The sequence below is a fragment of the Crinia signifera genome, chromosome 4, assembly GCF_055691185.1.
Source record: "Crinia signifera chromosome 4, ASM5569118v1, whole genome shotgun sequence".
Classification (NCBI taxonomy): Eukaryota; Metazoa; Chordata; class Amphibia; order Anura; family Myobatrachidae; genus Crinia; species Crinia signifera.
Window position 1 is genome coordinate 192,799,320 of NC_139220.1, and position 413,069 is coordinate 193,212,388.

The window sequence follows — 413,069 nt, forward strand, 5'->3', positions numbered from 1 at the left end:
CCCTCTATTAAAGTCAATGTTAAAGTTTAATTAAAATGGGAACAGAGTGGATGTGGGGTTATTTTTGATGAACAGGTGCTTAGGATAATTATACTCTCTGACCTTGTTCCCTGTCAACTCTACTGAGGTGTTTTTATGCAGCACATCCACTATTTTAGCAGACCTTCTCTAAATCTACTTTTTTTTATATTAAGGTATATTTGCAGATAGAGCCTCCAGAATGCAGTATTTTAAGTGCATAGACAAACACAGGGGGGGAGGGGCTGGTTCTGGTTGTCTGGAAACCACCCTCCTCTTGGCAAATGTTTTAAATTATGACAACAATAGCACTGGTATATGATATGATCATTAGGGCTGCCACCATATCATGCAGTGTAAGGGACAGAGCGGTACTGTACATGCCTAATGTACAGTACCAGCTCCCTCTACCACATTTACTGTATGTGTGGATCTGAGCCCTCAAACATCACCATGGACCAGAGAGTAGCTGCCAGGAAGCAGAGACAGGAGCCCTACCATGAGGTGGGAGTTTGTGAGCTTAGAACGTGAAGTACAGGTTCTAGATTTGTGTATTGCTTTAAACTTTTCCTGACCACTTATCTTAGTTAAATGTTTGAAACAGCCTATTCTATAGACCATTTTTACTGTTAAATATTAATACTGTATTCCATACAGTATCCAGTGTATAACAAGACCAATTTTTAGGGCTGTTTCCACTCCCCCAGACTCCTGGTGCATTATCACCTTCCACTTTATCACCGCTTTGGGTGAAATGTAATAAGGTGAGAGATTTGGTAAGAAATCTCCAGTTTTTTTTTAAAGTGGCAATCATTTAAACTGAAAAATCAAACTGGTTGGCAGTGTAAATCAGGGCCGGACTGGGACCAGAAATTGGCCCTGGCATTTTGACCACATAGGCCCACCTGCAGTAGGCAAGACTGTTTCTACGGAGAAGCTGCATGGCAAAAAGGGGGCGTGGTCTCATGGAAACGAGGCGTGGCATCAGAAAAAGGCACATGGAACACACCGTAATGCAAATTACAGAATATGACACAATCTGGACCCCACAGGCTGCTCCCTCTGTATAATAACAGGAAACCACAGGCTGCACACCTGCACAATAACAGAACACCACAGGCTACCCTCCCTGCACAATAAATGGACACCACAGGCTGCTCCCTCTGCACAGTAACAACACCACAGGCTACTTCACCTGCACAATAACTGGACACCAAAGCCTGCTTCCCCTGCACAATAACAGGACTGAGGAGCAGGGGTTAAAGTGAGGGGGAACTGGGTGGAACTGAGTTCCACCACCTCTAAAGGTGAGGTGGAACATTTTAACCTCCACATTGGCCCTGCACAGTAATTCTTACAGGAAAGCATTGTAGTTTGCAGGGGGATGCCAAAAACCCTACCACTGGCCCTGTCTCTGCATAATGGGGGGAGGGGATGGGGTGTAATTAGGTGGCATAGAGAAATGAGTTCCCCCACCTCTGCATGACCACTTTATCACCTGCTGAGGAGTCAGGACACCACAGGCTTCTCTCAGAGAAGTTCTCTGGGAGAAGCCTGTGGTGTCCTGACTCTTCAGCCCTGTTCTCCCCCTGTACAGATGAGGCTGTGAATCTGATTTCATATAAAGTATTTCTCTGTCTCCACGCTGCTGCAGCTTCATAAAAATTGATCCTCTCCCCCTGCTCGAATTATTGTTCACCCCCCCTCCCCACTGCTACATTAAAAAAAATTATGAAGCAGTGGGGAGGGGGAAGAGGAACCATTTTAATGAAGCAGTAGTCATGGCAGGGGGACACGAGCAATCTTTTTAAAGCTGCAGCAGCGTGGAGGCCTGATGAAGGGAGACGGTAGGGATGAGAATAAAAGCAGCTAGTTAACATTAAAATCTTACCCTTGCTGCTGCTCGTGCAGGTGCCGCCGTTGTGCTGGTGATGGTGCTCCCGCTCTCAACCCTCCCGTACTACCCGGGCCAGTAGTGTCCCAAAGAGAGAGCTAGAATTTGAAGGAAAGCAACGTCATGACAGGGTACGTCATGACGCCACTCTCAGGGGCAAACGCAGGATTTTCAGAAGGGGGTTTCCAGAGGGGCAGAGCAAACCACAGAGATGGACACTTAGGTGACCCAGTATATGCCGGGTCAGTTAAAGTATTATAGATAGACCAAATGTATATAAATAATAATTATATATATATATATATATATATATATACATAACAGCAGTGTTGACTGGGCATAGCAATGTATTGGGGCCCCTATCTATCCTCCAGCTGTAGGGGTGGGGGGTGCTATGAGCGGAAGCTTTGATGTCCCGCTGGTGGTAGGGGGTATTATATCAACCGCTCAGCATGTAGGGCTCAGTAATTTCCACTAATTACCCCTTTACTGCACAGATGGTGGGAGATGAGGTGGGAGAAGGGGGCATTGGGCTGAATGAAGGGGTCCCAATACATAACTTCCAGGGTGGTAAAGGATGTTTAATATGCAGAGGAGGGGTGTATAGTGGAGTGGGCTTATTATTCATAATTTTCTGGTAGGAGAACAGCTTGCTTGACTGCAGATATCTCCACTTCCCAGAACTATATTTCTTAGCTTTTAATGGAATTAAAAACTAGAGAATCCCACCTACCAAATGGTATTGGGTACTAGGGGATCAGAGTTCAGTAGGCAGAGAAATCCACCAACGAGTATATAAAACTACATACCAGGTGTGTGGAGCTGGAGCTGCTTGAAGGCTGATATATCTGGTTCTGGGCAAAGTAGAGACCAGCTTCTAGTGTCCTTCAAAGGGGGAGAGTCCCAGCTTTTGGAACATACCCTCAGAAAAACTCTGTCAGACAGAAACTGAAATATCTGACTGGGGAGAGCAATTAACAGGCTTGGATGGGGACCACTGCTTTGAAGTCGCATATCTCCGGTTCCCCAGGGCCGATTTTTAAAATTCCTGTACCCATGGAAAGAGGGGACCCTCAGCTTTCAGACTAGACCCCTCAGATTCCTGGTGGGGTTTCTGGGTACTCAGAACCCCCCCCTGCGTGCGCTACTGACTCTTGCAGGACCTGACCCCGGAACTACAGCGACTCGTGCATGCGCAGTCACATTTTTCACGGGAGACAGGTCCTCAGTGCAGGAGGCTGGCAGCCATGTTTCCCAAGCCGCAGTTTTGAGAATATGGCTTGGGAAACATGGCCGCCGGCATCCTGCAGACCTGCGCTAGCGGATCTCAAATTGGGCCCACCTGGCCATCAGCCGTTCTGGCATTTGCAAAAAAAACAACTGGAGTTTTCTTACCAAATATCTCACTTTCTAATACTTTCACCCTATTACATTTCACCCTTTATCTCCACTTTATCACTTCACCAGGCTTAATACATCTGCCCCAGTGTTCCTATTCAATTTTCAGTATTTCAGCCATTTTTACCTTTCTTTTCCTTCACTAGAGCGGTTCTTTTACAAATGAAAACATTAGGCTCTTCGCACAATTAGCGCTCTATTGCTTCTACAATGACCCTCTCTTAAATGGCACATGATATTGAACATTTTGCCTTCTGAAATAATCTTAAATTGCTAATATATATAAAATAATAGCATGTAGGAAAAGAGGAACTTCTTGCATGTCACACATCAGACTGGTCGTGGTTTAAAAGGGGCCAACCCGGGTCCATTTACATGGGAATCATACCCAGGTCCTGACCGATGTTGAACATGGGCAGGACCTGGGTAGTGGGCAGTGTAAATGGTCCCAACTCTGGGACCATTTACACTGCCCACTACCTAGGTCCAACATCCAAGTAGAGCTGGAAGTTAGGGGGCTATTATCTGCAGCAGGTCATGGACCTTTGATTAAGCTGCTTTGCTCGCAGCTATCCTTCTACCTGCCTGCTGGGATCTGTCAGGTTTCAGGCATTGTGTACCAGAGTAAGTTCTCTGCTTTTAAACATCTGCTCTAGCCACAGTACCTGCATGCTGCTATACCGCCATCTGTGCCTGTGGGCACATGGCCGTCTGCACCTGTGACCGCTGTTGTGCTGCTGCGCTGCCCATCATATGGTGACGGACACAGCAGCTTTATCATCTGCCTGCAGCTGCACAGTACGCGTGCCCGTAGACACAAATCATCTGCCCGTAGACACAAATCATCACAAATCATCATTCAAGCAGGTAAAAAAAGGGCTGCGAGCACAGCGGGTTAATCAAAGGTCTGAGGTGGATTCTGGGCTTTGCTATCAGGAGGGAAGTTGCTCAGTGTTTTAGCAGGTATTAGTCTAAAGGAGCCCATACACACTCCGATTCTGGCGTGCGTTCTGGGTTAAACTAGCACACATCACATCGCATTGCATGCCTTGTGCATGCCTTGTGCATGCGATGCGATGAAAAGTAAGTACAAAAAGTATGTGCAGCACATACTTTTTGTACTGTGCGATGAGGTGCCGCGGGAGCGCGCACCTCAAAGCACACATCGCACCACCGGGATCGGAGCGTGTATGGGCACCTTTAAGGTGTGTACACACTTGTACAATTTAGACTATATTACAATTTAGATTATGTATACAATTTAGACTATCTGCATACAATTTAGACTATATAGTGCAGATCTGCACTATATAGTCTATGCAATGCAGCCAAGACTTTCTGGCTGCGATACGGGAGCGCGCATCGGGATCGCATTGGAATCGCAAGGGTTAAAAGCCATACAATCTGCATGAGATCCCGATGAGATTTTGACTATATATATCAAATTGTTGCAGTGCATTGCTAAATGCTTCAAGTCCAGCTACAGTGGTTCCTGCATATCCAGGGGAACACCATTCAAGACTTCTATGAGAGTGAATTAAGCCTCCAGTACTAGCCTGCAATACAGAGCATTACTGTTTATTCTCTGCATCTTTAATGCTTACAGTTCCTGCATTGCCCTACGAACTCCATTCTGGACTATTATTATAAATGTTTTATTTTCAAGTTCTCCAGTGTACTACTCCTTTCTGTACTACTGTTTGTTCTTACTAATGAACTCCAGTCTCCTGAGTATACCTGTGTATTACCTATTACCCATAAGATCAACTAGTGCTTAGCAGAGACTCATATTTATCATCCTAATTATCGATAGCCAGGCAATCCTGCTGGGCATCATAGACCTTAGTGCTTCAAATACACAGTGCTAACAACACTTCATTCTCCAGTGTATCTTTTGGTAATCTGTCAACATTTCAAGCTTTCTCTATCTGCAGCGTACTCAGCAACTGCCCAGAGCTCCAAAGTGACACTTTTTGGTAACGCTGATCAGCGACATTATTACAACTACTACTAATTTGAACTCTCAGCCTTGCTCCATACTGCCATATTTACAATGCTTCTAAGAAGCACTATTCTGTCCAAATACCACAGAGGTGTATTACAAGGCACTCCCTGCAGTCCATTGAACATTGATTATACTCGCCAGCCCTGCTGGTTAATCAGAGACTGTTCCTAGCGCCTATGTTGTTTGATATTTTTATATTCAATATATCATCTTATAACTTACTTACAGATGTAGCGCATATCATATCATCATTGCCATGCCAACTGCCATGTGCGACTCCTGTGGCAATTGGCGTGATTCCATCGCCATGCACGTGACACTAATTTGCTCCTGCAGCTCATATAAACATATTTAGTTGCAAAATTGCAGCATGGTGATTCCAGTAAACAGGCATAAGCGGTGGTGATCCAGCAACAATGAGCGCAGCTACATCTGTACCTGGAAATTTCTATTAAACCTCAAGGTTATATTACACAAATTCCAACACTGCATCCTCACCTACAGACAAATCACAGAGACATACATTGCATTTGTTCCACTCCTCATTAATGCCATGCTTCTCAACATTGTTAAAAAATCCTGATGGGACAAAAACTTGTGCAGTGTCATGAAGTAGTGTACCACCCGGTGGATCTGTATCAGAATCCTCTTATTCTGCCCATACACAAGTAAGTACCAGAATCAGGCAAATCCATTGCACTTATTTTGAGTCATATCAAAAGGTTTGTCAAGTACCAAATTTGTTTACAGTGCTACCGGCTGGAATGTGTAATGTGTCTGTGTTGGGAGGGAGGTGTTGGGGGAGGTGTTACAAAATAAAATACAATATGGAAAAATTAGCAGCACATTTAAACTTTTATTGGGCATATTACTTTTATTTTTTTAATAGTAATAACAATACATGTGTTGTCATAAGCTGCTTGCAATTCATTTTATTAAATAGAGACAGTCATTAAGATTACAGTCCATCTAGGTTAAAATCTAATTTTGAGATAGCAGGATAACTGTAACTATTAATTATGTATAAAAAAAAAGTCTGCTAGAGATTTCATTTTCATTTGTACAAGTTCCGAGAATCTCCTATTAAAACCATAATCAAGGCAGGCGGGAAGAGTAAATTAGTTAGTAGATTATACACACGCCTAAATCAGGAAAAGGGTAAGGAAAACATGGAGGTGCTGAGGAGGAAGTGGATACAGGACCTAGGACCAATAGAGGAGGAGGAGTGGCATACAGCGGTCCTTCACATCTCTAATGCTACAAGTGCCATCCGGATACAACAGGTCCAATTTTTTATTTTGCATAGAGCATATTTGTCCGCCACGCGTATGGTTAAGTTTAAAGGACGGGCTTCAGCAACATGCCCTAAGTGCAACGCCAGCCCGGGAACGTTCTTTCACCTGTTATGGCAATGCCAGCATGTATCTCTGTACTGGGAAGAAGTCATCCAAACGATAGTAGACTCCGGAATTCCTAGAGCTGCCCTGACAGTAAAAGGCTGTCTTCTAAATATTCTTGAAGACCGCTACCTCGAGGCCGGAGACCGGCAATATATCAACAACCTATGCGCGATGGCAAAGGTTATTGTGGCCAGAAACTGGATGGCCAGAAATGAACCAAAATTGATATGTTGGAAAGCTTTAGTAAACTATACACTTAAGCATGAAAAGTACCTCCACATTAGTGGAAATACTCTGCCCAAATACCGGAAAATCTGGCATCGCTGGATTGAACTTTTTCCCGAGACAGAGATATAAAATCTGATTAATCAAGCGCCCTATAAATAGTGAGAACCCCAAATAGAATTGGCCCACGTTATTCTAAAGTCACTTGAGGATATACGGAACACTTAATTCACTTAAATCGCCTGTCACTTTGCAGTACTCTAAGAAAACTGCCGTAAAATAACACTCTACACTGTGTAAATAAATAGTAATAATAAATATGTTAGTAAATTACACGGCCAACCAGGGAGAAAATTCCCTATCCCGCAATATGCACTTTATTCTTCTTTAAAAATCTCGATATTCACAATACATGACTACCACCTTCTTATCAAAGAGGAGAGGAGGAAAAAAAAAGAAGAGAAAAGATTTTTTTTTTTTTTTCACTTCTCTCTACTAACCGTATGGCACAACTAAATCACTTTAACAAACACAATGTGGACCAATAGTCTGTTAATGGCGAATTTAGCATCAGAAACAGGAAGGAGGCACTCTGCAGGGGAATAACAAAAATATACGATATGGTAAACAAGAATAGCAATTAAATAAAATACACAGAACTACAACATAAATACCAAGCGGGGGGCGGGGGTTGGGGGTGGGGTTGGGAAGGGGGGGGGGATCCAGGGGCAGTTTTTAGATAGCAAGACACTGAACGTTTCGTGTGAAGTAACATGAATGTATGCCCTATCAAACATTTTTTATACACTATGATCTGTACTGTCCTGAAAGATCAAAATCTATATGTACGTGTTACGAATACTCTTTTCTCTGTTATGTATGTATATATGTGTCAGATTCATGTTTTGCTTTAGAAAAAAAATAATAAAGAATATTTAAAAAAAAAAAAAAAGGTTTGTCAAGTACCAAATTTGTTTACAGTGCTGGCGGCTGGAATGTGTAATGTGTCTGTGTTGGGAGGGAGGTGTTGGGTGAGGTGTTACAAAATAAAATACAATATGGAAAAATTAGCAGCACATTTAAACTTTTATTGGGCATATTACTTTTATTTTTTTAATAGTAATAACAATACATGTGTTGTCATAAGCTGCTTGCAATTCATTTTATTAAATAGAGACAGTCATTAAGATTACAGTCCATCGGACAGAGCTGTGCTCCCGCCTGCAGCACCATCGATCGAGCAGCACTGCGGCCCCCCCCCCAGCAGCACCATCGGGCAGCGCGCCCCCCCCTCCCTCAATACCATCTCTCCCCCCTGGCAGCAACACACCACCGGCAGCACCATCTTAACATTGTCCGGGGAACCCCCCCCCCCCCAGCGGCAACATCAGGATCAAAGGAATCCCACTGCATTGGGGAATGTGGCTGAACGGGGCAGTTGGGGGCAGGGCAGGTCTCCACATCATATCAGTCTGGCAGGATCCCCCCCAGACGGGCCGCACCGGCCCCGGGTGGCTCCCTCCCCCCCCTTCCTGACTGACTCTCCCCCGGCCTCACTGACTCTTTCTGCCCCCTCCCCCCGCCACCACCACCACCCCAGGAAGATACAAGTTGGCGCCGCAAATGGCTGCCTAGGATCTGTGCACTCAGCCATATGTAACCCCGTGTCCCCTATGTGATAACTGTACTGTCTCTGCCTTAATTGCAATGTTTGTGCTCATACTGTTACTGCTACCTTCCACAGCTACTTCAGCGACCAGTGGCGCCGCGGATGGCTGCCTAGGCGCTGTGCTGATTGGTGGGCTGCGTCCCCCACATGTAATGTCTCAATGTAATGTATGTAATGCCCCCATCCCCCCTTTCATCCCTGCTGATACTGCACTGTATATCCACAAAAAATTCCTAGTGTGCGCAAGCACACATGGCCAATAAAGTTGATTCTATTCTATTCTATCTAGGTTAAAATCTAATTTTGAGATAGCAGGATAACTGTAACTATTAATTATGTATAAAAAAAAAGTCTGCTAGAGATTTCATTTTCATTTGTACAAGTTCCTTAGGTTAAAAGAGAGTTAGGTAATTGCTTTACTCAACCATGTTAATGCTACGACTATTGAAAACATCATAAATACAGTCTTCAAATGGAGAGTACTCAAATTATTCAAACATATTGGAAATATGATAAAATTTGGCTGGATGGAAATTCTCAAACTTGTTCATGTCACAATCATTACTTTTTGGTCAGTTCACTATGAGTTTACTGTCTTCTTGACCTTAAGTGGCGGAACTCAAACTGAAATTCACTGTTTCAATTTTCAGCTAAAAGAAGTTCATTTGTAAAGATCATGCTCTTGGGCGAAGCCGTGAACATTTGAGGTGGAGAAACGCGTTATGTAAGAGTTGATTCTGATACCAGTGTTTATTTTAACCCAGTGGTGACCACCACAGAGGTGGAGTGCTAATCAAGCCGGGAGCTGCTGTTCTATGAATCACCATTCGGGTGGCCACCTGTGCACATTTCATTTAAATCTGGCCAAGGCAAGTAAACACTATTGATTACAACAGGAGTGGTACTAATATTATTTGACTGCATTGATATCCATTTAACATCATGATGTCATATTGACTTTCTAATACATACTAATGGAAAATAACCCACTATTTAATCTGCTTTAATGGGACTTTGTGTGTTCATCCCCTAACCCAACCATCATTGCTACTAATCCAGGGACTTGCGCTTATATAGCTACGCTGCTCTTAACTGACTTATTAATTCCATCATTAGTGTTATTAATAATACCTCATCACTGGCTATCTTTATTGTAAAGAGTTTGTTTTAATTTCAGCAATTATTGTGTATTTGTTTTGATCAAATTTGGTTATATTTTTAGCACAGTCTTGTTCTCTCTTCTGTCTCCATACCTAATTGTTTCATGTGGTTTAAATACCCACATTTGACTGCTGCTTGAGTAGAAAACCCAGTTTTAAATATTTGTCTCTTTTTATAGAATACTGTATGTTTGACTGACTGCACTGTGGACCTCTAGCGCACAGCTGCCATTTCCATACCCTTCTTTTATCCCAGATGCTGGGTTGCTGGACCCAGGAAATTAAAAATGGTGCTTTCACAACACATCAGGGGCGAGGGGGGGGGGGGGGGGTATTCCGGTTGGTTTGGAAAAGCAAACTCATTCTTTGATGGACAAAACCATGGGCACTGCAAGTGGGGCTGATGTAACATGTGCAAAGAGAGTTACATTTGGGTGGGGTGTGTTCAAACTCAAATCTAAATTGCAGTGTAAGCCAGTATTTTCTCTGCTCAGAAACAAAATAACTCACTCTCTCTCTCTCTCTCTCTCTCTCTCTCTCTCTCTGCACATGTTACATCAGCCCCACCTGCAGTGAAACATGGTATTGTTCATTAAAGGAGGAGTTTGCTTTTGCAAACCAACCAGAATCCCCCCTTTATGATCCAGGTTGATACGTCATTAACCCGGGTCGAGGATGTGGTGGGAAAGGGGTATTATAGTGCTTTCAAAAACCCTGAAATTGTTGCAGCACAACAGTTTCCTCAAGTCATACAGATAGAGCCGCTCTTGTTAGATAGAGACCTGGCACAACTATCGCTATGCGTCAGGTCTGCTGTCCGCCAGGAATTGGGCGCACGCACACGAGATGCACATGTGCCCCATTCTCTTTACCGCTTCTGGAAGCCCTACACCGAAGCCCCTTGCTCCCTAAAGATTGCACCAAAGCCCCCACTCTGAAGCCTGCCTGCCCAGCTGAGGTACTGTACGGCGGCCTCGCGCGTCCCCGCCAGCTCTGCTAGAAACTGCAATATGGAGAGCTGGCGGGCTTGCTGAGAGGAGTTCCATCTGTATTACAAAAGCTTTTTTAAAATTACCCTCTCCCACACTTAACAGGGAAGTTTTAATCATATTTTACATTTTGTAATTAAAAAGAAGAATTAGAAAAGAACAGAAAGCTTTGTCTGTATCAGAATTTTTTTTAAATCAAAATACTCTCCAGATTGGGGCTGGGATTGTCTTTGCACAATAGAGCAAGGTGAATACTGTAGATCTGGATTGCGTGCTTGGTGGTGCAGGTTAGATCTACCATCTGTACTGAGGTTTGTGCAACACCTCCTCCAAACTGCCCTTCTGGTCCCACAGTTGCACTAATTCCTGCATGCTGGGACTGACAACCAGTTTTACCTTTCTGATTACCCCTCTCCTCAAACCCGGTATGGAAAAATCCCCCACTCCCCTGTAAATCACCTCAGACACATGGTAGACAGATTTGCTGTGCAGACTTTTTTTGATGTTCAGGAGTGACATGGTATCATTAACTTGCATCTATACCACCTTGTTTGCCATCATTATCTGATATTCTTTTGTCTATACAGGCTCAATCACCATGTCCAATTTATACCACTCTGTCTTGACTCCACCTCCATACCTCCTACTGCCCACAAACTGGTATGGGAATTGAACCCTCATGGTGATTATACATCGGATACATGTAAAACATCTGAGTGCATCTGCCAAGACACCCCTAATCTGGTCAGTTATCTGGTACAATTATCTCTCCACTTAAAATATTTTGGGATATATTTGTTTTATTGCTTTTAATACTATGAATATATCTTAATGGGGTGTTTATCTCATTCTTAACTATAACTCTTAGGCAGGGCCGGATTAACAATGGGCCTGATGGAGCTACAGCTCCAGGCCCACTGTACAAATAGGCCCATTTTGTAGCTGAGGGCCAGGGCTTTCCAACGAGCCCAGCCTCGCGTCACTAGCCCCCCGGGAACCAGAGATACCGCCAGGCAAATCTGGAATGTTTTCCCCATAACATGGGACACCCCCACCTGGTTCCAACAGCTGCCAGTTCCCCCTCCAGCATCACAGAAGCTCGAGGTTGATCTCAGTCGAATCCAAATCGCTGGGCCTTCAATCTGATACCAGGCTGGTCCTTATGGGTTCATTGTTTCTAGAGATATTGCGGGTAAACCGATTTTTTCATTTCAGAAATGTAATTTCATGGCTGTTCATGTTGTTTGAGGACAGATTTCTCTGGAACCAAACGGCCCAGTTTTACGGAACCAAAATCATTCGAAGCCCACTTAAAAGTTCTTCAATATGATACTGGTCTCATGTAAATGGGTTGGTTCCGAAGATATAGCTGCTTGTTTAAACGGGGGGGGGGGGGTTGGGGGCTTTCCCCCTCATACCAGAATATGCAGGGACTAGTCAGTCCATGCATTTTCTGGTGTGAAAGGGGTATTCAAATAGCCGGGACCTGCAGTGCTCTGAATACAGCCCCCTGCTCTCTGCCCGGCTGTCAATGGCTGTCATTTCTGCCCATTAGCGGCTGTCCCCCAATTACCGTGAGCATGTATTGGCAATGAGCATATGGCAACGAGCATGGAACCCCTGGCAATGAGCATGTACAGATGGAGCCGTCTTAAATGAGCATGTACAGATGGAGCCGCCTTAAACTTTGAAGGGGCTGGCTATACTTTTGCCAGCCCCACCAGCCGCCAGCTCCCGCCAAGGGGGCGCACGAGCACGTGTCGCTTGCACGCCCTGTGGCAACGGAGCTTCCCCCGGGTCCCTGCCGCCTCCCCCGCTGCCGTCGCCGGTCCCCCTCGCCGCCCCGACACCCCCCCCCCCACTAACCCTGCCTGTCTCCCTCAAGCGGAGACGGCAGGATGCCGCTGCCCCGCAGACAGAGGCATCACAGTTCAGTGTAGCCCCTGTCCGACGCCGCTCGCCAGAGGGGAGACTCTGGCAAACCCCGGCCAAAAATGACAGGGGCTACATCTGTAGGTAAGCAGCACTTATGTAGAATAATTTTTAATAGGCATTATGGTGTTATAATAGGTAATGGACATTATGGTGTGTGGCTTAACATGTAATGGGCATTATGGTGTAAATTTTAATGCGCGCCATGCCCCTGTTTATAAAGCATATTGTGCATTATTGCTCAATCTGTTTGGTATAGTGTGTATTTTGGTTCAATACATGTTGCAAAATGTGACTTTTGCCTTAATCTGTGTGGCATAACTTGAATTTTGTCTCAATCCATGTGCCATAATGTGAATTTTGGCTCATTCCATGTGGCATAATGTGTAAGAGGCAAGTACAGTATAAGGGGGTTACTATTGTGTTGCATGATTTGTATAAGGCAGTGGTTCCCAAACTGTGTGCCTAGGCTCCCTGGGGTGCCTCGGGACACTTGCAGGGGTGCCACGGGTTGCTGGTCCAGGACCAATTCAAATTATTTATGATCAATTATTTCTGGACAAAACCAGTGCTGGTGGCTGCCAATTATAAAATGTGTACAATCAGAAGCAAATCCTGCCCTTTACCACATAACTGAACCTAAGAAGCACATATAAACACAATCTACGTAATTTGATATATATTTTTTGGGGCCTAGGGGTGCCTTGGAAAAATTCTGATACTCTAGTGTGCCGTGATTAGAAAAAGATTGGAAACCCCTGGTATAAGGGGTATATGGTGTGGTAAACTTAGGTGACCACATAAAAGGCGCTGAAATGTTGTCTACCAAGTTTTGGCTTTCAGTATTTTTTTTATGACTGGAGTGCCACCTTACCCCGCAAGTATCTAAGGACATCGGCATCCTGCGGGTGCACCTTTGGAGGGCACCCACCAATATACCTCCCTGCCTTTTCCAGGCATATATAATTAGTTGAAACTATTTACACAAATAGAGACACACCCATGAGCAGACCACCCAAACAGAACACTGGTCACGCCTCCCATATTATTAGCTGCTGGCCACTACCCCTATTATTGCGCATAATAGGCCCTTGATAATTTTCAGCTCCAGGCCCATTTAGACCTTAATCTGGCACTGCTCTTAGGATTACATTTATTAATGCTTCTAAAAATGAAAAGAGGACTAGCAGTCAGATGAACAAAGTATCATTGCAGCACCCAGTACCTGGAATGGCAGGAACTCCATGGGGCAGTGACGGAACTCCCAGAGGCAATGGTGGATCCCCTGCCAGGCACCAAGCCTTGCAGGGGCTCCTCCACTGCTATCACCTTAAGTCCGGGTCTTTCAGCCGCATTGAGCCCTAGTCAGCAAATCAATGCTGTTCTTGCCCGGACACTATTGCAGCCGCCCGCGGAATCTTGTAGCCATGTGTGTTCATCTGCCACTACTCGGTCCTTCGCTCCCCAACCTACTTGTACTGTGTGGGGTCTGTAGACATATTCAGGTGAGTTCTCTGGTGCATTGCCCTGTTTGTGGGGAAGATTATTAGGGTACAGCATGGCAGTTCTCAGGTTACAGCAATGGCAGGTTTCAGCAGGCAACACACAGGCATCACAATAATCCCCACATTCTTTCCAGCCTATAGTCCAGCTGCTAACAGGCATTGGGAACACTGACCCTCTGCTGTGGACAAACATATATCAGGAAGTAACAGATGTTGGTAATAAATAAATTCTAAGACAAGGTTTGTGATACAGTGAAGGAGTGCACTGCATAAAAAGGGTGGGGTGTGAAAGTGGTAACATGAAAGTGGTGTGTTAGCCCATAGTTTTTTTTTCTAACATCAATATTTTAGAAGGCAAAGTCAGGTTTACTACACTTAGCAATGTTTATTTACATTGTACAGCATGCGGAGAAGTGAAATAAATAAAATGTACAACATTATTAAGGGTAGTCCAGAAGAGTTATACATTTTATTTTCTTCAGCTAACCTTTGCTGAAATCTGGGTTATTTGGATCCTGCTCGGTGGCAGCTTACCCTGTGACTGCAGAATTGGCTCCTTCCGAGAAGAGTCTGGATTGTTTGGTGAAAGATGGCTTCCTGGCAACTTTCTCCTAGCCATTGGAATGTAAAACCTGCAATCTCTCATTGGCTACTGCAGAGCTGCAAAACCTGGTGCTCAGATTTGTTATATTATGTGCCTATTTTATGTGCCAGTTTTAAGGCATCAGCTGAAGAATGCAATTGGGCAATTGTATTAAGCCTGCTGAAGAGATAAAGTGGAGATAAAGGGGAAGGTGATAATGCACCCAGGGCCGGCAACAAAAATCTTGGGGTACATTGATATCTTTGGGGCCCCCCGCAACAGCACACCCAGATTTTTATTACATTGAATATGTTTTTATTATTAGAAAGAAAAAAAAAATTAATATCAGAATCAGAAAGCTTTATTGGCCAGGTATACTTGCGTATACTAGGAATTTGAATTGGATTGCTGTGCAACAGCCAGTTAGGTACAATTAGACAGTAACAGTACAGATACACATAACACATACAGGTATACGCTTGAAGTACCCTGGGAATTATAGATGCAGGGAACACATACCCGCCAAGCAGTACAGCGCCTAGGCAGCCATCAGCGGTGCCAATGTAACAATGTGCCCCGGTGCTGGGACAGCTCCCCTGCTCCCAGCACCGGAGCAGCAGAGCAGGCAGAGGGGAAGCGAGCTGTGTCCTTTACAGTACACAGCTTCCCCGGTGCAGGGATCAGCTGTCGGATCCCCACGCCCATGGCTAGTCAGCGTCAGGTCTCCAGGGCTGGGACCTGTCATTGGGTTCCCGGTGCTGGAAGGGAAGTGGGGATCGGCAAAGCGGCGGCGCACAGAGCGGGGCTTTGAATTTGGGGCCAATCCAAAGCGCAGCTCACGGCGGTTTGAATTTCCCACCATTCGGGAGCCAATCATGGCTCTTGAATCGGCGGCCAATAGGTGACGGCCGGCCAAGCCAATCAGCGCTGTACTCGGCCCCGCCCCCGGCATCTGACATCCGACGCAGCCGGGAGGGCGAAGGAGGAAGTCCCCTGCCGGAGGAGCGCAGGAGCACTCCGGAAGAGGAGAGAAGCCGTTGGAGGACGGCGCAGAAGACGGCGGTGGACAGAAGAGCTCCACTGGCCGCTGAAGAGGCCAGAAGATGCCAGGATCAACAAAGAAGATCTCCGCAACCTTCTACAGGAAGAAAAGAAGCGACGGCGGCACTGGCCAGGAAGGGCCAGCGGCAGAAGAAAGAAGATGGCGGCCTCTCCCAACAGCTGGTAGACAGCCCTTGGGTCACCTACCGCCCCTCCACTGGACCACCGGATGTCGGGCACAAGGCCTGTGGGCACTGTCAGGCCCCCTTGGTCTGTGGGCATTATAGTCGGGCCCTCTCGGCCCGGGGGCATGTAATTGTTGGGCCCTCCTGGCCCGTGTTGTAGTCCGGCCCTCTAAGCCCGTGGCTGCTATTAGCGGGGGCATGTAATTGTTGGGCCCTCCTGGCCCGTGTTGTAGTCCGGCCCTCTAAGCCCGTGGCTGCTATTAGTCGGGCATTAGACCCGTGGGTGTTTTAAGTGGGCCTTCCAGGCCCAAGGTTTCCCCTCAATTTGCCGGGCACTAGGCCTTTGGCACAATAGCCAGGCGTGAGGCCCAAGGCCCAGTAGGATAGGCTCTAGGCCTGGGGGCTATAGAGTCAGGCACTAGGCCTGTGGCCATTGAAAGGCATTAGGCCTGGGAGCAGCTAGGAGGGTGGTAAGTGGCTCTGGTACTAGGCCAGAGTCACTGGTGTAATTGATTAGTCAGACTCTAGGTCCGCACAACTGCTAAAGGCCTATCAGTCAGTTTTGGCCTCTTAAAGGGAAGGGTACTTTTCATCCTCTTCTGAGAGGTCCTGCCCCTGGGAACAGTGGGCTCTGCGACGGCTCTTCCCAGAGCCCGGACCTAGTAAGGAAAGGGGGAACGGTTGTTCTCCCTACCCTGTCCCAGACGGCTGTTCAGAGGCAAAGGCGGCCTCAGGTGAGGGATGAAGATAGGAAGGCGGTAAGTAGCCTCACTCCATATATGTGTTCTCGGTTACCCATGTTATTGGTTATGTGTTTGGTACAAGGAAGATTGTGTTGACATGTTAGTCAAGTTATGTTGAGTTGTTAGTCCTTCGTGCTGTGGCATAGCAGCCTTAAGGTTCCTAGAGTTATCTACTTATTGTGTGTGTGTGTGGTACCAGCGAGGCGAGGGCAGGTGGTTAGCCAGTGTTGTGCTAGGAAAGGTTGTAGGATAGGGAGGTTGTCTGTCTTCTCCCATAGGTGCGGGTGAGCGTCCATCAAGGTGACCAGCTTGCAGAAGTGAGTAATCTTTCCGTTTGTCTGTTTCCCTTTTCCATGACCGCCAGCTTGGGCCACTGTACACGGACGTGTGAGTCCCCTATCTAAACACCTCGTGCGCAAGCGCCTATAGGTGAAACTGGGTGTCTGAGGCTTTGGCCAATGATGACCATTCACCCAGCCGGTGAAGGTCCCGGCCACCCATAACCCCCTCCTCATTCAACCCTCTGTGAGTTGAACTGTAGAGCCTGCTTAACCACCCTTTTGTTCCTGACAGTACAGCGAAGAATACTGAGAGAGGAATCCATCGGGAAGAAGATCCATTGTGTCCGGGTGCCAGAGTTTCCAGGACTGTGGTTTGACACGGCCTGAAGGTGAGAGGGTGCGGCACCAGGTAAGTGGTCCGGAGACACCTGCACTGCACCGCCTCTACACCCCTCTCACACCACTGGTCATTTCAGCAGCCAGTTAGGTAACAATATAAGCTGAGACAGTACAGTTATCACACAGGAAACACATACCCGCCGAGCTGCACAGTGCCTAGGCAGCCATCAGCAGCGCCACTAATCGCTGCAACAGCCAGGTACTTAACAGATATGCAGAGACAGTACAGATGCAGTACAGATTGCTGTGCAATGTACTAGACAGGGCAGACACGGGAGTTACATAAGGCTGAGTGCACAGTTCCTATTATTCACTATGTAATATAATATGGCAGGGCAGATGGGTGGGTGCCGCATTGTGCATCATATGGTTAGCTGTGTTGTGTGATGTCACTTAACGCATTAGTACTGGTAGCTGGACAGGTGACCAGACTGAGGGGGAATACTGGATTGGGGTCCATGTAAGACTGAGGGGGAATACTGGATTGGGGTCCATGTAAACCAGGTGGGCAGGCAGCACCTTTATAAACTATGGCTAGGGCTTCACTGGCGCAGCCATGCTTACATCGCCTGAGCCCCTCAGAGCCTTTGGGGCCCCTCTTTGACCCTCCCCGTTGCCTGTCCTGAACGCACCAGCCAATCAACTCCTAACTATCCTTTTTCAAACAGAGCTGATTATCACCTTCTACTTTATCTCCAATTTATCTCTTCAACACGCTTACTACATCTGCCCTAATATTTGGTATCTTGAGCAAGGTTAATCAATACGTTCTATACATAATGCAACTTAGACTTGCTCCCACATAAAAAATATTCATATGACTGTACAAAAGCTTAACATGAGATTGATGGATATAGCACATTTACAAGGATGTTTTGTAGTTGCTTTTTATTTTGTGATTTCTTCACAGTTCCAATTTTAAGATTTGGATACAATAACAAAATATTATACATTATGATTGTCAATTTTCTTTCAATGTCCTTTTCCTCTGATGATTAATACATGAATGCTATGAAATATTTTGGAGAAAATCCTACAAGGTTTTATGATTTGACATGGTGGTTCTAAGATGGTAGGAAGCTGCACTGTTGCAGCATTTGTTGAAGTTTTTTCCATCTCTGGCTTTAAGGTGTACTTTCAGTTTATAGAGTTGGCTTAAAAATAGAATGGACATGAAACTAAATTAGCTTTTGGACAGGGCTGTAACTATGGGGGGGGGGGGGGGCTAGGGGGTCAAGCCTGCTTGGTGGGAGGGGGGTGGGGCGGGGCAGAGCTGGCGCTACTCCCGATCTGCAACACTGAAAGTGGGGAAATACGCAGAATTCAAAACAGTGACAGCCGAGGAGGAAGGAGAAGGCTCCTCGTTCTGTATGTCCCAGAGGTGACGGGAAAGGCTGTGTGTGGGCTCCAGAGGTGTCAGAATGGACAGAGGAGACCTCATGGTAAGAGCAGTGAGGGGAGGCCAAGAGGAAGTGGAGGCAGATGGGCAGGACAGCGTCAGTAGAATGTTGCTGTAGAGAGGAGGGTGAAGCCTGTCCCTGCTATGCCACTGGTGGGTGGCAGGAGGGAGAGCGGTCTGGGAGGACGGCTTCCAGGGATTGTCACATTTTATCACAGCTGTCATGGTGGCGGCCGGGGGCTCAGGGCTGAGATGGGGCCCATGTATATGTCTGACTGCCAGGGGTTAGGAAAAGGTGTGGTACTGTGTGAGGTGTAGCTGTCTTCACAAAGAAACCTAACGTCCGCCCACACGGCTACTCTGGAAAACCAGCTTCTCAGCCAGCCTGGGTTAGTCAGTAGCTGATGACTGCCCAGCGTGATAACACAGGGCCATCTTAACAGCATTGTAGCAAAGCAATACATTTGGGGCCCCTCACACCCATTCACATGAAAAAATGGAACCCTGTGGTTCTGTGCCATCTCTCCACTTGCTTCCATACAATGAATGGCTGTCATCTACCAATCGGCATGCTGACATCCATTCACTGTTTGTCTGCAGGTGGGGAGGCAGGTAGAGAATGCTTGACTCTGATTGGTGGATAGCTCCACCCATCCAGCCATCCACCAATGAGCATGCTGACTTTCATTTACTATCTGGCAGAAGGCCCTCCAACCCAATTTGTCAAGTTTGAAAGCCTGTAGAATTGGGGGGGACCCATGGGTAGGTGCCCATTGAGCCCATACGTTAAGATGGCCCTGTGATAACAAAGTAATTTTTCAGTTTGGAAAGCCCACTGCTTCTGATTGTGTTTACTGTATGTCCGATATTTAAAAGGGCAATGCGTTTGTCTAGCAGTGTATTAAATATGGAATCTGTTGGGGGCAAATGTAATAAGGTCCGAGTCTGCTGGAGTTCTGTGATGCTAGACGATCTCTGACTTTTTTTAAAGCCGCAATAATTTGCAAGGCATGGTTTTCCATTGTAAATGATTGTGCTTTGAAAAAAACCTGTGAGATAGGCAAGTATCCTGCACTTCTGGCAAACTTGAACCCTGTTACATATGCCCCTGTGTAATATTGTGAATACATTAATTAGAGGAACGTTGCATCATTATGTTGATGTTGGGTAACAGTGTTATTTTGAATAGCCGTAGAAACTGCAGCAGTCGTTACACAGATAAATGTCTCACAAATAAAAGGGAATTACAGGTACTGTATGTCCAGAAGCAAGTTTGCTCTTTTTATAAATTTTTGTTAAAATTTTAGACATGGCATAAAAAGACCAAACACATAAACAGGAAAGCTCTTTTTCAAAAATTAGTTATTTTAATAAAAAAAACATCACAGTGGGCGATGCAAACTTTTTTTTTAATAATTTTCAATTTGTGCATTAAAATTTCCATGTAAAGAGAAGGTAACTACAAAGAAAATAAGAATTAAACCCATAGGAACCAGATAAAGCCAAAACACAAATTCCAAAAGCCTAGGGCTACAGCAACTAACCAGCAGATTTTCAAAGCGGTGGATTCAACAGATTTGAAAACCTGCAACTTAGCAAATATAGTTCTTATAGAGAGAAAGAAAGAGAAAGAGAGAGAAAAACAAAATAACTGTAATAATAAAATAATAGGAAGGAGGGTGACATATCACCCCTTGGGTATAGAGATGTAGGAAGTAAATGCAGCTTTGAAGGACTCATAATATACCAGTGTACTGTACAAAGAAAAGTTCCAAGATGAGGCCATGTGTGGGATAGGAGGGACTGTTATGACACAAGTCCTGTGCTAATTTCCATAACCCCCTTTATGACCCACGCAGGGCCTAGCCAGCCTTACTTTCGCCTTCCAATTTGGGCCATAAGTTGGGCATTTGCTGCAGCCTTTGCTCTCATATGTTTAGCCTTTGCAATGTCGAACAGAATGTTCATTAGGTGTGTTGGTACATCCAACGAAAGGGTAAATTTGGTCCGGCGGTCACTTTTTGCCTTGTTTTGATAAACCTTGCCCTTCACCTGGGACTGTGATAGATATCTGTAACGTGGAAATGTCCTTTTCTCTTCTCTTGTTCTTTCATCTTCTTCGTCTTCCTCCTCTTCGTCTTGGGAAAAATGGTTATCGCTTGGTCCAAATTCATAGCTCCTCTTATTGAGAACTGAGTTGTCATCTAAACTTCTCCTCTTGGCCTCCTCAAGGGCTTCCTTCAAGCAGCTGAAAATTGACTCTGCTTTGTAAAAGTTGTAGTGAACACTGGACCTGGCCATGCACAGTATGAGTAGTAGCAGGAGGAGCCTAGTGTGAGGCATACTTCCACCCTGTATGTAAGGAAACACAAGCAAAATATAATAGCACCACGACTTGTACAAAACAATAAATATATTCATCAAATGTATGCACAGGCTAGGGGAAAAACAAAAAAAGGCGTACCTATATACCCTGGTAAAACTCAGAATCAGCCACATTATGTACAACTTAGTGGTTTTTTTTTTTTGGGAAAATATATTTTATTGGAGCTAAAGAAATATAGCTATCCATGTGGCATCGTGATAAATGCCTTGATCCTTATTCTGGTTGACTTTGCAGGGTGCGAATTTTGCAGCCTTGCGAGTTCCCCAGATGCCCCCCTCAAGCAGACCTGGGCCCCTGCAGCAGACCCTGGCCCAGGTAAAATGTAGCCGTTCCCACTACTCTCAACAGCACTGACAATGGCTTTCTGATCACTGGGCTCTGCAATTTAGCAGAGCAGTGATCAGGTTTGAATAACCCTCCATGTTACTATGTAATGGATGTGAATGCATTTTTTTAAGCAACAAAAAATAAAGAAGTTGGCAATATAAAGATAAATATACACAGATATAGTCCATCTCATCTGCTATTTCAAGTAACTTCTGCATAGTTTACAGCAACAGATATAGAATAAGCAAACAACTGAGGCAGACCACTAATGCATGGTTGCCTACCTGGGTGTGGTATAGGGGTAGGCAACCATGCATTAGTGCTCTGCCTCAGTTGTTTATCCCAACATCGGGATCCCGAATGGCCGGACCCAGGCAGCATGGTGAGTGCAACTAAGCCCCTTGCGGGCATGGTGGCTCGCTGCGCTCGCCACCTATTCTATTCTCCCTCTATGGGGGTCGTGGACCCCCACGAGGGAAAATAGCGGATGGCCGTCGGGAACCCGGCTGTCAGTGTTTTGACAGTCGGGATCCCGACGTCGGGTGAATGCCTGTCGGGATCCCGACTGTCGGGACCCCGTCCGGCACCCGCCTACCTGACCCTCAATTTCAGGGAGAAAATGCTCTGTTCCTGGACTTCCCTGGTAATGTATGATTGCCATCACCTGTGGTGAGCTAGGTAATTTATAAGAAAGGTGTTTCACCACAGGTCTAAACGAGAAATACTGAAAAACAATAAAAACACTGTAGTCACTTAGTGTAAAAAATAAATGATATGTTTATTGACTCCTCCCCAACAGGGTTTTTTTTTGTGATAAAAGATGATTTACATATCAAAAAGAAGAATAGAGAAGGGAGATTTGTGCGGCCTAATACCGGTATACACTAACAAGACAAACGGATATAAAACACAAAACATATAAATGGCTGCAGTCCAATGTAATGCAGATAGTCCAGGTTGCGAGTGGCAAAATTCCCCAAGGGAGGGATATAATAAGGCAGGGGAATGAATTTGTCCTGCAGTGAAAGTCTCAAAGGAAAAAAAGGGGTTACCGTTCAAAATCCCGACCGCCGAAATCCCGACAAGGTGGGGACGTGGATCACCCCCCCCCCCCTTGCGGGCTCACTGCACTCACCACACAGCAGGCCCGGTGCTTCGCCAAGCTCGGCACACTAATTTGTTCTCTCTCTATGGGTGTCGTGGACACCCACGGAGGGAGAAAGTGTTGGGATTTAGGCGGTCAGGATTTTGAACGCCGGTATTTGAACAGTATCCCGCCCATTGTTAACGTCCCCCTCCCTTGTCTGAATGGTTCAGATGATGGATGGCTTTGTTAATAAAGGCCGTACTGCAGCTGCAGCATAGACCACATATGCATCCTTGCGAGTCAACCAGAAACCTCCCTGTGAATGGTGGTACGCCGGCCCACCATTCAGTGGGTGCGTACATTCGCATGGTATGCGAATGGATGATTTACATATACATTAATTCGCATGACAGAGGGAACCTCCCACATCTTTCGATGGTCGACCATCGAAAGATGTGGTGTGCACACGTATATATAAAGTGAATCACAGGTCACTTTTATATGCATGTACTGTATGTTCTCTGTGAAATGGGCAGGCAGCTGACATCTGGTGATGTCAGCTGCGTGCCCCGATGCCCACGTCACCGGGCCATTACCATAAGAACGTCCAGTGATTTCATGGGAATGCCCATGAAACGCTGGACGTTCCCATGTGCGAGTACCCCTGGCCGCCGCTTCCCCCTGCCCACATGCGCAAAAATGCATGGACACTAAACATCGCCCCCATACAAACTCATATGCACTAACAAACGGACCTGAATAAGGTTCTTAATACAGACATCAGTTCATTCGGACTATACAGTTTATGATCCTTGTGGAGCTCTCTTGGGTACTGCCTAGGCCCAACATCACATTTGACAAGTGTTCCAGTTCTTTGATATACAGTATTTATCTGCAGATATCATCTGACACAGTACACAATTTTTGCGAGTACACAGATCTGTTCAAACTTGCTGGACATGGAAAGTGAGATATGTGAAGACAGACATTGAAGGTAGGAGAAGATAGGGACTGGGGCTGGGTTGAGAGTTTGTGGGCTAAAAACTGCCACAGCTCAAAGTGAAAGTAAAAACGGTGACAGATCAAAATGAAAGTACTTTGCAGAAGCTGTCATTTTGATGGACTTTTAATTAGTAATAATATATGTAATATAATGTAAAAACTATTTAATTTAACAAAATAATCCAATATGTTTGTGATATATTTATGTATGTGCATATACAGTATATATATATATATATATATATATATATATAAATATATATATATATATGTATATGTATCCCCAATATTCCAACTCGCGCTAAAGCATATTTTACAAGTTAATTTTTGATGTTCGGCAGCCTCACCACTAGGTTTCCTGAGGGGTAGGGAACAAACACAGCACAATATTTTTACCCAATAGGGGTATGGCGCCTAAGGTAAGAATGTAAATGTCCAAATACAGTCTGTAGGATCCACATCCAATGAAGCAAAAAGGAGATATCTTCCAATATTTGTTTATTTGACTTCACAGGATTATAAAAACGCTTGTAGAGATAACCTACGCATTTCGTTTCACAGAGACTTCATCAGGGGAAATGTAACAGTCTTTCTGTTAATGTTTGATGTATGAATAAAGTAGAAAACTTCCTTTATTGTGGTGATGTCTTTCAGTTCTTATACACGGGACGTGGTAATTCTTTATCCCTATGTTTTTAATATACTAATTTCTATTAGTTAATTTGTGATAAGAAGCAGTACACTGCCTATAATATTAGTGGTTCTGGTACTTCAGTTGGCCTCATCTATTATTAGGTTAATAACTGGACCTAAAATACGGATGACAGTCCTTCATCCTGCAGTAAAAATACAAAATCTCCAATGGGACTTCTGGTTGCTCCAGAGAAGGCCAGCAGAAAACATTTCCCCTGATGAAGTCTGTGAGACGAAACGCGTTGGGTTTCTCTACAAGCATTTTTTTTAATCCTGTGAAGTCAAATAAACAAATATTGGAAGATATCTCCTTTTTGCTTCATTGGATATGGATCCTACAGACTGTATTTGGACATTTACACTCTTCAATGTTTACCCTACCCCTACCGCTGGAGGATCAGTAGGTGCCCCAAAACATTGCTATGCCCAGGGGTCTACACTGCTGTTGACGCCCCTGTATGTATATTATGTATATATATATATGTGTGTGTGTATATATATATATATATATATATATATATATATACTAGTTGTTTCATCGCGCCCTACGGGCGCTCTTCACACCGTCGTAAGGGGCTACGCTACATTAAAATTATAAATATATTTTAATGTGAATTATGTTTGTTATTTGTGGATGAATGTGTTTAATTTTGGGTGGGGCGGATGGTGTTGGCGGGAAGGGGTGTGTTGGGTTAGGGATTTTGGTGGTGTGTCTGCGTGTTGACCTGGGAAGTGTGTCAGTGAGTAATAAATACACCTGTGTGTCTGCGTGTTGACCTGGGAAGTGTGTCAGTGAGTAATGAGTACACCTGTGTGTCTGCGCGGTGACCTGGGAAGTGACAGTGAGTAATGAGTACACCTGTGTGTCTGCGCGGTGACGTGGGAAGTGTGTCAGTGAGTAATGAGTACACCTGTGTGTCTGCGTGGTGACGTGGGAAGTGTGTCAGTGAGTAATGAGTACACCTGTGTGTCTGCGTGGTGACCTGGGAAGTGTGTCAGTGAGTAATGAGTACACCTGTGTGTTTGCCTGGTGACCTGGGAAGTGTGTCAGTGAGTAATGAGTACACCTGTGTGTTTGCCTGGTGACCTGGGAAGTGTGTCAGTGAGTAATAAGCACACCTGTGTGTGTCTGCCCGGTGACCTTGCTGCTGTGTGCAGGCAGGGGTGTGTGTGTGTGCCAGGGGTGGGTGTGCAGGACGGTGGGGTGTGCAGGCTGGGGGGGGGGGAGCGGGTTGCTGCTGCTGTGTGCAGGCAGGAAGGGGGGGTGGGTGTGCAGGACGGTGGGGTGTGCAGGCCGGGGGGGGGGAGCGGGTTGCTGCTGCCTTGTGCACCCCCCCCCCTAAGTTATTATAGACAACCTCCTCCTCTCCCCCTCCTTCCCCAGACTTGCTGGCATCCCCCTCCCACATGTGACATACCTGTGGCGCCTGACACTCACAGGGCAGTCTTGCTTCACCCGGCCAGCGGCAGATTGGAAATGCCTGAGAGGAGCTACAGCCAGCCCAGAGCTTTACTATAAAGGAGGAGGCAGCTCTGCTGAGTCACAGCTGCATCATGCTTTTCTCCTCTCAGGCTGTGACCATGTGACTCTGTCTGCGACTCGAGGTCAGCCTGAGAGGAGGCAGAGCTGCTCCCCCTGGCTGCCAGAGGCTGCTATGTCAGCACCACAGATCTTCAGCTGCGCAGACTTAATTTATTCACTGCACTCCCTTCCGCCCCCATCGACCCTGGCTGAGCTACATGTGTCTGTGAGTATTATAGGTGTGTGGTATTGCGGGGGGTGTAGTGCAGGCAGGCAGGGGCCAATATGTGTGTATTATGTCTTATATATTAGGCTACATGTGTGTGTGTATTATGTGTGGTGTGTGTGTATAAGGCTGGGTGGGGGGTGGAGTTTCATGTGTGACCCTGTCCAGCGTTATACACACACTCTCAGGATGATTGACACATGTAGCCAAATATATAAGAGATATATATATTATAATTTTATTATTATTATTATTGTTGTTATTATTTATATACATTTGGTCTATCTATAATACTTTAACTGACCCGGCATATACTGGGTCACCTAAGGGTCGATCTCCGTGCTTTGCTCCGCCCCTCTGGAAACCCCCTTCTGAAAATCCTGCGTTTGCCCCTGCTAGTGCTGTGAAAGAAAACCGAGGGCTGATTAAGCAAGAGGTGACATAAACCACTGAAGGCATCTGAGCTGCCTGCACTTTAGGCTGTTTTGCTAGGGGTTATGACAAGATCAGTGTTAGCCAATTAGGGATCAAAGGAGGAGTTCCTTGAGCTAGGAGTAGTCAGGAAGTCAGGTGATCTGCCTCTCTCTGGTCGGAATTTCCCCACCCTCCCTTCCTAACTTTCTTTTCTTGGCGGCGGTAAAGAACGGTCCTTGTTTAAATGAATATCATATGAAGATAGTGGGGTGCACTCTCCCGACATCAATATGTCGCTAGCCAATGCCCCTTGGACAGGGGATGGGTGGGTCAAGAGGGGAGAGTTGGACACCAATGATGTATGAATGGTGTGTTGTGATCTTACCCCTCTCTTTTCTATGACCATTATTTAGGGCCGCCACCCTTTATAGTCAGGTTATAGCTGTCAATTAATAAATATGACATCATATTTTGAACGCCAGCACTTGTGTCTGTGTTATTTTAGTGTTAAGGTCTTAGATAAGTTTATTAAAGTGTGGGGCATAAAGATTGCTGATGGTGAGTTTAATAGATGTATAATGCCACCTAGTGGTTAATACCATTTATAACTTATGCAAAAAGTGGTCGCACTGTAACAAAAATTGTAATATTTGCAGACAACTCAAACAGGGATTAATCACGTGTTCGGGGGAAATTTACAAAAAATTTACAAAAAATTTACAAAAAATTGTATTCGTATTCTTGATACGAATGACTACGGCTGCATACGTCATATGCAAAGTCGTGTACCGGAGGGGAATTTACAAAGCAGTCAAATTCGACTGCTTTGTAACCCTCCAATGTCGTATTAATTTGTATTAATGGCTGTATATACGGCCGCTAATACGAATTCCTACAGGCAGTCTGCACGGATCAGTCAGATCCGTGCAGGCTGCAAGGTGTAAAAAAAATAGAAAAATAAATAAATGTAAAAAAAAATGGCGTGGGGTCCCCCCACAGCCGTAACCAGCACCAGGCTAAAAGAGCCGGGGCCAGTAATAAAATATCAGGAAACCCGACAAATAGGGGTTCCCCGATTTTTTTTAAAACCAGCCCCAGGCTTCAGGTCTGGGGCTGGTTTCAAAATACGGGGGACAAAATGACTAGGGGTCCCCCGTAGTTTAAGAACCAGCCACAGGCCAAACCAGCCAGCAGGGTAATGTCACAGCCGGGGGGACACTTATTATATAAGGTCCCGCGGCCAAAGCATTAACCCTACCAACCAGTCGGCCTGGCCAGGGGCCCTGGGGGAGTGGAGACCCCCCCCAATAAAGGGGTCCCCCCTCCCCTCCAGGACTTACCTGACCAGGCTGAAGCCTGGTGCTGTCCCCGGTGAACCTGTACGGTGGTCACCGGGCCCGCTGGCACTTGTAGTTCCACAGTAATAAAATAGTCAAATAAACACACACTGACACACAATAAAAATAAAACTTTAATACATCCAAAGCCCACACATACTGATACTTACCTATCTTGAGCCCGTAGGTAGGTCCCTGGGTCTTGGTCCGGTGTCTTGCTCCTGGTCCATGTCGGCGTTCAGCTCCATGTCGACGTCCAGGTCCATGTCGGCGGCATCTGTGACGGCGTCCGGTCCGGGTCTGAAGAAATCCATGGGGGACCTGTGGAAGGAAATCCAACTCATCCAGGTCCTCCTGCGAAGATCTGTCGCCTTGATCCACCGTAGTCCTGGTCTTCTGCCACATGACGGCGATTCCGGCAGCTCCCCGCATCAGACTGATGAGAGGCGCAGAGATCTTTCATCTTCCGCGCCTCTCCACTGAATGATTCTATTGGCCGCCTAGCGGGCAATCAGGAGCCGAGAAAGTCGGCAACTTTTGCAACCTGCATGACCAGACATTGGTTACCGCAGGAATTGTCATTGGGTACTCTTTACCTAGAACGGCGCCCATCGCGGGCATCGCATGTACATCGCATGCCATTATAATGGCATGCGATGCGACCGATGCGATGGCCGCGATTTTACATAGAAATGCATGTTAAAATGTAAATCGCGTCGGTCGCATCGCATGCGACCAAAAAATCGCATGCGATGCGACCAACGCGATTACCGCGAATGGCCCAATTGACCCGATTTTACATAGGAAACAATGTTAAATGGCCCAATTGACCCGATTTTACATAGGGAACAATGTTAAATGGCCCACAGACCCCAAATAGCCACCCTGAAGTGTGAAATGGCCCCCCCAATTGTTAACGCCACCCCACGATCAACGTCAACCCGAAGCGTGGCGAGCGCAGCGAGCCCACGAGGGGCGGCGGTACGCGTCCTCCGACCTTTTCATACCCCCACTATCCACGTCGGCGCGGAGTTGAGAATAGAAAGTGTGGCGAGCACAGCGAGCCACCGAGCCCGAAGCGTGGCGAGGGGACGCGGATACCTTCACAGGTATCCGCATCCCCTCGCGGGCTTCACAGGTATGCGTGTCCGCTCGCCACGCTTCGGGCTCGGTGGCTCGCCACACTTTCTATTCTCAACTCCACGCCAACGTGGATAGTGGGGGTATGAAAAGGTCGGAGGACGCGTACCGCTGCCCCTCGCGGGCTCGCTGCGCTCGCCATGCTTCGAGTTGACGTTGATCATGGGGTGGCGTTAACAATTGGGGGGGCCATTTCACACTTCAGGGTGGCTATTTGTGGTCTGTGGGCCATTTAACATTGTTCCCTATGTAAAATCAGGTCAATTGGGCCATTTAACATTGTTCCCTATGTAAAATCGCGGTAAGCCCAGTGACACAGTGAGCGAGGGGAAGGAGCGATGCGCTCCCCTCCCTGGGAAATCAGTTGTGCCCACTGCCTCTGTCTGTGTGGACGGGGAGAGGAGGAGGTAGGAAGGGAGGTGGCGGCGTTGGGGGAGCTGCCGGGCGCCCCGGCTGTTTAACAGAGGCGGACAAGCCGTGCGGTGCCCCGGGCTGCTGCACAGCTTGTCCGCCTCTAGAAACGGCCCTGTGTGTACCCAGCCAAAGCAATAGCAATGCTTGGCCCTGCACAGCATGCTGGATAAATCTAGTTACACACCAGCCAGGGTCAGTGTTTTCCAGTGACAGATCACTCAGCACACAGCGCTGACCCATTGCTGTGTACCGCTGTGTGCTGAGCGGTCTACATTGCTCAGATCGCTAAACATCTAGTCCCCTATAGACTTCAATTCAAGTAATTTAAACTACATAATGCAATTGTAACTAATAGCACTTTATTTTAAACTATGCCTGTAAAAATATATGAATTATGGAATGAAGATTTTTAATTGCAAAATTATATTTAGCCTTTTATTACTAATGAAGTGAACTACTTATATATCTCTATTAATCAATGATTGGCAGTATTTAAACTTCTATTATAATTAATTGTTAACATTTTATACAGTACATACCTTTCTAAGAAATATCTGAGGCATTTCAAGGGATTCGGTATGAAATCCCGACGGTCAAAATCCCGACAGGGTCAAAATCCCGAATGGGTCATAATACCGACAAGGACAAAATCCCGACATTTAAAATCCCGACAAGGTCAAAATACCGACATATAGAATGTACAGGTAAAACAGTCAACATGACTTTGTGTCGACAGGTCACAAGGTCGACATGGGTTTTTTCACTGTTCTTTTACCCGAATGTCGACATGGTCGACATGGACACCGTTTGACGTGAACCGCAGCCCCTCGCATCGCTCGCTTCACTCGCAATGCTTCGGGCACACTATTTTATTCTCCCACCACGCCCTAGTGGATGGTAGGGCATGAAATACCGCCTGTCGGCACATGTCGGGTTTAAAAAGTGAAAATAACAATGTCGACCTCACGACCTGGCGTCACAAAGTCATGTTGACTGTTTTACCTGTACATTTTATATGTCGGTATTTTGATCTTTCGGGATTTTAAATGTCGGGATTTTGTCCTTGTCGGGATTTTGTCCTTGACTGTATTTTGACCATCGGGTTTTTGACTGCATCCCATTTCAAGTTATATAAATAGGCACAGAATATTGGTGGTTCTTTGCAAAATATAGGGCCTAATTCAGCATGAATCCCTAATCAGAGATTAGCGAATTGAGCGATTATGAAATGACTGTGTATGCGAACAATATGCATTGCACAACATGTGTGTGTGTGGGGGATTGTGCGGAAAATGCGTATGGAGTGTAAACATAATGGAGCTACAGCTTGACTGACTGGAAGCCGGCGTTTAGGGGTGGTACCCTACTGTTTTCCAGGTGTGGTGGAAAAAACACAGACATGCCCAGCCACCCTTTCGCAATTCTTTTTGAAATTTAGCGAGGGGCATTTAACCTTTCTGTCTGGGCAGCTGAGATGCAGTACAGACTCTTCATAGTAGCGCCATGCACCTCAGGTTATATACTTGCACTTAGCTTGGCATATTGCTTAGATTTAGAGCGCTAGATGGTGGAGGACTACATTTTTGCGCTCATGGGATAAGCGGGGAAAAATTTGAGTATTCTATGAAAAATGCAATGTATGTGCAAATGTGTCGTCTTAATAGGATTCGTTTTGTTACCATCCAGTAACAATGTAACAAAGGATTGTTACCATCCAGTAACAATGTAACAAAGAGGTACTGTACAGTCCTAGGTACATTTTGCCCAATGCAAAGCAAAGCTTCAAACATATAAAAGGGGTGAATGTGATAAACAAAGCCTTAATTGCACTTTCATGATAAAATAAAACATAAATCAGGCTTAACCGAGCAGTATTTTATTTAAAGAAAATGTTTATTGGAAATTGGCTGGACATGTGATACCTTTGCACAGTGCACCTCTTCAGCTTTTGAACTTTTTTCCCCTCAATCCAAGGTGTATTTCTGGTCTCATAAGAACCCAGAACGTACTCAGTGCTGTTGTAAGTGCTTCCAAAAGCACACTGCACTGTAGTTGAAGCAGACAGAAAATGTGAAGATAGATTCAGATTTAAGAGGTGCATGTCCAAACTTAAATCTAAATTGAAGTAAGAAATACAGCAAAACTGTTAAGGCTGTGTTGTACTTCCTGGTGCCTTTGACCTTTGAGAAAGTTGTCAGAGACCAACGAAACACGCCAGCCTGCATTTGTTGTTGGACTCTGGAACCTACATTCTTCATCCCACTTGGACCAGCTCTCCAAAATCCTGTTCCTGGATCCCCAAAATTGCTCCATATTTTCCAAACTGGTAAATTCTATCTGGGACACCACCACCTGCTGAATTATCGGAGACCCACCTGTTCATCACAGGGGAACCTGAGATCACACCTATCAGGATAAAAGACCCTGGGCCTCCAGCAAGGTTTATGGACACCCTCAACACCGGTTCATATCTAATTGGATCACAAAATGGGAGATTATTCCATCAGGAGAGAGTATAAATAGAAACAAGCGGGACTAGAGGGCCCTACATACGCAGAGATGTGTGCCAGAGATACATCACGGGAGATTCAGCACAAGAGATTTCACTCTTGTGGCTAATTTCAGACAATGAGCCACATACAGAGAGATTTGTGTCAGAGATTCAAATTGGGAGATTCAGCACGGGAGATTTCAAATCTGTCACGACTGTCACGCCGCACATGCCATCAAACTGCACTGTGTATGTGTATATATATATATATATACACATATATATATATATATATACATACACATATATATATATATACACATATATATATATATATATATATATATATATACATATATATATATATATATATATATATATATATATACACATATATATATACACATATATATACACATATATATACACATATATATATATATATACACACATATATATATATATATATATATATATATATATATATATACATATACATATACATAGTGGAGATAGTCCATACATACATTGGTGGAGATATATACATAGTGGTTATAGTCCATACATACATTGGTGGAGATATAGTCCCCCACCCCAGGATGGAGATAATTAAGGATATTACGTTGGTGGTATAGTGGGTATAGCCCCCCAAACATTGGTGGCACAGTGGGAAAAAAATAGATATACTTACCGCTACTCTGGAGTCCAGCATCGCGGCTCTGTCCCGCGGCGTCATCAGGAGGGCTGTCTCCGGCGGTGACGTCATCGGCTCGGCGGTGGTCTCCGGCGGTGGTCTCCGGCGGTGCCTGTCATCGGGATCAGCGGCGGCGGTGTGTCAGGTGCAGCGGCGGCGGCGTTCAGCGGGGCTTCAGTCGCTCAGAACAGCCCTGCTCATCTGCCCGCAGCCACACATGCGGGAGATGAGCAGGAGCTTTCTGAGCGACTGTTCTGTATTGTACAGCCCGTCCGTTCTGAATCTTGGACAGATTCAGAACGGCGGGTGCGCGCATGTAAATCGCTGTGTGGGCTATATACACAGCGATTTACATGCATTTTCAGGCATTTTCTGAGCAATTTAGTAAAATCGCTCAGAAAATGCCTGAAAATTGTGCTGTGTGTGGGGGCCATAGCAACTAAGTATTATTTTCATTGTCCTTCAACATTGAGTTAGTTGTGCATTCAATGATTATCCTTTAAATTTTTTAATTGTCTATTTATTATTATTTTTTAATTCTTATTAAATTTGAATTATATTGTGATACCCAATTGATCACCAGTATATTTTTTAGTTAGGCGCTCCACCACTATTTCTTTTTTTTGTCCACAACTTTTAATAAGGGGGACTGACCCCCCCCCCAGGGTGTAAGCAGCTAGCATTAACAACCCATTCCACTAGCGCCTGTATATTATCACATTGGTGATAATATCTTTTTGCTAGCAGCCCAGTTGCCTCAGTCAGGGCCGGGTTAATCCTTCGGGGGGCCCAGGTCACTTTAGATAGGGGGCTCCCTCCCAATTGACATTACTGGCCGCAAACTGCAGCCAGTAATGACAAGTGGGTGGTGTGCTTGTTGTGTGTACCCGTGTACTTAAGGACACATATGGTAATGGCACACTGCACCCATTTTGTACGGCACTCTGTTACTGTCCCCCCTGTGGTCATTTGGTTCTGGTATAGCAATTTGAATGTGTCTAGATTGACAATGACGTGGACGACCACTCTTGGTCGAACACGTCTATTTAGTGGCATATACAGTAGATACAGCGTCTAAATCAATATTATCATAAGTTAGATGCAGGCGTTAGATCAGCAGGAACGTGATCGACAGTTACTAGGTTGACACAAGTTTTTACTTTTTTTGGTGCCTATGTTGACATAGGTGAACATGGACACCAAATAACATTAGTGTCGGCTTACAGGGCCTGCTACGCTTGACATGCTTTGGGCACAGTGCCTAACTACGCTCGAGACACTATTGTTATCTAACTCTATGCCCATTTGGATGGTAAAGTATGAAATAAGACGGTCTAAAGAAAAAAAACATAAAAAACTTGTGTTGACAATGTTCCCGTCAATCTAAGGGAGCCCATACACGCTCCATTTAAAGCTCCGTTCTGTACTTTTAAAGTACACATCGTATCGGATCGCATCCCTAGTGCATGCAGTGTGTATGCACTGCGATCCGATACGATGTGTACCTAGTACAAAAAGTATGTACAGCACATACTTTTTGTACCGTACTATGTGATGCGCGAGACCGCACATCGCATAGTACATAACGGAGCCGGCGAAAACGGAGCGTGTATGGGCTCCTAAACACTTGTGTCTAACTTTTATTACTGTCAATCTAGATGCTATCGACTATCTTTAGGCATCTAACTAGAGGAGCTCGACCTAGAGCGCCACAATACTATTAAAGATGGAGAGTGCTACTGTGCAGACTCCATATTGCATCCTCTAGGATGACTTCACTCCTTACCACGATGGCCGGATGTGTGGCTCTATCTTGTTCACTGTGTTAGAGGTCCACAGTGGGAGACGCAAGTCCTCAACTTACAGTTCCTCTGTGAGTCCCACAACTATACTGCCCCACAACCATATTCTAGAGAGCTACCCACATACACACTGGCCTGTGGGGTAAATATATATGCAAATAAGTTATGAAAGCACTGGTATTGAGCGCTTCTCTGTTTAAAATACACAGTCACATTAATACCTTAAAAAACACATGCAAACATATCATTATTTCCACAGAAACCTCTGCCTCAACTACTTAACCTCACATCTTCATTTGGTCTCTCCCAGTGGACCTCCTCACCCTCCCATGTGAATGGAAGCTCACTTGTTCTGGTCTTCACCTACTGTTGTGATATTTCCGATTTGTCCAACTTCCCATTCCCCCTCTCTGACCATCATCTACTATGTTTTAACTTACTCCCAAAACTAAAATCACTAAGCCAGTGGTTCCCAAACTGTGTGCCGTGGCTCCCTGGGGTGCCTCGGGACACATGCTGGGGTGCCCTGGGTTGGTGGTCCAGGACCAACTCAAATTATTAATGGTTCATTATTTATGAGCAAAACCAGTGCTGGTGGCTGCCAATCATAAAATGTGTACAAACAGAAGCAAATTGACCTTAAGAATCGCATTATAAACCCAGTCTAATTATTTTATTTTTGGCTTAGGGGTGCCGTGAAAAAATTCTGATACTCTAGGGTGCCGTGATTTAAAAAAGATTGGAAACCCCTGCACTAAGCATAACATTGAGGCTATTTACATTACCTCCCTTTACTCCCTCTTTGACTCACTTCTCTCTCATTTTCTCTCTCTCATGTACTGAACAAGCTGCTCCTCAAACCACTATTCACCCTCGCAAAGAAACACCTCAACCCTGGCACACCAAATGCATTAGATACCAGCAAAAATGCTCATGAAAATGGAAGAAATCAAGATCTAAGACAGACTTCCTCCATTTCAAAGTTACTGTATACTTTCATCTTTCAGTGCTGCCCTTTTCCTTGCTAAACAGTCATACTTTAAGAACCTCATCTCCTTCCAATTTTAAAAACTCCCCGCACATCTTTACCACTGTAAACTCCCTCCTCTGCCCACACCCACCTGCCTTCTCCTCCTCACTCTCAGCTCTTGACTTTGCCATTTACTTCACATCAACAATATACTCCATATGTCAGGACATTACATACCACTAGACCACCAGCAACCAAACACCTCATCTCCCTCACAATTCCTACTACTCCCCCATACCAACTCTAACATTATTCTCCCATTTATCTGGAGAGGAAGTCATGGCCCCATCTGTTCCTCCCCCCTCACCACCTGCCCATCTGAGCCAATAGCCCTCCTGTCTCCACCTCTTCCTCTCTCCCTCTGCAGCTCCCATCTTGCCCACCTCTTCAATCTATCCCTCTCATCAGATACTGTCACCTCTGCCTTCAAGCATAAGCTTGTCTCTCCTATACTTAAAAAAACTGCCCTTGATCCTAACTCTCTCTATATCTACCGACCCATTTCTCTCCTCCCTTATATCTATAAACTCCTTGGGAGTATTGTCTACAACCGCCTTACTGCCTTTCTTTTCTCCCACTCCCTGCTTGATCCAGTCCATCGTCTCCACTCCACTGAAACCGGTCTCACAAAAATCTGCAATGATTTTCATACTGCACACTACTCTCTGCTTATTCTTCTTGACCTTTCTACTGCTTCTGACACTATTGACCACCCTCTCCTGCTCCAAATCCTTCACTCCCTTGGTCGATATGATACTGCTCTCTCCTGGCTGTCTTCCTACCTCTCTAACCACTCCTTCTCTGTCTCCTGTCATGACTCCACCTTCCCTGCACTTTACTGAATGTAGGTGTCCCCCAAGGCTCTTTCTTTGTCCTCTCCTTTTCTATCTTTACTCTCTAGGGGCCTTATTTTGGTTCATTCTTTCTGACAAAATCCTTCTTAGATGGACAAAACCATGTGCACTGCAGGGGGGGCAGATGTAACATGTGCAGAGAGAATTAGATTTGGGTGAGTAATTTTGTTTCTGTGCAGGGAAAATACTGACTGCTTTATTTTTACATTGCAATATAGATCTCACTTTAAAGTAAAACCCCACCCAAATCTAATTCTTTCTGCACAAGTAACACCTGCCCCACCTGCAGTACACATGGTTTTGCCCATCTAAGAAGGATTTTGTCAGAAAGAATGAACTAAAATAAGGCCCTAGGTGAGCTCATTCGCTCATTCCAATATCACATCTATGCTGGTGATACTCAAATCTACCCCTCCACTCCTGATTTCTCCTCTGCTCTTCTCATTTGTATTTCCAAATGTCTCTCCACTATCTCTTCTTGGATGTCCCAGCACTTTTTTAAGCTAAACATGTCTAAGACTGAGCCTAACTTCACATTCCACAATTTCACTATTTATTGATGTGACAACTATCTCCTCTAGCCACCAAGTACACTGCCTTGGCGTTATTCTTCATTCCTTTCTCTCATTTAAACCACACATGCAATACCTTACAGTCCTGTCAATTCCACCTCAAAAATATTTCCAGGATCAGGCCCTATCTCACCCAGGATGCTACAAAGACCCTCATCTACTCACTAGTCATCTCCAGATTTGACTACTGCAATCTCCTACTTTCTGGCCACCCTGTAAAACACCTCTCTCTCTACTCAATTCCATCCTAAACGCTGCTGCAAGGCTCATCTTCCTCTCTAAACATACTATGTCCTCCGCTCCCCTCTCTTACAAGCCTTACACTGTCTCCCCTTCCCCTTCAGAATACAATTCAAGCTCCTCACATTCACTTACAAGGCCATCACCCATTCTACTCCCACCTACATATCTGACCTTATCTCTCTTTAAACTCCTATCTGCACTCTTTGCACCACAAATGCATGCCGCCTCTCTTGCCAATCGGTTACTTCCTCCCATTCCTTCCCCAAAAAATTTGGCCAACGGGCTCTGAATTTTCTACCCCCTCCCTATCAGACTCCACCTCCCTACAAAACTTTAAACGGGCTTTCATGACCCACTTCATTAAATTTAATCATTTCTCATCCTAACCTTCTGTTTATGCAAAATTCAATCCTTTCTGTGTCTCCCCAGTCTGTCTATTCCTTCCCTTGAGAATGTAAGTTCTCACAAGCAGGGCCCTCTCTCATGTGCTTTTCTTAGAATATACAGTATCTCTGCCATTGATTATTGGGTCAATGTCATGTCTCCTGGCAACTGTCTTTATTTACCATGTACTTTTACTAAATTGCATTGTACTGTAATTCATTATTTTCTAATCTATATATTGTCAGGCTGTAATGGTCAGGAGACAGAACTGGAGTCCGATTACAAGAAAGAAGGCAGGACACTTGAACGCAGTGTTAAACAACAGCAACAAGTCCAGGGGTTAAGGCAGAGGCTTAGTCGAGGGCAACCCAAGGTCGGTACACAAATAGTACTGTATATACTCGAGTATAAGTCGACCCGAATATAAGCCGAGGCACCTAATTTTACAACAAAAAACTGGGAAAATTTATTGACTCAAGTGAGACCCTCACTTGAGTATAAGCCGAGGGGGGCTTTTTCAGCATAAAAAATGTTCTGAAAAAGTAGGCTTATACTCGAGTATACTGTATATGGTAGTTATATAAAGCAGGAAGCAGCAACAGGAATTAGATCACTGCAGGAGCCCAATATTCTGGCAATGGAGACAGGAACAGGCTGGCTGGGCTTATAAAGGACGTCCACTGGGTGGAGTTAGAACATGTTAGAACATCAGGAAGACAGAAAAAAATAGAACAAAGTGAAGCCAGGGAGCTGTCCAGTAGCCAGAATGGCTCATTCAGTAGAGCAGCCAGTGGCGGATTAGCCACGGGGCGATAGGGGCGGTCACCCCGGGGCCCCCACACATCTGGAGGCCTCCACACCCGCCACCCCACTGCTGCGGTGGCAGGTCACGGGTGGCAGGCAGTGGGTTCTGGCAGCACAGGGTGGGTAGCGCTGCCAGGCAGGGGGTCTCTGTGGAGTATGTGAAGTCAGCGGCGTGGTCCCTGCAGCAGATGGGAAATAACTAGTTCCCATCTGCTGCAGGGACCCTGTCGCTGACTTCACATACGCCGCAGGGACCCCCTGCCCGCCAGCGCTACCCGACCCTGGTTGTGATGACTGCTTTTGACACAGTGCAGAACCCCTCCTCACCCCAGCTGCCAGATCTCGCTGCCTGACTGCCTGTCACCAACCCTCACGCTGCCCAGGTATGGGGAAGGGGGGGGATGACACCTCCCTCCAGCAGAGGGGGGGTGATGCCTCCATCCGGCGGAGGGGGGGGGTGATGCCTCTGCCCGGCGGAGGGGGGCCCCGGAGACCTTTTTTGTCCAGGGCCACCACACACCTTAATCGGGCCCTGAGAGCAGCAGTCTGCAGAGACTGAAGCTGTGGGTTCAAATCCTGACACAGGTGCTGTGAAACCCTTGTGGTGCCATATAAATAAACAATAATAATAAAAAATACAAATTAAGCAAAAGAATATATATTCACTCTCTGTAAGCTTAGCCTCTTCAATGGTTGGGCACATCCAGAGGCGTAACTAGACCTTTGTGGGCCCCATAGCAAAATTCTGAATGGGGCCCCCCTGTGCTTCGCGATAGTGGGGAGGAGTGGGGATTGAGGTGATGGGTGTCAGAACAGCATATAGGGGGTGAGGCGTGACAGGGGAGGGTGAACATGGAGGTGTCATGTATACAGTACTAATATTTATATTTGTGTGTACACACTACATAGGGGCAATAATAGCAATAGTAATAGGGGCAGTGACAGAGGTACTGTAGTGATGGTAGCAATGATAGCAGCAGTGATAGTGGAAGTAATTGTGGTAGTGATGGTGTTGTGACAGCGTTAGTGATGGTGGCAATGATAGCAGCAGTGATAGTGGAAGTGATGGTGTTGTGACAGGGGTAGTGATGGTGACAGTAATGGGGGTAGTAATAGTGGCAGTGATGGCAGCAGTGACAACGGCTGTGATAGGGTTAGTGATGGAGGTAGTGATAGTGGCAGTGATAGTGACTGTGATGGGGAATAGTAATAGGGGCATTGATGGTTGTAGTAACAGGGGTAGTAATAGTGGCAGTGATGGGGGTAGTAATAGTGGCAGTGATGGGGGATAGTAATAGTGGCAGTGATGGGGGCAGTAATAGCAGCAGTGATGGGGATAGTAATAGTGGCAGTGACGGGGCTAGTGATGGGGGTAGTAATAGCGGCACTGATGGGGGTAGTAATAGTGGCAGTGATGGGGCAATAATAGCAGCAGTGATGAGGGTAGTAATAGTGGCAGTGATGGGGATAGTAATAGTGGCAATGATGGGTCTAGTGATGGGGCAGTAATAGCAGCGGTGATGGGGTAATGATAGGAGTTATTGGGGTAGTGAAAGCGGCAGTGATGGGCAGTGGCATAATAATAGAGGGTGCGACTTGGGGGGGGGGGGTGAGGCCCCAGCAGCCTATCCCCTGCACCCCCTAATTAAATATTTTACTCACTTTTTATTTGTAATAATCCCCGGATTTACGTCCCACACAGCCACACTGTACTTACATGGAGGTAGAAGACAGGAGGAAGCAGCATCAAGAACGTCTGCTTTGTGTAATGCACAGGGCTGGCTACACGGTGACGGCAGTGTACGGGGAAGGAGGCAGGAGCAGGGAGCCGCGTCTTCTGCAGATTCTGTCAGTGTAGCTGAGCCTGCTGTAGCGGAGCCAGGGCTGCTTGGATGACGGACACTGACTGATACAGTGGCAGCCCCGGCTCCGCTACTCCAGGCTCAGCTACACACACTGACAGAATCTGCAGCAGAAGACGGTTCCCTCCTCCCCTCTCCCTCCGTGTAAGTGCGGCTGTGCGCGACGTAAATCTAGGTGATTATTAGAAATAAAAAATGAGGAAAACATTTTTAGAGGGTCCAGGGGATAGCTTGCTGGGGTCTCGGGCCCCCAAAGCGACCGGGCCCCATAGCAGCTGCATCCCCTGCACCCTCTATAGTTACGCCACTGGGCACATCTCTAAACATGTGCCTCTACCACTGCATTCCCCAGGTGGGCAATTAATGCTCCAGTGCAATGGTGCAATGACACAAATACAAAGCATTAGGTAAATCAACGGAAAAATAGGAAAATCAACAGAAAAATTACCACCGCACACTTATCCGTACCATGACCCTGTGTGGAGCCCTTTCGCTAGAATGGTATCATCACATACTTATATATCTACTGTGCTTTGTAAGTCTCCTCTCCAGGAGGAGCTCTAAGAGGAAACACTGCAGAGCACTTCAGGGGGTGGGGCCGAATGGTCACATCATTAGGCTCCACCCCCAAAACAGGGAAAAACCCATGATTTGCAGGTCTGCGATGAGGGGGCAGATCTAAATGATGCAATCCAGTAATTTAGCTCCATCCCCTTCCCGCGGCACCTGCTGCCAGTGAGAAACATACAATTCTGCCTGCTTTACTAGGAAACAAGCAGGATTTGGGAGAGCCGACAACTTTTCCGGGGCTGTGGGATACTAACCCCCCAAAAAAGGGAGCTTCTCGCAGCTACTAGGAAGGTAGCAAGCATGTATCACCATATTACATATTATTACAAACCATATGTATTTTTCTATTTAGGTTAGTGAAGATGTCTTTGGCTGATTGTACTAAATCTTTATAGAAAATGCTGCAATGCGTATAAAACAATATTTTCTCATTGATAATTGGCTCTCTTTATATTTATAGTATACATTACTTGATGTGTCTGTTGTGCTCAGAGATTCACACATTCATAACTACACAATTGAAATGACTGCTTAGTGCTTTTATAGATTGCTCTCCCTAGTGTGCCTATTCTACAGGGCTATATTATTTGATAATTAGCAGAAACTGATATGAATGTTGTGATATTTCAGATAACACATTGTTTTACATTGAACATGTTTTGCAAATGAAGATGAAATGAAGTACAGTATTTGCATAAACAAGTCACAAGCGCTGTATTACCCACAAACACCTTCATCCCTGGGCTAATTTTCATATCCACAATCTTGTTAAATCATTGCTGTGCCTCTATACAGTAAATCATGATTGATGCAGCCAGACCACCCCACATGCTCCTTTCCCATGTTTTTTCCCATCATACAGTATTGAGATTTTGGACAATTCCACATGAATTTAAAAGAAATACAACTGGTTCTATAGAAAATGGTGATTTGTGGTTCTATTGAGGTTCTATTTTCAAATTGACTTAGTAAATGAGCTGTTCTTACTGATGCCTATGAGAAAGTACTGATGTTCTCTTTGAAGTAAAGCCGAATGTGTGGTGATTTTGAAGGGATTTTAAACTCAGTTTTGCCTTTAGTAGGTTTAGTAGGTTTTGCATGTAAGGCATGTCATTAGGGCTGTTTTTACAGCATTGTAGGCCATGGGCAAAGCAATTTACTTGGTATCCTACAAACCCATTTGCAGGAAACAATTTAAAAAAAAAATCTTATATGCCGCTCTCTGTAGTCCAGAGCTATCTCTGCCAATGCTTCAATATACTGAATGGATGTCAGCACTCTGATTGATGGATAGTTCCAACCATCCATCAATCAGATTACCACCTAACTGTGCAGAGTTTGTATATTATCCCCGTGGTTGCGTGGGTTTACTCCGGGTACTCCGGTTTCCTTCCACAATCTTTTAATTTTTTTATGTTTGTAATTGAGTGGTTAAGATCAATTTCCACAGATTTGAAATTGTAAGAAATCGGCCTTTAGAAAATATACCCCTTATCTGTGAGCAAACAGAAACAGTGTATTTTATGTGCTCCTTGTAATCCTTGTAATTCAGTTATATTGCCCTTTAATTAAAAAAACACATTGTGTTGCATGCAAATGCAGAGGCAGAGACGGCCCTAGGCATGGGAAAGCTAGGCAAATGCCTAGGGCATGTTGAATGATTTGGGCCATCAAAGGTCCTGCTTACTACAACTGGAGCAAGGCAGCTCTGCCAGCAGCAGAGGCACAAGTAAACGTGGAGGCTGAGGAGATGATGTGTGTCATATGTGTAAGGTGTATTACTGTATGCCGTTATGTGTATAAGAGGTTCTATTACTGTGTGATGTGGCATGTATAAAGTGCATTTCTGAGTGGTGTAATGTGAAAAAGGTGCTGTATGGGGTGGTGTAATATGAGTTAGAAGTGATACGGTGTGGTCTAATGTGAATTAGCAGCAGTACAGTGTGGCGTAATGTGCATAAGGTGCAGTAAAGGGCTGTATAATATAAATAAGAAGTTATACGATGTGGTCTAATGTTAATAATCAGAAGTATGCTGTGGTGTTACTTGAATAATGAGCAGTATGGGATTGGAGCCTACAATATGTTAATCCTGTGATTGGAGGCTCCAATCCTGGAATTCAAATCCTGTTTTTTTGGGGGCCCAAATCCCAGAATCTTGACGATCCTGATCCCGAGATTGGCTTCCTTAATTGAAACTAACTTAGCACAAATTTTTGTTAAGATCTTGATGTAAAACTTGTCTGACAGTTTTTTTGTTGAGGTTTACCATTTCTGCTATCATACAGATGCTGAGTTGACAATCAATTTCTTTATGTGCACAATGGATTTCCTCTATTACACAAGAGGGATGCAGCATGATGACACTAACTTATGGGATGGGACCCTGCAAGTTAATGCACTCTTGGCTTTAGATGCATCTCATATGTTAGTGCCAGGAAAGAGATTTAATGATCTGTGCAAGAGCCGCAATGTACATGTGTAAGTCTAGTCCTGTAATGTAATACAGTGCCCCAAAAGCTACAGCATGACTGACAGGGATGTGAATGATAGGTCAACAATGTCTAGGTCGACAGTCAATAGGTCAACACGGAAAAGGTTGACACTCTCAAAAGTTTGACATACACAATATTGACATTGACAAAAAAAATGACACAAGCAAAATGTCAACCTGGCAATGGTCGATGTATGAAAAGGGCAACATGAATTATGCACACATTTTTTGTTTTTATTTATGTGAATTTTCCTTACCTTTTTATCCACATGGATTCTGACTGGGAATGGTACAGTGTCCCGAAGAATGTTAAGCGAAGCAAGCCATGCTAGGGTATGGGCTACATTAACTGGGGCTCCACGTGCTCAGGTGTTGACATTGGCATAGAAAAGTCAAAAACTCATGTCGACCTTTTCATTCGTGGACCCTTTCCATGTAAACAATTTGCTTGTGTGACCTTTTGTCAATGTCAAACATGTGCATGTCAACCGTTTGTTAATAATTAACAAACGGTTGGGGTTGACCTATTGAATGCCTATCTAGACACTGTCGACCCTATAAACCATAACCGACTGACATGATCCTGGTGTTTGGAGATGGTGTGGTGATGGGGTGCATTCTAGAAAATGGCCGTAGCCACTGGTTGTGTCATTGGATGCAGCTTCACTGGCCCTGGCAGTGTGGTTTTGTCAGATATCCAAAGCATTAATATTCACACAGATTATCCAATGTTGCTTCTTCGATGACAACAGTAGACCACATAAGGCTGCAGTGGGAGTATTTTTACTTAAGACATACTGTATATTGCAGCGTTTGTATAATTTTGCACACCCACAAAGTCTTAGCAACGGTGCCGTTAACGTCCACTTCTGATTCAGCCCTGGATTCTAGTAATGGCAGGCAGGACTAAAACACAGTAAGGACAATGTGAAATGAAAGAAACTATTTTCTGGGGCACTACTTTTATGTTAATATACAGTATCTATAAAATCCTTTATTCAATTTTAAATAAAATGCACACAAACATATAACAAAAGAACATAAACAAACATACAGTATACTAACATATATTGGGGATTTCCCAAAATTGTATATATCAACTCATCTTAAGGCCCGTCCAATTGACGGGCAAAAGTTTATGCTTATGCAATTCTCAAAAGTTTTGTAAAGTGAAAATATTTTTTATTTAATGGACCCTTATTGTTATGATTTTGGGTGTTACCCAGTAGCTGTGACCACTGTTTAGGATGGCCACAGCGAACCCTACGCTACCTCTGTTGCATTGTCATAAAGGATGGCTAGTACCTGCAAATGCTAAAGCTTCACCTTTTAGTAGCAACGGTTGAAGGGGTGAATTAAGTCCGCCCCAACTCTGGTGCCACCTGGTCTTAAGATGAGACAAAGTACCGAATATCCTTTAGGAACTGTCAAAAGCTGAAACTGACTAACAGGGACCTAACTGGAATATAAATCTAACTAATGGCACACTGCCTACAAACCATGGGAAAAAAACATAAAAGCAACCTAGTTGCATACAATGAGCAACCTCGTTGCAATCCTAAGAATAATAACACCACAAAGACAACAATGTAACAAGCTTTGGGGATAGAAGGTTGGTGAAATCACCAACTTCTGTTTATAGGAGGCGCAGCTACACCCAGGACAATAAACACAACAGGTATATATTCAAAATTATAAATTTAGCCTAAAAAGCCTAAATTACCAAAGCCTCAATAGCTAACAGTAATATAGCCTCATATGAATTTAGTTATATGTTATATGTAGTCTGTCTTGTTTGTCCATTTTTTATTAAGAAGTGCACTTCGAATAACTGTTTTATATTGTATGGAGAATAAATTTATAATTTTGAATATATACCTGTTGTGTTTATTGTCCTGGGTGTAGCTGCGCCTCCTATAAACAGAAGTTGGTGATTTCACCAACCTTCTATCCCCAAAGCTTTTCCTCCAGAGGATCACAAAAACCTCTGAATATAGGGGGCAGCAATCTAGACCCAGATTAAAATCCTTCCTCTCTGAAAAGGAGATATATATACTGATATCATCAGCGCTTCTGTGTGGCATATTGTCACAAAACCTACCCCAACAATGTAACAACACACAAAGGCACAGAAAACCACACACAGGTACAGAATAGTACCGGGGGACAGGGAAATAACCCTGCTGGGATTAACGTAAGCAAATGGCGCAGACCTGTGGCGAACTATGGAGATCCCAGAGGGAAATAAGCAAGCATGGACTCAATAATATTGAAAACACTGTCCACAATGTTGCAACTGAACAAATGGTAAAGAAATAAAACCTGGGCACCAACATGGAGCACTTATGGATTACTGGAACCTAACAGGACTGACAGAAAGCGATCCAAGGAGCTGATTAAACCAGACAAGCTAGGAGCAAGAAAAACCTAAAGAGAGGCAGGTGTCTGCAACAAATGTAAGCTGATAGCTGGCTGCATGCAGCCTGCATGCATAGAGGAACAGGCCTGGAACATAGAACACCAGATGGCCCGGATTGACTGGACTACTGGAAGCAGAAAGCAAGTAGCTGGTAACTAGAAGATGTGAACAAGAAGCTGGCAGCTAGTCGCTGAAGCTATAACTGGCCTCAGGGTCTGGGTTTGCAGGAACTATAACAGGAGCAAGCACCAATCAGTACTGCTGGACAAGCTCCAGCCTCCTGTAGCATAGATTGCCTCTAGGTGAGCTGCCAGACCAGATAATGAGCTCAATCAGGCAACAGCCTTGTATGCAAAACAGTCACATAGAATAGAGCTGCAATAGCACAGACTTACCACAGGAAGCCACCAGAGAGTCCCATACCAGAAACAGAATCTTGGTAAGCTCAACTAACATAAAAATAACATTACACCTTTAACGCCTTTGGTGTTATGCAAGAAAATTTCTCAGGCTGATTTGCGCTGCAGGAGTGGGTTCTCCTCAGAAAGGGTTCGTGACCATTCCCCATTGCTGATCCCCCCCCCATTGCGGATCCTCCCCGTCCCGTGGCTGATCCTCCCTGTCACTGCTCAGGGAGGATCTTTGCTGCTTGGGGAGGTTCAGCTGTGTTCAGCGACAAGAATGCCCAAACAGAGGAATGGCTGAGCGCCTGAACACCCGAGTGCTTCCAAGCACCCCCCCTCCAAACATCCCCAAACTTATCCAAGTGGCTGCAAACAGTCAAATCCACCAGCAGCCAAAAGGCAGCAGCTGCCCCTTCTGTTTTGAGTATTTCTGAGGCAGGACAAAAATGCCCTAGTAGGTTTTTCCTGCCCCAGAAAAGCCCACCCTTTAATTGAGTATTTTTATTATGCTGTATTCAGTGCTGTTGAGAGGGGGTGAGTGGATGCTTTTTGGAGGAGCCCAGGTCCTGCGCCCCCCGTCCCCGTTGCAGAGACTGGGCAGTGGGAATAGAGAGCAGAGGCTGCAGCAGCAGCACAGCCTCTCTCCCCCGCTCAGCACACACTGGTCAGTGCTGTGTGCTCAACGGGGGAGAGAGGCAGCTGCACACAGGCCGCACCCCTGCAAATGTTTTTTTTTAAATAAGGGCTTGGCCACGTACTCCCGTTGGCCATGCCCCTTTTTATACCAGGGCCCAGTTGTATTCCGGAAGTCATGAGCTTTCCAATGACATATCACAATGTATGAAACAGAAATAGCATGGACCCTTATGACAGCACCCTTAAGGGGTTGTCTGATTGTCCTGATGGTCCCTTAAGATGATAAGGTAGTGTGCAAAGTTTGAAGATGATTAGTTAAAGCGTTCAAGAGTTATCATGGAGCATATACACACACACACATCATTTAATTATACTTATGTAGATTAATCAATAACGCAATAATATCACCTCATGTATTAAAGTTATCACTATCCATGTAGCATGGTTACCAGTAAGTAATAGATTTCTGAGTAGAAAAGAAAAACCCAGTATTATAAAGCATGTCATCTGTCATAAATCAGGTGAACCTGGAAGAACCCTTGCCGTAATACAGTAATTGTCATATTGGTCCCCTCCTCCACCCCAACCTAAGTTTACAATATTCTACATGGCAGTGCAGTAGCACACGCACGGGAGGGGGGTTGGTGGGGTGGGGGTGTTTCTGAGTACCCAGATGGGCCAAATTGTGTTTTTTGCTGATTTCGAGTAAGGGTCATAGCTCTGCCCACTTTCTGGTTTAGGCTCCGACCACTCGCAGCAATTTACAACGATTATTACTAGGGTTGTCGTTACTAAAGAGGGTGGAACTGTAAATAAACAGGGGAGTCACAGGCATTTTAAAGCAGCTGGAATGGGAGGCATCTGGCTGCACCTAAGCTAGAAAATCAGTAGAAGCAAAGTCAGGTTACCTGCTCCTTTTGAGATATATATATATATATCGCACAAGGAATGGTTCAGGTATTGCGCTAGTCTAACGGCGAGCCGCAACTCCAGAACGTTTCTCCTGTTAGTGAGAAACACAGAATAAACATAGAATGGGGGGTTGTCAGGAGTGCGCTCTAATGGTACCACCTAGCATATAAGTGCCTCCATCCATGCGGCCCGGCTGAAATAAACCATCTCTAGATTTAAGGATCTCTAGATTTATGGATTTTCAGCAGAGAATATAATAATCTCTGCCGAAAATCAATAAATCTTTGGAATCCCCACCGGGTCATCCAATCATTGCAGCTAGAGATGGTTTATTTCTGTTATCAGACACTTATTTACTATCTTCTAGTGTGTATGGGCCTTTATGCAGGTGACTGCTTTTGTCCATTTTCCAGTGTTTGGGAGTAAATGGTCGATTGTAATTTGCTCCCAAAAATGTCCAAATTTTCATTCCAACCAGCCAGATTGGAAATATAGGGGGACATTTACCAAAATGGATTCGTAGAAAAAAGGTGTATTCGTAGGGAGAAATACACCTTTTTTTTACGTATTTGTATTTTCGGGATTTACAATCCCAAAAATACAACAATTCGTAGTCCTAAAGATGGAACATTCGTATTTGTATTTACAAATACGAATGTCCTACACCATCGATAGGATACGACAGAAATCACCATTCAAAAGAATGGTGGTTCCTGATGTACTAAGCAGCCGTATGGATAATACGGCTGCTTAGTGGTGTAAAACAGGCATGCAAATACGACAGGAAAATAGAACACCATTTTCCTGTTCTATTTGCTTTAAGCCTGCACGGATCAGTCAGATCCATGCAGGCTTCAGTGTAAAAAAATAGAAAAATTAAATAAATAAAAAAAAAAAACGGCGTGGGGTCCCCCTCATAGCCGAAACCAGCACCAGGCTGAAGGAGCCGGGGCCGGTAATTAAAAATCAGGGAACCCGACAAATAGGGGTTCCCCGATTTTTAACAACCAGCCCCAGGCTCCAGGTCCGGGGCTGGTTCCCAAAATACGGGGGACAAAATGACTAGGGGTCCCCCGTATTTTAAGAACCAGCCCCAGGCACAACCAGCCAGCAGGGTAATGCCACAGCCGGGGGGAGACTTTTTATGCAAGTCCCCCCGGCCAAAGCATTCATCCCTACCGACCAGTCAGCCTGGCCAGGGGCCCTGGGGGAGTGGGGACCCCCCCAATGAAGGGGTCCCCCCCCTCCAGGACTTACCTGACCAGGCTGAAGCCTGGTACTGTCCCCGATGCCCCTGGGCGGTGGTCATCGGGCTGATTATGGTGTAAAAAAAAGGATAAAACTATTGGTTTTTTACTGTGGCACTACAAGTGCCAGCAAGCCTCCCCAGCAAGCTGGGACTTGGAGAACCACAAGTCCCAGCCTGCTGGGCATTAAAGGGCCCGCTGGCACTTGTAGTTCCACAGTTAAAAAAATAGTGAACAAAACACACTGACACACATTTGAAATAAAAGTTTAATACACACATCACAAACACACTGATACTTACCTATCTTGATCCCGTCGGTAGGTCGCTGGCTCCGGTGTCGGCGGCTCCGGTGTCGGCGGCTCCAGTGTCGGCCACACGGCGCCCATCGCATCGCATACCATAAGGCATACAATGGTATGCGATGCGATGCGATACAATGTTAGCAGATGTTATACAATTTCAAATTGTATACCATCGAATTGTATGCCATTGTATGGCATATACAATGGTATAAGATTTTAAATTGTATAAGCACCCTAATGGGTGTTTTCAATGTTAAATGTGCCCCCCTATAAGATAAATAATTGTATAAGCACCAAAATAGGTGCTTACAATGGTAAAAGCACCCCACGCCATGCGTGCTATCAACGCCAACCCGAAGCGTGGCGAGCACAGCGAGCCCGCGAGGGGCGGCGATACGCATCCTCCGACCTTTTCATACCCCCACTAACCATGTCGGCGTGGAGTTGACTTTATATAGTGTGACGAGCGCAGCGAACCACCGAGTCCGAAGCGTGGCGAGCTCAGCGAGCCCCGCGAGGGGACGCGGAATACATGTGAAGTAATGTGCGGCCCCTCTTGGGGCTCGCTGCGCTCGCCACGCTTCGGGCTCGATGCGCGTGCCACACTGTATAGAATCAACTCCACGCCGACGTGGATAGTGGGGGTATCAAAAGGTCGGAGGAAGCATACCGCCGCCCCTCGCGGGCTTGCTGCGCTCGCCACGCTTCGGGTTGACGTTGATAGTGGCAGTGGCGTGGGGTGCATTTAACATTGTAAGCACCTATTAAGGTGTTTATACAATTAAAGATTGTATATACAATTTAAAATCGCATCTCATTGCATTGTATGCCATTGTATGCCATATACAATGGTATACAATTTTAAATGGAATACAATGCCATACTACTGAATATCGTGGGTGCCGTGATAATACACAAGTACCGCCGCAAATTTGCAGCAGCCAGTGTTCAATTAAGCCTCCATCCCACTAGAGTGAAATTGGATATGCACAGCTACAAATCTATTTGCAGCCAAGCGAATATGTACGAAACCTACAAACAAGGATTAGGCCCATTATGAATAAAGTTGCCAGTGTTCCAGTGACTGAACAGGTCAAACATTTTGGAAAATTCCTATTTTAAAGTAAAAATGTTGAGACTTGGTCCAGATCCACTGGGACACCAATCCTAATGATTATAACATATATTATAATAATGCAGATAGGTGTTTATAATGCACAATTATGAGTTTAGTGATGTGGGCCAGGTATGTGGTAGTTTATAGGTTTACAGGTGGCTGTTACAAGTGTTTTTAACATTTGTTAAAAAGTGGCTTATTTTGACAAACAGAATTCATCTGACAAGCGTATATATGCACCTCAAATGTAGAGTATTTCATTTTACTGGAAAACACTTAGGGGTAAATGTACTAAAGATCGGTTAGAGGCCAATCGGCACAAAATTGACCAGTGTTTATATTCCAAATAGATAATTTACTACCAGTCTAAATTTTTTGTCCCATTGTTAATTTGGTCGTCCATTGTATCTATAGAATAGAAATAAACACAGGCACAAAATTGGTCAAAAATGTACCAAATTATATGAAAGCTTCCATATCAGCCAAAACATGTCACATGCATTACCCCACATCATATTGAGGTTTCAGACAATTTTTGATGGCTCTATATGAAATGGCAATTTTAGTTGATCCTTGATTGATTTTTGCAATCAGTTGTTAGTAAATCTGTTTATACAGATTATACAGTGCACACTAGGAAACACTGAGGGCCTTATTCTGATCGGTGCGGCCCGATCAGAAATATGCGGTCATGTCTGTGCAGGCGAATCCCCGCCTTCCATACGGATCGCCACCTCCGTCCGTATGCGGATATGTGGCGGTCCGCATGAAAGTGGATGGGGATACGCCTCCTCCATGTTGGGAGCAGCCCCTGCATTCGATGGTCGCCGAACATCGAATGCAGGGCCGCACGCTCCACCAGGTCCCGCCACCCAAGACCACACGGACACTTGTCCGTGTGAAATCATGTATGGGGGCGGGCAGCTGACATCCGGCGATGTCAGATGCCCGCCCCCTACACATGCGTCACGGCTTCATTACCATGCATACGCCCCGCGTTTGCATGGGAACGCCCATGAAACGCGGGGCGTATGCATAGGGTAATGAGGCTAAGTAGCCCCTCACGCCCCTCTACGCCCCCCTGTGCGGCGTATAAAGAATACGTACGGCGAAATCGCCTGCACATGCGCAGAGTGACCTCTGCACATGCGCAGACGATCAACATCGGAGGGACGTCCGCATGCGGTAAAATCCGCACCGATCAGAATAAGGCCCTGAGAGTTGTCTGCTGTTTTTGTTGTTGATTATGCCCGTTTACCTTTAGTAACTCTCCAATAAACAAAAACAATTCAAAATTGTAGAAAAATTGACCTTGAGTAGTAAATATACCCCTGCTATCGATATTTTTTTCCATAGTGTTAAAAAAAATGCAATATCAGATATTTAACACCTTTTAAGAGCGCACTTAGACGTGTGTGTACCCAGCAAATTGCAGGCAATGGGATTTAGCAGGGTGCTGGCATCTGTCAAAGTGCATACATACTTGCTGATGCCGGCATCAACAGAATGACATTGGTGCACTGGCATAACTGTAGAGGGTGCAGGGGATGCAGACAGTATGGAGCCCGGATGCTTGGGGGGCACCAAGGTCTGGCAGGCAATCCCCTGCACCCTTTTGTATGTTATTAGTGCCGTCCAAGTTCATGCCAGCAGTTTAATCACTATGCGGGATAGAGGTGAGGTGGGAGGCGGAGCGCCAGTGGTGTGCTGGGCCGGGAGCAGGGTCCCATTTTCAGAATCTTCAGCCAATCGCTGGCATCTGCAGAGCTGCAGCATTACAAGAGATTTGTGGCCATGCCTCCTCTCTATGCCTCTCTCCTCCCAACAGGCTTTCTGTGGGCATTATCATGCTGATGCAGTGTCAGTAAGTTATAGAGTGGCAAACCAGTAAGGATATCACTGATTCCCCACAAATAGTCCTTTAAAACCTGGCATCCCTGGATCCCACCTGTCCTGTCAGTGGCAGCGGCTACCTCCACATCTAAAACCCAACCTTCTCCTCTTGTCCCCAGCTAACCTCCAACTCTAATTCCTGACTCCCAGTCCCTGTCTCCTCTTGTCCCTGACTCCCAACCTCCTACTCCTGTGTCCCCAGCTACCCTCCACCAAAAATATGACTCACAGTGCCTGTCCCCTCTTGTCTGGGGTCCTCCACCTACTTCCACCATGTCCTGTCCATCCGTTGGTCAGAGTATTGTGCTCAGTCCCTTCCTTAATCCCCTGTCTGCCAATATATGCCCTCATATACCCGTTGTCTGTCCGCCTATGATTTCCCACTTCCCATCCTGTGCTGTAGTCAGGTAGTATCTCTTCTGCTTGCTCCCCCTCCCTCTCTTTTTCTTACACTTCTCTCCCCCAGGCACTGTCTCTCTCCTCTCTCACTAACTTTGTCTTTTTTTCTCCCTGACAGTTTCTCTCCCTCTTTCTTTCGTTCTGACACTGTTCTTCTCTTTCTCTCTCTCTACCTCCCCCCTCTCTATCTTCCTGGCACCCTCTTTCTCTTGTTCTCACTCACTTCTTTGAGCGCAATGTTTATTATATGCGCATGCGTATTTCTGTGAATGTGCATGCGCAGGGTGTGTGGCGGGTAGTCTCGCTCATGGGAACGCCCAGCGTTTCAGGTGCTTGCCATGAAAACGCTGGGCATTCCCATGGGAATCACCCTGTGATGTGGGTGCCGGGGGTGGGCAGCTGACAACAAAAGGACGTCAGCCGCCTGCCATTTTCTCCTTAGGAATACATGCAAAACTAAGACACCTTAGAGTAGGCATGTCCAAACTGTGGCCCTACAGCTGTGAAACCAGACATCCCAGCATGCCTTGCCAAAGTTTTAGCATACCCTAATACCTAATGATCGTAATTGTGTTTCACAACAGCTGGAGGGCCATAGTTTGGACATGCCTGCCTTAGAGTGTCATAGTTTTGCATGTACCCTCCACATCATTTGATGGTCGGCGACCATCAAATGATGGGGGTGATTCCCCATATGCTGCGAATGGATATTAATGTAAAACATTCTATCAGTAAGGGAACACAGGAGGACACATCCTGTGTCCTCCTGTGGACACTGGTGCCCCCCCGCCACCGCCAAGTGATTCATTTGTTCAGCACAAGTTCTTTTAAGATGAGCCACATTGGAGTGAGGTCCCATTTCCAATCAGCTACCTACATTGTTTAAGTGTATGGGGCTTTAACCCCTACAATCCCACCTTACTGCTCCTGCTTGAAAACCTTTCTGTCCTCTATAAGAGGTTTGCCACCAGATTTTTGGCTATAACTTTAAGAGTAGCTATTGTTGTGGTCAGTTTTGGCATGGCCATTGCTTTATTTATTCCTAAGAGGGGCCACCCGCCCTGCCTCTTCTCCCTCACTAGCTGCATATTATTTTTTTAGTTACAAAAATGATGCTACACTATAGCACCAAATAGGAGAGTCTGTTCCTAGTATGCCCAGAATGTCAGAATGGAAACATAATTACCACTCCAAATTGGATATATGGGTTGGTCGTATGGAATGTCCTTATATCCAAGTGGTCGGCCCAGATTGGCACAAATTACTGGAATCCACTGGAGTTGGTCTGAGGACAATTGGATAGGTAACCTTGGATATCCAGATGATGACGTTTATTGTAGAAAGCGGAGATCAAAATAATTTTTCGTGTCCCAATGATGTTAGAAGGACAAATTGAATCCTCTGCTGGGCTGGTTCAGACTACAATCCAAGATGGAAATAGTGGCAAATGGGTAACACCAATTCTGATGCGTTTCGCTGCTCCTGGCAGCTTTATCAAGTTATTTTATATTTGAACATTGTCATATAAAAATTAACTGACCTGGCTTTATTCTGCTTGCAGAACTGTCAGAACCGGCTAACGTGTTAACATCTGCCATTAGAAATTCTCCTCTTTCCCAATTGTTTCACTATGCCTCCTAAATTTCTGAAAGAAGCTACAGGGGTTCCCCCTGTTAATTTCATTAAAACATCATACCTGTCTCTGGGTACTACACACGCACCCAAAAAGGATAACAGCCCTTCCACACTTTCTGCAATTAGTGCGCCACTTGATCCTGCTTCTACATCCAGTTTGCAGTCACCAGCTGTAGGGGATGATGCTCTGCTGATGCTGGGGTCCATGAAATAATTTTTGGCCTAATTTAAAGTCGATATGTCAACAGAATTTAAATCTGCCCTCCAGACCTGCCACCAGGTTATCGAGGCGGTTGGTCACCATTCTGTCCACATCAAATATAATATAGAGGAAATGGTCAAAACGCATAACGATCTTATCACACTTCATGATGAACTTCAGGCGGAGGTGAAGGCCTTAGAAAATGAAGTCCACAATTTGAAAGACAGATCAAGGTACAACAACATTAAAATTGGGGGCATCCCGCAATCAATCTCTAATTTGGAGCTCAAGAAGTATGTTACAGATTTATTTATGAAACTGATGTCGATGACCCAGATTACGGACTTCTAGACCGCATCCATTGACTGCCAAAAGTTTGGAATGCCCCACAGGATGTTTCTAATGATACTTAAAGTGTCTCCATTACTTTCACAAAAAATAATCCATTCTAAGAGCCACTAGGAGACCTCCAGATATTTGGCGCCCACAACAACTACTCGGGTCTTCTACAAATCCTTATATCCAGTTACAAAGGCCTTTTATAAAAGTTACATACCCTACAGGTGGGTATTTCCCACAAAATTGCTAATCCGAAAAAATGGCTGTACTTTGACTGCAACCATGCTGGCAGAAGGCACACAGCTTTTAGTGTCTTGGAATCTGGAGAACATATCCTCAAAAGTCCAAAAAACTTTGCACATTCTACTCAGATGGTTGACAACAAGTAAGTCTACTTGAATTTTCTTTCTTATAGGCTCTGAATTCTACATATTCCTATTCCTGTATCATTGCCACAAATATTTTCTTGAAAATTCAGTCAAATTATCTTTATCTTTATCATAGGTATTTGGGTGGCATAAAATTTATTCTACAGTATCTCTAATTTGAGCTCTCGCAGGAGTTATGAAGGCACCAACTAGCCTCCCATGACCCCAACATGTCACCAACTGTAGCCCCTTTTTTAGAGCTATTTTTTTTTCTTTTCATTGACCTTTGTATATACTCAAATATCTATGTCTAAACCATTTTGTCTTTTTTATCCCCCCCCCCCCCCTTTCAGGATAAAAGCCTTAAATATCTGGGTATTCACATAAAATTGGAGAATTTAATATTGGCTAACTATACCACACTTCTTACTAAAGTATTTTTATGTCACTAAATATATCATGGCTTGGCCAGTTTGCAGCCTTAAAAAATGTGGATATTATCTAAGCTATTGCATTTATTTAGAACCATGCCCCTAATAGTACCCAACTCATTATTAAATAAGTTTCATAGATCCTTTATTAAGTACATATGGAAAGGGAAGCAGCCAACACTAGCTAGGATTTTTTTTTTTTACCTCCAAAAACAGGAGGGATGGTCCAGACCGTGAGAATTACCAAATTGTGAGCATTATTGCTCAAGACGGAGCTTGGTTTGCAACAGATGAGCCTAAGGTATGGGTGTTCATAGAAGGTAGTATGGTATTCCTTCTTTCCTGTGATGGATCATCTCCCTTCATCAGTTGAAGGGCTGGAGGTTATTGAGTTGGCTATAACTATTTCCCTCCCCTGCATTCACCTTTCCCATTTAGGAGTAACACCCCTGATTCCAAACTTTTTCTTGATCTATAGATATCCCAGGGTATTGCTTCATTAGCTGAGGCCACTTCCTGAGGTACTTTTGCTATCTTACTCTGAGATTCAATTCCAAATCTACCTTTCCCACAAGGACTATTTCAAATCCATTTATCTGAATCTGTTGCAGAGGATGATTGGCGTATTATTTTTTAAGACCTGTTTCAAACCGTCTAAATGTGTGTCCCACTCATGTATTATTTTAAATCACTACATCATTTATATCTAACTCCAGGTTTCAAATGTAGCCATCCTATTCAAATCTTTGTGGGTGCAATTGTGGCAACATGAACTCTTTCACATTTTGTGGACATTCGCAACTATTTCAAATCTGTGGTCTGCAGATCACCCCAACCACAAGACTAGCAATATTTAATTTGTCTCATGGACACATGTCAAACAACAACAACAGATATATTATCACGGCCATATTCTAATCGCTACAAAACGACTGATCACACAAAATTGTCGATTTTCCTATGTGATAATTAGAGCCCAATTCTAAAATGTCCAATCGCATTAGGAAATGAATGTTCCTCCAACCCATTGATTTGTTAGTTTCCTTGGACAGAATTAGAAGCCATAAGTTTCACTTATTTTGTCCTTCTCTCATACCTGATACTGTGTGACAGTGGCACCAGTCTAGTCCCATCTTATCTTATTTTACTTTATGTTATTATATAATATGTTGTCTCTAAAGGTCTCCTCCTCCAGGTTGGGAATATAAGCTGTTTTTTTTACATATTTGTATATATGTTTCACCACTGAAGCTTTGTATATCTTTTCGCTGTATACTTCAGTTTATAGACTTATGTGTTTATTGTAATGTGTGCTACCTCTGTCCCTCTTTATTTTTTTTCTGTACCCCACTCCCCAATTTATGTCTTATAATGCCAATAAAAATGTAATATTGAAAAAATTGTAGTTTGGGTGGATGGGAGGCGGGGGGGGGGTGGCAAATGAACTGAGCCCTTCCATACCAGCTAGGCCTAGGAAATAATTGGCCGTTCTTTCCCCCTCTCAGAGACCTGGGTCCACCTAAATCAAAATCTCTGAGCACATTGTTAATCTGCCCACCTTGCAGTGCAGCGTGGTTTTACCAAGCTGCACAGTTGCAGTACTTGCTTTTATGTACTTAATTCCCAACTCAGAATGAAGTCCACGCCCTCCTCACATTTAAATCTTTCAGCATTTTTTTAGTCTACTCCACCTGCAGGGCACATGGTTTTACCATAGTGCAAACCTACTAGCACTGTCTATGGGGGGTATTCAATCTGGGCCACTATTTACGACGGTTGGAAATAGGGATGAATGCCTATTCAATGCGGTCTTTCCCGACAGCATTGAAAAGGCAGATCGACAGAATGGGCCCGACTTTAAAAGCAGTCAGGACAGTTTTGCCGATTTCGGCCGTGAATTGTCGCGATCGAGGCCGAATATCGACAATCCACGACCGTTTTTACGCAGACACGCCCCCTTTTCGCCAATCGCAAAGTGGGACATTGAATCGCACCTGGTGATCTGCGGTCGAACAAAACGAAAACAGGCCAGGATCACGGATGTCGGGCTAGATCGACAGTCGTGACCCGGGTTTGAATACCCCCCTTTGCCCTAAACTCAGAATGAGCCACAACATCTGTACAACAGAATACATTTTTTCCTAATACCGGTTTTCACTAACTAGCTAATGCAGCTGACCCCCAACCAATACACACACACATAAACACACACACATACACTGACTAATACTATTTTTCAACCAAAAATTTGGGTCACACACCCGTGAATTTGGTGGAACCCCTCCATGGTCCCTGATTCCACTGCCCTGATTTCCCTGTTTTTTTCTGGGTTGATCCCTTTTCTTTTTTTTTTCCCATCAATATATTTTAATGAATTTTTCCAACGGTTGATCCCTTTTCTACTGCAAAGTGAAACCCGGGAAAGCAGGGCAGCATGGGTGGACCGGCGGGAGGACAGAGATGGGTGAGCATCGGCCGGGAAGGTCAGCAAGGGAGTGATCAGGCCAAATAGCGGAGGGGGCGGGAACCGACTGGGGGTGGGGGGTCAGTGGCGGCCAGGCTGGTAAGCAATGGGTGGGCGGACATTGACAAGGTAGGCAGGCTGTCAATCACGGGCAGAGGGAGGCACCTGCGCAATTGCAGTCTCCTCTGCCCGGGTCCAAAAAAACGGGCAAGAGCCGTTTCCACAATGATGGCATATGGAAATAACCTGCTATTGAAAATAAACATCTAAGTTTTCATCTGAGTCCCCATGTTTGTGATCCTTGTCACAATTGGTGGAGAATGTGAGCATGGACACCATATACAGCAGATAACCTTTGGTAAGCTACCAGTGTTTAAACTACACGTTTTTTTTATTTTTTTTCAGATGAAGACTTACTGTAGATGTTTATTTTCAACAGCAGGTCAAAGCATTACAGGTTATTTCCAAATGCAATCATAATTAAAGGCAGTAGCATACCTCAGCATAGCAGACTTTTGAAAGGCTCCAAAGGTCCCTACCATAGCACACGCACCCCGGCCTATCGCTTAAGCGGCTAATCCCCCATCAAGAGGAGCAAGCTGACTCTGCCCTGGAAATCCTTATATCAGGAAATCCCAGGTGCTGCTGATTACACACCTGGGTTCTGCTACTTCTGCAAAACCTGGTCTGGATCTTCCATATTACTTCTCGGTCTCTGCCACAATATATATATATATATATATATATATATATATATATATATATACAATATATATTGGCCCTAGAAGTGATCCAGGTTCTAATAGCTGATTGATTAATTACTAGTGTGACGAATCCTTCCATAGTACAGTGATAGCCATAGCAATTAGCAATTTAGTGCATGTAGATAAAGCTTATGTGGTTACTGCTCATTTGCATTTTATTGGCTATATACCACTTATAGAGATTCCAGATGCAAGCTAAGCTTCTTCATATATATCATTAAAGCAAGGACACCTATAGGCTTAAAATATGACATTCAACCCCAGAGAAAAAGGAAGAGCAATTTATCTACATTCTTTTCTAATGAAATTCATTACATAACATTTTACACCGTGTATCTATAAATCATACTTTGATGGTAGTTTTCCTTGAATTCAGCACTTTCTGTGACTACACAGCGTACATTGCTGTGATAATGATGCCACCTCTCAGCAGACATGAAAGCTAAACTGCAATTGATGAAAACGAAACAGCTATTTATTATTATAATTTATATGTCTGTAAAATCTTAAGGGAATGTTTAAAGTTACTTAGAATAACATGTCCAGAGTATACTTTTATAGCTACACTGTCTGGTTTTCAATGATTATTAAAAATGATTACATACAGTTATTTGAACTTATTTAATACCTAATGCTATACAGTATATAGTATATCCATGTTATATGTAAAAAGTAATGTTCCCTTCTCTGGTCCACTGCTAATTTAGGGAACAATATGAAATATGTCACACACCTAAATATCCAATTTTATATTTCCTGTACAATTGCATTATTCACATCTTTTTCACACAGATATAGCTCACATATTGTACTAAATCCATTGATGCAGTACAGGGTTCATACAATAGTTCCATATAAACATCAGTATCTTCTTGATTGTGTGTGTCTTAATCATTGGCTTTAATTTGTTTGTTCCAGCTGTAAAGGCTAATTTTGTTATGCCAACTCGTGTAAATGGTGTAAGTTAGATGCTGTTGCCAGAGTGTTTATCTAAGTTTATTACTATAGTTATTTCAAGACTGTACTCTTTCCAGAATATTTCAGTTAAAAATGTAATTTGAGTGCCTCACTATGTAGATAGACAGCGTTAACACAATTGTACTATATGACAATATGACATCTTTATAACATACTTGCCTACCTGACCCTCTCCATGCGGGAGAAAATGCTCTGTTCCTGGGCTTCCCTGGTAATGTATGATTGCCAGCACCTGTGGTGAAACACCTTTACCTAGCTCCCCACAGGTGATGGCAATCATACATTACCAGGGAAGTCCAGAAACAGAGTATTTTCTCCCGCATGGAGAGGGTCAGGTAGGCAAGTATGCTTTATAACCAGTTATTTTAAATATATACAATAAATAGGTCCAACAAACAATACTTTTGGGAGCACTGAATAATTACAGTCAGCCACATAATAACATTCACTGAGTAAGTGTATGTGTACATATGTATGTATGTATGTATGTATGTATGTGTATATATATATATTATATATATACACACACACACACACACACACACATATATATATATATGTATATATATATATATATATATATATATATAATCCTCCAAGAGATCGGCACTCGTACTCCAGTAGTTATGTAATGCTCCGGGTGCCTTCCTGGATAAACCAATCAAAGATACACGCACTGGTAGCGGCACTCACGGAAATAAATACAAACGCAAGGGTTAGCTTAACGTTTCAATTCTATTACGAATTTTCATCAGAAGCTTCTGATGAAAATTCGTAATAGAATTGAAACGTTAAGCTAACCCTTGCGTTTGTATTTATTTCCGTGAGTGCCGCTACCAGTGCGTGTATATATATATATATATATATACTGTGTATGTATATATATATATATACACACACATATATATATATATATATACTGTATATATATATATATATATATATATATATATATATATATATATATATAGTATGTATGTCACATTGTTCTGCATTAGTTCCGCCCACTCACTGTATGTCCAGCAAGAGGCAAGCAATAGTATTGGCATGTCATTTTTGCTTACATTTGATTGTAATAACAACAAATTCCATTATGCTGTACAATACATATATTGACTAATATTAACTACACTCTAATTGCCACTGCTTGGAAGGATGTAAAGGTTCTTAGTTTTATCGTTCTGACATTGTGCGATTATTCAGATGAGCATGCTGGACATTGTTGTTCGAGTACAGGCCAGGACAGTGGACACCCACAGGCTACCCCCATCTGGTGTAGCTGGTATTGCCCCAGTGGACTACAGTGTTACTGCTACAGAACCACTTTGCTATAGAGTCTGTCTAAAAGAGCAAACAGTTTTACTGATCCACAAAGCTTTGTAGGCTTACTGGAAAAAGAAATATAATTAGGTTTTTGCATACATTTTTCACCTCGGGTCTTAGCAAGTTATGTTAATTGCAATGCATACAGGTGTGTGTAGATGCATGTAGATGAATGATTTTATATATATATATATATATATATATATATATATATATATATGTTCTGTGTGTGTATATATATATATATATATATATATATATATATATATATATATGTTTCTCAACGTACGTTAATCATTAGAAATGTTTATCAAAATCTCGATGTTGTACTGTTGTTAGTTTTTAGCCACGTAGAATATTTAACTTTAGGCAGACTGCTAACTTCAGAAGAAGAGTCTTATCTTGTGTAGGAAACCCAGAACTAACAATATACTTTCCTGTGCTTGGCCCAATGCTTACCACTGTGCCCTCATGCTAATCACATTGCCCCTCATGCTCGCCTATCCAGTATCACAATGAAAAGTTATTGGCTACAGTCTGTAACTTTTAAATGAGAGATGCGAAAACCCACATTGGGATTCTGAGAGATGGATGAACACTGTGGAGAGATCCAGTATTTCCTGTTACAAGTTTACTATTTTTACAAGGCTGGAGATGAGTTGTAATGAAATGTCAGTAATATATTGTGTACTCACCTGAATGTGGCAGTGCTGATGAGTGACGCTCCCTTCTCTCTGCCTCTCAGGATAAAGAAAATCATCAGGAAGCTTGCCTCTGACTTGAAAGTCTGCTCCCCCCCCCCCCCCCCCCCCCCCTCTCTCACTCTCCCCCTCCTCACTCTTATGGAAGGGGCTCTGATATTTCTCTATGGAAACGCTCCCCTCTCCTGTGTAGTAGATAGAAAATGCAATGATCACAGAAACTGATCATAATTTGTAGACCAGGACAATATTTTATTACAATGAAATCACAAAGAGATGATGTTGCCCCCATGGACATTCATTCATTAATTTAGGGAGTTTTAAGATTTAGAACATAAGGAATACTTTTGGCTGTGACATCTGACTTGGGACAGCTATAGTAAGATGTAGGGGTCACATGTGGAATTTGAAACAATAACTTTGAATAAACTAAAGTTTCTGTCCCGATAAAATAGCTGAGCAAATTGCAGAAATTATCATATTTTTACAATTACTGTTACCATTCCAATTGTCACAATCACACCACATCTACAGCCGCCAGAAGGGGATGCGTGCGCACAAGACCACCGCTTCGCCATTGGTCCCCGCCACACGATCTCACCTTCCCGCTCCCCCCTAACCCTGCCCATCTCCCTGAAGCGGAGACGGGCAGGGTACGTGTCCCCTGCTGCCAGGAAACTGGGAAGCGCATGCGTGTGGGACGCTCGCGCATTCCAGTCAGATTGGCTGTTTCCATTGTCCAGGGGCTGTGTCCAGGGAGACGGGCTGTGTCCAGTGTCCAGGGGCTGTGTTCATAGGCTGTGTCCATTGTCCAGGGGCTGTGTCCAGGGTGATGGGCTGTGTCCAGTGTCCAGGGACAGTATCCAGTGTGACGGCTGTGTCCAGTGTACAGGAGCTGTGTCCAGGGGCAGTGTCCATTGTCCAGGGGCTGTGTCCAGGGTGGCGGGCTGTGTCCAGTGTCCATGGGCAGTGTCCAGTGTGACGGCTGTGTCCAGTGTACAGGAGCTGTGTCCAGGGGCGGTGTCCAGAGGCTGTGTCCAGGGTGACGGGCTGTGTCCAGGAGCAGTGTCCAGGGGCTGTGTCCAGTGTGCCTTGCTGTGTCCAGTGTAAAGTAAGAGAAATAAATAAAAGTTATAAATAAAATAAAAACACATTTTTGGAGGATGATGGAGGAGGAAATAGTGGGAGATAAGCAACCTGATAGAAGTGCTGAAGCTGCTACCACCAGTCATGACAAGGCCGATACCTCTTTGTATTTTTTGCTCTTTGGAGCATTTCTCTTTTTTTGGGGTAGTTTATTAAACTGCCACCCTGTCTGCCCCTGCAGTGCCACTCTGCTTCCAAGATGTGCCAGGTTGGAAGTGTAAGGTCCACATGTATGTGATGCCCACTGCTGTCGCTTAGCTTAGTCATCCAGCTACCTCGGTATAACTTTTTGGCCCAACTACAGTAAATTAAAACAATTTTGTGAGCTGTGGAGTGAGTGGAAACTAATGTTATTGAGGTTAATAATACTTTAGGGGCAAAAACAGGCCCAAATTCTGTTATTTTAGCCATTTTTAGCATTTTTTCATAAAAATCCAGATCCAAAACCAAAACCCGCAAGGGTGGTTTTGCCAAAACCAATCCAGATCCAAAACACGAAGGGAGATTCAGATCCAAAACCCAAAAAAGTGGCCGCCGCACATCTCTACTGAAAAGTTGTTGTATCAGTATATGTCAAACATACAGATACTGCGGGTAGAAAGCAGCAACCGCCAAAAGTTACTATACAGGAAGCAGGGTAAATGCAGAACCTAAGGGTTAGCATGGCAAACACCTGTGTGGCAGAGCTGGGGCTAGAAACAGGACGCAGCCAGCATCCAGGCTGTCAGGGTGTCAGCGTTCACTGACACCGGCATCCCGACTGCCTTCAGAACACCAGCACCGGATGTCTGAAAGGATCCAGATGTCGATGCTAGTAAACCGACAGTCGGCATCCCGATCATTCAGTATGCGGGGAGCACTATCTTGTGGCCAGGTATGGGGGTTAAATTTAGGAATTATTGGAGGGACTTAGGGCGAGATGTACTAAGCAGTGAAAAGTGATAACATGGACAGTGATAAGCCACAAACCAATCAGCTCCTACCTGTCATTTTTCAAACACAGTCTGTGACATGGCAGGTAGGATCTGATTGGCTGGTGGTTTATCACTCTCCATTTTATCACTTTTCATGCTTAGTACATCTGGCCCTTAGGGTTAGGCTGCGGGATAGGGGGTGTTAGATTTAGGCAGCACGATGCAGGGGTTAGGAACTAGAGGGGGGTTAGGGTCAGGCTAAGGTGGTTAGATAGAGTTAGGTTGCTAGAACAGAGGGTTAGGCTTGGTGGGTGCAGGGGTATACTTACTTGATCCCTGTCAGAATTTCCTCCCTCAAGATACTGAAGCATCAGCATATTGACCGCCAGCATTCTGGCAGGATTCTGATTGTACACATTTTATGATTGGCAGCCACCAGAACTGGTTTTGTCCAGAAATAATTAATCATACATAATTTAAATTGGTCCTGGACCACCAACCCATGGCACCCCTGCAAGTGTCCAGAGGCATCCCAGGGAGCCTAGGCGCACAGTTTGGGAACCACTGCCTTGGAAACATTACTGTCTGCAGCCCAAGCCAGAATGTAATGTGTCCATACACTAGTACGATTACAAGAAATTGGCCCAAATCGGATGTGTTTGACATCCCATCCGACCTGTTGTGCTGTCCCTTGCGCATCGGGTCAGACCCTGGTGAATGAACTGCCTGCATCTATCAGAACGGACCCATCAGTGGCACATGGTGGGTGCTTTTTAGTACCCACGATTTATTGGGTCCGATTCCATAGGTGTGTGCCAGCAGTGAAGCACCACTGGCACATACCTAGGTGCGGGTGCCTTGCGGCGGAGTGGACAGCAGTGAGTAGAGGGCAGTGGCGGGTGCTGGGCATCATTGAGCATCAGAGCAGGCAGCAGCAGATGGTGGGCAGCAGGGCGGGTATCGGCGGGTGCCTGGGCGGGAAGCAGCAGCAAGATTTTAAAAAATACTCTCAATATACTGTCAGGCCGCTGATTGGCTGAGATTGGCTCTCTCAGCCAATCAACGTCAGGCCATTCTTTAGACAGTTTAAAAAAAAAATTCTGCTGCCGCTGCCTGCTTTCCCATCCGGCACCTGCCACTCACTGCGGCCGGCACCCGCCGCTCACCGCTACCCGGGAGTCTTTACATGCGATAAATCAAGTGCCAAATCGTAAGTTAGCCCTTCCTGGGAACTGCTGCGGGGAGATCAAGGGGAATTTGGTCCGACTCGCCCTTAGAACAAGTCGGACTAGTGTATGGGGGTCTTTAACGCAGGGCCATCTTAACAGCAGTGTGAGCCCCTGGGCAAAGCAATGCACTGGGGCCCTTAGCTATTCTCCCCTCCTAGGGGTGGGGGGTGCTATCAGCAATAGCTTTGATTTCCGACGGGTGGCAGGGGGTGCTCTATCTTCCATTCAACATGTAGGACCTGGAGCATTAACTTCTGCTAATTACTCCTTTACTGCACAGGTGGTGGGAGGGTAAACACTAACAGGTACTTATGTAGTATCTGGGCTGCCGATTTTTTGATTGTATGCCTTAAGTTAAGGCATACAATCAGATGCGATGCGATGCGATATCGCATCGCATCGCATCCGATATCGGATGCGATGACCCGATTTTTCCATAGGAATCAATGTTAAAATGATTCCTATGGAAAAATGGGTCCTTTTCATACCCCTACTATCCAAGTGGGCATGGAGTTGGATATAAACCTGTGGCGAGCGTAGCGAGCCACCGAGCCCGAAGCGTGGCGAGCGAAGCGAGCCCCGCGAGGGGACGGTATTCGTCCCCTCGCGGGGCTCGCTTCGCTCGCCACGCTTCGGGCTCGGTGGCTCGCTACGCTCGCCACAGGTTTATATCCAACTCCATGCCCACTTGGATAGTAGGGGTATGAAAAGGACCCATTTTTCCCATTGAATTCCATGTTAAAATGGACTCAGTCCATTTTAACATTGATTCCTATGGAAAAATCGGGTCATCGCATCGCATCGCATCGCATCGAATCGCATGGTCGCATGCGATGCGATGCGATCTCCCGATCCGACCCGATTTAGAAATCGGCAGCCCAGATACTACATAAGTACCCACTAACATGTGGAAGGGGGCACTGAGCTGAATGAAGGGTCCCTTGTAAATTACTTCCAGGTAGGTAGGGGGTGTTTTATACGCAGGGGAGGGTTAGATAATGGAGTGGGCTTAATATTCGTCATTTTCCGGTGGAAGGGCAGCTTGTTTGACTGCAGATATCGCCATTATCTGGAAATAGATTTCTTAGCCTTCAATAGTATAAAAACCTAGAGTCCCAACTTTCAGGAGGTGCTGGGGAATTTGGGATCAGGAGCCAGAGCAATCCATTGACAAAAATATAAATCTGTACCCAGACGTTTGGAGCTGGAGCAGGGACCGGCTGCTGGGAGGCTGATATCTCTGGTTCTGGGCATGATAGAGACAAGCCGCTAGTGTTCACAGAAAGGGGAGAGTCCCAGATTTTGGAATATACTCTCAGAAAAACTCTAAGTCAGAGAAAACCTTAGAAATATGACTGGCAGTTGCAATTAACAGGTCGGATGTGGACTGCTGCTTTGAAGTTGGATATCTCCAGTTCCCCAGGGAAAGTGCCCATTAAGCCCATACGAAAAGACGACCCTGCTTTAATGTACAGTAGGCAGTCATTATACAAAGATGTCCAAATAAAATTCACACAACTTTTCTGTTTAGTTTCAAAAACAAAATCCTAAAATGTTTATTTTGCTAATAGAAATAATTTAATTTCAATATCTCCTACATTTGGCATAAAATGTACAGTAGGAGTGACTTTTATGATCTGCACAACCATCATGCCATAACATTCTATGAAAAAATGATGTGCCCCAAAACTATTCAATCAAATTGGATAAGGCCGGCTCTGCATACATTGCATGGTTATTATGCAAAGCAGTCAACCAAATAACTGGTCGTTCAGTGCATGTACTGGACAATGATTGTTCACCACCTAGATCCTTTCATCTGGTTTTCAAACCAGGCCTATCCACGTAATCTTCATTCAGCCAACGTCAGGCTGTAAATGGAGATCACCTGCATACTGTACATTATGTAGTGTATGGAACTACTCAGATTATCAGACAGTAGCTTTTCCCCTCTTCACTGTTGCTTTGTAGACTGCACTATAGTGTGGGGTATATCCAGGTTATGGGCATCGCTATAGTGGGTGCAGTAGGATCCATTTCTATTGGGCCTAGAGGCTAATGCTGCTTTTACACCGCAAAACCTGCTTAGACCAGGTATTTAAAATGTTTTTTTTTTTTTTTTAAACAGGTCAGAGAAAGTTTAACCCCTTTCACATTGCATGTAAATACCTGGTCTAAAGCAGGTTTGCGGTGTGAAAGCAGCGATGGGCGGTGACCTCTTGGAGGTATAGAGAGAGGGGATCAGGCACCAAAACCGTCACCTAGACTGCCAGCAGGAGCTCCTGCACTGCAGGCAGGGAGGAGTGCTGCAGGATGCTGGAAGGGTAGGGGGTCTGACACTGAGCAGTAGCTTATCTACTCTGAGCCAGCCCAGTGCATATTTAATGAGCCGGCCGCTCATTACATGAGTGGTTCATTACATATGCGTCTGGTTCATTAAATATGCACTGCGCTGGGGACCAATAGTGCTTACTGCTGTCTGAGTACCGTTTCAGACAGCAAAAAAAAAAACGGATCTGGAACGGGTAGGACTCTTCTTTTTTACCGTTTTTTAACTGATTTTGTAAACGGTAAAATCACTCTGCAACTTTCAGACCGCACATATTACCGTTTTAAAATGGTTAAAAATCTGTAAAATACTGTGTTTTTTGTGCTGTCTGAAAGGGGCATAAGGGAGCACCCGACCCAGGTCATAAACTGAAGTTGTCTTCCAAGTTTTTTGAAATGGCCATTTGCCTGGCCTAAAAGAGGACTAATCAATGGTTCTATTCTACTGTAGGTATCAGTCTCTATCTTTTCCTCTCAAGGAAGCTCTACACTGATATGAACCGTTTCACACACTTTCACCCTGATAAACACAATTGAGCTAAACAGAGATCTCCGCACTCTTGTGGGTACATTTACTAAAATGGGAGTTCTATTGAAGATGGGATGTTGCCCATAGAAACCAATCAGATTCTATCTATTATCTCATGGAAGGTGCTAAATAAAAAAGTAGTATCTGATTGGTTGCTATGTCAACATCCCATCTTCAATAGAACACTAATTTTAGTACATTTACCCCTTGGGGAGCGTACATTTAATATAGCCTTTATGAAGTAAACTGGGGAAAAGGATTAAGATCTGAGATCAGTACTGTTCCAGAAAGGGATAGTGAGCTCTACTTAGGATCTCCATTCATAGTGGGATCTCTGGCATTAGGAATTAACCGCTTCAGGTAGGAACAGGTTGGTCTCCATCCCTTACTCCCATGTCGTTACTCTGTAATCCACAATGCCCTAGTTCACAGTGTGGCATAATGTGAGTAAGGGCACTACTATGAGTCATAAAACTACCTAGGTCAGTACTATGGGGCATGTTAATTTAATCTAATTTAGCCTCAAAATTGTTTTCTCGCAAATTGATTTTTATTTATTTATTGTCCTTATATTGTATATAACTGATATGCTGCGTAGATAAAATTATATTCAATGTACAGACCTTAGTTTACCTGTCTTTGTATCCAAGGTAACAGAAATCGACAAAGCTGCCTGGAAAATGGATAAGGATAGAGTTCTCCTTTAACTACGATAGCACCATATTGTAAGAATTCAATTCAATTTGTAGCCCATTTCTGGGTATTGTCATTCCCAACTTTTCTGGCTAAAAGCAACAGCAAATGTGAGAGGCCAATGTAAGACCCTGTGTGTGAACAAAGGTACAGTACTATTGATCAATCTTTCAATAGTTGCCGAGGATATTTGAATGAATGTAGGTCATTTCTCTGTTTGTGAATTCAAAAATAAAAGTAGTAGATGATATTGCACAATAATGACCATTCATAATGACATTTTCATGGATATCGTCTAGTGTGTACGCACTATGCTCCTGCACGCCACCAGAGACATCCTCCGCCATCATGCAGGGCCGATGGAGCACATTGTTAGCATGAGTCATGCTGCAGGAGGCATGGCCCCCACTCCGCGCTGTCGCTCATTGCGATTGGCAAGTGTGTTTACCCTTTCCGATGCCAACAGCCCTACCAGGTCGCAACACACACAACCTCGCTAGGTACACATATCTTCTAATGTGTACCCAACATTAGCCATGAGGAGTACTTGGTTTGTGCTCTGACTTGCACTGTCAAGTGTGGGATCTTATATAGACAATTGTGTTCCTTTCCAAATCATGTGCAATCAACTGAATTTACCAAAGGCATACTCCAATTAAGCTGTAGGAACATCTCAAGGAGGATCATTGGAAATAGGATGCACCTAAGTTAAATTTTGAGCTTTATGGTAAAGGCTGTGAATGCTTACAGTATGTACATATGATTTCTTAGTATTTTATTTTTATTAAATTTGCAAAAATCTCCCAAAACTTTTTTCACATTGTCATTAAGGGGTATTGTGTGTAGACTTTTGAGGGAAAAAAGGAATTTATTCAATTTTGGAATAAGGCTGTAACATAACAAAATGTGGAAAAAGTGAAGCGCTGTGAATACTTTTTGGATGCACTTTACATACAGGAACACACAGGGACATACAGTAGCTAGAACCAGGAACTAGCTTCTCAGGAGTGTAAAGCTTTGTACACATAGGGTGACAGAGCCTCTGTGCTGAGCGAGGTGCTTAAGCCCCGATCGCTCAGCCCACATTGCTGGCACACATGCGATGCACCAGCGATTTGTGCGGACCAGTATTTTCTGATGAGAACACTGGTGATTTGACTAGATTTTGACTGCATGCAGTCAAGGGTTAGTTAGGCTATAGCAATGTGTGGGACCGCGCATTGCTGTCACTATGGACTTTACATACAGAGCGATCCAGAGCTTAATTTCTAAGCAATCTAGGCAAATCGCTTAGAAAATAGCCCTAAATCCCCCTGTGTGCACGGGGCTTTACTTAGGACTAGCAGTTAACAACCAGGAGCTAGGAATATAACCAGCATCAGAAAGAGGGCAGGGTGGGTAATAAAGGGAGACACGTCGCTGCTGGAGTATAGTTATGCAGGCGCGCTTGTAACACAATAAAATACACAGTGGCTGTAATATATTAAATAGGTAAGTAATTATCTAAAAATACCTATGAGTACAATAATTTAAGAACTTTTTCAATATTTATTATAACTAACTAATGACAATAACATAAAATTGGGGTAGCAGGCAACTGTATGTTATACCCCTTTTACACCAAAGCAAAACCCAAGGTTTTGCCTCATGGACCCGGGTCAGCGTTGGTGTAAAAGGGGTACTGAAAAAAAACACTGGTCCATTTCCCCACGAATCCTACCCTGGTCCAGTGGCGTAACTATAGTCCCGCAGCCCCCGCGGTGGCGGGGAGGCGCTAGGCAGGTGTGGGCGCCTGGGGGGTCTGCGGGACTATAGTTACCACCTGGTCCCGGCTCCCGACTCCTGCCCTCCCCCTCCTTACCCCATTGCCGCCGGCGCCGCTGCCTCTAACCCGACTCGCAGATCTGTGTCGGGTGACGGGCGGTCCCCGGCTCCGGCTGCACTGGAGCTTCCCACCTGACTCAGATCCGTACGCGCGGGCAAAATATCATTGCCCGGCGCCGGATTCTCACAAGATCCAGACCGCTATATAAATAGCGAGCGTCCGTCGCTATTGTGAGTTAGGAGGGTTAGGGATAGGAGTGTGCTTAGTACTGTACAGAGCTTTGTTAGGATAGGGACTGGAGCTGTATTTTTGTTGCTGCTGGGGCGACTGCCAGTGCCTACTAGTGCGACTGTCTGACTGTCTGCTCTGCTCTCTGGTGGTGTGTGCTCTGCACTGCCAGTGGCTGGCTGCCAGCCCAGTCAGTAGTACCTCTACCCAGGCCCAGCGACAGGGGGGTCAAAGGGGACGGCTGACCCAGACCCCGGTGATCTGAGGGGCCCCAAGGTCATCCACCATACTCCCCTCCACCTGGACCCCTGTTACTCTGCTGCCTGGCCCACCCATCACACAGACACCAGCTCTGCCGCCTCTCAGCCATCTTACCCCCTGCTGCTCAGATGCTCAGCTTCACTACTGCAGGCGCCCGCAGCACACATCATTCAGATGCACCCCCCCTCTCAGATGATTGTCCGGCTTCCGCCCGCCAATTTGTAGGTGCCCCGCTGTTTGTCTGATCGGTGAGTGATCCGGGGAGCAGTGTGACATCTGACCCCGGACCAGTTTACTTTATAGTTATTCCGGCCGCTCTGCTAAAGCCCACTGCTTCTAACTGCCCGGACTAGCAGTGCAGCAGCAGTAGTATCCCCAGATGGTACATTATTTCCCAGGCTCCCTTTCCTCTGCCTGACCTGCCCAGCTCCTGCCCCTACAAGCAGAGAGAAGGAGGTTCCTGCCTTCCACGGAACCTCGCTTGGAAACACCACCCTCAAGCCACATAATGCAAAGTAAGTTTACCACTACTCCCATCCTCCGTCCCTGCTCCGCACCACTACTCCCATCCTCCCTCCTTGCTTCGCTCCACTACTCCCATGCTCTCTCCCTGCTCCGCACTACTACTCCCATCCTCCCTCCTTGCTCCGCACCACAACTTTAATACTCTCTCCCTGCTCCACACCATTACTGTGTTTAATGGGGAGGGGGCCCCCAGAGATATCAGTGTATGGGGACCCAAGATTTCTGTAGCCGGCCCTGCCTTCTACCTGGCCACTTCAATCAGACATGTGTACAGTGTGCACTGTTGTTAAACTTATTAACAACTTGTATACCAGTCTGCTTGTGCACCCGGCTGTATAATACCTCCCTGCTGGTGTATTTTTTTTTTACAGCCTTATATAACTAGTAACTATATAACTAGTAAACATATTCTCTGCTGGTGCATCTACTGTACTGAGTCTGACATATAAATAAATATTAATAAATTAACAGTTTACTGGTGCATCTGCTAAATAAAATAATATCTCTGCTGGTGCTTATTAATTATACTGCCGTATAAATAATATCTCTGGTGGGGCCTAATTAATTTACTGCCTTATATATAATATCTCTTTGGTGGTGCCTAATTAATTTACTGCCGTATATATAATATCTGGTGGGGCATAATTAATTTACTGCCATATATATATATATAATATCTCTTTGGTGGTGCCAAATTAATTTACTGCCGTATATATAATCTCTCTCTCTGGTGGGGCCTATTTAATTTACTGCCATATATATAATATCTCTTTGGTGGTGTCTAATTAATTTACTGCCGTATATATAATATCTCTTTGGTGGTGCCTAATTAATTTACTGCCGTATATATAATCTCTCTCTGGTAGGGCCTAATTAATTTACGCCGTATATATAATATCTGGTGGGGCATAATTACTTTACTGCCATATATATATATATATATAATATCTCTTTGGTGGTGCCTAATTACTTTACTGCCGTATATATAATCTCTCTCTGGTAGGGCCTAATTAATTTACTGCCGTATATATAATCTCTCTCTGGTAGGGCCTAATTAATTTACTGCCGTATATATAATATCTGGTGGGGCATAATTAATTTACTGCCATATATATATATAATATCTCTTTGGTGGTGCCAAATTAATTTACTGCAGTATATATAATCTCTCTCTGGTGGGGCCTATTTAATTTACTGCCGTATATATAATATCTCTTTGGTGGTGTCTAATTAATTTACTGCCATATATATAATATCTCTTTGGTGGTGCCTAACTAATTTACTGCCGTATATATAATATCTCTTTGGTGGTGCCTAATTAATTTACTGCCGTATATATAATCTCTCTCTGGTAGGGCCTAATCAATTTACGCCGTATATATAATATCTATTTGGTGGTGACTAATTAATTTACTGCAGTATATATAATCTCTCTCTGGTGGGGCCTATTTAATTTACTGCCGTATATATAATATCTCTTTGGTGGTGTCTAATTAATTTACTGCCATATATATAATATCTCTTTGGTGGTGCCTAACTAATTTACTGCCGTATATATAATATCTCTTTGGTGGTGCCTAATTAATTTACTGCCGTATATATAATCTCTCTCTGGTAGGGCCTAATCAATTTACGCCGTATATATAATATCTATTTGGTGGTGACTAATTAATTTACTGCCGTATATATGATCTCTCACTGGTGGTGCCTAATTAATTTACTGCCGTATACATAATATCTCTTTGGTGGTACCTAATTAATTTTTCACCGTATATAAAATATCTCTCTGGTGGGGCATAATTAATTTACTGCCGTATATATAATACCTCTCTATTGGTGCATCTACTGCCGTATATACTTGCACTCCAGTGGTGCTGTCCTGTGGTGTAATATATAACATATATGCTGCAGAGGATGGAGGAGCAGCAAAAGGCCATTCAAACCTACACGGCCACCTATGACATAGGCAGTGCACCTGACTCAAGCGCAGTGGAGGCTGATTTCTGTATTGTGCAAGGTTCTCCAGTCGTTTGAACTAGCCATTTGTGAAGTCAGTTCCGGCACTGCCAGCTTGAGTCAGGTGATTCCCCTGATCAGGCTGTTGCAGAAGCAGCGGGAGAAAGAGAAGGAGGAGCTAAAGCATTGTGATTCCACAAAGCATGTCGCTCTTGTGGATGAAGCCCTCCATACGCTTTGCCATGATACGAGGGTGGTCAGTCTGTTAAAGTCATAGGAATACATTCTGGCCACCGTGCTCAAGGACCTGGCAACGATTGCTGACATGTCTACTATGGCTGCATTGGATGCTGTCACCATTAATAAAATGGTGGAGGATTACTTTGGTTACAACATCCAAGTAGACATGTCAGACAGTCCTTACCTGTACTGGCAGGAAAAAAAGGCAGTTTGGAAGCCCATGTACAAACTGGCTCTATTTTACCTGAGTTGTCCCCCATCCAGTGTGTACTCCAAAAGAGATTTTAGTGCAGCAGGGAACCTGGTCAGTGAGCAGTAAAGGAGGTTGCTTCCGCAAAATGTGGAGAAGATGATGTTTATAAAAATGAATTATCAATTATTCAATGAAAACCAGGAATTGCCTCCAGAGATTATAACGGGACCTGTGATTGTGGAGTCCAGCAGGGACGAATTGATAATCTGTGAGGATGAGGAAGTATACACTCAAGGGGGCGAGGAATCAGAGGAGAAGGAGGATGACGATTGACGATGACATCTTGTCTCTGTAGAGCCAGTTTATACAGGGAAATATGAATTGTTTTTTTGTGTGGGGGCCCAAACAAACCAATCATTACAGCCACAGTTTTGTAGGCCCTGTCGCTGAAATGTTTGGTTTGTTAAAGTGTGCATGTCCTATTTCCACAACATAAGGGTGGGTGGGAGGGCCCAAGGACAATTCCATATTGCATCACCATTCATTAATCCCACTGCTGAGAGTCATTGATATGTGAGATAAGTGGACTCGTCTTTAATCACATACAACTGTTTGCGCTCAAGTGGTAATAATCACAGAGCTGACCAATCCCACTGCTGAGAGTCATTGATTACTGCACGAATCGCCCACTGCCCCTCGACTGGCCGTTGCCTGGTTATGTCTTGTCAGTAGGTTCCATTCCATTCTACTGCTGTACATAGAATACCTCTCTGCTGGTGCATCTACTGCCTTAGATAGGGTGTTACAGGTGTCTCCATCCTGCAGTGTTGTTAATGTAGGCACTGTACCTTAAGCACAGATACTGTAACACGTACATGACTGTGTCACATTCACAGACACTGTAATGCAGATGAGGATATTATTGGCAGAGTGTCTATAAGTACGTGCAGTGTGGTTGTCAGACCTCACACTTAGAAGATATAACCAAATGAAGGGTTTATTCAAGTGGCAGGCTTGTAGGTTACAACAGTACTTTAGTAGTTAACTTCAAGCGGTAATACAAACTGGTACATTGGGAACGACAGTCTCTGGTTGTTACTTAGCTGTAGCGTTTTGGCGCGTGCAGGGTCAATGACAGTTTGCTGGTTTACGCTGCGGTATCTCTCCCAGTCTCGCTGCTGCCAATGATGACTGATCTCCCTGTGCAAAAGGTCACGCTGGTAACGGGATTACAGCGGGGACTTGCTCCTATGCGCTCCGGTGCACGTGGAGCTACAAACAGCATGGACGGAGTCACATACGCTCTGAGGCACACACACTACGCGGGGACTTCCTCACAGGAAAGGGAACGCTGCCAGCAGGGTCAGGGGTCTCTGCCCTGCTATTCGCTTAAGCGAGCTGTCACTCAGGGTGACGCCTAGCTGCGTTGGCTGCAAGGGGACAAGGCAGACTGTAAGCCTTACACTAAACAGTGTATGGAGACAGGCGCTGAGCGCTATAATCTAACACTCCCCCTCGCTCAAGGCTGTCTTCGGCTACATAAAAGAACTTAATACATTTCTCTGTCCTTTTGTGATACCTGTAACCGAAAATATGGTTAGAGAGAAAAGACATTCAGAACATTAGAACTTCAAATCAACATTTTGAACTTAGACAAGTCCACAGTCCTTCACGAACTTAATAAGCAAGTTTGTCGACAGTCCTTTAGTAAGCATGTCAGCGACATTCTGTTCACTTGCAATGTATTCAACATCGATGGACTTGTTCTCCACTAGTTCTCTGATGAAGTGGTGTCTTATCGCGATGTGCTTCGACCTTCCATGGTGCTTGGTAGTACAGGAAAGATCTATTGCTCCCCTGTTGTCACATGCGATACTGATAGTCTCTTCTTCATAAAGTAGACCTAACTCACACAAAGTCTCTTTGATCCAGAGTGCTTCTTTTGATGTCTCTGTAAGAGCCATGTATTCGGCCTCAGTTGTTGAGAGAGCAACTGTTGGTTGTTTTCTACTCGCCCAACTAACTGCTGCTCCGGCCAGTGTGAACAGGTAACCGGTGTGGGAACGACGATCATCTTCATCTGCTCCCCAGTCGGCATCGCAGAAGACTTTCAAATTTGAATTGCTTGTCTTGGTGAATTTTAACTTCAAAGAACTTGTACCTTTTAGGTATCTCAGAATCCTCTTCACCGCAATCCAGTGTTGTCTTCCAGGATTTATTGCAAATTGGCTCACCCGACTGACTGCATGAGTGATGTCTGGACGGGTTCCAATACTTGCATACATAAGACTTCCAACCACGTTCTTGTAAGGAACATCTTGCATTTCCTCTGCTTCTTCTTGTGTGGTTGGTGACATACCTTTTGTAATCTTGATGCTTTTGTCAATTGGTGTATTCACTGACTTGGAGTCTGCCATCCCATACTTCAAGATTGTTGCCTCGATGTACATTTGTTGGTCGACTGTGACTGTTCCCTTTTGCAAGTTTTGAACAATTCTCATGCCCAACAGATGATTGGCTGGACCTAAGTCTTTCAACTTGAATCTCTGTTTCAGTTGATCTCTTACACTTGTGATGTGATCTTCGTGACCTGCTATAAGTATATCATCCACATAGACTGCTATGATGAACAACTTTTCTCCCAGAGTTTTGTGATAAAGGCAGTGGTCAGTCTCTGATCTAATAAAATTCATTTCAAGTAGTACTGTGTCCAATTTTATGTACCAGCAACGACCACTCTGCTTTAGGCCATATATGGATTTCTTCAGAAGACACACTTTCTCTGTCTGAAGTTCATTCTCATAATGATCTGGTGATTCCATATAGATTTCTTCAAGTAGCTCTCCATTTAGGAACGCTGAGTCGAAGTCCAGTTGGTATAGCAGTAAGTCTTGTAAGGTGGCGACTGCAATTACTAACCTGAGAGTGTTATACCTCGCAACAGGTGAGTATATCTCCCCATAGTCAATTCCGGATCTCTGTGTGTATCCCTTAGCAACAAGACGGGCTTTGTAACGGGCAACTTCTCCGTCTGAATTTAACTTCTTGCAGAAGACCCACTTGTTCTTGACTGTCTTGCGGTTGCTTGGCCTATCTACTATGGTCCAAGTATCGTTCTCTCTCAGCGCTAATAGCTCTGTGTCTATTGCAGATTTCCATTTCGCCCAATCACTGCACGCTTTCGCTTCTTGAATACTCTGAGGTTCACTGAAAGCAATATTCGCATATTCTTCCTCATATCTCCTGGCTGGTATGCCCTTGTTTCTTCTTACAGAAGCTCTATTAGTTGGTTCGCTTCCTTCTTCAGTATTTTCTGTTGCAGGTATGCTCTCTATTTCACATACCTCTACTAGTGCTTGCTTTTCTTGCTCTTTTGCTTTTGTGGGTGATGCTGTCTCTTGAAATATCACATCTCTTGATTTTAGAAGACGTCTGTTCTCTGCATCCCAGAGCCTGTACCCTTTGCTCTCCTCACAATAGCCTAGCAATATGCACTGTCTTGATTTTGGGTCAAGTTTCTTCCTTTTCTCCTTTGGTATATGCGCATAAGCTCTGCTCCCAAAGACGCGGAGGTGACTGATGTCTGGCTTCTTCCCAGACCAGGCCTCTAAGGGGGTTTTTCCCTTCACGGCCACTGTAGGTGTTCTGTTTTTCAGGTATACTGCAGTAGATACAGCTTCTGCCCAAAAACTCTTCTCCAGGCCAGCATCGTTCACCATCGCTCGTGCTCTTTCAACGATTGTTCGGTTCGCCCTTTCACTTACGCCATTCTGTTCAGGCGTGTAGGCCATCGTCAGCTGATGCTTTATGCCATGTTTTCTGAGAAAGTCGGTTAGAACTTCATTTTCGTACTCTCCCCCATTGTCGGACCTCAGGACCTTTAGCTTTAGGCCCGTCTGAGTTTCCACTAGGTTCTTGTACTCCACAATTTTCTTGACCACCTCACTTTTCTTCCTTATGAAGTATACGTGTGTCATTCTTGTGGCGTCATCGATGAGAGTCATGAAGTATTTGTAACCACTGGTTGACTCCTCTTCCATTGGTCCGCACACATCTGTGTGCACCAGAGCTAATTGTGTTTCTGCTCTGCCTGCTGACTTGGGAAATGGGTTGCGGGTCTGCTTGCCTTTTATGCAACTCTCGCACACAGGTCTTCCGGTGTCTTTCACTGTGATTCCTGTTGCCATTCCATCAGCTAATTTCTGGACATTATCATATCCTAAGTGTCCCAAACGTCTGTGCCAGAGTTCCATCGACTCATTTTCAGCAGAGGCTGCCAAAGCTACACATTCCTCTGTGTCCAGGACGTATAGTTGGTTGCATCGGGTTGCTGAAGCAATTACAGTCCCTCTTTCATTATGCACCATACACTTGCCCTTTGCAAACTGGACTCTGTAGCCTTTTGCCTCGAGTACGCTGATAGCGATGAGGTTACTTCCCAATTCTGGTACATACAGGACGTCTTGGATATCTGTGACTACTGTCTGTCCCTCAATTCTTAGTCTCACTGTGATTGTCCCAACATTTGAAGCAGTAAGGACCTTTTCACCAATCCCGGTAACTGTTGTGGGGTTACACTGTGTTAAAGAATTGAACCACTCCTTGTTGCAGCTGAAGTGTCTAGAGGCTCCCGAGTCCATGTACCAGAGATCCCTCCTTGGCTTGTCTGTTAAATTCAGTGCTGACTCGTTCTTCTTATCATGCCGCTTGTGCATGCCACTAGTGTTCTTCAGCCTGCATTCTGAAGCCTTGTGCCCTACTTTGTGGCACACATAACATTTGAATGTGCATTTCTTGGGTTTCGCACCCTTTGCTACTAAGGCAGAACCCTCAGCTATGGCATCCTTGTGGATTCTCTCTTGGAACTGTAGTAGTTTGGCTCTCACAACTTCAGTTGTAAGCTTGGTTTCATTTGACTCTAGTGCGACAACTAGGAAGTCAAATTCTTCTGTCAAGTTCTGCAGCATTACCATCGCCACTTCTTCCTCATCCACTTTTGCTCCTACACATGCCAATTGCTGAGCTATCGATAGTATCTTATCAATATAATCGTTCATGTCCTTGCATGCATTCAGCTTTGTTCCATACAGTGTGCGTCTCAGACTTATCCTTCTCATTAAGCCTTTATTCTCATAAGCACCTTGTAGAGTTGTCCACATGTCCTTAGCGGACTCCTTCCCACAGATAGTAGAATAAACATGCTGCTCCACAGCCAGGCCTATTGTGCCAATGGCCTTGTCTACCTCTTCTGGGTTTGGACTATCTCCTGGGGCTATTGTGACTTTCCATAGCTTCTCCCTCTTAAGCTGCATTTCCATAGCGAACTTCCATGTAGTATAATTCTCTGAGCCTTTGAGCTTTGGAAAGTTCATGCTATGCCCTGTACTGTGCATTCTCGTTAACTCTCCCACAAATGGCAATTTAGAAATAATTCCTTTGTGTTCTTTTATGTACTGCGCTAGCACTTTGTCTTCAGGGGGTTAATCTTCGCGCACGTGACGTGCTGGGCCCATAACCTATTGGCAGAGTGTCTATAAGTACGTGCAGTGTGGTTGTCAGACCTCACACTTAGAAGATATAACCAAATGAAGGGTTTATTCAAGTGGCAGGCTTGTAGGTTACAACAGTACTTTAGTAGTTAACTTCAAGCGGTAATACAAACTGGTACATTGGGAACGACAGTCTCTGGTTGTTACTTAGCTGTAGCCTTTTGGCGCGTGCAGGGTCAATGACAGTTTGCTGGTTTACGCTGCGGTATCTCTCCCAGTCTCGCTGCTGCCAATGATGACTGATCTCCCTGTGCAAAAGGTCACGCTGGTAACGGGATTACAGCGGGGACTTGCTCCTATGCGCTCCGGTGCACGTGGAGCTACAAACAGCATGGACGGAGTCACATACGCTCTGAGGCACACACACTACGCGGGGACTTCCTCACAGGAAAGGGAACGCTGCCAGCAGGGTCAGGGGTCTCTGCCCTGCTATTCGCTTAAGCGAGCTGTCACTCAGGGTGACGCCTAGCTGCGTTGGCTGCAAGGGGACAAGGCAGACTGTAAGCCTTACACTAAACAGTGTATGGAGACAGGCGCTGAGCGCTATAATCTAACAGATATTTCCTATATTATTCCGGGAGCCTGCCGCTGCCACTCTCACCCGGCATCACACAACCAGACGCTGTCGGAAGACGGCCTAAGTGACAGGAGCGTTTTTGCCACTGCCTGCAGAAGGCTGCCAAATCGCCCAATGCTCCTCGGCTGGTGGTAAACACAATCAAGCCAGATAGTGGTATTATTGGATATTAAACTGATAAAAACAGATACACAGCACACTCGCAGACCAACTCAGTGCTGTACCAATCGCCCACTGGTCGCCGCCTGTGGTCAGAAGGTTCCACCCCTTTGCAGCTATTGCATTGCTGAACCAACTGCCCACTGCTCCTCATCTGGTCGCCGCCTGTGGTCAGAAGCTTCCACCCCTTTGCAGCTATTGCATTGCTGCACGAATCGCCCACTGCTCCTCGGCTGGTGGTAAACACGATCAAACCAGATAGTGGTCTTATTGGATATTAAACTGATAAAAACAGATACACAGCACACTCACAGACCAACTCAGTGCTGTACCAATCGCCCACTGCTCCTTGGCTGGTCACCGCCTGTGTTCAGAAGGTTCCACTCCTATGCAGCTATTTCATTGCTGCACCAATCTCCCACTGGTCCTCGTCTGTCGTCGCCTGTGGTCAGAAGGTTCCACCCCTTTGCAGCTATTGCATTGCTGCACCAATCGCCCACTGCTCCTCGGCTGGTGGTAAACACGATCAAGCCAGATAGGGGTCTTTTTGGGGCCTAGTTTTTCAAACTGCCATCCTGTCTGCTTCTGCAGTGCGACTCCTAGATGAGCCACAAGTTTGTGCCGCACACTTGTGTGCCTTTGCATAGTTATACAGCTACCTCGGTGCAACCTTTTGCCCTAAAAACAATATTGTGAGATATGAGGTGTTCAAAAGACTTGAAATGAGTGGAAATGAATGTTATTGAGGTTAATAATAGGAGAGCTAGGCTTGAGTTGATGTTGTAGAATGGATGCTGACAATTCAGGAAGCAAGGCAGGGAACATGGTCTGTAGATAGTTTAAAAGAAGGCAAATATAAAGAAAGACTGGGAAAATAACAGAGGACCAGACAAGCCTAAAACAGACTGGAATACAGCAAATTCCTGACTGTACAAGGCCAGGATGCTTTCAGAGACTGGCAAGAAATTGACAAGCAACCACAGGAGGGCAGGTAACCTCTGACTAGCAGAAACTATAACCATTACGGAGCCCTCCCTGCCTTTTATCAGAACTTTAATCCAATCCCTACTACCCACATTTAAATTTCTCCCTGGCTAAAAGAGCCAGTCCTGGCTATAGAAATAAATAGGGGGTTCCCTGTATTTTTACAACCAGAACCGGACCCAAACAGCCAGAAGGGTAATGCTACATCTGGGGGGGGGACCCCCAATAAAAGCCACGCTGAAGCTCAGGGCTGTCCCTGGTGCCCCAGGTCAGTGGGTACCGGGCTGATATTATGGTGTAATAAAATTAATAACTATTGAGTTTGTTGTGGAACTACAAGTCACAAGAAGGGACTTGGAGAACCACTAGTCCCAGCATGTGGGGCATTAAAGGGCCCACTGATGCTTCTAGTTCTACAACAAAACCTATAGTGAAATAAAACACACACATACTGTAAGAGAAACAAAACTTTAATTCATGCTACATTTATACAAACTAACCTATGGCTTCCACCATAGGCCTGTCCTCTTCTCCAATAGACTTCAATCAGGTATCTGTAAACAAACACTGCGGCTTGTCCAGTTCGTGCATTTTCTTTTTTTTTAATCCATGGCTGCCTACTCTGGATCAAAGAGGACACAATCTACGCAGGAGGCCTAGTGAGTATAATTTCGTCCCGCAGGTTCCCGATTGGATTCTACTGGAGAAGAAGACAGGCCTATGATGGAAGCCATAGATTAGTTTATATTAGAGATGTGCGCTGACCCATGTGGTTTGGTTTTGGATCTGTATTAATTTTGTGTTTTATTTTTGTTCTAATTTTGTAAAACCACCATTAGGTGTTTTTGTTTTAGATTTTTGTGTTTTTTTTAAATAAAATGACAAAAACAGATAACATTGTGTAATTTGACCTGTTTGTGGTCCACTTGCTACAGTAACCTCAATAAAATTAATTTGCAGTCATTTCCAATTTATTTTGACCACCTTAGTGCTCATAATTAGTCTTCCCCTTCAGTATGGGCCTAATTCAGACCTGGTCGCAGGACAAATTTGTTCTCAAAATGGGCAAAACTATGTGCACTGCATATGGGGGTAAGTTATTTAGTTTCTCTAAATACTGGCTGCTTTTTTTCACACTGCAGTTAATGTGACCCCCACCCAAATCTAACTCTCTCTGCACATGTAACAGCCTCAGCAATAGCACTGGGTTTCTGCTCCTGCTCTACCATTGACTCTTGATCCTGAAAACCCCACTAGTGGGTACCAAGGGTTAATGTCAATTTGGCAGTAATAAAAATTAATACAACACAAGTGTGCAGCTGCACCAAGGGTGAATTCTCAGCAACAGTGTGACACATTTAGAGTTACAGCACCAGTCTGGCACACTTAGGCAATATAGAATAATCTTACTGCACTATAAAAAGGAAAGAAAACAATGTTTTCTAACAGTCTGTAATTTTTCTAACTCAGCCAATATTAACGCAACCTGAGGAGTGGATAATCACATAGGGTAGCTCAGCAGTCATTAGCACAGTGTCAATGTGGGATGGAATTATACTTAGTGGCATAACTACTGAAGGTGCAGGGTTTGTAGCTGCTTTGGGACCCAAGCTGCTCTTAAAACTCACTGTTCCCTGCAGATGAGAGTGGCCACTGCCACAGTACCCATCCCCCGCACCTGCAGCTGAGGAGTATGTAGCGGCACCCACCACCAACCCACTAAGGCAAAGTTATCCCCAGTCCCCAACCTAGCTGGCTCCCATAACTGTTGTGATAAGCGGGTATTTTGGTGGCGGGGCTCATTGCAGTGCCTGCCCCTTCAAGAGACCTGTGGCTTTGCTCAGAGTCCTATAATGAGGTAGTGCTTGCTCACCCCTACCCCTCTATGTCTCCCCCACTCTTTCTCTTTCTAACTCCCCCCTCTCCCTGTCTTCCTCTGAATCCCCCTCACTTTGTCTCTCTCTTGATATCCCTCCTCTCTCTATCTGTCTCCCTCTGGCTCTTGACCCATCTTTCTATTTCTCCCTTTGGTTCACTCCCTCTTTCTCTTTCACTCTTTGTCTCCCTCTTGCTCCTCCTTTTCTCTTTCTGTCTCCCTCTGCCCCCCCCCCCCACCCCCCCTCTCTCTATCCCAGTGTTATTCAGAGCATGCTGAATTAAATCAAACCCTTTGTCTATGGCAGGGGCTTAGTATTAGTTATGCCTCTGGCACTCCATATGTGTGTAAGCAGCACTACAGCGGGAATTATATGTGTAAGAAGCACTACAATGGGCATTATGTGTGTCAGCAGCAATAGGGGGGGGGGGGCATAGTGTGACATAAAGTGAATAAGCATTAGAGTGTGTGGTATAATGTGTAATAGGCACGGGGCAAGAGTGCCCCACAGGCTAGGTTCCTCCCCATGATGCGATTGTAAGGTTTTGCAATCACATTGCCGGTATGCAAGCGCTTCACTATACAGCTTGCATACTAAGAGTAGCCCCCTGGCTGTGCAGCTTAGCTGGAGAGCCATGTTTAGGGATGCTTTGGCTGCGTGTGATGTCATGCAGCTGCTGCAGCTCACCCAGCACATGGTACCGACATTTTTTTTTCTCTCTCTCTCTTTATATATAGCTTCGGCTTCCTATCACTAATTATTAACACTATAGTATCTTACTGGCGTGCCACACTGGGCTTCCTAGCTTATGATAGTTTTTGGGGTGCCGCACCCTTCACCTAGATATAGCACTAGGGACCCCCAATATACAGAGAAGCCTTGACGCGGTTTGGGGGCATATCATACACCTGCGCAGGTATATGTAACCAATATCTCTGAATTCTATTATCATGTGGTGTTCAAGATTGGTTGCTAATACCACTTAGTGTGCTGGGGGAACCAATGTATTGTTACTTACTCAGTATTAACCCCTCCCTTGCATGCACCTGAATGGTATTACTGAACTAATTTGAGCATCTACCACTATCTGTATTGTACATACAGATAGTGGTAGATGCTCAAATTAGTTCAGTAATACCATTCAGGTGCATGCAAGGGAGGGGTTAATACTGGTACCGACATGCCTACATTTTCTGGGCCCCGCAATGCTGAGTCACCGCCCATGAAAAGCCATGTTGCTGCACCCTGTCGGCCTCCTAGGTGGCCACCTTTTTTTCCTTAATACACCCAAGCCAACATGCCACCCTCTAACCCCTAACAAAGTACAAGTACAGATGTTTCCACATACTGTACATCTAGCCTCTTGCACATTAAACAGCCCTTCTAGAGGTGTGACTCATAGTGATGGACGTCTTTCCATGTGACTTTCTATGGCCCTCATTTAGATGACAGCTTCCAACGGCAGGATGCGGAGGTGGGCTGCCCTGCATAAGGCAAGGCCTCCCCGAAATGCAAACATTCACACATCACCGGTAGCAGTCTTGACTGCACCCACAAAACTTTTGGTCGCCACTCGGCAAAGGCTCAATCACCACCACAACACAGGATCTTTTGTACCGACGCATATGTGGTCGGCACATGGGCACATTAGAAAAAAACACGATTTGCAATTTTTGCAAAGGTGCGTTTGGTGCAGATTTAGCCCTTATTTCCATTAAAATGACCTTATTTGCAAAACAATGTTAATAGGATCCACAATTCTTATGCTTGATTAAAATGATAATCAACATGCCTGTATTCTGTATGCTAACAAGTCTGTATGTGCATACCAAATGCTACATTACCTTTTATGCAGGAGTATTCCCTTCAGTGGTGGGGATTTTTTTAGGGAGCGCTCCCCACTGGGCAAGTTTTTTGCGGGCATGCTCCCTAAAAAACCCCACCACTGTGTCTCCCAGGGCCAGGCAGTGCTGCTGAGCTCTACATTAGCCGCTGCCCGGCCCAGCCCCCGGCAACATGGCTGCATGCAGCATTACTTTAGAAAAGTCACACCGCAAACAGCTGGGGAGAAGGAGGCCGGCAGTGGCTGAAGTTGAGCTCAGAACTCAGCTCATTGCCGTTGCCTGGCACTAAGCAGTACAGACAGCGGCAATCCTCAGAATTTTCTGGGTTTACCATTCTGGGCATTGGAGCATAGCATGGAAAATTCTCAGGAGTACCACTGAAAGGATTAAATACTGTAGCTCAGTGAGTATGGTATTTGACTTGCAACAGGTTATAGGTTTGAATCCTGGGTATACTGAAATGTGCTATTAACTATAAGGTATTGTAACTGAATAAAAAATAGTTCACAGGGTAATTGCATAAATCTAGTATAAAGAGGATTTGTGTTGAGTTACTATTAGAAAAATGGGGGGAAGGGGAGTGTGCCAATTATCAGGGCATCAGAAAGTCTAGTTATGGCTCTGTGTACACACAAGGGAGTGCTTTATCCTCTGCCACAGTACATACAATAACATTTTGCATTACAATACTGGTACAGCACATAGCAGGATATTCTTCCTTCTTTCCATTTCAAACCCTTCATAGGAAAATCACAGCAGCATTTAATCAGGCTCATCACAATCAGAGCCCACATTGCAGTTAATTAGAATATTGATTTTCTTATGCCATTTTGCACTTTGAATGGCATAATGGTTTTGTGTTGATGACGATCTCATACGCAGTCACTTACAGCATTTCAATAGCTTGTCCAGAGTCACCTAAAGTACTGCAAGAGATAAACAGAATATCTTGTAATATTGTGGAGTAGTCTTGGCAAATGATCTGTGAAATACCCAGAGCTACCCTATCCTACACCCACTCACTGCTACAGATCCACAGCTTCAAAGTTATTCATGTTACTGTCTACAAGCTTTTTTTGGGGGTGAATAAAAAATGAAGGCAGATATGACAAGTGCAAAATGCTCAGTATCTAAATCTAGATATTAGGGTGTTGGGGAGAAATAGAAACACTGCAGTTACATCACAACTTTCATAGGAGGTTATTTCAGGGTTGGGACATGAAAGGGGCAGGATGGGGGTAGGAACACTGGCTGATGTCATGTTTGGAGGCATGGCTACCTTTCTTCAGGCCACTCCTGATGCCGCTCCCACTCTCTGTGATGGGCTGCTGCTGCCAGTGATACCATATCCAGGGGCGGATTGGCCCACGGGGAAACCGGGCCATTTCCCGGTGGGCCAGCCCAAAACTCATTAAAACAGGGTTGGCTGCGCTCCCCCCAGGGCTGGCTGGGCCACGGGTAGCACTTTGCCCAAATCCAAAGTGGCCACGGGGAGGGCTGCTGCGCATGCACGCATAGCACCTCCCAGGCTCCCAGCTCCCGTTCCCCCTCCGCCCGGCCAGCAGAAAAAAGAAGAAGCAGTAGCAGTTGAGCCGCCCCCCCCGGACGCGAATTACATACCGCCACCACCCCCCTGCGCATTACATACCGCCGCCGCACCCCCACACACACACACGGGCTCCCGGGCCGGATTTGGGTCCCAATCTGCCCCTGACCATATCACACAGAGACACCCGCCCCCAGCAATTTGTTTAGTGGCGGGCAGATAGGATCCGGGGAAATCGCGGGAGATGGGGAGAAATACAGAAAAAGCAGGAGACTCAAGCTAAAAGTGCAACCCTGGGTTATTTAGAGTTGATTGCTGTTGTGCGAATTTTCAATCCTACCAATTATCAAATGACTGCACATGCGTATGGATTGTTGCACAAACAGCGATAAAAAACAGCAATGAAACTAATCACAATTCCCTCACAACTTGACTGACGGGAAGCCAGTGTTTGTGGATGATAACCGTCTGTTTTCTGGGAGTGTGAGAAAAAATGCAGTTGTGCCCATGCATATTCAGAGAGGGTGTGTGACGTCAGCTCCGGCCCTGATCAGCCTGATTCTGTCGCACAGCTGTGGAAGGGCCAGAGTTTCACACACTTACACAGACCAGAAAAATCATTAGATGTGAGTGAGTTGTGAATGGATTTGCAGATGGCATGCGATCAGCGATCCATTTGCAAGCCATTAACAGACTTGCATGGACGGCAGGATTGCACTGTATGACTCAGGGCTCTGCAAATTCACACAGCAGCGATCAGGTCTGAATTAGGCCCCTAGTTTCTTTCTGCCACAAACTCTTGTACCTAAAATATCAGGTATACTGATTGCTAGTATATATTATACTATATATTATGTATGTTTAAGCAGTGTCGAACTGGTGCTCAAGAGAAACCACAGACTGAAATAACATGGGCAGAGAGAGTTAGATTTGGGTGGGGTGTGTTCAAACTGATATCTATATTGCAGTGTAAAAATAAAGTAGCCGGTATTTACCCTGCGCAGAAACAAAATAACTCACCCAAATCTAACTCTTTCTGTACATGTTCCATCTGCCCCCCTGCAGTGCACATGGTTTTGTCCATTAGAGAGAGAATTTGTTTATACGATTGCATTACACATTATGCATGTGTAACTATACTGCAGAGGACTATAGTGTTTTGTTTTTTACAATGAATAGTGAATTAGGGGGCCAAGACCCCAGGACAGAGGACAGGGAACCAAGGCAAAGGATTGCTAGATGGTTGTCAGGGGAAAATGAGGGTGTCATGGCAAAGTGTCCCAATGAAAAATGGGCAACATTGCTTAACAGCTTGAAAACCAATAAACTGCACATTCACTTCTTTATCATATTGTGCATAGATTACTCAACCTTCTCACTGCCAGTCTACCAAACATCTTCTTTAGTCTATCCTCTGTACCAATGTCTTTCTCATTTTCCTCTCTTGTTACTCCACCTCTACTGCCCTACTTTGTCATTGGCACCACTTTCTCTGTACCTTCTTCAGAATCCGGTTCATACTCCTGTCATACACCTATAAAACCCACAACCACTCTTCTCCTTCCTATATATCCAACCTCATTTCCACACCCACTCCCAACTGCCCACTTTCATCTGCCTATGACTGCCACATTAGCTTCTTCCTAATCAACTTTGCCCACTTCTACCTTCAAGCTTTCACCCCGAATGCCCATGACATCCACAGCTTGTTCCCAGGTACATCTCTCCTGTACTTGTGCAAATCACCGTAAAAATGGCCATTTTCCAGTGATTTCTCTCAGCAGTGCCGATGTCCTCTGCAGTACTCTGAAAGGGGTAAGTATAATTATATGGGAGCAGGGTGTGCAGTATGTTTGTGCCCCTGTATGCACCACACACCATGCTCTCACAGGTATGGCAATGCGCCCCTCTTCAAAACTCTCTATCTTTCTGCATTTACCAACTCTACTCCCCTTTCCCTGCACTTTCATAGGTCAGTCATGGGCAGGTGCAATGTCTAATGGTCCGCGGGCCTTTGTACCAAAAGATGAAGCCACTACTACAACTGCAGCCAGCTCTAATCACCCCAGAGTTGGGATACATGAGTGTTAAAGTGATCTTGAAGCCATTATCTCATATACAATAGAAGAGCAACATTAATAAGCATCTATAAAATGTAATTGCATTAAATGTGGACAAGGATGTCATCATTTTATTAGTTTATTATACAGCTACATATCTGTTATAATATATTACCACTGAAACACTGTCTATGATCTTACTGTTTTTATCATAAAAATTCCCCTTCACATGTAACAATTCTTGGTAACAACATGAATATCTCTGATACTAGGTTTTATGATATTAATTAGAAGGCCATTGAACTGGCAATTGCCTTTTATTGTGCTTACATGAGTTGTCTTATCTTGTTTTATATAGTGTTTCCGGTCTGATGCCAGTGGAGAGCTGCCAAAATAATTAGAATCTCAGATTAGATAGAAAAGCCAGTTTAGCAGTAGATGAAATGAGCTAAGCTAACAGAGGTTCTCCTCTTTCTGAGACCTAAACACACACATTACATTTCAGTTTATATCCTGTGAGTTTCGTGGGTATTTCACATCATTTATTTTTACCTGGCTCAGAACAATTTTATATGAGATCGGATTTCTCAGATCTTATGTTATCACGGGGTAAAGTGAACTTGTGTAAATTCCTTGGTGATGATCTGTGCTACAAAGTACTTTAGTAAACCGTAGTACATAGAATTATATTTACTTTATGTGCAGGACTATTGGAAATGTAATGGACTTATCTACGGTTATCTGCGGGAACTATGGAAATACTGCTCATTACCTTTTAAAGATGTACAGATAGAGTCATCCTCATCCAGCCCTTTGATAGGATTAAGCCCTAATGCCGATAACAAATTTAAATGATTGTCTAAATATTTCCGACTTTGGAGTCCATTTAATTAGAGTAGTTTGTCAGCAGTTTCTGACTTTTTTAGTCAAATCCATGATTCCTTCTATTCAATTTTTTAGATTTTTATCCCCACAGGTTGGAATGGTCCGGCCTGTCAAAAAACACGTGGATTCGTGGAATAGCCGCCAATCCGTGTGCTGTTGTTGGAAACAGGACTCGTTTCTGACAATCTCAATTCGACTTTAAAAAAATCATATTGAGGTGATGAGGCGGGGAGGTCGACGCTGGGAGCCGGGAGAGTGGTGGTGCTACTGCTGCCGCTGCTCACCCGGCGCCATCCTGTTGCTGCTGCTGCTGCTCACCCGGTCCCAGCAATCTCCTCTCTGACAGGAGTCCCCCCTGCCAGCCTTCTCTCTCCCAGCAGCACTCTACAGCCGGCATGTGGCTACAGTCGGATTTACTGTAGCTCAAATCTGAAGGTTGGATTTTCCCGCTCATTGAATAGGGCTTGTCAGATCCATTCTGACAAATGCAAATCGTAATGGATCTGACTCTAATTGAATAAACCCCCATGTCCCCTTGGCTGTAAGAATTGCTGATAATGGCTCCCAAATGCGAGATGGTATGTGTTATGGTATTTGTATTACAAACAAAAATCTCATAATGGTGAGGGTGTGTACACACTAGAAGATATAGTAGACAGTATAACCACAATCGTTACTGATATTTTTGTCCATATTGTCTAGTGTATGCGCACTATATCATTAGCGATGGGCACTCCCGCAGGTCATTAGGTCCTCTGCCATCTGCACATGCAGGATGATGGATGATGGATGATATCACTAGCTAGAGCCATTCTGCTGAATGCAACATAGCCCCCACTGCCATCGCTCGTCACACCCGGCATCGTCAAATGTAAAATATTTTTTTAAGGCAATAATTGTAAACTAATTAAAATAAAAGGAATATTTATGTGTGCGCTTTATCTTTTTTTTTATTGAAGCATGAACACTGAATACAAGTAAGTGGTATAAACACAATGAACGTTACACATGATGAGTTCTGTTATACAGTGGGATACAGACTAACTCATTTCAATAAAGAGACTTTACAATATGATTGCTGACTCAAACAATGCTTGCGTAGAGATGAAATAGATTCACACTGTAGTGGTCATAACCTTAAATAGATGCAGTCAAATGCAAATAAAATTAGAGGCCACTGAACAAAACAAGAAGAAGTTAAAGGGGGGGGGGGGGGGGGAGACAGAGAGACAACACTATGGGAGGATCTCCAAGCAGAACACGAATTTCATGCCATTGAGTCAGGCACATACAGTACTTTTATGCATCTGAGATAGTGCTGAGTATTGCAAGGTAACAATGAGACTTTCCCATGTGTCAAAAAAAGAAGAAGCCCTCCTCTTTTTGTCGAACATAGGGCCTGATTCAGTGTATGTTCACAGCCAAGCGAACAGGGAAACGCCATCAGCTACCTGGTCGAACACCTTGCGAATCCCCTCACTAGAGTGCAAGGGGATGTGTACGCTAAAGCCCCGTACACACGGGGGAGATATATTGCTCAGCCATATATTGCTAGCAATATATGGCTGTGCAATATATTGCTCAGTTTCTCCTTTTCATCAGTGACCAGAGATGGTCGCTGATGAAAGGGAACCTCTGCTGGGGGAGCAGCAGAGGTAATCAGCAAGCTCCTGCGACCAGCGATTAGAATGGGGCTGAAAATGGGAGCGCGCACCCGGCGATTTATCGGCGGGGCACACTCCCATCAATGGTCGCCAGCGACGTTATTTCCAGCGATTTCAGCCCTTATCACCCCCATGTGTACACAGCTTAACACTTTCTCTCCCAGCAATCATAGAAGCATTCCACATCATCATCATCTATGTCTAGTATACATTTGTGTGTCTCTGAAATACTGCCATCTGTTGGCAGCGAGTGAAACTAGAGGTGAGATTTAATAGGATGAGAGATTCAGAAAGTGAGAGATTTGGTAAGAAATCTCCAGTTTTTTTTTAAAGCGGCAATCATTTACACTGCAAAACCAGTTTGGTTTTGCAGTGTAAATGATTGCCGCTTTAAAAAAACTGGAGATTTCTTACCAAATCTCTCACTTTCTGAATCTCTCATCCTATTAAATCTCACCCTGGATATCTTTCTCTCTCACACATGCACAAACACAGAGGCAATCACAAGGTAGCAGACTAGCTTTTGAAGCATTTGCTTTGAGCGGACTTACTAGTAACATTACACCTTTGCTCCATTGCTTAAGTGTCTTGGTGGAATTGCTCTCTGGCATCACTCACTGCACCACAATTGTTAGGGGAGAAGTCCACAGAGAGCCTGGACATGTTGCAGCCTAATTCTTTTCTAGAAGGTTGTTCACAATATCTACATAGTTTTCGAGTCTTCTGTTAACCAAGCAGCCATGCACCACACCCAAGCAGCAAACACAAGGTGCCCAGAGCTTGTCGTGTTCCCCTACCTTGAATCCAGAACAATGATAGTACACAAGTCATTTGGTGTGACTAGGTGGTAAAAGTCACCTCACAACTTAACAAAAATAGTTAGCAGTGTTCTTAACACATTTTTGTGACATCCTTGCATTTTACATAAATGATAACCACAAGACTTAAACAAAATAAAAGGAACATCACTTATAGCCTTCACTTGAAGCAAACTACAGTATATGTAGACAGTAACCATGGCCTACAATGACCCAGCATTCCTGTATTAAGGTTTTCCAACTTAAAGTATATTTTCTTTAAATCTTACCAAAATCCTTAGTATTTAACTAAATATCCCCTACATCATCATAAACGGGCTCTATCTCTGTTCAGAGACAGAGAAATATAGATGGCATATATATTCTTTGCATGCTAACATCAATTAAAGGTATTTTACATTGGAAACATTTTTACTGTTGCACAGTGTAACGCAACTATACTAAAGAAGTAAAAAGGGGTGTCAGACTGAAGGTCTGCACAAAAAGCAGCCAATTAGTAGCCTTTAAAAGTTGTGAGTGGGTATCACCGTGCCCCACAGATACAATGACATACAACACAACCTTTGAATTAAAAAAGTAATCAAAGGCGCTAAAAGTATATAACGTTAAAGAAATTAAAAAAAATTAATCTTATTTAATTGTACATAAACTCACAGTGAACAAAACTCAAAAAAGAAGTATATAATGTACTTTCCTTAATGTAGTGGTTCAATAGTCCATTTAGAAAACTTGGGTTGACTCTCTTAGATGATTTTTCCAATGTGACTATTGATCCATAATTTCTTGCATGAAAAAAAATGAAAAAAGTAACAACAATGTGTAATATTGTTTAAATACTATAACTAAAAATGACAGATGTCAAGATGTTTCTTTTATCTCCTGTGGATGATGTGTGTCATTTCACCAAGAAAAAGGAGAATAACGTGCCATAAATCACATAGTAAATAGCGTGAAAAAACACATAAAAGTTTCTTTAGTGACAATGTCTATAGTCAACAAATATAGCGTACCACATTCACTGTTTCGGAGTGTAGGGGGAAGCATGTAAAGGTTTCTTTGTCTTGTATTCAGGTATTTGGATGTGGGTTTGTTTCTAGAAGAGTTATCTTTATACAATTCCAGGATACTCCAAATGTATATCAGGTCAACCCACAAAAAATATATATAGGGCAAAAAATATGTCAAACAGACATGTTTGAACAAAGCTTTTTATTTTACATATGTCCACATTCAGAATAAAAGTCTTTGCTGCACATCCAGAATCCTGCAGCAGCAGCACTGCAGTAATCGCCAGGAAAATGGCTCCTTGGACATTTTAACTGCATTCTGTGCATGCGCAGTAAGAAAATCAATGGAAAAATGGCAGCTGTACCATGTTCCCAGAGACCTGTGCATGCCCAGAGTCTACAGCGCTGCTGGCTAGAGAGGACGGGCCTAGACTGAGTCTGCACACGTGCCTCCACCTCTCTGGAGACACCTCTGGGTGGCATATTGACTACAAATGTCTTAGATGTTCAAGGTAATATATTCAGGGATTCCAATAGCCAAATTCAATAAATCATATTCCAGAACATCTGTTTATTTCTAGAGCTACAGGACTTTATGTGTCTAATGACGTAGATGCAGAAGGAATTAATGTGTGGATGACAAGATAACTTGTTTTGAAAGCAGCACAGACAATGCTAATTATTACACACCAAACAGAGTGTAAAGGAAGCTGTCTGGCCAGTGCACATTGCATTCCTCAGAGGAGTCTGGGGAGTGCTGCTCAGCACTTTGCACAGTAAATATCATCAGATTTCTGACATGCCTCTCAGATTGTGCTTTAATTGCTGTTTTCTTTCTTATATCTGGCAATTAAAAGCATTAAATAATTTCTATTATTTTTTTTAACAAGCACAACTTTACAAGATTCTTATTACAACCATATGGCACTGGAATGTCATGAAGGTGTCACAGAGAGTGTTTAAGAAGCAATATATCAGATGAGAACTTTGAACCATAATGTACTGTCTGAAGACAAAGCACTGGGCCCCATTTAGGAAGCACCAATGGATACTGTAATTTCTCTGCCAACATAGGCTTCTAGGGATTGCAGCCCATGCAGTCTCTACAAGGTAGAGTTTATGCACAAGCACAGATCATGGACCCTGTCAAATGCATTGTGCATGATCAGTCATAGCAGCCTACCGTCCTGCATTCTGCAGGAGACTCCCTGAAATAACAGCAATCTCCCTCTCTCCCTCATTAGTCTAGCATATCCCTCATGTCACCTAGCCCACATTATACTGTTACATTTTGGGGGAAAAAAGGAATGAGCGATAGATACATTTACATTGAATCATCAGCGCCATTTCCCAGCACTTTACCAAGTACAGTAACTCTTACTAACTGCTTTGGGGCTCATCTACATTTGGATATAAGTCATTTTAAAAGATTCCTCTCAGATGTAGCAGTACACACCCACGCTTCTAGGTGCAACATGCACAATCTCTTTTACCAATCTCTCCATATATGGAACTAGACACGCTCTAAGGGTGGAGCATGACACGCCGCCTCAATGGGGCACTGTGCAAAATTCTACTACCAACTATAATCTCTCTGAAACTGTACTTGCCGGAAGTCAAGTACAGGGGAATTCTTGCGAGAGGTCGGTAGTTCTCGCGAGATTCCTCTTAATCAACATCAGCAGTGGAGACTGTCAGTCCTATTCAGCGGCTGCCCCGGGTCGTGGGACGGCTGCAGCAGGACAACTTGTAAGAGAAAATTTTACATATGGCTCCAGAAGGATTTTTTTCTCATACAAACGGCCCTTGGCACAAAAAAGGTTCCCCACCCCTGACATACAGTATGCATCCAACTGTAATGATCTCACATAAGCATACCTCCTAACTTTCTTTATGTCCAATCCAGGACTCCTGTGTGCTGAAGGGGGCATGTCCTTTTTAAAGGGGGTGTGGTTCATGGGAATGCTTTGATCACAAGTCATGCCTCCCAGTTTCAACTGGTCGTGCCCCATGGGTGAGACAACCTGACAGTCCTCAAAATCAGGACTGGCGATTGATAATTGAAAAATGCAAATTTTCATCTGTTATATATACACTTGTAAACTGATGCTATAGACCACCTACAGTATTGCATAACAAGTTCATTCTACAAAGTAAGAAAAAAAGAAATCAGTTCTACTAGGATGCACTCCTCATCCACGTGATCCTACAGGATCAAAAACAATTTTTTAATAATATCTTTATTAACACACAATTTAAAGGTAAAAGACCATCCGTTACTTTATTATTATCTGTCAATTGTATTAATTGTGGGTGACCTGATATTGAGTCCCTGTGTCAGGGATGTTGATGGCGAAGTATTAAAAACAAAGTAATGAATAAAGATTAGAGAAGAAAATCAAGAAGATTAAAATCGGTAAACTGTTATTATTAATAAGGTTTATTCTGTCACTTCTTTGATAAGTGACAGTGAGGTTATACCTGTGTATACTGCAAAATAACTGATTAGAGGCTGTTCAGTGTGCAATATTTTAATATTTTATGCCATTTCCACATTCATCGTGTTGATATGGCTTATGGAATGAATGTGGCGTTTATTAACGATTTTTACAGACTGTTGCAATGTTTTAGTATTGTCCTTCAAGTCGGGTAACCAACATTGTATATCTCTAATTGATTATTAGGGCAGTATTATTTTGTGCCCAGTCAGTGGTATTGGTGGTGTATTAAGATGCTTTATTTAGCGTGTAGCCACTTAGACCTGACAATCAGATATTAGTATTAGGACAGCAGGGAGACCTTCCCTCGTGAGGGTATGATAAGTGTCTCTACTGCATTTGCAACAATTGTGTTAATATAATATCGCATCAATGTGCATATACACGGCAGGCTAACTGACACATATGATTCAGCTTTTATAACAAATATAGTGCAGCTTGGGCAGCGGGCATAGGAGGCACTTTTCCAGCCTGAGTATGTATTCCCTTAGGCTGGCTGTATGCCCCGGCTTTTAGTACAAAACCAATCTGCCGGAGTCTTACTTTTGCATACACTGTTGCAATTTTTTAATATTCATCTCCAAATGGGATAATAGGATGTGTGTCCGACTGATTATAAAGGGCAGTGTTTATTTTATTCATAGGTGTAATGAGGTGCTGTCTTAGATGTGTCACAGCTTGATTTTACACATATAATTACCCCTCAGTCAGATATATACACTGAGATGGCAGAGAGATCTTCACTAGTGCTGGTATAACTAGTGTCTCTACTGCATCTGCAACAGTTGTATGGGTGTTATATTATATCAATATGCCTATGTGCAATACCGCGACTGACACATGTAGTCAGTACTTGTAGCGGTTTGGATTATAGCAACTTGGGCAGCGGGCGTCAGAGGCACATTCACAGCCTGGGTAAATATTCCCTTCGGCTGACTGTATATGCTGGCTTCTAGTACCGGGCTGAGCTGCCGGAGTCTATTATATCAGATCTCCGTGTGCTCCGTGCGGTTCGTGGGATATATTCCCTTATTAGTAACTGCCTGTACTCGCGTGTAAGACACGCTGGCTGCCATTAAGTGATAATCTCACTGTCACTTATCAAAGAAGTGACAGAATAAACCTTATTAATAATAACAGTTTACCGATTTTAATCTTCTTGATTTTCTTCTCTAATCTTTATTCATTACTTTGTTTTTAATACTTCGCCATCAACATCCCTGACACAGGGACTCAATATCAGGTCACCCACAATTAATACAATTGACCGATAATAATAAAGTAACGGATGGTCTTTTACCTTTAAATTGTGTGTTAATAAAGATATTATTAAAAAATTGTTTTTGATCCTGTAGGATCACGTGGATGAGGAGTGCATCCTAGTAGAACTGATTTCTTTTTTTCTTACTTTGTATAATTCATATCCTCAAATCAGTCGATAGCACCCACAACCTGAGAGGAACATTATATATAAAAACCCTCTCTGTTCTGAACAATAACTGTACATCCACGATATTATATTTCGAGTATATCACTTGGTGCGGGTCAACTTGTCTGTGTTTGATAACAAGTTGTCACGCTAGGGGTACCTTGTGGATCTGTCTGAGGCCTGGAGGTTGGGTGCTTGCGGCTTAAAGGAGACTGGAGAGTAGCAGGTTTGATATAACTCTTTATTGTAGCACCAACATGAGAAGGCAAGACCATATATGAAACTGTAGAATGGGAAACCCAGTGAAGTACCTGGGCAACAACTGAAAGTCCAGAATGATGGGAAAGGTCCCAGAGTCTCTGTTAGCTTACTGGGGAACACAAAGGCTGACTGTGGGGGCAGACGGCAGGATGGTGAAGCGTCAGCAGGCACGGAAGACTGGCAGTAGGTGCGGAGGCAGACAGCAGGATGGTGAGGCGTCCGCAGGCACGGGAGACTGGCAGTAGGTGCAACTTGGACCACAGGCAGACGTGATGATGTGTCAACAGACACGCAGGACTGACGACAGGAGCAGCGGATCGGCAGCAGGAGTGGCGAGGTGACAACAGGCACGCAGGGCTGGCAGCAGGTGCAACTGGTCGACAGCAGGAGTGGAGATGTGTCAACAGGCACGCAGGGCTGGCAGCAGGTGCAGCTGGTCGCCAGCAGGAGTGGGGATGTGTCAACAGACACGCAGGGCTGGCAACAGGTGCAGCTGGTCGACAGCAGGAGTGGAGATGTGTCAACAGACACGCAGGGCTGCAACATGTGCAGAGGTTTGGGAGACTGTAGCAAACCTGAAAGGGCTGGAGGCAGAGTGCAATTGCAAAGTCCAGGGAACAGGTGTGACGCTGTAAGGGCTGGGAGCAGAATGCAATTGCAGGTATCCAGATATCAGGTGTTGAACTGCAGGTAACGAAGACAGGGATCAGGGATATCACAGGGCAAGGACAGGAGCTCAGGCTGAAGCTTCCTCCACGGGGATAGACAACAAAGTACTGGCGCTTGTATGCCCCAGAGGGCTCTGCTTTATCCCCCAGGGCAGATCTTGATTGGAGGAGCTGAACTGGGGTTCTGAACCATTGGCTGGCTACGACAACATGGCGGCGTCCGGACTGGAGACATACAACTTTGGCTAGCTCTCATGCTGGACGCGTGTGCCGCAGGCCCCAGAAGGATGGTCGCAGCCGGGAGACCTGGACGCCGCGCTCCCCGCCCTGCACCCGGACGGATGGCCCGCAGGCCCCGCCGCCGGAGATGAACAGGTGAGCGGCGCGTCTCAACCGCGGCCGTGACAGCACCCCCCCCTTTTGAAGTGGACTCTGGACACTTCCATGGTTTTCTTGGATATTGTTGATGAAACTTACGGACCAAAGTGGGAGCATCGACGCGAGCAGCATCCACCCAGGATCGTTCTTCTGGACCGAAGCCTTTCCAGTCTACCAGATACTGGACTTGTCCTGAACGAATTTTAGAGTCCACAATTTTTTTAATTTCAAAAGTAACATCATGATGAGCTTGAGGCTGAGGAGATTTGGGTACTTTATTCTGGAATCGATTTAATATCAATGGTCTTAATAAAGAGATGTGGAATGTATTAGAAATTTTCAAAGAACGAGGCAACTGTAATTTATAAGCCAATGGAGAGATCACAGAAATTACTGTATATGGCCCAATGAATCGAGGTGCAAACTTCATAGACGGAACTTTGAGTCTAATATTTTTGGTGGAGAGCCAAACTCTGTCACCCACCTTGAGTTTCGGGACTGCCCGTCTGTGCCGATCAGAGAATTTCTTGTAACGTTGGGAAGCTTTCTCTAATGAAGCATGAACATTCCTCCAAACGCTTGAGAAAAATTGGACAGACGAATTAACAGCTGGTATATCAAAAACAGGAAGATTTTGGAATTCTGGAACACGTGGATTACGGCCATACACAATAAAGAAGGGAGTCTTTTCGGTGGAGGAATGATAAGAGTTGTTATGTGCAAATTCGGCCCAAGGCAGAAGCTCCTTCCAATTGTCTTGCGAGGAGGACAGATACAGGCGTAAAAAGGTCTCCAAATCTTGATTTACTCTTTCTGTTTGACCATTGGACTGCGGATGATAAGACGAAGAAAAGTTCAGTTTTACCTGCAACGCACTACACAACGCTCTCCAAAACTTTGATACAAATTGTACCCCTCTGTCAGATACAATTTCTCTCGGAAGACCATGTAGACGGAATATTTCAGCTATAAATATTTGAGCCAATTTAGGAGCAGACGGAAGGCCCTTTAGTGGAACGAAATGTGCCATCTTGGAGAAACGGTCGATGACGACCCAGATCGTATTGAACCCTTGTGACAGAGGCAGATCGGTGACAAAGTCCATCGATATGTGTGACCAGGGTGACTCAGGTATGGACAATGGTTGAAGAAGACCAGCTGGAGCTTGACGAGAAGATTTATGACAAGAACACTGGGTACAGGATGCTATGAAGTCAGTGACATCTTTCCTCATGGACGGCCACCAGTACGCTCTTTTAATGAATTCTAAAGTTTTCTTTACACCGCAATGACCAGAAAAACGAGAGGAGTGTGCCCACTGAAGCAAAGATGATCTGAGTCCAGGATCAACAAAAGTCTTTCCTCTAGGAATGGATACTACAGCAGTCTTGGCAAACACTGTAGGGCTGAGAACTGGGCTTATGGTACGATCTTCTGTAGTGGACGTGAAAGATCTGGAGAGTGCGTCCGCTTTGCCATTTTGAGACCCAGGACGGAAAGATAACACAAACTCGAACCTCGTGAAGAATAAGGCCCATCGGGCTAGTCTGGGGTTCAGACACTGGGCGTTCTGCAAATATAACAAGTTTTTATGGTCTGTGATGACGGATATAGGAAACTTAGCCCCTTCCAACAAGTACCGCCATTCTTCAAAGGCCAATTTAATGGCTAGTAATTCTTGTTCACCAATGGGGTAATTCATCTCGGCTGGCAGAAACTTCCTGGAGAAGAACCCACATGGGTGTAGGTGACCGTCCTCAGACTTCTGTGAAAGTACAGCTCCAACCCCAACAGAAGAGGCATCCACCTCCAGAATAAACGGGCGAGAACAATCAGGCTGTAGAAGAATTGGAGCTGAAGTAAATACACTTTTTAATTGCTGAAATGCAGCCACCGCTTCGGGAGACCACTTGGCAGGATTGGCTCCTTTGTGAGTCAACGCTGTGATGGGACAAATGATGGAAGAAAAATTTTTGATGAATTTCCTATAATAATTGGAAAAGCCAATGAAGCGTTGAACCGCCTTTAGGGTATGAGGTTGTGGCCAATCATGAACTGCTTGCACTTTAGAAGGATCCATGCTTAACCCGGTACCTGAAATGATGTAACCAAGAAAAGGAACTGAAGACTTCTCAAATTCGCATTTCTCCAATTTACAGTATAGCTGGTTGGATCGCAATCGCTGTAACACTTCCTTCACGTGTTGACGGTGTTCCGGAATATTCTGAGAAAAAATAAGAATGTCATCGAGATAAACAACCACGGAATAATACAGTAAATCACGGAATAATTCGTTCATGAATTCTTGGAATACTGCTGGAGCATTGCTGAGACCAAACGGCATAACAAGGTACTCGTAGTGACCGTCTCTAGTATTAAAAGCTGTCTTCCACTCATCGCCTGCTCGGATACGGATAAGGTTATAGGCTCCTCTGAGATCCAATTTAGTGAAGACTTTGGCCCCTTTGATTCGGTCAAACAACTCAGTCACCAAAGGTAACGGGTACTTATTTTTGACTGTTATGTTATTCAGTCCCCTATAATCAATACAGGGCCTCAGACCACCATCTTTTTTTTTAACGAAAAAGAATCCGGCTCCTGCTGGAGACGTGGAAGGCCGGATGAAGCCTTTTAATAAGTTCTCTTTAATATACTGGGACATGGCTTCTGTCTCTGGCAAAGAAAGCGGATAGGTTCGGCCCTTTGGAGGCATTTTACCTGGAATAAGGTCGATGGGACAGTCCCAGCACCGATGCGGAGGTAATTTGTCGGCTGAACCTTTACAGAAGACGTCGGAGAAGGCTTGGTAGGCTTGAGGAAGAAGATCAGGAGACGTAGGCGAGGTGGACTGGATGCGCACTAATTCGGGAAGACAGGTATGACGGCAGTTCGTACCCCAGGACAGGACCTCCATAGTGCTCCAATTGATTATTGGAGAATGTTGCTGGAGCCAAGGAAACCCCAACACTACAGGATGGTTCGCTTTAGGAATAATGAAGAAAGACAATTCTTCCTGATGCAACGCCCCAACTTGAATCTTGATGGGCAGAGTTCGATGAGTAATGGAGGCTTGAGGAATAAGACTCCCATCTACGGCAGATAAATGGAGTGGCTGCGAAAGTTTCTGAGAGTCCAGGCCGTGATAGGACACAAACTGGGCTGAAATAAAATTGGCGGCTGCCCCAGAGTCCAGTAAAGCAGATACTACGAGTGACCTGTTGGGTAACACCACCTGTATGGACAGCAAAGAGTCGGACTTGATTGGAGAAGTTTCTACTCGTCCTAGGTTGGCCTCTCCGCAACCAACTAGGACCGGGAGTTTAACGGACGACGGGTACATTTGGCTAATAGATGACCAGATTCCCCACAGTACAAGCATAAATTCTGTCGCCGTCTTCTCTGGCGTTCTTCGGGAGTTAGGCGAGTATGATTGATCTGCATAGGCTCATCAGAAGAATTTGGAGGAGGAGTAGGCCCTAGGCGAGGAGGAACGGGACTAGACTTGCCTCGCTCTTGCCGGGATCTCTCTAGTTGACGCTCACGGAAACGGAGGTCCAACCTATTGCAGAGCGATATGACCTCACCCAGCGAGGTAGGAAGATCTCGGGTGGCTAACTCGTCCTTCATGCGTTCAGATAACCCTGCCAAGAAAGTAGAAATTAGTGCCTCCTCATTCCATTTCAGTTCAGATGCCACAGTTTGAAAGTGGATAACATATTGAGAAACGGAGCGGGAGCCTTGACGAATCCGCAGGATTTCTGAAGCAGCAGAAGATACTCGTCCCGGTTCGTCAAAAATTTTTCTGAATTGAGAAATAAAGTCGGAGTACTTGGAGAGCAGAGGATCATTTCTTTCCCAAAACCCAGTCCAATGCAGAATCTGATAATAAAGAGACAATGTAAGCCACTTTAACACGATCAGAAGGAAAGTTCATTGGTTGCAGGGAGAAATGTACTTCACATTGATTGATAAACCCCCGGCAGGCACGAGGGGTACCATTATACTTAGAAGGGGTAGACAATCGTAAAGACGAGGAGACAGTCTGTGACGGAGGATTTGAGGCTTGCCTTTGAGATATGCCTTGGAGGGCTTGAGTAACTTGCTGCTGGGATTCCTCCAGTGCTCGCAGCCGAGCGACCACATTTTGGAAGAACTCCTGGCTGGCGGACGGATCCATTGGGCCAGTACTTACTGTCACGCTAGGGGTACCTTGTGGATCTGTCTGAGGCCTGGAGGTTGGGTGCTTGCGGCTTAAAGGAGACTGGAGAGTAGCAGGTTTGATATAACTCTTTATTGTAGCACCAACATGAGAAGGCAAGACCATATATGAAACTGTAGAATGGGAAACCCAGTGAAGTACCTGGGCAACAACTGAAAGTCCAGAATGATGGGAAAGGTCCCAGAGTCTCTGTTAGCTTACTGGGGAACACAAAGGCTGACTGTGGGGGCAGACGGCAGGATGGTGAAGCGTCAGCAGGCACGGAAGACTGGCAGTAGGTGCGGAGGCAGACAGCAGGATGGTGAGGCGTCCGCAGGCACGGGAGACTGGCAGTAGGTGCAACTTGGACCACAGGCAGACGTGATGATGTGTCAACAGACACGCAGGACTGACGACAGGAGCAGCGGATCGGCAGCAGGAGTGGCGAGGTGACAACAGGCACGCAGGGCTGGCAGCAGGTGCAACTGGTCGACAGCAGGAGTGGAGATGTGTCAACAGGCACGCAGGGCTGGCAGCAGGTGCAGCTGGTCGCCAGCAGGAGTGGGGATGTGTCAACAGACACGCAGGGCTGGCAACAGGTGCAGCTGGTCGACAGCAGGAGTGGAGATGTGTCAACAGACACGCAGGGCTGCAACATGTGCAGAGGTTTGGGAGACTGTAGCAAACCTGAAAGGGCTGGAGGCAGAGTGCAATTGCAAAGTCCAGGGAACAGGTGTGACGCTGTAAGGGCTGGGAGCAGAATGCAATTGCAGGTATCCAGATATCAGGTGTTGAACTGCAGGTAACGAAGACAGGGATCAGGGATATCACAGGGCAAGGACAGGAGCTCAGGCTGAAGCTTCCTCCACGGGGATAGACAACAAAGTACTGGCGCTTGTATGCCCCAGAGGGCTCTGCTTTATCCCCCAGGGCAGATCTTGATTGGAGGAGCTGAACTGGGGTTCTGAACCATTGGCTGGCTACGACAACATGGCGGCGTCCGGACTGGAGACATACAACTTTGGCTAGCTCTCATGCTGGACGCGTGTGCCGCAGGCCCCAGAAGGATGGTCGCAGCCGGGAGACCTGGACGCCGCGCTCCCCGCCCTGCACCCGGACGGATGGCCCGCAGGCCCCGCCGCCGGAGATGAACAGGTGAGCGGCGCGTCTCAACCGCGGCCGTGACACAAGTTCATTCTATTTTCTATTATGGATGCTCAGATAAAACATTTTGTGCAAGTATATAGATATCTGTTGTTTCTTGGAAATGCACAAACCCGGACACTAAAGTGGTCCCCGTCCATTACCCTTATTAAAATCCTTCAGAGAAGTCAAGTGTTGTACACCTGCATCTGCTGCTCACCTTGTGCTCCTGTATTGTCCTTTATTTTATATCCTAAATCCAACACGCAGCATAGTGGGATAATGTATTTAAGCAGTGCATTGTATCACAACACGTATATTTTATAGTTCTTTACTGACATCTTGTGGCCTTTAACCTTAAAGGAGAATGCAGTAAGAAAACACACAACTAAATTATGATCCTATAAATGGATTTAGAACTTGACATCATTCTGCGTTTTACTTGCTTTGCGGCTTGGTTGGTTTCATATAGAATAAACTGGTGACTTCCTCATGACTTGTAATATGAACACGTTGTTAGAAAATAGTTGTGATGGCAAAAGAGAAAGACCCTTATAAGAGCAGGCTCTGCTGGAAAGGTGCTTGTGAGGTTATTATTATTATTAACAGTTTCTTATATAGCGCACACATATTCTGCAGCACTTTACTCTATCTTTACACTCACATCAGTCCCTGCCCCAGTGGAGCTTACAATCTATATTCAGTGGCGTAACTACAAATTTTGCTCCCCCCTGCCAAAATGTTTGTGGCGCCCCCCCCCCCCCCCCCCCCAACCATAACGGAGAAGCTGAAGCAGGAGAGAGGAAGAGAGACCAGCAGACACTGCTGCTTCCCTTGGCACCAATGCATCCCAGGCCGCCATAGCAGGCCCATCTGCCCATCCCAACCTGTACACAGTAGCCAATAGCTGGCTCTGTGTACAGTCAATTGAATCAGTGGGGGAATTTGACATCTCTGCCATGGCCGCACCCGCGCTGACTCTCCTCCAGTGCTCGGCCAGTGGGCATCAGCAGGCAGCAGCATGTCAGTGTGTCAAGCTGGTGCCGGCGCCCACACAGACCCTGCTGCTGCTTGCTCCCCCAAGCGGCTGCTGGGGCTGCCTTACAGTAGTTACGCCACTGTCTATATTCCCTTCCACATATACACGCACACACAGACATTCTAGGGTTAATTTTGTTGGAAGCCAATTAGCCTGCCAGTATATTTTGGGAGGAAACCAGAGTACCCGGAGTAAACCCATGCAAGAACGGGGAGAATATACAAACTCCGCCAGGGCCATCTTAACAGTATTATGGGCCCCCGGGCATATATATTTAATATGTGGGAGGGAAGGTCAGGGTTTAGGATGCAGGAGGGAAGGTCAGGGTTTAAGATGTGGGGTGTTACCATGCAAATCGCCCGGTGACGTCGATGATAATGGAATCGATGTTTATGTTAAACATCCATTTACAGCCAGTGTGGGCGAACACACGCTGCGAGAGGGAGATGGCTGGCCCAGCATTTGCCAGATGGGATTTGGAGAATTCGCAAGCAAATACCCCCATGCACAGACCCCCAGACACCTCCCACTCTGTCACAAGTGATGCTGTAATGAGAATTGCTACCTTGCTGACATTTCTTTTATAGTAACATGCAAAACATGGAGGGGGGGGGGGGTGTATGCAAGTGCACTATGCGATCATTACTGCTAACATGTATATTCCATTTTATATTTAATTAAGATTATATTTAATTAAGACATACAAAGAAAGAAAGTACTGAATACTGTATGCCATTTCCCTATTACACTTCATTTTCTTGGGGTGAATGTTTCGGTGCAGGGCCTCCTGAGCTTGTCTGGATGGACCACTTAAGGGCAAACACAAACTCACACATTTTTTTCTTTGTATGTCTTTTACTTATGTATTTTTTCACACATTTCTTTACCTTTGGAACACCCCTTACCACTATTAGTTGCTTCCACATACCTTACATCTGAGTTAGCCAACTCCAGTCCTCGAGAGCTACCAACAGTTAATGTTTTCCAGATCTCCTCACAGAATCACAAGTGAAGTAATTAGCTCCACCTGTGGATCTTTTCAATGTGTTAGTGAGTAATGAGTGCACCTGTGCACCTGCTAGGTTGTCTGGAAAATGTGAAGTGTTGGTAGCTCTCGAGGACTGGAGTTGGATACCACTGCCTTACAGCATGACAGCTTACACTCTGTAACACATCACTGCTATATTTTATTTATGTGATGCCCTGGGGAGGTTTTGGCTGGACTGGTTTGGGGGTGCCCTGCTCCCCAGAAATGAATCCCAGAGTGTTAGGGACCTGCTTGACAGAGGTGACCTCAACATTGGAGGGCAGATTCATATCTTTGGCCAACCGCTTAATAAAATAAAATAAAAAAAATATATATACTGTATACAGGTCGAGTATCCCGTATCCAAATATCCGTTATCCGAATTATTCCGAAATACGGACATTCCAGAAAGTGAAAAAAAAATTTTTTTTTGCTAAAAACTCACTGGGGACATTTGTAACAGCACTACTGAGGACATGATATGTAACTGGCACTATATATGTGCAAGACAATGATTGCTTGGCATTTAAATTCAGTGCTGAGATAGTACACACATTTTGTTTCACGTTTTGAAACCTTGTTTTTTGAACAAATAAAATATATTTGTGTGTATTTTATGTGGTAATAAAATATATTTGTGTGTATATTATGTGTTTATACAGCATAAATGCAAGATACTTCAAAATACATCATTGAAATATTAAAATATTCCGTAATACGGAATAATCCGTTATCCAAAATTCTCCTGGTCCCGAGCATTTTGGATACGGGATACTCAACCTGTAATACCATATAATATTTTAGCAGTAATTTGTGTTGCAGGAAGTAAGTATACATACCCAGCACTGGTTGAACCTAAACACATGGGTGGATGGTGAAGTTGTACAGATTTCTGGTTCAATCAAATCAAATATATTCCATCTGTAGGACCTTGTCAAACTGGACCTAGAACCTGAGACAGCATGCTCACACTCTGCTCCGGCCTGCAAAAACTCCTGGTTGTGCTGCACCAGCTACTGGGACCTTCCAATCTGTTACGGGCAGAGTTATTGGAATCTCACAGCCTCATCTTATCCCACTTCCTGAATCAGGTTTTGGAGGAATTATAGCAACACATAGATGCCAGAGGGCCAGATTCACTAAGCTTCAAAAGTTATAAAACAGAGAGTGATAAACAGCCAACCAATCAGCTCCTACCTGCTATGTCACATACTGTGTTTGAAAAATGTCAGGGAGGAGCTGATTGGTTGGTTGCTTATAACTCTTCAATTTATCACTTTTGAAGCTTAGTGCATCTGGCCCCCTATCTGTTTTCCTAGCCATGAGCAGTTAGGGTTTTTATTTATTGCACTTTAGGCATGCCCAATGTCCTGGGTGTGATTGACTGCACACATTGGGCTGAGACCACATAGGGCAAGGCAACACATATATTAATAGACATAATGCACACACAACTAATGTGCAGGTGGTTTGTAATGATAACCCCAAAATCATGAGTGTATTGGCAGGTTACCCATGTCACGAATCCTTTATCCTTGGCCAGTCAGCCTTCTATGAGAAATTTGAGGCCACAGAAATGGCAAAGGGTTGGCTGTTGGGTACAAAACAATATCAATGGCCCTTTAATGCTAACACAAAATCAAGAATGGCACTTACCATACAGTAATCACTAATGTTCATAGTCTACTGTGTTTAAGCTTCAGGTGATTCTGTGTATGACTTTCTCCTGGCTTCTGACTCTGTTGTTACTAGCAAATTCCCCTGCTGCACACACATACAGTAGGATGCACATAAGCCACTGAGTTATAGAAAGACATTTTGGTGTGCAGAAATATTTGTATTACTGTTAGGATGGGTCAGCTGGTATTTTGTTGTACAGTCCCTGCTGCTGTTTCCTACATAATGTGTTTACTACAACATGATTATGTAGGTACATACTTACCTACTCTCCCTGAAATTGTGGGAGATTCACGCCTTTTGGTATAGTCCCCCTCAAATCCAGAGAGTGGGTACTCCTCACGCATCTCACCCGCTTCCAAGAGAGTTGGCAGGATATGCAGATAAAACATGGGTCATCGTGTGGGGGTGGGCTAAAATGTGCCTGCTTCACTCCTCCCCAGAAGACCCCTGCTGCTTCACCACTCTGACTTCTTCAGATTATGTGTTTTTAAAGGTATGTATGTATGTATGCATGTACAGTATGTGTAGGAGAAAAGTGAGCTAGCAGAGGCGTTTAGTCCTCCTGGGAACAACTTGAGCACAGAAAGGGAAGGCAAAAACTGTAATTTATTTTATTTGAAGTAGATTTTTTGAACTGTAAAGACACTATCCATATTTGCCTATCCTCCCAAAACATCCGGGAGGTTCAAATTAATAAAATGGGCCACCCAGAAAGGCAGGCAAGTCTCGCGCTTACCCCCAATCCCCCGGCAAACCCCCCTCCCCTCAATTATCCCCCCCCCACCTTGATCTGCACCGGGGCCCCTGAGAGCTAAGGGCATACTGCTGCCCCTGTCACTATCTTCCTATCACTGTTTTTCCCTGTCACACTCTGCCTCCCCCCGCCTCTAAGGTGGATTTACCTGCTGTATTCTGGGATAGTCAGTCCCAGATAAGTCCCAGGGATAGTCAGTCCCAGAAGAGAATATTGGTAGCAGTGCTTGAAATGCTGGATTAAATCAAAGATAAATGTAAAGGAAATTAGACTGATTTTACATTTAAAATGTTTTAATAAAAAATAATAAAAATAAAATGGAAATAAAAATACAATTAAGTGACCAACATGTAAAGCCACAGTACCCTTGAAGAGTTGTATGTGTAGCATTGAATGTTAATTCTGCTCGATTAATGGAATAGACTGTCTGTTCCTACTGTACATGTGCTCCAGTAGGTGTATAAATGGGTGCCAGGTAGTTGGGATAAGAATTACCGTCCACCTTGGGTGTAGTTGAAGGCTCTTGGCAACCCCACCTTTGAAGTTCAGTGCACCACATGGGGATGGGATGAGCAGGAAACACTAGGCTGGGTGGTGGAGACTCCCGTTTTGGTGATTGTAGGAACTCTACAAATGAAAGAGTCTGAAGACAATCCGGACCAGCCCCAGGCTCTGAGTGCCTACATCTGCCGAAATGGGAGTCTCCAGGAGTAATTGGTAAATGTGTTATCTCTTGCTGTCAGCTGTTTTGTTAGCGAAGTGCTCTGCGCTGCCTCTGTTATCACACAGCAGCTGCTATGCACAAGGGCTTCTACCCACAAGTTACAAGATCAACTTCTTAGGATTTTTGTTGCAACCACAGGTTTCTTACTGCAACCAAGGTATTGCTGACAAGAGAGGAAGAACCATAGCTTGCGAGCAGGGCCCTCATATCTTAACTTTCTGTAAATACCCAGCGTGTTGTATCACTGTCTCCTGTTGTAAAACGCAACAATAAAGCTGCGCTATATAAGAAACTGTTAATAAATAAATAAAATAATAGGATTGGGTGTGTGTGCCCCCTGTGTAAAGGCACTGGATGACTTTCAGCTGAAAGCAGCTCTGTTTACTCATCTGTGTGTGTATAAGGGGCAGTGATGAGCGGCAAGCACTAATCACGCTCCTGCATCACCACTGGCCTGGCCGCTCATCTACTGGTATTACAAGCAGAAGAGTAGCGGAGTGGACAGCTTTTCATAGCACCCACCCTATGGAATGCCCTCCCATAAAACATGACTCTCCTACAGCCTCCAAACTTTCAAGCATTCTCTGAAAACTCACCTCTTCAGGCAAGCCTATCATATTCCCGAACCGCCCACATAACTTTCTAAAGCTTTCATTCTAATTACATCCCATTAGGACTGTCATTGGAAATTTGCTGGGACTGCTATACTATAGATAGTGCCTATACTTGTGTATCCTTGCAATATTCCTATAAATTGTAAGCTTACAAGCAGGGCCCTCCAACCTCTATGTATGTCTGTAATCCCCCAGTTTTGTCTTATCACTGTTGATTCCAATTATAAAGTGCAATTGAATATGCTGTGCTATATAAGAAACTGTAAATAAATGAAAGTTGTCCACTCTGGGTAAAATCACTAAAATGGGCAAAAAAATGAATAAAATGTATGCATTGAGCATTTTTCAGCACAGCGTTTTTCCCCGTCATCATTATCCATACATTCTGGGCAAAACGCCCTGTGTGTATGGACCTTTAGTGGTCCGGGCTCCCCAATGGCTTGATCTACCCCTGGGCTTGGGTAGGAAGGCCAGCAATCCCATTATCATTTTACTGATTATATGGCAAATTGTGGCCCGAAATTCATTTTTAACCAGATCTTGCAGTGTAGATTTATTTAAATCTGACATTGCCAAAGCTGACTTGCATTGTTAATTAATGATTATTTTTAAGAAAAGAAGTTGCTTGAATATTTATTCAGCCTTGTATAGAATCTACGTGTCAGTCTGACACTTTGTACCAAACATAAAATGCTAGCTGCTAAATTAAACTAAGAAATGGTATTACACAAAAATTGTTTGTGAAACATATGGTGTTATATAATGAGATTGCCACCTTCTAGCCTTTAGCGTACATTCTAAAATACTAAGATAGATTTTAATTAATGTCATAGTCTAATTCATAGTTGATGTCAGTAGTTTATATTCTTCAATTCAAAAGTCACTACTAAATTCTTAAATAAACTCTTGTACTAGAACACAACTTTTAAGATGCGGTCAAATTAAATAGAATTTATACAATTTTTATTATACAGTAAAATAAAATATAATTGGTCATAAAAAAACCATAACTGAAATGTCACAGATTTTTCCAGGGCTGTACCACTCTTCACTGTTCATCCCACACCTCTGTTCATGCTGGCTTTCTGTCAATCGACTTACGAACAGCTAGCAATTACAATAAACAATGGATTTTGTTGCTATTTAACCTTGAGCATGAACACAATGATCTGTATGCATGTGATTTCGTTCAATAACGGTCCGCCTTTTGAATTCACACAGCAGTGATCAGGACTGAATAAGCCCCAGTGTCCGCCTACTTATCATTCATTTGGAGGGAAAAATTTCAAACATGTTTGATTTTTCCAACTAGTTATACAGATTGTTTTTAGGCAGTTTACACAATTCATAATTAATATCAACTAATAACGCTGGTATGCATTTTTGTTTTAGTTACACATTATACAACAATCAGAGAAATGTAATAGGATCAGAATTAACTATTAGAGAGTTTGCAAGTTGAGTGATTATGGAACACCTGCACATGTGTAACGTACATTGCACATGCGCAAAGGGAATTAGTGACTGATAATCCATATGGATCACAAACATAATCCTCTCGCAGTTTGACTCACAGGAGGCCGGCATTTAGTGATGGTAACTTGTCGTTTTCTGGGTGTGGTTTCAGTCGCAGATTAGTGAAAGCCTCAAACCTACTCACATTCACACAGACAGTAAAATCCTTTTGACGGTTCATTGAATTGTGTATGGATTTGTTAGTGGATAACATTCTTCAAATGAAGGGAAATAGAAGAACACAAGAGCTATGCCCCCTACTAATATCTCTATCACAGTTAACAACACCGTCATCTTCCCCGTTCCCCAACTCCTCTGCCTGGGTGTCACTCTCGAGTCCTCCCTCTCCTTTGCACCCCACATCCAAGCCCTTGCCCATTCTTGTCGGTTCCAGTTACGCAACATTGCTCGCATCAGGCCTTTTCTCTCACAGAGTGCAACTAAGCTAATCATCACTGGTCATCTCACGGCTCGACTACTGCAAAGCTCTCCTCACCGGCCTCGCTCGATTCCAACTGGCTCCTGTCCAATCTATCCTCAACTCTTCAGTGCTCGTGCTGCACCCCTTCAGGGGAACACCCTCCCTCGCTCCATTAGACTCTCCCCAACCTTGCAAAGCTTCAAACGGGCACTGAAAACTCACCTATTCATTAAAGCATACCCTTCCACTGCATAAACTAGCTGGTTCTCCGACCCCTTGCCTGTTTACATCCTGCTATCTAGCCACCACCCACTTGCTTGCACCTCATGTAATCTGTCTGTCTCCCCTTCCTACTAGATTGTAAACTCCTCCGAGCAGGGCCCTCTTCCCTCCTGTTGTCAAAGCCCTCTTCTCTTTACATTTCACTCACAGCTCTCCTATACTCAAACACTCAGTGACCATCTTTGTCCGCATACGCATCTCCATCATTGGCCCTATTTATTCTATGTTATGCCTTTGTACGGCGCTGCGAAACACTTGTGGCGCCTTATAAATAAAATTATAATAAAAATTATAACACAAGGTCATGCACTGAAAATAATATGTTCAGGGGAAATCTGAGGAAAAATTACTTCACAGGTAATGTAGTGGCCTTTGTTCCACCATCCAGGTGCACAGAACATTTACTGTTTGAACACATACATTATGTAAAACTCAAGAATTCAATCTTAGTAGAGTTGACAATTTCTAATAAATTCTATATTGTATTATTTAATATATATTCAAGCTCATATTCTCAAATTACTAATGTCTTAATTGCTCAGAGAGTGAAATCATCAATTAAAGAATCACAAATTGTGTTAATAATTGAAGGAGAAACAACTAATTTACCATCATTTTACATTAAAAAAAAATCTGTTTATCCCATTATTATTGTTTTTTTACCCATGGTTGTGTGACTAATTTGTTGGAATTAGATACAAATTCAACTCTCATATGACATTTTCAGATCTGGACTGGAAGATATATTACATGAAGACATCTTGTGCCTGAGGGATGTGATGCACCTAGTTGTTAGCTATTATTAAATATCTTGTCCTTTTCTGACTGTTTGAAATCATATTGCATGATGAACAGATGTGTCACTAGATTCTGGGTCACTGGAGGCTAACACTACTTCACAGCAGGCATTCTGCGCAATGAATATCAAATATAGAATTACTGGAAAGGTATTTTCAGGTGTAGACAACGCCTACAATCCATCATGTGACAAAGACAGTGCAAACTTCCAGGGTGTAAATATACTGTATGGTTTTGTTGGACCTCATTGTTATGTTCCACAGTAGTGTTCATTAATATATTTCTAAAGGTGTTACAAGTCGTCTTATTAATTGTGACATTTTAACACATGCTGAAGCTACGGGAATAAGGAGGTTGTAGTGAGACGAATATTGCCACTATAGTAGCAAGAAACTAGTAACAAGTAAATAGCTTCTTGTTTCATGAGTTAAACACATCTGCTGAAAATAACACATAGCTACATATTAATACATAATGACTTATGGATAACACTTTCCACATGTACATTAGAGATGAGCGCCGAGCCCGAAGATTTGGATTCGTTGCCAGGATTTGGATTTGGCTTTGTCAAACAGTGGGAAACGGTTTTGGATTAGGATTTAGATTTTTTTTTAAAACGGTCAAAACGCCCAGATTGCGTAATTTTTGCTTTTTTTAGTCCCTAGAGTAATATTGACCTCAATAACATTAATTTCCAGCCCTTTCCAGACAATTTTGACCACTTTACAGCTCACAATGTTGTTTTCATTCAATTTAGGCCAAGGTATGAAGCAAGCTGGCTGGTTATTAACACACAGAACTTCTGACAGTATCAGTATGGTGTATTGGGGTGCAGTACACACAAAGAATGAATAAAGAAGAGAAAAATTGATTAGGATATTTTTACATTAATTAATTTAATATGTTTTTAATGCACCGCTTGTATAACGCTGCTTGGAGACCGATCAATCACACACCCACCGTCTGACAGTATACTATCATGAGTGCAGTCAGGGCCGTTTCTAGACAATTTAGCTCCCAGGGCGAAGGAAAAAAAATGCGCCCCCCCCCCCAACCAAATACATAACATGGTACTGCGGAAATTGCGCGCGTCGAAGGCGCGCGCCGAAATAGGGTGTGTGGTTTAATTTTTAAAAGGGTGTGGCTTAATATAAGGGCGTGGTCTAGCAGGAAAACAATTACCTTACATCACACATTTGCATCCTGCATGACCAAACATTGGTTACCGCAGGAATTGTCATTGTCCTCCCGCACTTAAGTTGATTGGCTGAAGGCCACACAGGGACTTAGTACACCTCACAGATCAAGGCCAAACAATGACAGGCTACTTAAATCATTATACACTATTTATCGCCGCACACCGTGATGACAATTACACATTACGTCACACACCGTGATGACATTTACACATTATGTCGCACACACCGTGATGACAATTACACATTATGTCGCACACCGTGATGCCCATTAGACCCCACACCGTAATGGCCATTACAAATTATGCCCCACGCGCCGCTGACGCACAACTGATGCCGTTTACTAATATGCCCCCACAGTGCCAGATATGCCCCCACAGCGCCACACATATATGCCCCCACAGTGACAGCTATGCCCCCACAGTGCCACACATATGCCACCAGTGCCAAATATGCCCCCACAGTGCCAGATATGCCCCCACAGCGCCACAAATATATACCCCCACAGTGCCACACATATGCCCCCACAGTGCCACAGATATATGCCCCCACAGTGCCAGATATGCCCCCACAGCGCCACATATGCCCCCACAGTGCCACATATGCCCCCACAGTGCCACACTTATGCCCCCATAGTGCCAAACATATGCCCCCACAGTGCCAAAGATATATGTCCCCACAGTGCCAAATATGCCCCCACAGTGCCACAGATGTATGCCCCCACAGTGCCAGATATGCCCCCACAGCGCCACATATGCCCCCACAGTGCCACATATGCCCCCACAGTGCCACATATGCCCCCACAGTGCCACACTTATGCCCCCATAGTGCCAAACATATGCCCCCACAGTGCCAAAAATATGCCCCCACAGTGCCATAGATCTATGCCCCCACAGTGCCAAACTCACTGTGTCTGTGTCTCCCCCTGTGCCATCGCCTCTGCCTCTGCTGCTGGGGAGTGCTGCTGCAGCGCTGCTTCCTTGGGGAGGGGAGGGGAGCGGAGCGCATTGCGCTTCTTTCCTTCCCCTTCACTGTGTAGTGTGTATGTACCTGTCTGTCCTGAGCCGTCGCCCATCAGCCATTCATACCCCGCGGGCTGGCTCCTTATTGGCTGCCAGCCCGCGAGCTCTGATAGGCTGACAGCCCAGTGACACACTGAGCGAGGGGGAAGAAGAGACGCACGATGCGTTCCCCTCCCTTCCCTCTGCTTCTTGTGTGTGGACGCCGGGGAGGAGGCTGCGGCGGCCGCGGCGTTGGGGGAGCTGCAGGGCGCCCCGGCTGTCAAACAGAGGCGGACAAGCCGTGCGGCGCCCCGGGCTGCTGCACGGCTTGTCCGCCTCTAGAAACGGCCCTGAGTGCAGTACACACAAAGAATGAATAAAGATGAGAAAAATTGATTAGGATTTTTCCTAGCATGGCGCCCACAATTTTCAGTCGTATGGCATATTATGCATTGTATCGCATCGCATGCCATAAAGCCGCATGCGATGCAATTTAAGCAGCGCATCGAGCCACCGAGCCCGAAGCATGGCGAGCGCAGCGAGCCCGCGTGGGGACGTGTATTACTTTACATGTATTCCGGGTCCCCTCGCGGGGCTCGCTGCGCTCACCACGCTTCGGGCTCGGTGGCTCGCTGCCCTCGCCACACTAACTTGAAAAGTGATCAAATGGAGAGTGATAAAGTACCAGCCAATCAGCTGCTAACTGCCATATCACAGGCGGTGTTTGAAAAATGATAGTTAGAAGCTGATTGGTTGGTGGATTATCACTCTTGAGGTTAGTACATCTTGCCCCTTAGCCCTAACCCATCCCATAGTGCCTGACCCTAACCTCTCATACCTGCAGCCTAGGCCCTTATTCTGGTTCGTGCGGTACGGCCCGCGTGCGGCCGTACCGCCGATGTTTTCCGTCTGCACATGCGCAGAGGTCAATCTGCGCATGTGCAGGCGAATTCGCCGCACATAACGTTTGTACGCCGCAAAGGGGGCGTATAGGGGCGTGAGGGGCTTCATGCCCTCATTTCCCTATGTATACGCCCCGCGTTTCATGGGCGTTCCCATGCAAACGCGGGGCGTACGCATGGTAATGAGGCCATGACGCAACTCATGGGGGCGGAAAGCTGACGTCGCCGGATGTCAGCTTTCAGCCCCCATACAAGCTACCACACGGACGATTGTCCGTGTGGTCTCAGCTTGCGGGAGCTGCCGCGACGTGCGGACCTGCCTTCGATGGTCGACGACCATCGAATGCAGGGGGCAGCTCCCACCATGGTGGAGGCGTACGCCTCCACCATTTTCATGCGGATCGGCAGCCGTCCGTGTACGGACGGCCGTGCCGATCCGTCTTGTAGGCGGGGATTCGTCTGGTGCGGTCGGAGCCGCATATGCGGCTCGACCGCACCAACCAGAATAAGGGCCCTAGTCTTAACCTCATTCTGCTGCCTAACCATGACCCACTCAGCATCGTCCAACCATAACCATTGGCATCTTCAGAATGTTGACATTGTGATCCTATTGACATTTTGAGCTTGCTGATCTGATGCTTGTTAACAGTTTGAATCATGTTGACATTTTGATGTTGTCATTGTGGTGTCGATATAATGAACTTCAACATGCTTACTGACGACTATTCAACTGAATACCAGTCTGGTGAATTATATTACAGATACGCAGGATGCACTAAAGTTTTTATTTGTACAACATATGTTTCAAAGTTTATTTTAGTTAAATGTTGCTTGTAGAGAAATGTATTGGTTGTGTGTGAACATTTAATTCTATAGGAGTTTTTTGGATTCCTTGTTTAAATAAGTTTATTTTCTGTTAAAAAAAAGGCTGGTGTAAATAATCAAGCAATGCCGTGCCCTTGCCCAATTACAGGATTCTGGCTTTTCCACTGCTAGTAGGGACTGCAGAGATGACCAGACAGTTTCTGCTTATCAAGCAAGCAGCAACACTAGCACTAGAGCTAAATTGGGGCCCCAGACAATATACTAGTTTGGGCCACACCACTCTCACATCAATGATTGCCAGCAAATGGTAGAAGGTTTTACTAAAATAAATAAATCAAATAACTTTAACTTTAAAGGCAACACATTTTAGGGTCAACTTCCACCGGCAGTTTATTATCAGATTATTATTATTTCATTTTCTAAATATACATTTATTTTTTACCGTCGCCGATAAATTTGTTTTGTATTTTATTGTATGTTTTATTGGTTCAGAATAAGAGCTGATATATCTATTATACAGTTTGTTATATGAGTATCCCTTATCCAAATATCTGTTATCCAATTTATTCCAAAACCATAGTCTCGAAAATTTACTCCCCCCCCCCCCCCCTAAAAACCTACTGGAGACATCTGTAACTGGCACTACTGGGGACATGATATGTAACTGGCACTAAATATTTGCAAGAAATTGTTTTCTTGGCATTCCAAGTCAGTGTCTGAAATTGTACACAAACTTTGTTCCTTGTTTTATGCACAAATAAAATATATTTGAGTGTATTTTATGTGTTTGTACAACATAATGCAAGATACCTCAAGATACCTCATTCAAATGTAAAAAAATATTTCAAAATACGGAATAATTTGTTATCCAAAATTCTTATGGTCCCAAGCATTTTGGATAAGGGATACTCAACCTGTATGTTTATATTGTGTAATTTTTATATTGTGATTGTACCACTGTGCTGTAGGTGTTATTTCATTTCCTTATGGTGTGTACACATGGTACAGAACATGAATTAGAACTCTTATATTGGATATAAGCTTTAAAGAGGAGCCAATCATCTGGTGCAATCATGTGTTGTGGCATACACATTTTTTAGCCACCATGAACACATGCCTGTGTGTACACCACATCACAGATTGCATTGTCCTATCAGTATATCAGCTGGGATAATGCAATGAACGATGTGTAGAGACAACAGATTGGGAGTACTCTTTGTGCCCCCAATAGTGTTTACAGCAGCTTTTACTTTGTAATCTTCAGGTTTTATTTTTATATTATTTTAAATGTGGTGTATGGTGAATAAGATTGTGTTACTGTGTGGCATAATTTGAATGAGGAAACCACTTACCCTTTATAAAGTATAGGAAGTAGGACACAAATGTATCGTTTGCAGGGGTGTGCCAAAAACCATAGCACTGGCCCTGGCTCTGCCTATTAAGCCATGGCAGTTGGCATGATGCAGTGAATCATGTTATCACAAACTTATCACCAAGTCCCAAGTGCCTAATGCAATAAATATTTGACAGGGGATTAAGCCACAATAATGTAATGCACCATCAATTGTGTTATCTAGACTCAGAACCAGGGGAAGAAAGCTAACTTGGGTGTCTGGCTTACTCTCCATGGATACTGGGAGCAAAATAAAAAGAGAAAGATAACTTTATTTTAAGACCAGTATCAATATGTTTGATGAAATATAATGTATAATGGGTGGGCTAAGGTGAGGAATAGATAAAAGAAAGGATTACAGTGGAACATGCTTTAGACATCCTGAAAATATCACCTCATCATGGTACTCCATAGACAGGTACTGTATAACCCTCCAACAGTTGGGATTCGATTGTCGTTTCTCCAACATTGGAATCACAAGCCTGACAGAGGTGCGAGCGCTTCGGAAACCCTTGCGGGCTCACTGTGCTCGTCGCCTATTCTAATCTCCCTCTGTGTCGGTCGTGGACCCCCATGAGGGAAAATAGCCCATGCAAGTCGGGATTCTGATGTCAGAGAAATGACCAGAGAATCCCGACTGTCGGCGAGTCGTCCGGCACCCTCATAGACTCAGAGGTGATTCAGTTAGCCTTGAGATTTACCACGGGATTTTAGCTCACAGGTTAAGTGCCACAGCTATTAAATTATTTACTGCAGTAAGAAATAGTATTTATACATAAAGAAATAAATAGCTAGAATCACACAATTAAACCTTAATACACTTGATAAAACACTGATTGGAGCTTGGTAAAGTAACATCTGCCAGTAATCAGCCTTCTGGTGATTGGCGCTGCAGGATCTGGCTTGTAACCAACAGCACAATTATAACATACAGCCCTCACGGAACATTAGGCCGCAGGAACTATTTTGGAAGCTCATAAATACTCAAAATTACTCATAAATAAAGTAAATACAGAGAGGGAAAACATGTTATTTATAAGTTATTTATTTGCAATTGCTTGTAAAAAAAAAAAAAAACAGTACTTGCCTGAAAATATGCTCACATTTCAGAATGACTGGGTTTATTTCTGTCAATGTACAAAATACAGACAGAGATCTTACACATCTTCACCGTGTTCCCCTGTACAGCTTTTATCATTAGCAGGTTATAGCTTGTTTTTAAATTTGTTTTTCAAGTATATTTTCACATATTTATCAAAATAAACATTCATAATATAGATAAGACAACGGTACCCGATTTCGCACCCTGCGCAGGCTGGTTTCAGCCTTAATTCGCTGAAACTTTCTCACTAACTTATGGGGCAGCCAGCACTTTTGTGTGAATTCCGAAGATACGACCCCAAAGTAGGTCCTCGGGTATGGGGGTAAATCATTTAAAGATGGTCTTACCCAAAACTTTCAGCGATTGATTAATTACAAAAAGAGGTGTAAATAGATTAAAGCCCCATACACACTAGACAATATAGTAAAAGTTCTCGCTCAGACCTCATCCTGCATGTTCAGACAAGGGAGATCCTCGTTAATGACGTTCATGCTACAGCTAAAGCAGTATGGCATCATTCACATCAGTCCCTGCCCCAGTGGAGCTTACAATCTATATTCCCTACCACATGTACACGCACACTCAGACATTCTAGGGTTAATTTGTTCGGAGCTAATTAACCTACCAGCAGTGGCGTAGCTTCGTTTTGGGCGCCCCCCCGCCGTTAGGGGGGGCACCCCCCGCCGCTGCCCTGCCAAGCACCCTCCCCACCGCCGCCCTGCCAAGCAACCCCCCCGCCGCCCATGCAAACCCCCCCCAATCCCCCGCAGCCTTACCTATCTCGCTGGTCCCGGCGGCTCCGTTCTTCTGCTGAGGACCACCACAAAATGACCGCCCCCATTCAGCAGACAGTTTCAGAGAACTGTGTGCTATATGGGGGCGGCCATTTTGTGGTGGTCCTCAGCAGAAGAACGGAGCCGCCGGGACCAGCGAGATAGGTATGTCTGCGGGGGATTGAGGGGGGGTGTAACTATAGCACCGCAGCCCCCGGCGCCCCCACATGCACAGCGCCCCCCCCCGTGCGGTGGCGGGGGCTGCGGTGCTATAGTTACGCCTCTGTCTACCAGTATATTTTTGGATTGTGGGAGGAAACCGGAGTACCCGGAGTAAACCCACGCAAGTACAGGGAGAATATACAAACGCCACACAGAGCCATGGTGGGAATTGAACCCATGACCTCAGCGCTGTGAGGCAGTAATGCTAACCATTACACCATCTGTACTGTACTGTGGAATAACAGCAGCAAATCCGCTGCCACATTAAAGGGGCAGTGGATTGGGTGTATAATCAAATTCCTTTAGACATATTTTGTTAAGCTCTACTACTTACCTTAATTAACCCTCTGCTATAAGCTTTAAACATTGCGGGGGGAGGAATAGCCTGAACTACTGTATGTTATATAAGGGATATTGGTTAGCGAGCGCCTCTCACACAGCGCCGGTTACCGCCAGATCCCCTGTGCTGGTGGACGCCGCGGGAGAGGGGATCATGTGGGCGCCGGCGGAGAGGTGCTCCAGCTGTCTGATACGCAGGTGCATCTCAGACTCTCCTACGTCTCAGTAATTATTGCGGCAGGGTATGGCAACCCTGCCCATGTCCGCAAGTGCGTCTTATGCACAATAAAGAAGGCATTTGCCAGTGCTCCATGTTACATACTGACAAACGCCTCCTTTTGAAACCCCCACTATCCACGCCAACCCGAAGCGTGGCGAGCACAGCGAGCCCCGCAAGGGGATGCGCTACGAGTCCTCCCGACTTGTTCATACCCACACTATCCATGCCGGCGTGGGAACTAACTTTTATTTGCGAGTGCCGTGAGGAAGATGGGGCAGCTGACATACTATGATGTCAGCCGCCCGCCCGGGCACACATTGTCCCAACCGCCTACCCATGGGAATGTCCATCAATGGCTGGGCATTCCCATGGGTGATCCCCATTCCCGCCACCATCCACCCCTGGTATCTCCCAATCCATGGCTCCATAACTATGCAAGTTACCAAAGCAAAGGGTAGCTGAACGTGTGCATAATATACCATGCGCAAGTACAGAGCCCCAAACATCGGAACCATGCTGAAATTGTCCCCATCCAAATGAATTAGAATCATCCCCAAAGCTGTCATTTATCATTATCATTCCACATCCTTCTCCTTCCTCCTCAACATAATGATTTCAAGATTAGAATCACCCTCTTAGCTGTCATTTATCATCATCATTTCACATCCTCCTCATATTTCCATACTGAGTTCAAGATTCCCAGAAATGCTTGTGAACAGCGGTAAAAGTGTGTGTGTGTGTGTGTGTGTGGGGGGGGAACGGGGTAGAACTGAGTTCCACCACCTGTAATGATGAGGTTGAACTCCAACCTGGCCCTGCACAGTAATTCTAACAGATAAGCATTACAGTTTGCAGGGGGGTGGGTGCCAAAAAGCCTACCACTGTCCCTGGCATTGCCAAATGGTGGAAGAGAAGGTGCTGAATTAGATGGCAGAGAAAAATAAGTTCTGCCACCTGTCCAAGACCACATTAAGCTCTCTTGTAAGGAACATATTGTAAAGATACTGTACATTAAAACCAAAATAAGACACCTCAAATGGACCTGCTAAACTTGTGCCTGCACATCCTATTTACAATATATTCCACTTGCACATGCCAACTACTGATCTAATGCCCCAAGTCTAATGGGCCACAAGTATACATGTATTGCACAATTAGAACTATTATAAGATATTCTGAGCACTGTGATTACATTGACATAGGCTCATTCATTTCTGCTTGAAAGAAACCTTCTAGGGTCAGAAGTACATACTGTAACTGTGTACACATATGTGGTGTTATAATGGCACTGGGACACAATCTAAAAAAATAGTAGCTCCTCTCATTCCTCCTTCTATAAACAACATGTCCTCCCACCTTCCCCCATTCCATCCTCTCTCACAGGAACTGCTGTTCTGCTTAACTTACCTGTTGTACCAAACTACAGAATGGTTCCACAGCTATACCCAGGGAGTCACTCTCTTTAGACTGTGGCGAGGTGGAGCTCAGTTCACAGAGGCACAGCTCAGGCAGGCGCACACTGCACTGCAAACACAGAGAGTAGTCTGGAAAATGCAGGAATGGCTGGCTCCGCCCAGAGCACATCTGTGCTGTAGGAAGAGCACCGGTCGCACCACCCTACTAACGGCCATTACCAGTACACATAAAAATATGATTGTGTAAGTGGTCATTGGCTTACCACAAACACCAATGTACTTTGACTTCTGTATTTTGTGTATCCTTTGCAGGCCATATAGTTTATAAGTTGTGATCTTGTTTTCTAACTTGTTCTAAGATTTTGTAGCATTTAAAGTGTGTTCTAAGAAGCCTTTTCCTAAAGTATCTTGGTTTTTTGCAAACTAATTGCAAAGATATGATTGAAAACTACCTTGCTCACAAGTCACATAGGTCATAGACCCATGAGTTCACCTTCTGTTAATTAGAAGAACTACATCAAAATATGGTAACTGGTGTCATTGGTTATTCATGAACATGCAAAAGAAGAATGTCAAGGAGTGCAAAGGGAAACCTTGCTCTAGTAAAATGCTTTGTGCTAGCCATACTCTGTAGACCATCAATAAGTCAAGAGTATGTTAGTCTAATTCTTGCTGATGTAAGATTTCTGACAAAGTATGCGCTGAGGGCACTGAATATGACCCTGGTATACGCAATTAATTTGCGTATTCTAGCTGAATTAAAGGAAAGATCTGCCACAGCAGTACATTAAACAAACATGATATTAAAATTCCAGGTGAAGTTTGCAGTTTCATACTACAAAAATAAAGGTCTCTTACATGACATCATTTTATTTACCTAGTGCAGTAGTCCACCAGTCTAAGGGGGGCATTCAATCCTGCGTCACCACTGTTGGTACGTACCGACAGCTGTGACCCTGGCTTGTTTTCGTTTTGCTTGACCGCAAATCGCTAGGAGGAATTCAATGTCCCGTCTGGCGATCGGCGAAAAGGGGGCATGTCCGCATAAACGGCTGTGGGTTGTCGAGATCCGGCCATGATCTCGGCAAAACGGACCCGGCAGCTTTTAAAGTTGGGCCCATTCTGTCAATCTGCCTCTTCAATGCTGACGGTCAAGACAGCATTGAATAAGCACTAAGATGTTGACTGTACTTCTTGAATTGTTAAGAAAACCAATTATTTACCTATCGATCGATTAACCTACAGATAAATGTTACTTTTCAGAATGGTTTTCCAGTGTACTAAATATTGTGCTGCTTCTGTGCTCTCCTTCAATGGAGGGAGTGATGTCATGGTGATGCATTCATATATACCTTCCCTTAATAGTCATTGTGGCATATGCCAGTGAAATTACAAGTATAGTGGGAGTAAGATAAAAGTCACATTTATTATTCTAAAGAGCAAAGGAGAGGAGAAACTGCTGCTGGTTGTACAACTCTGACCCTATGCAAATAAATGCAGGAATGTTCATTCAAAATGTACTCATTATAAAAATGACTACCTTTCCTTAGCTTGTTGTTAAATATAGCAAACTCTAAGTTTTATATATAAAAATCAACTGTGTAAAAACAAAAAAATCTTATATCATAGTAAATGAAAGTCTGAATAACAGCAACGAAAAAAAAAAACAGAATCAACTACCAACTTACTTCTGTGGTATTGGTTTAAAGTTTCTTCACTTGTCACAAGTAGACCTGCCATCTAAACAGACAGGTGGTAGTATTCTTGTCGGCTTAACTGCCATTTATGAGAATTGATCTATCAATTAACTGGGGATCACTATCTCAGTGATTGAAGTCATTAAGTTCACTAGTTCTTAACAAATGTATAGGTTGTGTTGTATACTGATTCAGCCCGCAGTATACTGTATAGACTAGAGTTAGCAGGTAGAGCAGGAACATGAGGGAACAGAGTATGCACTGTAGTATCCAAGTTGTCTGCAGGCCTTGTCCTCTACAATGGTTGGACAAGCCCCTGTGGTGGATGGCCACAAACTCCGCCTTCCCCTGATGGATCCCTTACAGTATATCTCAATATGGCCTATGCAACCATCTGTACACACAAGAGCAGATTATACATTATAATGTCAGTAAAGCAGATTTTTATTCGTAAAATGCAATTTGTAATTTAAAGCTAAATTTTATGATTTTAAAATCATTTTAGTGATTTAAGCTTTCCATCAGATTGCTCCATTGTAAAAACATTATTTGTAATTACATGACTGATTATATATTAATCACCAATGCAAATCCAATTGTAAAACTAGAAGAAAATAAATGAAAACCACTTGCTTTGTGTGTTTATCACTGTACAGTAGCTTACAGTACCCTGCTTCCTTCTGTGTGCATATTTTAGACTGGTATCAGAAGGAATCACACTCTAACACATTCATTCTGCTTAAGCCCCCTTCCCACACACTATCCACCCTGGATTGGATTAGACAGGATGAGGAACTTCACTTGACATGCATGAAAAATGCATCATCTGATTTTCTCAGTTTTAGTTAATATATGTGGTGTATGATCATCCAGGAACATTATCGTCTCCCCTGGGATGACTGTGAAAGACAAGGAGATACAGTATAGTGTAGATTAGCTTGCTGCTCATTGCGCCTTTTATCTATTACCATTGTGGTATTGTAGAGAATCCGAATTTCCTCACAGTTCTCCTTTCTTTACATATACATTTCACTCACATCAAAAATATGCATGTATAATAACATGAGAACTGAGTACCTATTTATACATGCAATAACTTACATAATAATACAGCCAAATTCCCTGAGGTAATACACTAATAAACCTATTCACAAGACTTTTATCCACTTCACGGAATATCATTTTATTTCTTGGTGGAGATAGTTTGTAGACAACAAGGAACCTCTAAGACACATTGCAAAATTGTGTTTGCAAGATTCATAAATGAACGATACTAATTATGTTGCTTTTGATATTTTAGCAGACAGACTTTCCGAGGATTTAGTTCAAAATATTGGAAGAACATTAAAGACAGATATGGATTTGGCTCTTCAGTAACATTCCCATTATGGGATTTTGTTGTGTGGGGTATGGCTGGATGTACAGTGAGAGCAGCAAGTAGCACCAGAGGCGCAGGAGGGCACAATAGCAGCATCTGTTTGCATTTTGCATTTTATTTTTATCTTAGTTGGCATGGCAGCCCACCCTACTGCTCCCTATTGCAGCCTCAGCATTGAACAAGCGGAGGGAAAGAGGCACGGTGCTGTTCCTGCTTAGCACAGTGAGGTAAAATCCAATAATGTAACATTTCCTTTTGTCTTTATGGGGGGATTTGTTATAAAATAGTATATGGGCAACTGAACTATATATAAAATACCTTTGAATACAAGATGTAAAATGTACCACTAACAGCGAGAATAAAGATTTGGTTTAGTAAAAATACATTTATTCAAACCTCAAGGGACAGCACAAAAGAAGAGTAATTTATGCTACAGGTTCTATATTAATGATAAAAAAAGCAGACCAAGGTTATGGACTCTGGGGTAATTCAGACCTGATCGCTATTGTGTGAATTTGCAAACCAAATCAATTATGGAACAACTGCACATGCATATGGATCATTGAACGCATGCAGCTGCGACAGAAATAGCGAAAATATCTAATCGCAACCGCTTTACAATTTGACGGACAGGAATAATATTTATAGATAATATGAATTGGTCATAGACCTCCAATCCAAGGCACCTCCAAGCTTCCTGAGGAACCCCATGGTGCCACGGCACACAGTTTGGGAACCATTGCTATAGTACATAGTTTGTGATCATCATTTTAAATGTAAAAATATTATTCAAGAAATAAAAACATATACAATATCATGAGGTAGTATTCTAACACCTAACGGGTTTCTTTAAAACTTTTAAGAAATATTAGAACAAAACTTCTCTGCAAAGTAATTATACTCAAATGTATTAACAAAATTAATATAACATTTTTATAAAGCAACAATACTTAATTTAGCTTAACTGAAAATGAATTATAGATGCTAAATATAATCCTGCACATTCCTGACTGCATACTTCAAAGTTAACAACTAAACTTAAATTAATGTTCATCGTTAACATGTTTTCTTACCACAGATCTGTCTGCAGTGGGATAATAAGTACAGTAGATATGTGTGACTATGTGTACATATACAAATGGCCTATATAACATGTTATAACTGGAAACTATGATGCACAATTAAAATGTATTTTCACTAACACAATGGGGTTAATTTACTAAGATGATTTTTTATTTATTTAGCACCTTCCTGAATATAATAGATATATGATGATTGGTTGCCTATAGCAACAACCTGTCTGAAATAGAACTCCCATCTTAGTAGATGACCCCCAATATCTCCAATATAGTGCAAAAAAATGTGACCATTTGGCAAAATGAATTAGGACAACGTCAATTTAAGTGCGGATACTGCACCAGGAGAATTTCTTACATGTTAAGTTGGATTGAGATCTGGGCAATGCTATACCACTACATGACATCAGGACAGCGTGTCTTCTGCTGGATGCTTTGTATCATTGCCATTGGGAAGGTGTATTAAGCCATATTGCTGTGCAGCAGGTGTTCCTCTAGGACAGCCTCAGTCCTCTAGTCACACTAACAGTCCAGGTTTTCAGGATAGCCATGCCGTAGTACAAAAACCTGTTTTAAGTATGGCTATAACACTGCACAAATAATTATCTGTGTTTTGGCACCCATTTTTCCTTCAGTTTCCACAGAGAAACATCCCCATAAGGTGATGCTTCCTCCAGCATTCTTCACTGTAGACATGGTATTTTCCTTGTGATGTGCAGTATTAAGGCCCAACTTGTGCCTTGGACAAGTCGGACCTGTTTTCCTTTGAGCTCCCCCAGCAGCTGCCCGGGTGCCAAGTCCTTCTGACTTGGCACTTGGGGCCAGATGCACTAAGCTTCAAAAGTGATAAAATGGAGATTGATAACAGCCAATCAGCTCCTACAGTAACTTCACAGGCTGTGTTTGAAAATGTCAGGCAGGAGCTGATTGGTTGGTTGTTCATCACTCTCCATTTTAACACTTTTGAAGCTTTATGTGCCATTTTTTACATGTGATAAATAGCATGTGATTTATCGCATGTAAATGAACTCCCGGGAGCTGCCGGGAGAGTTCAAGGGCAATCATATTTGATACATGGCGAGGGCTAAAAAGCACCAGTGATATGCTGATGATGAGCTGATTCTGATAGATCATACATATGATCTACAGGATACGATCCATTGCATACAGGAACACACATTGGAGCGGCACCGTTTGGCCCGATGTAACGTACTTAGCATTACCAGTGGCCTCTTTTTGGGATCTCTTACTACAACATTCTCACTTTGCGTTCTGTTCTAGGCAAATTCACATGTAGAAGTAGAAGAAAACATACACTACTATAATGTTATGTACAATATTTATTGCAGCAAAAACATGAACACCCAGAACAGTTAGGCAAATTACAAGTCGACATTTATTTTGTGTATGCAAGAGACAAAACGAGGAGAAAAGCCCATTGACACTCATTTTCATTTCAAGTAATATTTTTTTTGTACTACAAAACAGACAAAAATACTTCAACAACATTGATATTAGAAAATAATTGGGAAGTATTACTCTATTTACATGTAAATTGATAGTATCTACTAACATATTGTCTTTAATACTATGAAAATAGGCTGCATATACAAACTTGGCCCAATGGAAGCCAGCAGAACAGACACATCCATCTTACACCATCCTGAGACCTGTGCATCATCTCTGCTGTAGGATAGTTTATTCTTCGTGAGATTTTGCACACATATAAATAACATCTTAAATGCTGATGTCCAATGAGTAAATCAGAATACTGTATCTTGCACAATTCATTTAATAATAACCATAATGCTCTTACTCTAAGCGAACTTGCTGAATTTAAAGGCACATTTATGCTGTCTACTACAGGGTGTACGGAAAGTCACTGTGCACTTTTCATAAAGCAGCGAAAAAAGTGAAGTGAATAAGTGGAGAAGTTGCCCATGGCAACCAATCAGCATCGAGGTAACATTTCTAATTTGCATATTATAGCATTATATGGAGCAGCTGATTGGTTGCCATGGGCAACTTCTCCACTGCTTCACTTCTCCACTGTTTTCACTGTTTTATGAAAAGACCCCATATTTTGTTTCAGATTTTGATCCCAATATGGTTTTAACAACTGGAGAACATGTATGGCTCAGCGAACACTTATTCCGAAAAAAGAATAAATACACAGATGTGGTGCAACAGCGATTTGCTGAAAAATTCCCAGATACACCTGCTCCACAGAAATAATTTAGTCTGTTTAAAGCTGGCAACTGATAGAGGTGTTTAGAAACAAACTAAAAAGGATCCAGGTCTGTCTTGATGATAACAGTGGTCATTTCCAACCTTGTTTATAATTATGTGTGTTAATAAATATACATACTGTAAGTGCACAGTGACTTTCTGAACCCCCTATATTTGCAACAAACTGATTTTTTTAAATTTATGAATCAACCAATCAGCATAGTTCCAAACTGCTTTAGTTTTTACATCTCTGTTCACATTTTTGTCTGGTTTTAAAGCGGTTGTGGTTTCCTCTACAGCCACCATATACAAAAGGTCTACAGCTGCCAGCCTGTGAGTTGTAATACCAAAGTAGTATATATCTTGAGCACAATCCTTCATCCATGGGTAGCAAACAGGGGTCTACAAGGAAAATAAACTTAGCTCAGTTATTTTGTGCTAATACTGAAACAAACTGCTTAAAACAGGGGTGTAACTAGATATCCGTAGGCCCTATAGCAAAAGTTTGTAAGGGCCCCCTATTTAGCACCTGATAAATGGATGTAAAACATATTATGTAGAGAGTAAATATGGGCCCCCTTCAGCTCTGGGCCCCATAGAAGCTGCATCCCTTGCACCTATGGTAGTTACACCCTTGGCTTAAAGGCACCATTCACTTTATGCTCACAGGAATGAATGCATGTTGCATTAGTTTTAATATCTCAAACTGTCAAGTGATAAAAATATATGCTAAGCAAATATAACCATAGTTCTATTTACCCTTTGCAAAAGACAGGTAAAAAGTATTTTTTAAAACTACAGATCAGTCAATAAACATTTACCTTCAAACGTACTTTCAGGGTGCCGTTTTCTTCTACGCAATGGTCCCATTAGCTCCTTATCTCTTCCGTCTCCAGAAAAATAAAGTGCAATAACTGTTATCAGGAGGGGGCAGTAAATTAACCGCACATTTATTATTGATCATCATTTTTACAAGCTTCTAGTGAATGCTATGAAACACCTGGATCATTTATACGTATGATTTTTTTTTTATAAGCACAGCAATAAAGTTTAAATGGATCAAAGCATCTGAGCTAAAAAGGTCAGTCATTTGTCATAGAAAACGGTATTGTGTACAGAATAGGTAGGTGGCTTTCATTAAAATGGCACATAAAAAACTCAGATATGCTGCATTTAGGGGGTATTCAATCCTGGGTCATGACTGTCGATTTGTCCCGACAGCCGTGACCCTGGCCCATTTTCATTTGCTCGACAGCGTATAGCCAGACGGGATTCAATGTCCTGCCTGCCGAATGGCGAAACGAGGGCGTGTCCACATAAATGGCCGTGGATTTGGGAGATTCGTCCATGAACGCAACAATTCATGGCCGTTATTTATTTGATATCTTAAATAAAAAGTGTTTATTTATAACAGTATCATAATATACCTGATTAGAATAAAATGAACACATATAAAACAATGTACATATATATCTACAGTACTTAATATTGCACTGCTCAAGAATATTATTATGAAAATAATGTCCAAGTGTGAGTGCTATGCTCACCCTCTAAAGCAGGGAACCTTTGGCCCTCCAGCTGTTGTTGAACTACACATCCCAGCATGCCCTGCAACAGTTTTAGCATGACCAACTAGTAAAACTGTAGCAAGGCATGCTGGGATATGTAGTTCAACAACAGCTGGCGGGCCAAAGATTCCTTATTCCTGCAATTGTAAATTGACCTGTTAAGGAGTAACAAAGTTCTCACCCTTGATAATTGAATGTATAGGCGGGCAGGGCAGCCGAGAGAGGGGGGGAGCGGGTACAAATTACCCGGGCCCAGGCTTGCTGCGACCCCTCCCTTCCCCCTCCATCCCTCCCGGGTAGCAACAGCAGCACACACTTCTATAGCATGTGCTGTGCTGACAGCAGGCTCAGCATGAGTGTCTCGCTGACAGCGTGAGTGGTCATGCTGAGCCTGCTGTCAGCACAGCACATGCTGTAGGAGTGTGCTGCTGCTGAAATTTTTGCAGTTTTTAGAGTTTTCTTTCACCCTCCTTTAAACATTTTGGGGCGTGGCCTAAGTGCGGGAGGTGCCCACACCTCCACACTTAGGCCACGCCTCAAAAATTTTACCGGGGCCCAGCATTCCTCTCGGCTGCCCTGTAGGCGGGAATTTAATGTATGTTGTGCTCCCGCAGCCATCTCCCGATGGGGGAGATGGCTGCGGGGCCCTATTCAATGCTGTCTTCCCAGACAGCATTGAATAGGGGTTCTCAGCAGAACGAGCCCAACATCACAAGCTGTCAGGGTCGTTCTGCCGAGAAAAGCCGGAAATAGGCGAGCTCCTGGCCGGAGCTCGTCTATTTCCGCCCTCAACTCGTGGCTACGCTCCTTTCTCGCCGCTCGGCGGACGGGACATTGAATCCTGACCGTAGAGCTCAAGTCGTGCAAATCGAGAACGGGACAGCTTGCTCGACAGCCGTGCCCCTGACATTGAATACCCCCATAATGTTTAAACTGTGGTTTTCACATAACCTTGAAACCTGAATTTACTAATTAGATGCGAACATTGGTTGGATGGTTCACCTGTTAAATAACAAGACTCCCACTGACCCCAGATCTTCTGATGAAAGTGCTGCCACCAGATAGCAGAGAAACAGTTTTATGGCACTTCTTTATTCTAATTGCCAATTTGAGTGCACTCCCTCATGACCGATGTTACCTCGCCCCAGCAATTCCACCAAAGACTCTTACAGCTGCCTAATATTGCACATTGCTCTCAGAGGCTGCCAGCTCGCTGACTCCGGGACGATCTGCAGGCGGCCCGTCATCAGGCGGCAGCCATTGCTTGCCAAAGAAATGCTAGTGCCACACCTGGTTCCACATAGAGATGTGCGGGCTCGGATTCCTCAGATCCGAGCCAGCACGGACGTCATCAATCCGGGCCCGGATACGAGCAGCGCTCGGCGCTTCCCGCCTGACTCAAATCCGGGCGCACGGGCAAAACGTCATCACCCGGCGTCGGATTCTCGCAAGATCACGGAACCCTTAAATTCCGCAACCTTGCGCCGCCATCTTCACTCCAATCTCGGAGAAGGGTAGGGAAGGGTGTGCTGCTGCTGTGTGTGGTCTCTGCTGGGGACCGTGCTGCTGTGTACTGTGTCTCTGCTCAGTCAAGACATCACCATTGCAAGGATGACTGGTGCTGTGTTCTGTCTCTCCTTTGTGCTGGGGCCTGCCTCTGCTGAGTCTGCTCCTGTATATTCAGTCACAGTGTGATAGTCCACTGGTGCTGCTAGTGCCACTGCCTGTCCTGCACTGCCTAGTGTCTGCTGCAGTCTGCTCTCTGCTGTTGCCACTGGCTAGTGCCTACCAGTACCTGTTGCAGTATATAATTCCAGTGTGCTGTTGCCCCTGGCTACCAGTACCTATCACAGTATATAATTCCAGTTTGCTGTTGCCACTGGCAGTGGCTACCAGTATTTTATTTATTGCAGTATATAATTCTAGTCTGCTGTTGCCACTGGCTACCAGTATTTATCGCAGTATATAATTCCAGTCTGCTGTTGCCGCTGGCTACCAGTATTATTTATCACAGTATATAAATCCAGTCTGCTGTTTCCACTGGCTACCAGTATTTATCGCAGTATATAATTCCAGTCTGCTGTTGCCGCTGGCTACCAGTATTATTTATCACAGTATATAAAAATCCAGTCTGCTGTTTCCACTGGCTACCAGTATTTATCGCAGTATATAATTCCAGTCTGTTGCCACTGGCTACTAGTATTTATTGCAGTATATAATTCCAATCTGCTGTTTCCACTGGCTACCAGTACTATCAGTCCAGGGGTGCCCACATGTGTGCTGTATTTGTCCAGGGGTGCCCCCATGTGTCCTGTATCAGTCCTGGGGTGCCCGCATGTGTGCCGTATAATTCCAGGGGTGCCCCATGTGTCCCATATCAGACCAGGGGAGCTGCCCTTTTTTTTAATGAAAATAAAATTAAGGTGTTTTTTTTTTTTTTACTGCAAGGGCTGTTAAATGCGCTGTAGTCCAGGGGTGAGCCAACAGTGCTGTATAATTCATGGGGTGTTGCTAAGTAAGGTGTGCTGCTCTTTTTTATAATTAAAAGAATACACATTTTTATTTTTACTGCAGGAATTTGTCTGCCGCATAATTCCATGCCTGCCGCCATGTGTGCCGTAACAGTCCAGGGGTGCCGCCATCTGTGCCGTATAATTCCATGTGTGCTGTATCAGATCAGGGGTGCCACCATCTGTGCCGTATAATTCCTGGGGTAAGCCAAGTCTGCCGTATAATTCATGGGGTGCTGCCAAGTGTGCTGTATTAGTCCAGGGGTGATGCTAAGCGTGCCATATCAGTCCAGGGGTGATGCTAGGTGTGCCGTATCAGACTAGGGGGGATGCTAAGTGTGCCATATCAGTCCAGGGGTGATGCTAAATGTGCCGTATCAGTCCAGAGGTGATGCTACCTGTGTCATATCAGTCCAGGGGTAATTCTAGGTGTGCAGTATCAGCCTAGAGGGGATGCTAAGTGTGCCATATCAGTCTAGTGTTTGTGCCGCACACTTGTGTGGCTTATCATAGTTATCCAGCTACCTCGGTGCAACCTTTTGCCCTAAAAACAATATTGTAAGGTGTGAGCTGTTCAGAATAGACTGTAAATGAGTGGAAATGAATGTTATTGAGGTTAATATAGCGTAGGAGCAAAAAAACAACAAAATTCTGCGATTTTAGCAGTTTTTATGCTTTTTTAACAAAATAATCAGAACCCAAAACCCAAGAAATCCAAACACAAAACACTTAGGAGGTGTTTTGGCAAAACCCATTAGAACCCAAAACCTCAAGGTAATCAGAACCCAAAACCCGAAAAGTGGCCGGTGCACATCTCTAGTTCCACAGCGCTAATACTTCACGCTACTCATGGTGATTGTAGGCTCGCTGACACTGGTAACATTCACTAGCATCAGGCGGCTGCTACTTACGGTGAACAGCTAGAGCCGCCACAAGACCCACTTTGCAACAGCTGGTTATTTCACACTGTAGTCCGACTACGATACCAATTAAAGGTCCCTCTATTATGGTGCTGCTGCACTTACAAAGTGGAACATTGGGGCATGATGTATTAAGCCTTAACAAGAGATAAATGCCAGGGTGATAAGGAGAGATAAAAGTCCATCCAATCACCTGCTAACTGCCATGTTACAGGCTGTGTTTGAAAAAAAGTCAGTAAGGAGCTGATTGGCTGGACATTTATCTCTCTTTATCAGCCTTACATGTATCTCTTGTTAAGGCTTAATACATGTGCCCCATTGTTTTTACAGTTTGAACGTACAGCTACAAAAATTATCTAAGGGTGAGAACTTTATTACTCCTTAACAGGTCAATTTACAATTGCATTAGAGGGTGGACATATTATTTCATAATATTTCATATTATTTTCATAGTAATTTTCTTGAGAAGTGCAATATTAAGTAGATTTATATGTACAAGTTTTAAATGTGTTCATTTTATTATAATTGGGTATATTATGATACTGTTATTTATAAATACTTTTTATTAAAAATATCTGATCAGTCTTTTGGCGCTATGTTATATATCCATATAATAACTATATATTTATACATCCTTAGGTTGTCTAACTAAGCAATTTCAAGATTGCTATTGGGAGCAGCCACCTCATACATACATATACTGTACATACATTATACATATATATATATATATATATATATATATATATATATAATTCAGTGTGTGCAATTTTCTGTTTTGTTTTTAGACTTTTTCGTGCCTGATTTCTTTGTCATTTTGTTTTATCTAAATCTCCAAAGAATCAATGGGCCAAGTGTATTTAATTTGAGTGTCCCCAATGGACTAAACTTCTATGGTGAGTTCTGGATGTCCGGAATTCAATCATATAAAACAGCGGTTCCCAACCCTGGTCCTCAAGAACCCCCAACAGTGCACGTTTTCCAGGTCTCTACACAGAATCACAAGTGACATAATTAGCTCCACCTGTGGATCTTTTAAAATGTGTCTGAATAATGAGTGCACCTGCTGAGTGACCTGGAAAACGTGCACTGTTGGAGGTACTTGAGGACCAGGGTTGGGAGCCACTGATATGAAGGAAAGAATGGGGAGAGGGAAGGATATTGCCCTCTAAATGGCCCATAGAATGCATATCCTTGCGTTCTCTCAGTTATCCTTTCCTATAGTACACATCAAATATACTGCCTTCCAAAAGTGGACAGCAAGGTGCAAATCCCTTGTTAACTCTAAAGTCAAGCTCAGTGATATGATCTTATCAAGTACTCCAACATGAAGCTTAACACACATCTCTACTTGTTCACAGTATTAGCAGTATCTAAAGTTGTTACAGTGTATAAGATGCATTTGCTCTTTTCCCTTCAGCACAGAAAAATCGTTATATGTGACAAAGTAGGTGCTTTGATTTGGTGCAGTAAGGAAAATAGGAAATGGTTATTGGTACCAGACACTGGAGGCTACAGTTCCTGGACTGCAGCACTGATTACGTAGTGCGTAGGGAGAGCCGCTAAGCACATAAAATCCTACATGTGTAGATAATGGATGTATGTTATATATGTACCGGCAGTGCATTGAGCTCTGCAGTACCATAGCCTCAGTGGTGAACCTGGGATTACGCATTAAGCTTCAATTTTCTAAGAGCTCCCTAGACTCTTATTGGCTACTTACTTCCAAAGGAGTCTGGGGTGGGCTTAGTCAGGAAAGTTAGTGATGCAGCTGCCACTGGTACCAGATATTCTAAGTTCAACTTTCTTTGTGAATTATTGTATAAATAATTAACATTGACTCTTTTGCTTTATAATATTACTGTAGATAATTTATGCTATGGCATACCTCTATTATTGTCTCTTTCTAGTTTAGGCCTTGAGACACAATAAACAAGAATTAAAAATACAATTATGAAAAGTAAATGTAGAATTGCTTCTTGGGGATTTGTCATGAATTATCTATAAAAAATACAATTATTACAATACCAGTGTAATTCTGCTCTAAGGTGGTACTCGGGAATGGCGTTGGACTTTGAGTCTCATTCCAGTGCATAACTTCAGTTTCATTTTCAGCTACAGTATAATCAGGAGACACAGTCACATCCTCATCCTCCTCTGTCTGGTCATCTTCTTCATATCCTTCATCTGGGTTTGTAGACTTAATGATCAGTTGGAATTCCTTCCCTATGGTTATATAGACCATATAGTGTTACAATTAGTATACACTTTTATACCAAAAGGATTTGAGACGAGGGTATCACTTGTGCATGTGGTGAAAAATACATGGACCTGACTGTCTTGTTAGGACCTTACTCTACACCGATATCACCCATTTTGTGTCATTTCTTCTAGGGGTAACCTATTCTGCCCAGAGTAATCCTACACAGTGCGCCCAAGATGGCAGCTTCACCTGATACCTTGTTAGGGTGGAATACACAACCCATGGAAGTTATTATTCAAAATGTCAACATCAATTCTGCGTTATGCCCACTGTGCTCTCAAGGTTTTCTCTTATGTCGATATAACTTATCTATTGCTGTACTACCCAAATCCTATGTATTATGTGCAATGTTTTTGATGTCTGTAAAGTGCCTTCAGTCCTGTTGGAGAAAGTGTGCTATACTGTATAAATAAAACTTACTTACTAAACCTTTTTGTGTAAGACCAATGTAAGTCCAATACTGTGCACTGCTTGTATAATATTATATTTATAGTATGATGAGTTGAGTCACAGACCTCCTTTGGTTAGAGGTCATTTATTAACTGCTGCTATCTAATCAATGTGCAAATGAGGTGAATCTTCTGAAGGCACAGAGAGGGACAATTCTCCTCAGGGAGTGACAACAGTTATTTCCAGGAACTGAAGTTATCATTTAGTGACAGTTAGGGCACAGATATCTAGCTACCATATTAAATGCATACCTGACTAATGAGGTATTAAAGAGAATACAAAAAAAGGCTGTGCCTTTCTAGAATTGGTAGAAATTACAAAAATGGAAACACCCAGCTTCAACACACGTACAGCACTTGAAACCATTATTTCAGAAAATAGTATCCCAGCCTAATCAAGAGGATAGATCCATGACTGAAAGAGGGATAATGGTTAGGAAAATTGGCAATAATAATAATAATAATAATAGTTATTTATTTATACTGATAATGCTATATACATAGTTGTACTAATTCAAAGCAGTTATAGCTAGTTAAGTTATGAATTTTTTTGCAGTTCAGTTTACAAATAAAACCTCTGGTTAGTTGCTATGGGATAATGCATATTTACCCATAGTTCTCTATTATTTACATATTGGTGTTGGTTCAATTGTTTTTTACATCGATAATCAATTAATTGATTGTACCGGCAGGCATGAGTAATAGGGAATCCATTGCCAAATGGACTGGGATTAAACACATATGGCTGATTCAGGTTTGTAAGTAAGGAAAAAAGGAAACAACTGAGCAAATCAGTTTTGCACTGCAGGTGGGCTTGATATGACATGTGCAGATAGAGTAATAACTGTGTGCGACTGAGTGTCTGAATCTGTACGCAAAGTTCTGCAGCTTTTTCCAATACAAATTCTATTCCGCTACTCTATGTCAGTGGTTCTTAACCTCAATTCTCGAGGACCCCCAACAGATCACTCATTATCCACTGACATTTTAAAAGATCCACAGGAGGAGTGAATTATTTTACCTGTGATTCTGTGTGGAGACCTGTAAATGTGAACTGTTGGAGGTACTTGAGGACCCAAGTTGGGAACCACTGTGCTATGTGGATGTATAATATGGCAATCCCAAAAGATGTGATAGATTGTGTATGATGCCATAACTGACAATGGGGCAGATGTATTAAGCTTGGTGAAGAGATAAACTGGAGATAAAGTGGAGAAAAAGTGGAAGGAGAAAACACACCAGCCAATCAACTCCCAACTGTCATATTTCAAACACAGCTGATTGGCTGGTACGTTATCTCCTTCCACTTTATCTCCAGTTTATCTCTTTGCCAGGCTTAATACATCTGCCCCATAGTTCTAGTTCTCAGGTTCTCAAACTCGGTCCTCAGGACCCCACATAGCGCATGCTTTACAGGTCTCCTCATAGAATCGCAAGTGAAATAATTAGCTCCACCTGTGGATCTTTTCAAATGTGTTCATGAGTAATAAATGCACCTGTGGGGTGACCTTGAAAAGGTGAACTGTGTGACGATTTTGAGAACCCCTGTTCTAGTTAATACTGCTCAATAAGAGCAGATCAATACCATGTAATATAGACTTAATAACATTGGATACAGCTGCAAATCGAGATTTCAAAAAATTGCCTAAAATTCTTTGGGACCCACAATAATTCTTGGTGGGGGATTTCTATAAGTCAACTCAAAGTTGACTTATAGAAAGACATATAAGGGAGTGATAAACTTTCATGTTTTTTTAAGAGGCCTATATGCCATATGAGGGGACTTTTCTTCTCTATATATTTCAGAATAACAAACAAAGGGGATGGCATGGAAAGAGATACATTTAATTTGTAGTCCTATAGCACCTCTAGGCAAATGCAGGGAGGTGCTTTTTGCCCGGAAACTGCTCCTCTTCTTGGTAAGTGGCTCATATTATGCCAATAGCAATGGTATATAAAACTAGATCAGTGCCACATCATGCAGTTTGAGAGACAGAGCAGAGCTGCTGCACATGCCCAGTGGTAGCAGCTTCCTCTACCAAGTTTGCTGTGTGTGTATATGTGTGCATCTGAGTCCCCAATCAGTGCACTGGACAAGAGAGAAGCTACCAGGAATAAGCGACAGGAGCATTACCATGAGGTGGGTCGGTGCGGGGCGGCGGTGGGTTGCGGTAGAATTTTTCTGGAGATGCCCCCGTCGGGTTACTTAGGGCATCCCAACATGGGGTAAAACCCCCGATAACGGGGTTTTTACCGCATTTTTAGTTTAGAGAATCTCCCCCATAATCTGTACTTTGAACTCATACATTCCCCTCATGAACATGTTCATAACGAGATACATTTATAGCTTAAGAATACTCAGGGGTTTATTTACTAAGATGGGAATTCTATTTCAGATGTGGCGTTGGTATGGGTAACCAATAAGAATCTACTTTTTATTTATTTAGCACCTTCTAGAAGATAATAGATAGTATCTGATTGGTTGCCCATAGCATCATCCGATCTGAAACAGAACTCCCATTTTAGTAAATAAACCCACACTATTTAGCATAGTCACTCATTTTTTCACAACCACTCATCCTGTGTTGTACGTCTAAAATAACTGCTGCACCTGGATAGGATTACAGTAATAATCCTTCAAACTGATGATACAAAATGGCTACCACACCATTGTATCATGTATATAATTGTATATGTAATTTTATGTACTTCTAAAACTGTATTATGGGCCTGATTGAGGGGTAGATTTATTAAGCTCGGTGAAGTGATAAAGTGTCTGGTTTTTATCACCGGACAATTAGCTCATACCTGTGAATTTACAGGCTTGGTTTGAAAAATGACAGGTAGGAGCTGATTGGCCGGTGATAAAAACCAGACAGTTTGTCACTTCACCAAGCTTAATAAATCTACCCCTTAGTGAGTTGCGATTAGATACAGAAGCAATGCAACAACATATTAATGCCAAAGGATTTGTCTGAAGAAAAAATAGAACCTACTGCCAGGATAACCGATCTGAGATAAAAAAAAAATGCAGCATTGGATTACCATTGTGACCAACGCTCTTACACAGAATGGCAATTAGAACCCCTCTGCCGGGGCCATGAAATCTTTGATTTGTAAGAAGCAGACCATGTCCTTGTTATGCCTTCAAATTGTCCCCATTGCCACCCCCACTCCCCAAACACTGCAGTCTATATAAATAAAACGATGTATTATTGTTATTTTTATTACTCATCTCAATTTCCAAAATGTTTATGCCATCTTAAATTATGCTCACCATGGGCACTACCTTCTATTAAAAAAATGTAAGTTGTACTCGGCACAGACATTGCTGTGGCTTTTCTTTTTTGATGGACTGAACACCCACCTCGGCATTCTAAAAAGTCACCCTTACCAGAGGCTGAGGATTTTCTTGGAATATGATGTGCTAGGATGATATCAGGTGTGTAAGGAGAATCCAAGCAGGGGCACATTCCAGAGCAGTTAACTGGTTTATTTACTAAGATGGGAATTCTATTTCAGATGTGGTGTTGGTATGGGTAACCAATAAGAATCTACTTTTTATTTATTTAGCACCTTCTAGAAGATAATAGATAGTATCTGATTGGTTGCCCATAGCATCATCCGATCTGAAACAGAACTCCCATTTTAGTAAATAAACCCACACTATTTAGCATAGTCACTCATTTTTTCACAACCACTCATCCTGTGTTGTACGTCTAAAATAACTGCTGCACCTGGATAGGATTACAGTAATAATCCTTCAAACTGATGATACAAAATGGCTACCACACCATTGTATCATGTATATAATTGTATATGTAATTTTATGTACTTCTAAAACTGTATTATGGGCCTGATTGAGGGGTAGATTTATTAAGCTCGGTGAAGTGATAAAGTGTCTGGTTTTTATCACCGGACAATTAGCTCATACCTGTGAATTTACAGGCTTGGTTTGAAAAATGACAGGTAGGAGCTGATTGGCCGGTGATAAAAAACAGACAGTTTATCACTTCACCAAGCTTAATAAATCTACCCCTTAGTGAGTTGCGATTAGATACAGAAGCAATGCAACAACATATTAATGCCAAAGGATTTGTCTGAAGAAAAAATAGAACCTACTGCCAGGATAACCGATCTGAGATAAAAAAAAATGCAGCATTGGATTACCATTGTGACCAACGCTCTTACACAGAATGGCAATTAGAACCCCTCTGCCGGGGCCATGAAATCTTTGATTTGTAAGAAGCAGACCATGTCCTTGTTATGCCTTCAAATTGTCCCCATTGCCACCCCCACTCCCCAAACACTGCAGTCTATATAAATAAAACAATGTATTATTGTTATTTTTATTACTCATCTCAATTTCCAAAATGTTTATGCCATCTTAAATTATGCTCACCATGGGCACTACCTTCTATTAAAAAAATGTAAGTTGTACTCGGCACAGACATTGCTGTGGCTTTTCTTTTTTGATGGACTGAACACCCACCTCGGCATTCTAAAAAGTCACCCTTACCAGAGGCTGAGGATTTTCTTGGAATATGATGTGCTAGGATGATATCAGGTGTGTAAGGAGAATCCAAGCAGGGGCACATTCCAGAGCAGTTAACTGGTGCCAGTGTTGGTAAGAATTAGTTTTAGGGTTAGTTGAGTTATCCAAGCAAGTGAAAGGTAGAGGGAACATTGTTAGGATTTAACAGCTATGCTATGCACTTGCATCAGTAATCTTAGTAATGAGTAAAAAATCTACCAAAGATAGCACTTTACATGATATACAGTATCTATTCAACACTATCAGATAAAAACTCACCTTGCAGAAGATAAAAATACACAGAGTATGTGCTTTGAAAGCACAGTCATTGACATTGCAGCTTCCAGTTGCAACTACTTCCTTTCCTCCTACACCTCTGCTCATGTTCACCAAAAGCCTGGAACCAATAGGCTGCCGGCCATCATATCCTCATCAGCTGCTTGACCCCCAGTGCTGTAAAATGAACTTAGGGGGGTATTCTGGTTGCTTCGCAACCAGTTTACCTTCGCAGCCCATCCAATGGGCTGTGCGCAAGTGCATGCGCTGGGTGCGTGCACCCACTGCGAATAGTGGGATCGCTGAGTGCATGCACCCAGGATAGTGGGTGGGGGGCCAGTACCATATGGGAATCCCCAGCATTTCAGGGGCGTTCCAATGAGAATGCTGGCCACCACCGGATGTCAGCTGCCCGTCCATTTCCTCCTGAGAGTGCACGCATATGTAAGGTTGCCTCAGAGCATCCTTATATATGCGTGCTGGTTCCACATCATTTGATGGTCGCTGACCATTGAATGATGTGGGAGTTCCCCCGCAGCATGCAAATGGATGTTTATGTTTAGCATCCATTCGCAGCCCGTGCGTGGGTACACACGCTGCGAGGGGGGGGGGTGTCAGGCGGCTCAGCATTCCACGGGCGGGGTTTGGTGGACTCGCAAGGCAGCTTTGCGAATCAACCAGAGTAACCCCCTTAAAGTAACATCACTTTACTACCTGGGATGGGGGGGGGGATGTCATGCAGCAGCACAGAAGGACCTGATGATGAACAGCCCTCACCAGAGCAGCGATCACTGGTCTCTGACGCAGGTGAGTGAATCTTTTTTTTTTTTTACTTTTTACAAATAGCTCATGGCATTGGCTAGATCAAAGGACAGGTTTCTCTGCATACAGCTACATAGAGCTGTGCAGGAGGCAGGATTTGCAGTAAGCCCGTGATTAGACTATCTGAAGATAGCGTTATTATAACAGGGCTTACTGCAGTGTTTTTTTTAAATGTTATTTTTGGGAAATGCAATTTGGTTACTAAAAAATGCAAACTAAATAGACTGGAGCAGTTGTTAATGAAAACAGTTTCAAAAGCCCTTTAATACAAATCAAACAATGTGAAAAAGGTGTGAAAAAAACCTGTTCCCAATTATTTTAGTAAATAAAAGTTAATATATCTGCCCCTACATATTAAAATAAATACTTGTATTCACACTCCATCTACATTATCGGTGGTATTTATTTAGCCCAGATAATTTTTGTCCCCAAAAACAGGCTGATAGCGTGATTTTTTTTAATGGTCATTATCGGGAAATACAATTAAAGATTGTTTGGGGGGGAAATACAGTATGTCTGATTTTTGTGGGATAACACATGGGATCTGAGATAAGTATCTGAGGTGAAATGTAATAGGATGAGAGATTCAGAAAGTGAGAGATTTGGTAAGAAATCTCTTTAACCCCTTCCTGACAGAGCTAGTTTTTGCGTTCCTGACAGAGCCATTTTTTTCAAATCTGACATGTCTCACTTAAGTGGGGATAACTTTTTTTTGCTTTTACTTATCCCAGTGATTTTGAGATTGTTTTTTCGTGACACATTGTACTTCAAATTAGTGGTAAATTTGGGTCGATACAGTCTGTGTTTTTTTGTGAAAAATACCAAAATGTCGTGAAAAAATGGAAAATTTAGCGATTTGCAAAATGTTAAATTTTCTGCTTGTGAGACAAATAATCATACTACTCAAAATAGTTAATAACTAACATAGACCATATGTCTACTTTATGTTGCCATCATTATTTCAACTTCCTTTTCATTTTTTTGGACACTAGGAGGCGTAAAATATGAATAGCAAATTCTCAAATTTTCAAGAAAATTTCAAACACTGATTTTTTTAGGGACCAGTTCAGTTCTGATGTGACTTTGAGGGACTTGTATGTGAGACACCCCCATAAATGATGCCATTTCAAAAACTGCACCCCTCACAGTATTCAAAACAGCATTTTGGAAGTTTGTTAACCCTTTAGGTGTTTCACAGGAATTAAAACAAAGTGTAGGTGAAATTTCAAAATTTCATTTTTTTTGCAGAGTTTCAATTTTAATACATTTTTCTAACGAATACAGTAGATTTTACTAGAGAAATGTGACTAAAAATTGATTCCCCCAATTCTTTGGTTTTCATAAATATCCTATATGTGGCCCTAGTGTGCACGGTGACCAAACCACAGGCTTCATAATAGAAGGAGCACCTACTTGATTTTGGAGCCTCCTTTTTATGAGATTATTTTTTAGGCACCATGTAGGTTTCTAGGCACCATAAGATGCTAAAAGTTAGGAACCCCCCCACAAGTGACCCCATTTTGCAAACTACACCCTTCAGGGAATTCATCTAGGGGTATAGTGTACATTTCAAACCCCCAGGGGTTTCACCAATTGTGGTACAACTGGGCAGTGAAAATAAAAAAAATTTTTTTTTCATTTTCACAGCTCAGTTGTATCAAAATTGGTGAAACCCCTGGGGGTTTGAAATGTACACTATACCCCTAGATGAATTCCCTGAAGGGTGTAGTTTGCAAAATGGGGTGACTTGTGGGGGGGTTCCACTGTATTGGTGCAACATAGCACCCACCATTCATTCCACCAAAATCTGTGCTGCAAAATCCAAAAATCACTCCTTCCCTTCTGAGTCCTGCCATGCACCCAACTGGTATTTTTTGGTCACATGTGAGGCATTGCCGTACTCGGGAGAAATTGGGGCACAGATTTTGGGGTGCTTTGTATCCTTCATTCCTTGTGAAAATGAAAAATTTTGAGCCAGATCTGCATTTTTGTGTAAAAAAATGTAATTTTTCATTTTCACTGCCCACTTGTATCAAAATTGGTGAAACCCCTGGGGGTTTGAAATGTACACTATACCCCTAGATGAATTCCCTGAGGGGTGTACTTTGCAAAATGGGGTGACTTGTGGGGGGGTTCCACTGTATTGGTGCAACATAGCACCCACCATTCATTCCACCAAAATCTGTGCTGCAAAATCCAAAAATCACTCCTTCCCTTCTGAGTCCTGCCATGCACCCAACTGGTATTTTTTGGTCACATGTGAGGCATTGCCGTACTCGGGAGAAATTGGGGCACAGATTTTGGGGTGCTTTGTATCCTTCATTCCTTGTGAAAATGAAAAATTTTGAGCCAGATCTGCATTTTTGTGTAAAAAAATGTAATTTTTTACAGAAAAATGCAGTTCTGGCTCAAAATTTTTCATTTTCACAAGGAATGAAGGATACAAAGCACCCCAAAATCTGTGCCCCAATTTCTCCCGAGTACGGCAATGCCTCACATGTGACCAAAAAATACCAGTTGGGTGCATGGCAGGACTCAGAAGGGAAGGAGTGATTTTTGGTGGTGGAATGAATGGTGGGTGCTATGTCGCATTAGCAAGACCCCCGAAGCACCAATACAGTGGAACCCCCCCACAAGTGACCCCATTTTGGTCACCAGCTTTGGGAGGGGGGCTGGCGCTGCGGCTGGTGGGGGGTTGGGAGGGGTGCTGGCGCTGCGGCAGCCGGGTGGGTGGGAGGGAGGGGGGGCTGCCGGGTGGGATGGGGGGGCTGGCGATCGGTGGTGATCGGTGCTGTACTTAACAGCACCGATCACCACCGATCACTGTGTTACCGAGCGGCTTAGCCGCCGGTAACACAGAAAACGCTGCAATTGGCTGTTCACATTTGAACAGCCAATCGCAGCGATCACCGCGAGGGGGGATGTCTGCTGTCAGGGACAGCAGACATCTCCAAACTGTCACCGCGTCTATAGACGCGGTGACAGTTTAAAACCATGACGTATATATACGCCTTCGGTCGGGAAGTACCTCCCGACCATGACGTATATATACATCATATGTCGGGAATATCTTTATATATATATATATATATATATATATATGTGTATGTATATATATATATATATATACACATATATATATATATATATATATATATATATATATACACACACACACATATATATATATATATATATGTGTGTGTATATATATATATATATATACATATATATACACACACATATATATATATATATATATGTGTGTGTATATATATATATATATATATATATATTTTCTCATTCATTCATGCCAAATTGTATTTTTGTGCAGCTTGATGCTGCTGCTGCTGCGGGGGGAGGGGGGAGGAGGGAGGAGGGCAGCGCTGCTGCGCTGAGCTGCCGGGGGAGCCGGGGGAGCTGCTGCTGCTGCCGGGTGAGTGCCCGGCGGGTGGGAGGTGGGGGCTGCACATCGGTGGTGATCGGTGCTGTACTTGACAGCACCGATCACCACCGATCCCTGTGTTACCGAGCGGCTTAGCCGCCGGTAACACAGGAAACGCTGTGAATGGCTGTTCAGATTTGAACAGCCAATCACAGCGATCGCCGACCGGGGGGGGCACCCCTGCCCCCCCTGGGCGGCGAGGGGGGATGTCTGCTGTCAGGGACAGCAGACATCACCTAACTGTCACTGCGTCTCTAGACGCAGTGACAGTTACAAACCATGACGTACATTTATGCCATGTGTCGGGAAGTACTTCCCGACCATGACGTAAATGTACGTCAAATGTCGGGAAGGGGTTAAAACCAGTTTGATTTTGCAGTGTAAATGATTGCCGCTTTAAAAAACCTGGAGATTTCTTACCAAATCTCTCACTTTCTGAATCTCTCATCCTATTACATTTCACCCCTGGAGTCTAGAGCCATGTGCTATCATAGCTCTGAGGGTTGTTTATGGGGAATTACGCTTCCAACCCAAAGCATAATCCCTGAGAAGTGCTGTTTATTGCTGCTAGTTGAATAGCCATCGGCAAATTAATTAGCTGCACTAAATGAAAGCAGGTAATTGAATACCACCCTATTGCTTAGATGTAAGTGCAAATGAATTTCCAATACTGGAAAACACAAATATTCAAATTAGAGTTATTTCAACAACGTGTAACTGGACAAATTGTGGTCACCATGACAACCAAGTCTCATGGTGATTCCTAGATTTTGAGTTCTTATTGCAGACTGAGGAAACGCAGCATAGGAAAAGAATGGTGCATAACTTTATCAGAAAGGAGTAGGCTAGCTGTAAAGATCAATACTAATTACTCTAACTTCTAAACGATGGAAGGTTTTATTTGTTGTAGTATAAGGGAGAATAGTTAAAATAAGCTGCTACTGGGTGTGGACTCTACTGCCAATTACACTTGCAACTTCTCGATCTCTGTTGTTCCCGATCTGTTTGATTATTGATTATCGAATGACTGCGCATGTGCAAGGAAAATTTGCGACAAAAATAGCAAAAATTTGTAATCGCAATTTGATGGACAGAAAGTTGGCAATTGGGGGTGGTGGTAACCTGCCATTTTCTGAGAGTTTCAAAAAAAAAGGCAGACATACCCAGGCATTTTAAGGTAGGGTGTGTGGTGTCAGTACCATCCTCGATCAGCCTGTCTGTGACGCAGAGGTGTGGAAGAGTCAGACTTACTAACATTTGCACAGACTGGGAAAATGATTTGTTGGTGAGTGAATTACGTATGGATGTGTGACAGGATACCAGATTGCAACTTTTTCACAAATCTCAGAATTACACAGGGCGGGATTACACTCTGGCTAACAACTAGCAGTCATCTGCAAATTTGCAGATCAGCGATCAGGTCTGAATCAGGCCCATATTACTGGATAAATAACAATTTCTTTTAATGGGTAGAATTTGGCTTTACCTTGAGAGTCTTCATTCTTTACTCACCTGTGCATGCTGTGAAGAGACAAAATGGGTTGAATGAGAGTGTGAAATACAGCGACAAACAGAAAGGCTATAAAAGTTACATTTAATCTCTTATCTACTTAAGACCTCATACCTACTGGTGCCAAAATACATATGTTGTGCCGTTTCTGTGTTCACTCACACCTCACGGCTCATTTTTTTACATGGAGTGTCCTCCACTGAGCTACCAAAACTGAATTAGAACAAATGTAACATGTGGTGTCCCTCAGGGTTACAATAATGGAATAAACCCCAGTAGGTATATGGTTTAGGGATTACAAACTGAAAGATGACATTGGTAACAAAGTAAAAAAAAAAAACATATTGCCTATTTGTTATGCCATCATTAACATATTTCAATGCGGCCGGTGAGGGAGTTAAACGGCTGGGATCACTGAAAACAAGCGACCCTCACCGTTTAACCCCTGCGCTGGCCGCTCACCCGATTCTATGTTCCGGGGGAATCCTCACTGTCAGAGGACAGCGAAGATTCCCCAAAACAGCGAGGCTCATGGCTAATGCAGGGAGCCCCATGAAATTAGTCGCGAGTCTCGCTGTTTTAGTGAACGCACACACTGTTTACTCGTCGCTGCAAAAACTAGTGTCGGGGTATATGGACTTGATGGGCAGTTGCCCAAGGGCCCCAGGATTCAAAGGGCCTGTGACTTAACACAATCTCATTCTTGCTGGATTTCCCCCCTGGACATCTCGTGCACTACCCCCACTCCCCAAAACCACCAGAGGACCCCTACTGGAACTAACCTTACTGGACTCTGGGCCCCCTTTCTCAGTAAAAGAACCCCACAGAGAAGGATTCCCTACCTACCATCAGTAGTAGTCCCCCCCTCGGACATCTCATTGATCACTAGTGTGCTGCCAATGATAAGACATCTCTCCCTTCTTACATGATAACAAAGCCGACACAGGTCTATAGAACTTTTCCGTCATCCCCCGGACATCACAGGTGGCAAGCTCCAAATGTTAGATTTATGATGAATTGGGAAATTTGTGAATTGCATAGCTTAACATAGCTTGTGCATTAAATAAGCGGTTGTTGTTTATACATGGAATATGTCCTGTTCTTTTTCTCGAAACTTAAAAAAAAGCTGTTTGAGTGGAATCAGCCAATTTTGTATTAACAAAATATACTGTATTGTAGATGAAAAGCCGCCCAATGTGTACAGGGCAGTGGTGAGCAGTTATACGTGCTCATGCGTCATCGCTGGTGGCTGCGGCTCATCTGCGGGTAGTACCAGCAGATGAGTGATGGGGTGGATGGTTTTCCCTAGTGTCCTGCTATGGAAAATCATCCACCTCCAGGAAAATCGCTTAGATGGGTGAATCTCGCTCAGTATGTATGCACCTAGCGATTTTTAGCCCAGTGATTCTCCTCATCATCGCTGTGCATACACGCTGGGGAAAATAACCCCGGGTGTATGAACTTTAAGGCAGAACAAATTCAGACAGGCTGTTTGCAGGGTACAATATACAGTATGATCAGCCTGCAGCTTTCAGTATGACAGTATGTCCCTCTCTAAGGCAGACATGATTTATGATTTACATATTTTTCAAATAAAGTCATTTCATTACATTCTATACAAACTAGGAATACTAAAGGTGTACTTTAATACCTTGCATTTTTAGATATACAAGAGACAAATAGGGGGACATGACGTGATACCAGGGTTGCCTACCCTCCTGAAATGGCTGGGAGACTCCCGAAAATTGGGTCCCCTTCCCGGGCCCCTCGGAAAGGTGGGCAATCCGTCAGCACCCCCGAATCTCCCTTGCGGTAAATTACCGCGATCTGCAGCTTTTTTCCAGGGCCGGGGCTAAAGATGCAAATTGCGTAATTTAGCTGTGCCCCCTCCTCGAAGACCCACAATTTGCGGGATTTGCAGTGCTGGGCGCGTGGCTTGATGACGTCTACAACAGGCCCCTCCCCCCGAAGTGCTGCTGACAGTCTCCTCTCCGGCTTCTCCCGGAGAGGAGACTTGAAAAGTAGGCAACCCTCCGTGATGTAAATCAAAGGAATCTGTCACCAGAACAGCATGTCTGCCATTCACCTTGCAGTCTTTCTACAACAAAACTCATCATGTTGCTCTAATGTTCACCTAATATGCAGTTTGTGCTTGCAAAGAAATTGCTTCAATACAGAGTTAGAAATCTAGCAAGTAACAGATGGAATTTGATCTTATTACTGCAACTTACCACACTTATCACTCAACTCCTGTCTGACCAAGTCCTTTACATCTTCCTCCTGCAAAAACAGGAAAGGCCAGTATTATCAATGAAGAGACTCCTCAGTCATAAATACATATTGTTCTGCACATCTGCCCCCTTGCAATCTGCCCCACCTGCAGTGTACATGGCTTTGCCCATTTTGAGAACAAATTTGCCCTGTGATCAGGTCTGAATTAGGACTCTAGTCAAAATCTAAAGGGGCCTACATATGTACTGATTTGCTGAGAGCTCTGAGAGATGCTATATTGGTCAGAACGCTCAGCAAAATTACTCAGCACACAGAGATGTGTCAGCAATGTGCCGCTGAGCGATCTGTCAGGGCCATTGTCCTCCGGTGATAACACTGGCCCAGCCCAGCGATATTAGTAGATACTGTATATATCCAGCATGCTGGATAATAATCACCGTACGGGGTCGCCCATCTCTATCGCTATGCCCCTATACATAGGAGGATATTCAGGTTGATTCGTTTGCATGCAAATTCGCACGCAGCACGTTTTTTAGCTCAGTACGCATGTGCATTGTCAGCAGTGCGCATGTGCAGGTTTCAGCACCCGTACCCGCTCGCACCCGTGCAAACAGAAATACACTTGCAAACGAGCACTACCAATGTAGGTGTGATGTGGATGTTTCTGTGGGCACGGCCTGGAAAGTGGGAAAAATGGGCGGAAACTGGGGCGTATACAAGTGCTAGGTGGTGGCTCACAGTGTTCGAGTTAAAAATCCTCTCAGGCCTCGCAGGGCAACAGCTTAGCGGACCAACGTTTGCAAGACCAATCATCACACACAATAGCTTAAATACATGCACCTGCGCACAATACTTCCCCATGCACCATACAAGTTTACTATATCTCATTAACCAATTAACTAATCACATCTACTCAATGCAGGCACACGGTAAGCACACTATTGCACTTTAACCATGCCAGTATAGATTCCAAACATACAAACTTTTTGATACATTTTGAATAAAAAAAATAAATGATGCATTTTTAACATTCATATCCCGAACATGTGTAGGACACATCTATTTAATTTGAGTTGTGGAATTAATATATTTAAAACACATTAAAAAAACATTAAACAGCCATGTAATAAGACTTTCTTCCTCATTATAATTGCCCATTAAATAAGTAAATGAGTTCCAATAAACAGCATTTTATGAAACTATTTATGTCATTAATTAATGGGTTGGGAGAATGGGTTGGGCTGCAAGCGCATTGTTACGAATGAATTCACCCACAGAGGATGTTCGCACGCACACACAGCAGCTGAGCTTGCGGACATGAGAATGTGCCAGTGGCGGGGGCTGCGGGGCTATCGTTACCCGCTGCTTCCACTTATTGCCGCCGCCGGTACCTGCCGCTGTGTCGCATTAGTCTGCGGTCCCGGCTCTTCCTGCTAATGAAAACTGACACTTAAAAATGGCTGCCCCCGTACTGCAGACCGTTTTTGAGGATGCTAGAGGAGGCACAGGCCTCCTCTAGCATCCTCAAAAACGGTCTGCAGTACAGGGGCAGCGATTTTCTAAGTGTTAGTTTTCATTAGCAGGAGCCGGGAGAGCAGGGAGACCCAGCCGGGACAGCAGACTGATGCGGCACAGCGGCAGGTACCGGCGGAGGTATAAATGGGGGGGGGGGGGGTTAAGGGGGGTGGGTAAGGTGGTGGGGTGGGGGGAGGGGGTAAAGGGGGAGGGCTGCCAAAATGTGCGGCGGGGGGGGGAGCTTCAATAATAGTTGCGCCACTGGAATGTGCTTATGCACACGCAAGTGTGCGGGTACTTTGCAACGGTTCCCAAATGGGAGTGGTCTCAAGCACTCATGGTCGCATGTGGTATGGGTGTAGCTTTGCACGGGTGTGTGCAAATGTGCATAGGAATGAATCAACCAGAAAAAAGGTCCATAGATCAATGTTGCGGCATTTTCTAAGTGATCTCAGGATTTGCTTCTGATTGTGCATATATTTTATGATTGGCAGCCACCAGCACTGGTTTTGTCCATAAATAATTTATCATAAATAACTTGAATTTGTCCTGGACCACCAACCCGTGACACCCCTGCGTGTCTCAAGGCACCACAGGGAGCTGCGGCACACAGTTTGGGAACCACTGGGCTATGTGATGTATTTTCAGACATTCAAGGTTGCCTAAAAGAGATTTCGGTTTAACACAAACAATTGAAAGGAGGCACATGCTTGCAAAGGTACAGATGCCATAGGGTACATTGTAAATTAATCATTAGTGAAACAGCACAATATGTCGATATAGTTGGTTTCCCATGTACTGTAGTACATTTATAATATTGTCAATGTTTCAGATATATAATTTTTGGCTCAGATATAAAGGCACAATGTTATCTTTAGCCACACTCTGTGACCAAATTTCATGCCGCATCTTTGCTGTTCACACAGTAATATTTCACAAAAGGATTTGCCAGTAGACAGCAAAGCACATGCTTTAATAAGAAAATTGCTCTTCTTAAGCTTTGGCATAATTTCTCTAGCATTTTGTGTTTAAGCTTAACCCTTTGAGTGCCAAAATCTCTGAGAGAGATGTACAAAATATCTACTTAAAATACCAGTGACACCCACATTTGTTATACAAATTCAAATAAAAAATGTTTTGTAAAAAATAGATTATGGGTGAGATTTAATCGGATGAGAGATTCAGAAAGTGAGAGATTTGGTGAGAAATCTCCAGTTTTTTTAAAGCGGCAATCATTTACACTGCAAAATCAAACTGGTTTTGCAGTGTAAATGATTGCCGCTTTAAAAAAACCTGGAGATTTCTCACCAAATCTCTCACTTTCTGAATCTCTCATCCGATTAAATCTCACCCTATATTTCCTATATACAGTAAGGTAAACATTACAGGTCTTTAGGGTGAATAGAAATGTTTGCTTGGCAATTTTGACACCTATTTTTGACAAATTCACTTGGCACTGAAAAGCTTCTTATTGGGAAATACACATACTGTAGACATGCGCAGTAATTGACATGGAGGCTTCGCTCTGGACCTCCCCCCACCATCTTTTGCTCTGAGATGCCCAGGTAAGCAGTCTATGTCCTGAAAGGGGGGAAGGGGGGGGTATTCCATAATGCAGAAAATGGGGGAAGTCCCAGAGAGGAACGTTGGCTCCTGCGCATGATTATGGAAATATAGTACACTGAAATTGAACAGCACTTACTGAGAGCCCAGGATGCCCTTTGTCTCCCTTAAGGCCTTCGGGCCCATCTTCTCCCTGAAAAATAAATTCAAAATATTTTCCTGGAAAGTTAACCGTATTTCCTGAAATTCCTGTACTATTTATGGATTACCAAATTGAAATACTACTTTTATCAGCACAGAAAAAAAAAGCTCACCTCACACGTACACAGGTGCACTCATTACTGGCTAACACATTTTCAAAACCCACAGGTGGAGCTAATTACTTCACTTGTGATTCTGTGAGGAGACCTGGAAAACGTTAACTGTTGGTAGCTCTCGAGGACTCTCCTTAGGAAAACCCTTTAAATCTGATTATATATGAGTTTTTTTTATGAACTTTAGATAGGCACAGCATATTTATGTGAACCCACTCGCCTTCATAATAATTATGATAATTATGTTGATGATAATAAAAAATTTTTTTTTTTTCATACTTTATAATATAAGTAAATCTTACTCATCTATTGTTGTTCATCCTCTATATGTAATTGTTTTTCACCTGAAGGGAATATGTTGATGTAGCCACAGTATTGTTATACTACTCTGTAATACAGCACGTGCAGTACCTATTCATTGCTTCTTACAACGAGCATGAACTACTAGGAGTCATCTTGCCAGATTGCAGCTGGTAGATTTTTCATCATGTTGTTTATATGAACTGGGGCTGCATTTCCCGACTGTCGATGAGTCATACGGCACCCGTTTTCAAAGTTTGTTTGTCCGACCCCGCCCCTTTTTTCATACTTACCACGTCACCCGGCATCCACGGTGGGCTTGAGGATCCTCTTCAGCGGCATCTCTGGTCCCAGGTGTGCATTGCGTGAGTGACGTCACTGGCGCACCTGCAAACTCACGCAATGCACTCCTGGGACCGCTGAAGAGGATCCTGAAGGCCGTTATGGATGCTAGAGGACACAGTGGATGCCGGAAGACCACCTGGGGACCAGGTAAGTATTTATAAAAAAAAATATGGCAAATAAACAGAAAAATCTCTTATTCAAAATGCTCATGATCCCAAGCATTTCGGATAAGGGATACTCAACCTGTATTACCGAATAGAATCCATTGCCTATTTTTATCGCCAATTTAAATCTCACAGGTAAAACCAGCAGAAATCAAGCTTCAAAACGTGCAAATTACTTATGTATATTAAATATAGCAGTGCCACAGAATTACTTACCATCAGCCCATTTTGCCCTGGTGTTCCTAGCTCTGCTAGTGGACATGGCAGGGATTTACCTCTTTTCCCTTTTTCACCCTTATAAGAAAAAGCAGCATTTCAGTGATTTTGAAATCATTAGCAATTCCCTTATTCAGAAACAAAGCTTTAAAGCAAGTATCTTGGCTGCCATGTGGGGAGAAAGGGTAGAAAAAGGTAGGTTCAGATGTTAAATGTGTAGAGATTATCATGTGAGAGGGGATGTGTCTATAATTAAATTAATGCAGTATAAAAATAAAGCTGTATGGCATTTTTGGGCTGCAGGCAAAATGTAAAAGTGAAAACCCACCCTGTGCAAGGCTGCAAATTGCTTGTGAAAATCATGCCGATTGGCTAATAGCTGCAAATCCATTTGCAACTCACTCATCAAAAATGATTTTCCCATTCTGTGCAGCCTGTGCAGAACCTAGTCTGCCTGTGGGATAGAAACCGGCTGATTGAGGCCGGAGCTGATGTCACACACCCTTTCTGAATACAGTTGAGCACTCCTACGTGTTCCCTGATACTCTCATAAAACTGAATGACACCCCCAAATCCTGGCCTCCTCAACTTGCAAATGGCTTGTGATCAAAAAAGATGCTGGATATTTTTGCTAAATGATTTTGACTTCTGTTAGTATGAAATCAGTTAAAAATCCAATATATATGTCTACATTGGAATTTTACAAAGTCCTTTCCGAACTCTGTTTGATTCTTACAAAGAATTTTAAAAGATTGTTTTTACAACATACCGCATTCTACCGTGTACCCCTGAGGAAGTCTCTTCAGAGACGAAACGCGTCGGGTCGTTTCCTTGCGGTTCACAAGAATATGAATTTGTAAATGTCATACATTTGTATTTTTAATAAATGTGATTGAATTATTACTCTACCTATCTGCTTGAAACTTGAGCACACAATAAGGTGGTGGGAATTCCTACAGCGCCCTCTACATCTTTTTCTCATATATATATATATATATATATATATATATATATATATATATATATATATATATATGTGTGTGTGTGTGTGTGTGTGTGTGTGTGTGTGTGTGTGTGTATAAAATAATGTACTTTTTATATTAAGGAACTTTATTAATAAAATATAGGAAGAATTAATAAATTATATATTTTATTCATAAAATTCCTTAAAATTTTTGGTACTTATGTAGTATCTGGGCTGCCGATTTTGTGATTGTATGCCTTACCTTAAGGCATACAATCAGATGCGATGCGATGCGATTCGATGCGATTTTGCATAGGATTCAATGTTAAGAAGGTCCTGTTCATTTCCCCACTATCCAAGTGGGCATAGAGTTGATTTTATATAGTGTGGCGAGCGCAGCGAGCCACCGAGCCCGAAGCGTGGCGAGCGAAGCGAGCCCCGCGAGGGGACGCATATTTCTTAAAAAGTATTCTGTGTCCCCTCGCGGGGCTCGCTATGCTCGCCACGCTTCGGGCTCGGTGGCTCGCTACGCTCGCCACAGGTTTATATCCAACTCCATGCCCACTTGGATAGTGGGGAAAGGAAAAGGACCCCTTTTTCCCATTGAATTCTATGTTAAAATGGACTCAGACCATTTTAACATTGAATCCTATGGAAAAATCTTGACCATCGCATACGATTTGGTCGCATGCGATGCGATGCGATCCGATCCGATCTCTAAATCGGACGCCCAGATACTACATAAGTACCAAATTTTTTTATTTTATATACACAACAACCCCATTTAAGGATCAAAAATGTGGTTCCCACAATTTTTGACCATTTCCGGAGTAGAACTTCCATTTTTACTAATAAAGTTTACGGTCCATAAAAGCAGACATTGCTAACACAATTATTATCCTTGATAAAGTGCGCAGGGCGCATGAAACCGTTGAACATCCAGGACACCCAAAGAAAACCCCGGCACGCTCCTATACACGCCCGCTCTGGATTCTCTCTGGCAACCGCCGTCCACTTCCGGGTACTTCTGGTTTCTCCACCATAGCCTGTTTCTCTGCTGATTATCAGCAATCCCAAACAATCTGGCACTGCGAAAAACCACGCTTCCTTATACCACGCTTGCGGTCACACCAGGATTCTCCATAAATACGGAGCAACCTAGGGTGAGTTCAGGGAAAGGAGAACCAGATAAATCCTTACAAAAAATCAAATATTCACCAAAAGGGTGTAAACATTATTTTAACCATTCCTTTGTTTTTATAGGTACCACTCACCATATGTTTGTGTGTGTATGTATGTAATTTTTATATATATATATATAAGAAAGGAGGTTCAGAGTGCGCTACCAGGAATTATTAGACAATTTGTAAAGTACAATACAATTTAATAAAAAGGTGCCTTTTGGGGCAACATATAAAACATAAGCACTTTTTACAGCATGTATTTGTTGATTCTCAATTATTTGTGTTGTTCTTTTGGTGAAGCAGGCCCAACGCGTTTCGTCAGAAAGGTGACTTCATCAGGGGCTTACAAGTAAAAGTTTGACAACCAAATGGCACTTTGTGTAGGCTAAAAATATCATACACATTTTCCGGACGACTTCAACAATGCATACCATTAAAGCACATATATATTGCTCAGAAATTTATTCACATAGACAGTAGTGATCGGACCCGATCGGTGGGGGTGAGAATCTGCCCCAAACCGAATGAGATCTCAAAAAAGATTTTGTTTCCACAACAATATTTGCCCATATGAATCAGGACAACCGGATGTGTGCTCTCTGGAATCCAAAACTGAATGGATTCCAGAGAGCACACATCCGGTTGTCCTGGTTGTTCTTATATATATAGATAGATAATATATTTTTCATTTTCAATATATTTCATACTAACAGAATTCAAAATCATTTAGTGCTCCTTTTTACCATACGAATTGCCTTAATCCAATACTTGATAATGAGCGGCCTTGCAAAAACTCAGGGCCTGCCCCTTCTGTTCCTCTTCCTGTCCCTGCTGTAACTCTGCCCCTGCCATCCCTCTCCCTGTTCCCCACTCCCTACCGCTCCATTTGTCCTCATGCCCCTGAGTCCCTGCCCCTGTTGTCCCTGTGTTTCTGCTCTCACTCTTCCTGCCATCCTTGTCCATATGTCTATGCTGTCACTCTCCCAATCCCTCCCCCTGCCGTCCCTCTCCCTGTCACTATGTTCCTGTTGTCCCTCTCTGTGTCCCTCTCTCAATCCCTGCTGTCCCTCTCTCTGTCTCTGCTGTCACTGTCTCTGCTGTCTCTCTCTCTCTCTGACCCTGCTGTCACTTTCTCTGCCCCTATCACAGCCTCCTCCACACTGCTGCAGATTACAGCCTCCCACCACACCACAGCCTCCTGTGCACTGCCGATGACGACCACCACAGCCTCCTCCGCACCGTTGCTGCTGACCACAGCCTTTACTGAACCGTCATTGCCACAGATTACAATCTCCTCCTCAATCTCCTCCTCTGCCAATCACAGCCTAAGGTAAGGTAATCTCCCTCCTACTTATATGTCTCTGTTATCACTCTCCCTGTTCTGGTTTTCACTCTCGCTGACATCCCTCCCTCTGTCTTTACCGTCCCTCCCTCTGTCTCTCTGTCACTCTCCCTGCCATGCCTCTCTCTCTCTCTGTCTTTGCTGTCCCTCCCTCTATCTCTGCCATCCCTCACTCTCCCTGTCTTTCTGTCCCTGCTGTCCCTCACTCTCCCTGCAGTCCCTGCTGTTCCTCACTCTCCCTGCCTTCCCTCACTCTCCCTGCTGTCCCTGCCATCTCCCAATCTCCCTGCCGTCCCTCATTCTCCCCGTCACACGCACGCGCGTCCCAGTTGCTCAGCAGCTGGGTGGTGGAAACCCTGCCCGTCTTCACTTCAGGGAGATGGGCAGGGTTAGGGGGGGTTCAAGGAAGCGGTGGGGACCGGCGATGGTGAGTGGGGAGGCAGCGGATGGCAGCGGGGAGCTCCGTAAGAACAGGTGTGCGATAGTCTTGTGTCCCCTTCCGATGGATGGTGGGGCCTGGCGGTGGGGGCTGGCTTTTCTAGAGATTGGCGATTTTTTAAGACAAAGTCGGGAATTTGCATGCAATTTAGTGCAATTTTTAGAAAGGAAAAAGTGAGTTTTTTTTTTTCACTTTTCTTTTATTGAAGCGTAAAGTCACAATTCAATACAATCAATTATTTGTGTATGGTATCACCCTTGAGATACAAGAGAGTAAAATAAACAAATTCGTCTTCATGGTATCACAATACTCTCTCTCCGTACCCCAACATAGGAAAAGACACATAAAAAAAAACAGAACAAAAGAACAACCATAATGTATTTTCTGCATGCCGTGATCGGTCCGGTTCCATTTCACCATCACTAATCCCCTTTTATTATTCCCCCTTACATAAGTCTATCCTTTTATAATTCTGTTATATTATCAAAACAGAAATCAATCGGTGGGTCTTGAATACTCATACGATTTTCATACCATAGTGTGTATCGGAAGCTTCTCCATATCTGGTATTTTATATCATGGGTTTGGGTTTCGATATAACTTTCCCATGTCTCAAAAAAAAATTCTGTATAAATATCCTTTCTCAAGGATGCTTCCAACCATTCCATTTTAAAAATTTGGTTCAATTTACTAAGAAATAAAGTAAATGGTGGTGCCGTAGTATGCAGCCAAAATTCTAATATACACTTTTTAGTAATCGCTGATATAATAATCAAAAGTTTGCGTACTCCCTGATTAACACGAGTGCCTTCCAGCATAATACCAAAGATTGCCCATTCTGGGGTTAGCAGTAATGCCGAAACTAAATATTGTGTGGTATAACTCCATATTTGGACCCAAAATCTCTGTATTACTGGGCACTTCCACAATCAATGAAATAGCTCAGCCTCCTGTGAACCACATCGCATACATAGATGGTCCGGGATTAGTCCCATCAAATACCTGCGATGTTGTGACAAATATGTTCTATGTAACACGTTAAGAAATAATTCTACATATGACGCCGCTGGTACCAGAAACTTCTAAGGCTTTCAGTAATTTTTTAATAGTTAGCGTAGGTAAATGTTCTTTCCATTGTGTCAATCCTGTACGTAAATTGTCATATTGAAGAGGAGTATGCAAAAATGCATAGTGGAACGAAATTGCTTTACCATGGGCTTTTTCCCGTGACAATAACATATCCAAAGGATTATTATAGTCCTCTGGTGAAAGCACTCTGGAGAGCCCAGCCACATAATGTTGTATCTGTAAGAATGCCAATGGGGATTGTTGTACAATTGGGAACTTGTCTATAGCTTGTGCAAATGCCATCGGTTTACAAGTGAGGTTTTTAGTAACGAAAATGTGCAATTTTTTTAAACATGTGCAATTTTTTTAGGCACGAACCAGCCATGGTGTGCATGATCTGGCTGGGGACCTTATGTAAAAAGTGTCCCCTGGATGTGGCATGACACCGAAGACTGTTGGAGGCAGGTGCTGGTTCCAAAATATGGGGGACCCCCAGTTTTTTTGTCCCCCATATTCTTGGAACTAGGACAGATCCAAAAGTCCGGGGCTGGTTTCAGAAATATGGGATATATTCGCCAGTCAGAACCTGGTCTATTTTTTGGAACAGCAAAAAAAAGCAACATTGTAGTCTGAAACTAAGAAAATTAAACAATTACTGTACATAAGTTTTTCATGTAGAAACCTTTTTAGCTTTGTTTAGCTTTATCAGAATAACAAACAATTAGCTTTTGGGAACTAACCTCTCTTCTCTGGGTCAGGCAGCCATAGAGGGGTATTCAATCCCAGGTCAAGATTGTCGGTACGTCCTGACAGTCGTGACCCTGTTCATCAGCAGGTGGGATTCAATGTCCTGCCTGCCGATCTCAAAAGGGGGCGTGTCCGCATAAACCTCTGTGGATTGTCGAGATACGTCCGTGATCTCGATAATCTACGGCAAAAGGGGCCCATCAGCTTTTAAAGTCAGGTCTGTTCTGATTATACTGTATGCCTCTCCAATGCTGTCGGCAAAGACAGCATTGAATAGGCGCATGCCGAAATCTCGGTAGGGATTGAATACCCCCCTAACTAACAAAAAAATTGTAGTAAAGGGATGTTTAAAAGGAATACAGAAAGTGTATTCCTTTCAAACATCCCTTTACTACATAATGTTCAAAAGCTGCTAACTTGTTTGTTATTCTGGTAAAGCTAAACAAGACCAAAAGTTTATGTAATTGTTTATTTTTCCTTAGTTGCAGACTACAATGTTTTGCTGTTCCTTTTTACTAAAAGCACAGTTCTGCATTTCTAAATCACTGAATTCACTGAACTCAAGTTTGGATATTCACATACATGGCCATAACAAATACATATTGCAGTGTCTAATTGAAGTAATATTTTTATTATTTACTTAAATAGCAATAGTCATATTAAATAAAGCCCGTACAACAAATATGTGAATTATACAAGCCAATTCCCTGACACACACAAACAAAGGGAAACCAGAAATACAGAAAGAAAACTCTACACAGATAAGGCCTTTGGTTTGAATATAACCCATGATCCCAGGGCAATGAAAACCAGTGCTAGCCACCATGCCACTATGCTGCAGTAGAAAGATTGGACAATAATCCCTTGAAGATAAAAGACAACATATTACATCATTTAAAAAAAAGCAGAGGAAGGGGATGCGAGTGGGAAGACCAATCACAAATTGCAATGTCTGTTATTGGGGCTTATCATTGGTCCTTCTCCTCAGCCTCCGACACACACGCACATATCTCTGTAGCATAAAATGGGTTCTAGTTATTGCAGGTGTTGAATCTCTGTGGGGCCTCAGGAAAAAAAAATGGGTATATCACGTAGAAGCCTCAAGGGAAAGGTAGGAAATAATGTTTACTCTATTTGTTAATGCAGCACTAAACTTGAGCCAGGATAAAGAATTGTTTAGGAAATACAAAACACATTACCTTTGAACCTGCGTCTCCTTTGGGTCCTTCAGGCCCCAGAGGCCCAGGTGCTCCAGTTGGTCCTGGGTGCCCAATTGGTCCTCTAAAGCCACCTAAACCAGGAGATCCTTTACTGCCCTGAAAGAGAAGTGTACACAAGTATTTTCTTCACTCACATTTCTAGGGTTACAACTTGAAATACAGAAGTTTGTTCATATATGTATACCGAATTGTTCTCATCAGAATTTCATCAAAACCTTTGGCATAATATTATTATATTTTACAAATATATCTGGGGTTAGTAAAGGAGGTTTGGTATGTTCTGTCAACAATCACAAAGTTGGTATTATTATATACAGTAGACACCATCATGTCAACAGACAGCGTGACAACATGTTCAGAATTTCAACAACCACAATGTCGACACATGTTCACTGTGTCACCCAGGGCTGCCATCAGAAATTGTGGGGCCCAGGACTGACAAAATAGGCAGGGCCCCCTTCTCTTTCCCGGACACCTGGAATGACTGGTGAGACCTGTGTCTGTAGCACTGGCCACACTACTCAAACTCGACATTGCTTCAAGGATGTGATTTTCGTTTATGACAAAACTTTATAAACTCCAGTCCTGGGCTCCCTTTTGTCTGGGTGCTGGAGTCACTGCAGCCCCCCCCCCCCCTGATGGCTGCCCTGGTGTCACCAATAAATATATCAACATTTCATCTATGTCAATATTCTGTGTCAGAATATTGGGGGTTAACATTTAACCATGATGACATTATAACATTCAACATTATTGTGTAGACCATTTGGCTGTCAGCATTGTGACTTCATCCCAGTACAAAGATATTAGCTTCTTCTTAGCAACAATACTGACAAAAGGTATGTATGATTCTGGGACATTTTTGCACAAAACGCACAAAAACGTCTGATAGTGCATGTGAGGGTCACACTTTTGCACCAGTCCATCATATAATCCCAGTTGGCTACTGATCTGTTTAAACAGTTTTTAGTCCAAATTTATGCGTCTGGATTAGTTTTAAAATGAAGGTAGTTTCCATGTGAATAGTATGTTTAATACACACTTTATCGCCTTTATCTCCAGCAGCTCCTGTGGGTCCATCCTCCCCCTTCACTCCTTTGTCTGCCTGTAAAGAAAGAAAAAAGTAATACTTGTTTGGCTTTGTGAAAAAAAAAAAACTTTATGTTATAATTATACACCACTGATGACAATTGGGGTAATTCAGTCCTGAGCGCACGGCTATGAATTTGCATATCCAGTGTACTGGCTCATTAGAGAAATCCAGCCTTGCAAATGAATATGATCGCTGTAGAAATGGATGTGTATGGCTACAAATCTATTCGCAGCTGAGCGAATATGTTGAAAACCCCATCGTAACGGGCTCACCATCGACTGATTTTTACATTGGGTATAAGGAAAAAAGGAACATACGGCCTGTTAATGACGACACACACCCTCCCCTAAAATGCTTAGGCACATCTAGCATTTCCCAGGACACTCCCAGCTAAACGGCCAGTTTCCACCCCCAGATGCCTACTTCCTGTCAATCACCTTGCAAACAGAAATAGCAGCAGGTTTCCATCGTAGCATTGCCTTGCGCATGCGAACTGCGAACCGTACACATCTGCAGTGTACAGTATCTATAATCGTCCGCTGCGTAAATTCACTGCCATGTGATAAGGTCTGAGTTGGCTTTAACATACTGTAGTATATGTAAATAGTGATGACACTGCCAGTTCATACAATACATATGCAAAATGGCCTTACAAATTAGGTTATTATTGGCTATTATTGAGAAGACTCCACAAATTGTGCAGGTAACAACTTACAAATGATAATTTTACAATTGTAGAGGATCATAGAGAGTACCACCCAGGTGGTAATCATTACAGTACTCAGTGGCCAAGTATCCACTGATATGAATAATGCAGGTCACTGTAGAACACTGCTGATATGAATAGTGCAGGGGAAGAAAAGGAGGGTCCTGCACATGAGTGCATAAGATTAAGAAAAATAATAATAAGACACTAACAAAAATAATACTTTTCTACAGTATGTTGCCTAAAACAGGGGTTAAGAGATAGGTCTAGTTCACTTCTTTTATAGTCACCAGTCATGCACAGCTTCTCATGAACAATTTACAGTTACAGGCCTGAACATGTTCCGATATGTCCACATACATCTTTGTTGCAGTCATGACAAACAGCCCCTCTTGGTATGTCAGATCACATAACAGTATTCTAGCGCCAAGCATCCTTTTTGCGTGGGGCAGCGGAAATGTGTCTTATTCGCAACGCACAGAGAGATTTATTTAATATATGACTCTTGTATATCTGTGTGAGACTAAGGGGAATCATTTAGATATGGGAGCTCTATATTAGATGGGATTTTGGTACTAGGAGTGGGTCGATTAGGAGGTACAGTCTGGAGGGGATGCGGTCATTTGGTATAGAGGATGATGGTCGACAGCCATTACGTCGACACCATTAGGTCAACATGGAAAAGGTCGATATGGGAAAAGGTTGACATGGTTCTAGGTCAAATAGTAATTAGTTTGACAAGTCGTTAGTTCAACAGGTCATTAGTTTGACAGTGTCTAGGTCGACAGTGAAAAGGTCCACATGGGGTTTTTCACTGTCTTTGGAGCTGACATGTGCCGGCAGGCGGTATTTCATGCCCTACCATCCACTAGGGCACAGGTCTTCAACCTGTGGCCCTCCAGATGTTGTGGAACTACATGTCCCAGCCATAGGCGAATCTAGGGGGTGGTCCGGGGGTGCACAGGACCACCCATTAGCCCATTTTGTAGCTGAGGGATGGAGCTTTCCAACGAGCCCAGCCCCGTGTCTCTAGCCCCCTGGGAACCGGAGATACAACCAGGCAAAGTTGGAACATTTTCCCTATAGGATAACATGGGACCCGCTAATTCCGACCCCCACCCAGTTCAACGTCTGCCAGTTCCCCCTTCAGCATCACTGAAGCTCGAGGTTGATCTCTGTCGAACCCAAATTGCTGGGCCTTCAATCTGATACCAGGCTGGATCCATATGGGTTAATTGGTTCCAGGGATATTGAGGTTAAACCGTTTTTTTTTTTTTTTTTTTCATTTCTTAAATGTAATTTCATGACTGTTTATGTTCTTTGAGGGCAGATTTCTCTGTAACCAAACAGCCCAGTTTCATGGGACCAAAATCATTTGAAGCCAACTCAAAAGTTATTCAATATGATACTGGTCTCATGTAAATGGGTCAGTTGGTTCTGAAGATATAGCTGGTTGGTTAAAGGGGGGTAGGGAGAGGGGAGTGGTTGTCTCTCCCCCTCACACCAGAAAATGCAGGGACTAACTAGACTGGTGTATAAGGTGTCTGGGAATGTCCCTGCATGATCCTGGGACCATATTCCCGGGTAAATCCCTGAATTTTCTGTTGTGAAAGGGGTATTATTTCAAACAGCCGTGACCTGCAGTGCTCTGAATACAGCCGGGCAGCCCCCTGCTCTCTGCCCAGCTGTCAATGACTGTCACCCCTGCAGCTTCCACTCCAATTCTTCTTCCCGCTTTCGCCTCAGCCTCCCCCCCCTCCTTTTAATCACGTGGTGCTGGCGCCCGGCGTGCTCCCCCTACATCACGCACAACAACAGCGCGCACAATATTTCAAATGTCCACTCGGATAGAGGGGACACCAGGAGGGGAGTGTCAGCGTGCTCTGCGCTGCGCTCTGCTCCTCTCCCCATAGAAGCAGCTGCACCGCTCTCCATCTCTCCCTGCAGCAGCAGTGAAGGCTCATATAAAAATTTACAGTAAGTGGCACTTTTGGGGGCATTGCTTAAGGGACGCTACAAGTAGCGGTATGTGCGGGCATTATGCATAATGTGTGGCTTAATGTGTAAGGGGCATTATGGTGTGCAGCATCATGTGTAAGCGGCATTATGTGTGCTGCATCATGTGTAAGGGACATTATGTGTGCAGCATCATGTGCAATGGGTACTATGGTGCGCGGCATCATGTGTAATGGGTACTATGGTGTGTGGCATCATGTGTAATGGGTACTATGGTGTGCGGCATCATGTGTAATGGGTACTATGGTGTGCGGCATCATGTGTAATGGGTACTATGGTGCCATCAAGCAAGAACCCCCTAGCAATGAGCACGTAGGTAAGCAGCACTTATGTGGCAAATATGTAATGGGCATAACGGTTTGTTAAATAGTATGTAATGGGCATCATGATGTGTGGCACAATGTGTAATGGGCATTATGGTGTGTGGCCTTATGTGTAAGTGGCATTACGGCGTGTGGCTTTATGTGTAATGGGTATTACAGAGTTTGCTAAAATGTGTTATGGGCATTACTGTGTATGGTCTAAAGTGTAACACCACACCCCTTTTTGTGATGCCACGCCTCCTTCCCAAGAGGCCATGCCCCTTTTTTCCGCACGGCTGCGCCGCGCTAAGGTCCCCCTTCTGTTATGTCTAGATTTGGGACCACCCATTACCATAATTCTAGATTCGCCTATGGTCCCAGCATGCCCTGACCGTTTTGGCATGCTCTTATAGGAAAAAATGTGGAAATGCATGTTGGAACATGTAGTTTCACAACATCTGGAGGGCCACAGGTTGAAGACCCATGCACTAGGGCATGGTGGGAGAATAAAATAGTGTTCCAGCGTAGCGAGTCATCGTGCCCGACAAAGGCAGGGGGATGTGGTGCAATTTAAACTGTGTTCATGTTGACTATGTTGACATTCAGATAAAAAAACTGTGAAAAACCCCATGTCAACCTTTTGACTGTCGACCTAGACAATGTCGATCTAATGACCTGTCGAACCAATGACCTGTTGACCTAGAACCATGTCAACCTTTTCCCATGTTGACCTAGACCCGTGTCGACCTTTTCCCATGTCGACCTAATGGTTTTGACCTAATGACTGTCGACCATCATGCTGTAGACCAAATGATCCCAACCCGTCCGGAGTGGGGGAGGGGGTTTAAAAGCTACAGTGACTATAATGGGGAGGGTGGAGTAGGGTCCAAGTCACACTAGGTGATAGTGGACCAAAGGTGCCTGACCGGAGCTGAGTTTACCAGCTGCTGCTCTAAAAACAGGATTGTTGGTCCTGTATACAAAACACAATACACAATAGAAGTGAGCAGCGCTACAAGTGAATATAAAAATATTAGCTGAATAAATAAAAATATAAGCAGATTGGTGGATCTAGTACAGATATTTATTATATAAACTTAAAATGATGGACTAAGTCAGTATATCAATGTACACATGAATGTCCATACATGTGATTAGCATGATTTTAAAAACTGAATAAAAGGTCTCACCAAACCAAGTATTATATTGAGATGTGGCCAGGAGAGTCCCGACTTGGTATGTCCAGATTGGAGCAGCAAGAGTCCCCAATAACTCAGTCCAGAGGGAGGACCACATGGAGCAACCAGGAGTGGCCCAGGATGGCACAAATTACCAACTCCTGCCGCTGAGTTGGTGAAGCGGGGTGGTCTCCTCAACCTCTTGGTCCCACTGAAGATGTTGAAACTTTGTATCCAAATGGAGGGAAGATGTTGAAACTTTGTATCCAAATGGAGGGTGGGAAAGTTTGTATCCAAATTGAGAGTTGGAGGGGGATCTGGTGGTGTGTAGTCGGGTCTGCAATCCAAAGCCTCTTAGCTGTAGGGAGTGGTGAGATTCCTGACCGGTTTCGCTGCTCCAGGTAGCTTTTTATATTTACTTGTAGCGCTGCTCACTTCTATTGTGTATAATGTGGAGGGTATTCATCATCAGTGTCCATATAAGCTGGGCAAAATCGCCCAATGTGTATGGGCCTTTAGGTGTAAGGGAATTGAAGATTGCTGTAATGTGGGGACATATTGCGGATTGCTTTAGTGTATATGTATGTGTATTCCTAAAATGGGGGTGCTAACAACCCAGTGATGTCACTGAGGTCAGTGGCACTCAGAGGACCAAATAGCTGCATGCTAAAAGGGGGAATGGCTTTGTGGGAGGGCATGGCCTTTAAAAAAAATAATACACATTTTCCTTACTCCAGGGGCATGATCAGCATTCCCGAATGTCCCTCTTCATTTCGGTCAGTTCTGAGCAGGTGGATTGCCCAGCATTTCCACTGTATTTGCAAAAGAATTTGGTTGGAAAATGGCCTAGCACTGTTTAAAATGATAGCTTTATCATTTGGCTTATTTCCATATTTGATTTCATGGTGGTTTTCTGTTGATAAGACTCCACATACTAACAATTTGGCTACAACTTCCAAGGGAGGCTACTTTTGAAACATTTGACCTGTTCGTGTTTACCAACCATTGCTCTTTCACTAACATCTCTCATCCACCTACTGTACTCCTCTTGGCTACTGGTGACATTTCCTCCAACTTAGACCCTGTACCATTCTTTCCTAGTATTAATATTTAAACACATTGTATACTGCTAACTGTACCAGTTTATAAAAAAAATAGGTAGTGGGAGGATGCTACTAACCTTTGGCCCTGTTGGACCTGGAGAACCTGATAATCCGGGGTTTCCTTGTCTTCCGATTTCACCCTGGTTATATCAAATAATACTCTTTAGTCAATGTGAAGGAAATGTGGATAAAACAGATCTATCGCTCTCTGTAAGATAGTCACATTGCTGCAATAAATCATTAATTAAAGAAAAATACATGGCAAAGCATTTAATGCACTCATACACAATGTATATAATTACTTAGAAAGACAGCATAGGCAATACGTCAGTTTTAAAGGTCATTAAAGACAACAGATTATATTTGAATAAAAGTCCAATGTAAATGATTAGATCTCAAAGATACAGTAAGAATAGAATGTAAAAATGATTAAGATTTTACAAGATAAAAATATAACGTTGAAATATAATTTGGATGTGATGCATGAATTTAATTGGGCCTGTAACAGTCACGCACCAATGATTCTCAGTCTCTGCTAAAGTCTTGTCTTGAAGCATTCCCTAATATTTTTCCTGTGTGCAGATATCATCAGAAGTTTGGTTCATTGTTTCTTGACCTCTGCTTGGTTATATGAAGCCTGTCAGAATGTTCCTGCAAATTCTATAACACTTTTTTTGAAACTTTTTTTATCCTGTTAGAAAACCTGTTTGTTCTATTAGGCTGCGGCCACACATAGCGACGCAGTGGGTCCAGTTCAGCGGGCCAGATGCACTAAGCTTCAACAAAATGATAAACTGGAGAGTGATAAACTACCAGCCAACCAGCTCCGACCCCCCCCCCCCCCTCTCCTCACTCAGTTTGAGGACTGGCAGGACTTTTAAAAGTTTGGTCCTCAGTACTCTTCCCCCGGGAGCAGCGGGACAAGGTGAAATCCAACCCAAGGCACCAGCTGGGAGAAGCGGTAGCCTATGCTGGGGATCAGGTGCGGTGGGCAGTGCTGGGGAGATCAAAGCAGCAGTGGCAGACACTGGGGAAATGGAGAGCCTGCCACCAGTGAACGGGAGGCCTGCTAGTAAGAAGGATGCCTTCGTCCTCTCCCCAACCTCTCCTCTTCCACCTAACCACCTGTCGTTCCCCTCATCCGGACACCTAGCCCTCTGTCACATGTCAAGTGACCCTTTTCACCTACCGTCACCTCTCCTCCTAGCGCCCACCCATCACCCCTTCCTATCACCTCGCCCCCTTTTGCCCCCCGTCACCTCTCCCCCTCTCGCCTGACCACCTCTCACCTCACCCCCCTGGTAGGCAGCCAGAGCAGAGCCACTAATGACACCTGCCCTTCCAGTGCCCCACAAATGGCTGTCTACATGAGCTGGCACTACTGTATGTTTGCAATACATGCCCCTAGGCATTTGCCTAGTTTGCCTATGCCTATGGTTGGCTCTAATGCCAATCTCTGGTGTAAAGGTGGCCGATCGATTGTCTGGTTGGCTGGTTGGAACAAAAACCTGGTAATGGATGAGTGACAGTTTTTGGCAGTTTTCCAGCATCTCAAAGCAAATGGTCAACTGCCATTTACCATCCATTACCAGGTTTTTGTTCCAATCAGCCCAAACTGACAATCGATCTGTAGATGTATGGCCAGCTTAAGGCAGACAGCACATATATTACATACAACATTACATGTATGTTTATGTTAACCAGCCCCCCTGCAATGATTGGTTGGTGCTGTAGCCCACGGCCAGCAGCCACTGCTGCTAAACACTACAGAGTAGTGCACTTTCTTCAAAGTACAGTATAGTGTTTGCTTTAAGTAAAATAAATTGTCTTCATTGATTGATCATTTACCGGTTTACTACACATGCATGGTAATAGGAAAACTATAATACACATACTTTAATGCCTATTATACCAGGTTCCCCTGCTCTGCCAGGATAGCCCTGCATTCCCTGAAAAAAAGAAAAAAACACAGCAGTGTTATATAAACATTAATAAGGATGAAAATGAGTTAGCACCTGCTATAAATTGTTCAGGACAGTGTTGATGTACTGTGCATTACTGAGCATTGATAGATCAGGGGGAAGAAATGACACAAAGTAATTTGTGTATAGCTGCAATTTTGTGATACATTGCTGATGTATGGCCTACCGTAACTGACAATTGCAATAAAAAACTGATTGCAATTGCCATTGCAGGTTGACCAACATGTTGGACAATCTGCATTGAATTGGACTTGCAATTGCTAATGTATGGTGCCGATTGGGCTTTGTTGCAACTGTTTTGACAATCATACAATTCTTCCACTGCTGACAATCACGGCTACATTACCAGGGAAGTCCAAAAATAGAGCATTTTCTCCCTCATGCTGTAGAGATTACAATTAGGTGGTGTATGGGCATACTAAGGCCCATACACACTAGAAGATTATCTTTCCAATCTGGCAGGTTGGAAAGAAAATCTGGACATATTCAGAAGCAAATGACAATTGACCATTTGCTCCTAAACATGGAAAACAGACAAAAATTGGTCCTACAGACAAATTGGTTAAATCCATTTATGCATATGACTGCTTTTGTCAATTTAGGAGCAAATGGTTGATTGCAATTTGTTCTCAGAAACTTCCAGGTTTTCATTCCAAATAGCCAGATTGGAAAGGTAATCTTCTACATACCATCCAACATGACCCATTCCATTAGGTACAAAATGCACTGTTTCTGGACTTCCCTCTTAATTGATAATTGCCGTCACCCGTAATTGAACTAGTTCAGCGATGATAACGGTGTTCCAGAAAAGGTGAAGGCAATCATAAATTAAGGAAGAAGTCCAGAAGCAGAGCATTTTGTACCTAATGGAATGGGTCATGTTGGAGGGTATGCTTCTAGTGGGATGCAGTTACCATCCCGGCGGTCGGGATCCCGGCGTTCAGAATCCCGACGCCGGAATCCCGACCGCCGAAATGCCGACACTTTCTCCCTCCGTGGGTGTCCACGACACCCCTGGAGGGAGAATAAATTAGTGTGCCGAGCGTAGCGAGGCACCGGGCCCGCTGCGTGGCGAGCGCAGCGAGCCCGCAAGGGGGGGCGATCCACGTCCCCCCCTTGTCGGCATTTCGGCTGTCGGGATTCCGGCGTCGGGATTCTGAACGCCGGGATCCCGACCGCCGGGATTCAATACTGAATCCCTTCTAGTGTGTGTATGGGCCAGATTTAATGATCCAATGTGAAGATCAAAAAATTTTTTTGCAAATCACTGGTACAGTATGCATTAGTGCAGGTTGTAAATATTGGGAAATTGTGCGTCTGTGGAAAAAAATTGCAAATCTTCAAATCATAGATTGCAGATTACTGAGGTATGGGCACCTTTAGTTTCTGCAGCTGGCCTCTATACTGCACAATAACAAGACATAGGTGACACAGCTGCAACCCATAAGTGACTTCCCCTGAGGTATTTACGTTCACTTCTGAAACAAAGGTTTGATGACAAAAACAAAAAAAAGCATCAATACAATAACCATTATTCTTCATCTCATCATACATTTTACAAGCATAACTAATCACCACCTTTTATGTGTGTGTGTGTGTTTTGTCACAGGAAAGAGTTCTGTCATTGCATTCTTTTAAAAAGCATTCCATAATGTAATAGATATGTTATTGAAAGCACAAACAAATATGAAGATAACTTCATACAAATTGAGTGTGTATATATATATATATATATATATATATATATATATTATTTTTACACATATTATTTCTATATTTTATACTGTATAAGCAGTCTCCAGAATCTCCAGGAAACATATAATCATGCTAGTAAGCCACAAAAGATGTATTAGTGGCCACTTGCGCCCACCCGGAATTGCCACTAGAAGAACCACAAAATTGGGCTACCAGACCCAAGACGTATATGTAACACAAGAGGAGTGGATCTCCACAGTGCTATTCACATGTGAATAGCGCTGTGGAGATCCACTCCTCCTGTGTTACATGCTAGTAAGCCAGCTCAAAGCAAATGCTTCGAAAGCTAGTAGATGTAGTCTCATTTGCTGCCAACAGATGGCACTGAAAGCCCGCTCGAAGCAACTTCTTGCAAAGCTAGTAGAAAGTTTCACTTGACAGATGGCAGCGATTCGTAGCCGCACCGACACTAGCTCCTTACTATCAAACAAACAATATGCGCTTTAAACACTTAACAATATTGTTTACTATAACATTCATTGACAACAAATGGACCTCTGCTGAACTTGCAGTCACTGATGATATCATAAAATTAGACTGCATGTCCAGACAATAGGGGTTATCATTAAGGATCTGTGGGAGCGCGCATCGTTAACAATAGAGTGGGTACACATTGAACAATATGCACATGATATCATTAATGATAGTCATTATGAGCTAACTGGCTGATGTGTTATCATCTTCCAATGAAGACAATGAAGTAAATTTACGAAGCAACCAATCAGATTATATCTATTGTCTTCTTAGGCACAAGGATGACAATTGAATAGCTCTGGGCCCTCCTTCCTGGTGCTAATGCATCAGCCTTAATGTATAAGAAAACATTTATAAAGTCCTCTTTATTTTCCGTCGTGCAATATACTGTATAGATCCATATTTTTGGAGGGACATTTTGAGCAGATTCCATATGGACGGCCAGACCTATTGAAATCTGCAAAGACCATGTACCCCACATTGCCAGATCCACCAAGCCACTGCTTGGGCTGCAGTGCCATTGTTACGCCACTGCATCATCATCATCATCATCATCATCATCATCATCATCATCTCCTCATGTGACCTACTTAATGATGAACTGCAGTCACCCACATCAATGAGTACTGATGATATTGTGCAGCCACAGAGTGAATGATAAAGTGGAACTGTTTGAAGTATAAATTATGTATTTTATTACAAGTTCACCACAAGTGAATAACATGTTTTTGTAGCTCAGAAGGCTATTTATACATGTAGGGTGAAATAGCACAGTGACAGGGTGTTGCTATGGCAGACATCTTCTGTTATACTGTAAGTTATAGGCTCAATTCCTATTTGTTATAGTACAGTTAGTGGAAACCTTACATTTTTAAGAGATTAAACTATACAAATGTCTTACAGTATTGTACTATGTATGTAATTTAACACAGACATTAATAGTACACCCTGTGTAAAAGCCTAATTGCAATGTGGTTATTACCGCACTCACTTTTCTCAAAAAAAGTAAAGAAGAGAGAAGGAGCTGATTATGCGACCTGCTGCTGTGGGCTGCCCGCCAGTACTCTCTCCACATAACGTGCCCAGCGCACCCAGGTCCATGGGACCTGCCGCCGCAGGCTCCTCTGCAGGAACCGCCACTACAACCTCCTCCGTGGGATCCTCGGCCTCCAGCCCTCCACAACTAGACCCACCACCGCAGCCTCCTCCGCCTCAGTCACCATGGGACCCGCTGCTTCAGGCTCCACGATACCAGTGACCCTGCCGCAACCTCTGCCATGGGACCACAACTGCTGCCTCCTTGATATCCTGGCACTTACCATTGGAAAGCCTGCTGCCACCCTGCTGTCTTAGGTTCACTTGTACTTGTAGGCTGTGGCGTAACTAGATATCCGTAGGCCCCATAGCAAAAGTTTGTAAGGGCCCCCTATTTAGCAACTGATTGTGACAAATGTATGTAAATCATATTACTTAGACCGCAAAGATGGGCCCCCTTCAGCTCTGGGCCCCATAGCAGCTGCACCCCTTGCACCTATGGTAGTTACGCCCTTGCTTGTAGGGAAGAAGGGGGTGGAGCGGGGTTCAGCAAAACAAGCATGGGTGGGGGACACACATACCTGTCTCAACCCTCTCTCTCTCCTTGTTCTCCTTCTTTCTCCTCGCTCTCTTTGTACTCTCCTTCTCTCTCTCACTCTCTGCACTCTCCTCCCTCTCTACACTCTCCTTCTTGCTCTGACTCTCTGTACTCTCTCTCTCTCTTTCTTTGCACTCCTCTCTCTCTCTTTGCACTCACTCTCTCTCTGAACTCTCCTCTCTCTTTCTTTGCACTCTCTCTCTCTGCACTCTCCTTCTCTCTCTTTGCACTCTCCTTCTCTCTCTTTGCACTCTCCTTCTCTTTCTCTCTAAACGCTCCTTCTCTCTCTGCACTCTCCTCTCTCTCTATGCACTCTTATTTTATCTCTCTGTACTCTCCTCTCTCTCTCTGCACTCTCATTCTCTTTCTCTCTCATCACTCTTCTCTATCTCTGAATGCTCCTTCTCTCTCTTTGCACTCTCCTCTCTCTGCACTCTCCTCTCTCTGCACTCTCATTCTCTTTCTCTCTCATCACTCTTCCTCTCTCTCTCTTTCTGAATGCTCCTTCTCTCTCTTTGCACTCTCCTCTCTCTGCACTTTTATTCTCTTTCTATCTGCACTCTCCTTCTCTATCTCTCTGTACTCTCCACTCTCTCTCTCTCTCTCTCTCTCTCTCTCTCTGCACTCTACTTTTCTCTCTCTGCACTCTCCTTCTCTATCTCTCTGCACTCTCATTCTCTTTCTCTCTCAGCACTCTTCTTCTCTCTCTGAACTCTCCTTCTCTCTCTTTGCACTCTCCTCTCTCTCTGCACTCTTATTCTCTTTCTCTCTGCACTCTCCTTCTCTATCTCTCTGTACTCTCTCTCTCTTTGCACTCTCCTTCTCTCTGCAATCTGATTCTCTTTCTCTCTGCACTCTCCTTCTCTATCTCTCCCTGCACTCTCCTCCTCTCTCTCTCCCTGTACTCTCATCCTCTCTCTCTCCTTGCACTCTTAGCAGAGACATTACAGCAGAGTACAGCACAGCACACAGCATGAGCATACAGCAGCATGCAGCATGCCCCCTATAGACAGTCACTATACAGCACAGTGTGAGACCAGAGTCCCAGCAAAGATCGAATGGTAGCGTCCGTTACAGTGAAATGGCCCACAGGATCAGGTAGTGGCTCGCAGGCTCAGGTAGTGGCTCGCAGGCTCAGGTAGACTCAGATCCATGCTGTAAAGAGGGTTAGGATTCCTTGATATCTGGACCACTCATCTCTTTTACCTCTCTCTCTCTCTCTCGCTCTCTCTCTCTCTGGGCGAGATGTACTGAGCTTTGAAAGTAATAAAATGGAGAGCGAAAAACCGCCAACCAATCAGCTCCTACCTGTCGTTTTTCAAACACAGCCTGTGACATGGCAGTTACGAGCTGATTGGCTGGTGGTTTATCACTATTTTATCACTTTTCAAGCTTAGTACATCTGTCCCTCTATCTATTTATCTATCTATCTATCTATCTATCTATCTATCTATCTATCTATCTATCTATCACTCCCACTCACCATTTAAGGTTCACTCCAAAATGTTCCCAATCCACCACTGGTAGGGGAGGGGAAGGGTCTGAAGTGATACTGGAACAGATGGTGCTAAAAGGTACGAAGTTGAGGAGGCAGAGGAGGATTTGCTGGAGAGACAAGGGTGATGGGATGGAGATGCACAGGTGGATGTACTAAAGAGACATTGGGCGGTATTCAATGAGCCTGATTCGCCAGGTTTTTATGGCGAATTTGTGCTGTTTGGCGAATTTCTGTCAAAAACGGTGAATCACCCTATTCAATGACCACATGGCGAATACATTTCTAGGTTTTTTTCACCATGATTCACCGAGTAGCAATCGCTATCTTTTTATGGTGAAGTGGAATGTGAACTTTTAAAATAAAGTGTTTTGTTTTTTACATTTGGTGTAAAAAAATCAGGAATTTTATTCTGAGGAGGGGCATGCTATTTTTATTCATGTGCTGTAAGCACATGAATATATATTTAATTTTAAAAATAATATTTTTTTTTTTATTTTTTTTTTACACAGCAGCCAGCAGGTGGCGCCAGAGCGGAGCCGCTCATTACATATTCATATATTCACTGCACGATCATTTTGATCGTGTGTAGTGAATATACGCTCGCCTGCTGGCACCCCCGGGGGGGCAGCCTGTGCTGCCTGGCACCCGGGGAGCACACCTAACCCCCCACAAAGGTCTGGGCTAGGCAGAGAGACTACCATCTCTCTGCCTGGCACCGTCCTGAGGCTCCCTGCGGCAATAGCCGCAGGAGCTCATATTCGCCAGTCATGGGCTCGCTGCCCCTGACTCGTTGAATACCGGAGCCCGCCGGCTCCGGAACGTGGCGAATGTGCAGCGAATCCAAAAAAGGATTCGCTGCACCTCGCAGGTATTCACATTGAATACCGCCCATTGTGGATGATGTTAAGAGACATGAGAGAATACTGCTGAGAAACTCGGGTTTAAGGATGAGAGACACAGTGAGGATGAAGCAGGAGAAACACGGGGAGCATGAGACGATGACTAACCATCCTGTAGGGATGGGGGACCACAAACCTAATGAATTTGCCAAGCTCCAACATGTCTGTGGCCAGCCCTGATTGTATGTCATTTGTATTATGATCCCCTTTACATGTAGACAAGATAAGAATAAGAACAACCTAAATAATATTGTGATGTTTTCATATAAAATATAAAACATGATACCTTCTCTCCTTTTTGGCCAATGTCACCAAGTAAACCGGAGTCACCCTTTTCTCCCTATAATAAACAGGAAAATATGGAAAGCACAAATGAGTTGATCCTACAGCTGAAATAGTATCCTGGCATTATGTCATTTTACTCATATACCTTGTATCATTACAGATTATTGTACATAAACACCTGAAGAGCCCAATACAAAAGTAAAACATGCTGGACCTCTCATATTTAGGTTTGTCAGCTGTATTCCACATGAATTCAATACAAAAATAAATCCTCAATCTATGACAGATAATCAAACATAAGGCACACAAGTCAAGCGTCACTAATCATGTGTATGTATACTGTATGTCAGTGGTTCCCAAACTGCATGCCTAGGCACCCTGGGGTGCATCAGGACACTTGCAGGGGTGTCTTGGGTTGGTGGACCAAGATCAATTCATATTATTTATGGTCAATGTACAAGGCAAAACCAGTGCTGGTGGCTGCCAATCATAACATGTGGACAAATAGAAGCAAATCCTGTCCCTCACCAGATGATCCATGTGACCAGGAATCTATATTGTGTGTTTGTTACATATGTGTAGCCTATTTGAAAACACAATCTGGAACACCTGCTATAATTAACCTGTACTATTGCTGGAAATGGCCTTGTATTAAAGCTCTAGCATCTAACTTGTATTTGGCCGTGTAGTCCCTGCAGCCTAATCTGAACCTTTGCAGATCAGTACACACACTTATATTAGCAATATGGTTTACAAATAGTAGTCAAACTTAAGGAAAATGGAAAAATATATCTTGTCTTTATATTAAATATGATCATGGTGTGCATCGCCTGATTATCATACTGTACAAGTCCTGGTGTGTGCCGCCTGCACATCTCCTATGTATTTATATTAAACATATGTATAGGAGGTGGCACTCTTATAGTGGCGACAGCACAATAACAAGAGAGTAGTACAGGATGTGGCATTCTAGCGCTGACAGCACTGCCACAGGAAAGGTGTACAGGAGATGGCGTTCTAGCGCTGACAGCACTGCCACAGGAAAGGTGTACAAGAGATGGCGTTCTAGTGCTGACAGCACTGCCACAGGAAAGGTGTACAGGAGATGGCGTTCTAGCGCTGACAGCACTGCCACAGGAAAGGTGTACAAGAGATGGCGTTCTAGTGCTGACAGCACTGCCACAGGAAAGGTGTACAGGATGTGGCGTTCTAGCGCTGACAGCACTGCCACAGGAAAGGTGTACAGGATGTGGCATTCTAGCGCTGACAGCACTGCCACAGGAATGGTGTACAGGAGGTGGCATTCTAGTGCTGACAGCACTGCCACAGGAAAGGTGTACAAGAGATGGCGTTCTAGCGCTGACAGCACTGCCACAGGAAAGGTGTACAAGAGATGGCGTTCTAGCGCTGACAGCACTGCCACAGGAGAGGTTACAGGATGTGGCATTCTAGCACTGACAGCACTGCCACAGGAATGGTGTACAGGAGGTGGCATTCTAGTGCTGACAGCACTGCCACAGGAAAGGTGTACAAGAGATGGCGTTCTAGTGCTGACAGCACTGCCACAGGAAAGGTGTACAAGAGATGGCGTTCTAGCGCTGACAGCACTGCCACAGGAGAGGTTACAGGATGTGGCATTCTAGCACTGACAGCACTGCCACAGGAATGGTGTACAGGAGGTGGCATTCTAGTGCTGACAGCACTGCCACAGGAAAGGTGTACAAGAGATGGCATTCTATGGCTGACAGCACTGCCACAGCAGAGGTGTACAGGAGGTGGCGTTCTAGCGCTGACAGCACTGCCACAGGAGAGGTGCACAGGAGGTGGCATTCTAGTGCTGACAGCACTGCCACAGGAGAGGTGTACAGGATGTGGCTCTCTAGTGCTGACAGCACTGCCCCAGCAGAGGTCTACAGGAGGTGGCATGCAAACGCTGACAGCCCTGCCACAGCAAAGGTGTACAGGAGGTGGAGTTCTAGCGCTGACAGCACTGCCACAGGAGAGGTGCACAGGAGGTGGCATTCTAGCGCTGACAGCACTGCCACAGGAGAGGTGCACAGGAGGTTGCGCTCTATCGCTGACAGCACTGCCACAGGAGAGGTGCACAGGAGGTGGCATTCTAGCACTGCCAGCACTGCCACAGCAGAGGTGTACAGGAGGTGGCGTTCTAGCGCTGACAGCACTGCCACAGGAGAGGTGCACAGGAGGTGGCATTCTAGCGCTGACAGCACTGCCACAGGAGAGGTGCACAGGAGGTGGCATTCTAGCGCTGACAGCACTGCCACAGGAGAGGTGTACAGGATGTGGCTCTCTAGTGCTGACAGCACTGCCCCAGCAGAGGTCTACAGGAGGTGGCATGCAAACGCTGACAGCCCTGCCACAGCAAAGGTGTACAGGAGGTGGAGTTCTAGCGCTGACAGCACTGCCACAGGAGAGGTGCACAGGAGGTGGCATTCTAGCGCTGACAGCACTGCCACAGGAGAGGTGCACAGGAGGTTGCGCTCTATCGCTGACAGCACTGCCACAGGAGAGGTGCACAGGAGGTGGCATTCTAGCACTGCCAGCACTGCCACAGCAGAGGTGTACAGGAGGTGGCGTTCTAGCGCTGACAGCACTGCCACAGGAGAGGTGCACAGGAGGTGGCATTCTAGCGCTGACAGCACTGCCACAGGAGAGGTGCACAGGAGGTGGCATTCTAGCGCTGACAGCACTGCCACAGGAGAGGTGTACAGGATGTGGCTCTCTAGTGCTGACAGCACTGCCCCAGCAGAGGTGTACAGGAGGTGGCATGCAAACGCTGACAGCCCTGCCACAGGAAAGGTGTACATGAGGTGATGTTCTAGCGCTGACAGCACTGCCACAGGAGAGGTGCACAGGAGGTGGCATTCTAGCGCTGACAGCACTGCTGCAGGAGAGGTGTACAGGAGGTGGCAATCTAGCGCTGACAGCACTGCCACAGGAGAGGTGCACAGGAGGTGGAGTTCTAGCGCTGACAGCACTGCCACAGGAGAGGTGCACAGGAGGTGGAGTTCTAGCACTGACAGCACTGCCACATGAGAGGTGTACACAGAGGCGTAACTAGACATTCATAGGCCCCATAGCAAAAGTTTGTATGGGCCCCCTATTTAGCAACTGTTGGTAATAAATGAATATAGCACATATACCTTAGACTGTAAAGATGGGCCCCCTTCAGCTCTGGGCCCCATAGCAGTTGCACCCCTTGCACCAATGGTAGTTACGCCTTTGGGTGTACAGGGGGTGGCATTCTAGCGCTGACAGCACCGCCACAGGAAAGGTGTACTGGATGTGGCGTTCTAGCGCTGACAGCACTGCCACAGGAAAGGTGTACAGGATGTGGCGTTCTAGTGCTGACAGCACTGCCACAGGAAAGGTGTACAGGATGTGGCGTTCTAGCGCTGACAGCACTGCCACAGGAGAGGTGTACAGGAGGTGGCGTTCTAGCGCTGACAGCACTGCCGCAGAAAAGTTGTACAGGAGGTTGCGTTCTAGCGCTGACAGCACTGCCACAGGAGAGGTGCACAGGAGGTGGCATTCTAGCGCTGACAGCACTTCCAGAGGAGAGGTGTACAGGAGGTGGCGTTCTAGCGCTGACAGCACTGCCACAGGAGAGGTGCACAGGATGTGGCATTCAAATGCTGACAGCACTGCCACAGGAAAGGTGTACAGGAGGTGGCGTTCTAGTGCTGACAGGACTGCCACATGAAAGGTGTACAGAAGGTGGCGTTCTAGCGCTGACAGCACTGCCACACGAGAGGTGCACAGGAGGTGGCTTTCTAGCGCTGACAACACTGCCACAGGAGAGGTATACAGGATGTGGCTCGATAGTGCTAACAGCACTGCCACAGCAAAGGTGTACAGGAGGTGGCATTCAAACGCTGACAGCATTGCCACAGGAAAGGTGTACAGGAGGTGGCATTCTAGCGCTGACAGCACTGCCACAGGAAAGGTGTACAGGAGGTGGTGTTCTAGCGCTTACAGCACTACCACAAGAGAGGTGTACAGGAGGTGACTCTCTAGTGCTGACAGCACTTGGACTGTCACAGCAGAGGTGTACATAGGGTTACCACCCGTCCGGGATTACTCCGGACAGTCCGGTAATTGAAACCGGCGTCCGGAGTCCGGAAGGGTGGCTGCCCCGGACTATATATTGTCCGGGAATTGATCCACGGCCGGCCGGCACCGCCGATATTACTGATGCGGGCGGCCATCTGATCCCCACACAACAGGATGACAGACACTGCACATACCCTGGAAGCCGGCGCCGGGGAGGGGTGGGAGGGCCGCGGGGTGGTGACACACGTCGGACCATCCTATTACTCCTCCTTCAGACAGTGTCTGTGATGTAAGTCGCCGCGGCACTTGCTGGGAGGAGGAGGGAGGCGGGACACAGTCTGAGTGTCATGTCCTCCTCCTCGTATGTCCTCCAGCTCCTCCTGCGGGCTGCGCAGCGCTACGCCGCTACGTGACGTGACTGACACACCTGACCTGACACTTGAGTGCGGCGTGCCTGTGTCGGGTCACGGACGGCGCGGTGAGTTGTGTGGTGCATACTGTCATGTCCCCCACATTGCCGCTGGTCTAACCCTCCTCCACGGTGGGTCTGTGGGGATCAAATGACGCAGTGAGTTGTGTGGCGCAGACTGTCATGTCTGTCATGTCCCTGTCAAAGTTCAACTTCAGCAGTTGCACCGTGGCTGCCTGCCTGCTGTGTGTGTCCCCTCCTGCACAGACTGTCACACTGTCCCCAGACGGGCAGTCCTCTTCTGCGCACTATGCCAGTCACCACCTGCTGGGCGATGTGCCCGCTGGCCTCAGGCCCCCAGCCAACCTCCCAGGCCCAGCCAGCACAGCAGCAGCTACTCTAAATTTACTACTGTGGCCACTGGCCACGCTGGCCCAATACAATATTATGTTGATCATCACTATGGCCCCAGGCCCCCAGCCAACCTCCCAGGCCCAGCCAGCCCCAGCACAGCAGCTACTCTAAATGTACTACTGTGACCACTGGCATTTGGCATTTGCTGTCCCCCTTGGCAACGAGCATTTGCCCTCCACTGTGGCAACAGGCATTTGCCCTCACCCTTGTTAACGAGCATTTGCCCTCCACCTTGGCAACAGGCATTTGCACTCCCCCGTGGCATCAAGCATGAAGGTCCTGGCATCGAGCATGAAGGCTCTGGCATCGAGCAAGAAACCCCAAGCAATTAACATGGAGGTAGGCGGTATTTATATGGCATAATATGTAATAGCCATTACAGTGTATGGTATACCTGTATGTAAAGGGCATTAGGTTGTGTTTGGGATAACGTGTAATGGGCATTAGAGTGTGTGGCATAATGTGTAATGGGCATGTAGTATACTTATGTAATGGTTGTGTGGGACGTATGATAGGTATTCTGGTGTGTTTTTGGCTTGAGCACTGTCCCTGTTGTCCTTAGTTTAAAAAAATTGTTGAGCCCTGGCATAACTCGTAATGAGCATTATGGCCTCTGGTGCGCACTGTCACTTTTATCCTTCTTTTAAGAAAATTGTTGAGCCCTGGCAAAACGTGTAATAGGCACTATGGCATGTGGTATAATATGGATGTTTGACGTGTAATAGGCATTATGGTGTAAATTTTTGGGCGCGCCTCCGGCGCGCGCTGTCCATTTTGCCCCTATTTTTCTTTTTTAAATTGTCCACTCATGGCATAACGTGTAATGGGCATCACGGTGTGTGCCATAATGTATAATGGGCATCAGTATGTGGCATAGCGTATAATGGGCATTACAGTGTGTGACATGACGTGACGTAACGTGTATGTGGCATTACCATGTGCAAAATCAAGAATAGATTTGAAGCAAATGTAAATAAACAACAACCATAAGGGGAGTCAAGGGGCGGTGCTGGGGGCGGGTCAATGGGTGGGCTGTGGGTGTGTCAAGGGGCGGGTCACTGTCCGGGAATCGCTCAACACAAAGGTGGTAACCCTAGGTGTACAGGATGTGGTGCTCTAGTGCTGACTGGAGCACTAGAGTTGGTGCCAGCACTGAATCTAGACTTGTGACTTGTGGAGGTTGCGTATATAGTTGTGGGCTTTAGACTGCATCCATCTGCTTATGTATAGTGATTTGTTTTTTTTATTTCAAGTAACATTTTATATACGGTATATAAGGGATAACATGTAAACATTAGAAGTCACCTCAGAGGTCCAGCTCTGAGGAAAGTCTGTGGTTGGCATGGAAACAAAACAGGTAAACAATTTATCCGTGGACATGAATACAGCTGCATTGTTTGATGAATTATCTAAAAAACCTTTGCCAGGAGACATTACACAACTAAATGAATGATGGAACAATCTCTTGTTCAATTCTCCATTAAATGCTTAGCCCCACACACAATATTATCTGACTGAGAGTGACCACGTAGCAGAGTCACTCAAACGATCTTGCACCACAATCCATGGGAGCCACAATGTAGAGGATTTGTCGTTCTCATATGACAAATTGCCCTGATATTGTGCTAGTGTGTACCCAGTATTAATCAGCCCTCATTTTTTCTTAATGTATTTCACTTCTTATATTCACTCATGACAGTTGTTTGACTAATGAGGACAATTGGTCACATCCATTGTGAATCGGGTATAGACTCTTAGGGGGTGATTGCATTTTTTAATAGGTGCCCTAAAAATAAGAATGAAATTGCATACTGTGAAATAGATACACTGGGGGAAATGTAATTGGATGGTAGATTCAGAAAGTGAGAGATTTGGTATGAAATCTCCAATTTTTTTTAAGCGGAAATCATTTACACTGCAGAATCAAACCAGTTTTGCAGTGTAAATGATTGCCGCTTTAAAAAAAAATTGAGATTTTTTACCAAATCTCTCACTTTCTGAATCTCTCATCCTATTACATTTCCCCCACTGTGTTTATTGCTAACATGTTTGATAAGAAATCAGCAAGGAGTACCATGAAATGTAAAACTCATAACTATATATTTTAATCAAGAGATGGTTTGTTTACATTGTTGAGTATATTTCATGCCTAAAGCTCTATGCTGATTATATTTTTATAAAATAAAAAAATATAATAAAAATAAAATAATTTAAACACATTTCATAAATCTTGAAATGCATATCCAAGGCAATAACCAGTAAGTAAGCATGGGAACTCATATACTGTAAATAAATATAAATATTTTAAAATGTTCCATACAGTAATACAGTGGTGGAACTTGTGGGTGGTGAGCTCAGGTACAAAAATTTAATTGGGGCCCCCTTCCTCTGCCCAACCCAAGATCACAATATGCAACAAGGCACTGGTTGACAGAGAGAGACAAAGGGTGACAGGGAGAGGCAGAGGGTGCCAGGGAAAAGGGCGACAGGGGTATCAGTGGGTACTGCACCTTCTGCACCAAAGGTAGTTCCAATCCTGGCCAATTGGTTTGTCAGGCAAACTTTCCATTTAAATCTTATTATAATACAATCGAAATTGTTGAGGTTTTGCAAGCAAACAATTGTACAGTACTTTATTATTTGTGATCTGTATGAATGCTGACTGTAAATCTCTAAGGACACGCAGTGAGCATGCAAGATGCACGACAGAACACATCATATTTGGAAATGTAGCAGCTAGAGAGATAATTAGCTGGCGAAGTGAACCAAAAATCTTAAATTTAGAATTCCCTACGTATTTGTGAAACGTCTTTTCTCAAGCAGCATACCACATTAGTGTAAATAAGACGTTAACCCACCATGTACGTCAAAACAATTTTTGGAACAGATAGAATAAAGAAAAAATGTTTTATTGGAGAACAACCACAAGACTATTCATTCTCTATCAGTAATAATATTACAAAGTAGTAGCTATACAACACATCAGCAATAATGATACAGAATGCAGTAAATATGTCACTAATGTGAACAATAGTTGATCTTACCGGATTTCCCTTTTGCCCTTGCAGACCACGGTCACCTTTTGAACCCTTAAGTCCATTATTCCCATCAAGGCCTGCTGTGCCCTGGAAATAGAGGAGTAATTAACTTCTGTAACTTATGATAACATTATATATATATATATATATATATATATATATAAAACCATAGTAGGGGTACCCTTTCAATGTGCTGTAACGTAGTAGGTGGGCAGCAACTAAGTTGGTCCCCCCTGTTAGTGGGGGAGATGGGGAAGAGATAGCAAAAAAAAAAGTGCACCCCTGATCAGAATTATCCACCACCAGAAGAACAGATAGTGACAATCAGATCACAGTCCAACAGATTTAATGTAAAACAGTTAAAAATTACAATAAAACACTTTTTTTCATCTGTGTGGAGTCATAGATTCAATTACGGTCAAGTACAAGGAAACCCAACGCGTTTCGTTGTTAAAACGACTTTCTCAGGGGTAACTGTCCGTAGGCAACTTAACTTTGGATAAAGGAGTTTCTTTCCAGATGTAATAAGGCTTTCAATTAGACTCAGTACAAAATGTGGGAGTGGATCCTTTGGAGATCTCAATCCTGATGCATGACTGCATCTAAAATATAGTCATTTTCCATATAGAACCCCTTTTTTTAAAAAAAAAACAGGGGAAAAAGGGGGAATATCCTGAAGAGATTCAGACAAATTCCTAGTATAGCAACAAGATCCTCAAATAGCAGTGCTTGGTAGTCATATGTTGGAGTTTGGTCCAGTAAACTGCAAAGTTCGCGGATTAATTCCCCTCGGCGAATGGCCTGGTGACAGTGTAATGAGCCGAGGCCATTCACAGTTGGGTTTGCAGATGCGCAGAAGTGTGCAAGTGCAAACCCGACCATCGGGGCCGGTACTGAATTCGGTTCACTCCGTGTGAACCAGAATCGTCCCCTTTGTTTCCTAGTGATCTGGAGAATGACATGTCCACACATTCTGAATAGGTACTATAAAAGCACACATTTTTCAAATCATATTTACTGTATTTGCTGGTGTATAAGACTACTTTTTCCCCCTGAAAAACATGTGGGAGGGTCGTCTTATACGCCGGGTGCACTTATATAACAAACTCTATATTTTGAGTGGTGTCTTATACGCCGGCAAATACGGTACTTTTTATTGTATATAGTCAAAATATTCACAATGTTCTTTGGTCTCACCTGACTCACTTTCTACATCACCCTTCTATCCAACTGATCTCTCATTGCATTGTCTGGTTCATGCTTTCTCCCAGCATGCATCTATGACTAATCTCACTACAGGCTACACCATACCACAAGCTTTAAAACGTATGTACTATACAAAAATAAAGATGTGCAATAAATAAATAAATAAATAAAACACTACGGGTAGTTTTATATTACAGTATATTTTTAAAACTGGTAAAGAGTAGCTCTAACAATAATAAAGTTTACTTGAGAAAACTTGGTTTTCCCCTTATGTGGATGTGTAATGTGCAATGCAAGTAACTTAGCATATTATGACAAAATACCTATTACATGAATATGGGGGAGATGCTTCATGATTTCGTGAGATGATGAATAAGAGGCACTTATTGGAGCTGCTTTAAATGAATTCTCAGATGACAATGAATACGTGATTATACCAAGGTGAGGAAAAAAGATTTCCATATTGATAATCCATTATCACTTGCAAGTACTTTCTCACAGAATTGCTGCATTATATTTACTAAAATATACTAGCAAAGAAACTGTTCAAATGTGAAAGCATTTACAATATCAGGAATTTACCTCCCACTGGCCCTGATGATCAAATATTGTGTTAAGAGTGACATGATTAACTCTTTGTCAACCAAACCTCCATTTGCTTGTATACAAACAATCTATAATAATATTATTTAATTGGAAGTGAATTTATTATTGCATATTAAATAAACTCATTAGATACTGTATGTGAGATTATCAAAGACTGTGTGCAATGTAAAATAGTTGTTAAAGATGTTATAGTTTTGACTCTCTATGATATCAAAAGCATTCCCTCCTAATATAACATTACCCAGATAGAGCCATGCTTATTTATACTGACAGCGCGCCTAGACGTGGGTTTTGTTGCGGCACAGTTGGAGCACGCACAGTCGCGTTGAGGCGCATTGAGGCATGACAACATACACCACATGCAATACACATCTCCACCACTGAATGGATAATGCTCCACTAATCCAGTGGCAGATAGATATACAGTACAGTACAGTACAATACAAGCTCTGGCAAATGGACTGACAACTGTACACAGACTAGTGGTCAGGTGGAGAGTCAAAATATAACAAAACAATACTCTAAATCAGGGCATAAAATTTGTGTATTCAGACGCAAATGAAGGTTTTCAAGAAACAGTCCATTGACGTTAGGTTTGTGTGTTAGTTCATTTTGTTCTTGTATGAATGTATAACCAGGACTGTTATGTGTCTGTAAATATACTGATTTTTTTTTCTTTTATATTATTCAGATAGGGCCATCCCGTGATTCCCTTCAGCATTTTAGTAAATGTTCCTGGAGGCGTGAACAGTCCAAATGGGAGAAATATTATCTGTAAATGATGTCTCTGCACATGAAAACTGAGAAATTGATGGTTTTGAACCACAGTACTTCAAGAATATGTATATTATATATTGCAATCTGCTTTCTCCATGCACAAAGAAAGAACGTTACAGATTCCATGCAGAAATGTCTTGCATAATTGAATTAATTGAGCTGCCTCAGACTGAGAACTGTCCTGCAGTCCCCTGATGCTTATTCTACTAAGAAAATCTTCAAACAAAAAACCCTCTGTATCAAAGGCACATAATACTGTACATTACCTCTTTGCTCTAGATGTAAGAGTGGAATTTCATTGTATACCCTTGATTTGTTGATCTCATGTGGAATTTTCCATATCTGACTACCCACGGGTTCCCTGGAGGTTGTTCTAAAAAAAATAGACAGTACAGGGGGGGCACCTTTAATGTGAGAGTACCCACTCCTCCAGTGTCCCTGCCCAGGCTGACCAGTCAGGAGTTAATGCTTTGGCCAGGAGAATGTATATAAAAAAATCTCCCCTGGCTGTGGAATTACCTGGTGCTGGTTTTAGAAATACGGGGGGACCCCACTTTTGTCCCCCTGAATTTCTAAAACCAGGACCGGTTCAATAAGCAGGGTGATGTGACTTATTGGACTAGCACTGTAAAACCACTTTCTTTGCTATTTTGGAACATATATACACAGTACACACATTTGGAGAAAGTGCTACAGTGTTTTAGCTGGATGCATCTCGAGATTTATTCTGCCATGGAAATATGTTTCGCCACCAAAAAAACGTTTTATCCCTTGAACTTGAGTCCAAAAACATCCAACTCTAAATGAGCTCATAGGTGATTTTTCTGACCGCATAAAGCATTTACTAATAAAGTTTTAGGGATTATTTAACCATAAAAAGTAAATAAATAATATTATTGTGAATATTTATCTTATTCTAATAGAATGTAGAGTGAAATGTGTAATAAGCCACTAGAATGACAAGTAGCATATCTGATGACCCAATAATTTGCCTGGAAAATGCCTCATTGCTTAATACTTCACAATAACCCTCACGAGGGCAGCGACGAGGAAATCGTTGAGGGCAGTGGCGTAAGTTTGCCCCAGTTGCCCGGAGGCAAGATAAATAGTGGTGCCCCCCCCCCCCCCCCGCTACCACACAAACACACCACCTTACATAAATATATGTATGCATATATGTATGTACATTATTTTTAAAATAAAGAAAGTGTGTCATCTATGGTCCTGCTGGAGGGGGAGTCAGCCACAGAAGCGATATAGATGGCCTTCAAACTTGCAGGGGAGGAGAGGTGCCCCCTTGGGAGCAGGAGCCCGGTGGCAGATGACTCCATTGCCTCCCAGAGTTACGCCTCTGGTTGAGGGTAAGTATCACGCACTGCAGTACACACACACACACACACTATCAACTCACATTTCACACACTAACACAATCATATCCCCACTATCACATATCATATCCCCACTATCCACGTCATACCCCCAGTGTCCACATGGGCGTGCAGTTGATGTTATAAAGTGTGGCGGGTGCAGCGAGCCACCGAGCCTGGAGCGCATCCGCTCGCAGCGTATCCACGTGCGCTCGCCACGCTTCGGGCTCAGTGGATCGCTGCGCTCGCCGCACTTTATAAAATCAACTCCACGCCCACGTGGACACTGGGGTATGAAACGGATAGTGGGGATATTAACCATTGTGTCATTTCAGGGCTCCAGAAGCAGTTACGTAGTTTACATAGGCACCATAGTGCTGTATTGATATTCTCACAACAGCACTACGTAACTACGTAACTGCAGTCCTGAAACTAAACAAGTACCCTATATTGTAGTTGCTTCATACAGTATATACAGCTAGACAGTGAAGATCAGTGCAACAAACACTGTACTCAGAGGCCCCGAGAGAGGGTGGGGAGGTACCGATTATCCGGGCCTAGGTCTGATGGATGGGCCCAACTGGCAGCAGCATACCTTATCGGCCCAGCACATGCTACTGTATGCTGGGCTGCAGTGTGGCCAGGCTTTCAGTGCAATTTTTTGTGTTTTCATCAAAGGTTACAGGTCACAACCCCTGAAAAGTAACTGCCTACTGCCATGTTTTTGCAAGGTTGAAACTGGCTGCATATTCTCAAATCAGCTAGGATTTTTGTCACCCAGGGCAAGGCAGTAATTATGCTCCGCTCCATCCCCCCCAAATGCACATATAGGTTTCAAGGAGATAATGGGGCCCACTGCCGCCGCACACATGCTGCTGTTTCTGTTTTTTTTTTAATGTTTAAGTGAGACGGCAGAAGGCTCCCAGCATCAGGAGCTCCATCCCACCTCTGTCCACCCCGTCCGGCAGCAGAAGCTCCACGCCCTCCGCGCAGCAGCTGGAGCTCCATCCCTCTCTGCCCAGTGCCTTTGTTCCCCCTCCATCCGGTAGCTTTGTCCCTGCGGCAGCTAGGTCCCCCTTCCGCTCCGTGCCTACATCCCTCCCCTTGCCAGTTCCTTCCCCTCTCTGCTTTCTCTGCCCCTGGCTATGTGACATGCAGTATAGGCCACAACACTGATGACTGCCACTGTGTATATGGCACTATGAGGGCATTATGTGTGTGGCACTAGGTGGGCTTTATGTGTGTGGTATTAAGGGGGCATATGTTTATGTGGCACTATGGGGGGCAGTATGTATTTGGCATTATGCATGGGGCACTACTGGCAGCATTATGAGTGTCAGCTGGCCAACCCCCGCACCATTGGGGCCTTTGCATGAGAACGCCCAGCGTTCTCATGGGAACATTCATGAAACGCTCAACGTTCCCATATGTAAATAGCCCGGACAACCGCCCTGTGTTGCGCAGAGGCATGGGGGAGCAAATAAACAAGAATAACCCCCTATGTGTAAGTGGTGCTGCTACTGCAGGCATTATGTGTAAATGGCACTGTTACTGGAGGCATTATATGTATACAAAGCTGGTGGAATCCTGTAAGTGCAGTGGGGTGCAGATATGTGGCATAATATGTAATGAGCATTATGGTGTGTGCATAATGTGTAATGGGCGGGGGCGTGGCCTGAAGTGAGCAGGAGAATACGTGTCTGCTGGCTCTCCCAGACAATCCTGATAATAACCCTGTTTCCGCTGCACAAATCCCCTCACCTGCGCCCTAAGAATAGCGGAACCCCCTCTGCATCCACTGCGGCACCCCCACTGACTATCCCCTGTGTCCTTCTCTACTTTTGGTCCGATCCTGTCGGCGGCCCTCTCCTGCCCGCACTGTCGGCCATCTCCGGGCGAGTCTCCCTGATTGACATTCGGCGGAGCTGTGAGTCTGCTCTCCGGGGCTGTCAGCGTCGGCTGCCTGTTTGGACCAGACCCTCCTGTTCGCTCCCTGCTGCCCGTGTGCACCAGATCAAAGTGTGAGGTGAGGTCGCGGCCATCTTGGAGCTTCCTTGGACGGTACTTGTGCACGAGGTGCGTAGCACGTATAGCACAATATGGATATCTCCTATCTTCTACAGTGCATTCAGGCATCGACTGAAAGACTTCTACTTAATCTTGAGGCAATACACCAGGAAGCTCTCTACCCCACAGTTAACCCTGGCAAAGATAGTGGAGAGACTATGGAAGATATAGCTGCCTCCTATACTTCTGAATCATCCACATATCCTGTAGACATACGGATGAAAATGTCTTCCATGTCCTGTGTATACGCATCAGGGGTTGACAGGAAGGATATCTACTACTCTCCTGTGATTTCTACCAATCCTACTGCTTTGGACCTGGATGCCTTACTCCTTATATCTACCCTTGAAGCATCCAAAAATGGTGACATGCTTACTAAGGCTACCTGCTGTTGCACTGCAACACATACTGAACCTGAGCCTGTGTGTGATGAGGACAGGTCTATATCCCTGACTGGAACTGTGATACAGGCTCACTACAACTTCGTATTTCAACTTTATACGATGGCTGCACCCTTGCCAATGATATTACGCTTGTTTTTGTTAGCTCCTGTACAACCTACACTGTACAGTTATGCTGCTTGTAGTGTTATGTGTTCTGGTCTGTATGGTGGAGGGACCGGTGCTGTGTATGCCCCATACCGATATGCAAGTGGATGGCCAAATTGATACGATTACTATACTGTAGTTAAATAATGCATTGGTTTGTTTTGTGTGTGTGATGTTTTACCTTACTATATCCTGCTTTATATACATATGATGTTATTTACCTGCCCAGGTGCGCTTTATATCCTGTTCCTTTCAATGACTCCAATATGCGCTGTAGGCCTGCTATATATATATCTCTGGTGGGAGAGCCGGTTCTATGCTGCTCGGGGGTCATTCGTTTTTTGTCCCTAGGTTTGGGTAAATGGGGGGGTTATAGTTAGGCAATAGTTTTTTTTAGTGGGGGGGTTTAAGGTTTCCGGGCACCAGGTATACCTATGTTGGGGGCAGGTCATACAGGGTGGGGGGTTATGGGGTTATGCTTTTTCTTTTGAAGGGGAAATTTATTTTGCTCTGTGCCAGATATAACACTGCTTATGTTTAGTCTGTTACTATATTTTGCTCGGTCTACGATTACCCTGATAGTTGTCTGTGAAGAACGACTCTGTACATTATACAACTGTGCGACTGCAACCAAATGCACTCCTGCCCTGATATACTGAATATTTGCCCGAATGGCGCCTTCGGGCCTTTCTGTTCATAAATACTGCAGGGAATGCGATTACTACTAAAATGCTGATAATGGAAATTTTTTGTAAACATTTGCTGGATTATATCTCTAATGTGTTGTACACCAAATGCTATCTACTGTATCTAACTGGCTGAGCGTTTGTTAAATTTTTTTTTTTTTAAAGCCAATAAAAAGTATTGAATTAAAAAAAATGTGTAATGGGCATTGCAGTGTGCGGCATAATGTGTAATGAGCAATGTGGTGTGTAGCATATTGTGTAATGGGCAATTCAGTGTGTGGTGTAATAGGAATTATGGTGTGTTGTATAATGTGTAATGGGCATTATGTTGTGTATTATAATGTGTAACGGGCATTATGGTGTGCGGCATAATGTGTAATGGGCATTACAAGTCACTTAGATATGCGTGTACACTTGAGATGAAACGGGTGGGCAGCTGACACTCGGTGATGACAGCTGCCTGCCCCCGTCAGGCAGCTGTCGTCACCAGGCGATTTCCATGGGAATGCCCATAATCTTCATGCTGGGCATTCCCATGGGCGCAACTATCTGCAGCTATCACTGCTCCCAGACATATGGCACAAATGTGACAGGTCTAGGTCTGTAGACCTGTGTTTCTTTCTATGTGTCTCTCCAGACCTCAATGTGCTAAATTTTATAGCACATTATAATTGAAACAATGATGATAAAAGTAATACTTTTTCCATACTTCAGAAATTGACTCAACAATTAAAGAAACCAAGCTTTGCTGTTTTCATTTCCCCCTCACTCTGCGTGACAAAGATGTGGGCTTTCTACAAAGGTAATCTTGAAAAGCATCAGCCATTTATGGAAGTAACAAGGTGGTATTTTAATGTGTCTTTAATACGTCCATTGAGATTTAAGGTAACAAAGTACAGGACAATAACAGCAGCTAAAAGCATCACTGAAAGGCAATTACAGATTTATCATTGACAGATGTAGGAATAAAACAAGTATTGACATTTAAAAAAAAATACACTGCATCACAGTTGTAAGCTTGTAGGTAAACAGCACAATGATGTACGCAGCTGATGTGATGAATTTAAATGTTCTATAGAAGAATTTAAAGAATAAACAAATTAGAGGAATTTCTAGCTCCCATTGGTCCATATGCACCAATCTTAAAAAAGCGATAAAGTGAAGAATGATAAACCACCAGCCAATCAACTCCTAGCTGTCATGATACAGGATGGGTTTTAAAACTTACAGGGGCTGATTGGCTGGTTGTTTTTCACTCTCCACTTTATCACTTTTTTAAGCTTGGTGCATCTGGCCCAAGTATGATAAAATACAAATATACAAATTTGCTGGCCTACACCAGTGGATGTGTTGCCCATTGTGACTAATTAGATTCTATTTATCATTTATCCACCACCTTGTAGAAAAGCTGGAATCTGATTGGTTGCTATGGGCAACATTTCCACATATATAAACCCGCACCTTTGCAAACATACCCCGCGTTATCTTGGAAACAGATGTGTACTGTACTTTCTTTGCTATTGTGGCAGTGTAAATGCTTAGGTACAGCATGACTGGATACATGACGTGGCTCAGACTTATCGGCCCCAAATCACTTGCCTTTTTTTACGGTCAATTGTCACACTGTCATTAGTATGCAAATCCTCAAGTGTTGTATTGGGTACCCGTACCTTTATTGTTATTTTTTATTATTATTATTATTATTAATATTATTAATAACAGTTTCTTATATAGCGCACACATATTCCGCAGCGCTTTACAGAGTATAGTTGAATATTAACATCAGTCCCTGTCCCAGTGGAGCTTACAGTCTATATACCCTACCACATGTACGCGCGCACACAGACATTCTAGGGCTAATTTTGTTTGAAGCCAATTAGCCTACCAGTATAATTTTTGGATTGTGGGAGGAAACCGGAGCACCCAGAGTAAACCCAAGCAAGCACAGGGAGAATATACAAACTCCACACAGTTAGAGCCATGGTGGGAATCAAACCCATGACCTCAGTGCTGTGAGGCCGTCCGTCCGTGCTGCCCCGTACCTTTGCATTCATGCGAAAAATATGTATATTTAACAAGTGGTGATATGCATAATTGGCATCCATGTCTGATTGTGCTGCAGTTACTGTACTCATCCTGCACTTGTCAAGCATTGCCTCCCATGCATAGAGGGGGGGTGGATCATTGGATTGACTGCATATAGGTCAACCCATATGATCCACATGCAATAAGTTGACTTGGTCAAATGGTCAACAGGGATAATAGTTCATGACTCACGACATGTAAAAGTAGACACTTGAAAAGGTTGACAAAAACAAACGGTCAACACATTCAAAATATCGATGTGTTGTGATAGACACAGAAAAGGTTAACACAGGTTTTTTTTTTATATTTAACTGATATATACCATTTTAAACTACATGTGACTCCAATTAGTGTACCACCCGCCTCCCCTTGTGTGAAGAGCGAGGTAAGGTGCCTCACTGCACTCAGCACAAGTTACTGTTCCCAATTGTGGATGGAAAATGATAAAATAGTAAGGAAAAAAAAAAAAGACTAAAAACATTTGTCAACCATTGTCATGTCGACCTTCTGACCATGCCAACCTTTTATACCTGTGGACCTAATGCATTTTGACCATATGGGGACAACCTATTTAATGTGGACCTTTCACCTGGAACCCATGTAAACAATATTGGTGCACACTGCAGTACAACAGTGTGTATTTATACAAAAAAGATTGATCTAGATATCTAGTCTCCTGGTGTGTAACAAACAATTTAAGGCAAAAGAGAGAACCAAAATTATTAATCTTCATATTACATAAAATTGTGGGTGCCTAGCGATTCTTAATGAATTGGCGTTTTGGTGGGAAGAGCGGCTGATCACAATGGTTCTATGGAGATTAGAGCCACTTTTTATATTCTGCCTCCAAGGCCAGCTGGGCTACACTGTTGTCAGCTACTGAGCACACTTACTGTCCGATTACTAAATGCAAGATGACAAATCATTATTGTTAGCCTCCAAGGGTGAGAAAAGAGGTTATATAGAAAATGAGGGACAGTTCAGTGCCTTGTTAGACACAGGTCTTTTAGCATTATACTGTCACCCATCAAGGGGCATTCAGCTATAATCTTCACATAAGATTACACATTGGTTGAACCCATCTTAGACTTGTCAGAAAAGTTTTCACTCAGCTTTAAGGAAAAGTATATAAACATCTTAATCTATCAGGACTAACACATACAGTAGCATTTGTAAAGTGTTTACATTGACTAATACATGGTAGAATCAGACCAACAGGGCAATAAGTTTTGTTATACCTTGTATAAAAAGAAATAAACCACATGACCTTGCTCCCGTACTTACTGCAATTCCAGGAAGCCCAGGTTCACCAGGATCACCCTGTTGCAAGAAAATTGAAAGACACTGTAATGGTGGCCAAGCATGCAACAACCTGGTTGTTGAGGTGGATATCTAGTCATTGTGGAAACCCTGAGAATGCTTAATTGGAACCCTACATATAAAATGTAGGGTCTGAGTTTGCCGAAGATGTGGGATACCAGCTGATCTCAGACTTTTTTTTAAAGCGGCAATTAGTTACAAGGAATGGTTTTGCCTTATAAATCATTGCCACCTTAAGAACCATCCAAGATCGGCCAGCATCCTGCACCTCTGGAAAAGTTGGACCCTATTACATTCCCCGATCACACCTGTTTGTTTTTGAGGTACTTGTGTATTATCACGGCGCCAGCACGCGCAATGTAGTTGGCGTAGTCAGAGTAGTCAGAGCTATGTAGTCAGCGTTAGCCAGCGTAGCAAGCATAGTTAGCATAGTGTAAAGTAACGAGTAAAGCTGCCGGCGTACACAGGGTCAGGTGCGCTGGCAGACGCCGAAACAGCATCGGATGGACGCGCTTCACATACAGCGCCGGGAACCGCCAGATCCCCAACCCTGGCGGACACCAGCAGAGAGGCGCTCCATGTTAGTTGAACGTGTGAGCGTCCCAGACACTCTGTGGCTATGGATGTAAACCCTGCCTGTCTCCGCTTCAGTGAGACGCACAGGGCTAGGGGGTGTGGCGCACGTGCACAAAAAAATATGCATTTGCCAGTGCTCCATTTCAAATTCTGGCAAATGCCTCCATTTCAAACCCCCAATATCCACGTCAGCCCAAAGAGTGGCAAGCGCACACATTGCGCGTCCTTCCGACCTGTTCATACCCCCACTATCTACGTCAGTTTTGAGTTGATTTTAAGTGTGGTGAGCCCAAAGTGTGGTGAGCGCAGTGAGCCCCCCGGGCAGGGTTTAATGCATCTGCTTGCCATGCTTTGGGCTGACATGGATAGTGTGGGTGTTTAAAGAAAACATTCACACCTGGCATATCTTCCATCTGAAACAGTAATGACTACATCTGTTAACTGGCAACTGGATTTTATTGAACAATAAAGAAGAAAGAAGAAAACCAATGAACAATGTTCAATAATAGCATATAACAAGTCCAAGAAACTCTAAAAACAGACATTCTTCTCTTTCTACATTCCCTTCAGATGCAGCTGATGTTGACGCAGCCGCGTCAACATTTGTGTCGGCTGGTTTGTCGGCCGTTCGGACCAGAGTTAGTGCGTGTAAAATGTGCAGGAAAGCGTTCTCTGCACCAATGGTTTTGCACCAAATAAACTCCTGCAGGTAGGAGTCAAGGTATTGGTGTGCAGTGCCCCTCTGTCTCTTGTTCTTCCACTTGCATAAGCCCCAGAGCCTTTCAATATTTTGGGTATGAACTCCAGTGTCTGGGTCCACAAAATTTTAGCAGTGGTTGGCACGCGCATGATGGTACCCTGCCTACTCAAGTTGTTGTGTGTTGTACACGTGCGAACAGTCTGAGTATATGGTGGTACCCGATCCTATATGCGTATGGATGGCGGACATCAGGGTGCTGGCATCATGGCTGGCCACTGGTGTTATGCAATATTCACCTGTCTCGCGGGACATGTCACCAAAGAGCCACTGCTGAGGTAGGACACGTCCAACATGATTCTTGCACTGGACAAATAGACTTTCGTCCACCTCTACAATTTTTCCGGGTCCGCCAATCCGGCATTGGGGCTTGGACATCAAATTAATGGTGCAGGCCTCACGCATCACTTTGTTATACAAAATGGTGGTTTTGTTTGATAACTTCAGGTGTCGCTCACAAAATAAAATGCTTGTAAGCTCCTGTACCCACAAAAAAATAAAACGCAGAAGGGTCAGAAACGTGATGCGGCAGCCACGAAACCAATGTGCCACACGGAGACCGACATGTACTCCTTTATGCTCAAATGCATTGGGTGGGCATTGTGACAGGTTTGTGTCGGTGGCAGCAAGTGGTGCACTTGAAAAAGTGCCACCGACTCCTCCTCTGTCTGCGGCAGGTTAAATATTGTCAGTGGTTCAGCAGCCATTGCAAATTTAAATTTAACAAGGAGTTTCCGAAATACAGCCGCATTCACAGTTGCTTCACCTTCACCTCTGACTGACTACGCTGACTGCGTACGCATTATGACTGACTACGCTGAATGCGTAAAGCTCCGCTTCGAAGCGTACGTACACACAGTTGCTGTTTCGCTATTCCGCTTATTGGGGGACGTACACACAGTCGCAGTCACAGTCATACTACACAAATAACGCTTACACTACGCTGGAGGGACACTACGCTGAATATGACAGTACGTTAACTACTTAATGGGCGCCGTGATAATACACAAGTACCATTTTTTATTCATCACAATAACATTGTGTAGGTTGTATGATTTGTATGTTTTGTGTTTATATGATTGTTTTATGTTTGTATTGGTCTTTGTATGATTGTTTTGTGTTTTATGGGTTAAACCCTGGTGCTTTCACACACTCCTTACACCAGGCATGTCCAAACTTTGGCCCTCCAGCTGTTGTCAAACTACACATCCCATGCCTTGCCTTAGTTTTAGCATTACCTAATAGCAAACCTGTGACAAGGCATGATGGGACTTGTAGTTTCACAACAGCTGGAGGGCCATAGTTTGGACATGCCTGCCTTACACCATCTGTGTAGCCAGCATGAAATCCATTTGCTCAGGTGACCCCGCAGCATAAAATTAATATTTTTTTTCCCAAAATCAACCATTTGTAAATCCCACTCTCAAAATCCTGTGCTTTCCCCTGGCATGTATGCAGACACACCTGTACCGGGGATAAAAATTACTGTAGTACATTGCAATATATAAATACTACAGCTCTTCATGACAGCTCAACAATGAAGGCTACACGCCAACTCCAACTGTTTAAAATGCCATTTGCTGTGATATTGTCGATTGTGGAAATAAATATAATTATTCGCATTAAAAAAAAAATACTTATGACAAGTCTTTTGTCTTCAAAAAATGTTACTTGTGTTAGTTATTTAGTTCTCATCTTATTAAAATTATTCTACTGACCTTCTGTCCTACGGGGCCCCGTGTTCCAAACAGTCCCATAGATCCTTTGAAGCCAGCTTCACCTTTCACACCCTGTATAGAATCAATGACATGAATAAGGTATTATACATATTGTACAAAACAGGAATGAATGACAGCTGAACACTTTGGAAATATTACAGTATATAAAGTGAAGACTATAAGACTTACTGCAATTGATGATTTTCTTCCACACAATTTAGAAATCATCAGATTTTCTATTACATAATACAATTTAGAAAGTGTTTTTTAATAATATATATATAAAAAATGAATCCCCACACAAGGGTGTGGTGTGGCGGTCTGACAATCGGGATCCCGATGTTCAGAATCTCCACATTGGAATCCGGACTGCCGGTGCTCTGACAGGAGGGCGAGCGCAAGGAAGCCCCTTGTGGGCTCGCTGCACTCGCCATGCTGTGGGCTTGGTGAGTCGCTTTGCTTGCCACAGGTTCTATTTTCCCTCTATGGGGGTCATGGAATATTCCCTATCAGTCGGGATCCCGACTGTCGGGCATTTAAACAGTCGGGATTTCGAGAACTGATCATCAGTGATAAAAACCAGACACTTTATCACTTCACCGAGCTTAATAAATCTACCCCATAATTCTTTATATTGTGTCACATATTTCAGCCAGTTTGTAGTTGCTACATACATACTTTCTCTCCTGGTGGTCCATCTTCTCCCTTTTCGCCTTTGTCTCCATCAAAACCTGGATGACCTCTGTCACCCTAGAAATAGAAATGATCTTTGTTAGAGAGCTGTCGCAGTACATCAAAATGTATTTGACTGTGGGGTGGGTGCGAGGGCCTATGAGAACCTTGGCTCCTGTCACCTCATCACCTACAGCCATAGGTGTGCGCACATTGAGTGTTAGGGGTGCACAGGCACACCCTAATGCTGTGCCCACCCTTATGAACACCTCCCTGCCTCTCGCAATACCAGCAATACCCTTTACCAAAGACTTTGCTTTTTAGAACTGTATTCCATTAAAAGAAGTGCCCATCAATCAATTATGTGTGTTTTTCATTGTTAATTGCACTAGACCAGGCATGTCCAACGTTGGCCCTCCAGATGTTGTGAAACTACACATCCCAGCATGCTTTGCCACGGTTTTGCTATTAGAGAATGCTAAAACTATTGCAAAGCATGCTGGGATGTGTAGTTTCACAACATCTGGAGGGCCAACGTTGGACATGCCTGCACTAGACCATTGTCATAGCTGCATCATCGATATATGTTTGTGACTTTATTTGCCTGTACTGTTACACAGAGTAATTATAAGATTAAAACTGAAATAGGCAGGAGATTATCGTGTCGCTAAGAGAGACCTTTTGTATCGAGTGCCAATAGAGGATGGTAGACACGCCTGATTGGCGGTGTGAGACACACCCAATGGGCGGTGTTAGACATGCCCAATAGGTGGAGTTAGGGACACCCCTTTGACGGTGCACCCTCAAATAAAATGTGCTGCACACGTCTATGCCTACAGCACATTAAAAGAAAAGGTAACTGTTCATTTAGCCACCTTACAAATAATGCTAATATATGCATCATTTCCAGTTTAATATCAGTAAAATCGGTTTAATTAATCAGTGCTTACTGGAACACCGATTATAAGTAATAATGCAGCCTCTACTGCTTAATTATAACAAGGTCAATTTGTCCCAATAATTCTCAGACACCCTATCTGAAAATGTCATCAGTTCCTTCTTGCAAACTCCAAAAACTTTCAGTTTCATAAATCTAAATCATAAATCAGGATCATAGAGTAATATATTTAAACAGTGGTTATATACAGTATGTTGACATTGTTTTGACTTCCTTTGGGTTTTTGAACTTACTGGAGATACAAAGTATAATAGTGATTGCCCACGCACAGCTGTCTAATCCCATGCCAACACATCTTCCTTCTCTGTCAGCCACCTCTTTATCTCTGCTTACAAATGTTGTTCTTAAAAGGCCCTAACATAAGAAGGAAACAGTTTCCTATTTTGTTTACCAAGTACAATAATAACCTTATAAGGTGGCTTCAAGTATCGCATCAATGTCGACAACCATATGTGGCAGCTGTTCTGACAGTATACATGGTACAAGCCACGGTTATTGATATTTTTAAGATCACTGTTGAGAATCTCCCACTACGTTACTAGAACTGAGCTTATTTGACTTCATACTGTACAATAAATACATCATTTGATTTGTTCTAAACCTACATTATGTACTACATTGGCTCCTGGAAACATACAATTATTTTCATTTGTAAGTGAACAACGGGACTTGAACTGATTAGGAAGCCAGTTATTAATGCTTTCGCAGCCTGTATACATGGCACATGTACACATGGCAATTATGATAACCTATTATCATTTCTTTATTTTGTTAAATAAAGATTTCCTGTGGGGAAACTTTACTGAATAGAAAGCATTTACAGTCTTCAGCTGTCTCTGCAAGCTCATGCAAATAAAATGTGATGTTGTGGTCGTCAACACAGTCTAGATTAATTAGACAATTCATAGTCCATAAAAAGCTCAAAATACAACATATTAGAGTATTTGTGTATAAGCAGAAGTGAAGTTTTGTATGGAGCTCTACCCTGTTCTTTGTAAATAATCTAACCATAATTCTGTGGCATGTTCAGAATATAAAGCATTACAAAAAATAAAATTGGACAGCTCAATGACCAGTACAGAGCTCGCTTATTTTGTAGCATATATTTTCATGCATGGTACCTCCAGAATGATTTTGTAATTCAGTTTAAATTTACCTTTAAATATTTTCCATCTACTAAAGATAGTAGGAATCAGCCACTGTTACGCTGTTCACAGTATAAATCTTACATCCTTAGAGAGGAGCTACGCCTATGAGAGAAGTCTACTCATATCAAGGGTGAAATTTAATAGTTTGATTTTGCAGTGTAAATGATTGCTGCTTTAAAAAATAACTGGAGATTTCTTATTAAATCTCTCACTTTCTGAAACTCTCATTAAATTTCACCCCAACTGCTTGTTAACATTTTTATTCATTGATATAGTTAATATTTATATTGTAGCTTAATTGGTGTTTCACATAGAATATTTTTCCGTCGACATCAGTCACTACAATCTACTGTACTGTATTTTCCATAAAAGATGTATACGCGTGTACACTAGGGTTATTTCTTTCTTTATTTTTTCTCAGAAGCCAATGACCCTACTAGTATGTTTTGAGGTTGTGAGAGGAAATCAGAGCACCTAGAGGAAACCCACAAATACAGTATATGGTATTGTAGGGGGTGGAGGCATACAAGCTCTTCACAAATAAAGCTGTTCTATGAGGCAGCAAAGCTAATTAATGAGACACTGGGGCAGATTTGTTAAGCTTGGTGAAGTGATAAATTGGCCGGTGATAATGCACCAGCCAATCAGCTCCTTACTTCAAGTAACAGGTTGAGTTTCTAAAATGACAGGAGCTGATTGGCTGATGAATTATTACCGGCCGATTTTATCACTTCACCAAGCTTAATAAATCTGCCCCACTTTGCTATACATCAACTCCTTTTTTAAACATTTGCAACATTATACAGATACATTTAAATTGTATTTCCATATTTGAAGGGCTGTTGCAGAACTAATATATTTGAAATATCAGCACTACCATAAATTGTAAAATTGTTTTGACATACAGGTTGAGTATCCCGTATCCAAAATGCTCGGGACCAGGAGAATTTTGGATAACGGATTATTCCGTATTTCGGAATATTTTAATATTTCAATGATGTATTTTGAAGTATCTTGCATTTATGCTGTATAAACACATAATATACACACAAATATATTTTATTACCACATAAAATACACACAAATATATTTTAATTGTTCAAAAAACAAGGTTTCAAAACGTGAAACAAAATTTGTGTACTATCTCAGCACTGAATTTGAATGCCAAGCAATCATTGTCTTGCACATATATAGTGCCAGTTACATATCATGTCCCCAGTGATGCTGTTACAAATGTCCCCAGTGAGTTTTTAGCAAAAAAAAATTTTTTTTCACTTTCTGGAATGTCCGTATTTCGGAATAATTCGGATAACGGATATTTGGATATGGGATACTCGACCTGTACTATGAATTTAGAAAGGTAAGATTTAGTATTGGATAATGCTTCTATACAGTAGCTTACCGATTCCCCTTTACTTCCTTTATAGCCCGGAGCTCCAAATATAGTCATGGGGTCGCCCTGTTTAATGGAAATAGAGAAAATGATGCATACAGGATAGATGAAAAACAGACTCATGCGTCCAAATGTGGGATGCTGGACGAATTCAGAAGTTTTTAAGGGACAGTCATTTTCAAAGCAATGTTTTGCCTTGTAAATGATTGCCCCTTTAAAAAACCAACAGAGTTTGTCCGGTATCCCACACGACCACCAAACTCAGAGGCTACTACATTTGGCCAATGGTTACTGTTGTCATACAGTTTGGACAGAGGATCATAACCTGTCTGATTGTATCCCAGAATATGCCTGTGAATCACCATCATAATCCATGGCTCAGGTTTTAGCAATGTAGAGTCTTTCATTTATTTTTACGATTTATAAATGTTCGTTCATCACTATTAGCACCAGTCCTGCCACTGGCATATTTATAATGGGTGCAGTGTGTGAAGTACACACAAGCCCCTGGGGTCCAGGGAGGCCCACACCACACACCCTGCTCCCAATTTTTAATACTTTCCCTCAAAGTCCTGTGATGGCATCATCAGCACTGCAGAACCACGGGGGAAAATTTGGCAGTGCCCATTTTCCTGGTGTTCCACTCATGCGCAATAGAGTCTGGGACATCGCTAGGGTCTCCTAGTGCCCAGAGTCTACCGCGTTGTCAGCTAGAAAGGAGGTGGCTTAGACAGAGTATGCACACAGCCCTCTTCTCTAGAAGCTCCCCTGACTCCCACCCTTGTTGTTAGAAAGCCATCTGAAATCAGACAGTTTTCAAAAAATTGCCAAATCCGTCAACATGCATCATGAATCAGTCCATATACTGTATATTCCATGAAATGCAAAATTTACATATACTGTGCAGAGATGCCACAGATGGCGAAATTCAACATGCCGACTTTCAGAGTACAGACAGACGCATCTCATTTAGCTGGGCTCACACTAGATGATGGGTATTCCCAGCAACATTGGCAGAGACAGGACCTGCTAGGGTGCCAGCGTCAGTAAAGTGCATACACACTTGCTGATGATGTCAGCGAGTGACAGCTGCAGCGATGCTGCATTTGGCAGCATGGCTCTTACTGGTAATGTCTTCCATCAGTCCTTCACGTAGGGGCGATGGTGATCGTTGCTGATGACACATAGTAGCATGCATCATCAGCAACATAGCGGGTACACACTGGATGATGTGTCCAATAGGTCAGTCCAATCAGCAGGATAGGACGAAATATTGTCTAGTGTGTACACTGTTTTAGTCATCATTCCAACTGGCAGAATGCCAATGGTAAGTGCTCCGGTTATGGTTAGGAACTAGAGGGAGGTTTAAAGTAGGGATTAGGCGGCGGGGGTGTGTTATGGTCAGTTTTAGGCTGCAGGGGGTGAGGTGTAGTTAGGATTAAGATGCAGGTGGGAGGTTAGATTTAAGCTGTGAGGGGAGAGGTTAGGTTTAGTCTGTGGGAGGTACGGGATATAGTTAGGCTGTGGAGGGGTGGATGGGATAGGCTGCGGGAGGGGACAGTTATTGTTAGGCTGTGGGAGGGGTGGGTTAGAGTTAGGCTGTGAGGAGTTAGGGTTATGCTGCGGAGGGAACAGATAGGGATAGACTGTGGGAGGGATGGGTTAGGGTTAGGCTGCGGGTAGGGATAGCGAGGGATAGGCTGTGGGAGGGAACAGAGAGGGTTAGGCTGTGGGGAGGGATAGCAAGGGTTAGGCTGTAGGAAGGAACTGATAGGGTTAGGTTGTGGGAGGGATGGGTTAGGGTTAGGCTGCGGGTAGGGATAGCGAGGTAGGCTGTGAGAGGGAACAGATAGGGTTATTGGCTGTGGAAGGTGTGGGTTAGGGTTAGGCTGCGGGAAGGGATAGTCATGGTTAGGCTGTGGGAGGGAACAGATAGGGTTAGGCTGTGGGAGTGGTGGTTTAGGCTTCGGGAGGGAACAGATAGGGTTATGCTGTGGGAGGGGTGGGTTAAGGTCAGGATGTGGGAGGAGTGGGTTAGGAATAGGCTGTAATAGCTTGTACTTACCGAGATTCATCAGGATATAGAATATCGGAATGCATCTCTCAGCTTTCTGACTGTCGGGATGGTGACTGCTGGGATTCACTTTAAGTTCCCATAGCTCAACTTAAACTCTATTACAAATATTTTTGCAATTTTGTTTAGTCCTATTTCTTATCATCATGTAGTAATGGATAACTGCAGCATTGAACAAAAGGGGTGTACAATACGCTTTTTACCTTGTCTCCTTTGAAACCAGACATTCCTCGGTCACCCTAAATATGAATAAAATGTACAATTCTAGTTAATTATACAATTTTGACAGAAAAACACAATTCATTATACAGCTGTGCTGATACTGATTGAAGTTAATGCTACAGTATATTGTTGTTTGTTCTTGTGTAAAATGGAGAACTGATAACACGAGTAAGCTGTCTTGCTCATCTAGTACTGGTGCTTTGACACCAGTAATACGAGGAACTGTCTGCAGGTGAAAAATCTAATTTCCCATCCTTCTCCCTGCATTAGTATAGCTTGTAATCTACATCTTATACCTCATTTTAAGCAGACCGTAAATATACTTATATAGCAAGTGGTGGGATCTGGAACAGACTGGACTTGTTCTTCTTTTCTATATTCACGTGATGTAAAAGAGCTATCTCGCTTGACTACAATTTGGAGCGGCAGAATGCTCTATTCCTGGACTTCCCTACTCAGTTATGATTATCACCATACACCTGTGTGGAAACACCTTTCTTATCAATTAACCTATTTAAAATGGCAATCATACATTGAAAGGAAAGACCAGGAACAGAGCATTGTGTCCCTCGAGGAGAGGGTCATGTTGGGAGGTATGGTGAAACCATTGTTAGGTATTATTGAAATTCCGTTAATACGAGTAACAAAGGGCCAGATTCATAGCTGATCGCAAGTGTAAAATCTTTCTCAAATGAGCAAATGGGGCAAATGTAACATACTGTATGCAGATAGAGTAAAAGTGCTACACACTGGTCGACCGATCGATTTAGTGGTGTAGTTCACAGATAAATCACGCCGGTTGTGCAACACAGGCAATGCCTAATATATCTAAAGAAATACTGATGCATCGTGCTGTGTGTACTGACGATACGGTAAGTTGCGCTTCTAGGGAAGAGGTTAATGTGCTTTAGCGAACCTAATGATTATACATGTATAAGAAACAATTATAATTTGGCATTTTCTTCATATGGTCCTACTAAATCACATTACTGCACTATAGAATAGTACTAGATGTATAAGCAATCTAATGAATATTGGGGTCTAGCGCTATCTCTAGTAACATGCTGGAGGGGACCTGAAGATTAGGAGATCTTTACATTGCAAAATATATTACATTCAATCTTTGCTAATACACAGTCTTATCTGTACAGTGTCTCTCCAATTTTACACAACTGTTACCACATCCACAGTAATGAAATGATCCCTGATAATCCTTTTCAGGTTTTTAATTAGGACAAAAAACCAGGGTAGATTTGTGCAGAGCGAAAAATCAAATCCAAAAGATAAAAATTGGGAAGTCCACAGGCTTAGTGGAAGTCTCCACACTGGTTCTGTTTAAGTCAAACAAAAAAAGAATGACACGCTGGATTTTATTTAATGCTCTACCTTCCAAAATAAATTCATTAAGGTCAAATCTGAAAGTAAAAGTGGTATAGCAAGCAATGTCATGATTATAAAGTTCTGTTTGTGTCCTGAGTGTTAAACAGAGCAGTGCCTCACTGGCCTGGCAGGCAGTGCTCTCACATGTAAAGTCACCTTGTATTTCAGTTTAGAAGTCACCTTGTATGCTGGTGACTGATGGTGTACATAAATGCTCAGGCTGCAGCTTTGTACCAGTAATGCACAAATGACACTTGTAAGGTAGCTGTGCTATTTATTTATGTGGCAAAGCAATGCATCACCATTGTGCTATCTTTTACATCACAAATGCAGAGTCGCACCCAGGATTTGGGTGCTGATTCGTCCCAGGTGCGATCCACGCACATAGTGCCTATTCACTGCTGCACAGAGGGTGACAGGGGGGTCTCCCAACTGCCCCTCCTACAACAGGACACTGCCGGCCTTTGGCAGGATGTGGGAACGGTCCCCGTGGAAATTGGGACAGTTGGGAGGTATTTAATTAATTTAAGTCACACTCATTAGACCATATTTTTCTACTCTGTTCATTAAAAAATTAAAGCAGGCCTGAATTCAGGGAGGCCAAATGTGTTACAGGGAATGGCTCATTTGTACCTATATTACTCGATCAAAGCCACTACACTTTACTCCCCATTTTTACTAAGACATACAGTATGTCTGCGCTCCCTGTAGTAAATTCTACATATGAACATAGTAGTATTAAAATGCTATGGAATAGATTAAAAATGTCAGTCCTAGTATTGTCAGATGTCTGACGACCCAGGATGAAATTCACCTGGTCTTGATGGTCCTGATGGGTAAGGATGGGGGCTATTTTTGCTTTCATCATGGCATTCCCAAGTCAACAAAAGTTATACGGTACTGTACATGTTTTAAAAAGATCTTTTCTTTCACATATAGGGCGGGATGTATTAATATACATTGCCGCCCTTCACCTGACAGCTGCCGCGATGCTGCCGCATTTGTACTAACATATGCGGCTAGCATCGGGTTGCGGTGACGGAGACTCCCGCGATACCTGTGATGTGGTCTGCGGGGGTCTCCGTCATATCCCGGCGGCTGCCAGTGTTCTCCTCCTCCCCCCTGCAGCCGGATGTCTTCCCGGCTGTGACACCTGCTGGGGGAGGAGATCAAAGGAGGACGGGAGAGGGGGGGGGCGCGCGGACAGCGGGTGGCGATAGAAGCCCATAGGCTTCCAGAGGGTGGCGATACCCTGCCAGGCGAAGATGGGACGGACGAGTATTGGTACATAGGAAAATGCGGTAAAACCCCCGTTTTACCGCATTTTCCCTTTAGTACATCCCGCCCTAATGGAGATAGTAGTCCATCACAACTGTGATTATTAGTCATGTTTGTTTCATGTGTAAGTTTGAGCTTAGACTTTCTGCTGTAGTGTACATGAAAGTATTTTATACACTTACCCTTTCCCCTTTCACACCTGGAAATCCCTTGTGGCCCTGTCAAAAACCAACATATAGCATGTATTGTGTTTAAAGAATTTAATTGTTAGCATGAGTAATCAAAGAATGGGCAATTAATACAACACTGCAGATGAGCAAGGTGCCAAATGGCTTGGTCTTAAATATCTGAAATCCTCAAATCATAACCTGAAAGGATTGAGGTAAAATAAATCTTATATTCACAATGGGGTTTATTCTAGTTCATTCTTTCTGACAAAATCCTTCTTAGATGGACAAAACCATGTGCACTGCAGGGGGGCAGATGTAACATGTGCAGAGAGAATTAGATTTGGGTGAGTTATTTTGTTTCTGTGCAGGGAAAATACTGACTGCATGATTTTACACTTCAATATAGATCTCACTTTGAAGAAAAACCCCACCCAAATCTAATTCTCTCTGCACAAGTTACATCTGCCCCACCCGCAGTGCACATGGTTTTGTCCATCTAAGAAGGATTTTGTCAGAAAGAATGGACTAGAATAACCCCCAATGTTATCAGTTATCTAATGTATGGTTAAATATTAGAAAACCAGTTCAGGCAGCCACAAATATATAAATAAAATGTAAGCTCCCGTGAGCAAGGCTTCCTTCCTCTTGTCTTACTGTACCCTTCCCCAGTATATCTTGTATGCTCTAGATCTGCTAATATGTACAGATTATGCTTGTAATTATGTGTATACATGTATTTTATACATACTTGCCTACCTGACCCTCTCCATGCGGGAGAAAATACTGTTTCTGGACTTCCCTGGTAATGTATGATTGCCATCACCTGTGGGGAGCTAGGTAAAGGTGTTTCACCACAGGTGATGGCAATCATACATTACCAGGGAAGTCCAGGAGCAGAGCATTTCTCCCGCATGGAGAGGGTCAGGTAGGCAAGTATGACTTTATAGTACAAGTTGAGTATCCCGTATCCAAAATGCTCGGGACCAGGAGAATTTTGGATAACGGATTATTCCGTATTTCAGAATATTTTAATATTTCAATTATGTATTTTGAAGTATCTTGCATTTATGCTGTATAAACACATCAAAAACATGAAATGCACACAAATATATTTTATTTGTTCAAAAAACAAGGTTTCAAAACATGAAACAAAATTTGTGTACAATCTCAGATATTGAATTTGAATGCCAAGCAATAATTGTCTTGCACATATATAGTGCCAGTTACATATCGTTCCCTCAGTAGTGCTGTTACAGATGTCCCCAGTGAGTTTTTAGCAATGGTTTTCGGAATAATTCGGATAACGGATACTCAACCTGTATATGCTGATTAACCAGTAATGCTGTTATAATGTCTACCTTAATTGTATTGCCATCACCTGTGTTGAACTAATTAATTGATAAGAAGGGTGTTTTAAAAGAGGTGATGGCAATCATACAGTAAGAGGGAAGTCCAGGAGCAGAGCATTTTGTACCTAAAGGTGCCCATACATGGTACAATTGCCAGGTGTGATGAGATGTGCACTCCCGTGCACATCCCATCGCACAGCTCATGTGCTGCACATACTTTTTGTACTACAGTATATTGCATCTCATTGCATTGCAAAACGTATGCAATGGAATGCGATGCTATCTAGTCCAAATTGCATACAATAATTGTACAATGTATGGGCACCTTAATGGAAGGGGTCATGTTGGTGAGTATGTAATAAATAATGATAAAAATAATTGTCAATAAAGTCTCTTTTGGACAATTAGAAGAAGTTTGGCAAAAAAAAAAAAATCACAATTTTTTCAAGAGTACCGGGGATTGGAAAGTCATAACTTAAGCTGGGTACATTTATCTGTCCAATCTGTCTGGTGTGAACAACAATCTGGCAATATATGGGAACAAATGACAATCAACCATTTTCAACCAAATGCTGGAGAATGGATAAAATACAATTGTTTGTACACATTTGTTAAATCAAAACGGCTTTAACCAATTTGTCTGAATGACTATTGTCTGCTTTCCAGCATTTGGGAGCAACTGGATAGTTGTCCTTGCTCCTATATATTACCAGATTTTTATACCTCCAAACTTTCATTGTGAAGGATCTAGCCTGGCAATAGCACCGCTCGAGACTGCGCATCGCCATTGCTATGGGACATACACACTGAACTATGTGCTTAATTTCTACGCAATCTAGACAGATTGCTTAGAAATCAAGCTCAAATCTCCACATGTGTATGCCCCATAAAGCTGAGGACGCATTGTAATCTGAGTCCATAAACATATCAAGGTAATATCTTAAGTGATATCTTAAGTGTAAAGTATATGTGTACTGTAGGTCACTGTATTTACATATTATTAATTTTAACATTTCACTTTGTACATAAGTTTCAGTAGATAATGTGGATAGTCTGCCAAAACAGCACAAAAATACACAGAACACTTAAAGTTAATGTCTTTCTAGCAGTATGGGATAGCAAGGGTTACACTATCATTTACTCATATTAGTGTTCAATGTGCATTAGAGCTGGAAAAACTCAGGTGTCAATGGGTTAATTAGATGACAAATATCCAAACGTGAATTGGACAATAAGTTTCTGTAAAGCAAGAAAAAGAAGTTGTTATGGAAACTGCAAACATTCAGAATATGATGTGGACAGGCAGGAGGGAAGGATCTGTAATTGTACTACGCTTGTGACATGTTATCCTAATGAAACTGGGCATTAATAAAAATAAAAAAAGATCTGTAAATTAGATTAAGGTTCACATTCACGTATTGGAAATGTCCAATGTATTAGCCAGTTTAAACAATTAATAAAGCCACACATTATGTTGTGGCCCCATGTTGATTTCCTATCACCAGCTAGGTTGTAATAAATATGCGCTATTAAAAGATGTGCATGAAATAAATGTAAGCCTATTACATTCAAACCATGTGTTTTTTTACCCACAATCCAAAATTTGCATAGCTGCAATATCCATTAATAGCTTGTAGGGTCACCGTGCTTCACCTCTATCCTAATTCTGTTACAAATCACATTTCTTTATACAGAGTTAGACAAATTACATAATTTTATTTTTACTTTATAAAACACATTTAACGAGCAGCCTGTGGTTAAACTTGATCTATGTGCTGTTTAATGCTTCAACTAAAGCCCCATATACACTAGACAAAATATTGTTAATGATATGAAAAAGATGATGATATCATTAACAATATATTACCAATATATTATTGTTAATATATTGCCCGTCTCCCTGTACACTGTAAATGGGTAACCCAGGTCGATGCGTTCCGTTCACTGCTATGCAATAGCCAGCGCTGAGAGATGCTCTCTTCTCCCAATGCTGGCTCAGGAACCACCTCAGGTGACATCACCTGCCTTTTATCCCTATGGGGGTATATTTAATTACAGTCAAAACTGCTGTCTTGTTGGAAAGACGTCAATTTTCGACTGATTTAGGTGGGGGCTGTATTTTCCTACAGGTCGGATATATTCTTCTTCTGTCAGAAACCACATTGACTGGCGGAATAGCCGCGGATGCATGTGCTTTTGTCGGAAATGCGGCCAAATCAGACAGGTTTCGGCCCCGTTTCCAACAATCTCAATCTGATTTGAAAAATAGTCGGATTGAGGAGATGAGGCAGGTAGAATAACAAAGGGAGGACAGGGTTAATCGCACAGGAAGAGTATACGTAGAGTTAGTGTTAGGTGACCCCTCAAATGATAGTGTTATATACGTAAATATTTATGCTGAGGGTGTGCTATCACGGGACATAAGTTTGAAGCAAAAGACAAATTCTTGTAAAGCAAGAAAAGAAAAGGATGTCACTTTGTGATGCACCGAGAGAGAGAAAATTTAATAAGTAAGGCCAGGTACACACCAGAACGATCCTGATTGTTAGTAGATTGTTAGCAGATTGTGTGATGCCACACAATCTGCTAACGATCTGCATCCAATCTGATCCCAATCCGATCTGAGTCTGTATCCAGTTGAATGGATCGGTACTTATGTAGTAACTGGGCTGCCGATTTTGAAATCGGGTCCATCGCATCGCATCGCACCCGACCAAATCGCATGCGATGCGATGCGATGCGATGCGATGCGATGCGATGGACCCGATTTTTCCATAGGATTCAATGTTAAAATGGACTGAGTCCATTTTAACATGGAATTCAATGGGAAAAAGGGGTCCTTTTCATACCCCTACTATCCAAGTGGGCATGGAGTTGGATATAAACCTGTGGCGAGCGTAGCGAGCCACCGAGCCCGAAGCGTGGCGAGCGTAGCGAGCCCCGCGAGGGGACACAGAATACCGTCCCCTCGCGGGGCTCGCTTCGCTCGCCACGCTTCGGGCTCGGTGGCTCGCTACGCTCGCCACAGGTTTATATCCAACTCCATGCCCACTTGGATAGTAGGGGTATGAAAAGGACCCCTTTTTCCCATTGAATTCCATGTTAAAATGGACTCAGTCCATTTTAACATTGAATCCTATGGAAAAATCGGGTCATCGCATCGCATCGCATCGCATCGTATGCGATGCGATGCGATATCGCATCGCATCGCATCTGATTGTATGCCTTAACTTAAGGCATACAATCAAAAAATCGGCAGCCCAGATACTACATAAGTACCAATGGATCTTTTACAGATCCTCACTGCAGCAGGTAGGATCTGTAAAACGACCAAACGACAGCGGGGACGCGCATCGGATTGGAATCGGATTGGAATTGGACCTAAACATGCCCAATCTACATACAATCTGCATCCAATCGGTCGGAATTGGATCCAGATTGATGGAATTGAGCCCTAATCGTCCTGGTGTGTACCCCCCCTTACCTTTATTTATAATTTTTAAAAACTTTTGGCAAAAATATAAAAGACACAATACACACATTAAACATAGACAAGTAAAAAAGGATGAAGATATCCTTGACTCCGTGGGGTCCCACTTCACAATGTTTTTATACGTATAAATGTCAACACTTTAATATGTGTTTAGTGCATTCACTGTTTCCAGAATAGGAACTGGTTGATATATATTTTCCCAGTTTTCAAGTACTAAATAGCGGTATCACTTTAAGCACCTATTAGGTTCAGGAGTGCCTGTATACCAATTTTGTCTGTGGTGTGAGGGTAACCAAAGATTTATGGTCTCACCCAGGAGGCTGGTATAATTAAAACATATGCAGATATGAGCGTTTATAATGTAGTATGCTCAAAAAAGTATCAGTGCCAGAGACAGCAATAAGCTGTGTGGCCACTGCAATACCAGGATGGTGCTTAAGTGAATGGTAATTTCAGTGCTCTGAGTCCGGTCTGTGAGCCGGGACAGTGGGATTCACAGCGTGTAATTGAGAAGTGCTGCGCCCACTCTCGTCACTCCGGCTGAGAATGACACAGCCGGCTCGCACTGTACTGCACGTGGGGGTCTGAGTCAGTCTGTGGGACTGTCAGCCGGTGTGCTGGGCAGCAGAACTGCGGTGCGCACCGCGTCTGCCTGCCGTATGAGTGCTTGGATGCACGCCGCTGTGGATACTGCTAAATGGAGAGAAACAGATCAAAATGCATTCATGGGGGGAGAGGGAAGTGGGAGCACACTGCGGAGTGTACGGTCGGCGTACGCTTCGCCAGTAAGCTTCGTCAGGATGAGGCAGGTAGGACAGCGCCGAGTGAGCAGCAACAGCTCACACAGTGGGCCAGATGTATCAAGCTTCAAAAGTGATAAATCGCAGAGTGATAAACAGCCAGCCAATCAGCTCCTACCTGTCATGTTACAGGCTGAGTTCGAAAAATGACAGGTGGGAGCTGATTGGCTAGTTGTTTATCACTCTCCACTTTATCACTTTTAAAGCTTGATACATCTGGCCCACAGCACCATCCCTCCGTCAGCCTCCGGCCACCTCCTCCCGTTTCTCACCTGGTGTCGCCGCCAGGCCGGTGAGCAGCACCAGCAGCAGCTCACACTGGGGTTTATTCTAGTTCATTCTTTCTGACAAAATCCTTCTTAGATGGACAAAACCATGTGCACTGCAGGGGGGCAGATGTAACATGTGCAGATAGAATTAGATTTGGGTGAGTTATTTTGTTTCTGTGCAGGGAAAATACTGACTGCTTTATTTTACACTGCAATATAGATCTCACTTTGAAGAAAAACCCCACCCAAATCTAATTCTCTCTGCACAAGTTACATCTGCCCCACCCGCAGTGCACATGGTTTTGTCCATCTAAGAAGGATTTTGTCAGAAAGAATGAACTAGAATAACCCCCACTGTGCCCTCGTTTACTGTCCCACCTGAGGTCCACCTCCCGCCAAGGGCGTAACTACCATAGGTGCAAGGGGTGCAGCTGCTTTGGGGCCCAGAGCTGAAGGGGGCCCATCTTTGCTGTCTAAGTATATGTTTTACACACATTTATCACCATCAGTTGCTAAATAGGGGGCCCTTACAAACTTTTGCTATGGGGCCCACGATTATCTAGGTACGCCTCTGCCTCCCGCAGCATCTTCTGATGCTCGCCCGGTCCCGGTGCCTGCCAGTTAACCAGCAGCAGTAGCAGTCAAATCCAGACAGTCGGATTTGGCAGCATTGAATAGGGCAGCGTTGAATAGGGCATTACAGCAAATGCATGTTGGAATGGATCCAACTTTAATTGAATAAACCTCTATGCCGTGGTAACCAGTAATATAGTACAAGTTTGAAATCTATATCCGGGTAAAGGGGTTTATGAGCAGACATATTGTTTCATCATTATAATTTGACCATACCCTATTACAATTTATACTATACTACAAATTTACTTTAACTTGGAACTAATGTGATTCAGAAATGATGTTTTATGTTTCAGAACAAGCATATGCTGCATAGAATTTCATAGAGGTTAATTATTTATTAATAGAATGGAAAAATAGAATGTGTTGTGCAAGAAGGCATGCTGTTTCCTTATTCAGCTGACAGGTTGGTGTGTACTGTACACTATCACTACATTTTCTACACGTGCCCTAAGCATTCACAGAAGACATTTCTGATTTGTTTCCCTTCTACTTACCATTATTCCTACAGGCCCAGATAGTCCTGGGATTCCATTTTCTCCCTGTTTACAACCAATCAGAATATGGATATTATTTGTATAACATTTAAGGTAAAATATCACTCCAAATATCATATGTTCTGATTTGCTGGTTATGGTACAGGGCCTAATTCAGTATAAGTAGAAACTTTACAAATCTGCAACTCCCAGCAGCAAGGTGCGGGGTGGAGGGCAGTTCGCCCAACACAGGACAAGGCAGCCCCACACACTGGGTTCCTGCCCAGCATTGGGCCTGCAGAATGTGAAATGCCAACATTCTCGGGATGCTGACAATTAGCATTTGCTGCGTGAGGAAGGGTTATAGTAAGACTACAGGAGCAGAGGGTTAGTCTTCAGGAGGGGAGGCTAATGTTAGAGTGGCAGAAACAAAAGTAGGTTAGGGGTAGGCTGTGGGAGCAGAGGGTTAGTGTTAGAGAAGGGAGGTAAGGGCAGGCTACAGGAGCAGGTGGCTCGTGTTAGGCTATGGGAGCAGGGGGTTAGGGTTAGGATGCGAGAAGAGAGGTTACAGTTAGGCTGTGAGAGAGGAGGGGTAGGGTGCGGAGGCATAGGCTGATGGAGAGAATACCAAGCCGGTTTGCATATACAGATTGAATTTGCTCTGCATATGTCCAGTACAGCGAGCATATGCCCATGCAGATTTGCTTGATTTTGACACCTACGTCTGCTTGTGCCTGGATCATGGTTGAAACAAAGCACGATAGTGGCATTCCAATCTAAGCCATGTATTGTAAGGGCATTTCTACACAACTGCAGACTAATATATGTATGTCATTAGACTATATACAGGGACAAGTAAAAAGAATGAAGATCAGCAGAACTAGCAGATATATACGTGTGAAGAATGTGCTAATGGATCACTTAGGATTCGTAGAACAAAATAAATATTTGCCTTTGATTAGTCCTCTCTAATCAAACATTCAAATCCCCAAAATAGCAAATTTCCAACCACATGCAGAGCATCACATGCATTCCAGTTGGCAACCGGGCACACGGGCATGTATATCTGATTATATGGAGAAAAGTGCCAGGTAATTGGACTAGTATAAATATACTGTATGTGTATGTATTTATATATATATATATATATATATATATATATACACACACACATACACACACGCACACTGTATATGATTTCCTTGCCTTTAAATGTGCATGTCTGTCTCCATCTTGTGGCTAAGCATAAATACTGCCTTGCACACCACTGAAGAAAGTTTCCAGATGAAACTTACTGATATAGGTGTTGTATAAATCTTATACTCAAGGGTCTTTTTTAGCAACAGTAAGGGCACTAGCATCAGGAGCGCATAGTATTACTGTGCCGACGAGTGGGATCATTTTAGCAAATTTAGCCAAATCAAAACAAACCAATGACACTGAAGCATATGTAAAGACTATATTGCTTTTGCTTATACTAGAAAAATACAGTATCTTTCCCTTGCTCAACTCTTTACTTGAGCAATGGGATATTACTTACTCTGACACCTGGAAGGCCACGAGGCCCCCGAGGACCAGGCTCACCCACAACTCCTTCACCCTGCCAATGAATTACAAAAATAAAACTAATTAAATGTTAACTTAAGCATGCAAACTGAAACATTCAATGTCAGTAGATCCCGGTAAGCATTTTAGCCCTACCCTTATCGTAACCCACCCTTACTGCAGCATAACCCAAACCTAGACATGGGCAACCTGTGGCTCTCCAGCATCTCTCGCCAAAGTTTTACTATTAGGGATTGCTAAAGCTGTGGCAATGCATTCTGGGATGTGTTGTTTCACAACAGCTGGAGAGCCACATGTTGCCCATGCCTGCCCTAACCCATACCTCTTGCAGCCTAACCCTCAAACAGCCTAATCCTAACTGTGTTCTCCTGCACAGAGGAGTCACTGGGTAACTGGGTTTGGTAATACCCAATGCGCACTCTGCATACCAGGTGCACAAAGCAAAAAAGGGAGAGTGGCCTAAGTTGAAAACCTGTTGCCTTCACAGGGAATTAGAGTGACATCACTCCTGATAGGTTACCTCTGGAGACTATCACCTGCAGTGTCGGGGACTTCTCTACGAAAGGAGCCGGGTGCAAAAGGAGAATGTCACACTGCAGTACCTGGCTCCTGCCACTGTGGACAAGCTGGCATTTTGGTATTTTGGTGTCACCCTCCATGGGTGAAACCTGGATGGGAACCGCAGCTCCTTCTGACACTACTGCTCTGCAGCCTAATCCTAAATGATTCTCCCTCCCCCCAGTGCTTAACTAACCCAAGCACTTACCTTCAGGAGACATTGGGATTCTGCTGTCGGTATACTGACTGTCATAATCCCAACTGCCAGGATTCTGACCATATACTTTTTAAAGATCACTATATTATTATAATGATTTATTTTAATGGTGCCACAAATTCTGCAGCACTGTACAGTGAAGAGGTACTGTATGTTAGACTAACAGGCAATATCCAAACCAAGCAAAGGCATTAATAACACCTTTAAGGTCTGATATCAATAAGCTATGGGATAGCCAGAGGATCACACAAAAAATACTTACTCAGATGCATCATATGACTATAAATCACCCATATTATACAACATATATGTTAGATTTATGTTAGAATGTGATTTATAATATATATGTCTAGTGTCCGTGTGTCTAGGAAACACTTCCATCTGTTGGCAGCGAGTGAAACTACATCTTTCTCTCACACATACAGAAATACAGTGGCAATCTCAAGATAGCAGACTAGATTTTGCTTCGGCGCGCGCATGTTGTTGGCTCTTTAGCTTGACTACAGATATTTTTCGGCTCTTCGCCTTTGACCAGTTGGCCACCCCTGCAGGGCATCTCCGTACACACTGCAAGATCTGAAGTGGATGTAACCACCCAATTCAACGAACAATGAATTGGGTGTATTTGGGGGTTCACACCAATTGACGGTAGTTGTGATACAGTACATCGCAAATCACAGGATCGGCCAATAAATGGTATAGTGATAACATTATGGGATATGAAGGTTAGAGCTAAGGTTAGAAGACTGCTATACATTAAATAATTGGACATACTCACCTTTGCCCCTTTAATGCCTGGTGATCCTTGCTTTCCCTGTAAATAAGAACATGTGGCATTGCTTATAATGTGGAAGTCCCAATATTTACATATATAAATACAATCTTTTTACACAGGGGACATTTTTAACCCTTTGAGTGCCAAGTGAATTTGTCAAAATAGGTGTAAAAAATTGTATTCAATATAATGGCCTGTAATGTTTACCTTATATAGGAAATATAGGGTGACATTTAATAGGATGCAATTTTTTGGCACTTTCCAAAATCACACCAAAAAAAGAAAAAATGGCGTTGGGCCCCTCCTCCTGTGCATAACCAGCCGCGGGCTCAAAGAGCCGATCCTGGTTTCATAAAATCATGGCACCAAACAAATAGGGTTCCCCAGGATTTTATAAAACCAGCACCAGGCTCATGGGCTGGTCTTGGTTCCCAAGATACGGGAGACAAAATGAGTAGGGGTCCCCCGTTTTTCAAGAACAAGCACTGTGCCCAACTAGCCAACAGGGTAATGCCACAGGGTCATACCCGCGCACTACACCTCGACCCCATACCAGCATTCTTTGTGCAGACTCCTTCTCAGTTAGAAAGGATTTATTTTTAAATTGTAAACTCATAGTAACATTCATTCCCCCCCCCCCCCCCCCCCCCACCCCCCATCCTAAAATGCCGATAGCATAGGAGAACAATCTGTGTATTGCTACGGTTAAATGGAAACATCAGTTCAGATGTAGTGGACCTGACTTGCTTGCATACAACTGCAGTGAGGGTCTGATTCAAAGGCGGAAGCAGGAATGGCATTGGGCTCACAGCACTGGATTAGCACTTTAGCCAGAGGGCAACTCCATACGAAACAGCCTGTGGAAGTAGCATAAAGGAGCAGCTGCTTTATGGCAAAAAATGCTGCACCGCACCCTCCCCTGAATCAGGGACAGAGTCTGTAGCCAACTGTTTCCCAAGCTCTTCTCAAAGCATAGAATTGTGGGACATTTGTAGGCTGCTAGAACCAGGGCTGCCAAGAGAAATCCTGGGTCCTGGTACAACAGCGTCAAGGGGCCCCCCCTGGAGTGGCAAGCGACAGAAAAGAGGTGTGGCCATTAAAGGATATAGGGGTGTGTACCACACCATATACCCTTTATGCAACACAATAGTAGACCCCTTATACTTGCCCCTTACACATTATGCTACACAGAATGAGCCAAAATTCACATGGAATGTCTTAAAATTCACATTATGCCACATGGAATGACACAAAATTCAAATTATTCCACACAGATTGAGGCAAAATTCAGGGAGAGTGAGAGGAATGGTGGGGATGCAGGGAGAGAGATGGCGGGGACATAGGTGCATAGAGCGGGATGGCAGGATGCAGGGACAGAGACGGTGGTGACGAAGGACCAGACGGTGGGGACAGAGATGGTGGGGACGCAGGGACAGAGACAAAGTAGGTCTAGAAGGTCATTTCTATGTAAGGGATGGCAACAGAAATCTTGGGGCCGGTACACCAATATCACTGGGATTGAAAAATGCTGAAACCCGGTATTCCCGGGATCCAGGGATTGGCATCCCTAAAAGAAAATTGCCCCCTGTGCCCCCACACTGACTTGCTGTGGAGGGGGGCAGGCGGCCGCAGTGCATAGGCAGGCGTCAGGTAGACATGTGCGACGTGGGAGGCCCGGCGGCAAACAGGTTTCGGCACTAGTGGTCAGCGCTGCGGCCTGCGCAGTGTGACCTATGACCGAATCACACAGTGCAGGCCGCACGACAGGTCGGGGTTCTTGCTCATTGCCAAGGGGTTTTTAAATGTTGCCAAGGGGTTAATATTTTTTGCCAGGGGTTCTTGCTTGTTGCCAAGGGGGGTTTATTTCCATTGCCAGGGGTTCTAGCTCGTTGCCAAGGGGTTAATATGTGCCCGGCCAACTGCCCGTCAGCTGCTGCTGCCCCCTGCTTTACCCTGCCTTCCCCTTCGCACAGAGAGCCAGACGCTAGAAGTCATTTTTTACTTCCAGCGTCTCTGACAGGGAGCACAGCTCTGCAGCGTTACCAGGAAGTGCAGAGCTGTGCTTCCTGTCAGACGCTACAGGTGAACTATGACTTCTAGACAGGGGAAGCCGCAGCTGACGGCGGGTGGCCGGACACATGGGCGGGCGGGCGGACAGGTCCTTGTCCTCCCTACGCACCCGCAGCCCAAAAAATATATTTTAAAGTGTGTGTCCGGGCCCCCCTGGCAGGCCTGGGCCCAGGTAAAATGTACCCGCCCCCCCTGCCTCTCGGCGGCCCTGGCTAGAACAATTGCTGGTTCTGCCTCACCTTCTATTTATCATATCTTTGCCATTAGGAAGAATATGCCAGGGAAGAAATTAAAATAAAACAGAATGCATCCTACCTGCACTGGACATTATTACTTTTACCAATGACTTTTCTGCCTGTTTAGGTAGTTTAATATATTGTACTATTAGAAAAGTAATCATTTTTTAAGACGGTTGCATAATCAGCTCTTACATGTTACATATGACAGCTTTGAAACAGATTATAGCTGTATCATTTGCATTACATTATTTTGATTTTTACCTCTTTTCCAACAAGACCAGGGATACCTGGTAGTCCTGGGCTCCCATTCTTCCCTCTTTTTCCTCGTTCCCCCTTAAAATAATAACCGTTACTTTTTATCTCGCAATTATTCTTCATGAGCTTTATTACGTTTAGGAACAAATATAAATAACGCACAGACATGCAGGAATCCTAACAGTAGCACCTCAATTGGAAGTACATACTGTAGCAAAGCTATTATGGCATTGCGCCATGGTCACCTGATGCTAGGGTATTTCCCAGGTAGAGCACTTGAGCTTGCATGAAAAAAGTACATAACAAAGGCTAGTAATGTACTGTATTATCAGATTACCAATGGTTTCCTCTGCGTACTGCGATTTCTTAACACAATCCAAAAATATACTGCCATGTGTACTGGCTCTTGAAAAAAATGAAAAATTAACCCTAGTGTGTAAGTGTGTGCATGGACATGTTGTTAGGGCAGATAGATGGCCCAAGAGGTTGTTATTTTCTGTCAAATTCTATTTAATAAAATGGGAGTTCTATTGAAAATGGGATGTTGCTATGGGCAACCAATCAGATTATATCTATTATCTACTTGAATGTGCTAAACAAAAACAAAGTCGATTCTGATTGGTTGCTTCAGGCAACATCCCATCTTCAATAGAACTCCCTTCTTCGTAAATAAACCCCAAAGTTTCTATGGTGTAAAATGTTTGTATTTTATAAGCACAAATATGCAGTGGGATCCATTAAGCCAAAATACTATCATTGCAATCTACTAATCTAAACATATTGCAGTTACTTGGCTGCAAGATAAAGCAGTGTACAGTTTGATCGCCTAATGTAGTAAATAATTATATTGCCAGTAATGACTGGCCGTGGCTCACCCCCTGCCGGGAGCTGCATCATCTCTGTATCCATCACTGGTGAGTGCCCACCACAAACACAGTAATGCACAGCGGGGAATGTTCGCTATAGTCCCCCATAGACCAAGATACCCCTGCCACTCTCAGTTGGGTTTGTGTACAATACCTATATATATATATATATATATATATATATATATATATATATACCTCTAACAGCAAATAAATGCTAAAACTATAAGACTATATGGACTGTGTTTAAATCTGTTAATGTCCGCAACACATTATTGATACTTACGGGAGGTCCAGGAGGACCAGGTAACCCTGCAGCACCTCTCTCTCCCAATGATCCAGAGATACCAGCATTTCCTTGGATTCCTTGGATGCCTTGTGGCCCTGGGGTTCCATGCTGTCCTGGCTCACCCTGTGGCAGAAAAGTAACAATTTGTGCAGTGACACTGAATACAGAATTATAGTGTCCCAACATAAGACAAGGTACTGTAAGTACTGGATTTTTAATTATAATTTACACTTCTGTGAAATAATATACAGTATATCACATTTTGGGTGAAATTTAATAGGATGAGAGATTCAGAGAGTGAGAGATTTGGTAAGAATTCTCCAGGTTTTTTTTAAAGCGGCAATCATTTACACTGCAAAATCAAACTGGTTTTGCAGTGTAAATGATTGCCGCTTTAAAAAAAAACCTGGAGAACTCTTACCAAATCTCTCACTTTCTGAATCTGTCATCCTGTTAAATTTCCCCCTTTGAGTTTTTTAGGACTGTCACAGAGCTCACACTGTAAAGGTAGTGGAAAAGAAAATTAAAAAACACCACTATAAAAGCTACTCAGTGTAGTAGTATGCACAGCCTACAGTATATTTACATAGGCACTGCGTATTCCAGGATTAGTCTGTCTGGATTTCTGCAAGAGGAGCAGAACTCCATTCTTCCTGAAGTCACTCAAATGCATATGGTAGATGGTTGTAGAAAAATCTGTAACTGGTATTGGGGGTTATTCTAGTTCACGCTTTCTGACAAAGCCTTCTTAAATAGACAAAACCATGTGCACTGCAGGGGGACAGATGTAACATGTGCAGAGAGAATTAGATTTGGGTGAGTTATTTTGTTTCTGTGCAGGGTAAATACTGACTGCTTTATTTTTACACTGCAATATAGATCTCACTTTGAAGTAAAACCCCACCCAAATCTAATTCTCTCTGCACAAGTAACATCTGCCCCACCTGCAGTGCACATGGTTTTGTTCATCTAAGAAGGATTTTGTCACAAAGAATGAACTAGAATAAGGCCCATTGTTACATAACTGCTCAATTGATATTGTAACAGATAATCCAGAATACATGGATAAAATCAAAGATGGTGTAATGGTTAGCATTACTGCCTCACAGCACTGAGGTCATGGGTTCAATTCCCAGCATGTCCCTATCTGTGCGGAGTTTGTATATTCTCCCTGTGCTTGTGTGGGTTTCCTCCGGGTACTCCGGTTTCCTCCCACAATCCAAAAATATACTGCTAGGTTAATTGGCTCCCCCAAATAAATGTGTGTGCATGTGGTAGGGATTAATGTCTAAATATGCTATTTATATAGGCGTGACTGAGGGTTGTGGCCTCCTTACACCAATATAATTGCAGCTGCCCCCTCAACCCAGTCTCAATTTGCATATTTGTATCCAGAAATAAATTAATGAAAAGCTTGCTTATTTAAATCTGTTACCATACTGTATGCCAAAATATTTTACACTCCCCTATTCCCCCCCATATTTGGAATGGGATCATTCGTCAGACTGCATTTAGGTCTACAGTCATTAGGTCAACCCCACTAGGTCGACTGGCAGGAAGGTCGACCTGACTTAAGGTCGACATGGGCCAAGGTCGACATGACTTAAGGTCGAATTTGCATAAAGGTCGACATGAGGAAGGTCGACTGGTCATAAGGTCGACATGGGTTTTTCACTGTTTTTTGATCCGAATGTCGACATGGACACAGTTGGCAATGAGAATCGGACCCTCGCATCGCTCGCTTCGCTCGCAATGCTTCGGGCACGGTGCCTCGCTGCGCTTGGCACACTATTTTATTCTCCCACCACGCCCTAGTGGATGGTAGGGCATGAAATACCGCCTGTCGGCACATGTCGGCTCAAAAAACAGTGAAAAACTCATGTCGACCTTATGACCAGTCGACCTTCCTCATGTCGACCTTTATGCAAATTCGACCTTAAGTCATGTCGACCTTGGCCCATGTCGACCTTAAGTCAGGTCGACCTTCCTGCCAGTCGACCTAGTGGGGTCGACCTAATGACTGTAGACCTAAATGCAGTCTGACGAATGCAGAGGCAGAACTCTGGGAGGCAATGGAGTCATCTGCCGCCGGGCTCCTGTTCCCAAGGGGGCACCTCTCCTCCCCTTCAAGTTTGAATCAGTCAAATGAAAGCAGTTGATATTGCTAATGTGGCTGACCCCCCCTTCTAACAGCATTTTTGCAAGTGTCACACCCTGTGTTAGATCCCATGACCCTACTGGAGACAGACACCTTACTTGGGGGGGGGGGGGGGGGGGGGGGGGCACCAATACTTAGCTTGCCTCCGGGCAACTGGGATGAACTTACGCCACTGGACGAATGACCGCATCCCAATATTTTACACCCACATTGTCCTATGCCCCCCATTGACTCCCACATGTCTCCTCTCAGCTGTGCTTTGTACTTTTATTAAGCCACATGTGATGTTGCTATCTAGAGGGTACTAAATAAATAAGAAGTTGATTCTGATTGGTTGCCCATAGCAACATCACATGTGAAGTAGAATACACATCTTAGTAAATTTCCCCCCTAACCTCAGATTGAAGATGGCAGCAGGCAGCCTAAGCTGCAGGCTAAATGGCCTGCATTGGACATTATGATATTGCTGTATGTACTATTACAATAACTGTTAATATTTGCCCCTTTGCATTCCATGCCAGGATAAACCTGTCAATGCTCAATTTTAGCTGTCATATTATGGGCCAGATTCTCTAAGCTTCAAAAGCGATAAAATGGAGAGTGATAACCAACCAATCAGCTCATACCTCACATTTTTCAAAAACAGTCTGTGACATGGCAGGTGGGAGTTGATTGGCTGGCTGTTTATCACTCTCCATTTTATCACTTTTGAAGCTTAGAGAATCTGGCCCTGAGTCATTGCACCACAACATTTACACCTGTTCAAAGTCACTGAAATCTCCTCTTGTAGCCTCGCTATACAAAATTGTAAGCATCATTGAACACTGTTATACAGGACCATTGGGGTAGTGTTTAACACATATGAACATATTCAACTGTACCTTAATACCTGGAGGTCCAGCCTGTCCCACTGGTCCTCTATAGCCAACCCCTGGCTCTCCCTAAAAAGACATAACCAATACTTTAGGCATAGAGGTGTATGATATCTATAAGAGAATATGACACACAAGTCACACCCATTCACTATATTACATTGGATTAAATTGTAATAGTACTATAGATCATCTAAGCAATGTCTGTATCATTTTAGCGCCATAGCTTAGCTTTTAGCTTTGGTTTAAATGCAGCAAATTTCACTTTACATCTCAGTATGTTATTATAGGAGCCGATGATCCAGTGGCAGAGGCAGCGCAGGAGCCGGGAGGAGACCCAGCTGTAACCAGCGATGCCACCGCCAATCAGTGGAGGGGAGAGGAGGGGACCAGCGGCACACATCGTCCATAGTAGTGCTGCGCCTCCTAACCCCACCCCTTCCTGCTGCCAGCTCGCAGTTTTTTGTGAACTCTGACGCGGGCCCCCCTTATGTAGCCGGGCCCAGGTAACCCGGCACAGCAGCGAGTGGGGAGCCAGGAGCGGGTGGGGGAGCGGCTGAGCTGGCAGTGCAGGCATGGCTCCGGCACCCTCTGATCTTCCGGCGCCCGGAGCTTGTGCTCCGCCGGCTACATCCTCGCTACTCCCTTGCATACAGTATGTTGCTGAAATAATAATATTGCATATAGTGTAATGTTAAGGACTCACGGCACTGCTTTTAGTAATCATAAAAAACTGCTACTCCTATTTCACACTAGGTAACTGATATTGTACTTTGGAGAATGGTTCCATGAACCTAAACTTTAGGCCTGGTAGCCTGGTAGCCCTGAGCTGGTTGCAGCCAATCAAAATGTCCCCCAACAGTGCACGTTTTCCAAGTCACCCAGCAGGTGCACAGATTATTCAGGCACATTTTAAAAGATCCACAGGTGGAGCTAATTATATCACCTGTGATTCTGTATGGAGACCTGGAAAATGTGCACTGTTGGGGGTACTTGAAGACCAGGGTTGGAAACCACTGAATTAGAGGATGTATTCTTTGGGCGAAAATAAACACGCATGTGTAACGCATGTGATCTGGGATAAGTTTCTGATTCTGGTTCTTATTCTGGTTGACTCACAAGGCTGCGATTTTCGCAGCTTTGCGAGTTGCCCAGACGCCGCCCTCATGCCCCCCCCCCTCACATGCCGTGATCCTCTGCACGGCTGCGAATGGCTGTTTAGCATAAATATCCATTTGCAGCCTTGGGTGTGGGGGATAAATTATTGGATGGCTGGCGACCATGGAATGATATCTCCAGCGCTTGTAGATCTGAGACATCTCTATGGTGTCTCAGATCTGCGAGCGCCCTGTGCGGGAAACAGGAGTCACCGGGCCATTTGCATGGGAACACCCAGCGTTTTCATGGGAATGCCCATGAAACGATGGGCGTTCCCATGGACTATGCCCCCCTCCGCTGCCCCATGCCCCCCGACTGCAGTGCCTGGAGCGAGAGGGACAGCAAACATGCACTATGCCGTGCTCGCTCACACCCAGCATCTCACATGTGCATGCGCAGATGTTGAACATTGGTCCCCCGTGCGAACACGTGGGGGACCAATGCAATTAGAATAACCCCCTTTAGTGGCTGCTTTTTGGGGTTTATGCTTTGCGTGAGGCATGTAAAGCACAATGCCGCCATTAAGTGGCGGCATTGGGGTATAAGGATGCTGGCATTTGGGGCCAATCGGGTAGCCCACGGCGCAACGTTTACCCAACATCAATTACCTCAGATAATTGGATACCCAGAGCAGAGTGGGGCATAACCCAGTTTGTGTATCATATCTTACATGAAATTGCTTTAGGCATGCCCACTAGGTGACAGCACATACAGTAATATATGTCCCTGTTCATACCCATGATTCATGATTCAGAGGTCTCTAAAAAAAAAGTGTATATCACTGTATATGAGAGGAAATCATTTCCTGTTTCTCCATACAGCAATGTAGGCCTTCTTGGCAACAACTGTTCTATGTGTCCCTCCCATTATCTGGCCAGTCATGGTTAAACAGATACTCACAAAATATTATGAAACCCAAATCTACTGTATAATGGATTTATTACCTTTTGTCCCTTTTCTCCAATTTCTCCTTTTTCTCCCTGTAAAATTGTTATATTAGAGAAGTGGTTACAGCACTAATGTCCAAACATGGTGTGACCGACAGCAGCACGTAACAGGAGTGAATGCTAATCAATAAAATCCCTTCTACACAGTAGAGTGCACCATGAAGTAAAGCTGTGCCATAATAATACACCTGTACTTATATAACATTTTTATCCCAATATTATTTAAAGCATTTGACATATTGTGAATGAGAGTAATGCAGCCATATTTGGGACATTTATTTAAAATTCTAGGTCATTCGCATCATTCCGTGCCGTGTTGGAGCTTACAGTCTTAGGGGTTTATTTACTAAGATGTGAGTTCTGATTGAGATGGGATGTTGCTAGGGGCAACCAATCAGAATCTACTTAATATTTATTAAGCACCTTCTAGAAGATAATAGGTAGAATCTGAAATAGAACTATCATTTTAGTAAATAAACCCCTTAATTCGCCAACACCGGTGTCCATTTTTATAAGAAGTGAATTATCCTAATGAAGCACACACAAAAAAAACCTCCCAAGCTAAATAGTAGAACAATGTGCACTATATAACCAGTGGCTAATTGAATCTGCTCCTCAGAAATAAGGGATGTTTAACCTATATCTTAATCATGGATTAATGCTTGATTAAGATATTGCAGTTTTATATGTCGACCTTGGGTATGTTAACCATTTCAAGGTGTCAACCTAGTCACTGTCGATAATTAGTGGTCAACACAGTGACTGTCGTCCTAGTCATTGTCTTCCCAGTGACCGCATACCGGCAGAACAAAAAAGTGAGAGATAAGAAATCTCCAGTTTCTTTAAAGCGGCAAACAGTTACATTTCAAAATCAAACTGGTTTTGCAGTATAAATGATTGCCGTTTTAAAAAAACTGGAGATTTCTTAGCAAATGTCTCCACTTTCTGATTCTCTCATCCTAATAATGTGTTCATTCATGTTGTCTGTCTTTTGTCCAAATAATTTGCTATTTGGATTGTACTGTATTTTGGAAGGGATAGTGATCTCTATTTTTACTGTGTAAATAAAATGTAAGTTTAATTGAGTGCCCACCCCCCCCCCCTCCCCCCTCAAAAAAAGAGTACATTTCCTCTGTCGATAACTCCCTTTTTGAATACCAGGAGAGTGAAGTGTATGCAGGGGGACAGAGCTGACTTGTGAGGTAATTGTGTGTATGTGTGTACAGTATTTGTGTGGATATTTGCATGCAGCATGTGTATGTGTGCGTTGTGTGTGTGTGTGTGTGTGTGTGTGTGCAAGGTGAGCAGTGGAGGGACATAGTGGGGGGTTATGGGTTGATGGGTGCATGGATGCATGGGGGGTTTGGCCAATAATGTTGTAAATAGGGGTGGCCTGCTGGGGGCGGACTTTACAAAACCCACACTGTTGAAGGATTTACACAAAAATCTTCCTTTGATCCATGCATCACTGCATTCTGCAGGAGAAGCATGTGCACTTTCTGCATAGGGCATATATTTCCCCCGGCCAGAGGTCAAACAGCATTGTTTCTGGACCTGCCCCAATATCCAAAAGTTCTGGTTCAAAGTATTGTGGTTTATTAACACTACTTTTAATCTCCGATTACAGGTGGACCCCTAGCAATGCTAACCCTGGATTTTTCCACTTGGGGCATCGCAGGAAACCAAAAACAACTTATCCCGCTATTGTGCATAATCCTCACCATAGGCAAAAAGTTGGTCCTTACTAAATGGATAGTCCACTGTCCCCCTTGGCTTGATACGTTGCATACTCGTCTACTTCGCGTTCTATACTTGGAGAGCTACTCTACCCTACCTAACACTGAAGAGGGAGGCGAGCGATTCTACAAGAAATGGGAGTCCATTTATTGAGTTATTGGGACAACCACAACAGGATCAAATTATGTCTGTCTCTTTTCAAATCTACGACCTCTATCGCAAACAATATTTGCCTACGCAACTGTTTGAGTACCTGTGGTGCTACCATGTCTCATATCTGATTGTAAGTGTTGTAATGTAATAGACGTGTAATAGATGTATATGGAGCAGAGGAGCCTCTCCTATGCCCCTCCACCCACCTCAGTACTTCTATATTTCATTTCCCTATTTGTTTACTTATCTTATTTTTATTATTGTTCCTTTATTCGTATGGAGGTTTAATGTATATACCTACAGATAGCAAATGTAGTGCTACCTTTTTTACATTATAGGATACCTGTCAACACTCAAAGGGAAATCAGAAAATCCCTATGATAGCTTCATACATGTATCTTCACCTTACCTATTATAATCTAAAGGTAATTATGAGATCGATGCCCACATTGCGATTGTGAAGTTCATCCTTTTATCTACTCTTCTTCATGTATCAACTTGTGTCCTACCTAAACCACCTGTTAACATATTGTACCAATTTGTATTCTTTATTTTTTGTATTGCTTCATTCATAAGGTAAAAATCTCAATAAATATATATATAAAAAAAAGAGGTGGCCTGACCCTTACATCCACACCTGCCACTAGGCACTATTTCAAATTGTAAATACTTTTTTAATTACGTTGAAGAATCATTTTCTGCATGAGCCATTCCATAGCTCTGTTTTTAACATCTACAAGACAACTATGATGGAAATGCAAATATGGCAACTGTTATTTTAAGACTTTATTTCTGAAGTACACTGTGTTATTGATTGTCAGTGTAAAGTGTACTATCTATATTGTGTTTAACCTCCCTTTTCTGCAGTCTCAATTGATAATAAAAAGGTAAAGCATAATTTCTTAAACTCGGTTAATCACAAGAGAATAATGGCTACAATTGTGCACCAGCTAAGTGTCCTGGAAAACTTGTACTGTTTGGGGTCCTCCTGAAGACTGAGTTTGAAAACCTCTGAGATAGAGAATGGATTTTGGAGATCTGAATGATGATCTTACCTTCTGCCCAGGAACTCCAGGATCCCCAGATTCACCCTGTACAGATGTAAACAATTAAAGGCATTTGTTTGACTATAAAGGTGGCATTATACTGACAGTATATTTGAGCAAAATCCAAATAAAGGCACACATATTAATTACATACAGTGTATGCGCTTTCTTATACCATACCGTACATGTAAAAGGTTCTGCAGCCTTATATAACCTTAAGCCTTTGGCCAGTATTCAATGCTCCCAATTCTCCGTTTTTTTTTCACTCCTTGCAGTGAATCTGTTTCACTGAAAATGTGATTCACCCTATTCAATGTTCACTGTTCGCCGAAAGCAAACAGTGAATGCCGGCCAGTTCTCCGTTTCATGTTCGCTGCAAGTCGCTGGAGTATTTCAATGGGGTTTTCACTGGGATTCGCGAGAGTGTATTCAATGCTAGGATGGAGAACTTCTTTCTCCATGATTTTTGCCATGATTCGCCGTTTTGCATTCAACATCTTTTTTAGGTGAACAGGAAAGTGATCTTTTGAAATAAAGGGGGAAATTTACTAATATGAAAAACCTAGTTTTTCGTATTAGTATTTCCCCTACGACTGCATATGACTGTTTCAGTCGTATGCAAAGTCGTGTTCCGGAGGGGAATGTACAAAGCAGTCAGATACGACTGCTTTGTAACCCTCCGATGGTGTAACCATTCGTATTAGCTGGCCGTATATACGGCCGCTAATACGAATTAGTAGAGGCAGTCTGCACGGATCAGTCAGATCCGTGCAGGCTGCAGTGTAAAAAAAATAGAAAATTTAATATTTTTTTTTTTTTAAACGGCGTGGGGTCCCCCCCACAGCTGTAACCAGCACCATGCTGAAAGAGCCGGGGCCGGTAATTAAAAATCAGGGAACCCGACAAATAGGGGTTCCCCGATTTTTAACAACCAGCCCCAGGCTCCAGGTCCGGGGCTGGTTCCCAAAATACGGGGGACAAAATGACTAGGGGTCCCCCGTATTTTAAGAACCAGCCCCAGGCCAAACCAGCCAGCAGGGTAATGCCACAGCCGGGGGGAGACTTTTTATACAAGTCCCCCCGGCCAAGCATTAACACTCTGACCAGTCAGCCTGGCCAGGGGCCCTGGGGGAGTGGGGACCCCCCCAATAAAGGGGTTCCCCCCCTCCAGGACTTACCTGACCAGGCTGAAGCCTGGTGCTGTCCTCGATGCCCCTGGGCGGTGGGCATCGAGCTGATCTTGGTGTAAAAAAAAGATGAATAAACGATTGTTTTAAACTGTGGAACTATGAGTCCCAGCAAGCCTCCCCTGCAAGCTGGGACTTGGAGAACCACAAGTCCCAGCCTGCGGGGCATTAAAGGGCCCGCTGGCACTTGTAGTTCCACAGTAAAAAAAAAGTTAAATAAATACACACTGACACCTGAAAAATAAAAGTTTAATACATACATTACACACACACTGATACTTACCTATCTTGATCCCGTAGGTAGGTCCCAGAGTCTTGATCCAGTGCCTTGTCCTGGTTCCGGATCATGTCGTCATTCTTCATCATGTCAATCTTCATGTCGGCGTCGGCGTCAGGTCCGGGTCCGAAGAAATCCATGGTGGACCTGTGGAAGGAAATCCAACTCACCCAGGTCCTCCATGGAAGTTCTTCTGGCTTGGTCCGACGTAGTCCAGGCCTTCTTCCTTCTTCTTCCATCTTCTTGCTTCTTATTCACGCTGCCGGCGACTCCAGCAAAGCTCCCCGACTGTCAGAGCCGCAGAGATCCTTCCTCTTCGGTGTCTGTACTAAGAATGAATTCTGGCCAATCAGAAGCCGACTTTCCTGGCTCCTGATTGGCCGCGGCTGATCGATGGTGTAGACATTCGTATTTGTAAATACAAATACGAATGTCCCATCATTAGGAATACGAATTGTTGTATTTTCGGGATTGTAAATCCCGAAAATACAAATGTGTAAAAAATAGGTGTATTTCTGCCTACGAATACACCTATTTTTTATGAATCCATATTGGTAAATTTCCCCCAAAGGGTTTTGGGGGGGAAGTTTGGTGTAAAAAAAATCAGATTTTTTTTCTAAGAGGGGGCATGCTATTTGTAATCATGTTCTTAAAGCACATTAATATATATTTAATTTTATTTAAAAAAAAATTACATTTTTTTTATACACTTTGGCCAGCAGGGGGCCGGGAGCCGAGAGCAGCTCATTTATATTCATTTATTCACTGCACTCTGGTCCCGATCATTACATATGCACAATCTGGACCAGGGAGTGCAGCGGCTGATGATCCCAGCCCCCTGTCAGCTCTGAGGGGGCTCTGCCAGTGTCCTGGCAGCCCTCCTCAGTGTCAGGCGCAGGCAGGGAGACTTCCATCTTCCTGCCTGCCGCCTTCCTACAGCGGTTAAAATTTGCCGCCAGGGGCTCGCTGCCCCTGACGAGTTGAATAGGGTGACACGGAGGGCTGGCAGCGAATGCTCCAGCCCTCCGGAACCCTGCGAATGTGCAGCAAATCCTAAACAGGATTCGCTGCACATTTTGTAAATGTGCATTGAATACTGCACTTTGAGTGCTCTGTGTGAGATGTGCACAATATTCAGTATGTTAAAAATGCCAGCGTCGCCCAAATTGTATATATAAATTCAAATAAAAAATGTGCTGAAAAAAAAAATATTTCCTATATAAGGTTAACATTACAGGTCATCATGATAAATAAAAATGCTTCCTTGGCAATTTTCACACCTATTTTGACAAATTCACTTGGCACTCAAAGGGTTATGTAATGTGACTGCATAAATCAGACAAGTTTATCTCCCATTAATAAACGGACGAATGTAATCTATTTTGGGGCACTTGTGCAATGGCTACTAGGGCTGTTAGGTTGAAAAACTATGTCAAGTTTGTGTTCTAAAACCTGAGTGAGCTAAACATAGCTGTGCACAGTGCTTTGGTAAACAGGGCTGCCACTAGAAATTTTGGGGCCCGGGACTGATTTGCAATTTAGGCCCCCCATCCCTTTTTTGCGCTTGTGCAGTAGTCTGACCTTCCCGGGACAGAAGCAGCCATGCCGGGCACCGCGGATGTGCTGTCAGTGAACTTCCATCCCCCCCACCTCCTCCCTTAACTTACCACCTGACTCAGAAGGTCCTGAAGCACATGCTTCTTCAATGCAGGACGCCAGCAGCCAATTAAAATACAGCACCAGCTGGTGAGCCAATCAGAGCTCGTGTTCCAGCAGCCGCTCTGATTGGCTCGTGCAGCATTTTAATTAGTCGCCAGTGTCCTACATTGAAGGAGCTTGTGCTTTGGGACCTGCTGTGGACCGATTGTAGTGCAGGCAGCACAGCAGAGGGTTGCTGTGGGTAAAATGAGCTGCGACCATCGAAGGCTTTCTTCAGCACTAACAGATCTGAGACACCTCTGTGAAGTCTTAGACCTAAGAGTACCCAGTGCAGGAAGCAGGCAGGCAGCTGACACCTGCTGACGCCAGCTGCCCACCCCCCACACCCGAGTCACCGTACCATTACCACGGGAACGCCCATGAAACGCCTGCACTGCTAGGTGCAAGCAGGATGGCAAAGATGCAGTTAGCCGTGCCCGCTCGCACCAAGCGTCTGCAAGAGACGCATAACTGTGCACCTGCAGATGCTTAAAGCGGTCCCCTGTGCGAACACGCAAGGTACCGATTAAATCAGAATAACCCCCTTTGTTCAAAGTAGTATGCAATATAGTACCTTCTGTGTTTTCTCTCTTCGTGGTCCAGAACGCCTCTTTCCATCCTTTTATTGTGGGGAAAAAAAATTGTGTATTAGAACAATATCAATTACATAAAATTTTATTTGCAAGGTACTTTAGTACGGTAGTTGTCACATTTTAAAAAAAAATTACGAAACTTGGAGTTCTATTTCACATGGAATGTTGCTATGGGCAACCAATCAGATCCTGTCTATTATCTTCTAGAGCAGGGCTGGGCAACACCGGCCCTCCAGATGTTAATGAACTACACATCCCAGGATGCTTTGCATTAGTTTTGCTATGTGGCCATGCTGAAACTAATGCAAGGCATGCTGGGATGTGTAGTTCATCAACATCTGGAGGGCCGGTGTTGCCCAGCCCTGTTCTAGAGGGTGCTAAATAAATAATAAGTACATTTTGATTGGTTGCCCATAGCAACATCCCATGTGAAGTAGAACTACCATCTTAGTAAATTTCGCCCTTTGAAGTGCCTTCTGGTTACAGTAACCACTTTCTGCAAATCAAAGTTGCCAGTTAAGTAAAACAATTAACCTCTTGTACATGGTAATAAGCAGAAAAAAATGTTGGAAACAAAAATAGGGAGGTGACTAGGAAAATAATCTTGGAAGGGGGCAACATGCTGAGCTTAAGAAACCACAATGTTTTACCAACCTTCTCTCTCCTGGAGGGTGCCTGGGTGTGGTCCTCTTCATCTGACTCTCTCTATTGAGAAAACAATGTGAAAAATAGTTATTACTGCCTGCATGACTGTGCTGATCAGTTTTGTTGTGTACTAATGCCTTGCATTGAAGGCATTGGGCAGTATGGATGGTGTAATGGTTAGCATTACTTTATAACAGCACTGAGGTCATTGATTCAATACCCACCATGGCCCTAACTGTACGGAGTTTGTATATTCTCCCTGTGTTTGCGTGGGTTTCCTCTGGGTACTATGGTTTCCTCCCACAGTGTAAAAATATACTGGTAGGTGCTAGGTTAATTGTCTCCCAACAAATTACCCTAGAATGTCTGTGTGTGTGTGCATGTGGTAGGGAATATAGATTGTAAGCCCCACTGGGGCAGGGACTGATGTGAATGTTCAACTATTCTCTGTAAAGCACAATATAAGAAACTGCTAATAAATAAAATAAACACTGAATAGCTACCATACATACCATTCTCCTTCCTCCTTGTGTCCCTGGATAAGACTTTTAGAAACATAAATGGAAATATTAACACGGGACTATTTTTCACCAGTTAAGACAATAACAGGCATCAGGAAATTTAACACGCCAAAGCACACATGTATTATTATGTCTGGTGTGTTATATGTTTTACTGATGCATATAGTATACCACATATACTATACAGTCTGAAACACAAACTGTACATGAATAATGCTAAAACGTGTTATCGTGTTAAATACTTTGCAAAGTGTAGAAAGATTCCTTATGGCCAGTTAAAAAAAAAGAAACACTTAAATTGCATATTGAACATTTGGAGTTAAAGGGCCAGATTCTCTAGGCTTCTAAAGTGATTAAATTGAGAGTGATAATCAGCCAGCCAATCAGCTACTACCTGCCATGTCACAGATTGTGTTTGAAAAATGTCAGGTGGCAGCTGATTGGCTGGTTGTTTATCACTCTCCATTTTATCACTTTTGAAGCTTACAGAATCTGGTCCAAAGTATGTATCATTTGTAAATAAGGTACTGTTTAAGTGATAAGGGTATTTATCATACGCATTCACCTCCTAAACCCAATATCTTTGAATAGTGTTACATTACTTGCTAATCCTCTACATGTAATTATTTCAATAGGAAAATATTTTCTACAAATCAGATAAGTCCTCTTCAACTTTCATGCCCTGAAATTTCCAATATGCTACACCCTGGTATGTTAGTATAATGTATTAACAAAACAGTTGAAATAATACATTCCGATCCTTACCATACTGTCTTGCTCTTCGACCATCCTTCTAACACGAATTTTCCATGTGTGTTCTGTTCTATTAACATGGTTCTGCTTAAAAATAACCTATTGTTAACCCATTTTATTCAGTAGAATTTACAATTAATAAAAACAAGGAAATCCCATGGGGGCATTTACTAGCCCGCAAAGCTATCATTTGTTGGCAATTTTGGCTGCAGGATTTAAAAAGTCATAATATTTACAGTAAAATTACTCTTGGTTTGCTTTTAATATTATTACCCTTTTATATTCCATAGACAGAACCAGTGGCAACCTGAAGATAGTAAGTATATGTGTTTGTTTTTAAATACTGTACATACAGTATACAGTATACAGTAATAGCCTAACACAATCTAATATTAAATATAAGTTACAAATTAAAGTAAAAAATATAATATTTCTGTTGTTGCTTTATATATGGAGAAAACTAGATATTCTTCAGTAAGGGTAACAGGTACGGGTACTTTATTAGAAATGTTATCTGATTACCTGGAAACATGGAATTAATTCCTATTGGTACTTGTCTAATAGAAATATAAAAGTCTGAATGTATAAAAACATTCTTATAAGATTTATGTCTTTTGTAGTTGATGGAGTTAAGCCCCATACACACCAGATGAGAAAGTAAAAATATATTGCTAAGAAGGGCCCTTCTGAGCAATATCTTTTACTTTCTCATCTAGTGTGTACACTCAACATCTTTAGCTGTGCGCACTTCCAGGAATCGATATCGACCAGCTCCGTTGTCTAAGGTAGGGCCACATTAACAAGGCCCATGCTACAGCATGGTCACCTCTCCCTTCTTGCCAGCATCAACAAGTGTGTGTGTGTATACTTGCCAATGCCGGCATCCCGCCTCGTCACCTATTGTGTACCCGGCTTAACATTGTTTGTCTCCTTTTTTCTCAAAATACCTGCTGCTTAGGTTTTGTGTATATCATTCTCTCATAATATAATACTTTAATGTGTTATTAAGTGAGAGTGGAATGTGTAATATTATTTAAATTTGTAAACTAAAAAAAACATTGATACATTGTAAATGTTGTGTATTTCTCCTATGACAACACAATTGTATTTTTTTTTAAATTCCTGACAAGGGGACCAGTATAATAAATAGAACACAGAAAAAGCATTCATGGAATATTTTTACATTCAAAGGAATTCAATTTAGGGCCTGCGAGTTCCACAGAGTTGTGCATATACAGTAGCTCCAGATTCACTCATTTTTTATTCATAACTTGATAAGTGGACATGGGGAAAAAAGAGATTCAAGGCGAGGGGTCGAGATGAGGTATTGCAATGGCAGCACACCGCTTGTAGCCAACTGAAGATGTCCCCTTAGTAATATATTGAGCTTTGTAAAAAAATAAATAAATAAAGATGATTGCTTCTGGTATAGTCCAGTGGCACCAAGTAAACAGCCATATACCATAGGTACTCTATACAGACTATATACATGACCTACAGAGTCAACTAGCTGAACCGAGGTGTCCTCGTCAGTGTCAGTTGGGTACATTGGGTAATTTCAGTTCTTTAGAGTAGAGTAATATCACATATATTTTTTGACCAAAAGAAAAAGCATAACCATTAATGACAATGCTTATAGTATGTGCTATGTGTTACTACATTTTAATTCTATATATCAGTTCTGGGTTTAACTGCATACACAACAAACTTTTGATTCATGAACAAAAATACTTTTAGGTTGTGATCCAAATGAGCTTGAGAAACCTGAATATGTGGTATATGTATATGTGGCATGAGAAAGGTGTTAGTATATTCTTTGTCATTCTACTATGAGAAATGAAAGTTATATCTGTTAGTGTGGGCACCATACATTAACCTTTCAGTGTTTTGGTCACAATGATTTTAATGTAGCTTAAGCAAATGTGCAGACTGGCCCAATATAAGAAATACTACCCAAAGCATATTAATAATGACAAATGACGGGTTCATATCTGAAGTAATGCATTCTACAGGGGCTTCTTTTGTCAGTTTACACTTCCATCCGAAGTATAATGAGCTTTTGTTAACATTAATGAGTTCAACAGTTAAATCTTTATGAGATGTAATTATATGAAGGTTAATCTATTACTTTATATTCCTCTAGAACAATCAGGTTTATGGGGAATGACACACCTGCTAATTGATTTCCCATCTGGTAAGATAGACAGAGGCAGTGTCTTGCCAACCTCGGCGTCAGTGGATGCACGACAGATGTAATATACCCTTGTTGTCTGATTTTATTGCCAAGTTTCAAAGGTAAACAACTTAAACTACAGAATAACCTGAGAAGCGTGAAATCACCAGCCTGTCACCTGCATTGCACTGGAATCCCCAATGTCCTAACATTTACCATTCACAGCAGGATATGAAGCCCTTTAGAAGGCAATTGTTCTGTTTCTTTTTACTTCTAACTTTGTGTCTACTGCTGCTTAATGTCATTTGTTACAACAATACAGTTTAGGTTTAACAAATGTTGTAATACTATTTCTCTACCGTAGTGCTCTCGATGCAAATGCAGTAGCAAGGAGTAAATTCATACATGCATATAAAGGTTATTTTATTAATATTACTCAGTACAGTCCTGTACCTTTCTGGGAGATCAGGCAATATTGGTGCTACTATATTTTCTAATTTTAGGAATAGAAAAGTAACAAATACCTGCACAGAGCACCATTTATTTTGGCTGTTCCATTATATCACACTACCTGCAGGCCCATAAATGAATGTCACTCTGGGCCTTATTCTAGTTCACTCTTTCTGACAAAATCCTTCTTAGATGGACAAAACCATGTGCACTGCAGGGGGGCAGATGTAAAATGTGCAGAGAGAATTAGATTTGGGTGAGTTATTTTGTTTCTGTGCAGGGTAAATACTGGCTGCTTTATTTTTACACTGCAATATAGATCTCACTTTGAAGTAAAACCCCACCCAAATATAATTCTCTCTGCACAAGTAACATCTGCCCCACCTGCAGTGCACATGGTTTTATCCATCTAAGAAGGATTTTGTCAGAAAGAGTTAACTAGAATAAGGCCCTATGTGATATAACATAGGTTGGAATACCACATGCTCTCATTTACAGAGATAGGACCATTCCTTTATTACTTTAATTTGCTAATGAATTAAAAACCTATTTCCCCTTATTGCTCATCCAAATTGAGCAATAATTTTGTTATTATGACCTAAGCCAGGGGTTCCCAATCTTTTTTGATTCAGGGCACCCTAGAGAATCAGAATTTTTTTCACGGCACCCCTAGGTCCAAAAAAATAATAATTAGGTTGGGTTTATATGCGATTCTTAGCGTCAGTTATGTGGTAAAGGGCAGGATTTGCTTCTGTTTGTACACATTCTATGACTGGCAGCCACCAGCACTGGTTTTGCTCCAAAATAATTAACCATTACTAGTTTGAGTTGGTCCTAGACCACCAAGCCGCGGCACCCCTGCATGTGTCCCGAGGCACCCCAGGGAGCCACGGCACACAGTTTGGGAACCACTGACCTAAGCATACTTTAGGTGAAAGGTATTACTTTCATATAGCAGCTCCAGGGAATAACATCACTATTATAATAATATATTGATAACGGGAATGTTTATTCAATAGTAAGTACAGCCATCATTCACTTTAAATGTGAGAATTGGTGATACACACTGCTCCAGCCGAGTGACCAGTTGCATCAGTAGGAGAGTGCCAAGGAATGGCACCAAAGTGTCTGCTCCTGCTTGGAAGCAGAAGCTGAGAGGTGCACTTGCTGTCACAGACCACCCCGGGGGCAGTCTGCACCTCCTGGACCTCCAAATTGATGAAAAACAAGGGTTTGCCTTGTGAAGCTATGCCTCCTCCTGCAAAACCAAGCCCATTTTCCAGGACAGATACCCGCTAACTGCTGCAACTGTGTGTTATGGGGAAGTAATGTTTTTGTGGGTGACCTGAAAAACATGAATTGTTAGGGGTCCTGAGGATTGAGTTTAAAAACCACTCTTCTACTTGTACAAGTATTTTGCACTCCAAAATTTTGTAATTAGAAAATAGAATCTAGATGTCTATACACACACAACTGACTCCAAATAATTTCCCCTTTGGACTTAAGAAAACTAGTGATCCTGATCACATCTGAATGGGATAAGGATCATCTTAACAGAATTATGGGCCCTCAGGCAAAGCAGGGCCCCTACCTTTACAACTTCACCTCTCTTGGTGCACCTCACTGATAATGACGGGCATGATGATGTCACGTCTGACATTCAGTGCAACCACTGGAGGAGAAGTACAGGGGTATGAGGAATGCTGGGCAATACTGACCAGCACTAATGGGATTTTCGTATGCAACATTTTAATTTTCATTTTTGACTAGCCCTGCCTTAGGCTGCTCTAGGGCCACTATGCTTGTGGGGTCCATGAGCAGTAGCCCACCCAGCCCAGTGGAAAATGTGGCCCAGTTTGGGTTGCATTGTTCAATTGAACAATGTACATTATTCAGGTCCCTTTGCTCCCGGCGCATTTGCACGGGGTAGCAATGTTTGGCTTATGCCCATGCGCATTTCTGCACATGTGCAAGTTGCGAATGGGAATGGCAAACTGCAAGTTCGCTGTCCCATTTGGCGTTCCCATGGAAATGAGGCAGTTATGCGGCTGCTGGGGGTGGGCAGCTGACTTTCTGGGGGTGGGAAGCTGACATCACCGGAAGTCAGCTGCCCACACTGCCCTTTGCACTGGGCGCATGCAAAGCTAAGACACCTGACAGTGTCTTAGTTTTGCACGCTCCTCCCACATCATTCAAAGGTCGGCACCCAACAAATGATGTGTTCCTCGCCCCCTAGGCTGCGAATGGATGTTTATGCAAAATGTGGGCGAACTCAGCGTGTGAATGGGGGGCAAGTGCTGGACGAGTGGTGGGCGGCGTTTAAATCACATGCAGCGCCAGTGACACACATAACCAATAGTCCGATAATCTCAGAGTGCCCATTCAGTTAGCAGGGTCAACTATTATTCCAAAACCAGTAGGATCAGATGATTGGATTTACCCTGCTGTACAACTTTCTCCCAATGGAAGAGCCGATACTGTACATATTTTGTAGTGTTTATCATCTATCCAATTAAAAACATCACCTTTGTGACAATCTTAGGACAGATAATCATTCAGATTGGAGTAGAAAATAACCTGTTTGTACATTTGAAATCTGATGTTCTCCAGATTGTATAATCACTTAGAAAAACCTTAAAGTTGCCCAGACTGTGAGTGAAATCCTTCCTGTATTGGGTGGGGATCATTAGGTCGACAATAATTAGGTTAACCATCAATAGTTCGATCACTGTTGGTCAACAGTTAATAGGTCGACATTAGCAAAGGTCGACACAAGCAAAAGGTTGACGTGAAAATGGTCGACACAGAAAGGGGTTGACGCAAGTTTTTACTTTTTGTCATCTATTTCAAAATCTGCCATTGACACCATATAAGTGTACCGCATCCTCTCGCTGCGCTCTTTATGCTTTGAGCACCGTGTATCGTGACACCATTATAATCTAACTCTATGCCAACTTGGATCGTGAAGTAAGAACAAATCGGTTTAAAAATAATCAGGAAAAACTTATGTCGACCTTTCCCTGGGCCAACCATTTTCTTGTCCATCTTTTGCTTTTGTCAACCTTTTGACATTGTCGATCTACAGCATATGGACCTACTGACTGATGACTATTAGTGGTCAATCTATTGACTGTTGACCTAATTACTGTCGACAAATTGACCGGATCCCCGTATTAGCTAATGTAGTATTAGTAGTAATTTAAAAAGGATTCAATAAGGGATGTGTATTAGTACAGAGATTGACAATAATGAAATCAAATGACAATACAATACTTGACATCCTTCTTAAGCTTATTATTTTGTGTAGCTGCTTTGTACATTGTTCTGTGCAGTGTGTTAGATCACTGCATAAGGCCTCATAAATCTCAGCACATCCAGACTTTCCATACAATGATACTTGCTACAGAACAATTAAAACTTTGTTTTATAAACAAATTTATCAAAGGGAGACACATTCTGCCCACAGAACATTTTGAGTGCCCATCTTCATAAAAACAGTAACAACGTTTAAAAAGGGTCCTGGAAAAAGTGCGATCAGAGACGGACAAGATGAAATGCAAGAAGTAAAAATAATATTCACACTTTATCCGGAATCCAATTATTGATGCTTATTTATAGCCATCAATTACTTGGAAGCAACATCTTTTCTTCAGTCACTGAACTGGTAATCCAAGGATAAAGGTAAACGAAACATCAGTCCCACAGAGTCTGTAGCAGCCTCCCCATATATGAGCCAAATGGTTTACACCAAGTAGATGGATGCCAGCAGTGTCCTACGTCACATACAGCTAGCACCAATTTGTAGGCTTTCTAGCTTGTGGAGAGGTTGTGGGCTGTTCATGTAAATGGAAATGGTTCCTTTCTGGCTTACATTTGAGCATCTGACTGTGTTTAAGATTGGTCCTGTGTGAATTAAACAAAAATGTTATATTAACAAGTAAAGCCTCCAGGGATGCACTTTGTTAAGGGATGGGGCTTTTAGAAAGAATGGCAAAGTTACCTCTGTGTTTCTAGTGATTTGAAGCAGCATGTAATGGTTCTGTTGAACAATAACGGTCTACACCTATTGCCGCCCATACACGTCCCGATGCGGGAGTGCGTTCTGTGCTTAACTAGCACACATCACATTGCATTGCATGCCTTGTGCATGTGTTGTGCATGCGATGCAATGTGATGAAAACGAAGTACAAAAAGTATGTGCAGCACAGACTTTTTGTACTGTGCGATGAGGTGCTGCGGGAGCGCGCACCTCAAAGCACGCATCGAACAGCCCGCATCGGGACGTGTATGGCCACCTTAAGGTCTAATCTCAAAAAGTGGATTCAAATATTTTAGAACTTTAAATACAGTAAAGTAAGAAATACAAAGTTATTCTTTCCATTTCTAGCAATGGCGATCGGCAGGACAGTGTTGACCTGTTCGTTAGGATGTGAGCATACGAAGCCTAGCGAACAGGTCTGAATCAGGCCCTTAGCAGCTTCTATGTTATAGGGGGTATTCAATCTGAGGGTCACGGCAGTCGAGCTTGCTCGACCGCGGTGACCCAGTCCTGTTCTCGGTCAGCTCGACCGAGAACATGCAGGCAGGATTCAATGCCCCCCCCTGCAGCGGGATGAGAATTGGGCGTGGGCGCGAGTTGCGGCCAGGAAGAGGCGAGCTGCAGCCATCAGCTCATCACTTCCCGGCTGTTCTCTGGAGAACAAGCCGGACAGCTAGTGATGTCGGGCTCATTCTGCCGAGATACCCTGCTCAATGCTGTCGGGGAAGACAGCATTGAATAGGGCCCGGCAGGCATCTCCCCAACGGGAGATGCTCGCTGGCGATAGAATACCCCCCTTAGATTTATAATAAGATTTATATACTGTGTATATAATTAGCGATTGGAAATGTGTGGAGAGGGGGAATGGGAATACGCACTTGCAATAGAGATGAGATTGGTAAAAAATAATATAAAGAATGAAAATAATTATAAAAACACGAATAAGAGATAAAAAAAACGAAATACAATAAATGTCAATATGAAAGGAATCCCTTGTAAAAGCTAGCTATGGTGGCAGAGTGGTCCAGTGCAGTTTTGGCTGCTTTTGGAAATAGCAGTGTAGGTGTCCGGTCCCATGGTGTCCGGTCCCATTGTGGCTAATAAGCAGCATTAAGAATTTGCAGTCCCGCTGCGGCTGGTATGGAACATGGTGGGTGAGGACAAACTTTATATCTCTTTGCTACCTGCTTCTAATAGCCGGTGTTTTTTGGGGGAATCGTGCCAGTAGTTCCGCTATGGCTGAAACTTATGGTCCGTAGAATTCCGGGCCCTCTCTCCGTCTAGCTTAGTCTCCAATGCATTTCATGCATGGAATGCACTTCTTCACACGGGGGGGCATGGAAGTATACGGACAGCAACTTCCACATGGCTGAGCCTGGACTGGCAAGTCCCAACTGTATCCAAGGTCATACTGACCCACAGGTGTACAGGGGAAACCCAACACGTGCCCTACTGTCTGCAGGCCCAACCCTTCCTCTTGGGGTCAGGTTTCAGACTGTGCATTTGCATTATATATTAAACATACATTTTGCTAAATTATACTGCATAGTAGTATGGTGCATTTTCTACAGTGCTATTTATTAATCCAGTAGTGTATATTATCTCACACACACACACACACACACACACATATATATAAAGAGGCCATGCATTTGTTAAAGGTTAGTGAAGCCTAAAAGCATGGGACCCAACCACTGCATTCCCCCCGGTGGGCTCTTCTTGCCCCAATCCGACACTCTGTATCTGTAGGTCCTTCTGGACCAGTGGTTCCCAATCTCAGTCCTCAAATACCCCCAACAGTTCACGTTTTTCAGGTCTCCAAACAGAATCACAAGGGAAATAATTAGCTCCACCTGTGAATATTTTTAAAATATGTCAGTGAATAATAAGTACACCTGTGCACCTGCCGGGTGACCTGAAAAATGTCAACTGTTTGTGGTTACTTGAGGACCAAGGTTGGGAACTAATGTCTTAGACCACCCGAGCGCTGGACACTCTTGGAGGTTTGATGACATTTCCCCTGGTCCTGATGAAGCTCATTAGCGAAGCGTACGCCGGCCGTACACTTCGTGGTTTACCCCCCTCTCCCCTCCCCACTGAAATGTATATTTTGATCTGTCTAGTTTAATTATACCAGTGCGAGTGCGAACGGTCTCCGGACCAAACAGTCTGTGCAACTGAGAGGCGCAGTGGGTGACATCCCACACTGCGATCTCGGTACTCTGACACACACAGTCAGATTACACGGTAACTCCATACAGTTACCATGCTCCCTCACCTACCCGGCGGCTGCAATACTCAGCCATTTATCTGGTATCTAGGCCCACGCTGACATCGATTGGATACAGTATCAATACCAGCAATACCCAATCTATCTGTATATACTATATCTCCACTGGGTGGGGGCTGTATTTGGGAATTTTCCCAACACACTGGGTTAACTTAAATTTTAAGGGTGACCTGAGTAATATCGCACTGACTTTTTAACGCATTAACTCCTTCTTTGGAGCATAATCAAGTGAGACAGCTCTCTAACATTTCTTGAAATCACTATTATAGTGAATACATGCATTCATTGGGAGTGTGGGGGTCCACGTTGTGAGGGTAGCAATATCCTTTTTATTATATGTTAATGTCTTTATGTCTTTTTGTGTCTTTTATTTCGCTACATTTTACCATTAACTAATAAAGGTTATATTTTAATATCCAACTCTTTTTTGGTGCACCACACAGAGACACTCTTCTGTTTCTGACTTTCTCTGTTCTCAACCAGTGTCCCGTGGTAGCACACCCTCGTAATTACTATGATAAATATATACAAATTATAATCATATGAGGGGTCTCTCTTTTCCTAATTGAATTACCTTTCCTGTGCGACTAGTAAAACTCGTTGTTTGTTTTACAAACAAGAGTTATAGCATCCTTTGCAGCCATCATTCTTATAGTAAATGACAAGCAAACAAGTACCTTCAGAAGTACCTAAGACAGCAGAGAGATCCAGATTTGCTGCCAGCGCCTGGGGAGTAACACCCCTCACTGGATGATACCTGGCCAACTCCAGGAGTGCAATTGTTTTCAATTTAGCAAGATATTTTAGCTTTTGCAATGATTATTTTCTAATCGGATGGTGTAAACTCATTGAATTACTTATAAAGTAGTATTACTGTATGAATTTTGTTTCCCTCTGTCTCTAATTACAACCCTTTGCACCCATCTGGGTGCTAAATCTAGTAAACAGCCCTATTTGTTTAATAGGCATATGCCATTGTAAGCCAACTTTGCTGTACAACACCTCCAAGAGATGAGACCCCTGGTTAGTTTAGTTGTACATGTGTGAAAGTGCCCATTTGTACATAATAGTGGCAGTAATGTTTCATGAACACATTTGGATGACGATATACAATTATTTTGCTTTCCCTGCACATTAGCAGCAGCCATTATGAAGGGCAGACTGTCAAAACATGCATCAAACTTAATAATGGATTAGTAGTAATGTTAAACATTGGACTTTGCAATATAATGTGCATCTTATTTAGTAGAACACACGTACCAAGTGGGCATAATATATCATTATATCTGCCAATTGAGCAAGTGTGGGGACATAACTGCTATCTACCTGGTAATCAGCTGTGCAGGTGTTTTGAAAATTTCATATTTTTAATGATAATCTACTGTATTTCTTAAACATCCAACTTCACCTATTACAGGTTGAGTATCCCTTATCAAAAATGCTGGTGACCAGAACAATTTTGGATAACAGATTATTCTGTATCTTGGAATATTTTTATATTTAAATGAGGTAGCTTAAGGTATCTTGCATTTATGTCGTATAAACACATGAAATACACCCAAAAAATTTATTTGTGCATGAAACTAGGTTTTAAAGCATAAAACAAAGTTTGTGTCCTATCTCATACTGAATTTGAATACCAAGCAGTCATTTTCTTGCACATATTTAGTGCCAGTTACATGTTATTTCCCCAATAGTGCCAGTTACATGTTATTTCCCCAGTAGTGCCAGTTACATGTTATTTTCCCAGTAGTGTCAGTTACAGATCATGTCCCCAGTAGTGCCAGTTACAGATCATGTCCCCAGTAATGCCAGTTACAGATGTCCTGGAGACTATGATTTTCGGAATAATTTGGATAACAGATATTTGGATGAGGGATACTCAACCTGTAAAATATGGTGCATGCTGAATATACGTATTAGGTTGATATTATTTTATAACACGGGGAGGTGAAATCTGTACATTATGCATTAGCAAAATGGGTACTTATGTAATATCTGGGTTCCCGTTTTCCTTATGAGACCACGTCCCCTCACGGGGCTCGCTGCGCTCGCCACACTATATAAAATCAACTCCATGCGTAGTTGGATAGTGGGGGTATGAAAAAATGGGGTGCATTTAACACGGGAGCCCAGATAATACATAAGTACCACAAAATGTATTTTTCCTGCATTGCATTGTATATCAGTGTCCACTGGCTGATCTTTAAAGAGGTGCAAGGTGTGCAGTGCACACAGGCTCATGGGCCCAGGGGACCCATACACCTTGTACGCAAAATGCCATAGTCTACTGCACACGGGCCCCCTCCTTGCTCAAAGCACCCCTGTTCCTGTCCTGTGTAGAACAACATGCAATGTGTGAGCTATAAACACATCATGGAACATACTCATTACTGCAAATTATTCTTGTCTTATTATGAACATTAAAGTGCCACAACAGATTTCAAGTTTGTGTAGCCATTACAGATATTCCCCTTGTATCGCTAAAACACTTATCTGTCAACCTATTTTCCTATGCAGTAATTACAGTACAGTATATTAAGTATAAAAGTATAAATAGTGCAGGCAAGTCATCCCTAGTTTCTTTCATGAACAAATGCAGCAATTAGGAAAAAGCATGCTGGGAATATGACATGTTATTTTCTAGCAGGGTCTGAGAAGGGTCATGTGCTGGATCACACATTCTCAGAAGAGTTCCCTTATCTGCTGTTTTGAGAGCAGAATGGGGGCTCGGAACTCAGTAAAGATGGGGAACAATTGGCTAACCATTGATGGTTATGAACAAACAGAAGGATTGAGCCAACAATGGCAATTCTTACTTGAGAAGGCTAAAGTGACATCTTCAAAAGTGGTCCAATGGGTCCAGCCACTGTACTGTCCCTGGTTATTTGGACAGATTTTCTAAACCATAATGATGATCTGAAGGTTTAACATTTTTAAATGTGTTGTATTTTATGTAATTCTTGTTTGATTTACTGATACCTGAGATTCTGGAGACTCTGGATTTTCTTCAGTGATCACCTCCTGTGGAAAAATAAAAAAATACTTAAAATGTTTATGTAGAAATCCTTTCCTGTTTACAGAAAATATGAATAGTGGTAACATAGGTAGTCCATGATGTTTTATGTATTATAAAACACATATGTCTTTTCTATAAATTTCTGAGCAATATGAATGTAAACATTTGTTAAGTGGGATAGAAGTAAACTGCAATGATAAGGTTAGCTTGGATATAACCTCTGATATTTCTCCTATTACTGTATGTATGTTGCTGTTACTGGCAAAATATGTCTTGTTTAAATGTGCCTATTCCAAAGCAGGAAACAACGGGTATACGGCCTAATTCATCATGGATAGCTAATCAGAGTATTTGCAAATTGAGTGATAATGGATGCAGATCGTACGCATTGCACTTGTGAGGGGAAATAGCGACTGAAAATGCATATATGATTGTAAACTCAATAAAGCCACAGTTTGACTGACAGGAAGCTGGCATTTTGGGGTGGAAACCTGCCGTTTTCTGGGAGTGGTTGGAAAACCGCGGACGAGCCCAGGCGTCTCTGAGTAGGGTCTGTGATGTCAGCGATGACCACTTTCAGCCTGTCTCAGTCTCATATTAGTGGAAGCCTCAGACCTACTCACATTTGAACAGACACCAAAAACTCCTCGAGGATTTGAGAATTGGGTATGTATTTGTGATGGATACCGAATAGCGACTCATTAGTTATTCTCTCACAATTTAGCATTTCGTTTTCTTTTTCTGCTTCAGCTGCAGATTTCTCTTCACAGTCCACAGTGGCCGGTAATGTACATTTACCCCTTTCAACTTAAAGTAACAGGCTCTATGTCAGAGTCTACTGAGCATGCACAGGTCTCTGGGAAAATGGTGCAGTGGACATTTTTCAAAGTGATTTTGCTACTGCGCAAAGTGATGGAAAAATGGCTAAAAATGGCAGTTGCTGCCGCTCTGGACAAATAAAGTTTAAAGAAATAGGTGGTTTGGGGCCCCATGGACTCAGGTGCTCATGTGCATTACACCCACCACACTTGCTACTTCTGAATTATCTATAGAAGTGGATAATGCAATCAGGAGCAGCATTTACATTATCAGATCCCAGTCCCATCTCATGGATGAGGTATTTTAAGGGAGCAAATACTGTATAGAGGTAAAAGAGATATGGAATAATGTATAAACTTAAGGCAAGAGGCACAATAAAAAAAAAACATTTGGAGTCAGGTAGCTTAATTCCAGTAATGTAGCATTTTTATAAAAAAAAATACAAATAACAAAAAAACATTTCAGCACTTACCAAGTCCTCGGTTGTACTCAGGTCCTGGTCAGACACAGTCAGTATGGGAGCTGTAGGCCTCATCCTTTCTTGCTCTTTGAAGCTGTGCATGGTGCTTGTTAGTTCTTGCTGACTGTCAGGCTCCTGGAGGTCCAGATGAGAATGTCTCGGTAAGAGTGTGTCATTTACACTGATCTCCTGCTGTTTCACAAGTATGGTGGATGAATTTACACTGCGATTCTTCTTTTTCTTCTCTTTATTGTTCTCCCTTGTTTCCTAAGAAATCAACAATTAAGAAACATTATAAAATATATTATATGTATATATTTTAAATGTTATACACATGAATGCAATTTAGGTAACAAATGAATGGCTATACACGATCAGCGGTACTCTTTACCTAGAAGGGCGCCCGTCGCGGGCATCGCGGGTACATTTATGTATGGCCGCGACGCGACCGACGCGATGCCCGCGATTTCCCATTGAAACCAATGTTAAACATGGAAATCGTGTCGGTCGCGTCGCGGCCGGCCATAAATGTACCCGCGATGCCCGCGACGCGATGCTCCCGATTTCCCATAGGAATCAATGTTAAAAGGCGCGATGGACCCGATTTTACTGTTAAATGGCTCAATCCACCCGATTTGGCCATAGGAATCAATGTTAAATGGGCCACAGAGCCCATTAACCCTTAAATGTCCCCCCAAATTTTTAACGCCACCCCACGATCCACGCCAACCCGAAGCGTGGCGAGCGCAGCGAGCCCGCGAGGGGCGGCGGTACGCGTCCTCCGACCTTTTCATGCCCTACTATCCACTAGGGCGTGGTGTGAGAATATAATAGTGTGGCGAGCGCAGCGAGCCACCGAGCCCGAAGCGTGGCGAGCGCAGCGAGCCCCGCGAGGGGACGCGGATACCTTCACAGGTAGACGCGTCCCCTCGCGGGCTTCACAGGTGTCCGCCTCGCCACGGACACCTGTGAAGCCCGCGAGGGGACGCGCATAACTGTGAAGGTATCCGCGTCCCCTCGCCACGCTTCGGGCTCGGTGGCTCGCTGCGCTCGCCACACTATTATATTCTCACACCACGCCCTAGTGGATAGTAGGGCATGAAAAGGTCGGAGGACGCGTACCGCCGCCCCTCGCGGGCTCGCTGCGCTCGCCACGCTTCGGGTTGCCGTGGATTGTGGGGTGGCGTTAAAAATTTGGGGGGACATTTAAGGGTTAATTTGGCCTATTTGGCCCCAAATCGGGTCCATTGAGGCATTTAACAGTAAAATCGCGGTCAATCTGCCGTTTTAACATTGTTCCCTATGGGAAAATCGCGGTGATCGCGGTCATCGCGGGCATCGCGGCCATCCCGATTTACCCGCGATGCCCGCGATGCCCGCGATGACCGCGATTTTTACCCCCGACGACCGCGATTTCAATCGCTGGCGCCCTTCTAGGTAAAGAGTACCCGATCAGCTTAAAAAATCAGTTAGTTTGAAGAAGTTTGATGAATTTTCCTGGATGTGGCCTTATAGTGCATTGGCTAGATCAGAGATGTCTAATGGAACACCTTTTTAATCAAGGACCCCACAAGGGAGCAATGGCATTACTGCGGGATGCCCTCAAGCAGAAGCTCCCAACTTGGGAGTTCCCCAATACGGGCCTGATTCATGGTTGTAAGTAAAGCAAAAAAAGCTGGGCAAAACCATGTTGCAGGTAGGACAGATGTAACACGTGCAGAGCGATTTGTTACAGGCACGGCAGGCGACAGGGGGGGGTCAAGGGGGACACCTGTACCGGGCCCCAAGCTTCTGAGGGGCCCCAAGGTTCTGAGGGGTCATGGCCTGTAAGCATGGCTGCGGCAGTGCCGTAGCTAGCAATGGTTTATAAAGGCACCCGCCTGGATTCCTGTAATGGTACTTGCCTGGAACCCCCACCGGTATTAGTGAATATTAATTATGTTTCTTTTGTAACAATAAAAAAAACACGTTCAATATGCAGTATAATAAAAATGCTCAAGGGGGCGGGGTAGTGGGCCCCCAAAATATATCAGTGTACCGGGCCCCGAGATTTCTGTTGCCAGCCCTGGTTACAGGTGGCTTGTGTGGCACCATGGCCAGTCTGATAGTGAGTCAGTGAGCTGATGCTGCGTCCTAGGATGCAGGTTGGATCACTACTGCAGCAGAAGATGTCTGCTTGTAATAAACACTGCCTACTACATTATCCTTACAGTACTATCAGTGTTGCTTACAACCTCATCTGAATAACCCCCAGAAAGCAGGGGAGGCTTCAGGGGTGGAGTTGCAGCACAGTTCCAAATTCAAATAGGGGAGACACAACGACTGCCACTAACTGCCATTCCAAAACTGACTGTTACACTGGTAACCAGCGAGATTGATGGTCACTGACCATCAATCTTGGCCAGCAACAGCGATGCGCGGAGATGCGCATTGCTGTCGCTATAGCCCCTACACACACACCGATGTAGGGGCATTTTCTATGCAACTTTGCCAAACTAGAGCAAAGTCGCTTAGAAATATCTTACTATATATATATATATATATATATATATATATATATATATATATATATAATATCGGCATGTGTGTAGGCCCCATTAGACACATCCTAGTATCTTGCACTTGCTCATAGTTTACTACAATGAATGCACAGTGCTAACAAGAATACCTCTACAAAATGGAGGTGCATGCAACTCTTCATTAGCCTGTGTTGTTAGTCTACAAATATACTTCTTCATTCATTTTGTGTGTTCAGCACAGTAACAGAAGAACATATAAATCTGGTTTCGATATGTTTTCAGTAATTCTGATAATCAAGATTCTAATAAAAGAGCATGTTCAGTTAAAGATGTGTCCTGTGAAAACAGAGATACATGATAACTCTCTCTATATAGATGCTGAAATAATCATGGTTCCATTAACTGATTCTCTTTTGGTTTACAAACTTGTACCTTTCCAGGGACTGTTGGATGGGTTTCCAGCAACGTGCTTGTGTCAAAAGAGAACTCATAGTTCATGTCTGTCTCCTTCATAATGTCCGAGGTGGCTGGCTCTGTTACAGTTGGTGTTGGCATACTGGTAACTCTTCCAGTACTATTGACTATTTCACCTTCATTTCCCGTTATCGCTTCAGTTGTGTGGCTTCTCGGCCTAGTCTCAGTCACCATTTTCTCCAGACGGCCCTTTTTCTTATTCTCTTTTCTAGATTCCTACAAATTCACAGATAACATTTGCATCTGATAGAACTGGCACCACACTTCCCTTAAAGTGCATACAGTACAGTATATATAATTTCAGAACTACCTATAGTAAATACGTTGGCTGAACTGTAACATTCAATTTAAATAATCCTGTTAAAACTTTCATTTTAGTATGCAGGAATCCTATATGCCAATTATTGTTCAACATTATTATTATTATTATTGTCAACAACACAACAAGAACAATAATAGAGAGCGAGAGAGATAGAGGAAGGGGGATGGGAGAGAGAGAGCTACATGCAGTTTTATATCTGGCACAAAATATAAAATCTATCCTGTGCACACTGATCTGTGAGGCCTCACCTTGTCCTGCCGCTTGTTGGGCCTGTCGGGTTGTGCATGTGCAGTATGGGTAACTATGGACAGTTTCTCTATATCTAGAGTGCTAGTTGTCTCAGTGGGAATTGGTAATGGGTCACTTTCATATATGGAAAGTTGAAGACCATTATCCTCCACGTTTTCCTCCTGCTCCTCCAAAACTACATTTGTAATGACGCCTGTAGGAACAGACTCTACTTGAGTTTTCTTCTTCTTCTTTTGCTCTCTCTTGTTCTCATTTTCCTCCTAAACACAAGGAAAGAATTATATCAGAGCAATACACAGGATATTTGTATAAGTATGTCACAGGGAGTTAGCAACTCAAGGCTTCGCTATAAATGTGAAATGTATTAAAACAATTATAAACTCCTATACACAATAGGTGTATAGTCTATTGCATCCGGGAATAATAGGCGTTGTACAGTAAATTAGGATTATTATCATAGGCGTGCGCACAGGGGGTGCCAGGGGTGCACAGGCACCTCCTAATGATGGGCACCCCCCTCACAATTGCAGCCAGAGCCGACATCGGGGAGCAAGCTCGGGCCGGCTGCAGTGTGTGACAGACGTGGCCGAGGCTGCTGCAGCAGGATACTACAGTACTATCTGTATCTAGTGACTCCCCCGGCTGCCTCTAGGGGGAGCTGACGTGCACAGCTTCGCTGCCTGGGTGAGGAGGGACGGAGGAGTGAGGACTTCCTGCCTGCTGATTGAAATTTGCTGCAGGTGTGCTCAACTTATCGGGACTCGGGAGGTGCTGTAACAGGGGGATTTGTATATTATCTGGGCAGTCTATGGCTTTGTTTTATGGGGGGGGGGGTGTATAAAAAGTTATTTTTATATTTGTCTTTAACCATGCTGCCTGCTTGTTATTATGTCAAAAAGGTGTGTGTGCATACCTCCCTACAGTCCCGATTTTATCGGGACAGTCACGATTGTCAGGGCCTGTCCCGCTGTCCCACCCGCGGGCGGCAGTGTCCCGCGGTGTGGGGGGGCTGTTGGGAGTCCCCCCTGTCAGCTGCTAAGCAGCGGGGAATAAACGCTGTGCACATGCGCACAGCGTCTATTCCCGCAGCCAGGGGGCTGGGGGCATGGCTAGAGGCTCACAGAGCCTCTGGGTCATGCCCCCATAGCGGCAAAATGGGGGCGTGAGTATAGGCCATGCCCCCAAATTAGGCCATGCCCCCCGGAAATTTCGACGCGCCTCCGGCGCGCAGCAGCAGCGTCCCGGCTGCTGAACTGCCGAAGTTGGGAGGTATGGTGTGTGTATGTATCAGCTTTTTGTATGTATACTGCATGTGTGTCTGCATAGAGGGGCTGTGTATACTGTATGTATGCTGTGTGGGTGTGTGAGAGGGGGCTCTGTGTATACTACAATACATCTGTGTGTGTGTGTATGTGTATGCATGCTGTGCCTGTATGTATAATGTGTGTGTCCATGTGCATGCATAGAGGGGGTGTATGTGTGAGCATACTGTAGGGGGCTGTGTATATGTATACTATGTGTGTGGGGGCTCTGTATGTATATACCTGTGTGTGCATAGGGGGCATGTGTGATGGGCATTATTGTGTGTGGCATCATGTCTAATGGGCATTACAGTGTGTGGCATTATGTTTAATAATAGGCAATGATGAACACGCCCAGTAGGCGGTGATGGGCACGCCCCTCCAATGGTGCACCCCCTAAGAAAATGGGCTGCGCACGCCTATGATTATTATAATTATTATTATATGCACATTACAATATATGAGAATCTATGTCACAAAACTAAACACTTCCACATACTGTATGTTTTTTTGAAAGTTTATAGGTTATACTTCTGGCAAAAATGAAAGAATTTTGTTTTTATTATGCATCCCTGAACAAGCCAACTTGATTAGATATAATGTTGCTGGCATCGAGAATACTATTGAATTCCGGCATAGATAAATATTGTAAACAGACCATCGATACCCAGCACTTCAGGGTGCACAGCTCTCCAACCACAGCTTTGAATGCAATGAAATAGAATGGACTGTTCCAACACTGGGTGACTTTGAGCTGAAAGCCGCTCAAAACAGCAGGTTTGAGCGGCTTTCAGCTCAAAGCCGCCCAGTGTGTATGCCCGGCGATGATTGGTGAGTGCTGCTGCGCGCTCCCACATTATTGCCGGGAAAGCTGCTCATCTGCTGGTAACACCAGCAGATGAGCGGCTTTGAGGAAGGCTTTGCATAGCGCTGTGCTATGCAAAGCCGTCCTCTCCCCGCTGACGGCGCAGGGCAAGGGGAAAGCCACTCAGTGTGTATGCACTGAGCGGCTTTCCCCCCAGCGATTAAGGCCATCATTGCTGTCCATGTACGCTAGACTTAGTCGCCCATTGTGTATGGACCAAAGTTATTGGCTGCTGTACATGCAGCTCCTCCCACGGTCAGACTGAGTCACTGTGTTTAAGTGTGCCCCGGGCCTTGTGATCTCCAGCAGGAGTGTTTGTGCGGCTGTGGATCAAAAGCATGGGCGGTGCTGGTAGATTAAAGCAGCCGCAGGTGTTGCTACAGTCGGGCTGGCGCTACCCGCACAGCAGAGCACAACGGCACTCTCCCTGCTCTGCTACCAGCGCCTCTCACTGTGCTGGGAGTGTGATTCGGGAGGCAGCAAGCCATTAGCAGCGACAGTAAAAAGAACACTCCCCCAGACCCCCACCAACAACCCCCCCCTCCGTCCCAAAAGGGGCAGGCTACGAGCAGTTGGGGGCAGAGCTACGGATGGATGAGGGGCGGATGAACGGACGGCTGAGGGGGGCGGAGCTATGCTGACCCAGGACTGCAGGAATCAGTGGGAGAGGAGGGGATCTACTTGCCAGATTTGTTAGTAGAGGGTAAGTGGAGCTATAGTACAGTAAAAGAAACTGGAAAACAAAAGGTAAGTGTTTCTGTGCGCTGACACTTTTCCCAGGAAAAAAGTGAGAAAAATTTGTAAAGGGTCAGATTGATAGATATATATAGGAAATATACTCTCCTTATCTTTAGATTCTTCGCCTTACTAGAGGCTCTCCAATAATTTGTAGAGTGAAGATATATGAAAAATAAGATATGTACAATAGTGTGATATCGTCAAAATAGGTTGTACATTTATTAAGACATATAGTAAACAATTACACACATTTAAAGTTTCCGACAAAACTGCTGTTCCTAGACACAGCTAAAAGTTGGAGGTTTACCGGAAAGTGGTGTTTTCAGTGCCTGTAGATAGATCTTTCAAATCAGGGCAGCATCTGGTCCTCCGGAGAACCAAAAGGCCTCAGGTACTTCAAACAGAGCCAGTCCCGGTAAAGGTCTCCTGTAGTGACTCACTCCAAGCTGCTGCAACGCGTATCGGGATAAGAATCTCCCTTCGTCAGGCAGTATCCGGATATCTCCCTGACGAAGGGAGATTCTTATCCCGATACGCGTTGCAGCAGCTTGGAGTGAGTCACTACAGGAGACCTTTACCGGGACTGGCTCTGTTTGAAGTACCTGAGGCCTTTTGGTTCTCCGGAGGACCAGATGCTGCCCTGATTTGAAAGATCTATCTACAGGCACTGAAAACACCACTTTCCGGTAAACCTCCAACTTTTAGCTGTGTCTAGGAACAGCAGTTTTGTCGGAAACTTTAAATGTGTGTAATAGTTTACTATATGTCTTAATAAATGTACAACCTATTTTGACGATATCACACTATTGTACATATCTTATTTTTCATATATCTTCACTCTACAAATTATTGGAGAGCCTCTAGTAAGGCGAAGAATCTAAAGATAAGGAGAGTATATTTCCTATATATATCTATCAATCTGACCCTTTACAAATTTTTCTCACTTTTTTCCTGGGAAAAGTGTCAGCGCACAGAAACACTTACCTTTTGTTTTCCAATTAACCTGCCGTCACTAAGGGAGTGACTCTAAGTGTTGAGTGCAGCAGACATTTAAATTCAGCGCATAGTGTGTAGACTCTAAATATACTAAAATAAAACCAGTAAAAGAAACTGTTTGTGTGTGTGAACCTACAGTAGGTGCATAGGCGTGCACACAGGCACCTTCCAATGACCGCTGGCACCCCCCACACGATTGCACCAATATGTGGCTTCCCGCTCCACAACAGCAGCAGCCGCATACTGGTCAGCGGCAGTCAGGACTTCATCACCTTCCTGCCACCGCAGGCAGCAGACTGTCGGTTGTGCCTGTCGCTGCTTACCTGAATTCTTTGAATATTTCAGCCTCTGCCTCTATAGATGTCACTGCACATGGCGCAATGCGGTAACACTGACCACAGCGTGCAACCTTGTGCTCCTGAGTCCTGTCCGCACTCCCTCCCACCTCCAGTGCTGAGCACAGCATGCCACACCGCCGTCATCAGCACACCAGGCAAGAGCCAAGCTGAGCCATGACAAGTAAATAAATGTGAAAAATGTGACATACTGATTTCACTGTGGTGGGTAGGAGCTGCTGCAGCAGTCACTGAGCGGTATTCAATGAGGCTGATTCGCCATGTTTTTATGGCGATTTTGTGCTGTAAGGCGAATTTTTGACTAAAACGGTGAATCACCCTATTCAATGACCAGATGGCGAATACATTTCAAGGTTTTTTTCGCCATGATTCACCGAGTAGCAATCGCTATCTTTTTATGGTGAAAAGTGGAATGTGAACTTTTAAAATAAAGTGTTTTTGTTTTTTACATTTAGTGTCAAAAAATCAGGAATTTTATTCTGAGGAGGGGCATGCTATTTTTATTCATGTGCTGTAAGCACATGAATATATATTTAATTTAAAAAAAAAATATATATATATATTTTTTTTACACAGACCAGCCAGCAGGGGGCCGGAGCCGAGCCGCTCATTAGATATTCCTATATTCACTGCACCAGATCATTACATATGTGTAGTGAATATACCCGATCCCCTGCTGGCACCCCCGGGGGGCAGCCTGTGCTGCCTGGCACCCGGGGAGCCCACCTCTCCCCCAAAAACGTTCTGGGGCAGGCAGGGAGACTTCCATCTCCCTGCCTGCCGCCGTCCTCGAGTTAAAATTCACCAGTCAGGGGCAGTGAGCCCCTGACTCGTTGAATACTGGAGCCGGCGAGGCTCCGGAATGCAGCGAGCAGCAGCGAATGTGCAGCGAATCCTAAACAGGATTCGCTGCACGTCGTCTGTATTCTCATTGAATACTGCCCACTGAGTGTGTGCTGCAGGCATCTATTAGGGAAGAGAGGGCCAAGGGGGGGGGGGGGGGGGGAATGTATCTTAATTTATTGCTGGATGCATTAAAGGTACTGTATGACACCACACTGCTGCACAACCACCTGCACTCCCGTCCGCTATTACAATGTGTAAAGCCTGACGCCAATGCAGATGAGGTAGAGAAACAGCAAGAGGCAGCGTTCTTCTTAGGAGGAGAACAAGTGTAATCCCCCAAGCAACAAGTATGTAATCCCCCCCTGGCAAGGGGCATGTAATCCCACTGTGGCAACAAACATGTAACTCCCCCTGGCAATGAGCATGTAACTCCCACTGGCAATGGACATGTAATCCCCCGTGGCAATGAACACACCCCTGGCAACGAGCATGTAATCCTCATTTCCATGACCATGTAATTCCACCATGGCAATGAGCATGTAATCCCACTGTGGCAATGACCGTGTAATCCCCCATAGCAATGAGCATATAATCCCTCCTGGCAATGACCGTGTAATCCCCCATAGCAGTGAGCATGTAACCCCTGACAACGATCATGTAACCCTTGGCATCAAGCAAGAAACCCCTGGCAACAAGTATGGATCCACTAGTAAAGAGCATGTAACCCTTGGCATTGGGCAAGAAACCCCTGGCAACTAGCATGTAGGTAAGCAGCATTTATGTGTTTGTGTGTAATAGGCATTATGGCTTGTAGTATGTGTAATGGGCATTACGGTGTGGCATTATGGTGTGTGCCATATGTAATGGGCGTTACGGTGTGTGGCATAATGTGTAAGGGGCATTAGGGTGTGGCATAATATGTAATGGGCACTATGGTGTGTGACATAATGTGTAAAAGGCATAAAGGTGAGTGGCAGAATATATAATGGGCATTATAATGGGCATCCCATGCTATCGACGACAGAGCAGCGGATCCCTGCCCATCTCCACTTCAGGGAGATGGGCAGGGTTGGGGGGGGTGGGGGAGGCGAGAGAAACCATAGGCGGCGGCAGGGGAGGTGGCGGGGAACCGGGGGGGAGCTCCGTTGCCACAGGGCACGCGAGCGTCTCATGCGTGATAGTTTTACCAGCCCCCGGCATGATGAGACCTGCTCCATCTGTATCTTATGACCATGTTTTGAAAAATCAGAAAGTTATTTTATAGTTTTCCTTTAATAATGGATTCAGCAGATTTATACCCGCCATCTAAACCTTCCGGCAACTGACCTTTTATCAGTGGGTAGGGGGTCTATTTAATAAAGTGTATAATATTAGAATACAATTGTGCTGTCTGTATCTCGCCACATTTAATTGAAACCTCAAGCTGCTAGAGATCATGTGTTGCAGTACAGCCCCAGGGAGGAGAGAACTACTGTCAGGTAACATTTTTTCTAATATGAAAGATATACAGTATCAAAGAGTTCCCTGTTATCATATGGTCAGTCTTCAGTTACTGCATGCCTATTCGTGTGTAGCCTCATCCATCAATGAACTGACCAATCCATATGGACTTACATATTTCTCACTGTGCAGACTTCTGATCTAACCCATGGGCAGAAACAGGTTTCTTTCTTTGGTACATGCGCAGTATGCGACATTTGTGTACATTGCTTTTTCAGAGCGACTTAGAATCAGCCACTATTCATTTTGAGGTCTTAAACCTTTGCTCATGTGAATGGTTTCATGGATGAATTATCCCCTAAACACTTATCCATGTACTTAAATTTATTGGGGAAAGACAGCACTGAACCCAATTCCTACTGTACAGTAAGTACAGTAGGTGATCAGAATACCACAGCAGCTTGGTCCATGTATTACGGTTTTACACTTTACCTGTTTTGGAAGATGTGTCCTCACCCCATCTACTCTGTAAGAGTTTCCCAGAAATGCACTAGAACTTGAATCTTCGTCGTCAGTTTCATTTGAAATATCATGCTTTGAGGTTCCCTGTAATGAGTCAGGATGCAACATTTTACAATAAATTTGATATACTGTATTAGAGCTGGTGGAAGTAAATTGTATCTGCAAGGAAGTTTGCAATCTTATTGGTTAAAATTTAATAGGATGAGATTCTACTATTGCAAAGCGCAACAGACTCTGCTGCACTATATAAGAAAATGTAAATAAATAAATAATAAATTATTCAGCAAGTGAGAGATTTGGTAAGAAATCTCCAGATGTTTTGCAGTGTAAATGATTGCCTCTTTAAAAAAACCTGGAGATTTCTTACCAAGTCTCTTACTTTCTGAATCTCTCATCCTATTACATTTCACCCATTGTGTCTTAACTGGGAGAATGTTTCATCAGGCTGCATGCATACTGGTTTGCAATGATTCTACACTGGAAAAGCTGGGCAGGCTTTTTGTTTTCTGCCATGATCTCACTTGAGAAGAACTTTGTTTTCCTACAAGTGTTTGTGGATTGGTTTTACCCTATCTGTTATCATCTTTTATGGTGTGTACACACGGTGCGAGTACCGTGACTTTGACTATATAGTACAGATCTGCACTATATAGTCAATGCAGCCAAGACTTTATGCTTGTGATAAGTGAACGCCCATCCGGATCGCAAGAGTTAAAAACATGTGATCCCGATGAGATTTTGACTATATAGTCAAACTCTCATGCAGATTTTACCTGTGTGTACACAGCATAAGTCTTCCTGATTTCCTTTCAAGTCTGTGACGCTTTTTCTTGAGCTCACAATACTGCTTGACGGTGTGGTATGCAGGGAGCGGTGAAATCCCTCACATGCCTTATATAGTCATGGACAATGGAACAGTAACAAAAGAGTATTTCAAAGGCAAAAAATAACATGGGAATACTAAATTATCATTTGGGTAAACTATATATATTTTAGTATGCACAGTAATAGACAATAACTTCAAGAATTAAATATGTTCTGCACTACATTTTGGGAAGAAACAAGGATGTACTGTAAATATTCTCATTCCGTAGAACCTCACATACAGTATGGGTCCATTTAAGGAGGAGTCATACCCAAGCATGATTGCACCACTGGGACTGCAGCACCTCCCAGATATAGCAGAGGTGAGTCAGAAGAATAGAAAAAACCTGAACTGTACTGTACCTGCAAACACATTATTGGGGGCATATTTAATAGGGTCTCAGTTTGCCGGAGGTGCGGGATGCCTGCCGATCTTTGACTTTTTTTTAAAACCATGTCTTGTAAATGACTGCTGCTTTGAAAAACGTCAGTGATCAGATGCCAAATTTTGACCCTATATATATGCCCCAGTAGATATGCCTGCTATACAGTGAGCAGCACCCTGTATAACAAGCACATCTACTGGGGCATTTCAATCAATGGCCTTCCTGCTTAATCTGCCTGCTCCCCAGGATCCTGAATGAACTAGCTAATGGTTCTATGGGGACAGGCAGCTACACCAGTGAGGTCACTGATTTTCCTGTACCCAGGGCCACCAAGAGAAATCCTGGGCCCAGTACAACTTCCTGGGGCTCCCAAGGACGTAGCTCCCCGCACACTCTGCAGACCCATTATTATGCCACTGCACCCATTACATATTATACCACATGCCATAATGCTCATTACATATTATGCCACACATAGTTGTGGGAAGTACACTTTATGCCATACACCGTAATACCTATGACATATTTTATCACATGCTATAATGCCCATTACATGTTATTCCACACACCGTAATGCTCATTGCAAATTAGTGGATTAACATGCTCATTGCCATGGGATTAACCTGCTCTGCCAGGAGTTACATGCTCTGCCAGGGGTTAACATGCTCGTTGCCATGGATTTACATGCTCTGCCTAGGGTGACCAACTCATCCCTTTAATCCGGGACACATATTAATTACACAGGTTCTGTGGCTGTCTTTCACCTGGTTTTAAACTGCCACACCTCAAGACTCCATTTCACCTGGTTTTAAACTGCCACAGAACCTGTGTAATTAATATGTGTTCCGGATTAAAGGGATGAGTTGGTCACCCTAGCTCTGCCATGGGTTACATGCTTTGCCAGGGGTTAACATGCTCGTTGTCATGGAGTTACAGTACATGCTCTGCCAGGAGTTACGTGCTGACTTCCAGAGTCGGATGTCAGCCCCAACAGCATGCACTCTGGGTAAAGTTACACAGAATATTAAGTGCATGGATACAATAAACAAAAAAAACTACATAGCACAGAGGAATAACAATAACTGGAGGAAGTGAAGCAATAAGCATGAAGTACAAGGGCTGATTGATAAGTAATAAGACTGCCTCTGTCCCCAAGAAGGCTGGAAGCTTCTTTTCACTCCATTCTCTTCCTACTTGGCCTCGATCCATTAATACCTCATATTAATATCCATTCATTTTCCTCAAAAGTACAAAATCAATAAGGCTTCATAGCAATTTTTGTCCTTGGAAAATGGGGAAAACATGAAGATGAAATGCAAATTGTTGTTTTAGATTGCTTTTTGTTCTGTTCCCACTCTTGTACTATCTATTAGTCACCGGCTTGTGATAGAACTGGAAAATCAGACTAGCTGGATGGATCCTTTAGAAGTATTACTCAATTACTCAGTCAGTCAATACTGATATACAATGAGAAAATGTACAGAAGTAGCCACCCTCAGCCTTGCTGAGTGCTCGCCAGATCCCCCTAGCTGGCGAGAGCTGGCGGAGGGCGGCGATATGTGGGCCAGCAGATGGAGAGCCTCACTCACTCGGGCATCCCTATCAGTAAGGCATTGGGGACAGAAGGCTTCCTTGCACATCTCCGCTTCATTGAGACGGGTGGTGTAGTGGAGGCAGGTGGGGTAGAGCAGGCAGGAGCAGGGAGATGGGCAGAGGGCTGTAGGTCTTCTTGGAGAATGGGGTGCGCGAGCATCTCATGCACCCCCCATTCTGTCTGAGGACAGCAGCTGGTGGGGGGCGGCGGATGGTGAGAGAATGTCTCCATCTGTATATCTGGTCGTGTCGTCATTTTTGGACAGCGATGACTTTACTACTAAACCAAATATGCCCATTATACAACCTAGTAAATGAAGGGAAAATGGGCCTGATTCAGACCTAATCGCTGGGCTGCGAATGTTTGGAGCCCAGCGATCAAGTAAACCCCGCCCGAAGACGCAAATTTCTGCCCATGTGCAGCCATGCACATGAGGGGAAAACCATTTTGCAATCACTCACCATTGAATGGTTTCCCCCTCTGTTTGCAGTGCCAAATAAGCCATGACGTCAGCGAATTCGCAGCCCTGCACTCTGGTCTGAATCGGGCCCAATGGATGAAAATATTTACAGAATAGTGAAGGGATCACTGAATCCCAAAATGTACTTTTTTATATATAAACAGTGAAGATAAAATGCGTTGTTCAGTGTAATTCTGACATTTTACTGCAACTCTGTTACACAATAAAGCAATGCCTCCTGACGGCATCCAATAACAGCAGTATGCTCTGGCACTCATGGATATTCAGGGACTTGCTGTATAATACAATAAGTTAATAATCTCTTTAAAGTCAAAAACTTACAGCACTATCTGTTCTGTGTTTTAAAACCTGTTTTTTCTTTGTAGTACGATCCTTCTTGGAACTTGGGAGGTGCTGAAATAAATCTGTGAGGCCATGTTGTATGAGATGGTCGGTTAATTCCTTCAGAAGACTGAGCTAAACAGGAAAACACAAACAGTTTATAATTACTATCAAACAGTTAGGTATAATGGGCAACATCTATTATTAATCTGCTGGGAGGTGATCATGGATGGATGGACCCCTGCTGGACTACCAAGAGCGTGAAGTATGATAGATCTGTACTGAAGCTTCACAACATAGGTTTCCTCAACCTCCATCTTTATTGTAGTAGTCATGCATTATAATACCCGTCTGTGTGAGCTTGAGCCATCTCATCAAGTTGCATAGTGATCTAGGAGCAGCAGGTGAAATACAGACGTACCTTTATTCCATATGACTCAAACAGCATTTCTAAATCCTGAAAAAAGAGAGACTAAATATTCAGAAGAAATTGTGCATTTTATAAAATGGCTATTTGGAAACAACTCTATATGGCGTTGCATTATATACATCTAGCAGCATATGCAGTAAAACGTATGAACACTGAGGTCTTATTAACCCTTTGAGTGCCAACGTTGCTGTGAGGGATCCTCAAAATAGCCGCAAAAATAATATACTGTATATATATATATATATATATATATATATATATATATATATCTAGAAATGGGCAGAAAGAAGGCGCTTCATGGTGTAATATTTCAAAGTATGAAATTTATTAAAAATGTATTCCCGGATGTAGGCAAGATAAGACTCGTACCACATATAAAAACACTGTGGACTGGGTACCACAAGGCATGGGTTTTAAAACCAATGGCATAAGCTGCTCACACTGTACCAGGACCAGGACCTCGCTTGGACTCCAACGCCGCAGAGCTGGGTTGCAGGGAAGCGTAGAGGTTCACAGCACGTCGGGGACACCAGTAACCAGAGCAGCTGGAGCGTCGTAAGCCACGCCCTGACGCGTTTCGGCACTTGCGGACTTCGACTCGCAGGTCCTTAGGAAATTGGACTTTGGTGTATCCCATCCCTCCGTGATATATACAAGGGACTTTCCATACTGGCACTCAGAGGGACTAACAGCTAAGCGCAGTCTTTCAATTACTTATTTCAAATATATATATATATATATATATATTTCTCAAGGAGAACAGAACATGTCCTCTCCAATGGTTTGCCAAGTCTCTGTAGCAGCTAGCCAAAACCCTCAACATGAGCCATATTAACTACATTTCCCCAAAGGGCCCTAATGCCCCAGTCTGACACTAAATCCGCCCATGAATGTGCATTTTTTCAAATCTAATTTGCATTATTTAGGTTGAAGAAGAAATTAACGTTGTTTGATGTCACAGAATGTAGCATGCACACAAAACACATCTAAAAGAGAGGAATGCTATGAGTAGATATAATCAGAGATTAAAAAGTATCATGTCTGGTGGTGAACAAAGTAATAATAATAAGAAGAATAAGTATAAGAATAATAAAAAAAAGTCCAATAGTGACTATTCAGTGTATACAAGGTTGTGTTGTTTTAGTGCTTCACTTGCTTACTAGGTTTGCTATGTTTTTACACCTCCATTTGACATATTGTTTTTGACCTGTCTGCTATGCTGAGTTCTACCTTCTGGACAGCTCACAACTACACTGTACATGCAGAAAATTCACTGTTGATTCATATTAGGAATGACCATCGATCAGTGGTGCAAGTAGAAAAATTATCTTAGTGGTACTGTGCTGCGCAGCGAAAAATGGGTGTGGTCAGGGCGTCATCATGACACAAGGGGGAGTGGCTACAAGACAAATATGTGCCAGATATGCCCCCATAATGCCACACATATGCCCCCACAGTGCTAGATATGCCTCCACAATGCCACACATGCCCCCTACAGTGCTAGTTATGCCCCCAAGTGCCAGATATGCCCCTACAGTGCTAGTTATGCCCCCACAGTGCTAGTTATGCCCCCACAGTGCTAGTTATGCCCCCAGTGCCAGATATGCCCCCACAGTGCCACACATATGCCCCACAGTGCTAGTTATGCCCCCAGTACCAGATATGCCCCCACAGTGCTAGTTATGCCCTCAGTGCCACACATATACCCCCACAGTGCTAGTTATGCTCCCCACAGTGCCAGAATATATGCCCCCCACAGTGCCAGAATATATGCTCCCCACAGTGCCAGAATATATGCTCCCCACAGTGCCAGAATATATGCCCCCCACAGTGCCAGAATATATGCCCCCCCACAGTGCCAGAATATATGCCCCCCCGTAGTGCCAGAATATATGCCCCCCCACAGTGCCAGAATATATGCCCCCCCACAGTACCAGAATATATGCCCCCCCCAGTGCCAGAATATATGCCCCCCACAGTGCCAGAATATATGCCCCCTACAGTGCCAGAATATATGCCCCCTACAGTGCCAGAATATATTTGCCCCCCCCACAGTGCCAGAATATATGCCCCCCCACAGTGCCAGAATATATGCCCCCCACAGTGCCAGAATATATGCCCCCCCACAGTGCCAGAATATATGCCCCCCACAGTGCCAGAATATATGCCCCCCCCCCCACAGTGCCAGAATAAATGCCCCCCCCACAGGCTGCTCCCCTTGTGTAACAGGACCCCACAGGCTGCTCACTGCTCCCCCTGTATTACCACATGATGGCTCCAGCGAGACTCCGGCTCCGTCCAGACTCCAGCGCCGTCCATTCCATCCTGGGACACCCGGCGTGTGGTGGGGCGGGACGTCGGTGCCTGGGATGCGGGGGATGCTGGGGATCATGCGGCGCCGGAGACATGGCGTCACAACATCATGGCGCAAACCGGTGCATGCGCATTGGACAGCGCTCGCCGGGTTTTTATGGCGGTACGGGGTACCGACACTATTTGTTATAGCGGTACGCCATACCACCCCGTACCGCCATACTTTCACCCCTGCCATCAATCATCAAAATCATTGATGGTTTATGGCCGATGTTGAATACTTTACCATCGATGGGGAGAACAAAATGGTTTCCCTCCATCGATGGCACAGGAAAACCGATTATTCCTTCAGGATAACATCAGTCTCCACATCAGTAGTGCAATATGTGGAATGGTATAAATGAGCTCCATATGTACATTTAGAAGAACTAAAACGTACACATTAACCATTACATTTAATTGCAATCCATCAAAATAATTTGTATAATGATTTTTTTTACTTACCTTCATTTCTACATTTTTCCCAGAAGCACCCTTAACAAAAAAACAAGTGCAATTAAAATTCATGCAGATTTCACAAGCACATCATAGTTATTATAGTTGTGTTTCTCTTAGAAGAAAGGAAAGCATGTACTCATAGCACATTTTGCATTCAACTACTAAACTCTGATTACGTTTAAGGTTAGGCGACAATTTGTAAAAAGAAAAAAGGGAGGAGAAATCATTACAGTATGGGTACTCTACTCTGTCTACAGCTGCAGACTTCAATAGATTGACAGTATGGGGATGATGTCCTCAAATGGACACCTTCAACCTCATCTGAATTAGGCCCAATGTAAAAAAGCAAATAACTGTGCACAGTGGCACAACCATACTGCGCTGCAGTTGGGGCAGATTTAAAATTTACAGAGGGATTAAGGGCCTAATTCAGACCCGATCGCAGGATAAATTTATTCTCAAAATGTGCAAAACCAGGCTGCACTGCTGTTGGGGCAGTTGTAACATGTGCGGAGCGAGTTAGAGTTGGGGGAGCTATTTTGTTTCTGTGCAGGGTAAATACACCCCACCCAAATCTAACTCTCTGCACATGTTACATCTACCCCACCTGCAGTGCAGTGTGGTTTTGTCCATTTTGAGAACAAATTTGTCCTGAGATCAGGTCTGAATTAGGCTCTACATGTGAGAGGGTCCTGTTCAAACTGAGATCTAAATTGCTCTATGAAACAAAATATTCCCAGAATTTTGGGCAACATGCAAAAGCAGCCAGTATTTACCCCACAATAATTGTATGTATTTGCACCCTTTACATTGCCACATGGTTTATCCAGGTGCACAGTTACTTGTTCTTTCTTACTTTGGGGCAGATGTATTAAGCCTTAACAAGAGATAAATGCAAGGGTGATAAGGAGAGATAAACGCCCAGCCAATCACCTGCTAACTGCATTGTTACAGGCTGTGTTTGCAAAAAGTCAGTTAGCAGGTGATTGGCTGGACATTTATCTCTCCTTATCACCCTTGCATTTATCTCTTGTTAAGGCTTAATACATCTGCCCCTTTATTCCCATTTCAGGGGTACATTTACTAAGATGAGAGTTCTATTGAGGATGGGATGTTGCCCATAGCAACCAATCAGGTTCTACTTTTTATTTTATTGCGCACCTTCGAGAAGATAATAGATAGAATCTGATTGGAGCAACATCCCATCTTTAATAAAACTCCCATCTTTGTAATTTACCCCTCCGAATCAAGCCCATTGTTGTCACATAAACACTTCTGTAGCAATATGAGCATTTAAAGCAATAAGTAAAACAGTATCTCACATCAAAATATTTCAAGTACATTACTGTATTACTTATATGAATTATTACAGGAATAAATGTGCATTACCAAATACATTTGCCTTTGTGTTTTATTACCTGTGGTCCTGGAGGACCAGGAGGGCCCATTGGCCCTGTATCGCCATGATCACCCTTTATCCCTATGGCAGTAGCAGTTTCTTTCTGAGAAAACATGACATTAGGATAACTCTATTAACAAACCTGGATATAGAGAGTAATGTTCTCATCACATCATAGGTGTCGATTTATGTTTTTGCTGGTGGGTGCTCAAGCTAAAAATATAGGGGAGTGACTTCATGGGGAAGGGGCGTGGCCTCAAAATAATACTGATTTATATTATGCAGCACAGTTGTCTCCAATATTCATATTATGGCAACAGTGCCAAATACATAAATGCCCACACAGTGCCAAATACGTATATGCCCCCACAGTGCAGGTACATAAATGCCCACACAGTACCTGTGCCAGCGACGAGGGAGGGGGAGTGCAGTGGGACATGGGCGGGTGGGCCTCTGCTGAGCGGGTGGGTGCTCGTCCATTTCCGTGGGTGCTCATCAATTTCCGTGGGTGCTTGGGCCCTCAAGCACCCACAGAATCGGCACCTTTGCATCACATAGATTAGTCCAGTAATTCCCACATGTTCTTGACCAATGGAGCCTTATAGTAATCAGCATTGTTTCAAACTGAACCCCTATGACAAAAGCTTCTTATTAAGTAGTTTATAAAACACATTAAATGAAGTTAATTGTGCTTACACACATCATCCGTAGGTTCATTTATTCAGTGGTGGATAGGTTTGCTCTTCTGTTTGGCCACACATTTAATGATTGGCAGCCACTATCACAGATTTGTGCCTTTTGCATTGAGCATAAATAATTGTATTTGACCACCAACCTAAGGCACTCCTATGAAATATTTGGGGGGTACTATGAATTTCCTAATAGATGAATTTTAGGATAATAGAAGTGTTAGGACTTCAGAAGAGAGAGGAGGGAGAAGTGTGAAGATCTGGATCAAGTACTACAGAATTTTCTATGGCCTTAATTCAGCAGCGTTCCCCTGCACAGTTTCCCAATGTTCCCAATGTTTAGCACTGGGCAGGCGCAGGATCCGGACTGATCCTGTGATTACATGACTATTCTATTCTGCAAACATCTCTGCCAGGCAGAATCGTTTATGGGGATGGTTACGCGAGGGGGCAGGTGGTGATTGGGAAAACAAGGAAGTTTTGCTCACATTTCCAGGGCGTGGTGAGGCAAAATATCAAATACTGCGTAGAGAATGTAGGTTCCTTGGCCTCGCAATGCACACTGTGACTGGAAGCCTGAGTAAGGTCAAACATACTTAGGTTACAGTCTCAAAGGAACATTGCAACCATTTGTAATGATGTTCCTCTAGAACTGGGATCATAGTTTTTTTAATCACAATTGCAATAAGGAGGTGGTATGCACCTCTGCCTACATTTGCATTTCTACTGTATGAATCGCTTATGCTAAGCTGCTGCCAGCATGTTGATTCCCTGAAGTATAAATTTGCAATCAATTTTCGGCTACTCAACAATCAAAATTAGATGTTTGCTATGACCCCTATTATATATATGCAATATATATATGCAAGTAGTAATAATAGTTAAGGATTCCTTCGATAGCAATGTTTCACTGTGGAGTATGTTATACAGTACTTTATATTTTGCCTAATGCTTCTATATAAAGTAGTGACATATTTAGGTGTCCATTTTTCCGGGGATTTCCGCAGTGCTGCAGCCATCAGTGCAGGACTCCGAAGAAATAAGTATTAAAAAAAATGGATACAACGAATGCGGCATGGGCCCCCCTGGGCTCAGGGGCCCATGTGCACCACACATGCTGCATCCATTTTTTTAATACTTACCCCTTCTGCATCCCACAATGACTGCTGTAGATATGTGGAAATTGCCGGAACAATGGACAATTGTGCCATTTTTCAGGAGATCTGAGCATGTGCATTAGTGTTTGAGTCCTCTAGTGAAGAGAAGAGGGGGCCCAAATGGAGGAGGCTGCACATCTGCCTCCCCCTCTCTTACAACACCATTGTATATAATGTAATCAATATAGCCATTAGTGTAATATTACCCTGAAATAATTTCTTCCCAGTAGAAAAAAACAATAAACAAAAAAAATGCAGCTAAGCCTTTCATTATACATTTGAGTTGTAATGTTCAGTTTCCCTATTACACTTACATCTGCTGGTTCCCCTTTCTGTCCAAGCTCCCCCTGAAATGGAAGTAGACAAAAACCACTAAAATAGTCTATTGATGTATAGTGGAAGCCCCCTCTGTGACATTAGCTTCAACAGTGACTCATTAAATAATAGTTAATGTACATCATTTAAGACAATAACAGCATGGGATAAACTTGGTCATTTGGCGATTGACAGCAATGGTTAATGAATTAAGAGGAAATTAAGGATCACATGGGGTGGTCTGATGGTATATGGGGAAGTCTGGGGGGGGGGGGGGAATAAAGAAACAAGTGAGGTGTCAGATTGGCATTTACATGGTCACACCTCACCAGTAACACTATGCCACTTCTCACAATAGGTTCATGATAAACTTGAGCATCGGGCCCATGTGGTACTTAGTCTGGCTTGGGTCAACATAGCTATACCCAAGCTTGTTTAATCGCAAGGGTCCCAAGTGCAAAATATGTGTTACACTAAATAGAGACTAAAATTAAGCCAGAACTTGGTGGATATATTAAGGATTAATGGAAAGTGGATGTTGTGTCATCTAGAAAGAGATCAATGAAAATTTAAAATTGAAGACATTATTTAGAACCTTTTGTCCTGGAATTCCATCTTTGCCATCCGTTCCATTTTTCCCAGGCAAGCCTGGGTTTCCCTATAAGAGTAACAATTAGTATTGAAAACATTACGGACATTGGGGTATAGGTACAAAATAAATACATTGACATTTTTTCTGTATAATCAGATCCATTGCGTGTTTTATAATATATTGTAATTTAATAATTCTGTATAATTATATTATAATAAATAAAAACTAATTGTGTTCCCAATTCATGATTTACCTTTTCCCCTTTTAGTCCTTTCTCAGAATTGAGTTCCTTCTATAACAACAAACCAAGGGTCAGAACCATCTTAAAACAAAATTAAAATGTATTTCTAAACATTAACTCTGCATGTCTACATCACCTAATGGGTATGGGTCATTGGGTTGACCAAATTAAGGTCGACATACATTGGATCGACCCCTGAAGTTGACCTTAGGTCGAAACAGAATAAAGGTTGACATGCCTAAAGTCGACATGGTCAAAAGGTCGATACAAGCATTAGGTCAGCATTGGGAAGGATGACAGTCAAAAAGTTGACATGGGGTTTTCAAGTTTTTTGTCCCAAATGTCGAACTTGTCCTTAATTTTTGAACTCGTGTAATCACTAAGAACCATAACCTCATGAATATAAGTTACTGTAATAATATTAGTCATCTCACCAAAGTGTTGCCTGGAGGTCCTGGCCGTCCTTCTGGGCCCTTACATGTGAAAAAAGAAGAGATACAATGCATAACATGTATAGTACATTGGCTTGTATGGTACTCAGGCACCTATTTATCGACGATCACATTTGCAAAGCAACCTGGGCTCAATACTAGCACACAGGATCACATTGCAGAATGTGATCATATTGGGTGTATGTATCACCTGGCACAGGCAGGGACAGAAACCCATCCCTGGGATGTGCCGAGTGCGGTTCCCAGGCCGCTGCGCATACGTGGTCATGTCAACTATTATGCACAGCAGCTATTTACGGTGGAGGGTTCCTGGGGAAGCCTGTCCGAACTACATCCTGCAAAGTGTAGCCCACAGGCTACAATGGGCTACTGCAATGAAAAACTGAGGTAGTTGCGGGTGTCAATTTTGGAAATGCTTTACATTCCCGATATTAATAAATCGGACAGCATCATATCCCCCATAGAAGCCTAAGGGGGATGCAGTTAAGGGTAACAATGGAGGTATCGCGGCAAATATCAGAGATATCTGCTGCAGTTCCTCTATCATTGCAGGCATACATAATATTTACAGCTAACCCCCCAAGATGAGTCTTTTCAGGGACATAGACAAAATTGTTTGATAAATGGGCCCCTTAAACCTATAAGATAAATTTGGTTTAAAGCTTTTCTCTTCATAAAGTAAATACCTTTCCAAACTTGTACTATACCTGTAACAGATCACTATTTACTACATAACACCAGGAAATGCAGTTCTGAACATTGCCATTACAGGGCAGATGAAAATGCAACTGGGGATGTAATATGCACATCCTCCAATACAGAAGAATGGACCAATTGCTGGATAGCTTTGTAGGTCTCTAGTAAGGCTTAAGGTAAACATGTCCTCTGCAGCTGACCACACAGTGCTGTTTGTTATTTCCTTTGCAAAGCAATATAGTACCAAGATTGTTGTCAGGGATTAATATGATGGATATGTGACATTTGCTTACTTTTGGTCCTGGTGGTCCAGCATCTCCTTTATCTCCCTTAAACCCGGATTCCCCAGGATCACCTATTTCTCCTGGATCTCCCTAAAGAGCAGATATAATACCGTATGAATTTCTAGGCATTTATCAAGTCACCAAGGTGAGTATGTATGATTCACATCAGAAATAAAATTAAGTTGAGTTAAGAACCTTGCCTTTTCTCCTTTGACAAGAAGACTTTTATCTATTGAGGTAATCTGGAAAGAAAATAAATACGTTTTCCAACATCAATTGAAATATTATAACAATGTTTTCAATATTTTGCTAGAAATTATACTTATTATGTAAGTACTTACTGTGCTTCCAGGTGGCCCGGGTGGTCCCTGTAGAGAATAATATGGCAACTTAATATAGTAAACAGCATAGAAGTAAAGTCTCCTGAAAACTCACACGTTTCCCACAAAGAGAATGCACAGCACAGAGGTACTCTGCTGAAAACTGATGGCGTGTTTGACACAGTGAGCAAGTACAGAACAGAAGTACAGTCCGCTGTACACTAATGATGCGTTTCGCACAGTGAGCATGCACAGAACAGAAGTACACTGTACTAAAAAAGAAATAATAGCACAGTAAGCATCAGAGAAATACATAGTTCATACATAGTTGAGCATAATTCTTACAATCATCAGGGCGGTGCTTACCGGCTCCCTAGGCAGCGAGTGAATGCTGCCTAGCGAGTGGACCTGAATCAGGCCCTTGCAACACATCCTCAATGAAGTTTGTCTTTGTGACAATGCTCGGTTACAACTCATTTCCGCTTCTCTGGCCATACTTTTGGCCATACTTTTCGGCTGACATTCTCACATGTACATGCCCTCATTTTCTAAATGAGTTAATGCAAGACAGTTGCTTAAAATGATGAGAACTGTTGTACATTATTGTATTTGTGAATAGTTTATTTCTTACAGTGTTCCTCAGAACTTACTTGTTCTCCTCTATTCCCTTTTTTTCCATCAATTCCCTAAAGAAAAAGCAAGAATTCCAATTAAAGAAAGAAGATAATGTTTCTTTTTTCCTGGATTTGCAGAGATACAGTAAAACAGTAAGACTTATTATGATAGAGTAATGTGTGACTAAAATATATAATATATAAATTGCATTTATCCAGAAACACCCAAACACTTCCACTGCCACCTCCACCTCCACCACCAAGCCTCCCCCGGCTTTCTCAAATCCTCCTCTCTTAAATCTGTCCTTTCTCACTGTCAGTTAAGAGATTTTGGGGAGCATAGCCAGGAGTCCACTATGTGAATATTGAGGAGACAGGACAAATGATTATTGTATAGATGTATATGATACTGTATATGCAAAGAAATTACACTTACATCTCTTCCATGTGGTCCCATCTCTCCTTTTTGTCCGACATCACCAATACGCCCAGAAAGCCCCGTAGGGCCCTGAGGAGAAAAAATATACAATTCTGTAGTTAGGTATTGCTACATCCCCCAAATTGCTATGGCATTGGCCATTTAGGTACTTATGTAGTACCCGGGCGCCCAATTTACATACGAATGGTTGCGGAAGGAAATCGCATTGCATGTCCCGTTTTAGTGCCATGCGTTCCATGTGATGCGATCCCAGTAGTTTATATGCATACAGTACTGATAGACGTTTGTCAGTTACCGTATCTATGTTTTGTGAATAAGTTTAAGCTACGCAAATAGCGTAGTCAGTCAGAACTTGCGTAAGTGCTCCCGGTCACTCACTCTGAGGTGATTTAGTGTCAGTGATGAATGCTACTCAGAGTTGTTCCAGTGTGACAGTGACCGGTGTGCACAGCGCAGGCATGGCAGGTGAGCAAATGTCCATGTTCACCCTGCCTACATCAGAGGAGGCGGCTGTGCTGTTTTTTCAGTACTGTCAGAGGGAGCTAAATATGTCCATTAAGACGACGGTGCAATACAACAGCCTCATGAGGGAGGACTGCACCATGGATCTGCTGTCACAGCCGCAGACCCAAATTGGAGGCCCTGGCTTGGGGGTGGAGGTGGATGAGACTGTTTTTGTGAAGAGTAAATACAATGTTGGAAGGATGCTGCCCCAGCAATGGGTATTTGGTGGTATATGCAGGGAGACAGGGGCCTGCTTCCTGACCACCATTGAAAGGCGAGACGCCACCACCCTTATGTCTGCCATCAATGCAAATGTCGCTCCTGGGTCCGTCATCTATTCTGACTGCTGGAGGGCATATAATACCCAAGAACTGCAGCAGGCAGGGTATGAACATTGCAGGGTGAATCACCGCTACAATTTTGTCGACCCAAAATATAGAGCGGATGTGGGGGGCCACCAAATGGTGCAATAAAAGACAGAGAGGCACTGCAAGACACCACTTAGAATCCTATCTACAGGAGTTCATGTGGAGGAAAAGTTTAGGAGCAGAAGATCCGTTTTAAAGAATCTAAAATGCTGTGACCCTACTGCCAAAGGCTACTGCAGTGCCCTCTCAGTGACTGCCTTTTTTTTATCATTATTTAATCTTTTCTTATTATTGTTATTGTTCGTAATCTTTTAATCATTATTCATATCATTCTTTAATTCTTTATTATTGATATTATTGTTCTTAATCTTTTCATTATTCTTCTTCTATTTTACGATAATTATAATTAAGTAAATTTAAAGTTAAATGTTAACATGTGTTCACATTACTGTTTCAGAATTGTTGTATGACTGCTGTGAATGTGTTCCTTAAACCCCCCCCACTTTCCACGATACCCCGAAGCATGGCGAGCACAGCGAGCCCCACAAGTGGCTTGCTGCGCCTGCCACACTATATAAAATCAACTCTACGCCGACGTGGATAGTGGGGGAAAAAAGGTCGGTAGGATGCGTTCCGACGCCCCCCGCGGGGCACGCTACGCTCGCCACGCTTCGGGGTGGCGTGGATAGTGGGGTAACGTTGCGCTGATAAAGCTTAGAGGTGGCTTGGATAGTGGGGGGTGTGTGTACAAATTATAGTACAGGTAATGTGGATAGTGGGGGGTGTGTAGAAATTATAGTACAGGTAATGTGGATAGTTGGGGGTGTGTAGAAATGATAGTATAGGTAATGTGGATAGTTGGGGGTGTGTAGAAATGATAGTACAGGTAATGCATCTCACGCATAGTTTAACAGATGGGAAAAGAGCAGTGAATAAATTACTTAGTAACATCGCATCGCAGGCATCGTATTACACTAAAACGGGTACTGCGATGCGATCTTCTTACGGAGAATACCACACTAAGCAAAGTGCTTAGTGGGCGCCCGGGTACTACATAAGTACCACCATTTATACTATATAACTGTGCAGAGAGAAAACCAAAATTACCCGTTGTCCTTTTTCTCCTGGTTCCCCTTTCAATCCAGTGTCTCCCTAAATAAGAAAAAAGTTATTCACATATGGTCATCCCAAGTTGGTGCAACACTTTATGCATTTTACAAAGGGAATACGGTACTGTATGTGTGATTTTAATAATCTGTTTTAAAAGTTGTCCTGTGCTCCAATCATTTTAATTATATGCATATTTTCTGCGACAGAAACAAAAGAAACTTACTGTATATTAAAATAATTTTAAATTCATGTTATAATTACCATCACGGACCTGTCACCAATGTGTTACTATTGGCCTCTCAATGATGGGGAAACCACTCACCTTCTCCATTAGTCCAGTAAGCTAGACTTCTAACTCCGCAAACGGGGTATACGAATGCCGCCATCGTTGGAATATCCCCGCTGCTTTAAGAATGGATGTTTTACATAAACAACCATTCACAGGGTAGTGTGCGGGGCCGAAATAATTCGATGGTTGGCAACCATCGAATGATTTCTACCCTGCTCACAAATCGAAGTCAGTCTGGGGTGACTTAGACTTGTGGCATCTGGGTCCGAGAACTGGGTGGGTGGCTGATGTCCTGTGATATCATCCGCCCATCCCCGGCAAGCAGGTACCTGTTGGCGTATTCCTGGGTACGCCAAAAGAAACAAAGGGCATTCGCATGTGAACGCCTCCTGCACACCTCCATCATACCCCCCACCCCGCCCTGTGCTAGTGCCACGAGTCGGTGAAGGCCCCTGTACAGAAGCCCTTCACATGCGCAGAGCTTCAACATCGGTCCCCTGTACGAACATGCTGGGGACCAAGGCAATTAGAATAAGGGCATGCGTGTGAGAATACACAGTAGAGAAGTTGTCCATAGCGACCAGCTTCTACCTTTCATTTTATACAGACATGTCCTGCAGCTGTGCTGCGTATAGCAACTTTCTGCAGCTGGATTGTGATGTGCATGCATCGCAGCACATTGCAGTGTATGGCATAGCAGGAACATGGTATGCTGCTAGTTGCATGCTGCAAATCATATTTATTGCAGCAATAACTGAAAAGGACACATCTGTAGAATGTACTTAATAGCAGGGGTGTAAATACTAGAGATAATGGAGTTGCCTGCCTCTGGGCTCAAAGTCTTGAAGGCGCACCTGCATGTAAAGCAATACCTGTGTGGTTCACAGCAGTATCCTGCTGTGACAGCTGGTATTCAAACACTCTGTGGAGCAGCTACAGCTGCTGCATAGATTATTGGCTTTATTCCTGGAGCCCTGCTAATACCTGCAATAGGGAACAGGGTGACTCCCATCTGGTATCGCTAAGCCATGGTTGCCTACCTGACCCTCTGCATGAGGGACACAATGCTCTGTTCCTGGACTTCCCTGGTAATGTATGTGGTGAAACACCTTTCTTATCAATGTCCTAGCTCCCCACAGGTGATGGCAATCATACATTACCAGGGAAGACCAGGAACACAGCATTTTCTCCCTGAAGGAGAGGGTCAGGTAAGCAATCATGCACTAAGCCTGTGCCCTATGTTTAGTATCATCTGGCATTCCGCACCTCCAGCAAACTCAAACCCTACTACGTATGCCCCCCTAGTTACTTATATAGTAGTCCCGAGACTGTCTACAGTCACTGCAGTAGATGCTGGGACTCACTGACACAGCAGACAAACATAGATAAGTTTACTTACATCAAATACAGGCAACAATGATATCTACACACAGGTGCAGAGATGTTATCTCATATGTTACTTATCCTAAAATAATTTGCATCAGGCAGAAAAATAATGAAGTCGTCCCTATATATAAAGTAGTATTATCTTGAAATGTACCATAGTTATATACCTTAATACCGGGTTCACCCTTTAAACCTGCTTCACCCTGAAAGAGAGAAAAATATAATGCTTAAAATTCATCTAATCAGCATTTCATATGCAGGGACTTCTAAATGATCTTGTTGGGCAAGAAATCCCTAAACAATCTCCTTTAACAGCTTGTGAAGGCATCACGCCATGCTCTTCCATTGGGTAGCTTTAGGTAACTGCCTCGGATGCCATCACCGAGTCTATCACAAAATGACGGCTTTCTCTAAGAGAGACATCTTTTTTGTACTTAATGCAGGCGTGATGAAGGAATTACCACGCGCATGGGGGTCTGGGAATTGGGTAATGGCAGCAGGCTGAAGTTTTGCCAAGAAACCTTACACTGGCCCTGAAAGGCAGCATAGTGCAGGGCCATCGTTTCCACTAGGCTAGATGAGCTACTGCCAGGGGGTTCCACAAGCATAGGGGCCACAGAGCAGCCTAAGGAAGGGCAAATCAAAAATAAAATGTTGCTTATGATAATCCAATTAACGCAGGCCAGCATTGGCCTGTCCTCCTCCTCCAGTGGTCACACTGAATGGCGGGCATGACGCCATCACGCCCGCCAAAAGAAGAGAGGTTGTTTATTTAGGGGCCCCACTGCACTGCTTTGATTAGGGGCCCACAATGCTGTTAAGATGACCTTGGAATAGTGTACATGTGATAAAGTAAACTGTATACTGAAGCTTAATTACTGTGATGAACACAATCATACTTAACATTGATACTCTGATAAGCCAAGTAACATGATTTTAAAAGGGCACAAAAACAAACGAAATCGTTGAAAAACTGTTTCAATACTCAGAAGATCTTAGCACTTGTTACTCAATTGAAGTGATTTATGTAAATTCTAAATTTGCTGGAATAGCCATATTTCAGTGTTTAGTCACACCTTTGTGGCCATACCATCTTCGATGTAATGGCATGGTTCCAGGAGAGTTGTTATTATGCACTGGGATACATTTTTCACATTACAGTTTTCAATATTTCAGTGCATTTAATGCAATGGACCAGATTCAGAGATGGGTGTGAAATGCCTTCACAGCTGCAAATTTGTACACAGGGGCAAAAGTATGCAGATGCCATAGCCACTGGGATCAGTAATAATGGGCCTCTCTGACTCATCACTTGCATACAAAGATGGAACCATTGGGTGCATATCAGGGGAAGAGGCCTGAGCCATTTCTATTGTGTGTACAAGATTGCAGTCGCAGCCTGTAACACGTCACCTTATGCCTGCGTTTCAGTCACCACTCCCCTATTATCTCCACTAAATGCTCCCTTACTGTCAATGACCCTCCCCCCCTCCTCCCCCCCCCCCAAAAAAAAAAACAGGGTGTAACCTCTGGATCGTGGTCATTCCCACAAAGCCACACACCACCTTTTTCCAAGATCACACCCCCTTTCAAGGCCACACGGGAGTCCGGATTCTTGATATTACAATGCTGGGAGGTAAAAAAAATTGTGTACATCTCTTATTCAGGTCAATAGCCTTCAAACATACATACTGACCTTAGGTTACACATATACTAAGACAGTCCCAGTTTCCAAACTTTTAGGATTCATTTAAGATATACATTACATTGGGCTAAATATGCACTTGTGCATATAAACAAGCAGTACAATTTCAAATTTTTTTAAGGTTCTTCAGACATATGGAGTTATTTCCTAGTACAGTATAGAATTAAAAGCTTGGGGTTACTGCATTGTACAGTATATGATCAGGGCATGTCAGTTTGCACACATAAAATAACTATACTGCAAGGACTCTACCATTTCTACTTACATCTTTACCTCTTAGTCCAGGTAAGGTCCAAGAAGTCCCAGGCTCACCCTTTTGCCCTTTGCCACCATCTTCTCCCTATTGAAAGAGCACAAAGTCATGAATAATTACAAAGAATACAGATATCGGGGCAGATCCAGGAAAGCAAAAAAAGCTAATAATTTTGTCTCTGGAATAAACCATGTTGCTTTGCAAGGGGAGCTCATACATTTATATTGTTTCTGTGCAGAGTAAATACTGGCTGCTTATGCATTTAGCCCACAGTTATTAGCTTTATTTTACATCTGTAAATGAATGATTGCTAAGGTCAGGCATATTTTCCAGCAGGATATTACTCCTCCGATCTACACTCAGAATGCACCACATCAATGCCTCCTAAACTGAGAAAATGACAGTAGGGGGGAAATGAGGTGTGGGGAAGTAGCAAATTGTGATGAGGGAGTAAGCTGGGGGTGGGCCAACAAGATTTGAGGGGGTGGGGAGCAGTGAAGTGTGATTTGGGCAGTGAGTGTGATGGGGATGTGAGCTGGGGAGGGTAGAGAGACCAGTAAGGTGGGAGGGGGTTAGCGTGAGCTGTGGACAGGGAGAGAGCAGTGAGATATGGAGGGAACTGACAGTAGTGAGCTAAGGAGATATGAGAAGGCTATGGAGAGGCAATCTTACAATGAGAGACTTTTTATGTTGGGGGGGGGGGGGGGGGGGGGCACCAATAATGTGCCTAGGGGCAGTCTGGCCCCGAAATCTGCTTTTGCAGGCATGGACACTCAATGCCAAATAAAAAGATTTGATTTGCAGGTAAAAATATGTGAAATAAGACACCCAGCACTAGTAAAGTCTCATGGGACCTGCGCGCCAAGAGGGGCTGCAGCAACAATGTACTGTACTAATGTACTGTACAAATCCGTAATCCTTGGAGATAGTATTATAGTTGGCACATGAATGATTACATTACGATTCAACATCATTTAGTAATAACTTCTACAACTAGAATCACTAAAACATATACTGTACAACAAATTATGTCAATACAACACTTTTTTTAAAAAAGAAATACTTTGGAAAACTTACTTTTGGACCTATTTTTCCAGTTAATCCAATGTTACCCTTAAAAATAAAAATAAATATGTAAATTACCAAAATCATTAAGAATACAAATATTAGGATGTGCCCACAATTGTATAATTTGCTCATTACATTACAATGTTTGTTTGCTGTTTGTTTACACAGATGTATTCAGGGATGTTCTGTAGGCAAGGAGAGGACAAAAAGCTTTATCATGTTGGCATTAGTGGATTTATGCTTGTAGAGGCCCTAGCCTAGAGTAACTACTTTGTGTCCGGTCTGTAGTGGGTATGCCTGACCTCTGACCATCACGCTGTGCAGGCCAGACTGCTCATACTTGCTCTAGACCACACCTCTGAGTCCCGGGGGCCACACCGACCTGTCTGCAACTTTGGCCACCTGTCCTTTGGCTCTGCTTCTGCTGCCACAGCCACCCGCTCCTGGAGGCACTGCTGCTGTCTGCCCTGCGACCGGCTGCTCATGTAAATAAATGTGGGGGGTGGCCGGTGTGGGGGAACAAGGCTTGTTTCTTTTTTACCTCTGCTGAATTTGCTAATGTGTGTGTACCGCAATTAGAGATGTCGATCCCAGGATTGAAAAAATGCCATTGGGATTGGCATAACTAAGTACCAATATACTGTAATTGTCAATAACGTATACTCGTAATGCTATTAAACAATACAGAGTATAAATACTCACAGCACAATTATGCCAACTATTCACAATTATTCACATTATGGGGGTTATTAAGACCTGATTGCACGGTTGTGAATTTGCAGGCTCGAAGTACGCATCCATGAGACCATCCTGCAACAAAATCCAGTGTCTTTTTCAATCACTGACATATGAAAGTTGGTGGACAGAAAGCTGGTGTTTTGGTGTGGTAAACGGACGTTTATTGGGAATGTCAGGGAAAATACAGGCGTGTCTAAACATTTTAATTGAGGGTGTCTGATGTCAGCTCCAGCCCCAATCAGACTGTTTGGTACTTGTTTCCTAGCATGGCGCCCACTAAGCAAATAGCTTAGTGGGCTATTCTGCGTAGGAAAATTGCATCGCATCGCATCACGTACCGTGTACAGTGCTGTGCGATGCGATGTCCATATTAAGTGCACAGGAGTGCTTATACAATGAAATATCGCATAGGATGGCATGGCACCATATGAGATGCAATGCGATCCGATGCGATATTTCATCGTACAAGCACCCATGCCATGAGATGTGATGGGTGCTTACTATGACATGTGATGTGATTACATGTGATGGGTGCTTACAATTGTAAGCACCTCTGGCATTGTTTTACATCAACCCCTGTATCCACGCCACCCCGAAGCGTGGCGAGCACAGCAGAATACATGCAAAGTAATCCTCGCCGCTCGCCGCGCTACGCTCGCCACACTATATAATAACAACTCCACGCCGACGTGGATAGTGCGGGTATGAAAAGGTCGGAGGACGCGCTCCTCCCCCTCGCTTCGGGGTGGCATGGATAGTGCTGGTGTTTTAAGAACACATTCACACCTGCACATTCATACAGCTGAAACAGTAATGACGACATGTGTTAACTAATAAGTAATTTACTTAACAAATTTGATTTATGTAGCATAAATAATTTAAGAACATTCATTAGTCATTCTCTCATCCTAACCTACTGTTTATGCTCACCTCTTTCCCTTCTGTGTCACCCCTGTCTGTCTAACCCTCCCCTTTAGAATGTAAGCTCTCATGGGCAGGGCCCTCTCTCCTTATGTGCCTTTCTTAGAATATATAAACCTCTGCCACCCTGATGCTTGCTTCAGTGTCCTGTCCCCTAATGCTACTCTCCATATTAACCATGTACTTGTCCTAAACTGTCTTGTGCTGTAATACGTTATGTGTTTTTTTGCTCATAACTATTCTCTGTAAAGCGCTGCGGAATATGTATGTGCTATATAAGAAACTGTTAATAAGTAAATAAATAAGTGAAAATCGCATCGCATGCTAGTACTATGCATTATGCAATGCAATTTGACTACGTTTGCATACGTAGCAAATCTGGGCGCCCTGCTAGGAAACAAGTACAGACTGCTTTTATTACACTGGCCAAGTAGGTTCTGGGCTACACACAGAATGCACACACTTGATAAATCATTTGATGGTGAGCGATTGTGAATTGATTTGCAGCTAATCGCAGGGCTGCAATATTTTCACAAGCTTTTCACAGGTTTGAACAGGGCGGCATTTCACTCAGTGATTACCTGGTTGCAGGACTCTACAATTTAGCAGCCTGCAATCATGTTTGAATAACCCCACTATGGAATTTTGCCACCCATGATGGTGATGTAACTATGTATGGAGGGCACTGGGCGATTACCCCAGATACTCTATTGTTAATACAGCTCTGTCCCTTAGGTGCAGACATTATCCAGCATCATGACCTAATGGACAACTGGTCTATTAATTAACAAAAATACTTATATGCATAAAAAAACATTCTAGTCAGATGAGGATGTATATACGAATATATGAATGTACTTACTCTTTCCCCAGAATCTCCCTTTAATCCTGGTTGCCCAGGAATTCCATATCCTGGTTCTCCCTTAAACAATAAAAAAAAAATATTGTATTGTATTGGTTATAAAAACATTATGCTCTTGTCAGTTGGAGTTCTATAGTTTTGTGACACAGCTTAAATATATCTCTTTCACACTGAGCAAACAAAAACAGGTTACTGCCAAAGATAGACAGGGCAACCTGAGCCTTGTATATTGGGTCAGATGCACTAAGTTTCAAAAAGTTTAGGCGATGGGATACAGGGTTTAGGTTTAGGCATTGGAAGGGAGGGTCAGGCTGCTAGAAGGGTGTGTTAGTTTGGGGGGGGGGGACTAGTATAATTACCTTACCCATGTTATGATTCCCTCATTCAGGATGCCAGCATCTGTATTCTGACCAGTGACATCCTTACCATACATAAGTATTGCTCCAACCTCTCTAGTGTGTGGCTAGTTATACCGCTTTTATACTGGGTGAGACCTGGCTTGTGACACTTTCACATTTTCTTACTTTCTTACTTTCCAGTAATGCTGCCCAAGTCAGCTGAGGCGGGTTCTGTACTGGTCCTTGGAGATGATGTCATCACCCATCACCGACTATTTTATTGCAGTGAACAGGTCCCAGGTTGCATCACCCCAGGTTATCTGTTTACACTCCACCATAAGCAGGGTTGAAATGCTGGGTCACTCAACCTCAGTAACTTCAACAGCATGCATTCCACTGCACAATATCCTGGGTTGCTGTGCATTCATGTGCAATAACCATCTTTGCTTGCTTACATCCTGCTATCAAGCCATATCCCACTTTCTGCACCTGTGAGTGGCGGCGGTACGCGTCCTCCGACCTTTTCATACCCCCACTATCCACGTCGGTGTGGAGCTGATTTTATATAGTGGCAAACGCAGCGAGCCACCGAGCCCCGCGAGGGGACGCGTATACCTGTGAAGTTATGCGCAGGGCTCGCTGCGGTCGTCATGCTTCGGGCTCGGTGGCTCGCTGCGCTTGCCACACTATAAAAAATCAACTCCATGCCGACGTGGATAGTGGGGGTATGAAAAGGTTGGAGGATGCGTACCGCCGCTTCTCGCGGGCTCGCTGCGCTCGCCACGCCTAGGGTTGGCATCAATAGTGGGGTGGCGTTAACAATGGGGGGGCCATTTCACCCATCAGGGGGGGGGGGTTTGCTATTAAAATGGGGGGGTTTGGGGCTTTTTGTTAGGAACAGGGAGATCTCGCCTAACCCTAACTCCGTTGTCACCCCTTGGAGTTGGCGGATGCGTGCTAAGCTAACCTTCACCAATAATAGCCGCGTTCGTGGGAGCCCGTTAGTCAGGCTCCCACCCCGATGCCACCTGGTCTTACTAGTGACAACGCAGCCGCCAAGGCCAGGGGTAAACAAGGGGAAATCTACCTAACAAACAAGGAGGCGAGAACCACCCTGCCCTATGGAGGGGGGTGCCAGTGAATAGCACCCAAAGCTGGAACCCGCTGTGCTAAATGCTGTTGGCAACGGGTAAGACCATATACCGTAGCCAAGCTGACAGGTATAACAATACACGAGGTGCACCCAAATGCTGAACAGGTGTAACAATACACAAGGTGTACCCAAATGTCTAACAGGTGTAACAATACACAGTATGCTGACACAATAAATACTGCTGACGGGTGTAACAATACACTGTATGCTGACACAATAAGTACGGCTGACGGGTGTAACAATACACTATATGCTGACACAATAAGTACGGCTGACGGGTGTAACAATACACTATATGCTGACACAATAAATCAATGATAAGTAAGGAGACAAGGAATGGGAATCTCCCAACTTATCTGAACACTGAGGGATCAGCAGGCAAACACAGACAAGGATCCTGGAGGCCGCCAGGAACAGGTACTGGAAACAGGAGCCAAGTGTTGAACAGGAGCCTGGAACCGGAAACACTCTGGACGCCAAATCTAGAGCTATAGCCGGCGTCTGAGTGCCCGGCAATCCAGTTTAAATAGCGCGCCAAGCGCTACCCTGACGCTGCGTGCGGCGTCCTGTACACCCCTTCCTCCCTGCGACCACCAGGCGTCCCCCGTCGCCTTGGCAACCGCTGCGGCAGGGGAGGAAGAGGTTGTATGCCGGCAGCCTGACGCCCGCCCTCGTCCGCCGGAAACTCCCGGCTGATGACGCGGCGGCGTCGAGGTAACCCGGCAACCGCCGGGACGGCTTTAGAGGAGACTGCCGGGCGAGCGGAGGCGCTGCCCGTGCAGCTCCTAACAGTACCCCCCCCTTGAGGAGGGGTCACCGAACCCTTAGACCCAGGTTTGAACGGGAAAGTCTTAAAGAACTCTGCTTTGAGCCTGGGTGCATGTAACAATCGCTCCGGCACCCAAGACCTCTGCTCTTCTCCGAACCCTTTCCAATGGACCAAAAATTTAAGTTGACCCCGAACGACCTTGAAATCCAATATCTGTTCTACAATGAATTCTTTGTGCCCCTGAATGAGGACTGGTTTACGGTTCGGAGCAGGCCCTGATTGGGAAGCCATCGAGGCTGGTTTAAGAAGAGAACAATGAAAGACATTATTGATTCGCAGCGCTCTGGGGAGCTGCAACCTAAATGCCACTGGGTTGACTTGAGCCGTGATAAGAAATGGACCGATGAACCTGGGTCCTAGTTTTGGGCATCTCTGGCGAAGCTTGATGTGGCGAGTTGACAACCACACCTTTTGCCCCACTCGGAATAAACATGGTCTCCTATGTTTGTCAAAAAAAATTTTAGAACGTGCAGAAGACTGTCTCAGAGCTAAATGAACTTTTTGCCATGACTTCCTAAGGAGGGACACTGTGGGAAAAGGCGACCGAGAGGAATCCCTCGAAACAAAGAAGGAGTTGCACTTGGGATGGAACCCGAAATTACACAGAAAAGGTGAGCTCTTGGAGGCCACATGATAAGAGTTGTTATAAGCAAACTCTGCCAAAGGTACCAGCTCAGCCCAATTGCTCTGACATTTGGAGACGAAGCAGCGTAAATATTGCTCCAGGGCCTGATTGACCCTTTCGGTCTGTCCGTTGGACTTTGGGTGATACCCGGAAGAAAGACTGACCTGTATTCCTAACTCGGAACAAAAACTTCTCCAGAACCTGGCCACAAACTGAGACCCCCTGTCTGAAACTATATCCAAGGGAAGGCCATGGAGTCTGAAAATATGAGAGATAAAGAGCTGTGCCAATTCTTTAGCAGTGGGAAGTTTACGCAAGGGTATAAAATGTGCCATTTTGCTAAAGCGGTCGACCGTGACCCAAATGGTGGTAAAACGAGTAGAAGAAGGAAGGTCGACAATGAAGTCCATAGAAATATGGGACCATGGCCTTTCTGGAATGGACAAAGGCAGGAGTGTACCTACTGGTGATGATCTGGAAGACTTATGTCGAGCACAGACAGGACAAGAAGAGATAAAAAGAGCAACATCTTTTTTTATGGTGGGCCACCAAACCGCTCTGGACAAGTGCTCAAGGGTCTTGGTAACGCCGGGGTGTCCAGTGACCCTACTGGAGTGAAAGTCTTTGAGGACCAATTCCCTGAGATGTTTCGGAACAAACAGTCTATTATGTGGAGTCCCCTGAGGGGCTGAGGGCTGGGAAGCCAGGACACGGGAGGCCAAGTCCTGAGTCAGGCCCGCAAAAATGACAGAAGACGGGACAATGGGTGTATCCTCAAGTCCAGCACTCTGACAAGTCTGGAAACTACGAGATAACGCATCAGCTTTGACATTTTTGGGGCCGGGTCTGAATGTAATGATGAACTGAAACCTGGTAAAGAACAACGCCCACCGGGCTTGTCGTGGGTTTAATCGTTTAGCCGATTCGATATAGGCTAAGTTTTTGTGGTCAGTGATCACAGTGATGATGTGTTTGGCCCCTTCAAGCCAATGACGCCACTCCTCGAAAGCCCACTTAATGGCCAACAATTCACGATTTCCGACATCATAGTTCCTTTCGGCTGTGGAGAATTTGCGGGAGAAGAAGGCGCAAGGATGAATTTTCTGATCATGAACGTCCTTCTGAGACAGGACAGCTCCAGCCCCTACATCCGAGGCGTCAACCTCCACAAGGAAAGGAATTCTGGGGTCCGGGTGATGCAGGACAGGAGCCGAGCAGAAGGTTTTCTTTAATTTATGAAAGGATTCGATGGCCTGTGGAGACCAAACTTCTGGATTAGCTCCTTTGCGAGTCAATTCCACAATGGGGGCAACAATGTCAGAAAAAGAACGGATGAATCTCCGATAATAATTAGAGAATCCTAAGAATCTTTGGATGGCCTTAAGGTTGGTTGGACGAGCCCAGGACATGATGGCCTGAACCTTGCTGGGGTCCATGGAAAAACCCTTAGGAGAGATGACATAACCCAGAAATGAAACTTGAGAAATTTCGAATTCGCACTTTTCGAGTTTGGCGTATAGTTGATTCTCGCGCAACTTCTGAAGGATCAGGCGGACGTGTTGCCGATGTTCAGGAAGTGACTTGGAAAAAATCAAAATGTCGTCTAAGTAAACCACAGCAAATACCCCCAGGTAAGGCCGGAGAACCTCATTGATAAAATCCTGAAAGACTGCAGGAGCATTGGCCAAGCCAAACGGCATCACAAGATATTCGTAGTGGCCTGAATGCGTGTTAAAGGCCATCTTCCACTCATCTCCTTTTCTAATCCTGATGAGGTTATATGCTCCTCTAAGATCGATCTTGGAAAACACCATCGCCTCCCGGGTTTTTGGTCAAATAAAACAGAGATGAGTGGTAACGGATAGGAATTTTTTACGGTAATTTTGTTCAAGGCCCTATAGTCTATACAGGGACGTAAAGATCCATCTTTTTTTTCAACAAAAAAAAACCCTGCGCCTACGGGGGATTTAGAAGGACGAATGAATCCTTTTTCGAGACTCTCATTTATGTATGAATCCATGGCCTGGGATTCAGGTGCTGAGAGAGCATATAGGCGTCCTTTGGGTAATCTGGCATTGGGAACTAAGTCTATGGCACAATCAAAGGGACGGTGAGGGGGCAACGTATCTGCTTCCTTCTTGGAAAACACATCGGCAAAGTCTCTGTAGGGTAAGGGTATAGAAGAAAAAACGGGAAGAACAAGACGAAGAGGAAGAGAGAGACAAAGGTCAGAACATGAAGAGCCCCAACGTGTGATTTCTCCTGTGGTCCAATCGATACTGGGATTGTGCTTCCTAAGCCATGGTAACCCCAGGACGAGTGGCGTGAGAGGACAGTGAAACAACAAAAAAGAAATCTCTTCCGAATGAAGAGCCCCCACCGAAAGCTGAAGAGAAGGGGTGCATGCGGTAACACTGCCGTTGGAGAGTGGCTGACCATCCAGGCCACAAACCGACAAGGAATTGACCAAGGGAATGGGTTTGAGCCCCAATGAACAAACCAATCCCCCGTCAATAAAATTGCCAGCTGCACCGCAATCAATAAAGGCAGTGGTATCAACAGTGCAGTTATTACAGGTGACAGAAACCTGAATAATGATTGAGTCTAGGGGAGAAAAACAAGATAGGCCCAAGTGAGTTTCCCCAAACCCACTTAGGCCCTGTCTTTTCCCGCCTTCAACGGGCAGACAACTGCACGGTGACCCTGACCTCCACAATACAGACAGAGACCCTTCAGCCTCCTGCGATTCTTTTCTGCGGCAGATAAACGTGTAGCCCCAATCTGCATGGGTTCGTCACAAGCAACCTCCGAGGTCTCCCCCAGTGATGATGAGGGAAATATCCCGGAGTCCCTTTCCCTCTGGCGTTCCCGGAACCTCCGATCTACCTTGATGGCTAATTCCATAATTTCATCAAGGGAGGTCGGGGTAGGGTAGTGAACCAATGCATCTTTTAACGTTTCAGATAGACCAATGCGAAACAGGCTACGGAGTGCTGGGTCATTCCACCCCGAATCAATGGCCCACCTCCTAAATTGGGTACAATAAGCCTCTGCATTACTCTGACCCTGCCGTAGTGCCCTCAGGTTGGCTTCGGCTGAGGCAGCACGGTCTGGGTCGTCGTAAAGCAACCCCATGGCAGAAAAAAAAGCATTCACAGAGGTAAGGGCCTCGGACCCTGCGGGAAGGCCGAAAGCCCAGGTCTGTGGGTCCCCCTGTAACAGGGAGATAACCATTCCCACACGCTGGGATTCCAAGCCGGAGGAGGCCGGGCGGAGTTTAAAGTAAAGTTTACATGACTCCCTAAAGTTAAAAAACTGGGAACGCTCCCCGGAAAACCGGTCCGGGAGACTCAACTTGGGTTCGGGGTTTCTGGATGAGGATAAGACCCCTTGCACCCGTTCCTCTTGTGAGTTCACCCGGAGGGTCAATTTCTGGAGCTCTTGAGTCAGGGTATGCATCTGCCCCGCCAAAGCGTGACTAGCGGCCTGCTGGGCCGGATCCATGACAGCTGACTGAAAGCTGGGTGAAGTATGGGCCGGCTATAATGTTAGGAACAGGGAGATCTCGCCTAACCCTAACTCCGTTGTCACCCCTTGGAGTTGGCGGATGCGTGCTAACCTAACCTTCACCAATAATAGCCGCGTCCGTGGGAGCCCGTTAGTCAGGCTCCCACCCCGATGCCACCTGGTCTTACTAGTGACAACGCAGCCGCCAAGGCCAGGGGTAAACAAGGGGAAATCTACCTAACAAACAAGGAGGCGAGAACCACCCTGCCCTATGGAGGGGGGTGCCAGTGAATAGCACCCAAAGCTGGAACCCGCTGTGCTAAATGCTGTTGGCAACGGGTAAGACTATATACCGTAGCCAAGCTGACAGGAATAACAATACACGAGGTGCACCCAAATGCTGAACAGGTGTAACAATACACAAGGTGTACCCAAATGTCTAACAGGTGTAACAATACACAGTATGCTGACACAATAAATACTGCTGACGGGTGTAACAATACACTGTATGCTGACACAATAAGTACGGCTGACGGGTGTAACAATACACTATATGCTGACACAATAAGTACGGCTGACGGGTGTAACAATACACTATATGCTGACACAATAAATCAATGATAAGTAAGGAGACAAGGAATGGGAATCTCCCAACTTATCTGAACACTGAGGGATCAGCAGGCAAACACAGACAAGGATCCTGGAGGCCGCCAGGAACAGGTACTGGAAACAGGAGCCAAGTGTTGAACAGGAGCCTGGAACCGGAAACACTCTGGACGCCAAATCTAGAGCTATAGCCGGCGTCTGAGTGCCCCGGCAATCCAGTTTAAATAGCGCGCCAAGCGCTACTCTGACGCTGCGTGCGGCGTCCTGTACACCCCTTCCTCCCTGCGGCCGCCAGGCGTCCCCCGTCGCCTTGGCAACCGCTGCGGCAGGGTAGGAAGAGGTTGTATGCCGGCAGCCTGACGCCCGCCCTCGTCCGCCGGAAACTCCCGGCTGATGACGCGGCAGCGTCGAGGTAACCCGGCAACCGCCGGGACGGCTTTAGAGGAGACTTCCGGGCGAGCGGAGGCGCTGCCCGTGCAGCTCCTAACACTTTTTACGTTGAAATCAATGTAAATGCGGGTCTCAGGGACCATTTTACATTGATTTCAATGTAAAAATCGGGTCGATCGCGTCGCATGCGATTTGGTTGGCATGCGATGGGATCGACGCGATTTTTCCGACCCGATCAATACAATCAAAATCGTGGGTGCCGTGCTAGGAAACAAGTACCTAATGTTAAGTTATGTCTCCCTGTACTGTTCTATTGTATTTCCTTTGTACGGCGCTGCGAAGCCTTATAAATAAAATATAATGATAATATTAAGGAAGAATATTGATTCTAAAGTAGCTTCTACTATAATCACTTTCTATGTTTCCATTGTACAGTATGCTCAAAGAATTGTACCTTCATTCCTTTGTCTCCTTGATCTCCTTTTAATCCTTTAGGACCCTGGGGACCAATGGGTCCAATGTCTCCCTGAAAACATGTTTCCATTAATGAAAATAGTTAATACAATATTATGATTATAGCTTGACATAGATTAAGGTTTTGAGTCTTAAGGAGGAAGGTTCTGTATAGGAGTTAATACTTTATCATGTGTGTATTATAGAAATTAAGTGGGAGAAGTACAGTATCAAGCATTGGACAGATATAACGTGGAGAGATATATTGTAAAATAACAGAAGCTGATTGGTTGGTACATTATCTCTATTCTATCTCTAAGAAGAGTTTAGTAGCAATGCACATTACGGATAAAAGCATCTAAACAGAACACAAGCCCACCAGAAACAGACAGTCATGCACCGCAACATTCACTGGGGCAGATGTATTAAGCCTGGTGAAGAGATAAACTGGAGATAAAGTGGAAGGAGATAACGCACCAGCCAATCAGATCCCAACTGTCATATTTCAAACACAGCTGATTGGCTGGTGCGTTAACTCTTCCAAGTTATCTCCACTTTATCTCCAGTTTATCTCTTCTCCAGGCTTAATACATCTGCCCCACTGTTAGGATACATATGGATAGTGGTAGATGCTCAATTAGTTCAGTAATACCACTCAGGTGCATGCAAGGGAGGGGTTAATACTGAGTAAGTAACAAGACATTGGTTCCCCCAGCACACTGAATGGTATTAGTAACCAATCTTGAACACTACATGATAATAGAATTCAGAGATATTGGTTACATATACATTCTGTTCAAAACACGGCACACTTGTCCCTAGCGCTCAAAAAAACTTTTTCGTTTTTGTAATATTGGTTACATATACCTGCGCAGGTGTATGATATGCCCCCAAGCCACGTCAAGGCTTCTCTGTATATTGGGGGTCCCTAGCTCTATATGTGGGTGCACTACACTACTAATGCCATTCAGTGAGCTGGGGGAAACAATGTCTTTTGTTTTTATTCACTGTTAGGAGCCAGGATGAGCAAATGCTGCAATATGAACATGATAATATAGGAAATCACACTCCAACAAAAGTAAAACCATAAATGTAACTGTAAAACATAACATAAATACAACTAGTATATAACTTCTTAATTTCCCATCTTTGTAATTATTTCTTTATATTATGACTAACAAAGGACTATATTTCAATTTCATACAAGAAACTGTATACTTACTCTGGATCCTTTTTTTCCAGTAGGCCCAATTACCTGCAGAATATAATATTTTTACACTTGATGAAATACATATAATGGAGGTGAACCATAAACTAGTTCAATTCATAAAAAATTAAATACATGTGTCATTGTCAGTATGTTTCATTTTACAACTAGTGATAATAATTTTAGGCAACAGAACAAGCAGAGACCCATTTCAGACAGTGAGTATAAAAGTTAATTCCAAGGCTGGTGATTGGTTAAGTGCCCTCTAGCATGAATACCCTTGCAAGAGCCCCCACATATTAATATTCCTCCAGAAAGTAGCATACCATTAATACTCACACCAAATAATACTAGTTCCACCCACCACATAATATTTATCCCCTCCTCAAAACACTTACCCAACTTTAAAAGCTTTGGGAGGCAGCCACAAAAGTGCAGAACAAAGAATGGGTGGTAGAAGATAGGAGAGAGAACGGAAAGTAGAAGTAAACGGATGAGGAGAGATATAGTGGGTACACACAGTGCGATTTTGTTTGCGATTTGATCCCAGATCGAATTGGAATCAAATCAACAGTACGCAAAACACTTTTAATTTGGACTATACAGTATAGTACAGATCTACCTGCCAAGACTATTTTGATATTCGATTTACACTGCACGGGAGTGCGCATCGGGATCAAATCTGCATTGAATGCGGCTAAAAGCATTCGATTTCGATTCAATTTCGATGTGATTTTGCTTCTATAAGCAAAATCTAATAAAAAAAATAGTGGATATAGCACCGTGTGTACCCACTGTAAGACAAGAGTCAGGGACTGAGGGGCATAGTGAAATGTATTCCAGATCATAAGGCTGAGTGTAAGGGACAACCACCAGGAAAAACAGCAATGAAAATAATCCTGGGAAACCAAAACCACTCATTATGTACAAATTAATTTAATTAAGCAATGAAGTTCGGTTGTACTGTATTTACCACATTTAGGGCCAGATATACCAAGTTTTAAAAAGTGATAAACAGAAGAGTCATTAACAAACAGGCAATCAGCTTCTATCTGTCTTGTTAAAGGCTGGGTTTGAAAAATGACAGTTATGAGCAGAGTGCTTGGTGCATCTGGCCTTATGGTGCCCACACGTGGTAACACGTGTGCTAGGTGTGATTTGAGCTATACAATGTGTGCCATGCAATTTAAAGTTTATGTTCTGAGTCAGTGTGCAGAAGTTGAGCATTGTTCACTTGTAGTGGCCGTTTGAAGCGAGCATTTTTGCAGCTGCCACAAAAATTCCCAAAAACAAATTCTGTACAAAATCACATGTAGTCATTGTGAAGGTGTTTACCTTTGAAAAAACTGCAAATTGGCAGCGAAAAGCATCAGTGGTATTACCACTTCCTAACACTAACTCTGGACCTGTATTTGGAATATCTGGACTAACCTTTTGGATCTTCTTTTGTGACTTCTTAAGAATATGTCAGATTGTAAAGTATCATGGGGAAATTCAAACTTCATTGCAAAGCACATATTTTCTTAAATGGACAAAACCATTTGCACTGCAGGTGGGGCAAATGTAACATGTGCTGAGTGGTTTAGATTTGCTGAGCCAAGTACGTGTTCGGCTTATCAGGGATTTTGTTTCACCTGCCTTTGGCAGGCAAAGCAAAATCCACCAAAAAGGCCTTGTTTTCTTCCGAAAATGGGGCTTTATCGCATGAAAACACACAGTTTTGACTGAAACCGTTTTTTTTCTTGGCCATATAAATTGAATAGGCTGAAGAAAAATACTGTTGAAAATATAGTCAATGGTCTTTGCACGGGAACTGAATATCGTCCCAAGTACGAATTAGGGACCATGTCGCATTTCTCCTTTTACTTCAGGGGATATCAATCTAATTTAAATATTTCAATAGATAATAGTGGAATGTTAGTGTTTACATTTGTTTAGTTTCAAGGGGTAGTATAATAGACTGTAGAGAAGTAATTTATTAATATAACAAAACATTTTACTGTTAAATAATATGCCAGATACTAAAGTAATATGAGTTACCCCCATAGCTGGAGCCCCTGGAAAGCCTTGAATGCCCTACATATATAAAAAAAAGAAAAAAAAGAAAAATGACATCACAATTAGTAAGTCTGTCCGCTGATAAACACAGCATATATTTACTTACAGTACCCACCTGACAGCTATGAGTTATAAATGTGTGTTCTTATGTTCACGTTAAAAAAATATAGGAGCACAAACCAAGATATTACATTTGTGACATTCTGTAACTGTATATGCTTTTAATCTGCAAGCTACTGTTGTGGAATGTCAGTGTGTTGGCCTGTGTACTCTGCTACACGCACACCTATATCCATGCAAGAGGGGGGTGAGCGGGCCCGAGTACTTCTCCCCCTCCTCCGATGCGGGGAGTGAGAGAAATAACTGCCACTGCAACAGCCTCTCTCCCCAGCCAGCACCCTGAGAAATGTATGATGCTACCCGCCACCCCCTGCTTAAAAAATGTATCAAGGAGACATGGTCCCATCCCTCCCATTGGCCATGCTCTTTCATTTTACCAGGGCATGGCAGATCCGTCAGCCATGGAGTTGTGGCAATTGACAATTTAATTTTATTGTCGCATTTAAGATGAAACACTTGCACTGGTTCCAGTGAATTCGGGACATTGGAGCTGAAAAGGGTCTTGGTCTCATCAAAAGGGTGCTTGGCTTTGTGGGGATGATGCTCCCATCAGCCACGCCTCCTGCTGTCCCCATTAAGGGGGCTTTGCCAGCACACTGTGACTGCTAATACATGCTGCTGCGCAGTGTGCTTTTGTGGGTGACTCAGGCTCTCAATGAGACATTTGCACTTTATATAGCTCCCAACTTTTTGAATTCTTAAATCGAACTGAAAGGAAGTGGAGGTAACGGGCGGATAAGAGTGGCACTCGCTCTCTCCCTGCACTAAAAAGGATCACAACCCTCCCTCCCGCAAACCTATGAAAGGTTAACGAATAATACTGTCTGTTTACAAAGTTCTTATTGAGAAATGATTTCAGTGCAGGCCGATAGACATGAAGCTACATAGCTGTGGGCCAGGACACAATGTTTATATAAACAACATGAGCGTTTATTCTTACCGTGTCTCCCTTCTGTCCAGTAGGTCCTGGAAGTCCCTGTTGAATATAATTATTGGCAATTATCATATGGTAAATAATTTGTGTTACAAACAATGAAACTGAACTCTATTTAGATGGCTGATAGCAACAAACAATAACTATCACAACAAAGGTAACAGGTTAAGACCAAGAAACTATAGGTGTGGTGGCATATTTTACAGGGAAAACTACAGTATGCACCAGACCTTTGATAAAGGAAATGCACCCTGCTGACCATTGATCAGGTCATACACACTGTCAGTGTGAGAGCCTCTTGCTGAAGTCACTAAGGAACATTAATGCCCATGCAAATGTTTTGTGTGTGTGCACATGCAGTTGTATGCCAAGATGGAATTTCCTGCAGGGGTACAAAAGATTGCAGTTTCAAATGGAAAATTCGCAGGTACTTGCTTTGAGAATTAATAGTATGTGCAGTTTGCAAGATCACAAAGCTTTTTCCTCCTGACCAATGCATTTGTCTGTGCAGTGCCGTAACTAGATATTTTGGTGCCCTTTGACGCCACCCCCATATCAAAATAGGGACAATGCATGCCTGTAGTGCCATATTCATAATGTCCCCCTTAGTGTCATATACAAACTGTCCCCTGAAGTGCAATATACAAACTGCCCTCTGTAATGCCATACATATACTGCCCCTCATAGTGCCATATACGGAATGTCCCTGTAGTGCCACATACATAATGTCCCTCATAATGCCATATACCTACTGCTCCCATAGTGCCATATACCTACTGCCCCCCCACTGTGTCATATATATATAAACTTTGTGCCCGACTCTGAGTGCCGCCAGACCCGCCACGCATACTGCCCCAATAGTGCCACATACATTATGTCCCTCATAATGCCATATACATAATACCCCCATAGTGCCATATACCTACTGCCCCCCCATACTGCCATATACATACTGTCACCCATAGTGCCATAAACATACTGCTTCTCCGTAGTACCATGCACATACTGCCCCCTTATAGTTCCATATACATACTTCCCCCTTAGTATTCTATATGTTTATGCTAATTTATGGGCATCTCCAATCTACAGGGGTTCCTAAGTGTGACAGGAGAACAGCATGGGCAAAAATATTTTTTTAAGTGCATGTTAGGTTTTAAATATTATACCTTCAATTATGGAAAAAAAAACATTATTCACAAAACCCAAACATACTACTGTAGGGAAAAGATTAAATACCTATATTGTTGTTGTTGTTTTAAGAAAATATGAAGACCACATTCTAAATATTAAGTTACTGTATAATAATTATTCATACACTATATACAAATTAGTTTACTTACAGCTCTTCCAGCAGGACCACTCAGTCCCATCTCACCATGCTCTCCCTATAAATATAAATCGATATCACTACTATTAGCATCTGAGTATGTGTTATTTCCCAATGCCAGCAGGAGGGTAAGAACCAAATAGAAAAGAAACTGTCTCCAGTTACAATTTACAAAAATAAAATAGAAAATGATTCAATGTATCTAATTTAAATAGTATATGTGAATCTTTGAAAAATGGGAGTATATGTAAAACAAATCAGCATTCAGATAATATACATGGACTAATTATTGGTTTCTTTTTTTTTTTTTAAATAAAACTTCCATTTGTTAAATTCTCAGATTTAAGAATAGTATAGTAATGGCCCCCATACTCTAGTCGGGTGTGGTATGACACACCAACAGTCGGGATTCCGACAGTCAATTCTCCGACGTCGGAATCCCGACTGCACAGCGGGGGGAGCGCAATGTAGCCCCTTGCGGGCTCGCTATGCTCGCCACGCTGCGGGCACGGTGGCGATTTGTGCTCGCCACCTATTTTATTCTCCCTCTATGGGGGTCGTGGACGAGGGAGCAGTCGGGATTCCGACGTTGGCGTAATGACTGTCAGAATCCCAACTGTCGGGGAACCGTCCGGCACCCCTCTAGTCCTAGACTTGTCTTAAGGTTGAGCTGGACCCTCTTTCCTTTTAACTTCCACGGCAGCTGCCTGGGAGGGCTCACATATTATTTGGCATTTCTTTGCCATTTTTAACATGCCATAAATTGCGGGAGCTGCCAGGGGAGTTCATAGGAATCAGATGCGACACATCGCAAGTGCTAAAAAGTACCCGCGATGTACCGATTATGGGTCAGATTCTGACTCATCTTTTTACCTGTGATTTGGACATTTTTCCTCAGCCCGACTTGTCAGAATCGGATGAAGAGAGGCCAAATCACACAAGTATATGGGGGTCTTAAGGGTCATACTAATTAAACACATTTTGTGGGAAATCCTCACAAAATTTGAAGCATCCCCTGGATGTATGTAAGGAGTATTCTTATTCTATTTTCATCAATACTTAATAAATATTTTTTATTTTTTCACTATAATTATTTAATAATAGTACTTTTCTTTAAACACTTTTTAAACAAACCAAATAAAAGTAATGTTTTAAACATATATATCTAGTGTTTTGCTTTTACAGAGTATACAGTTTCAGCTCCTCAGTACACTAAATACATAACTCCCTTTTTCCTTTTTCAACTGCAAACTCAAATAAGCAATGAAGTAAAGTTATCTCTGCCCACATGGTTATAAATTAGAAAGTGAAAAGAAGTATTTCTAAAATGATTTTCCTTCAGTGTTTTGATAAAATATAAAACAATGTTTACGATATCCTGATATATGTCTCCAAAACTTTTTTGGTAGTCAACATAATAATTACAATTCAAGGGATAGAAAAAAACACAGTTTCATTTGAAAGAGCAGGTTCAAGCTAAAAATCAATTTGGATAAATAATACAAATTATTATGCCAAATGCAAGTATTCATTATTGATCATTTTTTGTAGGATGTGGATGGCATGGCAGAAAGAATGGAGGGGTGGATGCCAGATGGATTAGAAAAGAGTAAACATAATAATTATGTTCCACTTGTACTCACTTTTTCGCCTTTTTCTCCATCTTGCCCTTTTTTCCCCTAAATGAGTGAATATAGATCACAGGATGTACATTTGTACACATTTGGTGACATTATACCAGTGTCATTATGTGTTGCTGCATGGTCAGCCATGTTGTGCTGTTTTGTTCTTACCCGTAGTCCAGCTGCTCCTTCAATTCCTTGCAAGCCTTGATCGCCCTAGGTAAAAAACATGGTGTTCAGCATTATCCAGCAAACAAAACAATGCAAAACAAATTCTTGATGGAAATATTTCCATGTGAACATCTGCCAAATTGTGTAAGATGTACAAATATATACGTAAATATTTGCTGTTGAATTGTGTAAAAGTCAACAGATCTAATGAGATAATAAAGTACAGTATTTGCTTTATCTAGTGTGTGTGCAGTTTATGCAGTTTAGGGCAGGTTTAGGGGGATATTCAATCTCCCGCCGCTATTCCCAACGGTGGAAATAGTGGAGGGGCTCTATTCAATGCTGTCTTCCCCGACAGCATTGAACAGGGATCTCGGCAGAATGTGCCCGACTTTACAAGCAGTTGGGCACGTTCTGCCGAGAATGGCTGGGAATTGCCAAGCTCCCGGCCTCAGCTTGACAATTTCTGTGTGCTTTTTGTGGCCACCCCCCCCCCCCTTCTCGGCACTCGGCAGACGGGACCCTGCATTGAATATCCCCCTTAGAGTGACCAGCCTATTTTTTTCTCCCAACAGGACTACAGAAGTACAATTTGCTATGTTTTATTAACAACTTATGCAATACTTTTCTTCTATAAATGCATGAGCTTACCTTTGGTCCAGCAAGTCCCATAAGTCCCATAGATCCCTAGTGAAAACATAAATAGAAAATTAAAAATCAATTTTGTGCATCTAGTTGACAATATCAATCATAAGCAAAAACGTAATAAATACATTATTATAACAGTATTCAAAAGTAATTTCTATGAGTTTTGTTAGAAATGATTACACCTTACTCTTGTGCCTCTAAACTACTATTAGACTAGTGCACAATACTCTATTTAGCAAATGTGCATTTAATCACAATACTGTATAATTTTCATAAACTGAAACCATTGGCTCCTATGGGAATAGGTAATTACACTTTCTAGAGAATCACTAGAATATATGTGATTTGTCTTCTAGTCTTCTAAAGTAAACTGTATACAATCCCTCTGATACAAATAACTAGTGTAGCAACAGCCTTATGCTGGCCACACATCAGACCAACTTTCCTCCAACCATCCAACTAGTTGCTTGGATGGAATAAAAATATGGTACTGGATGGGAGCAAATGTAATATTTACTTCAGAAATTTGCTCTCAAAATCTGGAAAAGGACAAAAACTGTCGCTCAGACACGGTACTGTAGTTGAACCTCTTTGATTTAAACAATTTGACTGAATGTTTTTGTAAATTTTCCTGGGTTTATAAGCTCATTTCTGATTGTCCTTTGCTCTCATCCAGTACCATATTTTTATTCCATTTAAGCAACTAGTTGAATGGTTGGAGGAAAGTTGGTATAATGTGTGGCCAGCATTAGTATAATCATTTTGAAAATGCAGGTACTTGTTTCCTAGCACGGCGCCCGTGATTTTGATTGTATTGATTGGGTCGGAAAAATTGCAGCGAGCCCGCGAGGGGCGGCGGTACGCGTCCTACGACCTTTTCATACCCCCACTATCCAAGTTGGCGTGGAGTTGATTCTATAAAGTGTGGCGAGCGCAGCGAGCCCGAAGCGTGGCGAGCGCAATGAGCCCCACGAGGGGCCACGCATAACTTCACAGGTATACGCGTGCGCTCGCCACACTTCGGGCTCGGTGGCTCGCTGCGCTCTCCACACTTTATAAAATCAACTCCACGTCGACGTGGATAGTGGGGGTATGAAAAGGTCGGAGGATGCGTACCGCCGCCGCTCGCCGCGCTTCGGGTTGGCGTCAATAGTGGGGTGGCGTTAACAATGTGGGGGCATTAACCATACTTTATACCCATGAGGGGGCATATACAATGAGAAATTGGCCATATTGGCCCATTTCCCATTGTTCCCTATGTAAAATTGCATTGATCGTGTCGATCGCATCGCATGCCATTATAATGGCATGTGACCGACGCGATCAACGCGATTTTAACTTTAAAAATCATTTAACATTATTCTCTATGGGAAAATCGCATCGGTCGCATCGTGGGCCATTATAATGGTCTGCGATGGACACGATCAACGCGATTTTCTCTTTTACCGGCAATTAACCTGTGATTGACAGAAAATCGCGTCCATCGCATGCCTTAAGTACCTTAAACTTAAGGCATGCGATCAACCTGACGGGCGCCGTGCTAGGAAACAAGTACCAAAATGGATAATGAAAATTATATGGATAGGTATACTTGCCTTTTCACCTGGCATTCCCTGTAGACCAGGTATTCCTGGATAGCCGATCCCTGCTACACCCTACAATGGGGAATCATGACATAACATCACCAGAGATGCATACAGCATGCATTGATTACATACTGTATGCCTATCTTACATTATAACTCTATGCATGCATGTATTTAGAAGTACATTTGAATTCATCTCCTATTTTGCATCATCTCAAATGGTCAGAAAAGGATACTTATCAGAAATTTGGTGAGGAAAAGCATGAGAGGGGTATTTGCTTCAATATAGGGATGGACCACCCATAAGAGGGACTACTGGAAATCATTCCATTGGAGACACATTACTGAAGATTTACAAAGTACCAACTGTGAAAGGTTTTATAAGGGCTCAATTCCTTTATAATAAGTATTTACCTTTTCTCCTTTTGTTCCTTGAACTCCGGGGGCACCATCAAGACCTATTGGACCTGGTAAACCAGCTCTGCCCTAGATGTCAAATATTAATGCTGGAAGTTATTTCATCATGAACTACAGTATAAGTACTCTAACAGCTAGATTTACTAACGTTTTGCTTAGCTTGATATATTTTCTGTTCCCACAACCGGCTTGGGGCACGAAAACAAAATACATTCACATGCTCATTAAATGAGCAGTGAAACCACTGCTAGTTAAGTCAATTCATAGCATTGCAGCCCCTTCATTAGAAATAAGTATGCTTGGCTATACTATATTTTTATTTTGGCCTCCCATTCTGTAGATTTGCCAACCTCTGACATATCCGACTGGCTGTTCTATAGCTTATGACGTTAGGTCATTGCTGAGAGGTTGGCCAAGTGCTGGGAAGGTCTCCAACCAGAGAAGATGGCAGAGAGTGGATATCTGTCCTTGGCTCTTTTGTGGCATTACCACAGATAAATAGCCAAGTAGATCCCACAATAAATGAAAAAGAATGGCTGGAGCCTAATCATTTATACTGTAAGCAAACACCAATACGGATGTGAATTATTACATTATCTGTATAGCAATGTGTAATACGTTTGAAACAATATAAATAACTGCTAATAATAATTGAGTTTCTAATTGGAAGAGGGAAAAGTTGAAACAACCTCTTCTACACTGTAAGCTCTCAGAGTCAGGGCCCTCTAACATGTCACTTATCCTATAACCTCCTTCATTCACCTTGTATCTTCTGTTTTAGTTTTGATTTGAACCGTATATGATTTCTGACTTTTTGGCCCTTCTGTGTTGTGTGCTACCTTATAATAATGATGATGATAATTTCCAAACATCCCATGCCCAGCTAGTGTATAATGCTTGGAGAGGTCTCCCTTACTAAGTGGAGCAAGTGTATAATGCTTGGAGAGGTCTCCCTTACTAAGTGGAGCTAGTGTATAATGCTTGGAGAGGTCTCCCTTACTAAGTGGAGCTAGTGTATAATGCTTGGAGAGGTCTCCCTTACTAAGTGGAGCTAGTGTATAATGCTTGGAGAGGTCTCCCTTACTAAGTGGAGCTAGTGTATAATGCTTGGAGAGGTCTCCCTTACTAAGTGGAGCTAGTGTATAATGCTTGGAGAGGTCTCCCTTACTAAGTGGAGCTAGTGTATAATGCATGGAGAGGTCTCCCTTACTAAGTGGAGCTAGTGTATAATGCTTGGAGAGGTCTCCCTTACTAAGTGGAGCTAGTTTATAATGCTTGGAGAGGTCTCCCTTACTAAGTGGAGCTAGTGTATAATGCTTGGAGAGGTCTCCCTTACTAAGTGGAGCTAGTGTATAATGCTTGGAGAGGTCTCCCTTACTAAGTGGAGCAAGTGTATAATGCTTGGAGAGGTCTCCCTTACTAAGTGGAGCTAGTTTATAATGCTTGGAGAAGTCTCTTTTAATAAACGTAGCTATTGTCTCCCTTACTAAATGTAGGTTACTGGCTGGTCATAGTTTAAAAGAAATAAATGACACTTCAACACTGGGAACAGACCTACCCTGCATTTATTAGACCTACTCTGCAGACCACATCAAACTACGTTCCCTACTATAGTGCAGAGCACTTATCTTGAAACACATCTTTGGGCATAAACAGTAGCTACAAAGTGTTTTCTTTTATCACATGTAAAATTGATAAATTACTGACTGTACCTACAACATTGCAATGCTGATTTAAGAATATGGGCACAGTATTCATTTAAGATATGAACCATGTTTCAATGTAACTCACAGCTTCTCCCTGATCCCCTCTATCTCCTTTTGGTCCAAGTTTTCCACGAGGTCCCTGAATAAAATATACACAGTTTATAATAGTAGTTTTTCATAAAATACAACGTGGGTTTATGCAGTAGCCTGAAAGTTGCACAGTCTGCAGAAATTCCATAGTCTGCTCATTTTTAAAGCGGCAGTCATTTAAAAGGCAATACAAGGTTGGTTTTGTCTTGTTAATTGTTGCTGCTTTAAAAATAGAAGCAACCGTGTTAGAATTTCTGCTGAGCGGACGGCTCGCACGCTATTGCATACGGCCCAATATCTGATGGTTTCAAATAGTATACAGACATGCCATACACAAATGTTGTGTGAGCCTAAATAATATAAGTATAGCACAGCAAAGCCTTATATAATGTTAGTGATACAATATGTAAAAAAAAAATGGAAGGTTATTAAATAGGACATAATCCCATGAGAAAATAAACTGAAAGTAATATGCTTGGGACTGAAAATGCAATATACAATATATAGTATTATGAATTTTTAATGTTATTATTTACTGCCTATAGAAGTCATAGAAGTAATTTATGCTGCATAGCATTTAACAGGTTTTCTACTTTCAGATGATGTACAGATGAAGCGCCTGTCAGCACTCCACCTGAAGGGGATGCTTGCAGGTCCCCGTCAGCAAGGCGGTGGGGAGCGGCTTCCCTGCCAGTCTGCTTCAGGGAGATGGACTGGGAGTGGGGGTAGCCAGTGGGGGATGCGGAGGAGGTGTAGGGAACTGTCCATGGGCGGCGGAGGGCTCCAACGGAACAGGGTGTGCTCCCCCTTCCGTCGGCTGCAGCGAGGCAGCGGTTGGCAATTCTATCACCAAGAGCAGCTCCATTGAGAGCTGCTCCATCTGTAATACATTGACTTGAACATATCACTACGTTTGCTGCTCTTTCCATCCTATGTATTAGATATGTACTGATATGATTAGTCAGAGTAGTTACATTCCGTTTCCGAGGGTTACAACAAAAAGCTGCTTTCCAGGTTGAGCATGCTGAAATATTGGGCTGTAATGTAATCCGAGACAGCAAGTATACAAATAAACTCATGGCTAAAAGATCAAAAGGAAGAAAGAAAAGTAAACAATGTATTTAGCAATATTGCAGGTCATGAACATGCCAGTACAGTAAAGTCATAAACGTTAAAAGAATAACAAAAAAAAAAACCAGGTCATGTAGTATGATCTGTAAGTAAATTGAGTAATAAGCACCTGAGGCAATTGGGAAAACATGAAATTTGCGGTAAAATAAAATCCTTATAATGGAGCAAATAAAAGGGAAACACAATACGAGATGTTATGTATGCTCACCTGACTCCCAATTTCACCTGGTTCACCCTACAAAAAGTAGTAACATGCATTGTAACATTACTGTGCAAGCAGAGAATCCATTTGAAAAATCAAAGTTATGTCAGTGATGCCTTGAATATTTGTCCCATGAGTATGCCTTCATTTGTTGAATATATATTTTTTAATGTATTTTTTTATTGATCAGCAAGCTGGGCTACATCCTGCAAGGGTTTGTGGCACTGACAGCTCCTACCTAGGTGTTGGTTGCTGCCACTAAATGCTTTGCAAGGTCTCTGTAACACTGCTAGGTCCTGGCACCTGTAAAATGTAATTGAAAGACAAGGGCCCAAGAACATGTGCTGTAGCGGTGATGATACTCCACCTGTGCAATAGGTACTTCACATGCTTAATAGTCTGGTGCTTATGGGCTGCATCGGCTGCAGCTCACAGAAGCCAGTTAGGTCTACACAAAAGGAAGGGAGTGTCTATCTACAGGAAGCCAGCTCTCTACTTATCGCAACCTGGACTGGCAGTCCTGGAATGAGGGAACACCTCCCAATTGTATTGTTTGGCCTGTACTTGAATGGCAGTTAGGACTTTTAATAGGAAGTCACTGACAGTCCCAGTGAAGCCGGTACAGTCTAATGGACTGCATCTGACTTCACTGACACTAAGAAATGAGTTTGAAGTGTTGCTAAATGAACAAGTATATTTTAATATCTCAATTATGTTCCAGTTTTAAACTTAAGTACAGTATCCATGCTTTCCATCATACAGCTACAATGAAAAATGCTCCATTGGATATGTTGTGTGACTAAGGTTAACAGTATAATGCAAATTACACTAAGCATATGGGAGCATATACTATAGCTATAAGACACTAACCTTGACTGAAAATCCAGGGGGGCCCTGGGGCCCAGGAAATCCTGGAACACCAGGTGGTCCTGGAAGGCCAGGGGATCCTGGATGACCTTTATGTCCCTGTGGAGGAAAAGGCATTAAAAAAAATCAAAAACATTTTTTTTTATATTTATATATTGATAGGATAGATAGATATTATAGATAGAGAGATAGAGAGATATAGAGATAGAGAGATAGATAGATATATACTGTAGATACTGTAGATGTGCAGCATAAAATATTAAAGTATAAAATAATGTCTGGGTTTAAATTGTTTGCTAACAGTGTGCAGAAAATATTTCAAATAACGGCCACACAATAAGCCTACAAAGGCAAACTGTGTACGACCATTTCACATTTAATCAACCTATAAGAGGCGAATTGTGTACTACAAACAACACTTAATAAACCGACATAGGCCTACTATGTAATAACATAAATGGTGTACATACAGTAAGCCAACATAGGCAATTTACAAGGTGGACAGTGCATTTGTGCAAAGGGCATACATCAGCCAATTCAAAGTTCAGAGCGAACCACACTTAACACGTCAAATACTGGCAAATGAGAGATTTGTATATCAAAACCACACTGAACAGACCAGTATAGTTCATGCCATAACGTATGTGTCTTGGCAATCGTTACCACAAGTGGAATATATATAAGTCAGCTTATCAATGGTAATCTCGCCACGTATAAGCAGAACCATATGATACATCCAGTTACAATATCTGGATACCCGAGTACTAATTGGGGGTCCCCTCAGGATTTCCCATAAATTTCTTTTCATACGTGTTAACAAAGCCAATACAGGCATTAATTGTACACGTTCATAGAAAATTATCTCAGCTACTAGAGTCTGACTAGACACAATCTAAGTGTACAATACGCATTACCCCGCCCAGTCCCAACTGCCTATATTTTAAAATCTATTTCACTAGCGTGTTTTTCCAATCTTTGTTCACTTCACTGTGTAAATGTATGTTGTAAGTCTAAAAAATTTTAACCTCTCTTAATTTCGCAACTTTTGGTGGTGCATCCCATATCCTGAAATAAAGATTATAGAGGATACCCCACTTTTTGAGAATTTACTCGCAAAACAGTTATATAACAAAGACAGTTATATAAACCTCTGGAGTGCATCCGTACAATTAGCTTTTCTCTTTTTTCCTGTTCTGACTATATTTAGTTGGTAGGATAGCAACCCTGCTAACAACACTTGTTGTAATTTAGCGGAACATCCCTGTGTAATATAGGGTTAGATTCTACTGTGTGCAGACCTCACCCCCCCCCCCCCCCCTCTTTTTCTTCCTAACTTGTGGAAACCAATCCTCTTTCTGTCCCACTACCCACATGTGGCAGTAGGATGGGCCCACTATGAACAGACAGCGCAGGAGCATTTAACCATGTTTTCCTCTTTAATACAGCAGAATAGAATGCAGCAATTTAGCACTATGGCATATTATTACATTTACTTAAAAAGCACCACAAGTGGTTCACAGCACCGTACATATAGCACACGCTAGAACAATACAGGATACACAATTCTAGTCATATTGTAACATTAACTGAATAACTAAAACAGAGCACAGGTAACAATTAGTAGCTCAATTTTCAGTGCACAATACAGCTGGGATCCTGGGCTGGCGCCACCACTAGCCAGCTTTAGGTATTTGCCTGGGGCGCTAGCCACTGGAGGGCAGCAGTTGGGAGCAGGTCCCCTCCCCCCCTGGATGAAGGTGAGCAGCCACACCTCACAGGGAGCGACTTGGCGGCAGTTGCAGCCGCATCACCATCCCCACCCCCGTGGCCACCAGTCTAGAGTCCAAGGAGCTTACATTCTTGGATTAGATAGACTGTCAACTAAAAGAGCAACATTGCTTCCTCGAACACCTAGTTTGATCAGTAGCATGCAGGGACAGGTCAAAAAGTGGTAGAGTAATATAAAAAAAATGGTCCTTAAGAGGTACTTTGTCATGGGGCTAAGGTCTGGGCTCCTCTCCAGGGAGTAGAGACTCATCCCCAAGCACTTCATATATGGAAACTTTTACTTATTTACAGCAGAACTGAAAAATTACACAATTGACAGTATGTTGTCAATGTTGTCAAAACTTACCAAAGGAATAGTTAGCAGGGGTGGCCAGCAAGAAGCATTAGCATTAATGGATGATCTGTGGACATGAAATTACTCTACACAAGTCTTAAATATGGCAAAACATGGATGGTGACCTAGGCGCCCTTCTAACGCACCTCATCTTAGAATGCATATGATGTAGGCAACTTTTTCTCCACCATATATATATATAGTGATATCACAGAACCAAGCCATGCTCAGACCTATAAGCAATAATTGATCACTTATGTTCAGTTGATGAATGATTTAAATTTACATCTCTAGGTGCCACTGAGTGTTGGACATTGGCATGTCGGGGTGGTGGTGGGGGGGCTTATTATCTATTCCCATGGTTGTGATACAGAAATGTATATATTATCTTTGCAGTGCCTAATTGCTATACTGTGCAAGACAGTGGAGATTGATACTGCAGTATGTGGGGGCCCCAAGATGGCCACCCCTTTACCCTTCCTACAGCAAGATCCTTAAACTTGTCTGTTCCTTTTCTTAGTGAAAAAAATCGGTTCTAGACATCAAAATATAACAAAATACCCCTCTTTATATATATTTGCCAAAATAACCCTATAATTCAAGAGTTATATGATTTACACAAGTTGTATTGCTCATTAATACCAAGTTGAATGCAGACTTCAGTTAAGCGAGCCACAGTCTTATTATTTTCATCTTTCTTGAGGAATACTCAAGCATACAGCTGTGCAAGCCTTACTTTACGTCTCAGAAATGCTTTTAAGTTTGGATTCTTGACCTCGATAATGTGTAATTCATAGATGTCCCAGACTTAAAGGGATGTTTTGGTATTTATATATACTGTATATCTTATTTTATCCTTTTCATACTGGCAAGATCACCAACATTTTCAGTTACAGATGTGCTTCTTTAGTCCAAGGGCTAGATTCTCTAAGCTTCAAAAGTGATAAATTGGAGAAATACTGTGTTTGAAAAATGTCAGACAGGAGCTGATTGGCTGGCTTTTTATAACTCTCCATGTTATCACTTTTGAAGCTTAGCGAATCTCGCCCCAAATGTACCCAATTTGATGCATTGAGACCAAACAAAAAATCCAATCTGGATCCTCAGAGGAGATCTGTTGTGATTTGATTGCCGTTTCAAATCTTCCTGCAATCTGGCATTTGGATTTTAAGGCAAATTTAGGTTTACATAAATTTAACTGTTTTAACAGTTTTAATCAAAGCTTATTGATTTTAAACTGAACAGAAAGCAGTGTTTTTCTAAACAGTAATACAACAACTGTGACACGCATGTAGTACTTACAGGAGATCCTGGAATGCCACCTAGACCAGCCAATCCATCGACTGCTCCTAGTACATAGCCTGGCTCCCCCTGAAAACATTATAATATTTGTATTTACATAAATTACCAACTTACTATAAAATATGCTTGAAGTTAAGTAAGTGTGGGAGCAATATATCTTTTACATAACAAATTGCAAAGAACTTTAGACACAGTAACTGAGAACTTTTACAGGATTGAACTCATGGTACCTCTCCAGCCACTTGTTTATCAAGGCAACAAGGGTTAGGGGGCTTCTAGTTACTGATGGTCGTAATACACATTGGACCCATAGTCCAAGTGTCACTGTGCGGGTATGATGTGTTTCCTGGGGGTAAGGAGGTATATGCTTTATCTCCAGTAGGGGTGCTTCTGGTTCCTTACATCAGAAAGCATATCCTTGTATTTGGGCTCCCTTTCATGTTGACATGCCACATTAAAAGTTTTTGTTTTGTTTTTCAAAACAATGGCCAGGTGACCACTGACATCATTCTGCCCAAAGAAAATCTTTTCTACTATATAATGTTTGGGCCTTCCATCATTGCCATGATGTTGTCTTCTACTGCTTGCAATCTGAACATCTGATATCTTTATTTCCATTCTAGATATCTTTTGTTGTTGTTTTTTAACCACCTGATGCATCACTACCCACAGTCAGCTATACTATCTACAGACAGTCTGTTGCCTTATTTCACGCAGCTGTATTTTAGGTAGATGCCCTGGGACCTTGCATTTCATATTAGTGTGCTGCTGTATCCTATGGTGTAGTGGTGCCTCAAGCTTCTCTAAAGTCAACTTTTCATTCATCCTCCTTGTCAAACTCTCATCTGCCAGCCATTGGTATCCCTATGGTTGGGGTCACTCAGATCAAACTGTGGGCATGGCATCAAAGAAAGGAGGCATGGCCTAACAGCATACTGTTCCTCTACTGTCATCACTCTATGCAGTGGCAGATTCGGGGGGAAAATAACACTTTGGATGGCATCCCTATCCTCCCTGAGCTTTATGTGATGCTCAGTGAGTGTAAAGGCATGTGAGCAGGAGGGGCACCTTAGCTGGCAGCGGTGGCCAACGGTGTTGCCGGTGGCTGTGGCAGGGTGCATGTTCTTCTGGCTGGAGGCGGAGGTGGATACCAGCTTCCTGTTCCTGTCACAGCGCAGACCAGCTCCTCTATGGTGCAGGCAGGGGAGGCTTCTATTCACAGTGTGCGACTGTGTATCATTATTCCTCCGGCTTCTCCACCAGCCCAGCGTGGTGCACACCCCCTCCCCCCCCCATCTTCACACAGCACGAGCTGCGTATAAGGAGGCTGTTGTGGCTTTTTTAAGTAGTAATACAATCACTAAGCAGCACGGTCATGGTGCAGGGGAATGCTTTCTGTCCATGGAGCCCGGGCCACGCAGCCGCCGGGCCCCCTGCACCCTCAGTAGTTCCGCCACTGGTCACATGTCCTGAACATCTATAGTCATACATGTTACCGCTACAATACTTCTCTTCAATACAGGAGATAAACTGTACACAGTTTTTTTTTAATAAGAGTGCCCCAGCAAAAAAGAGAGTCCCTTTCCTCCATTTGTAACTATACACTATTTTACTCTCAAGGGTGCACCTCCACATTCTCTATTAACTGGAGGGACTATTGTCCTTTAATTAAATTTAATTGTGGATTAATTAAGACTAATCCAAACTTAGAATTAAAATTCAAACCTGTGCACTGGCCTTTCTCACCTTAACCCCCCCACCCCTCGCAATACGAATTCTGGGAAATTGTTATGTAACGTTGAAACATGAGTCCAGGCCCCCTTAGCCATAGCAATGGCACCCCTTGCACTCGCTATAGTTATGCCCATGCACTAAGCAATATGGCCGATATATCATTCCTATCCACGACAGAACAATAAATTGGACAGTATATATCTAATGTGTAACCATCCTTAGACTCTGTGCCTCTGTAGAAAACCATACCAAACCAGTACTGACTGCACAGGATATATTTATGTTATAAATCAAAACAAACCTTTAATAAGAATTAAATTTACAAAAAAAAAAAGTCAAAACTCACTCTGTCCCCCTTTGGTCCTGGCTGCCCTGGATATCCTTGCGGTCCCTAAATTAAACATAAAGATATTCAGCATGATTAATTAAATATGGCCATGGTACAGTATGAATACAGTAAGTAATGGATATTTTTTGTTTGTTTGGGTTTTTTTTTGTTACTAATATCTATGGTTAACTTTATATAAATAATAAGTGAGTAAAACAGAGAATAAATAATAAACATTTTTGCATCTTTGCATGCAAATAAATATTCATCTACTGTAGCATCACATGAACATCAAGATTGTAGTTATAATAGCTGGACATAAAAATACACACTTTACTATAGCAATACAGCGGCAGTATTCAGGAAATAACAGCTGTAACAGAGACTTTGCCCGGCTCCACATGTAGCACGTGCTATAATAACAGCTGTAACAGAGACTTTGCCCGGCTCCACATGTAGCACGTGCTATAATGTGTTTTGTTCTTACAAAGTGTTGATACATTTATATGCAAAATCTAAAATGTGCTTTTCCACACTATACATTTTTTTTATTAGTATTAACCAGAATAAGTATTACATGTGAAACATTATTTTATACTTCATGTCTGTCTGTCAATATTTGCCTCATTTATAAAATGTTATACTGTATTTACCTAAGTGTGTAATATTGTTGTAATATGGACAATTGGTGCTTTACATTGTATTTCACTTTATTTATTTTATTAATAGAAAAAAAATACTTACAAGGTCACCTTGAAAACCTTTATGACCCTACGAAGAAAAATCAAAACATTTTCCCCATGGTCAACATGTATTGTCGCAATAATGTACTTATATATTTGCAAAACTAAGGAGGCTTCAAGATAGTTTTCAGATATTGGAATATATTTGTCCTGCACCCAAACAAAAAGATGGATTGTGACTTACGTACCATCAGACCAGGGGGACCTGGAGGACCTGTTCGGCCTGGGCGTCCTGGTAGGCCAGGAATACCATCTTGGCCAGGGATACCCTAAACAAATGATATAATGTAGGATGAGGATGAGATTAGGATGGAAGTATATCTGCAGGAGTTGTAAGCCAGTAACATATGTATGGGGAGAATCTGAGAACATGATGAGACATATGGAGAAAAATCTGTAAAATAGACAGGATAATTGTTATGTATATAAATGATTGTAAAATACTGTAAAGCTGGGTACACACTGGGCTGTTTATTATTAATGATATGGACAGTATCGATAAAGATATACAGTGGAAATCGCTCAGTGTGTACCAACTATATCATTAACGATGTGCGTTAATGACCCCAGAGATGGGTGGGTGATGTCATTGACCGACCAATCTACCCCTTAAATGTGACATAATGGGGGAGATTTACTAAGAATACGAATACAAAAAATTGTATTCGTATTCTTAATACGAATCAATACCACTGCATACGGCTGTTTCAGACGTATGCAAAGTCGTGTTCCGGAGGGGAATTTACAAAGCAGTCAAATACGACTGCTTTGTAACCCTCGGATGTCGTAATGATTCTTATGAGACATCTGGAGAAAAATCTGTAAACTAGACAGGACAATTTTTATGTATGTAAATGATTGTATATAACAAAGGAGTGACTTTGTGAATTTGTGCGCTTATATAAAACACCGTTCAGCAGCTGGATATACAGTCCTTAAGGTGCCATTCAATAACACCTAACAACAATAATACAGAAAGAAGAAAGAACAGTTCTCCAGCGCTCAGGTAGTTCCCATCAGATGAATCACCATTAAAGTGATTGGGTGAATGTCTAAAAGTTATATCACCATAAGATCCTTTTCATAGACACTGTATGATTGAATCCAAATGAAACACTCCTCCTCCACAAACGGTACCATAAAATGAGAAAGAAAAAAACAGATAGTGCAGACTGATAAACACTTTATCTATTTTAATCAGGATGTACACTTACAATTGTGGGGGGGTATAAAAACATATAGATATCCACAACCAGGGGCAATGCAGGATACATGGCAGTCTCAGCGGTAGGGCAATCCAGTCTAGATCTGGTCAGAGTCCTTCCTGCCGAATGTCCGTTCCTTAACAATGGTCCCAGGTCCAGATAAGGGTGAATGTCAAGGGTTAGGCAGCGCTAAACGCGTTTCGGATCATATAGATCCTTCGTCAGTAGCGTTCCTAACCATATCTCTGAGCGCTTTAAATAGCGTTACCAATTACACACACTTCCGCGTTCTGGGCGGAAACAGTATGGCCGTGCGTTCCATACGGCCGGAAATGCGTTCCACAATGTTAATCGTGGATGCACATACACGTTGCTGGGCGCACTCTGGTTTTTAAAGATGGCTGTGCGTTCCAACTGCTTGTGCTATGCGTGTCACCAGCGTGATATATTGAAATACATTTAAAATAACATATTATGCAAATCTCCAGCGTAATTTTGCACATATCTAAAATTAATAAAGTGCAAGAGTGTGCGGAAAGCAGCAATAGTAAGGATAATATTAACAATATATACATATATATAAAAAAATGTTTTTTTTGTGAAATTTCATATATGTAAAATTAAGTTAAAAAATCCTTAATTCAATAATATTTTTAAAAACAGTGATATATTAAAAAGGATACATTAAAATAATGATTATTACAGTATAAGAAAAAATGATGATTATTACAGTGTAAAAAAGGAGGGATGGTCATTTTAAGACAAGAAATGTTTGAGTTCGAATTCACCATTTAACCCCCCTGGACCGAGGGTGTCAAGGCGGTGAATCCATCTCATTTCTGTCTGAGATAGCCTTTTATCAATGTCTCTGGTACGCCATCTGGGAGTAATCATTTGAATGCCACAAAAATTTACTAAAAAACATTCCTTGGACTGATGGTGACTTTTAAAATGATTTGATAAATGGTGCGTTGCTAAACCTTTTCTAATATTATATATATGTTCAGCTAGACGCACTTTCAATTGGCGACTTGTCTTGCCAATATAAAATAAATTGCAGGAACATTCTAATAAATATATTACATTTTTGGAGTGGCAAGTTATAAATTCATTTATCAAGTATTTCTTTTCTTTAACTTTAAAATCGACTGTTTTGCGGTTTGGATTTTTTACTGATTTGCACATCAGACAATCGCCACATCGGTGGGAACCTTTTGTTCTAATACTTTGTCGTGGTGCATTGTCGATGGTGCTTTTAACTAAATGATTTTTTAATGAATTAGCCTTTCAATAAATAAAAACTGGTTTTGGAGGAAGCAAATATCCCAGAATTGGATCCTGTTTGATCAAATGCCAGTTTTTATTAAAAACATTTTCGATTTTAAAATGTATGTTGTTGTACTGTGAAATAAAAGCCCATTGATATTTGTTATTTGTCTCATTATTGGGTGCTTTTTCAGTTAAAAGATCATTTCTATCGATGGCTTCAATTGTATTTTTTGCCTTTGTGAGAATTTCTGTGGTGTAACCTTTTGCCTCCAATCTTTCTGTTACTTCGTTAATTTGTTCAGAAAGAACAAACCAATGCATCAGAGCAGTTTCTTTTAATTCTTGTATATTGCCCAAATGGAATACCATCCAGCCAGTTTTTAATGTAAATGATTGTAAAATACTGTAAAGCTGGGTACACACTGGGTTGTTTATTATTAATGATATGGACAATATCGATAAAGATACTGTATACAGTGGAAATCGCTCAGTGTGTACCAACTATATCATTAACGTACAAATTTGTGCAGGCGGTCTGCACGGATCAGTCAGATCTGTGCAGGCTGCAGTGTGTAAAAAAAATAGAAAAATAAATAACTAAATTAAAAAAACGGCGTGAGGTCCCCCCACAGCCATAACCAGCACCTGGCTGAAAGAGCAGGGACTGGTATTAAAAAAAAAAATCAGAAAACCCGGCAAATAGGGCTTCGCTGATTTTTTAAAACCAGCCCCAATCTCCAGGTCTGGGGCTGGTTCCCAAAATATGCGGGACAAAATGAGTAGGGGTCCCCCGTATTTTAAAAACCAACCCCAGGCCAAACCAGCCAGCAGGGTAATGTCACAGCCAGGGGGACACTTATTATATAAGGTCCCGCAGCCAAAACATCACCCTACCGACTCCCTAGGGGAGTGGGAACCCCCCCAATAAAGGGGTCGTCCCCCCCTCCAGGACTTACCGGACCAGACTGAAGCCTGGTGCTGTCCCCGGTGACCCTGTGCGGTGGTCACCGGGCTGATTTCAGTGTCAAAGAAAGATTTAACTATTGTTTAATACTGTGGAACTATGAGTCGCAGCAAGCCTCCCCTGCAAGGAGGGGGGGGGGGGGGGCGCAATATTTTTAGTTACGCCACTGATTGTAAATTATCCTGCATTTGCTGATCAAGCTATGAAATAAATCCACAGGACTCAAGTTTGTGTTCTGTATGAGCATATTGGATAGGTGTTCACCATATTCTAAATATCTGTATTTGTGAAAAATCATTTAATTTGAGTAGTTTTTGCTATAGCATGGACTGTACTTACACGTTCTCCTTTTTCTCCTTTTGAATTCATATTAAAGAGATCAAGTCCTCCAGACTGTAAACCTGTAAAAGTCTTCACAAGCAGACAGAATACCAATAAAATAACCCTAATAATAAGGACACATGTATACACATGCAGTTCAATCACATTTATTTTGAATTTTTAACATTTTAGAGATGATTCAGCCTCTTTAATTTGTATTATTTTTTTATTATTTGATCGCATTTTCTATTATTTGATCTCATTTTTATTATTTGATCTCATTGGGCTAATACCTCTTTCACACTAAAATCCCAGGTCTGACGTTGGATTTGGAACACGGTTGTAATCCACTTAAGACCAGGAAAAGCCTCCTTTTAGGGGGGTATGCAATGTTGGTCAACCTCCCGCAGCCATCTCCTGATGGGGTAGATGGCTGCGGGGCCCTATTCAATGCTGTCTACCCCGACAGCATTAAACAGGGGTTCTCCGCAGAACGAGCCCGACATCACAAGCTGTCGGGCTCGTTCTGCAAAGAAAAGCCGGAAATAGGCGAGCTCCCTGCCGGAACTCGTCTATTTCAGTCCTCAACTCGCGATATTGACATTGAATCCCGACCGCCGAGCTCACGTCGAGCAAAGCGAGAACGGGACAGGGGCACGGCTGTCGAGCTTGCTCGACAGCCGTACCCCTGACATTGAATACCCCCCTTAGTCCGTGGCTCCAACAAGGTTATTCCTAGTTCAGTGCCATTTACACTGCACACAGTGCAGTGTAAAATAAAATATTTATTTTGATGAAAAGAAAATCAACGATGCTTAGTTACATTAGTAACATTGCTCAAATGTGGGAATGTCCACTAAAACTAGTACAACATGTCATATTTTGCCTAATGTGCACTAGAGAGGCACCACGTATTCCTGACTGATTACAATGGTAGTACAGCTTGCATATATTTCAGCAATGCTAACATGCGACTCAGATGAAGTTAACGTAAACGTTTTCAACTACAAATGAATGGATATATAAGTTGGCAGTTATGTACAGATGGCAACATGATCATTATACAAACACAACTTGCAGTGCGCCTTGATTTGCTCATATTAGTGGTTAGGTGTTATATAGGTTATGGATTAATGGCCCATGGAGTAAAGTATGGGTTAGAAAAGAAGCATTTTCAAGGGAAAATCCTTCTGTGCACAGCCATCACCATTATGTGAAAAACTAAAATATTGCATCAGCTTAGGTCTGTTAGAGATTGACATTTGTATGCCCACAATGATCAACACTAGGCATTACACCCATGAAGGTTATACAAGTAATAAATATGGTCCTCCTAATATCCCCTCAGTATGAGTTATTTAGTCAAAACTAAGGCTAAACTGATCTGTATCATAGGAGGAAACAGAAAACATTATTAAGTAGAAATAGGTTATATGAAAGCAATAGGAGGTTGGACTAGATTACACCTGCTAAACACTTTTCCTTTTTCTACATAAAGAAGGGGCAAGAGTTGTGCTTCAAAAACAAACTAAAACCTATATAAGGGAATGCCAGTGTAGCATGTTGGTGCTGGGTGCCTTCAAAGATCTTAAATTAATATGTACCGTCCAGGAAATATATAGTAGCAAGCTAATCATATAAAATCATAAACTTACAGACTCCCCTGGTTGGCCCCGTTCACCCTGTATAATAAAAAGGTAGAACAGAATTATTTGCTATTAGTTGGTTGGTTCTGCGTACAAACTTGTCGGAAGCTTGCGTCTATTGGACCTCTAGAACTTTCCTAATAAGGCCAGATGGGATAATGACTTTTAAACATTATTGCTAAGATCTCCTTATTGGAAGTAGAGACCAATAGCTACATTATTGCAGTAAGCACTTACAAACAAGACTAAAAATAATGAGGTCACTTGTTTACTTATTTGAAAACAGATTGTCCAGTAAATGCATAATTCTTCAGATATTTTGCCAGAGCATTGTGACAAAAGATAGACGTTATTATTTGCCATAATTAAATAAATATTTTTTGGTAATGCAAGATTGTAAAATCATAGCCTTTAATTTAATTTCTATTTCTAATCATTTCATATTTTTTTTAAATAATAAATATGTGTGTCCTGGGCACTAAAGAGTGTGACGTCAACCTCTGCAAACATATTGCTAACAAAACCCAAGTGCCTCTCACCTTTTCTCCTTTATGTCCCTGAAAAATAAAAAAAGATTACTATTTTATTTTATAATGTAATCGACAAAAAAAAATTGTCACAATAATATTTACATTTTTTGCTCTATATGTAAAATTTATTTTTATCTCCATATTTCTGGTATTACATTCATTTGATCATTGTTTGGGGATAATTGTCTCACCTATTCTATTAGCTCCCATAAGCCAGCATTTGCAGCGGCTTATCTGGGATTTTGTTTCACCTGCCTCCGGAATATCTGTCTTGAAAGGGTTACAAAGCCATTTCTGGGTGGCTCTAGGACTCCAGTAAACCAGAGTGAAAGCTATTATTTCCAAATGGAAACAGCGTGGAAGATGGTGAATGTACAAATGAGTGGAAGAGCTATAAAAATTCCTCCAATAGCACATCAACCACTCATCCAGGAAGTCGCAACATTAACATCTAAGGAACTTCAGGACTTGATCATCTCAGTTAATGTCCCATAAGATGTGAATGGGCAAAAATTGTATCCAATGCAAGCAGAACATTTCTGTTAACCAAGAGGAATCTGAAAGCTCTTCTTACAATTACCTAAGAAACACATTGATTACCTCAAACTAAGCCTTTTGGGCTAATGTTCTTCGGACTGATGAATACAAAATTTTACTTTCTGAAAGGCATAGGTCGCATTTCATATGACATAAAGCTTCCACAGCATTCCACACTAAGAACATCATACCAAAAAGAAAGTCAAAGATGGTGGTATGGTGGTGGTAGTGTGATGGTGTGGGAGTCAGTCCATTATGTGAAGCTCAAGAGCAATTGGGCTATGCAGCAAGACAATCCAATAAATAAAATGGTCATTTAAAAACTGTATTTTGGTTATTTTCTCATATTTCCTTATATAAGAAAGGGGTACAATCATTTTTACTTTACAGTTCATTTTTGCAGACACAAGTGGTGTTTAAAAAAATGTTACGCTTAAAAAATTGGCCTTATGTCCTACTCTAAATTAGCCCTTTGTTAAAACCATAAAAAACATATATGGGAGGTGCAATGCAAACAAAGAAGAACCTATCAAATTCATGCATGGTGCAAAATGTCAACTGAACTCATTTTATAGGTCAGTATGGAATATAAAGAAAGCTATAAATAAATATTACTTTTGTACATATTGATTGGCATGGTCCCACTGGCAGGTCCGGGTCCATCACTGGCTTTTCTGGCTCCAGACTGACATACTGCAAATGTAAAGAAAGTCAGTTCTCTGAAGACTTAATAATCTACTGCAGCCAGTAGCGGCTCCAGAGGAGGATGCAAAACATTAAGTTACAGTTATATAGTGAATATGGTTTTAAAGTGGGCAGCTTTTATTGAGGGTATTCACATTCAAACTGGAGGAATAGTTACCCAATGTAAATGGACAATTGACATAAAGACTGTTTCATGGACCGGTTTGGGCTATTCCTTTGTTACAGTATTTCATTATCAATGAAGCAGGCCAAATGTCTGAAGTTGATTTCAAGTGTGGCACTTGCATTTGGAAGCTGCAATGTAGCTCTCAATGCATGCGACACAGGCCATCCTTAAGGTGTGGACACATGGTCCGATTCAATTTCGTTTCGATTTTAACTATCCAGTTTTCATTATTCAACTTTGGCTAACTGCACTTTAGATGTACTTAAGATTTAGACTATCTTTCAATTTGGCCAAAGGCCAAATGCATACTACAGGTGAACTTAATCAGCATAGACTTGCCTGCACAGTCTATTTTCTATTCAATACTGACTAAACGGGAGCACGCATCGCCAATGAATCGTCATCAAATGTGGCTAAACACAGTGTGCGATTCAGACTTTCTATCTATTTAATTTTGACTATATAGTCAAAATCGATAGCCAGATTCACACCGTGTGTACACAGCTTTAGGCTGCAAAAGAAAAAAATCCATCATAGAAATAGCAAGAGCCTTAGGAGTGACCAAATCAACAGTTTCAGAACAAGGACACACTGGGGAGCACAGCAACACAAAAATGCCTGTCATCCACAGTAGATAACAGTAGACCATCGCAGGATCCTTTACATAGTAAAGAAAGGCCCTCACAACATACAGCCAAGAAAAGACCTCACAAGAGCAAATACAGAGAGTTCACCACAAGATGCAAACCATTCAAAGCCATTCAAAGAGAAAGGCCAGATTCGACTTTGCCAAAAACAAAAAAAATCTAAAAAAACGCCAGCCAGTCCTGGAACTGCATATAACAATAACAATCAATCAGTAGGGAAGAAAAAAGTAGGGATTAAACTGTGGACAAATGGTGTGATTTGCACTATCGACTTTGACTATATAGTCAAAATTGCATAGCATTGAACAATGCAGATAGATAAACAGATCATTATCTGTACCATGCGCTCTGTCCTTAAAGCAGCTGATATTCTTCTCGGAAGCTCATCAAAGCTCTGAGTGATATGCATAGGAATAAAGGGAAAATGAAGATACCAGCGCTGTAAACACACACTATTAGACCAGTGAACACTGAAATCCCAGTTGTTTTCTTTGAAGTCACTTACAATTAAATTCATACACAAAGGTACTGAAAGGTTTCTTTGATCTTTCAACTGTATAACTGACTTCAAAATATGGTACTGACTTATGTTTGGAGTACCATATTTCGAAGTCAGTTATACAGTTGAAAGACCAAAGAAACCTGTCAGTACATTCATGTATGAATTTAAATGTAAGTGTTCCTTGATCAGTCTGACTTCAAAGGAAGCCACTGGGATTTCAGTGTCCACCGGTCTAAAAGTGCGTGTTTAAAGGGATGGTGTCTTAATTTTCCCTTTATTCCTATGTTTTTAAATGTGTGTTTAAATTGCTGGTGCCATGCTGTCCCTCTCTTCCTGCCAGCCAATGCCGGCACCCTGTGGCCGCTGAAATTTAATCGATATCAGCGACCACCAGATCTGCACGTGTGTCCACAGCTTAAGACTTGGAATGTCTCATGTTCCAAAGCATGTCACATCTTCTATAACACACTGTAGTGGTGTTCCTACATGGCTTCCAATAGCATTGGTTGACTATTGTTTATTGATAATCTGACAGAAGACAGAAGGAGCCAGATGAATTCTAAAGTGAAGAGAGATGTACTGTCTGCTTATACTAGTGCTCATGGCACCCTGTGCTGGCCTCGCCCCTCTGTGTGTGTGATGTCACGCAATGAGGGTAAGGTCATCGACACCCGGAAACCACTACAGTCTCCAGAGTCCTGGCCATTGTGGGAGGCACAACTGTCATGCTAGTGGCTTGCAGGGGGCTGTTCCATGTACCCTGCAAGCCAGAAGTGCAGACAGTAGGCCCGGTAACAGTGCTCCCACAGAGCCTCTGTGCTTTGTTCGGCACACCGTTCACACACATGTAGTTACGGCCCTGTATATGGAACTATTTGTAGTTATTAAAATATATATTTAATAGGAGATTAATTAATAACAGGTTCTGGGGTTCCAAATTACTTAAGACAGAATGAGCCAATTAGATTCTGCTAACCATATTTTTCTAGTAATATTTAGAAAAAGAAAGCAAGTGTCTGGTTGTGCTGAATTACAGCTTTGCACACAGGGCCACTTCCTAAAGTAGGCATATCCAAACCGCAGCCCTCCAGCTGTTGTGAGACTACAGATCCCAGATTGACTTGCCATAGGTTTAGCATTCCCTAATAGCAAAACTGTGGCAAGGCATGATGGGACTTGTAGTTTCACAACAGCTGGAGGGACATAATTTGGACATGCCTGTCCTAAAGGATGAGTGTGAATGCAGCACATGATGCAGAACACCACCTGGCAGTTACCTCTGTAGGTTCTATCGGAATTGGCTCGTCACTATCGGAGCAAATGGCTTCTATCAGCTCCTGCACAATCAGAGGGAAGTCATCGAATGAGCTGACAAAGAAGATATTATCCAGATTACGGTGCATCATGATACTTCTCAGCTCATCGATATCTGCTGCGCCAACGCCCACAGCAATCATACGGATCCCTGAAAGAATATGTAAAGTCACAAATAGACCTCATGAGTAAATACTAATGTAACAAGCAGAAATACAAAGGGTGAAATTTAATAGGATGAGAGATTCAGGAAGTGAGAGATTTGGTAAGAAATCTCCAGTTTTTTTTAAAGCGGCAATCATTTACACGACAAAATCAAACTGAGTTTGCAGTGTAAATGATTGCCACTTTAAAAAAAACTGGAGATTTCTTACCAAATCTCTCACTTTCTGAATCTCTCATCCTATTAAATTTCACCCAAATTATCAAGAAAAAAAATAAATCTATTCCAAGTTCCAATTCTGGGAGCTGTGTATATTAAATGCAATTTAGAAAAAGCTGTCACAACTATACAGACAATTCGATTATAAGGGGTAAATTTACTAAAAGTCAGTTTTTCAAAGCTGCCAATCATCGTGGTAGTTTTAAAATGCAATATAAATCAATGGTAAATCAGCCTTGTTTAGCATTCATTTCTATTACCGTTTTAAAACTAATGGTCCCAACTCTCAATAACTGGCATATCAAACAAACCACTGGATATAAATCTAGTGCTAAAAAGAACTGTAGAATTATAAAAATGGATAAAGAATAATTTATTTGTGTTGCACCATCTTGTGCAGTGATATACAGAGAATATTTATCATTCATATTTCCTATCCATTTTTGTCACATGCTAAAGACCTTTCCTGTATGTTTCTAAATTGTAATATGTTCTAATTTAATTAGCCAGAACATAGGTAGCATCTACATTGTTACTTTTGTTATCTAATGTACTACAAGTTTTTGCATGTATTGTGAGACAAACATTATAGTTTACTGATTTTGTGAGCTAGTGTAATGATTAGGGCTAGGCTGAGGGTGCCCACTATGGACATTGACAATGTCAACATTGTGAATGGCAACATTTGACATGTCCAGCCTAATGTCCATGTTAACATTCTAAATGTGAACATTTTGACATTCTGGTGTTGACGTTCCTCAGGCTATAGGAAAAGATACCATGATAGCTGATGAGTAGATTATGGACAAGATACATTTTTGGCACAAAATACAGTATACCGTATATACTCGAGTATAAGTCAACCCGAATATAAGCCGAGGCACCTAATTTTACAACAAAAAAACTGGGAAAACTTATTGACTCAAGCGGGACCCTCACTCGAGTATAAGCCGAGGGGGGCTTTTTCAGCATAAAAAATGTTCTGAAAAAGTAGGCTTATACTCGAGTATATATGGTACATTTACACCCCTGGCATTTCCGAGATGAATCAAACCGTGATCATGACCACCGTCTTGGTCGACTTTTAAAGTCTGAAAATTTTGTTACAATATACTGTAATCCAGATTTTCTTAACGAAATATAACTATTCATTGCCATCTCTTGAAAGCAGATTTTTCTTTTTTTTTAAGAATGTTTTTGGAATAGCTATTCTAGAGTCCGTTAACATACAGGTCAATTAGAGAAACCTGAAACCATTGGAGAGGTACGTACTATGTTTGATTGCAATTATTGGAAATGGGAAACCATAAGCTATTATATTACCTAAAGCATGAGCCACTCTGGATGGCTGTATAACGCTATCCTGTGATCTTCCATCAGTCACCAGAACTATCAGGTGCGGAGAGGAAGGCCTCATCCCTTGAGACACTTGAAACATCTCTTTCAGAACATGCCCAATGCCTCGACCTTAACAACAAATATACAAAAACTGTTATACAACACAAATTTACATTTCTCTAAGTTTTTCGTACAGAGCCATAACTAGACTTTTTGGTGCCCTGTGCCAGAAGAGAATTGGCGTCCCTCCCTTCTGCCTATTTTTCAAATAGCGACATACTGTGAGGCACATGCCCTCTGGATGAAGTGGCATGACAAAACTGATCCCAGAAAAAGCCCATGCTAATATGCCCCTTTCCACATTTTATATATATATATATATATATATATATATATATATATATATCTACAACAAAAAGAACGGGCGCTCCATAGTGCAATTATAATAGCTATAAAATAATTTTATTTTTAAGAACAATTCACCACAGTGGCTAAGGTGATGTACCACATGTGACGGTATATAAACACTGCATAACTATGAATGAGGAGGCTGAGCGACGCTAGGCCAGCCCTCTGACAAAGTTCGTGTGACGAAACGCGTAGGGGCGTGGCCTAGCGACGTTCAGATTGTGGAGACTGTGGAGCCCAGGCGAAAATGACCGCTCCGGCAGTGGTAACACGGTGTTGAGCACCGACATTTATGTTTTATCTTCTGCGGTGTTTATATACTGCCACATGTGGTACGTCACCTTAGCCACTGTGGTGAATTGTTCTTAAAAATAAAAGTATTTTATACCTATGATAATTGCACTATGGAGAGCCCGTTCTTTTTGTTGTAGATTATTTTGACCTGTGGGATTCAGGCTACCCTGTTTAGGGTTGAGAACGGAGCAGCCGGTTTTAAAGGAACTGAGTGTATTCCTATTCATTGACTATCACCTGTTTTCCCCCATAAGAACTGGAAGTGACCTGGAGTGGGAACAGTTGTGAGAGCTCTCATCGTCAGAGACTTTGTATAAGTGAGTAACCATTTGCGCACTGTTGTTTTTTTATATATATATATATATATATATATATATATATATATATATATATATATATATATATATATACAGTGCTATTTTTCAGCAGGAACCAGCAGGAACTCAGTTCCTGAACCTCTAATTACATATGACATCATCAGATACTACAAATGTACTTTCCATAAGATAAGTTTTATTTTAAAGTCACATGTGAGTGCCTTTGTTTCTAAATGCAATATACACATCTATCTCTCCCTCCCTCTCTTTATTATATATATTATTTTTTATTTAATTGATCCAACCCCAGACCTGGAGTTCCTGCACCTATTTTTCCAGAAAAATAGTACTGTGTATATATATATATATTAGTGTAGATAGATGCGGCACTCCCAACAATAAAGTACACGAAACTTGAGGTAAATTTTAGCAACGTTTCAACGTCATTTATTAGACGTTTTCCTCAGGCTTCAACGTCTAATAAATGACGTTGAAACGTTGCTAAAATTTACCTCAAGTTTCGTGTACTTTATTGTTGGGAGTGCCGCATCTATCTACACTATTGTCAATTCCTTCTGGTGAAGGCAGCCAACTATTCCCACACTAGCGTTGGAGCTGTGGCCGTGCCGGTCGTCCGTCCGAATTATATATATATATATATACACCTTGACAAAGGGGCGTTTAATCCCCGAAACGTTGGCTATGCTGTGATCGTTTGAAATATACTTTGAAAACCCCGACTGAGTGCCGCTGCTTGTTATTTCCACTATCTCTACAAACTGCCTCCAGAAGGCACCCGGGTAATTATCCAAGAAAGGGAGTGCCGGACCGAACACAAACCTAAACCTATATATATACACACATATACACACACACACACACACACACATAGGGCTTTAACACTGCCTTCCCAGCAAGCAAATGTCCCCCCCCCCCCCCCCCCCCCGGCTGCTGTGTGTACATTCCCGCCAAATGCGAAAGGATTTTTTGCATAAACATCCATTTGCACTTGAGGATACGGGCCAAAAATCATTCCATGGTCGCCATTCGTAATTAAAAGTCAGTTTAGGCTGACCTTTATTTCCGAAAAACTTGGCAGAGAATTGGGGAGGCGCTGACATCATGGGCCTTATTTTGGTTCATTCTTTCTGACAAAATCCTTCTTAGATGGGCAAAACTATGTGCATTGCAGGTGGGGCAGATGTAACATGTGCAGAGAGAATTAGATTTGGGTGGGGTTTTACTTCAAAGTGAGATCTATATTGCAGTGTAAAAATAAAGTAGTCAGTATTTTCCCTGCACAGAAACAAAATTACTCACCCAAATCTAATTCTCTCTGCACATGTTACATCTGCCCCCCCCCCCCCTGCAGTGCACATGGTTTTGTCCATCTAAGAAGGATTTTGTCAGAAAGAATGAACCAAAATAAGGCCACATGTGACGTCAGGCTCCTGACCCGTGCAGGCTCATGCATGCCTGCATTCGGATAGGGATGCCCAATGTATTGCTGGCCGCACCAACCATTTTTGGGGGAACGCCCAGAAAATGTCCCCATGCACCATGCCCCTGACCGCCTCCAATACCCCCCTCTCCCCCCGTGTGAATGCCTTGGCAACTGAGCAAGTTGCCAATGGCATCCGCACCGCAGCCCCTGCACATGCGTATATTAGCATATACACATGCGATATATGCATGCGCACAGCCAAAACATCAGTCTTTGGAGGGAATACACCGGGGACTGATCATTACAGAATTAGGACCATAATTTCTCTATGCTGACATGACTAGGTTTAAAACTTATAACACGTTACATTCCAGTCAAGCACTCTACTCATTCAGCTATTGATCCTGCATAAGAACTGTGAGATTTATAACTTTATGAGGGCACTTTTACTTTGAAAAAAATAATTACAGATGAATCTTGCCTCATTGTTGCTGGCGAACCGCCAGCATCATGCTGCTGGCGATCCGCCAGCAACACGGCGCCTCTACCTGACTGAGATGCGCGTGCGTCCCCCACGCACGCGCGTCTCAGTATCCGGGCGGCAGGGCGGCGAGGCGGACGCAATACTGTCCACCTCCCGCTCGAGGGGGCTGGGGGGGACCCGAGGCACTGCGGGGGGGTGCGGTCGCCCGGTGTAGGCACCGGGAGACCGAGGGCAGCACCGTCGGAAGGGGACGCGCGCGCACCTCGTGCGCGCGCGTCCCCTTCCGGCATACAGATGGCGGCGGGGCAGGGGATGGCGATGGCGACGCCATCGCCATCACCTGCAAAGATGAATCCCGCTACATCTGTAGAGGAGCAATTTAGCATATCTATACAGGTTGAGTATCCCAGAAGTAGTTTGGATAACGGATTATTCCGTATTTCTGAATATTTTTATATTTCAATGGGGTATCAACTCATCAGGCACATGATATGCACGCAATATATTTTATTTGTGCACAAAACAAGGTTTTAAAACATGAAACAAAGTTTGTGTACAATCTCAGACACTGAATTTGAATGCCAAGCAATCATTTTCTTGCACACATCAGAATCAGCTTTAGTGGCCAGGCATACTTGCATATACTAGGAATTTGTTTTCGGTTTGCTGTGCAGCATCCAGGAGGGTAACAAGTAAACAGTATGCAGTATAAACAATAAACAATATAAACAGGTGGGGAAACATGTACAGTCATACAGAAAGATATTCCGAGGGGACACAGTGTTAGATTATGTGCAGAGGGTTATGGTGTGACTGGTGAGATGTTCAGGAGTTTACGTGTCAGAAGGTGAACCACTTGAGGGAAGACATTTTTTAGGCTTCTGGTGGACCTGGTGGGAATGGCCCTGTAGCGCCTGCCTAATGGCAGCAGTTTAAACAAGCCATGGCCAGGATGTAGTTGGTCCTTGACTATCTTCGTTGCCTGTTTTTTTTTTCTGAACAGGTACAGGTCCTGGACAGAGGGAAGGTCCGCCCCAATGATATTCTCTACAGTTCTAACTACCTATTGAAATCTGCATTTGTCAGGAGCACAGTACAGACTCCACAATCGCGGAGTAGAAGAGGAGCAAAATCTTCTGTGGGATGTTGAACTTCCTCAGTTGCCTAAGGAAGCACAGCCTCTGCTGTTCTTTTCTAACAGTAGTCTCAGTGTTGGGCTCCCATTTAAGGTCCTTTGAGATTGTGGTTCCTAGGAACTTCAAGGAGTAAACTAGCAACACCACACTGTCATTAATTTTTAGCGAAGGAACACCAGCAGACCTAAAGTCCACTACCATCTCAACGGTTTTGATTTGGTTGAGCTCTAGATGGTTGCTGATGTACCAGTGGGCCAATCGGTCCACTTCTTGTCTGTAGGCCAATTCGTCCCTGTCCTTGATGAGGCCAATAATGGTAGTGTCATCTGCAAATTTGATTATCTTCATCTTTGCGCCTCTGAGGTGCAATCGTTGTAGTACAGGGAGAAACTTAGGGGTGAGAGTAAACAGCCCTGGGGGATCCTGTGCTGATGGACCGCACTTGGGAGGTGAATTTCCCCGCTTTCACAACTCTATCAGCAGGAAGTCCACAATCCATGAACAGGTAGCTTAGGTGGAGTAGTTTGGGGTGGAGGATTTTGGGGATGATTGTATTGAAGGCCGTGCTGAAGTCAACAAAGAGGACCCTTGCGTAGGTACCAGGCATATCCAGGTACTGCAGAATGTAGTGCAGGCCCAAGCTGACTGCATCCTGGACGTATCGATTCGAGTGGTAGGCGAACTGAAGGGGGTCTAGCTGGTGGCCAGTCACAGCTTTCAGGTGGTTCAGTATGAGGCGCTCAAACTTTTCATGATCACAGATGTCAGAGCTATCAGCCAGTAGTCATTCATTTGTAATAGTGGATTTCTTATGGACCAGAACAATAGTGGAGCTTTTGAGGCAGGAGGGAACCTTGTGTAGCTCCAGTGATTTGTGGAAGATCCTGGTGAATATGGGGGCAAGTTGACCTATGCATACTCTCAGGGCAGATGGTGACTCCCCCTCAGAACCTGGTGCTTTCATTTGTTTGGCCCTCTTGAACACATCCTCCACCTCTTCTTGAGTGACCTGAAGTGACTGGAGTTGGCTGTTGACTATTGGGGCAGCATAGAGGGTATGGTTTGGTTCGCAGGGGACTACTTTTTCAAACCTACAATAAAAGTTGTTCAGCTCATCAGCTAGGTCTTGGTACATGGAGGTGGGTTTGGGTGTTTTCTTGTAGCTGGTTATAGATTGCATTCCTTTCCACACAGATACGGAGTCATCAGTACCAGTTACACATCACGTCCCCAGTAGTGCTGTTACAGATGTTCCCAGTAGTGCTTTAAGCAAAAAATCCATTCTGGAAACTATGGGAATAATTTGGATAATGGATATCTGTATAAGGGATACTCAGGGGAGTATGCAATCTGGGATCACGGCTGTCGATCTCTCCCGACAGCCGTGATCCTGGCCCGTTTGTGGTCAGATCGACTGCATAACGACAGACGGGATTCAATGTCCTGCCTGCCGATGGGCGCAAAGTGGGCGTGGCCATGAAGACGGCCGTGGATTGTCAATCTGCAGCCCGGATAACGACAATCCACGGCCATTATCGGCAGAATGGGCCCGACAGCTTCTTAAGTCGGGCCCGTTCTGCCGTGATCCCACATCAATGCTGTCGTTAATGACACATTGGAAATAGCGGCGGCACATTGCATACCCCCCTCAACGTGTATAGTGTGAAGCCACAATTCCAAACCCGGCATCCACACTACATATATCTACTGATCTGCAATGCTGAGATTCACATAGATAGAAATCTTTAGCTTTCTTTGCAAGATAGCTCAATGAACAAAATAATTTCTGACTGCAATGCAAAATTCTTTTGGTTCAAAACCAGGGTATGTGTGGGGGAAGGAAACATGGGCAATCAGGAGATGCCTGGCTTCAAAAAGAAGGGAAACTATAAGTAAAGGAATTTAAAATAGATAACAGTGCCCCCTACCATGCAACACTGTGTGTGAGGCACACTCTGCACCACCCTAGTTAGAGCCCTGCATAGGGGCACACTCCGCCAGGGCCGGCGCTACCACTAGGCAGCTTTAGGCAGCTGCCTAGGGCGTCTGGCACTGGAGGGCGCACTTGAGCTACCTCTTTTCTCCAAGCAGGGATTTTTGTTTTGTAATATGTTTCTGCGGTTTGCGGGTGGTAGATGGCGGGGCAGAAATTGAGAATTAGTGCATTAATCAAGCATCTGACACCCGCCCACCCCCCTCGCTGCCCTGCTGGGGAAGCGGTTTCTGGCTTCCAGTTATACAGCCCCAGGAGCAGGAAGAGGCTGGCTGAGGAGCTCTTTGGGCTCTGGTGCCTGGTACTTCCTGCTGCTCAGCCCCCGCCCCGTCCGGCGCATGAATGGAGGGTCAGGTAGGCAACCCTGTACTAGTATGTGTGATACAGTACACAGCTAGCTAGTTCTACCTACTGTATATATTGTCTAGCTACCGCGCCATGCATCTCACCGATGCAGCACTCTGCTAAAGAGCTATCCTTAGTACATGGCACTCCCGCGCTCTCTCCATGCGCACAGCAGCAGTAGCGACACCTGTTACCTTGTGCACACACAGCCCAGGTGAGAACAGCACCCGCAGCATCACACTCTGTCTGCCCTAAGTGACGGAGCTGGGAGTGGGAGGAAGTGGCTGGCGTGGGGCATTCCCTCTAGACCCGGCTATATTCAAGCCCCTTCCAAAGTTCCCCGCTGCTGCCAGAGGGCAGGGGGGGAAGGGGCATTGACAGGAGCGCTCTGTGTGTCCCCAGTATATACAGCGGCAGTAGGATGTGTGGTGTGCCCGGCGCTCTACAGTGAGGAGCAGCTCAGCCTCAGACCCCGAGCGCAGCAGGTGAGCCAGGTTTCTGCAGCACTTAACAATTTATATATACAATTGCTGAATATTACACCCCGTGCATTTGCTTCATATTACCACTCCCCCTGCAAGTATCCTGACCCCCCTTGCGTTTTCTGCATATCACCACTATCCCCCCCTCCCATCTGCTTCATTCTACCACTCCTCCTACCCCCCCCCCCCCCCACGGTGATTGCTTCCTTCGGAAGGGGGAGGGGGGTGGCGCAGGGGTAGCTTTTAGCTTTGCCTAGGGCATCCAAATGCCTTGCACCGGCCCTGCACTCCGCACCACCCTAGTTAGAGCCCTGCATCACAATCAGGTAACAAGTGTACTTCACAATTTAAAATAGTTTTATTGGATGTCTAACTCTGTCTCATTGTCCCCCTCATTCACAGAAACATGTACACTGACCTGTATTGGTATTACCACCAAAATATGGCATGTTTCGAATTGCCTTCAAGATTGAATTCCTGTCCTTGTGATGGTTTAAGTGAAATTCTGTTCTCGGTTCTTCACTGTATTGAACAACAGCAATCTAACAAACAAAAAGTATTACTCATTTGTACTATGGATAATAGTAAACTCCATCTATCATTTTTATACAACGCAAAAATGTTTTCTACAGTATATACCCAGGTAATGCTACCTAATTCTTCAAACAATTCAGCCATATGTTTACAGTTGTATGCTGATTTTGCACTTACAGTGGGGCAGATGTATTAAGCTTTAACAAGAGATAAATGCAAGGGTGATAAGGAGAGATAAACATCCAGCCAATCACCTGCTAACTGCCATGTTACAGACTGTGTTTGAAAAAAGTTAGTTAGGAGGTGATTGGCTGGACGTTTATCTCTCCTTATCACCCTTGCATTTATTTCTTGTTAAGGATTAATACATCTGCCCCATTCTGCATAGCCTGTCCTGTTGTCAAGAACCATATTTGTATAAAAAAAAGCCAGTATGTATGGACCTTAAGGCTCCTGCTGTGGGACAACATCCTATTAAAGTTAACTGTCATGGTTTTTGGACTAAGTTATCCTTTATATGCCTTATCAAGGCTGTAGTTACACATATCCGCCAGAAAGGAGTCCACTTTTCTGGGGCTTCTGATAGATTCCTCTTCTTTCTCAATAGCTGTTCCCCAAGACAAACAGAGGGATGTTCCATGCATTGTATCCCAGGTTCTTTATGTCTCTATGATTGTGCCCCAATTAGTGACCATCACCTGTGTGACCATATAGTACCTGTCACCCTATGCACCCATATATTTCCTATTACCCTCACCCCTGTCACCCTATGCACATGTATAGTACAGTACCTTTCAAGCTGTGCACCCATATAGAACCTGTTACCGTATGCCTATCACCCTCTTCCCTGTGTGGGCCCTGCTTATACTGTCAGTTTGGCTCCATCATTTCTGATGGCAGTCCTGCACACAGTATCTGTACGTACGTGCAGAAGAAATAAATGCCCCAACTGTGTCAGACATAAGCAAGTGCATCTGATTTAGTCAAAAAATGTTGACATGTTCAAAATTTCGACTGTCAAAATGTTGACTGCTACATATTGCTTATAGCCAAGTTTAACCCTAACTTTTACATTATGTTGACAGTTTGAGTGTGTTTACATTTCATATGTCAACATGTTAACATTTAAGCTAAGTCAACTTGTTGCAGGTTTAACATGTTAGGTGTTGCATTTTAACCACATAGACATTATGGCATTCAGAATGATGGTATTGACCATTTGACTGTCGACATTGTATTTGTTGACAACATGTCTACATCCCAAATACTCACTGTGAATTTCTTCATAATATATAAGCACTAAATAAAGTATAACAATAGCTGTGCATTGTGCTATACACATGTTTATGCGAATTTCATATAATAGTGATATTGAACAAAAAGCAATAATTTATCTGTTATGACAAGAGATTATGTGAAGAAATAGGTTGTCTCGATAATATTTCAAAGATAATGCTTGTTCTGCTAAGCAAAGCCTTATTCTATACATTTATCATTTCAACTAAATAGTCAACCTAGCAGGGAGATAAAAGTACATAGATTAGGTTTACAAATAGGATTGCTGTCATATGAGAGTCTGAGTCTTATTTGTATACACCCACAAATAATGGTACTATCGCACAGAGGAGGTAGCATTCGGCTTCCCTGTCCTCCAAGTTCGATCACAGACTCCTGTGAACCTAGCCAATGGGAGTCTGGGGGTGGGCTTAGAATAGGGATCCGGTCATTAGGTCTACAGCAACTAGGTCGACAAGCATTGAGTCGACACCACAAGGTCGTCAGGCAACAAGGTCAACATGGGTTTAGGTTGACATGGGCCAAGGTTGACATGTGTCTATGTCGACATGGATCTAGGTCGACAGGTCATTATGTCAGCACAAGCATTAAGTCAACCTGGGCAAGGTCGACATTCAAAAGGTCAACATGGGGTATTTCACTGTTTTTTGAGCCGACATGTGCCGACAGGCGGTATTTCATGCCCTGCCATGCACTAGGGCAGGACAGGCCAACCTGTGGCTCTCCAGATGTTGTGAAACTACAAATCCCAGCATGGCTTGACACAGTTTTAACACTCCCTTATAGCAAAACTGTGGCAAGGAAGCATGATGGGATTTGTAGTTTGACAACATCTGGAGAGCCACAGGTTGGCCAGGCCTGCACTAGGGGATCGTAGGGCATGAAATAAAATAGCATCGCTAGCGAAGTGAGCGATGTGAGGGTATGCGGTGCACCTCAAACTGTGTCCAAATTCGGGTAAAAAAAAAGGTACTTCTTTACTTTCACGGCGCCAGCATGGCGCCGCGCGTACTTCCGGGTTACGCTCGCCACTAATTAAGTTAAATAAACGGAGTTAACGTCATGCCAACATGGATAGTTCATACCTTCACTATCCATGTTGGCATGGAGTTGATTTTAATTAGCGTGGCGAGCGTAGCGAGCCACCGAGCCCGCAGCGTGGGCGAGCGAAGCGAGCCCTGCAAGGGGACTCTGACGCGCGGCGCCATGCTGGCGCCGTGAAAGTACAGAAGTACCAAAAAAAAGTGAAAAACCCCATGTCAACCTTTTGACTGCTGGCCTTGATCATGTCGACCTATTGCTTAGGTCGACCTAATGTCCTGTTGACCTAGACTCATGTCGACTTAGTGGTGTCTAGACCTGCTAGACCTAACTACCTGTACCCACACCCCTGCAAATGACAGTGATGGCTAATGCTGTGTCCCTCATGGTATACACAGCACTTTCACCGGGATAAGCAAGCCACAAGGGCGTAACTACCATAAGTGCAAGGGGTGCAGCTGCTATGGGGCCCAGAGCTGAAGGGGGCCCATCTTTGCTGTCTAACTAATATGTTTTACATACATTTATCAGTTGCTAAATAGGTGGCCCTTACAAACTTTTGCTATGGGGCCTACGAATATCTAGGTACGCCTCTGGCAAGCCAGTATATATATTACCTACTGTACATCTCTACATGTATGTTTCTATGTGCAGATCAACTGCACTATGTGGTGTGTGCCAAGCAGGGGTGAATTTAGGGGTCAGGTCGCCCCTAGGCACAACACTTTTGTGCCCCCCCCCCCCATTTTAATGTAATCATATGTATATACATTGTTATTTATATATTTCATTAAAATTTAACTGTAGCCCACCTTAATATTTTTTTAAGCACTCTGGACTGCTAACGGTACGGAGGACCCGGAGGGAGGGAGGGAGGCACTTATTAGTACAGTGATTAGCACAGTGTCTCCGTCAGTCTCTCCGGCTCACACACTGTGACTAACAACTGAGCGCAGGGAGGATCTGCGTGCCACTCAGCTCAGCTGTTGGATACACAGCAGCCAATAGACTGTGTGTGTGTCTCTAGAGTAGCCAATGGGCAGGAGCCGGCAGCAGTGAGCCTGAGCCATTTCTGGAAGCGCAGGGACCCAGCCACCCAGCGCAGGGACCCAGCCACATTTCTGCAAGCGCAGGGACCCAGCCACGAACCCAGCCACTAAGCGGTGATGTAATGTGCATGGCAGAGTGGGTGGGCAGTGGCGAGTGACGAGCAGCACTGCCGCCGACATATAATTCATGTCTGCGCCGGCGGCGTTCGTCACTCGCCGCTGCCCTCCAGCTGTGCCATGCTGCTATTTAACTGAATGTCAGCCTGCATGCCGCCCTTAATTGGTTCCGCCCTGAGGCCGGTGCCTCACGGGCCTAGGCACAAATCCGGCCCTGGTGCCAAGCCGACATTTGTACTGTAAATGTTTCCAATTTTTATTCACTATCTGTAGATGAAACCTAATCAGGGCCAGTACTACCATTAGGTATACAGACCTCCGATGTGATCATATACAAACGGCTCTGAACATGGTTATGATTGCTGTCAGCTGTGGTAAAACACCTTTTTCATCAATTAACCTGTTAAACAGGTGACAGCAATCATACATCAAGAGGGGATTCCAGGAGCAGAACATATGTACTTGATGAAAGGGGTCATGTTGAATGAAAACATGTCACTCATTTTATTTATTGTCTCCTCCCCACATGCCAGCTGCTGAAATGGAGCATTAGATATTGGCAGCTTCTTATATGGAAAGCTGCCAGCTGCTACCTGGAAGTGTGGCAACAGGTTATGAGGAGGTCCTAGGAGGAGGTCATGTCACTCTGTCCCAAACAAGGTAACGATGACAGTGCCACATAGGAAGTCAGCCACCAACCTGGCTGCCCAAGACTATGGCCCTTATTCTGGTTCACTCAAAAAGGCAAATTCCTTCTCAAATGAACAAAACCATGTGCACTGCAGGTGGGGCAGATATAACCAGAAGAAAAAGAAACAAAAAAGTCTATTTGTGGCACACTAGGTGGACAAATATATAGAATATATATTTTCTGGAATTAGGAGTAGAATACTCTATATATTGTGTGTATACACACAATATATAGAGTATTCTACTCCTAATTCCAGAAAATATATATTCTATATATTTGTCCACCCAGTGCGCCACAAACAGACTTTTTTGTTTCTTTTTCTTCTGTGTATACTGATCATTGTCTGAGGCTGCACCCCCTCAGTGAGGATAAATAATATAAATTGTATTAACACAAATGAGGGATTCATATCTTTTTCTCTAATCCCAAATCAGAGAAATCAATAAGATTTAGTGCGGTAGCTCCAATCCCTGGGGCAGATATAACTTGTGCAGAGAGAGTTAGATTTGGGCGGGGTTCAGGGGCGGGCTGGGCCGGGGGGCAGGGTGCCATGTGCCCCCCGGGCCGCTTACCCAGCCACCTGCTGCGGGCCGCGCGACGCACTTCCTCCAGCTCTCCTGCGCTGGCCGCGTCTTCCAGAACACGGCCGCGGCCACAGGAAAATGGCCGCCGGCCCCCTGCACTGAGGACATATCCTTAGTGCAGGAGGCCGGCGGCCATTTTCCTGTAGCCGCGGCTGTGTTCTGGATTCTGGAAGCAGCGGCCAGCGCAGGAGAGCTGGAGGAGGTGCGCGGCCTGCACCGGACTGGGGCTGCAGGGTGTGGGCAGGAGGGGCATGAACTGCGCTCTCTCCCGCCCCCCCTCCCCCAGCAGCAGCAGCAGCAGCAGATATAGTTGAAACAGCAACAATGGTGAGTTGCAAATTCTGGCACTGGGGTATATGTGTTTCTGGCACTGTGGGGGCATGTGTATATTTGGCATTGTGGGGGCATATGTGTATCTGGCACTGTGGGGGCATATATGGCACTGTGGGGGCATATGTGTCTCTGGCACTGTGGGGGCATATCTGGCACTGTGGGGGCATATCTGGCACTGTGGGGGCATATGTGTCTCTGGCACTGTGGGGGCATATGTGTCTCTGGCACTGTGGGGCATATCTGGTACTGTGTGGGCATATGTGTCTCTGGCACTGTGGGGGCATATCTGGCACTGTGGGGGCATATGTGTCTCTGGCACTGTGGGGGCATATGTGTATTTGGCACTGTGGCGGAATATCTGGCACTGTGGGGGCATGTGTATATTTGGCACTGTGGGGGAATATCTGGCATTGTGGGGGCATATGTGTGCATCTGGCATTGTGTCTGGCACTGTGGGGGCATATATGGCACTGTGGGGGCATATGTGTCTCTGGCACTGTGGGAGAATATCTGGCACTGTGGGGGCATATCTGGCACTGTGGGGGCATATGTGTCTCTGGCACTGTGGGGGCATATGTGTCTCTGGCACTGTTGGGGCATATCTGGTACTGTTGGGGCATATGTGTCTCTGGCACTGTGGGGGAATATCTGGCACTGTGGGGGCATATGTGTCTCTGGCACTGTGGGGGCATATGTGTCTCTGGCACTGTGGGGGCATATGTGTCTCTGGCACTGTGGGGGCATATGTGTCTCTGGCACTGTGGGGGCATATCTGGCACTGTGGGGGCATATGTGTCTCTGGCACTGTGGGGGCATATGTGTATTTGGCACTGTGGCGGAATATCTGGCACTGTGGGTGCAAATCTGGCACTGTGGACATCACATTGTGCAGTGCAATGGGCATCATGTTATGGGGCGTAATGGGCATTACAGTGTGGGGATCATTGGGTAATTGCCATCACATTATAGAGTGTAATGGGCATCAAGGTGTGCGGCATAATGTGTAATTAGCATCACAATGTGCAATCTGCAGGTACACAATACAATCATGGAATAGGCCACGCCCCCTTATGTTAGGCCACAAGTCTAAATTTTCTGCGCGCCTCCGGCGCGCGCAAGCGTTCCGTCTTCCAGAAAGTTGGGGGGGGGGGCTATGGGCCAGTGCTCTGGACTTGCCCCCTAGGCTAAAAGTTGCCAGCCAGCCCCTGGCGGGGTTTTACTTCAAAGTGAGATCTATATTGCAGTGTAAAAATAAAGCAGTCAGTATTTACCCTGCACAGTAACAAAATAAATCACCCAAATCTAAATCTCTCTGCACATGTTACATCTGCCCCCCCCCCCCTCCTGCAGTGCACATGGTTTTGTCCATTTGAGAAGGAATTTGCTTTTGCGAGTGAACCAGAATTAGGGCCCATGTGCCAGCTGTCATCATGATAAACATAAGAAAACAAATATAACAATGATCTTACCTGTGTCCCTTGGGGTCCAATTCTTGGAAAATATGACACTATTCTATAGAGGAAATCTTTCACTTTGTTAAAATTACTGGGCCCAATGCTGGAGGATTCATCCACAAGGAAGACTATGTCAGTTTTCAGCTTCACACATACTACAGAGGGGAAATAAATAATTTTAGTAATTGTTACCAAAGAATAACAGAAGCTCTGAAGTAGAAATAACACACAGTTGCTGTATATAGTATTAGTACTACATTTAACTTTTTCCAATACTGGTAAGCAGCGTAGTGTACATAGAGGAGTCACTAGGAGCAAATTTTAACAACAGATGTCCAAGTGACAGGGGAGCATTGTTACCCTGTCCTGGTGATGCAATGGATGACCACCTCTTCTTTGTACAACTGTACATTTACCTCACTTACAGATGTAGCCACGCTCATTGTTGTTGTGCCATTCTCCACATGGTGAATGGTGCGATCCTGTTGCCATGCACGAGCATCTAATTCGCTCCCGTGACTCATAGAAACACAGGGTGAGATTTAATAGGGTGAGAGACTCAGAAAGTGAGAGATTTGGTGAGAAATCTCCATTTTTTTTAAAGCGGCAATCATTTACACTGCAAAATCAAACTAGTTTTGCAGTGTAAATGATTGCCGCTTTAAAAAAAAACCTGGAGATTTCTCACCAAATCTCTCACTTTCTGAATCTCTCATCCTATTAAATCTCACCCACTATGAGCAGAGATATCACAGCGTGGGGTTTCAGCGTCATGGGTACAAACTTGGCACAACAAACGGCAGCGAGCACTGGCAAGGATGACTGCAGCTACATCTGTATGAGGTAAGTATACAATACTTGATATAATGATTGATGTCTGAAATGGTAAATAGATCAATTCTGAATTGGATATATATTTACTGGGCTGAGAAATAGTTGTTGCCCTAAATGCAGAGCTGGTAGATTTGGAGACTCTCGTCAGTGTAGTCGGGCGAGGCTGGTCCACAGGTTTTGATGTGGTTGTTCTTTCAATTGCTGTTGTGTGTTTAGGCCCGTTAATGGTGGGAGCAGGGACGACAGGTTTTCTTGCTGGTCCAGCTGCAGGAGCAATATAGGAAATGATCAAGATAACTAGCAGCAGGGGTAACACCATAAACTTACAGCTATCCTTCTTACAGCATATATGCCATCTAATCACATTTCCCATTGCAGTTGTAATGGACCAATATGACATGCAAATTCTAACTACATAAATAAGTATAAAGTCTTACAAATGGTTTGTGTAATGACTCTCTCGGGTCCTTCCATCTCCCCAAAGAGTGGTTTTATTGAAAACACATATGTTCTACCAAACTGTAATCCACTCAGCCGAAATGACCTGTAGGACGCAGCCAACTGTTCCACAGAGGAATCAGGTACTGTGAAATAAACACATTGACACGTTTTATAAGATTCTCCAGTTTTCATGATGGTTTTAAGAGTTACCTTCAAGCAATGCAGTTAGCACTATGAAAGCATCTTGCACTTGGAAACACTGTAAGAGGCATCTTACCTTGCTGTTCGTGGCCAGAGTAGGCCATCATGCACAAATACATACTGTAATATGATAACCAGGGCTATAACTGGACATTTTGGTGCCCTGTGTCAGAAAGAGAACTGGTGTCCCCTTCCACTCCATATTCAAGTATGGACAGTGGACACCAAAGGCGTGGTCCAAAATACATGGGCGTAACTTTACAAGGAAGGAGTGTGGTTATAGATTAGTATTAATTCACATAACAGGCACAGTAGTGTCCGTTAGTCACATTACACCACACAGCATAGTACTTCTTATACACATTTTGCCACGCAGTAGTGCTCAGTAGTGCACAGCATGTTAAACACCTTAAATATATATGTATGACAACTGAACATAGAAATTAAACAAAGCAACGGAGTGAAAAAATACCACCTATAATATAAATGTGCACTGTCGGCGTGATGCTCACATAAGGGCGGGAGCGGACAGGGGCTGGATGGGGCTGGCGGCTGACATCAGGGGGGGCGGCTGACGGGGTGGGCAGCTATCTTTATAGGCTTGATATCACTTTGTTTTGCGTAAGCAACACATAAGCACCATTTAACACCACCTTTGAGGGTGATGGAGATATAGAGAGAGGCGTCTGTCTCCCCTTTCCCTAATTCTTCTTAAAGTGTGGAATTTATATGGGATCATACAGTGGCGTAAGCTCTTCCCAGGTGCCCGGAGACAAGAAAAATATTAGTGCACCCCCCACCACCATCTTATATAAATATAAGTATGTATGTATGAATGTATGAATGTATGAATGTATGAATGTACATATCCAAGGATACTAAAAGAGCTTAAAGGGGAGCTGGAAAAACCATTAACAGAATTATTCAACCAGTCACTAGCTAATGGAGTAACCCCAGAGGACTGGAAAACAGCAAATGTAGTCCCACTGCACAAAAGTGGAAGCAAGGAAGAGGTAAGCGACTATCGACCAGTAAGCCTTACATCAGTAGTAGTGAAACTGATGGAAACAAAGAGTTGTAGAATACTTCAAAACCAGCAATTTACAGGATCCAAAACAGCATGGATTTACTGGGGAAGATCATGTCAAACAAATCTTTTTTATTTTTTTTGACTGGGTGACTAAAGTAATAGATCAAGGTGGGGTGTAGATGTACCTTATTTAGACTTTAGTAAGGCTTTTGACATTGTCTCACATTGCAGACTGTTAAATAAACTTGAACGCTTGGGACTGGATTCTAAGATAGTTGAATTGATAAGATCTTGGTTGCAGGACAGAAAACAGAGAGTTGTAGTAAACGGAGTACAGTCAAAGGAGGGAGAGGTTACAAGTGGAGTACCCCGGGGATCTGTATTTGGACCAGTGCTTTTTAATATCTTTATTTGTGATATTGCATATGGAATTGAGGGTAAAATGTGCCTTTTTTTGCAGATGACACAAAGGTATGCAACAAGGTAGACACACCAGGCGTTTTTATGGGAGCAGCCGGAATAACGAGGAAAACTGGGCGTAAACATGGGCGTACACGGGGGTGTGCATACAAAATGTACGGTGCCACAACCGCCTCGATCGGCAAATGCACCATGCATTTTGGACCAAAAACAGGCAGACGCCAAAGATAGCTCCAGACCACCCCTAGAGATACCGTATGAGAGCGGACGCCTGGGTCTGCTAATTAACGCTGATTACTACAAATGAATGTAATAAGCAATGCTGCAGCCTATTAAGTGAAAACCATGATTTCACTACCTGCAAGCCACACACAGCCCTCAAACACATTGGAAGCATATCTTTCTACACTTCTCAACATGTAAAGGTTGGTTTAATTTTAGGTAAGATTCATTCTAAGACCAGGTTATATATGTCAAGCTAGTTATTTTATAACCATCTACACCCATTCAGAAAGTGTTTTGGTATACTTTAAAAAGCAGGACACTGAATTCACAGAAGTCGACATGTGTCAACTTTTTCACTGTAACACAAACATAACGTTTTTTATATGGAAAAAGACACATAAACCACATCTAAGAGCAACAAGGATGTTTTTGGACTCAATTTCTACTTGCACTGTGAAGTATGCTCAGATATACGGAAGGTGTCGGTGTGAAAACGGACAACATCCGTCCGTACACGGTGGCGTACACTCTGATGTACGCCAGGTATCGGTGGCTAAGAGGTAGATCTGTCCGTACACGGTGGCGTACGCTCAAGTGTACGCCACTCCCCATTGTCGGTGTTTGTGACCGTCCATGTGCGGCTGTTCTGTGGGCGGACTTTCGCTCACCGCGAGTGTACGGGAAGCGTACGGTGATACGGACCATACGTACGTTTCACCGACCTAACCAGAATAAGGCCCTTAGAGTACTGTAAGTATACAATAATTCACCTGAAGCCAGCCTCCATGTTAAAAGATATGAAGATGCCGCAGTTACACCAGACCAACTCAGTAATATGCTGTCCCCAGTTGTATCTTTAACCTCAAAGGATTCCACTTTTGGGAGGTCCACTATAAAAAAAAACATAATGTCAAAAGTTAGGTACATTTAGGGAGATATTCAATCGTGACTGCTATTTCCATCAGGCGGAAATAGTGGCCAACAGTATTCAGTCCCGGACAAGACTCGCCTGCAACAGATTCACCTCCCTATGGAGGCCAACCTGTATTCTGAAAATCCTCAGCATTTTCTGACTATCAGTGCCCGTTTTCGCCAATGCTGAGACTTTTCGAGTGTCAGAATTTCCGACTGACGGACCCCACATTGAATAAATGGAATGACATTTGACCTAATAATGTCAGAAATTAAAGCAATTCACTGCAAAACATCTTTAGAGTAATATCTTCCTAAATCACACAATGGCCCTTATTCGGATCTGATTGCAGTACAAATTTGTTCTCAAAATGGTCAAAACCATGTGCACTGCAGGTGGGGCAGATGTAACATGTATAGAGAGAGTTAAATTTGTGTGAGTTATTTTGTTTCTGTGCAGGGTACAAATTTGTTCTCAAAATGGGCAAAACCATGTGCACTGCAGGTGGGGCAGATGTAACATGTATAAGCCCCTTACACACGGGGGGATATATCACTGAGCAGTATATATCACTCGGTGTCCTGTTTGCATTAGCAAACAGAGATGGTCGCTGATGAAAAAGAAACTGCCGATATCAGCTGGTCGCAGGAGCATGTTCCTGCGAGCAGCGATCACTACGGGGGAGAAAATGGGCGATATACCCGGCGATATATCGCTGGTGCACACTCCCATTGCGGGCAATATGGTCACTCAGCGACCATATTGCCCGCGATATTAGACAAATCACCCCCGTGTGTACACAGCCATAGAGTTAGATTTGTGTGAGTTATTTTGTTTCTGTGCAGGGTAAATACTGGCTGCATTATTTTTACACTGCAATTTAGATTTCAATTTCAACACACTCCACCCAAATGTAACTCTCTATACATGACTCACCTGTAGTGCACATGGTATTGCCAATTTTGAGGGCTACAGAAAAATAACAGTGCTACAGAAAAATAAATGATTGAAATATTGTTTTTCAAGAATACAGACAAAAATAATAAAAAAATATAATCATATATGTTCCAAAAATGATTGTTCTTTCATCCTTTCTAGTCAAAAATTATTGTTCTTTCATCCTTTCTAGTCAAAAGAGATTCTAAACCCTAACATTATTAAGACGAAAGGGCAGATTTATTAAGCCTTCTGAACTGATAAATTGGAGACAGTCCGCTTCTAACTGACAAGTTACAAACTGGGTTTGGCAAATAGCAGTTATGGGCTGATTGGCTGGTGCATTATCACAGGACACTTTATCACTTCACCAGCCTTAATAAATCTGCCCCCTGTATTAGGAGAACATTTATAATAATCAGCAAACAATCTCCTAGTCAAATTCAAAGTATATCAATTTGTAATGATTACACATTAGTGGTACAGTATTACATAACTAAATATTTGTTTAATCACTGGTTCCATAAACAGAGTCCATTCCTTTTATGCAACAAAATATTAAAAAATGTTTTAAATAAAATGAATTCTTATCAAAATAAATGAAACAAATTATTGTAAATTTAGCTGAGAAATAAAAACTCAATTTAAAGTTTAACATTGTGTCTATCTAACTCACACGTTTTTGCTGTAAGAAGAACAGGACTTCCCTCTCGGTTTCCGATCATGGATGATACATAGATGTTATAAGTGGCACTTTCCTTCAGGGTAGATATAGTAAAATAAGAAGATTCTGCAGAAACAATCTTTGATTCTCTGGCACCACCTAGAGGTTTAATAAATATATTATTTCAAAATACATTTTATGCTTGGCTATTCTTGAGAATCAATCATTTTTGCGGTTATCAATTGACCACATTATGTAGAGTTGTACAGTATTTGAAAAAAAAAATAATAATATTAATAATGATAATGCCTGCCCACTTTCTGTGTCAGTTGAATGAAAAACAAGAGTTTGCAATACTAAAAGCAGTTATCAACCTTATACCAAATTATTAACCAGTTTGCTGCTGCTGATTATTTTTTCAAATCAGGGTACTCATCCACAGAAGAATGGGCAGCACTCCTCCTCTTCAGCCAAGGACAGACCATCTTAATGTATATTTAGAGTGACATGTTGCTAGCACGCTCTGGTTGTGAATTACAGGCAGGATTCTAAACCTGCATCCCAGCCTGCAGCAAGACACTGAATGACTGCTTACTGACTGCCTGACTGACTGACTGATGGCTGGTGCATTCCAGCAAAGTGCTGACAGCTATTCACTGAATGGATGCATTTTGAGAGAGCTTGCAGGATCGTATATTCCTGTGACTAGGTGGGTAGGAGCATTGCTTTGCGAGGCACTGTCAAAGCTGTTAAGACTGCCCTTGCCAAGGGGGTTAAATAGCGAAAACCCTATTGTCCCCAATAAGCAAGTCATTTTTTGTTGTATTTCCCTATACATAAAATAGGGTACTTGCCATTAAGCTATAAATAAGATAAAAAATGCAACATTGTACAGCAGTAATCCAGCGATGTAAATTTTAAAAAATGCATACAATTTATAACACTGATCTGTGTAAAGAATGTGGAAAGTAAATAGTATTTGCTCTCATAAATATTGACATACACACACATGTCTTTATAATCCAGACATACACACTTACAACCAATACAGTCCTTTTACCCCAAAATATATTTATATATTTAGGCGCCATGGGACGGAAAGCGGGACTTCCCCGAGTGATGGACAGCGGGGAGGCCGGCCGGGATTGGTTGGCAGCATGGCGGGAGAAGAAGCAGGAAGCGACGAGGTCAGGGGGCACCAGGAGACGGAGGCAGAGAGAGGAAACAGAGCCGGCGGTGACCACGAGCCCCGCCGCACCGGTCCCAGTGGGCCAACAGATGCCAGGCACGGCAAGGGAGCACATTGCGGGCGGCTGCAGGAGGACCGTGACATCATGGTCGCGCCAGGCCCCTAGGCAGCAGTGGAGGGGTCATCAGAGTCGGCGGCCGGAGTGGCTGGCAGAGACGGTCCCGCGGTTTGTGTCAGCAACTGGACTGTGGCACCTGACGGCCGCACCAAACACAGCAACAACAGTAGAGGCTCAGCACCTCTGCAGTACTCCAGTTGGAGTAACCCCAGTTGAGCGGAGCCTTCCCCATCCCAGGAACCCCAACAGAACAGTGAGTTTGGCCCTGTTGGCCACGTATGTGTAAACATGTCGACCCTAAAACCAGGGAGATCTAGTGGAGTTCCGCAGCTGCAGGGACAGTTATAGAGGGACAGTCGCCCCCTTCTTAAGTGGGAAACCAGTGTCCAGGAGCGGTGCCCTTATACAGAGGAGACCCTCCTGCCTAAATATCAGATACTGTCATTTAGTCCAGGACAGACCAAGATTGCTCGGCCCTACCGGCCCAGGAAAAGGGGACCCTCAAGGCAACACTCCCCACCCAGTAGTACCCAGGCTATTGATCCGTAGGAAGGCCTGACATCACAGGGCCCAGGCTATTGATCTGTAGGAAGGCCTGACATCAAGGGGGCCCAGGCTATTGATCCGTAAGAAGGCCTGACATCACGGGGCCCCGGCTACTGATCCGTAGGAAGGCCAGGTTACCCCTTAGGTATGCTATACTGGGGAATTGTACATTAATTTCAGTATAGAGGCTGAAACCTAGGCTTGTGGCCAGAGCATTAGTTGGGTACCGGTACCATTGGTTCACATAGTGCAGGTATAAGTTAGTTATTCACCTGGAGACGTCCAGAGTAACCATGATGTTGTTGGACTGTGTAAGTTTTGTCCAATGTATGTTAAAAGTCTGATTCATGCCAAAGTGTGCTAGGTAGGGCATAGTTGTCATGTAAATGCTAGTATTTTGAAGTGTTATTATTGATTACAGTGATTTGCATGACTGGTCTCGTTGGAGCAGCATATGGTAGGCCAAGAGTGTGAATTCTGCGTTTGCTGAATAGTAAGCAATAAATCTATATCTGTTCTTTAAATCTCACCCGACTGTTGCCTCTTCAATACCCCGGATAAAGATCTGGTCAGGTACATTGACGACATTATGGTGATCTGGCAAGGAGACCAGTCAAGCCTGACCCAGTTCATTCACACTCTCAACAGTAACAATCTGAATCTAAAGCTTACGCACTTTATTCATCATGATGAAATTACGTTTCTGGACCTAACAATATACCGGTCGGAGGACAACCTGTTACATACAAAATTGTACAGGAAAGAAACGGCAACTAATAGTCTTCTAATCTCTAGCAGTGCACACTTCCCCCCGACCATCAAAAATCTCCCCAAGGGGGAGTTCCTACGCCTCAGGAGAAATTGCTCCACCACAGACATGTACATCAGCCAAAGTGAAGAACTGGCTTCCAGACTCCAGGCACGGGGATATAGCAAAAGATCAATTAAAAATGCCAGACACCAGGCCCTGAAATGCCGAAGGGAGGATCTCCTGTTCTCAACTGCGAAACAACAGGCCACCACCGAAACAACTACAAGATTTATCACCAATTTCTGTGATTAGTGGCAGGATTTACAAAACATCATCCGCAAGCACTGGCATATCCTGGAGATGGATCCAGATCTAGGAGAAATTACTGACAAAGGTCCACAGTTCAGTTGGAGGAGAGCTAAGAACCTCAGGGACAAACTGGTACAAAGCCATTTCCAACGGACAGTTAAGACTAAACCCAAGATCAAAGGTACCTTTCCCTGCACTAAATGCAAAGCGTGTATCCACATTCAGAAAATCAACAGGCTGAGTAACCGGTTCGGCAAACCAGTAATAATAGAACAGTACATGACCTGTGACACTGTAGGGGTCATATACTGTTTAGAGTGCCCCTGCAGATTAAGATATGTAGGAATGACGAGTAGAAAACTCAAGACACGCATATTAGAACATGCCGGCAATATCAGGAATGCCCATGCGGATGCACTTAAGTACAAAAAACTCACCTCAGTGGCGAGGCATTTCCTCGCCGAACATGGAGGATCACCACTGGATCTCAGAGTCTTCGGCCTGGAACAGGTCCGACTAGGTATAAGAGGTGGAGATCTCACGAAGGAATTACTGCGCAGAGAAAGCAGATGGATCTTCGACCTAAACACAGTCAACCCACATGGACTGAACGAAAATAACACCTTCGGAGCCTTCCTGTAATTACCGTGTCCTTCAGCACTCTCTCCTATTCTTCAGTTCCCCCACAGTATGGCCAGACGCTGTATCCGGCAAACCAACCCCCCCCCCCCCCTTTTTATCATTATGCTATTCACCAGCCTTATTCTCCAAAGTTCCAAAGGCCATAGACACATCATGACCTTGAACCGACTTCTGTGTAATTCAGATATCACCCAGTCTCTGTTGAGTTTCCCTGGAGCATCCCTCCACCTTGGCATTTCTGCCATTATCATCACCATTATTGTTCCCATAGTAGGAACTTTCTCCCCTCTTCCCCACTCCCCTATTTTCCCCACGCCAATCATGGCAAGCCTCACCAGTACCGACCACCAAACGAATACAAAAACCCCCCCTCCCCTCCTTCTTTCCCCCCCCTTTTTTCCCCCCACAAATCCCTTTCCCCTCTTCCCTCACACTCATCTTACAGTCGGAGATGAGGAAGGAGGGTCATTATATATTCACAATTTGCTCGACACACTTTATAATGGTTCTCCATTTAGGAGAGATGGACAGTCCACTCTCTCTCTAGCCTTACACCGGTACCACATCACCGCAATTATTGTATCATATTATCACCTCATCTAAACACGATGTGCACACCCCTTCACTGTTTTCACTATTGTTATTTGGTCAGTCCACCATTTTTGCGCACAGTTGGTTTTTTGCACCACTCACTACACATAATATGCATCTCACACACGCTTCTCCCAACCAAATAAGAGTGGGATATACATATAGACACACATACACACTCTAGCATATTTGTCTCACAATCAAAGATCGATACCTTCTATTACCAACGAATCCGCTAAATCTTATTTATCCTCTTTCCCCCCCTTTTTTTCTTATCTGTGTTTATAATAATTTGTACTATCTTGTTATTATTTTATTTTATTTACTTTATTGATTCTTCACGTATAATTATATTTTATTTCTATATAATTTTCTCCTATACATAAAGACTAAGCACCCAAGGGTGAATCCTTGTTCCCTTCCCCCGCTCTCTTATATACTATAGGAGGTTATTAGCGCGAATTCTATCACTCTAACTCCTCGCATAGCATCACCATTAGACAGGCAGAGGGACATGTTTCTGTGTAGCCCTTTTATCCATTTAGCACACTTATTAGGCATTTTTCCTGATAAGCTTCCCGATAGATAGGGAACTACCTATGAGGCCCCTAGGAAGCACACTGATTACAGGGAACTACAAGACTATACAATTGCCTAGCATCTGAGACTGAAGGGCACCACAAGCCTCTGTAACCCCAGACACGCTATGTCTAATTTTACCGGATACATCTCCCCCGCAGGTATTTTTGCAATAAACCCCAATAGGATAGGGGTGTCGTTCTCGGTACAATAGGCTGCCAGAGTGGAAGCCCGACTCCCACATACTATGTCAGGTTATCTGGAAGGGAGAGACTTTGTTGTTTTTTCTCCTTTCTAATCCCCGTTACAACAATAAGCCCCGAGTTAAATCATTATCGCCAGTATATGAGATTGCACTATCTCCCCCAATATCCATAATATTTAATTATGGTACACGGGCATAGAGCCCAGAAACATCTCAAGACATTATCAGGTGTTTTCATTCAATTAACCCCCAACACTCATTAGAGACAGATCAGAGTATCATTAGCGTATCATTAGCATACCCAATCATAAGACAGCATCCACAGGCTAAATAGGTGGCTGATAGGCCCCTTAACACACACCCTGACGAAGCCCATAGGTGAAACGATCGTTGGTGATCTAGGGAGTGACGCTACCACTGAAGCGCCTCCCGCAGCAGCTGCATCTAGGCGAGGAGGGAGAGACGCTACTATTCAGCGTATCCCACAAACAGGTGATCTAGGGAGCGACGCTACCACCAAGCGCCTCCCGCAGCAGCCGCATCCACGCGAGGAGGGAGAGACGCTACTATCCAGCGTATCCCACAAGCAGCCACCCACGTAGCAGACACGTTACCGCTCGTGGATTGGGGGAACAGCTCGGACCTGAGCATTCCCCACAGCAACCATATCACCGCCTGGTGACCCGGAGAAGCAGTCCCGATACTGAATGTCCCCTGCAGCAGCAACTTGAGTTTGCTCCCAAGTTCGGCAGCATCGCGCAGACACTGAGTCAGAAGCCGCGCTCAAGGGGACTCCCCAGGCACCCTCCTGCCTTATACACAGCAGCCTGCACAATTGACGAATATACACCTGCAGACACAGGACGCCGTCCCAAGCAGCTTCAATTACCTGTAGGAGACGATCCTATTACCAGATACGTGCACGCTGTGCACAGACAGGTACTACTTTCTCCCGCATTCCTCTGTTACCCTTCCTGACTTGTGCTCCCCCCTTCTTCCTTCCCTTTGTCCCCCTCTCCTGCATTCTCAAATCTATTCCCCACTCACCCCACTAGCGGGCCTCTCAATAGGTGCCGCTCATCCTCCACCACTATTGAATTGACATATATATATATATGTGGAGGATAACAGCACACCTATCTTAGCACTGACTGTAAATTCTACTCAGGGTCTACTCCCTGCTCAGGGAATACTCATCAGTTTCCCTACTTGATTGCTCTTGTCGTTTAGCCCTCTTTTTGCGCCCACACAAGCCCGCTCACCCGCCATACCTCTAAGGTCTGTCGACAAACTGACAGCAACCGGCCCGGGGCGTATGAAGGTACTATGAGAGAAGGGTGACCTGTCTCTAAACCGTACAATATTCCACCCCGAGCCCACAGGTATACAAAGCAGGGCAGCAGCCGCTTATTATAGAGGTTTACACAGAGCACTCTTTCATCTTTCACCACTGACCCTATACCCTATAAGGTTGGGAACATCCCCCACAATACCCAAAAAAGCCCACTCTCACCCAGTGGCAGCTGACAGTTGGAGTAGACAACCTGCCAGAGGGGATAGGAGACTTTCCAAACTCGAACCAGGCTCTCCCTTCTGTTACGGGTATATAAAGTCGGTGGGACTACCCATACCTACTGGGCAGAACGGGACCCCCACCCTTACTTCTATTCCACCCCTACTTAAACCTGCGTCATACCCTTTCCTAACCTTCCCTCCTCCCAGTCATATCCCTATCTCCTTGCGGGAGAAACTGTTAGTTTATACTGCTACCTTTTTCCTGTCCTGCAAATGTGTCTGTTGAAATAAATGTCACACTGGTCAAACAAACCCAGTGAAGTTTCATATAAACCAATCTGTCTCTTGTGCAGTTTTCATGTGATTCTATGAGACAGAATGTTTATCTGCTCATTAGGCAAGTCAAAAGAATATTCACCCTTCTAAGGGTGTATTGGTAACCAGGCCTCAAAGGGCCTATATATTGCAGGATCGACTTGATCCATGAGTTATTGTTAAATTCCTTTCTCTAATAATTTAAACCATGTTTAGATAATATGACTGTTTCTGATGCCTCAGAATGTTACAATTATAAAATGAACACATCTCTGTAAACTGCATACATTGTAGTCGACTTCTGCATAAAGGTTAACCTTGCTGAGAACATCACTACCCAGGAAAAGAGATATTGCGGCTTATAATAGAAATTGATGTCTGCATTGTGATTCCTCTCAGGGAGGTGAGAAGGATCTTGAAAGATATCTTGGGCTTATAGGTGTTGATATCCTCCTCGCTATAATAGACAGGGGTTGATAGTCTCCTCGCTACAAAGAGGATATCCTGGTAAACAGGCCTTCTGTCTTATATTTTCATTTGTTGAGTTGACTATGAAGATTTGAAATATGTCATGTAAATTTCTCTGTTTGTACTGAGTAACCTGACCGGAGATTGCACACACCACACTCTTTGAGAAAGAGTGAACCCTACAGATCTCCACCTAGCCCTCTCAGTAAAGGTTCTCCTTGCACAAATTGTAACCCCAGAATCAGGCTTACCCATTGCAGGAACGTTTAAGTCTTATAAGTGGAACCCTGTACCCTTTAGTAAAGTCACCCCTTACAAGGGATAGGGCCTAACTATTCCTCTAGGGACTCTAACATACTATCTACCGTAGAGGAGGCATTACTCTTACCTGGGATCACGCACATTACCCACCCAGGTGGAGGTCAAACAGGAGGACCCAGTGCCCCATTAGGCACAGATACTCAAGGGTTACCTTAACTTGTCTATATGTTTAAATGTGTTGTGTTAAATGTCTGTTAATGTCTGTCTAGATACTTTTTTACCTTATACTTAATAAAAGTTAATTTTTAAACGCCTAATATCTCATCTGGAGGGGGAACACTCCTCCTCTACTACTCTGTTCAACTAGCATTCTCCCACTTGACTCCATAACTTTGAGCTAGTACCCTTAAATCCCACCCACATTTCTTATCAGACTACCCCACACTTTTTATATCTTCATAGATTACTTGACGTAATCATTATACTAAGAGTGCCCCAACACCAAAGAGAGTCGTTCCTTCTTCTTTCCAATTGTATTTACTCTCTAGGGTGCACCTCCACATCTGTGACCTTCTAGGGAACCGCCTGTTCTCATAATTAAAATTCTATTGTGGACTGTTATTATTATTTTTTCATATCAAGACTACCATACCTACCTGTGCACTGGCCCGTCTTCCTCTCCCCCTTCCCCCAAACGTCACAAAGATCTGAACCTGACTGTGCACATCACACATTTAATACACCTAACAACATACTTTGCTGCATATTATTAGTCAGCGTGGCAAGAATCAGGTTGAATTTAATTTTGAATTTCTCATGCATATTGTGCTGAGTTTAAAGAAAAAAAATATTATAGCAAATAGCTGCAAACATACTGCAGGCAATAATACGCTATTAAAACATAGTTGTTACTATTGTTATATATGTATTATGTAATATCTCTCAACAAGCATTTAAGCATGGATACAAACATAGCAGGTTATTCAGACCTGATTGTATTAACCTTATTACATATCTTGGAATCATACTGGGATTCTCCCTACAAGGCTACGACAGATTCCTTTATTTGCTTATACAGAGCTTTAACTTGCAATAATGTTATCTGTAATACACAAAACCAGTGCTTGTGTCTGCCAATCATAAATGATGTTTATAAACACAAGCGAATCCTGTCACTCACCACATAACTGAACATAAGGAGGACATATAAACAGTTTCTACTTGAAAAAATGTTTCTACATTTCTTTTGGCCTTGGGATGCTGTGAAAAATATTCTGATACTCTAGGTCGCCATGACTCAAAAAAGTTTGGGAACCAATGACGTATATGTACAGTTGTTGTCATGGTAACAAGGATGTTATACAACGTAAGGGAATGAAAGTGTTTGATTTACAGGCTCTCGTACAAAGCTATAAACACTTTATCCTGTGTATTGTCCAATATATTACAAATACTTTGCACAAATTTGATCAGCATTATGGGTTAAAACTTTTATAAAACCTTTCCTTTATTATGAGTAATATAACAAAATATTAGCCTGATTAAAGAATGGTGAGTTGACTCTAAAATGTTTGTCATGAAAAACAAAACAATTTGAAACATTTAATAAAAACCAGAGTAATGTTCCCTCCCTGAGCTTTCCTACTACAGTACGTTGCAGCTATCAATCTCCATTGAATTGGCTGTTTAATGTACATATATATTTTAGTTTTTTACTTCTATTCTTTGGCCAAGTCATATGGTGTGTGCTCTGTCAGGACTTGAATTCATGATTTTTTAAATTCGATTAAAAAAACATAATACTAAAAATATTATCAGCATTGATATATTTAATTTTTGTATGTAGTCGCTTATTCAAATATTTTACTAAATGTATATACTAACTTTTTATATTAGGATCACCACAACATTTGTACAATATTTATTATCCTATTCGATGCTGAGGAATTTCTTGCTTTCCTGTGATGATCCTGTTTTAGCACCTTTTGAGCTATTCACACTCCATCAGTATTTTTGTTGCTATGCAGAAGCCATGCCAGTTATGCTTTTTAAATTGGGTAGACACTGCAATCCCTACATTTTCTTATGGGGATTCGGTAAACAACCAAAATGCTGTAGACAAGAAGAAGCAGTGATAACCACTTTATCTGGCAAGTAGCAAGACAGAGGTTATCACTGCTTCATAAATAGACCCCTTAAAAATCAATGGCAAGTAATACCACTTTGTGTTTTAGTTGTTGTTGTTATTTTGGAAAATACACCACCATTACATTTAATTTGCAGGAAATGTGATTTCTGAATGTCGTTGCAATGCCAAATATAGTTATGCACCATAATATGGATTCAAGTATAAAGTAATACTTATCAAACGTGTTAGAAATAGTTATTAGTTATTTATTTAATATGATCTTACCCTCAAATGGTACCCATGATATCTTATATTGGGTTATTCCAGATGTTTTCTTCCAAGACAATTTGATACTATTAACACCAGTATCAATTATCTGCAGATCTTTAACAGGAAGTAACTGAACAGGATTTGAGTCTGCAAGAAAAAATGGAATGATAATTGGCACGGCATATGAACTGAATCCAAGCACTGTGAGGCTGATTCTTAGTTAGGAGCATAGGAAAATAAATAAGATCGGTACTTGTTTCCTAGCACGGCGCACAAAGTTCCAAGTACGGCACCGTAAGGAAATCGCATCGCATGTGCGGCATGCGATGCAATGTGATTTTTTTTTTTAAATGTAATTTTTTTTATATGGCCATTGTACCCCACTATATCGCATGGCATCGCATCGCATGTCCCGCAAAATCGCATGCGATCGCATGCGATTTTATAGGGTGTGCGATGTTATGACATTAGGTATACAATAATATGATTGTATGTGGCAAAAATAGGTTTAACGCACTCCCCCACTATCCACGCCACCCCGAAGCGTGGCGAGCCCCGCGAGTGGCGGCGGAATGCGTCCTCTGACTTTTTCATTACCCCACTATCCACGTCGGCGTGGAGCTGATTCTGCATAGTGTGGCGAGCGCAGCGAGCCACCGAGCCTGAAACGTGGTGAGCGCAGCGAGCCCCCCGCGGGGACACAAATTACTTTACATGTATTCTGCATCCATTTGCCACGCATCGGGCTCATGGCTCACTGCGCTTGCCACACTATATAAAATCAACTCCACGCCAATGTGTAATGGGGTAATGAAAAAGTCAGAGGATGCGTTCCACCGCCACTCGCCACGCTTCGGGGTGGCGTGGATAGTGGGGGCTGCGTTAAACCTATTTTTGGCACATACAATCATATTATTATATACCTAATGTCATGGCATAGCACCCCAGAAAATTGCATGCGATTTGCGGGTGGGGTGGTGCGATGTAATGCGATGGCCTGGGGACATAAAAGCAGTGAATTAATTAACTTACAAAATCGATGCGATTTAATGCAGAATAGCCCTCTACGCAATTAACGTAGTGGGCGCCGTGCTAGGAAACAAGTACCAAAAGATCAACTTTGCGCCTGGCAAACCATGTTTAATTGCAAATGAGTGTTGTTTATTTGTATGAAGTGTCAATACTTACTGTTTTTGCATGTAACCCACAAAACTAAACACCTTAATGTTTACGCAGAGTTCAACTAGGACACCCCTCCTAACACTAAATATGCAGTGTATCATGGTTTTACCAAGTGCAAATTTGCTCCTTTTTTACTTTGGTCCCATCATCCCCAGTATGTACAGTATGGTATATTTTAATAATGATATTCAGGGCTGGATTAAGGCTTGTGGGGGCCCAGGGGTAACTTGTTGTGGGGGCCCCCACTTATAACATTTACTGTGACCCTCCCTCCCTGCCTGTCCTTGCATAATAGTTAGAGGTACAATGGAATAGTGGGTGACACCCACACACCGTATATGCACACGGCACACACGTGTTACCTATCTGGACATTAAAACCACTGTTAAATATGGTGTAAGTCCCTCTCATGCACCAAAACAGTTCTGATTTGCCAAAGCATGGACTCCACAAGGCCTCTGGAGGTGTCCTGAGGTATCGTGCACCAAGACTTTAGCAGCAGATCCTAAAGTCCTGTACTGTAAGTTTTGAGATGGGACCTACATGGCTCAAATTATTTTTGCACGCACTTCCCACAAATGCTCAATCTGGTGAATTTGGAGATCAACACCTTGAAGTCTTTGTTACTCTTCTCAAACCATTTCTAAACAATTTCTGAAGTGTGGCAGTATTTATTAACCTGTTGAAAGAGGCCACTGCCATCAGGGAATACTGTTACAATAAGAGCATTACACTGTCTACACTGACTTGCCTTTTTTGCCATGGTGTCATCTCTTCCCTAGGTAAGCAACACATCTGGTCATCCACATGATGCAACAGACCAGGATACCTTCTTCCATTGAACCATGATTAGTAAGTTTTTCCCATTGTGGGCATTTTCAGCAGTGGACAGAAGTTACTGTAGCACTCTGACAAGTTTGCAGCCCGATATTCAGCAAGCTGTGATGCACTGTGTGTCCTGACACCTTTCCCTCATTGCCAGCACTAACTCTTTTATCAATCTGTGCTATAGTAACTCTCTTGTGTGTGACCAAATGAGCAATTCATTCTGGGAAACAATGCATCACTGAGCCTTGGGTGCTTACTGGCAGCAGTATGCACTGTGCTGGCCCCACCTTTATATCCATGGTGTTATGATGTCTCACTTAGTGGGCAACAGGATCTGTATAGTAAGCTCTGTCTGGAGAATCCTAAGGACTCTCAGAGCAGTTCCACAAGCTGCAGGGGGCATCTGTTTGGAGTGTGGCTCTGCAGTAGTGCCAGTTGCTGAAGGGTGCCATTCCAGGCACCATGCAAGCCACATGCAAATGCATGTGCTCTGTGTCACTCAAACACATCTATCTAGGTCCTGCTGCATCCTACCATGTGTGTTAGTCTATTGCTCTGTTGTGGTCCAAACATATGTTAGTGTAAAGAAGTATGGCATTAATCACTATCAAAATAATGACATAAATCACTATCAAGTGAGAGAAACTGGCTTGAAATAGATATCTCACAAGAGTATAAGCATACACCTATGATGACAAACAACTGGGGAAACATTCTGTGATTACATAATTGTGATGCATATTATTATGGCTGAATAAAAACAACACATTGCCAAATTATTGAAACCCATCCTTGTCTTAGTCTTCAATTCTGCAAAGAGTAAATAAAACAATGCTCATTAACATTCATTAACATTATTGCTACAGTATATATGGAGCCAAATCCCATGAAATTCTGATCATATAACTCCTGAGCACGGTATTCACCATTGGTCTTGCAAATACTCTTACAATATACCTTGGAATGTTAATAATGTTCCTCAAATTATTCATGATGATTCTGGAATTATTTTGTATTATAGTAATAATATGCTGTCTTAGTAGGAAAAAAAAAAAAATATATATATATATATCACATTCATAACTGTGACCAGCGCTTACCTGTGATTTGAACAAGGGTGGCTGGTGGCCCCTCAGTGTTACTATAAACAGCCTGGACGTTCACTATGTACCTTGTGTTCGGCTGCAGGTTAGTAATGTGGTGAGATCGGACAGTGGAAGCCAGGTATTGAGTTTTAGGAGTGTCTGTAAATAGTAATAGAAAATTTGCTATTAAATTCTGTTGCATTTAGGGGTAAATGTGATAGGGTGAGAGTATATGGAAGTGCAGGACTCAAAGAATGCCCGTGTGATTAAAGTGGCAATCTACTTGAAGCAAAAAAATCCTGGTTTTGCCATGTAAAGGATTGCTTTAAAAATATGTGCATTCTCCAGGATTCTCGCACCCTATTACATCTATGTACCCCATCAGTGGCGAAAGTTCGTCCCAGTTGCCCGGAGGCAAGATGTGTATTGCCCCCCCCCCCCCCTCCCCCTTCACGCACAATACCTTATATAAAGTTTATACTGTATGTCATGAAATATAAAATGCATTTATACAGTATGTATACAGTATATCTATATCTAGAGAGAGAGAGAGATAGAGATAGAACACATATTTCAGAACTCCAGACGTGATATCAATGGCCTTCAATTAATGGATTTAAAAATGCAGGGGAAGAGAGGTGCCCCCTTGATAGCAGGAGCCCGGCGGCAGATGACTCCATTGCCTCCCAGAGTTCTGCCTCTGTACCCCATAATCTATTACTCTAGATTTATTAGTAGAATATGGAGTCTTTATTGCAATGAGTCCTACAGTAGATACAACCATTAAAATAAGCTTTTTCAAAAGGACAAATTAATAATTCTATATAATCTGAGAAGATCCCTTATGCAGCTGTTTATTTGAACAAACAATCAAGGTGACTTTTCTGCAAATTGTAGACCCATTATCTGACCTATTTACCAAGACATTTATTTTTTAAAGTAGCTGATTTTCTGCCACCCCACTTATGGCTTCATTCAGATTTGTATGGTACTGCGCACCTGTAGGGAAGCTGCTGTACGCTACAATACAACTAATGTGCACATGCACCAAGAGGCATCCAAACACAGCATCGGATCACCATGCTCAGAGTGGCTGTCAGAACTGATCCTGTACATACGCAGTTCCCCAACCAACCGATTAGTGCATAAACTATCAGGTTCTGACTTTGGACCTTAATCAGGTCCGAACTCTCGCATGCGAATTCGCATGTGAGCGCGATGTTTGAGCAATCCGCATACACATTTCTGCCCATCTGCATGTGCTGGGTGCAGACACACACCCAACATTGCGGCCGGTGGGTGGAGGCATGGGGTAGCGGACAGGGGAACTCCTCCATGGGAATGCCCAGTTGGTCAATGGCGTTCCCATGAAAAGCTGAGCGTTCCCATGGAAATCGCCCAGTGATGTGGGTGCCAGGGGCGGGCAGCTGACATCAACAGATGCACACGCACACGCACCAGATGCACACGCACATCTAAGGTTGCTCTGAGCAAATCTTGCTCAGAGCAACCTTAGATGTGCGTGTGCCTTCCACATCATTCGATGGTCGGCTACAAGAAAGCTGACGCAGCTAAGGAAAAAATGTATGAAATATAGTAAGGTTATCAAGAATGCCCACACATTGCAGGTTTGTGTTGCCATGTATTTATGATAATAAAAATAAAGAGATCAAATCAGTGAAAAAATCAAATCAAATATCAAGAGATTGAGCCTGATATTTGGTGTAATCTCCATGATCAGAGGAGTGTGTTTATGGCAGGATCTCCCCAGTTTATCGGCTAAATGCTGAAACGGATATTCATGCACACTGGGCATAATGTAGGGAGATGTATGCAAACCCAGTGTTGACCTGTTTTGTACATGTGCTGAGGAAATGATCTGTGTCTTCCAATGCAAATCTCTTGGCTCTGGCAGCCTGAATTCCCCGGCCAACCTGAGGGTTTCTCAAGTGGCCAGTGTTCACATACAGTGATCCGATGCTGTGAGTTCAAATGCAGCGGTGCATCACCGACAGGAGGCGTCTATTTACACAAGATGCCTTCTGTAACTTTTGGATATTTTTGTACAGCAATTGTGTGCAAAGACAAATTAAATTATTAAGGCCCTCTATAAATAAAACAGATAAAACAAATAAATAAAAAATTAAAACAGATCAACCACCCACTTATTGTTAAATTGGTTCAATAATTCTATAGTGGGTGCCTAACTTTTATGTTAGAAATGAGTTTCTAGCAGTAAATGGACACAGTTAAGAAAGAATGATTGTCAATAAGCATAGCAATCCCTGTTTACAACAAGCAGGAACAAAGTAAAATGACCTGATGTTGCAGGGTTCCAGGATAGTTTGTATTCGGTGGCTCCAGTGGTGGAACTCCAGGCCAGAGAGACAGAAGTACTGGTGTATCCAGTTACCTTAAAGTTAGACACATATCCAAGAGGAGCTGCACAATACAATAGTCCAATGTTAGTCACATCAATGCTAAAATAAGGCAGGTTAACAACAGGAGTTGATGCATTTTAGGCACTCAAATTATTTTATGACAGCAATAGGGAAATAATAGACTTCCTTACATTGTTCTCAGATTCCAAATAACAACACCAATCTACTTAATAAGCAACACCAATTAATTGATAATCAGTGTGTGTATTGTACACAATGGGGGACATTAAGTGGTGGACACATTTGCATTGTGAAGGTATGAAATGACAGGGATTGACCAGCTTGTGCCTAGGCAGGTATAGGAAAAAGGTTTGTCCTCCTAGTAGCCTAGGCCAGCTGATATAAGGGCTGGTTCCCTCAGTGGAGTGGGCCCCACACAAAAAGTACACTGGATAACTCTTCGGGTGTTGTATAGGGTTCCGACAGTCGGTTTTATAGTGGTAGTTATTGTTTTTTAATTATTTCTATTAAAAGCTAATTTTTAAACATTTACTGTAACTCTAACTTGGTATATGCTTGGAGTGTCTCCCGATCCAGGAGTACAGTACTCTTTCTTTTTCTGTTCACTTACTAAATGGATTTTCATGTTTTAACAAAGGAATATAACAACAGAATGTGTTGAAGAACTTTACGTTCTTCCTCATCTTTGCGGCCACTGCTTACGCCAGTTACGTTAGCCGATACGTAAGGATTTTCGGCGCACCACGCTGTGTTTACGTCATCCTCCTGTGTCCATGCCACCATCTATTACCTTAAGTAAAGTTGTGGCGAGCGTAGCGTAAGTTCCGTAGCGTAAGCGGTGGCTGCAAAGATGAGGAAGTACCAAACTTTCTATAATGAATGTAACAGTACAGTTAAGGAAATATATACATAAGGTCAGAAACACTTACATGTCCTGGCAGTTGTGGAAATGCCTGGTCCCACTGCAGAGCCGAAGAGAACATATAAGGAGATTACATATTCTGTGTTATGTACCAGGTTTTTTAGCTCATAAGAAATAATTGTACTGTTTAGTGCCAGCTGACGGGGGCGGTCTCTGCCGAAAAAGTCTTAGGAGAGAAGAAAAAAAGATGTGATCTATATAAAGTAACAGCATAGATATAATAAACAACTATGTTATTACACTTGTTTAGCCATCAAATACAGTGGTTACATAATATAAGAATAATAAATGTAAAATAAAATATCTTTAAGAATCCATGTAAATGCAGAATTATGTTTGAGTGCTTGAAGCAGGCATTTCCAACAACGGTCCTCAAGGCACACGAACAGTGCAGGTTTTAGTGATATCCAGGCTTGAGCACAGGTGACTTAATTAGTACCTGAGTGATTCTGATTAAACCATCTGTGCTGAAGTCTGGATATCACTAAAACCTGCACTGTTGGTGTGTCTTGCGGACCGTGGTTGGGAATGCCTGGCTTAAAGCATTATGCTACACTATCAAGCGTATCCTAAAACTGTTGGAGATGCTACCATGATGAGGAAAAAGATGATCACTGGTATTTTAATATAGTCATGAAAACTAATGTACAAAAAAAAAAAACAGATCCCTTCCCCCGTACACACAACGATACATCCACAAACACCTATACCTGTAGCCGAGAATGATTTTGTAAAGTCTAGAGAAGACAAACAGTGTAATTTTCCCTAGCATGTTCAGCAAGAGGCTATTTTTCTTAGCTACAGTACACGCAGAGTTATTCATTGACACAATCCATGAACTACATTGGTATGAATTACTTTGTAGAGAGAATACCCTGTGTGCGGGGTAACTGATACTAGACAATGCAGAACATCTCTTTCTCACTCTCTGGCCAATCAAAGCAATGCTGCTCTCTATTGATTACAATCTGATAAGCTGGCGGTGGAGCATGTGCTCATCATTATTAGGTTATCATTGTATTTCCCCATACCAATCAAACTGGAATAAAGTAGAGGTTGAGACATGGAGGTAGGTAAGTGTGTGGAGGGAATTGCGGTGTCAGTGTGTCTATTTCACAGTAAGTGTGCTCAGCTGTCAGTAGACCCTAGATGCCAGGGAATGCTGCCAATGTAATACTAAGTCTCTGGCAGCATTGGGCATGCTTCCATATACCCAATCAGGTTGGGGTTGGCAGGGTTTGTTATTACAAACACTGTAACAGCTAACATGCTGATATTTGTCTGTAAACATTTTATTACCTCAATAGCAATACCATTCTAGTCTGTCAAATACTTATAGGGTGGGCTATACTACACTGTTGGGATATGGTCATTAGGTCTACAAACATTAGGTTGGTTGTCATGGTCTTAGGTCAACACAAGCATTAGTTTGACATGAAAAAAGTAGACATTAGTTTTTCATTTTTATTTTAAATTGTGCTTTTGCACCATTGTTACTGTACTATCCAAGTGGGCATAGAATGAAAATATAATGGTGTGCCAAGCGTAGCAGTGCACTGTGCCCAAAGCATGGTAAGTAAAGCGAGCCATGCGAGGGGATGCGGTACACTTAAATGGTATCCATGTTAACGTAAGTCGACATAGACTGTTAAAAAACATGAAAAACTCATGTTGACCTTTTTCATGTCAACCTTTTCCATGTTGACCTAATGCTTGCATCGATCTAATGACCATGTCGACCAATTTCATGTGTCGACCTATAGTGGTAGACCTTATGACTGACAAACCTATGACCCATACCACACAATGTCCATCCCTCTGAATTTTTCACCTTCAGATAAGATGATACACCATGTTACATATGTTAGGTCCACAGTTCTGATGTCGACATGCATTAGGTGGACATGAGAATGTCGACATGGTCACAATGTAGCATGCCAGCAGAGTGATCTGATTTGTTGGCATTCTGATATGTATACATGCCCTATCCCAATACCTCCCTCTTATGCATGACCACCACCTCCCTTCAAACTAACGTTAAGCTACACCCTAGCCCAGGGCTGGGCAACACCGGCCCTCCAGATGTTGATGAACTACACATCCAAGCATGCCTTGCATCAGTTTCAGCATGGCCACATAGCAAAACATCCTGGGATGTGTAGTTCATCAACATCTGGAGGGCCTAACCCTCTCATATGTGATTTACTGCAACTGACAGCAATGTATTCTGAAAATGTTGACAGTACAAATGGAAACATTTCATTGGTTAACATTGTGAACATGTCTCCATTCTGAGAATATCAACATTGTTGCATCAACATTATAACTGGATTTGTAAAATGTTGACCATGCAATTGGATACCACTCCAGACAATAATGTATGTGTCTGTGTCCAGGCAAGACTCAACTGCATTTACATGAACACTCCTTTACTGTATACTAACTACAGTGCCTGCCCATCCTGACCTAATGCCACCTCTCTAAGCATAAGGAGTCACACAAGTAAAAAATCGGTCCAAGTCTGCATATGGATTTAGGCCAGGGCTGGGCAACATCGGCCCTCCAGATGTTGATGAACTACACATCCCAGGATGCTTTGCATTAGTTTTGCTATGTGGCCATGCTGAAACTGATGCAAGGCATGCTGGGATGTGTAGTTCATCAACATCTGGAGGGCCGGTGTTGCCCAGCCCTGATTTAGGCAGTAGCAGTAGAATGTACAGAGTGTACATTCAGCAGTTCCATCATTTCAGTGGATCTGGAAAGGATGGCACTGCAGAGGTTACTTGGGTTGGAGGTGGAAAGACCAACTAAAATTATTTGTCAATGAAATAGGCAAAACCAGTGTTTGTGGCTTCCAATCATCAAATATGTGGACAACCAGAAGCAAATTTGTTACTCACCACATGCTGTAAGTGGTCTAAGGGTGACAATAAGCTTAATTTCATGTTTTTCTGAATTTGTCAATAAGAAACTTTTGGTTTAGGGATGCCGTGTAAAAAGAATCGGGTTTTGGGAACCAGTGCCTTATATTATTACAAACCTAACAAAGATCTATATATATAAAGATTCAAATGAAGTACCTGGCGTTGGGCCCCATGCTAGCCTGTATCCTGTAGCCCCAGGTACTGCATTCCACGAGATCAATGCTGTGCTGATGGTTACTGCACTTGCCTTCAGACTCTGCACTGAGCTTGAAGCCACTGCAAGGAAATGAGATCCAGCAACTGACATTAAACGACAGTTATAGAGAGGTGTAACATCAAGGAAACCCAATACGCGTATCTCGTGGATTTTTATTACATGACACATAAAAATAAAACACTTAAAACAAAGTGAAACTAGTCTACCTTAATGCAGACGGGTCATCATAAATAACATTGCAAACAATTAGATTATGGGATGATTTCATTTGTTAATAGCGCATTCGTTTGACAATTGTTCTCTTTAGAGCAGGCATGTCCAACGTTGGCCCTCCAGACGTTGTGAAACTACACATCCCATCATGCTTTGCAATAGTTTTAGCATTCTCTAATAGCAAAACTTTGGCAACGCATGCTGGGATGTGTAGTTTCACAACATCTGGAGGGCCAACGTTGGACATGCCTGCTTTAGAGGATACTGTGCAACACACCTGTAGATTGTAGTAAGCGCTGAAGCACAGCTTTGGCAATGCCAGCATAATGCACCTCTCCGCAGAGAGACTAAAAGGTTCTTAACTGGATGTTACACTAATATATGCCAACTAAAAGATAAAGTACTGTATTTGTTAATATTCCATTAACCTAGATCCATTGAGATGTTACACACTGGAAATTGATTGCTTTTATACGCCAAATTACAATTCTCTGTAGGCTGTTTAAACACATATACTATAAAAAAAAAAGAATAAAAAATACTCACAGGTTACAGCTTTAGCAGTAACTACAGGGCCCTCTACATCTACAAAGATGGGGTTGATAGTTACTGTATACTCAGTGTCATGCTGCAGCCCTTGAATCAGGTACTGGGAGTAGCTATCAGCGAGGTTAATGTTTTGGTCGTATCCCTCTGTAAATTAAAAATAGTAATGATCCAAACAAATCATGGTTGTAGCTGTGACTATAAACAATGTACACGACAATATAAACCAATTCAGATGTTGCTTGAAGAAATACAGATGTAGCAGGGCTCTTCCTTGCCTGGCGCCCGCCAGTTCCCTTTCACTGGCGAGCGCCGGCGATAGGGACTGGGACACGTGTGCAGTATCACGGCGGTTGGGCAGCATCTCCCTGCTCGTCTCTGCTTCAGGGAGACGCTGCCCAGTTCAGGGGGGGTCTGGGTGGTTAGGGGGACCAGCGGCGACGGCTCGGGAGGCGGCGGGGACCGGCGGCAGGCTCCGTTGCCACGGGGCGCGCGAGTGTCTCGTGCACCCCGGGTGGTAGCTGGCCGCTGGCGGGGGCTGGCGATAGAATCGTCAGCCCCTGCAAAGATGTAGCAGGCTACATCTGTACTAAAGCAAATTCATCCGAAAAACTAAGGATCTGTAGCAAATACTTATTCAAATGATTAGTCAGTGAAGCCTGAATTGCCCTAGTGATATTTCTATGCAAAACATATTATTCTTTGTAGCAGTTAAAAGGACCAGAAATGCCATATAGTAATTTACATTTATTTGCAAATTAGAGGCTGATTTTGTCTTCGTATTTATCTCACTCGTACTTGCAAAATGGTTCACATGTCTCAGAATCCAAAAGTATGAGTGCAGGATATACCATGTTATACATGTGCTGGATTAAGTATGTTTACGTTCATAAACTGTTCTAAAATCTGCTTTACCTGCAGATGCCCAAGTAAGTCGGTAGCCTGTGGCGCCCCGGACTGGAGTCCAGTGTGCACGAATAGTTCCAGTTGTGATGTTGCGCAATGACAAGCTTTTCACAGAAAGCAGCTTCACTGAAAGAAATACATAAGCAATTGTTGTGATAAACATACTTCTAGATTTAGCCACACGGAATTGTTTGACTCTCATACCCACACCACAAATACTGCATGCTTTAAATCAGACTGTCAGTTCAGAGGTCATAAGGGGTGCTCATTGTGATATTTAAGGGTATACCAAAATTGTGTTATTAGATTTTTTACTAGTTTGTAGCTGATTGAAATCAAAGAAGAATAAAAACAATGTAATCATTAAAGTTAACAAATGAAAACGTCTATCCTAAATGTTAAAACATAACACACAGCATTAAAAACACATTTAGAAAGTAGACACACAGGTGCCACTCTCCCTTTTGCTGGCAGAGCGCCAGATATTGCACACTTGCGCGTCCAATGCCGACAATGGGGCATGTGAGCATCTCTGACGTGCGTGCGCCCCGTTTATGGTTTGGCTCCCGGTGGTCACCGGGAGCCGCTCAGATGAGAGTGGCTCCATCTGTGTATATACACACACATACATACATACATACATACATACATACATATACAATGAATTCTAACCAGTGACTTTTTAGATCTTGTTTATAGCACACATTGCTTTTATAAATATATTTGTATTTGTGTAAGCAGTCTAGACATTTGAAATTTTAGCGATGATATTAAATCCAATGTTTGATTTTGGATTGATAGCATACCTTGAGTACTGTGTTTAGGAACTACTGGCCTAAACATTAATATAAGCAATTTTGCCATCCAGAATTATGTACCAGTTATTATGGAGATATTTTGTTGTGTTTTTTGTTACTGCTTAGAGTAGACAGTATTTGTAAACTAGGGTAAACTGAGCGCAATAAAACCTGGTAAAGATCCAACCTGCTGCTGTTTATAAGGGATACTCAACCCTTTTTATGATAAGAAAACAAAAAATAAATAATATTACTCCTTTCTCTTAAATCAATTTAAATCATTTATTCACATTAAAAAAAAAAAAATCCACCGGCCAGCAGAGACATATATATCTATAACATTTATCAATGAAAATGCATCAATAAACATGCAATTCATAAAACATATGCTGCTGACCATTTAACTGGTTAATCAGGCTAATTCCTCATGCATAGAACGCAGATCCAGTACTGATTGACTGGTGAGACATTTGCACTTTAGCAAGCATGTGTCCATTCAATGGCAATCACAATTTGTTAGTAAGCATTCAAAGCAAAGCTTTGTTAGGTGCAAATGCTATCCTTATCAATGTTTAGTGACATATATGCCTTTTCTTGAGTCACACTTAAAAACAGTTCAGTTTTTGTGGATCAGAGCAAGCATACTGTATATACTGCTTAGACAGTAGCCTATTAGCGGATTAAGATGAGTTTCTGTTTGCTACGGTATATACTGTGGAATAGGGTGTGAAGCTGGTAGCCATCTTCGTCAGTTGGTTGTCCCTTCTTTCCTCACCTTTTTTAATTATTTTGTTTGTCTTCTCTAATCTCTGTTGGGTGCAGATACAGTAGGTAGGGAAGTGCTACAATCTAGTGGCAGCATCTGGTGTAAGGGCTCCTTGTGAACAGCATGATGGTGGGTATGGCCTACTTCTGCAAAAAGGACATTGGCCGCCTTTCCCTGCAGATGTGCGCTCATACTGTGCCAAAGGTAAAGGTGAGGTGTCCTTCACAACACAACTGAGACAAGGGGGGGGATTTTTGTTGCTGTAAATTTTATTTAAATGAGATATGGCTGGAGGTTTGGTAGCTTCATTCTTTACCACCAGTTTAGTTACTAAAGATCCAAAGCAGTTTGTGTCCGTGTGTTTCTTTCTAGTTTTAAGTTTAGTTATTTAGGTGCTTTTAGGTCCCACTTTATATAGTACTGTATGGCACCATTTATTGAACTGTGTTTTTATTATAATTAATTAGAATAATTTTAAGTAGAAGTCATAGTATTAATTGATTTTCTAAAATAAACTATGTTAACCAAAGCTTTTGCTATCTGGGATGCAGCGACAATATACAGGTATATACATTTCTGTAATGTGAAGAAGTGTTCTACTAACAATAAAATCAATAATCAGCTATAACGTAAAGTGTATTGTCCAGTAAATGTAGATCCCAAGAGTTTCCTTCATATAACTTTGTTTTCCACATCGGTCATTCTGATAACTAACTCACATGTACGTCCCATTGCGGAAACAGGTTGGCTTGGTCCTTCAGGATACACGGCATAAATACTGATGGTATATTCTTTATCTTCCTCTAAGTTATCAATAGTATGTGAGGAGACATCTCCATTTAAAATGTGTTCGTATGTAAACCCAGGTCTGTTGGCTGAAACCAAAGAAAATGTTAATTCACATAGAGCGATATTTACAGCTTTTCCGCCTCTCTAGTTGGATCCATTGATATCTCCAGACTCTCTGCAGGTGAATATGATATATCACACTAAAGCTGCCCATAGACGGTCCGTTCCTGGACCGTCCGTTCTGTACTACGAGATGTGCGCTCCCACGCATCTCATTGTATGTGCTGCACATACTTTTTGTACTAGCTGTTCATCACATCGCATTGCATGCACACTGCATGCACAAGGCATGCGATGCGATGTGATGTGTACTATTTTAGTCCCGAACGGATCCGTTAAACGGACTGTGTATGGGCAGCTTTAGACAAATGTGGCTTTGTGCAGTAGTTGATGTTAAAATAAAAGCCCAAGCTTATTCTGCCATTTTTTAGATGTCCGGTATGTTAGCACCTTCTCTTCAGTAACAGCTAAAGGAGCACAGGTTACCTACGTCTGTCATAGGCTGTTACTTACATCTTGGGATATATATCTTGAATCCATCCAATTTTCCTAAAGGGGGAGTCCAAGCCACCTTCAAACCAAAAAGTCCTTCTTCTGTGACACGGAAATTTGTTACAGAAGGCACCGGAGCTTTCATAGAAATTAAGAAATTATTCTTAGTGTTCAATATTTTGCATTTATAAAACAAATATGAATATTTTTTTTTTGTACCAAGAACACGTCTAAAGCCATAAAATCACCAACTTTCTGTACAATTAAGTAATCCCAGTGATAAGAACCTAGATAGAGTGACTGAATGCAGAACTACAATGCCTTTCCAAATGCTGGCGGAAACTGTGTTTATTATGCTAACAAGAGTTTTGTCATGACCGCCCACTTTTTGCATCCATGTTCCTCAGTGGTCTTACTCCACCAGTTAGCTTATCCTCCAACAGAGTAACAGTGTACATTTTAAGTGCACAGTCTGAATCCTGACTGTAGACAGTCTTCAGGCAGTAAAGCACAATGAGATTTCTCCTGTACCATTGTAGGACAGTCCAACCTAGCTGGTGAGTCATTATTTCAGTAAAAATCTACTGCTTCAGAAGGAACAAATATGGCTTAATTTGGGAACGTTCTCATATTTACATTACTTCCCTGGCAAAAAGAAACTAAGGGTCTTATTTATAATATGAAAAATGGGGTCCTTAAATATTTGTTTCTAAATTCGCAATGTGAAAAATTTTAACAAACATTTTTTAGAATGAAGTTTTTGTTTGGTAAGAGCCCAGCTATCACTCTGCGTCCAGGTTTGACATCAGTGTGCGTAATATGCATGTGTGGATTTTGGTCTGCACATGTATAAGCAAGTGACAATGGAGAGGTAAAAATAACATAGCAGTAGCTCATAGGCTGCTACAGGCTAACGTTATCATTAGATTGCATTAGCAGAAGAGGCCAAACCCAGGAATGTGATTACATAGCAGCCCTTTAGATTCTTGGAATGGAGAAGCTGTGGCAGATATTGGAGTTATCTTCAATTCTGGGGATCTTTACATTTTGAGGCGATCCCCTGGAAATGGCTATTTTAGGCTTATTTCAATGAAATTTCAGTTTAACAAATATGTCTCTAAAACTAGTGTTCAGTGAATATATTTTTCCGTGGCCGTCGATCCTAAGCCTCAGTACTGTTACAGTTCTGTTGTTCTTCCTATTGCGCGGTTAGAAGAACATAGTATTGTGAAAGCCGATGGATATTAAGAAACACCATCCCAAAATGGATATTAACCACTGGATATTTCCTTTACGTTTGATCCTATTTGGCTTCAGACAACAATGCAGAGGTCATTTGCTGCTTAGCGGGCAGCTTAATGCGTATGATTTATCACATTTTCATTGTTTCACTGATCCATTTAAGAGCATCATAAATATTTTTGATTGCTAGGAAACAGAAACTTAAGTGAAAATAGTTTTAATTATAATTTTAATGACAATTTTGAAAAAAGTCTGTATGTTAATTATAAAGTAATATTCACTACAGTAGATAGAGCACAATGCTTGATGACAAAATCAGAATGTAAAAATCCTACTTGTTTTCCCTCTGACTGTTACTGAATCCCCAATGACATGTGAGTAGATGGCCAGCACTGTGAATAAATACTCTGTGGTTGGTTTCAAATCCGTCACCAACAACGTCTGCTTGTCACGGTCCAACATGATCTGACAAAACAAACACAGAGAGATTGACCATTTAGTATGTAGTTCTGGTGAGTGCAGGGCCAGCGCCACCACTAGGCAGCCGTAGGCATTTGCCTAGGGTGCCGGCCACTGGAGGACGGCAATTTGGAGCAGGTCCCCAACCCTGGATGGAGGTGAGTGGCGGCAGCGTCCGCAACTCCCCCTACGTGGACCCGTTCCCCTCCCCACCCCTGGAGTTACATAGCAGCACTGGCCGCATCCCCCGTCACCCCCCACCCCTGACCACCCCCCCCCCAGTGGAAGGAAGCGGGGGCATCCCGGTACCCCCCCTGTGTGGAGCGTCTGGCCTGCCGCCACAATACCCGCCCCCCCCCCCGTGTGGAGCAACCAAATACCAGGCACCCCGGGACCCAACACCCTGGCACCGCCCCCCCCCTCCCCTGGTATGGAGCGGCAGGTCTGCCGCAATACCCGGACCCCCCAGAGCAGGTGAGTGCCAGAGCGCTCAATACATATTCAAATGTTAAGATTAATAACTAGTACAATTAATAATAATTGTATTATTAATTTATTACATCTCCAATAGATTAACACAAAAAAAGGTAAATCATTTTTTTCACAGGATCAGGACAAAATCTGTAGATTCCTCTGAACCTGGAAGATTAATTTAACGGACGTTGAAACACCAACTTAGTATAGCTGCAAAAAGATATTTAGGTAAGCATTCAAACATTTATGTTCCACATTTGTATGTTCCCACCACCCCTACGACTGCCCCCAGGCCTACCCCTCATGGTGAGCATGTAGCTAGTAACAACACTTCCTGCATATTTGAATGTTCTCGCCACTTTCTCACAACCACCTGTACTGCAGGACGTTTATGACTGTATGAAAATAAGGATTCCTACATTTTCCCCCTTCATGAGTCCCTTACAAAGGTGTTTTAATCATTTTTATTTAATACATACCCCCACCCCACGTGCAGGTCCACCCCACCATGTGCTATTTCTGTAATGTGTACCCCCACAAATTGCAAACACCCCCCCCCCCAGCAGTGACCTATGCAGTGTACCAAAGATGGTTATTTTCACTACTTACCTGTCTCTGATCATTTGTATTAAGACGACCAGAAGCTGCGATAGAATTCAGAACAACTTGATACCCTATAATGTCACCCGTGGCTGGGCTCCAAGTGACACGCATGGAATTGTAACTCTGCTCACTCACAATTAGATCTCTAGGGCCAATAATTTTTTCAGCTAAAAGAAACATAAAATGTGTCAAAGGCAACCAAATAAAAACGCTCTAACATAAACAGGCTTATCATGGTATTTTTAGTTGCAGTATGTTAAAGGTTCCTTGCTAAGATATTTATGCAAACCCCTTATTGTAGTTGCTCAGAAGTGTTTTTATGTCTATAAATTAGAGCATGATTTAGCACGAGTCCGACTCTGGACCATTTCAGCTGCAGATGTATAATTCCTTATTACTGTGCTAGAGTTGGAGCCACAGTGCAGAAGTGCCATGATGCTGCTGCGGCTCTGGTCGCAGAGAGGGGGAAGCTGTAGACTACACACAAGTGTTTAAAATGCTGGTGAGTAGTCGGGATTAGCTACATTAACATAACTTCTCAGATCAGTACTGATCGCGCTCTTGCATCATCTCTGAATTAGGCTGATAAATCAAAAAGAAAATGTCTTCCAAGATAGTTCCCTTTTTTTTTTTCATTTCCATACTGAATTTACTAAGGGTCCTGCATCATGCCAACTCTTCAGGCAGACACATTAATATGAATGTCCCAGCAATCATGTTGAGACTTTCAATTGTAATTTTATTGGCTAAAGACCTAGCTCACTTGTCAGGAGAACTATCCCGGCTCAGCCAACTCACTTTGCACAATCTGTATGATTGGTCTTGGGGCCTCCGAAGCTGTGAAGCAAACCCTTCTGGAGATCCTGGACAGTATATCAAATAACGACCAATAATCATTCACAATAATGACATGTTCTTCACTAGGGTCAGAAGCAATTTTTATCAGTTCACTTCTGTCTGCATTCTTTATGCCTGCAAAACACATATATAAAAAGTTGTAAACATGTATTTGGTTGGTAATCAAAGATACAAACCATGCTCTGATGACGTCATCATGAATGATGAAAGGCATTGTTGGTCACAACTGATACTGTAAGGTCATTCTGATTACATATTGAATGTCAGAGCTAATTACGCCAAATGCCCTGAGCACATTAAGTCTCATAATGATTATCAGCCAATGACGCCTAATAATGGCTGCATTTCCCACATTATTTGCTGATATAGTAGATTAAAGTAATTATGGGACAATGCCTGTAATAGGAGACTGTCCCTGCAATGACTTTCCTCCCGTTAAAAGTACCATCACAACTTGGTTATTGCCATGGTGATGGAAGTGTTTGTAGTACAACTTGACAACTTGACATCTTTGTATCAAAGTCACTCAAAAAGACACAAAACAACAGCAACTCAAATAACCAAGTGACTGCTTTGAGTGAGCTCACTTCATACTCACTACATACTACTCCTGGCTGCTTAATCTGGCTATTCATCCGTGATATCACCATTTCTACAACTGCTAAAACTTTGAATATCACTCTTTATGCTAGTATATGCACTGGCTGTTTTGAAAATGCACAGCTGTACCTCTAATGACTTCACCACTCCTGCTCTTCCATTGATAGAAGGTCAATGGAACATTTTATTCTTGGCCCTCTTCTTCTCTATCTCTATACGTCCTCTCTGGGTGAGCTTATTTGCTCACTTAACTTTCACAATCACCTCTACGGTGATAATACTAAAATCTACCGCTCCTTTCCTGATCTCTCTCCCTCTATCCTCACTCATATCTCCAACTCTCTCTCTCTCTCTGCAATCTACTCTTGAATGACCCAGCGCTTTTTTAGACTTAAAATATCAAAGACTAAGCTGACCTCTTCCCACCCTCCTGCATAAAACCTGACCATCTCTCATCCTAACCTGTTTATGCTCACTTCTTCCCCTTCTGTGTCACCCCTGTCTGTCTAACCCTCTCCTTTTAGAATGTAAGCTCTCATGAGCAGGGCCCTCTCTCCTCATGTGCCTTTCTTAGAATATATAAACCTCTGCCACCCTGATGATTGCTTCAGTGTCCTGTCCCCTGGTGCAACTATCCATATTAACCATGTACTTGTACTAAACTGTCTTATACTGTAATTTGTTATGTATTTTTGCTCATAACTATGCCCTGTAAAGTGCTGCATAATATGTGTGCGCTATATAAGAAACTGTTAATAAGTAAATAGTACTGAGCATGTGCACACTCCAGGCTGCGGAGGCGGGATCCAAAGATCTCTCTGGTGATACTGTAGCCTTTAGGTTACAATGAATAATATTATCTCATTATTATGTTAACTATATGGATCAAGTCCAGGAAAACATGCTTAATGGAGCTTGATAAATTCGTGAAGACTGCATTAAATGTGCGGTCTATAAACATGGTAGGCATCTAACCTCTGACGACCCATGTAGCAGTAAATGTGTATAAGAATGGGGATTATATATACAGATTACATATCATCTGCCACTGTAGAAACATACTGTATGTTCTAATATCTTTTTTTATGAAGGTTTCTATACCTTAATATTATATAAGGTGAATTTTTCTATAAAAAAAAACCTTACCAACCTATAGCAAATATAGTAACACCTCGATCTTGCAATTGTTGGGCTTTCTCTTCTACCAAGTCCCCAGATTTACCATCTGTTAGTAGTAAAACAATCTGTTTAGGAAAGAAATTGAGACACAAAAGAATTAAACAAAAGATCATGGGAAAGCTATAATATATAACCTGAAAGGATAAGAACTCCATTTTACTTTGAAATCTCTGGGGAAATATGCTGAAGTGTGGTTTGCTCAAATCGTAGGTTTTCTTGGAACTAAATTAACCCTTGTGAGAATCAAAAACAGATTTGAAACTGTAGAGCAACTGCACCTATCACGGCCTCATTCTGACCCTAGTGGGCATGAATCCAAAGGGATTCTGCTCCACCAGTCAGAAAGACCAATTGAAAATGAGCCATTTCGAAAAGAGCACCAATCATGGCTTGCTGCTCAATTGGAGCATTGCGGGCCTGATTCAGATGCAGACTCAGCAGAAATCCTGGTACTTGTGTATTTTAGCGGCGCCCATCGTATCGCATACCATTACGCATGCGATGGTATGCGATGCAACGCGATTTCGTTGGTTAGTGTACGATGGCATTCAAATTGTATGCCATTGTACATGGCATACAATGCCATACGATGCGATGTGATTAAACATTGTATAAGCACCCTAATGGGTGCTTATACAATATTAAGCACCCTAATGGGTGCTTACAATGTTAAATGCACCCCCACAGCACCCCCCACTATAAACGTGAACCCGAAGCGTGGCGAGCGGCGGCGGTACGCGTCCTACGACCTTTTCATACCCCCACTATCCACGTCGGCGTGGAGTTGAGAATAGATTAGCCCGAAGCGTGGCGAGCGGACGCGGATACCTGTGAAGCCCGCGAAGGGACGCGTTTACCTGTGAAGGTATCCGCGTCCCCTCGCGGGGCTCGCTGCGCTCGCCACGCTTCGGGCTCGGTGGCTTGCTGCGCTCGCCACACTAATCTATTCTCAACTCCATGCCGACGTGGATAGTGGGGGTATGAAAAGGTCGTAGGACGCGTACCGCCGCCCCTCGCGGGCTCGCTGCGCTCGCCACGCTTCGGGTTCACGTTTATAGTGGGGGGGTGGCGTGGGGGTGCATTTACCATTGTAAGCACCCATTAGGGTGCTTATACGATTTTTCATCGTATAGAGGGTCAAAATCGCGTCGCATCGCATGCCATCGGGTACATGGCATGCGATGCGATACGTTCATCGTACGATGCTGAAATCGGGCGCCGCCAAAATACACAAGTACCGAAATCCTTTTTCGGTGACAAATCTGCAAGGCATCACAAGTGTAGTAACCACCCATAAGTAAACAGAGATGTCCACCAAAGCCATTGCAACAATCTCAGCAACTGCATACTCTGTCACAACTGCAATCAGTGGCGTAACTATATAATTTGCGCCCCCCCGCCAAAAAAATTTCGGCGCCCCCGCCTCCATACCTGACAGAGCCGCATCTGCGGTCACTGTCCCGTCCAGTCTCCCGCTGCTCCAGTCTCCGCTGCGCTGCTGCCCGGCCGCATCTGTCTGTGGTCACTGTCCCGTCACTCGCTCCCGGCGCCGGCTCCTGCTGATAATGAAAAGTGACTCTTAGAAAATGGCTGCCAAAACTGTCTGCAATACGGGGGCAGCCATTTTCTAAGTGTCACTTTTCATTATCAGCAGGAGCCGGCGCCGGGAGCGAGTGACGGGACAGTGACCGAAGATGCGGCCGGGCAGCAGCGCAGCGGGTAACTATAGCACCGCAGCCCCCCCGGCGCCCATAGTTACTCTGCGCCTCCCCGCCACGGCGGGGGCTGCGGTGGCTTAGTTACGCCAGTGACTGCAATGCAGATACAAGGAACACTGAATGCCTCCTTGGCCATGCAGAATGTCTGCACAGTGCTGGTGCTATGCCAAGTTTTATGGGTATGAGATCACAGTCATATGCCAAGACATGCCCTGCACGAGAAGTGAGTGGTTAGGTAACATCGGTGTGTGTGTGGTGTATTTGCAGGTGCAGAACAGTGTTGGTGAAAATGGCCTTTATTTGTCTGAAAGTCTTAATCCTCTTTATCCTCAGTTGGATGCAGCACACTTGCGCACTGTCTACATCCCCCTTCTACACCATCCCACTGTCTTCTCTCCATAATTGCATTGGTGGGTTTTTATTTCCCTATTTTATTCTATTTGAAATTGTTTTTACTTGTGACTTTAACTGTTAGTGATATATCTTGTAACCCATATTTTCTGTAACATAAGCCTTGTAGTGTTTTAACTTAAATAAAAAAAATCGTAATTTCGTTTTAGTGTCTGTTGTTATCCAACTCAAGTCTCTGAAGAATTTTATCGTAATATTAATAATTTTGTGTGTCGGTGGAACCAGCGCTGGCGTGGACTAGGTCCGAACAGTACTTTGGTTGGTGGCAGTCTATCGTGTTGAAAAAGACACACACAATCGCACCCAAGTGAATGGATGTTTATGCTGAACATCCATTAGCATTCATGCGGGGAGCTCGGCAAGCGAGGGGAGGGCAGGTGGCCATATGGGCAGCGTTACATCCACACGCATCGCGTTGTGTGTGGACCAGAATAAGGTCCGAAGCCTTGTCCGCACAACCAGGACCCTCTCACAACAGGTCCTCCTTGTGTACCTTAGGTGTGGTCACAAAACCACAATCCCATTTTTACAAATAGGAAGCATACAGCATAAGCAATATATTAAGTGGCCCTTTGGCTTACCCAATATCTGTTATTAAGGAAAAACCGTTACAAACAGGTAAAACATTTAAATGATCTACAGTACCTTGGCTGTCAGAACTGGACAAAAAAAAGTAAAAAAAGAGTCCAAAAAATCATGAAACATTCATGTTGACCTTTTCACATGTTGACCATCGACATGTCGACCTTTTACTTATATTGATCTTTTTCTATATTATTTATTTTATTTATTAAGTTTCTTATATAGCGCATACATATTACGCAGTGCTGTGCAGAGAATATTTGAACATTCACATCAGTCCCTGCCCCAGAGGAGCTTACACTCTATATTCCCTACCACATGTACACGCACACACAGACATTGTAGGGTTAATTTTGTTGGGAGCCAATTAACTTACCAGTATATTTTTGGATTGTGGGAGGAAACCGGAGTACCTGGAGGAAACCCACGCAAGCGCGGGGAGAATATACAAACTCTGCACAGTTAGGTCCATGGCGGTTATCGAACCCATGACCTCAGTGCTGTGAGGCAGTAATGCTAACAATTATACTCTCCGTACTGCCCATACATCAACCTATTGAATGCTGACCTTTTGATGTGACCTATTGACTGTCTAACTATATATTGGGCCTGCTTCTGGTTCACTCACATAGCACATTTGGTTTGCAAATGGACAAAAGGTTTGCATACCACAGCACATTGGAAGTATTTAGAATTTTTAGACTTCAAAAGATGCATACAGATTGCAAACCTAATACTAAATCGCTGCTTAAAGCTCTCCACAAATAGCTAACTAATTCTGTGAAGCAGAGTATTATCAATAAAATAAATATAAAACTCATGTTTTTCATTGGGAAATAAACGAATGCAGATGACAATAGGATAAAAGCTAGAATATGGAAAATGTTAATGGAAAGTTTGACAATGTCAGATACACAACATACAGGGAGCTTTTACACAATACTTAGTTACCTTTGGAACATCTTCTCTGGAAATAGAGGGATTAAATACTCTGTCAGCCAGAAAAGCAAGGGCTTCTCCAGTCTTAGTGTTACCTCCTTTATATTCAATGTTTTGGAGAGCCAGTAGTACATCTTGAATGGTTTCATAATCTGACAATTCAATGCTCATCCTGCAATAATCAGAAAAATCATTACAAATATCAAGAAATAACAAAAAATCTCTACAATGGTATCTGATACCTCAGAACAAAGCTCAAATATTGATGCCTAGTAAATCTCAAGATACAGCAAGGCCCAGTGGTGTAACAGGAACAGTGTTGGTGAGAGTTGCAATATTTGTCTGCATGCTTGTGCCCCCCTGCCAAAAATGTGTTGGGAGGGGGGCTGCAGGCTCCATGCCAGGAGTTTCATTCTTTTCATGCTCGGTGTCAGGGGTTCCATACTCAGGGTTTCATACTTGTTGTCAGGGTTTTCATGCTCGCTGCCATGTGTTTAATGCTAGGGGTTTCATGCTTGTTGCCAGGGGTTTTATGCTTGTTGCCAGGGGTTTCATGTTCACCAGTAGAGTCAGCATTCCAGGAATCCCGATACTTCTGGTTAAAAGTGTACAGGCTCTGTTTCCATGACAGTTGGTAGCGGTCTGGTAGGTACTTTAGCATCCTTCTCCACCTAGGCGGCAACCAGACCACATTGATTCTGCATAACAGAGGTTCCGTGCCTCCAAGCCACCGTTTGGTCTATGGTAGCTATTGCTATCCTGCTGACAAGGCTAGATCAATGGCCAGGTGCTGGGCCTGGTGTTGATAAAGAACAAGGGCCTAGTGTGAGAAGCCAAAAGAGGTGTTTGCCAGTGCCGTGTCGATGTGGCCAGTGCCAGGTGAGCATATTCACTAATGTTCAGGACCCCAATAATGGCCATGTTTTCCAGGTCACCCAGCAGGTGCACAGGTACAGTACAGTATGTCACCAACTGTCATATTTTAGACATCCACTGGTTGCCTGGAAAACATAAATTAGTTGGGGTCCTGAGAACCAAGTTTGAGTATCATGGATGCACACCGCCTACATTATCAGGCCCAGCGCTTCCCTTAATATGAAAAATTAGAAAAATGTGGAAAATAGAAATACAATTTTATTACTTCTGAATTATGGTTAACCATTTGGCCTGCCAGGTTACTGATGTCAAAAGTATGATGTCTGTTTATATGTGGAGGCCTGGCACTGTAGTGAAACTGCCCCATTGTTAATCTGATACAGTTAAAATTTTAATACACTGTTTAATTAAAAATAATACAAAATCCCAAACTGGCAAGAGATTATGGAGGGATGTTCCAACCTCTGCCACACGGTACATCCTGCCACACATTGCGCTGATACTAATCGTTATGTGCTTAGTAACGCAAAGCTCCCCTGATAAAAGCCCTTTGCGATGATTGCCGGCACCTGAACTTCCAGGTTTATGACCTGGGAGTCCATCTGTGCATGTGCAAAAGGACACGGCGGCTGTGGGGCATGCCGACAGCATGGATGTGTAAATAAGCCCATACGTTTCTATAGGGTAACACCCCGTTTCCAGGGCTAAGTACGTGTGGGAAATGTGACAAAAGCCTAAAAACACATTTTCCAATTCTTACTGTCCCATTACTGGCTACTAGATACCAATGTACTGTCCATCATATGATGGGGTTTCCCATTAGTAGTCTTATCACTCAAATTGGAAAGGTTTAGTGTATTGAGACTAAAGGCACTCCCCTCCCATATTCTTTCGACTTCTCCTATGGGAGAAGTCACAGATGGCCCCCTTGAGCCGTCTGGCAGCTTCCCGAGCGGCAGGATCTATACAATAAATCGTATGTGATCCCAGCCAAGGCTCTGGGTCTGACATATCTATAGTGCAGTATTAGTGATCTAGGGGCTCCGATCAGATGCACACGGGACTGCGCAATATGTGTTACCTTGTAGAATCTCCATAAACAGCAACTCCAAAGCGCATTCCTTCCTTCCCAAGCACCTCTGTATTCTGGAATGAGCTCATCATACTCCTAATAAAGTCTTTAACAATCTGAAAGTTGTCTTCTCCCACACTCCAAGACTCATCTACCAAGAACATGATATCCGCCGTCTCTGCCGACCTGCAGTCTAGGCAAAAGTAAGTTACAGTACAGATGCATAAATGAAAACCATACAACGATGAAAACAATAGTTTATATAAAAAATAAAGCAATTCAGATTAGATTTTCTCCTCAAAAAATCCATAAACACAGCTTTAACCTTTGTAGTGGGCCTAACATGGCCGCCTCGCCTGGTACACTGGTAATATAGTAACATTAGTAATTAAGGCTGAAAAAATACGTTAGTCCATCGAGTTCAACCTATCTAACTTGTAACTACTGACTTGAGTAAGTCATATCTATAGGATTCCCTTAGTGGCCAAAAATGTATCCAGTTTTTATTGAAATTCATTAACAGTAGTTGCTGTAATCACCCCAATGAGTTCCAGAATTTCACTGCTCTAATGTTGAAGAATCCTCTTCTCAATTCAGTACGGAATTTCTTTTCCTGCCCGTGTGTCCTAAGCATAGGCCTGTTAGTGAACAAATCATCTCCCAGTTCTATATGATACCCAATCCTGTATTTGAACGCACTAATAATATCACCTCTCAACCTATGTTTCTCCAGTGAAAATATACTCAGCCTGGTTAACCTATCTTTGTATTCTAGTGATTCAAGACCTTTTACTAGCTTAGTCGCCCTTCTCTGTACCTGTTCCAATACATTTATGTCCTTTTTAAGGTGCGGTGCCCAGAACTGAACACAGTATTCCAAGTGTGGTCTCACCAATGCCTTGTAAAGAGGCACTATCACATTAGCATCCCTTGAATCCATACCCCTTTTAATGCATGCCAGTGTCCGGTTTGCTTTTGCTGCGGCACTTGAGCAGTGGGCACTATTACCCAATTTTTCATTTATGATGACCCCAAGTCCTTCTCTGCAGCAGAATTCCATATAATAACTTTGTGCGTGCAGTGTTAGGTTGGTTTGCAAAGCTGCAAATTTCACAGCTTTGCGAGTCAACCAGAATGATCTCCATAATGCCACAGAGTAATGCAGCTTACACATTATGCCAAACAATAATGTCCTTATACACATAATGCCACACTGTAATTCCCTTTTCATGTTATGTTGCAGACTTGTAATGTCTCTAGTCTATACCCATAATACAATACAGTAATGCTCTAAAACATATACCGCACATAAATACAACCCAACCCCCCATTTTGCAGTTTAGCCATTTTTAATTACCAGCAACCACCTGGCCTGGACTCTGCAGATATTGCCGCCTGGGCTGGTTACAGGGAGTCAGTCAGTGCAAGCTCATTCATACAAAGGCCCATGGGAGGAGGAGCTACTGGGTCTAGGCATGTACAGCAACCCTCCTCCAGGGAAAGTGGTCATTTTTGTTACTGTCCACCGCTGACCCCACTGTCTCTGCTGTCCACACTGGCACTCCCGCTGCTGCTGGTTAAGTTGTATGAGTTGCATGCCTCTAGGCATTTGACTAGTTTGCCTATGCCTATGTTCAGCTCTGTTCTTTACCCATGTACTTATAGTATGTAAGAATCATATTGCATGGCATACCTTCTAGTTGAGCCATCACTGTCCATTTGGATAAAAGAGCTGTAAGGGTGAAAATCTTTAACTGTAATGATATCTTCATAGTGTCCAATTATGCAACTGAGCTCAGCTTCTGTTGTTCTTAATGTACAAGTGCTGGGGAGAAAAACAATGAAATGGGACAAGTTAAGGTTGCACTCTGCGTTATAGGATAGTGCAGTTGGTGTGAAGTGGGTCTATATACTGTAGTTGTAACTTTGTAGCCTATCAGATTTGCATGACAATTACATGTCTCTTTATGACAAACAGAAAATGTTAAACACAGGATACTGTATATGGCTTGAACAGAAACCTGCTACTGTATATATGATTAAAAATGTATCATTTGAAAGCTTTCCTTTTATAATTGTTAAATAAGAGTTTGTATTTTAAAACTTTTTGCAGTTGTTATACTATACATGGTTTACACAAGCCTGTTGAAAATATATACCCAAGGTAAACACGCATTGTGGGTGATTCAAATGGTGACAATATCATACCTCCCAACATGACCCTCTCCAGAAGGGACGCATTGCTCTGTTCCAGCATTTCCCTCATAATGTATGATTACCATCACCTGTGGTAAAACACCTTTGTTATCAATGAACCTGCTCAACACAGGTGATGGCAATCATACATTAAGAGGAAAGTCCAGGAACAGAGCATTGTGTCCCTCCTGGAGAGGGACATGTTGGGAGATATGCAATATGCTGAGAAATATCCTGTTATAGTCTACTATGCACATAGCCACCTGAGATCCACCTATTATGGTATGCTCAGTTTGGCTGTTCCTTCTCGCCTGTGTAGGGGGAGATATTTCCTATTTATTTATTACCAAGTTATTTATATAGCGTACGCATATTCTGCAGCACTTTACAAAGAATATTTGAACATTTACATCCTTCTCTGCCCCAGGCACAGGCAACAAGGAGACAGCCAGCAGCTGAGACACACCTGGCAACTTGCAACCTGCCGTGGCACATTAGTGTGTCACAGCAAACCGGTTGAAAATCGCTTCTCTAGTCTATTAGTGACACTAACTACACTGCATATCTGCCAATGAGATAGGATGCAGCCCTGATTGGAGACAGCACAAGGTCCCTCTCATCACTTAATATGCTCCTGATTTACAGTTATTGTATATTAGCTACACCATTAACATACTTTAAGATGCATTTTATCATTGTCTGTTTACTGGTGCCGAGGACCTGACATCAACATACACAGTATCAACATATGATTGTCAGACTGCCCTATGCATTCCACCAGTGCCAGATTAAGCCTTCGGGGGGGGGGGGGGGGGGGGGCCCGGGGCACTTTAGACAGGGGGGCCCCTTGCACTTGTCATTACTGGCCGCAAACTGCATGGGAGAATATTACACTGTCAAAACACAGAGTAAAGGCAGTATAAACTTGGTCACTGGGTAACTGCAGGGGATATACAGTATATACCACATGAAAAGCCTGTGTTTGTCCCTCTGCACCCTACTCTGTAGGAGACCTCACAGTCCCAGTGCTGCCTCTTAAAATCCCTCCCATGACTAGGCTGCTGCTGCTGTTCTCCATGGGCCTGAGAAGCATGTAATGAGCTCCACCAATCAGAGCTCAGCACAAACGTCTCAGCCTCTACCCTCTGGTGCAAAGTGTCATGGGACTTAGACAACTCCCAGTAATGCACTGCACACTTGTGCAGTCAGTGTGCCTTGGCTCCCGATGCTCAGCACCATTAATCATTGTCACATTGGCAGATAGGTGAAGCTGCAGCACTACCCCACTCCCATGCACAAAACCTTTAGCTAAAAAAAAAAAATACCAACCACAGGAGGCCCCTAGCTAGAGGGGGGCCCAGGGGTACTGACCCCTTGTGCCCCCATTATAATCCGGCCCTGCATTCCACATTTTCTATTTAAATGTATTCATGCAGTTAGAGCTATATCATCATTCACAAAAACCTCTTGTTTACATGTTTTATGCAAACGTTACCATATCTGTTCGTTTCTATTTGTATATTAGGAATTAGAGACGCGTTGGCTTGAAAAGAATGGTTTTGCAGGGCTTTTGTGATGGTTTTATAACAAAATAACACCAAGAAACAATAGACTAATTTATACATTTTCCTCTAAATGTTGAATATATGTGTAGAAATGCTGGATAGTATTAAGCAAAAGAGGCTCAAAATGGTGAAACTGATAGAACCTATTATATTCCAAAATTGCATTTGTTTCAGGCAAAAAATGACAGGCAGGAGCTGATTGGCTGGCTGTTTATCACTCTCCATTTGATCACTTTTGAAGCTTAGTGCATCTGGCCCTTAGGCTCTCTTACCTCAAGTTCCCCAGGGAAATTCAAAGCAATTCTAGGCCCCTCCTTGGACCCCTTGATCTACTACATACAATAATATAAAAAAGTAGTACTGTATTTAAAACGGCAATAAATTGCATAACCCATACTGTTGTGTAGTGGGTGCAATAACTTAAATAAGTAAATGCTGGGTATGCTGACTTCAATCGATGTAATAGACAACAGCCAATCAGGAGAGGTCTTTCATATGTGAGCAAACTTTCTCCCTGTAGTTAATAATTTTTTTTATTGAAGATGGGATGTTTAGCCCTTAGCAGCCAATCAGATTCTATTATCTTCTAGAAGGTACTAAATAAATAAGAAGTAGACTCTTATTGGTTGCTACCCTATCCCATCTTCAATACAACTCCTACTGTATCTTATTACATTTACCCCGTGAGGTAAATCTTTCCAATTTTTCTTATTTTGTTTTGTTAAGAAACTGTAACCGTCAAAATGTCTGAGATACTGTAACCACAAGAATTCTGTGGTTAGGTGAAGTAAAATAAGGTGAGTGATAGGCAGTAACACAGGGTAACACAGAGACATACTGTAGCTGCAGAGTGGGAATGAAACAAAGAGGAAGATTTATCATTAAGCCCCTCAAAATGAATGGCACATATAATCACTTTAGGCCTTCCCGAACAATTTACAAGTATGTTGTATTTATCAATGTACATCCACAGGGATAGAGATTAACTTTGCCTTCAAAAATATAGTATCAATGGTACTGTAATTAATACTGAGGAAGAAAGGGATTTACAGTAGGAGTTACTATTTTGAGTGATTTAAAGGTAGAAAAGCAATGTTTACATAGCAATGAGAACGGAAGTCAGATGTTTGGTTGCATAGGGAGACGAATCAGTATTTGGAAAAAGAAAGAAGTAATAATGCCACAGTATAGGTCAGTGGTACGGCAGAGGGATAGAGGTCAGATGCACGGTTTTTTGATAATAGGAAAGGGCTGCAAATTCAAAACTCTGTGAATTGGTCTCAATCAGGCCGTTTAGCTCCATTCAAGACTTATTAAAGAGACACTACTGTGTTGTGCACACAGAGGGCAAGGAAGAAGAAATAGGGGAATATATTCATGTTGGCTCCAACCAGCCCCCCCCCCCCCCCACCAGTGGGACACTGCAGTATCCAGTCTATGAGTTGACAGTGATTAGGTAGACAGTCAATAGGTCGACGACTATTGGTTGACAGGCAATAGGTTGACACAGGAAAAAGGTTGACATGATCTAGGTCAACATTGACCAAAAATCAACACAGGCAAAAGATCGACATGTTAGCATAGGCACAGGGGGTGCCAGGGGTGCACAGGCACCTCCTAAAGACCGGTACCCCCCTTCCCCCCCACAAGATTGCTGACGTTTCTGTCTTTTTTTTTATATTAAAGTTCAGCATGCAGGGCATGGACGCGGCTACACCATCACAACCCGGCACCTAACACCGGCTGCGGTGTCCATGAAACAGAGCAAGCACCGGAGCTGCACACAGAAGCACAGAGGGAGAAAGGGGGACGTTATGTGCTGGGGGACGGTAGCTGCGGCGTCAGTGGCTTATGCGGCGTCTGCTGCTGGTCTCCATGGCAACACTTCCTGACACTGCAACCACCTGACTCTGCAAGTCTGCAGCTGCACCATCCCCACCACTGCTGCTGCTGTATGTGCGATAGTAACAGGAGTCCTCCTGCTGCCGACAGGACTGTGTCATAAATAATAACACAAATCAGGGGCAAACACCGCATTTCTAGAGGGGAGGATTTTATCTGCGCATTGATGACTGTTCTGGTAGTCGGGATATGTCAGGGCACACTGCCAGGGGAAGAAATAAGCTGTACCATCACAGTATGTGTACACATGGTAGCCCTTAAAATGTGTTTTTTTTTCTAACACATCCCTTTATGGGGCTTCAAACCACAAGTGATCAGGGGTAGGGGACGGCTGACTTTAATGCTGTCTATGATTGTACAACCTGTGCCCGGCCTATGCAGGCTGCAGAAAGGAGACCGGAGCCAGCCGCCCCCCCGCAGCAAACTTCCGAATCACCTCATCAGGTCTGGCTACCGAAATGTGCATATCAGAAGGGGAACAGCAAAGATGGGTGATGTGGGATATGAGGAGGGGGCAGGGACGGAGGGAGTTATGGGATGTGTTCAGCCAGTCCCAGTGTGCCCAGTCTGCTGCTCCATTAAGTCAATGGCAAGTGCAGTGCTACTGTGCTCCAGGCTCCAGCCCTGTCCCAGAGTCATGCACTTGCACGCCACATCTCTTCGGCGATTACCGTCTGCTCTGGGAGGGACAGTCTCCAAATAGCTGGACTGTACCCCTGTAATCAGGACATCTTGGAGGTATGCATTATGTTTTGTGAAGGGCTCTTATCACTAAAGGGATGCCGAAGGGTAGGGATTAACTCTTTGAGTGCCAAGTGAATTTGTCAAAATAGGTGTGAAAATTGCCAAACAAACATTTGTATTCACCATAATGACCTGTAATGTTTACCTTATACAGGAAATATAATCTTTTTTTACACAACATTTTTATTTGAATTTATTTAACAATGTTTTTGGCATTTTTAGTGGATTTTTTGCGCATCTCTCACGGAGATGTTGGCACTCAACAGGTTATGGATAGCTGTAGGCATAATAATACCATACCCATAGTGACAACTATAACTACTATGGTGAACACAATAGCTAATAGATAGAACTACTGAGTACTGCAATAGCTGTAACTACTGAAGACTATAGCTTCAGTAATTGTAGTAGTTAGTTATAATCCTCAGTGTAGTAATGAGATCTGTGAGCTGATGAAGAAATCACATAGGAAATGTTTACCTGTAAACACTCGGGCTGTATGTCAGAACAAGCATTGTGATAATATATGACCTCAGGCATCTACTTTTATGTAACTATACCCTCATTCTCACTAATGGTTTCTCAGATCTGTTAAGTGATGTATCTGCTCTATCTCATTTTGTCACCGGCACATTGACACAGTTATAGATACTGTCAGTTCTTATGGCTAATAATCCCCCTTTGGGTCATGACTGATCACTAACTTTGATCCTACCAGATGTAATCTTTTTTTTAGCCTTTGTCTTAACAAGTTATACCTGATGAGCTGCACACGTCTCATATTTGTCAGCCATTTATTGTATGATTTACTATGAATGTAGTAAGCTTGATTTGTAGGTTGGAAGTCTTCTGATTTCCCACATAAATAAGCTTGTTTTTCCATTGTGGTTTATAAATTTACAACATAAAAAGTATCTGCACTGGTATTTTTTATGCCGAGTACACACTGGAAATGATACTATGTCGCTCACGATCAGGGCTGCCATCAGGGGGGTACCCTGGGGACAAGTGTCTTAACAGATGAGAGGGCCCAGCCCTGGCCCGCTGAATCAATGGTCATTGATGCTGCCCACAGGAGCCGCATTCTTGATCACCCGCAGCCCCTTGCACACAGCAGTCTCCGGCTCACTTAATAGCACCGGACGAGGTACACTGCAGCAGCCCCCACAATGGCTTGGAGAAGCCGTCGCCAACAGGGTCTGCAGGGAGTGCCGAGCTGCTGCTGTCTGCTACTGCCAGATGCCGTTGTGCCTGTCACTGTCTGTCTAACAGGCAGCGGCGCCGGCAGCAGGAAGCCTCTCACTCACTCAGACCTGCATAGTTGATGAGGTGAGGTCCGTCCTGTCTCTCCCTCCTTTCCTCCCAGCAGCAGCACAGGCAGGAACTACTAGGAGGGGCAGTGGCGTAACTATGAATTTTGCTCCCCCCTGCCAAAAAGTTTGTGGTGCCCCCCCCGCTCCTCTCCAGCGTGTTTCCCCAGCGTGTGACATCACACGCATAACGGAGAAGCTGAAGTAGGATAGAGGTAGAGAGGCCAGCAGACACTGCTGCTTCCCTTGGGCCCGACGCATCCCAGGCCGCCCTAGCATGCCTATCCGTCCACCCATCCTGTACACAGTAGCTAATAGCCGGCTCTGTATACAGTCAATTGAATCAGTGGGAGGATTTGTCGTCTCTGCCATGGCCGCACCCGCGCTGCGACTGATTCGCCTCCAGGGCTCAGCCAGTGGGCATCGACAGGCAGCAGCATATCAGTGCGTCCACCGGGTGCTGGCGCCCACATAGACCCCACTGTGGCTTGCTCCCCCAAGCGGCAGCTGGGGCTGCCTTACAGCCACTGAGGAGGGCTTTTTGTGCACACACAGCCTCTGTCCGTCCGCACAGGCTGGTGCAGCATCCTCCCTCTCCCTGCTTTCTGTTCCTGAGCGTCCTGCTCAAGAAGGCACTCCTCTCTTGCCCTGCACTCTGCACTCTGGTTACTGAGCCCTCTCCTTATACAGGCTGCAGCAGGAGAACACAAAACTAAGGTTAACCCTCTCAAACCCTGGTTTCTACAGTGGGATGCAAGTGGGAGGCACTCAGTGTCTGTGTCATTACGTGTCTGCGTCAGTGTCTCTATTTGCAGTCCGTGTGTCAGCATATCCCTGTGTGTAGGTGTCTGTCAGTGTCCAAGTGTCATTGGCTATATGTGTCAGCATATGTGTCTGTATCAGCATCCATGCATCAACTTGTTAGCGTCCATGTGTCAGCAGCCATGTTTTAGTCTCTGTCCATTTGTCAGCACCTGTCTGTGTGCCAGCATGTCAGTGTCTGCGTGTCCATGTGTTAGCATCTGTCAGCATACAGTACTTCCCATCTCTCCCGATTTTTATGGGACAGTGATTTTATTTTTGTGACTGTCCCACTGTCCTACCGAAGGGCAGCAATTTCCAGCGATGGGGGGGAGGGGCAGTTGGGAAACACCCTGTCACTTGGTGCTCTGCTTGGCAGAGCAGTGATGAATTTTGCGCTTACGCAAACCATCTATTCACGGGAGACATAGTGACGAAAGCGGGAGGCATTATTCCCAATAAGCCATGCCCCCTCTCAGTGCAGTCACACCCTTTTCTGGCGGCGGTCTTAATTCCTTCAGTGTGAGGGTCAGTATGGTGTGTGGCCTATAGAGTAAGGAGCATAACGGTGTGTGACATATAGGGCGGAATTTAATACAGCCCGATTTCAGGGACAGTGCGAGATGTCCGCCGAACTCGGATGTTTTTTTTTATTTAAAAGTCAGCATTGGGCGGACATCTCACACGAACTCGGGCAGCATTAAATTCCACCCCTAGTGTAAGGTGCATTAAGTGTGTGTGGTATAGTGTACAGTTAATTACGGCATGTGGCATATAGTGTACGATGTGTGGCGTAATGTGTAAGGGGCATGGGGGGGGGGGCGCCAGAAACTTTTTGGCTGGGCGGAGCAAAATTTATAGTTACGCCACTGCGTGGGTCCCCTGCTGCTCGACACCCGCCACTCACATACGCACACACAGCATCTGACGGGGGAGCGCAGAGCGCTTCCGGGAAGTGCAGATTCTCGCGGCAGGGACTCGCGATCCAGCGCTATTAACCAAGCAAGCAAGTATTCCCCCATGTCAGCAAGCATGTATTACCCCATGGCAACGAGCAAGCAAGTAACTCCCCCATAGCAACAAGCAAGGAACTCCCCCATGGCAACAAGCATTCATTCTCCGATGGCAATGAGCAAGCAAGTAACTCCCCCTGGCATGTATTCTCCGATGGCAATGAGCAAGAAACTCCCCCTGGGCAACGAGCATGTATTCCCCCATGGCAACAAGCCTGTAACTCCCCTGGGCAACGAGCATGTAACTCCCCCTGGGCAACTAACGAGACACTCCCTATGGGCATCAAGCATGTATTCCACCATTGCAACAAGCATGTAAATCCCCCTGGCAACAAGCATTTAATTCTCACCCCTGACACAACAAGCATGAAACAACTAGTAAAAAGCATGAAACCCATGGCAAGGAGCATGTAACCCTCCTGGCAACTATCATCTCCCCCCCCCACACACACACACATACACACACACACACACCAATGGCAAAAAGATGTAACCCTTGACAATGAGCATGTAAACCCTTGCATCGATGTTTGGCATAATTTGTAATAGGCGTTACAGTGTTTTATAAATGTAATAGGCATTACAGTGTGTGGCATAATATGTAATGGTTATTATGGTGTGTGGCGTAAAATGTAATGGGCATGACGGTGTGTGGCATAATATGTCATTGGCATTACGGTGTGGTGTAATATGTAATGGGCATTGCCATGTGTGACAATGTGTAATGGGCATTACGGTGTGCGTAATCCTGTTGCAGTGTGTCTAAGGGGCTCTACTTGGCGCATGTGTGGTGTAATGGGAATTTGTACTAAAATGTGGCAACACCCCTTCACCACACTCTACATTTTTCTGCGTGCCTGCAGACATGATGTAAAATATTTTTTTTAACAATAGGTGTGGGGGGGGGGGGGGGGCGCTGCCTGTTTTGTCAGTCCAGGGCCCCACAATTTCTGATGGCAGCCCTGCTCACAATTTCCCTTGAACTCTAAATGCTTTTGGTCCTAATCCAACATGTATCACTAATCAGAGAATTCTCAAATCTATCGGATGTTGATCAACTGTGTATGCCTTCCGCTTGCACTGTGCATGCGTGAGGAAAAATAGCCACTGAAAGCCCGGACTTCTTTAAGGAGGGTCTGTGATGTCGGCACTGACCACTTTCAGCCTATCTCAGTCGCAGATCAATTCTCTTTGCTTCAGAAATTGCTCCTAGTCATTAGCAACATTTTTTAAATTGAACTGCATCCACAGACCACATTGCTAGCGAGCTGCAAGAGCATGCATTGCTAGCAATATAGTGCCTACATACTGAGCAATTTTTAGAATTGGTCGTAGCGATTCATTAGAAATATCATCTAGTGTGTACACAGCTTCAGCTTGTAGAAGAATATTTCCCATATTACTTAGAGTAAATAACATTCTGCTTAGTTAACATATTCATTTTTTGTAAGTATTGCTACCCAAGGTGCTCATAAAATAACAGTTCATCTACAGTATCTTTATTGGGAACATTAAAGTAATAGAAATTAACTGTGACTTGTTCGTGAGAATAATTTAGAGCAAAAATGATAGCAGCATTGCTATTTCCAAGCTAGCAGAGACCAGGGGAAGGATGTGTTTCTGATGTGTCCGGTTTATGATGTTATAGAATGTGAAGTTTTATTAGTTATAAAAAGGGAAAAAAGGAAAAGATATAAAAAGGACATGATAACTGTAAAATATGACACCACAGAAAGTAATAATCTATATCACAGCAGTGCAGTATATTTGTTTTGACTAAGTCATAAAAATGCAATATTTCTTTCTATCATTTCTAGGGCAGGATGTATCAAGCAAATGCACAACATTCCGTGCAATTACCACTTGCATAATGGCACCAGCATGAATATTTGTAATTAAAATCACAAAAGACAGCACTTTGACAACAACAGTTTAAATAAATAAGCATAGAGGCCCATATTCTGGTTCACTCGCAAAGGTAAATTCCTTCTGAAATGGACAAAACCATGTGCACTGCAGGTGGGGCAGATGTTACTTGTGCAGATATAATTAGATTTGGGTGAGTTATTTTGTGCAGGGTAAATACTGACTGCTTTATTTTTACACTGCAATATAGATCTCACTTTGAAGTAAAATCCCACCCAAATCTTATTCTCTCTGCACAAGTTACATCTGCCCTCCCTGCAGTGCACATGGTTTTGTCCATTTGAATTTACCTTTGCGAGTGAACCAGAATAAGGGCCAAAGAGAGTGGTCCTAAAGTCCCAGTAGGCTGAATGTTACAAGAGGCATACTCAGAGATAGTTCTAAGGACCATAAGGGCTTGATTTAGAAGGGGGCAATAACCACGCACAAGGCCAATGTTTGCTCAGTTGAGCGACTGTTTTCTACTGTGCATGCACATATTATTCTGTAATCCCCATGTTACCTTGACTGTATTAGTAAAGGTGCTGTTGAGTTCCGAGACCCTGGCATTGATAGCCAATGGAATCAGTGTTCCTGGGCAGCATATGGGAGTGATCTGAAGTGGTACATAAAAAAGGGCATCTTGTGGGTATGAATGGAAGTGTTGCGGGTGTGTCAATGCAGAGAGCCTGTGTTTTCAGATACAGAGCTACTTTTACAGTGGTCACACATTCAGATGGGAACACTGATGTTTACACTGGGGGAGGACTGAAACTAGCATTTACATATTATCCGTAGCCCAACTCCGCAGTCATTTGCAAGTGCAAGTGCAGCTGCATCCACTTCTGAATGAGGCCCAAAATGTAGTGCACCTTGCAATGTTTATTGGCAAACAAACTCCCTTGAGGGCATAAAAAACACCACCTGTTTGTGCTTTTACAGATCAGAAATGACCCTTCATGTGCCAAATAAAACAATATACATCTACACGTGCCAAGAAATTAAGTAATCTGATATTGTTATTTTACAAATGTTTTCCTTTCCTGGGTGGCCAAATTATACTCTTTTGAAGATGTAAAATACTGCATTTTAAATCCCTTTAAGGTGACCCAGCATGTTCAAAACACTGCATCGTATATACAATTGGCACAGCTGCCTTTTCCCTTACTTTGTGGTTGGCTAGTAAATCCTACATAAAGTATATGAACACATGCTAATTAAAATCATGTATACCGTTGTTCTAGAGGCACGACAACATGAGGGAGGCACAAGGCTGAAGGCCGTGCTCTATATGTGTGAGAATGTAAAGGTGCGTACACACTGGACAATATATCGGCCTTTCAAATGAACGGCTGATATATACAGGAGTGTGATACCCACATTTTGCACACAATGGTTTAGGTAGGTTAAATCAATCACAACAGCTGTGCATCCTCTTCTTCAGTGGCAGAGAGGTAAAGGTAACCTGACCACAGACCCATTTATCACATTAAATTAACTTTCTATTTAAAAAGCCGTGATTGAAGTAAAAGGTACGGCTCTGACTTTACTTTAAGGAACAGTTATACAAATTGAAACATTAGCAACTTTACAAACACATGCAATGACAAGTATTTAAGATATGTAAAACGGTTAACCACCTCCGAGGTTCTAATAAACATAAATTCTTCCATAATAGCTGACATAAACTTACAATTTAAATTATACAGTTTGAGTATCACTTATCCAAATTATTCCGAAAACCTTACATTCCAGAAAGTGAAAAAAAAAATTCTTCCTAAAAAACCTGCTGGGGACATCTGTACCAGAACTACTGAGGGAATGATTTGTAACTGGTACTAAATATGTGCAAGGCAATGATTGCTTGGCATTCATATTCAGTGCCTGAGATAGTACACAAACTTTGTTTCATGTTTTGAAACCTTGTTTTATGCACAAATAAAATATGTTTGTGTGTATTTCATGTGTTTGATGTGTTTGTACAACATAAATACAAGATGCTTCAAAATACATAATTGAAATATAAAAATATTCTGAAATACGGAATAATCGGTTATCCAAAATTCTCCTGGTCCCGAGCATTTTGGATAAGGGATACTCAACCTGTACTCTTAAACAATATGGATGCTGGCTTCATAAAATCTTATACTGCAGTATAGGCTCCCAAACCTCAAATGATACCAGAGTTTTTACTATGTTGTGACATTGATCATTTGTTGTCATGTTAATTAGTACTGTAGCTGCCAGCACTGGCTGACGGACATATACAGTATGTTGTAACAGTTATGAATTCCAACTAAGGCTTTTTGTTTGATGTTTTGTTGCTTTGTTCAGGCACTGAGCAAATCAATCTAGGAGTGTCCAAATACTGTATATGGGTTTATTCCACAAAGTGTGTGGTTAGGTGAATAAGACTACTAACACCTGCTTCCATAACATAGGTACTGTCTATTATTTGGCTTTAGTTAGAGACTCTTTTCCTCAACGGTTTGCTGTAAGATATTACACTTCTCTTCTTTATAAAAGCTGGAACAGCTAAACTGACTCCACTTTAATTGTACCACTTCCTACAATCACAATGCTTCAGTCAAGTGGGCAAAAGGCTTTATCTGGCCTAGCTGATAACTGGTTGAGGTTATAAAGCGATGAAGTCCCTGGTAACGGTCTACTCCTTCTTCAACTTATATTGCATGTATGCACCAGCTGTATGTATGCATCAGCTGTATAATATTGCCTACAAGGTTATCTCCTGAGTCTGTAGCAAATACAGCTCACCATTTGTCCACACAGCCAGAATCCTTACCACTTCCTGCAGCTACCTCCGGAGGCAAAGATTCACCTGAGGGATGTCACTTTCTCTCTGTAGGCTGCACTTCTCCTGTCATAGCTATGGGGCATCTGGATTCCAGCCAGGTCAGCAACTGCCATGCTTCAGATCTGCCTCTGGCTCTAATCTTCTCTGGAGAGACATGGTCGATCCCGCCTCTGTCTACAGCTAAGGTCCGCACCTCTTATTCATCCCTCTGCTATTCTGTGGTCTCTCTCCAACTGATCCAACTGTCACTCTGTCCACTCATTATATTTAAATCAGCTTTACTTAAAATTACACTGGCATTCACCCCATTTGAAAATGGCAACTGTGGGGTATCACAGGAGCGTTGTTTTTTAAATAATATATGATTTTGCTCCTTAGTAATTTTGTCTGAAAATGACTAAAACATAACACAAAAAAATAAATTGTTGAGAGATGGGGGATCTTAAGCCCAGATCGACCCATCTCGTGTCAAGAATAAAAATGGATTAACTCATGTATGTGCTAATTTGCAAGTTACTGCAAACACTTCAATGCAGAGGTTTTAAAACTGCACAATTACAGTCCTGGTTTTAAGAAGATCTACGTTCGAGCCTGCATGGTTAAATAAAATTGACTGATCTACTGATTAAATGACCTATGCTCAAGTATATCCTTAAAGCCTGGACTGTAATGGCATTGGGGCAAATGTATTAAGCCTTAACAAGAGATAAATGCAAGGGTGATGAGGAGAGATTAACGTCCAGCCAATCAGCTCCTTACTGACTTTTTTCAAACACAGACTGTAACATGTCAGTTAGGATGTGATTGGCTGGACGTTTATCTCTCCTTATCACCCTTGAATTTATCTCTTGTTAAGGCTTAAAACATCTGCCCCATTGTTTGATAAAGTCTGCTTTAGATTCTTCTTTAGCTAGACATATCTGTGACTATGGTACTGCTTGTGAAAGCCCTTCCTCTGGTGTCAGGGCCAGATTAAGTAGTGGGGTGCCCGGGTCACTTAAATTAGGGGGGCCCAAGTGGAAGTTGGTGGTGGCTTATATTAGATTATGCATATCTCCCAACATGACTCATTCCAGTTCCAGGTCATGAAACCCGATACTCTTGTGTCTCTGCCTGCGCTCCATGCTGTCCTGACTGCCTGGTTCTGCTGCTGCAGAAGAGGGACCACTAATGAGGTCAGTGAACTCCAGTTAGGTGGCCCCCTGGTAAAGGGAGGCCGGTGTACAGTACGCCCTGTGCCACCCCCTTAATCTGGCTATGCCTAATGTACAAGTGTGCGCCTGAATGTGCACAGACTGGCACACTCACTTTGTGAGACACAACACTCCCACTCGGGTGGACTATCATAGCTAGCACCTGCACTGTGGCTACTAACTCAAGTGATTGCAAATTCACAACCAGTTATGTGACACACCCAGGACAAGGGCATAAAATAATGCCTCTTCATGTATTTTAAAAGGCACTAATCATGAATACCCAATAACATTTCTGAGACAATGCAAGTGCACCTTTTTACAGCAGTTGTATAGATGCATTTGCAGTTTTTTTTAAAAAGCATTACCATTTAGTTATACAAATATGCATTTACGGGGTAATTCAGAACTGATTGCAGATGCAATAGAACACACTTTGATAGTGATATCAATTGCAGATCTGAAAATTCTTGAAACCAAATCTACTACTGTATCTCATTTGCGATCACTGCAAATGAAGCCAAGACCCATTTATAGGCAATCCCACCCACATAAAATTGTGAAAATGATATCTAAATTATGTGATAGAACGCACCACCTACCTAGATAGCTACATTATCATACAGCCATTGCTGTTTGTACTACTTCAAACAATGCAACACTTAACCCTTTCAGTGCCAACATTTTTGTGAGAGATTTGTAAAATGTCCGCAAAAAATACCAGCATTGCTCACATTTGTCATATACTGTAAATTTAAATAAAATGTTGTGTAAAAAAAAATTATACTTCCTACAGTATGTAAGAGGTCATTATGAGTCCTCGGATTCCCCATAATGGTGAGGTTTGCTGTAAATTCAGCAAGCCCGCCTCATTTTGTGGCGAGCCCCACCGTTTTGATGGCTGTACTCGCCGTTTCCACCACACTGAAAAGAACCAGCATGTTAGAAAAGGCGAGTGAAGGGGGGGTCAGTTGAATACTGATGGCAAGCTATCGGCACTGCTCGCCATCATAGCTCACCTTAAAGGCATTGAATATACCCCGAAATGGGAAGATCAAATTGCCCCATGTATATGCACCTTTACTTTAAACCCAGGAATTAGTAAAATATTGTCATTAATTAATCCAGTAACCAGATTATTATAGGCAAAGTGATTTTTATGAAACATTGTGGTAAAAAGACATGACAACATAAATAAAAGTGTTATTATGTAGAATGCAAAGAGTTACTGAATGTCATCTGGCGTGCAGCAGAATAAACAGTATTACCCACAATCAGGACCTTATGCAGGTCCGTTCGCTATTGCACTGCATTCCCAAAGGGACCGATGGCTGCGTCGAACAGACTGTTCGCCGGGTGCACACACCCGGGACAACAGACGGAGGATAGAGAGGGGTGTGGGGTGCCAGCCAGCTCCATTGGCATATGGGAATGCCCAGCATTTCATGGGCATTCCCGTGAGAATGCTGGGCGTTCTCATGCTAATGCAGGCATGACGGACAGGTGTGGGGCGGGCAGCTGACATCACCGGATGTCAGCTGCCCGCCCACTTCCCCCTGAACGTGCATGCACATGTAAGGTTGCTCAGTGCAACCTTACATATGCCTGCACGCACCAAATCTTTCAATAGTTGGCGACTATCAAAAGATGTGGGCGTTCCCACCTCGCCTGCGAATGGATGTTACTGCCTAACATCAATCGCATGCCCTGCGATTGAGTCATGCTTGTGAATGGGTGGCGGCAGTCAACCATTCGCAAGGCGGGGTTTGGTTGATTAGCAAGAGATTTGTAAAACATGAACTCGAATCATTAACTATTAAATACATTCCTAAAGTAACTAAGGGTAAATTCAATAAAAAAATCCACCATGGTTGGACAAAAAAGTTAGGTCAGCAATCAACAACTAAACAAGAGAATTTAAATTCTATAAAAATAACTTAAATGAGGACGCGTTCACCAAATACAAAGAATCAAAGTAGCTAAAAGGGATTATGAAGAGCGCATAGCCACTGAAAGTAAAACTAACCCCAAGAAGTTTTTCAAATACATAAATAGTAAACATATAATTAAGGACAACATAGGCCCACTAACCGATATCAATGGAAAAAGTTTTAGGGAGGACAAGGGAAAGGCAGAACTGTTAAATGAGTTCTTCTCATCAGTATTTACTAAGGGAGAGCAGACTGTGGAATGCACACATACCACAAATGGGATGAACAAGCCGGATCTCAGTATTGAATTCTCTACCAAGGAAATAATATTGAGGCTCAGCAAAATCAAAACAAATAAATCACCTGGGCCAGATGGGATTCATCCTAGGGTACTAATGGAATTAAGGGAGGAATTAGCTTCCCTTCTACATTATATCTTTGATAATTCACTATCATCAGGAAAGGTACCAAAAGACTGGAGAATAGCAGAGGTAGTGCCATTATTTAAAAAAGGAGGATCCCGCTAATTACAGACCTGTTAGTTTAACATCAATAGTGGGTAAACTATTTGAAGAATTTTTAAGAGATGGTATCCAGGAATATTTATACGTTCATAGTTTACTCAGTAATAACCAGCATGGGTTTGTGAAAAATCGTTCATGCCAAACTAATCTACTTGGTTTCTATGAAGAGGTTAGCAAAAACCTTTATAATGGAAACGCTGTAGATGTGATTTTCCTAGATTTTGCTAAAGCCTGCGACACAGTACCACACAAGAGGTTGATAAATAAAATGGATTACATGGGATTAGGGGAAAATATCTCTAGATGGGTAGAGAACTGGCTGTGTAATAGAGAACAAAGAGGCCGTGAACAATGCCGTATCAAATATGATACCAGTACTAAGTGGAGTGCCACAGGGTTCGGTTCTTGGGCCCATTTTGTTTAACATTTTTATTCCTGATATTGGGATGGGGTTACTCAGCAATGTATCCATCTTTGCGGACGATACAAAACTGAGCATGTCACCACGCTTCAAAATGATCTTGACAATCTAGATGAGTGGGCAAAAAAGTGGAAGATGAGGTTCAATGTGAACAAATGCAAGGTCATGCACCTTGGGAGACATAACCAGTGTGCTAGTTATAACCTAAGCGGGGATGAATTGGGTAATTCAGTACTCAAAAAGGATCTAGGAGTCCAAATAGACAACAAACTGGGGTGTAGTGCTCAATGTAATATAGCAACAAAAAAGGCCAACAAAATTCTCACATGTATTAAAAGGGGTATGGAAACTAGGGACAAAAGTAATTATGCCTCTGTACAAATCATTGGTTAGACCGCACCTCGAATACGCAGTGCAGTTCTGGGCCCCGCACTATGAAAAGGACATCATGGAATTAGAAAAATCCAAAGAAGAGCAACAAATAAAGAGGGGATGGCGGGACAAGGGGGAAGGAGGACATAATCGTTGGATCACAAAATATTATCATGAGACAAAAAGGTAATACATAACATTGCAAGAGGAAATAATATAAAAATATATCCAAACAATCATTCACATACATGTGCTGGTCATAGAAATAGAGAAACTGTTTCAGTGTAGGGCAATGACCGCCGAGGGTTTCGAACTTATCTAGAAGCTCACTTCAGGGGGGATGTAATAGGACTGCAAACCTAATGGCCCATCCCTATGGGCGGAGGGACCTATATGTACACCACGAAGACCAACGGAAGGCATGATTGGATGGGTCACCGGAGAAAAGTAGGCCCGCAGTTTCGTATTCATAGTGAGATTGAATTGCTTGTTCTACCGCTGCTAGAGTGGGGACTTGGGCGGTGCGCCACTGTCGTGCAATTAATAACCTACTCGATATTAAGATATGGCCCATCACATATCTATCACTCGGGGAGAGAGCATCAAAATAAATGTAGAAGTGCAAATTTAGGTAGAGGGGGTATATGGTAACCTAGGACATTGGATATAAGGGCAAAAACCGCTGTCCAGAGGAAAGTAAGGGCAGGACCAGAAAATATGATACAATGTACCAACACCCCCACAGTTGCGCCAGCATGCATTGGATTGAGATGGCCAGATAGCATGGAGTCTGGCCAGGGTAAGGTATAGACGATGGAGCAATTTATAGAAATGTTCAACATGATATATACATTTAGATACATGAAAGCATATATGGAACACCTCCTGCCAGTCTTCATCACGGCCATGGCATTCAATATTGAGGGAGAATAGAGGTCTATTATGTAGTTACACCACTTACTAATTCCCCCTTTACTATCCACTCTATGTAATAAGTCTTGTATGTAATTTGGAGATGCAACAATTTTATGAGGTGGTTGAGTTGCACTGGTTAGCCAGTGGCGGATTTGTAGGTATTTATAGAAGTCCCTATGTGGCAGGGACAAACACGATTGGACTTGGTCAACCGGCATGAGGCATCCATCAGTGGTTGCCTCGTTAAGTGAAACCAGGCCGCCCAATACCCAAGAGTCCAAGTTCAAGTCAGGGATCATGGATGCTAAACCCGTCATCGACAGGTTAGGGGATGGAAGGGGAGCGTTATCTATTTTAGAGACAAATTCCAGACATGCCCTCCGTGCTGAATGAACCACTAGCAATTGAGCCATGAGACGAAGACCCTCTGGTTCTGGGAGCCAAAGGACATCAGTCAATGGGAGAGGTGCAACTAGGCCCATTTTCAGTTGGACCCACGGTCATTGTCTACAAACCAAGCACTAAGAGGGGAGAGGATACACGCTAATTGGTAGAGACATAAATCCCTTAGATTTGGGGAGCCATATTGTAGAGCGTGCCAGCCTAGGTTTTTTCCCTCTCCAGACATATTTTATGAGAGCTGCGTTAAATTTAGAGATCATGACTTTAGGGAGCAAGATAAGGATCGTGCGAAATAGGTACATCAATTTGGGGAGGACCATCATTTCCAATGAAGCAATGCGACCAACCCACGATATATGGTGCATTGTCCCACTTTCTTAAAATGTAAGATTTTTTGGCTAACTTGATTTAAAATTATTTTAGGTGGAAGATGAGGTAAAGCGACTAATGATATTTTCTAAAAAAAAGTGATGACTTCAAAAGAAAACAAGGTACTGTAGTTCATAAAAAAAATTAGATATATTGATGTTGGAATGTGACAAACACAAACATTGATAAATGGGCTATGCACTGCATTCAGTAACCCTCAACAGGGAATGATATAAAGGTTTTGTACATCCAATAAAATCCTGGCATTGGAGTTTCTAATGCCGAGATTTCGAGACCGCCACACACTCCTGCCTCCTGCCCAACTACTGGCTGCACCGCTGCTGCACATGGAAGTAAATGTGCTTTGCAGCCGATTTAAGGTGGACAGGGGTAGTTTTTTAAATTAGGGATGTCAATCCCATTATCTCGGGAATGGGCATTTTTCAATCTCGGGATTGAAAAAATGCCCCAGGATTGGCATCCCTTGTAGGATGTTTGAGCGCTCCTGGTGTTCCCAAAAAACCTTTTACACCCAATGTAGATGTCAAAAAGAAGGGCACCGTTGTTTTCCTCATAAACTGTTTGGAATATGAAAAAAAGTTCAAATAGTGCAATATGTATTAACCATATAAACTTTTATTAAAGCTATGCACTTACAAAGGATGACACAGTGGCGTAGCTACGTTTTGGGCGCCCCCCCGCCGTTAGGTGGGGGGGCGCCGCCCCGCCGAGCACCCCTACCCCGCCGAGGACCCTTACCCCGCCGCCCATGCATTGCAAACCCCCCCTCAATCCCCCGCAGCGCAGACTTACCTATCGCGCTGGTCCCGGCGGCTCCGTTCTTCTGCTGAGGACCACCAGAAAATGGCCGCCCCCATACAGCAGACAGTTTCAGATAACTGTGTGCTGTATGGGGGCGGCCATTTTCTGGTGGTCCTCAGCAGAAGAACGGAGCCGCCGGGACCAGCGCGATAGGTAAGTCTGCGCTGCGGGGGATTGAGGGGGGGTTTAACTATAGCACCACAGCCCCCGGCGCCCCCACATGCACAGCGCCCCCCCGCGGTGGCGGGGGCTGCGGTGCTATAGTTACGCCCCTGGGATGACAATAAAACGAGTCCCCCAGGCAATGCAGCAATCAGATCAGATTGTCTACAGATGTCCCAGCCACAGCTCCAAGTCTGGACCAATGAGCCACTCTGACAGAGGACAGACGTGCCAAGCAAAATGGGGTCCACGGTTCCAAATATCAATCACACTTAACGCGTTTTGGATTCCGAAATCCTTCATCAGAACCGTGACTTACATAAATTCGGCATCTGAACACGGTTACACACAATTTACGGTTTCGGGTTTCTTTGTGTTCAGTCTTAATGTGAGTAGCTGTGGGTATTCACTTATTATATGGATTGTTAAGCTGCATCTGATTTTATCAAGCACACTGACACTAATACTTTGTTTTCTATTTCCCTTGTAGGATGGGCAAGTGGATCCTTTAATGCTGTGTAAATTTGATCCATCATGGCATAATACAGTACATGCAAAAACTAACCATGTTCAACTTTCAACTGCGCTCCTTAGTTTTTTGCTTCTTAAATTACTTCCACCCCTTGCATTTATTACAGTATGAGCACAAGTTATAATACTGCCTATGGCAGATGTAAGGAAGTTATGTATTTCCAACTCTATTCTCATTCAAATGGAATGTACTCCGCTTACACAAACGTCTTTGAACTGATGCACTGTATGTAATATTTAAGTCCAGTAATGCTACAGTGTCTAAATTACGTGGCATGCTTGTTCATTGAATGACAGTCATATGAAGAAACAAAAATTTGGCTATGGTAGTCAGGGATATTTTTGTTTGTTGTGATAACATTGAGAGTGACAGCTTGATCAGGAGCAACAAGCATTCATCACCAACATAGTTGTGTGCTGGAAGAAACACTTGTGTAAACCTACCACCGATTAAAGGGAGTCAATTAAAGGGAGTTTATTTGTTAAGCCCCCACAAGCTCTACATACATCAGGAATGCCTGTGTTCACCACAAGGCCATCTTAACATCATTGTAGGCCCAAAGCAATGCTCCTACCCACGTATTAACAAGATTTTTTTTAAGAATCATGACATGCCCCTTCTGTAGTCATGAACTACCTCTCCACTTTCCTCCATACAATGAATGGCTGTCAGCATTATTATTGGTGGAGAGCTCCAGCCATCCACCAATCAGAATGCTGACAGCCATTCACTGTCTGACTGTAGGCTTAGAAGCAGGAAGAGAATGCTGCCTGGCTGCTCTGATATTCTCAACTGCCTCCCAAGAAGCTCAGGGGGCAGATGCTAACAGCCTAATCTGCCCCTGCTCAAAAGGTGCCTAGAAATCGCCCATTCATTAAGTTGGCCCTGGTTCACCAAAGAAAAGGTTTTTTTTTTATATTTCAAAAAAGGCTACTGTCAGCGGAGGCTATAGGCAAACATATGTATGCTACTTAACTCCTAATGGGAGTGATTTTTTTCTTTGACATATGAATTTCATTTTTGTTTCTATTTATAGTTCTTTGCTTATAATTGTTTTTTAAAGTGTCTGCTACTAGAGTATGTACATGTATGACTAGATCACGCATGTGCATAAGGCACTTGGACTCACCGGTTAAGTAGTATGTCTCTTCTTAGAACTGCCAAACAGTATCCCCAGCCTGGTGTAGATTTTTTATTTCCTTTCAAATAAATTTGACTGACAAATATGTTTTTGGCCCTAATGATAAATATGCACTACAGTGGTCAGATTTATAAAATACACCTAACTTTATGATATGCTGAAAAGCTCAAAAATTGTACAGTTCTTTGATATCCATTTAATTTAAAAAAAAATTAATACTGTAGTCAGTATTGCTATGACCAGTGCCCAATTACTTACCTTCTTACCCTTTTTTTTTAGGGAGCACTCCCTAAACCCCCCCACCCACACACACACACACAAACTGTGTTTCCAGGGACCACGTAGTGCCGCTCACTAGATCAGCCCCTGCCCCCCAGGAACCCGGCTGTGTGTGGCATGTCATTAGCAAGGTCACGCTGGAACAAGGTGTGCCTTATGCTGAGTGCCGCGCTTATATCAGTGGCACTGCCCAGGAAGAGGGAGCGCAGCATTGGCACTCCTGAGGATTTTCCGCCGGGTTTGCCAGACTGGGCACTGGCGCATAGCCCGGAAAGTTTTTGGGAGTTCCAGCGAAGGGGTTAATGCCAGGAAGTTTATGGGAAGTGTAGAAGCACAATAACCATTTGTTTCAGTTAAAATGGACCATGCTGGAGAGACATTTTTGGAGGAAACATAAAAGCATACTGCATCCTATGAGAAGTTGCCGCACTTTCTGGGGTCACATTCTTGATTATTGCTGCAGGGATAACTATTCAGTGAAAAGTGATATAATGTTAGACTAAAATGCTTAGTTTCAAACATCTGGTGTAAAATACAGTATGGCTTTAAAATATTTATGGCTTGTGGGCAGCAAAGGTTACATTTGTTTTCTTAACAAGCTGTTTTTTACTGTTTTTGTTTTATATATACAAAATATGTTACGTAAAGCTGTTAAAGCATGCATGCCAAATAAACATTTCAAAGGGCTGAAATAAAAGGGTCTTTTTTGTTATTACTTTACAGCATTAATTTTAAGACACTTTCTAAGGGCTCGTTAAGAGTAGCATGTTTGCTTAATTAGCTTAATGTGAATACTGATCCATATGTACTTATATTATGTGACTATACAGACAAGTACAGAAGTTACAATATAAAATACTAGTTAAAAGGGTGGTTGCTAATCACACAATAGCTGCTGGGTTTATAGAACTCCTGCTGCTGGGAGCCCTGTCATGTTGAGCAGGTGTGAGTGTGTGTGTGCCACTGGTGTGCCATAGAGATGAGGAGCAGCATTTGCTTTTTAGATATAGAGATGCTGAATATGTGCATGATGAAGGTTTGTGTACTATTGCTCTCATTCAGATGAGGATGGATTAGTGACTCATGCAGCACAGTACGATATTCGGTACTTTGCACATGCTCCGGACTTGTACTGCACAGTATGGTCCGTGATGGTTCCAAACGGAGGCATGTCTCAGCCATTGCAGAGGAGAGAAAGGGCCAGGATCTTTTACTAGAGGATGGAGATTTCCTGGCCTCTTGGTAGGTATTGTGGCAGCCTGCTTGCTCACCCCCATGGGTAACATAGCTGGCTCATGGTACCTCTGATAAAGCCACAGCCAGTGGCGAAACGCTTCAGTGCTTATTCCCTCTACTCCAGGATTGGATACATTATCACCAGAAGCTGTCTTTGTCACTGCTCCTCTGGGGAACCTTATACAGGACTTCTTGTGACCCCCGACTGGACATTTAACATTTCGACACCTCAATTTGTATCTAACATCTAAAGTCACCTAAAAGAGGATAATTCCATAATTTCATTGAAATTGCCCATTCCATCATCCTCCAGCGGCCATCGGGGGCGCCGCACCACCAGAGAGGATTCTGGGCATCTTCAAAAGTCCGTGTACATGTGTTATTTCACAGACACCTCCAGCAGCACCGGATTGGGATACCGTATCAAATAGAGAAGACCTGTTACTTTTTTCCCAGAACCAATTCACTTTCTACAAGCCGTGATACCAATACTAACCACTGTGGTAAATTATACATACTCTCTACTGGTTTGCCTGCTACAGAGCCTTTAGATTTCTTTGGCTCCACTATCCATCTTGTGAGTGAGGTTTACTCATTTTTAAACCATGTATTTAATTGTATATTTTTATGTCTATGCCAATTAAGTGATATCTTTTCATATAAAAATATTTATTCAGTAATTGGTTTCTTTGGATTCATTGTAGTTCCAGTGCTTATTCTTTGTATTTTTACTTTGTTGTTTTTTCAATAGGAATTGACTACCCCTATACCTCAGCAGCTGCTCTGTGGGAAACGACTCATATCTCAGGCGCCTTATTTTATTCTTTAACAGAATACTTTTTTCTTGAGTCGGTTATCACCCTCCTCCTCATCCGCAATTTATGTTGTCCCAGCACTGACCCCTCATCCTCCGAGTCACCACACTGCTTGCCCCACACAGGATCTATCACCTTTCTGCTAGACTGATTCACCTTCTCCCCCCTCCGGTTAGTAGCTACACGTATCCTGGATGCCTCATCTCTGAGCGCTATGGGACCATATGGTGGTACCTGCATCTATTTATTTCCTGGTTCCTGCTGATACTTGTTGTTGAGTCCCGGGATGCCAAGTAACCTGGGATTCAGTGGCATATTTATAATGGGTGCACCCATTTTTTAAAATTTTTAAAATTTGTAAATGTTTACTGTCATCCCTTGAACAGCATTGCAAATACTTCCTTGTAATTAAATTTTTGGAAGTGGCAGGTATTCTTTCTATTTAATGCTGGAAATACACAATTCCAACTTTCCTCCAACCATCCAACTAGTTGGTTGGTTGGAATAAAAATCTGGTACTGGATGGGAGCAAATGTAAGACAGGTTGAGTATCCCTTATGTTGAGGACCAGAAGCATTCTGGATAACAGATTATTCTGTATTTCAGAATATTTTTATATTTCAATGAGATATCTTGGGGCGGGAACCATGTGTGAACACGAGATTCATTTATGTTGTATAAAAACTGTACATTTGACCAACTCTCATTCAACCATCCAACTAGTTGGTACAGTATGTTGGACTGAGAATCTGGTACTGTGTGAGAGCAAATAACAGTAAGCAATTTACTCACCAGGAAATGGACAAAGACACCCATTTTTGCCCATTTCCAGATTTTGGGAGCAAATGACTGAATTACATACAGGTTGAGTATCCCTTATCCGCATTTCTGTTGTTTAAATTAAGTATAAATTAAAAGCACCAACTTGCACTACTGGAGACATGATATGGCATTCAAATTCAGTGCCTGAGATAGTACACAAACTTTGTTTCATGTTTTGAAACCTTGTGTCATGCACAAATAAAATATATTTGTGTGTATTTTATGTGTTTGATGTTTTTATACAACATAAATGAATCTCGTGTTCACACATGGTTCCCGCCCCAAGATATCTCATTGAAATATAAAAATATTCTGAAATACAGAATAATCTGTTATCCAGAATGCTTCTGGTCCTCAACATAAGGGATACTCAACCTGTCTTACATTTGCTCCCAATGCCAGATTTGGAAGTCGTCCAACCCCCCCATATCCTATAAAATTTAGGAAAACAACCTCGCGAGGCATAGACGAATTTTTCATGAGAACAGGTGGTATTAATCAAATTGATCCACTCCGCCACTGAGGGCCCCTCCACAGCCATCCACTTCCTGGCAATAATTACTTTCGCACACGATGTTAAGATCCTAACCAATTGGGTCCATTGCCCGCTTTGTTGGGTGTCTACAACCCCCATTACCAGACATATAGGACTGAGAATGGAACCCGGGACACCCAGCTCTGACATTATGTTACAGATGGCTAACCAGAATGCCTGTACGACCGCACATTCCCAAATGAGATGCCAGTGTGTACCAGGCTCAACTCCACACTTAGGGCACCCCACATTAGCAGAACTCCTCGTGTGCCTCAGGCGTACTGGGGTAAGATAGATACGGTGTAGTACGTTGAATTGAACCTGCTGGACCGGAAGAGACATGGAAGATTTACTAGGGGCAGAAAGGACTTCCCTCCAATCTACTGACGAGATCTGAGGAATAACCCTGGCCCACTGGGTCCTTAACTTATCCAAACCATTTTCTTGTTTAAAAGAATGAAGATATTTATATATTTTTGAGAGGAGCTTTCTTGAGCCTAATTTTTTAATAAATGCCTTACAGGGAGCTTCCCTTACTATCAAAGATCCATTCCTTATCATATATACTAACGCACTCCTAACCTGAAGGTAATTAAAGTAGAATTTACTAGGGAGGTCATGACCTAATTGCAGGTCCTCAAAGGATCTAACAGTCCCTTCCTGTACCCACGTTCCCACAGAATGCAGACCATAGGTCTCCCATACTCCCCCAACTAGATCCTTCATTTTTTTGACCTCACCCAAAGATAGTATCGAAGTTTGAGGATCTATATCGGCGAAGTTAGTCAACTTCTGTACCTGCCTCCATATTCGTAAGGCTTGAGCTAGCAAAGGTGCTATATTGCCCCCGATCTTTCCCGCCAAGAGCAATTGGAGCGGAGATAACCCAAATTGGGCTGCCACCGCCAAGGTCTTAAATTCCTCAATACCATCACCACCCTGCAACCACGGGCACAGGTGACAAAGCTGAGAGGAATAATAATAAAGCCTAAAATCCGGAAGGGCGAGACCACCTTCCCTTCTATCGCGACTCAAAATCGGCAATCTGACCCTCGGACTTTTATTTTTCCAAACAAAAGAAGAAAGTACAGAGTTTAACTCATGAAAAAATTTCAGACCTATATAACAAGGAGAATGAAGGAGCAGGTACAGGAGTTTAGGTTGAACACACATCTTCAGCAGGTTAACCCTGCCAAGTTGTGACAATGGCAGCCCCACCCACCTCCGACACTTAGCTTTAATTTCCCTAACTAGCGGCCTCAGATTGTCTGAGATATATTCCCGGGGATTATCAGATATCATTACACCCAAGTACTTAAATTTATTAGTAATCTTTAACGGGCAGGCAAGCTGCATACCAGGAGTGGCAGGACCCAGGTACATAACATGGGATTTATCCCAATTCATTTGAATACCAGACATGCCCCCAAACTCCTTTAAAAGGGTCACAATTACCGGTAAATCGACATCCGGACTATCAGAGCCAACCAAAAGATCGTCAGCATACAGTGATACCAATTTATTCCCACAAGCGTTATAACAGCCCAGCTTGTGTCTAAGCAAATGGGCCAGGGGCTCCACTGCCACCGCGAACAGCAGCGGGGACAGAGGACACCCCTGCCTCGTACCCCTAAACAGTGGGAACGTGGAGGAGGTAAAACCATTAATAGAAATACGTGCCTGTGGCTGACGATACAACAGCTTAAGCCAACCAATAAACCCTTCCCCAATACCAAAGGCTCTTAACACGGGCCATAAGTACTCCCATTCAATTACATCAAAGGCTCTACTAGCATCAAACGATGCCACTGCCGCGCCTTTATTACCTAAATTAATAAGTTGAATATAGGAAAGGACCCTTCTAAGGTTGACCGCAGTCGATTTTCCAGGTCTAAACCCAGTCTGATCTTGGTGAACGATTTCATCCAATACCCTGCCCAGGCGATTGGCCAGGATCTTAGCGAAAATTTTTGCGTCCGTAGACATAATGGATATTGGTCGGTAAGATTCAACCCGAGAGGGGTCCTTCCCTGCTTTAGGGATCATCGCTATATATGCTTCTTCCATAGAGGGTGGAAGCCTACCTTCCCTCTGGACATCACTCAGCAACTCCCATAACGGGGTGGCAAGGGCATTGGCATATTTCATATAGAATTCCCCTGGTAACCCGTCCAACCCCGGGGCCTTATTACGAGGGAGAGCTTGCACTACTGATGTTACCTCTTCCAAGGTAATAGGAGCGTCCAATAGGTCTTTAGAGGCCCCTGATAATTTCGAAAGTTCCAATGACCGCAGATATTCCCCTATAGCTCCACTACTATTCTGGGGCTGGGACGCATAGAGTTTTTTATAGTATGACACAAAGCTGGACACAATAGCGGGGGTGTCTGTCAGAATGTTGCCATCATCCTCCTTAATTTCAGAAATATAATTAGAGGAACATTCATTCTTGGCCACCAACGCTAGCCACTTCCCGCCCCGGTCCGAATCTACATATCGCCTATGGTCCCCTATTCTCACTCTCTGACAAGCAGTATCCTGAACATAATCACGCCATTCATTAAGGGCAGACTGCCACTCCGTACGATCTTCCTCCAACCCGCTGGCTACATAATTATTCTCTAGCACCCCTGCCCTGCCCTCCAATCTTCCCGCTTCCATTCGATATTTCTTCTTTGCGAAAGCAATCTTCTTGATAAGCACCCCCCTCATATATGCTTTAAACGAGTCCCAAAGAGTAGAACCTCCAACGGAACCTGAGTTGAGTTGGAAGAATTCTCCAATTAACTGTTCTATATCCTCCACCTCCCCCATCTGTGTGAGCCAGAAAGGCTGCAATTTCCAACTCCTATAACCGACCTGTCTGACCAGGTCGAGATCCATCGTGATCGGGGAATGGTCAGAAATGCCCCGTGACCTATATTCAACTGACTGGACTTTATTTAATAGATCTTTTGATAGAAACACAAGGTCCAACCTAGAGAAAACCCGATGGGAGTCAGAATAGCAAGAAAACTGTTTTCGATCAGGATACCTTAACCTCCACGGATCACACCAACCCACCTCCTGAATGAATTCCCTAAACTTGCCACCCTCATGCGTCGGCTGCATGCCAGGCCTCCATCTATCCAGTCGGGAGTCTAAGACTTTATTAAAGTCGCCAAGGCAGACAACCGAAGCACAAGGGAAGGCAGCCGCGAATTCCACTGCTTTCTTGACAACGTCATAAGAAAATGGGGGGGGAATGTATACAGATAATATACAGAGCTGAACTTGATTAATACGGCCTTCGATAAAAATATACCGACCACCCGGGTCAATTTTATAACTGCCCAATGAAAAGGCCACAGACTTCTTAATCATTATAGCAACCCCCCTGGACATATTGGAGAATGGGGCGTGAAAGACAGAGCCAATCCAGGGCCGCTTCAAGGAATTAGATTTTTCCGCACTCAGATGGGTCTCTTGGAGGCATATTATTTCCGCCTCATACTTCCTACATAGGCCCAGAACTGCGGCCCTCTTGATTCTGTCGTTCAGGCCCCTAACATTCCACGACAAAAAACGCACTCCCATACAAGGTCAGGCTAAAGAGAAAATCTCCAACCACAGCCAGCACGATATTGAACATCCTAACATTAACTCTAAACATCCTTGGGGGTGACCGGACCATGTAAGCTCCCAGACAATACATTGACTAACACATACATATAACCCTGCCCCCACCCCCCTCCCTGTAGGCCCTACCCCGGGCATACCTACCCCAAATCAACACTCTCCCCCCCTCTTTTGAGGCTAAACTACTCTACCACGAGACAGACCCCCTCCCCCCTCCCCCCCATCCCCCGGCCAATTACTTCCGAACCATCTGGGTCGACTAGATCACTACCGCCCCATCAACATGATGGCTTTATGGATGGATTAGCTAGCCAAAACTTGCCGCTTTCCTGGGTATGAGCGGTCAAGCCACTCTGCCACATCTCCTGGAGAAAAAAAAATGTTAGACACCCCATCCACCACTACTCTCAATTTGGATGGGTACAACATACTGAACTGGATATTCAACTCCCGTAGGCGGGCCTTAACTACTTTGAATTTCATTCTATCCCTCTGCACCTCCAAAGGGAAATCAGGAAAAGTAGAGATCTTTTTCCCATTATGAACCAGGTCCACCTTATCTCTGGCCAATCGGAGAAGAGTGTCCCTATCTTTAAAATGCAAAAACTTGGCAATAAGAGTTCGCGATACAGCCCCTGGTACAGGGGGCTTCCCAGGAATGCGGTGGGCCCGTTCAATGGAAAACTGGGGAGAAAAAGCATCCTTTCCAAACATTTGGACCAGCCAGTTCTCTAAAAAAAATTCCGGCTCCTTGCCCTCTACTCTTTCATCAAAGCCCAGGAAACGAACATTACTTCTTCGCAGCCGGCCTTCCATATCGGTGAGCTTTTGCTTTAACTCGCCTACTTGTGAGGAGATGCTTTTGATTTGTATATTTAGAGGAGTGGTCAGGTCCTCTAAAGATGAAATGCGGGCCTCCGCCTCAGTCATACGTTCTCTCATTCTCTCAGCGTCTTGTCGGATAAGCATAATGTCCGACTGTACTTTGCCCAATTGCTCAGCAAGGCGAGTTTCACATTTATTTATAGCCTCAATGACCTGTTGCAATGTTATATCCGGGGTAGCCTGGACCCCATCACCTTTACCTGGAGAGGATGTGGGGGTAGCTATACGTGAGGTGTTCCCAGACTGAGATTGGGCCTGCGTTCTAGCGAACTTTTCCAGCCTGGCCGCGGCTGAGCTTTGGCCTGTCTTGCCCATTTTTCCAGGCAGGGTGCTCACACCAACCAATACAAGGTGGGGTATGGGCAGATAAATGCTTCTCTCTTCCCCCTGTATCTTCCTATTGTTCCGAGTCCATAGAGACCAATACCAAACTACAGTGGCCCAAGCTTCCCCAATAACCAAACAAACAGGGCACCCACGATTATAACAGTCACAGAGGAAGCAGAAAGTTCTCCCCGCCAAGCAGGAGAGGTAGATCAGACAGGGCTACCGGCTTAGACACACAGGGCTGTAGGGTACGGCTGGCTCACAAGTTGTTACAACCACTGATGGGGCAAGGGAGTCACCCCGCAGACAGGACACTGGCATCAAGCAGGACTGCAAATTCAATCGCACCGGGCTACAAGCTTCAGCTAGCTCACTGAATATTACAGTCACCGGGAGGGCAGGGGGGATCTCCCCACTGGGCAGGTGGAACAATCAAGCAGAACTGTAGGCTCAATCCAGCAGGACTATAGACTTCAGGCTGGCTCACACTAGGATCGGAGCTCAGGATACTCACGAATGTTACAGTCACAAACAGAGCTGCAGGCTTCAAGCTGGCTCCCTCAGGAGCAGGGATTCAGGATACTCACGAATGTTACGGTCACAGAGAGGGCAGAGGGGTCTCCCCACTGGGCAGGTAGAACAATCCAGCAGAGGCTTAATCAAGCAGGGCTGCAGGCTGCAGGCTTCAGGCTGGCACACACTGGGGCACGAAATCGGGATACTCCCAATTGTTGCAGTCACAGAGGGGCAGAGAGGTCTCCCCGCTGAGCGGGAGAAACAAAACGAGCAGGGCTACAAACTTAGTCAGGCAGAGCCGCTAGGTTCAGGCAGGCTCACTCTGGGGAAAGAAAGCCCATCCGTTGCCCCCTATTCCGGCAGGGCTGCGCACGAGGCTCTGGGCTTGGATGTAATCGCTGCGGCTGCAGCACCGAGATAGGTCCAGCACACGTGCACGCCTAGCCAGCGCTTCTGCCGCCGCTGACTGATGACGCCTTCTCCACGCGTCCCGCAAGCGGCTCCCTCTCCACCCGGCACCTCCAACAAGGACCTCCAGCCGGGAGCCCGCACAGCACCCTCCTTCACCAGTGGAAGCAATCACCTCACAGGACAGTTCCGAGGACACACAGGGGGGGGGGTCACCCAGATTCAGCTACGGAGCGTCCAGCTCCTTTACCAGGGAAGCGTACATGCCGGGGGAGGAAGGAGGGAGGAGCGCGTCATCACGCACTACGCAACATGCGCCGTGGTCCGCCCCTTCCCTCCACAGTCAGTCCTGGCATAAGGTAGAGCTCTGCCACCTATCCCCCCCTCCACCCCATATAAGGTAGAGCCAGGGCCAGTAGTAGGGTTTTTCCTCACCCCCTGCAAACTGTAATGCTTTTCTGTTAGAATTACTGTGCAGGGCCGAGGAGGCGGTTGAGGTATTTTCACCTCACCATTACAGGTGGATGAACTCTGTTCCACCCCATTCCCCCACTTTAACCCCTGGATATAACATTAGTTTGCCATGCACAGCTTGTCCTACCCCAGACAAATACATGCACTTCAGCAGTGCTAGTAAAGGCAACATGCTATTTAGCTATCACATGAGTATAATTTTAGAGAAGTTTCATTTCAATTGGGATTTTTCTTATCTCACTAAGATGAACCATCAATCATTCTCCCACATAAGGGTGTCCTAATGTTCATGTAATATTATCTCAGCTCCAGGGCCTGATCAATCAATGGGCTGATCACCTGCAGCCCGAATCACTGGGTCCTGGGCATATCGGGTCAACAGATCTACGATATCTAGAACGACCATGTGATTGTTGACCACTCTCCCTTTGATCTAACGCTTGCATATACCATTAGTTACTGTAGATCTAGATGCGGTCTACTATCTTTAGTTGTCTAACTAGACGGGTTCGACTACGGGTGGTCGACCATAACATGAACTAGGGATGATCCTGGGGGGATTGCAACATTGGCACAATAGCTTAATGGAAGTGGCATGGCGCATGCAGGCACTGCGGCTGCACTGTACCTTCTACATGGACCTCCGGGTTATTGCTGCTATAGGAGCCTGGCTCAAGGGAGATCCCATACTGTGAGATGACAGAACTGAGGCAGAGAGTGGTCCAGGAGCAGGAGGAAGAGGAGAGGTAATTGGGGCACCAAGAACTGTCCTCAATAGTGCTAGTTGCATTACACAGCCGCCTATCAGTGGTGTCATAGCATAAGTATAAAGGGGAGCTGCAGCTGCTCATTGGGGAGCAGAGATTGGTATGAAGTTACTGCTGTCCTCCCATATTATGTTGTGATAGATGATGTACAATATCAAGAACCCTATAATCCTATTACCAGCCCCATCTCCCCAGCCTTCCATTAACACCAGCCCCATTATCCCATTAACACCAGCCCCCATCTCGCCATCCTCCCCATTCTCCCATGTACACCAGCCCCATTCTCCCATTAACACAAGCCCCAATTTCTTATTGATATGAGCCCCATCCTCGTATTATCATGAGCAAATAATCAACTTTCACTGAGCATCAAACCCCTGACAATGAGCACATGATCTCTGGCAAAGAGTACATAACCCCTGGCAATGAGCAAGTAGGTATAAAAAAAAATTATAATTCATGTATGGAGGGGCTGTCACTTCTTATTAGCCTAGGATGGCTGGAACACCTAATCAGATTCCTGCATTTCCTCATTGATTATTATCAGCTACTGCACTTGTCTCAATATGGTATCTGGATGATTGGTCACATATTTAGTAGGGAACTTTTTCCACCTTTTCCATAATTGAAAACATTTGAACACATTTTCTGAAGCACACCAGAGTAACGTTGGCTACATTGCTCAGTGTGAATGCGCTCCAACAGATGCATGCAACAATAGCACTAGCGATTTGGTGGCTATCGTCCTGTGTCTGACGTCACCTTCTTGCCATTCTCGAGCTGTGCCCCTTCTATCACAGAGACAATGTTAGTTAAATAGATAGCCACAGCTGCCCACTTCCTGATGACACAAGTAATATTGGCAGTCTTTAGGGGGGGGCAACACCCACTTCGGCCTCACCACACCCCACACAGTACCGACCTGGCAGTCAAAAGGTTGGCAAGTATGACTTGATTACATAGGCGTAAATGATGATTTATTTATTAACAGTATCTTATATAGCGCATACATATTACGCAGCGCTTTACAGAGTATAGTTGAACATTCACATCAGTCCCTGCCCCAGTGGTACATGCACACAAACATTCTGGGGTAATTTGTTGGGAGCCAATTAGCCTATCAGTTTATTTTTGGATTGTGGGAGGAAACCAGATTACCCGGAGGAAACCCACGCAAGTATGGGGAGAATATACAAACTCTGCACAGTTAGAGCCATGGTGGGAATCGAACCCATGACCTCAGCACTGTGAGGCAGTAATGCTAACATTACACCATCCGTATTGATAATGGCTTAGGATAATCACAGGTTGGTATTGACACAGTGCTAACAAGTCAGTTGGCCCCGCCCCATAGCATCGAAATGCCACAATTATAGGGTCATTGGTTAAGGACAGATTTTCATCAATTACCCCTCCTCCTCAAAATAGAGCCGCAATTTATTAAGTGTTATCCACATACTGCAGCACGATGCAGAAAAATTGGACACTCTTCTGGGGGTGGGAAGGACTACCCAAAATATAGTGAGCCTCCCGCAACTATTGAGAGAGTAGGTAAGTATACCACACCTCTGTGTTTAGGCCACACCCCCTACAGTACTTATGCCCGGACTACTGTAGCTCTCTGTGACCCTGGGAACTCAACAGAGTTTTGTAAAAAGATGGTAACAAGAGTACTGTGTAAATCTCTCAAAATTACCTAAACTACACAAACAATAGTAGAGCTGGCCATACAGTAGAACGATTTCAGGACAGAATGCAAAACTGCAAAGGCTCGTACAATGCATTGTGTGCGTGTTTATGTGCACATCGTGAGGTGCTTTGGTCCGATTACGATCTGATGCATGGGCCCGCGGGCCATCAGATAGATTGTATGATCTTATGTATTGCACATGATCTGAAGACACTGATAATGCCCAGTATGCTGGAAGTTGCAGATCTTACAATAGATCTTATGTGAAACTACTGTACACACATAAGCTCTATCGTGTGCCTGGGAAGCTGCTGTGGAGTTCAAGTGAAATCGTGACACAATCCAAATTGGACGTTGCTCGTCCTGATGTACAGTATGGCCAGATTAGAATTTCTAAATGTTGCAGTTAAACCTTTAAAATTGTTAGCTGCCTTTAAACTGCATGGTTTTCAATATGTGCAGCCATATCTGTCTCTTCTACAAACTGAAATACCAGCCAGGTTAGAATAAATTCACCTTCCGCAGATTCCACTGTCTATAGGAATTGCATTCCTCATTACTTTGCCACAAGCACTATTCAAGCTGTTCTGTCACATTAGCTCTCCTCAATGCCTTGCAGCAGACTAATTTTATTCTGTGTCATTTTAAGTAGCATACTGTACTTGTTTCATGACTAGAAAGCTGCAAATCAGACATGCAAAGCACAAAACGATTCTCGGTATTGTTTCCTGCTATATGAAATTCTGTATTATATTTTCATGTATGCACACCAAGAATAATATATATAATAAGAATAATAAATAATGTATAAGCTGGCCGCGGCCGGTGGGGTCCCTACAGTGAATAGAAAATAACTAGCGCTTCCTGCACTGCCGCGCGCATAGCGCTAGTTATTTTCTATTCACCATAGGGACCCCGCCGGCCGCGGCCAGCTTATACACAATAACAGCGCCGCAGGTTCCCTCGGCGGCACGGACACCCCTGCACGCTCCAGCACTGCAGGGACGCCGGGGATGCAAGTTTTTTTACAGGTACCACAGTTCGCTAACCCTCCATGCTGGGGGTGAGGGGCGAACTGCCACCCTCTAGGTGCCGGCGCCCTAGGCAAATGTCTAGAGCTGCCTAGTGGTGGCGCCGGCCCTGGCTGAACTGCTTGCAAGTGAAATAATCAGTTGACATATGATATACATTCTGCATGTTTCATTATCTGTAGTATGGTCATTTCTGCTAGTTAACAAAATATAGGTAACCATGCATTTGTGTACACAGGACAACAGGACATACCAAAGCACTGTAGTAAATTATAAGTCACAATCCCTACATATTATGGATCATGGTAAAAGTGATCGTACACTAATTTCACTCAAATTAAAAAAATATATATGTTGCAGATAAGTTATTTGGACAGTTCATCAATTTATCATAAATCAGAATTTAAAGGTGGTTTTTATCAAAGCTTAGAGAGATAAAATTGTCAGAGATAAAGTCCCAACCAATCAGCTCATATATACATTTTTACAAGCACAGCAAGTAACATGTAAGGTCAAAACCTGAATGGCTGGTACTTTATCTCTCACAATTTTATCCCTCTCCCAGACTTGATAAATACCCCATAAGACTAAACTTGTTAGCGCTATAATGATATTCAAAGCAAATGAGAGCATACTGTATACGGCTAACAGTATAATATATGATATATACACACACAGCAGTGCAGAATGACAGACAGTCTGACCTCTTACCTGCACAACACATGATTAAGTTGGAATAGAAATAATCTCTTTTCTCCTCTCAAACGACCATTAATGCCTATGAGGCTGACTGAATGTCATTCAAATTTCTCACTTTATGCTAACTTGTGCCGGCAAAATAAATCCAGTGGGTTTGAGTTGCTGTAGATTGTCAGACTGGCTGGAGTGCACTTGATTAGTGAGGAGAAGTTATGAACAGAGGGGAGAAGCAGAATCCCACCCCTTTCCCATATGTTCTCACAGAGCCCTGCCTGTACAGAGATGCATGGTTTCTCACTACCTCACACTTACCTCACACTTACATGGAATGTAAAAAAAAAAAATCCCTTCTGGGGGAAAATAACTCTTTAATCAGGAGGAATTTCTGCCCAGATCTATAAGCAAATCAAGTAAACAGTTTGAGGTGTACTCTAGCTCACCTGAGGCAAAAATTGGAACAAATGTTCCTCTTTACATAAAGAACCCATAAGAAATGCAGGAGAGGGAAATGCTGCAGTACTGTACACAGGAAGATTCAGCTCATTCATTGGTTGTAGTACATGCCTCTGCTGCAATGTGGTAACACTAAAATAATATACATTGTCATTGATTGTGCCTATGAAATGCTGGATAAATTATACCATGCATTTTTACTTATCACGCAATCTAACCTGCGCACAAATACTACCTTTGCAAAATGTTAGGCCATGTACACTTTCCATAACCCTCTCTCACCATGTCATACTGTACTTGTAACAATTTGAAAACAATGTAAGAGAATTAGATCTGTGGGAACATACATTTTGACACTTCCCATTTTGACATATGCAAACTAATAAAAAAAATGAATGAAACTACTGAACTTATGAATTCCCTATTTTGGGACAAAAACCATTGGCCTGTCACACAACAAGCCAACTTCCCCTTTTCATACAAGTAACAAAGAGTAGTTTTTCCTTGCCTGTTATTCACATATCTATATCGATTTACACTATGCTCAATATGG

At 43.4% G+C, this 413,069-nt stretch overlaps 2 protein-coding genes across 2 annotated transcripts; both read right to left on the reverse strand.

The window, feature by feature from the left end:
- Nucleotides 1–18,716: 18,716 nt before the first annotated feature.
- Nucleotides 18,717–61,759, reverse strand: UCN3 (urocortin 3). Its single transcript, XM_083179723.1, has 2 exons — nucleotides 61,704–61,759; nucleotides 18,717–21,178 (listed from the first exon to the last, which is right to left on the reverse strand). Exon 2 carries the CDS (start codon nucleotides 21,167–21,169, stop codon nucleotides 20,699–20,701), a length of 471 nt encoding a protein of 156 aa, XP_083035849.1. The 5' UTR covers nucleotides 21,170–21,178; nucleotides 61,704–61,759; the 3' UTR covers nucleotides 18,717–20,698.
- A 66,262-nt stretch (nucleotides 61,760–128,021) lies between these two features.
- On the reverse strand, nucleotides 128,022–376,698 carry LOC146073004 (uncharacterized). Its single transcript, XM_083180177.1, has 96 exons — nucleotides 376,620–376,698; nucleotides 374,936–375,119; nucleotides 372,991–373,150; nucleotides 369,300–369,393; nucleotides 367,490–367,663; nucleotides 366,698–366,858; nucleotides 365,491–365,620; nucleotides 363,935–364,051; nucleotides 363,292–363,447; nucleotides 361,019–361,135; nucleotides 360,104–360,250; nucleotides 359,284–359,403; nucleotides 356,208–356,366; nucleotides 355,193–355,318; nucleotides 352,892–353,044; nucleotides 349,797–349,928; nucleotides 339,907–340,053; nucleotides 338,152–338,271; nucleotides 335,502–335,648; nucleotides 335,152–335,328; nucleotides 334,246–334,385; nucleotides 327,550–327,673; nucleotides 320,214–320,357; nucleotides 318,472–318,659; nucleotides 315,790–315,867; nucleotides 314,647–314,664; nucleotides 314,117–314,143; nucleotides 312,480–312,551; nucleotides 308,891–308,971; nucleotides 308,704–308,730; nucleotides 307,978–308,022; nucleotides 305,898–305,966; nucleotides 302,477–302,572; nucleotides 301,613–301,639; nucleotides 300,269–300,322; nucleotides 298,475–298,546; nucleotides 298,071–298,130; nucleotides 296,479–296,514; nucleotides 295,828–295,872; nucleotides 295,678–295,713; nucleotides 294,048–294,092; nucleotides 292,714–292,749; nucleotides 291,636–291,671; nucleotides 289,611–289,643; nucleotides 288,390–288,461; nucleotides 280,488–280,547; nucleotides 277,976–278,011; nucleotides 276,911–276,985; nucleotides 275,108–275,143; nucleotides 273,263–273,307; nucleotides 271,281–271,352; nucleotides 270,881–270,916; nucleotides 270,252–270,278; nucleotides 270,111–270,152; nucleotides 269,920–270,000; nucleotides 268,913–268,951; nucleotides 268,491–268,529; nucleotides 268,241–268,303; nucleotides 267,645–267,677; nucleotides 265,504–265,587; nucleotides 264,092–264,121; nucleotides 261,266–261,301; nucleotides 260,845–260,979; nucleotides 257,169–257,282; nucleotides 250,134–250,394; nucleotides 249,522–249,779; nucleotides 246,583–246,837; nucleotides 245,255–245,296; nucleotides 232,056–232,106; nucleotides 227,656–227,691; nucleotides 224,708–224,743; nucleotides 222,615–222,674; nucleotides 219,573–219,698; nucleotides 218,427–218,498; nucleotides 215,860–215,895; nucleotides 214,281–214,340; nucleotides 212,762–212,806; nucleotides 205,733–205,768; nucleotides 202,874–202,909; nucleotides 200,606–200,662; nucleotides 197,104–197,175; nucleotides 196,426–196,497; nucleotides 193,339–193,374; nucleotides 182,719–182,799; nucleotides 174,779–174,832; nucleotides 168,147–168,200; nucleotides 166,329–166,391; nucleotides 160,896–160,958; nucleotides 159,833–159,949; nucleotides 152,890–152,967; nucleotides 151,690–151,743; nucleotides 148,472–148,520; nucleotides 146,243–146,251; nucleotides 134,970–135,167; nucleotides 128,765–128,833; nucleotides 128,022–128,345 (listed from the first exon to the last, which is right to left on the reverse strand). The coding sequence occupies exons 1-96, from the start codon at nucleotides 376,696–376,698 to the stop codon at nucleotides 128,179–128,181; spliced, it is 8,247 nt and encodes a 2,748-aa protein (XP_083036303.1). The 3' UTR covers nucleotides 128,022–128,178.
- Between the last annotated feature and the right edge of the window lie 36,371 nt (nucleotides 376,699–413,069).

Coding starts and splice junctions, on each gene's coding strand:
- UCN3 (XM_083179723.1), bottom strand. CDS start 21,169: ATGCCTCACACTAGGCTCCTCCTGCTACTACTCATACTGTGCATGGCC.
- LOC146073004 (XM_083180177.1), bottom strand. CDS start 376,698: ATGAAGATATCATTACAGTTAAAGATTTTCACCCTTACAGCTCTTTTA. Junction 249,780..250,133: donor CCAACAAGCGGCAGGACAAG/GTGAGGCCTCAC, acceptor GTGAATTTGTAG/GAATCTAGAAAAGAGAATAA. Junction 174,833..182,718: donor AAGGGCAAAAGGGAAATCCG/GTAAGATCAACT, acceptor TGTTTATTATAG/GGAGAAAAGGGTGACTCCGG.